The 438,700-nt window shown below is 34.0% G+C and overlaps 28 protein-coding genes, 6 long non-coding RNA genes and 2 other non-coding genes across 67 annotated transcripts; 26 read left to right on the forward strand and 10 right to left on the reverse strand.

Annotated features, from left to right (window-relative positions):
- Positions 1-10,350: 10,350 nt before the first annotated feature.
- LOC136998561 (uncharacterized) lies at positions 10,351-14,755 on the forward strand. The gene is made up of 3 exons (XR_010889141.1): positions 10,351-11,459; positions 12,468-12,739; positions 12,878-14,755. It is a non-coding gene; the product is annotated as an uncharacterized lncRNA (long non-coding RNA).
- An 11,647-nt stretch (positions 14,756-26,402) lies between these two features.
- LOC136998609 (uncharacterized) lies at positions 26,403-34,251 on the forward strand. The gene is made up of 11 exons (XM_067351569.1): positions 26,403-27,610; positions 29,658-29,929; positions 30,087-30,248; positions 30,327-30,576; positions 30,718-32,133; positions 32,438-32,709; positions 32,869-33,030; positions 33,104-33,353; positions 33,496-33,564; positions 33,780-33,869; positions 33,946-34,251. Exons 5-11 carry the CDS (start codon positions 31,873-31,875, stop codon positions 34,024-34,026), a joined length of 1,185 nt encoding a protein of 394 aa, XP_067207670.1. The 5' UTR covers positions 26,403-27,610; positions 29,658-29,929; positions 30,087-30,248; positions 30,327-30,576; positions 30,718-31,872; the 3' UTR covers positions 34,027-34,251.
- Positions 34,252-35,408: 1,157 nt separating this feature from the next.
- Positions 35,409-39,425, forward strand: LOC136998610 (uncharacterized). Its single transcript, XM_067351570.1, has 6 exons — positions 35,409-36,523; positions 36,704-36,865; positions 36,944-37,193; positions 37,332-37,400; positions 37,630-37,719; positions 37,830-39,425. Exons 1-6 carry the CDS (start codon positions 36,507-36,509, stop codon positions 37,908-37,910), a joined length of 669 nt encoding a protein of 222 aa, XP_067207671.1. The 5' UTR covers positions 35,409-36,506; the 3' UTR covers positions 37,911-39,425.
- A 4,125-nt stretch (positions 39,426-43,550) lies between these two features.
- LOC136998677 (uncharacterized) lies at positions 43,551-44,511 on the forward strand. Its single transcript, XR_010889248.1, has 4 exons — positions 43,551-43,693; positions 43,829-43,897; positions 44,129-44,218; positions 44,305-44,511. It is a non-coding gene; the product is annotated as an uncharacterized lncRNA (long non-coding RNA).
- A 1,955-nt stretch (positions 44,512-46,466) lies between these two features.
- On the forward strand, positions 46,467-48,447 carry LOC136998587 (uncharacterized). Its single transcript, XR_010889174.1, has 3 exons — positions 46,467-46,605; positions 46,684-46,933; positions 47,072-48,447. It is a non-coding gene; the product is annotated as an uncharacterized lncRNA (long non-coding RNA).
- Positions 48,448-49,965: 1,518 nt separating this feature from the next.
- On the forward strand, positions 49,966-51,396 carry LOC136998399 (uncharacterized). Its single transcript, XR_010888964.1, has 3 exons — positions 49,966-50,155; positions 50,296-50,364; positions 50,631-51,396. It is a non-coding gene; the product is annotated as an uncharacterized lncRNA (long non-coding RNA).
- A 1,702-nt stretch (positions 51,397-53,098) lies between these two features.
- On the forward strand, positions 53,099-61,350 carry LOC105676288 (putative gustatory receptor 28a). 5 transcript variants are annotated; one of them, XR_010888962.1, is made up of 10 exons: positions 56,765-56,923; positions 57,154-57,243; positions 57,555-58,363; positions 58,753-59,024; positions 59,693-59,854; positions 59,928-60,180; positions 60,384-60,452; positions 60,725-60,814; positions 60,886-61,011; positions 61,082-61,350. XR_010888962.1 is itself a non-coding variant. In XM_067350969.1 (9 exons), exons 3-9 carry the CDS (start codon positions 58,091-58,093, stop codon positions 60,943-60,945), a joined length of 1,179 nt encoding a protein of 392 aa, XP_067207070.1. In that variant the 5' UTR covers positions 56,765-56,923; positions 57,154-57,243; positions 57,555-58,090; the 3' UTR covers positions 60,946-61,350. The 5 variants fall into 5 exon arrangements, 2 of the variants coding, with proteins under 2 accessions (XP_067207070.1, XP_067207069.1); XR_010888960.1 differs by having other exon boundaries at positions 60,384-60,814; XM_067350969.1 differs by having other exon boundaries at positions 60,886-61,350.
- Positions 61,351-62,391: 1,041 nt separating this feature from the next.
- LOC136998398 (uncharacterized) lies at positions 62,392-64,459 on the forward strand. The gene is made up of 7 exons (XM_067350973.1): positions 62,392-62,743; positions 63,075-63,239; positions 63,327-63,576; positions 63,722-63,790; positions 63,871-63,960; positions 64,031-64,190; positions 64,275-64,459. The coding sequence occupies exons 1-6, from the start codon at positions 62,499-62,501 to the stop codon at positions 64,127-64,129; spliced, it is 918 nt and encodes a 305-aa protein (XP_067207074.1). The 5' UTR covers positions 62,392-62,498; the 3' UTR covers positions 64,130-64,190; positions 64,275-64,459.
- A 161-nt stretch (positions 64,460-64,620) lies between these two features.
- On the forward strand, positions 64,621-67,094 carry LOC136998397 (uncharacterized). Its single transcript, XM_067350970.1, has 7 exons — positions 64,621-65,160; positions 65,572-65,837; positions 66,017-66,160; positions 66,256-66,508; positions 66,622-66,690; positions 66,787-66,879; positions 66,951-67,094. The coding sequence occupies exons 1-7, from the start codon at positions 64,894-64,896 to the stop codon at positions 67,026-67,028; spliced, it is 1,170 nt and encodes a 389-aa protein (XP_067207071.1). The 5' UTR covers positions 64,621-64,893; the 3' UTR covers positions 67,029-67,094.
- A 563-nt stretch (positions 67,095-67,657) lies between these two features.
- Positions 67,658-86,116, forward strand: LOC105676290 (E3 SUMO-protein ligase RanBP2-like). Of its 3 annotated transcripts, XR_010888963.1 has the most exons (6): positions 67,658-68,028; positions 68,249-68,442; positions 68,681-68,893; positions 69,188-69,464; positions 72,025-72,238; positions 82,509-86,116. XR_010888963.1 is itself a non-coding variant. In XM_067350972.1 (5 exons), the coding sequence occupies exons 1-5, from the start codon at positions 67,837-67,839 to the stop codon at positions 72,109-72,111; spliced, it is 963 nt and encodes a 320-aa protein (XP_067207073.1). In that variant the 5' UTR covers positions 67,658-67,836; the 3' UTR covers positions 72,112-73,601. The 3 variants fall into 3 exon arrangements, 2 of the variants coding, with proteins under 2 accessions (XP_067207073.1, XP_067207072.1); XM_067350972.1 differs by lacking the exon at positions 82,509-86,116 and having other exon boundaries at positions 72,025-73,601; XM_067350971.1 differs by lacking the exons at positions 72,025-72,238; positions 82,509-86,116 and adding an exon at positions 70,380-71,170.
- A 5,172-nt stretch (positions 86,117-91,288) lies between these two features.
- LOC105676536 (uncharacterized) lies at positions 91,289-172,573 on the reverse strand. Its single transcript, XR_001101401.2, has 3 exons — positions 169,686-172,573; positions 113,298-113,330; positions 91,289-91,490 (listed from the first exon to the last, which is right to left on the reverse strand). It is a non-coding gene; the product is annotated as an uncharacterized lncRNA (long non-coding RNA).
- On the forward strand, positions 144,392-167,301 carry LOC105676534 (G-protein coupled receptor dmsr-1-like). Its single transcript, XM_012374520.2, has 2 exons — positions 144,392-147,727; positions 161,775-167,301. Exons 1-2 carry the CDS (start codon positions 146,665-146,667, stop codon positions 161,981-161,983), a joined length of 1,272 nt encoding a protein of 423 aa, XP_012229943.1. The 5' UTR covers positions 144,392-146,664; the 3' UTR covers positions 161,984-167,301.
- Positions 172,574-173,005: 432 nt separating the features above from the next.
- Xpc (DNA repair protein complementing XP-C cells homolog) lies at positions 173,006-176,872 on the forward strand. Its single transcript, XM_012374519.2, has 6 exons — positions 173,006-173,216; positions 173,287-174,970; positions 175,116-175,321; positions 175,434-175,698; positions 175,807-175,975; positions 176,222-176,872. Exons 2-6 carry the CDS (start codon positions 173,300-173,302, stop codon positions 176,572-176,574), a joined length of 2,664 nt encoding a protein of 887 aa, XP_012229942.1. The 5' UTR covers positions 173,006-173,216; positions 173,287-173,299; the 3' UTR covers positions 176,575-176,872.
- Positions 176,873-178,230: 1,358 nt separating this feature from the next.
- Positions 178,231-188,453, forward strand: LOC105676529 (inactive ubiquitin carboxyl-terminal hydrolase MINDY-4B). Of its 2 annotated transcripts, none has more exons than XM_067351306.1 (17): positions 178,231-178,328; positions 178,439-178,592; positions 178,722-178,778; positions 179,235-179,336; positions 179,807-180,033; positions 180,132-180,231; positions 180,804-180,991; positions 182,053-182,673; positions 184,894-184,979; positions 185,189-185,406; positions 185,602-185,809; positions 186,291-186,356; positions 186,582-186,652; positions 186,776-186,926; positions 187,052-187,251; positions 187,598-187,747; positions 188,051-188,453. In XM_067351306.1, the coding sequence occupies exons 8-17, from the start codon at positions 182,544-182,546 to the stop codon at positions 188,139-188,141; spliced, it is 1,371 nt and encodes a 456-aa protein (XP_067207407.1). In that variant the 5' UTR covers positions 178,231-178,328; positions 178,439-178,592; positions 178,722-178,778; positions 179,235-179,336; positions 179,807-180,033; positions 180,132-180,231; positions 180,804-180,991; positions 182,053-182,543; the 3' UTR covers positions 188,142-188,453. The 2 variants fall into 2 exon arrangements, with proteins under 2 accessions (XP_067207407.1, XP_012229938.1); XM_012374515.2 differs by having other exon boundaries at positions 188,096-188,453.
- Positions 188,454-189,933: 1,480 nt separating this feature from the next.
- Positions 189,934-201,401, forward strand: Cad96Cb (protocadherin Fat 4-like Cad96Ca). Of its 2 annotated transcripts, XM_067351299.1 has the most exons (19): positions 189,934-190,641; positions 190,726-190,881; positions 193,312-193,422; positions 196,189-196,475; positions 196,632-196,724; positions 196,800-196,907; positions 197,125-197,226; positions 197,764-197,889; positions 198,067-198,261; positions 198,338-198,425; positions 198,719-198,828; positions 198,914-199,060; positions 199,147-199,261; positions 199,348-199,417; positions 199,587-199,700; positions 199,770-199,937; positions 200,042-200,289; positions 200,595-200,866; positions 201,210-201,401. In XM_067351299.1, the coding sequence occupies exons 3-19, from the start codon at positions 193,356-193,358 to the stop codon at positions 201,297-201,299; spliced, it is 2,400 nt and encodes a 799-aa protein (XP_067207400.1). In that variant the 5' UTR covers positions 189,934-190,641; positions 190,726-190,881; positions 193,312-193,355; the 3' UTR covers positions 201,300-201,401. The 2 variants fall into 2 exon arrangements, with proteins under 2 accessions (XP_067207400.1, XP_067207399.1); XM_067351298.1 differs by having other exon boundaries at positions 189,934-190,881.
- A 153-nt stretch (positions 201,402-201,554) lies between these two features.
- LOC105676532 (C-type lectin domain family 6 member A) lies at positions 201,555-207,101 on the forward strand. 2 transcript variants are annotated; one of them, XM_067351308.1, is made up of 6 exons: positions 201,555-202,950; positions 204,350-204,429; positions 204,610-204,819; positions 204,935-205,048; positions 205,289-205,580; positions 206,404-207,101. In XM_067351308.1, the coding sequence occupies exons 2-6, from the start codon at positions 204,357-204,359 to the stop codon at positions 206,561-206,563; spliced, it is 849 nt and encodes a 282-aa protein (XP_067207409.1). In that variant the 5' UTR covers positions 201,555-202,950; positions 204,350-204,356; the 3' UTR covers positions 206,564-207,101. The 2 variants fall into 2 exon arrangements, with proteins under 2 accessions (XP_067207409.1, XP_012229940.1); XM_012374517.2 differs by lacking the exon at positions 201,555-202,950 and having other exon boundaries at positions 203,175-204,429.
- LOC105676531 (nicotinamidase) lies at positions 206,712-209,972 on the reverse strand. Its single transcript, XM_012374516.2, has 4 exons — positions 209,590-209,972; positions 207,843-208,104; positions 207,507-207,653; positions 206,712-207,232 (listed from the first exon to the last, which is right to left on the reverse strand). Exons 1-4 carry the CDS (start codon positions 209,793-209,795, stop codon positions 206,873-206,875), a joined length of 975 nt encoding a protein of 324 aa, XP_012229939.2. The 5' UTR covers positions 209,796-209,972; the 3' UTR covers positions 206,712-206,872.
- An 883-nt stretch (positions 209,973-210,855) lies between these two features.
- LOC105676628 (5'-deoxynucleotidase HDDC2) lies at positions 210,856-214,097 on the reverse strand. The gene is made up of 4 exons (XM_012374672.2): positions 213,937-214,097; positions 212,769-212,893; positions 212,496-212,664; positions 210,856-212,417 (listed from the first exon to the last, which is right to left on the reverse strand). Exons 1-4 carry the CDS (start codon positions 213,988-213,990, stop codon positions 212,187-212,189), a joined length of 579 nt encoding a protein of 192 aa, XP_012230095.1. The 5' UTR covers positions 213,991-214,097; the 3' UTR covers positions 210,856-212,186.
- A 92-nt stretch (positions 214,098-214,189) lies between these two features.
- On the forward strand, positions 214,190-219,324 carry LOC105676626 (TNF receptor-associated factor 6). Its single transcript, XM_012374671.2, has 5 exons — positions 214,190-214,629; positions 214,993-215,127; positions 215,596-215,817; positions 217,379-217,623; positions 218,430-219,324. Exons 1-5 carry the CDS (start codon positions 214,536-214,538, stop codon positions 218,679-218,681), a joined length of 948 nt encoding a protein of 315 aa, XP_012230094.2. The 5' UTR covers positions 214,190-214,535; the 3' UTR covers positions 218,682-219,324.
- LOC105676282 (uncharacterized) lies at positions 219,278-223,167 on the reverse strand. 3 transcript variants are annotated; one of them, XM_067351313.1, is made up of 6 exons: positions 222,785-223,167; positions 222,294-222,404; positions 221,902-222,217; positions 220,531-220,608; positions 220,018-220,111; positions 219,278-219,921 (listed from the first exon to the last, which is right to left on the reverse strand). In XM_067351313.1, exons 3-6 carry the CDS (start codon positions 221,905-221,907, stop codon positions 219,662-219,664), a joined length of 438 nt encoding a protein of 145 aa, XP_067207414.1. In that variant the 5' UTR covers positions 221,908-222,217; positions 222,294-222,404; positions 222,785-223,167; the 3' UTR covers positions 219,278-219,661. The 3 variants fall into 3 exon arrangements, with proteins under 3 accessions (XP_067207414.1, XP_067207416.1, XP_067207415.1); XM_067351315.1 differs by having other exon boundaries at positions 222,780-223,167; XM_067351314.1 differs by having other exon boundaries at positions 221,902-222,404; positions 222,780-223,167.
- A 2,230-nt stretch (positions 223,168-225,397) lies between these two features.
- TRNAK-UUU (transfer RNA lysine (anticodon UUU)) lies at positions 225,398-225,470 on the forward strand. Its single transcript has one exon. It is a non-coding gene; the product is annotated as a tRNA-Lys (tRNA).
- Positions 225,471-225,699: 229 nt separating this feature from the next.
- Rpi (Ribose-5-phosphate isomerase) lies at positions 225,700-228,104 on the reverse strand. Its single transcript, XM_012374009.2, has 6 exons — positions 227,800-228,104; positions 227,666-227,726; positions 226,897-227,012; positions 226,683-226,816; positions 226,476-226,617; positions 225,700-226,393 (listed from the first exon to the last, which is right to left on the reverse strand). Exons 1-6 carry the CDS (start codon positions 227,926-227,928, stop codon positions 226,187-226,189), a joined length of 789 nt encoding a protein of 262 aa, XP_012229432.1. The 5' UTR covers positions 227,929-228,104; the 3' UTR covers positions 225,700-226,186.
- Positions 228,105-228,475: 371 nt separating this feature from the next.
- Positions 228,476-240,725, reverse strand: LOC105676566 (E3 ubiquitin-protein ligase KCMF1). Of its 2 annotated transcripts, none has more exons than XM_067351304.1 (8): positions 240,447-240,725; positions 238,574-238,741; positions 238,076-238,215; positions 237,775-237,971; positions 237,245-237,419; positions 235,995-236,209; positions 234,968-235,424; positions 228,476-234,692 (listed from the first exon to the last, which is right to left on the reverse strand). In XM_067351304.1, the coding sequence occupies exons 1-8, from the start codon at positions 240,460-240,462 to the stop codon at positions 234,498-234,500; spliced, it is 1,563 nt and encodes a 520-aa protein (XP_067207405.1). In that variant the 5' UTR covers positions 240,463-240,725; the 3' UTR covers positions 228,476-234,497. The 2 variants fall into 2 exon arrangements, with proteins under 2 accessions (XP_067207405.1, XP_012229999.1); XM_012374576.2 differs by having other exon boundaries at positions 237,245-237,437.
- A 382-nt stretch (positions 240,726-241,107) lies between these two features.
- Dhpr (dihydropteridine reductase) lies at positions 241,108-243,685 on the forward strand. Its single transcript, XM_012374577.2, has 5 exons — positions 241,108-241,312; positions 242,446-242,529; positions 242,599-242,845; positions 242,922-243,114; positions 243,190-243,685. Exons 1-5 carry the CDS (start codon positions 241,223-241,225, stop codon positions 243,293-243,295), a joined length of 720 nt encoding a protein of 239 aa, XP_012230000.1. The 5' UTR covers positions 241,108-241,222; the 3' UTR covers positions 243,296-243,685.
- A 463-nt stretch (positions 243,686-244,148) lies between these two features.
- TRNAK-UUU (transfer RNA lysine (anticodon UUU)) lies at positions 244,149-244,221 on the forward strand. Its single transcript has one exon. It is a non-coding gene; the product is annotated as a tRNA-Lys (tRNA).
- A 176-nt stretch (positions 244,222-244,397) lies between these two features.
- Positions 244,398-245,826, reverse strand: ATPsynE (ATP synthase, subunit E). Its single transcript, XM_012374024.2, has 3 exons — positions 245,666-245,826; positions 244,980-245,136; positions 244,398-244,608 (listed from the first exon to the last, which is right to left on the reverse strand). Exons 1-3 carry the CDS (start codon positions 245,717-245,719, stop codon positions 244,562-244,564), a joined length of 258 nt encoding a protein of 85 aa, XP_012229447.1. The 5' UTR covers positions 245,720-245,826; the 3' UTR covers positions 244,398-244,561.
- Positions 245,827-246,219: 393 nt separating this feature from the next.
- Gpat4 (Glycerol-3-phosphate acyltransferase 4) lies at positions 246,220-261,605 on the forward strand. 3 transcript variants are annotated; one of them, XM_012374656.2, is made up of 9 exons: positions 246,220-246,438; positions 257,522-257,791; positions 257,880-258,017; positions 258,123-258,257; positions 258,566-258,802; positions 260,085-260,200; positions 260,295-260,436; positions 260,527-260,735; positions 260,831-261,605. In XM_012374656.2, the coding sequence occupies exons 1-9, from the start codon at positions 246,286-246,288 to the stop codon at positions 260,916-260,918; spliced, it is 1,488 nt and encodes a 495-aa protein (XP_012230079.1). In that variant the 5' UTR covers positions 246,220-246,285; the 3' UTR covers positions 260,919-261,605. The 3 variants fall into 3 exon arrangements, with proteins under 3 accessions (XP_012230079.1, XP_012230080.1, XP_012230081.1); XM_012374657.2 differs by lacking the exon at positions 258,566-258,802 and adding an exon at positions 259,327-259,560 and having other exon boundaries at positions 246,221-246,438; XM_012374658.2 differs by lacking the exon at positions 258,566-258,802 and having other exon boundaries at positions 246,222-246,438.
- Positions 256,601-256,962, reverse strand: LOC136998537 (uncharacterized). The gene is made up of 2 exons (XR_010889113.1): positions 256,826-256,962; positions 256,601-256,706 (listed from the first exon to the last, which is right to left on the reverse strand). It is a non-coding gene; the product is annotated as an uncharacterized lncRNA (long non-coding RNA).
- Positions 261,606-262,900: 1,295 nt separating the features above from the next.
- On the reverse strand, positions 262,901-276,913 carry mbc (myoblast city). 7 transcript variants are annotated; one of them, XM_012374472.2, is made up of 23 exons: positions 276,704-276,912; positions 275,715-275,956; positions 274,879-275,627; positions 274,575-274,728; positions 274,321-274,491; positions 273,857-274,237; positions 273,566-273,781; positions 273,151-273,473; positions 272,684-273,032; positions 271,556-271,654; positions 271,017-271,207; positions 270,558-270,908; positions 270,086-270,362; positions 269,724-269,971; positions 269,422-269,553; positions 269,072-269,351; positions 268,769-268,992; positions 268,109-268,408; positions 267,642-267,951; positions 267,460-267,569; positions 266,919-267,026; positions 265,450-265,711; positions 262,901-265,359 (listed from the first exon to the last, which is right to left on the reverse strand). In XM_012374472.2, the coding sequence occupies exons 1-23, from the start codon at positions 276,744-276,746 to the stop codon at positions 264,907-264,909; spliced, it is 5,973 nt and encodes a 1,990-aa protein (XP_012229895.1). In that variant the 5' UTR covers positions 276,747-276,912; the 3' UTR covers positions 262,901-264,906. The 7 variants fall into 7 exon arrangements, with proteins under 7 accessions (XP_012229895.1, XP_067207392.1, XP_067207393.1 ...); XM_067351291.1 differs by having other exon boundaries at positions 274,575-274,731; XM_067351294.1 differs by having other exon boundaries at positions 265,085-265,336; positions 274,575-274,731; positions 276,704-276,913.
- A 710-nt stretch (positions 276,914-277,623) lies between these two features.
- On the forward strand, positions 277,624-280,690 carry CSN8 (COP9 signalosome subunit 8). The gene is made up of 4 exons (XM_012374462.2): positions 277,624-277,816; positions 277,886-277,956; positions 278,388-278,566; positions 279,738-280,690. The coding sequence occupies exons 1-4, from the start codon at positions 277,751-277,753 to the stop codon at positions 280,007-280,009; spliced, it is 588 nt and encodes a 195-aa protein (XP_012229885.1). The 5' UTR covers positions 277,624-277,750; the 3' UTR covers positions 280,010-280,690.
- On the forward strand, positions 280,549-387,472 carry Hr38 (Hormone receptor-like in 38). 4 transcript variants are annotated; one of them, XM_067351301.1, is made up of 9 exons: positions 280,549-280,690; positions 321,425-321,477; positions 371,769-372,013; positions 374,655-374,893; positions 375,322-375,825; positions 376,200-376,557; positions 376,942-377,250; positions 377,804-378,038; positions 378,729-387,472. In XM_067351301.1, exons 3-9 carry the CDS (start codon positions 371,993-371,995, stop codon positions 378,983-378,985), a joined length of 1,923 nt encoding a protein of 640 aa, XP_067207402.1. In that variant the 5' UTR covers positions 280,549-280,690; positions 321,425-321,477; positions 371,769-371,992; the 3' UTR covers positions 378,986-387,472. The 4 variants fall into 4 exon arrangements, with proteins under 4 accessions (XP_067207402.1, XP_012229884.1, XP_012229883.1 ...); XM_012374461.2 differs by lacking the exons at positions 280,549-280,690; positions 321,425-321,477 and adding an exon at positions 321,506-326,048; XM_012374460.2 differs by lacking the exons at positions 280,549-280,690; positions 321,425-321,477 and adding an exon at positions 321,508-326,048 and having other exon boundaries at positions 376,230-376,557.
- Fs(2)Ket (Importin subunit beta Fs(2)Ket) lies at positions 387,338-401,425 on the forward strand. Of its 3 annotated transcripts, none has more exons than XM_012374169.2 (7): positions 387,338-387,472; positions 387,985-388,043; positions 388,123-388,305; positions 388,384-388,737; positions 388,805-388,954; positions 389,091-390,949; positions 401,284-401,425. In XM_012374169.2, coding segments are annotated over exons 1-7 (2,667 nt in total). In that variant the 5' UTR covers positions 387,338-387,411; the 3' UTR covers positions 401,285-401,425. The 3 variants fall into 3 exon arrangements, with proteins under 3 accessions (XP_012229592.1, XP_012229591.1, XP_012229589.1); XM_012374168.2 differs by lacking the exon at positions 401,284-401,425 and adding an exon at positions 391,584-400,281; XM_012374166.2 differs by lacking the exon at positions 401,284-401,425 and adding an exon at positions 391,259-391,450.
- An 18-nt stretch (positions 401,426-401,443) lies between these two features.
- On the forward strand, positions 401,444-406,893 carry CarT (Carcinine transporter). Its single transcript, XM_012374176.2, has 11 exons — positions 401,444-401,584; positions 402,122-402,343; positions 402,909-403,091; positions 403,396-403,499; positions 403,718-403,872; positions 404,021-404,189; positions 404,553-404,801; positions 405,182-405,396; positions 405,610-405,791; positions 405,970-406,148; positions 406,422-406,893. The coding sequence occupies exons 1-11, from the start codon at positions 401,531-401,533 to the stop codon at positions 406,630-406,632; spliced, it is 1,923 nt and encodes a 640-aa protein (XP_012229599.1). The 5' UTR covers positions 401,444-401,530; the 3' UTR covers positions 406,633-406,893.
- A 250-nt stretch (positions 406,894-407,143) lies between these two features.
- On the reverse strand, positions 407,144-411,117 carry LOC105676370 (uncharacterized). Of its 5 annotated transcripts, none has more exons than XM_012374178.2 (8): positions 410,956-411,117; positions 410,217-410,324; positions 409,801-410,010; positions 408,943-409,554; positions 408,556-408,625; positions 408,316-408,475; positions 407,421-407,651; positions 407,144-407,339 (listed from the first exon to the last, which is right to left on the reverse strand). In XM_012374178.2, exons 1-8 carry the CDS (start codon positions 411,100-411,102, stop codon positions 407,312-407,314), a joined length of 1,566 nt encoding a protein of 521 aa, XP_012229601.2. In that variant the 5' UTR covers positions 411,103-411,117; the 3' UTR covers positions 407,144-407,311. The 5 variants fall into 5 exon arrangements, with proteins under 5 accessions (XP_012229601.2, XP_012229600.2, XP_012229602.2 ...); XM_012374177.2 differs by having other exon boundaries at positions 407,144-407,357; XM_012374179.2 differs by having other exon boundaries at positions 407,144-407,357; positions 410,890-411,094.
- A 2,966-nt stretch (positions 411,118-414,083) lies between these two features.
- Positions 414,084-423,386, forward strand: LOC105676368 (uncharacterized). 3 transcript variants are annotated; one of them, XM_012374174.2, is made up of 10 exons: positions 414,084-414,428; positions 418,814-419,097; positions 419,397-419,604; positions 419,734-419,903; positions 420,026-420,212; positions 420,430-420,584; positions 420,808-420,991; positions 421,163-421,488; positions 421,822-422,017; positions 422,284-423,386. In XM_012374174.2, the coding sequence occupies exons 2-10, from the start codon at positions 418,861-418,863 to the stop codon at positions 422,364-422,366; spliced, it is 1,746 nt and encodes a 581-aa protein (XP_012229597.1). In that variant the 5' UTR covers positions 414,084-414,428; positions 418,814-418,860; the 3' UTR covers positions 422,367-423,386. The 3 variants fall into 3 exon arrangements, with proteins under 3 accessions (XP_012229597.1, XP_012229596.1, XP_012229593.2); XM_012374173.2 differs by having other exon boundaries at positions 414,084-414,420; XM_012374170.2 differs by lacking the exon at positions 414,084-414,428 and adding an exon at positions 416,793-416,953.
- A 1,020-nt stretch (positions 423,387-424,406) lies between these two features.
- LOC105676209 (uncharacterized) lies at positions 424,407-430,436 on the forward strand. Its single transcript, XM_067351303.1, has 10 exons — positions 424,407-424,577; positions 424,990-425,270; positions 425,552-425,759; positions 425,883-426,052; positions 426,175-426,361; positions 426,579-426,733; positions 426,953-427,136; positions 427,994-428,316; positions 428,650-428,845; positions 429,091-430,436. The coding sequence occupies exons 2-10, from the start codon at positions 425,034-425,036 to the stop codon at positions 429,198-429,200; spliced, it is 1,770 nt and encodes a 589-aa protein (XP_067207404.1). The 5' UTR covers positions 424,407-424,577; positions 424,990-425,033; the 3' UTR covers positions 429,201-430,436.
- Positions 430,437-438,700: the final 8,264 nt, after the last annotated feature.

Raw genomic sequence — 438,700 nt, forward strand, 5'->3', positions numbered from 1 at the left:
CAATTGGCTTTAATAATATTTTTTATTTAATATTCATTCGCAATTATACAAATAACATTGTATTGTGGACTATTATGATCAAATTCTGGAGTTCTTATAATATTTTGAAACTTTTCGCCATCAATTTAGTGTGCGAGAAAGTTAACAGCAAGGTATTAAATTTGTGTTTATGTTTGAAATGTGAATCAAATTTTTATCTTTCTTAGTGATTGTATGACCACTAATTGTGTTGAATTTTACATTACTAAATCTAACAAATTCTATTCATTTTAGCATTTTTCATTTTTAGGCAAATTCAACAAAAAATTTTCTAAAAATTGTATCATTCTATGAATGATATAGAAACAAGTAAAAATGTAAGTGAAAATATAAATTAACAAATGTCAAGAAATAATTGCAAATAGTAATTGATAGTTATCTAACGTTATTTTGTTGTTATAACTGATTATGACAACATAATTAATAATTAGAACGACAAAAGACTTAAGATAATGATTGCTTACTACTTGCAATGTCTTAATGTTAGTCTAGCTTTAAAAATACAGAATTATGAATGTCTCTATATTATATTATATAATAGATCTCACAACTATTATTACATATAAAACAGTCGCCACTCACATTTTGCGGGATTGGACTTTCCCAATTTGGCTACAAATTTATTTATGGAGTATGATTAACATTATCATACAATTATTACTAATACATAAATAAATATAGCAAAATTTTAAATTAATAAACATTACTGTTTTTTAGTGTGACTCGTCAGGTGGAACTGTTCTAGTTATATTAATACAAGCGCATACCCAAACAGAAAATTTGCTTAAAAATATTTAGTTAAAGTAATATACGTAGAAACATCTTAAATGATCGTCGGTATACAATATCCTGTACGTAATATGAATTTTTGTCAAACATATTTTTCACAGCTATATGTATTTTCCTTTTTATCATTACATAAAATAACAGCGTCTCAACATAAATTTTACCTAAAATATAATTTCATGCCAAATATCACGTATAATTCGTATAATATTGTAATACAGTAATAATGTTTGTATAATAACAGCGTCTCAACCTAAATATTATCTAATATATAATTTCACGCCAAATATTACGTATGGAATAATTAATACCAGCATTACAAACTTAGTTAATACCAACTTAAAATAATTTTATCGCATATGTCTTTGTTATTAGTAAATTTCTTTAAGCAAGTATTACAAAAACATTAAATTCTTTATCTCAAAATAATTTATTTCTATTATCAGATCTGTTTTCACAAATGTACAATATGTATAATTTAATAGATCGATAGTTCTAATGTGCATTAAAATAGGAACTATAATTTCGAAGTCGAATAGAAGTTGTATGTAGTGTAGTAGAAAAAGGATAAATCGCAATATTTGCAATGAACAAGAGTGTTTACAAAGTTTTATCGCCACTGCTGATAATGAACTTCGTGTTTGGCTTAAAAATCGTCCACTTACCGATTAGTCATGTAAAATCATGGTTTGGACTCTTCTATATACTGCTAATATGGTTTATTTATTTTTTTTCCCGAGTGCACATTACAATAATATATCTTGACTTAGAACCATATTCTATCTTTTATGGTCTGAACGATTTTACAGTGCTATTATCAATTCTGTTTGGAATGTATCACGATGAGGTAAAGAAATATCCTTATAATCAATTTAATAACTAATAACAGTTAAACCTTCTCAGAACTTGAATAAAATAATGTAACTCAAATTCAACTTTTCGATGCTTATTTTTCTTATTATCATCATCAAAATAACGGCTTCGAAATGTGTAGTTTGCAACAAAATATAATATATAAATAATTTGAACAGTTTTGTCACTATTAAACAATATTAACAATTCTTATTAAAAATCGAATCAAACTTTGACAGTTCCAATATTCATCTATTGTTATTGTGTGTGTTTTCAAATTACTTTATCCCTTTTTTCATGCAACCAGAAATTTAAGAACTGTCTAAAAAGGTTGGCTATTGTGAACACGACGCTAGAAAACTTAGGAATAATTACAAATTATCGGTCGCTACGTAAAAAAATTATATGGATCATTTTAGGATGGTTTGTAATAACCATATTATTAAACACTATGCCAATCATAAATCTGAAAGAAGAACTTGAATGTAACACTATGTCAGCTATCTATTATTCCATTGTAATAAACCATAGCACTCATATTACCTTCCTAAGCGATCTGACAATGACGAGTATTATTGGGTCAGTATTTTTAATAGACAAATATTATTTTATAACAACTAAAAATTAGTAAGTCTTAATAAAAAATTTAAAACTTTTTAAAATTTCGTAAAAACCATGTTATGATAAATTTGTATGTATATTTATTAACATAAATTATTAACCACCAACCTTATTTTATATTCAGATACGTAGGCGTAAAGTTTGATCAAATCAATAAACATCTTAAAAATATGGCAAACAATAATAATTATGAAATGACACAAGCTTGGAGTAATACCGTGTTACATACGCCTCAACGACAATTTGCGAACACTCCAAGCAATAAATGGATGATATGGATTATAATGTAAGACTATTCCTGTAATTGTTAGCAATCAAATTTTGCGCAGCTAATTTTAATCTCATATTTACATAGACAGCTTCATTTGGAATTACGTAAAATATCCCGAGAGTTAGACTCGATATTCGGAGTAGAGATGACTTTCAAAATGGGATGTTACTTTATTCTCATGATAGTGGATTTGAATGATACTTTCCATGTAATATTCATCCCTAATTACACAGATTTCACAGTAATGGACAGAATTTATAACCTATTCTGGTGTTCTATCAATGCTTTGAAACTCGTCATCATTAATTTAGTATGCGAAAAAGTCAGCGGCCAGGTATCAAATCTGCGTTCACATTTAAAACGCGTGTATTCGAATTTTATTAGTGATTGTTCAACTATATATAAAATTGTTTTCAATTTTAGATTACAAAATTGAACGACTTGTATTTATTCTTGCATATTTCAATTTTAGGCAAATTCAACAAAAAATTTCCTTGATAAAATATCGTATAATTCTATGAATAATATGGAAACATATGAAAATGTAAGTGGAAATATAAATTAACAAATGTCATTAAACTATTGGAAAAGCAATCAATCATAATCTAACGTTATATTGTCATAATAACTAATATGACATCATGATTAATAATTAATACGACAAAAGACGTCAGATAATGACTGCTTCCTACTTGGGATGTCTAATTGTTAGCTTAGCTTTAAAATACAGAATTTTAAATGTCTCAATATTATAATATCTAATAGATCTCACAACTATTATTACATATAAAACAGTCGCCACTCACATTTTGTGGGATTGGACTTTTCCAATTTGGCTACACATTTCTTTATGGGGTACGATTATAATTAAAATAAAATTATTCCTAATATAAAAATATATAAAGCAAAATGTAATGTCAAAAAAATTACTGTTTTGCAGTTTGTCTCATCAGTTGCAACTGTTCTAGTTATAATAATACAGGCACATACAGACACAGAATATTTGCTTACATATATATAGTTAAAGCAATATACGCAGAAAAAACTTAAATAATTGTCGGTATCACAATATCCTGTACGTAATAAAAATTTTTGACAGTTATATGTGTTTTTATTTCTATCAATACAATAAATAAAAGCTTCTCAACTTAATATATAATTTTATGCTAAATATTACCTATAGAATAACCCATACTAGCATTTCAATTTTAGTTAATACCAACTTAAAATAATTTTATCGCATATCTCTTTGTTATTAGTAAATTTCTTTAAGCAAGTACTACAAAAACATACAAATTGAATTTTTTATCTCAAAATGATTTATTTCTATTATCAGACCTGTTTTCACAAATGTACAATATGTATAATTCAATAGATCGATAGTTCCAATGTGCATTAAGATAAGAACTATAATTTCGAAGTCGCATAGAAGTTGTATGTAGTGTAGTCCGTAGAAAAGGAATAAATCGCAATATTTGCAATGAACAAGAGTGTTTACAAGGTTTTATCGCCACTGCTGATAATCAATTTCGTGTTCGGCTTAAAAATTGTCTACTTACCGATAAGTCATCTAAAACCATGGTTTGGGGTTTTCTATATACTACTATTATGGTTAATTTACTGTGTTCTCCGAGTGCACATTACAATAGAATTTCTTAACTTGAATGTATATCATATTATTATTGAAGTGGTCGATTTTACACTGCTATTATTAATTCTGTTTGGAATGTATCACAATAAGGTAAAAAAATATCCTTATAATCTCTTTAATAACTGATAACAGTTAAACCTTCTTAAAACTTAAATAAATTAATAAAAATAATAACTCAGATGCAATTTTTCTTATTATCATCATCAAAATGACGGCTTCAAATGTGAAATTTGCAACAAAACATAATACATAAGTAATTTTAACAGTTACGTCACTATTAAACAGTTCTAGACATTCCTATTAAAAATCAAATCAAACTTTGACAGTTCTATTCATCCAGTTCCATTCATCTATTGTTATCGTGTGTGTTTTGAAATTGCTTTTTCCCTTCTTTCATGCAACCAGAAATGTAAAAACTGTCTGAAAAAGTTGGCCATTGTGGACACTACGCTAGAAAACTTAGGAATAATTACAAATTATCGGCCGCTACGTAAAAGAATTATATGGATCATTATAGGATGGTTTCTAATAATCATATTAATAAACACTATGTCATGTATAATGTTAAAAAAATTGTTTCATAGTAGCACTATGACATCTATCTATATTTCTAATGTATGGTACCATATCGCTCATATTACCTTCCTAAGCGATCTGACAATGACGAGTATGATTGGGTCAGTACTTTTAATACAAAAATATTATTTTATTAGAACTAAAAATTAGTAAGCCTTAATAAAAAATTGAAAACTTCTTAAAATTTCGTAAAAACCATGTTATGATACACTTATATGTATATTTATTCACATAAATCATTAACCACCAATCTTTCTTTTATATTCAGATACGTAGGCATAAAGTTTGATCAAATCAATGAACATCTTAAAAATATGGCAAACAATAATAAATATGGAATAACACAAGCTTGGGATAATACCGTGTTACATACGCCTCAACGACAATTTGCGCATAATCCAAGCAATAAACGGATGATATGGATCATAATGTAAGACTATTCATGTAATTTTTGTCAATCAAATTATGCGCAGCTAATTTTCATATCATATTTATGTAGACAGCTACATTTGGAATTACGCAAAATATCTCGCGAGCTAGACTCCATATTCGGAGTAGAGATGACTTTCAAAATGGGATGTTACTTATTCTTGACGGCACTGAATGTGTATAGCCTTTTTCGTGCGATATTCATCGTCAATTATAAAAATCACATAGTATTGTACAAAATTATGTCCATATTATGGTGTTTCTACAATATTTTGAAACTTCTCACCTTTAATTTAGTGTGCGAGAAAGTCACCAACCAGGTATCAAATCTGTATCTTTACATTCAAAATGCATTCTTTCAAAATTTTTTCGTTTTTAGTAGTGTATTAGTACAAATTGTGTATTAAATTTTAAATTACTAAATTAAACGACTTATTTTTACTTTTGCATATTTCAATTTCAGGCAAATTCAACAAAAAATTTCCTACGTAAAATATTGCCGTTTATGAACGATGTTGAAACATGTGAAAATGTAAGTCGTAATATAACTTTAACAAATATCATTAAACTATTCCAGGTAGAAAGTAGTCATTATCTAACGATATTATTTGGATGTCATAATATTGACATAATGTCGTCATGATTAACAATTAGGACGACAAAAAGACGTCAGATAATGCTTACTACTTGAAATATCTGATTGTTAGTCTAGTTTCAAAAATGCAAAATTATATATAAATGTCTCTATTATATTAAACTAACAGATCACACAACTATTGTTACATATAAAACAGTCGCCACTTAGATTTTGCGGAATTGGACTTTTCCAATTTGGCTACAAATTTGTTTATGGGGTATGATTATAATTATCATAAATTATCATTAATATATAAAGCAAAATTTAATGTTTACAAAAATTACTGTGCTCCAGTTTGTCTCATCAGTTGGAACTGTTCTAGTTATATTAATACAAGCGTATATACAATCAGAAAATTGGATTCAAGATATATAGTTAAAGCAATATACGCAGAAAAATTTTAAATGATAGTCGATATACAATATCTTGTACGTAATATGAATTTTTGGTAAATAAATTTGTGACAGTTATATATGTTTTCGTTTCTATCTTTACATTAAATAACAGCGTTTCAACCTAAATATTACCTAATACATGTATAATCTCAGCCTAAACATTATCTATAGGATATTTCATACTAACATTACAATTTTGCTTAATACCAACTGAAAATAATTCTTTCGCCTATCTCTTTATTAGTAAAGTTCCTTAAACAAGTATTACAAAAACATAGAAATTTAATTCTTTATCTCAAAATAATTTATTTCTATTATCAGATCTGTTTTCACAAATGTACAATATGTATAATTCAATAGATCGATAGTTTCAATGTGCATTAAGGTAGGAACTATAATTTCAAAGTCAAATAGCAATTGTACGTAGTGCAGTCCGTAGAAAAGGGATAAATCGCAATATTTGCAATGCACAAAAGTGTTTACAAAGTTTTATCGCCACTGTTGATAATGAATTTCGTGTTTGGCTTAAGAATCGTCCACTTCCCGATAAGTCACCTAAAAGCATGGTTTGCGCTCCTCTATATACTGCTATTATGGTTAATTTATTGTGTTCTCCGAGTGTACATTACAATAGAGTTTTTTAACTTGAAATCAGTATCTGATACTATTGTTAACATGGCCGATTTTACATTTATATTATCAATTCTATTTGGAATGTATCACAATAAGGTAAAAGAGTATCTTTATAATCTTTTTAATAAATAATAACAGTTAAACCCTCTTAAAACTTAAATAAATTAATAAAAATAATAACTCAAATGCAATTTTTTTTTATCATCATCAAAATGATGGCTTCAAATGTGAAGTTTGCAACAAAATATAATACATAAGTAATTTTAACAGTTACGTCACTATTAAACAATTCTAGCAATTTCTATTAAAAATCGCATCAAACTTTGACAATTCCATTCATCCAGTTCCATTCATCTATTGTTATTGTGTGTGTTTTCAAATTGCCTTCTCCCTTTTTTCATGCAACCAGAAATTTAAAAACTGTCTGAAAAGGTTGACTATTGTGGACACGACGCTAGAAAACTTAGGAATAATTACAAATTATCGACCGCTACGTAAAAGAATTATATGGAACATTTTAGGATGGTTTGTAATAACCATATTATTAAACATTGTACCAATCTTAATTCTGAAAGAAATTCTTGAATGTAACACTATGACAGCTATCTATATAGGTAATGCATGGCACCATTGCGATCATATTGACTTCCTAAGCGATCTGACAATGACGAGTATTATTGGGTCAGTATTTTTAATACACAAATTTTATTTTATTAGAACCAAAAATTAGTAAATCTTAATAAAAAATTGAAAACTTCTTAAAATTTCGTAAAAACCATGTTATGATACATTTATATGTAGATTTATTAACATAAATGAATAACCACTAATCTTTCTTTTATATTCAGATACGTAGGCGTAAAGTTTGATCAAATCAATGAACATCTTAAAGATATGGTAAACAATAATAAATATGGAATAACACAAGTTTGGGATAATACCGTATTACATACGTCTCAACGACAATTTGCGCACAATCCAAGCAATAAATGGATGATATGGATCATGATGTAAGACTATTCATGTAATTTTTGTGAATCAAATTATGCGCAGCTAATTTTTATATCATATTTATGTAGACAGCTTCATTTGGAATTACGTAAAATATCTCGCGAGCTAGACTCCATATTCGGAGTAGAGATGACTTTCAAAATGGGACGTTACTTTATCAACATAGCACTGAACTTGTATAGTCTTTTTTATGTGATATTCATCCCCAATTATACAAATCACACAGTATTGTCCAAAATTAGTTGCATATTATGGTGTTTCTATAATATTTTGAAATTTCTCACCATTAATTTAGTGTGCGAGAAAGTCACCAACCAGGTATCAAATTTGTATGTTTACATTTAAAATGCATTCATTCAAATTTTTTTGATTTTAGTAATGTATGAGTACAAATTGTGTTAAATTTTAAATTACTAAATTAAACAACTTATTTTTACTTTTGCATATTTCAATTTCAGGCAAATTCAACAAAAAATTTCCTACCTAAAATATTGCAGTTTATGAACAATGTTGAAACATGTGAAAATGTAAGTCGTAATATAACTTTAACAAATATCATTAAACTATTCCAGGTAGAAAGTGGTCATTATCTAACGTCATTATTTTGATGTCATAATATAGACATAATGTCGTCATGATTAGTAATTAGGACCGCAAAAAAACGTCAGATAATGCTTACTACTTGGAATATCTTATTGTTAGTTTAGTTTTAAAAATGCAAAATTATATATAAATGCCTTTATTATATTAAAATAACAGATCACACAACTATTGTTACATATAAAACAGTCGCCACTCAAATTTTGCGGAATTGGTCTTTTCCAATTTGGCTACAAATTTATTTATGGGGTATGATCATAAGTATCACAAATTATCATCAATATATAAAGCAAAATGTAATGTTTAAAAAAATTACTGTGTTCCAGTTTGTCTCATCAGTTGGAACTGTTCTAGTTATATTAATACAAGCGTATACACAAACAGAAAATTAGATTAAACATATATAGTTAAAGCTATATACGTATGTAGAAATATCTTAAACCATCGTCGGTATACAATATCCTGAATGCAAAATGTTTGTTTTATATTGTATATATTTTAATTATATGTGTATTTCTACACTGAAATAATATTCCGTTTGATTCAACAACCTTCTTTAATTCTTCTATATTCAGATATGTAGGCATAAAGTTTCATCAAATCAATGAACATCTTAAAAATATGGCAAACAATAATAAATATGGAATAACACAAGCTTGGTATAATACCATGTTACATACGCCTCAACGACAATTTGCGCACACTCCAAGCAATAAATGGATGATATGGATCATAATGCAAGACTAGTCATGTAATTCTTGTCAATCAAATTTGACGCAGCTAATTTTAATCTCATATTTACGTAGACAGTTACATTTGGAATTACGTAAAGTATCTCGGGAGCTAGACTCGATATTTGAAGTAGAGATGACTTTCAAAATGGGATGTTTGATATTAATTCTAAATTTACGTTTGGTGTTGGTCGCGTAGTATTAAGCAAACTGTATGTAAAATTATTCTATATTGAGTCTATTGAGTTATCAAATTTAATCTAACTATTTGTTAAGGCTGCCATCAATTGCATCTTTATTAAGGGTGCGTTCGGGGAGCGCGCTATCAGCGCTATTGTGTCATTCTATCCTTGTTTTATGTCTAATGAGCAATAAAGATAGAATGACGCAAATAGCGCTAATAGCGTCTCCCCGAACGCACCTTAAAATGCATTATCGCCGTCTTTTGTTTTTGGTGCTCGAGCAGAGATCAGTCGAGTCTCAGTTTTCCTTACATATAATATTATTATATAGTTCTTGTTCGTATACATAGAACACACGACACGAGTCAATAAGTTCAATAAAAAAAAGGGTAATAAGCAAACCAGTGCCCATTGCATTTTCATTACACATACATAAAATCGAAACATGGGAAGTTACTTTATTCTCATGTCAATTGGCTTTAATAATATTTTTTATTTAATATTCATTCGCAATTATACAAATAACATTGTATTGTGGACTATTATGATCAAATTCTGGAGTTCTTATAATATTTTGAAACTTTTCGCCATCAATTTAGTATGCGAGAAAATTAGTAGCAAAATATTAAATTTGTGTTTACGTTCGAAATATGAATCAAATTTTTATCTTTTTTATTGATTGTATAACCACTAATTGTGTTTTACGTTAATTTTACATTACTAAATCAAACAAATTGTATTCATCTTAGCATATTTCATTTTCAAGCAAATTCCACAAAAAATTTCCCAAATAAAATATAGTATCATTCTATGAATGATATAGAAACAAATGAAAATGTAAGTGGAAATATAAATTAGCAAATGTCATGAAATAATTGCAAATTGTAATCGATCATTATCTAACGTTATTTTGTTGTTATAACTGATTATGACATCATAATTAATAAATAGAACAACAAAAGACATAAGATAATGATTTCTTGCTACTTGCAATGTCATGTTAATCTAGTTTTAAAAATACACAATTATAAATGTCTTTATATTATATTATCTAATAGATCTCACAACTATTATTACATATAAAACAGTCGCCACTCACATTTTGCGGGATTAGACTTTTCCAATTTGGCTACAAATTTCTTCATGGGGTACGATTATAATTATCATACAATTATTACTAATATACGAACAAATAAACAGAATTTAACATTTAAAAAAATTACTGTTTTGCAGTTTGTCTCATCAGTTGGAACTGTTCTAGTTATATTAATACAAGCGCATACACAAACAGAAAATTTGTTTAAAAATATCTAGTTAAATCAATATATGTAGAACGATCTTAAATGATCGTTGGTTTGCAGTATCCTGTACGTAAAATGAATTTTTGTTAAATATATTTTTGACAGTTATATGTGTTTGCCTTTCTATCATTACATTAAATAACAGCGTCACAGCATAAATATTACCTAATATATGTATAATCTCAACCTAAATATTACCTATAGAATATTTCATACTAGCATTACAATTATGCTTAATACCAACTTAAAATAATTCTTTCGCATATCTCTTTATTAATAAATTTCCTTAAACAAGTATTACAAAAACATACAAATTTAATTTTTAATCTAAAAATGTTTTGTATGTATTATCAGATCTGTTTTCGTAAATCGCAATATGTATAATTTAATGGATCGATAATGCTAATGTACATTAGAGTAACGATTATAATTACGAAGTCGAGTCGAAGTTGTAGTGTAGTCGGTAGAAAACGGATAGTTGCCATGACCAAGAGTGTTTCCACGGTTTTATCGCCGCTGCTAATAATCAGTTACGTGTTCGGTTTAAGAATTGTCCAGTTACCGATAAATCATGTAAGACCATGGTTTGGACTCTTCTATATACTGCTAGTTTGGTTATCTTATTGTTTTCTTCAAGTGTACACTAAAATAATATATACTAACTTTGACAAATATTCTATTTTTTATGGGCTTAGTGATTTCGCAGCGCTATTGTCAATTGTGTTTGGAATGTATCACAATAAGGTAAAAAAATGTCCATATAATCTTTTTTAATAATCAATATTCTAATAATTGCACTTGATTCTTTTCCGATAGTTTTAATGGTAAAAGTTAATAAACATTAATTATAAGTAAATATGAATAACTTTCTTAGTAATTATATATATTGTCATTAGATGAATGCGTGTGCATGCGCGCGCGCGCGCGCGTGTGTGTGTATGTATGTGTGTAAAGTAACAGTATATAAAAAACTTTAATATCTTTCATGTTCAGCGTTTACATCTTTTTGACAGAATGTCGAATAAAAATTAATTTCATTAACACAAACATAAAATATATCTAAAAATAATATATTTACGTACACATGTATGTATATAAACATTCTTCTGAAAGCTAAAATTCTGACAACTTTACGCATAAAATCTAATTCTCAAAAAAATTGTATATATTGGGTCTGTTAAAAAATTCCATTCCATTTTCTAATAAAATATAATTATTTTATTCATAAACACATTGCTTCACTTAATAAACAATTTTCATTGTTCTCTATGACGTTTCGAAATTAACGAGGTTCTTTGGAGTAAATTGTGGATTGTACCATCCATCATCAACCTTCATGAGACATCCAGACCATAGCTTGTCATTCAGAAGAAAATAATAGCATAAAGCATCGAAGTTTGGCAAACCGTTTTCTAACTCTTTTCAAAGTTATAGCGGCTTCACCATATACTGAAAAAATGCTTTTGATAGTGGCAAAGTATCAAACAGTTGAATCATCTCAAAACTTGAATAACATATTATGACAAAAATACAATTTTTCGACGCGTATTTTTTTATCATCATCAACAAAATAATAGATGAGATAAAATGTAAAATTTACACCAAAATTTAAGACACAAACATTTTTAACAGTTTTGTCACTGTTAAACATTTCTAGAAACATTCCATTAAAAATTGAACTAAACTCTGACAGACTCTATATTTATCTATTGATCGTGCATTATAAATTGCTTTTTCTCTTTTTTCTTGCAGAAATTCAGAAACTGCCTGAAAAAACTAACTATTGTGGATACCACACTGCAAAAATTAGGAATAATTACAAATTATCAGCAATTACATAGAAAAATAATATGGATCGCTTTAGGATGGTTTGTAATAGCCATATTATTAAACAATGTGCTTATTATATTTATGAAAAAAATGTGCAATTGTAACGCTGTGACAGCTATCTATCTTTCTCATCTAACGAACCATTCCACTCATATTAACTTCCTAGGAGATCTGATAATGACAAGTATTAATGGGTCAGTATTTTGAATATACAAATACTATTTTCAGAAAATTGAAAATAAGAAAGCTTTAATAAAAAATTAAAATCTTAAAATTTGTATTTATATTTATTAATATAAATTATTAACCACCAGTTTTTCTTTTATATTTAGATACGTAGGCGCTAAGTTTAATCAAATCAATAAACATCTTAAAAATATGGCGAACAATAATAAATATGGAATGACACAAGCTTGGGATAATACCGTGTTACATACGCCTCAACGACAAATTACCAAAACTTCAAGCAATAAATGGATGATATGGATTATAATGTAAAGCTATTCGTATAATTATTGTGAATCAAATATTGCGCAGCTAATTTTCATATTTACGTAGACAGCTACATTTGGAATTGCGTAAAATATCTCGGGAACTAGACTCGATATTCGGAGTAGAAATGACTTTCAAAATGGGATGTTACTTTATTTTCATGGCATCAGCTTTAAATCATATTTTTCATGCGATATTCATCCCCAATTATACAAATCATACAGCATTCTTCATTATTGTTGTCATATTCTGGGGTTCTCACAATATTTTGAAACTTCTCGTAATTAATTTAGTGTGCGAGAAAGTTAGCAACCAGGTATTGCATTTATGGTTACGTTTCAAATGCATTTCTCAAAACTTTTTTTTTTTTAGTTATTGTATGACTGCTAATTGTGTTGAATTTTGGATTACTAAATTAAACAACTTTCATTTATTTATATATACTTCAACTGCAGGCAAATTCAACAAAAAATTATTTATATAAGGTATCGCATTCAATGAACGATGTTGAAACATGTGAAAATGTAAGTCGTAATATAACTTTAACTAATGTCATAAAAATATTCAAAGTACCAAGCGGTTATTACAGCGGAATATCATTATCATAATAATCGATTATGGCATCATAATTACTTAGGGCGACAAAGACATTAGATGATGACTGCTTCCTACTTGGGATGTCTTATTGACAGTTTAACTTTAAAAATACAGAATTATAAATGTCTTTATATTATTCTGTATTAATAGATCTCACAACTATTGCTACACATAAACCAGTCGCCACTCAGATTTTGCGGGATTGGGCTTTTCCAATTTGGCTACAAATTTATTTATGGAGTATGATTGACATTATCATACAATTATTACTAATACATAAATAAATAAAGCAAAATTTAATTAATAAACATTACTGTTTTTTAGTGTGTCTCGTCAGTTGGAACTGTTCTAGTTATATTAATACAAGCGCATATAGAAACAGAAAATTTGATTAAAAATATATAGTTAAAGTAATATACGCAGAAACATCTTAAATGATCGTCGGTATACAATATCCTGTACGTAAAATAAATTTTTGTTAAATATATTTTTGACAGTTATATGTGTTTTCATTTTTATCATTACATTAAATAACATCGTGTCAACATAAATATTACTTAATATATGTATAATCTCAGCCTAAATGTTACCTATAGAATATTTCATACTAACATTACAATTTTGCTTAATACCAACTGAAAATAATTCTTTCGCATATCTCTTTATTAGTAAAGTTTTTTAAACAAATATTACAAAAACATAGAAATTTAATTCTTTATCTCAAAATGATTTATTTCTATTATCAGATCTGTTTTCACAAATGTACAATATGTATAATTCAATAGATCGATAGTTTCAATGTGCATTAAGGTAGGAACTATAATTTCGAAGTCGAATAGCAATTGTACATAGTATAGTCCGTAGAAAAGGGATAAATCGTAATATTTGCAATGAACAAGAGTGTTTACAAAGTTTTATCGCCACTGCTGATAATTAATTTCGTGTGTGGCTTAAGAATCGTCCACTTACCGATAAGTCATCTAAAAGCATGGTTTGCGCTCCTCTATATACTGCTATTATGGTTAATTTACTGTGTTCTCCGAGTGCACATTACAATAGAGTTTCTTGACTGGAATGTATATTATATTATTCCTGACATGGCCGATTTTACAGTGCTATTATCAATTCAATTTGGAATTTATCACAATAAGGTAAAGGAGTATCTTTATAATCTCTTTAATAACTAATACCAGTTAAACCCTCTCAAAACTTAAATAAATTAATAAAAATAATAACTCAAATGCAATTTTTTTTATCATCATCAAAATGATGGCTTCAAATGTGAAGTTTGCAACAAAATATAATAAATAAGTAATTTTAACAGTTACGTCACTATTAAACAGTTCTAACCATTCCTATTAAAAATCGAATCAAACTTTGACAGTTCCATTCATTCAGTTCCATTCATCTATTGTTATTTTGTGTTTTCAAATTGCCTTCTCCCTTTTTTCATGCAACCAGAAATTTAAAAACTGTCTGAAAAAGTTGGCTTTTGTGGACACGACGCTAGAAAACTTAGGAATAATTACAAATTATCGGTCGCTACGTAAAAGAATTATATGGATCATTTTAGGATGGTTGGTAATAAACATATTATTAAACACTATGCAAATCATACTTGTGAAAGAAACGTACAAATGTAACACTATGACAGCTATCTATTTTTCTAATGTATTGAGCTATATCGATTATATTACCTTCCTAAGCGATCTGACAATATCAAGTATTATTGGGTCAGTATTTTTAATAAAAAAACATTATTTTATTAGAACTAAAAAATAGTAAGTCTTAATAAAAAATTAAAAACTTCTTAAAATTTCGTAAAAATCATGTTATGATACATTTATATGTATATTTATTAACATAAATCATTAACCACCAATCTTTCTTTTATATTCAGATACGTAGGCATAAAGTTTGATCAAATCAATGAATATCTTAAAAATATGGCAAACAATAATAAATATGGAATAATACAAGCTTGCGATAGTACCGTGTTACATACGCCTCAACGACAATTTGCGCACAATACAAGCAATAAATGGATGATATGGATCATAATGTAAGACTATTCATGTAAATATTGTAATTACTGTCAATCAAATTTTGTTCTGCACACTGTAATATCATATTTTCGTAGACATCTTCATTTAGAATTACGTAATATATCTCGCGAGCTAGACTCCATATTCGGAGTAGAGATGACTTTCAAAATGGGAAGTTACTTTATCTATGTGACACTGAACTTGTATCATTTTTTTTATGAGATATTCGTCCCCCATTATACAAATTACACAGTATTGTACAAAAATTTTACCATATTATGGTGTTTCTACAATATTTTGAAACTTCTCACCATTAACTTAAAGTGCGAGAAAGTCAGCAACCAGGTATCAAATTCGTATGTTTACATTCAAAATGCATTCTTCAAATTTTTTTCGTTTTTAGTAATGTATAAGTACAAATTGTGTTGAGTTTCAAATTACTAAATTAATCGACTTATTTTTACTTTTGCATATTTCAATTTCAGGCAAATTCAACGATAAATTTCCTACGTAAAATATTGCAGTCTATAAAGGATGTTGAAACATGTGAAAATGTAAGTCGTAATATAATTTTAACAAATATCATTAAATTATTCCAGGTAGAAAGTAGTCATTATCTAACGTCATTATTTGAATGTCATAATATTGATATAATGTCGTTATGATTAGCAATTAGGACGACAAAGAGACGTCAGATAATGCTTACTACTTGAAACATCTTATTGTTAGTCTAGTTTAAAAAATGCAAAATTATATAAATTATATAAATGTCTCTATTATCTTAAACTAACAGATCGCACAACTATTGTTACATATAAAACAGTCGCCACTCAGATTTTGCGGAATTGGGCTTTTCCAATTTGGCTACAAATTTGTTTATGGGGTATGATTGTAATTATTATAAATTATCATCAATATATAAGGCAAAAATTAATGTTTAAAGAAATTACTGTGTTCCAGTTTGTCTCATCAGTTGGAACTGTTCTAGTTATATTAATACAATCGTATACAGAATCAGAGAATTAGATTAAACATATATAGTTAAAACAATATACGTATGTAGAAATATCTTAAACCATCGTCGGCGTACAATATCCTAAGTGTAAAATATTTGTTTTATATTGTATATATTTTAATTATATGTGTATTTCTACACTGAAAAAAATATTCCGTTTGATTCAACAAACCGTCTGTTCGATTTTGGACGAAACAGACAAATTTTAGTTGAATCTATCAAAATTTTTATTAATGCAACTAGATTCTGGCAGATTCAACCAAAATCTGGTAGATTCAACCAAAATCTGTCTGTTTAGTCCAAAATTGAGCAGATGATTATTGAATCAAACAAAACATTCTTCTCAGTGTATCATCATATTAAATAAAGTGTATTTTACAAAGCGTATAAATATTTCTTCAGAAAATTTCAAATTATTTTACAATTTTAACACGTTAATACCAACTAAAAACAATTCTATCGTATATTAATATATTATTAATAAATTTCTTTATTGAAAAAAGTTCTGCTTGATACAATAAACTGTCTGTTCAGTTTTGGACAAAACTGACAGATTTTGGTTGAATCTACCAGATTTTGGTTGAATCTGCCAGTTTGGTTGAATCTCGTCGCATCTACTAGAATTCTTATTAATGTAACAAGATTCTGGTAGATTCAATCAAAATGTAGTAAACTTAACCAGAATCTGGATTGGTTAGCTCGTAACTAAACAGATTGTTGAATCTCTCAGAATCTTCTTGCATTAATAGAAATTCTGGTGAATTTAACCAGAGTCTGTTTGGTCCAAAATCGAACAAATGGTTTGTCGAATGAAACAGAACATTTTTCTCAGAGTTTAAACGACTATTACAAAAACATACCAATTTAATTTTTTATCTAAAAATGTTTTGTTTATCTATTATGAGATCTGTTTTCTTAAATTGCAATATGTATAATTCAATAGATGGATAACTCTTAAGTGCATTAGGGTAACAATTATAATAACGAATTTGAGTCGAAGTTGTAGTGCAGTCGGTAGAAAACAGTTTGCAATATTTACCATGAAGAAGAGTGTTTACACGGTTTTATCGCCGCTGCTAATAAGCAATTAGTCGCCACTCACATTTTGCGGGATTGGGCTTTTCCAATTTGGCTACAAATTTATTTATGGAGTATGATTATACATTATCATACAATTATTACTAATATACGAATAAATAAAACAAAATTTAACATTTAATAAAAATTACTGTTTTGCAGTTTGTCTCATCAGTTGGAACTGTTCTAGTTATATTAATACAAGCGCATACAGAAACAGAAAATTTGCTTAAAAATATATAATTAAAGTAATATACGCAGAAACATCTTAAATGATTGTCGGTATACAATATCCTGTACGTAATATGAATTTTTGTTAAATATATTTTTGACAGTTATATGTGTTTTCATTTCTATCATTACATTAACTAACATTGTGTCAACATAAATACATATTACTTAATATATGTATAATCTCAGCCTAAATATTAACTATAGAAATATTTCATACTAACATTACAATTTTGCTTAATACCAACTGAAAATAATTTTTTTGCATATCTTTTTATTAGTAAATTTTCTTAAACAAGTATTACAAAAACATACAAATTTAATTTTTAATCTAAAAATGTTTTGTATCTATTATCAGATCTCTTTTCACAAATGTACAATATATATAATTCAATAGATCAATAGTTCCAATGTGCATTAAGGTAAGAACTATAATTTCGAAGTCGCATAGAAGTTGTACGTAGTGTAGTCTGTAAAAAAGAGATAATTGGCAATATTTGCAATGAACAAGAGTGTTTACAAGATTTTATGGCCACTCCTGATAATCAATTACGTGTTTGGCTTGAGAATTGTCTATTTACCGATAAGTCATCTAAAACCATGGTTTGGGGTCTTCTATATACTGCTATTATGGTTAATTTACTGTGTTCTCCGAGTGCACATTACAATAAAATTTCTTAACTTGGATGTATATCATATTATTACTGGAATGGTCGATTTTACACTGCTATTATTAATTCTGTTTGGAATGTATAACAATAAGGTAAAAAAGTATCCTAATAATCTCTTTAATAACTGATAACAGTTAAATCTTCTCAAAACTTAAATAAATTAATAAAAATAATAACTCAAATGCAATTTTTCTTTTTATCATCATTAAAATGATGGCTTCAAATGTAAAGTTCGCAACAAAATATAATACATAAGTAATTTTGACAGTTTTGTCACTATTAAACAATTCTAGCCATTTCTATTAAAAATCAAATTAAGAATCAAATTTTGACAGTTCCAATATTCATCTATTGTTATTGTGTGTGTTTTCAAATTGTTTTTTCCCTTTTTTCATGCAACCAGAAATTTAAAAACTGTTTGAAAAAATTGGCTATTGTGGACACAACGTTAGAAAACTTAGGAATAATTACAAGTTATCGGCCGCTACGTAAAAAAATTATATGGATCATTTTAGGATGGTTTGTAATAACCATATTATTAAACATTATGCCAATTATAATTCAAAAAGAATGGTTTTATCATAGCACTATAACATTTATCTATTTTTTTAATGTATTGAACTATTTCGCTCATATTACCTTCTTAAGCGATCTGACAATGACGAGTATTATTGGGTCAGTATTTTTAATACACAATTATTATTTTATTGGAACTAAAAATTAGTAAGCCTTAATAAAAAATTGAAAACTTTTTAAAATTTCGTAAAAACCATGTTATGATACATTTATATGCATATTTATTAACATAAATCATTAACCACCAATTTTTCTTTTATATTCAGATACGTAAGCATAAAGTTTGATCAAATCAATGAACATCTTAAAAATATGGCAAACAATAATAAATATGGAATAACACAAACTTGGGATAATTCCGTGTTACATACGCCTCAACGACAATTTGCGCACAATCCAAGCAATAAATGGATGATATGGATCATAATGTAAGACTATTCATGTAATTCTTGTCAATCAAATTATGCACAGCTAATTTTCATATCATATTTATGTAGACAACTTCATTTGGAGTTACGTAAAATATCTCGCGAGCTAGACTCGATATACGGAGTAGAGATGACTTTCAAAATGGGAAGTTACTTTTACTTCATGGCACTGAATTTGTATAGTCTTTTTTATGTGATATTTATCCCTAATTACACAAATCACATAGTATTGTACAAAATTATTTCTATATCATTATGGTGTTTCTACAATATTTTGAAACTTCTCATCATTAATTTAGTGTGTGAGAAAGTCAGCAACCAGGTATCAAATTTGTATGTTTACATTCAAAATGCATTTATTCAAATCTTTTTTGATTTTAGTAATGTATGAGTACAAATTGTGTGTGTTGAATTTTAAATTATTAAATTAAACAATTTATTTTCATTTTTGCATATTTCAATTTTAGGCAAATTCAACAAAAAATTTCCTACATAACATATTGCAGTTTATGAACGATGTTGAAACATGTGAAAATGTAAGTCGTAATATAACTTTAACAAAATATCATTAAACTATTCCAGGTAGAAAGTAGTCATTATCTAACGTCATTATTTAAATGTCATAATATTGACATAATGGCGCCATAATTAGCAATTAGGACGACAAAAAGACGTCAGATTATGCTTACTACTTAAAATTTCTTATTGTTAGTCTAGGTTTAAAAATACAGAATTATAAGTGTCTCTATATTATTTTATCTAATAGATTTCACAACTATTATTACATATAAAACAGTCGCCACTCAAATTTTGCGGAATTGGACTTTTCCAATTTGGCTACAAATTTGTTTATGGGGTATGTATATAATTATCATAAATTATCATCAATATATAAAGTAAAACTTAATGTTTAAAAAAATTACTGTGTTCCAGTTTGTCTTATCAGTTGGAACTGTTCTAGTTATATTAATACAATCGTATACAGAATCAGAAAATTAAATTAAATATATATAGTTAAAACAATATACGTATGTAGAAATATCTTAAACCATCGTCGGCGTACAATATCCTGAATGTAAAATGTTTGTCTTATATTGTATATGTTTTAATTATATGTGTATTTCTACACTCAAATAATATTCCGTTTAATTCAACAATCTTCTTTAATTTTTCTATATTCAGACATAGGCATAAAGTTTGAGCAAATCAATGAACATCTTAAAATATGACAAACAATAATAAATATGTAATGCCACAAGCTTGGGATAATACCATGTTACATATACCTCAACGACAATTTGCGAGAACTCAATGCAATAAATGGATGATATGGATTATAATGTAAGACTATTCGTGTAATTATTGTAATTACTGTCAATCAAATTTTGCGCTGCTAACTAATAATATAATATCTTTGTAGACATCTTCATTTAGATGTACGTAAAATATCTCGCGAGCTAGACTCCATATTCAAAGAGATAACTTTCAAAATGGGATATTACTTTATTCACATGACAATTGAATTGAATGCTATTTTTGATCTGATATTCAATCGCAGTTGTACAAAAGACATAGTATTGTACAGTACTTTTACCATATTATGGTTTTCCGAGAATATTTTGAAACTTTTCGTCTATAATTTAGTGTGCGAGAAAGTCAGCAACCAAGTATCAAATTTGTGTGTCTACATTCAAAATGCATTCATTCAACATTTTTTCGTTTTTAGTAATGTGTGAGTACAAATTGTGTGTGTGTGTGTATTGAATTTTAAATTACTAAATTAAACGACTTATTTTTACTTTTGCGTATTTCAATTTCAAACAAATTCAACAAAAAAATTCCTAAGTAAAATATTGCAGACTATGAACGATGTTGAAACATGTGAAAATGTAAGTAATAATATAACTTTAACAAATGTAATTAAACTATTTCAGATAAAAAGTGGTCATTATCTAACGTCATTATTTTCTGTCATAATATTGACATAATGTCGTCATGATTAGTAATTAAGACCGCAAAAAAGTCACATAATGCTTACTACTTGGTATATCTTATTGTTAATTTAGTTTTAAAAATGCAAAATTATATATAAAAGTCTCTATTATATTAAACTAACAGATCACACAACTATTGTTACATATAAAACAGTCGCCCTTCAGATTTTGCGGAATTGGTTTTTTCCAATTTGGTTACAAATTTGTTTATGGGGTATGATTATAATTATCATAAATTATCATCAATATATAAAACAAAATTTAATGTTTACAAAAATTACTGTGTTCCAGTTTGTCTCATCAGTTAGAACTGTTCTAGTTATATTAATACAAGCGTATATACAATCAGAAAATTAGATTAAACATATATAGTTAAAGCAATATACGGATGTAGAAATATCTTAAACCATCGTCGGCGTACAATATCCTGAATGTAAAACGTTTTTTTAATATATATTTCAATTATATGTGTATTTCTACACTAAAAAAAAATGTTTTGTTTGATTCATCTAACCGTCTGTTCAATTTTGAACAAAACAGATAGATTTTGATCAAATCTATCAGAATTCTTATTAATGCAATAAGATTCTGGCAAATTCAACCAAAATCTGGTAGATTCAACCAGAATCTGTTTGTTTTGTTCAAAATTGAACAGGCAATCTATTGAATCAAACAAAACTTCATCTCAGTGCATCATATTAAACAAGATGTATTATACAAAGCGTATAAATATTACTTTCAAGAGAAAATTTCAAATTAATTTGATAATTTTAGTTGATACCAACTAAAAACAATACTATCGTATATTAATATGTTATTAATAAATTTTTTCATTGAGAAAAAGTTTTGCTTCATTCAATGCAATAAACTGTCTGTTCGATTTTAGACAAAACTGACAGATTCTCGTCGGATCTACTAGAATTCTTATTAATGTAACAAAATTCTGGTAGATGCAATCAAAATATAGTAGATTTAACCAGAATCTGGTTTAATTAACTCGTAACCAAACAGATTGTTGAATCTGTTAGAATCTTGTTGCATTAATAGAAATTCTGGTGGATTTAACCAGAATCTGTTTGGTCCAAAATCGAACAGATAATTTGTTAAATCAAACAGAACATTTTTCTAAGAGTTTGAACGGACATTACAAGAACGTACAAATTTAATTTTTTAACTAAAAATGTTTTGTCTATCTATTATCACATCTGTTTTCATAAATTGCAATATGTATAATTCAATGGATCGATAATTCTTAAGTGCATTAGAATAACAATTATAATAACGAAGTCGAGTCAAAGTTGTAGGGTAGAAAATAGACAGTTTGCAATATTTGCCATGAACAAGAGTGTTCACACGGTTTTATCACCGCTGCTAATAATTAATTATGTGTTTGGTTTAAGAATCGTCCAATTATCGACAGGTCATCTAAGACCATGGTTTGGACTCTTCTATATATTGCTATTATGGTTAATTTATTATTTTCTACGAGTGCACATTATAATAATATATCTAAACTTCGGTGTAATTTTAATTCTTGATTGCCTGTGCAATTTTATGGTGTTATTATCAATTCTGTTTGGAGTTTATCACAATAAGGTAAGAAAATGCCCGTATAATCTCTTGTAATAATCGATTTTCTGATAACCAATCTTAATCTTTTTCGGACAGTTTTAATATTAGAAATATGTTAACATTAATTTTAAATAAATGTAAACAGCTTTATTATATACTTATACATATATATATAGAGAAAATTTTATATTAAAAATTATTATGTACGGCAGTAGTCGCGAACCATGAAAAAAATTGTAAAAATTTTTATTATGTTTTTTACATGTGAAACACAGTAAAAATTTTTGCTTTGCGGCTTCATCGTTCACGGTTACTGCCATACATAGTAATTTTTCATATAAAATTTCCTGCGTGTATATCTAATATGACCATATATAAAAATGTGAAATATCATTTATGTTTAAAAACCAAATCTTTTCCCAAGTGTTAAATAAAATTTAATTTCTTTAAAACAAATATAAAATATATCTAAAAACAATAATATATAAATATTTTACAACATAATCTTTCGTAAACCAAAATTATGGCAATATCACGCATAAAATCGAATTCTTAAAAAAACATCAAATATAAGATCTGTCAAAAAGTTCGATGCAATTTTTTAATACAAATAGAATCATTTTATTAATAAACACATTGCTTCACCAAATAAATCAAATATTTTCCATTGTTCTCGATAACGTTTCGAAAATAGCGGGTATGCTTTGATTAAATTGCAAATTGTGTCATCATCCACCTTTATGGAGCGTCCAAATCACAGATAGTCATTGAACACAAAATTGCAGTATTCAAATTTTGAAAACCATTTCCTAACTGTTTTGCAAGTTACTGCAGCTTTTCCATATACTTTAAAAAATGTCTTCGGTAGTGGTAAAAACCTTTAAATTTCACAAAACTTAAATGACGTAAAGTGACAAAAATGCAACTTTTCGTCGCCCATTTCTTTATCATAATTATCAAAAAAATGAGAATGTGTAAAGTTTATAACAAAATATAATACATAAACATTTTTAACAGCTGTGACATTATTAAAAAATTTCAGCGATATCTATTAAAAACTGAACTAAACTTTGACAGACCTTATACTTATCTATTGTTATCGTACATTACCATAAATTGCTTTTTTTCTTTTTCTTGCACCAGAAATTTAAAAATTGTCTGAAAAAGATAGCTATTGTGGACACCACATTGGAAAACTTAGGAATAATAACAAATTATCAGCGGCTACATAAACAAATAATATGGACCGTTGTAGGATGGTTTGCAATTGCAATATTAATAAACAATGTGCATATAATAATTATTAAAAAAATATTTGATTGTAACACTATGACAGCTATCTCTTTTGCTTATCTATTAAACCATCGTTTTCATATCAACCTGCTAGGAGATTTGACAATGACGAGTATTATTGGGTCAGTATTTTTAATATACAAATATTATTTTTAAAATAAAAAATTGGTCAGTTTTAATATACAATAAAAACAACGCAAAATATATTAAAAACTTTTTACAATTGTATGTATATTTATTAATATTAAACTTTAACCACAAGTTTTTCTTTCATAATTAGATACGTAGGCTTAAAGTTTGATCAAATCAATGAACATCTTAAAAATATAGAAAATAATAATAAATATGTAATGCCACAATCTTGGGATAATATCGGGTTACATACAACACAACGACAATTTGCGAAAACTCAATGCAATAAATGGATGATATGGATTATAATGTAAGACTATTCGTGTGATTATTGTAATTACTGTCAATCAAATTTTGCGCTGCTAACTGTAATATCATATCTTCGTAGACATCTTCATTTAGAACTACGTAAAATATCTCGCGAGCTAGACTCCATATTCGGAGAGATGACTTTGAAAATGGGATATTACTTTATTCACATGACAATTGATTTGAATAGTATTTTTCATTCGATATTCAATCGCAATTATACAAATAACATAGTATTGTACAGTACTTTTACCATATTATGGTCTTCCGAGAATATTTTGAAACTTTTCGTCTATAATTTAGTATGCGAGAAAGTCAGCAACCAGGTATCAAATTTGTGTGTTCACATTCAAAATGCATTTATTTAACATTTTTTCGTTTTTAGTAATGCATGAGTACAAATTGTGTGTGTGTGTGTGTGTGTTGAATTTTAAATTACTAAATTAAACGACTTATTTTTACTTTTGCATATTTCAATTTCAGGCAAATTCAACAACAAATTTCCTAAGTAAAATATTGCAGACTATGAACGATGTTGAAACATGTGAAAATGTAAGTAATAATATAACTTTAACAAATGTCATTAAACTATTTCAGGTAGAAAGTGGTCATTATCTAACGTCATTATTTTCTCTCATAATATTGACATAATGTCGTCATGATTAGTAATTAAGACCGCAAAAAAATGTCAGATAATGCTTACTACTTGGTATATCTTATTGTTAGTTTAGTTTTAAAAATGCAAAATTATATATAAATGTCTCTATTATATTAAACTAACAGATCACACAACTATTGTTACATATAAAACAGTCGCCACTCAGATTTTGCGGAATTGGTCTTTTCCAATTTGGCTACAAATTTGTTTATGGGGTATGATTATAATTATCATAAATTATCATCAATATACAAAACAAAATTTAATGTTTACAAAAATTACTGTGTTCCAGTTTGTCTCATCAGTGGGAACTGTTCTAGTTATATTAATACAAGCGTATACAAAATCAGAAAATTTGATAGAACATATATAGTTAAAGCAATATACGAATGTAGAAATATATTAAACCATCATCGGCGTACAATATCCTGAATGTAAAACGTTTTTTTAATATATATTTCAATTATATGTGTCCCGAGTCGAAATTTTTAGCCTAGATTAAACCTACAAGTTTTGTCGAATTTGGAGAACCAATGTTCAAAAGAGTTTTTTTGTTTATTCGAATAAATTTTTAGTTATTTATAATACTAAATATAATACTGAGTTGCACTTAATTTTTAAAAATATTTTTTACTATTTATTTTAATATTTTTAGTAGGAATTCAAGGAACATTATTAGAGGCACAAATAACCATGTATGAGGTTTATAGTAGGTTTTAAATTTCGACTCGGGGTATTTCTACACTGAAAAAAATGTTTCATTTGATTCATCTAACCGTCTGTTCACAATTTTGGACGAAACAGACAGATTTTGATCAAATCTATCAGAATTCCTATTAATGGAATAAGATTCTGGCAGATTCAACAAAAATCTGGTAGATTCAACAATCTGTTTGATTACGAGTTAACGAACTCATATTCTAGAAGAATCTATTATAATAGAATCTCGTTGACATCAATTAGATTTTGATAAATTTGACCAGAATGTGATAAATTCAACCAGAATTTGTTTGTTTTGTTCAAAATTGAACAGGCAATCTATTGAATCAAACATAACTTCGTCTCAGTGCATCACCATATTAAACAAAGTGTATTATACAAAGTGTATAAATATTACTTTCAAGAGAAAATTTTAAATTAATTTGACAATTTTAGTTGATACCAACTAAAAACAATACTATCGTATATTAATATGTTATTAATAAATTTTTTCACTGAAAAAAAGTTTTGCTTGATTCAATAAACTGTCTGTTCTATTTTGGACAAAACTGACAGGTTCTCGTTGGATCTACTAGAATTCTTATTAATGCAACAAAATTCTGGTAGATGCAATCAAAATATAGTAGATTTAACCAGAATCTGGTTTGGTTAACTCGTAACCAAACAGATTGTTGAATCTGTTAGAATCTTGTAGCATTAATAGAAATTCTGGTAGATTTAACCAGTATCTGTTTGGTCCAAGATTGAACAGATGGTTTGTTGAATCAAACAAAACATTTTTTTCATAGTTTAAACGGCTATTACAAAAACATACCAATTTAATTTTTTATCTAAAAATGTTTTGTCTCTCTATTATGAGATCTGTTTTCATAAATCGCAATATGTATAATTCAATGGATCGATAATTCTTAAGTGCATTAGGGTAATAATTATAATAACGAAGTCGAGTTGAAGTTGTAGTGCAGTCGGTAGAAAACAGTTTGCAATATTTGCCATGAACAAGAGTGTTCACGCGGTTTTATCGCCGTTGCTAATCATCAATTACGTGTTTGGTTTAAGAATCGTCCAATTACCGACAGGTCATCTAAGACCATGGTTTGGATTCTTCTATATGTTGCTATTATGGTTAATTTGTTATTTTCTTCGAGTGCACATTATAATAACATATCTTAACTTTGATGCAACTTTAATTCTTGATTGGTTGTGCAATATCATAGTGTTATTATCAATTCTGTTTGGTATATATCACAATAAGGTAAAAAAATGTCCATGTAATCTCTTGTAATAATCAATTTTCTTATAACTGATCTTAATTTTTTTCGGACTGTTTTAATATTCAAAGTAAGTTAATTGTAAATAAATGTGAACAGTTTTATTAGTATACATATATATATAAATAAAATTTTCTCTGTGTATATATGTATATATACAGGGTGTCAATTAAGTCCCGGGACGGCTGAATATATTCTCATGTAAGGTATTTTTGAAAAAGATCAAGGTCATTTCTGAAGTAATTTTCAACGAGGAATTCAACGGTGACCTTCAATTTTGACATAAAATACTGTAATTTACAAGCCTCATAACTCGAAAAGTACTTAATGAAAAATAACTTTATTATAGTGTTTTGAAAAGCTCTTGACACCAGCTATTAGATTTTGGAATCAAAAATAGGGGTTTCTATTTAAAAAAACCTAACCTAACCTTGAAATGACCTTGAAGGTCAAGCTCAAGGTCAAATTGAAGGTCACCGTTGAATTCCTCGTTGAAAATTACTTCAGAAATGACTTTGACCTTTTTCAAAAATACCTTACATGAGAAAATATTCAGCCGTCCCGGGACTTAATTGACACCCTGTATATATATATATATACAGGGTATCTGTCATAAGGTGTCTTACCGAAAAGATACAAGTAGATCTCGTTATTCTGAACAAAAAGTTCTATATCATTTTGCAAACAACCACGTAAAATTTCGAGTAATTAATTAAAAAAGATTGGCCAATAAGCGCACGATCGGGCAGTGAGCTAACGAAAAGTTATTGTTTACGCGTCGCTTTTTGTGCCGTCTTCCGCCCGATTTGTCGCGAGCAGCAGTCGCGCGTTTCGGGTAGGCGATGGGCCGTACGCCCAGATGTATTAACAACGGCGCGCGTTACCGTCACCGTCGCTACGGTCAGCCCACTGCCCGATCACGCGCTTATTGGCCAATCTTTTTTAATTAATTACTCAAAATTTTACGTGATTGTTTGCAAAATGGTATAGAACTTTTTTGTTCAGAATAACGAGACCTACTTGTATCTTTTTGGTGAGACACCTTATGACAGACACCCTGTATATACACGGAAAAAATTTTATATAAAAAATTACTATGTACGGCAGTAGTCGCGGACCATAAAGGAATTGTAAAAATTTTTACTATGTTTTTCATATGTAAAACATAGTAAAAATTTTTGTTCCGCGGCTTCATCGTCCGCGGTTACTGCCATACATAGTAATTTTTCATATACAATTTTCTCGTATATCTAATATGATCATATATAAAAATATGAAATATCATTTATGTTTAAAAACCAAATCTTTTTTCAAGTGTTGAATAAAATTTAATTTCTTTAAAACAAATATAAAATATATCCAAAAACAATAATATATGAATATGTTATAACATAATCTTTTGCAAACCAAAATTATGATAATATCACTCATAAAATCAAATTCTTAAAAAAACATCAAATATAGAATCTGTCTAAAAGTTCGATGCAATTTCTCAATACAAATACAATCATATTATTAATAAACACATTGCTTCACCTAATAAATCAAATACTTTCCATTGTTTTCGATAACGTTTCGAAATTAGCGGGTATGCTTTGATTAAATTGCAAATTCAATCATCATCCACCTTTATGAGGCATCTAAACCACAGATAGTCATTGAGATCGAAATTGCAGTATTCAAATTTTGAAAACCATTTTCAAACTGTTTTGCAAGTTACTGTAATTTTTCCACATACTTAAAAAAATGCCTTCGGTAGTGGCAAAAGCATTTAAACCTCTACAAAACTTAAATGACGTAAAGTGACAAAAATGCAACTTTTCGTCGCTCATTTTCTTTATCATAATGATCAAAATAAGAATGTGTAAAGTTTATAACAAAATATAATATATAAACATTTTTAACCGCTGACATTATTAAAAAATTTCAGCGATATCTATTAAAAATTGAATCAAACTTTGACAGACCTTATATTTATCTATTGTTATCGTACATTACCATAAATTGCTTTTTTTCTTTTTCTTGCACCAGAAATTTAAAAATTGTCTGAAAAAGTTAGCTATTGTGGACACCACATTGGGAAACTTAGGAATAATAACAAATTATCAGCGGCTACGTAAACAAATAATATGGACTGTTGTAGGATGGTTTGCAATAGCAATATTAATAAACAATATGCATATGATAATTATTAAAAAATTATTTGATTGTGACGCTATGACAGCTATCTATTTTTCTTATGTATTGAACCATCGCTTTCATATCACCCTCCTAGCAGATCTGACAATGACGAGTATTATTAGGTCAGTATTTAAAATATACAAATATTATTTTTAAAATTAACAATGAGTACGTTTTAATAAAAAGTAAAAACATCGCAAAATTTATTAAAAACTTTTTACATTGTATATATATTAATTAATATTAATTTTTAACCAAAAATTTCTCTTTCATAATTAGATATGTAGGCTTAAAGTTTCATCAAATCAATGAACATCTTAAAAATATAGAAAACAATAATAAATATGTAATGACACAAGCTTGGGATAGTATAGTATTACATACAACTCAACGACAATTTGCAAAAACTCCATGCAATAAATGGATGATATGGATTATAATGTAAGATTATTTGTGTAATTATTGTAATTACTGTCAATCAAATTTTGTGCTGCTAACTGTAATATCATATTTTCGTAGGCATCTTCATTTAGAATTACGTAAAATATCTCGCGAGCTAGACTCCATATTCGGAGTAGAGACGACTTTGAAAATGGGATATTATTTTATTTACATAACAATTGATTTGCATAGTATTTTTTATCTGATATTCAATCGCAGTTATACAAATGACATAGTTATTTACAATATTTTTACCATATTATGGTTTTCCCAAAGTATTTTAAAATTTCTCATCTATAATTTAGTGTGCGAGAAAGTCAGCAACCAGGTATCAAATTTGTGTGTTTACATTCAAAATGCATTTATTCAAATTTTTTCGTTTTTAATAATTGTATGAGTACAAATTGTGTTAAAATTTAAATTACTAAATTAAACGACTTATTTTTACTTTTGCATATTTCAATTTCAGGCAAATTCAACAACAAATTTTTTACGTAAAATATTGCAGTCTTCGAACGATGTTGAAACATGTGAAAATGTAAGTCGTAATATAACTTTAACAAATGTCATTAAACTATTTCAGGTAGAAAGTGGTCATTATCTAACGTCATTATTTTGATGTCATAATATAGACATAATGTCGTCATGATTAGTAATTAGAACCGCTAAAAAACGTCAGATAATGCTTACTACTTGGAATATCTTATTGTTAGTCTAGTTTCAAAAATGCAAAATTATATATAAATGTCTCTATTATATTAAACTAACAGATCACACAACTATTGTTACATATAAAACAATCGCCACTCAGATTTTGCGGAATTGGTCTTTTCCAATTTGGCTACAAATTTATTTATAGGGTATGATCATAAGTATCACAAATTATCATCAATATATAAAGCAAAATTTAATGTTTAAAAAAATTACTGTGTTCCAGTTTGTCTCATCAGTTGGAACTGTTCTAGTTATATTAATACAAGCGTATACACAAACAGAAAATTAGATTAAACATATATAGTTAAAGCAATATACGTATGTAGAAATATCTTAAACCATCGTCGGTGTACAATATTCTGAATGTAAAATTTTTTTTATATATATTTCAATTATATGCGTATTTCTACACTGAAAAAAATATTCCGTTTGATTCAACAAACCGTCTATTCGATTTTGGACAAAACTGACAGGTTCTCGTCGGATCTACTAGAATTCTTATTAATGCGACAAGATTCTGGTAGATTCAATCAAAATTTAGTAAATTTAATCAGAATATGGTTTGGTTATCTCGTAACTAAACAGATTGTTGAATTTGTCAGAATCATGTTCCATTAATAGAAATTCTGGTGGAATTAACCAGAATTTTTGGTCCAAATTCGAACAAATGGTTTGTTGAATGAAACAGAACATTTTTCTCAGAGTTTAAACGACTATTACAAAAACATACCAATTTAATTTTTTATCTAAAAATGTTTTGTCTATCTATTATGATATCTGTTTTCATAAATCGCAATATGTATAATTCAATGGATCGATAATTCTTAAGTGGATTAGGATAACGATTATAATAACGAAGTCGAGTCGAAGTTGTAGTGCAGTCGGTAAAGAACAGTTTGCAATATTTGCCATGAACAAGAGTGTTCACACGGTTTTATTGCCGCTGCTAATAAGCAATTACGTGTTTGGTTTGAAAATTGTCCAATTATCGACAGGTCATCTAAGACCATGGTTTGGACTCATATATATACTGCTACTCTGGTTAATTTATTATTGTCTCAGAGCGCACATTATAATAACATATTTTGACTCCAATGTATATGTTATTTTTATTGGACTGCCCGATTTAACAGTGCAATTATCAGTTCTGTTTGGAATGTATCACAATAAGGTAAAAGAACATCCTTATAATCTTTTTTAATAACTAATAACAGATAAACTTTCCCAATACTTGTATAAAATAATGTAACACAAATACAACTTTTCGACGCTCATTTTTCTTATTATTATCATCAAGATGACGGTTTCGAATGTGAAGTCCACAACAAAATATAATATATAAATAATTTCAACAATTTTGTCACTATTAAATGATTCTAGCAATTCCTATAAAAAATTGAATCAAACTTTGTCAATATTCAGCTACTGTTGTTCTGCATTTTTCAATTACTTTTTCCTTTTTTTCATGCAACCAGAAATTTAAAAACTGTCTGAAAAAGTTGGCTATTGTGGACACGACGCTAGAAAACTTAGGAATAATTACAAATTATCGACCGCTACGCAAACAAATAATATGGACCGTTTTAGGATGGTTTGTAATTGCGATATCAGCAAACAATATGCATATAATATTTATTAAAAAAGTAATGGATTTTAACGCTATGACAGCTATCTATGTTTCTTATGTAATGAACCATTGTTTTCATATCAACCTCCTAGAAGATCTGACAATAATGAGTATTATTGGGTCAGTATTTTATATATACAAATATTACTTTTAGAATTAAAAATTCGTAAGTTTTAATAAAAAATAAAAACATCACAAACTATTTTAAAAACTTTATTACAATTGTATGTATGCTTATTATTATTAACCTTTAATCGCCAGTTTTTCTTTCATAATTAGATACGTAGGCTTAAAGTTTGATCAAATCAATGAACAGCTTAGAAATATGGCATACAATAATAAATATGGAATGACACAAACTTGGGATAATACTGTGTTAAATGTACGTCAACGACAATTTGCAAAAAATTCAAGTAATAAATGGACGATATGGACAATAATGTAAGACAATTCACGTAGATAATTTTTGTCAATCAAATTTTGCGCTGCTAACTGTAATATCACATTTACATAGACAGCTTCATTTGGAATTACGTAAAATATCTCGCGAGCTAGACTCGATATTCGGAGTACAGATGACTTTCAAAATGGGATATTACTTTATTTGCTTGACAATAGATTTGAATAATGTTTATAATGTGATATTCAACCGCAGTTATACAAATTGCATAGTACTGTACAGTATTCTTGTCATATTATGGTTTTCCCACAATATTATGAAACTTCTCATCATTAATTTAGTGTGCGAGAAAGTCAGCAACCAGGTATCAAATTTGTATGTTTGCATTCAAAATGCATTCGTTCAAATTTTTTTCGTTTTTAGTAATTGTATGAGTACTAATTGTGATAAATTTTAAATTACTAAATTAAATGACTCATCTTTATTTCTGCGTATTTTAATTTTAGGCAAATTCAACAAAAAATTTTCTATATAAAATATCGCAAGCTATGAACGATGTTGAAACATGTGAAAATGTAAGTTGTAATATAACTTTAACAAATATTATTAAACTCTTTCAAGTAGAAAATGGTCATTATCTAACGTCATTATTTTGTTGTCATAATGTCGTTATGATTAGTTATTAGAACGACAAAAAGACGTCAAATAATGCTTGCTACTTGGAACATCTTACTGTTAAATTAGCTTTCAAAATGCAGAATTAAAAATGACTATTATTTTGTACTGATAGATCTCACAACTACTGTTACATATAAAACAGTCGCCACTCAGATTTTACGGGATTGGGCTTTTCCAATTTGGCTACAAATTTATTTATGTGGTATGATTATAATTATCATAAATTATCATCATGTATAAAGCAAAATTTAATGTTTAAAAAAATTACTGTTTTTTAGTTTGTCTCATCAATTGGAACTGTTGTAGTTATATTAATACAAACCTATACACAATCAAAAATTTTGTTTAAAGATATATAGTTAAAGCAATATACGTATGTAGAAATATCTTAAATCATCGTCGGCGTACAATATCCTGTATGTAAAATGTTTTGCAAATATATATTTTAGTTATATGTATATGTATTTCTATCATCATATTAAACAAAGCATATTATACAAAGCGTATAAATATTACTTCAGAAAATTTCATATTAATATTATAATTTTAGTTAACATCACCAAAAAGCAATTGTATCGTATATTTATACGTTATTAATAAATTTCTTTAAACGAGTATTACAAAAACGTATAAATTTAATATTTAATCTAAAAATGTTTCTCATCTATTATCAGATCTTTTTTCATAAATCGCAATATATATAATTCCAGTTTGTCTCATCCGTTGAAATTGTTCTAGTTATATTAATACAAGTGCATACACAATCAGAAAATATGATTAAAAATATTTAGTCAAAGCAATATACATAAGAATATATTAAACCACATTGTTTGCATACAATATCCTGTACGTAATATAATTTTTTTTTAAATATATTTTTGACAGTTATAGGTAATCATTTCTACCATTATATTAAACAACAGCGTATTATATAAATATTTTTTAAGAATATTTTATATTAATATTACAATTTTATTTAGTACTATCTAAAAACATTTCTATCGTATATCTCTTCGTTATTAGTAAATTTATTGAAACGGGTATTATGAAAACATACAAATTTAATTTTTAATCTAAAAATGTTTTATATCTATTATCAGATCTGTTTTTACAAATTGCAATATGTATAATTCAATGGATCGATAGTTCTAATGTACATTATGGTAACAATTATAATTACAAAGTTGAGTCAAAGTTGTGTAGTATAGTCAGTTGAAAGCAGATAGTTCACAATGTTTGCAATGAACAAGAATGTTCACACGGTTTTATCGCCGCTCCTAATAATCAGTTATGTGTTTGGTTTAATTGTACAATTAGATATAGGTCATCTAAAACCATGGTTCGGACTCTTCCATATATTGCTATTATGGCTAATTTATTATTTTCTCCGAATACACATTGCAATAATACAATATTTTAGCTTCGATATGTGTTTTCTATGTTTTATTCTTTATTGGCTGTGCGATTTCATGGCGTTATTATCAATTCTATTTAGAATGTATCACAATAAGGTAAACAAATGTCTATATAGTCTGTTTTAGTAACCTATTTTAGTAGTCTATTGTAGTAAATAAAAAGTAATTAGATTTTCTAATCGATTTTGATTATTTTCAAACAATTTTAGTATAGAAATAACTTAACATTAATTGTAAATAAATTTGAACAGCTCTTTAGTATTTATATGTGTATATGTATATATGTACATATATATGACACATATCCACAATATATGACATTAACAGTATATAAAAATATATATACACAATATATAAAATTGTGAAATATCTTCTTATATAATGAAATATCTTTATTCTAAATCTTTGAACAAAATGTTAAATAAAAATTAATTTTTTAACAATAAATATAAAATATATCTTAAAACAATATATGTATATATTATAACACAATCTTTTGAAAACCAAATTTATGACAATATTACGCGTAAGATCAATTTCGCAAATAAACACTTTATATTGAACCTGTCAAAAGTTTTTTATTTGATTGTCTAATAAAAAGTGCAATACACTTTATTAATATTAATAAACACATTACTTTATCTAATCAATCAAATAATTTCCATCGTTTTCGATGACGAATCGAAATTAGTGACTTTCCTTTGAATAAATTGCGGAATGCATTATGATTCACCTTCATGAAGCGTCTAGATAGTAGTGTCATTAAAACCAAATCCGCAGCATTAAAAATTTGTACATTATTTCCTAACTGTTTTGGAAATCACAGCAGCTATTTCATATATTTTAAAAATGCTTTCAGTAAAAGCAAAAATATATTAACCTTCTCGAAATTAACTCTTAAATAACACATGAATGCAAATGCAACTTTTCGACGGACATTTTTATGCGTGAACTCAATTAAAGTAAACTAATTTTACATTAAAATGTACAGCTGAAGATGTGAAGTTCACAACAAAATACAATACCTAAACATTTTTAACAGATTTGCCACTATTTAACAATTCTAGCGATACCTATTAAAAATATAACCAAACTTTGACAGATTCAATATTTATCTACTGTTGTTGCACATTATCATGAATTGACTTTTCACTTTTTTCTTGAACCAGAAATTTAGAAAGTGTCTGAAAAAGTTGGCTATTGTGGACACCACATTAGAAAAATTAGGTATAATAACAAATTATCAGCAGCAGCGTAAAAAAATAATATGGACCGTTTTAGGATGGATTACAGTAGCCATATCAGTAAACAACGTGCAAAGTGTTTTTATAAAAAAATTGTATGATTATAACTTCACAACAGCCATCTATATCACTTATGTAATAAACCATTGCTCTCATATCAACCTCCTAGGAGATCTAACAATGACGAGTATTATTGGGTCAGTATTTTAAATATACAAATATTATTTTTAGAATAAAAAATTAATAAGTTTTAATAAAAAATTAAAACTTATTATTTACTAATTATTTTAAAAATTTCTTAAAATTTTCTTACAATACATTTGTATGTATATTTATCAATATAAATCATTAACGATCAGATTTTCTTTTATCTTTAGGTACGTAGGCGCAAAGTTTAACCAAATCAATGAACAACTTAGAAATATGTCAAACAATAATAAATATGAAATAACACAAACTTGGGATAATATCGGGTTACATACAACTCAACGACAATTTGCGAACACTTCAAGCAATAAATGGATGATATGGATTATAATGTAAGACCATTCGTGTAATTATTGTAATTACTGTCAATCAATTTTTGCACAGCTAAGTTTAATATCATATTTACGTAGACAGCTTCATTTGGAATTACGTAAAATATCTCGCGAGCTAGACTCGATATACGGAGTAGAGATGACTTTCAAAATGGGTTGTTACTTTGTTTACATGGCAATTGATTTTAATAATATTTTTCATGCAACATTCTTCAGGAGTTATACAAATCATACAGTATTGCACACTATTATTATCATATTCTGGTGTTCTCACAATATTTTGAAACTTCTCGTCATTAATTTAGTGTGCGAGAAAGTCAGCCATCAGGTAATGAATATGTGTTTACGTTCTAAATACACTAATTCAAATTTTTCTTTTTTAGTAAGTATATGACTACGAATTGTTTTAAATTTTAGATTATTAAATTAAACAACTTATATTCATATTTGCTTATTTCAATTTCAGGCAAATTCCACAAAAAATTTCCTAAATAAAATATCGCAATCTATGAACGATATTGAAACATGTGAAAATGTAAGTCGTAATATAACTTTAACAAATGTCATTAAACTATTCCAAATAACAAGTAATTATTATCTAACGTCATTTATTTTGTTGTCACAATGTTGACATAATGTCGTCATAATTATTAATTAGAACGACAAAAAAACCTCAGATAATGCTTGTTACTTGAGACATCTTATTGATAAATGAACTTTAAAAATGCAGAATTATAAATGTCTCTATTATATTGAACTGACAGATCTCACAACTATTGTTACATATAAAACAGTCGCCACTGAAATTTTACGGAATTGGGCTTTTCCAATTTGGCTACAAACTTATTTATAAGGTACAATTATACTTATGCAATTATTACCAATATACAAATAAATAAAACAAAATTTTATGCAATTTTATACAATTAATGTTTAAAATGTTAAAAAACTTACTGTTTTCCAGTTTGTCTCATCAATTGGAACTGTTCTAGTTATATTAATACAAGCGCATACACAAACTGAAAATATCTTTAAAAATAATTAGCTAAAGCAATATACGCAGAAATATCTAAAACTACATCGTCAGCGTACAATATCCTGTACGTAATATTCTTTTAAAATGTATTTTTGACTGTTATACCGTTTCTATTATAATATTAAACAACAGCGTATTAAATAAGAACACTTATATTATAATAATATTATAATAATAATAAATATATTACTATAAAATATTTTATATTAATATTGTAATTTTAGTTAATACTGATTGTAAGTAAAAACGATTGTATTGTACATTTTTCGGTTAATAATAAATTTCTTTGAACAAATATTACAAAAACATACAAATTTAATTTTTAATCGAAAAATGTTTTTTATCTATTATCAGATCTCTTTTCATAAATCGCAATATGTATAATTCAATGGATCGATAGTTCTAATATGAATTAGGATAACAGTTATAATTACGAAGTCGACTCGAAGTTGTAGTACAGTCGATAGAAAACGGATAGTTCGCAATATCGGCCATAACATGAGTGTTCGAACGGTTTTGTCGCCGCTGCTAATAAGCAATTACGTGTTTGGTTTAAGAATCTTCCAGTTACCAATACGTTATCTAAGACCATGGTTTGGTCTCTTCTATATATTGCTATTATGGTTAATTTATTATTTTCTCCGAATGCACATTATAATAAGATATTTTAACTTTGATGTAAATTTCATTCTTAATTGCTTGTGCGATTTCACAGTGCTATTATCAATTCTGTTACGAACGTATTACAATAAGGTAAAAATGTCTACATAATTCTTTTTAATAAGCGATTTTGTAATAATGTCGATCTTGATTATCTTCGGACAATTTTAGAATTGGAAGTAGATTAACATTAATTGTTAGTAAATGTGAACAGCTCTTTTAGTATATATAAAATATATCTAACAATAGCATATGTAAATTATAACACATTTTTTTGAAAACCAAAATTATGACACTTTACGCAAAAATTTAAATTCTGACAATAACACTGTACATTGAATTTATCAACAATTTTGATTCAATTTTCCAATAAAATACAACCATTTTATTAATATTAATAAATACTTTAATACAACAAATCAATCAAATAATCACCATCGTTTTCAATGACGTTTCAAAATTAATCGGTTTGCTTTGAATAAATTACGGACTGCATCATCACCCACCTTCATAGCATCCAAACTGTAGATTTTCATTAACACTAAAATTGCAGCATCAAAAATTTGCAAACCATTTTGTAACTATTTTGGAAATTACAGCAGCCTTTCCATATTTAAAAATACGTTCAATAGCACAAAAAATGTTAAAGCTTCTCAAAACTCGAATAACAAAATGTTATGTAAATGCAACTTTTCGACGCTCATTTATTTTATGTTTGCAAGTTCAATGGAAACAAACTAATTTGAAACAAACATCAAAATGACAGCTGAGAATGTCAAGTTGCAACAAAATATAATACATAATTATTTTTAACAGTTTTGTCATTATTAAAGAATTTTAGCAAAATCTTAAATTAAAAATCAAATCAAAGTTTGACAGACTTGATATTTATCTATTGTTATCTTGCATTATCATTAACTTGCTTTGTTTTCTTTTATCTTGCATCAGAAATTTACAAATTGTCTGAAAAAGATGGTTATTGTGGACACTACACTAGAAAAATTAGGAATAATGACAAATTATCAGCATTTACGTAGACAAGTAATATGGGTCGTTGTAGGATGGTTTGTTATATCCATTATAGTAACCACTGTGCATATCATACTTATGATACAAATGTATGATTGTAACGCTATGACAACTATCTATCTTCATTGCTTATGGAATTATTGCTATCATATTAACCTCTTAGAAGATCTAACAATGACGAGTATTATTGGGTCAGTACATTAAACGCACAAATATTATTTTCAGAGAATTAAAAAATTGAAAAGTTTTAATTTTTTATCAATTTTAATGAAAAACTAAACCTTCTTTGATTTCTAAAAAATTCTATTATAATACATTTAAATATATATTTATTATGTATACATATACATCATTAACTACCAGTTCTCTTTTTATATTTAGATACGTAGGCGTAAAATTTAATCAAATCAATAAACATCTCAAAAATATGGCAAACAATAATAAACATGGAATGACACAAGCTTGGAATAACACCGTGTTACATATGTCTCAATTTGCGAACATTTCAAGCAATAAATGGATGATATGGATTATAATGTAAGACCATTCGTGTAATTATTGTAATTACTGTCAATCAATTTTTGCACAGCTAATTTGAATATCATATTTATGTAGACAGCTTCATTTGGAATTACGTAAAATATCTCGCGAGCTGGACTCGATATACGGAGTAGAGATGACTTTCAAAATGGGTTGTTACTTTGTTTTCATGGCAATTAGTTTTAATAATATTTTTCATGCGACATTCTTCCGCAGTTATACAAATCATACAGTATTGCACATTACTCTTTACATATTCTGGTGTTCTCACAATATTTTGAAACTTCTTGTCATTAATTTAGCGTGCGAGAAAGTCAGCCATCAGGTAATGATATTTTGTTTACGTTTTAAATATACTGATTTAAATTTTTCCTTTTTTTAGTAACTATATGACTACTAATGTGTTAAATTTTAGATAATTGAATTAAACGACTTATATTTATATTCGCTTATTTCAATTTTAGGCAAATTCCACAAAAAACTTCCTAAATAAAATATCGCAGTCTATGAACGATGTTGAAACATGTGAAAATGTAAGTCGTAATATAACTTTAACAAGTGTCATTAAATTATTCCAAATAGAAAGTAATCATTACCTAACGTCATTTATTTCGTTGTCACAATGTTGACATAATGTCGTAATAATTGTTAATTAGAACGACAAAAAAACCTCAGATAATGCTTGTTTCTTGAGACGTATTATTGATAAATTAACTTTGAAAATGCAAAATTATAAATATCTATTATATTGTAATGATAGATCTCACAACTATTGTTACATATAAAACAGTCGCCACTCAGATTTTGTGGAATTGGACTTTTCCAATTTGGCTACAAATTTATTTATGGGGTACGATTATACTTATGCAATTATTACCAATATATAAATAAATAAAACAAAATTTAATGTTTAAAAAAATTACTGTTTTCCAGTTTCTCTCATCAATTGGAACTGTTCTAGTTATATTAATACAAGCGCATACACAAACTGAAAATTGGTTTAAAAATATTATGTGAAAGCAGTATACGTAGAAATATCTTAAACTATATCGTCTGCGTACAATATCCTGTACATAATATTCTTATAAAATGTATTTTTTACCGTTATATGTGCGTACTGTTTCTATTATCATATTATACAACAGCATATTAAATAATAAAATTTATATTATAATAATATTATAGTAATTATAAATATATTACTTTAGAATATTTCATATTAATATTACAATTTTAGTTAATACTAATTGTAAGTGAAAAGAATTCTATTGTATATTTTTCCATTAATAATAAATTTATTTAAACAAATATTACAAAAACATATAAATTTTATTTTTAATTTAAAAATGTTTTGTCTATCTATTATCACATTATCTATTATCTGTTTTCAAAAATTGCAATATGTATAATTCAATAAATCGATAATTCTTAAGTGCATTAAGGTAATAATTATAATAACGGAGTCAGGTCAAAGTTGTAGTGCACTCGGTAGAAAACAGTTTGCAATATTTGCTATGAACAACAATATTCACACGGTTTTATCGCCGCTGCTAATTAGCAATTACGTGTTTGGTTTAAAAATTGTCCAATTACCGACGGGTCATCTAAGACCATGGTTTGGACTCATATATATATTCTGGTTAATTTATTATTGTTTCAGAGCGCAAATTATAATAATATATTTTGAATTCAATGTATATTTATTTGTTTATTGGTTGTGCGATTTCACAGTGCTATTATCAATTCTGTTAGAAATGTACCACAATAAGGTAAAAATGTCTACATCTTAATCCTTTTTAATAACCAATTTTGTAATAATCTTGATCTTCATTATTTTCCAACGGTTTTAGAATTAGAAGTAGATTAACATTAATCATTAGTAAATGTGAACAACTCTTCTAATATATATAAAATATATCCAACAATAACATATATAAATTTTAATACATTTTTTGGAAACCAAAATTATGATAATTTTTGCAAAAAATCAAATTCTGAAAAAAACACTGTACATTGAAATTATCAACAATTTTTATTCAATTTTCCAATAAAATACAACGATTTCATTAATATTAATAAATACTATGATTCAACAAATCAGTCAAATAATTCCATCGTTTTCAATGACGTTTCAAAATTAATCGGTTTACTTTGAATAAATTGCGGATTGCATCATCACCCAACTTTACAGCATCCAAACTGTAGATTTTCATTAAGACTAAAATTGCAGCATCGAAAATTTGCAAACCATTTTCTAACTATTTTGGAAGTTACAACAGCCTTTCCATATTTCAAAATACTTTCAATAGCACAAAAAATTTTAAAACTTCTTATAACTCAAATAACAAAATGTTATGTAAATGCAACTTTTCGACGCTCATTTATTTTATGTTTGTAAGCTCAATAGAAACAAACTAATTTAAAACAAACATCAAAATGACAGCTGAGAATGTCAAGTTGCAACAAAATATGTATAATACATAAATATTTTTAACAGTTTTGTCATTATTAAACAATTCTAGCGATACCTATTAAAAATCGAATCAAACTTTGACACACCTGATATTTATCTATTGTTATCGTGCGTTATCATAAACTAGCTTTTTTATCTTGCACCAGAATCTTACAAACTGTCTAAAAAAAATGGTTATTGTGGACACTACACTGGAAAAATTAGGAATAATAACAAATTATCAGCATTTACGTAGACAAGTAATATGGGTCGTTGTAGGATGGTTTGTTATAACCATTATAGTAACCACTGTGCAAATCATATTTATGATACAAATGTATGATTGTAACGCTATGACAAGTATCTATCTTACATGCTTATTCACATATTGCTATCATATAAACCTCTTAAAAGATCTAACAATGACGAGTATTATTGGGTCAGTACTTTAAACACATAAATATTATTTTCAGAAAATTAAAAAATTTAATAAGTTTTAATTTTTTATCAATTTTAATAAAAAATTAAAACTTCTTCGCTTTCTTAAAAACTCTATTATAATACATTTGAATGTATATTTATTATGTATATAAATCATTAACCATCAGCTTTTATTTTATTTAGATACGTAGGCGTAAAATTTAATCAAATCAATGAACAACTAAAAAATATGGCAAATAATAATAAACATGGAATGACAAAAGCTTGGGATAACACCATGTTATATATGCCTAAACGACAATTTGCGAACGCTCCAAGCAATAAATTGATGATATGGATTATAATGTAAGTCTATTTGTGTAATTATTGTAATTACTGTCAATCAAATTTTGCACAGCTAATTTTAATATCATATTCACGTAGACAGCTTCATTTGGAATTACGTAAAATATCTCGCGAGCTAGACTCTATATACGGAGTAGAGATGACTTTCAAAATGGGATGTTACTTTGTTTTCATGGCAATTGATTTTAATAATATTTTTCATGCGACATTCTTCTGCAGTTATACAAAACATACAGTATTGTACATTCTTTCAATATTCTGGTGTTCTCACCATATTTTGAAACTTCTCGTCATTAATTTAGCGTGCGAGAAAGTCAGCCATCAGGTAATGAATTTGTATTTTCGTTTTCACATTGATTCAAATTCTTTTCTTTTCTAATGACTATATGATTATTAATTGTGTTCAGTTTTAGATTATTAAGTTAAACGACTTACATTCATATTCTTATTTCAATTTCAGGCAAATTCCACAAAAAATTTCCTAAATAAAATATCGCAATTTATGAACGATGTTGAAACATGTGAAAATGTAAGTCGTAATATAACTTTAGCAAATGTCATTAAACTATTCCAGGTAGAAAATGGTCATTATCTAACGTCATTATTTTTTGTCATAATATTCACATAATGTCGTCATGATTATTAATTAGAACGACAAAAAAACGCCAGATAATGCTCACTACATGGAATATCTTATTGTTAGTTTAGTTTAAAAAATGCAGAATTATATATAAATGTCTCTATTATATTATACAAACAGATCTCACAACTATTGTTACATATAAAACAATCGCCACTCAGATTTTGCGGAATTGGGCTCTTCCAATTTGGTTTTAAACTTATTTATAAGGTACGATTATACTTATCATGCAATTATTACCAATATATGAGTAAATAAAGCAAAATTTAATGTTTAAAAATATTACTATTTTTTAGTTTATCTCATCAATTGGAACTGTTCTAATTATATTAATACAAACGGGTACACCAAATGAAAATTTGTTTAAAAATATTTAGCTAAAGCAAAATACGTAGAAATATCTTAAACTACATCGTTTGCGTACAATATCCTGTACGTAATATTCTTTTAAAATATATTTTTGACGGTTATATGTGCGTACCGTTTCCATTATCATATTAAACAACAGCGTACTAAATAATAATGCTTTTATTATTATAATATTAAAGTGATCATAAAAACATTACTTTAATATATCTCATATTAATATTACAGTTTTAGTTAATATTAAATGTAAGTGAAAAGAATTTTATTGTATATTTCTCCGTTAATAATACATTTCTTTAAATAAGTATTACAAAAAAACATAAAAATTTTATTTTTAATCTAAAAATGTTTCTCATCTATTATCAGATCTCTTTTAATAAATCGCAACATGTATAATTCAATGGATCGATAGTTCTAATGTGCCTTAAGATAACAATTATAATTATGAAGTCGAGTCGAAGTTGTAGTGTACTCGATAGAAAACGAATAGTTTGCAATATGTGCCATAAAATGAATGTTCGAACGGTTTTGTCACCGCTGCTAATAAGCAATTACGTGTTTGGTTTAAGAATCTTCCAGTTACCGATACGTTATCTAAGACCATGGTTTGGACTCTTCTATATATTGCTATTATGGCTAATTTATTATTTTCTACGAATGAAAATGACAATATTATATTTTAACTTTGATGTATATCTTATTCTGAATTGGGTGTGCGATTTCACAGTGCTTTTATCAATTCCATTACAAATGTATCACAATAAGGTAAAAATGTCTACATAATCCTATTTAATAACCGATTTTGTAATAACCTTGATCTTCATTATTTTCCAATAGTTTAGAAATTAAAAGCAGATTAACATTAATCATTAGTAAATGTGAACAGTTCTTTCAATATATATGAAATATATATATATATCTAACACAATAACATATGTAAATTTTCATACATTTTTTGAAAATCAAAATTATGACAATTTACGCAAAAAATCAAATTCTGATAATAACACTGTACATTGAATTTATTAACAATTTTGATTCAATTTTCTAATAAAATACAACCATTTTATTAATATTAATAAATACTTTGATTCAACAAATCAATCAAATAATTTGCATTGTTTAATGACGTTTCAAAATTAATCGGTTTGCTTTGAATGAATTACGGACTGCATCATCACCCACCCTCATAGCATCCAAACTGTAGATTTTCATTAAGACTGAAATAGCAGCATCAAAAATTTGCAAACCATTTTCTAACTATTTTCGAAATTACAGCAGCCTTTCCATATTTAAAAATACTTTCAATAGCACAAAAAATGTTAAAGCTTCTCAAAACTCGAATAACAAGATGTAATGTAAATGCAACTTTTCGACGCTCATTTATTTTATGTTTGCAAGCTAAATGGAAACAAACTAATTTGAAACAAACATCAAAATGACAGCTGAGAATGTTAAGTTGCAACAAAATATAATACATAAATATTTTTTACAGTTTTGTCATTATTAAACAATTCTAGCGATACCTATTAAAAATCGAATCAAACTTTGACACACCTGATATTTATCTATTGTTATCGTGCGTTATCATAAAGTAGTTTTTTTATCTTGCACCAGAATCTTACAAACTGTCTAAAAAAAATGGTTATTGTGGACACTACACTGGAAAAATTAGGAATAATAACAAATTATCAGCATTTACGTAGACAAGTAACATGGGTCGTTGTAGGATGGTTTGTTATATCCATTATAATAACCACTGTGCAAATCATATTTATGATACAAATATATGATTGTAACGCTATGACAAGTATCTATCTTACATGCTTATTCACATATTGCTATCATATTAACCTCTTAGAAGATCTAACAATGACGAGTATTATTGGGTCAGTACTTTAAAGACATAAATATTATTTTTAGAAAATTAAAAAAGTTAATAAATTCTAATTTTTTATCAATTTTAATGACAAACTTCTTCTATTGCTAAAAAATATTATTATACTACATTTGAATATATATTTATGATGTATATATATATCATTAACCATCAGTTTTTTTATATTTAGATACGTAAGCGTAAAATTTAATCAAATCAATGAACATCTCAAAATGATGTCAAACAATAATAAACAAGAAATGACACAAGCTTGGGATAACACCGTGTTACATACAACTCAACGACAATTTGCGAACACTCCAAGCAATAAATGGATGATATGGATTATAATGTAAGACCATTCGTGTAATTATTGTAATTACTGTCAATCAAATTTTGCACAACTAATTTTAATATCATATTTACGTAGACAGCTTCATTTGGAATTACGTAAAATATCTCGCGAGCTAGACTCCATATACGGAGTAGAGATGACTTTCAAGATGGGTTGTTACTTTGTTTACATGGCAATTGATTTTAATAATATTTTTCATGCGACATTCTTCATGAGTTATACAAATCATACAGTATTACACATTATTCTTAACATATTCTGGTGTTCTCAACATATTTTTATACTTCTCGTCGTTAATTTAACGTGTGAGAAAGTCAGCCATCAGGTATTGGATTTGTGTTTACGTTTGAAATGCAATTATTTAAAATTTTTTTTTTTAATGATTCTATGATTACTAAATGTATTGAATATTAGATTACTAAATTAAACAAGTTATATTCATATTTGCATATTTCAATTTCAGGCAAATTCCACAAAAAACTTCTTAAATAAAATTTTGCAATCTATAAATGATGTTGAAACATGTGAAAATGTAAGTCGTAATATAACTTTAGCAAATGTTATTAAACTATTTCAAGTAGCAAGTAATCATTATCTAAAGTGTTTTATTTTGTTATAATGTTGACATAATATCATCATGATTATGAATTAGGATGACAAAAAAACGCTAAATACTGCTCATGGAATATCTTATTGTTAGGTTAGTTTTAAAAATGTAAAATTATATATAAATGGCTCTATTATATTATACGAACAGATCTCACAACTATTGTTACATATAAAACAATCGCCACTCAGATTTTGCGGAATTGGGTTTTTCCAATTTGGCTACAAACTAATTTATGAGGTACGATTATACTTATCATGCAATTATTACCAATATATGAGTACATAAAGCAAAATTAATTGTTTAAAAATATTACTGTTTTCCAGTTTATTCCATCAATTAGCACTGTTTTAGTTATATTAATACAAGCGAATACACCGAATAAAAATTTGTTTTTAAATATTAAACTGAAGCAAAATACGTAGAAATATCTTAAACTACATCGTCTGCGTACAATATCCTGCACGTAATATTCTTAAAATATATTTGTGACGGTTATATGTGCGTACCGTTTTTATTATCATATTACACAACAGCATACTAAATAATAAAGCTTATATTACAGTAATATTATAATAATTATAAATATATTACTTTAGAATATTTCATATTAATATTACAATTTTAGTTACTACTAATTGTAAGTGAAAAGAATTCTATTGTATGTTTCTCCGTTAATAATAAATTTATGTAAACAAATATTACAAAAACATATAAATTTTATTGTTAATTCAAATATGTTTCTCATCTATTATCAGATCTCTTTTCATAAATCACAATATGTATAATTCAATGGATCGATAGTTCTAATGTGCATTAGGATGACAATTATAATTATGAAGTCGAGTCGAAGTTGCAATGCAGTCGATAGAAAACGGATAGTTCGCAATGTCTGCCATGACATGAGTGTTCAAACGGTTTTGTTGCCGCTGCTAATAAGCAATTACGTGTTTGGTTTAAGAATCGTCCAATTACCGACAGGTCATCTAAAACCATGGTTTGGACTCATATATTTACTGCTAATCTGGTTAATTTATTATTGTCTCAGAGCGAACGTTACAATAACATATTTTAACTTTGATATATATTTTATTGTTAATTGCTTGTGCGATTTCACAGTGCTATTATCAATTCTGTTAGGAATGTATCACAATAAGGTAAAAATGTCTACGTAATCCTTTTTAATAACCGATTTTGTAATAATTTTGATCTTCATTATTTTCCAACAGTTTTAGAATTGGAAGTAGATTAACATTAATCATTAGTAAATGTGAACAATTCTTTTAATATATATAAAATATATCGAACATTAACATATATAAATTATAACATATTTTTTTGAAAACCAAAATTATGACAATTTACGCAAAAAATCAAATTCTGTCAAAAAACACTGTACATTAAATTTATCAACAATTTTGATTTGTCAATAAAATACAACCATTTTATTAATATTAATAAATACTTTGATTCAACAAATCAATCAAATAATTACTATCGTTTTCGATCACGTTTCAAAATTAATTGGTTTGCTATGAATAAATTGCGGATTGCATCATCATCCACCTTTATAGTATCCAAACTGTAGATTTTCATTAAAACTAAAATAGCAGCATCGAAAACTTGCAAACCATTTTCTAACTATTTTAGAATTTACAGCAGCCTTTCCATATTTCAAAATACTTTCAATAAAAAATTTAAAAACTTCTCACAATTCAAATAACAAAATGTTATATAAATGCAACTTTTCGACGCTTATTTATTTTATGTTTGTAAGCTCAATGGAAACAAACTAATTTGAAACAAACATCAGAATGACAGCTGAGAATGTCTAGTTGCAACAAAATATAATACATAAACATTTTTAACAATTATTTCATTATTCAACAATTCTTGCAATATCTTAAATTCAAAATTGAATCAAACTTTTACACGATTGATATTTATCTATTGTTATCGTGAATTATGATAAACTAGCCTTTTTCTCTTGCACTAGAAATTTACAAATTGTCTAAAAAAGATGGTTATTGTGGACACTACACTGGAAAAATTAGGAATAATGACAAATTATCAGCATTTACGTAGACAAGTAATATGGGTCGTTGTAGGATGGTTTGTTATATCCATTATAGTAACCACTGTGCAAATCATACTTATGATACAAATATATGATAACGCTATGACAACTATCTATCTTACATGCTTATTCACATATTGCTATCATATTAACCTCTTAAAAGATCTAACAATGACGAGTATTATTGGGTCAGTACTTTAAACACATAAATATTATTTTCATAGAATTAAAAAATTTAATAAGTTTTAATCTTTTATCAATTTTAAGAAAAAATTAAAACTTTTTCGCTTTCTTAAAAACTCTATTATAATACATTTGAATGTATATTTATTATGTATATAAATCATTAACCATTAACTTTTTTTTTATTTAGATACATAGGCGTAAAATTTAAACAAATCAATGAACATCTCAAAAATATGGCAAACAATAATAAACATGGAATGACACAAGCTTGGGATAACACCGTGTTATATATGCCTCAACGACAATTTGCGAACACTCCAAGCAATAAATGGATGATATGGATTATAATGTAAGTCTATTCGTGTAATTATTGTAATTACTGCGAATCAAATTTTGCTTAGCTAATTTTGATATCATATTTACGTAGACAGCTTCATTTGGAATTACGTAAAATATCTCGCGAGCTAGACTCTATATACGGAGTAGAGATGACTTTCAAAATGGGATGTTACTTTGTTTTCATGGCAATTGATTTTAATAATATTTTTCATGCGACATTCTTCCGCAGTTATACAAATTATACAGTATTGCACACTATTAGTAACATATTCTGGTGTTCTCACAATATTTTAAAACTTTTCGTCATTAATTTAGCGTGCGAGAAAGTCAGCCATCAGGTAATGAATTTGTATTTTTGTTTTAAATACACTGATTCAAATTCTTTTCTTTTCTAGTGACTATATGATTACTAATTGTGTTAAATTTTGGATTATTAAATTACACGACTTACATTCATATTCGCTTATTTCAATTTCAGGCAAATTCTACAAAAAATTTCTTAAATAAAATATCGCAATCTATGAACGATGTTGAAACATGTGAAAATGTAAGTCGTAATATAACTTTAGCAAATGTCATTAAACTATTCCAAGTAGCAAGTAATCATTATCTGAAGTCATTTATTTTATTATATTGTTTACTTTAATGTTTATTATAATGTTGACATATTGTCGTCATGATTATTAATTACGACGACAAAAAAAACGCCAAATAATGCTCACTACATGGAATATCTTATTGTTAGTTTAGTTTTAAAAATGCAGAATTATATATAAATTATATATAAATGTCTCTATTATATTATACAAACAGATTTCACAATTATTGTTACATATAAAACAATCGCCACTCAGATTTTGCGGAATTGGGTTTTTTCAATTTGGCTACAAATTTATTTATGGGGTACGATTATAACTATCATTCAATTATTACTAATATATAAATAAATAAAGCAACAATTAATCTTTAATATTTTAATTAAATATTTTTTTAAAATCACTTTTTTCCAGTTTGTCTCATCAGTTGGAACTGTTCTAGTTATATTAATACAAGCGCATACACAATCAGAAAATTTTTTTTAAAATATTTAGCTAAAGCAACACACGTAAAAATATCTAACACTACATCATCTGCATGCAATATCCTATACGTAATATACCTTTAAAATATATTTTTGACCGATGTATGCGTACTGTTTCTATTATCATATTAAACAACAGCGTATTAAATAATAATATAATATAATTATATTATAATAATATTATAATAATTATAAATATATTATTTCAAAATATTTCATATAAATATAACAATTTTAGTAAATACTAATTGTAAGGGAAAAGAATTCTATTGTATATTTATCAGTTAATAATAAATTTCTTTGAATAAGTATTACAAAAACAAAGAAATTTAATTTTTAATCTAAAAATGTTTCTCATGTATTATCAGATCTTTTTTTATAAATCGCAATATGTATAATTCAATGGGTCGATAGTTTTAATTTACATTAAGATAATAATTATAATTACGAAGTCGACTCGAAGAGCAGTCGATAGAAAACGGATAGTTGGCAATATCTGCCATGACATGAGTGTTCGAACGGTTTTGTCGCCGCTGCTAATAAGCAATTACGTGTTTGGTTTAAGAATCTTCCAGTTACCGATACGATATCTAAAACCATGGTTTGGAATCTTCTACATACTGTCATTATGGTCAATTTATTATTTTGTCAGAGTGTACGTTACAATAATATTTCTTCTACCTAACTCCAATATAAATTTTGTTCTTAATTGGTTGTGCGATTTCACAGCGCTATTTTCAATTCTATTTGGAATGTATCACAATAAGGTAAAAATGTACACAAAATCCTCTTTAATAAGCGATTTTGTAATAATGTCGATCTTGATTATCTTCGGACAATTTTAAAATTGGAAGTAGATTAACATTAATTGTTAGTAAATGTGAACAGCTCTTTTAGTATATATAAAAAATATAAAACAATAACATATATAAGTTATGTAATATAATATGTAATATGTATATCTTATAACATATGTATTTATTCTTTTGGAAACCAAAATTATGATAATTTACGTAAAAAATCAAATTCTAAATAAAACACTATATATTAAATTTGTCAAAAATTTTGATTCGATTTTCCAATAAAATACAAACATTTTATTAATATTAATAAACACTGCTTCATCTAATCAATTAAATAATTTTCATTGTTTTCAATGTCGTTTCAAAATTAATGAGTTTGCTATGAATAAATTGCGGATTGCATCATCACCCACTTTCATGGCATCCAAACTGTGAATTTTCATTGAGATTGAAATTGCAGCATCAAAAATTTGCAAACCATTTTTTAATTGTTTTGCAAATTACAGTGGCCTTTCTATATCTAAAATTACTTTCATTAGTAACAAAAAATGTTAAACCTTCTCAAAACTTGAATAACATAATGTTATGTAAATGCAACTTTTCGACGCTCATTTATTGTATGTTTGTAATAAATTAAAACAAACTAATTTGAAACAAACATCAAAATGACAGCTGCAAATGTCAAGTTTCCAACAAAATATAATACATAAATATTTTTAACAGTTTTTTCATTATTAAACAAATCTAGCGATACCTATTAAAAATTGAATCAGACTTTGACAGACCTAATATTTATCTATTGTTATCGTGCATTATCATAAACTTGCTTTTTTTCTTTTTTCTTGCACCAGAAATTTAGCAACTGTCTGAAAAGATTGGTTATTGTGGACACCACCCTGGAAAAATTAGGAATAATGACAAATTATCAGCAGCTACGTAGACAAGTAATATGGGTCGTTGTAGGATGGTTCATAATATCCTTATTATTAAACAATGTGCATATCATATTTATGATACAAATATCTGATTTGAAAACAACGACAGTTTTCTATATTACTTATGTATTGAGCTATTGCTTTAATATTAACTTCTTAGGAGATCTAACAATGACGATTATTATTGGGTCAGTATTTTAAATATACAAATACTATTTTCAGAGAATTAAAAAATTGAAACTTCTTAAAATTTTTAGAAACTATATTATAATACATTTGAATATATATTATGTATATAAATCATTAATCACCAGTTTTTTTTTATATTTAGATACGTAGGCGCAAAGTTTGATCAAATCAATGAACACCTTAAACATATGGCATATAATAATAAATATAACATGACACAAGCTTCGGATAATACTGTGTTACATGTACATCAACGACAATTTGCGAAAACTTCAAGCAATAAATGGATGATATGGATTATAATGTAAGACTATTCGTGTAATTATTGTCAATCAAATTTTGCACAGCTAATTTTAATGTCACATTTATATAGACAACTTCATTTGGAATTACGTAAAATATCTCGCGAGCTAGACTCGATATACGGAGTTGAGATGACTTTCAAAATGAGAAGTTACTTTATTTTCTTGGCAATTGATTTTAATAATATTTTTCATGTGATATTCATCCACAATTATATAAATCACACAGTACTTTACACTATTCTTCATATATTTTGGTGTTGTCACAATATTTTAAAACTTCTCATCATTAATTTAATGTGCGAGAGAGTCAGCAATCAGGTATTGAATTTGTGTTTACGTTTGAAATGCAATTATTTAAATTTTTTTTCTTTTTAAGTGATTGTATATGACTACTATTTGTGTTGAATTTTAGATTACTAAATTAAACGACTTGTATTCATTTTGGCATGTTTTAATTTTAGGCAAATTCAACGAAAAATTTTCTAAATATGATATCACATTCTCATCTGAACGATGTTGAAACATGTGAAAATGTAAGTCGTAATATAACTTTAACAAATGTTGTTAAATTATTTCAAGTAACAAACGATCATTATCTAACATTATTTTATCGTCTTAATAACCGTTTATGACGTCATGATTAGTAATTAGCATGACAAAAAAATCGTCAGATAATGATTGCTTGCTACTTGGAATGTCTTATTGTTAGTTTAGCTTTAAAATGCAGAATTATAAATGTTTCTATATTATATTGTACTAATAGATCTTACAACTACTGCTACACATAAAACAGTCGCCGCTCAGATTTTGCGGGATTGGACTTTTCCAATTTGGCTACAAATTTATTTATGGGGTACGATTATAATTATCATGCAATTATTACTAATATATGATATAAAGCAACATTTAGTCTTTAATTTTAATTTAATATTTAAATCATTTTTAATTTAATATTTAAATTAGTTTAATATTTAAATTAATTTTAATTTAATATTTTTAAAAATTATTGTTTTTCAGTTTGTCTCGTCTGTTGTAACTGTTCTAGTTGTATTAATACAAGCGCATACACAATCAGAAAATTTTTTAAAAAATATTTAGCTAAAGCAACATACGTAGAAATATTTTAAACTACATCGTATGCATGCAATATTCTGTACGTAGTATACCTTTAAAATATATTTTGTGCCGTTTTATGTGCGTACCGTTTCTACTATCATATTAAACAACAGCGCATTAAATAATAATACTTATTTTATAATAATATTATAGTCATTATAAATATACTAATTGTAAGTGAAAAGAATTCTATTGTATATTTCTTCGTTAATAATAAATTTTTTTAAACAAGTATTACAAAAACATATAAATTTAATTTCTAATCTAAAAATGTTTCTTATCTATTATCAGACCTCTTTTCATAAATCGCAATATGTATAATTCAATGGATCGATAGTTCTAATGTGCATTAGGATAACAATTATAATTACGAAGTCGACTTGAAGTTGTAGTGCAGTCGATAGGGAACGGATAGTTCGCAATATCTGCCATGACATGAGTGTTCGAACGGTTTTGTCGCCGTTGCTAATAAGCAATTACGTGTTTGGTTTAAAAATTTTCTTGTTACCGATACGTTATCTAAGATCATGGTTTGGACTCTTCTACATACTGTCATTATGGTCAATTTATTATTTTCTCAGAGTGCACATTACAATAATATATCATTTACATACCTTTAATATATCTTATATTCGTTGTTGGTTATGCGATTTCACAGCGCTATTATCAATTCTGTTTGGAATGTATCACAATAAGGTAAAAATGTCTACATAATCCTTTTTAATAACCGATTTTGTAACAATCTTGATCTTGATCATTTTCCGACAATTTTATAATTGGAAGTAGATTAACATTAATCATTAGTAAATGTGAACAACTTTTGTAATATATATGATATATATCTAACAATAACATATGTAAATTATAATACATTTTTTTGAAAACCAAAATTATGACAAGTTACGCAAAAAATGATATTCTGACAAAAACACTGTACATTGAATTTATCAACAATTTTGATTCGATTTTTCAATAAAATGCAACCATTTTATTAATATTAATAGATACTTTGATTCAACAAATCAATCAAATAATTACCATCGTTTTCAGTGTCGTTTCAAAATTAGTAGGTTTGCTTTGAATAAATTGCGGATTGCATCATCACCCACCCTCATGGCGTCCAAACTGTAGATTTTCATTAAGATTGAAATTGCAGCATCGAAAATTTGGAAACCATTTTCTAACTGTTTTGCAAATTACAGCGGCTTTTCCATATTTAAAAATATTTTTCATAATAACAGAAAATATTAAAAACTTCTTAAAACTCAAATAACATAATGATATGTAAATGAACTTTTCGACGCTCATTTATTTTATGTTTGTAAGCTCAATTAAAAGAAACTAATTTGAAACAGATCAAATCATCAAACACATCAAAATTACAGCTGAGAATGCCAAGTTTGCAACAAAATATAATACATGAACATTTTTAGTAATTTTGTCATTATTAAATAATTCTAGCGATACCTATTAAAAATCGAATCAAACTTTGACAGACCTAATATTTATCTAGTGTTATCGTATATGTATCATAAATTTGCTTTTTTTCTTTTTTCTTGCACCAGAAATTAAGAAACTGTTTGAAAAAGTTGATTATTGTGGACACCACCCTGGAAAAATTAGGAATAATGACAAATTATCAGCAGTTACGTAAACAAGTAATATGGGTCGTTGTAGGATGGTCTATAATATCCTTATTATCAAACAATGTGCATATCATACTTATGATACAAATGTCTGAATTTAACGTTATGACAGATATCTATATTTCTTATTTAATGAGCTATTGCTTTCATATTAACCTCTTAGGAGATCTAACAATGACAAGTTTTATTGGGTCAGTATTTAAATATATAAATATTACTTTTAGAGAGAAAAAATTAAAACTTCTTAAAATTTCTTAAAAACTCAATTATAATATATTTGTATATATTATTATGTATATAAATCATTAATTACCAGTTTTCCTTTATAATATATTTAGATACGTAGGCGCAAAGTTTGATCAAATTAATGAACATCTTAGAAGTATGGCAAACAATAATAAATATGGAATGACACAAGCTTGGGATAATACCGTATTACATACGTCTCGACGACAATTTGCGAAAACTTCAAGCAACAAATGGATGATATGGATTATAATGTAAGACTATTCGTGTAATTATTGTCAATCAAATTTTGCGCAGCTAATTTTAATATCATATTTACGTAGACAGCTTCATTTAGAATTACGCAAAATATCTCGCGAGCTAGACTCGATATACGGAGTTGAAATGACTTTCAAAATGGGAAGTTATTTTATTTTCATGGCAATTGATTTTAATAATATTTTTCATGTGATATTCATCCGCAATTATAAAAATCACACAGTATTTTACACTATTCTTAGTATATTTTGGTGTTGTCACAATATTTTGAAACTTCTCATCATTAATTTAGTGTGCGAGAAAGTCAGCAATCAGGTATTGAATTTGTGTTTATGTTTGAAATGCAATTATTTAAATTTTTGTGTTTTTAATTGATTGTATGACTACTAATTGTGTTGAATTTTAGATTACTAAATTAAACGACTTGTATTTATTTTTGCGTGTTTCAATTTCAGGCAAATTCAACAAAAAATTGTCTAAATAAGATATCACATTCTCATTTGAACAATGTTGAAACATGTGAAAATGTAAGTCGTAATATAACTTTAGCAAATGTTGTTAAACTATTTCAAGTAGCAAACGATCATTATCTAACATTATTTTGTCGTCTTAATAACCGATTATGGCGTCATGATTAGTAATTAGCATGGCAAAAAGATCATCAGATAATGACTGCTTGCTACTTGGTATGTCTTATTGTTAGTTTAGCTTTAAAATGCAGAATTATAAATGTCTCTATATTATATTGTACTAATAGATCTTACAACTACTGCTACACATAAAACAGTCGCCACTCAGATTTTGCGGGATTGGGCTCTTCCAATTTGGCTACAAATTTATTTATGGTGTACGATTATAATTATCATACAATTATTACTAGGGCGCGGATGTTCGTGCACGATTCCGTGTCGCGCGCAGAGAACCGCTGCGTGCGAGTGAGATAGATGTATTGAATTCGGATGAATTGACAATCGGGTCTTCTCGAGAAATGCTACCTTAGCGAATACTCGACTCACTCGCACGCAGCGGTTCTCTGCGCGCGACACGGGATCGTGCACGAACATCCGCGCCCTAATTATTACTAATATATGAACAAATATAGTAACATTTAATCTTTAATATTTTAATTTAATATTTTTAAAAAATTATTGTTTTCAGTTTGTCTCATCTGTTGGAACTGTTCTAGTTGTATTAATACAAGCGCATACACAATCAGAAAATTTTTTAAAAAATTTATAGTTAAAGTTATATGCGTACAATACTTTGAATCAACATATAATATTTTGCATGTAATATATATTGTATACAATGTATGTATGTATATATATACGACAGTATTGTATAAACATGCAATGAGGAAAATTACAAATAGGGAATAGTTGATATTTAAGTCGTATGTATATTTGCTCCGTAAAAATATACGTGACACATTCATTATCATTTTTACTTTGTTAGATTATGACGTGTAAAATTCAGTAGATCGATGTTTTCAATATCCATAAGTGCCGCAATCAAGAGACAGAGTCGTGCCTCATGCGAAGTCACGCGCAGCAAACAGCGAATACACGTGTATCTATACGCAGTTCACTTAGTTGGAAAAAATTTAATTGAAATTATAAAGTTAGACGCTTCATCATTTAGTGCATTACACGGTCAGCAAAAAAGTGAGGGCTCGAACTGCAACAATATACATAATGATCAAAAGCATTCAGACAGTTTTATCGCCACTATTAATAATCAGTTACATATCGGGCTTAAGTATTATTGAATTTCCTATAAACTCCCCTCACCCATGGTTTGGTATTTTATACGTATTAATATTTTGGTCAGTTTATTACTTTCTTTTGAGCACCACAGTACTGTTACATTTTGTTAATAAACCCCATTATATTGAATATTATATTTGCCTCGGATTGGACCTTTTTACAATATTAGTGTCAGTTGTATTTGGAATATATCATGATAAGGTAAGAAAGTGTTAACACAATTATAAATTAATAACAAATAAATTTGCTTTTATTCAAATAGTTTTAATAATTTAAATAGTTATAAAAATTTCAATTGGCAATTGTTCGTATTATTTGTGTATTAAAAAATTGCTACAAAAATATAAAATGCTCTACATATTAATACGATTTAAATTCTTAATTAATTTTTTTTCTCAATATATTTAATAAAAATCATTTTAAAAATTAAAAAAGTGATAATGTATACGTTTAAAAAAAAATATAAAAACATAATGTTTATGTATCGTTATTGTATATGTATTCGTTTATGTTTTCGTTTATGTTATTGTTTATGTACCTATTTAAAATATAAGGTAATTTATTTATTGGGTATTGCTCTTTTGTGTCAGAAATTTAAAAACTGTTTAAAAAAGCTTAATATTGTGGATGACACATTCCTAAAGCTTGGAACAACATCAAATTATCAGAAGCTACGTACGAGAACAATACGGCTCGTCTCAGGATGGTGTATAGTAGTCATATTAGCAAACTGTGGGGCGACAATCGGGATAACAACTGAATATGACATTGATATTGCAACAGCTATCTATATTATCTTTATGCGAAATTATTGCTCTCATATTAATGCTATCAGCGACCTGACTATCGCGAGTATTCTTGGGTTGGTATATCTTCTAATATGTAAAATTTATAAAACTGCAGTGTGTCTGTAAAAATTGATGGGATTAAACCTATATCAAAATTAATTGTGTGTAAAAATCGTTTATTTTATTTAAGGTATGTCTTTTCAGCATCAATACAATATTAAACACAATCAACCCCGCGTGAATAAACTTCTAACAATCTGCTTAAATGGCTGGAATATTATTTGAAATTTATCGTAGCAAATTTTTTTCTTCGAAATTTGGAGTACTTAGAATTTTGGAAATAAAAAATAATCTCAGAGAGTCAAATCAGATAAATACAAAGGATAATCAATTACTACTATATGTTTTTTGGTCAAAAGTCACGTACGACTGCGACACGATGTGCAGATGTCGTGTAAAGGAAATTAATTTCCCAGCTATAAATATTCAAACCATGTTCTAACGATACGTCGCAAACGCTTCAAAACATCGAAATAGTAATCAAAGCACCACTAATTATTAGCATACACTACGCTTACACAAAAAAAATTTAAAAAATAAATCCCGTTATTTTTCAGACGTATTGCTATTACAAATGAAACCTTAGTTAGATTTCCTTGTTTTAATATTTACTAGTATTATATACTATATATCTACACATATTTACTAAGAAAAATTTCATGAATTATTTTTCTGTATTTAGATATATAAAATTGAAGTTTGAGCAAATCAACGAACACGTTTGGAATTTTGCAAATAATAATAAACATGAAATAAAACAGACTTGCAAAAATCCAGTATTACATTCACACCAATGCAGACTTTCGAAAATTTCGAGTGACAAATATATAATGTGGATTATAATGTAAGTGAGATTTTATAAATTCTGTTAATTGCGGCGATATCACGCAGTAAGATTTGATATTACGTTTGCATAGACATCTTCACTTGGAATTATGTAAAATATCTCGTGAGGTAGATTCAATATTCGGAGTACAAATGACATTCAAAATGGGATGCTACTTTGCTTGGTTAGCGTTGGACATACGTGAAATTTTCAGCATAATCCTCATCAACAATTATACCAAAAGGAATAAAATATTATACACTTTCGTCATTCTATCTTGGTTTTCTCATAATGTTTTAAAACTCTTCTTCATTAATTATATATGCGAGATAGTCAGCACCAAGGTATTAATTCTATATTTAAGTTTAAACAATTCATTCAACAATTACACTATAACTACGATTATTCTTAACTGCAATATATTCGATGTACAAATTAATTTTTTTCGACTAGTTTTTCCTTTATTATTTTAATATTAAGTAATGTTAAGTTTTACGTTAATTTGTTCAAAGCAATTTCAATTTTATTTTACACATTTCAAATTTAGGCAAATACAACAGGAAGTTTAATAAATAGAATATCATATTTTATTTATGATGCCGAAGTTCGTGAAAATGTAAGTCTTAATATTAATGTTATTAATATAAATATTAAATTTCATTTTAGCAAAAATTTTAAACAACGTATGTTAAATAAGTTCCCGAGAAAAAATAGTATAATATGGTCAGATGTAAATATATATTATATAATTAGTTATCTAAGATCTGATAACATGTAATATTTTATATAATCATATAAAATTACATATGCTAGATCTTTTTATAACTAATTATATATATTTATATTTGACCAATTATACCATTTTTTCTCGGGTTATTATATTAACAGGTCTCGCAACTTCTCTTGCAAATGACTCACGCGCCACTCAAATTTTGTGGAATGGGCTTCTTCCAATTTGGCTACAAATTTCTCCACGGGGTATGTTTTAATTATTTACAACAAATAAATTAATTCATAATAAACAAAAATTAAGAATTACTATTTTTTAGTTCTGTACCTCTGTTGCGACTGTTTTAGTTTTATTAATACAAGCGCACATAAATAAGTAATCATTTTAAAAAAATAATGATTAATAAAATACATAACAACGAAAATGGATATCAACATAATGTTCAGTATGTAATAAAATTTTTTCCCAATATGTTTTGAAAATCTCTTAATTTAATATTTGTTATCTTTTTACAGAATAACGCTGCAAGATAAATAAATAATATTTTTAACACTATTATTTTTAACACTATTATTTGTACATCAAATTCATTTATATTTCAATTTCTTTCTTAAAATAGTTCAATAAAGTCATTTTATAAAAATATTTTATTTAAAGAATATAAAATATACGTTCTATCGACAAAATTTTTAAATATTTGTAACAGTACTGTATGCACGAAATAGCTCAAGTAAAAAAATAAAAAGCTAAAAGCCAAGAATAACATTGACATTTGCGTCATGAATGTATTTGTTTCATTTGAAAATACAATACATGACGTATATACATTCGACGTATTTCCATAGCTCAAAATGTATAAAATTCAGCAGATCACTTTACCATGCATAGATATAGTGATTGTAATTGTAAGTATCTAAAATAAAGAAATGTGCGACAAAAATAATTTATAATTTTTCATAATATTTAATTGATAAAAAAAAACTGCTATAAAAGTGTAAAATATTCATATGTATCACAGTATTAACACATTTTACTTTTGCTGCACATTTAGAAATTGGTTAAAAAAATTGTTTTACGTGTTTGATTTATATTAATACATTGATATAAAATCGATATTATTACCTTTCTCATCTTTTTAATTTTTGATGAATTTTTAAGCTCATTTAATAATGTATAATAGTATTATATATAAACAAATAGAGTATTACGTAATTGTCCAAGTAAAAAAATAAAGAACAAAAATGCCAAGTGCAACATCAATGTTTGCATTATGAACTTATTTGTTTGATATAAAAGCACGCGACGGGAATGTTCAGTCCTTAATAACTTACAAGTATGAAGTTTAGCAAATCGATCATTCAATTATATATAAATGTAACGATTATAAGATCCGCTATCGTTGCCGTATGATTGCTGACAAGAAAAGTGTGCAGTATAGTTTAGAATTGTGACGGCATACGCTATGGCAAAGAATATTCAATCGGTTTTATCACCGCTACTGATACTTAATTATGTGTTTGGTTTGAAGATCATCAAGTTTTCAAAAGATGCGAGAGCGTGGTTTAGTTTCCTGTATATATTGTTATTATGGTTACTTTATTATTTTATATACATATGTAAAGTACTGCCTTATACAGTTCATTATTCTAACACATACCGTTTTTGCCAAGTTGTCAATAATTTTATAACATTATTGTCAATTGCCTTGGGAATGTATCATGATAAGGTAAGAGTATGTTAACATAAAGAATGTTAATATTTGTATAACTCGTAACTAAATTTGTTTGTAAGACTATTATTTTGCTTTTTTCTCTATATTTTTATTATACTTTTTTCAATATTTTTTTTTCAATGTTTTCAAAGTATACTAATAATGTGTTGCATATGATCTCTGTATGTTAGAAATTCAGAAATTGTCTAAAAAAGCTCATTATGATCGACGGTACATTGGAAAAACTCGGAATAACAACGGATTATCGCAACTTACAATTGAGAATAATATTACTTGTCTTAGGATGGTCCGCAATAATCGTATTGATAACTAGTCAAGAAGCTCGATATTTGAAAGCGCACTATGATGATTATGATACTATAACAAGTATCTGTATTCCATTTTTATCCAATTATTGCTCATATATGAACTTTATCAACGATCTAATTGTTGCGAGCATTCTTGGGTTAGTTTATTCTTTACACAATAATTATTTTGGTACATTTATACGTATACATAAATTTATAAAACTATCAGATAACCAAAAAAGTATGTGCAGTTCTTTAGATTAAATTTAATATAAAAAATTTAACAAACCTTTTGGTTACCTAATACATTATATTACGCATACAGACATAAACCTTTCTAATATACATGGAGAAAATTTTATATAAAAAATAACTATGTACGATAATCTAAAGATTTCAACAAAAAAAATTCGATCATACATTTGCATATATTTGTCAAATGATTGTCAAATGATTATCTACATATCCATTAATTTTTCCTCTATATAGATACATAGGATTGAAGTTTGATCAAATCAATAGATATCTTGACAGTTTAACAAAAGACAACAAACGTGAAAGAAAACGGGCTCTAGAAAATCCCTTGCTTTCACATCAATGGCCAATCTTATTTCCAAAAACTGCGAGAAGCGGGTGTATGACATGGATTGTATTGTAAGAGTTTATGTAAATTTTTTCTATTGATCATATTAAATTCAATTAATACAATAAATCTAGTAATAATATCACGCGTTTACACAGTCACCTACATTCCGAGTTACGCAAAGTGTTTCGTGAAGTAGACTCGATATTCGGTATACGGATGACTTTAGAAATGGGATGTTATTTCGCTTTCATAACGCTGGATTTTCAAGAATTTTTCAACGTAATGTTTATCAACAATTATACAGGAAATAAAATAGTTTATATTGTCCTAGTCTTATTCTGGATTTGTCAAAGCATCTTCAGACTTTTCTTCATTAATTACACGTGTGAGAGAGTTAGCATCAAGGTATCGGTTCTTTGTTCAAGTATAAAAAAACATTTTAGAATGTACTTTTGTTATTTGATTATTAAGTGATACTAATTTTAAATTTAATTAATATTAATTGTATAATAAATTAAAATTGACTTAATTTTGCACATTTCAATTTTAGGCAAACTCAACAGGACGTTTTATAAATAAATTATCACATACTAATTATGATGGTCTAATTCATGAAAACGTAAGTGTTAATAAAAGTTAGCTAAATAAAATTCATTTTGTATTATTTAAATAATAAGCTGAGACCATGTGTTAATATAGATTACACAGTTTGTATTGCAAATTGTTCAAACGCCACTCAAATTTTGCGGCCTTGGACTTTTCCAGTTTGGCTTTAAATTTCTTTACGAGGTACGTTGTAATTGTCATATCAATATTAATTATAAACAGCTGGATTTATGAAAGAAAATTATTCTTTTAGTTCTTTGCTTCTGTTGCAACTGTTTTAGTTATATTAATACAGAGTCACACAAACGTAGACACACCAAAAAATATTAATACAAATATATACAATGAATAATTTAATATAATGTAAACAACTTTTAAAAAGACGTATGATAAACAGTAAACTATAATATTTGGTACGTATTATCCAAATTTTATCTAAATATATTTTTAGTGGTTATATATTCTCACTCAGAATTAATCATTGCCTTTTTTTACAGGAACTGTTACAGAGTAAAGAATTAATAATTTTTATCTTCCTTTAATACGAGTTTTATCTCTTTTCTGCTAATTCTTACAATAATTTTCTTCTTCATAAAAAATCCCATATATTATGTCGAAAAATATAGTTTTTACTAATTCATAAAATTAATTGTAATGCCATTTTCTATAATTCCACCATTCTATATAAGAGTAGTGTTAAAGTATTTTATTATATTAAATAAGAAGTAGAAAAATTATAAATATACATTTTATATTTATATTTTATTTTATTATTACGTTATCATTTAATAATAATAAAATAGTAAAAGCAATTTCTGTAATTTAATAATTTTTCAAATATATGTAAAGTGGAATTAACAAAGTTAAAAAAAAACAAGGATATTAAGAGTATAAATTTTCATCATAAACCTTGCTTCACATCATAAACTTATTTGTTTTATATGGAAATATGCGACGGACTTGTCAGCAGTCTTAATTTTGTTAATTCGCCATATGTAAAATTCAATGGATCGATTATTTTAATATACGTGAGTGCAGCAATTACAATTACGACGATTCACTCTATCATCCGCGGTCGGCAGAGAAGATATATTCATAATCGCGACGGTGTCCGCCATGGCAAAAAGTATTCGACCTATTTTATCGCCGTTGTTGTCAATCAGTTATATGTGCGGTTTAAGAATTATAGAATTTCCCGCAGGGAATCCAAGAATTTGGTTTAGTTTCCTTTACATTCTGTTACTGTGGCCGGCTTATTGCTTTACCATGATAAACAAATTATTGTCCTATATATGTAATGATTCCTTCGAATATAGAATTTACATTTTCCTAAACACTTTGATGACTCTGTTATCAATGCTTCTTGCAATATATCATGATAAGGTAAGAAATTTTAACATGTTACACAAGTTAACAATACGTCATTTTAATTGTAGTAAAAAATGTCTAACTATAGCGGAGTAAATAATCTGAAAAATCTTACTTTACAAAAATATATTCAAGTCTTCTTTTTTAATTTTGATCTAACATTTTACACTTAATATTTTACAATATTAATTTAATAAAAAAATTTGCGATAAAGAACAAGTTGTTAAAAAATTTCTTTTTTGTATACAATAAAATTATTTCTTTCTTAACTTTATTTGGCTTTTGTCATACATTTAATGTGTATAATGCAATTACTATTTGAATAGTAATATTCTATCACTTCTTTGATATAAAATAAATAAGTGCTTCGCGACAAATGTTTGGATAGACATTACTTATCCATATCATCTTATCCTTTTGCGTAAGAAATTTAGAAACTGTCTAAAAAAGCTCGCTATCGTGGATGACACACTGGAAAAAATCGGAATAATGACGAACTATCAAGAACTAAGTAAAAAAATAACACGCATCGTCCTAGGATGGTCCGTGATAGCCTTATTACTAAACTGTAGCGATTACATACGGTGGCGAGATTATTATGACGTTTTAACATCGATCTGTTTAACGTTTATGATGAACTTTTGTTCTCATGTCAATATTATCAACGATCTGATTTTTGCGAGTATTCTTGGGTTGGTAAATCTCTTTTTGACGTCCAAATTGATGATACATGAAAATTTTTCTATCAATCTACGCATAAAGTGAAATTATATTAAAAAAAGCTTAAATGCTTTAGAAGATTTTCTTTTTAATTTATATAATATATATTATCAAATCACTTTCATTAATTGAATAATCTCTTTACATTTAGATATATAGGATTGAAATTCGATCATATCAATGAACATCTTCACAAATTGACGACAGAAACAAAACGAGCTTCGGGAAGTCTCGTGTTGCATCAACGCGGACTTCTGAATGTTCCAACCAGTAAATATATAACATGGATCATTATGTAAGTATCTATGTAAATTTAATTATTATTATATGTATATCATTGTAATAATATTGCGTAATAACATTAATTAAAACATTATCGCGTTTATGCAGACATCTTCATTTAGAATTGCATAGAATTTCTCTTGAAATAAACTCAATATTCGAAGTAGAAATGACTTTCAAGATGGTATGCTATTTTGGTATTATAGCGGAGTTTCTCCGTCAATTTTTTAGTACTCTTTTCATCAGACATTATGTCGCTGAAAAAGCAATCTTAATCACCATCATAGTCATATTTTGGCTTGCTTGGTACATCGTCAGACTTTTCATAATCAATTATATCTGCGAGAAAGTTAGCGCCAAGGTATTGGATTCTACGTTTAAATTTTTAAACGCATTTATTTCTATTTCTTTATTAAAAATTTTTTAATTAATTAATGTTGAAAATTTTAATTTTAATTTTAATTTTAATTTTAGGCAAATGCAACGGGAGATTTTATAAATAGAATATCGCATTTTACTTGCAATGTCGAAATACGTGAAAATGTAAGTTTTAATATAAATTTGATGAATACCTTAATAAAAATTTTAACGTAAACAAAGTAATAACAGTATATTAAATTATTCATTGTTTCAATGCAGATCTTACAATTTTTTTTTCAAATAACACAAGCACCATTAAGATTTCATGGATTTCAACATGGATTTCAGTTTGGATCTAAATTCTTTTATAGGGTACGTTGTATTTGTCACTATATTGTATAAACAATGAAATTAATAATTTAAAAACTAACATTAATTTTTAGTATTTTGAATCTATTCTGGCCCTTATAATTTTATTGATACAAGCGGATAGATTCAAGCACGTATTAAAAAATTATTAATGATGTAATTTGTAAATAATTTTTTGATGGACATAAAGTTAAAAGTCAGTACGTAATATACTATTTTAGCTCATTTTTTAATATCTATATTTAATATTTGCTATATTTTTATAGAAACTACTGCAAAATGTAAAAAACAGCAAATGTAAAATCAAAATTTTTATTCTATTTTTACGTTGATTTTATCTTCTTTTGTTACTATTTCTCACAACAATTATTTCCATTAACTAAAAGTAATATTATATATTTCATTAAATAAAAAAATACAAGTTGTTATTGTCAAATAAAAATGTCATTAATAAAGAGAAATGATTTGGTTCTTCTTATTTGTATTGTATTAATTATTATCTGACATAGTTTAATGCTAATTGGACGTTGAAATTGTCAAAAGAAATTAACGTATGTAATTAATTAATTAATTAATGGATTGCGCATAGTTAGACAAACTCATTAACATCTCTATCTCATTTATACATATAAGTTTATTGGGTAATAAGTATTATTGTAATATATACTCATTTATCAAAGGCACGTAGTTTGCGCACATCATTAGCTCGCTGTTAAATTCAGTCTGAATGTTACGCAACGATAATTATTATTTGAACATTGCATCATTTCACAATGTCACATAAATGTCACATAAATGGAAATGTTGTGTTACATAAATTTGGATTATATAATGCCGTTGCAAAAAAGGCTATTAAAAAAATCAACATAAAAATATGATAATATCAATATAAATCTTGCTAGAAACATCTTTTAAAAATTATATAATAAAAGTCAGACTTTATGGAAATTTTATACAATCATGAATAATAAAAAGCGTAAGAAATCTCGTCGTGCCCGCATTGTATCAAAAATCGATAACAAACCTCCGTATTTCAATGTCGCTATCCATCTGAAACCATTTCATTTGCAACAACATGCCATACGAATTAAAGAAATAGACAAAATGAATATGAAACTGTTGCAGAAAATGAACAGAATTCATCGATTAGGGGTTAGTATCGTCGTATACTTTTTTACTAAAGACCACAATAATTTTATACATATTATATATTGAAATCTGAAAATCAGTGCATCTATAAATTTTATTTATGTTTATTATATGCCACTAATATTTAGAAATACAATTAATTAATTTTGTGCTTATTTTTATATAATGTTAATCTACATATAATAAGTACAAATAAAATGCGACATTAAATTCTCATTTTTAGGGAAACGTAGATTGTTGGGCGCCTGATATCAAATATAAAACAAATTTTAAAAATGAAGCTTGCATAAATAATATCATTATGTGGGAAAATACAAGAATATTGCAGAAAATCCGTCGAGCAAAAAGTCAATATCCTACTCATGCGTTTTTGAAAGATTGGAAAAGTGTACACGAGACGGTGAAATATCCTGCAAGGTTACCTGTTTCATTTTTTGATACAGAATAAACAATTTTATATTAGCTTTAATTTATAATTTTGCTTGCAAGTTTGCAATCAAATTTCTTTAAATAAATCGTATACTTAATACAAGTAAACTAATTTTATTTTTGTAAATTATCATAATTTCCCAGATAAAATGTTAGCAATGTTGGCAAAGTGACAGCAAATTTAATTTTTTACTTACTGAGTTCTAATAAGTTCCATATTATACAGAGATGTTTCAGCGATTGAAAGACTGTCCACTACATTAGAAGTACAAAAGCAATTAGTTGAACAAACTCGAACAATATGTTTCTTTGATATTGGAGTTGAAAGAAATAATCTGAAATTAGGGCGTATAGTATTTGAACTTTACGATGGTATCGTGCCGCAAACCTGCAAGAATTTCGCAGCTTTCTGCCGTGGAGTAAATGGATTGTCATATAAGTACAAAAATTATTACACATTTACATAATACAAATCAATAATAATATATTTGCGACATCGTATTTTATCAGTGACTGAACTTCTAAATTTAGACATAACAAATTATTTATTTAATAAAATAATCCAATTAAAAATTATATCCGTTACAAATGTGTTATGATAGTTTTTCCTAATACATAAATTTTCATCAAATTTAAATTAAAACATGGCCTCTACCCGCTCCCCCAAAAATCTATTGTTAAAATTAAAATCAAAGCTATCAAAAACATTCCCTCTAAAATTTACAATCCACAGATACACTCCGTTTCACCGTATTGTTCCTGGCTACTGGTGCCAAGGAGGAGATGTTACAAAGTTTGATGGTACCGGTGGTACCTCTATATACGGTGACTCATTCGATAAAGAAAACTTTAATTTGCGTCACGCAGGGCCTGGCATCCTGTCTACGTGCGACAATAATGACGGCAAAAACGATTCCAAGTTTAATCTCACGTTTAAACGCTTGCAAACCGTAAACGGAGATAAGGTTGTTTTCGGCCAAGTGATCGACGGAATGGCGAACATTCACAAGGTAACGTTTTTGTTGGTAATCCAAACTTTGTTCGGCTACAACACAGCAGTTATCGTAACATTATCAGTTGACGTTGTTGATTTAAGTAAAACGCAAGATATTCGTCAGTTTAATTTAACTTTTGTAACAAAAATAAATAGTTTCTCATATCGCAAAAACTATACTACAGTTAAATATATATGCATATATTTTTATCCTTATTCTTATTTCGCCAATTTAATCCGTTATTTTATTTTTAATATATTTATTAGGAAAAAATATGTAAACAATTTTTTGAAATCGATAAATAATGTTTTCATTGATTAATTCTTATCAATAGAATGCATGTCGCCATCTAACGAGTAGTTCGTAAATTATAATGTGCAAGACAAGTCGCAGCTTAAACATTTTATTATAAAATCTTATTAAATTAAATTATATTTAACATAAATACAAATCTACAAAAAATAGTTTATTACTTTAAAGTGTTAATTACTAAATTCTTTTAATTAAAGTAGCAAGTGATTATCTAACGTTATTTTGTCGTTATTTTTAGAACTAATTAGAACATTATGATTAGTAATTAAGACGACAAAAAGACGTCAGATGATAATTATTTATAATTTGAGAACTCTCTTATTACTGACATCAAATATATTTCTATTTGTTTATGTTTTAGATATATTAATTTTGTCTTTTTAACTTTTATTCATAAAATACAAATTTTACTATATGTTTTAATATCAAAGTTGACAAGAGTTACTACAGAAATATCTTGAACAGAGAAAATGTTGTTACATCGTTTAGTTACATCGTTTTCCAAACAATATAAAATATTTTATTGTACGATATCGTTTTATATGAGAGTTTTAATCACCGTGCACGCGTTTAAATCGCAAAAGTAGTAAATTATTTATGTCTGCCGTGATTAAATAGATCGAGGAATTTGGTACGAAGACCGGAAAGCCAATAAAATCGGTGATTGTGTTAAACTGTGGAGTTCTGTCGACGAAATGTCCGCGTAAAAAGCTATCCAAGCCTCAAACATGATCGAGCACTATTTCCAGCCAGAGGGAGAATATAATAATAATTTATCGCATAATTTGATTATGTATCAATAATTATAATTTTAATATCATTTTATTAGGAATTTATAATGTTACATTTAAAAAAAGAAAATTAATAATTCTGTAAAAAAACATTAATAAAGTACACTGTATCATTGTAAATTCTATTTTTTTAATCAGAACGATTTATAACTGATATTAGTTGCACTACATTATAATAATATAAAATAATGCAATTGTACATTGACTTCATAATGTTAGAGACAATAAAACATAATTATAATTTTAATATCATTTTATTAGGAATTTATAATGTTACATTTAAAAAAAGAAAATTAATAATTCTGTAAAAAAACATTAATAAAGTACACTGTATCATTGTAAATTCTATTTTTTTAATCAAAACGATTTATAACTGATAATTATATAATACCCTTTTAAAATTTTTTGAAAAATTTAAAATCTACCTCATTTTGTAATCTAGTTAGCATTGTAATCTATTGTAATCTATTAACCACGACAAACTTGTAAACTTGTACATTATTTGATCGTATATTTCATTTATATATGCACGCGCGTATCAAAAAAGATTATATCGACTCGTAGACGCGACTAAATTCTGCATCGCTATTGTGTAAACGTGTCCCAGCGATTATAACATGCTTATCGTACACAGTATGCATATTTGGCTCGACTTGTTGACATTAATCAGGATAAGTGTATGGACAGATAAAAAGTTTGATATTAAAAACTGCATTCGTATGTACAAAAGCTCCTTAACATACGCCAAAGAGATTTTCTCGAACTTTTCAATTCTTTAATCAAATATATTTTATTAAATGTTTCTCACGTAACGTTAAAGTAACAATTTTATAACGTGGACGCAAATTCTATAGAAAATGTGAAAATAAATAAAGTCGCGGAAATAAAAGTGCGTTAGGTCAATATAAAGATACTAGTAAAAACGAATGGACAAATAAAAGTGTACAAATAGAGAGTATATAAATTGAGTTGATAGTACGTGGGCAAGCTGCAATGGTGCTATTTTAAATGCATGTCATGCGATTTAAAAATTGGAACTCGCGTGCGGGTTGATTACAATCTTGATTGATGAATAGACGAAAGATACGCGACAGATATAGAGAAGAAATTTGTATTTACTTTTTTGCAAGATTTATGACAGAATGAAGAGATTTTTTTGGATACGCTAAATTGTCTTCAAAATTTTGAAACTTTTCAAAGTCTTATTATCTCTCTTTTCAATTTATAAATAAATCATTACTAATAAATATTAATTTTCTTGTATACACTGTAAAGTCGAAATAATGCTTAGCAACACGCAAAATAAAGCAGCATTTCCAACTCTATATCGAATAAGATTGAAGAACGTGAATTTTGCTTTATATCCCTCGTTTGTTTCACTAACTACGATGGAGTCAGCATAATCAGCATAAACAACAAACAGAAAGTTTTTCTTGTGGACTCATCTGAGTTTCATGTTCCTTGTTTTACAGCCGCATTATGCGTGCGACGTGCTGGTCTTTTATGATTCTGAAAGATTTGCTGCTTATTGCCAAGTACAAACAACAACCACATATTAAACAGCCACAACTGCAACTGAATATTCCTGACGTCCATCGAGATATTATTCGTCCTCAAATGTCCCAAATTCCGTGAAATGATGCATAGCCTGCGTTCATCACATTGACCTGATTATTATGCTATCAAGTACGTATGTCATGGTAATAAAAGACCTTTCTCTTTCTTTTATTATTATTATTAATTTTAGACCGCGCAATTATGATCTGTGAGAGTCGTAACAAGATGAGATATACAAATAAAATATTTAAAAAATAAGAAAAATAATTCTGAAGATAATAAAAAAGATGTTAATTTACATTCTTTCTAAGAGCAATTTCAAAATACTGTTCAAAAACTATTGGTTTCTTTTTAGTTTTCTTCTTTGATTTGTGATTCATTTTATATATTATTTTTTTATATATTAACATATACGGCAACATTAATTATATATTATTTCTTATTCTTTTTAATTTATAATAAAATTTATCTGCGACATCCATGCATTCTATTGTGTTTCGTAGTTTCTGTATGTTTTTTACCGTTTTCAAAACATAATTTAATACTTTCATATAATTGTAAAAAGAATACATTTAATGCAAATTTAATTGTGGTGCATATGTAGTTACCGCAATTATAAAATTGTTATTATTAACTTTCAAACGGTAAATAATTCTACATCTTGTACTCATTATACTTTAGTCATCACAATAATAATTATTACGATCTCGCGTAATTATTATATTATTTATTACGTCAACCCATTACTTCAAGCAATATATTATATCGTTGTTATTAAATTTGCGATCGGTACTACCGAAAATTGTGACTGCGACCGTTATGATATTACGGCAGCTGTCATGATAATTAATATCGCAACCCTCCGTTCATAATAGCGATTATTATCACATTAAAACAATTACCGATGCAAACATCGTCGTGCCCTGAAAATCCCTTCAACAAATGTTAAAGTAATTACGACCAATTGATCATGTGTTAATTACAATCCCAATTTCGAAAATGTATCATCAAATCGTCGTTTAAGATATATTATAATAAATTTTATTTTATTAGAAAAATGTTTTTAGAAAAGAGATATTATAAGAAAATAAAAAAAAAATATATTTATCTTATAATATATCTTTTTAGAGCCTTTACTTTTAGCTAAACTAAGTTATTGTCTGTGAATTGTGGAAAATAGAACTTTAATAAAGTACATTACATGCTAAATAACATTATATCAACATTAGTTACATTAGTATTGGCTAATTTCTTATCGAAATAGTACTAGCTAAAATATATTTATTCCATATATACAATTTTATCTAACAAATTATTTTTCTTGTTTTTATAATGACGCGTTTTATCTCGTTTAATAAAATTCTTTATTATTTTCTATCACCAACATTAATTCCTGCTACGTGACTAAAGCTTCAATTACAATCTCCTGTCTTTAATTAAAAACAATCGTATATCTTTAATATCAAATTAAGTGACCACATGTTATTACGTATACGTGACCAAAACGGTCAAACGTACTCACATTACCATCGTCGCACGTGTTCCTCTGTGGATTACACTTTTTGTTGAATTTATTCTTCACACCCACGCGTAACGTGTGTCGGCTTCGTCGACTTAATATTTTCCGATGGTACAGTGGGTGTGCGTATTAAAGTTTCAATTCTCGCAGTGTTTGTTCAATGCATACATTGCTTAACAAAAGCACATCCACGTGGATAAATAAGAAAATGTTTTTACGACCTCTCGTTTAGGACTTCTTTATTGTCCCTTGTTGATCTCAATAGCGCGCACTCCGATATATTTAAATATAAAGAACGCCATTATCAAGAAAAAGTATTCTAATACGATATTTCTAAGCAAATTCCAAAGCAATTCTCGTGTCTCTAAAGATCTCGTGAGACTAGCTGATGCAATATTCAAGAACGTCTGAAGGGTGCATCTAGCAGTCTCTGAGCTAATTTTTTTCTAAACAGTGCGAAGGCAATAAAAACCAGAAGCGCAATTTCTGAAATGCACGAATTATCTATAACTATTGTCAATTAATGTACAAAAACAATTCAAGCGCTTTTTCAGTTTAATAAAATAACAAGAAAAAAAGATATAGAACTAATAGATCCTAAAATATAAAAAAAAAACATGTAATAAAACAGAAACGTTCCCCAAGTTTCCTAAACATTTTTATCACTTGTTTTCCATCCAGCCACAATCGTAGAAAGGAAAAAAAAAACAAATTGCAATAAATATTCTGCTGATTGTGAGTATAATTAAAACCGTCTAGTAATAGTATTACAACTTTCCTAATTGATTAATGGACCTTCTATAAAAGACAGACAAAGAGAAAATACATAAGAGAGATTTAGAATCAAAATACTATGGAAATCACTTCAGACTAAGACTTCATTTTCATTTGGCGGGATTTTTATAATCCGCAGATAATATGTAACTGCATTGACATACCGGAAACTCGTTATCTAAATTATCCAGCTGACATCCACAAAGAGAAATGAGAGAAAAAGATAGAAAAAGCAGATCTTTCACATTTAATTCGCCGCTGTAGCTCGAAATTATTCGATCTAAATTAGCCCCGTCGGCCGTGATTCCGGGAGGAAATTAAAATTGATCTACGTATCTACAATCCGGAAAAAAAGAATGAGAAAGTGCTCGGTAAAATTTATCCACAGTATGTTCATTGCACGTGAGTGATATTTCATAATCTATTTGACACGGAAATGTAAATTATAGATATCGTGAAAGCAAATGCTTTTCATAAATACTACAAAAGATACAATTGCGTTACTCTCTGAGATACTCTCATATGCGATTCTATCTTTCGCAATTTAATGAAACATCCGATCGAAGAATAAAGAGACTAATGTGGAATAAAAAGGAATCAATATGTGGCAATATAATATATTTATCATATATAAAGTGGATAATAATAAATTTCTTGTAAAATGGTGAAAAAAGAATTATTAAATTTTATGATTGTAAATTTCTCGTTTGTTAAAGACAATTTGTCTTCAATTATATAAAATAAAATAAATAGCAAATACACAACAAGAATATACGACTTTCTATTCTATAACTATACACATTTCATGATTAAATTGTATCTGTATGGTTCGATAAAATAAACATTAAATTTTTCGTATAAAATAATAAATCACCTATTTTTCAATATTGCCTGTAAACAATAATACCTAATCTTGCATGTCCCTCCTAGAATAATAATCAAATTTTTGCTGAGAAAAGGATAATTTTAAATTGATCAAAAAGTAGTTTGCAGTACTAAATCCACTCGATTATTGGGGAATCCTGTATATATCCCATATATTATTCGGAAAGCGCTGGTGTCCCGCGGTAATGAAGTGCCTATATGATTATTGACTGCTCATGCCGCTAAACGAAATAATCGAAATACCTTTATGAGATTAGCTAATTATCGAATCCGTCGAAATGCGGTAAACTTGGTGGGCGTGCTCGGAAAATTAGCTTGCTAATTGTATAGAATTCGCGCATTCGAATAGCTTCCGTGCGAAACTCAATCGTATGGACGTGGCGCGCTGGATCGTTTTGATCACCGATTAAGCTTTTGGTTGATTAAGCTCTTGGCGCGCTTCAACCTCGTTCAAAGAGCTCTCTTAACTCTTGATTCGACAATATTAACGTAACCGGCCAACTTAATTACCAATCAACCGAGCGCTATTCTCCGCGAATTTCCCTCTGTGTTGCCGGCTTAAACGAGCAGGAAAACGGGAAAAAAGCAAAACGTGCACAGTTTTTCTCGTCGGTTACAATATGATGCGTGGTTGATTAATGTCTTTGTGCATACAATTAATCATCTTATTGTATATATATACTTCAGTCGTGCCTTGTGATGTATTACGCGATGTATGAAGCTAGATGAACCTGTTTGCGTAGATATATACGGCTGATGAAACTGAACAAGCCGAGATACTGAGATTTTTTTGTTAACATACATATGTTGTTTTTTGTCAAAAGCAAACACATAATTTCATCTCTTGTTTAAAATTTAAAATCAAATTGTCGTTGAGAAAAATGTCAACCTAGATTTGCCTCCACTTAATCTCATTTATTTCTATTCAACATTTCTGCCACGAAAAAGTCGAGAGCGCATTCTAGTAAGAAAAATGTTACATGTCCACTTTTTGCCAATTTTGCGACATTTTGCATATCCTCGACAGTCTGGAAAGTCCCTTGAATTGTTTAACTTTAATGTAACAGAAAGCTTTGCTAGCAGAGTCAATTTTCGGTTGCGCTCTTTATGCAAATGCAAATTTGCATTTACGATGGAGTATACGAGGATAATAAAAGAATATATTATGAATATTTCAATATCCAAATAACAAAATCCTTTTCTTTTGTCTCTTTAAAATTCCACCTTCCTCTTCTATTTAAGACAAATAACTTCTTAAAATTTCTTTTGTCAATATAATGAATATAATGAAGATGTTTTCATAGAAAAAACACTACACATTATACTCTCATGTAGATATTAATAATATAAACAATTTTTAATAATATAAACGAGCTCATTAGAAAAGAATAAAGGTAATTTAACAAAGAAACTAACATAAATGTCGCACTTCGATTTTAACGGGCTTTGAACATGCTGTAGAGTAACTAAAAATAAGAGATATTTTTAAATGTACTTTCTCGCATGTTTAAAGGTCGAAACAACCTTTCCAAGCTAACTTTTCCAAGCTAACTAGATGTATTTAATTTTAAGCGATTACGGTGTCAGTTTGTAAGGATTAAACCTTAAACGTGCTAGATGTGCACATACAAAAATATACGTGCTTTTTTATTATTAATTATTCTACACATATTTAACACCGATTAAAATTGAAAGGAGATACTTGCTTTAATTTTCTTAGCACTTTATAAAATAATATATATATATAAAATAAAATACCTTCTAGTATAATAAACTTTCGCAACTAATATAAAAACGTTCGATACAATTTTCCTGTGATTACATTCACTTCTCTCGCGGTCTCGCTCTAATGAAGCTTAACATTATTCTCTCAGCTTAACTAGAATTAAAGGGTTTGAGGGCTCCCTGCTAGGGAGCAACGAATTTTAATACACCAGCAAGCACATTGTCTCCGAACATGACGTCCTATAAATTACGTATAAATTTAGAGAAGATCAACAAAAGCTTTATTAATCTTATTATAGCGCTTTTATTTTGCATAAATAAAAGAGGTTAGCAATTCAATAAATTTATAATATTTTGCTCAACAAATAGATTTAAAAATCTATTAAAACGAATATCAATTTTACATTAATTATCGGATAATTTGTTACCTACATTTATCAGAACAAATTGATGTTATTACATCCATTTCACATATATTTGTTTAATTGCCATATATTGGACTTAATTGCAAAATATTCCATTTAATTATTTTTATTCATCTGCGACTCGCGACACATAACATCCTATTTCTCCACTAATCCCGTGAAAGATCATTTAACACTGAATGCTTTACGAGACGTAACAAATTCGGTCAATTCCGCAACGGAATGTATGCTTTGAACATGGAAAATGCAACATTTGATGGCGCCAGCTGCAAGAATTTAAAGGCGCAGCTTTGTACATAAAACCGCTTTACGAATATATATAGAAACAGGAGCGGGGAAACAAAGGGTTTCATCCGCGCATGCCTTGTTCGCAGAAAAGAATGTCGCGAAAAGTGAATCGACGCGAAAAGCGGTTGCAAAGCAACTATTTGCCATGTCTTTTGAATCGAAGGCAAATAAATGGTATGCTGAAATGCAGTTAAAAGAAATGTTCACATTCTATACCAGTTGTCAGTTTGACAAATTATTCCTTTTTAACTGTAAACTCCCAATATATAGCTTTTCTTTGCTTCAGTATTGCAAATTTTTAGTAAATATCTATACAAGTCTAAAAATAGTAAAAAATTCCTTTGTGCTTATAAGACAAATTTCTAGCAAAATAAATATAAAAATAACATAAAAGTAATTAATTTTTCATATAAATATTATCCAATAAATGAAAAAATATATTTTTATAAAGACAATTAAAGTAAAAAAAGAATTTTTATAAAATTATTGTATTTATTTTTTCTATTATCCATTCCACGTCATCTGCATTAATTAATCAACTTTTGCTCAATTTCTCTTTGCAGGTCTGTTAGATTTTTTTTAGATTTTGTTTTTGTGAAAAATAATAACGTAAAAAAAAATATTTCAATAGAATACTATTACTAAGTCAGAAATGTTATTTGTGTAATATGCAGTAAAAGCCTGTCATAAGATACAATTTGATCAAACAGACAATTAGCTCGTAAAGACATACTGAAGCTGAAAAGTTCAGACCAAGCTTTAAGCGCGCCAGTCTGTCATTAGGGTTCTTACTTGCAAATATTCGAAGTTTGGTTGCTCCAAACCTTTAAACTTCCCGGCATAAGAAACTTTCTGTAACATGCGCGATGACCTCGTCATATCCATCTCTTTGCTGATTATCGAGCGGACCCATAAAATATAAATTTATTCACAGAACAACAGAAATCGATGGTAAACACGCGCGAGCGCTACATATTCATAGAAATAATGTATTGTTTAATCCGCATAACAACACATCAATTTTAATTTACATTCTCCGTGTCGCAGAAAGGGAAGGGAAGGATAATTAATTACAGACTGTAAGCTCTCAATTGATATAACGATTATTAATGAAAAAAAATGTCTGACAAACGTTGTCCTATATTTATTGCAAACAGAGGCGCAGATAAATATAATAGAATTTTATTATTCTTTAACTTTACCGTAATACCGTAATAGAACCTTAATTGAATGCAAGGTACAAGAATATCTAAAGTTCAAATTTAAAAAGCTGCGTAAAAGATGACACATAATCAAAGTTTCCGCAAGAAAAAATAACATTTAACCATAGTTTTTCCATTTCAAGTTGGCAGAAAAGAGAAATAAGTTAAGCGAGATGTGTGACTCAAATAAGATTCCACACTGCATTCTACACTCGTCATCTTAAACATAGCACGTTCTTATCTAAAATCACATAAGTAATCCCAGATTATTGTCACGCTTTTGCCAAATTCCCATCTAAGTGTCATAAAACCCATTCTAAATCACCAACTGAATGTACAATAGACGCTTTGAACATTGTAACTAATACCAAAACTTTGCGCTCTTCGGTATGCTCGCCAAACCGTCAAGTTTACCTGACTTTGCCATACGGATTAGCTCTGCAATAGTGAAAGTTCGCGCGACTTCACCTCCAATTAGGAAGATTCTCAATCTTAGTGATCTATCGGCGCAAAGGACAGGCTATGTCGAGGAATTAATTGTATACATTCTCGAAAGTTCTGATTACGCTAACTTTACTGTTCTCGATTCTCGCGATACCGTAGTATACGGTATTGTTGTTCGCGCTGATGTAGAAACAGCATTATTCGATATTATATGCGAGAAGATGAAACTGGCGCCAGTTTCGCGACGAATAAATTGGCTGGCTTTCCAAAACCGTTATCGAAACATAACTCGGATAATATCATCTTGCACACAATACCCAAGACAGATATACAATATTCGATGTATTATTCGGATTAGTTATCGCGTCTGCATCAATACATGATGTTGGTTTCTTAGCATTAAGAAAATCGAATTGCGCAACAAGCAAACTCTATATTGCGTATCTCATCATCTTAATGGAATGTTCTCCTTTGCTGTGGTATAAAAGCATTTTTCATAAAATTTTCTATGACGTCACGTCGTCAATATTGATATCACTTTCACGAAAACATGAAAAAATATTTTAGGAATTTTAGAAAATAAATTTTGAAAGACACAAAGTGGTTTTAAAGAAAGGAATGCTCTAATAATTGTTTGTTTTCTATTTAAAAAAGAAACTGTCTTTTCTAAGAGCCCAAAATAACGTTATGTTTTTTAAGTTCTACTCAAAAAGAAAATTTTTTGCACTATGAAATTTTGTATTATTTAGATACTACATTATCTTCTCTAATATCGTCTAAAGACACGGTCCATTTACTACGAAATTCCGTATACCACATAATTCGAGGATTAGAGCGACGCAATTGAGGGATGCCGATGCATTTGTAAAGAGATTACATTAACGCGCAACGACGCGCGTGTGGCTTTGTCGCAGATTCCGCGACAGGTGTTGCAATAGGCTCCAATGGCACAAAAGGATTTTCTCGTCGAAGCCTCCACGCATAATCGGGAAGCCGATATGCTCGTTTCAGGAATGTAAAATGAAGCGATGGCCTAAGTTCGCAGCCGATCATAATACTATTGGCTAATGCAATCCGACGCAGCTCAGCATTCAAAACCGCGGAATTTAGATTGGAATGTCAATCGATCGTGAACAATGCCTAGATCATAATGAATGAAACATCGTACATAAATTAGATAACCTGTTTATGATTAAGAGCTATGTGACAAAACGCGAAAACTATGTGTATATAAACTTACTCTCATATTAGCATTTCCACAGTTATGTACGACTTTACTATGCGCAAAGTCAGTTTTTATTTTTATTTATAACTTTCCTATATCACTTTGTTACATTAATTTTTATTTTTATTTATAATTATTTATAATTAATTATATCAATTGTGTAATTTTTGTTTAATTTCGCATTCGCTAAATAGAAAACTTTAAGGACATTGGTTGGATTTGAAAGTTTATTTTGCTCCACTTTCATTGCACAAACAATATAAAAATATGATTATTATTCTAAATTCCAATTTTAGTAATTCACAAATAAATTTTAAACAGAGAAGAAACTTTTGAACTATGTTTCACAGAGAATTAATAAACAATTACAAACATTTTAATATTTTAACATGGATGTAACGTGTAATAATTACATTATAAAAGATGAAAAAGCATCCGTGCTAATAATGAATATTGATAATTTGTGAAATGCATTTTTACTTTTACTGTTTTGAGTTTTATGTTTTTACATGAAAACATAATACGTAACACGCTATGTGCTTTAAGTGCTTTCAACGATGAGAGACGTGGAAAGAGGTTGTAACGTCAAGCGAATTTACATAACCGAGTCGGAAAACAACTGACGCGAACAGATCGGTTCTCACGCGATAAGATTGAAAAGAGAAAATTCTGAAGAAAATAAAATAAAATGTATTATCGTTTATGATTAATTCAGGGATTTTTCTATCTTAAGCTTAAAATAATTAGTTAAAAATAAAAAAAGTTAAGAAAAACAATTAAGTTATTTCTGTTGCATAAATTAATAATCATTAATCTATTTTATAATTAGTAAATAAATATATGCATAACGCATGTATAAAAATTGTGTGTATAAATTGAATATTATATGAATATTGTAAAAATATATCTTAGAGAAACTTTTTAATATGGCTATATTTATCAATAAATAAAAATTGTTGTAAAAATTATTACATTTACGACTGTAGCAATTAATTACTATTTGCATTCTTATTATACAGGATGATTCAAAATAACCTGATGTCCTTGCAATTCCATATTCTTGAGCGAATTCTGAGACGATTTTTCCTTTTACAAAATTTTGTCCAAAGCTTAGTTTTTGAGTTATAATTGAAAATAGTTTGCTACTTACGAGTCCGATACAACGGACAGGCAGGGACGGGCAATGCGTCATGAGACGACAGTAAACACTTGACAGTCTCATTATACATTGCGCGTCCCTGCCTGCCCGTTGTACCGAACTCGTAAGTTGCTACCTATTTTCAATTATAACTCGAAAACTAAGCTTCGGACAAAATTTTGTAAAAAGAAAAATCGTCTCAGAATTCGCTCACGAATATGGCATTGCAAGGACATCAGGTTATTTTGAATCACCCTGTATATCTATACGCCTATTGTACACCTTATCCTATCTGTATGCAATTAACATCAATATCTGATATTGATACCTAGATTAAATTATAGATATATTGAGATAATTATCCATTATTATTTCATTAGTTTCCAAGTAACCATATATCGACATTTTGATGAGCAATTTTGATGAACAATTAAATATTAAGCAGCTGCATCGATAGCCCTCGAAATGTTAAATGATACCTCGTTTAAAATTTATATTGTTAGAAATTATTTCTAAAAACAATGAAAAATACAATTTTTACAAAATTAATTATAAAATATTTAATGTATTGTTGACATTCTTTTCAATACACTTTATATAACAATTGCACAAGCAAAATATTGCCGTTATATTGATGAAAAAATAATCGCAAACTCTATATTTGTAACAGAAATGGAGAAATTTGTTAACAAATTATTCCAGGCACAACTCGAGAATAAAAAATGAAATAAAAAGATTTTACGAAAATACAGCTGACACTTTTCTGACGAACAGAGAGAAAAGCCAGCATCCACAAGGTCTTTGAAGTGTTCGTGCCCTGATGCTCGCCGTGTAACAAACAGTGCAAAAGGCGTAATGTTGCGTTTTATGAGGGTATAAAAGAATCGTGGCGCGTAGCAGAGACGGGAAGATGGAAAACGGAATTTAATGGACTATGCGCGCGCGAACACGAATGTATCCGAACGTACTTTTGTGAGAGCTTTAAGCACGCTGCCCGTCCAGAAAACCGTAAGCATTTCCGTAACAGAATTTCGCAAGAATTACAAGCTTGGCAAAAGCACGAAATGTTTGCTAACTAATTGGCACCGTAATAAGATACTCGATAAAAAGTAAGAAGTTCTCGTTCAAGAATTTTTCGCACTTTAATTCGAAACCGACGTTTCTCGTGTACTAGTGCTAATGCAATAAGTTTTATAAAACTTGAAAAATATATTATTGCTCTTTGAAATCAGTTCTATAGAATCTTTAACTCGTCATTTTACTGTATAATACTTTAAAACTTTAGAAATAATATTTTTACATAGAAAAAAATTACATTTTTTACGAATATCTGTAGAAACAATATTAATATCATATTTTATTAATTTTGGTGTGTTTATTAATTTCAATTTGTTGAGTTAAATCTAATAAATGAATATAAATAACTTCATATTTTCCTTTTCATAAAACTGCAATTTAAAAGCTGCAAAAATAAAATCTTTTCTCCTCAGCAATGAAATACTCAAATATTAAGAGAATTGCTTTTGCAGCTTCAAAGTAAAAGCCATGATCGAAACCTTTATCACAGGAATGCACTTTGCTTTATACATGGTAGCCACATCGCCGTCGATAGATTACGCCGCAATCTATCCTCTCTATACTGTGCAGTGCAATAATCGCATTAAACTGTCTGCTTTAGTTTACACGTTTTGTGCGATAGACAGCCACGTGATTGCAATAATATAGAATTCTACGCATGCCGGTAATATTTTGTAACAACAATCAATATAAAAAACGTGAGAAAAACTCGTGAGCATCGTTTACACGCACCGACGTGGAAAATCCATGTCGGTGCGTGTAAACGATGTAATATAAATGTAACATAATTTTCCCCTAATGTTACAAATTCTTGATCCCTTAAATATTTCATTATATAAATTAATCATACTTAATGTATGTGTGTAATGTATGCATAAAAATAGGTTATTTTAGAAGCACTCATTAATTTCTATATCATAAATTCTCTGCGTATTACATTAAATAAAGCAGTATTAACAAACAGTATCCTCCTGTCACGTAGAAAAAAGTTTTATCCAGCATAATTCTTTATATTATTAATCAATTAAAATGTAAAAAATATACTTATTAAACAGTCCAACTAAATATTAAATCAATTACATGGTTTTTCAAAAACTAAAATAATAAACAAAAATAAAGAATTCTTTTTTACTTTTCATATATAAACATCTAGTTGTTTCACAGCAAAGCTTTTTATTTACACACAAAAATAAGTATTGTATTTATCTTCCACTTGAATATATCTAACTAAAATTGCAACTAAAATATCGCATATGTGTATTACTGTGCAAATAAATGCAAATAAATATTATTTTTATTATTTCTCTCTATTTTGATCTTAAAATTTTATTGAGAAAAGCCACAAATAATGATTTTTTTAAAATAACTTTGATTGCCATAGAAGAATCATCTATAAATGTTATTTAAATAGTTTGCAAACTGACAATATAGATAGTCTTCCGCCTGGCATAAGCATAAGTTCGTTTTAGTTTCTAGTAAGCGCTGAAAGTCATTAAAATACGTGCATATCCATACTTGGTAATTCACTTGCGCCGCAAGTTGCCACTTGTTCAAGAACTAATTAAACGAGCGATGCCCTCATGAAAGTAAATAACCAAATTTGTGAAGGATTATCTTGTCCGCAAACAATCGTCAGCGAATAGCAAAGACTTATTTTGGCGAATATTTACATATTAATTATCTGACTGTAATAATAGATAAAAATTTTAATCAAATGATGGTTTTTGGATGAGACGCTTGCCACAAAAATGTGAAAAAAATTATTAAATTTTAATAAAAATTGCATGTGTTACATAAACATTACAGGCATCTCAAAAATATAAAATATTTAGATTCATTTTTTAAACTCCTCAATAATAAAAAATAAATTTGCTTAGTTATTATATTTTGCTTAGTTATTATATAGTATAATACTTATACATTTAGAAATAAGTTTACATATTTAAAGTAAAATATAAATAGGTTTATCAATAAAAGATATTTAATTGTCATAAGTATGATGGATAAACTATATGTTAATTTATTGGCTAAAATTAACCCACATCAAACACACACCCGCGAGCGTACAATTTCGAATATGATTAATATTTATCGATAGGAGAAATAAAATTTATCTTGAATGAGAACTTGACTCGATCATCACATTATTCTGAGAAATTTATTTTATTTTATTCAGAGCTTCAATTTTACTGAAAATTTTCTCCTTTTCCTATTTTTAATTCTAACGTGTCAAAGGCTCGTTAAATCAGACTTCTCTCGTTTCTCACGAACACTGGTATCAATTCACAGGAAATGAGCACGGCGGGAATTTCAAGCTAAATGAAGAAGCTTGAGAAGTACGAAAATGATGCGATCAGGATCGTATTTACATAAAAGGCTGCAAACGGCTCATAGAAAACATTTTTTTAATTTTATTTTCTATTATTTGTTTAAACATAATTGGATTTCAGTAATTTAAGTCACTAAAATTAGAATAATTTAATATATTATACTAAATAAAATATAGCTTTTAAACTCTGAAAATACCCAGCAGAGCATTCATTTGCAATTGCAACATATAATCCTTTCTCGTAAAATTCCATAAAGCAGTTTTAATAATTTTAGATTTCTTCTAATTCATATAATTATATAATTTTATAGAACCTAAAACTACTGGCTATAATAATAACAGTAACACGAGAATCTTTTTCAACGCCATTGAAAGGTACAAAATTGCTCGTTCGACCGTTCGCATACTTAATATGCTGGGAAACTCGCCGCGCGCACGGTATTTTTGCCACGAAAAGTTCGTTCGAGCAGCCGTTACAGTCTCGAAAAGAAAAAAGAAGAATCGCCTTCAATTCTTTCCTCATTTAAATCGTGAACTAAATGCAAATGAACCGCGGAAGCTCGTGAATGCAATCGCATTATCGCACCCGGAAGTGCGTCGAGTAATTCCTCTTCAATAGCGAATTTCAAGTGCACAAAGGGCGTGATCGAGACTCTATTTCAACAAAGTATGGTTAAAAATATCGTTGCGGAAACATTAATAATTTCATTAAACAAGTTCAATTAGCTCGCAGCTAACACAAAAATTTGAACATTTTTTTACATTATAAAAATGCGTGTAACAATGTATTTTTAAAACACATTTATACAAATTTAATTAATAAGTTTAAAAAATTAGTCAATTCTGTATAAAATATAAATAGCAGGTATCAAATTTAAACGTGCATGAAAATTGTTTGCTAAAATTTTCCATCCTAGAATGTTATTACATTTACTGGAAAATGATCCAATTAAAATGCATTGTAATTAGTGGATACTTTATTCAAATGCAATATAAATTGCAATGTAATCTCCTGGAAAATTTACAATTTTTGTTGTGGGAGCAGTTAATTGAAGATACATTTATGTTTGATATAAAAGTAGTTTAGTCAAAACAATTTTAGATTTAATATAAGAAATTTTCTCTAAAATAATTTCCTGTTTAACACCGGAACGATCAAAAGCAATTTTGGCATTAATACAAGAACGATTTATTTAAAATATAATCTTGCATTTAATACGAAAAAAGCGGAGTAAAATTAACTTTAGCAATAAAAAGAAACATATTTCATTCTTTCTAGAATAATTACGCGAAATTATTTCATATTTTACTATTGATGAAAAAAAGGAAAGGAAATAACGAGCAGCACTGGTTTGATTGGCACTCTTTGATCTCAACAAATTGATGACTCGTAATTGAACCTTGCGGCATGAAGCACTTCGTAATAAACAAGAAACTGCTGCACTGAATCGCGTTACTTTACAGAGAACTAATCAGAAAACGATATAAAGACATCTATCTAAGGATGTGAACGAAAGAAAAGAAAAGCGTTAGCCCTACAATATTTTAAAATATTTCGCGTTGTTAAATATAAGTACAAGTACATATATACAAGTGAAATATTAATAGAATTACAAGATATGTAAAACGTTTGTTTTAATATTGCATAATAGTGAAAAAATAATAGTGCGATAAATTTATTTAAAATAATATGAAAATTTTACTTTTTGTTCTTGCTTGCTGCCTATGTTTAAAAACGAAGAAAAAATGATCAAAAATCTTCCATTGTATTGCGCAACACTTTATTTAACTTGACAGCATATTGCATAAGTCTCCGATTAAAAATAAACTTATTACATTGCGACAAAATATTAAAAAAGAAACACGAAAAATTAAAGATTAAATAATTAATTTACTTCATTTTCTTTTTAAAATTTAATTATATTAATTTCTTTGAAAATATTTAGTTGGATGCTTGTCACTGTCACATGTTATATAACACAAACGTCGCGAAACACGCCAATTGTTAAATCACGTCACGGTCGAGAGAGCAAGTTTAAGACTTCAATTTAACAATTAACCAACTACAACATATCGCTCTTGTTGCGACGCAAAGTCAAACATTTAGGTTGCTTCCAATTTATCGTAGTTGAAATTAAACTATGAAGTTTCAGTAGGTCGCAGTGCGTTATTCACGAATATTATAAAATAACAAATATTATAAAATAATTATAAAATATAGAACATTATAGATTTCTCGTAAGATGCAATTCTTTTTCTCTTTTCGAAGAAACATCTCAGTATATACGCGACAATTTGTAAAATCAATTTTATAAGAACATATAATTTTTTCAAGCAGAACTGTCGCTGCTCTAGGTTTTTCTTTTTTTTTTACACAAAAGTAACGTCTTTTTATTCCTGTAACACAACTCAGCGGTATCAAAACATTTTATCGATATCACATTTTCCGTCGCGAACCGAAGAAATGTGCGATTCGTTGTCACTTTTCGGATCTTGCTGTGATTCATTGTTGATACACAATTTTCTATTGTTATTATATCGCCATCATGTTTCAAATTTATGGATTCTTATGCAACACTTTTTACTATTATTTAAATAAATTAAATAAAATATAGACATATAATATAAATTAAATTTAACTTTTATACAATTAGTTACAATATAGAATTGTTCAAAGTTTTAATGCTCAATGTTCTACAATAGTCTTTTTATGTTTTTGTATTATGCTTAGCGTTTTGTCCAACTATTATCGCGTATGCATTCGTAACAATGCTCAACTACTATCGAATTGTTTCAGGATGTTTAATAATGTTAGAGCTAACAAGTCTAATTAGCCTATACTGCAAATTCCATGTTATATTTGTTGTTGTATAGCTTCATGCATGCATGCAAATAGCCTGTCTGTTTTCCCTTAATAACGCAGAACATGTTAGGTGAAGTTTAATGTGAAATTGCAAAGCAATTTATCGTTTTAATCGAGCGACATAAATTGATGGATTTCTATATTGTTAATTGTAGCGATAAGGTGAGCTTTAATCATAAACAAAATCTCAAAAAATAAGATTTAAAATTAGCAGAGATTTTTTTACAAAATCCCATAATGTACATGATAAACTTTGTTTATCTCCATTTCTTTTAATTCTGAATCGAAATAAATGGACAATTATGCTAAGGATTACGTAAATTATTACATACAATTTAGATTTTTATTAAATCAAAAATTAATTAATATTATTACTGTAATCTGAAGATTTAAACGTTAAATTTCAGATTCATAAAAACAATATTTTCACTTAACCCTAAAACCCGGCAAGTTAATAATGAAAAGTTGTGCGCCTCTTTGAAGGAAACTTTCAGGAAGAAGATTATTACGTACTGATTAAATAATCGGTAGCCAGTAGCTCATCAACTTCGCACCAGTTAAAAGTTAAAAAAGTCCAAAGAAATTTGTTACATCTACAAACTTACTTTAAATAAAGTAAGAAAGAAATCTTAAGTTTTAAAAATGCAAAAATTTATGTAAGCTTAAAAAAAATAGCTATAGGAAAATTAATGACAGATATGTTAAATAATAAAGCAATTTTTTCATCAAATTCTTAAACTTCTAATTTTAATAATTTGCAAAATATAAATATTTTTTATCGTAGGTTACTTAACTTATTAAAATAAGATGTAATACTACAAAAGAAGGCAAATCATTTTTAAATATTGCATGAGTTTTAAGCAAAGTCCGCTTTATATAAGTATATTGAATTTAGAACGTCTTGTACGCGCGACGTTATCCGATGCATAATTTTTTTTTTTAAAGTTAAGAAAATCCAAAGAAATTTTTTTAATTGATGCAAAGTAGATGAATTACTGGCTACCAATTATTTAATCAGTACGTAATAATATTTAAATGCGATTTACGAGTAATAAAGTACTAATTTAACGTCTCAACTCCCAAACTTGGAGGACCAGGGCATCTCTCTCAAGTGTCACATCTGTGTGCAAAAATTTTCAGCGACCATCAAAAACTACAATTTTATTATGTCAGATAATTAATGTACTGTTTTTCATTATTCAAAATGTATTAATAATGTAATTAAAAATTATAATAGAGTAATATAATATATTTCCCGGACATGTTTACCATTTTATTAATTACTTAATTTTTCATTAATATGACATCCCAGAATTGATGTAATATCATTTGCTTTATAAAACCTAAAATAAAAAATGTACATTATCAAATAGAAATAATTAATAATAGAAATCAGCATTGCCAAGTAATTTTTAAATAGATGTATTTTATGCAAAAAAAATCAGCAAGTGATTCTTGCCGGTATTATGTCGTATATCATTTACGCAAAGTTACACATCATAAAAAGTTTCGTCGCAGTGCTGCAGTTAGCAGCCCATGGGCACAATTACCATTCCTATTTTAAATATACATTCGCAGAAATTGGTTTAAAGAGAGAAATGGCTGAATAGGAAGCAAAACAAGCAGAAAGAAATCAATAGAGTGCGGAAAAAAATTGCGAGTGATTTTATTAAACATTAATCTCCCAGCGGGACTATCTTTATTCTTTCTTAGCTTGATAAATAAATTCCGCAAATAAATTCACGTTCATCTCTCTTCTCTATTGTTCTTATATTTTCCAAGATTAATCAGCTTCCATATTTTTTCTCATGCATTTTAAAGTATTTTCTACAAAATGAAAATGGACCTTCCACTGAAATCTATCTGTACCAACAATGAAAAAGAATTTTTGAATAACAAATAATTAAAATTAATTAGTACATTAATTAATCTGACATAATAAGATTGTAATTCTTGATAGTTACTGAAAATTTCTGCGTGTGAAACTTATTCTTTTATCTTGAAATAAATGCGCTATAATTAAAGTTGTCTCTTTTCAATTTCTATCATAATTTTAATCAATGTCTACTTATTTTTAATATCTTGCAATGTCTATCCTAGGTCTGCCTCAGCAGAATGTTTTGCCAGACGCTAGCACAGAGCTCGGCTCAGTTTCCGCTATTTTGCGTCCGAAATTTGTGTTGATAGTCGACTATTATTTCATAGTCGATCAATATCAACACTGTTTCGAAATTCGAGCTCGATTATCATTGATGGAACCTCGAATTTCGAATTTCCGTGCTCGACCATGGGATTAATTAAGCCAGGGGATCATGGATGCATGAGTAGGCTAGGAAAATCAAAATAAAATTGGCAAAAATAAATTACACATACTTAATAATCGTGCATCAGAGTGTATACATATTTCAGAGTTAAACATAAATCATCTGATATAAATCCTAGCTCACCCATTTTAAAATAATGGATTTATGAAATGATATAATTTTTATTTTATTTATAATATTCGTGTTAACAAACAAAAATATAACGTGTGCGGCAAAGAATACATTTGTAAGGATAATGAATAGTTTTATCTTCTAAAAATTAATGCCAGCACAATTTAAAATACTTTTAAAATGCGCAAAAATAAGATTTTTAAACAATTATTATATTGTTTGTATTATGTTACACAAGGATATTATTATATTATTAAATATATTATAATAATATAATAATATATATATTATATTATATATATATATATATATATTATATATTATATTATAATATATTATATTATATTATTATATATTATATTATATTATATATTATATTATATTATATTATTATATTATATTATATATTATATTATATATTATATTATATATATTATATATATATTATATAATAATATATATATTATATTATTTAATTATTATATTGTTTGTATTATGTTACATTTTACATCATTTTTAAATCCAGTATCATAACAATATAAAAATAAAAACAAATTGGACTCACCGATACGATGCGCAGCAGCAGAGTTGTTGTTTAGTTGGTATGTGCAAAATTGATCTGTAAAATACATATAAAAGAGTAAATGTTTAGATTATAGCATAATGAAAGAATTATCAAAAATTTAATTGTTTGAAATAATAATAAAAAAATTTAATAATCATGAATATTCAATATTGTAAATGTGTTACCAAATAATTCAAAAACTCTATGTGCGCGTTACATTAAAAAATTATTTACATGCAACATTTTGCAAATAATAGGTAATATATAAATGATAAATACCTCAAAGTTACTCCGCCGATGCCCGATGCCCATCCTGAGCCTCCACGTCCTCCTCTCAGTACAGGAACATGATTACAACACTCGCGAAAATCCGAATAATTATTATTCGCGCGACATTTCCTACGGCACTCCCGGAGCGTACTTTGTCATATCAGGACAAAAATATTACTCGGATATCATCGCACGGAGATAGAATACGTTCGACACTCTGCAGGAAAGAAAGAAATTACAGAAGAAAAGAAAGAAGATTGAAACGATTGGTATTTAATTTTTGCGTGCTAGTCGTCGCGGCTATGCTACGCTTAAACTACTTCGTTTTATTACTCTCTTCACTCGAGAAATATTACGCAATCGCGCTTTGCGGCATTCAAAGCATTTTAATATCTCATATTGTAATGTTTAAATGTGAATATATGTATGTAAAAGTAAAACGGAGAATAAGTAAACGTACAATAAAATATTCGAATCATTAAACGCGAAAACTAATCAATAGAACAAAGGATAAATCGATAGTTACTTACGAAAAATAATATTATCTTATTACGGTAGTAATTTCGGAGGATAATATTATGATAAGGGAGTAGGAAAGATATATAAGTAATTGAGGTGATAGAAATAGTGGGAGCAACGCGCTGATGTGAAATGATCGGCGGCCGTGCGAATAATAACTAGATAATAAGATATAACGGAAAGACAAGATCGCGTTCAATTACGAATGTGAAAAATGCGAAGAGTGAGAAGCAACACGTCTGCGTACCAACAGCGTGAGAGAAAGAGAGAGAAGAGATAGAAAGCATGCACTTTCTCTACAACGCGATGAAAACAAACCACACCAAACATCGCAGATCGATTTCAAAACTCTTAACATTATCAAACATTTATCGAAATGGAATTTAAATAATTCATAAGATATAATTTATAAGTAACTGATCATTTGTTTTGTTCATTAACTTTCACTTTTAACGATTTGAATATTTTATTCTGCGGTTATTTATTCTGTTTTAACTTTTACATACATATATTCACACATATATTAATTAAATATTATATATTATATATTAAATGTTTTTAATGCTGTACAATACTTCTCATACACTTTCAAACTTTAAGATATATGTATATGCATACGTATTTACGCAGCGTGATATATTATCAGATAATATTTTATAAAATTGTAAAATAACTATGACAGTTATGAAACTGTCAACTATTTCCTAGTCATAGAATAAATAAAACTTTCACACATTACATCCTGATCTCTGTAAGTGCACATCCAATTTTAATGTTTTAACAGCTCTGAACATAGTGTCGTGGCTTTTAGCAAGACTTCGCCATTTATGATTTCACCATAGCGCATTAAGCACTTTTAAGCTCACATAGAAGCTTTCACATCAGTCTCGAAGGAGATAGCTAAGAAGACTGCATCTTTCAGCAAGAATACCTTTTGAAGCACTAAACAATGAGAGATCCATTTCTTTCCAAGCCGATATTTTAATTCGTGAATTACCATCGGATACTTTAATGGTCGTTGGTGAGTTTTTAATATTGCAGCAATTGCTCATAAAACTTGCTAGCTGGATTGTATCTCTCTCTTAAATAGTTATATATATATATATATATAGCTGGCGAATTCTAATAATGAAAGAAACAACAAAAAAAAGAAGAAAGCTCTTTTTACCATCTCGATTATTATCTCAGTTATATACTTTGCAATAAAACTTAATCTTTTTAAATCTGTATTTTTCTTATGCAAGTACTTCTGGTGTGCAAGAATAAGTTAATAATCTTTTTGATATAATAAAACCGCAACGTTTGTATAATAACAAACAGCTAATTATTAATTTTTTTATTATATTTATTTTTAAAAATTATTATTAAGAAATTAGATATAACAGCTATTAAAAAGAGAAAAAGAAAGAATAGGGCGGATTAAATTTCTAGATAAAATTTTTGAAATGAATTTGAAATGCAATCAATAAGTTTTCTCTCGCTTCTCTTTTTCCATTTAAATTGTTTAATTTAAAATTATTTTTAATTTAAACAGAACATTATTCATTTCATTTATTAGATTTTAAGATTTTTTTCTTTTTTCCATTTAGTTCCTAATCCATACATATGTATTTCAATTCAATAGGCTTCCGCAAAAGTGAGAAAATACTTGTAAACCTAATATCTACCAATGAAGAGGATTAATTAAAATTTGCCTATTAAATAAAGAACTGAGCGCTCTCGCCACGCACGACCTTCACTTTCCCCATATTCGTTTTCCTCACTACGCAACGCTGGTAATTGAAAAACTTTTGCCGGATAAAGGACAGGTAGGATATTTTTTTCTCACCAATATCAATCGTAAAACTTTATCGAGTTCAGGGATAGGCGAAAAATGAATTCGTTTCGGCATTGTTTGAACGGCGTGCGCAGCAACAGTATCACATTGCGTTATTTCCCTTTTTTTCGCATGTATGCTTTAGATCTCCATACTTTCCATTCTTCAGTGAAGCGCTTGAATTTTGTTGACATTTGTGCTCACCATTTTTTAGTAGCAAATTCATTGAGTACCAAACAGTCACACGATATATGTGTGTATGTTTGACTCTCAATAAATTTTCAAGTTTCTATAATAATAAACCTGAGGTTATTCGGAGAAATAAAATTTGTTCTATATTAAAAAAAAAACAATTACAGAAAATTACTTAATTTTTTGTGAGAAAATAAAAATTTTTTTTACGCAAATAAAGCTAATAATATAAATTTTCACGAATTTATTTATCTCAATTATTTATATCTTTGATTACATTAATTTATCCGAATTTAATTGGAACTCAGAGTACATGAGTATGATACGTCTTGGAAAACACTTTTCTAAATTTTTAAAGCGAAAAAATGTGCTTGCTTTTGTTGATAAAATCTTTTCAAGAATATATTGACAAAATATTTATCTAAATAAAGAGTTTTGGAAGAAAATATGCTCTAAATACAAATTTATGATGTGATATTATGCCACGCATATCGCGTCATTATCAATATACCTTTAATAAATAATATCAAATCGTAGCCACAAAAATGGTATCCTGTAATAAATAATAAAAAATATCAAATTTTTTATTGTGATTTATATCAGCGGAAAAATTGTTAACTCTGTTCTTTTCATTCGAGTAAAATGTTCAATAGTAACGCAGCGAACAAAACGTAACTTCATTAAAATTATCCTATTCACTAACGTGGAAATACAGACAGTGATATAACCGTAAAATTTATGAAAAAATATGACTGTTTTTATTTGAGAAAATCCATATAAAATTTTAACTTGCACGGATATTATTCCCATGGTATAAATTTCGATAATAAACAAATTGATGAATTAATCCTACAAACAATACATAACGACTGTCAGACAATATACGGCGGGTCTCGGCCTAAATACCAGCATTCCATTATTTATTTATAAAGCTGTTCATTTTCAACTACAGTGCTGATCAATGAAATTTACGGCATGCAGGAAAGTTGTTTTCCCAATGGAAATTCATGCTCCGTGGAAAGCAATAGTGCCGCAGAAAGCAATAGTATTTCTTTTCAAATGTTCATTGCCGTTGAAAGAAGTCGACTTTATTTTGGTGCTTTCTCGGAGCGATTTCAAGATTGACTTTCGACTCACGATGAGTTACGTGGAAAATGACACACTTGACAAGTTAAATGGAAAATTTCCACAATCGTGTCGGATTGGCAGCCACCATAACGCATAAAAATAAAATTCAATAAACGTGCACGTGTATCGCGTAGAACGAATTGTTTCTCCAGACAAACACTCGCACGTTGCTGAAGGTTTTCTTCGCGTTTTTATGTTTTGCACAGGATCCCGCACGGCGCGTAAAAATTACAGCAAAATGCCATTAAGCAATCAATAACAATCTTCATAGAAACGTAGATGTACAAAAATCTATTTTTACGTTGCATCAATCAATATAAAGTATCGATCAATGTTTAATTTTGTGATTTAATTTTGACGTAATTAATACCATTGCTTTCAACGTCAGTAAACTTTTTTTTCTATATTAATTTTTTATACAATATCGTATATCTCGGTAAAATCAGAAAAATAATAATTTTCTTTTTACGAAATGACGAAGAGAAAATACACAATTCTGCCAATGTACACAGAAAAGTTGAATATGTTAAAAGATTCAACCAGCGCGACGTCGCGCGCGCGCGCACGACCGTGCTCCGAATAATTTATATTCACTTACTATGTACATAATCGAGCAACATGTCATCGCTAGAGATCGATAAGTACTCTAACGATAGGGTACTAACTAAATTATTCATTAATCATAGAAGAAAATATCGAGATACTAGCAAAATCACTATACACCACGATACCTACACACCTTCTTAACTGAAGTATTAATGCATAATAATATATTTTATTTACGATACCGCATTTCACGTAGCGCTGAATATCTATACTTTTAGAAGAAAGAAAGAAATAAACATGTGATATAATTCATACAAAAAGTAACTAATTTAATATTTAAAAATAATATTTTCTAAAACAATATAAAAAATGACAAAAATATTGATTTTTACAATTTTGATATTTTTTCTATTGAACAATGACTATAAAGAATCAATTAATCACAAATAGAATTTCCTACAAAATAAATATTAAAACGAAAAATTCGCTACTTGTTAGAGAAATTGAAGGTATCTGATGAAGTCGTTAATCATGATCACACGAATTTTGTATCTTTCTTTGCTATAGTCGGCACGGCAAATATTAATGCTCATGTGAGCCGAAGCGTTAATCATAAAAAATGCAGCAGTTTTGAAAAGTTCGTGAAAAGAAGCAAAAAAGAATAAAATAACGGATTCTAATGAGATGTAAACTAATATTTAATATAAGTAAAAAAAAGAGGTTTTTAATTTATCCAAAATATGTTTGAAATGTTTTAATCACATTCAGTTATATATATTAACAATATCTTATTAATATTTGTAGAAAATTATTTATTAGTTCAATTGTTCTTAATTTTTATTGTTTTATTATTTTAGTAGTTTAGAACATACTTCATAAATGTAGTTTTATTCTAACTACATTATTCATCACACACGTAATATCTTTAAGTGCGTATAGTAAATACGCGTTAGGCTATATTACGTAATAAGTCATAAAATAAATCATAAAACAAATCATAAATTTTCCTATACTATATCTAAATACATGTTTATTGCAGTTGAGTTCTCTCGCTCTCTTTCTCTTATTTTTTTTATAAACTCATTTCCCCCATGTTTTAATAGAATGCACTGTTCCATTAAATGGTTTTTTAGTTTTAGCAGCGACTAACGTATACGCGTGGAAAACGCGCCCAAGCATTCGTTTTCTCATATTTATTCGCTACGTCTACGCGTTTACGATCTCAGGGAAAGCTTTTGCGGCAGGAAAAAGTGAACTGTTCCCACGAGAAAATACAGAAATTTTACGATAGGTACGATCCGTCGAGAGGAGAAATCCATGTCCCATCGATTCCATCGATACTGTGAAATATTGACCACGACTGCGTTCCGTTAAGTGTTTACCAAATACTCGATTAATGATACCTCGCCCTTGCGTACGTAGACAGACGGAATACTAAAATACAGTCAATAAGTCCTCGCCCTAAGCTAGCACGAGATCAGAGAACATGTTCATCGTGGGTTCAGAGAAACGCTCCAATCTTTTACTCGAATTCTAATCGATACTTTATTCTCCGATAAAAAAAATATAAACATGCTTTTTTGTCTAAAATCAGAATTTGACTTTATCTTGTTAATATTAAGTATTCATCTCAGCAACAAATTTTATAAAATATTTTGAAAACCTTGATAATATAGGAAATACCTTTTTAGCTTAGCTCGTCATAATGGAATCAAATTAAAATTCATATTTTGATATGTGCTATTTTTCCTCCTTAAAATGGCGAACAAAAAATAAGATCGACATTATTCTTCATTTTGTTTGTGTAAATCATAAAATAATTTATTTATTAATAGAAAATCGACTAGTGTATATATTTTCTATGTATTATTTTGATGATATTACTTTATAGATAAAACCACAAGTTAAATTTATATAACAAATAATATAAAATCCTTCTTATTAGTTATCTTACATGCTTACACTTGTCAAATATCAAGATTAAATCTTTTGCTACTACTTGAAAAAAAAGCAAATCCAAAATAAAGTCGTTTTTCGTAAAACATGCATAAATGTCACGATAAACTCTACCTTAATGGTTACATAAAAATTCAAAGCTTTTTATTTTTGCTTACATCACTCGTCTTACGAAATAAAACATACAGACGAACTTATAAAATGTATGCTCGCCAAAGACATTCGCTGTATTCGACATGGCAGTAGCCCGGACATACTCCCACAGAGAACTGTAACTTAATGTACCAATTGCAGGATACAGACGTAATGTATATCTTCTCCACCGCATTTTCTTACATTTCCTATTTTTAGTATAAAATCTAAATATCTCATTTCTCATCTACATCGTATACTTTGCCATATATATGAATGTTCCACAAATATATTTTCCTTGATTATAAACTCTTCCAAGAATTTAAAATCAACCTTTACCAAAAAAATTTTAAACAACATTCTACAATTTCATTATATTTTTAATAACAAATTTCTACAGTTTTTAAGTTCAAAATTTTTCTTTGCCACAATGTTTTTGAGCAGTGTATAATACTTATATGCAAAATGCTACAAATTTTTAGAGAAATGCGAATATATTTTTCTTCTAAAATGAATAAAGTGTTAAATAAGTAAAAATATCATTTAACGAAAAATTAAATTAAATTTTTTCATTAAAAAAATTGTATCAATCTTGCGTTATTAAAAATAAAATTTTAATATAATTTATACATTTCAATATAAGCATGAGAGAAAGCACTAAACTAATTTTTTCACTGTGCAGGAGAATGTAAATTAAATTCTTCGTTTATCTTCGTCATGTCGCGAATTTCAACAACGCGAGCTCGATGCAGGAATTCGTTCCAAAATTACGTACGGTTTCGAATTGATATCGGACGGAAACGAGTAATCACCGAGCTATCCACGATTCAAATAGGTCAGCGTTGCAATATATACTTTCCATGGCGGATTTTTCTTCTCTTTGGATTACGTGGGTCGACAACAAAGTCTCTAAGAAACCGCAAATAGCTTTGGAAAATACGTATTATTTACGAAACACTTAGAAGTGTTAAATTGAAGCGAAAGTATGTAAGCTATCACGAAGGGATATAAACAAAATTGGGTCACAGAGCTCCGTAAAACAGATTTTCACTATGGCCATCAAAGAAAACGGGATTTTTATATAGCTGTCAAAGCGTTGCAATAGCCATCGTACAATGCGTTTCGCTCCACAAATTTGCAGTAACGTAGAACAAAGTCTGTAAATTAACTACGAACATCTACTATAGCTTAGCCGTTAATGGTCGCGTCCAATTTATCATCTTAAGATTTTATGCCTTGTTACACTTTCATCACGACAGTTTTTTAAGTTATATAATGTAATTTTATAGATATTGCCACAAACTTCACTCAATCACAAGAAGTTTCCTGATATAAAGTTTATTTGATACAGTAAAAGAAGTTGAAACTTATTATCCAAATTGACGTTTAATTTGGCAAAATTTAAAAAAAGTGCAAAAATTTTTCTGCCACGTTTATTACATAGCGGAAATATTTTTTAAAAAATACTGCATTGTATTAAATACAAACAGAAAAGAGATAATCGCATATTAAGAATGTAATTTTAAATTAATGTTTTCAATTACTTTTCTATTAAATCATAGACGTATTCGATATATTACGACACACATCTGGTAGTGTATTTGAAACTTTAATCTCCAATAAATTTTACTAATTGCAAATTGATATTAATGCTTAAGCTTGCATTTGCTTACTGTATTTGCATTTATCTTCATTTATTTATGCAGTTTAATAGAACAAGATATTACGTACAAACGTAATCTGAAAATTAATCATGTAAAATAAATAAAGAAGGATCTATTCATGCGGCGAAACTTACACAAATAGTCATGAATTGATCATTACATTATGGTAATATAACATGCATGCGCAACCAACAACATAGCCTGATCGGCAACACGCATGTGGATTCATCCCCTGATGATCGGTATCTATTGACCCCGAGTCGCTCATTAACGCCTCGCGAGCATTCGACGCAATAACACGAACGCGTGGTGGAAACCATAATTGACGTCCGACACTAACTTGCACCGAGATAAGGGCAGTACATTCTGATTAAACGACCCGCATAAACACACTCTCCATAGATGTTGCATTTATAGCCACTACCGTAACGGCAACAAACAAGCTGCGTGGGAAATCCAACGAGTAGACTTAAATTTCGCGTGTTGTCCGAAAACTCTCTCAATTTCACAATTGCATCGTGATTAAATTCATTTTGATCGAGTGACAAATGTACAAGTCAACATTAATTTTTGTTTCACGATGCATTTCCATTTAAATTTATATTATTCTATATGCCTATACAATGCTTAATTTGTAATATTTTATTATGTTAACATTTTATATTACTTCGCAGTTCAATTTTTCAAATATTTTGTAAAATGCTTATCTCTCTCGCAAATTTGCGTTATTTAAAAGTATCAATTCACGAATCTCAGTTACAGTATATACACGTACGTGTTTTATGGATCATTTGCTGTTAACAGCTGCAGAAAATTTTACAATCGCTCAGGGACATTTTCTACCGAGATCGTGAAATAAATTTTGCGCTGTCCCCTATAGCGACTGCGTGCGCAGGATATGTATGTAAGTACATATATTTCCTTGAGGAGCACGTTAGGATATAAATTGCGCTTTCGTGACTGCGAAAGCTCACACACTCGCAATATGTAATTGTTTTCGCCGTGCTGCGGCGACTGCCAGGATTTTGTGCAAGCGCTGAAGTGACTACAATGTCCATCATAACAACAGACACATTGCTACCATTTTCGCATGGTAAATCTTCATTAACATACTGATGCAAAACATGCTTCCATCTTTCTTAATTTAGTAAAAAGTTATAATAATATATATTTAACTCGTATACCTTTAACCCAAACCCTTGGGCTATTTTTTTGTTTTTCAGTTAGTTTTTGTATCTTTATTGTTTTAGCATTATTCGAAATAAATATTTCTCACAAAATAAAAATAGTAATTTTCTCCCGTATCTTTAATGTATCGAAAATATTTTTATTGTAAACTTTCGCGGTATCGAATATTTTTTAAATCTTTCTGTACTAATAAAGAATTAATATTATATACATTGTTACGAATGTATTACATATTTTTATGGAACATAATAAAATTATGTTTAGCAGTGGAAATTAAATTCCTCTGAAATTAATAAAATTTATAAATTAGAAGAGAAAATAAAATACATATAAAAAAGCAATATTGACCAATGTGCACATTTCGATACTCGATAAAATACAGACGTAAAAATTTTATTATATATGTTCAATAAAATAAAGACAACCCCAGTTGACGGTATCTATTAATTTTTATTCGTACCTATCATTTTTAACGTATCTTGCGCTGTTCCTATATGACCTTAAAGCTGATAGCACCAGCGCACGTAGATGATCGTTTAATTGTTATATTCAGAAAACCATCCCAAATTGCAAAGATTTAATCAGTAGTGTATGCCCTTAATGCACATAGCGATTTCCGATTTATATTCCAGCGAAATTCAATCGATCGTTTGAAAATCAAGATATGGAAAACCGCTACGTTTCTCATTCGTCGAAGGGAAATAGCAATCAAATGCGTTCGACCCAACATTTGGTTCTTATTAGAATCCTACCGAGAGAAGTAACGATGCGGCTATCGAATTTCTACATCGTACTATAGAAAACGGAATAACAAAACTGGCCATAAAAGAGAAGTAGCCAATATGTCAGTTTACGAGCGACCAAGCAGATTTTTAATAACGCACATTGTAACAAACATGACCATCGAACATGACCGCCAATTACGTCGTTCGTATCTGCGTATAGAGAAAATATATACTAACTTTTCCTACTACGTAGCATTTTATATATTACACCTTCATGATTCAACTTTAGCAAATATAAAATAAAAGGAAGAGAATTCAATTTCCGTAGAATAAAATATTTAAAAAGCAGAACATTTAAAGTACTCTTATTTTTGTTACTTTGAATATTTTAACAAATCTAAAATTAATCTTTATTTTTATTCAATATTCTTTATTTTAAATTTTTAAATTTTCTTGATTAATAATAAATTGGGATAAGCAATTATTGAAGTAGCAATATATTAAGATCTACTTGAATGTAAATGACCATCATTTATCTATATTTTCAATCTATAAAAATCTGTTAATATTGTTTACACAAATTAATAATCTCTTGGCATTTATTGCAAATGTCGTTACACGAGAGATATAGTTACAAGAGAAGCATAGTTAGCCTTGACACACTCTACATATGTTAAATCGTGGATCATTATCAATGCAAAAAGATTGCATTGCATTTCTTCCGTATTAAAATGAGACGCGGCTTAAAATAAACTTTTATTGTAAATCAATCGCGCGCGTTACGGTTTATCAATAAATATTTATCGATGCTGGTGCTTGGGAGGGAACAAAAGAGGAGAGTTGGCAGTTTTTTTATTGATTTTACGAGATTGCAAAAAGTAAAATAGAAAACAGCAATACAGAAAGAATGTCCGTTAGGGCTAAACGGATTAGATTACCCCGAGATAAAGAATATGACCTTTCCCTCAATCCTCAAAGTATCCCCGTGATATGTCGCACTAAGGTCCTCCAAACTGACATATCATGCCTTTATATCAGCTGATTTATGATGTTCGCACATGACAAAAAAAAAGATTATATTACTGTATAAATTCCCGATTATGTAGGTAGTCTTTATTCAATAATCTGTCGCTGTGTCATCATTTTTATGTGTAATATCTCTTTGCAAATTTAGCAAGCTATTCTCAATGTTTGATACTCGATTATCCAACCAATTTAGTTTCCATTAATTCCACTAAATAATAAAAAATTGCTGAGCATCTAATATATTTTGCTGCAATTTCCATCGCTATAGCATGTCCAGATTAAATGAAATTTATCGCCAATGGTTTGATCGAATTTATTCAGTCGCGAGTGATTTTTTGCTCAGTGTTTATTGAGCAGTATTTATTCATTTACGAGCCATCTCAATCTGAAAAGATTTATCAGCTAGTCACATAGATGGCTTTATAGACCATTTAATAAACCAATTTATTGATTTGCTGCACTTCGTTCAGTTAATGGAGAATATCAGATTAAATAAAATTTAGCCGATCAATGAACAACCAATTTATTAAATCATAAATAATCTCGGGCTTGGTATTTATTAAGCGTTCAATTTTTGCGAAAATTCTTCATGCTACATCAAACTTCATTAATCTGTTGTATTTTGATGCGTAATTATTTAAAAATATTTGATTATTCAATTTATTTAAATAAATCTTTGCAATAAAAAATTTCAAATTATTAATCTCTTTTAAATTTTCCATTTTTACAGCACATACGTATATTTAGCGGAGCATATCAAATTCTTTTTCATTCTTATATTACTTCGAGGAATTTGTCGATTTCTGTTGAAACAAATTTCATTTGTTTGTAGTAGTAGGCGTTTGCGCACCATGCGCAGATTGATGTTTGCCAGTATTATCACCCTCTCTCTAGTTCACAATTCAGAACGACGTTAAGATGCAATTCACTGTTGGCGGTGCTTTCGTCGTTATTTCCTGTAGCGTGTCGACGTCGATACGCGAGCAATACAATTAAAGCGACTTTTCTCGATAGCGCCTCCGGTCTACACCTTTCTCTGTAATACGCGCGATCGACAGATATAGTAATTAAAGAGGTGATCGGAATTAGTCGTTGCAAAGCAAGTGCGAATCGAGACGCGTGTACCGTAATTACAGACACCCCTATCAAAGCCTGAAGGTCCGTTGGAACAAAAAAAACGATACATATCGAGAATGGTCTCTAACTAATAGCGTCATGCCAGAAAGTCATTAGCAATCCCGATAAACATCGTTAGTTTCTTTCATGTGTAATTTGAAGATTGATAAGAACCGTGACTACCGAGAACTACCTAGACTCTGAAGAATGCATTATGGAATCGTGCTAAAAACGGATTGCACGCGAAAGGAATGTTACTGAAAATACAACATTGTGGTGGTGGCGTGGCGATGTGATATTTGATAGTGAAAGATATTGATTGTTAGAAGAGACGTCTGACACACGCAAAATTGGAACTCAAACACCTTATGTTAGTCCGAGCCCTCAGAGACTAGGTGACCCTAAGACGTGCACTGAATTCTGAAGCTAGACCTTTCCAATGGACCGGAGGTTCACGGAAACTTCCGGCTAACGCGAGAGTTGAAAACGTTGACATGACAAAAAATGACTTATGAATTTCTTCATAAACGCTCAGGTTTTATCTCAGACAAAAAAAAACTTGCTGAAATAAAAATACTTATTCGAACAAATTGGACATTTGCATTATTTATAAAACTTGTAACGTTACAATTTAATTGTACAATAAAAAAAACATTATGTATTTTTAATAATTTGAAAGGATTCTGAGTTTCAAAGGAATATAAGCAAATATGTGAAACATATGAGCGAAAGTATTAAGAAAGCAATTTTCGGGAGCATGTAAGGGATGCGGAACCAGTTAGCGGGAGATATATCTAAAGTAGTTTCAAGACTTTTTTTCTCTCTCTCTCTCTTTCTAGCCTTAGGTTTGCTAGGATTGTTTGACATTTAGAACGACGGCACGTCTTCTCACTGTTGGTCTTGTACAAAATGCTTTTGGCTGTTTGCCAACACGTTAGCGTAGGTACATAATCGGTTTAGGATATACTGCCGAGCTCGTGGAGCCGGCTTGCCTAACGGTCAGTAAATAAATTCTTAATCCTCTCAAAAGACGCGAACTGGGTCTGCAAGTGCGCGGGTGAACAATAATCACATCAATATATTAGCAGAAACACGAACTTCCCCGAAACAAACAAACTTAACAACAAATCTGCGAGACTGTGATAAATTTGCTAATTATAAAATTTAAGGAAATGTATTAAACAATAGCAATTTTTTTATTCTAAAAAATTAATAAAAACATAATATGTAAATATTATAAGTTGCGCTTATAATATTTACATATTATGTTTTTATTAATTTATCATGATTAACATTTATTTGCCATTCATCACAAAAGCAATAAAATTTTAATTCTATTTATTTAGGAGAAATTCGAAATGAGAGATTTATATTATACATGGAATACGGAAACTCAGAATTCAGTATCTCTTCAGTAACTTTAATACTGTCTTATATATTCACTTAGGACTCTCCGAGATGAAATTGTAATAAGATTGAAAACACAAAGCTAATCAAACGTCCGTAATAATATCAAGAATGCAATTTAAAAAATATTTTTTTTACTAAAAAAAACCATAGAATATCGTATATTGGCGTTTCTCGACATGCAATATCACTTCGCTCAATCCCAATTGGTATCAAATGTACAAAACGTCACTACAGTGAATTTATTCTCTTTTATGTGGAATCATTGAAATACGCAACAATCAGACCCGTATACATTACCGCATGCATCAACCAGTCCTTTAATAATATTCAATTACACACGTCGGTAATCCATATTTCACCAAAAAGAAATTAATATCTCTGAATAATATAATGTCTGATGAAAGTCGAGCATGTCAAATTTTGTAATACAACAATTTATCGACAATACTTCTAATTTTTCACGAAAAATAATGTTTTGATAAATTTGTTACATAAATCTCTTATCGCAAGTATCAGTATCTTCATCGGAGCTACATTTAATTAAATTGATCATTTGCAGCTCGTCAAAATCTATTCACCGAGAAATCTAAAAGAAATCACTCTGGGACTGTGAATATTATAACTGGCAAACATTGAATTTGAACATTTAAAAAATTCTGTCTTCGACAGAAGGTATCGACTAACATTTTTTCCATGATACGCCAAAACAAAGAAAATCAATTCGCCGAGAAATCTAAAAGAAATCACTCTGGGGTTGCGAAGATCGGATTGTGAGTTTAACTCACGCATCGGTCTAAAAGGGCTTGTTCGAAGATAAATATATAAGAGAAACGTCGCTTGCCCGAGGCATTAAACAAATAAAATGGCTCTCCGTTCGCCGACAAGGTCGAATGAAAAAGCTAGTGGAGAAGATATAAGATAATTTCAGCAAAAATTTATAGACGGAAAAGGATAAAACAATCGCGGCACGAAAGAAGAGAGAAAATAGAAGATGCAGTCACAAAGAATATCGTATAATTGAATTCTTTCAACTTCACGTAAGCCGGAAATGGAAAATCCCTCGTGTATATGCAGAAAACAACGCTCGGCTAATTATAATTATAACAATCTTGCTTAGTGCGACTAATGTCGCAGAAAAAGTATCTCTTGCATTTTACTAATTATCTATTACGCTCTGCATATTTCTCGGAAATACGCATCTCTATTATAAAAATAAATTCAGTGCCGGTTCTTCGTAACGGCATCAATAATTTCTTTAATTTATATTTTCTTATTAAACGTTGAGATGACGATTGACGAAACGCTGAAACACTTTGCGTACAGTTCTGAAGTACAAGCTAATTCCATGATATTTCGATGCTCGAGGCATTGATGTACTCGTGCAGCAATTATGAAGCCCGCTTCGAGGATGATATTCGTGCGATATCTGGTATATGTACAGACTATGACGTCATGGAACATCTGATATCGCCCGTCAGGCATATTAGTCAACGAATGTCAACTTCCCCAGAGAATTCGATGGGATGATGAAAACATGCCGGTTACGTCCGGTTGTCAAATGTGAAACGGAATAATCTTGGGCACCGATGTAGCTTCCACGTTAATATCAACAATTATCAGATTTCATTTTATCGAATAACATCAATTCGATAAGTGTATCCGAAACATAATTTAATTGGGATGTCAATTTATTTACAATTAATTATTCCGACACCGAAGCATTAAATAAGTTGGATAATTAGTTGAAATTTCTATTCAATTATTATATTTCTATATATTATATTATTATTTGATGTTAATAATGATTTTCTGTAATTAATATGACTTGTATGCAGATGTCAGTCGTCCAATATATAGCACAACGCTATATAATATTATAACGAAGTAAGAATATTCACAAGTTTTATAATTGGCATTTAATTTGTCAACTATTATTTCGCCACACAATCGCAATGGCTATTATTTTAAACATATTATAATTTAATTAAAGCTTGAAGAGTGCATTTAATAAGTCTCGAAATAGCAATTAATCATGGATATTATAGCTATTTCAGTTCTTTGACAAGTTTTGAAAGATCGCAAACACAATACTTTCCGCTCTCTTCCACGATATCGATTACCTATCGTGCACGTGGAAAATTCTTATTAAGGCGACGATTCCTTAGCCATGAACGTGATTAAAGGAGAATCGGGAATTACGCAAGGACTTTTTATAGCGCGATCTATCGATCGATTGCGTAACAGATTTTTACTGCTCCAAATTCGCTTGTAATAATAGCGATAAGCTTGCAGCAGCTATGATATTCGCGACGCGGAGAAATCATACACTTGCAAAAAAATTCCAATAAAGTTCCCTACTATTTATAGGTGTTCGTATATTGTTTCGAGCAATTTTGCCAACAAAAGCTTTTTCGGAGAGATTGATGCAAGTCCAATGCAATTAAAATCAATCAATATCACATAGTATTTGTAATTCATTTCTGCTAATTACTGTAAAAATTGCTTTGCCAGACAAAGCTAATTGCTTTAAATCAATCACCTTTATCTGGCATTATTTCATTACTCTGAATCATATATGTTCCATCAAATTTTAATGTTTTTATGGAATTTTATTATTTACGAAATTAATTAATAACATTTTAATTGTTTAAAAAATATCGCGATAATGTATTGTAAACTTTATTTATGCATAATGATAATAAGCAATTTTATTTTAAATATCAAGGATTTTTATTTTTAATCAAGAATATGCGTGAAAGAAAAAATATTTTATACTGTTAGTCGCTGCTATATATATATATATATATAGTTAATTGGATTCAATGTCCTTTTTGTGAAAAATTGCCGCAATTTTGTTTTAATTTCAAATCGACCGCGAACGAAAATAAGCAAGGACAACGTCGAAGCATGTCATATATCGCGAACCTGACAACTTCAACGTCGCATCGTTCTTTTCGCGCGGCAGAAATTTTATTAGCTTCCTCGACGCGTTCCCATTGGGACGCAAAAGTGATTTATTCTACAGGCAGACGGTGAGAGGGAGCTATGACGTAGACGACAGGCAATGTACGTCTCACAATCAGATAAAACACCCTATTATCAAGTCACACGAGCTTAGGCGTAAATATACTTTATCGTATTACCTTATAATTTTTAAAAAATTGATAAATAATAAGTTAATAAAGCTTCTATTAATTTGTAATTTGTTTTCAAAGTTGTTTGCAATTTGTAATTTATTTTTTAATAAATATATTAATAAATTATTAATTTTATTTTTTAATGTTTTATATCTTATTTGTTCGTTCTAGTATTTTTTTAACCGCCTATTGTATTAAATATTATCATCTTTATCCAGCTGTTTCTCCAACGAATTTAATTATCTATTTCATTTAAATTGCTCTTCACTCGGAATTAGTTTAAGGAATTTACTTTTCGTGTTTTAAAATTATATTAAAATTAAAAAATTGTTATTATTATTTAATTTTTTATGTGCAAAATTAATTTCTCATAAAAAATATCATTCCGCAAAGACTGGAGTTCATCGAACCCAACAGTGGCATTCTAAGTGTTCATTTATGCAAAATTGTTATGCAAAAACGACGCTTTTGCGAAGAGGTTATCTCGTTTTACGCGCCAACTTAATGAGGAAACATACGCACGAATAATGATCCCCATCTCTCGCCTCGCATGGAGCGGTTCATCTAGCATTACAAACCAGATTAAGACGAAAAACAGTTTATAACGTGCAAGCGAGAGTTTCGGTGGTAGAAAACGTAAATATCAAATTGTTTAGAGAGATAATAAGTACAAATTTCTCGAGAAAATATCTTTTTAAATCTGCAAAATTCTCGAAAAAATCCACATAGTTATTAACATTTTATATCCAACCCAGCGTATAAGAAATCTCTCAAATACCTTTCCATGTAATTTCCTACATACAAGAAGCGCCTTAAAATCCTTTAAATCCTCAGATTAACTCAGAGAAATTTAATTATTAACATTTTATTCATTAAACTCTCAGGTATGTAAATAATGATATGATCATTTTTCGTGTGATTAGTAGATGTGAGAGCCAATATAAATTAGTTGAGAGTCGAATATTCGGAGCTGTCAATTTTTCAACTTAGTTTACCAACATGTATAACTTCACATAAATATATACTCCGTTAGTATTGATTAAAAGCTACCGTGGCAAAATATTAATTATTTACATACTTCAGAATTTACATAATAATTTACATATATAACTATTTTGATAACAAAGAACAAAGATGAACTATTTGGCGTTAAGCTATTGCGTACTGGAACAAAAAATATTTAAAACGGAAAATGTCAATTTGTTTCGCGCAAAAACTGTACGAAAATAAAATATACTTTCTTAATTTTAAACCTAACTAAAATAAATTTTTACAGCTTTAATAGCTTTCAAGAATTTTTCATCATCATTGGGCAATCGCTGGATCGTAAATAATGAAAAGAATCGCAAATGCAATTTTCTTTTCACACATTAGTCAAAACATTCGCTGCATTGTGTCGCATTAGCCGTAATTGTATACAAAATTGCGAGGGGTAAGATGAGTTTGTGTATCTCGTCCTGGTTCCATTGAATCATAACCGACGGTGCATCCAGGACGCGGCTGGAATAAACTCCCGGTGGGTTTTGCGTATATCGCAACCGCGCGGTCCGCTACTATAGACGACAACTCGCGTCGCCATGGTGACCTCAACGTACACAGAGATATACTCCACGTTTGTAATCCACCGAGATTAATCTGGATTTTTTTGCTAGATGATCGTGCTGCGGATTTCGGTACTCGCCCATTTTTCACGGTCCATTCGTTCGGGAAATGCTCTTCGCCGTGATATCGAGATATCGCGATTCATTAGCGAATATTCCGATATAAGCTGAATCAGTAAGCGCGTCCACAATTCGCAATTAAGAGATGTTCAACGACAATTGATATTAATTACGTAATGGATTGCATAAAAAATTAAATTTTTATATGCGTATTCTACATATGTATATGATTGTTATGTATATAATTGAGAATTTGCGCAATATTCCAGAGAAGTTCTGGTTTTAATTGTAATAATATTTTAATTAATGTAAAATCAAATTTTCTCAAATCAAAATATTGCGATAATTTGTAAACGCGGAGATTTTCATAAATTAAAGTGCAATGGAATAAATATGTATATCTTATCGTAAAATTACATTTATCAAAAATTTTTCGGATTACACCTAAAAGGCAGATAATATTCGCGATTTTTACATTCGCACCAAAGCGAATAAAATGCATAAAAGCGTCTAGAATCTAACAAGTTCGAGCGACTTCGGTATATTCTAGATACACGTCGAAATTCCACGTGCACCTGATAAACATCCACAACCGCGATATTGTGACTATTTCCGGCGACACCGACCTTCGCGAAGTCTTGAGCATGCTTTCCGAGGAAGGATGACAATTGCAAGGACGACGGTGAAAGCTATAATGATGCTCCTTTAGCCGTGCGCACGTGATTTCGCGTATATGTGTGTATGTGTATGGATACATATAACAAATCGCGGAGGAACGTTCAAAACAACTTCAAGAGGGAAATTCCGTGACAAAGGCGTCTTCCTTCTCGATTGTAAGCTCCTTATAGGTTTACTGTATAGATACGAAAATGTGTCTGTGTGTGGCGGCCTCCTATGCAATTGCCACGAGAGTGTTCCCGATGAAATGTGCCTGCGCTTGTAATGCGTATTTGCGGAACGTTATCGAGGAAACTGCATAGCATTGCATAACCGACGATTTCATATGCTACCGCCGATGCGAGTGCTGTCATTTACAAAGCTCCGTTAACTGCTTTAAACTGCGATTCAGCACGTCCAGCAACTTGCGAGTCGAGCTTTAAATCTCTCGTCTTGACGGAGAATGGAAAGAAAGAGGGATGATAAATTACGAACAAAGGAATTCTTGCCTTTTTTGTTCGACGAATGTCGTGTGCCATTCCAATGTGCGCTGTTTTACGCTCGAGCAAAAACTTTCTCGATCTAGCGAATTATCCGTATAAGAGAAGTGCATATAAGCGAATTATCGTTTGTCTCTCTCCCATGGGTATTTTCTATTAAGAAATGAGATTTTACGTCACGCGACAGTTACGAGAGAGCGATGATTCAAATACAATTTTGCCGTGGCTATTCAATTTCCTGTTGTCACAATAAGAAGGGAAAAAATCACGTCCAGCTTTTATCGTGAACTTCACGATTGCCAATGCGGGGGATGATGAAATATGTATATCTCAATGATTGAACTGTACTTCATCTTTTGCATACTTCATTTCTTCCGTTCATTCGCTTTTCTCTCTTCATCGGCCATTCATGTCGCATTCATGTTTCATCGACAGCCGCTCCCGACTCCCGCGTTTATTATCTCGATAGTTATAATTAAACATTGCGACGCACTGCATTCGCGCATAGTTTTTACGCGGTTCGCTGCAATTTCCATTTATCTCCGCAATATATATCCCATGCATATGCATGTGCTCAGACGCCTATGCAAATCCATTTGCCTGGATCTTAATATACTGTCTGCCTTATTGTGAAAACAATATATGTGGGATAAGTTGCCGCGTTGCCAGGAAATACACAGACAGTATCGATATTCTCTTCTCTCTCTTTCTCTCTCTTTCTCTCATTTTTCATATTATTGTTTTATATTATATAAAACAATACATACGGCCTACTTTGTGCACAAAGATTACAAACAAGTCCGATGTTTTCCATTTAACGATTGGTTTTTTTTTAAATATTCCTGTTGCAATATTCCTGATACGATGTAGACTTCATGGCAATCAATATATCCAACATGTATAAATATACATAGATTTAGTATTGCTAAAGTGATATGTTATTTTACTCAGATTGTATTCTAAATCTTATTGATATAATATCGCGTTATACTCGCATCCGAGTGAAGCAACAGCCAGAATAGAGACAATGAGATTTAGCGATGTATGCGCGGTGGGAATGCGCATCATCATTTTCATAAGACATACTGTCACGCTGCACATATGCGCGCGAGTCATAACGCTCGTAATAAAACTTTATAATGTCGAAACTCGTATAACAGAGTGAATATACTACACGCGCGTTATGATAGAATATGCATCTTCCGCTATACAACAGACTTGGGTCTCGCAGGTATTGATGTTTTACAAATGTAATATTTCAAAAATATGTTACCGCAATCAAATAAGCACGAGCTTTACAATATTTATGCGAATTAATTTTTATTGCGCGGTATTTTTAAATTTAATTATCGTTTTCCGGTTTAAATTGTATTATTTTCATAGCATTTAATTAAAAATTTTTGTTACGTATAAGTTGCAAAATAGATCAATAGATATGTAGATTTTATTATTTATTATTATATTTGTGGTTATATATACATATATATATATATATTCTGTTGTAATAATATCCGTGCTACTGAATTTCAGAAATATTTTAACGTTGAGTTTTTTATCCCATTTCTTTCCAATTAAACTTTGCAATTTATATGATAAAAATGTGATTATTTTCTCTGCATCTCGAATAAATCCCAGAGATGTACGGGATATATTTACACAACTCAATTTTCATGTATCACATCCCATATAATAGAGGCGACATTTCATTGTTACAATGCGTCGCAACACGCTATACACTTGGGAATGACCGAACTGATGTTGAGATGTTAACGGAAAAAAATTCGATTTCTAGTTTCCAATATTGAAGCAAAATTTCTTGAAACTAATTGAAGTTCGCAATATCGATATTCGTTGAAGTTTATAAGTAAAATGTTCGAGATAACTTTAAAAGTTTGCGATATATATGCTTAAATATTGCGCAAATTATATTAATATAAAAAAATCGTTTGTTGTATTGATTAAAAGAATAATTTTGTAATATAATGCAGTATCCTTTAGCGTAATTTGCATTTTGTAGAGAATGCGTATAAAACACTAATAAGCATGATGTAATACACGTAAGTAGATGCATATAAAGACGGATGATCATATCCTAATTTATAGGTAACATGACACGCAGTACGTTAGAGATAAAGCGAATATTCTCAATTATGATAAACTAGTAGCAACATCCGCTAGACACATGTATATTATCATGTGACAAATTGCTTGTACATGCAATTTTATATATTTACGTAAAAAATATTGCTTTCACTGATTAAAAATACTAAAAAGAACTTCTTTATAATTGACTGAAATGTCATGCTGCAAGCAAAAATATAATTGTATCTTTTTCAAAAAAAAAATTAATACAAAATTTGCAGTAATGGAAAATTTGAGTGAGAATTCTGTTTTAAATATCTCAAAAGTTTCAAGTGACTGGAATCTCTCAAAGCATTTAATATCTAAGGTACCGAAACTTTCGAATGTCAAAGTGCTCTCTTGCCGATAATATTTCAGTGACGGAATCTTAACGATCGTATTTCTAATTTCTCAGTTGAATTATCTAGCTTTCCGGAACTTCTAGACTTACAAGACTTCGCGATGCTTCAAGAGCATCGACAGTTTAATCAAACACAGCTTAATGGAGTAATTAAAACGTCAAGACTTACCAAGATTCTCGAGACGCCGAGATAATTCGAAACCTGCAAAAAAAATAAGAAAAATTTATTAATAATCCAAAATTCATTAATCATCCATAAACACAATATCGCAAATAAATACCGCAAATAAATACCGCAAAATTACAAAAGCAAATCTCATTTATAAAATGTAACTTTAAAATTCATAAATTTTTTTTTCTATTGTTAATATTTTTATTTTCAAGGAATGTGATTATGATTCAAAAATATTTTCAGTTTTGAAAAAAACTGCAAAAAAAGTCATTCACTATTTTATTAAATATTTGCTTCCAATTTTTATGCAAAATAATTTAAAAGTTTGCCATCGAACAAAGGGATAGTAAATATTAATTTTCTCTATGCAACACTAAATAATATCGCACCATACAGGATAAAAGAAGAGTTCGCACCGTGCTGTAGCAGTGAAACGAGATATTAAGCACAGATTAATTTATGTGCAACGACATATAAAATGAAAATAGATATTCTATAATATAATTTTATCCATGATCAATAAATATACAGCTTTCCTTGATGCGCAAATAAACATGTCTATTTAATAACGAAGAGAATAATGTTTGGAAAAGAGAATAATGGAAAGAGAATGATGCTTTACTTTGAAAATCACAATTTAATAACAACACATACATATAAATGGGAAATTTAATATAAATCTTTTTAAACTGCTGTAATGTTAGATGATTTGTTCAAAAAGAGATGCACACAAAGGATGAGAAACGCTCGTCGAGAGATTACTTTTGTTTGAAATAAAACACCGCATCTAATTGCTTTGGATCGGCTTCCAGTGGATCTTTGTAAGTTAATTATCAAAGTTCTTCGGCAATCGACAAATACAGGAGCGAAAACGAAGAGATCCATCCTTACACAGACAGCGACAACCACTCGGCGCTAAAATCGAAGATTAAATTTCTTTCTCCAATTCAATGATTCTCTATTACACGTATTTAGTTATTTATCGATGCTTGTTGCTACAACCCAAGACCTTTTATTTCACACTTCAATCATTGATAATGCTTGCAATTTCCAATTGGAAATGTATACAACACATTCGTCAACAGCATATATCCTGCATTCCCGTATTGTTCTAAGCCCGCAAAACGTGTGTTGAAATTGATTTTGCGGGACAAAGCTTTTAGCTAAAGGTATACTATAATTTAATTAATGGTTCAATCAATTTGCAAAACGTATATCCAATAAAATATTCCAAATGCAGCGGTTTCCAGTACAATCGTCATTGCATGTATTAATTTTATTGCTGTTAATACAAACATTATTACGTGATATCTAGCATTATTCGATTATACATATTACCGATTATTATTTCACCGAGATTTGCATTAGCGGATTATTGTTTTACTGAGATTTACATTAGCGGTAGTGGAAAACTTTTAATAAAGTTCACTAGGTTACGTTGCTGTCACAGAAATGACAGATGACAACATTGCATCGCGTATTTTCATGCCGTTATTTCTTGGCAAAAGAGACCTTTCTTGAGATGCCAAGTCGGAATAAAGGATGACGTGATCGCGAAATGGCACTGCTTCGTGTCGACGTTTGATCGACGGGGCAAATAAATCGCCTATGTTTATTCATACGATGCTCATAGTTGATGGCGAGGAAGCTGTCATGCGGACTCCTCTTTGAGAGAAAATCGATAATGGGCTGCTTGCAATTAATCGCCGAAAACGTGTTAGGCGGTTGTTCACTTAACCGAAGAAAGGGTCATAATATGAGATTTTCATCAGGATGATGAATCGATGCAATGTCTGTCAGAAAGAATGCAGACTTGTACCTTCCGACAGAAATCTCATGTCTGATCCTGAAGCTTATAAACCATGCTTCAATTTTCGATGCGTTCACATTGCATCTGCTGTATTGCGATTCATAACACGGAAAGGGAATTATTACATTTTAAGAATAATAATTTTTTTTTATATTATCTCTATTATTGTCAAAATTATTCTTCTTACAATCCTTATAATTTTATTAAATTTTCTATCTAGGAAAAATAAACTAATCACAATAATGGTCCTAAATTATTCTATCTTCCATTTTTTATTTTTGTTAATGCTTGATAATCATTTGTTTATTTCTATTAATTTAATCACCTTCAGGTTTATTTGCTAATTAGTGAGTATAATCCATCATTTTTGTTTATATGCTATTTTGATTGTCATCAGAATTATTATAATTTAGTAATCAACTGCCACTATCAATTAATGTGATCAATGCCGCTGAAGTGTTTCTACATCTTCAACCTTTCTATTTGACTAGTTAACATTACTTTCCGCATGCTGCGCAAGTTATATCGATCATACTCAACGTGAAAGACGGAGTTATGTTCTAAATGTAATCGGTCGGTCACCGTGGAGCGGCACCGCTTCTCCGCGTAAGAACGTCGACTTGAAGCATCATCTACGACCTTTCTCGAGAAAACTTTCTAATATAAGATGATATAAACGTATTTGTAGGTATGTGTGTGTGTATACAAGAAACGGCGTGTGTTCCTGTATACACGTAAACCCTATAAAGCCTAAATCACAAATGGGCGGAGTGAAGGAGGATACGCCGAGAGTATAGGATTATTTTATAGGATCTTGGATTAAAGTGGATGCTTTCACTACGCGAACGCTTATCACGGCATATCAAAACTTTCCCGCCAGAACGGGCATCTCAAGAATAGTGGAAAAGCTCAGATGTGAAATACGCCGCTAAGGAGAAGATTGCCGCAAGATGTTCCCCTTGCAACAGCCTGTATCGCACGTAATCATTTAGTCGAAATAATATCATGCGACTGTTTCAGCAAAGTTTCGGGTAAGTTTGAAGTGTATTAAATAATACTCGAAGTCACGCACATCTGCATCGCACGTGGTGAATATATAATGTGGATGTAACGCACTGTGTTACGTCAACGTGTATTTTGTTCATATTTATACAATTACGCGTGCAAGATTGTAAAATTGAAAATTGTTAATTTGAATTTTATTTGATACAGCGCAAAGTTACGAGTATCAGCCAAATCAACATAGTTCACGATAGCTAAATACAATATCTAAACACTACGCATATTTCTCACGGATAAATTCCAACGAATAAACTCGTTGCTGCGCAAACAAACTCATGCGATAAGGCTATTCATAAATTTCGCGAGCTACTGTGAAAATAATCAAGTGTTGCATGCATCACTAAGATTCCCTTACACATTGCTATCGTAAACATTAAATTATTTCATCCGCGAGAGTGAAGTATCACTTATCCGTATTATGTTCCGCTATTATGCCATAAAACACATGCGTCTTTCCAACAAACAAAACCAGCGCGGCAATATATCACGCGAGATTAAAAGGCGTAAAAGATTAATTGAAGATCACTCGTGAATAAGCAATACTGCGTCAAATAGTGCCACGTCGTAAAAAAGGATAGTGTCAGTTTTAGAACAGCGAGAGACAGGCTATACCACCTCGGGTAATGACTCTCGTACTTTAACCCTCTTTTACGCTACCTGATATCGATATCGCCGTCGTCATGGCGAGACGGAAAAGAGCTTTCCCCGAAGCAAAATGGAAAGCTGTCGTCGCTGAACGGCGAAATGAATTTTATGCGCCATTGCTTGATATTCGCGGCTTTTTATCGCATTCATGACGTATTTCTGACATATCTATGATGTTCAATCTATGAAATCAATTATTTCTCTGTAAATTGCAAGTAAATCTGAGAAGCGTATTCCCCTCCCCCCTTTTTAATTAATGACTATTGGTTTTTGTTACAATTTCACGTGTACCTATCTTTAGAAATATGCGTCTAAATTCTGCAGTTTTGTGTAATTTGCGTAATTTTTTTGTTCTCTATTTTATAAAAAGTAAAATACTCCGAGAAACTACATTTTAAAAGAAATAAAAGTTTTAATTATTTGTAATGACAAAAAGCATCTTGTTAAAAACTTTGTAATTAATTTAAACATGTTAACATAGCCTTAATTTTATTTGTATATGATGGATCTTTTCCAAGCAAGTTTTGCTTGAACCATAATTCTCTCGCCCGACGTTAAATAAACGATCGCGACAAATTGGAGCTCAACGAGCTTACTTCCTTTTTTTTTCTAGATAACATAATCCCACTTGGTCACACACTGCACTCTATGTAAGGATAGATAGACCCAAGAGAAAATGCTTATCTAATGCAAGGTAGCGATTGAAGCTATCAAATCCGTAATTATATTGCGCGATCTGCAATTGCAAACTGAGAGCCGATGAAAAAAGATTTTCTCCCCAGACGCTGTTTTATAGTACAGTCGTTTAAACTTATCAAAGCTGCGCGCGGCTCAGGACAAAGATACGCCCGTTTGCACGATAGTTCCCGCTATCACAGCACAGCGCTTTGTGAAGCCATTGTTCTTCAGAGCGTTTTCTTTTCACGTCCGCGGGTATAAAGAGTAACTGTTTTCGCATCTACCAAAAGTGCATTGCCGATGCAATTTAAACTTTTAACATTTCGCATTGAAGCTTTACGTAGGGAAACCTGTAAGTCGTAACTTCTTTTTCGCTATCCCGCGGGTGCGACCCGGAACGCACGGGCGGGCGAGCGGGCGAACGTTCGAACGTAACGCGACGTAAGGAGTACGGAAGCTGTCGAACTTCACGACTCTCCGATCCCCGCACTCTTCCGCTGTGCTTGCAAAAGATTTTTCAAAAAATCTTGGCGAAAGACGCGAACGATATTACAGTTTTATGGCGGATATTGCCAGTTGAAAATGTCTTCTTGCACGTGATGGATTTTTAAAAAAGATTAATGATTGTTGCTTCGAAATTTCACAACTTGTAGATAATAAATTTAAAAAAAAACAGTAATTTTTAAAAGAGGTAATCCTCAGTCATTTTTCAGTGGTCTTACATACATTATCTACGATGCAGCGCAAAACATCGCACTCAAAGTAATTTTAATATTTTGAGTAAATTACAACTTTTAAATTTTTAATTTAAAACTGAATTATTTGGCTTTTTTAATGAAATGTTTATAACTTTTTATTACATTTGTAAATATGCAAATAATAAAAATATTTTTCACACCTCTACTCGCGTTATGTATTTTAAGAAATTGTTAATTAGCATTTATTATAAATTTACATAATTTACGTATTTTTACGTATTCTATCACATTTGTATGAATTACAATTAGCTAATATATCAGCTTATTATAATCAGTTAATATATCAGCATATATATAATAAGCTAATATGTTATTGACTGTTTGAAAAATTCGTACATTAATTACGTTTATATGAAAAAATGTGTTGTTTAAATGCAAAGGAATAAATATCTAGAATGAAAGAGAGAATGCTTTGAAAATAATCTGATATAAAGGCATACCAAACATACCAAACTCTACTTTAAACTATAGCTTGAAAAGTGTTAATTAAGGTGAAAAGCTAATACGCGGACAAGAGGTAAACAAATACAAGAGGCGACGTGGGGCAATCAGATTGAAGAGCAGCGGCGTTAAATGAAGTAAGAAACCGGACACGCACATTTCGGCGCCATTTCTTGATTTCCCAGAGGGATCAAAGTTCCGCCAACCAATTAAAGTTCAGTCTCGATCTGCAATTACAGAGACACCTAACTACAAATTACCGGAAATTAGATAACCTTGCGCGTATTTACTTTTGCACCTGTGCAAGCGTTAATTACATGTCGTCGTGAAACTGATAGCCTTCGAAATATTTATAGATTGTATCGCGACACCCCCTGCAATATGTCATTAAAATTAATGTCAAAGATTACGGGTCACTACCCCTACTACTCCATTATTTCCCAGGAACACCGACGACGGCACCCTCGCAATGTCGTTTGGCTGTCATTAATATATGGATTTGATTATTAACTTGGGAACGTCGCTGTAATTAAAAAAATTTCGTTAGCGTCGGCTACGTGCGACGGAAACGGCTTGAATGAAAAACAGCGAAGAGCTTTCAGCGCGGAAAACCCGTTACGGTAACCGCATTAATAATCTGCTCCGCCGGATTACTCTTCTTCTGGCGGTTACTTTAAGACTCCCGATAATTAATAAAACTTGGTGTAAATAAAGATTCCCGAAGTTGAGATAGGTTGTAACTACTTTGGCGTTAATGGCAGCTTCAAAAGCCATTCATTTTAAGTGAACGTGATTACAGAGATAAATAAAGATTTATTTTTATCTTTGAAAAATTAAAGTCCGATCAAATACAACACAATTTTTATATATATTTATATATTTATATCTTTTATATAATTTATATATCCCCTGCTGCATTCGCGATAAAGAACTCCACACTGGTGACGCAATCATTTTTTCACACATATCTACATATGAGAATATAAACAATGTATACGACAATTAACAATTTAAATCTGGCCAACGTCAGTCACACCAAATATAAATTTTGAAATTCCAACTAAGTTAAATATGAATAATATTTGCTGTTTATATTGTATAATATATATTCGTGAAGCATTGTAGAACATCTAAAACGTTTCGTAAAGTGTTTTATTAATGAAAAGCTAAACTCTTGTTAATCAATCTTTATAGACACTCAAGCTCTCCTGCTTTGACGAAGTTAAAAGCAATTTCTGTATAGCTAAGTCATAATACGGTTAAAGTTCGTCACCAAACTTAAGCACACTCACTCCATCGATAAATTTTAGTTTAGCCAGCATTTGGTTTATTTCAAAGTATAACATAAAAATAAGATGAGTTACCGCAGCACGTCCGAGAACGCCGACAACTTTTTTAATATCAGAGCAGAATGAAAAATATGCAGTGTTCCACACACATCGTGTTGTCCATTGCAATTTAACTTTCTATTTATATTATAAAAATGCATCCAAACAGAAGGATAGAGCCATCCTTGAGCAAAATAAATGGACGGTAGTTATCTTTCCTCGTAACACACGAAGGTGTGCGTCCTTAATCTTCAACAAGGTTATTTTATAATAAACATTCTTTTAATTTTTAGTGCAAAGGAATGATGTAATGCGGTTGTATAATATACGCAACAGAGAAATAATAATGGTAGAGTCAAAAGTCGTAGTTAGTAACGGAATATTGATGACACATCGATGGGACGCGGAGCAATTTAAACGCAAGTGCAGCTGTACGTTATCGAGAATTTATGCTGCGCTTCATGTTGTGCGGAGCGCAGAGCGATGTTTCATAAATCTTCAATTCCGGCTAGAGTTTCATGTTAAACGAGGTATTAAACAAACGCCGCATGAATTTCAAGTTATACGAGACCGCGGCGCTGTGTTGTACACGAGTATTCGACGCGATGCCACGTGAAGTTTACATAAGTCCAGCTTCATTATAGGATCTGCCAATACATCAAATGTACACACCGATTTACTTTTTCTTCTTTCACAATCATGTACTATTTGAGTTATTCAATATTAATAGAAAGATAACAAAAATAATCACCTTTGTTTTTTTAATAATAATCTCATATATATTCAGTTTCAGCGTATCGCATTTTCAATTCATTGTAGACTCTGAAACTTTGTCAATTTTTTAGCAATAAAAGTTTTCATTTTTTTCACTATCCCATTGTTTTTAATATATTAATCTTAGAACGTCAACTTATTTTTTCATAATTGTTTAAAATTACATCTTTAAAAAAATTTTTTTAAATTGCGCTAAAGAAGATCAAGAATTAACTCATTATTTCATTTACCTAATTAATAAAATTCGTAATTTTACGACGCTTAAAAGATCTGAAGAAAACTTTTGAAGCAAAATCATCAAAGTTGAAATATGGAAAATTTGTAAACACTCGAGCAAGTAATGTTTCTGTAAATATACTTTTAAACAGTACGAAAACTCTCACTATCGTGGCATTCTGTGATTTCGCGTGTTCCGAATGCGAGAAATAAAACCGGACGAACAAATTGAAAGCTCATCAAGGCTTCGTGTAATCCGCCTAAATCTCAAAGACTTAATGAAACTTTTTCAAAGCAAGTTGTTCGCTTCACCGTTTTCATCGCGCTGTTTCCCTCTGTTTTTCCGCTCACGATTTTTGTTTTCTCCAAAAGTCTTGACTCATTCTCGCCAACTGACGACGTGTATCTTATTCCACTGACGAACGTCGCGCGGTCTACTCGACAATGAAAACTTTTACAAATGAACTTGAAGTGATTAAAAGTTTCACTTTGCGGATTGAGCAAGGACGAACACGAGATGCTCCAAGTTTTTTCTCTCAAGACGAGTTTTCTCGCATAACAGATTCTTCAAGTTGAATCTCGTAAGATCAGGGGAAAGTCCGCTTAAGAATCGGAGCAAGGAAACTATTAAAATGAGCGGCGTAATACTGAATCTTACGCAATACTGGACCAGGTTATTAAAATATTCGTTTCTCTTTCTTTTCTTATTCTATTACAAACATATAAATAATAAGGAACGTATTCTATAAGGACTGACATGACGTAGAAATAAAACCGGACGAACTAATTGAAAATTTGATTTTACGTAATTACTCTAAATTATATCATATATAAATTATATCGTATATAAAATATCACTTGTGCCATTAATATGTGATACATGATAATTTCGCATAGTTAACAGCGTGCAATTTATCACCAGCATAAAATTCTAATTGTTCGCTGCGAAGCGAACCTATTTATGACATCTAATCGAAATTCTTTACTTGTCGTACAATGTGTTCGACTTTGAAAGAGCGAACCTTTATTTCGTATTTTCAATTAATCCTAGCGAAACTTACGAACCCGATTCAACGGGGTATGAGAGAAAACCACAGCTAAATGCCGTTAATTACTTTGTATCTCAAAATAACAACTTTCTAATTATTAACTTGAAAAGCAAAATAATAAATATTCTTACTTTAGCTGCGAAATTCATTAAGAGCTAACTCAAATTATTCAAAACTTGGCCTACACTCTTCGCTATTGAATAAACTAACTTCAGTTTGCCTTAAGCAAGGCATCGTTAACTGCAGTAGCACAATTCAGGATAAGTTCCGCTTGAGTGCGCCTTAAGTACTGGTCGACATGTTAATTACCGCGCTTTCCGAGTCACGCCGGTGATGCCACATTGTGTGCATTGGCGGTTTAACTAACAATTTTACGTCCGCATGAGCGAAGGTGATAATTGCGAGTGTTCGCAATAGGTTCGATGTTGCATGAACAAGTCGCCACCTCTAATTAATCGCTCCGTAGGTTTCATCTAACGGCTAACGAGCGTTCTGCGATCTAACGTGTATCGCCTGCTTCAGCTTTGTGCACCGATTTGTATGGAATTTCATGCGGAGGATCAACGCCATTAATCACCTTACGTGAAAAGCCGCCCTTTCAAAGACAACTACTACTAATAGCGATAAAACATTCGCTCAGCTTATATATACAGAATTAAGAAATAATTGCAATACTTAGCGGCACTTAATGAAGTGTGTCGTAATAAATATTTCAAGCATATATCAGCACATATATATAATTTTAAAATTTTGAACTATTCTAAAATACCATTGTGAAATAGAAGCTACAAATTAGCTGTGTATAAACATTTACATTTAAATTAACTGATTCAAAAATAATATCATTATTATTATTATTGTGATATTAATTTTGTCAAATTTATTTATCAAATACTTTGCTTTACGATTTTTGCGGATGACGTATGTGCTTCGAAATTTTTTGTATTCCACAAATAAAAGCCAGACTGAGAGTTAAATATATATTGCGCTCATAATCGACGCCAACCACGTTCCATCGCTAAAGAAGAATCTTTTTCCCATTATGATTTTCACTCTTTCAAAGTCGAACACATTGTACGACAAGTAAAGAATTTCGATTAGATGTCATAAATAGGTTTCGGAAAAAAAGCGATAACATTTCTAAAGCAATTTTTACATTAAAATAATAAAACTCTTGTAAATTTAAAACGTACATATAGCCTTGTTGTTAATACTTCTCTCGTTAAATAATATCTCTTTATTATTTCTCGTAATAATATTATGTAAATATTTCTCGTAATAACTTACATTAATATTTCTCGTAATAAATATTATTTTATTTTAAAATTATATATGTAATATCATTTTGCTTTATCAATAAATTATTGCACAAAAAAGGTAAAATTGTTCTTAATTTTATGTCTAATCTGTAAATAAACGCAAACGTATTATGTCAAAGAAGGTTTTTAACATCTCCATCTAATTAACTCACGACATAATGCACCCTCACGAAATGGCGAATTAAATAGTATCTTCCACTAAGATAAACCATCTCCTCGACCCATTCTCGGGATGACATTTAATGACGACATAATTGATTTGTGTTACGATGGCTTATCAGACGTGCCTCGATAGCGAGCTAGAACGATCCGGAGATTAGGGTATAAAAGCACTCTCTCGGATCACCTTCTCGAGTATCCTCGCGTAAATGGAACTCGCATCGCTGAATTGCTCTCAGATTGTTTTACGAACAAACAAATGAGTGTTCTACGAACAAACACTCCACATGTCTCGTCAACATGACCACGCATTGTATTTCAATATCGTGAATCATGTTTGCTCTTGTACGTGCCAACCTTACGATAAAGAGCATTACTTTGTAAACAAATGCAAGTAGAATTTATGTAATGCGTAATAGTATGTTGCACCGTCAATTTAAGGACATTTATCGCAATACCGTCTAAATAGTATTTAAAGCAATTAATAATTCTCATAATAATTCTTTACTTTAACTTCGCTTGCCAATATTAATTGTCTACATTGTGTACGATTTATAATTCAGACCTAGCTGCATGCACCGGACGTAATCCTTAATTACATATATTTGCACATGTGAACATAGCCGCGAAGCTAATAATAGAATTCTCATTAAGAATGCATTCCGCATTAATCATCATTTCTATCCTAATGTAACTATTACTACGAAATTATATGTGCATTTATGGACAATTATCTGTAATAAATGGAATTATGTTTCATATATTAACAATAGCATCGGCAACAATTCCCTTTGGCATTACGATATTATCTGCTAGATGAAATTGACCAGTTCCTTTGAAAAAGTAACGTCACACACATATGATACTCGAACGCCACGTTATAACGTGGGCCGTGCTAATGAAGGAATTATGAGCCAATAATTACATGTTTCACGTCGGAATCAATAGCAACTATGTGTACACTTTGGATATTTACCACTATCGGCAATATATCGGTCAGGCACGTGTGAGCCGTCGCCACTGCAAGTCATTTAACCTCGCGAAACCTCAGGGCAGTATTATTTCGTCCGATATTCTCTTTTGAAACGTTTCCTGTTGCTGACAGTAACGAAAATATGTCTATGTAAATCGCGTTGGTTACGCTCTGTGTGAATATTTTTTTTTTAGTCAGCTGTATTATTTTTCGCGCGCGTGTCATCGCGCAACGTACCTACATGGCGAATTTTTCATTTACACAAAACGTTCTCCATCGACGACACGTAAAACGCTAATTTCGCGTTTCCAATAACATTGCATTGGCGCTCTTGAGAGGAAAAATTACACATCCCTTCGTCAATCGTGTTATGTATTATTGCAGTATCATAGATAATAGATAGTTTCTTACTCAGATAGCCAGATGTTAGCAATGCTAGCAGTTTGATCAAATATTTTGACAATTTCATCAAATTTGCCGCCAATCTGCCAATATTGCTAATATTTTCTTACTAGATTAGAAGAACAAACTAAAGATGAAAAGATATAAAGTATTAATACAAATATAACAATGTTCCGTCAAGATATAAAAAGTTAATAAATCGTCATAAAATTATTGTGAAAATGTCTCCTTATAATTAAATGTATCTGTTGAATTACGATTCAATTATTTGTTACTGTGTTGTTAGCTAATCTATAATTTTTGCTCATCCCTATTATCAGTTTTATAGAAGTGTCTCAATTATTGAGATAAAGTACAAAAGAGATTATAAGATCAATATAAATGAGAATGTCAAATAAGATAGATAATACGTCAGAAATTTGCAGAAAGGGAAACTATGGAATTTTGGATAATCCGGCTTATCACGTTCTATGAATCATCACCAATATCCTTTCAAGTTTGACATCCGTAAATTGCAGTTGAACTAAGTTTAATGTAGAGTCATATCGTAGGCGATAAAACAGCCACTCTGTTTCATTAACTAAATGAATACTTCCTTCTTACTCCCGCGGGCTCATTATTACGGGACTAACTTTCGCCGTAATTTCGACATTACATTATAAAAGACAATTCTAAAGACATTAAACGTTGAGATAATTATAACTAAAGAACTCTCTTCATATACTTTTGCATTTCTCAAGGTGTTAGAGCTTTTATCCACAACGGTCATATTTTTGAAAAGATGTTTCAATTTTTTTTTATATTAACCAATTACACAAAGGCTTCTCAATATCTAATCTACGTCAGCCATCTTGCGCGACAATGTCAGCAGGGAGAAGATTGTATATAACGCGAGTAATTTTTTTACTGAAAGCTGATTATTAAGACGCAGAGAGATCCAGATATCATTATGAGTATTATCCGTGTGTACTTCCTGGCAATTTTCTCGCGTCTGACGTCATCATTCCAAATGGCTGACAGGAGTATCGACGGCCTTTAATTGTCAATTAAATTTGGGCGATGTTCCCGAAACGAACATTTATTCGATTCAGTTCACTCGCAATTAGAGAAAACATGATTAAAGATCCTTGATTTCGTCCGACGATTTTTCCACGTGACGGATTTCCCGAGAGTTTTGCGAGAACGGGATTGAATTAAACAGCGTTATTCGTGGAGATGTGATAATGCCTCTTATATCATCAAAAAGTTTCTCCGCTCTATAGAAATATTTTTCCATAAGCTTCTATGGTGATGTGAAAACTATGTTCTCAGATCGATTTAAATAACTTGGCTTTCACAAAGCTTTCCTTTTTCTAGGCGTGTCACGAAAGTCGCAACGTCAGATCCACTTAATGTTCGACGCGAAATCTCCGGGGAGCTATTTCTTTAATGGAATAGTATCAAATGGCGTGGACAAATCTATTTCGAGGCCGGTCGCACCATGAAAACATATTGCTCTGCTGTCAAATTTCGCTAACACGGAGACGCTTTTCATTATCTTTGAAACCGTTAATTACCGTTGAATGAGCCATTAAAGCTTGTAATAAAAGCCGATGATTGCGATCGCAAGATAAACAAATTTACAACCACACTATTAGAATGCAACATATTTACATGTCAAATTAATTGTCCTTACATGCAAATAAACAATTAATTGGTCATAAATTGCACAAATTAAAAATCATAATAAAATTGAAATATAATATATTAAAATGTGTTACAACTTTTAATTTAATTTTTGCAAATTTGCAGAACGTTAATGTTTTGCAACATATATTTCTTTTGTATACAATGTATAAAAGTAAGATTTTAATCAATTAATTGAGTACTCGAATTCAATGGAAACGTTATAAAATGATGACCTTGCAATGCTATCGCCTTATAATACATTGCTCCGCGCAAACACGCTAATGCAATATTTGTGGCCTGCCGACGACCTAATAACGTGAAATAATGATACCGTAACTGTTGTAATACGTCAATATTATTACTACGATTAATTGCCAGCAAATTATCGCCAACCGCACATAATGTAAAGCTAACCGACAGTAAAACTTGCGAAACACAGCGCGTAGCAACACAGTTGCAACGGCATTATATAACGTCTAAATTTCGTAATATGCACTTGAATGCCACGACAACGATAAAATTTAGTTTTTCACAGAGTTAGAAACTTTTTACTGAGAAAATAAATCAAAACATAAATCCAAAAAATCATATGCTTTAATAAAATTATCAAACTTGTACTCTTTCTCTTTTTATTAAAACAAACAAAATATTCACTATCGTTTATTCCGTGTTTACGACTGCATATTGCGGCAAAAAATTTAGAATTTACTTTTTTAGTGTAGAATATAACAAACAGTATTGCACGAGATATTATCTTGCGTTTGCCTTGCTGAAGTTTTTACTCGAGCTCGTGACTAGGACCGTGCAGGCGCCGTACAAAACATGCGCGAAAATTCCATCGTAATTTGCATTCGCGATAAACAAAATATCTCAACGTGCTAGAAATATCTCAACGCGCTAGAAATAGTAGCAATGCCAAAAATGCGAAAAATTTGCGAGATTATCGCCTTGGTGCGTAAGCGCTGCTTTTATTAATCGTTTGTTTCTATGGCGCCTCGCTGTTTGTTTGAGAGGAAGTCAGACTACGTTCACAAAGAACACCTTTCAAGCGGCGAATTTACACAGAGTGTGATTCCTGATTAAAATTTTTTATCGCCGGTTGCAAGATGAAAGCATACTCGGAAACTCTGATAAAAATATACAATAGTGAAGTTTACGTTAAGTAAAGTGTTTACTTCTGAAAAAAAAATTATCAAATATTCTTGGATTGTCAAGAAGTATTAAAAATGTTATTGACATTTGGAGAGGTGGTCAATAGAACATAACGCATGTTTTCATAGTGCTACGTACACACTGCAAACGTCATTATCACATTGCCAGATATATCTTTGATTTCAACGGAACGTAAACTAGATTGTAATTAGAGCGGGAATAATGACAAATGCCCTCCTTTGCGGTTGCTCGTGATTACTATTATCAATATCAAACTATTCGTAACGTGACGATCGTTGACGTGGAAATTGCTAGAATTAGATGGAATGTGTGTGCAATTTCTAATTAATTGAACAGTGTTGCTAAATAGTTCGCAATTTCGTCATCTCTGCTATTGACAAATTTGAAATTTCCTTCCTTCGTGTTGTTTAAATTGCATTACAGAAACTGTGCTCTCTGACATCTCTTATGTGTTAGTTTAACGTTGTATTTGATTACAACTCAATTATTTTCAATTAATTTTTTTTAACAAAGCGAGCAGTAAAAAAAAGAAATTTAATGCAATTCAGTATTAATTATATCAATTTCGACCGCATGAGAGAGAGTCACTGATAATTATGTCAATGAGGGTCAAACGCTCTTCTCTCATTAAGTAAGTTTGTCTCTGTTGGATAGAAGTTTTGGAATGCGACTGTTTCCCGGTAATCACTATAATTACGCTTTATTGCATTCCATCGACAAAGATCAAATTTTGGGAATGCGAGTGATGCGCTATTGCAAACTGTGATTCTCTGAAGCCTTCAAATGCTTTTTAATTGGACGACAGATTTACTACTGAAAAATGAGTTCTTATAATTAATATCCAAAATCGTAAAACATATAACAAATTAACAGTCATATTAATTTTCACTGAAAGCAGGTTTCGCTTTTTTCGCAAGCGTAGTTTGTCATTATACGTGACTGCACTCACAATCACTTCGAAATCACATTTAGTACATTTCCATCTATCTATAGATCTCTTGAATCAATTTTCTGCGCTTGCTTCTCTGCGCTTCCCCGCAGAGGAGCAAGAAGCGGAGCATACAAAAGACGAAAACATATTGATCAACCGCACGTGCGAGGTAAGACGAAAACGCAGAGCATCCTACAATTTAGCGGAGACACTCGCAAAGCTCCATTTCTCAAACGACACGTGCGCGATTTTACGACAATCCGCACCTCCTTTCATCTGTTTAATATGGTGAAGAAGAGAAATGTAAGAGAATATTGGAAAAACATTTTGCGCACTTTGCTAAAGTGAACGTTACCTCGTAATGTCTTGATATTTATCTTTTCGCTACCTTACAGACCAAGAAAAATAATAAATTTCCAGAAATCTTCTAGCTCAAGACAGAAATAAATACTTCGCGAAATGATTCTTCACGGAATTATTTACAACAAATAACGATACATGAGAAATTTATTTTATAATAAGAAACTATGATATGGCTTTGAAAAACTGTTCGCGGAATTGCGATATAAACGTCAATACGTGTGCAAGATTGCTAAGTGCAATTGCAATGGAGAGGAATATGCGCTCCTCACAGCAATATTATTTAAAATTTAATAGAAATATTTCTTTGCCGCACAAAGCATTTCGCAAGAACTCATCGCTTTTCCAGATTCTGCTTAGATTATGTGCCTTGATCGCAAAATCCGGTGTTGACTCGAAACGTTGTCAAAACGTTTCTCTCGCGACGGAATCTACGCGTTATCGCAATTTACTCATCTCCAGAAATATAATAGACGTGTTCGAAGTGCTTCTGAATCTCAGCCAAAATTATTTCGGGGATTATTTGCTGATAAAGCACGTTTCATGACGCACTCGAATGACGTCGTTCAACTTATCGTATATCTCAATGCTCGTGTTTTGCAAATCAGGGAAAATAATGTCTTTATTATTCCTCTATTGTGCAAAATTTATTCCGTTAATTATTTCCATTTCATTAATTCGGTATTTCATTTAATGAGAATTTTTATCTACAAATGACTTGCGTCATTACAAAAGGAAATGACACGAGCAAAGATTTATTATTAAAACGCTCTATACGTGTCATAAGTATTTCAGTGTGTGATAATAATACTTAAATACAAGCAGCCTTTAGGTAATATAATGCTCACTACGAACAAGCTTCGCTATCAATTAGGTTAAGTGCTTATCGTCTCTTCAGGAAGAGAAATACAGTATCATTAATACCAGGGGAAAATTATTCCTTCCATAATTTTTAAAATTAAATTTTAGCATAAATTTTGTACAAACATTAAAAGGAATAATTCTAAAACATAATTTATTTTCGTTTCAACATATAAAATTATTGAAAAAAAATTATTTATCTTCTACTGGTTTAAATTTTAATTTAATTTTAGATTTAATTATATTTAAAATTTGCTTCGCCAAACGAAAACATTTGAGCAAAATTACATGAAATACTTCTGAATGAGACACATACGTTCGAAAAAGTTTCCATATCGAGACTCCACCATCGATCATCCACTATTCAACACCAATGACGAAAACAGATGTGATGTGATTGGCAAAATAATGTTTCTTCTCGAATTTTGAATGTACAATAAAGCATTCGTGCCTCTTTCAATATACAATAGTCAATTGTTTTACATTTAAAATATAAAAAATTGTAAATATAGAAAATTATTATCTGCTAATTTAAATTTTAAATTGCTTTATATTTAATTTATACAATTAACAATAGCAAACTTGGCTTTTATATATTATCTAATAATTTGAAAATTGTAATAAAGTAGTATTAGTACACTGAAGATGGCCACAACCCTAATGATCGAAATGTGTGTATTTGTATTAATCGATTAGCTTATGCAATAAATTTTGAGCATGTTCAATCAGCTCTGGCTCTTGCAGCTTTATTACAATTTCTAATTTAATTTATATATTATTTAAATTATATATTAATTTTATCACCTTTTTTATCACTTATTAACCAAGATTATTTTATTAAAAAAATTCAAAATCTGCGATCTAAAGACGAATATCGCGATCTTTATGTGAGGTACTTTTGATTTTACGTCGTAAATTTAAGAATCTTCATTTTATCATAGAATAAAGATATAATCTTACTAACGAACAAAAGGCGCACAAGCAACTCGATTTTAGGTATCCTTTTTACGATGCATAATATAATACAACAATATTAATAATAAAGCTCGCTTTAAAATATAGAAACGGCGGTTCGAAATCTTCAGACAATGGTATATTGCCGGCAGCTCCGCTGCAAATAGCATTACGTTAAACAGTTTAGCCGCTATTATCTCGGAACGGAGCATTAGCTTTGTGCGACAGCTTTTTCCAGCGACGGTTTCAATTATAAAAGCGTCGTTAATACGATCTATTTTCCTACAGGGAGTGGCGATATCGTCTTCGAAATCCGTCTACGTACCTAACTCATTAGCGGCATTAACACTAGCAATCCTCGCCGACGAGGCAGTTAACAAGGGATCGTAATTATGCGCTTCGATGATTTCGCGCAAAGGTAGATATGCACAAGAGCTTGAATTTGCGCGGATATATAAGCACACGTGTATGCACAGATATGCGCGCATAGGCGCGCAGAGTGTACGAAAGCCCTGAAGTGCTTCATCCCTTATTCGCGCCTCAGTCGCATGATATTTGTATCGTTATAGAGAGAATTGTGCGAGTCTACCGTGAGATTTATGCACGTGCATTCAAATCTGGGCAAATGTTTCGGCATAGCGGTCCCATAATTAATACGCACTTCTCTCTCTCTCTCTCTCCATCTCTCTCCTACTCCCTCCTTTATTGCGGCTTTGATCCATCGGAAGGGAAATCGCAATTCGATAGTCCAATTCGCGCGTCACATTATCGGTAACACAATTCTCATGTAATACCAGACTCATTTTCGGTTTTTGAAATGGTTGCAATTAGCGAGCGCGATAACGCGTTTCTATTATACGTACATTCGCAGCACGGTATGCGATTTTCGGCATCAACGGCACAAAACGGCCATATTGCAACAAAAAAAAATTCAATTCTAAAATCGTGTGAAATCTGGCACCCGTTCTTTTTCGCAGCAGACATCATTTTTTACTTTTTTACGAATAATTGTAAGACAGAATCTTCTTTTTATATACGCTCATAAAATTGAAAAGTTAACATTTTGCGTAAAAATTATTGTGTACATTTGCTTTATAATTAATACAAATAAGATAGAAAGAACAATATAAAGGAGGACTTTAGATTATAAGTATGCCAGGGTTGAACTTGTATTCAGAAATAAATTTGTTAGTTGGAAATGCACCGGAGGAATTCCGAAAAAAAAACCAACAATAATTCGTCCGAAAATCAATTTACCAATACACCGTAAGTGTTCGGCTTTTAAAACAATTCCATTGCACAATTGAAAATATAAACAATAGCGATGACAAAATAAAAAACTTCAAATGAATAAAAATTGAAGGTATCCTTTGTTTAATCACAACGCTATCGCGTTGCTTAGATAACTGTGAAATCTGAGCATAAAAATTATTAATTATTTTTCAATTGTAATAATATTCTTAACAGAAATTGTAAAATTGCTGAAGATTTATAACACACGTTGCACACTTTTGATTCACTCTTCAGGCCGACAAACTATTTCTCTTTTTCGTCTGCTTTTTGAGTTTTGTTTTATTTGGTTTTTCAGCGATGTCAACTACGCGTGCTTTCTCTGCAAAAATGTATTTTTCCAAATACAATTGTCTCTTTAACGCCTCGGATGACAGAGCGTTTCTTTATGCCGTATATTTCATAAAAAAGCATAGAAAAAACGAAACACACTCGGAAGCCATTGAAAGGATCAATTTATTTGATGGTACAATCTTAAATCCGCCGACATTCTCTGCTATTATCAGTAATAAAAATAGCATAAAGCATTACCCTTCAATAAAATGAATGGTTCAATGGCTTCTCGTGCAAATATTGAACAATACAACAACAAAAAAACACCAATTATTCTCAGGTATAGGCGAATCGCGTATAAAGAAATATAACCACGAGTATGCGGATAAAAATTACGCGAATATAAAGCTCTCAAAGGTCCCTTATTTCTCGTAACCTTAACAACCATTTGCCATTTAAAATCCACGGATATTTTCTTCTATTCTAACTCTATTCCAACTCCCATTCCTTCCAAAGCTGTAATAGCAATGGAAATCTCTCTAGGTCCGCTTCCATACTCAACAAAGTGAATGTAAACCGAATTTCCACACGTGTTCGCGAGAAACCTGGAAAAGATGTTAAGGAAAGCTTTGTTTGCTCGTCGTTGACGTTTAATAAACCGTGCAATAATATACGACGGTGAATAAAGAAACGTTGGAACACACGATTATCTCAACAGAGAATCACGCTATTTACATTACTCTTTCAACATGAAAAATGTGGAAATAAAAATTGCAAGTTTTTGTTTGAGACCTATCGACATTTCTCGTTTTTCTATCGACGTCTATCGACAAGAGAGATATTTCCATAAATAGTTATTTCATCTGTGACAGAAAAAAAACATTTATTTTTTTTATCAAGCTATAGATGGAATTTATCTCATTTATTTAAAATGTTTATGCTAAGAAATTTTCTTTTTTATTACGAGTAAAAATATAAATTGAGAGAACTAACAATTTCACAGAGGTTTATTAATTTCATGACAACGCCTGATTATTGCGGAATTATATTTGTTGCCGCACCTATTTCTTTGACATTAAAGTTGAATCATTATCTTAATTATTGTGGACTTAATTTAGATAGTAAGCCAGCCACGAAATATATAAAATTCCTCGTCTTTTGTGAGTCAAGCCGCGGTATATAAAATTTCATGCTTAATGAGCAGTTTTTCTTATGCCCTGAATGATGATAAAATACTGTACAACTTACAACCCGGACACGCAACGCTGAATACATATATTCATCTTTCCTTTCATCGCTACCATCTTTTAAAAGAAGTCGACAAGCTTATTTCACATGTGAAAAGAGAAAGAAAAATATATTTAGAATTTATTCCATATTGCAAACTAATATATAGAGTGCAAAGTAGATTTCATGAAATATTTCCATTCTAACGCATACATTTTTTCTAATTCTATGAAAAGATTCTCTTTTGATAAAAAAAACTTCAATGAATCTTTTATAGACTACAGTTATAAATCAGCCGATAAAAATCACGATTTATCCTTTTCGTCTCTTCGGAGAAATAATGGTCTATCTACATAATTTGAGGACTACTTAATCAGCGAATCACGATCATTTGTCACGATCTATCTTTAAGCACATACATTAATCCACAAAGTGTCGGATCAATTCACTCCCTCTAATTCCAGACTTAAATTGACTTTCTCACTATCTTCTTATGACTGGTGATATATCTTCAGGATAGCTATGTAAAACGCAAATCTGTCACTTTCGAATACGTAATTCATTTTGTCACCGGATTAAAATAATATACGAGTTTCAGTCACTTGTGTAACATCATTTTATAAATGAAGAAAAATGGAAGTAAAATAAATTTGTTTATGCAAAACGAGAGCAAAGGAATTTTTTTCTTTAAATTTTATGTAGCAAAATCTAACAAGACTTTTTGAAAAATATCCCAAATTTGCGAAACGACATTATTTATTTCCATATCATTGCATTATTGTAATCATTTTCGTTGTAAATAATGCTGTCTTGACTATGCGTTAGCGGAGGTTGTATGATACAATGTTAAATTAAAAGAAAATATAAAAATGTTGGAAATAAATCAAAGTATGCATGTCGGGAGAATATATATTTGAAATAAATCGAATAAAGAGATAAGGAAACACAAACACTATATCACTTTTACATTAATTTTGCAGTGTTATCGAGGGATACGCGAATGGCAATGGCAGTGACATTTACAGCACAGCAATTAAAGATATACTAGTGCGGATAAGATGGCGCTTATAAAGAATTCAAAAAAGGACTGACACGAGTTATTGCCATATTATGTAGGTTGTCTCACAAATACAACTCGTAATGCATCATGAATATAAAAAATACAACCTTATATAATTCATTGAATTTAAAACAAGTATAAAAATAACACTTCAACACCAAATTGATGCAAAAATTTTAAATATAAAAAAGTAAATAAATGTAGAAAATAAGTTCAAATAAATTTTGAAAAACAAATTTTATGATTTGTAACACATAAATGTAACGAAAAATTAGTTATATTTATTATATTTATGAAATAAATTGTAATCAAGAATTATATTATATATATGTAAAAACTTTGATATGGCAATATTAATAATATAATAAACCATCGTATACAATATATGTACTTATATGTACATAATATTATATTACCATATCAAAGTTTTCGCATTGAAACAATTGCCACTTCCCTTAGTTTGACTTATCGTGTCTACGGCTTAGACACAGCGCTCGATTTGCAAGGCATGTTATATACGGCGTCATTTTCGACTGCGTAGGAAGCATGAGGCGACCTTGCCGTGGAAGAAGTACGACACCAAGCGCATAGAACGTATTCGTCGTTTATGAGCAACGCGTAGCAGCAATAACGTTGCGCATTAATAACCAGCAGTGGATGTTGAATAAATTATTCTCTCTCTCTCTGACGCCTTTGCAGGGCTTTGAAAGAATGTACATGAGTTTCATATGCCGCGCAAAATATCGTTAGAAGAGATTTTATCCTCGACGCGTGACGGAGAGATATTTTCCATAAGAAGTATGAAAGTTTGACATTCAATGATTGAAAGTTTGACAATTGTGCTGAACTTTCAATTATTACAGCCGAGTGTTACTGCGTTATGAAGTATCTTATAAAATCTCGTGAAAGAATATAAAGTGCCTGTTATTAAACTGCTATTTTTTGTTCATTATGAAAATATATAATAAAATCAATGCTGTTTTTCAAGCTGTTAACATAAATTATGACGCCATTTATCTAGATCAAAAGCACCCGATATATTAATTTTGTTATCAATATTCTACCATAATATTTAACGATGAATGATTAAATAAAATTATTTAAATAAATAAAACTATTTGAATAAGTCAATTTAATGCATCCATGTTGTTCTTTGATATCCGTGTTTTTCATTGATATCAGAAATTCATATATACTTTTTCATCAATTAAATAAGTCATAAATTATAAACTAATATAACAATAAAAATATAGATAATAAATTACATATCGTATAAATAAATCGTATAAAAGAATAAATAAAGAAAAAATATTCATCGCGTCTAAAGTCATAGATGCGTCAGAGATGTGTTAATACAAATATCGAACATATCAAAAATTGTAACTGTTGTGAAGGACAATGCAATTTAACCGATCGATCCAGGAGATGTATGAAGGTTTCGATAACGACTGTCTGGCGAGGGTAATGACTTTACGCGTACGATTCATTCATATCTGTCAAAACCGGTGGTTGCCTGTCAAACTACGCATGACGGCGGATGATTTTAACGAGCTATACAATCCGTCGCGCCGAAACGCATCCATTCCCGATTGCCAGCGTTTATTTGACACGCTTTTTGATCAATCCCGTACATCGCGCTACTATTTTTAACGACCTGTTCGCGAAGGGCTCAGGTAACCCCACCCGTTATTAAATTAACGTAACAAGAGAGCTTCAGTTTTTAGGGGATTAAAACGCTACCTGTTAGAAGGATAATGTCAACCACTCCTGTTCCGACGCAGTGTTTCTCATATTCTACTTAAACAGTGTATTTTTAAAGAAAAAAAAGCACGAGTAGAAAAATCATGCGACAAAACTTTTCTCGTGAACCGCTATTAATAAAAATGTATGAAGAAAAAGATATGTTTATGAAAACAGTTTTAATTTGTTAACTTTTTTAAATTAAAAAAAAATTGTTTAATATTAATGTTTGACATAAATTTAGAACATATTGTAAAATGTGTTTTTATTTTTATGTCCTTTCAAAAATGTTTTCCTTAAAATACATGCGATATCAGAAGAACTAATGTATCAAGCTTTTGCTCGTTACGTCATATTTTTCTCATTATTAGCCTATAAAAATAATTTAAAATAATCTTCAGATATTTCTTTTCGAAGTTGCATATACATCGTTTGCTTACTGCTCTCTAATTTGTCGACGAATACTTTGGAGAAGCTCTTTTTCCTATTCATGATAAAAATAACTTTATTGTAGATATAATGATCGAATCTTCTGTTACGTTCTCAAATCTTATACGAACGTAAATATTAAAGTATACGTGTTTTTAGAAAACAGTTCATGAAACTAATGTATAATTAATTAGTAACTATAAAAATAACATGTTTATTTTATATTTATGTACACGGATCATCTATTAACTTTTAAATTAGGACTATAATAGAAGCGAGATTAAGAAAGTCTAAACGAAATATCTAAAAATATTACTACGTTCAAACTCTTCGCCGAAAGTTTGCTATAACATCAAAAATTTTTATATATTACAATTTTATATAAACTTAATATGTAAATTCTTAAAGCGAAGATAATATACGCTTTAAGAATTTGCATATTTTCACTTTTATAACAAAATTACGTTTAAAATTGTATTTTACGTGCCAGAATAACAATTGACCTGATCTCTGTCTGCTACATCAAGCCGTTGCACGTCATGACTTAGTCCTGCCAGGATGTCGACTGCAAAATGTGTTAAGAACTTTATTTATGAACTCGAGAACACGTGTGGCTCGTTGCAGTTGTTCGTGGCCGCAGGATAAATGTAACGTAATTTAAGTACTGCAGAATGCACATTGTAGATTTGAAGCGATACGGCACATAATACGTGTGCGTGTGTATCTTGTTATGCACATGCTACGGGCAGTGATATGCAGTGCAAACATTACCCAATGCAACGTTGTTGCATATAGAGATTTGATTGTACGCATTGTAATTTTGGGACGAATCTCACAGTTGTGCGTCTTGCGTCCGATATGAGACAGGAGGGAACAATGAGAATGGCTATTAATCTCTCGGGAACGGGATAAATGTCTGATGGTATTTCGATCGCGCTTGGGGGCTGCGCCTGGAATCACGCTTGGAATCAAATCTATTTAGCTCACGTGCCCATCAGATTTATTAAATGACATAAACGTGATATACGCTATTATGCAGTATATTCAATTTTCTACATACGCAATATATTCAATTTTCTACATGTACAGTGATTATAAATTCACAACCCATGCTTTGCATAATAAAATTTCTTGATTTGTTTGCAATCAATTTTGCCAGTTAGACATCACGTTTCGTTACAATTGTTGAATATTTAATAATTTCCAAAGCGTTAAATTAAAGCTTTAAATAAAACAAGCTATTAAATAATTAAAAAATAAAGTAATATTAGTAATAATAAGATTCCTCGAAAGTTTAACTCATAAAAACGTTGGCTTTTATGATTTATAAGTTATTCGCAATTTTATGTTTTATCACTTAATGGCTTACCTAAATATTATAATTACATTATTTTGAAAGCTGTCTCTGTACTTTGAAATTTTGAACTGAATAATTTAAAAGCATTGGTCAACAAGCTTTCGACCAAAAATAATTTTATATTAAGCTTTTAATTATTCCAATTTCTATTTGACTGCTCGAATCTCAGATGTCAAAATATTAATTATTGACTTAAAAAAAATGTGCTCATCGTAATGCACATCATAAAAGAAACAAGAAATATAGCATAAAAATTTCCTGAAATTCTTAGAATGTTTCTAGGAGAATTGTTTTTGATAACTTGCGCAATGCTCAATTAAACCGCAATAAAGTGTGCCGGTAAAAGCAACAGCGCTGTCTTGAATTTCTGGAATTATTAGCTTGCGGACACCACCATACTTCCGTTTTGTCATTTCCATTAACAATGTATATCAAACGCATTTCCACCCCTTTTACGTATACCGGCAATGAAAATGTACTTAGCAAACAATGATGAATGTTGTTGCTCGCAGCGATAAATGCCATAGGATTTGAAATTTACTTTAATTCACCGGTTCTTGCTTTCTCCGTTCTCACAAATGTAAGAAAGAAATAAAATTTAATAAAGAAGCGTTCATAAAATCCGAGATCTTGCGCAAAGCGCGGTAACATATTGGTGGATAAATCAATTAGTGTGGTTATACGCTTTTAGAAAACCAATATTTACGGAAATTTTTTCGTACATTCAATGATAGTAAAAACATTTTCAATCGCAACATGTAACATTTCAAAAGTGTGACATATAAACCGCGTAAATATGGCCATAAATAAAAGGTATATTTAAATCGAAGGCAGTATTTTACATTCATCGTTTTTCAACAATCGGACAATAAATGTCGGACGCGAATGCTGTGTCAATATTTCCTCTTTTTTTTCTTGATTTTGATATGTATGAAACTGGATCCCAGGCACGTACATTTTACGCGCAATTTCGATAAAAAACTGTTTCCAGTCTATTTATTATAAGCTACTTTTGTAGCTTTATTAGCCGGACAGAAATTATGCGAGCTTTCCTCTTCAATTCGATATTGCGCAAGCTTTAATTCGCAGCTCAATGCAGAGCCCGTTTAAACAGAAAATAGCACGAGAGAATTCACCTCGGCGAGTCTGGAAACTCCAGCAGCTGCTGTTTACGCATTTTGTAATTCTGAATCGATGACCTACGAAGATAATGTAATTGTTTGATATAATGAAATAAAAGCTCTGTCTCAGGACACTGACTACACGAGGACCGTCGTTTTTCTTTCGCAAAATAGAACAGTATTTGCGTTAAATAAGTAACACGATCGCAATAATTCGTTTTACTGTGAGCGGCATAAATATTGCATTCCTGCGAGATAATTGAAACGAAAGCATTAAAATAATGATAATGTAACCCTCATTAGATAAAACGGCGATAATTTTATTGCTACTGTTTATTGGAACACATTGAGCTCTATTATTCACTTCATTTTGTGCCATGCAATTGGTAAAAGTTAATTTTATCGATATTTCTGCCAATGGTCGACAAAGAAATAAAAAAGAAAAGAAAAGAAGCTGACACCGAACATCTGTGGAAGAGTAGTAAAGAGATATATAATAGATGGACTGAAACATTGTTGGGAGTTAGAGACGCGATAATAGAATCGACACGGGAATGTTTCATTTTTCGTCTTTCTCGAAATTCCATTGAAATTGTCCGGCGATCAACCAAGATGGTTCTCATTAAGGAACAAAAGAACAAAAAAGTTTGCTATTCGACGTATTGCATGCTTGCAAGAAATAGAAAAAAATTGATATATCTCACTGTTTCACGAAAATACGTAATGATAAAAAACTTGCAAATGTTAATATAATTTCGTAAATGTTCAATTATAATTTATATTGTGAGATTATACGTGTAAATTTCAACTTTGTTTAATATTGTCTAGTTCACTTATAATTATATTACTGCAATATACTTAATAATTAATTTTGTAATTTGCGTAAAATTTACGCTTGTAAACTATAATTAATATTTGTGTACTGAAGCAGAAAGACAAAGACTTTATATTTAAAAAATATATATTCTGAAAAATTATATTTTTATCGTACTATGTCACATATATTCCTATTTTTATCACCAGTTTAGAAGACATATATCAATTGTATAACAGAAAATTTAATATAAGAAAAGTTTTAAATCTTTGTTCTTTTTGCAAAGGCAACCAAAAAGTTAAAAGTGAATATCATTCGTATCACGTCAGGAAAATAGGAAAGGTCTGATCGAACGTATCAGAAACGATGGGTATACGAGCAGCGATTTCCATTCCACGTCGAAGTTGCTCCCTCATGACAAATAACTGTTAACCTTGCGACAAGAAATATATTTCAACGAGATCGAGATGTCGTCAAAATCCGATCCGTCAGCGAATTTTAGATAGCGCGTCGATCAACAGCAAGTCGTCGAATATACATCGCTCGACATGGTCAAACATTTATGTATGAAGTCTGTCTGACGTTTTAGATCAAAGATGCTTTTTATAAACGAAATATTTCGGATGAAAAGTATATCTCCAATATTCCTATGAATTCATATATTTCCTGCAATCTACGAGAGATAGACGGAGTTATGACGAAAACACTGAAGATACAACTACACAAAATGCTTCCGGAAAAATATAAAAACAAAGAGATCGAGATAAGACTTTTTAATCTTTTGCTTCCTAACAGTCAATAGTACGATACTAAATATAATTTTAAATTTTGTGTATGTTATAAATTTATTAAATATTATTTCTTGTGTTATGCAGTAGCTACTTTCCGTATCAGATTATTTAGACATTATATGATATCTAATCCAAAATATATAATATTATTATATATTAGTAATTATCTAAATTATCTAATATCTTTGACTTAAAAAAATACTCAATCATTTTTATCAAAAAAAAATCGCACCTTTGTTTGTATATTTTAAAATACATGTTACACATTTCCAATGTTTTTCATTATTATTATATATATCTCTTAGTAGAATTTCCGACAGATATTATAATTAAATATATACAATTATAAAATTGCATTTATTTATTACAATGTACATGACGTTAATAATATATGTGACATTTAATGACATAAAAATTTGTAACTTATTCATTTGAGATATATGAAAATGATGTACACTGAAACCGACGCATGGCGCTAATATTGACATAAATGAAATGCATGCACTGTAAATAACGGTTTCCCATCAATACTATGATTTAATTTCATTTAAACAATTATTATATTGCGCAACAGTCCGTTAAGTGTTCCATTTGCGGGTGAGCAAATGGTATTTCGGATTTAAGGCTCGCTTTAGTATATTAAATGCCATGACATTTGTGGACAATTTAACATGAAATTATGAGAACATTAAATAATCTGAGTTCGAAAGCTTTAACCTCCAAAGTGTTTATTCCGAACCAGCTGAAAAACCCACGATTAAAGATAAAGTATACTAGTTGCCGTAAACCCGTATGGAGGCTTTTAATGCGATACTATTAGGAACACGCGCGCTCTCTCGCACATCCTAATGTAAAACATGCTTTCCTCGCGCAGCTCGCTGTAATAGCTTTCCGGTGTTACGTATATAATATGCATGAGGCTGCATCAAGGAGAAAGCAAAACGAAGTGACAAGACATGGCAGTGAGGAATGACCAAAAAAACTAAAATAACCGACAAAGAACCCCAAACTTTTAAAAATCAGTATAAATTGTCATTTCGATGCTGAGCACATGCAAAAGTAATCTCAACAAGAAATAAAAATTCGATTCTCTCTTTTAAGCTAAAAAAGCTCTCTTCTTTCTCAGAAAAGACTCTTTCTCTCTTATAAACTATATTTTACTCTAGAATTATTCTGGTATAAAGAGATAATTTTGAGTCTTGAACTTTATCAACGAGAAAGACATATATTACCATAAAACTCCTATAAAACGCCGATAAATTATAATATGCCCCTTCAAAACTGCATATTAAAACGGCGTTAAAAGTTACAAGATTCTCGATATTAAACAATAACAAAATGTTAAGCTACTAAACCATTTAAATTATAATTAAAACGTAAAAAAATTCCGAAAAAAACAAGAACTAGCTATTTGACAGATTTATCATCTCTGTTTCTACTCATAGTTTCATAACTAACTCCCCTTATCCGAGCGATTCGCCCGATCATTGTAATCCCCTATCCACTTTAGCCCCTATCGCCCTTTAGGAATTACTATGGAAACGCGATCTAAGGCACTATTCCGTCTATGTATAACGGAGGAAAATTGAATCCATCGAAATTATACCAGTTTCAGTCCGCACCAACTTTGATGGAAATGACGGGTTTCGAATAAGAATAGAAAATTTCTATCGAGCACGCGTTGCCACTGCTACTACGTACGCTCATTGCGAACGTCAAAGCGAGATTCGCGCATTTCGGAGAAACTGACGTGTGCGGGTGTCTTAGGAAGTTTCTTCGGAAAATGAAAAGCTCAGCACGGCGTATATTAATGATAGGGATTAACATCGCGGTGCTGTTACAAATTGTTATACATCTGCGAAACGATTGTCGCCGTCGCATATGTTGCGAGATATTGCGCAATGCGCGCATTTCGCAGCGGAGAATAATAAGGAAGAAGATCCGTCGCTCAAGTTCTATTAAATACAGCACTGCTAATACGTATTACGCTACCGTAAAACAAGAAATTTGAACGACTAGAAGGATTGATATTTATCCCCTCCTCTCGTATTTTAACCACTGGAAGAATTTTCATGGAAAAATTTGAAAAAAGTTTAAACGAATAATAACAAACAAGCACTGGCATTCTTCAAACGTTATTCCTAAATTATTGAGTTGATAAGAAAGTTTCTTCAGATTTTTTGTTAAAAATAAAAAACAAAAATTCAAAGGAATTTTCTGATTAATTCAATATGTATATTTAAGAAAATTACTTTCAAAACTTTTTCGCTTTTTTTCAATCATACATGTTCGCAATTGCTTTCTTCTTTAGCCCGCAAAATGCCCGCAAAATGCACGCAAAATGCAGATATTTAACTTTCAATTCTATTTGCCTAATGTAACGATTGCATTCGATATCGGCACATCAAAGAACCACATTTAGTATTGTATTTGTAACTAGAATACAAAATTAGTATTCATAAAACATTCTCCTATCAGCAACCACAATGTTTTTACCCGTCGTCCTTGTACGCTAAAGCCCACCACCATTTCTAGGTAAATTACCCGTTTAATTAACTAAATATAACGATCAATCGACTACTTCCGTCGAATCGATTGCTCTAATTTCCTAGCGCAAACCACCGTTAATTGCATCCTTTCAAAGACGATACAACCCGTATGCACTCGCGGAAGTTATTAATCCGAGGATATGTAAACGATGAATACAGAAAAAGCAAACCCTCCATCGAGATTGCATCGTTATGTCAAAAGCAACGCAGGAAATCATCACTGTATCGTTAAAATCGAAAGCTTACACTACGTGGGCGCCACAAATGATAGGAGGCGGACACGGGGGCGTAAAGAGACATACAAACACTTTGGTGACTTGGAACGCGCTTTAACAAGGATCACGAATTGCAAGAACGAAAGAACGAATGAAAGGGAATGGGTAAGAGTAGTAACTAAGAAGAATAAGAATGAGACGTCCCACCTTGACATCAGGGACGGATTTCGTCGCCTCTTCTGCACGATGCGCCAATTGTATGGGACGAGACGACGCTTGCGATAACGTACACCGACGTTTTAATGATCCTCTATTGTTGACTCGTCTCTCGCGCGAGATTCAGATCGCCGTTTTCCTTTTCCCCATTGTACAAGAATGCACGATCGCGATTCGATTGAGTAACGACGATGCGTCAATGTACTGGATAAGATTAGACGAACTTCTCAAAACACGACGATTTCGTAAAAATGTTACAAATGTATAAAGGTTTTTCTTCTTTCACACAAGAAAAATACTATTCACAATGAAGATATGGTGACAAAGACAGTTACGAGAAAAAGAGATAAGAATATCATTATTATTTAGAGGAAACTGCTCGCGATAAATGTAATTTAAGCGCAACGTAACACACGATTTTATATCGTTGCCTGAAAATCTCTTATTTTGAAGCATAAAAATGTGTGTGATTTATGGAATAATAAATGGAATTTTTAATCACAAAAATAAACAAGCTAATTTACATTCTCTTCTTCTAAACGGCTATTTCAGGAAATTGGAATTTCCATTCGTTTATAGCCCCTTTCCAGATCGCACATATAAAATTCCTAGATCATATCTAAGGATAGCCGACCCTGTTCACGCCTTCGCTGCGAAGATGCAAAGAACTGCTTTGATGGACGAGAAAGGATAGTGCCGGCGGTGAAGAAGAGAGACAGGACCGGAATGCGAGAGAGAAAGGCGTACACTAGAATGGAGCACTGGATCAACGCAAGCGCAAGAGCCCCTCCGTTTCAACGTACGAGGCGTCGCGACGCCTTTTCGCTTCATTCGGCGTCCGGACGCGGACTTGACATGTCTATAAGATCGCGCGACACTTTTGACGTTTTTATCCTTACGCGAAACAGCTGTGTTGTTCACGAGAAAATCGCAAACAATGCGAAAAAAATTGCAAAAGGATCGGTGCTATCTGTATAAATATCGCCGAGTATTGAGACATGTTAAAAGAAAGATAAACGCGAAACGTCAATCTTAGATTAACGGCCGATGTAATTTTAGCCGACAACGTTTTCACGATCGAGAACTCGGCCAGTGATCGATTTAGGTGGGAACGGTAATTCGATCCTCCGCGGGCGGAGGCGGGGAGGAGTGGAAAATCGGAAGCGAATGTTTGTGCGTCTCTGCGTTCGGATTGATGATAATGCTCGTTTCGTGCTTGAAGGGTTGTAACGCTGTGCGTGGCGAAGTGTTTCCATGGCACGAGAAGATCCGCCGCGATACATCAGGGTGCGGCAATTATGATTAGCAACTGGAGCGTCTCCCCCTTCCAGCACGTGTCACTGGTCGCACGTGTCACGTAACACCGTGATTCTGCACACCGCAAGAAAATTCGCGATTCCTCGAATCTTCGTGGGAAGTTGCACGCGGCTCCGACGCGATTAGACTGTTCTCCGAAGAATAGGTGAATTCTATCTCACCGTTTCTCGTCTGTATTAATTCACAATGGTGAAGTACTCGACGTTGACGTTAGAAGTTATAATCAAATAATCTGAACTCTTTGAAAAGAAAAATATATATGTATATATATATTAAGAGAGCCTCATTGTTATTAAAAAAAAAAAAAAATAGAAATATAAAGTTGACATTTGCGTCATACAAAAGCTTGACGTTCCGTGTATGACGTCGGTTTCTATCTGTTGAATATTGAAATATATAAGCTGCAAAAGGTAAAAAAAAAATAAAAAATAAATAAAAATTTAGTCAACCGTGCACACACATTAAACGCTTGAAAATTGTTGCGCCAACAAAACATACGTTTAAATATTTCAGTGTTTAATTGCGCTTTGGCAAAAATTTCGTCAAAAACACTCGACTATGAACGTTCGACTTAGATCGAGGGAGAGATACTTTAAACGCATGGTAATTTTATCCTGCTCTCCATATCTCCGCGTGGATGAGAACGAATCGTCTCAAAGTTATCACACGGTTTCCGGTTCAAAAAATCCAGAAGAGTTATCACGTTCCCTCGGTGTCAGACCACTGAACAGCAATTTTTTTCGGCCAAAGCCTCCCAGCCGAAAACGTCAGATCAAAGTCAAGTCAAAGATTATCGGATCAAAGATGTGATATTTTCATAAACAGAGATAAGAGTAATCTGATTATCCTGTTCACGACGCCGAAGAGACATCGAGATGAAAACGTCTTCCTGTTCACAGTGAAGTGTGCCAATGCGTTGACTTTCCTCCTAAAGTAGAAATCGGTGATAATTCGTATTAACAAGCAAAAAATGATCATTGTCACATGATAACCAGATATTTATAATCTGATAATTGTCTTCATTGATCTTGACAATGATAACTTCTAGTCATAGCTACAACTTCTGATTGTCGATAAATCAATCAATTTCGAAACATAAATCATTGTTTATAGCGTCGTAGCATAATTGTCAATCGTTATTGTGATTTTACCAATCAGGTAAAATGAACGAATCGTCATCCTTTGTGAGAAACTTTAATCCGTTCAAGATAATCCATTTGTGCAACGTTCTCTTTCTCCATGAAGAAGCAGCAGGAAGAGTCATCACGTAGATGGTAATAATCCATTCGAAAACAAAGCTCTGAGGCGCGTAAAAGGGGAAGCGCTCGTTAACCTTTCGCACGTCTTTGCAGAAGTGCACTTTGCCCGCTGGCGAGATTACCTTTGCAAATTCATTTCGCAAGGATGGATTTCTTCTTGAATGATACACAGCCGTCGCCAACAGAAGCATCGGAAGCATGGTGTTCAGGCTGGGACTTGTTTTACCTTTCATACTCACAGATACACGGCTGGGCGAGTCTTCTTGTGTGTATATTCGGCTCGATCGCCAACCTCCTCAACATCATTGTGTTGACGCGTCGCGAGATGCGGTCACCCACCAACATGATCCTCACCGGTCTCGCCGTGGCCGATCTCTTTGTGATGATCGAGTACATTCCTTACGCGATCCACATGTATCTCTATCACCGCTCCCGCAAAGACAAATTCACCTACGGCTGGAGCGTGTTCGTGCTGTTCCACTCGAACTTCGCCCAAGTGTGTCACACGATCTCGATTTGCCTGACTGTCACATTAGCGGTCTGGCGATACATCGCGGTCGCGCATCCTCAAAGGAATCGCGAATGGTGCAGCGACAAGCGCACCTTCCTCATGATCATCCTAGCTTACGTGTGTTGTCCGTTGCTCTGCATACCACTCTACATCGCGACCGAGGTGAAGCCAAACATGGAAATGTTGGACGAGTACGGGAATGCTCTGAAGGAAATAACAAATTCAACATCAACTGGCTTAATGTTTAACAGGACCAAAACAACAACATTCGACATACACAGCCAAGGTGCGACCAACACCACGCTATATTTTGTGAAGTTCAAAACATCGATGGGCGACATTCTCAAGGATATCAACTTCTGGATCTATAGTGTGGTAATTAAGCTGATACCGTGCGTGGCGTTGACGGTGCTGAGTATCAAGCTGGTCATGGTGCTGCTGGAAGCGAAGCAAAGACGGAAGAATCTCACCATGAAGAACACCGCGATCAAGATGGGCAATGGCAAAGAGCACACCTACGAGAAGCCTAAGAAGAGGAGGAAGGTCACTGATAAGGAACGACAGACTGACAGAACTACGATGATGCTGCTGGCGGTGTTGTTACTGTTTCTCCTCACGGAACTGCCGCAAGGCATTCTAGGACTACTCTGCGTTATACTGGGCACGAGTTTCTTCAACTCATGTTACCTCATGCTAGGTGAGTTTGGCATGTGTCAACATTAGCTGCGAGTATAATACTTGAGTGCAGTTGTGTAGGAAAATAGCTGAAACTCTTGTTAAATAATCTAAATCTTCTTGAAATATTCATCCTTGTGTATCCGTGTGATGTTGAAACCGTTTTCAATTTCTCTCGTTTCCTTATATTTATGTACAGTCATACCAATAATAATCAAAAATGCAATATGTATTTAACCCAAATTATGTTATATCAAGTGATTAAAATCCCTATTTGCTATTTAAATTTTGAGCAACTGTATTTTTTATTATCGCTCGTTCAGCTCTTCCCGCTACAATTAGATGCATATGTCAATATTAATTGCAGATGGTATTGGGAATATTTCATATTCTTGTTAAATATTTGAATATTTTCAATTATGTTCTTTATGAATATTTGTTTCTTTTTTTATTCATTTCAATTATCAAAATTATCAAAATTTTTATCATTGAACATGCATGTGAAAAAAATATGCCATACAATTTTTCAATCCCACTTCTTTTTTTTCAATTTCGCTCAATTTCTTTGAAGAAAGAGGGGATACAATTATATCGAATAACCTTGTACTTCCTTTATAATTAACAACTGTGTTAAAATTCTAATTGCATCGCCGGGAATACAGTCCCACAAAGATAAACTTCGTGAAGTACTTCACTATTAAAAAGGTTGCCAGGTTAAATCTTCCTATAAAGGAAACGTTACTTTTCCCGTTTCAATATTTCCATAAGCGAGATCTGAAGAAGCTTTTGAACAACGTTATTTTAGCTCTCGTTCTCTCTTTCTAAGATGCTCAGAAAAACTTGCAGATGTCGCCGATTTCGTAAATATATTAGTGAGACAAACATAAACGGATGTTAAACTAGATTGAAAAGCAAGTTGAAAGGAAATCGATTTAAGATTATTCTGTCATATCCTGGCATGGCTGCGGACAATTTTATGTCCCGTAATGTATAAGCAAGGATGTCATATTCATTCTACACATATGCATGTCGTGAGAGATCTGAAGTTTAATTAGTGAATTCCAATATGATTTCGCTGACAAATATTTGATCACTATTGGTGATAATAAACGGATATGCGAGAACTGAATTCTAAATAACGATGATATGCTATTATTCATTTAATATATCGTATGTATTGGATACGTCTTTATTTTCCATGTTCTCCATTTCAATAAGTTTGTATATAGCTTAGCGATAATGGATTTTAATGGTATTGCATAATAAACTATATTTATTATCGAATATTGATACATTACGCAATTCTCTTATATTATTTCCCAATATCGCAATATATTCTAATTAAGAGCTTTAATGATTGCTAATTTAATTCGTGCGCAAGATTATTATTAGCCTCTGTTATGCAACACATTATGCACATTAAAAGTATAAACGCAAGAAACGTTATACGTCGTATTTGAGTAAAAAACTGGCGCAAAAATTGTGCTGAAAATTGCAGAGAAAAAGATCGCGCTGACAAACATTGAGTTCATGTGATTCGAAGCGAACAAAAAAGCGATCTTATCTCGTATCACGAAAACCTGCTCCAACCTCAAGCATTTGCTGTGAACTTCGCGAATTTGTCTACGATTGCAAGACGTCTCGTTTGCAGGCGCACTGTAAATAGGAAAACACGCCGCCGCACTCGGCATTTACGGTGAAACGTATAAAACTTCAACCGTAAAAGTTCTTATTGAGAGAGCAGAAGGACGCGGAAAATGACAGTCCCGAAAATGATAGTTCACACGCAAAGAAGTTTTTATTAAGTACGATCTCTGTCGCGCAGGTAATCATTACGGAGATATTTCACGCGTAAAACGATCGATCATTGATGTGCCTTAATTGATATGATACTTGAAAGTGAACAGCACCTAAGGATGATATTCAAAAGTTCTCGCAATAAAATGAGTTCAAGATTTTACATTCATTCCTAATTAAAACTTAAATTTTACTTTCCACTTAGATTATTGTTGATTGGTTTTTGTGATAAAAAGTTTTTCAGACGATCGATCTTTTTGTTGTAAAAAAAAAAGTAGCGCGTTTGAATTGCATTAGGATTATTCTAACGAAATATTATACGTTTTATAATGCGCTCGATATTGTAATGTCTCGCGAGTAAAACAGGATATCGAGGCGGAAACAATGTTATGCAGATTAAATTATGCATTTCGCGAACATTAAATATGTTTACTTTACGTCATTGATGTTTTCATCGTCATCACGGCTAGCCTGCGTTTCGCATCACCATATATTGCACATCGCAGTGAAATTGTTACGAGATGTGAATGGTTAAAAGCACGGCGAATCCTTTTAAAAGCAGTATATCAATATATTATGTCAATCACGACTTATTATCAAAACTGCACTTTAGCGCGCGTTTTGTAACAGCGTGGTATTTCATTATACATCATACTATATCATTTTTGTATAAATGTAATTTCAAATAATATATTTCGAAATTATTGTTGCTCAATTTCAAGCATGCAAAATTAGATTTTACTATATCCTGTCTTAAAAAAGGCATGTAAAGCCAACACTCGCACTTATTTTTACCTCTTTTCCCGATACTGATTGATTGTCTTCGATACGTACTATGCGTTATTTCGTGCTATCGAGCGGTTGCAAAAGTTTCATACTTTTACAGTTTATATTTTGAGAAGGTTATTGCGAGTACTTTTTTTATTACTTTTGTGTTCTATAGAAAATGTTTAGTGTTTTCTTAGATAAAGTTATATATTTCTTTGTAATCAAAAGAATAAATAACGCGCGTATAGCACGCGCTTGTGTGTGTGTGTGTCTAGTAGTATAAAAAGCACACAAAGAAATATTACGTACAAAAAGGACAAAAGAAACAGAAAGGCACGACAAGTGCGAAAAAATCAATATTCCCGTTTCCATTACTCACATGCAGTATGTCATGATATTATAATATCATCAAAGACAGGAAGAGACCGCAAATATCGCGCAGAATGCGCGATAAATCTTCTCCACATGATAAAGTCTATTTTTACTTCGTTCAAACATTAGATCACAAAAACGAAACGCTAGATGTCAAAACTTTATTTTTGCGCTATAAAAGATTCCGAAAGTTAGCCTCCTAAAAATTCAAACTTTTCACAGATCTACTATCACGCACCGACGATAAACCATAAATTTTATGAAAGAATAATAAAAAAAGCGCATATTTTTTTACATCCACAAGAAAACTAATTGTAAGTCGATAATTTTCCATCTCATTACAGTTAGATAATGATTTTTATTCCTATTTTATGATCCATTTACCGAGAACGTGTTCGCATACTTTTGTGAAATAGTTACATCGATAAGAAGACATAGGCGACATTTTATTATGATTTAAAGCTTCACGCAATTTATTTCTTTTCTTTTGTCTCCTCTGTTGACAAAAAATAAGATGAAGAGAGAGAACACAAATCAATGTCGGACACAGATGCCTAACAAAAACATCGTCAAAAAAAATCGTCATTAATTTTACGACACAGGTGTCTTACATCTAACCAGAAATTTATCGTCATTTTTATATGTACATATGTTACTTGTACGGAAAATGTTATTGCTTTTATATGATACTATCGTTCGAAATTAATGCTCATATAATTGCATTAGTGAAAAAAATCCAGATTTTAAATATTTAAAAAATGTAGAAAAACCAGTTATATATTCTAGAATATCGATAGATAGTTATATATTCTATCGATATTCTAGAATTAGTATAAATAAGAAATTTGCATATTTATAAACGTTTAACTGGAAAATTAACCGATTCCAAAGTTTAGATGTGAATATTTTAAATGAAAAAATTAGAAAATGTATAGTTTTGCATTTCTCAGGAATTTCCAAATATTTGAAAATATCAAAAACAGTTTGAGCTCGTCTCACGTTTGCGAATCCTGCGAACGACAGGCGATTTCACTACATTGCCAGGTAGATTTACCTGTACGCGTGCGTGTGATATGCAACTAGTGTCTAGCGTAGCCTCGTTACATTTGTGTCCCATCTCCAATTGGCGTATTCTGATTAACACGTGTACTTTCAGCAATGTTGTGGTTGTGTGCAAATGTAATCGCTATGTATGATGAAAGCAAAGGCCGACAAGCATCGTGTACACAATATGTCGATACATGCGCCAACGTTATTCACTTCTCAATTTCACCGCGGGAGTTTCCAATAAAATGTACTTTTTTTATCTTTGTGTAAGATAGAAACGCAGAGACAGAAAAATTAGCAAGCCGTAAATGAAAAAATTTCAGATTTTTGCAAAATATTTATCTGCTGTTTATTTTTGTATCTCGGCCAAGCTGATGATCTAAGGATGATAGGAAGTTTGTAATGTAATGTAAAAGTTTGTAGATTCATTTAAAACAGCCACACGAGTACTCCGGCAAATTAAAAAGAAACAGAGAAGTAATTAAAGTGACCAGTCTGTTTTACTTTCATTATTTTTAACATTATTTTTCAATAACAGGATCGAAAGTTATATGTAATCATTTCTGCATAAGACAATTAAACTTTTGCGCCCGGAAGCGCTGCGAGTAACTTTGCTGAAACTAATTCCACGGTAGTTTGTTCAAATGCACTGAGATTACAATCTGGAGAATAGAAATGTATTCCATTTGTCAGTTCATTAGCAAATGAAATATACTTTCATCCGCTGTAATATACAATATCAAATTCCTACGTGATCGAATTTCGATATCGCGGGAGTTAGATTGAGAAAACATTCACGTGAAAGTTTCGCATCACGTACTACTCAACGCCGTGTTGCAAACGGGTAAACATCTTTATGGAAGTGACATATCTATGTTGTAAATATTGGCGCGATTCGAAGAAAGAAGACCCGCGCCATATACAATTATTTGCATACATTACCCCACCGCCGAAACGTTCGCAGGGGATGCTCAACGTCACGGTCTAATACACATTGGAAAGTGTCTGGCAAGGCTCCAATGTATGCAAAAATGGTAGCATGACAACATAAATAAGCTACTTGCCGTAAAAATTAGTCCGTGACGGAGAATAACGTGCAAAAATAAAATTCTACGCACAAAATGTTGGTTTGCAAATGTTCGTTCGAACAACTATATATATATATATATATCACAGCAATAAAAACAAAAAAAGAGTGAAAACCGCGAGTTAATTTTTAATATTCTCACATGACACGTAGCGTTCACAAACTTACCCAATAAATTTTACTCGTGTGACAGTATGACAGGTGCAATAATAACTCATAGCATAATTTCCGTCGTTATCGCATTTATGTCATTTGCTGCTGTTAACTTTCTCGCACTTCTAACGACCGACCACGTGTTATCGTGAACATAAAGCACGTTACTGCAGTTTGTATTGAATAATACTTTCGTCTCTATTAAAGCGACATTAAACGGACGGTCCGTATTTCGTAACCACGGTAGTGATGCGCTATGAATTCTTTAACTCTCCTGACTACTTTGCATCAACAAAGCGGGTAATTTAAGAACAACAAACGCCACTGCGGTAGCAACAACAAATGAGAATGGCTTTGCCGACGATCGTGTGACATGCTAAATGACGACGTATAATATACACCGTCCTTCTTATTCAACTTGCATTGAAATTGCGGAAGCTTGATTAATGTGCATAATTAATAATGCGAGGTTGAGGAGTGAGAAAGATAAATAGGCAGCTCTTATAAAATAGGGAATTTATCATTCAAATTTTTCCGGGCCATCTCCAATATCGTTTAATGAAAACACGAGGATGACAGTTTGCAAATGTGAAGCTTACAAATCAATCTTGTGACTCAATAAAATATTTTAATTTGAAAATGTAGTAATCCTGCAAAATTATATGCAGAATATTTTTCAAATCAATCAGAAAAAAGATTGTAGTAAAAAGATCTATTTTAAAAAGACCTGACAAATATAAAAAAAAAATACTAGTGCAGTAGTATAAATATTGCAAATTGCAATGCAGCAAATAACTAGATGTAATAGTGGAAGGCAGGAATAAGTAACATCCCTTTTAACAAATGCTCTTGATAATGGCGCACGAAAGCTGTGCATAATTTGACGCGGCGCGATAATAGGAGCAGGAAGTTGACGAGGAAGTTACTGATTTCGCAACAATTCCGACTGACATAAACGCGACATCATGTTGCGCATTATCTCACAATCAGTATGCGACTGGGAATAACAAATGCGATGTAACGCATAAAAGATGGACACAAAGGAAAGTGTCTCATGAATAATAACTCCATTTTTCCCCTTCTTCGTCAATAAAAAACAGTTGATGAAATTGCGACCAGAAGTCATTGCTGGCAGTTGGCTACACATGATGCACCTGCTACCGCGCCGCGCGTATGAAAATATACATTAACACGCGCTTCTACACATTGCATAGATCCATCGATATAATTGATCTGATATGTGAGAAAAACACTTTAATCTACTTTGTATGTTGGTGTCTTGGTATCTTGCTATATTGTTTTATCTTTTATCAGAGAGCATTACGTGAAAAAATAAATTATTACAGGATAGATTAAGTACATTTTTAAGTGTATTAATTCTTGAATAATGTTATTGTAATTAACGCAATTGTTGCGATACCTTTACGTAGATAATTGAATTCTTTATGTAAATAGAACTTACGCGCGATTTTACATCATTAATTCTATATTTTATCTTCTTATATATAAAAGTATAAATAAATCTCTCATTTACTTATTTCAAAATACTTTTAAAACCAAATTTATTGTGATGCAATGCAACGTTTTAATTAATTAAACTATTCTGATGCAACAGAAGTTAATTAAGAGAGCTTTACTTAAGAAGAGAACTTGCGAGAGTTTATCTTGCATTTTTGCTGACTGTGTGTGTGCTTAGCTACCGCACGATTAGTTAAAATAATGCTGTATCATCTCACTAAATTTTTCACGAGACCTCGAAACTTTGTATAAGACGAGCAAATAAGATTAATGTTACCATTACTAAAGTATGATGACAAAAAGTTTAAACTTTGTTACACAATATGACGTTCTGCATGGGAATACTAAATCGTGATATTTTGATGTTGCATAATGATAAATCTTAGTATTTTCTTGAAAATGTGAGCAAAAGTTAACTTTTTATCACACCAAATCTTTCCATCACTTTTACTCCTATTTTCAATTTATCTATTTATATTTATTCTATATAAATAATTATATTTATTAATAAATCATTTTCAATTTTCAACAGTTGCCAATTGAAAATTGCCAAAACAAAATTAGACTGCTCTTTTCACGAAAGTACGACTTCAACGGCAAATAATCTCTATATTTATAATGATATAGTACATCAAATTTTGACATAGCATTCACATATTGCTGACAGATTGATTGCTTTCGAGCGTAAAAGTAATATTAAAAATTTTCCATAGGACATATTTATTTTAAACGTTTTTATTCACTTTTTAAATGGATGAACGTAATCGGATCACGTCGAATGGCTCGACAGATAGAGCCTACTAGCTTATATACACGTTATCCATTCCAAAAGTTAAGCCATATTGAAAGAATGCCTTATAATGGAAAATAACGCAAACGTAAATTTAATAACTGCATCTACACAAAACATATCATCATTACCCAAAAAAACAGGAAAAATAAAATGCGTCATAACATGCGACATTTATGATATAATCGCGCATGAATGCATGTGCTGACATTTCGTTAGATATTTAATTCATCTTTCCGAAATTATGTTTAAAATATTTTGCTCCGAAATTTTTAATAACTTTCTATTTTAAACATTACAAAATTAAAAGCATACATTTTTTAAAAAAAATATGTATATGACTACTCGATGTTTTCGCATCACAAATTTAATACGTAAGACCTGTGTGTGTATCGCTAGAAGCATATTGATTTTCAACAAATGTTTAAATCGCCCTTAAATTTCGGGTCGTAAAAAGTTACGCAGTCCTATTACTATCTTTGCGCATGAAACTAAAGGCATAAAAAAATATTTTCCAAGTTTGCTAATAACATACACACGAGTTAGCTCAAATGCGTAAACGCTTCTAAAAGTTTATTTATTTCATACATGTGTCACAGCGCTAATCTTATTTTTTGTACTATCAAAAAACTTGCCTTTTAATTTTCAATGTTAAATATCTCAGTAACATTAAAAATACTAAATTAAAATTTTATGATAACAAAATCAATTAGCATTAATTCTGAGAAATAAGATTTGGTCATTAGTTTCTACATTTGTAAATGCAATCTTTTTAGTTTAAAAACTATCGAGAGATCGATTATATATTATGACATACTTTTTAGGCGGAACGTAAAAAATGGCGATAGTTTTACAACCTCCTATATAGTAGGACATAAATTTTCCGCTTTGTATCCTCATAATATATTTTACATCAGCTATTATCCGAACTATTTCATTAGGCTCATATATCGCGCCAAACTTTAATGAAACATTTCAGATATCACAAGTATTATTCTCTGAATTTAACGATTTAATAATAATTATCTCTCGAAAATTATTTCTACACATTAATTAAATTAAAAAGCACAAGTTAAATTAGACTCAATTTCCAAAAACCTAATTATTGTACATAATTATAAAATTGTAAATAAAATAAAAAATTATAAACAATCCACACTCTTTTAAAAGCCTAACAATATATTCCTACCCGTAGGGATCTGTCACTGAACACTTTATGAAGGTGTAGATTCTGTCATGTAATATTTTCTATAGTATTTTGTGCACGCTATGAAACCGCTATAAAAATTCGCAGTAAAACCATATTTTTTTCAAAGAGACCTTTTTCAAAAGAGATTGTGTATTGATCTTTAAAAAAGACCTGAATAAACTATTGTGATTTTTTTCTATAATATTTAGTATTATATAACGTATTTTAATATTATTATTTATTACGTACTACAAATTCAATAAATAAATATTAATGTTATTTAACATCTTTTGTTTAAGATCTTTTTAGAATAATCTATTATCTTCGTCAAATCATTAGATTTACCTTTCTTGCAAAGACGTTCCTCGTAATACTTATTATTAAGTTATAAATTAAAGGCATAATATCTGCTATTCAGAATGTTTCATTAAAGTTTGCCGATATGCGCATACGAAACTAGTAGGAAATAGTTTGAGAACTTTCGCGCTGGAATTAGCACTCTTCACCCTCCCGTGTATCGTGCAGTCACCTTGCAAGGTTACGCTTGTAAGCAGGTGGAAAATTCATGCAAAACGCGTGAGCACATGTGTGTCCGTCCATGCGGCAACATTTAACAAACAGCTACACGAGTCCGCCATAACGAATCGCGAAAGTGTCTCGGACGCCACGTTCGACATTTCGCGTCCTATCGCACGACTATCGAGATACCGAATTGAATCTGAACGAAAGCAGAGGAACGCGCAAACGGAGACAAAGAGCAATTTATCTTTCCGGGCCGATTGATCGAAATCGAGAGAGAGAACTGGGTTTTTTTTTCTACTCGCGCAGGTAAAGTACTCTTGATAGATTTAACGACGTAGGTCGCGTATATTTTTTTTTAAAACCGTCGCTAAAGCTCAGTTCTTGGTTTTTATTCTTGCGACTCTATCGCACTGATTGAGGATCACTCGAAACACGCTTGCAGAGCATTTCATGAATCCTATTGAAGAGAAAGAAGACTTGCGCCCGTCTTTTCTTCCGCACGGACAAAAACAATCTTTTAAAGCTGCAAAAAACGTCAGAGCTTGACGAAGACGAGCAACAGAGCACCATAATGGTTTTCCGGAAAGTGGCACGCAATCTCATTAAGAAATCATTGAGCTATCTAATTACATAAAACATTCTCGCCGTATTTATTGTTAAACTATCTTTCTTCGCGCAAATATTTTAATCAATACGATAAATTCTGTACGAGAGCCTTCGTTCTCCCGTAGCAAAAAAAAAATATTTATTTATGCCGGTTCTTTATTGCTCGATCGCGGCTGTAGGTTCGCGCTGGAAATGAATGATCCGCCTCGTGGGTTTCACCAGTTCTTTATCAAGAGACACGGTAGTGTCTCGCGCCAAGTTCACGCGTAGCGCAAAATTGACAATTACACCCGGCGATCAATCTAGACAACGAACTCATTCGCGCGTTCGCGTTACAAAGTCTTTCGTCGCGTTACACTCGCGTTGCACGTCCGTGCTCGCTGCTCTCTCGTCTCGGACTCTGGCTGGGCATGCAGCAACCGGCACGTAGTCGACGCTAGCCGCCGAAAAGCTGCCTATCAGCGATCGACACCGCGAGCTTGGTAACACGCTGCCAATCGCATTAGGCGTTAGAAAAATGCAACTACTTGTTTTTCGGCGATTTCTTATACGGTCGCGAACTAACCGCTTGAAGGCCGTTTCTCTTGGAATAAACAAACAGCGGCGAAAGAAAGGCCAACGATTCTCGAAGCTTCGAACGAATTCTCGCTTTCTTACTTGTAATCCTGAACAAATTCTATAAAAAAAAATAGTGCAACAAACATTTTCAACAAGAAAAGTATAAATAGTGCGTAAAAGCAAGTTTTGCATAAATAATGTGTAATTTTTTATTGAAAAGCTATAGCTTTTTAATTATGCAGACCGTCATACGTTCAAAGGTAGTATAATAAAAAGTTTTAGAAATGAATATTTTGAGGTAAATATATGTATTTACATATATGTAAATATTCATTTGTAAAACTTTTTATTATACTACCTTTGACAGTATGACGGTCTGCATAATTTGTGTTTATATCACTGAAATATACATTCGCACAGCTTAAACAGAATAGACGTAATCCATAAACTTAAACATTTAATTTTATGGCTTACAAACGCGTAATGCATATCTATTTCACGTTTCTCTACCGTCTTTCTTATTGTAAAATAAACAAGAACAAATGCCGAACAAAGCATAATAAATTTCCACTTTGCTTCCGCTTTTTAAAAGCTGTGCTATGTTTATGGTTGAAATATCCATTATCAAAATTCAATGAGGGATTGTGAATGGTTGGCTGTTTCGATATAAAGCAAAAGACCACCTTGCAATCCCGCGCCAAAAGATATACGTTATATCTATATATTGGCGTACACTCGACGGATTCTATCCACCCACGTTTTATTTTCTTTTATTTTCGCACTTCTAAAAACAACGACGATGTTACCGACTCCTGCTAGAAGGATCCTTCGGGGTATTTACTTAACGTTCGATACTGGGATGCGCCGTACTTATCACGCGACTCCAAAATGGAACGACCAGGACAATGACAAAGGACACCGATATTGCAAGTGAGGTCTTATTTGACGTACACTTACACACGTTCTATTATTCGTACTCTCTGTGGTTCTCATTATTCTGCAATAACAAGGGCTTTTTGCAATGTAAACACTGATGTTACGTCGAGTCGTGTGTATAATGCGGCACGGTGACCGCAAACGCTATTAGATTGTGGAATCTCTTATAACAGTGATCATAAAACCAAACGTAATGTAAGCAAGTTGTAATTGTTGCAACCGTAACGTCATTGCTTTACAAATTGCCCCACTTATATTGCATTATTTAAAGACCCGACTCCAAATTAATCCAGGAATCTTCGTTATCAAATAATTTTATGAAAATTAAATATTTAGCGCATCAATTTTTAATAAAATTCTGTTAATTTCTAATAAAATTTGAAGAATTTTTGTAATATTAACGATATTATTCTATGACTCTTGGAATGCATAACCGTTAAATATTGTATCAAGCGATGCACAAACCTAGGATGAAAATTAGCATAATCACCGATAATAATCTTATATCGAATACGACCCCTATTTAAAAGACAATATCGCAATCTCTATTATTTTCTCCAACAATCGTGAAGCGTTAAATGTAGCGGAAAACGCAGATCTAGGCAAACGACATACAATTTGTTGGAATTACTCGCAGCTTGCGGCCGTGCGTTGAATTTGCACGTGAGCATGGAAAGGCAATTTACACAAACATCGTCATTTGTAACGCGAACCGAAAAAAATTCACGAGAAAGACGAGAAAGAGCATTCGCAGTTCCGCATTCTCGCCACGCAATGCGGCGGAAGTTGATATGACACGAACGAATCCTGAGATAAACGGTCGATTTGCCGAACGACGTCGTACACAACGATCGTCGTGTACCGCACATGAAGAGTAACCGGCATTACGCACACGAGTGATTTCAGCGTCGTTACAAAAATTGGATCGTATCTGCATCAGTCCCATTGACTCGACGACGACAGACAATGCTGATTCGTTTTCTGAATGCTCCATTAAAAGCGTAATGACATGCGACGAAGAAGAGAAAAAATTTTTCTAATCCTAAACTTGTATAATGCTTTATCTTTTAATAACAAATTTAATCTGCTCCGGCTCCTTTCGACAAATTTTAAAAGCAAACAGAAAATAATTTATTTTTTGTTCTATAATGACAAAATTAGTATGCGCGAAAGTATGTTCAAGAAAACATCAGAAAGCCCCAGAATATTAAACCAGAATATCATTTTAGGCATTAAAAGTAAAAGATTTATTGCTGTTATATCACAAAAATACATTAACACTCCACAAATAAGAGAATTTTTGCAATGTGTAATTACACGTAAATCATAAAAGCTATGAAAAAATAAAGATTTACATTACATAACACTTCGAGAAAACAAATTCAAAAAAAATTAATTATTTTTCTTATATCTGATTAAATTTTACTGAAAAAAACCTACTTTGTTATAAAATACAATATATTAATGTATAACGTTTGTAATACTCTCACATAAATTATCTTTTTTAATTTATGCCGCCACGTAATAGCCACATCAGTTTAAACATCAATCAAGCCACTAAAAATATAAAATGCTGATATTTCAAATGATAGACACTTTGCAATATGTAACATTCGCGAGGAAAATATATATATATGTGTGTATATTGCTATAAATACAAATATTGTGAGCAATTCAAATTCGCGGGAAGCACACGTGTAATTTCACAAATCTGACGGCCGGAAAAACCATCGGGTTAAATTATCGTATAGAGCGAAATATCGCGAAATAACCAGTGGTTTATTACAAGAGTATTATTATTAACGGAAGTCACGCGACGTGTCTGAAATTTATTTCGCCGTTCCGGTGGAAGAATCCGGGGCGGTACGTGAAAACTTCCGTTCAATCTCGGAAACGTGCCGGGAATGTATCCGCCTAGATGCGCGCCTCTTCATATGAAGTGTTATAAAATACGTCGCTTTATTTATGACATTCCGATGTCCGACGGCCGTCTCTCGTTTTGTCACGCGAAACATTCTCGTTCGACTCAGTCGTCCATGCAAAGATCAAGGAGCTCGTCCCGCCGCCGTCGCGACTGCTCTGATCTCTCTTTAAATCACGTCGCGAATCTAAATTATTGCACGCCCGAAAAAACAAAGTGGACCGCGGTCTCTTTAAAATGAAATAAAAATGAGTATAAAAAAACCAGAAAAGAATAAAGAAGTACGGAAATAAAGAAAGATGAAAGAAATATTTCTGGAAGCTTTTGAAAGAGAAGATTGTAGAAAATAACTTTAGTAAAGTCCGGATTAACCTCTGCAAACTCGCACTTTCAAACCGTTTAAAATTTAGTGCGTACCTATAATCGTAGAAAATCCTGACTCTACTCTAACTTAATTATTTAGTAAGCTAGCTTTTATTTGGTACAACAAAAATTAAAAAAAAAAAACTTTTTTTTACAACCCTAATTTACGATAATTTGCTACTTAAACCGCAAAGTAAAATCTAGTCGTATAGTCGGGAAATGGTTAAAGAAGTGTTTTAATCCGCGAAAAAAAGTGATCGCAAAGGATCCCTGTAGAATTTCTCTCCTTTATCAGCAAGAAATTTATGTACGAAATTCCAGAGACGAAGTTCTGAAAAATTCATTCAAAGGTGCTCGAACTGATGGAAAAGTTTCAAAAGATAAATCGTTCTTCGTAATTCTCAACTTTTGCTAATCAAGTTTCTTTCCTTCTTCTCGACAGGCGACGTGATAGACATCTTAACGCTCATAAACTCGGCCATCAACTTCATCCTATACTGCGCTATGAGCCGGCAATTCCGCATGACCTTCAAACAGCTGTTTTGCAACCGGTGGCGATTCACCAGGTGGATGCCGGTGCCGCATCAACCGATGGAGAACAACGGGCACACCGGGACCAATCACACGGTGACCCAGGTCACCCAGGTCTAGCATCGAAGAAACCAACGAATGCGTTGCTATCCGGTGTAAAAGGGTTGAGCTGATTAAGCCACCTTTCAGACACGCGTACCGCAAGTCCGCACATTGAAAGAGGATGTACCCTACGCGAATCTCCGTTCGCCAGCAAACACGGCAACAAGCGAAGAGAGGTGAAATTTATTTGCTCGCTACTGCCACCGACCCTAATTGCGCCGTCGTCGTTGCGAACTTTATAACGCTCGCGGCGTTTTCAAGAGCGCTCGGCTCTTCGTCCCGGACACACTACACACCAGATGTGCAACAAATATTTGCTTAAGTTGGCTGGCGACCCGCTATGTTTTTCCAACATGTTTCTTTTCAATTTTGCGCGTTACTTACTTACATTGCAATTAATCAGCAACGACGCGGCCGGCTAACGTCAGATTGATCATACGCACAAAAACGGTGTGTTATATATTTAAAAAAAAAATAGATATCCGCGATAGAAATACGAGAAAGCACTTAACAGAGTTATTCAATTATAATCGTTAAAAATTTTATAATGCTATTATACAATTCTAGCATACTTTTAGTTAAAAAATTATCGATCCTTTAATGGATCCTTTAATGGAAATATAACCAATGAAATCAGTTATGACGTCGTGAATGACGTCAGTCATAAAAGTCATTCATAAACATTTTAATTTTTAGAGACTTTTGATTATGGCAGAAAAGAGTGCGAGAAAAGAATAAGAGATTATATATCGCGTGTACTCCGCAGCTGGTCTGCTTATACACATCCCCTTAGTATTGCAGTTTGAAAAAAGTTTCAAACTTTGTAAAAATATAACTTATCCCATAAACGGCGCATCATAATGCTCTCATAATAAAAAAACATTTATTAAAAAACATTCGTATTATTCTAATTTCTATTAACTCTTTGCGCTCCAATAGCTATCTATGCTATCGATATAATTGGTTTTTACCTCTTTTTTTTTGTTCAATTCTGACCTACATTGGAAATTTGTGTTATTAATAATTAATTATGTCGGTCTTATATACGCTGTCCAAATCCTAAACATACTTAACTTTATACGATAATGGAAGTGTTAAGACTATTACGCTCTGTCAAGTCAATTAATATTAACAGGTAGCTAATAACACGGTTCAGTTGAAACGTAACAAAGCGCGCCTATTAAACTGAGCTTAAATAGCTCAAAATTTCCCGGCAGAGATCATTACAATGCATTACGTCGGTTGCAGTGCAATTTTCTACAGCATGAAGCTTGTTTCGAAAAACACGGCAGCAACGAAATTCTTGCTTAAATAGCTCAGGCTTCATTTATGTAAATTATGTTCAATACTGCATTTGAAAAATCGTTCATCATATTGTTCACTTGTTAGCGAAAATTTAACAAATTTTTGCTATAAAAAATCTTAGAAAATGAAAACATGCGCTTTCTGTTTGTTTATTCCACTATGTAGAATACATTTATTTATTTATTTGCAAAAACGTTTCATTTTTGCTATGAAATATTGTCGTTTCAGAAATAATATTTTTCGTGAAATTTAAAGGCAATATTTAGTAAAAATAATCTTGATTTATTTTTGAAGAGTTTTTAATTTTATTTTGTTTAATCTCTTTATATATCGAAAATATTTATCGTAAATTAAAAAATATATTTAAAATAATAAGTAACAAATTAGTTTCATATGCAAATGGGATACAGGATTGAAAGCTGAGGAAATAGAACAATTAAATATTCATTTTAATTACGTATGGAATAATGCGAAAGTTGGCATAATGTTTTTACGACTCACAGAACAGATAGGGGACTTTGTCGTGAAATTATTCGAAAGCTCAGCCATGAAAGCGTATGCAGTGATTAACATAATTAACGATGCAGTGCGAGTTATACGATTTGTGTCGGCCAAAGGACAGTCTTCCTTTGCGATTTACATTCATGTAGTTAAATATTAAAAAATCTTGATGCAACTTCTTCCTTTGCTCAAATTAAATGCAAATTATAATCACAATTTGCATTTTACTCTCAAAAAGTAACAAAAAAAAAATCATTACGCAAAGTATTTCTCTTTGAAATGCTATCTTTGTATTCTTTTTTGTGCAGTTTTAATGAGAAACTCTTTAATAACTCTTATAATTGAAATATTAATTATCCAATTATGGATTCTAAAAGAGAATAAGGACAATTACAACATCATATTGTTATAATATAGCTTTTTTCTTAATCAATGACTAGATGACCTATATCTCTATAACATCAGAATCAGTTATATTTAGCAACAAATCTATTGTATTCGTCTCCTTTATAAATATCTTTCCAATAATTTGCTAATATATATATTTTTACAAAGTATAGACAGTTTGATAAATATTTTGTAATACTTTGTGATATATTTTCTAGCTAAACTATCTAAAAAATATTTTTCAAAATGTATATAATTATATTATTATTTTACGACCATTCGTGGCTTTATTCATTGTGTCGTTAAAAATATAAGTCACGAAAAATATTGCATATTTTCACGCCTCTCTTAAAAGGGTTTTTATAAATACGTCTGAAATTATTTAATCTCACTCCAATCGAGAACTCTCCCGGCAACAATAAATCGGGCCACTCAGTCAAATTTTACAAAGCGGAGCTTTCGAGACCCAGCGCGTTATTAAAATTCACTGAAATATCAAACATTCCTCCGAGAACAAGTGAGAAAAAAAGTGGCCAATTCTCGGTTTCAAGAGTGCGCGGCACACGCGAATGCAATAATCGAATTGTCATGTTTGCAATCTCGTGCTTGCATTTATTGCAAAGTGGTATATTCGACACGCTCGATATTCTTATCGATTGCAAACGCACAAAAGAAAGATTACAAAATAAAAATCCGCGGAGAGAGATTGCGTCGCTGCGATAAATTAAAACTCGCTTAAATCAGTGCCATTTGTGCAATGAAGCATTTCTGGGCCAAATCGTCACAATTACTGCGCAACACGCGAGGAATAGTCGCAATTAATCTCCGCTTTCTATTTGCAGCTAATTTTATCATCTTGAATAAAATCACTGAGCAAATCGCGCGAATGCATAAAGTTTCCCGTCGGAGTTAGATTTTTATTTATTTGTGTCCACTCACCGACGCAGAAACTCGATAAATTGTTGCGGTCGCGAATTGTATCTCTACAGGCCTTTTCGTCTCTCGAATGTTAGTACTTTATTCTGCAGTCGTTTTCAACTGGAATTTTTTAAAAATACCGGATTGTTTCCGCGCTTTATATTTGCATTTCTAGTTTCATAATTATAGTGACAATACTTTTGCATATGACTACATTTCCTAATAATTCCTAAGTTTTCTAATTCTTTAATAATTATATATAAATTATTCAGTTCCATTATACAATTTTCATTTACACGATTTTTAACCAATAAAAGTATATTGCTTATGTAAATATAAGTAGTATAATTTATTTTAATTTGTGGTATTTTTGCAGTCTTTATAATTTATTTTATAATAGAAAAAGATTTTTATTTAAATAATAAAATATATAATTAAATATGTATCTCTCTAGATGTTGGAACGCAAAGATTTAATATTTCCTTCTCTTCGAAGAACATAAATTCTCAGATCTCTCTTCATTCACTACAACATAAATCTGGACAAGTCATATTTCTTAAGATTGCGAAAAAATATTTTTATATCAAAATATGAAACAACACGAAATCAAATCTTTCAGCACAATTATGTGCCTTTTTTAATTTTATGCACAAGTTAATTTATTATAGATAAGCTTAGCTAATAAATTAACTAATTCATCACTCAAAATCCAATTTTATGAATTCCTGAGCACAATTATATGCAAATTCTGCATCTTTTTCATGGGATTATTTATTACAAAATACTACATCTAATTTCAGTAAAAAAAAAAGTACCTGGCTTAAGAAATAAACTATTATATCCAGCAAAATGACTGAAGCAAATCTTCTTATGAGATAAGAAATGTCCTCTTTTAGCCGAAATGAGTTATACGATAAGTACGATATCAAGCTAAACCCTCTTCACTTTGCAATGGTACAGAAACATTATCCCTACGCGCAATCTCCTAGTACCAAATAGCGTTAGACAAATAATATTTCCCTTTCACAATAGAAATTTATTGTAGCAAGAAACGGCAAACGCAATTCTTATATAGAAACAAAAAAAAAGCATCAACACTTAATATTCTCCTACGGATTTGTTGCGTGTTGTTTCTAGCGGATAGCAAAGTGTTCGTTGGTCCCTTCACGAAGGGAATTGATAACCAATAAATGTTGTGATTCAAACGACCGACACGGCAAACCACTTTTGCGATGTTACGAACTTTCGGAAGACTTTTAAGTGCATTGCATTCATTTAGAGAAACATGATTCGCGAGTCAGGAAAAATATAATGTTAGATTGGAAGCCAATTACGGGGATGAATTGAAAGATTCGTGTTTCTTAAAGCCTTGTAACGACGGGAGCTAACAAAAGCGCGTTTTCCTTGTTTTCAAAGACCTCGTTGATTTCCTTTGTTTCGCGTTTCTTGAAAGTGAAACCGTACCGCGTAAAAGTGCACATAAACGCGAAAGCGAAAGAAAATGCGAAACAATGGAAAATAAATATGCAACATCTCTATTGATATTTTCAAAAGCATTTAGTCGACAAAAAGCAGCATTTCCGCAAACTCGAGCGAGGAAAAAAAGATAAAAAGTTTCGTCAAGTTGTCTCCAATCTAACATCATAAATATTTATGGAATAAGAAAATATGTATATAAAATCCTTTTGTTAGATGTATAATTATAATACTTTGTTCGATATATAAACTATAATGTGTGTGTTATTTTATATGAAATGTAGTAATATCAAGATCATAATTTTGTGCCATTAATCAAATTACGTTGCATTGTTATCATCGATACTAGCACAATGTTTATCTCTTCCTCTCTCTCTCTCCTCTCTCGCCACAAGATTAATATAAATCGTAAGAACTAATATTTTTTGTGTTAGCCGTCTTTACTTGGGCATGCCAATTTCTATATTATATTCAAAGATGTAATGATGGAAGTGATAAGTGATTAATCATATACAGATGTAAGTTAGACTTTTAAGATTAAAAAACGTATAAGTACTACGAAAACAATGGCATGGCAGTAGCTGGAAAATAAGAATAATCGAGAATGAACACACTCTCGTCAATATTCTTATACTTGTGCAGCAATCCCGCGTAGTAAAAATTGAAAGATTAAATTATTAATCTTTAATATTTCTTGTAAAATTATGACATATCGAATTTTTAATAAAACAACATTGTTTTCAGGCGAATGGCACTACTTCTTTCTCACATTCATCACATTGCAAAGGCTAATAAAAAACGGTGCGATAAGTCAACGTGCAACAATAAAATGTCTCGAAAGAAATTATTTCATAACTTTTCGCTGGACATAATTTATAACGCGCGATGCATTGTGTACGATCACACGTGCACAATGCGCGTTATTATCACGTCAGTGTAGAATTTACGCGTCGTTTTCCGATATGCTCAAGTAATTTTACACATTGGCAAATACCGCCTTTATTGGTTATTCGTTTTCCGATTGAGCTTACAAACGACGTTTAATTTTCGCGTGACCCGACCATTTAAAACATCACATTTGTTTTTGCCGCCATAATATTTAGTTAATGGCATCGAAGGAAATTACATCGGGACACGTGTCGCGGTTGGCGACGTCTCGTTATTTCAAATCCCGCATGTTGCAACGCCTGCTTGGTGTGTGCCACATGCATCGATGCGTCGCAGGTAAAACTACCACTGCTTTTAGCGCGATTAAGTACAAACAGAAGCTCCGTGTGCAGTGCACTCAGCTTTAAAATTTCACAATTTGGACGTCGATTTTTAAACAAATATCCACAGCTGTCCGCAATTTATTTCCTTTTAAGGATTCTTTAGCTGAGTTAAGGTTTCCGATGGACCGATAATCTAATTAAACTGTCTTCCTCCACAAGTTTTTATCCTTAATCTTCAATATCTTTTCAACTAATCCGCAAATTGAAGATCTATTAAAGTAAAGCCTGTTCCATAATTTTATATGAAAGATGAAAAAGTTTTATCCACCTCTATTTACACTCTGATGTTCAATTCGTAAGAAAAGAGATCTGTTCAAATCACTGAGAACATAAAAAAATATTAATTTCTCAAAACCCTCAAATTTCTTAAAATTTATTTTAAGAAAAAATCTCACAATTTATAAAAAAAAACTGTGCAAATTCGCGTACAAAGGACAATCCAACAAATGGTATTTTATACTACTGAATTAAATATATATAAATACGATATCTGATTGATTTATATTATCTGTGAATTAATAATAAAAACCAAACATTTTCATAAATAAATTCCGCACTTTCTATTTCTTTTATTTTCTATCTTTCTTTCCTCTGCTGAAACTTTCAGCAAATTAAAACTCGGAATCGGTATCGTTAGACCAAAAGTCGTAAAGGTCTTGTAATTGCTTTGTCGCAACTTGCTCCTTAAATATGCATTTAGCCCGAAAAGAGTCGAAACTGATTTCACGTAGCTTAACAGAGAGTTTAATTAGAAACTGTATACTTGAAAGTGCCTTGGGAGTAATTAAAAGTCCTAACGAATGCCTGCTGTTGGAAACGCGAGTTGAATTAGATACATCTCGATCCAACCTCCAAAGAAATTATATCCCGAGATAGTTACAGGCTATAATTATCTAATCCTCATATAAGAGAACGATATTGAGATGAAGTTACGGATATAACATATTTTGTTTGCTATGAACAGTTTATATCTTTAGGTAATTTTCAATAAAATAAATAGAAAAGTCTTTTTCTATTAAGTGATCTACTGCATATTGACAAAGAATCAATCATTAAAATAAAACTTGCAATATTCTAATACTTGTCTTAAACGACAAGTATGTTTGTTAAGATATAAATTTATTAATACCTATTAAATTATTATATAGATGGATCACATATACAATTACATATATCTTGTATTTATAGATACAAAATATTTATAGATAAAAAATTACGTAGAAAATATTGGAGATTAATAATTTACATATACGAAGTTGTACTTAATGAATATTATATATTAATATTGATAAAACTTCATATATATAAAAATTATTAATTTTCAACATTTTCTATATAATTTTTTATTTATCTATTATATATATACGAGATATATGTAATATATATAATCTATTTATATAATTTTAATTTCAACATTTCTTTTTATACGCAATAACTTTTCATTTTTTTAAATTTTAAATGTATAATTTCAATAATAAAAACAAGAACGTAGAATTACAAGCACATACTTTATAAAAAAGTATGTAATGAAGCTACTAGAATGTGAAAAGCACTGTAAAAAAAAAACTTTGTAAAAGTTGAAAATTTGCAGTATAAAAAGATTATAATATACGTTTTAAACTCGTAGAAAAATCTCCACGTGGTAAAAAAATATATTTTTCTTCATTTCTATAATCTCTTGTTAATAATTTCATTAAAATTACATTATAATATAATTACGAGTTGTTTCCTCTGAGAAAACAAGATCCGCGAAAGAACCATAATGACGATACGAAATGCAGTCACGAGTATCAAATAATTTTAATATTTGCAGATTTTCACAAATTTATATGTATATATATACGTGATTGATGATAACTTACCCGATAGCTGCGAAAGATTTCGAAAGATTTGATTTCGGTAACTTTATACACATGCCTTTATCGTAAATACCACACGTGCAAGGTATGGGATGTTTTAGGGGTATCCCAGCATTCCTCACCGTCTCTCTCTGTCATGGATAGTTGATCCCAAATCTGAAAAAAATACTTTTCGCTATAACATCAAAGCGCTAATTTTCAAGTTACTAAAACTAAAAAAATTGAAATATCTTTTTCTTTCACTATTACAAATTTATTTGTTGTATAATTTTAAATTAACTTTTTACATTTATAGGACATATAGCTTATTCACCATTAAAGCCGTAAATTATCATATAGCGTGTATAACATTGACAATTAAAAAGTTGTCAAAAAGAATATATTTAATTTCAAATAAACTACAGATTTTGCAGCTCTCCTCCCTTTCCCACCTCTCTCTCTCTCACTCTCTTCTTTAATGATAATGAAGCCTGTATCTAAATCATGCATATTCTATTCAAATAATATTGACAATTTATTGGAAAGCATAGCATGGCATACATCGAACTCGAAACGTAACCAAGCAAAGCAAATGTCGGCACTTGCTTCACACATAAATGCACTTAGATATTGTGCATCGGCCATTGGTCGTAGTAATTATCCACTACGTCGAACCGTATTCAGGAGGTGCAGGTGCGCGAGATGCATCCACTGACAAACTCGACGTGCTCCGATAAATCGCCGCAGGCGATGCATGCATGTAGAGAAACGGTCACTAAAACCGCGAAAGGAGCAAGCGGTCGCATATGTTTTCTCATTATTTATAAGCATTTGCGTGTACCCTTCCATCGGAATAATTTATATATATCCACCATTCATGGTCAGCGACCAAGAAACTGCAAGACACATACCTTCTGTATAAAATCCATCTCACTGCGCTTCACCACTACATATCTATCACTAATGCTAGAGGTCAAACCAGCAAAAAAAAACAATTCTTTCAACCTCGAAACATTGATAACTTTAGACTTACTCACGATGATTAAATTTACAGAGTCCCAGACAAGAACAAAAAGTTCAAAGTTCAAAATTATAAAAAATAAAACTCGTGAGCTATTAATAGACTGACGTGGTCCAAATGTCGTTTATTAATTAATTTCACTTTAATCGTGTTTGCAAATAAAAATTTAAATAAAATTTGTTTGATGTTTTGAAAATTATCAATAAGATATAATGAATAATAACGTATTCTTGAATTTTCGTTAAGTATTGTGCTAAAAAGAATTAATAGCAAAACATCGTCCAAAAATTTATGCTTACAGAAAGATTTGATAATATTATAATACTCTATAGTTTCTTCAATAGTTTGTAATTAAAAAGTTTGCTACAGTAAAATACACAAGGCACTGTGATTTAAGGTGGTTTCAACGATATATTGAAACTTTAAGAAATAAATGTATACAATATCAGAGGCATTATCTCACATTCTTTTAGAATTTTTTATCACTTAGTTATTAAAATATCTTTCATTTAACATGCCATTTATTGAATAATTTTTATAGGTTAATCAAACAAAAATCAGACAATTTTGTTTAATTATAGAAAAACTACTTTCAAAAAATTTATAAAAAATTGAATATAATTAGATAAATATTTATAAAAACCACATTTAAATTTCACGACATTTACTACGTTATTGTTGAATAATTTTATGACAAAAATAACATAATTTAATATAATGCATAAAGAGCAGAAAGACAGCAGTAAGAAGTATATCGTCATTTGCATGTGGAAAATACAGTGAAACGAAAACTGTTTTGTTTGTTATTTTCTACCATATTTCTGTATACATCTAATTCCACTTACTTTCTATATTTTTGGCAACGATTGTACCGTTGGAACTGTTTTAAAAAAGTATTAAAGTAAAATTTTTTTTATAAAGAAAAACATATCTCCCGATGCCATTTCAAATCATTATAATAACAGATCGTTGTTTAAGCATGTTGTTTATCTTAAAAATAATGTCATATATTCAAAAAACACAAATTATTTAAAATTTGACATTTTTGAGAAAGTCAATAATGGAATTATTATTCAATAATTCAATATCAATAAGAGAATTATTTTCTTGCATCAAACCATTTAATTTTTGCATTTTAATTTTAAAGTGATTTATGATCTCAGAAATCATCTGATGTCAGTAAATCTGAATATAGATGCAGCAAAAACCTGTTGTAAAATTCATGTACCGTCGCATGAATTTAATTTCTCCTATTTAGAACACGTTTCTTTCCATCACACTACACGTGCCGCACTATTTCTCCAAGGAGAAATCTTTTTTTACAGTAATATTTCATAAAATCTCCATTGTTTGTTATGCACGGATATTGTAGATATGTATATCTCACTGTCACACGTAGAGCGTAGAATAAATGAACGGCAAGTAAACCGGCTTTCATGTCGCAGTTACGCGCTATCCATCACATCCACGAAAAGTCGGTATATTAGCATTGTTACAAGAGAGAGCCAAAATCAAACAAATGCATAAAATATATTATAAAGAATTGTTGCACGTGATGTTTTTTATAATGACATTTAAAGTGCACATTTATAAAATAAAATGTTGGTTAATGAAGTGTTTATGAAATAAGAGTTTAATCAAACAATATTGTTTTCCTATAGAGTTTTCAAAAATTGATAAAATTTATAGAAATACTTTAATAAAAAATCTGTTGCAAAATATAACAACATATTAAACATAACAATAAATTTAAACAAAGTTTCGATAAAATTACATCAAATTTTATCGTGAAAAAATATTTATTTTAATATCTATACATCTAACTTATCCAGATAGCCAAATGTTAGCAACATTGGCAGATTGACAAATTTGCTGTCAATCTGCCAACATTCCTAACATTCTGTTGAGTTAGAGTATAAATATAAAAATATTGTTACTGTAAAGTCGACAGTATTGCAAATATTTGTATTTTATTTCAATTTATTTTTGCATTATTTTTATATCTGATAAAAAATTTCTCAACAAAATAATACAATATTTTAATAACATTAATTTTTTTTTAATTTTAATTTCTACAATTTAAAATTTCTATTGTGTAAACTTTTAAACACATTTATAAAAAATGTATTTAATTAAAACTAAATAATCATTATTATAGATTTTTTTTTAAAGAAAGAAAATCTCACACCTAGTAATACTGTTTATCAATGAGATTCATTTGAAAACAAGTGCAAAATTTTATCATGTCTACTATATTAACAATTATCGATAAACTAGCATACTATAAGTTAAATATATTATGTACCATTCGAAGATAATAATAGAAATAGCTTACTATTTTGTGGTGGCGCATCTGCGCGCATTTTGGCTAATCCTGCCTAATCCTTGGTAACAATGTGTATTGAGTGCTCGCACGTGTTGTTTAATATAGATTTACCCTCTTAATATACATTGACATTATATAAAAGCAGTCGTTCTGTATCTATTGGCGGTACCAGAAAAATAAATTTCACGGATAAAGGAAATCAAGTGAGGTAATATATAATAATAATAAGGGATAAAATAAAAGATAGTCAGAGAGAACAAAAGGATTCTATTTTGCAGAATAACACGCAGTATGAGTGATTCTGATGATGACAGTTCTGACAGTAGTAATGATTTTACTGGTATTACGCCAAACGATGAGCTGACAGCAAGTTTCTTTACAATTAAACCGGCGACAAAGACTAACCTGAATTTGAAGGAGGACAGTAGCGAAGATGAGAGCAGCGACAATGATAATTTCACAAATGTTCCTGAGAACAACGGTATTGAACTGTTTTCTGAAGTGGTCAAGAATCTGGAAGCTTCGCAGAAGACTTATATCAATGATGAGAAGCAGCATTCCTCCAACGATAATCTACAAAATATAAAAACAGTTAATGTTAAAAAAAATAATATATCAGATGAAATAAATGCAGTTTTGCTTCAAGGAGAAACTGGAATACATGCACTTCCTGAAAATGATGAAGACACGGATAATGAAGAGAAAAAGGAGGAGGATGTTAAACGTCCTGATGATTATACTATACCTAAAGAAGGTATTAAAATAACTCTGCCAGGCACAAGTGTTTTCAAGAAGAAAACATCTTCCAAAAAGGAATCAGATCTAGCTGCGATTTTAAGAAGGAAACTGAAAACCAACCAAATAATTATAGAAAAAGCAGCTCGACTTTGTTGGTTGGCGCATGGATTTTACTTGAATCACCAAGCAAATGATCCTGAGATCATGTCAACAGTGGTATCTCTTGTTTCAAAACATAATTATCCAAAAAACAATTTTGATTTGACATATCTAACAAAGTTTACAAAATGGTTTAGAAATATGTTTACAATAGAACCTGGTGATAACGAAGTTGTCATAAATAAAGAAACACTGTTAAAAAGAATAGCAGAGAAGAAAATTTTCAATTACAGGGAATTAATAATACTATATGTAGCAATACTACGAGCTATTGGTTTACATTGTCGTTTAATATTGTCTCTCAATCCACCACTTGTAAAAACCTATAATGAATTATTGCCTAAAACAAGTACAGCGAAAAAAAATGACAAAATTAAAGAAGAACCAAAAGAATCAAAAACAAAGGCAAAGTTGTCTAAAGGAAAAAAAAGTACAGACTCAAAGAAGGATCTCAAGAATGAGAATATAATTCAAAATAGTGAAAATGCTCGAAGAAATGCTAATGAAGAAGCGAAGAAAAAGGCAGCAGAGATTCTGCGTTCAAAGTACTCTTATAATAAGAAGAACAAAGATAAAGTAAATAATATATCTATCCAAGATAGTGCTTCTACATCAAAAGATATTAAAGCAACTTCCACAAGTTCAAAAAAAGGAAATATTGATGTATCTCCAAGACGTTTAAGGCCTCGTAAAACACATGTTGCATCAGCAGTGAATAAACCACAGGACAATACACAAACTAATTCGAAAAATAATCAACCTGAAACACAAAAGTCCAGAAGACGATCAGAAAGTAGTAGTTTTGATTCTAATTCAGAAGAAGAGGAGGAAGAAGAAAAATTATTTAGCAAGCCAAAAAGAAAACGCAGTAATAACAATAAAGCAGTCACCACATCTAATGAAAAGAACAAAAAGAAGAACCAAGCATCCCAGGATGAAGAAGAAGATAATGACAAATTAAAAAAGAGGCAAGATGTATGGGCTGAGGTATATGTAGAATCTAAAGGATGCTGGATATGTGTAAATGTGATGGATTCAAATGTGGATTGTGTGACTGAAATATATGTAAGTATATATGCATATAAATATATGTAACCAATAATCCAAAAGAAAAACAAAAATTTATTTTTGTAATTATGATACTATAGTTAATTTGTATATAAATGATATTAACGATATTATTTGTAATATTAGTGATATTATGTTTCAGAAAAAGGCGAGCAAACCAGTATTATATGTTATAGCATACAACTCGGAGGGATTAATAAAGGATGTCACACGACGCTATTGTCCACAATGGCTTTCTGTTACACGTAAACAGCGTATTGATGAGAAATGGTGGATTGAAACCTTAACTTATTGGCAAGAAAAGGAAACAGCCATATCTAAACAGGAGGATGAGTTACTTTTACAAAAGTATGTTTTCTTCTTTTTCTTGCTAATTTATACATTTTTAAATTTATCTTAAATATTTAAAAAAACTTATAATACTACTGATTCATAATAAAATGCAACTTTGTTTTTATAGAGAATTAGAACAGCCATTGCCAAAAACTGTTAGCGAATGCAAGGGACATCCATTATACGTATTAATTAGGCACTTGCTCAAATATGAAGCCTTGTATCCACCGGATTGCGTACCACTCGGACATTTGAAAACGGGTGAAGCCATCTATTCGCGATATTGCGTGCACACGCTACGTTCGCGAGAAACTTGGCTAAAACATGCTCGAGTAGTTAAACCGAAGCAAGATGCTTATAAAATAGTTAAAGCACTGCCAAAGTATGACAAGGTAAAATTGTGCTAATATCTTTCCTTAGAATTTTATAAAACCAAATTTTTTTTCGCGTTTTATAAAAACTATTGTTTATAAAAAAAATACTACAAAAATTTTGTGTAGCTTTCAGGCATGAAAATTAAGGATTCAGCACTAGAATTATTCGGAGAATGGCAAACTACAGAGTATGAGCCACCAGAGGCTAAAGATGGTATTGTGCCACGTAACGCATTCGGAAATGTAGATTTGTTTAAAAAATGTATGCTTCCGAAAGGCACAGTACACATAAATCGTAAGTATAGCATATCTTTCTTTGTTAAGTACAATACCTGTTTGCTTATCACAATTTTTAATGATTAATTTGTCTCTGCATTATTTTATATTCTTAATGAAAAAGACATCATATATGTGGTTTGACAACTGTTTTGTATAATATATAAAAATTAGAAAATCTAAAAAATATTAAAAGAATTTCAAACTTATATTTTCTTACAAAGTCGCAGGGTGAAATTACAGTATATTATGTGGGAATCTATAGTTCCAGGATTGAATCGTATTGCCCGGAAACTAAACATAGATTGCGCAACCGCAGTGGTGGGTTTCAATTTTGGTTGTATGGGTGCCGTACCAGCCATTGAGGGCTGTGTTGTGTGTGCTGAATATGAAGACGTATTGCGAGAAGCTTGGGAAACAGAACAAGTCGAGGCAGCTAAACGTGCCACTGAGAAAAGAGAGAAGAGGATTTACGGCAATTGGAAAAAACTCATTAAGGGATTACTTATTAAAGAGAAATTGTCACAAAAATACGAGTTTCAAGAAGAATCAAAAACAGATCAGTCAAACAAACGTCCAAAACAACGAAAAGGCACTGTAAAAAAGTCTAAGACTTAATAAAATGTAAAAAATCATTATTTACACGTTAATAAGAAAACTTATTATCTTATATAAAATATAAAAATCTTATTATCTAGAATGATCATTTATTCGGACTGCATACTGTTATATCCAATATTTATGTTCAATTATTGTTAAAGCAGGTTTTTTAATGACATTTCTATAATAACCGAATAAAGTTTCATTCTTGATAATAAGCCCCGTTTGATATTTATTAATTTTGTTTGGGTATTGTACGATTGATAAACTTGCTGTCAACACTTTTTGTACGAATTAAATTATTTTTACAATATAATGTAATATATAATCTCTCCTTCACTTTTCTCCACTTTCCTTAAAACAAAAGATAACTACCGTTATCAACAAAAGATCAATATCTGTGTTGAATTTGTAATATTTGAACAAAAGAAAATTTTTTAAATTATTGTCTCTATTTTGCTATTATGCTTATTATTAATATCATTACTATTAATGTTATTTTATATATCAAAAAATTATTTAATCATTTTATTGAAATATTTATATTATTTATTAATAAATATTTATATATTTCTATTATCGTGCATTATTGATTATTATCTTTATAAATAATTTCTTATTATATTTCAATATATGCAACTCAAGATTTTTCATCAGCTTGATCGCGATCGAATTTTATTCTCCCATTATTACAAATATTTTATATTTTTTTTTGTTATTCTAATATTATTGGAGTATTCTTTGTATCTCAAATCGTTTTTATATTTTAATCGAAGTTTGCCAGAAAAAATATAAATATGCAACCCTATTCGCTTGTGGTTTGAAGCCAACCATGAATATGAGTTTTTGTTCTATTTTTATGCAACGACTTTTCAACAATATATATATTGCGATATACGCTTCAATATTAATAACAAATAATTTTATAATAAACAAATTACCTGAAGATCGGATTTTTCCCATTATCTAACAAATTTATTGCAATTGGCGCAGCAACAATTCACGAATGCCGATCAACAATTTACGATGTTCATTAAACCACTCGTGTCTGCTTCTTGAAAATGGACTGTTCCGTGTACTTGCAATCTTATACTTTTTTATTTTCTTTCTAAAATTTAATTATCTTTGTTTATTAAAGATATAAGCACAATGTAACTACGAAAAATGAATATGATATTAACAATTAGAACGCTAGATATGAAATATTTTTATATAATAATCTCATCAAAAGTGCATCTCATCAAAAATGGACTCTTCCACTAGCTCCAAAAATATTTCATGCACTTTTATTAATAATGTATCCCAAATTTATCTGGTTTGAATATTCATTAGTGATCAATGCTATATATTATTCTAAATTTATCGATATTCAAAACGTTTGTTAATATTATAATACAATAAATACTTACAAAATTCTTCGAATGACGCAGCTACGATTCACACATGCACACGGAAAAATTACGAATGTCTCATTTAGCGCGCAAAACATTTCAGTTATAATACTTTAATTTGTATCGAATGATTTGATTGGTTATTAGATAAAGAGCATTTGAAGGGCCGACATATTTTTATAAAAATATTAGAAAATTCCTATTTGACAGCCAATGAGCACATCAGATAGAAATTCGTCATACATATTAGCCAACTTCTGATTCGTTCTCAAAAAGACTAACAAGTACACTGATTAGATGACTAGTTTTTAAAATATTAGCCTCTCCTCTTTCCTTTGTCAAGCTTTATTTTTTTGTACACAATGTGGGAGAAGATGCATGGTAAGCTATTAACAAGCTTTTGCTCTTTTGTTGAAATTGAGACATCTAAAATTAACATATCAATTCACTACATTATTCTCTTATTCTTTAATAATGAATTATGTTCACAGAACGCAATTAACCTTTCTTTAAAGAAACAGTTTCTTCGGAATTAGGCGGCTTAATTTATCATCATTGGGCAAGCATACACTTGCCTTAGGTGGAGCTTCTATTAATTCTCCGGATCACGAATAATCACGAAAACCATTCTGGAAACTGGTTCAGGTTAGTTTCAGGTTTCTCCTTTGTAATGACGCTACAGTGTGATATCACCCAAACTTACTATTGTTTTAACCCATAAATCTCAATATTTACTTGTAATCGCAAATATTACAACAGCATTTTATATTACAGTTAGCTTCAGTGGCAGTTAGTAAAAGTTCAGAGCAGAATGAAAGGATCGATTATAAGGTAATTTTGATAAAGTCTTTGACGTAAATTGCACTTGTATTTCAATGTTCATTAAAGATATGTAAATTTGTTATACTTCAAAAAAATAGAAGTAATTTATATAAATTGCATTAGATATTAATTTATTTAACAATACAATTTTAAAAATGACAAAGCTATTATATTTTTTATAGCCATTGTAATACTATTTATATATAGAAATGGTTATTTTTTTATCTTTACAATTTTTAGATATTTTTAGATAATTTATTAAATTTTACAATATTACTTAATTGAGAAAAAATAATATATACACTACATAATAAAAAAAGTAGAAATATACATATAATTGATTTAATAAAAAACATTACTCAATTTTTTATAGTTTAACAACTTTGTGTTTGTAAATAGCTTCTCTTCATCATTAAATATAACGAACTTTAGACGACATAAATTTACAAATAATTTTTTATATAGTACAGAACTGAAAGGACATGTATTGGAAGGCAAAGAAAAAAGGTGGAATGACAAATGTCTCACTGGCAAATTCTACATCTTACTAGACTGAAGCATCAAAAGGTGTGTAACAAACTTCGTTTTAATTCACAAGAATAAATAAATGAATTATTAATTCATTGAAAAATTTTCTAATTAATATTATATCAAAATGCAATTGCATTCTTAAATTCATAATATATTTTGTTTCTAGAAAGTTATTTTTTTACAATTTATATTTTCTTAACAGTCTTTTTTTTCTAAGAAAAAATAAAATTTAATTTTTGAAAGAATTTATTTATTGAATTACAGTTAAAGTTGGAATATTTAAAGTGTAAGCTTAAATTTGGAAGATAATAAATATATGTTATAATAATTATAAATATTCATAAAAAAATAAACACACATTTTTGCATTTTTAATTGATGGACAATTCGTACAATATGCATTTTTACTAGAATTTCTGTATAATTTGAACAATAACACTGCATTATAAGCATGCATTCAACATTGCACGGTATTACAAACAGAGAACAGTACATTCTCTTTCGAAGAATTACAGTTTTCCATTTTCCGAGGCAGACGTCAGCGATCGATCATCCGCGCACGAGATATATGATCTCCGTTTCGCTTGGCGTAATTCGTGCGGAGCTGATCGATCATTAAGCTTGCCTCTCGTTCGTTCCGCTGCACTCGCACGTGTGCATGCATTGCACCGCTCCTGGTACTACGCCACACGGTTTTAGCCGTCCAATTTCATATTTGCACCGACACCAGACCGGTATGAGTGCTGTGCATATCTGCACACACACATATGCACCAATACCTTGATAGTACATCTTCGTAGTAGACCACTAGCGGAATACATATCTATTTCAGAACGCGAACTTGAACTTAGATTCGTTCGAGCGCAGACTTACGAATGATGATCAGGAAATTGGCAATTAGGAACGAACGATAAGTTGGACTTGCGAGAACGGTGAGGAAATCAATTTTAACGATTCTTCGGCTTCCTTGTTATGCCTCACGTATTAAGATTTGGTCAAACAGATCGTCTAATTGAATCTTTTTTTTATTTTTAATCTTCAATGTAATATTATACGGAAAATTCTAAAAATATAATAGCTTAATCTAATAATCCCTAGAGTGATTTTTGAGAAATTAGAAATATTGTGTGGATATTATACGATTGTAGAATTATTTATCTATTAAATGACGCTGAAATGAGCTAACCCAAACAACACGCATGTCTTGAAAACATCTGAAAGACATGTGTAGGTGTAATACATAAATACAATACAATAAATTTATTACAATAATAGTATACATTACTATAATTTTTTGTACAAAACTTTTCTCACATTTCAATGAATACTATTTATCACATTATTCCGCACAACAAGACATAACAATTAAATACTGTATCACTTCACTCTCATGCAATATTATAATTAATAACAGATTTATGAAGTGTTCATATAATCAATCATACTTTTATCATTTTAATCCGGAAAAACGTAAGTGGCTTATTTTCTTCTTTTTATGTTACAGTTTTATTACAGCCGTTTTTGACTGCAACTTCATTTCCGATTGTCTATAAAACTCGAACGAGAACAGCACGAAACGCATGCAAAGATGCGCAGCCCCGATAAATCTATAAGATAAGACGATCCGTATTCTGTACATTTGTGCCGAATTCAGCTCAGGTGTAAAGTTGGTATATACCAGGTGCTACGCAGGTATAAAAGCATGATTCGGGCACATCAAAGTCGTCAGTACACGTGTAACAATTAAGTGAATAATTTCTTTTAACCGGGCATCTATTTTATAATTTGTCAAGTAATTTAATCTTTCACCGACATTCACATTTATTCATCTAAAGATTTCGGATATTTCAATCTCAGAATTGTTTACGGAGAACTTTGTCATTTAAAAAATTTAATTTAAAATCTGATAAAAAGTTAAAGATCTGTATAACTTCTGCAAGAGAGAAGTGAAGAATCATCTTTTTCGGTTTTTTTTTCTGCTGAATCTTATCCAACTGTTGATTAATAATTTTTCTTAACTGGCACATGAGAGAGAGATAATAATTATTATAATAAATTATGCGGTAAAATTGATCGCGCCCTTTCTTGGCCACCCTGTATAGAAAGCTCGCGCGGCGCAATGAGCTGAGTCAGCACGGGGGTGTTAGTTAGGGTTATTATTTCTAGCCGCACGTCTGACGGCAGTCTGTCAGTTATCGCAAGTCAATGAGAGTACAAACAATACTTTCGTCAAAATTTGAAGTGGCTCAATTAGATATTCGGAATTTATGCCGATGTGTTAAATGTATGAACAAGTGTCTAATGTGAATTATACATACAATTTCAGTGTGATTTAAATATAATATAATTATTACTTTAATACAAAATAAATAGAAATTGTTCTGAAAAACCGTGATCATAAAATGCAAACTACATATACATATACGTAGTTTGCATTTTAATGTCAATATAATACGCTTAAAAACACAAAATATAATAAAATATCTTAATTAATACAGTTCAAATTATAGTAAAAAGGCGATTTATTTTATGGAATAATTATATGAATTAATTGTGAGAAAATACACAAAAATTTTAATAGAGTAAATATTACAATATGCACTATACAAAAGTACATAATATACGCAATAAGAAAAAAATAATTAATGACTTTAAACGATGAAATTTCATGATAATAAACTTTCAGAATTTTTTCGCGGTCGTTGCCCGCGGTTGCAGTTAACATGCGCATTTAAATCACTGACATTTTACAGATTGCCGCATACGCAGAGTTTCGTATTCCAATTTTTATGCATGGATGTCAAAGTCTCATTATCAGGGAACCATCGAGAGAAACTGTGAACAATGCAAGGAATATATGGAATTTTTCTTACATTCTGTCAATCCATCTTCGGCAAGCAAAATGAGAATATGTGAAAACACCGCTGTGAGCGAGTCGACGCGTTTTTGCGGAAGTCATGCCGGTTAAGGAGCAATCGTTGAATGGAAACGAGTGGCGTTTTATGGACCGTCGAACTGCATCAGACTGTGGATCATAAATTTTGACAAATAAAGTGGAAGAATGCGTACACTTTCCAATCTGAAGAAATGTTTCAGCGAGTAAACTTGACATGTAATTATTGTTGATACAGAAAAGGAATATGCGATGATTTTGGAGCAATCTGTTTGCGCACGACTATTAGTAATTTGAAAAACTGTGTCACGACGTAATTTAAATTCTGGATACGAGAAACAAGTTCAACAAATGGCGGAATCCGCATCCAACATGCCAGAAGAGAAAGACGCTACCGTGGCTGATGCAACACTTATCTGTGATAAGCGACATTGTAGGGAGATGCGGAAGGAGAAGTTACCCCCTTATCTTCGAGACAGAGGTATGAATCTAGACAAAAATTATGCATTTATATCTTATAAATGAGATAAATATTAAGTATATTAATATTGAATAAATCACTATATTTTGCAATAATAATTTTACAAGAAAATCTATCATTTGTCATTAAAAATTACAATTTTACTAACTGCACATAAAGATTTATTAATTTTTATAAAAAAAAATTTAACGCAGTTGAAAGAAGCTAAAAATTCTCATTAGCATTACTTTTCTATTTCGCTCTAAAAGTTTTTAGTCAAATACAGCACATGCACTATAACTTCTCACTATAACTTTGGCTTTCCCGCATTTCAACTTGAGTTGATTTCCTCGTTAAGAAAACACAGAGTAATCAGGGTAAAGATATAACTAGGTACAACTCTATAGATGTAGAAGCGTATATACTGCAGGAACGCAAACAGTCGAATAGATCGATAGGTATGCCTCTCCTCGAGAGGCACCTAGCAAATGTAAATTAGGGGCGCGATATATCGGGATGTGCAATCGCCGAATGCAGATGGCCGTTCCGGCGCGAATTCGTAATCCGATATCTTGATTGCACGCGAACATGCGATTGCTTTCGAGCTATGAAGAGTAGTTGAAAGGCCGCGAATAATATACGTATCTATAAAAAATTATCTTTCTTAAAAATTATCTTTTTTCTATAGATGTGCCTTTTTTAAGTCCACAGAGAAAGAATTGTGTAACTTCTACTCTTGTATCTTACATCTAATTATTAAATGGATTTACTGATCAATAACATTAACAAAAGTTTAAAAAAAAAAAAAAATTAACATTTTCTCCACTCGTCAATTTGTATCATATCAGTTTTTAATATCGCAACTCACGACAATCAACTTGTCTAAGCAAAAACCTTGTTCCTATATTTATTCTGAATTTCCCTCTGTATGCTTTCCGCAGATATGCCTGACGTACACGCGAGAAGTCTAAAGACCCAAACACATTCATATCCTGCATTCGTGTACAAAGCACCGTGTTAAACTTTATCGCCTCCTAAAACACTCGCCATATAACAAAAACGTGAGAAATACAGAAACTTAGGTAACTTCGGCCATTGCTACGTGCAACGGCGTAATGTATTATTAGCCCTCACCCGCTCTACAAAAATTTTAATGAAACTTTATTCTAATTTTTAATTGATCTCTAAGTTTTATAACACTTTTGATAATAATGCGTTTAAAAAATGCTCTGATCTCTTTTTATTTTTCTCTTCTTTATTCTTTATTTTCTACTCTCTTTTTTTATCTATATTTTTTTCTTTGTTTATTTTTTTCTGTTTTTTTTTTCTTCTATTCTGTTTATTTTTATTTTTTTATTTTTTGATCCTGAAGGAAATCCTCGGGGGTGTTTCAGTTACGCCAATGGTCGCACGGATGAAATCACGTGAACTCAAATTCCAACCCGGAATGCGACATGACAAATAGACATTAGTAGGGCATGTCTATCGCTTCCAACCGGCGTGTCCTTTCGAGCATTCGAATTGACACCTTTCGTGCACGATCAGTTTCGACGTCACAACGTATTTTGCGAGATGCCTGCACGCACAAGCACCGCATATCAGAACCTATATAAAGGGATGTGCGGATTCCGGCATGATCTCAATTGATACTCGATATCCTACCGGCGTGGTACCGTCAGGTGACATCGAGCAAAGTCGCCTAAAAATCGCCCTTGTCTAAAAGCGTTTCTTGCATTTCATGCTCGCGCTGTACTTTTTATACATATCGAGTACCAAAAAATAAACAGCATTAAACGTAATAAATGAAAGATTATTGAGACTAAAATTGTTGCTAGAAATATTTATGTGAAAGATATATAAGAAATATTTATTTGAAAGATAACAATAAAACAGAAAACAATATCCGAAAAGTTCACATTAATTTCAAGGTGTTCATGCATGTAATGAGCTGATGTAATTACTTTATAACATCTTTTTCTAAAAAAACTAAAAAATTTGGAAATTGGTCCGATATTTTTCCAGTAAGCTCAATATAATATTGTGGAATAACAATAAGTAATACTTTGGATACATTTAATATCGCAGCGTTAAGAATATTTCAAGGAAGATGTTACTGTCAACTCGAGCAGCTCGATGCGCTGCTCTCATGGCCGAACCCGACGAGCGGTATCCAGGTGTAAAAGAACATCTAGTTTTAGAATCCGTTTTATTTCTGAAATATATTTTCTTTGTATGTTTCAGAAAGGATACTTTATCCACGTAATACGAGAACTCTGCCAAAAGTACCGGTAATCGGCGGACAACCCATCGACGAAGAAACATGCATGGTAATCTTGAAATGCATGTTATGAACACAATGAAAAATTTTGCAAGATTCATATAATTTGTTTTCGATAAAAATTTAATTTACTTATAAATTTAATTAAATTTATAAAATATTGATTTTATAAATTTCCGGCGCGAATATTTCCGGCGACTGCAATATTTTTTATTATATTCTCAGTTTCTCGTTGTATTACGAGTCACACTATTACAGGCTTTGAGGACATTAGTCTTCGGTTCCTGCGCGACTCCACCTAAGATTGAATGGGCAAGGACCGGACTGACTTTACGACCATATGGACAGAGTTTGGCGTTTGGATTGAGAGCGCCTAGGAACACAACAAGAGGCCTCGTCACTGCAGTGCAGGCTGTCATGTTAAAACATTTTTTATTTAAGTGCAACAGGCAAGATCAACGCGTAAATCCCGAAGAGTAAGTATTTTTAATACATATTATATTATTCTATGTGTATGTAAAGGAAATTTTTGTTAACTAAATTAGAAAATTTTACTGAACATAAATATATTATAGTAAAAAAATAATAATCTATTATTAAGTATCTATATACACTATTAATTTTTGTGTAGAATAACTTAATTCGTAAAGGAAATTTTTTTCTGATTGTAGTTTGCTGAAACCTTCATACGATCGACAAATCGAAGTGCTGACTTCTGCAATATCGGAGATTATTTGGCGCTGCACCGGTGGCTTCTCCGTATCCACGTGCTCAAATGTCGTCAGCAACACCGTGCCAAAGGCCGTGGTGGTTCTGCCACAGGATATACCTTATCTTCAACATAATGTGCGATATTTTCAAGATGGATTAACAGAAACAGTATGTTTTTCATTACTTTCTGCCTCAGTAAATTGAAACAAATGTTCACTAAAACTATACTTTTATAATGGAACAAAAATATGTTTAAGAAGTAAATTATTTATATTAATAATTTTAATGTTTGTATATAATTAATAGATAATCAATTTTTCAATTAAATTATTAAAAGTATTAATTTAAAGGAGAAAGATAAGATGTGACAAAATTAATGTTCTTTAGTGAAACAATTTAATTGTGCATTGGTACATTAATTTTATCTCTATTACATAAAGAAAGAATGGAGTGAAACTTACGCTTTCTCATACAATTAATATGCCACGAAACAGAGTATGTCAAATTACAGCGTTGATATTTTACCAACCATGTTAGGAATAATTTCAAGATTGTGCGGCTGATATAATCCCAAATGCGATATAATAATCTATGTTCTACAACGTTATCAAATTTAACTGATCTTGAACGGTGGCTTTGTATATTCTAGCTGCACCTCTTTGAATTCAATTCCTTGGAAGATCTTGAGATATTTATCAAGAGGTACTTGTACTTGGTGAGTGTTTACTGTGATAAACTGAAGTGCTTTGCGAATTTGATATCAAATATATCACATGGACAATGTCGAGCATTACTTAATCGAAGAGTTACATAACTATTTTTATTTCAAACTCAAATTTTAATTGTTTTTTATTAATTAAAAGTATCAATTTTTTGTAATAAAATTATCTTTAAAATAAATTTATGTTTAAAATTAATGAGAATACTTGTGTATTTCCAGTTTCACGACGAAGGTGGAGCCGGTGCGATTTTACTTTTATACAGTGCCGTTCTCTCGAGAAGCCTTTCAAAGTAAGCTTTTCTGTTTTTTCTTTATTCTTTATTCCGGTTAAAAAAGAATAAAAATTACCTTAATTGGACAGTCAAACACGAATGGTACTTTAAGTAATGTATTTAAATACTAAATTTAATCAGAGTTCAGAGTGATTTGGAAGATCCAAAGGCATCGATTCTCGGTGGATGTCCGGAAGAAGGCCCAATTAGCGTCATCGTCCTCACTTTAACTGGTCGTGTTTCACCGCATCTCCACAACGGAGTGGTTCACGTTGGCGATGAAAATACATACGTAAGTCATTCCTTTAATCTTTAATAATTTTTATCTATTGCAATTAATTTAATTTTAAAAAAACGATTATTAAATTAATTCTATTCTATGTAATTAATATTATTGTTTATAATTAATTTAAAAAGTCTCTACCACAATGGGGCGTCCTTATAAGAAGCGAAGTAGGATTCTTAATACACGAAGGCGACAATAATTTGAGCAAACAGCCAGGTTCTCGCTTGAAGACACCCACTCTACCGATATGGCTGACTCTTTGTCTCGGTCATCACGGCGTGCTCTTCAACACGAATCGAGAATTGCTGAGAAACTATCACGCAGAACGACGGTATATTTCGTTTATTTTACTATTTATTTTATTTATTATCTCAATATATAATATTGCATAAAAATATTCCGCTCACATAATAACAGATTAAAAAAGTCTTATAAGATATAATCACATACACAATTTATGAATAAAAGAGCTACTACAAATTGGGTTTGGTCATATAAAGCCTTCGCAGCGGTAGCAAATATTTATCTAACATAAGAAACGGAAGTTATTGATAACTCGAGCCAATAAATTATTTTGGGGCGGGCGGCATTCATCTCTAGTTTTCGAACACGAACAAATAAATAGTATTTTTTTCTCGAGAGGCGCGAAGAAATATTGTCTATTGTATACATTAAAGGTTTGAGGTCCAATATTTCACCTGCGGTGGCAGTCACGCTACGTTGACGGTGGACACCAGGGCAAACGAGACTTCCGGAAAATCAGATTCTGCAACAATGGAAGCCATGGATATCGCCACAACACCGTTAGAAAAACTCATTCGATCCAAGTAAGTATTTCACATAATAAATATAAATTTTACTTCTCGCATCTTTACGAACATTTTTATATATTCTATACATAAAAAGCATAAACACTGATAGATGATTCCGTTATTGCACGAGATATCTGAATATATATTTCAAACCCAGTGCAATACACAATTGAAATAATTTTTTGCTTTCACCATTAATTTAAACAATTTTTTGCTGCAAGACAGAAATTTCTTTAAGAGATCGCTATTGTTTTCTCAATTACTAAATAATCACGCTACATTCACGAGATCGCTGAAGCGTCACCTCAAACAACACAGAATTCAAGGTATCTCTTCCACTTATTGTTCCACGCTGCACCAAAGGTGGCAGGATGCTCTCATACAATGGAACGGAACACCGGTGATGTGAGCGATACGAGAGGATGACGATCAAACCTCCTTTCTGTATTAAGCTGTGTTAATTCGTGTAATCCGTGATTCCATGTGCTAATCGATCAGCGTTGGTTGAACGCTGCGCATACTTATAATCTTCAGCAAAGGCTTTCAACTGTTGTTAAATACACAAGTAGAAGTTATTTGTGTCGCATAATTTTACATGCGTGATAAAATATTTTTTAGCGCTTTCAAATAGTATTTGCAGGTACCTGTACGATGATCGAGAAAAGCTTTATTATTTTATAAAATGTTTTATGTGTCAATAAATGGCTGTTAACACTATAAATTCTTTAAAAAAAATTTTATTCGACTTCTTTATTTTTTATAAAGAAGTGAGATGTATATTGTAAAAAAATGTATTTGGAATGACCTAAATTCGCCATTAGTTGTTTCTAGAAAGATCGAATATTCCGATCGAATGTACCGTTCAGTCAATGAACAAACACTTGCCGAAGCTGCCACGCGATCGCGTGGGAAACGATACGTCTTCTTTGACTTACGTGTATACTACAGTATCGTGATGCATGCATATGGGCTGGACAGCATAAAAAGTTTTTAATTTTGACTTATTGCGATACGATACTGACATAATTTCATGCAAAATATTTTTTTTTAAAAGAATATCAAGAGTTTTAACTCAGTGAAAATATTGTTTTATCAATTTTCCGATAGAAAAGATTTTTTAACATAAGGAAAAATAATTTTAAAAATTTTTTTGACAGGCAAATATGCGAGCGACAAGAATACAAGTATTTAATAATAAAGTCGCGCATCCAAGAACAGTGGAGATATTTTTACAATCAAATAACGTGACTGGCCGTTTTCATATAGAATCAAACGATGATCGAGTGTTTGAAAACGCTTATAATATGATTGAGCACTTGCGAAAATATTAAATAAATTGCGCGTTCCAATCGTCGACTGGTGAACGCACCGTTAGCGAGTCATTCTGCGTAAATCGCTTACAATAACAGAAACTGGTTCAAAGTGGAGAAGACCTGAGACGGACCGATGTTTATTAACCGCAAGCACCGTGCATAATAAAAGTCATTTTTCCCATGGGGGAGCGAGGAGGCAAGGAGTATACTCGCAATTTCACAGACCGATGATCCGCGAGGGACACGTCGCGATGCCATAGGCAAATCACGACGCCGCATAGCATGGGATTCGTTCCACTTGCCCTCGACCATTTCTCACGGCATTAAATCGCGAACTGTCAAGGAGAATGAAACGTTCGGCTACGCGTTTTGCCGAAAAAGATTGCTGGCTCGCTTACGCAATTGTTTTGTCATTACTTAATTGCGTAGTTCGTTACCGGATTACAGTTCGTTGTACTGGCAATTTTGTACTCGTTATGTTATTAAAAAGTTAAGACATTGGGATGAGTGATGTGATGTCACGTCGGGTCAGGGAATATCAATTTTGAATAATTATCTGTACTGCTAATTTTCAGACGAAGATGTGGTTAGTTCACGTTTTTCATGATAAACGCATCAAATTATTGTCATTATTACGCTGCTAAAATGTGAAATTATCTTTTAGCCTCTCACAATCAACTGTTTAAAAAAATCTTTGCTCCTTCACCTCTTTTTCTTCTTTTTCAGCTTATGTAAGTTAATTTTTATTTTCTTTATTATTATTGTGTCTATTTATTTTCACATATTATTATCTTTAACATTCACACCTTTCTTTTGTTTTTACAGGAGCCTTTCTCGAGGGGAACCCGAAAGCCGGAAATCGTCGCAGTCTCATATTCCGGTAAGGTCAATGTAAATTTCTGAAGGGCTCCGAAGATAGGGGTCAGTTATGTGTGCACCCGTCGTACACACTCATACGCATCGCATCCGTTCCCCCATCGTGCATGAAAGCAGACACCTGTTCGTGGTTCAGTTTCGCGGTAGACGTTTCTGTTGGTCGCCGCGGTCCCCCCTTCTTGACAATGGGGAGCCGACTTCCCCAGTGCCGTTCAGGCCGCTTTACTCGACGGCTCAGTTTTGTAGTAAAGAGTTCCACAGCCCTACAGCACGGTCGTAATCGTAGCCGAGTTCGATGCGAGATAGATCCAGGTCGATCAGGATAGTGCACCGAGTGTGAAATGCAGTGTATTAAAAGTAGAGTGGAATGATAAATCAGTGAAAATAAGTGAAGCCTTATTTCTCAAGATAGATCAAGTTTTAGAACAATTTTTTCAAAGAAAACATTTGGAAAATCCACAGAAGACAAGACAAAAATTTTCCAATTGTAAAAAAGCGTAAATAAACTTTTGGAAATTAATGTTACTCGTCGAAAACAATGAAGAGATTGAAAAACAAATTGTGAATAAGATTTCAAATAAGGTTTTGTGAATTTGTTTTAAAAAGATAACAGAACTGTCGAGTTTTTATTGAAGAAATTCAGTGCAACAGTTATTCAATACACTTGTGATATAAAATCTGGAGGTTCCATGCTTATATTCGTTATGAACGTAAAGAGAAGTGAGTTAGAAGAGTGACTGGCCGCGCGGATCGATAAAGACTATCGAGGGTGCAATTTAAGCCCTTTGTGTTTTTTGTTATAAGGGACGGAGACTAATCGAATGTGTGGCGGATCAACAGAAGATTAATAATATCGCAATTTGCGTTATTGATGAAAAGTTGGAACTGTGAGAGGAATATTTCACGAACGATGAAGTTATAGATACATGGACGACGTGCTTTTTCCGAACGTATTTTGTGGTGAGTATCAGCTATGTTATCATTGTTTGATTTTATTTTGAAAGCTATTTGTTAAGAAAAAAATTGGACAATCACTCACAATAATACTGCCAAATCTTTCACTAATTATCTTTTATTATCACTTAAACGTAAATGCGATTATTCTAAAAATTCAATATTTTAATTAACAAATTTTTAATTAACAAATATAAACACACGAGAAAAATAACAATGCGCATGTGTTTTCGTATAATTTCTGATTGTATATTTATTTCAAACTTTAATTCGACGAAAGATTTGATACAACACGATTGAGCACGATCATATAACAATTCCATATTTAATATAAACATCAATATTACAAAAAGAGTCACGATTGTTGTTCTTACATTGCAAAATTAATTGCAAAAGTAATTAATTGTATACGTTGATTAAGTAAAACAATCCATGTGAAAATTCAAATCATCGAGTGTCGATATACCGGCATATAGATACCAACGATCTTTTATACAGTTATCTGTTGTAGCCGAGGCCGGAGGCCTTTACGCCGGCTGCGCATCGCGTTGCGTTTCAATTTACGGTCCGTGAATTTAAGCAGTACCGCGCCCCACATAGCCCCGAAGTATCCAGCAGATATTTTCTGTTTAAATCCGGTTCCTTCATTTGGTATATATTTTTTGCACCCTTTCAACTACTTCCGTTATGTCTAAAATCGTATGCCATAGAGGGTCAAGAAACGGATAATTTATACAGAGCATTCTAGGCATATGAAAAATGGAACTAGAAGACAGAACTGAGACTCTGAGATACTTTTAGCAAATAGTATTATGAATATCGGTAAATGATGAAAATGAAACGAAGATGAAATGAAGAATTAAAACTGTTCTCAAAAGAAAAATTAATAACATTGAATTTAAAACTGTGCAATATATATTTGTGTTATACAATATATATTTTTTTAGATTTTAGGTGCTTTCTTTAGTATGTAGATTTCTCTCATTATGCACTATTTTTATTTTACAAAATTAAAATGCTGATGCTAATGATTAATATTTGCACTTAAATACTGAAAATGCTTTTCCACTACTTGTTCATTTATCATCGAGTACCATGAATGGCAAGTTGCAGGTGTTGATCAATCACACTTTCTCGCATCATCAAGCCTAAAGAAATCCACTTCCGCTTTTGCTATTTTCTCGTAAGAAAGAATATTACATTGTAATTTTAGATTTTCTGACGCTGAAAATAACAACTTTCGGATATGACATCACGAGAGAGTTGCATTATTCGCACAAAAAGCGAGAATGCAAAGTGTCAAGGAATTGTCTCTGGCAATAAATCGTGCGAGTCATTTTAGCCCTGATGACGCGCAGTCCTACATAGTCATAGCTCCACGTAATAAAGGAGTTTCTCTGCATGCTTTCTAACCACGCGTTATGCTCGTATTGCAGACCACGTTTCGTCGTTGGACAAGACGAGGTTTGCCCAGTGCTTATGTTTTTACACTCATCTGCTAACTTAATGGCAAACTCGATTGCACGTTACCATCAAATTGTTCAATTTAATGACATGTTCTTACTTTATCTTCTATAGCTCAAACACATAAGTGGAAATTATCACACCATTTTTCCATTAGAAAGTATGTTGTTATTTTTAAAAGGCACACACATTTACTTTACTTTTATTTTGATTTTTTCTTAAGAAATCTAAACAAAGCCTTAAAAACGAATAAAAATATTCTCAATTTTAAAACATACTATTAATGTCACAAATTTTGTTTTAAATTAAATTTTATGAATCTCTAATTATTTCATTAATTAAAAATTGAATGACAAATTTAACGGTATAAAATAATTATTCAAACTTTTTAAACTTTTGCGTCTTTTCGTTGCATTATAGTAGAATTAATTATATTTATTGTATTTATTTTAATACTTAAAAAAAAATGAAAACATCTGTATTACATTAAAAAGGGGAAACTAAACCGGAAAATTATATAATGAAAAATGAGGAGTTAGTCATACAAACTGCATTATGAAAGTTTTGTACTATCGCGTCTTTATGTCACATAATTTGTAGCTGTAATACTAATAACCAATTTTATATGAAAATGTACGTTAATTAAATTATTAAAAATAATTTAATTACTTAATTATTTAATGCAAACTATTTAGCAAACAAAATTTTATTTTTATTATAATTAAAAATATCCAACATTTTTAACAATCATGAAAAAAATAATAAAATTAATGAAAAAAATTATGGTCAAAATTTGGGACAGATATTTCGAATGCAAGAATTATATTTCTGCGAATATGATAAATCCAGACATCTGGAAAATTTTATTTTTACGGCTTATGAGAAAATGAAAGAAAACTCGTTGCGAAAATGTAACGCACTCTTATCATTCCTTGTCTCTTGTTTCTCATTATTGATTTTTATTTTTTGCAGATATATCAGTCGACAGAATTGACGGACGATGATCTTGAATTGCCATGGGACGAAACATATTGAGCATCTTGCTGCTCCTCTGCTGCATGCTGCAATCACTCGTCGGACAACGTAAGTGTTTCTGTGCCTTTATTCTTCTCCCCTACGTCGCGCATTTACGGAAATGAGTGAAACATATTTTACAACGTTTTAAGCAAATTTAAGCAAATTGCATTTTTCACAATCTTACCAAATTTTGAAAGTTTTTCTTTAATCTGTAAAATCGAATTGTCTTTTATAGAATATAAGTTTTCTAGAATGTATTTTTTTCTCTTTCTCTTAGAAATATATCATCTTATTTTAAGTACACAGTATGCAATGAAGTTTAAAATAAGCTTCATTAATTATGCTGTTCTTATTTGTTTCAATGAACACTTTAATTCTATTCTTGTCCGAATCGATACGTCACCTTTTTGCGCAAATCAAAAAAAGCGTAGTTTGCATTTTTCATGAACCCCATATAGCAACGTTTGCGGATATTTTCGCGCACGATCGAACGACGCGCTTTTGCTAGCTGGGTCCTCATTTATGCTAGGAAAGAAGTTTGCGAAACGCAGCGCCGTAACGCTGCGCCGCCGATTCGCCATGAGCTGGCTACGACCGGAACTCCGCTCCAGGGAAGCGCACATATCTACCCTCTCGTATACGCGTTAAACAGTCCACGTGTATTCGTCTACGCGTCCTTCTAGCATCCGAATTCCCGTCGATCAACCGGCAAGAACGAATGGACACTGAATGACGTGGTGCCCAACTTTTGTCAAACAAATTAGTCGAAACTTTCGTATAAAATTACGACACATCGTGATTTTATTGTTGCGTAATGATAATGAAGATGTCCAATTAAATCCGTAACATCCGACCGAATATGACAACATGAAACATAAAACCGGAACTTTTATGTATTTTTTTGAATTTAATTTTATTTTTCGACTAATTACAGACTTATTATGAAAGTAACAAAAATAATGGCAATCTAAAGACACGTAAAATGCTAAATTATTCTGATATTGTGCTCCTCGAAAGATCACGCGTAATTATGATAATCGATATAACTATTCATAAACTGGACTTGAAGATTTTTAACGACGAGACAGCCGTGATAGCTAAACGAGGCGCAAAAGCGGCTATCATGATTTATACCAGCATTAGGGCAACTAAAACACTGCTGTTAGACGGACGATCTCGCCGCCCCTTGTATGCACCTCTTATGCATACATGATTTAACCGGCTATTACATACAAGAATAATAATAGCACGCGTACAATATTTACTGTACATAATATTACATAATATTTATTTTTATAACTTTTTCTTAGGGATTACGTTTTTTATTTTTTAAACGTAATAATAATTTTTCATAAAAAGATTGTACAGTTGCTTAAATTGAAATACAAAATCTGAAATTTTACAGAAAATTTATATATAAAAATATTTAGAGATATTTTAAGAATATTTTATATTTTTATACGCAGAATTTTGTTTCTTACACATATTTGCTGAAAACTATTTATTCGTTTACGTTTTTAACAATTTGAAAAGGTATTTTTGCTTTGCATACTTCTACTACGCTCTAGATTACCAAGTTACGTCAAAAGTTTACGGTAAACTTAACTACATTACGACATAGCGTATCTGGAATGCACGTATTTGTGCAGGATCGTTTGCAGTCATTAAAACACCCGTAATTAATAACTGGACAGCGAGTATTATGAGGAACTGGATATTAACAGTGCAAGCATTACCTAGTCCGCGCGTGTAAAGTAGTCGTTATTTACTGTTATAAGCAGTGATAGAAGAGAACTATCTCCTTGCATGTCACTTTTACTTAAAAGCATAAAAGTGCATGCCCTCTTGCCATTAAGGATCGTACATTATAAAATAGGCATTGTGTTGCACGATATAACATCTGATCTCAGAAAAAGTAAAACTAAACAGACTTTCGATGATTAAGTAAAATAAGACATTTCAAGAAATATTGTGAGTTGATGTTTTAATATATATTTAAAAATTGTTAATTTCTAATAAAACGTGTGCTTCTTTTAAATAAAATGTCAATTAAATTTAATGTTAAAAAAGTTTTTACACGCTTTCGTGGAATGTATTCTTTTGGAATTACTATATTTTGTATTGAAATAATTGTCGGAATACAACATTCTGTTGTACAATTTGTTTGGTTCTTCTTATCAATGGCCAATCAATTGAAAAGAGATCATCCGCATCGATCTCGTATACCGTTAGCGACAGTTAAGACAGTTTCTCACAAGATCATTGTCCCACGGTCTTCTCATCACTATTACGACCCAAAAGATTGTGCAGCACCGAAAACCGGTTGTTCGATTTCGACCGGAAACTCCTGAAACCTCAACGGTTTAACTGATACACTTCTATTATAAGTTATGTGAATTTTTGTTCACGTGATTTTTAGTAACATAAATTTACAATATATTTTATAATGTAATTAGAGAAACTTTTATAGTACATATTCTAAAACATTTTGAACAACATTTAATTATAAATATAACAATTAAAATATCATAAATAAAAATAAAATGCTATAAAAAATTCTGACAGACAAGAAAAGAAGTAAAAATGTATTATTATCAGTCCAAAACTAATCAATTTTTTTATTTCATTTATTTTTGTTGCAAGAATAATATTAATGCCTGCTTTCTAAAAGTATATACAGATCTAATTTGCATCTAAATTTGCTATTACGATCCTTTCTCTTCAGTCCGGAAACCAAACTTCTTTTACTCAAACAATATTTAATTCCTGGTTCAACGTACAGATTACGCGTGGCTTACGTTATGCATATTAATGATTGCTCGACTTTTACAGTGACTCGAGACAAACGATGCTTTCTGGAGAACGAAGCAACCGCAGTTGATCTCTTTGTCAGGGAGGATCTGTCTGTCGGCGACACTGTGGGGGTCCTCGGGGTATTAGGTGATCCTAGTTCGCTAGGTGACATCCAACTGAGCTTGCAGGAAAACGATAGTCCTGTTACTCTCTTGTCGTACTCAAAGAACTTGACGCTCGTCAGAAAGCTTGACAAGGAGGGCATCGAGGGACCAGCCAGTGTCTACATCAATGTCATCTGCGAGAGAAAGCATACCTTAGATCCGGTGAGATAATTCAACGGAATTGCGTTAAATGCCAAAAAGTGAAGAACATAATATTTTTATCTTGATCAAACTTTGCTGAAAATCTTAAACATTAAAAATATAAATTAATTTTATTTTAGCTTGTACTTTTCAACCAGTTATTTTTGAAATTCACAGGTATTCATCATACCAGTGAACATTCGAGTGCTCGATACGAATGACAATTCGCCGCAATTCTTGAATGCGCCTTATCTACTGAATATTTCCGAAGTAAGAAAATTCTTTAGTTTTATACGTCGCGCGTTTCAATATTTTTTTAACTTTGACACAATATAAATATCTCAGGTTACCGAAGTCGGTACGAGAGTTTTGCAAGGAGTCCGAGCTGTCGATGCTGATCAATCAGGGCTAAATTCGAATGTGCAGTATTCAGTTCTTCCAGGATCTTATTCGGTAAATTTTTATAAATATTTGTATAGCTAAATTATTTATTTCATTGAATATTTCATATATATTTCTATATTTATCATATAACTGCAATTTACTTTGCACATTTTTATATTTTATTTAATTTACTATTGAATTTGCGCAAATCATTTTATTTGAAAAGAAATATGGATCCGATATAGTTTATTTGAAGCATTGCACTAATTTTTATTTTTATATACAGGACTACTTTTTTTTCTTGAGCCCTTTGGAAGGCACTCTTGTGCTAAGAAAACGGCTGGACTATGAAACTCTTACTAACTTCTCCATTGGTATTCGTGCACAAGTAAGTTTCTTCATATATATATATATATATATATATATATATATATATATATATATATATAAATGGCAAGTTGTACATTAACAGACGCACAATACACAGATTTCATTGTCATTAAATCTTTTATAATCAACACAAAAACAAGTTTTACAAATTGCACAAAAGTAAATAAAAGAAAACTAACAAAAAGTCGTTTCTTTTAAAAAAAGAAATACAAGAAATTAGGATAATCAATCTAAGAGATTTGTAACGAGATTGATAGCGGAATTTGACATTGCTAAATATCCTAAATAGGTCGTAACGGATTCAAGTAAATTGATTGAATGATTCGTGCGCATCGATATGCAACATTGAACAAGTGAAGATTTTGATCGAACAATGCTTCCTCTGACTATTTCTCACGCTTGTGTAATCATACTTCAATAAAAAGAAAGTAGAAACACTTTCTGTGCCATAGTTTAGTTATATCTACATATTTATTTAGAATAATGCTAATTTTTTTAACAACACTTTAATAATGGCAAAAATCTATTTTTACAGGACCAAGGTGAACCACCCCGATCGTCGACAACAACGTTATACATCAATGTTATCGATGCCGACGATCAGAATCCAGTTTTTTTGACTGAACAATACAAAGTCACTGTACCGCGTCACGTGAAAGGAGTAAGTTTACGACTCAGTTTCTTAGTAACAAATTTATCTCAATCTTTAATTGAATCCAATAGAAAATAGAATTAAAAACACATTTCATTATTTATCATTATTTTGTATTAATATCGTTTTTATGAAACATGATTCATAGAAATTTAATAGAAATTAACTTAATTTCTTAATCTTTAGAGAAAAGCGCTGAAAGTATGGCCTGCTGCAATCAAAGCCGTAGATCAGGATGTTGGCATTAACTCGCGAATCAAATATACAATTCAAGGCGCGATTTTAACTTTTCTGGATTTGAATCCTGAGACTGCTGAAATCGTTATGATACGATCGCTGCAGGATCAGGAGCTAATAACGCCCGCAACTATCATCATTAAGGTAAAAACGAAATTACTATAATTAAACTTTTTATGGGTATAAAAATGTAATAATGATAATATTGTTCATTAAATAGGCTACCCAAGTAGATAATCCGGACAAATCTACTCTCGCTTCAATCATTGTTTCGCGAGAAGATAGTTATAGCGTTGGTCCAACAGCAGGTAATTTGTATTTTATAATTACATGAAAAATATATAGCCAATTTATAATTAAACATACGTTTTTTATGGAAAAAGATTATTTTTATATTATTTATGGAATATCTATCGCATCTTTCTTATTTTTGTAGCTCTTATATATTTTTTTATAATAATTTGAGTAAATTTAATTTCCTAGCTATGTTTAATGTTGTCCAAACACGCACACTTGAACATTTATTATGCACCTATAATTAGCATAAATTAAATCTTATGTCAAGTAAAAAATTGAAATAACATTTTTATGTGAATGCTAGGTGGTCGATTACCCGTGAAATTCGTGCTAAAGAATTATCAGAAGAGCGTGCCGGAGGATGAAAAGAAAGGAAGCGTTCTTTTAAGGGCGGAAGTCAACAAAGTTGATCCTGTAAGTAGAAGAAAAATTCGCTTTGGCGATGAGAATGCAAATAAATCGCGACACATAACAGCGTAATATAGCCTTTAATTCCTAGAATTTAAGATACTGGCTGTCGGGCGCAAGGGTGGACCTACAGAATTTCACCATCACTAATTCTGGGGATTTGATCCTGAATGGCAGTCTAGATTACGAGCTACAAGATCAGCATTACTTCCAAGTTCATGTTACCGACGGTTACAATGTGTGTATTATTTTTTAGCATTAAATTTTTTTAATTTTTAATTATATATGCGTAATAATGTTATTTAATGTATGAATTTATTTCAGAATGATACGTCACACGTGAACATTTCGGTAGAAAATGTGAACGAGTGGGGACCGCGATTCCGGTATTCCGAATACATATTACACGCTCATTCAGCGAGAGAAGGCTCTATTATTGGTAAGTGTTCTTTTTCTTATGTTAAATATCGACTTAATTTCCATTTTTCGATATTTGAAAAACGAATTTCTAAAATAACTTTTCAGGAAGGCTGGAAGTAGCTGATGGCGACAAAGGCGACAAAGTCCGTATATCTCTCATAGGACAAGATTCCAGGTATAAGTTTTGAATGAAAGTAAAGTTATACGTAAGATAAAAATTATAAGTTAATTTAATCTAAATTCTAATATATATATATATATAAAATCTTGTTAATAAGAGACATGTCTGTTCGTTACGAAAAATAATTATAATTATTTTTAACAATTATATAAATCACTTCCAGGTACTTTGAAGTTAGAGATAATGGAGATTTAGTGCTAAGATCACTAGGTACATTTAATAGATCTAAGGCTCAATTTATGGCGATAGCTTCCGACTCCGGATATCCAGTACAAAGGTATGCATACATTTCTCTGTGATTACATTGTTGTATAATAATCATTTTATTAATCTGCAATTTCTTCAGCTCGAATGAGATTCCGGTAACCGTCCACATACCGAGTTCATTGCCGATCGCTGCGAGAGCTGCACCCGCTTGGCTAGGCAGCAGTGTGTTATTAGTTGCTATCTTTGGTGCAGTTTTGGGTCTTCTTGGAGTCGTTATACTTATTCTCATTCTTTACATTTATAAACAGTGAGTAAATGTCTTGAGCATAAATTCACATATGTTAAAATATTGAAAATTTAGAAATTTTTGTTTGAACGAGGAATTTAAGACATATTTGGTTTCTGTTTAAGCAAAAGGCCCAAAAGCGGTAGTTCAGTCAGCTCTGTAGGAACAGGATATCGTGAAAAATCACCGGTTCCATCGGCTCTGAGCCCGACGCCGCAGGTGCTAGGTGCCAGTATTATCCACGATACCTTGGAGAGTCCGCGAGATCGACATCACAATAGCGACGAAAATGATAATGCTGGAAACCGTAATGATATCGATAATCCCGTCTTCGGAGAAACTAATGAGAGCTCGTATGGCGCTACGATTAAAAGTATGTTATTATAAATATAAGTGGAACAAATCTCTTTTTTTCTCGATATTTTAAAAAGTATGCTTGGCGTATATTTATTCAACATATTTTAATTTTATAATTTTATGCTTTTTTACAATTTTTGTTTATTAAATCATGAAAATTGTATAATTTAGTTATTAAAGTGTAACGTTTTCTTAGAAGAAATACTATTTCTTGTAAGCGATTTGAAATTACAATGTTTTTGTAAAATTAGATTTCTATTAGCAAAGATTTACAATATCCATGTCGATGTAAAAACAATACATTTATATTCCATCTTGTAGGTATAGCGTCTGCAAGACAATTACCATTATACGCCAGACATAAAGTGGCGCCCGCGCCGAATCCGCCGGCTTTATCAGCCACCTCAAACATCCCCAACATTGGTGGACTAGTGCAGAATATGAACGATTTGAGTGCTAGAACCAATTTGGATGCTGCATCTCACGATTCTTCCAATTATTCGGGAGATCCTCCCGACTCTCTGGTACCAGCGTGGCCTGCTAGTTCAGTCCTGCCAAGAATTAAAAAACTATCTTGGGACGACGACGACAGGGTAATTATCTTACAAATAAATGTGTAGATCTCTTGTTTAAAAAAAAAAGATATATCTTTGGTATTTTTATCAGAAGGAAAATTTTATGTCTCACGAGTCGGTTTTGTCCGAATAGAACTGCTTAGAAATTTTTTTGAAATTATTGAACAAATTAAAGTTAATAATTTAAATAATATAAGCTTTTAAATTAATGTGTGTGAAATCTAATTAGCGGATTACTTTAAATGATATATTTACGTATTACACATACAGAAAAAACACGTTTGCTCAAATACAAACTTTACGATTTTAAAAAGCAGATACATAAATGACAATGCAAATTGAAGCTTTTGTTGTTTTCCAGACTGTGGACAGCGTCGAGGTCGCGGCAGAAACGCGAACCGGAGATAATCAAGTCGGCAACGAAAGGCTTAATCTCACCGTGTACTTCTAACAATCGATTATTTTGTAAAGGGCGCACATTCCAATCTCAATGGCGGATGATAGCCGTAAGTCCTGATCTGTTTAGTTAAATAAAGTCTCGTTGATATCGGAATTCTGTAAAGGAACTTTCCATGCATTGCAATACAATGTGACGAATGTGACCTTATGCGTATTCGGTCCACGGAACATCTGTGTTATCCTGTGTTATCCTGCGTAACATAGCGTTAACTCGCGTGATCTCGAACGGATCACATCCGTTATCTACTCGATGCAACATCGATCTTCGATTGTAGAAAGTAATTATTTGAAATTACTAGAAATATAAATATATACAATCAAATACGAAAAAAATACTGCAGATTTCTGTTTGAGAAAATTTAATTTGTTCGATATTAAAATAAGAAGAGAAAGAGATTATGCTAAATAGGAAAATGGCTTTAAATCTGAGATATGTTGCATAGATCACTAATATTTAGAAAAATATAATAAAACATTTCTTAGAATTATATTATTGACACGCGAGCAATATTGAGAGTCTCGTATAGTTACTGCGAACTTTAACTCCTTTATTCACAAAATCATAAGTTACGTTTTATTTTTACGTATAAAATATTATTCTCGGGTTTATTACATCGCATTACCACAAATTTCTCTACACTAAACTCTCTAGAAAGATCTCATCTTGATCTTTGGAAGAGAGAAAAATTCAATGTGGTATGGTGTAAATGTCATGAAGATTTAGAACGTAAATGAATCTTTAGTAGAAATAAAGCCTTTTACCTGAAACAATAAATTACAGTCTACGGGAATTATGTTATCATAAGAAAATAGAATGGTTGGTTGCATAAATGACCTCTATTAGTAGGTTGAAGTTATCGCGTTTGCACTTTGTTGAAACCACCGGTATTCGAATACAACGAGAAAACTATGTTAGTAGGTCGATCTTCGCAATTATTTGCACAACAAGTACTGAGTAAATAAGTGAATTAAGTCTCATTCACGTGAGACTTGAAATTCATGAAGACGCTTAACTAATTTTTATGCCGTACTAAAAGAAATTAGATATAAAATCGCTGAAAAATGCATCTTGAATCAAATTTTACACACAAATTGGTTTTTGAAGTTATTACTTTCAATATTTATTAGATTTTAATATTTTTTAAGTAAACATGTTTTTTTATATCAATTTCCAATAACGATAATTAATTTTATATAAAAAACATTTAATTGCAACATTGCTAGATGTGGTATTGAGGGAAAATTAACGTTTAGTAATTTTTTTAATTGATTTATCACAAAGATTACTTTAAACTTATCACTATATTTAGCATATTATTACGCCGGATCTCATGTGTAATCATGAAATCATTTTAATACTTTGCCGATGTGTTCTATAATATGTTATTATGCAAAATACATTCACTTCTTTGATATTTGGTGAACGAAACTGTCATCATGACCGCTAATGAAATCCCACCTGAGGTAAGCTTACCGAAGAAAGTGACTTGACTTCTAAGGTGGGGAGAAAGTGACCCAGAGAGGTCTAGGCTGCGACTCCGGCATCGTCCTCGAATCTTTTCTTCTCAGTCGTCCGTGACATACGATTGGGCGTGGAATACTTGTAATTTCCAGTGAAAAGTCAACTGTTCCGTGCAGGATAAGTGAGTGAAAATCTCTACATTTTTTACATTATATGAATTACATAATCTATAAAAAAAATCTATAAAGAGCTTTGTCTTGCGTTTTTTTTTTAATTTTGCAATTTTTAAATATAAATTTTCTAAATATATAAATATGCAATTATAACTATATATTATATATTTCTTTTAGAATTATTTTGTTTTTTGCACAAATGAAGGTTTTTATCAACATGTAGTAGATTACAGTATAATTTAAAAGATTTTTAATGTTTAATTTTATTTCAGTTCTATAATATTCTGATATTTTCTTTGAATTTATTTAATTAAAAAGTGTTATAACACGGCTGCAGTCTACACGAGAAAGCATTGTTTGTGTCACGTGAGAATATATGTCTGTATGCATTGACATTCCAAAGAAACACTAGTCATTTTCACAAAAACAATTGGTAATTGGTTTTAAAAGAGGATCGTAAAACAGTCATTTATTATGATAATTTCTGTAATTTCCATCTTATATCAACATCTGTTATGCATCAAACAAAATGCATTTCAAAACAATCAATTTTTCTCGGAAAAAATACTTTTTCAGAATCGCAAGATGTTATTTACAAAAAGATTTACGATAATGGAATATTACATGATTTATTGAAAACGATTATCATAATTAAATTTAAATTGAGTGATCAAATGCTTCATATTATAAAAGTACACTCAAAAAAATGATCTTGCAATAATAGCTAAAATTTTCTAGGTGTAAAAAATTAACTAAAACAGATAAATGATTAGCAACTGTTGTGATATTGCATATGTAATTACTTAATCAGTTTAGATGACAGAAACAGAATATATATCTGTATTGTTTGTGAACTTTAAAAAGAAAGTTTCTCTAAAGCGCCTATCTATATAAGATCAATCACGTGTTAGATCATGCAATGAATAACATTTAGCAATGGTACCTAAATTTTTCAGAAGCTATTGCTAGAACATTACTGCTATAAATTCTATATGTGACAAACAATGTTTTTACAGATACGAAAAATAGCGATACATTCTTGTTGCGATATCTAGAAATCTAACTACATCAGCGAAATATTTTTTTGAGTGTATATAAATTCTTTTAACATTTACGTTATCGAAATTACATTTTTGTTGTGCAAGTTCGTTACATTATTTAGTCATGCGCATATTATCCAGTCATGAGCGCACATCGGTATTTTTCAATACACTCATCCGGGTTTTTACTATTTTGATATGCTGTAAACTTTCCTGGAGAAAGTCAGATACCGCGAATCGGTTTCAAGTGAAAAACGGCGTGGCTTTATTTCGCTTACTTTACATTTCGCGGAAGGTTAAACATCGGCCTTTCAATTCTTGTCGGTTTAAATATCTCATCTGCATTATATTTCTTCCTCGATGCCAGAATCACGATGACGAACAAAACCGCAGCGCAATTATCTTTGATTACGCTTGTCACGTTAGCAGCAGTCACTAATGTACTTGGTACGTATTCTAACTTATGCATTATGTTTTAACAATAATTCATACGAAAGAATTGTAACGATTAATTTTTTATCTTATGTATTGCTATACTATATTATTAGATTATTAAATTTTTAACGATGAAATAAAATTTTATTACAAACTGAATCTTCTGATATACTCATTATAATTTTGTTATAGTTTTGCCGTCATCGTCATCCCAGGTGGATTCATCGACTGCCACAGTAACTCATGGTCCATGGGCAGAGGCCCTTGAAACTTGGGTCACTACCCTCAACAATTCTCGTGCTGCACGTGCGATGAAAGTTGGTGATAAGACTGTGAGCGTGTCGACGAAAATCTCCACGACAAATAAAAGAGACATCTCTGAAACCGACCTCTATTTACTCAGTACGATTTATAAAAAATACTTTTCCAATATTTCTGATAATTGTTTATACAATTATTAAGTAATTACTAACAATGATTATTATAAGAGAGAATCTTAAATGAAAATTTTTGACAGGTGGTATCGAAAAATTGTCCTACAGAGTGGATAATCTAGAAAAACGAATAAGAAGAGTAGAAGAATTGGTATACTACCTTCTCGCTGCAAATAATAATAACAATAAAATGAAAGGTAATTTAACTTTGGCATGAAAATTCATTGAATATGAGAAATTAATGACCTAATAAATCAACATGATTAAAATACATTTTTTTCTTCTCACACTATTCAATATTAAATTAATAATTATTTCACACTACTTAATATTGAAAAGAAATTAATTAAACTGAAGAAAAACGGAATGTAAATTTTCTTATTTATAAAATTAACACATTTAATTTATGTCATTTTTGTTTGTTATTGCTTTTTCAGAACCCTGCCCCGCCAATTACACGAGAATGGGCAAAAATTGCTACCACTTCAGCAATCGCGATTTCAATTGGAAATCATCGTCCAGTCTTTGCCGTGGAATGGGCGGGCATCTGGTCGAATTTGACACAATCGAAGAGAGCCAGGACGTAATCGCTGGTGTGTTGTCGGACTCAAATTTAAGGGGTAAGAATTTCTGGACGGGAGGCTTAAATCCAGGACTTATATGGATTTGGGTCAACAGTGCTAGACCAATTCACCAAGATACTAAACAGCCCGTCATTGGTGATGGCAGGTTAGTATGATTCATTGAATATTTTTAGATATACAGGGTGTTTCATAATGTCCGTGCCAACGCTTGTGTGCGGGTAAACTGAATAGAAAAGTCCTTTACCGTTTTGTAATTTTCGCAATAATAATTGAGATATTAATTTAAAAGGATTGACGATTAATCGCGTGTTGCACGTGACTAGACCGTGGGCTGTATGCTCTAAGCGTGACAGCAATGAGGCTCGCACGGCAACAAAAAATAACATGTCTTACTTCTGCTCTTGTCATGCCTTGTTATTTTTCGTTACCGTGCGATCCTCGTTGCTGTCACGCCTAGAGTGTACAGTCCATGGTCTAGCCGTGCGCAACGCGCGATTATTCGTGAATCCTTTTTAATTAATATTTCAATTATTATTGTGAAAATTGCAAAACGGTAAAGGACTTTTCTATTCCAGTTTACCGCACTCTACCCGCATACGGGTGTTGGCACGGAAATTATGAAACACCCTGTAGATATAATTAGTATAAACATATATTAAAAGTTTTGATATTGCATGATGATTTATTTTTCATGCTGTATAAAATAAAAAATAATTATAGATTTGCAAGAAATTTAATTTTGCTATTCACGAATTCAAAAATTACAACAGTATAGAGCCTTAAAAATTTGTCAGAATTTTCTACGTTCAAGATTAAACGCGTTGTCTTATTTAAGAATTTTCGTCGTGGACTTTACGATTTGAAAACCGGTTTATATATCTGGCAAGGTCCTAAGGTGAAAAGCAGAAAAACTCGTGTTAAATCAATATAAAATAATTATGCGTTATAAATAATTCTTTTAATTACAGGTGCTTAAAATTAACTTTTAACCCATCGTCGAAGATTTACTTCTACAGAGGCGAAGATTGCGGTTTAAGGCAAAGATATATTTGCGAATTGACGGTTAACGATGAATCGGCGAACATGATTGAAAAGACAGCACGATCGTTGATTGATAAGGACAACTAAGTACATTCAATGGCGGATAAAAGTGGAATAACTGAATAAATATAAAGGATAATTTTTTTATAAATATATATTTATTGATATCATCAATTTTATTGTGTACGATTTTACTTCAACGTAATTTAACAAAGTATGAAATAAAAAAAACTCGTTTTATACAATAAAATAACTTTATTCCCCGTAAAGTGTCTAGGTAAAAATACTTTCTAAAAATATCTAGACAGAAAAACCAACCTTCACCAAATAAATTTGGTTTAAACATTTTGTCTTATATTTGTAGAACTTATACAAAATTTGTAGCTGACATTCTCTTTAAATCTGTCTTGCAGTATGATGCGCCATCACTAAGCTTCGCTTGCCTTCATTCACTATGGACAGAATGTGATCGCTGCTCGTTATCAGGCCGCCCTTCTCGATAATTAGATTTTTAGCAATCTTTATGTCATCGGGTTTGACGCCACGACAACTATCGTCTGCGATTGCTAATGGATAACCCAGCTGTAGACCGTCCAAGCATGTCTCTTTCACACATACGTCGTAAGCGATACCACAAATGAACAAATTCACAGCGTTCATAGTAGACAAAATCTTTTCAAGTTCTGAGGTACCATCTGCATCCTTTTCAGCGAATACCGAATACGAATCTTTATCCGGGTTGCGACCTTTATATAACTAAAAAAATTAAATAACACTTCAATAACAATGAGGTAATTTGTAATTAAAATATTCAATAAGATATAGAAACTTATTTTTTTTTAATGATTTGCAGAAGAATAACAACTATTAAAAACTTGATAAATACCCGTAATTGCTTTTTGTAAGAATTAGCAATACATTATTTATTAAGCAGTTCCAAAGAATTAGAATTCGCATAGAAAGACTAATCAAATGTTCGGCCCAATGATTTTCCAGCATTTATCTCTTCTATGTGAAATAGATCTATTACCCGGTGCGCAGAAGGTAAGACAAGAAGGTCTTTGTGAAATTCAGCACCCCAGCTGTCCATAACGCAATGCTTTGGCCAAAGTATTTGTGTTACATAAGGTTGCGAGAAGACGACGGCGTCAAAGAGTTGTGCCGTTTTCTTGGTAACCTATTTCGAATTATAAAGAGAGATTACTTTAGATTCTGATTTAAAATCAAAATTTTCAACAATTCAGAGATTTACAGTAATCTGTAAATTCTGTAAACACTAAATTCTAAATATTCTTCATTATCAAAAGAAATGTTTTATCAAACTATCTTATCAATCAAGGATATCTATTTAATTTATCTAAAATACCTTAGATTCCGGATGAAGATTACGTGCCGCCAGATTTTCAAAGAAACTGATGTGGTTCTCGGGATGCCAATCTTGTGTGTACATTACCTTATCCCAACGACCGTCCTTCAAAAGCCTGTTTATCGGCTCTATTACTTCCGCTGCGTCCTGCTCATAGCCACATTTTCGAAGAGCTAATGTACCGTCGATGAAATCATTCTGTACGTCAACGACCAGTAAAATATTTACAGGGTTTAAAGTCGCAACTGCCCATTTCCGACATCTGTATAATATATATATATCCAGTAAGCATTATGTTAGCAATATTAACAGATTGAGATCAAATTTTTCATTAAATTTTCGGTCAATTTACATAACAATAACATTGTTAACATTTAACTATTTTAATATATTTAAAATCACGTAAATAAATATCACACACACACGAAAACACAGCATGACCTGGCATAGAAAATATAAATATTAATTTTAGTATATTTAAATCTCGCGTAAATAAATATAAATATCACACACGCGAAAACAAGATGATAAACAGAAAATATAAATATTAATTTATATATATTACAATATTGCTTTGTATTATTTATATGATGTGACGCTAGAAATGTCAAGGATATTAAATTTCTTTATAGATATTTTTTTATGTATTTGATATGACTTTACGATATAAATAATGTTGAAACGAACGTTATATAACAAAAAAAGACAATAAAACTTTTTAACGCACGCTTATATAAGAGATAAAGGAAATATGAAAGAAAGAAAAGAATTTAAAGATACCGACTAAAAAATATTAAGACGTATGGAAATATAAAAAGAAAATATTCTCTTTTGAAACTCTTTTGAATATCCATCACCTTTGTTATTGAATCTGCTTCCGTTGAATGACAATTTGCATTTCGGTGTCAGCATTATGCATAATATGTAATATGTTAAAATAATTATACTTGAAAGCTTTTATACGCATAAATAATATTATGTACTTTGCCAAAGAAATCCTGTTTATTCTTAACCAATTTATTTTTTGCGCGGAGTGTACCGAATGATTATCTGATACCTTTTGATATAAGCGTGAATAATACTTTACACTTTCAGTTTAAAACTTTTACTTTTGGTTCAACTTGACATTTATTAAATAACTTTTTAACGGAATAAAATTTCGATTAACAAAGTTTTTAAACCAACAGTCACTAACATAAATATAATGATACGATAAGTCTATCTCATAAATATTTAATTGCTAAGCCATTAATAGCGCCGTGAGTATTCTAGAATACATTAAGATAATATGGCAAAAACTTCTTACGTCATTTTATATACTTTAATTATATCTTAGAAAAGTCTTTCAATTTCAATTTCAATTTCAATTTTATAAAGTTAACTGTAGCGATATAATGTATAAGAACAATAAATCCAACTAAAAAATTTAAATTTAAATTAATTGTTTACTTTTATCAGAAGAAATGTCAGAATATTAAAATTAAAACAGAAGAAGACAGATTCAGCTATATTTTGAATTAGTGTAATTTTTAAAAGCAATATATCTAAAAATCTTTAGTAAATTTTTATCAGAATAGCACATACATCGCCTTGATTAATAGAAATTTGTATAGAAAATAAGAAATATTTCTTATAAAATTCCAGAAATTTTTAATCTCTTTTTCATGTTTTTTTCGATTTTTATTTTATCTAACTATTTCGAATTTATTTTAGCCCTTACAGAAGGATAATAATGCGCACGCGTTACCTATCCAATTCCTGACCATGCAATCTGCCGTCCGCGTTTGCGTCAAACAACTCGAAGATTTCTCGTACTCTCCATTCGTGCTCCTTGATCTCATTCGTGTCGAACAATTCGACACAAAACGCTCGGAACTTCTTGTAGTCAAACTCAGACGTGTCGAGTCTTGACAAAATCGTCGCGACGGATGTGTCGTTTGCCGGTTGCGCCATGTGCTCCGCACGTTTTGTATATTATGTTATCGTCACGTTCCACAACGATATACTTTTACGAGACGCAGTAAACGACTGACCACCGTAATAAATTTGGCAGATTGTTAGTCGTTTTTCTGGTTTTTCCCCGCCAGGTAACCAGGTAAATACCTCGATCGATACGGCTGCAACGTCGTCGATACACAATTATGCCCAGTGACTTGCGCGGAAGTGAAAACCTTGTATCAAAAAATTTCCAAGTCTCCGAGTTAAAATTCCAATCTTTAATTTACCAAGTTTTAATTAAACAAGTAAATTGAACAAATTATTTAATTTTTTTTCTGTCAAAATATTAATTAAATTTTAATTATATCAGTTACAATAAATATATTAAATTTTATTCGACATTCTGGGCGCTATTTATTAAACAAATGCATATAATTGAGAACTTTGATATTTAATAAAATATTTTTTCTTTGTTAAAAATCTACATACCTGTTTAAATCATTTACACGCGGTAAAAAGTGATTATTCTTTGCAATATAAAAATACACAACTACAGTAATGTCTACATCAAATTGCTTGCAATCTGTTCTTGTGCAACAAAGCTTGGCTTTACAAAGCCAACTTTCTATATCATTCATGAAACCAAATCCTATCCGATTATTAAATGTGTATGTGTACACTCATATATTCCTTCTTTCCACATACAACATACAACTACTATTATTATCCACGCATGTATATAAAAATTAATCAAACTCTGATTTTGCACATATTAAAAATATATATGTTCTACACAATAATTGCTTATACAATGACAATTCTTACATTTGAACGTAGATATTGATTGTGAAACAGATATATTAGGTTAATAGTTTAATATAATTTAACATTCTCCTGCATGGATAAATTGACACATTATTGTATGTATTTATGTAAAGTAGGATTAAGTTCATATATTTGTTTGCAAAAATACTTAAATTAGAAACTTCATTATAAGTATTTTCCAATACAATTCAATTTATGTTAAATGTTATGTTATGAAAAATGGGAGACATAGAAAAATAAATAACATACATTTTTGTGAGAGATATATATTAAAACATATTATTAAATTCATCAAAGTACAAAATTGACATTACATAAGAAAAATAATTACATTAAAGAGTAAAATATGTAAATACACGAACATAAATGATTATTTCTAAATACTAGATTGAACAGATATCAATTATAATCGATTACTAGAATTGTCAACAAGTTATATTTTATTGACAAGGCAGGAATCTTGATCTTGACATGTACCTTTTAATGTAAAGGTAACAATCACAAAAAAAGGCAGTAATCATATTTCTCTATTCATTCCATAAAACCGATATCTATCATGATAAATAAAAATAAATGAAAAGAAGAATCTAGTTCAAGTCACCTGTGCTGGAGTCGCGTGTGTTATAGCAATTCGACTAGACGCATTAGTATGCAAATTAAAAACTATATATATATATTATACATTTTAATCTAAATTTTAAAAATATGAAACATTTTTCTCTGATATATATTCCACTATATACCAATCCCGAAAAAATACAAAAACTATTCTGCATTTTACATCGCAGATTACATCTCATTATATTATGCGTATATTAAATTAATATTAAAATAACTCTGCAATTTATGTATTTTAATTTGCACTAATGTACACTAATGTATCTAATCGAAATCGCTAGTTTTATTTTCACTGTTTTATTGCTGTGATTGGTATCTAATTTATTGGTGGATGAGCCAAAAATATATAAATAAAGTATCTTAAGTTAAGAGCTCATATTTATAAAACATTTTGTCATTTTATAAATATTAGATTATTCTCTCTTTGATCTCTTAAATCCGTTTTAGGCAGATCTTGTTCTTATACTCATACCAACAATATATCAATATTTTTTGATTATTCATATAATAATACAACTTTTTATCTTCATAAATCACATAGGGTTCAAAAAGTAATATTTGGTACTCGCTTTACTTAAATATTAATTGCAATAAATAACATAATCGGAATATGTAAAATATATATGCACACTTTACATTCTATAGTTTAAATAAAAAAGCATAACTATAGTAGTTCATCAGAGTTCAATGTCAAAATACAAAGTACACATATATTAAAATTTTATCTATATAATCTGTATTGCAGAAGCAATAAATGTTCGAATGAATTAAATAAGTAATCTTGTCAACATTTTTCATATCAAAATCATACGTTATTTTTTATATTAATATGAAATTAAACCCATTAAAATTGCTTAATATTTCACACGCGACATGGTAACTGATCTAACGCTTAAAATATCATCACTATCTAGAAATTTTATTTTCCCACATTTTCGTTCTTACTATAACCTATAATTTTTGTTATTTTGCGGCATTTGAATTACGACACAACTTATCCCTCTCCTCGGTTATGTCTATGGCAATTTTATTGATAAAAGGATGTCTGATCTTGCCATTAATCGCGACAAAAAACTCGTTTAGTTCTCCCGGAATATTATCTCTTTTCTCATATTCGTATGCTTGCATCAACAAATCCAGTCTATCCAAGTCTTTTACATATTGTGCCTCGGGAGATTCCTGCTTTTCATATTCCTAAATTTTAGAACAAGAAAAACATCGATAAAATATAATTAAAATGTCATTAAATTAGAAATTTTTTAATATTTTTACCCGAAACATTTGTAGTATTTCAGGTCCCTTATCACCAAGCAATTTACAAATGTCTTCCATAGCTTCATCTTCTCGCCTGTGTTTTTCATCTGGCGAAATACCACAGAAAGGTGTTATATCTCCCACAATGCATTCGGCTAGATCGTGAATTAAAGTCATTTGCATTATTCTGTAAATTAAAATACCATATTAATAAATTACTAATGTATCATTAATGACGGGATTTTTGAAAAGTAGTTATAAAATTCATGCCTTGTTAATACTTTATCTTACTTGGTTTTATCTAAATTTTCTTTCCCATCCACTAGAAATGATAACATTGCCATTCGATACATATGTCCAGCAATTGTCTCAGGTTCAGTTATATTCCGTTTCACCCATCCTTCTCTTTTCATATGCTGAAATATATATAAGCAGCATTTAAATTGAGATATGTTACATATACATATACTTATACTATTTTTTTATGTTTTAAAACTGTAAATTTTTAAATATATAAAAAACAATGTAGAAAATATAAATTTAAAGAGTATCAAGGCTTAAGAGCTAAAACTCATATTATCAGTAAAAGATCATTACATCAGTAAAAAATGCATACAATTTCTGGTTCATATTACCTCAACACATTGTAAACTTTTCACATTGATGAAGATTTAACCAAAGGTCGAAATGTTTGTAATTAATATCAGTATTAAATGCTTAAACAATATCAACCTAATCTAATCTGAGATTAATCAGAATATTTTTATATAGGTATCATTTAATAGCTTTAATTTGTTTTATTGTCATGCAGCTTTATAAATAATAAAAACACATCTTATTGTAAGGATTATTAAACATATGTTTTACAGGATCAATTTGCAGAAAAACAAATTTCTCTGTCTCTTCTATAGTTATTTAGGTGTCTCTATAAATCTGTATTTGGCAAATTATTAGTATCAATCATCTGATATATCAGTTAATACCAATTATTCAGAGTTGTAAAGCTTCAAAAGTGACCATTGATCCATTTAAACAAAGGAGAAACATAAAAGTTCAAACAAAATCAACAAAATAAAAGCAAAAAAACGCGCGTTTCTCAAACTCGCTATTTCAAATCATTATCGTTACGAGACAGTATGTAACCGCAATTTTGTATATACTTTCTATAAGGTTGGCAAATACAAGTGAGAAAGAATTTTTGTTGATAAATATCAACGTGTCACAAGATTTCTTTTTAGGACATTTATCTAACTTCGGAACAGTATTATTTTTTGTCATTATTGCCTCTTATTCTTTCAATATTACATTATAGTTTTCACCGAAAGTTTCAAATAAAAGTGTCATAACTAATACTTTGCATAATCATGTCTTTTGCCCATGTACTAATAGCACGAGGTCATTTGTACTTCTAAATATATAAACATAAAAATGATTTAAAAATAAATGTATTGTCACTCACTTTTAGTCGGCCAACCAATTCCATGAATTCTTGCAGATTCTTTGTGTCTTGCATTGTAACTTGAAATCCGCGTCACTGTCAACTGCACCCTGATTGTAACTGTCCGTAACCAAGATGATCACTACAAAATATTAGGGTTAAGTTAGGTTAGATAAAATCCTAGCTAGTAGGTTTTTTAACTCTGATATATTCCGCCACATGGTGCTACAATCGCCTCTAGTTTTTTAGTTTTGCCATATTTTGTTAGAAGGCGCTATAATCGCCGGTAGATTTCTTTCAGTTCCGCTATACTACGCTTAGGCGGCGCTGCAATCTGAAGTAGGCACTGAATAACGATGCGGACCGAGAGAGAACCACAAGGTGGGGCTAGCTATCTTTCTACGTACAGTCAAGTTCAAAACTTTTGACTGTTGTTTGGCGGAGTAGTTACAATGGCGCTTAGGGTTAATTGTTCATAAAATTTTTCTTTGGCGCGCATTCATCGAGCTGTAAAAAGACGATAAAATCTATTTTTAAGGAACGGTTGAAAGTCATGGTTTGGGTCGACCGAAATTTCGGTCACACAGAAATGATTTCGTGTGCTGCTTACGCGCAACGAAATGTCTGCGATTATGAGTTATTCCGTGTCATTGTTTTATCTCAGTTCGCTCTATTTGGCATGCGACGGTGTAAGCGAATCTTTGCGGAAAATGCGTAAGTGCGAAATGTTGTTTATCTTGCACGTAGATTTTCCAGTTAGAATCGACATGATAATTCACAATTTATTAAAAAAAAGTTCGTAATGCTATGATCTGTGAAACAAGATTTGTGAACTTTGATAGCTAAATATTAATTCAAAACAACAAAATAATAAAAATTAATTAAACTCAATGTTAAGAATAAAATTTTACAAATATTGTAAACATTTTTTAATTAAAATATTTTTCAGTTTTTTTTACATATTTGTCTTTTAAATGAGCTAATAATGTGGAACTTTAAAGTGAGTGAAATTGTACGTGCATAACGATAAGTGAAATATAATATATTCAATATTTTCATACCTAATGCAATTTTTAGCCGTGATTGAGGCCAATGTCACCAGTGACGATGTGACGGAAACACAGCACACAACTTGCAAAATTGCAACGGAAGATGTGGTCGCAAACGCGCGTGCCACTGTTACAACAGTACTCACCGGAGGTTGTAAAGCTAGTGAGTCGAAATTAAGATTAGTATATTAATAAATTAGCAATTTGATGCATTGATTCTAAAGATCACTATACATAAATTTTTCATAGTATACACAATATATATATATTTTTTTGACGTAGCGCCAAACTTTTAAATAAGAAAAAACCAAAAATTATTTTAATTATTTTTAATTTTGCTAGATATTGTGCGTTTAAATTTTTAAGCTTCATGATTTTCCACAGGCCAGCTGAATATCAGATAATTCAACGAGTATATTAGATAATGCAAAAATTAGCTGATAATAAATATACAAAATTTCACATCTTCTTTGACCTAATAAAATTGTAAATTCAAATAAAGACAATTGTTTCTACATATTTAATGCAAAATTAAACTTTAGAAGATCGATTACATTTTTTTATTGGGATAAAGATAAGCCTACTCATGTACAAAAAGTTAATAATTGTTTATAAAAACGTATGCTTTCAGAAACAATGGACGAAAAATTTGCGAATCTAGAAGAAAAGTTGATCAAGGAATTTGCGGATATTAAATGGTTACTTTACAACATTTTGGAACAGCAGTCAGATCATTTGAAGAATGTACAAAATGCTAATCTTTACGATGAAATATCCAATAATCAGTTGTCTCCGAGGCAAGGTGAAATCGACAAATTTAACAACACCGTGCAGAACTTATCAACGTCGAGCGGTTAGTACAATCATTATGAATTGACACAAAAATATATTTAGAAAAATAAAATAATTCCATATAATCCCGTATAATTTCATATTTTCAAAACAATTCTTAATTCGAAACGCGTTTATTGGCGCACAGTTTATAATAGCAATAGTCTGAAGTTAACTTTACGCTTTCAGCTGAAGGTAGAGTAGTTCTTCAGCAACTGGGAGACCTGAAGTTCTCAAAACTTTGCAAGTGCCTTTGCTATGAGTCGCATTCTATCCTATAACTCATATAAGATTGACATTAATTGTACGCAAATGGATTTACTACCGAACCGATAACCAATTTTATAGCCATTAGCATTAAACGTGCAGTTTCAACCATAATTGAAAGAAAATGCATATTCTAGTATTTTTGTATTGATTATTAAAATGTATCGTCAAATCTCTGAAAAGTAGATTCACCATGAAAAGAATATTCATCATGTTGCAAAAAAATCTTGTGTGAAATCTTCCTTGAAATTTAAATTTTAACTAAGACTGTTATTTAATGCAAACTTTTATATTTTAAATTGAACGTTATTATCACCAAAATTTGTATTATAATTTTGAACGAACAAACAGCTTTTGTAATTTGATTGCATTTTAAAAGCTTAAAGTTTGCGGAAATTTTAATAATTTTATTTTCAATTGTTTATAACATACATGTGAAACATATGAAACTGCATAATTCATTTTCTAGGAACTTAAGAATAAGCACATTGCGTAACATGATATTTTAACTTTGTGTGTTATTGCATATGTATGCTGTTCTAGAATTACGACCAAAAATATAAACGCGGATTTTGCACGTGTAGAAGTCTTGCGCTTCTTGCATAATATGCATTGTTACTTCGGAGCCTAAGCTAAGCATTCGTATGTAAGAGATGTGTGGTTTTATGCAAATGGATCTGTTGACGTGTTGTGGAGAGCTCGCCTTGTCCAAGGAATGACAAAGCAGTAGCTTAGTCGGGATAAACATGATTCTACTGTAATGAATAGTTCAACGAAATACCCAGATTTATTTCCAGTACATGATTAACTGTGTTACATTTATGTAGGTAGAAGTATTATGTGATCTAACCACGGTGAAATGCGTAAAACCTATAATATTATTAATGCTAAGCTCGGTTATTGCATTATAAAGTAGCTTTTAAATGAACAAATATTTAATATTGAATTAATTAATTTTTGACATTAAATATCTTTGTTGTTAATTCTCGAATTACATGTTGGAGCAGCGCATTTCAAATTGATTGAAACACGAGATTTCGTCGTTTATGAAGCTTACCTTGTCAACTAGTAATTTTCAATCCTGTAATTAGCTTTGCAATTAGAGCTTTCGTCAAAGCTCCCGATGTCTTTCGAAGAAAAAGATCGATTTTAAATGCATCAAAGAATGCATCATTTTATATTACAGAAATCACAAATTATATTCTACACTTTCTACAAAAAGATAATATATTGATGAAAGTGGAATAAAAGTAACAATCGTGAGAATAAAGGGCAAAAATGAAAAAAAATATACTGATAAATTACTTTTATTTCAGATTCGGCGCGTGCGTTTGTTTATTATTGGCGAGTGAAAAATTTCGACGAGATGCTGGCCAGCTGGCAAACCGGCCGTTCAATGCGCAGCGTGACCTTTCATGCGGGTCGAAGCGGTTATGCCATGTATCTAAGAATTACACCGAAATATTTTCCTGACGGTACAGTCTTCGTGGGGGTCGGATTAAGCCGCGGCCGTTATGACTCCATTCTTGCGTGGCCATTTCCGCATAGGATCCGCCTCGAGGTAAAAGTATGACGATTAAAGTCAAGTTAAGCAATCGCGTAAATAAATTGGTGACCCAACCAAGTAAAATAAAGTTTCGCAGGGATTTCCGGGACACGTGTAATACAATTGCGAAATACAAAAGTGGATCTGTGGGCGAGCGATCTTTCAGTAAAAAGACGAAAAACATTATGCCGAAATGCCGTATCGAATCATAGCTGCGTAACGAACGCTGCCGAAAGAAACTTTTTAATGCAATCGGTGCTTTCAAAATTTAAAAGTTTAGCTATATACGATTTGCCACTTGGATTTTGCAAACAAAATTTTTTATGTCATGGAGTGGTTCTTATTTTTTTTCTTTTTTGTCAAGTATATTATATAAATAATTTTAGCTAATTAGAAATTTTAACTTTTTTGTTGTTTATTACTATGCCAGTTTCCGGAATATTTTACACAAGAAACATTTAATTGTTTATATATATGAAAACAGATTGAATAAAAATACTTTTTTTATAACATATTCCATAACTTTCAACTATTGTTTAAATTTTCAAATATTTTTTTCTAATTTTACAAAAAAAGAAAATTATTTATAAATGAATAAAAAATGAGCAATGTTAAAAATGGTAAAGTTATAAATAAAATATATAATAATTAAAAATATTTTGACAATATAATTTTGTAATTAGATAAAGGATAAATTCTCAATAATGACTATCTGTAGAAAACAAACATTTTCTAATGTATTTGTACTGTTTAGATTTCATCATTTTACGCTGTTATTAATGATTTATTTATTTATATTAATGTATGATACGATTCGACAGTTTCTGGATCAATCTCTGGAAGAGGTGCGCGTGGATCGACGATCTCGAATTTGGGATCCGGCTACACTTTGCACGGATAATTTCTGGAATAAACCCGTAGCAGAGACGGACAATCCGGAATGCGTCGGACTGAGTATTCCCAGACGTGTTGTTTTATCAAAATCACCATCAGCTACATTTCAGAGATATTCAAGGAATACCAGGTATATGTGGAATGGAGGTATATTAATAAAACTTATTATTTATTTATAGATTATTTGTAGATTATATGTATATGAGAGGGTGAAAGCCATAGTGGTGTAAGTTAAATTTTTTTTTAAATTAACTGAGTGAATAGATTTGTACAAAGTATAAATTGCATTTATGCACTCAGAATCAATTTAAAAAAAAAAAACTTGACTTATATTACTATACTTTCACTCCCACATGTATACATATATATTAGATGGCTATCAGAATACGTTATTTATTATGCAATACTTTTACCATTGTTGATAAATAAAATACATATATATTATAATTTGAGGAAAAAAATTGAAAGAATGAAATGATTAATCAGTTAATATTTTGGATATTATTTAACTAGATATAACAGGTTTTATAGAATTTATTGAACAAACCAGGTTTAATTCAATAATCATTTAGAAAATATAGCTTAAAGTTACTAACAAATTAATTATGATTTCATAGAGGATAAGATACAAATAAATACAAAACTATTAATTAAGATGTTCTTATAAATAAATGAGTAAAAATTTTTAAGCTAATTCTAACTAACACTAATATTATAATGATTATATTTTCATATAATTCTTTGTGAATAAGTGAATAATACATACATGACGATAAAATTTTCATCGAAGTTGTATATAAAATAAAATGTAATCATACAATATTATACATCTTTCATTTACATTTATATTCGTTTAATTATACGATAAGTGAAAATAAGTAATCGTATCAAGGCATGGACGCCATAAAGTGAATAAAAGGAAATTCAATCTTTCAATTACATTTCTGAAAGAAGAAAAGTTTTTCCATTAAAATAATATAATTTTATTAACGTAATGTTTTATCATATGTTGGAATTGGAAATAAATTTTATAATGCGTACATTTAGAATTAAAAAAGTACATATAATTTAAAAAAATTTATAAAATATATATAATAAAAATATCTGTTGATAAAAAACTCTTTGGCGGCGTCCATGCGTCAAGTTGTGTCCGTCAAAATTAGCTTTCCAGCGTGTCGCGTAGAGGCATTTGATTTGAAAGATAAACCTGTGGCATTTGATGTAATCGGTTATCGTATTCTTCACGATCGATCGCGTTCCAATTGTTTTGTTTTACGGCATTCAGCAGTGCTCTGTATAACGAAATCGGAAGTCGGACGTTGTCGCTTGTCACATGAAAGTCCTGCAAGTCCCGTAGAGTGGAAATACGTGCTCTTTTTTTCTTGTCTCTTTTTTCTTCCGCAACAAATCTGCCACATCCTACGAGATATAAAAAATGCTTTGTTAATCATATTTTTTTTTATAATATGGAGAATATTGTTAATTATTATAAAAAATATAAATCATTACTCTTACCTGTAAAAGCATTGCAAAATGGTCTTTTCGGCTTGATTGTCTTCTCCGTCGTAAGGGTATTTAGAAGCTGACGTTCGAACTGCAAAAGTGAATTCTGCCCACGCGTTTTTATTAGAATTTTATCTTTTAAAATTGTGAGGTTAAATTATAATATAAATTAAAATTCATGCAGAATATCTTTATTTATTTGTTATTCTATTATGATCAAGATATATATATATTTACATAATTTTTATTTTACAAAAAATCCCACTTATATTTTTAATCGTATTTTATTAAATTTTGAAGATTTTTAAATATTTTTATTTAATAATTAATTTTTATAAAATATGTTTGTAAAACAGATAGTTGTATTTTTAATAAATTTATAAATATTTAGTTTTATCTTCAATTTATAAAACAAAAATCAACATCAAAGCAATATTCAAACTAAAAAATAAATTAAAATATTAAGAAAAATATTAATAATATTAAAAATATAAAGAAAACTATTAAAATATATATTTTTTGTACCTTATCTCCCAAAACCTCGGTATTTGCCACCTTCAGTAGACACATACAAGCCAGCGTACAGCAGAGGTATTCTGTAATCTGCGGGACGAAACAAGGAGTTAACAGGGTTAAAAGAAAAGCTCTTTAGACACATTTCGTAATCGACATCCATGCTGATATAAGCACAGATGATGTAATAAAAATAATGACAGCCAATGTACGATCTGAACGATTTGCAACAAATATCCTCGTTATATAAGCATTGTACAGAGCTCATAAATCCGACGAGGCTGCTTTAAGCTGCTTAAGCGCTTCAGATCAATTTTGTACTATGACTAATTAACAATTAGCGAAATTGTACCGTTATTTGCCACATCGTACAGAATGCATTTAAGTTTGCTTAATTAATATAGCAGAAAAAAATTGAGAAACGATTTTTCACGTATCAACGACGTATCTTTTAATGTAATACGCTTTACAGTGAGCTACTATTAGTTTGTATAGGATAAAAAAAATAAAAATTAGGTCATTGTTTGTAGCACACATATGTACAGTTGTTCCTATAAAAACTGTCGGAAATATTTGCTATTTGTTAGTGGAAACGTCAACATGCATACGTTGCATATTTTTCTAAAAACATTTGGTATATCTGTAAAATATATTTAGTTTTATTATTTACATATCTTTTAATATTAGTTTATCTTACTCATATTTTTGTTAGAGTACATTATATGTCAATTTTAAATGCTGAAATGTTAACAAGTTTTCAGTTAACATTAAAAAGCAAAATTTTACTACTCTATGTTGTGAAAAACTAACGCATTTGGATTTTTTAATTTTTTTATTCTATATATAAAATTGATTGATATTTACTCATAAATTTATGAAAATAATTAATTTACTATTGCATAAGTTAATATTTTTTATATTTATTTGAAAAAAATGACAGTTTTAGCTATCAAAGAACTTGTAGCTGTTACACATGCAAACATTCAAAGTAGAATTAAATTATTCTATAAACATACAAACTCTATTGCACACATTTAACATCCCATAAAACGCAAATAAATTGATGAATTTTTTATCAGATAAGAGACGATCTTTTCATATTACTTTTTAATAAATATAAAAAATTTTATTTCTACATTTATAATAAAATAGTGTGCAGTCTTTATGTAAAATAGTGTGCAGTCTTTATGTAAATCGATATATGTCAAAATATGTGTTAAACATTCTTAGGGAAACGCATATATAAAAAATGATATAATTAAATGATAATTTAAACAATTTTCAACGTTTCAGCATTAAGTAAAATTAATATAATCTTAATAATCATATACAATATCAAATTTATCATTTTTATATACTGAAAAAATCAAATGCACAACTAACCTTCATATTGAGATTTTTTTCAAGTCAAGCAGTTCCAAGGATCTTTAGATTCTTCAAGATGCACCCGTGAAGCAACACTTTTTGAAAGAAGTTACGTCTTTAATAAATTACAGGACGTGCCTGTTCACTCAGAGTTTGCCGCGCGCGGTTGAAGCCGTGGCTTCTCCCTCTCGTTTGAGGGGTGAAATTGCGCGGCCGCTCTTCAAATACGAGCCCCACCAATTCCTCCCCCCATTGCGGTAAGCGTCACAGAGGTAAATGCAAGCGACTGGAGAACGCATGACCGCAAGGGCGCAGGCGACGATCGTATTTCACACTTCAAAACACCCTTCTTCATTAGGACAGGATATTTTCGGATTCGCAATTTCGTGGACGACTTGTGAAATACTCACCCGTTTAATCCTTGCGAAACAATCTTCTTTATCGTTCAATTTTGCTGGACAAAAGTACACGTAGAAACTCTGCACGGCAGGGCGTGGCCAAAGATTTTTACTTTATTATATCTGTAATAAAAATAAGTAAGTGGAAGATGACATGCAAATAACAACATAATAGTTTCCCTATAATTTTATTAAAATATAATTGTTATATTAATTTGTGCCTCCCTAATTTTTTTTATTTCGATTTTTTAGCAATTTAAATACATTATACATTTTTATTTTATATTTATAAATATATATTACATATTTATAAATTGTAATAAAATTTTTAACTCTTTAAATCTTTATTATAATATTAATTCAATTATTTTTACAGTATTAACAAAGTTATACGAAGCTGCAGAATATGTAATTTTAAAAGATATTTTGCATTTCTTCTACAGAAAATTTGTTTGCATAACACTTAAGTTTGTATAATTCTATGGAGATTATTATAACTGTACTCCAATTCCGTGACCGTTCATGAGGTATGCATCTTACGCAGTTGGACAGATTCAGTACATGTTACCCCTTAAGATCCACGGATCATAAGTTGTCATGGGTCACGCGGTTTAATAGCGGCTTCAACAGTATATTGACAGCAACGAAATACCAACTATTTTAGTGCGCGTAACGCTCGCGAGGGAATTCTCGTTCTAGCACTTCGTTATGATACTAATTGGTTGCAAATTGCGGAAGAATTCGATACGCATCATCCAAATCCACTGTAATATAATTGATTGATATTTTTGACGTTACATACAGTTCGTAGAAATTGGACGATATCTCGATAGCATTTGCAAAACAAAAATTGACGCCTACTATATAAATGGTCGAGACCAATATGCGATGTGTTAATTATTTTATGAAACATGTTTTTTTTTATTTAAAAAACGCGCAATTACAAATAAAATACTATACTGCAAAAATATTATTTTTCTCAGATTTTCCATCTTTTGTTTAATCCCAATTCGATTTCTATCTCCAACATGTTTGGCACAGTCAAAATTTTCATTATATACATAATAATAAAATATACAGAATACTGTTTTGATTGTGTTAAAGTTTAATAACAAATTTTTTGAACTATTTTGGGGTCTATCTATCTATTTTTATTAATTTTTTTCAATATCTATTTTTCACAAATATCGAAATATCAATTGCACATAGGCATGAGTTAAGTAATTAAAACTCGAGGACATTTTGCGACTAAATTTTTGCTCTTGTCAGTAGATTACTTTTCGTTAACATTTAATGGATTTGTTGTATTTATGAAATTTTTATTCAAAGTTTAATTATTGATATATTTAATATTAAAAAATTTCACGAATAACGAACTTTTTTAGGCATCAATTAACTGCGAAAAACGAAGCATTGCACGGAAATTCTTCTCACGAAAATTGACTCAAAATTATCAAAGAGACTGTCTTTAAAATTTAAAACGCTTGAAATGAAACATCCTGCATGCATATAAATAACATCATAAATGATGACCCACGTTTCACATACGACAAATTAACGCTAAAACGAAATAGTTAACAGGTAACATTTATTTTCGAATTTTTATGATTAAATCAATTCTCTACACTGTTCGTATTACTGTATTATGTTATAATACTATATTAAATGTTACATCGTAAATAGAAATAATCTTTGTAACACATTGATTGCCATAAACTTTACAAATAGAATTTTTCAAACAATTACAACGAAGTGTTCAATCTTACATATATATTGTATACGTCGTTATATCATTTATATTTAGGATAAATTAAATTAAAAAATGGAGCATTTGCGCAAAGAGCTATAAGTGAGAATTAAAAATAAAAGATGTCTAACATCGAGATGAACACACAAAATAACGATGATTATTTTATTTCAGCTTTATGTGAATGATGGAGCAATGCAAACACATCCTCTTTCTCTAGCATTTCACACGCGCATTGATTTATTGCTTATTTATGCACAACAAACGAGAATCTGAATTATGCAGCCGAGATCGAGTGCAAGGCGATCGAGATCGGGGATTAGTGTCGATTAAATCGGTGCCAGGAAGTATAGCAGGCAGGTCGGCCGATAAGAGTCTCTCATGTAAGAATCGCAGAAAAAAGCAGCTGGAGTTAAGTACTTACACCGTTCTCACATCAGAACCCGCTGAGCTATTAGGTCATTCAACCTGGTCTGCTAGTATCTATTTTTTCTCTCTCTTTTGCCAACGTTCAAATTTCCGACTATTTATCTGGCGCGACGATAAACGTTCGGAAACTTTCAAAAAAATTAACCGGCAGGAAAAGAACGATAAACTGTAACTAAAAGCTGAATTGAAAAACATAAAGATCTATAAATAAAACATTTCGATTTTTAATTCTACGCTAAATACAAATACTGACATTAGATTAACGCGAAACAGTAAATCGTACGCTGCTTGTAGCTACCGTATAATACACTTATGAATAAGAGATGCGTCTTATGCAAAATACCGAACGTGTAACCGTCTCGCATAAAAGAAGATAAATACGTTTATAGTCTGTGTTTATATGCACGAGTACGATGATTCTCATGGCAACAATTCTCAAAGCATTCATACATAATAGCTATTGTTTAAATGAATGCTGAATTTATGAGAATGCAGAATATTAAAAGATTATAAGATTTCAGAAGAATATCAACATATTAATTAAATAATGTTAATATTTAATGTTAATATTTAATGTTAACATTAATTTTTTAAATTTAAAATATTAAATTTTTTTCAAGATTAATTTTTGCCAACATAAATAAATAAATCGAGAAATATAGAAAGAGACTGCAGAATTCTAGAAGCACTTTTTAATTTTAGAGAAAATTTTATAGCATTGTAAAATAAATTATTTTGAACTTTTCTTAAATTTATTTTTAAAAGGAACATAAGAGCAAGAAACGACTTATATATATATTAAAATATAACATTTTTTTGAATTATATATAATTTTTTTTGTATTATTATAAAACTCATATATATTATAATATTAATAATTGTAGATGTTTCTTCAAGACAGGAATGGCAATACAATATTAACATCCCACCTTCCATAATAGCCCGGATAGCTCAGTCGGTAGAGCATCAGACTTTTAATCTGAGGGTCCAGGGTTCGAGTCCCTGTTCGGGCGTATTATTTTTTGTTAAGGAATTATTAATCAGGTATGTTTTTTTTTCATATGAATAATAATTACATATGTAGAGTTCACTTTTTAATTTAATTTATCAACAATCAGTATCCAAAATATTATATAAATACTTAATCAAAGATATGAAAAATATTATGAAGTATATACATATCTTTATTATATTTATTTAAATATAAACAAGAAAATGCTGCGTAAAATTATTTTGCAAAAATTATTGCTGCGTAAAAAATTTTATATTTTATTTATTTCGAGCTTTGTACATTTTATCTTTATTTTTTATCGATATACGATCTTATTTCAAATATTTTGTACTATACATATACTGTTTTACTTATCACTGTTGCAAAACATGTTCTTAGAAGTATTGAGCAGTTTATCTTTAAAACATAACTTTTGGTTGAAAAATCATTATAAAAGCTTATATAGTATAATAGTAATGAAAAGTTTGATATGAACAAAGTTTGATATAAACAAATTGCATACATAAAAAATAATTGATAAAAACATAGAAAATATATGAAAGAAGCAATTATGAAATAATTGGAATGACATATAAGAGGCAAGACAAAAATTGATTACAAAAAAAGATAATTGAGAATCCTCCCTCTGATAGTATTATCTATAACTAGATATAGTTATTGCCCAAAAAAAAAAAAAAAAAAAAAAAAAAAGACAAGTTATACTTTGACATATGTACATCAAATTTTTTCGATGTTTGCACTTTGTTCCTTTACACTGCCATCCGGCATACCAAAGAAAACTTTTTCGACCATATTTATAAATAGACCAGTTTCTATGACTCCAGGTATCAGAGATATTTCCTCATTAATTTTTCTCCAATTACGTAACTCTTGCGGAAAGTGCCAGTCCAAAATAAAATTACCATTATCCGTTATAACTGGACCCTGCAAATAAATAAATTATCTACCTGACATTCACACACACATTAATTGAATTAGTAACAAACTAATGCAAATATGTTCTTACAGCTTTTGACAGGGCCATTCTGAGTTTTGCTACTCCTCCATACATGTCCACAATTTTACATTGAACCGGCACATAAGCCATAGGAAGTACTTCAATGGGAATTCCCTTCTTGTATCGGTCACCAAGATGTTGTGAATTTTTCCTGAAATACACAGACAATTGTAAAAGGGAAGTATTTGATGATTAAGGTAAAAATCATATACTTACGAATAGTCTGCTATGATAATAAACTGCTTGGCACAGGAAGCAACAATTTTTTCTTGTAATAAACATCCACCACCACCTTTGATGAGATTCATTTCCGCATCAACTTCATCTGCTCCATCGATTGTACAGTCCAGCTATATTAATGTCACAAGTTTATAAATATTTAATGTAATAAGGAAATAATATGTATAAGGGGAGTATGTTTAAGAATTACCTTTGGATATGTTTCTAAGTCACCTAAGGTTAAATGATTATCTAATATAAGTTGACGAGCTTGGAACGATGTAGGGATACAGACTACATTAAGTCCTTCGGTCTTAACACGTTCGGCTGAAAATAATATTCTTGTAAGAGTCTATAAAATATTTTTGAGAGTATAAGCTGATATATTTATAAAATGCTTCAATGTAACAAAGATACATTTTACAAATTTTAAAGACCAAGATATTATTTTAAATTATACAAAAACCTCAGTTTAACAAGTGGAATTTTTTATAATAGAATAAGAGTAAAAAAATATGCTAATGTTATTGATGCAAAGGTCAAAGGTTGATTCAGTCACATGTGTCTTTTAGTAAAACAATCCAGAGAGATAAAATGCATAAAACATACTGTAATATCAAAGTTTAAATTTTAAAATTAAATTAGTAGTAGAAAAATAATTCTTTACCAACTATCAGCAGTAACGCGTTGCTACAGTTATACGGTCATTTATTTTGAAAATGGCTTTATTACAAGAAAATGGATTTTCCTTGTATACATGTTCTTTTTATAGACACACATTTGTGTATAGAAAATTTAATATAAAAGCACTAATGCCTTTATACAGATTTATGGAAACTTTATACAATTTTATTAATATAACTCAGTGTTCTCTACGAAGAATGAAGATTTCAAAACAGTACTAAAAGAATTCAATGGAAATTTTCTAAATATTTATATAAAATAATCTCCGAATAACGTGATAAAAAAATAGTTATTACCGAGTCTGTCGACAGCATAAACTATAGTGGATCCGCTACCAATTCCAATGACAGAGTTATTCTGAAAAATGACTTACTGAGATTAATATAACCTCCAATAACTACTCAATATGCTTTTTCTTAAATCAATCTACCTGGACATAATCGTTGACGGCTTTGCAAGCTGCAATTTTCTTAGCACTTTCGAACGGTCCCATTTTTAACAAACTTTCAGGAACACTGTGCAACAATCTCGTCGCTATTCGAACGAACGAGTGGATCATGTACACGCTGACGTTTTTCTAAATTATCTCTACTGTCTCATATACAAGATACAACAGCTAAAGATGTATACATACATTTTAATTATTATTTTAGCATGTACGAATGGGTGTTTGATTCGGAATTAATTTTTCAGAATATCAATCTTTCGTTTAAAAAGATTAATTTTTAAAACTAGATTCGATTTTAATACAAATCGATTTTTAAAGATAGTTAAGATGAAATACACGAGGAGCCGATAGATATTGCGCGTGCGCTTATACGCGCGGGATGCTTGGAAACGTGGAAACGATAATCAATGGTAAGCAAAGAGTTTTTAAGAATCATCACAATAATATTTAAATTAATATTTTACTATGAATGATTCAATATCAATAAATCGACATTAACGCATAGAAACAGGGTAATATGAAATCATACAAATTAATCAATTGTTAATATTAATTATAATGGTAGAATACATTGGCAGAAAGATTTTTTTGTGTGATTTCTAAACACATTTCATACGCTTGTTATATTAATGGAAAAAAGAATCATTGGACGCATAGGTTTTGATTGAATTTCCATTATATTCAGCATCAAAGGCTTATAACACAAAATACAACCAAACACAATTTACATTTCAATAATTATTATGTATAAGACTTCACTTGAATTCTCTCTATTAGTACTTAGCAGTAATGTTCGTCAACACTTTCCGTTTCAACGTGTATGTCACGCACAGCTTTCGATTATCAACACACACACTCTCTCTCTTTCTTACTCATTCATTCGACATTTTCACTTTCGTACATTGCGCGCTCGTGTATTCATATATATTCGTATAGCATTGTCGATCGAAAAGTCAGGTAAAAATCCGTGAAGAATTCCCCCAATGCGATAATTCGCCCGATTACGCACTCAATCATCCAGAGAAAAATCCTTAGCAAAATATCGCTCGGAATTCCAAGGTCTCTTCCTGATCGAAGTTGTGTTCAAAGAGAAAATTTCATAGATTCGATAGCGAGAAAGTTCAACGCTTAACTGGTGACTTGGACGTTGATAATGTTTATCAAGAATTTATCGGTATCGCCTGCTTGATCAAGTAATTAAATCATTTTCCTCAAAAATGACAAATTAAAATTTTCCTCTTATAAAATTATATATAAAGATCCTTATATAATAATCAAGTTACTGAAATAGAAAAGATTCTGTTCAACGTCACCGGTCAAGGGTTGAATTTTATGTGTCGACAAGGCCGCGTTAAGAGATCCCATTCGACTGTGAACGCCGTGCAAACTCTAATTAACACCACTTACTGCATAAGTACTTTACGTGATGCAACTGGAACGCCTAAATAAATGATCTACCAAAATGGAAGGGCTACATGCTCCTTTCATGATCATTTTCAAGCTCTCGCATAAATTTCTAATCGTGATCTCCCGCTACTTTTTATCTAAAAACGGACGAGCGCTCTAACGCAACCTTGCCAATACAAACGGCACTATCGAGTGTGACTTTCTCCTCGGCATTTAATTTAAATCTATCAACATCGAATTATGTGATTCGGAATTGAATCCATCGGTGAATAACATAAAAGTTTCCGCGCTTGCTCTCCTTTCTTCTCCATTTGCGATCTGATCGCGAATATCTATCAAAGTGTGGAAATCCAGTAACAAGCAAATACTTTGAGACTGTTATTGAGAGTAAACGAACGAATAATGAAATTTCGGTTTAAATGTTCATTCATGAAAGACCAGTTTAACTTTCTCAATACAACGTTGTGCAGATTTCTATATTTTGATAGATATTCTGTACAAGGCATCCCACAATCAGCACATTAAAGAAAATAGTAAACATTGCATCTCCCTACTCGTACTATTTTTCGCATGTTTCTTCTGTGCTTTATTAAGAAAAAACATCACATTCTTCGAAGGAGCAACACAGTGGTAAACTTGGGTTTAAAATTTCTTTTGGGGGGGGGGGGGGGAAGTCAGACTATCAATTATTACAATCATTAGCACGCTCTCCTTTCTACCGTTTATACACCTACTACGTACGGCTTCTCTAACTGCTACACACGATTCTTCTTTTATCATGCACAATCGCCCGCCTCTCTCCGCACTTTGACTACAGCTCGTGAGGGCAAAACGCTATTGAAATCAATGGAAAGTTAAACCCTTTTAATCAGAATTCGAATCAGCTTTCGCTGAGTTTAACCTGTTCCGTTCAGTTATTCCTTGTTGCATTTCTTAAAGTAATATAAGATTATTTGAAAAACAAAATCGCAAAGTTCAATTAAAAGAAAAAAATCTACTTTTCTTCTCACGAAATTGTGTTCTCCGTTTCTCAATTAAAAAAGAAAATGATACAGAGATCATTATAATAAACTCGATCGACACATTACAGTCCACGACGATAGATTAAGGCGTTATGCAATGATTCTTCAAGTAATGGTTATAGCATTTTTTTTTTTTTTTACATAATCGTTCGTGCCAAATTAATCGTTTATATTCTATGTACATTATTCCTGCCTTTCGTACAAACATGTCATACTCTTTGCTAATTAATAAAGTCATTAAATAGGCGAGGTGCCGAGTTACCTCATTTAGAGGACAACAGGGTGAAACGTAAGGAGGGTAACTGCGGAGATTTTTTCTCATTCGGTGCTCAAAAATACCACATAACGTTAATATTGTCAAATAAAGCATTTTAACGAAGGGCGACATTTACAGGAACACCGTTCCCACGTTTTACAATGTATAGCTATTCTTAAAAATGAGCGCGATCTCGCTTAATCTCCACTCATACAGCGACAACGCAATGTTACAACGCTGACGACATTCCCTCCGACATTTTAAAATAATGAATAATTGTCTAATATATTACAATCAGGCACCGTGTCGGGCCGCAAAATCTAGATATACAAGCCTTAAGATTATCGGATTAATAATCGATTATAACGTTATAAGAAACGATACACGATAATAAGAGCGTTAAAGTAATCACCGTTAAATAAATCACCGAGATTTAATAAAATTTTCTTTTTCGAGTGTTCGCTCTTTAAGCTCTATCTTCCGTTGCTTCTTTTATAATCCCATCACATATCTTTTTATCACCTACATCGTTTCTTCGAATTTACTTCGGCACGTGCGTAAACACAATTACATGACGCATATTCAGGAAGCGATATGCTACCACGTATATAGACACGTGCACCCTGCCTCTGCGTGTGTAACTCTATCTATATTTATATAGTTTTTTTTTTATATATATATTATTCACTTATGTGGTAGACAACGGTACGTAAAATATAGTAAATACAAATCGAAACATGTGAGAAGAGGGAGACGACTGACTTTATCCGATGAAAAGAGGAACGAGGAAGGGAAATATCGTGTACGCACTTTTCCTTTCGGGGTTGCAACGACGTTATTATGCTTGATTCTGCTCTAATCGTATTCGTTGTGATAATCATCAAACCTTGATTTTCTCTTACATCACTTGACACGAATCAAATCAATTTAATTCACAAATTGAGTCTTGATCGATCGTCGACTGGAAATAGTTTTTGAGATTTCAAATATCGTAGAATGTTACAAAAATTCTTTCGCAATAATAATCATAATATTTTGACTGTTGGTCAAATTTTCGAATGTCATTGTTATCAATAACAATAAAAACGCTTCAAATGGGAAAAAAAAGAAAGTTCTGAACTATGACAGTGACGTGAAACAAGGGAAACATAACTTCTCGCATAAATAAAAAAAGTTTCACAATGTTCCATGCATGAACACAATTCGGGAAAAAAAGTTTATAATCGATTGTGCAAACTGAGATAAAAATTTAAAAAATTAGAAAATTGAACTTGCATCACTTTGGAGTCTTGCTTCGTTCCTGAAGACGAGCTTTCGGTTTAGAGTGAGAATCGTCATGGTATATTAATTTGGACAATTGGTTCAGTCAGAACATACAATGCAATAAATTCGCTCAATGTCCGCAATTTGGTTATTTTTTACGTACGCATATGTTTATTAAGATTAGCTCAGTACAGTATTAACTTCATTGGAGCATCATGTGCAAAGATTTTCGCAATGCAGATACATCCATCTCTCAAAGAGGGTAGTCGATTCCTCCCATTAATTTTTCAGGCATTCCCGCATTAAGGCAATTAAGTGCATCCCGTTTATTTCGTTTTCGGATCTATTTTTTTTGTTTTTCTCATAAACTGCAACTAATTACACAGTACAAAGTACAGGATCGTGAATAGCTATCCAAAAAACATTCTTTAAAGTGTACATACGTCGAGTAGAGGTAAAGAGACAAGCAAAAACATCCAGGAAGATTATAATACATCCGAGAAACGAGTTAAACACATCAAAAGTTGAACGTGTGTTCTTTACACAATTTGTCTTCATATTTTTCTTTTTTTATAATTTAGTCTAAGTTTTCAACTTTGCGCACAGAAAATAAGATGGCCAAGCTATGAAGTTTCTTAACAGATTCATACACTAAATATTTCAACTCTTTTTTTTTTCAGTGATCTACATGGCATGTATATATAATTTTTGCGCATTTTTTATTGTAAAACGGCTGCACGGTTTGCAGAACTACCACATCTTGCAGATACACGCTCACACGAGATATTAGGCAAAAGATCAAGAAAGTTAATAACAGAACAGAAGATTATGTATGTACGCCCACATGTGAACATGCGAAAAAAAGGCTGAAAAAATCAGATAAGATAGAAAAAAAAATACTCAAGGAGAGAAGAAAAGATCGCTTATGAGTATGAGCATTTTTGAAATCTACTTTTCAGTAGAAATTTTACAAATGCATCCATATGCATCGCACGCACACTTCGATACAATGTTACTGATGCGTAGAAGAAATAAATATATTTTCATTCCAGAATATTAGATATATTTGCAAATTGTCTCGCTTTCAAGAAAGTTTAAAGAAAAGTTTGGAGACTTTCCATATTGTTGCGGTCTGTTCACGATAAAAGATTTTATTTTATACTTCTTAAACACGTAGATATATATCCCAAATATGGCTTTAAAACAGAATTTTCATTTTTTTTTTTTTCACTACAATTGCTACAATTACTGAATGCCTTAAAATGGAGCGATCAATTTTAAAAGACACTTTATTTTTCGATTCTGTGGCAAATTATACTGTACAATTACATAATAAATCAGAAAAAAATAATTTAAATATTAATGTAACATTAAATAGTCTAATAAACGCCAGGTTTATAAATTTATAAGGCCGCCGATTTTAAAGTAATACAATTGATAATATAATCTCTCCACTTTATGACATCATCTTTTATGCCACGTATATGTGCCAAGGGATGGTCCGCTAGCGCCGATTTGTTAAATTAAATTTGATTCAATCAATCGTCTGCTTTTTAAGACAGTCTAGAGTACATAAAATCTTTGACACATTTGTCCATTATTCTCTTGAATTTTCCTCTTATTTAATATGTTTGCAAAATGTCGCAACGCGAACAATTGTATTTAAAAGAAATTAAATGGTATTTATTATGTAGAATACAAATAATTTTTTTTTTTACACATACCCAGGATTTATTGATTGTAAAGCATACAGGAATCTATTATAACGAGAATTACAACTGAAACAGTCAATTGAAAAATAACCAGCAGCATTGTTCTGCACTGTTAAATCATTTGCGACACTTCATTTACCTCTACAATTGTTTTCCTCTATTAGTGCGCCGGGAAAGTTAAATACAGGTAAGGAACAATTTAAAAGCGTTAGAGACAGAGACAGAGAGAAAGAGAGAGAATATTACGGACCAACCCAGGCATAATTTCATGTACTTTTATTTGCAAAGAACGCGCGTCGTGTTTCCAAGTGCATTAGCAGTTAATTGTTCGATATAATTTACAGCGCGCATATGTAGATTAGTGAAATCTGGCACTTCACTCGTATTGTGACAGCAAACATGTTGTAATGGGCAGATTTTCACTCTTGTACACATTCGTCTAGCTTTGCTGAATCACAATACAATATATCCTTGCATGTTTGTCCTGTTGCAATAAATCGAACAGTGAACGCTAATGTCCTCGTAAGGATTTCTTTTCTCTCACAGCACGTTTGTTCGCAAACACTTGCTCTCTAGCGGATAAGAGATAACGCCGTATCGTGGTAGCACGTCAGCGTGGAAGAACGTGGCAAGACTCGTTCGAAGAAGAGTAGACGTTCGAAGAAGAGTACACGTGAACGAACTCTATATATTTCGAGCATGACTGCAAGAAGTGAGTTATGTACATTATTATTTCGTAAATATGCCACAGCGGCCAACGAATTAGCCCTTGCCCTTGTTCCATGTCACGTAACAGCAAAGATGGCGGGATTAAAGTTCGGGAAAGTAATAATAGCAGGACACAGGAGGATGAGGAGGGTGGGGGAAGGAGCGAGAGGGGGAGGATGTTTTGAATAATTATTAATATATAATATTATAATAATAACAATAATGATGAGGTGTTCTAAACAGTGCTAGGACTAGTGCTAGAGGGTCCTGTGTGAGGAATCAGGGTGGGTGGGTACACGGGCTAAGGAAGGGTTAGTGCGGAGGTGGCGGTTCCGTAGATTGGTTTCTTCCATCTACAGCCCTAACAGGCTTCCTACGTGAAGAGCCTGTCACTCCGACCGAACCCACCCCACCTCTCAGATAAGCGGGCGCCGGAGTTGCTATCGGTTCCCTAATAGTTCCAGTACCGGTATTCCTAATTGGCGGCGGCAGTGGTTGCTGCAGTACCTACATCACACGAAATTTTTACTCCTTATTGGCATGTCTCGAAGTAACATCGAGGTAAAAGAAATATTTCTGCGGCTATCATCTTGTACAGCGAAACTAAATATGACGAGTAACGAATAAAATAAAGGAGACATATGCTAGAGATGTCGTAGCTATGTCGTGTTTCAAATATATATTATATATTAATTTCGTCCTTGTAACATTTCTAATTATTTTTTATTAAAACAAATATCGAAAATATGTTACATTAGATTTCAGAAAAAATCAATGCTTACCAATGGCTGAGGTAACACACTATGCATCAATGTTTGAACTATAGGTGGATTTTGTGTTGCAATGCTATTAGGATTCGGGGGTAAACCCTGATTTTGCAGACCTGAACCTACACTGCCAGTGGTAGCGGCAGCAGCCTGCAGAATATGTGATTCTTTTTGTTGCATAGATGCCTGTGGTGTCACGTGTTTACTTGTCGCTTGTTCCCTCTTCGCTTCCTGAGCTAAACTTAATTTCTTCGTAGAGACGATGGAAGCATTGGCGTTTGGTGTTTCGGGACTGGTCGTGGCAGTAGTCGCACTCGACGCCGGTGTTTGCACGTTGCATTGCTGTTGCATCAACTCTGACAATGTTTGAGAAAGCGTTCCGACGATAAGTTCACGTGTAAAAAGGCTCCTATTTGCACTTTCGCGTTCAATACTTTGCAGTTGTGAATCAGACGGCGTTGTTGTAATGCATCTGTACAAATGTGGAGAAAGATAATCATGTTTATCAAATATTTTGCAATGCCTCTATTTCTATTGCCTTAAAAGATATATACATTTATCTTTTTACTGTTTGTAAATAGACACTTAATTTCTCAGTAACATATATCATGACATATTGTCATGTGATAAAATCAAATTGCTTTGCCAAGTTGCTAAAAATAGACACTTCATTATTTATGTAATATTAGTTTTTAGCAATTTCCTGACACGCAATTTAAAAAATTTTATATGCTACAAAAAAGAAGCAATTGCATAAAATATTACATTACATAAATTGTTTTATAGCAAATGCTTGAATTAATTATCATCTTTCTCTTGTCTGTACTTTAATTCTTAAATATTGCAATCAAAATTCACAAATTGATATTTGGATTAATATTCCGTAGAAGTAAAATGTACTTATAATTAATTAAACATATCTTTTGCTAATATTAATAAATATCAAATATAAATAGCTATATTCCCTTTCTAACTAACTTCCTTCCTAACTTTAAAATATTATTCGAAGATACAAACGGAAACTGAAGTATGAAAAATATACCTGGGCAACAGGAACATAACGTTCTGTGAATTAGTAGAAGACACACCGGACGGGTTGGCCGCATTGGTCGCATTATTGTTACTACTCGTACTATTCGATGCCGCCAAAGTAGTAGAATGACCGCTACCACCGCTACCACCCCCGCTACCACCACTTACAGAACCGATCACTTGCGTCTGTCTCCTTGGTAATCGCTCGAGTTGTTGTCTAGCAGCCTACAAAAAATGTTTTATTTTAATAACTGTATTGCTTAATGTAAAAAATTATTGATGCTTTCGACACGTAAATTGACTGATGTCAATGCTGATTAAGTAAAAAAAAAAAGTATAATTGTCTAATCTTATTGCATAAAAATCAAATAATGATTAGAGTGTGAATAATAATTACACAGATAATTTACAAATCACATATAGAAAAGTTTATAAAAAAACAAAACTAAACAGAAATGATATTACTAAATGATATTACATGCGGTGCAAGTGCTTCTAACATCCCTCTTCTCTTTTATTAATATTGTATCCTGTATTATTGTATTAACACAGTAACTCGTTAAAAAATAATGAATTATTAGTTCACTTTGATATTCTTGAGTATTTATTTAGTTTTTGTCGTTCTTCAAATATATTTTTCAATCTCGCTTGGATTAAAGTTAGCAATTAATCAAATTCTTTAAATCTTTATAATCCACATAGATTCACATTTTACACACTATCATTTTTCCTGCCTTTATCCTTCTAATGCCCTGCTATGCTTGTTTGTAAATATTTGATCTTATATTTCTGACAGATAAAAGTAATGTTGTATCATGTGAAAGAACATAAAACATGTTTGAAATAAATATGTAAACAACTTCTACGTTCTAAGCATAATTTTGAGAGTAATTTTTTAACAGAATAATGATATAACAAAAAAGTTAAAATATTTGATATGCAAAAATAAATGTACAATCAACGGCATATGTTGACGGTTTCTTGCACATTTTCTTATTAGGCACATATATTTGCATAGTCATGTATCATAACTGTTGGTTAAAATATCTAACATTACTTTTCATCAATTAATTTGCTGTTTTACAATCTATTATTTTCATTTTCAAATATTCTCAATTGTTTAACTATCAGACACAGTTCTAAATAATGATGCTTCAAATGTGCTTAACTTGAAACATGAAGAAATATATATGATGTTATAACTTAATGAAAGTTGTGTTAATTATGCTCTTTTAACGTTAAAAATAAATCTGTTTATACCCGGACTTGTTGTCGTTCTAATTGCAATTGCATTTGTAGTTGCTGTAGCTGTGAAGGTGCCGAGGAACTTTGTCCACTTCCGCCTCCACTTCTACGTACTCCTGACAATTGGGATAGCAATTCCGCAATTGGGTCTATACCTTCTCGATTACTTGGACTCAGTCCTCCTGATGAACTGAAATGCATGTTGGACCTGCAGGTCCAATGATACTCCAATGAACATTATCTAAGATGAAGTGATGATGGCAAAAACTTGTTTATCATAACAGTCTACATCAAATTCTCACAAGAGAAAAAATATTTCGAATGTGATTCGGCTTGTATAGAAATTTATACGAACATTCTCTTTATAAAAGAGTAACTAGAAACAATATTATAATCATTATACAGTGGCAACTATCATACAAACTTAACAAATTCATGTTAATTAGCGCGTCTGCTCGAAATGCTAAAAATATCCTAAATATAATATTAAATGTTGATGAGTGAATCAACAGTGTTTAGCAGAGATTTGCCGTTTTGTTACATACCTACGTGCACGTGGTGCACCAACAGCTCTAGACGGATGTGGTATCCGTCTAACGCCGTGCCTACTCGCAGACGGTTCATCCAAAAAGGATATCAGGTCCCTTGGTCCACTACGATGTTCTAGTGTTAGGTGGCCCGCAAAATCATCAGTTACATGATTAGGATCTCCACCTGGCACTGCTGCGCATACTGGACAAACCTTTGAGAAAGAAATACTCGAGTTGTACACTTATGCAACCATTATATAATGTTATAGTGTAACTTAGACTTGAATATAAATATTTTATTTCTTTATATACGTACAACTTCGAACGAAGTATCAGGATGATCAGCAGCGACGTGTTCTTGCAATGTAGCCTCAGTAAAGCCCATTTTCGTGCAATAGGGACAAGTTAAGGATTGAGGCTGTTCCACACTTACGCCTTCACCACCATAGTATAATTCTATTAAAAAATTTACCATTAAGAATAAATTAGGGAATATTTAATAATTTCATCTTCAGTATTTTATTTATATTTAAAAGTAATTTATTTATAAGCCCCTCAACGTTTTTCAAATAAACTTCCATAAAACAAAATAGTAAAAATAAAAAGTTGTCACTGGTAAAAACTCAATTTGCAAAAATTTTTCACTTTTCAGATATTTATAATTAATTATTGATACTTTGATATTGACGTAAGTATTATCTTGTTTACTTTAAAACATGTAATTAAAGAGTGCACATGTGATAATACTTCTAAAAAATTATACAACTCACTATCAGATAAAGAAATATTATCTTAAATTTGATAAAATTCTTACCAAAATCAGATCTAGTAAGTATGCACTGCATAGGATGATCTGTGAGGTGGCGTGTGGTACTGGCGCCTCCCTCGTAGCAGCTGGCACATAGATCATAATCGTAGCATACGAGGCACTTGTATCTACGACCCCGAAAATTTCCCTTCAAGCAAGAATCACAGCTTACCCCTAAAAAGTAAATATATTAATATAGATGCAATTATATTCTATAAAACAATACATATTATACATAGGTTCCATATTATACATATTATACATAGGTTCCATAATTTTTAGATATTGGTTTGACTATTTCTATATAAATATATATTACAGAGTAGTGGAATCTTTTTAATCTTAAATATCATGACATTTAATATATTAAAATCAATATTTGCAAATTGCTATCTTTTTACCAATATTTTTTTATATATATGACAACAAAAGTTGTCTTTAAAAGGGAGAAAAATGACAGGGAGTACATGTGAGTAGGAGGAAAAAAGGATTAATTAAAAAATATATATTCATATATTTTTGTGATGTTTATAGATCTATTTATAAATCATGCCTTCAAGAAAAAGCTTATATAATTTTTGAATTAGCAAGATTTTATAATATTAAATAATATATAAACGTGTTCTAATTAAAATAAATTATATCATATTTGATACTCTCTCAGCAAAATTCATTTCATTCACACTATGTAAAATAAGAATTTTTAAATACTTCTGACCTGTCAATAACAAGAAATTACCACTACATTAAAAGTCAGATGACCGTAAAACTATAAATAGCAATACATAGCAAAGCGAGTCATAGTCTTGCAATAATGAAAAGAGATTCGACACAATATATGTTTTTTGAATAAAGTAGCTATATTTGAAATATAAATGTTTATAAAAAATATAAAATAACTATTGTATGCACATTTATGTTGTTATTAGCAACTAAAATCTGTACAATATATATATCTAGTATTTCATTTATAAGAAAATACTGTATGAAACTAATAAAATACACTAAATATTAGATTTCCTAAGTTTAACTGCACCAATTTATCATTTTTACGTCAAACATGATAATTATATAACAAATATAACATGTATCTCAAAAAATGTGTTCTATGCTTGAAGCACAAATTTCCTTGTATTATAAGTACATGCAGGACACGACTTCATTTATTATAATTTTGAAGGCCAGAAGTTTAAAAGCAATATGACTCTTGTAAAAGCTTTATTCCTATGACATACATTAAACAGGGATGCTGTGATGGAAATCAAAAAGACAAGGAATCTACGAAAAGGCATGAATTGCTACCCAAAACTCTTATTAACCATCTGTACAAATAGTTTCAGACAAGAAGATTGTGTTAAGACTGAGAAAAGCTTGCAATATGTTCTACAAGAAAAAGATTCATCATCATCATCATCATCCAGAGAAGGGGCTAAGAGTGAGGTGACTGTTCTGAAAGAGGAGTCAGCTGACACGATAAGACGGTCTGACAGCTGATCGGACGTGGTGATCGATAATCAGATAGCGGGCCAGGACAAAGCAGAAGTCAGGCATCGTCGCGAATCCTGGGAGAACGTCCAGGAAAACGTCGTAAATCGCAGAAATTCGCGTGAATTTTCACCGTGGCGTGCTGCCATCTGGCCTGTGACAGACCCCCTCGGCCCTCGGGGAGCTCGCGAGACACGTCCCGTGTCGTCCCCGTAAGCTCGATGGTCTCTCGCGGACACCGTCGCGGGTCCGCGCGGACTCTCGATGATCACTCTCGTATGCCCGACATGACCCGAAATCCGCTCGCCACGGCAGCAGTCACGCGTATTTCTGCGCGGGGTGTCCCGTCCCGCGAGCTGACTTGCTAGTCAGAACGCGCAGCGCACGTACATACCTTCATGTCGACTCATTTTCCGTTTAAAATCTCATACGCCAAAACTACGCGGGCCCTTGCGCGATTATTCGCTCTGCGAGACGCGACTTCCTGGCCGTCAACTTGCGCGTGCACTTCAGCGTCGCTTCAACCACAGTGGACACGACACGGGGAAAACATCAATCGTCAAACAAAAAATTTGTCGTTAGAATTTCCAGCGTAAAACCTAACCCAACTAGGTTGACGAACGTGACGTCACGCTAGACCGACTTACGCTCCTCCTCCCGGTGAACGTTGTGTGCCGCCTGCTGGACCGCGGCACGATCGTCGCGACGTTGTCGCGATTCGATGCCATGTTACTATGCTCGGCGGGAAAATATAAAACATTGATCAATAGCGGTTTATATTTTAGAAAAATCTTATCGCTTATCACGCAATACACAACTACAATAATTATATTGGCTGCACATTTTACGATAAAAATGCATCAGATAAAAGTTTTATTGTATTTTATCAACTTTATAATGGTGTATTTAAATTTTTCATATACCTTGTAATTTTGATGATGTTCTTTAGCGAAAATATTGGTACTGTGATGTTGGCAATATTGGTATATTATAATATCCGATAGTATGCCGGAGGCGATCTATGATTTCAATAGTTCATGGTAAAATCTAGTAATCTGGCACTCCTTTCACGATACTTTCCGAAAGGCGCTCTATCCGCATTCGTATCGTTCCGCCGGCGGTCGCGAAATTCCGAATCAGATCTCGCGAAATCGCATCATTTATCGAACAATGGCCACTCCATATGGACGTATAATTGTATATGGGGGCAAGGGTGCCCTCGGCTCAACTTGCATATCGCAATTTAAATCGCAAAATTGGGTAAGTAAGGGAACACATGAGTATCATTATCTTCCTGATTGACCGCACGACTGTCTTGTCGCGATAGATTTTATCGATACATATAAAACAAAGTATTTTTTTTATTAAATATTATAAATATATAAGAATTGTAAAAATAAAATAATTATCAACTAATTAATATACTAATTTATTACCTTTTTATTTATCTATCATATATAGTTACTGTCAAATTATACGATAAGCTATTTTGTCGATTTTATTTTCTTTGCCGCAGAATTTTTTGTAATAAAATAAAAACTATTTTCCGCTATAACATATGATTTATGAAATATTTATAAGCTTATATCGAACGATTGGGAGTGTCATATGATTCTGTCAGAGATAATTTTTTTTTGCGATTTTCTCGGTTTATATAAGTTATATATACATGTATATATAGTTTGTGATTATAAATATTCATATTTATTATAATTTTTGCATATATTATAATTTTTACATATTAATACGCTATAAATAATAAATGAATGATAATTCTGATATTTTAATATAATTTGGGAACTTTAATCAAACTTTAATCAAAATCAAGTAAAAGGAATGTCAAAATTAATAGATGTTTACATGAAATTTTTTTTTATTATATATGTATGTGTGTGTGCGTGTATGTGTGTTGCATGTGCAGACTTATATTACGCATAAAAACATTGCCATATCAAGGTTATTGCTAGTTAAGCAAGACCTTTCACAAAATCCACTTCTAGAATCTGTTCAATTTATTAGTTAAATATACATCTAAGTTGAATATATTTTATATTAACTAGAAATACATTTGTTATATTAATTTTTATTGATAAAAAATGGAAAAGTGGATTTCAATAATTTTTCTATTAAGCTTGTTCTATAAATTCTTTCTCTTCCATGTTATTTTAATTTCTGTTTATATAGTAATAATTTGATCAGTTATATGGCTAATAGAGAATTATCTCGTATAATTTGACCAAACTGTTTTAAATATTTTTAAATTTTGTTATGATTGTAAGCATATTCTTATAAAACGGATATAAATATTTAATAACATGTTAACATTATACCAATAACATTTTTTATTATTTTAAGAATATAATTCACAATAAATATTATATTATAATTTGTAGTGGGTCGGTAGCATTGATATGAAGCCAAATGAACAGGCTAATGCAAACATAATTGTCAATCCTGATAATAATTGGCAGGAACAGGTAATTTTTTTACTATTTACCATTTTATTATTTGCAACGATAGAGATTGATTAATTTTTTACCATACAGCAAACAGAAATTTTAGCTCAGATTAAAGATGTATTAAAAGATGGGAAAGTTGATGGCATTATTTGTGTGGCTGGAGGATGGGCTGGTGGCAATGCAGCACACAAAGACTTTGTGAAGAACAGTGATTTAATGTGGAAACAGAGTGTTTGGAGCTCTGTTATAGCTGCTAACATTGCAGCTGAATTTCTGAAGGAAGGAGGATTTCTTTCATTGACTGGTGCTAAGGCAGCATTAGAAGGAACACCAGGTTTCTTATTGAATCATAACACAAAGTATCAAACGCTTTTTCATATTTGTTAAAAGAATTGATCTTATTCGCTTAGGCATGATTGGTTATGGAATGGCAAAAGCAGCTGTTCATCAGCTGACAAAATCTTTGGCAAATAAAGATAGTGGTCTTCCTTCCAACAGTTTGATAACTTGTATACTACCTGTTACTTTGGATACACCAATGAACAGAAAGTGGATGCCCAAAGCTGATACAAGCACGTGGACTACACTTGAGTTTGTGTCAAAGTAAGATAAGTTTTCAATTATAATTAAATTAACATTGGTTGAAATCAACCTTTATAAACTTGTTTTTATTTATAGTCTGTTCTGGAAATGGTCTCAAAATCAAGATCGGCCTACTAATGGTTCTCTGTTACAACTCATTACTAAGGACAATAAAACGGAAGTGATCCCAAGTCACATATAATGATATCAAATGAATAAAATCTATGGGAACAACTATCTCTATGACAGCAGCTATCTCTATGAAGCATCTATGACAATACGATAATATATATATATGTGCACTTCATTTTGTTATTTGAAAAGGATATATATGTTCAAAGAAAAGTTATACAAAACAATTTTTATTTTTGTACATCATTATATACATATATTTTGTAGATTGTTATATATATATATATATATATATATATTACACAATTATATATATTATATTATATATATATAGATTGTGTTTTATTATTTGAAGAAAGTAAATAATTTTGTACAATAATATATTATTTTATTATCAATGTAATGTATAATATATACTATATTGAATGCAAAGAAAAATAAGATCAGTTAATGCAGCACATATTGTTTTACATAGAAATTTATTTTCCTATTTATATACACATAATACATAGTTGGGAATCAAGTTATAGAATTATAGAATATAAATTCAGAGATCAAATACATTGGACAATAAGATCTCTTGTGAGTAAATTGATATAATTTAATTTTATACAATATTAACATTTGTTTAGATTAAACAAAGTATATGGTTCTTCAAATTTGTCAGTATTTTTTAAAGATTAGTAAAGTGAAAAAGATAATCATTATAAAATCAGTAGAATAATTTTAACATTCTAAAAATTTAGTTTAATAATCATTTCAGTAGTCTTAAAAAAGTTGTAATTATATATTTTGAAAAAGATTTTATGATTTATAATTTGAACAATTAAATTACATTATTATCAAGGAAATACATTTTTCTTTTATTGTAAAATAAATATGTATCCAAGGTAACTAACACATTTAACAAAACCTATATGTCAGCCCGGATAGCTCAGTCGGTAGAGCATCAGACTTTTAATCTGAGGGTCCAGGGTTCGAGTCCCTGTTCGGGCGTTTTTTTTTTTTTTATCCCTTGAAAATGGATAATACACTACGTGCAATTTAAAATTAAAACGTGTTAATAGTTAATATAAATGCTCATAAATTTTCATATACAGATTCTTTATAAATGGATGAAATATGAAACTGAATGTCAGATGGGTTGTGAATCATTATATAAATACAACTCGTAATTTCCACAGATCTTTATTTAATATTTTTGTACAATGCAGAATTTATTATCTGTAGATGTGATAATGATGTTGGAGCAGTACGTCGACTAGTTTTATAGATACATATAAATCAATAAACATTTCATAAACATATGCACTAATGTCAAACAAATAAGGCTCTCTTATGTTGCTTTAGGATTTAGTAATTCATCGAACATCTTTTGTTCCGCTGAAAAAAAAGAAAAATTCATGTTTATAATATATTTTCAAGCTATATTCATAGAGTATAATATATGTTTATACTGAATATTACAGAATATTCTAAAACTAGATGTTCCTTTAATCACAAATTCTTTAATCAGCAAAAAATTGATATTTTCTTAATAAAATTTTGCACAAAGTATTTTATTTTCAGTTATAGTTAAAAAATTATAGAAAAAAGCATCAAGATTGATGAAAAAACTACGATTAAAAGATGTATTTGGTAGTTGTGCTATGCTCTAATATGTTCTATATACTATATGATATTTTAAACCATTTCATTAAATAAAATGTTGTATAATATCTTTTTACATGTAAATTTATAATTAATTGCCTTACCTAATGTAGCTAGTCTCTTTTCTTCAGCTAACTTGGCATCGCGTATTGGTTTAAGTTTCAGTTCTTCTTCTCTGCGTGCATTCTCCCTGTTACTGAGTCTTCTTTGATGATAAGCACCATATGCAATTCCAGTAAGAAGAAGACTCCAACGACAGAACTATAAAACGCAAATATATCCAATTAAAAAAAGACATTTGTGTCTTACTATATACTTAAAGTATTCATATTATTGTTTTTGTACAAATGTCATTTTTGGAAATAAAAATAAAAAATATTCAAAATATTGACCAATATCATCAAAAGCTATAATTATTATTCGAATTTCAAATATTCTAATAATTTCAAATAGAGTGAAATAGATAATATTTATTCAAGGTTAGAAAATCAGAGATAATATTAAATAAGCTATATTTAGTAAAAACAAAACAAAATTACAAGCAGCTATAAGTTACTGTGCAACAGGAAGAGCTGCAGCTATCACTTACACATATTTATTAATTTCACATAATTTCATAGTAAAAAGGAGAAAAATTATGTAATAAAATCAATTTGGTCGACAAGATATGCTGAAATTTTAATCGTATAGCTGCGTGAGAAAAATGTAATTTGATGTAAAATAAAATATAGTGCAAAAGATATAAAATAATATACGTTCATAAAATACTTCAACAAGTTATTTATTTTACCTTGATGAAAGGAGAAACCCGCAAAGGTCTCGGATTCAACTCGGCAGTCGACATTTTGCTCGAGGATAAGCAGACGTCTCGCAAGGCTCGTATATATGATAAAGCGCGCGCGCACTTCGACTCGTCAGTTCAGAGCGCCGCTTTTCTATTTAATGTTTGTTCAATGTTTATTATATATTTTAAAGTGTTTATTTAATATTTAGCTGCGCTTGCATTCATACAAAACTTCGAGGTTAGCTTGTGTTTTGAGTGAGCAAAAATTATTACAAGTAATAATAGAATATAATTAGTAAGTTGCACGAAAATTGCATAAGCACTTAAAGTTTGAGAAAAAAATTATTGTAATTAAATATTATAATTTTCAATTATTAAAATTATTACACAAATTATTATTTTTTCAAACGATATATCTTGCATAAAGAATACATTTTTATCTGCCTTCGATACATGTTATCAGAATGTTTTATGTTATGTTCATAGATGACGTCACATGCGCTTTTCGCAAAATTTTTGAGTGTCTCATCTAGAACCATTTCTAGAACCTTGTTCAAGGATGTCGCTCCGATAGTATTCACAGGCGAAAAAGATTTCGACTTGCGAAGTTCACGACAGTAAGCAAAATGGCGTTGTTGTGGACGGTGATATCATGCGCGTTTTCCTTGCTGCTGATACCTTTCCTTATGTTGCTGCTGGCGATTGTGTTTCTCGCATCCATCGGCAAATCTCTCGGTGTGCGCAGGCTATACATCAAATTGCTGCTGGCTCTCTTCGAGGTAAGTGCATGGCGTTTTCTTACCGAATTTGCGAAACTAACCGGCACGTTCCCCAGATCGTTAGCCGTGCGCAAAACATGATTCAAATCACATTTTTCGCGAGAGCAAAGAGGACCGTGTGCGTCGTCCCGTTAAATATCGATGTAGGTCCGACCTCTTCTCATTTCTCGCCGGAAGAGCATTTCCTGTATTGTATATCTTAAACACATGTGAGAAAGACGAATCGGATAACCTTCGCGCACGCCAATGCATAATCTCCTATATATTCGATTGAAATGGAATTAACAATTGCGGAATCACGATTGATGAGAGAGAAATGGTTTATGAAAGAACGGAGTTCTGTGAAGGCGTTCCTTTTTGTAGACAATAAAATAAATATTTTCGTGCAAATTGAGGGCACAGATGCATAGGTTTCTGTTGTTTTAATTACCGCGCGAGACGGTTAGCCTTATGCACTTCAGACACTTGTATTATAGTTTTAAAGTGTAGCGCGCTATGTAACATTTCTGAAGAATGAGAAATCTTTTATCAACGTTACGTCAGCGCGAATTATTTTTAGATGGAATAAATCGGAGTAACAGAAATTTCTCTTCATGAAATAATTAATTTTCAACTATTAATGACCGATTGTCGATGAAGCAATCGCGCTTTTATATATCACAGTAAATGCAAATCGGAAGTAAGTTTAAATAAACATGAGTGCAACGAAATGTTTTTTTATCGTATTATTTATGACAACACGCGAGGATCGATGATTGAAACAAGATTTAATTTTGCCAAAATGTGTGATTTCATAGGTCTAGATATTCTATACTAAGGCCTAGATCGCGATGTTTAAGTTTGTCCCTGGTTGCTATTCTAAATCATTCCGCACTACGGTTAATTTGAAAGATTTTCTGGCGTGGAGCGCGTTATAATTGAATAAATAGGACAGCTGTTGACAAAAATTATTTTAAGACTGATTTTTGTTAGAATTATTTTCATTGAAACAGTAAACACTGTTGATCATGCAGGAATGAGCTGACATTACGCATAAACAAAATAAAACTATTTGGAAATTGCACGTTTAACTTCGGAGTTGCATAAACACAGTCATTCTCATTAAACTTTATAATATTGCTAAACTGTATTTAAATTATTTTTTGCATACAAACAGCATATTTGCGGAATGTATGAAAAAGAGGGTAAATGAAGGATTATTTGTGCAAGGTAACATCGGAAGTAAAATCTATGAAACGTGTTTGAAAACATTTAACGTATCTATTTCAACCAAAAATTGACACTTGAAAATTTAAGATATGATTGCCAAATATTTTCTCCAAAAAGTGTGCCAAGTCTTGCGTATTTTCTCTTTACGTACATACAGATTAAATTAGGAGAATCCAGTTTAGCATAAATAATTTATCAATTTAGAATGCCTTGAAATTATTAATGTATCTACATTTGGTTTATTTTTAATATTTCTAAATCTCGACAGAAATCTACTTCTATGTAGAATATTCTAGAGTTCTATGAAATTTTAATATTATTGATATCAGAAATTAAGAATTCTATAAACAGAAAATGAGGCATTGTTTTTTATGAACTCATACTTTTGAATTAGATTTTTAATGGATTTATATTGCCTGAAAATATGTTCGTATTACTAGTAGGTGTTTTGTCGAATGATTCAGCTATATTGTTTATATTGTATTATTTTACATTTTTTATCATTTTTTTCTCATTTCCGCTTGTTTTTATAGCCTTCACATATAACCCTTCATTAACTTAATCGATTCAATCATTGACGATTTGTAAGATAATGTGTAGACTATAAAAAATTTTCTTTATTATTAATTTCAATAACTGATTTATATTCAATTTATGCACAAATATTTATCAGGGGAAAAGTAGAATTAATTGTACGTTTACATTAAAAAAAATACTTTTTTTTAAATTTATTATGCCGTTCAAAGATCGAAATATGGTCGAAATTGTAAAATGACTCCGATCTGGAGCAAAACCATTGAATAACTCTAAATAGCATATTACACAAATGATAGTAAAAATACATCTATTATAATGTAGGCTCTGGATGTGAAGCAAATTGTGATTAACAAGTGGTTTCATCTTACACAATTGCGATGATTAGTATACTTACGTGGTGCGACAGAAATGTCAATCCAATCGTGTACATCTCGACGTAAATTTTCTAAATTTAGTAAACATACGCGCACGGTATTTGCACTTGATTATAGATAAACCGGCGCGTCAAAATATAGTAGTAGGAAAGTACAGCTGCTTTCGATGTGAATGAGTTAAACGAATATTATTATCATATATTAATCTTTATTTGTGAACACAAATCCGTTACGAGAAAATACAGGTGTAGTGTGTGTATATATATTGTGTATGTTCAATCTTGTAACTCCGCGACAATCTTCCGGTATTCGACATACATACGCAGATCTCTTTGCAGTGTGCCCTTAAAATAGCTGCCCGAAATTAGAAATAAATTACTAAACGGTTCACGAAGATAAGCACTAAAATCAGAAATAACTTGTTTACATTAGGTAACTTTCGAATAGATTGCCAAACAAATATGAGAGTATTGCAAATTTTAATGTAATTTTAATCTTGAAAATTGTTGACTTCATCAATTCTTATAGTCGGAGATTTTTGGTATAATTATTTGCGAACATCTATTTATATGTAGTAACGAGTTTTTTTAATTTTTGACATATGTTTTTTAATCATACAAAGTGCATGATTTATGCAAAAGTTTCGACAGTAAAACATAATTCTATTTGTCTGTGATAACAACATGATATATTATGCGGCACAACTAGCGATATGTCTATTTTTAGATATTATCAATAGTTTTATAAAAGAAAATAAGTGAAATTTCTATGAGGAATTTAACATAAAATAAGTGAAATGTTAGAATTTTTTTGTAGCATTCAAATTAAAATTATTAAAGATGCAAGTATTGTTAATTTGCAGTCTGCAAATTTAATTGTGGCTCGTAAAATCTAATTATATAACATGTAACATCACAGCTAATAAATATTGCACATATTTTTTATAAATAATTAACGTCAAAAAGCCACATTAAAATATGTAGTAAATTTACCGAGTTTTGGATTTTTAAATGCTGAATTAAACAACGCAAATTTATTTTACTGAAAATTGAGATTCTTTGAATTTCCAACACAACGAGTCAAAACTATAGAAAGTGTGTCATTTTAATGCTAAATGTAAAGAAGACTTGTCAAAAATAAGCGAACGACGTACAGGCAAATCAATGAAGCAAAAATGTTCACTGTCATGTTATAATCATATCTTCACAGTTTGACAAACTCACTGACTCACCGGTTGTACATTCTACAAGGTCTGATCGAAATGTTTTGAATGCTATAAGAAGTGCTTATATCCCGCAAGCGCAATAATTCCATCTCGGCTGATTAATTTAGTATTTTCTTCCGGAAAATTGTTGCAACTCGATCGGTTGTAGTTACAAAGTCCGGAAGCAACTCTGCAAATTTTTACAAAGTAAGCATGATGCTTGATGAGAGTGGGGAAAACTATTCAATGAGTATGACCTCTTGATATCGTTTTACGCAAAGCATAAAGTCACCTCTTAAGAATCTGCTACCAATACTTGAACCTCGGACCGACTGCTTTATAACCAAAAGAACCGGATAGCTACATATATTATGCGTATGACTTTTCATTGCGCAATACCTTTTTGATTGAACAAGGACAATATCAACATTACAGATAAAGATTTGTAAAATATATGTACCTGTATAGAAGCTCTACTATCAACGCAATATGTCATCTAGACAAGTAGCAAACACGTATCGTCGCCATTGTTAATACAAACCTAGTCTGCTCAATATCTGCAATAACTTGAATACAGCATTCAGAATTATCGTATGCTTCTAAATAATACGTAGAATTGATATGGAAATTTGTATCTAAAGTCTATTTTAAAAATCCATTTCAAAAGTTTGTCTTAAACTAAATATTTTTGTTAAAAACCAATCGTTTGCATAAGCAAAGGCTGTAGAAATTATTTTTATATATAATATCATGCTTTTTTTTTTAATTTTGTTCTACGATTAAAGATATTGAAAAAAAATTTTAAGAAAAGAGAAATCTTATTTTTAACATTACACTTTTTTAAAAAATATATGAAACTATGTATGCGAAAGCACCGGTAATGTCCTGATTGTACATTTTTTTATATTTTATATTAAAGAATCACACGATTAAATTCTCTCTTACGAATCTTCAGTAAAAAATAAATATAATATAAATCTAGAATGGTATTTAAATCGCAATTTAATAAACAATAATCATTTACAAACGTTACAAATAACATTCTGTTTTAGCATAGAATTAATTTCGTAATTTTAGGGTTTTACACTTAAAGAAAAATATTCAAAAATAAAAAATTGAGAGTTAATTTTTGTGTTCAACGATTGTAGAAACTTGCTAATTGCTAGATTTTTTTCAGATGTTTAGTAAAATTTGACAATAAAAAACAACAAAAGTAGAGAATAGCTTCCGATATCGTACATAAATAAAAGGATAATATTATTTTCCATCGAAAATTATATAAATTAAATTACTCTTTATTTTAACAGTAAGAAACTCTTCTTATTTCTCAATTTTTATCAGAGTTGGTCATCTTTTATCAAATGCTTGATAAGAATGATAAAAATGAGGGACGAGGAAAAAATAATTCATGAATCAGCTTCATGCTAATTAAAAATTTTCTCGAATCTCATGTGAACTGATTTGTTGCTGTTTTTTTGCATGTAAAAAAGGAATTATTTGCAGTATGTCATTCAGTACGTCAACACTTGAATAATCAATGCACAATTTTTCTTTACATTACAAAATATTTTTTTTATCGTATACATTCGAAGCTTATTTTCACGATCTTGCTTTACAAAATCTTCATTATCTACGTATTTTTATTTGCGAGGAAGAAAATATGATTTTGATATGATTTCCATCTCAAGTCAGGTAGATGTTTATTCTCGCAAACAATTCTCGCATACATTTTTAATTTGCAAAACCTGCTACGCCTCATGGTCTCTGCGTCATATCATGTTGCCATTTTGATTTCACATCATATGTAAAATTAGCTAAAAAATTCTATCAAAATTTTAAATTAATTGAAATGATAAAAATGAATTAAATACAAAATGAAGTTTCTTCTTCCTAATAAATTTACATTTTTAAAGATTTATAAAGCTCTGCTCAACTACCATAAATCGTTGATATTTTTACTACCATAAATCGTTGATATTTTTACTACCATAAATCTTGATATTTTTAATTGAAACACATTAAAATACTTAATAAAACTAGTTTTTTATTATTCTTTAATTTTTTCTTTGAAATCAAAATTATTCCGAATAAGTCAAAAAGTCAAATCTTATATCTTGTGTATAAAAATATTAATAACATATTTTTATTATCATCTACACTGAAAAAAAAGAATTTTCCGGCATTTTACGCTGTTATTGCAAAACATATTAGTTATTACATGAAGAGTAAAGAGATTTGTTACGGATTTGTTACTAATTTTATTTGCTGCAAATAATTTTGCTAAATCTACAAATTATATTGCTATTATGACAAATTGATTTTTACTTTGCCATCAAAGTTAATAAAGTTTTGTCGTTATCACATCTAATAGCAACGACGATTTCGCTGCGATAACAAAAATCTTTTTTTCGTATATTTATTATAATAATGTAACGCACGAAAACGTATTTATTATATGTATAAATGCAGTGCACGGAAACATATTTGTAATATAAATGCAGTGCACGAAAATCTTATGTGCTGAATTAAAATAGATTTAAATTCCGACGAGTTCTAGCTGGTCTCTCATGAATAATGCAAAAATGCAAATGCTTGTTTTTTGGCGTTATTATTTGCAATCAACATTCGGAATATTATACACAGCGTTATTGAAGATGTGAGAAGGACAGTTTTAGTAGAATCGATGTATGAATCTACACAAGTGTTTAGTTGATCTGTAGAGCGTATATAAAGATTTATGTAGCCCAGATTCGTACAGACTTGTGTATTTTCTATCATTGATCGTTTATTGTCTGCATTGCAAAGCATCTAATCAGATGCCGATCGGAAGATATATATTGAATGCCTCGTTATTTATCTCTGGTGAAATCTATTTCCAATCGCGATAATACACAAATTGTGTTGCACAAGACATATTTGCAATAATACTTGCATAAAATAATTCTATTTTAATGCGCTGCAAACAACTTTTTCTTTTTTAATCGGCGCATCTAATTATGACAAAAAGCATTGCTTGTTAAAGCGTAGCTATAGCAGCAAAATCGATTCGAATTAATAATTTATAGAGAATGTTGAGCCTATTAAAGCATTTATCTGCTATTTAAGATCTTGAGCTTCATAGTTAAATATATAGCTGAATAATCTTTAACGTATTAAAAGCAGATAACGCAAAATATCTGATATCTACTTATAAAAAGCGATAATAATTTGTTCAAAGTTTCCTGCGGACAAAACAGTGCTATCTCAGTTTACAGTGGTTTGATTATCAAGCAATTGACTGCCACATCGACGCTTATAAGTAAACCAATAAGCAAACAATAATTTGCATCGAAAACAATCATTCCATTATTTGAATATTCCATTACTCGAAAAGCATTAGCGTTTCATTTCTCAATAGAATGCTTTGATTTTTACGGTCCCAATTTAACATAAAGATATTTTTCACTATAGTGTTTTACATATGAAATTCGTTTGTAACTGCAAAACCTGTCTCGATGAAGAATGAAACCTCGATGATTTATTACGGCAGTCTTGATAGGTGTCTTTGCTTGTAAAAAGATTATAAACATATTAAAGTTTATCACTTTAAATCGGATATTGTTTAATAATAGAATTGATAAGAATTGTTTCGAGATAAATTTGCCGGAGAGATTGACAACTAGCATTTTGTAAAAGTTTGTAAAAATCTGCAAAGTTAAATATTAGTAAGCGCGAACAGGGAAATTGATTAAAATTATTTATAAAATTTTAATACATTATAATTTATTAAAAACATATGTAACGATTATTACTTAAAAAAGTTTTTATATAATAATTTCTATTGTCATAAAATCAGTGTTTTGTAGATTGTCTTTCTCAAACGTCTGCCTAGCTAAAAGGATTCATTCATAATCAATTCATATTCATAATCAATCAATATTGCGCAACAAGTAGACATGTTTCGATAATTTTTTTGCTAAACTGAAAGAGCGAAACTTTTTAATGGATTTGGTGAGCGCATAATTAGCGCATAATTATGTATAATTTTTTAATTGAATTTGTACAACGTGGGAGGAGGACCTAGCTAGGCAGACGTTATTCTTAAGTCTATCCGTTGCTTCTTTAAATATTTTATCAAACTTTCTCCTCATTTATGTGCAAATGACGTGTCTTGACTCTGTAAAATCGAAACTTTTACAAATATTTAATTTTTAAATTTGTCTTGTGCTATATTTTCATATACAAAAATCTTAAATTTTCTTAATATTTTAGAACTTTTAATCAATTGTTTTTTAAAAATAGAATTATCAATTTGTTTTTTAATTATTATCTAAAATTTGTAGTGTTTTGAATAATTACGGCTATAAGAACAATATTTTCCTTAATATTGCGTATATTTTTTAAATATAAATTTTTAAAAGAAAATCAGGATTGCAAACTGACATAATTTTTATTAATAAAGCTGAGTCTATATGTGTATGAAAAAATTTCCAAAAATATATTTGACACATAGACTTTATGCTATTATGCTCGTTTGTAGCATTGTCTACATAATCACAATTCGTTCGGGTTTCCGTTTTTGATTGCTAGTGAGAGGATTCCTGCAATTTCTCTCGGGAGAAAGCCCATGGATACATATATCGCTGCGTGATCTGAATGCTCTCTCACGTTGGCATCACGTGGCATCAGTTATCAGACGCGATATTAAAGTCATAATTTGTGTATTGAAGCACATAAAATATCAATTAGCATGCAATTATTTTTTTTACGTATTATTGTAGTTGTGCGACGGACGTAATGATCAATATATGCAAAGTATGTTTCATTATGTCGGCGCCATTGGTGTATGAATTAACAGATCGTCACTGACTTGGAAAGAAGCAGCGATTTTTACAGCGCAAAAAATTCTTCGCGATTTGGTTTAAAAAAACAATGTAAAATTTTCTATTCTTCTGTCTCGGCTAGTTGTATATTGTATATTAAAGTGACACATTCTAACATTCATTATCATACGTATCTCATGTATGGCGCAATTTTTATATGTATATGTACATACATATGTAATACGTGATAGCAAAAGTATAAATATGGGAAGCGTGATCTCGCATGATCGACACGTGTGATTGTACATGTTTATGGCCATAATACTGCAAAAAGTTTTCAAAAAAGCCTGTTTATGTTAGATAATAACTTTATCTTAAAACTTTATCTAGCGGTAAGATTATGCTAGAAAAAACAAATGTAATTTTAATGATGAATATAAACACACTCATACACTCTGTCTTATATATCGCAAACTTATCTGTAATGATATTCTTGTGAGCATATCAATCTTTTTTTTCGATAAAAATCAAGATTTTTTGCAATTAGTGTCGAGCGTGGAATATTATTAAGGTCACATGCTTGGAGTTGTATGCGTTTCTGATCTATCAAACATAACTGAAATTTCGATATCAGTCATTTCGGTAACAAAGGTGAAACATCATGCCACTTGAAAGCTATCTTGTTACGTAAAATCGGTAGGATAATCCAATTTAATCGTTTGGAAAATAAGACAATTTTTTGATAAACAGCATCTCTCGGTTTATCTCTGTCTTTTCTTATATTCAATACATATTGGAAATTCTGTTTGTCATTATTAAACGGGTCACGTCCGAGTTTATCAAAAGATAATTATAAAGTATCAATGGACAATGGTATCTTATAAAGGTGGGTGGACAATATCGCAAATGAAATTATGATGTAACATTTTTATATTTAATAATTTTATCTTATATATATAACATAATTTCAGTAAGAAATAAAATTTTAATAGTTTTTTTAATCTCCAAACATGAATAAGATAGAATATGAATTTTAAGAAAAATAAATTTTCAACAATATCTCAGATTTAATTAAAGTTAATTTTTCAGATTTTTTTTGTTTGATTTTTACTGATGTTGATAAAATTTTTTAATAATAATAAAATGATTGAATTAATAGCTTTATCATTTATCGTTCTTCTATCGTTCGCGCATTATCATACTTATCAACGCATTAACAATGACTTGCATTCGCATTTCTAGAAAATGCATGCATGACCGTCAAGTTTGGCGTCATATGAATAAAAGCAATGTCAGAATGATTTCAAATTTTATACTATAAAATATTATAGTTTATATTAATTTGATATTATCAAACACGTTTGACATGTAAAACTGTACTCGTCGATAGGTCAAATTCTAAAAATACAGCTGGAATCGATTGTCCGCGTTTTAATCAATGGACTACATTTTAATAGTAGAATTATGAGGATTGAGGTAACGCGCACGGTATTTCCTACTTTACCAAAATGAAAATATAAAATTCTGAATAGATTTGTGTATAAATTGATAAAAAGAATTGCATCATTAATAATGTATATATTTGCAATTATTAATAATGTATATAATTTTGATTCGTGCAATTAAATAATTATCAATAATCATCAATTTGCAATATAAATACATATACGCAGATATATCAATGTACGCCGTGCATCTGCACTGAACGAACGCTGGTTCAGTGAACGTAGGTAGTGACAATGATTTGCATCTCCACCGGACGAGGTAATACACTTGGGTACACTGGTACTAAAACAGTTACGCGTTTCATGCTAATGCCAAATATTTGCTTTTAATTCCGAAAAAAAATTTCTCATCAAAATATAACAATAAGATTTTTAAGAGAATGTTAATAAAAACATTTTTGTTCCAAACAAACCAGCTTTCTAAATTAAAATATTGTTTATTTTTGCGTACAAAGTACATTTTTCTCTTATTAAAGACACGATATATCGGCGAACTATCGTCCAATGTTGTAAATAAGTAACTAATTTGACAAACGATTTAATTTAATCTCTGAAGCAAAGTTCCTTTCTGTCATGTCCAAGTTTCAAAGTACTCGTGTCACATTAAAGATAACAGAATTATCGATTACACGGCAATCTGAAAATATCGTTATTACAATGATTGTTAGTCTTTTTGACACGTGATGTTCATGTGAATGTTGGATCACTTTTTCGGAATTTGCTCCCGTAAGTGTGATGCATGCGAAATTAACGTACCGAACACTTGTTATTATGATCGATGAACGAAGATCAAAGTCTCGGCGCGAAGAATGATTATCAAGTCCATCTTCCGAAGATCATGTCCTTCTGCGGAACGATTACGTCCTCGAGAGTGCCGATCCTTGATAATGTTGTGCCATTCTTCAACGCAGATAGCATTGCGTGCATCTGTTTTCCCTTATCTTTTGCAATATTTTCATATTACGCAACATATCATAAAGCGATATCTCCTCGTTTTATTCCTCCTTGAATTCCAATCGTAGATTCCATGGCAGCGGAATAAATAATCACAATTGTGAGTCGCGATTATTCGTTTAAAAATGTTAATAGAAATATTTTTCTTTTTCCGATTTCTTAAATTTTTATTTCCATTAATTCACAAAATATTGCAGACTGTTGTAATAGAAAACGCATCAATATATTAATAATAATATATAAGGTAATACATTTTTTACATGATAGAATCAGGTTCCTTGAGCAATTTTTAGTAATAGATGATTACGGTACTTGTTTCATCTAGTGAAAATTCAAAAATGAAAGCTTTGAGGCCTCGAAAACAGCCGAAAGAAAAGTTGTCTGTACTAACGGTCGCACGAAAATTATAGTTTTCTGCGTCGAAGTCACATAACTCACATGAGTCACAAAAACTCAAACGATGGTATTTCATGAACAGCCATATTTACCGTGTTACAGTACGGCAGACAAAACATAGAAAGCGTGAAGAAGAAAAACGGTACACGGGATCTGGACACAGAAGAAGGATGCGAGTCTCCGACGATCATAGAACGCGGTTCAACGATAACGTCGTCTAAAGCACAAAACGGATGTATTGGCAACTCGGTGATAGCCAGGTCGAAGGACTTAATTTTAGTCCCCGAGCCGGACACGCACAATCATAAAAATCATGTTGATGAGGCGAATCTAACGGATGATCATAAAACCTCAACGATTGATGACGAAGAGGTAAATTTATACGGAATTGTATTTCCGTCAAGTTTTTTCACGTTTAGCTAAATTGCCATATTTTTTCAATTATTTTCAATTGTTTTAGAATAGCCTTAATCAGAAAAATTCTCTCGAGTCGCTCCAAACCGGATTTGCGCCAAGCTGTTTGGATTACATCAGATCAGGCGTTGAAGCAATTATAGAGGATGAAGTGACGTCGCGCTTTGAAGCAGAGGAACTTAAGGTAATATTTTTCCTTTTTTAACTGCAATGCAACAAAAGAATTGATATTTTGATACAATACTTATCATAGTCATGCCTTGTGATAACTTATGAATTTTTTAAATAGAATTGGAACCTACTTACTCGAACAAACAGATACTACGAATTTATTTCTTGGAAGCTAACTTTCTTATGGATGTTTGGATTCGTCATGCGCTACGGTTTTCTTCTGCCTCTAAGGGTATTCATCTGCTTCGTAGGGGTAAGTGTAATATTTAACACATTACATTACATTAACACAAATTACATTGATACACAATGAGCAGCTTTAGAAATAAGAAAATTGCGGCAACAGGTTTTTCACGTTGAAATTTTACCACCTTATCTAGCAGTATAAAATAAGTATAAAGTTTATGTACAAGTGTACTTGAGCTGTTGAAATTTAAATTGCGGATATTAATCTTTCGCAAAAAGACGTATGAAACTGTTTTTTTTTTTTTTTTAATATTTTAAAATTTATTAAAATGTATATATCAGATTCAAAATTATACTAATATCGAAGCTTCTTAGGTACAGTATCTCTTATTCGTAACATTGTTAATCGGCTCTCTACCGAACGGCCGCGTAAAACGTTGGGCGAGCAACCAGGGCTCTCTTATTGCGTTCAGGATTATGTCCCGTTCTATCGCGGGTATGATCACAGTTCACAATCCAGAGTATAAACCAAAGAACGGAGGCGTGTGCGTGGCGAATCACACGACTACCCTCGATGTCTGCATCTTATCCACGCAAACGACATTCTCTTTGGTAATGTGTTGTCGGATGGAAGAACACGTTAAGCTGAAAGATTAAAGCAACTCATTGGCATTCCCGCTATGTTCTCATTTTTCATCATCATGAATGCCTTCCATCTGTTGAGATCGACAGCTTTTTATTGCATCTATTATTTTGAATGGAAACGTAAAGCGGGTTATTGCGCATTATTATAACATTTGTAATATAACATTCATATAATTCGTGTCGCTTGAATTGTACACGAATCAAGTACGTGTATGCTATGTTTTTCACAACATGGTGACAATCCTGTTACTCGGTATATAAAATAATCTCTTCATATTTATGTAACAAGGAGTACATCAGTCGTATTTAACTTTCTTGTGCGATGGAGAGTCAGACATTTGTTTCTAGTATTACGGAAGTTGTTGCGCATTACTGGTAAATGTTACAGGTAACGTTGTCCTGTAACTTTGGTTTACAGGTAATACACCTACTCAGCAACGACATAGAGAGGGAATGCCACGTTTCTCAGGTGCAAAGCTTGTGGTTTACAGGTGATGTGGCTGACAGTGTGCACTGCGGTAGTGGGCTACGTTCCCGAGGGTAGCTTCAAGCGGTGGCTGACCTACAAAGTGTCCATAATGTGCTTTGCTGTCTTGTCCAGTGCTCTCTCTTCAGTCATCACCTACCACAATCCAGAGAACCGACCTGTCGGGGGCATATGTGTAGCTAATCACACATCTCCTATTGACGTACTCGTGCTCATGTGTGATAATTGTTATTCCTTGGTACGTTTCTCAATACGCCGCCTATGGTTATGGATCGTTTTACGGCTGCTTCTTGCACACATAATCAGATTTTTTGCTTTGCTTAGGGTTTTTACAAACATCTTTAGAACGATATTCTTTGATAACATGCTTGTATCTCATTTTATATATTGGTTATCCTTACTTTTTTCCAGAAATAAGACATTTCTTGATGATTACAGATTCATTGGAGTATCTCATATCGGTCTCCTGTAACGAAAATTAAATACAAAGTCCAATAATTGTAGTAATTTATAATGTGATATTAAATATACGAAAACTAAGTCTTAGAAGAAACTCGCACTTAACGAAGTCCATCTTGAAAAGCGAAATGTTTTGCTTCTCTATTCTAAGATAATTATACAGTTGATTGTTGAATTATTGAAAGAATTCTCAACTTAGTTTTCAGTGTTCTGTAATTCAAAGGAAATGCACGATTTCTGAAATGCAATATACATAATTTTTGAATGTAGATCAGCTCGTCTTATTTGCATTTCTTATTATAGATAGGTCAAAGGCATGGTGGTTTCTTAGGAATACTACAAAGAGCTCTCGCTCGTGCCTCTCCACATATATGGTTTGAACGCTCTGAGGTCAAAGACAGAGAAGCGGTTGCGAAAAGGTGCGATTGACTAAAGGCTAAATTATATTCTCCATATTTCATATTGCCATGTATAGAATAATTATTAAAACACCCTTCAATATATTTAAAACAGATTAAAGCAGCATGTGTCAGATCCCACAAACCCACCGATACTGATATTTCCGGAGGGCACGTGCATCAATAACACGTCGGTCATGCAATTCAAAAAAGGCAGTTTCGAAGTGGACAGCGTTATCTATCCCGTGGCTATAAAAGTAATTTCTGTTTAGCCCAATAGTTTTAATGCGTGATAATGTAATTTTTTTTTTTTTTTTTTAAATTGTTTACTTTATTTTTCAAAACAGTACGATCCAAGGTTCGGAGACGCATTTTGGAACAGCAGTCGATTTTCGATGATACAATATTTATACATGACGATGTCGAGCTGGGCGATAGTCTGTGATGTGTGGTATCTCCCTCCGATGTACAGGGAGGAAGGGGAGAGTGCCATCGATTTTGCGAATCGAGTAAAGTCTGTGATAGCGCGGCAAGGTGGTCTTGTCGATCTGCAGTGGTACGTCAGACAGTGGTTCAAAGACAACTTTATAGAAAATGAATATGGCATTTATTTGACAAGTCATGCTTATATATTGCTCTCGTGAATGACAGGGACGGTCAACTGAAAAGGATGAAACCGAAGAAGGAATGGAGGGAAAAGCAACAAGAAGAATTCAGTAAACGACTGAAAGCCGAATAGAGTCATCAGTCGCTCTAGTCATAACTTCATAATGCACATATTGCGTGATGTTTGTTTAAGCAAAATTCATCCATTTCATCCACTCCTGTCATCGCATATTTCCGCATTATGTTATCGTAAGGAAAATCTATATTGCATTAGTTATAGTTTGTATCATTAATTTGTAGATATAAATACTTCTGCAAATATGAAGTTTGCACTTTTCTGGCAAATTTCTGAATACAAACAATTGGCGATTATAACTCTGACGTGTGTGCGAGGTAATGTAACGTTGTACATTTAATGTGAATGTAACTTTTTAAATCGTCACTTTTAAATCGGTATTTCGTACATCGCTTATATTTTGGTTGGGATGTTTGAGGTCTCGTTTGAAGAAGTGCAAGCATGGTATTTACTAGTTTTTTAATAGGTTCGATAATCGTGAAGGCATTACGAATTTATTATTTATATGTGAAATGTGTAATATGTTTAAGTGTGTGATACTTTTTTGCATGCATGAGTGTATATAGCGCTGAAAACCTTCCCGATTATTCGTACATATTTTGGAATTGCCAGGCAATTGAACAAACGAACAATTCAGACAGTGCATTAATTTTCTCTTATCAATGAGGACAGTAAGGGAAAATATTATAGTTTTTGCTGTAGTTAAAAAAAAAGAAATAAATATTTATTCATTTTTCCGAAGAAGATCTAACAGAAATGGCAATTCAGCACTCCAGATTACCTATCCTTTAGAATTAGGATATATTGCGTTATGTTATTTTTCTATTAAAATCGGATAGCATGTCGATATATATTTTCTACTTTTATATTTTATCTATGTAGAAAGTGAAATTCAACTCTCTATACAGCAATGAATGTCAATATACCAATAAATATAATACGCAGTTAGAAATTTAAAAATAAAAATATTAATATATTAATATATCCATGAATTTCACTCAACGACTACGTCTTAATAACAAAAGAGAAAGAATAGATGTATAAGTCTCAAGGGACGTATTTTCTGATATTTCTAACCAAAGTTTAAATGGCAAGTTTAAAATATGTGAGTGCTTATTTTACTATCGATGGCATTACTGTAGTAACTATTAGCTAAGATGTTTATTAATTTATTAATGACGAAGTTTATTATGAATTTGTATGTTATATATTTCACGACTTGGCCTAATTACCTGTTAATTGAAAAATTATATATTTGTAGTTACTTCGCTCAAAGTTGATAAATTTTTATCTGTTTTAATCATTTTTCTAAGTATTTCATAGTATTGATCCTAATGATAAAAACAGAAGAATAATTTGATTCTCTGAGCTATAGTTTACAACGATCGAATTGTTAGGTTTATCTTAATTCTATTTTCGGGTATTCTTGAAAAATGAGAGGGACTAACTTTAATTGGCTGCAATAAATGACGTCCGTTAGATAAAACAATTATTGACTAAGAAAAACAAACTGCGCAGAATTGCTGAAATATAAATTCATTGTTGTTATTTTGTAAAGTTAAATTCCTAAATGTGCTAACATCAAATTTATTATGTGCTATTTGTAATGTCGCCATATAAAATTTCTTTTATACAAGATTTAAAAAAAACATATTTTTATAGAAGATAATTAGTTAATAATATATAAGAAATGTAATTATATGTCGTTCATATTAAAATATAAGAATACCTAAAATTGTGTAAAATTTTTTCAGTGAAATCGGTTTCATTATATAGTATATGTATATATTTGTTATCGCCTGCTTATGTAAGAGAAGTATAGCATGTGTGAATTTAATATTTCGAATGGCACTTGTTTATAATTAAGATTTGTTAATATAGATGTAGTTAGATTAAATAAATATTGATTTGTGTATATATATTATATATATATAAGTGATGTAATATATTATACGTAAGAGTATAAAAAAAAAGAAAAATTGTTTCAATTTAGATACATGATGATACATTGGTCCCTAAATAAAGAGTAATCAATTACATAATTAGAAATGGCACTATATTAATTCCTTATAATGTTTAAGCTCGATATATTGTCAATTTTTTTTCGGGTACACAACAAACTAAGTAAAGCTAAGAACTGTATTCGTAAATGCTCTGTTCAAACATATGTATATGTAGTTTGTATTCTTCGGAGATTTATTCCGCAAACAAGCAAACAAGTTCTGTAAACTAACAAAAAAAAAACAATAATTTTATACAGAATACAGATCTTTGCTACATTAATATATAGTCTATCAAGTCCTTTATCTTTTAGCTTATTTTCTTTATCATGCATTAGATGTAAATATCAATATATTACACGATATATTATTGTTTTTTCAGCAATACATATAATATTCTAAAGCTTTTAATAAATAAAGCACTAATCTCTTTGGTGTGAGACTCAAGACAATGACGAAAGAAAATAAATAGCTTGTATAGCACATTATGAACAATTGCTTCTGATGTCGAGTAACTTTTTAGCACTTGCTGTAACTAAAAGATAATGCAAAAATCGATATTCTCATTAATTATAAAGTCTTAATAAAATTAAAGATTATAGCCACTTTCATAATCCACGCAATTCTGATTTTGTGCTCAATTAAGAAAAACAGCTTGTCATGGTATCATTAATCATACTATGATCACACATAATATGTATGTTGTATCAAAAGTATTTCAACCAAATAATTCATTTTTTATGGATTATGAAAACAAACATGCAAAACGATATGCAGTACTACTTGCTGCATACTTATTCTTATTGAATATATTGGTAAACAATCAATATCTCCTTGTACATTTAAAATAAGTTAACATAAAGACTGCAGTCTCGTTGTTAACAAATATGATTGACTTATTCAAACACTAACTCATATAAATTTTTTTACCACTAGATCACAATGGCTTGATAATATTTAAATAGTAACTATGTTGCGGTTAAATTATGACTACAAATAATTATTTTATAAAAAATCGAATTTATAAAATAAGTTAGAATATCGTAACAAACCGATGCAAAAAGTTAACTGTTCTTTACTATATTTAATGCACATCTTTCATATCATATTATTGATAGCAAATTCGATCAAAATAGTTAGTATCAAATGTAAAAGGTTTCCAAACTTTTTCTTACCTTTACAGTTACGTGTATAAGTTTCATATCAAAATTTATAAAAATATGTATTTGTCATAAATATATATGTCCAAAACCATTTGTGCGCAAATGAGGTCTTTGATCGAAAGAACTAATGGACGTTATTATAGCGTTATTATCCTGCGTTGTGATGAATATTACAGCAAGCATGTGAAATGTAAATGGTACAATATTAAAACATTTGAAAAACTTGTACTTATAGAGAGAATGATTGATGAGATATTTTTAGGCCTCGAGATCATCTCGAAATCAGTATAACATCTCGAAATGAGTATCATATTTTGCGGCAAGTTTAGCGATTGAACAAAATCTTCACGATTTCCTCTTTGAAGATTAAAAACAATTTTCATAAGGACAATTCTTTTTCCCTATTTTTGATCGTGTCACAAAACTTGAAAAGTTTCTTTCTGAGAAAACACAAAGTACTATTGTATGTAAGATTAAAAATGTGGCAAATGCATTCTGATGATATGATATGATTATAACTTATACATATCGTTATAACTCTCGTCACATGCATACTGTAAGTTATAAAATGTTGCGCTTTTTTAAATCTATTGCATTCTTTTGTCAGTTGCTTGTTTTAGCTTGTTGTAGAAGTAATACCTTCTGTTCTACAGAATACACTAATATTCGTATATTTATATTTTAGTGGCGTATACTTATTCGGTTATCTTAAACCGCGAAAGAAAGGCACAAAACAATATAATAAAACACTAACTTTAACAGAATGGTAACTCTTCTAAAGATCGACAATACAAAAATCAACGGAGAACGCTTACAAAGGTGATATACTTATTCTGTTCACAACTCTCGGCAAGATAGACAACATGAAGCCAGGATTTTACATTATGCGTTCGACGAGTCCTCGACGTTTTCACTGCTATTAGACGTGAGTATGAGTTTCAAGTTAACCGGTCTTTTCGGTTTCGGTGGCGGTGTCGGCGGTTTAGAGAAACTATCCAGGTTGTCATCAGTGGGCGTCGGCAACTTGCTCTTCCACTGTCCCAAAGACTTGCTCAGATTATTCATGGCATTCGCTATTGTATGATTAGTAGATAACTCCTCCGGAAGATTACAATAATCGGCTTCGCGCATTTTAATCGGTAGAGGCGGCGGTGGATCGTCCTCGGACGCAGTGCTGTCCGTTGTGCCGACGCTGTCTCTATTTCCTTTTCCCAAACCGCTTGATTCTACTCCGTTGTTTGCGCTCCTTAGGTAGTGTTGAGATTGACCGGACCAACGATTGCTCATTCTTCGTTCCTTCTCCACTTCCGATCTTAAAGGACGTTTTGGCGTCAGCTGTATATAAAGAGGCGCATATATTTATTTTGCGAGCAAACTAAATCAAGCGAGCAAGAAGCGATATCGAGTCGTTTATAAAATCTTTACCTCTTGTCGAAGCTCAAATACAGCAGAGTGCGGTGATTGTAAATTAGACAACGACGTAATGGACGACGCTGAGCTGTGGGATATTTCGGCTGTAGTGTACCATTGGCTGGTCGGTTGTTCAGTTTTCGTCACTGTGGTGGAATCACTTTTTCGTGAACTTTTACGCTTTGTATCTTTCTTCTTATACGTTCCTGGACTCGGATTTCCCAAGGCCTTTTGCAAAGAGGCCGTTGACAATATATGCGAGCGCATGGAGTTGTTCCTACAAATTAAAAATATTTGCGATTAATAGTGATGACTGTCGATTATAAAAGTTTGTAGAAGAAAGCCAGACGAATAGATAAAAGTAAACTACTAGCCATCAAACAATGCATAGATAAATAGGCAAGCAGTAATTTCATAATTTCTCAAATTAACTTGTAATTTTGTCATGAGGATAAAATTTGCAGATGGTGCAAATTATGTGCATTTTATTTATTACGTCGTGATATCAACGTAAAAGAGAAATCAAAATGCTATGGACAACAGCCAACAAATGCATATTTGCATATTTTTAATTACCTATAGTAGTATTGCAGATTTAAAGAAGTTTAGCAGATTGCCAGTTGAAGAAGACATATATTCCAGGAACATTTATTAATGATATTGTGAAAAATGCATAACAAAATCACATGCAGATGAAAAGCGGAATAAAGAGAGAGATAGAAAATATAAAAATGCTAATGAATGTAAAGAAACTAATATATTTATAATATAATTTTTATCATATAAAGGAATACAGCTATGTGGCACTTGAAACATTTTTTATTGTCCCATTATGTGCTTCTGATGTAAAATTAAAGTCTGCATTTTGAATCCGTTATTTTTCAAAATAATGCTTGCATAAATTTGAAGGTTATTTATAGTTAGTTTTAATATAAATACATTATCTATCCTCACACAAACAGATAGAACATGTATGAATTTATTTATATCATATAAAATGTTTCAAAGGTGTATAAAGTGATGTTTTATACACTTTAAATACTTTTGAAGCGTATAAAATAAAAAAAAAAAAATGAAAAATATAAGTAAATATGAGAAATATTGTAAAATATATATATTAAGGAGTGCTAAGTGCGAAGAAAGGATAACAAGGTATTATGCGAGAGCTTATCAGGTCCAACAGCAATATTCCTGAAATCATATTGCAGTCTTTTCATGTGACCTAAACGTTGTTTTGTATTATTTAACTTTTATAAACATAGCCGTGATTTTTTTTAGCAAGATGTGATAAAATCATGCAGATATAGTAAAATTTAATTAGATATTAAAAATCGTTTTTTTCTTTTTATATTACATAAGAGCCGCATATAACATATATAATATTTTTGTTATTTTGTACAGATTATTAGCATTAACCCAATTCATACATGAAGAGAAATCAATTCTCAACACCGAAGCTAGGTTAGACATTGATATAACTTTACCTTGACAAATTGATGTTTTGAGCACCACTCGGTGATGTGCTGTTGTTAAAATTGAACGATGCAAGTGATTTAAACGTTGCAACTTGGGGTCTTGTAAGTGAGGATACCCTAAAGTGAGTTGTATAGCTGAACGAGATGATTACAAAAGGAGCTATACAATTATTATTTTATAATTTATATAGGATATCCTCCAGATCAATGTCTGATTTGGATACCATATATGCACGTTCATTCATATTATTTTTACTTATAACAAATATTGCTTAGGAATATGTTTTTTCTTTATTTTAAACAAAAGACATAAATTTTTTTATAGTTTAATGTGAGTTGCCAAATTATTTATAGCACTAATATCGTAGAATGCTATGAGATACTTAGTCGAATGAACGTGGTCCATGTGAATTAGTAACACGCGTTTGACACATTACCTTATTTTAATCATGATTTAGTAATAACATGCGACAATTATTGCTATTAGTCACAGTATAAAAATTTGCTTAGAAAATAATAAACATGCTCAATAAAAGTTAAATAAACTCACTCTGAATTATTCATATTTGACTCAGACAGGCAGTGATTATCTCCTCGTGAAGTTGGTGGTCTTCGCATGGTCACGGTTTGCGTTAGGCTCTCAATTTGCAAATCGCATGTCTGTTATAATGTGATAAATTAAAAAAAACATGTGTGCAAATATTAATTTGATTTGAGCAATTAGAAGCTTACCCTTTTTCCATATTTTGCTTCTACTTGATTACGCATTGACACGAAACATTGTTCTAAACGTTGATGAAACGGTGCCAACTCGTTAGGCGCTCGTGTTTTGTGTAACTGAAGACCTACACAGAGGAGGGGAATTTGCTCCGCAATAAGTCCTTCTAATTTGAGAAGGTCTGAACTCTCATCCGGATGGCTATCTCTGTACTCCGCGTTGAGGAAAGCTTTTTCATAATTATCGATACCACCCATAACTGCTGGATCCAATATGCCGTTCAATTTCATGCTCAAAGGGTTTAACGGAAGACTGGGATCGCTTCTGCATAGGCACAAAAAATACAAACCAATTTAAAATATAGTATTCTTTTATACAAAAATTAAAAAGTAGAGAAACTTGTTCGATTCCCAAATCAATTGACATTGTCTTCACTATCTGATTTATCCTCATAAATTGTACAGAATTATTATGCACAAACCTGTGAGCAACAATGAGATCCCTCAATGCTGTATTCGTAGCTTCCATAGTTTCAATCGCATTTCTTAATGGGCTGACTAAGTATGTCTCGCTAGACGTCACAGGAAACCAACGAAGAATTCCTGGCAACGGGTAACTTGTAACAAGTACTGTTCTTTCCAACCACAAGGAAGCAAACTCATTACTGTTGTTAGTGCCAACATTTACTTCCTTTTCTTTATCACCAGCTATCGAAATAATTTCTTTTCTTGGCGCGGGTCTTGAAAATCTGAAGCGTTGTACGTCATTCACTCGATGGTATCTAGAATATGCATTAGAAATACATGAGATACATGGAAACAACAAAAGCACATAAATATGATAGTAACTTCGTAAAATTCTACATATGAGAGGAAAAGTGGACGAAGTCTTTTTTTAAATCCATGTATAAATTAGAAAAAAACTGGACAGTCTAAATAATTTAAAAGTGAGTACAAATGTTTAAGTTAAAATTAAAAGAAAACTATAGCACCTATAAAAAACAGTGTACATGTTGCACACAATTAGAACAACTTTAATTTCAGAACTAATTTTCTAATAATTAACAAAAATAGACTTGATTCACTTTTCATTTGAATCCCTCATATGTAGAATATATTTTGATATAATTGTATTTACACACCTCAAAACTGCTTCTGCAGTAACTGGTTTACCACTTAGACGATGCCTCTTTTCATCCATCAATGGCTCCACTTTGTTAATTTGCACATACTGATTATTGGATTCCAGCATTTCCATCGCAGGTGGACATAATTTGTTCATTTGCTCCGCGTTCGGTAATTGATTCAACGTTCTTGAGCAAAAATCGCTAAGTCGTTCGTATTCCTTTCCTCGATAAACAAACACCTACCACAAACGCATTGTTGCAGGTAAAAAAAAAACAGAAACGAATAACATAAGAAAGCAAGTTATCTGAGATAAATACCTTGTTCTGGAGAAAAACAGGATGTCCTTTACCATAGTATGCGACTCTGAAGTATTCTGGTTCAGGTCTTAACTGTTTCACTATGCAATCATAGAACTTTGCCATGCGTCTTAATAATACAGATAATTGCAAGTAATCGAATGTCTCTTCTTCGTATTGCGATATTAATTCCTTGCAAACGGCAAGAGCGCATTCCCACATTCTTCCCTTGTCAAAGTAATCGATGATGTCATTGTATAATGCTTCCTTTAGTTCACGATGTGTCTGGCACAATGGATATCTGCGAGAGAATGTAACAACATAATATTTACTTAATCAATAAATTATGCAATTCTGATTGGTAGTGTTACCTGTGCGATATTAACAAAGGCGGTAAAGGTTGATCACTCCATGCTAATAATTGACTATGGAGTTTCAGAGAATAAGCTGCTTCCGTATAATTATCGCATTCTAAATGTAATTCGCATAGTTTATTCACGTATCTGTAAAAAAAAATACATATTTTAATATATATATTAAGCTTTATATATTACATTATTTGTGGTCAGAATATTTAAAAAAAAATTAAATTAATCATTGATATAGAAATAAAATATACAATCAAATAGATTTAAATTTAATTATAAAAATATACTCAACTCTTTGCACTTACCTGATATACATTTCCTTCCTATTAATCTCGGAATAGAATTCTAATAAATTTACGGTGCAAAGCATACGATGTTCTTGGGATTCTGCGTGAATAATGTCGCGATATTGCAACAAGCGTTCCATGAGTTTAGCGATTGTGTCCACGAAGCGTAACCCTTGTTCTCGCATCGTAGAATGTTTCTCGCACAAAGAACCCATAACATGCATCCAAAGCGTACGAAATTGTTCATCGCCTCTGCCTCCTTCCACCTGGAAGAACAATGTTTTTATGATGTAATCTTCAATTAACGTAATTAGTAAAATAAAATTTAATTATAGCCATTTCTCGTTTCGGTGTTTAATATAACGTGAAAAAAACTGTACCAAGATATCCAGTTTTGCTATCATTTCGTTTTCATATTCTGTAAAATTAGCTTTGATGTGAGCAGGATCACGTTTAGTGTCTCCATATCCTTCCACTATGCGTGAACTATAGTATTCGCATTGCATCATATCGAAAAAGATGGGTATAGTAGCTTTTCTCAATTCTGTTTCAGGTATTAATGCCATTTCAAGAATTGCGCCAACTAGAGCGGGTACAAAGAGTATTTTGTGTTGTCCCAAGTTGAACCACATTGATCGGATTTCAAACGCGGTTTCTCTAAATACACATATAAAAAGAATGTTACAATTTATATTATTTCCCTTACTCATTGATATATATAGAACGTTAGCTATGGATTCTCTGTTTCAACGTTGAACAAAGCCCTTTTTTTAATTTTTTAGTTTTTCTCCAGAACTTGCAATTTTCTGTTACAATTTTAGAATGCCCTGTGTGATTACATAAAATATGTACCTGCGCATGTCGTTATAACGCGTGATAATGCGATTTCGTTTCGCAGGTGTGAATATCTCCAATTGTAGAGCAGGTTGAGTTAAAAACGCGATAGCGCAGTGGAAGAAATTTGACCATGCTTGCTGCTCAAACTCGGTGAAAAAGTAATCTCTAATTGTGCCCGAGAAGTACCGCAAGGACTTTAAGATAACGCTATTCTGTAGCATAATCATTTCGCACCAATCTCCTGGAAATACGCTTCTAGAAACTAGATCTTTAAAGACCAGCAGTATCTCCATGAGAAAGTCAAGTAAATCAATCTTCGTTCCGAAGTGATTAATGTATACTTCGTAATGGTGTTGTGTCATTTGTCTGGAATGAGAAAAATGATGGAATGAGGAAAAAAAGATGTTTAAAAAAAGCATAAAGAATACTTCATATTTCACAACGTTATTTATATTTTCGGGATCTTGAAAATACCTGAATATCGCCAGCATGACTGAGACCAAGTTTCCTACTAAGGGATTTTCTCTGTCCATTGATATAACAGTCTGTATAATAGTGCGTAGGGCTGTTAACATTATCTCCTTGACATCCGAAATTGTACTGCCTATGTCTTTTCTAAAAGTTAATTCTAGAATGTCAGACAATATCTTGACACATAGTTCCACCTATGGAAACACAAAGGATTTAAAAAGTAGATTACTCGAATCATACAACAAGAATTATATATTTCTAAAAGTGTATAAGGATTATTAGAAAAAATATATAAATCCATACGTCTAAATTAGTGCGTAATACACAGTAAACACTCTGCAATCTATACACTCACACAAAAAATAGCTCACATTACGCAAATCACTGATCCTAAAATTTACGTTTATAGTGCAACACAACAGGTACGGGTGCAAGTATGTCGAAGTTCTGTGTTTCAAGATGTATCGTGAGGTCGCGAAAAATGTATTATGTATACATCTGTGGAAAGTTTTGGAATTCCCTACATTTGTTAGAAAAATTACCTCTTCGGAGTAGCCGCGGTGCTGGTTGAGTCGATGTCGATTTTCGCCTAGCAGCCTGGCTACCTTCGCCACGCTCTTTCCAGGCGTACTTGATAGCCCCTTTAAACGCCATTAACCAAAACCATATCGCACACAAAGAAAAAAAATAAAATAACCCTTGTTAGTTAGGAAAAAAAAAACAATTTTCTAGGACGTATACATTTTCGTAAATTTTCCAACACCAGTGTGAATATGAAACTGCATGCGATAAAGATGCAATGCCTCACTAAGTATATAAATATAGAAAAATATTAGTAGATAGAAAAAATAAATAAAAATAATTTGATATGTTCGCGTATTAATTATAATTTTTCTGTTAGAAATTTGATATATATTTTTATATTAAAAACTAACTATACAAGTTATACTATCTGTTCGAAAGTTTTTACTATAAGAAGATAATAGAAAAGATTAGACGATTGTATATTTAAGAACTATTGAAAAATGCAGGACGAATGCAGAAACAAAACATATCATTGAACAAACACATGCCACATTTCCAGTTCTATTTTCAGTAGACATACCTCTTTTCTTACATGCTCACTGAGATTAAGTTAAGGATGTCTTGCGATACACTGCATATTTTCAAAGAGTGAAACAACTGACTAAATTTTTATTATTAAAGTTTCTAGATTTGTACCATAACAATATTATTTCCCTTTTAACATAAAACAAAAAATTTGACCTACAGAATTCAATAAAAAGTTGCATTATAATAGACATAAAAAATATTAAATAAATTATATAATTAAAAAATGAAAATAAAAAGACATCCTCGGTAGAAAGAGAAATTTGATAAGATTCATAGAAAGATGCGTGGCGGGAGGATCGCAGGCTGCACGAAAAGCACGAATAATGACATTTATCGTACATTGCGCAAAACGACATTAAATGCAGGTAAACATACGTTTGACGAAGTTTAGTTGTATGGAAATATGTGTATAGTTAGGGTTCAGTGAAAAGTGTCGCGAGAATAAGTATGAACATTATTTCTGGTGAGATATAGATGAGTAACGTGAACATTCCACATTTCGCTTAAATTGCAAGTTAGGGAATTGCAGCGTTAAAACACATTTTACGACATCTTACCTCTTCTTTAGCTTCCAATAAATCTCTTACAAGTATGATAATCCTAGGCAGTAAGATCGCTCTGCACTCCACATTTAGAAAAAGCGGACTGTGAACGATGTCGTTCACCGTCATCATCTTTTGCTTGGTCAATCTACCCGCTGGTAGAGTCACAAGTAAATCTGTCAGAATCGTGCTCAATTGCTTGCCACTGTAAACCCTTAATAAATGAGGTATCGTCGTTGGTAGGTATTTGAGACACGCTCCTTGAACCAACAGAGTCCCATCTGTCTCATAACTCATGAAATTAACGATAGATCGCAACAAATCGGTCAATGTTTGTGAGAATTCTTCTTCGTCCTGATTTAATCTTTAAAAATAAAATATAAAGGTTTATTCAAAGTCACACATATTTCTTTTACAATATCAAATTAAATATTTGTGAAATGTATGTTTTATAATGATACGTAATAAACAATAAAACTTACTCAGTAAATAAAAGACGAGATTCGACAATGAATCTCATGCAGTATTGCAGACTTTTCATTGTCTTCAGTAATAAATCACGCTCCTGACCATCGCTGTTGCCGACCTTGTTTATACGCTTATGTAATACCGTGATTAATTTCTTATAGGCGAGAGTTGCAGAAAAACTTTCAGAAATGTATAAATCTAATACTGGCTGGAAGTGCTGATACTTTCTATCGGACACGAGTCCGATAATATATAAAAGGCACTCAAAAACCATGTCGTCGTAGACATCACTGTCCGAATTACTCATTAAAATGTTAAATAAAGCATCCAAAACATCCTGAAAGACACAATGTTACTCAATAATTGACTATTTCATATAAATCTTGTTTTATTATATAATCAAATGTGTAAATTTGCAAAATGATTTACCTGAAGAAACTTTACTATTTCTTCCCCATCAACCTTCATTAAAGCAGCTAAAGATTCCTTTAAGTCAGTATTATGTGATGCCCAATTAAGTAAACCTAACAAATCTACATTCTGAGTTAATTTAGTTGAGCAAATATTTGTCGCTATCAAAAAGCTATCTTTACTGCTCAATGTTAGTGTTCCAAAACTTGGTTTTTTCTCCAGATTTAATTCAGCCTGAAATAAGTGAAATGTGAAATGGACGACATTTAAAAATATGAAATTTCTTTTATAGCGAATAAATAAACATACCAATTCTCCACGTGTTGATGGCAATTTAAAGTAAGATATATCGCTCTCATCATATTTCTTTTGCTCTAATTTATAAACCAATAATTCATGTTGTATATCTTGCAGAGTTGTTCCATTGCGTTGCATTAATCGAACGTAACTTAAAGCAAATGGTTTTTCGGATCTGTCCTTCGCTTCGTTAGAACTGCGATGCTTGAATGTAAACTTTAAGTGAGCCTGCTTGAATTCTTCTATAGGTATGGCAATCTTGAACGTTTCGCACCATCTAGGCTTGTCTTCGTGGTAATAAATAACACTACGATATTCGTCAATTGGAGATGCACCGCCACCTAATGTCATGACTCCAGGAATTGCTATGCCATGTTCGTTGCATACTTTAACCTGTTAAAAAGCATATTACAAGTATTTAAATATTGTTTATATAAACAAAAAAATAATTCCTTTTTAATTAAATCTTTACTAACCGTCACTTCCACATTTTTGTCTGTAGATTTTGAGCCTTTGCTGAATTCACCACTAATTAAAGTCAAATACAAATCATTGCGTACATCACCTGGCAAAATAACTTCTGGAAATCCCATTTTACGCGCAATAGCGACGTTACCGAGTACAAGATGTGGATTTTCATCTCGCACCTATATAAAAATGTCATAAAGTTAAGAAATAAATAATACTTTTTTTATAGTACAATACCGAATAACTTTATCATAAGACTCACCTGCTTAGGATCACCTCTTAACAATTTTAAGCTTGTCCATAATCCTTGTCCACCAGTGATATTAGTAATATTGCCATTCATATGTTTTTGGATATTTGCTTCTTTTTGTGCGATTATCCTGCGTAATATACCATCAAGACTATCCTTCTCACAACATCTGAAACAAAGATAGAAAACCAACAAAACAATTCTACCTTAATTTTATAGGCACCATTATAATGCCTATCTTTGATATTTCAACTACAAATGTCACACTATTAAATTTTAAAACACTGACTAAATAATCTTTTAAATATGTGCTTACTGTATAAAAGGTATAAAATGATGCTGTTCAACATCTCCCTCGAGTTTGCCGGTAATAAACAAAGTAATATCCATCGCAGCTACACCAAACGGTCTCCTCATATTCTCCACGCCTTTGGATTTATTCTGATTAATTTGTGCCACGCTCGAACGACGATGATCCGGTTCTTTGGCTTCCATTCCACCAACTCTGATCACGTAACAGGCTAAATAAACTTTATCCCTCGTCAAATCTCTGGAACCGAGATCCGTAAAGAGTACTCTAAGGTTGTGCAATTGATCGATGTCCCTTGCGAGTCCCTCTTTACTCCACGATACTACGTAATTTTCTGTGATAGCTTTCATCTCTCTACCGTCGTACAAAGTTAATAGCAGCTCTACATCCTCCGTCATTTTACATACAAAATTTCTCACACTGACAAAAAAGATATGTGAATATACAGGTACTTGTGGCTTATGGGGTTTTTTCTTGGTGTCATTAGATGCCTTTCTTATTCTTTCTGCAGCAGTTTCATGATGATAATATAATTGGATAGTGCTTGTTTCTTCTGGATGTAAAACATTTCCATGCTCGTCTCGCACTACCATGTCCAAGCCCAACAGTTGATTCCCAGTGTCTATTCTTGCTGTTGCTAATCTTTTCATATCTTTTAATTCGTCTACTGTTAGAGTGCCACTTAAAATCTTGCTTCTGTATCCTATTGCATCCAAAATTTGCTGCTGCATTGTCCTGAAGTGCTCGGAGTGTGTCTACATATAAACAGAATGATAAAATTATTTCTATTATGTAGAGACACACAAACATATAAAGCTTTAACAATTATTATATATACGTACCATATATAGATGCTTCCAATGATGACCCCATTCTCTCAAAACGTTAGTGATTTCATGTACTAAATTATCCGTATTTGCCGATTTCTGTAGGATATGTATATAGGCTTTTGGAAAAATTCCACATGTACCCTTCGACTTGCTGCGGCCATAATACCAATCTCCGTACTCCTCTAATATCTGTACAACCTCTCCGACTGTCAAGCATATTGCGTACGAGGTTGGATGTGCAAAATTATAGATGGCTAAATAAAATAACAAGATATAGAAAAAGATTATATACATTTAATTTTGACAATTTAATGGTTTTTTAGAATTCTACATAATTTAAAATATTTCAATAAAATTGTATTTTGGGACAATATTTATTTTATATTAATTTCAAAATAATTTTTAGGATTTTGTATACACTTTCTAATATTTCAGCAAAATTTATTGTAGGATATCATTCCTCTATATTAATTATTAAGAATTTTGAATTTTTCAAGACTGGATATAACAGGATCTATTAATAAAATACTTTTACAAATTATCTCATATTCAGCACGGATTATTTATATAAAATTTATTAATTAATCATATCTGTCTAAAATATTCATTGATTAAATTCAATATTAAATCCAATAAAAAAAATAATTGATGTTATTTTCCAATATTTTGATAACAAGCTTTCTTCAACTTTAAATCAATATTAAAAATATACGAGTAATTATAATTCTAGTGAAATAATTAATTAGAGTATTGAAACAATTAATCATTTATATCACTTGTATAGCTAATGTAATTGTCAAAAATATTTAACATACAAAATATAAGAAATGTAATGCGTCACAATAAAGTATACAGTTTGACAAAGCGTGGAAGATATGGCATGAGATGCGCTCAAAAATGTCAGACTAAGTAATGGAAATTTTATCTGAACTCGGGGCACCTCCCAGGATGTTGGAATTTCGCAGTAGCAGGTTATTCATCTTATACAAACTACTCCTCACCTACTCCTATTTGCTCCTTAACTCGCTTCCATGTCATTGTCATTTTATTCGTACACTTAGCACTTTTAGGATATTTACATTCATTACATTTCGATTCTCGCACCTCGCTAGTGCGAACAAAATTATTACTGTTTTATCTTGTCATCTAACTATAATGTATCGAAACAGGATGCTATTCTCAGCTATATATTGTCCCAATGATGATTCGAGCGACATCGATAACCTTCGGTAAATCTCGTGAGATCTCTATAGATAATTGGAGGAAAATTTAGGGTATATCCAGATAAATTTGAATAGCGCATAAGCATAGCATAAGAAAATGGAGATTGGCCCATAAAAAGATACATAAAGAAATGAACCAATCCAATTTCTTATGCATATGCTTATGCATATGCACAATAGTTTGGTTGGATATACCTTTAAATGTTAATGCGCACACCATCAGCACGTCTGCTATTATTTTTGTCTCCTTATCGAATTAATAATTCTTATTTTCGATTTATTTCTGTTAAGTAAATTTTGATTTTTATTATGATGCAAAAATTCTTAACAAACATTTAATATATATATAATGGATAATACTTAATCTATTTTCATTCGGATTTGTAAACATCACTATTAAATAAATAATATGTATATAAAAAACGTAAGAGTGTATTATATAAATTATAACAAAATTCAAAATTAAAGTACAAATCTGCATTCTGAAATTCTATTCTGATTATATATATGTTTTTTTAATTATATTACATTTTTACGAGTTAGATAACAATCTAAATTACTCTATCAAGATGATTATGTTTAATAATCAGCAAAATCAAATATTTTTAAACATTTATATCAATAATCGGCAAATTTAACAGTGTCTAATATGCTGTATGTACGTGTCAAACGATGGCGCTAGTATTAACTAATTCCGTTCTGAATATGAATTGTAGGAATTGTATTTGCGCTTGACTGTTGTGTTGTTATGTTCACGTTTTTCCATGTTGCGTGTTCTCGTGACTAATATTGCCGCTTAATCAAAATAATAACAAAACTGTTATCATGGTGCCGAGTTGCACAATGGAACTTGATAAGATGATGAGTGAATTAGAAATGAGCGAACTGGAGGTGAGTTTCAAGCGGCGTGAATAGAAATTTTTTATAGGTTACGTCGACTGTCGTATTATGTTGTTCCAGGCTCCGAATGGAATTGTATCTGCAGAAGTTTACGCGCGATTGTTGGCTGTCTATCTTCATCAAAATGATCTGTAAGTAGAAAATTCTTCATTATATTCCTACTTTTTATCAACTTGAAAATCTCAAGTTATCTGACAGCAACTTTAATTTTCAACGCATACCTAGCCTGATAAGATTGATTTAAGATACCTATGTTCAAGCCGGTTCTTTCCTTTTTCGTTTAAATTATCCGTTTGTAGTTCTGCCATTGCTATTTTTTTCGACATTTTAATCGTTTTTTGCATCGTCTTTCGTCGTATATTATTGTTGTTGGCACTAAATCGTATTTTAAAATTTCTATTTCAAGAACATGACAACAACGCACAAACTCTGCGAAATATTTTGCAAAATCGAAGCAACTTGTTAATGAATTTTATTCTACACTGTATATCATTCAAAATGTCTGTGAGCGCGTCAGTTCTTCTCACCCACTGGTTTGTTTTAATCATCGATTCGATCACAGATGCCAGGCAAAATATCTCTGGAAACGAATTCCGGCAGATTTGAAAGCTGAGAATGAGGAGCTCAAACGAATATGGACAGTAGGACAACACATGTGGCAACGTAATTGGCCCGAGATGCATGCAGCCCTCAATATAGAATGGACCATAGATGTTAGAGATATTATGGCAGCTCTTAAAGGCAAGTTAATAAAATAATATAAAATTTTGTATTGTTTGTACAAAATTACAATTAAGCGAATCATTTCAACAATAACAGCAGTGACATCGGTGAAATTGGTCATTAAATTATTTTCTATAGTCTTTATTGTATAGTTCGCAGCAAGGAAATTGCAATTTTTATAATAAAATTTTTGAATGCAGTACAGAATATATTAAAATTACGAAGATGATTTTATGATTTGGGGATATTTAAAAAATCATGAAGGAGAAAAAATATAACTTTTCTAGTAATTATGTAAGCAAGATTATTATTATTAAATATAATTTTTTAACTATTGAAATTTTTAATTTGCTACTAAGAAAATTTTGTAAAACAAAAAACATAGACAAACGAGAAATATAATGGAATGGCATTAAGAGCCGTCGCAGGATGTTAGTGCTAAATTTTTTAATTTTTCTTAAAGAAATTAGTAAATTAGTCTACATGAGACAATTAGATTGTACACCGATCTCAGATCGAGATACCTAAAGTGCACGAAATTTTAAGTACATTGTTCTCATATATCGAGAAACTTAATGTACGTATAGGAATTATTGGAAAGAAAGGAAGAGAGAAAAAATATCAGGGCGCGAGTGGCTAAGCCGGGAATTGAACCCGGGTCTTTCGCTTGCCGGGCGAATGTTCTAAAATATAGAAATGTAGTAAATGAAAAAATATAGAAATGTATAATGTTTGCAATTGCTTATTTCTCTTTCTCTCCAGGGATTATCAGTTGTAGGAATGTTAAAAAATTGTTAAATCATTAAATAGAGATCAATTACTATTTTATAATTAATTCAATTTCTTTTTTATCATGTTTGTATGTAACTTTTAATTATTTACTTTTACAATTGTTATTTATTAAATTTATATATTAAGAGGATAGATATATTAATACACCATGTCATCGTTTTTCTATTAACCACAAAAGGTTATTTTATGATGTCCGTAGAAGCAAGGACTAAACATGAATTTTATTATAATTTATAATACTTATATAATAATAATCAATTGTTATTAAACTCACCATCTATAATTGTCACTTATTAACTTATGATTATTCAAGCGGAATCTACACTGTCATTGGAGTTTATTTTTGCTTTTTATGAATTAAGGAGACTGCGCTAACAAAAATCTCTGATTTTTGCAGATAAAATACGAGAACGAATTATGAGGTTAATATCGAAGGCGTATTCCTCGCTGAATTTGTCAGCTATGGCGACAATGACTGGAATGTCATTAGCTGATGCGCGACAGGCTGCCATTGATAAGGGTTGGAACGTTGAGGATACCTTGGACGCTGCTATAGTGCTACCATGGAAAAAACTTGAGGAACTTGAGTACAATCAGACGGACAAGATATGTCTGACGGAGGAACAGCTGCAGAAACTAACGCAATTCGTGTCTTTCCTGGAAAACTGAGAGAGCTTCGTCATTTTTTCGTCCCTAATATGTAAATTTGAAATCACCGCGCGATCTCGATGATGGACTTAAAAGCTTTCACAATCTCACCTCGTAATCCTATTATATAAAAGAGGAAGTGCGCGCCAAAGGTAGCATCATCGGTGTTCGTGTTCGTAAAATAAGCATACCTCATGAGAAAAAGAGAGAGAATGAACGAGAGTGACAGAGATAGAGACAGAGAGCTACCTACGCGATTTGTCCGTCCGATCGGAAGGATAATTCAATGAAGCTTCTCGCAAGCATGGAGTCAACAACTATATTAATCGATAATCAGCTGTGCGTGCGAGAGGGCGGACTGGCATTTGCAGAACGGGATCTTCCGAGAGGATCTCCTCTCCTCTCCGCCCCGTCCATCCTCTTGCTCTCCTACCCGATGTGGATCCCCTGAAAATACACACCGTTCGCAACCGTTCGCATCGCTGTAATTATCAAAGTGGATCGCCGCAGTAAGAATCGCGCAAGTAGCCATTAACGTTCCTCGCGACGACGACGACGACGTGCCTTTCTGGACACGTGCGTAACGCGCAGAGAATCTCACGCCTGATTTTTCGTGATATCGAGAAAGGAAAGAGGAAAAGGACCGGAACTGTTTCAAGCGTGCTCTTCGCTGGATTTTGATAAAGTGTGTTATAACAGCAAGTGAGTGTTTACATTTTTTTTTCCTATTTACCGATTACCATTATCCTCATACTATTACCATTCCTTCTGATATCAATACGTGCTCCTAACGATCACTTATAATGAAAATGCATTCTGCATTATTATGAACTCGGGATCGATCTGAGATAACTATCGATTATCTTGTTAAGAAGGAACAAATTAGTAACTCGTTTACTTTTTATGGTTATTTAAAAATAAAAATGATTTAATAATTGCCACTAAAAGAATTATTAACGTTGATGATAAAAAGCGTTGTAATTATAATTGTGTACGCAATGTACATATATAAATAATAAACAAAGTACAGTTGTTTATTATTTAAACATGTACATAATTTTGATAACGCACGCAGGTACAATTACCATTATGCTGATTTGATATGGATTTTCTGTGTGTAGAAACTAAACGAAGACAACAAATTAGTCGAAGTAGAATTAATTAACGTAGTTGAAATCAGTCGACTTGAGTCAGTGTGATTAGTCAAATTTTATTGCGCACATAATCTCGGGAGTCGCAACAATTTCGCAAATTAGAATACATTCAATTTCTCAGCGCAGTTCGCGCGTGAAAGCGCGCGACCGATCGAAAAATAGCGTTCACGCGGCAACTTGCTCGCTACTCGCAAATCGAATTGCTGCTCAGAAAAAATTGCCGCGCGAACAGGTATGCAGGCGGGAGGTATGCTTCGATGCTGAGCGGTAATTCTCTATGAAATCGATTTCGGGTTGGGCCCGTCCGACTGGCATTGTTGCGCACGGGTGCCGCTGATCGCATGCGATGTTACACAATCCCGCGGGTATTCTCGAAGAGACTCGCGGCGGGCAGGTAGCTCGCGGTCTTTCGTCGGTATCGGCGCTCGGGGCTTTTACTCTTTATTTTTTTCGGACGCTACTACTACTCTAGAAAGTTGTTGCACCAGTATCGCTAGTCGCGTGTTTCGCGCGCACGTCGCTAATCCGCGTCTCACCTGTACTTCCCTCAAGGTGCTGAAAAGTTACGTATATTGACAGGATAGTTGAGATATCTTTTATAATCCATTTAGATGACGGTTTTATTCCCAAGTCAATTCGCAAGCCAAAGATGATAATAATTATGAAAATGTAACATCGTTGATGGGGAATACATTGGTATATTTTTGGTATACTTAAAGCTTTTTTATTTTTCGTAGCCTCGATAACTTTTATTATTTTTATAGACAAAGAGATCTGCAGAGAGTTTCCTTTTAAAGGTTTAAAATCAAATTTAGATAAAATTTTGAACAAGATTTAACATTTATAACATCTAATTAGAAAGATTTGACATTGAAAAAAAAGATATAAAAAGGTATGACATAATTTGTCAGATAGAGTTTATGAATAAAATAGTTCGTAAATAAAATATGTAGCTTTTTAGCAGCCTTTATATAGCGGCTTCTTTGCCAGATTCTCACACCTGTGATCTCGGCTTCGAGAAGCGTCGAGAAACGTGAGAATTGCCAGGGAGATCTCTCTACCGCGTTCATTTCTGCTCGCGAACGATTGTTTCGATCTACGCGGATGCATTATTCGATCCGACCGGCGCGCGGAGATCGCGGATATTTCGCGAGGAATATGCATGCTAACGAGAGAAGTCGAAACACTCTCGTCTCGGTGCTCGTTGGATTGCTTCTATTATGCGAGATAGAATGCATATCATGCTGTCTGCTCTTTGGAGTCACGGAGGTGAAAGCCTTTGTAGTGTTGCCTTTTTTTTTTATAGATTAAAATATATTTTTATCGGGAAATATTTTTCATCAAATTTCTTGAAAATAGCAACGAAATAAAGAAATCTCTCTTTAGAAAATATTCTTTATGTATATTTATAAATATTTAATAAATAATACGCTGTGCGTTTATACATACAAGAGAGAAAGAGAAAAGAGAGAAATGGGGGGGGAGGGATTTCTGTAATGAACTATTTAATACATTGAATATAAAAAAATATACATGTGCAGATATTATGCAACATATAATAACACGTGGAATAATTATATTATTATAAAATTGATGCTTGATTGTGTAAACACAGTAAGAATAATAATTATCGCGATATACATATAATAATGAAAATTATTATAGGTACAAGAATCTTTTTTATTCTTTTTTCTTTGATATATGCAGAAAATGTCATATTTACTAGATTAGTTGACGATTATTGATTTTACCTCGACGTTGTACTTTATTTATTATAATTCCTTCGAGAAAGCTATCGAATCAAAATATCACGTTAAACTATATTGCCACCTTAAAGTATTTATAGTTAATCATGAATTTTTTATTGATGAACCTTTTATTGATTTTATTATAAAATTATAAAGCAATTCAAATCCAATGAGGCAATTTCTATGTCTTTTATCGGTTTTTTGGAATTTTTATTATAATCAATAATTAAAGTACAACTTTTATCGAAACATCAAGCTTTGAATATATGAGCAATTCTCTATAATTGCTACTGCTTCGATATTGCACGTAAGATTCTTTTGAAGCTACCCGTCTTTTTCGCATTCGAACGTTCTTCAGGAAGTCGTTAGAACACGATCGGCCGGTGTGTGTGCCGATCGAATCATCCAAGCTAATTTTCGCGCGTTAATTCCGACGTGTGGGAATGCTCGCGTAGAAAAGCGTGTCCAACCTGTCGAACGCTGCGGAGAAGGAAGGCGTGTTCCCACGCGAACGGGGCTCGTACGTACAAGGCGTACGCGAAGCCTATCCTAGACGCGCCGTGCCGTATCGGGGACGCGCAATCGGCGCCAATAATCAGTATCGAAAAAGGCGCTCTCGGGATCAGCGGGGGGTTGCAAAGTGCGCGCGGCCCCAGGATGTAACCCCGGACAACAAGGCGCGAGGTCCGCGATGACGGAGCCCGACCCCGGGTCCCGCTTGTATCTGTACACGCGTTCGCGTTTCTACGAGCTCCGCTCGCGTGCGCGCCTTCTCAACGCCCGTTCGCTTAAATAATGCAGATTCATCCGACGAGATGATTGCATCGCGATATCGCACCGCTGGCCCGATACTCTTTTTTTTCGCCGATCCCGGAGCGGCGCGGAGCGGGTGAGCGCGATCACGAACAACGCTTCGGGATGTTGCCTACAGGAGGATGCTTGGTTCGCGGATTGTCGAACGTTTCGTGGCTCTATCGGTCTTCGTTAACCTTTCGGTGAGACCTCGCTCGCTGGGGCCCGAGGAAATTTGTCTTGGTTGCATCTCATCAATCGAGTTACATCCTTCATTTAGCGAAGCAACTTAATAAGAAAGATTGATATCCCTTGACACATTACGGCTTGTTAATTGGCATGTATATCCATAAATTCAGGTGTTTTTAGGTTATTTCTTAAAAATGCAATTTTTTTTATGTCAGTGGGTATAATTTAGGTGGAGACACACATAATTAATACAAGAGAGGGTTATATATTTTTTCATTAATAATTTCTTATTGGAAACGGAACACAGAAACTTACATAAAGAAATCTTTAAACTCGTGAAACGTTAGGATGTCTTGATTATTAAAAATAAATATTAAAAAATATATTTTTAATGTTTTGTGTCATTTTTACACGTATCTTATTTATCGTACTCTCGTATAATCAACATAGAACTGTGCCAGTTGTACTTACAACCACACAGTGAAGGTGAATTAAATCTGTTGTATGCACTTTGAGAAAACACACAGTTAGATCAAAATATCTTTCTACATTAAAAGAGACCACACATAGAAATATAGAAAGAGCTATAAGAACTGTGATTACTTTGATATTTTGTGGAAGATATATATGGAATTAACGTAACATGCAGCTTTTACTGAATCCCCTTCGACGTGGAGAATGAAATTACAACCTCGCGTCGGTTTACGAGAATGTAATTTATTTGCCTTACGGCGATGTAATCGAAGTAACTATCAAGCAGCGAGAGAACACTAATCCAAACTCTTTGCGATGAGTTGCCGCGAATACAGACATTAGTAAGCGGATCTCCTTGCATCCGTTCGATTATCGATAATTCCGCAGCCTGGAAACAACCCTGTTCTAATAATTGCATATCCTCGTCAATTCGGATATTTAAATTCAACCTCTTGGTTTGTGCTGAAAATTCGAAATATCTCAGTCAATAAAAAATGTTTGAATTATAAAAAAAGGACAAATGGACTATAAATTTTCAAAGAATTATATTAAAGGCTAAATAGTTAAATAATATATTAAACATATTATAAAATTAACATGCAAAAAGGTAGAAAGATAAATTCAAAATTTTTTCGAGAACGAATTTGAGTAACATTTTGTAGTAATAATACCCTTATTTGGTACACCATTCATCCTTATCAGAGTAGCATTGGTCCTGATTTCCAGACTTTCATTAGGCTCTCTAGACGCCGTTATTATCTTAGTGCTGCGCGATGCCAAGTATTAGCGAAGACAAGTGAGCATCGGTTTGCAACATTAAACGAAGCGAAGGTGAGAGGCGAGAGGGAAGAATCTGCCGGGTTACCGGTTACCTCAGCTGACCTCCCCTCGTAAGAGAGTACGCGCCGGTGACTCGCGTCTTCTTTCCCGAGCGAGCTCGCGCTCGCCTGCGGTGACCTTTGCGCGTCGCGGAAAACGCCGATGCTCTCCGCGCGAGCGAGCGAGCGAGCGAGCGGCACGAATCGAACGAACGCGCGCGACTAGTCGATTTCGTAAGTCCCCATCGCGCACGGCGGCGGAAGAGTCGTCGGGGTGAGACGTCGAGGACGAGGAGTGGATGATGATGATAATAATGAAGAGAAGAGAAGAAGTGGAAGGCCGGCGATGAGCGAGCCTTCGACAAGGATTCCCCTTCGCCAACTTTCCACCTTCTCATTCCTTTCCTCTTCCTTGGTCCTCCTGTGATCCGTCGGATCTGTCAAATCGGCGAATTCAAGGGTGCGAATGGGCTTTCGCGAGGCGTGTTTTCGAGAGTTAAAGGTGATCGAGTTCACAATGGCAGACGGTTCGCCGTTTATGCCGTGCAGAGAAAAGGGCGTCCAGGTTCCAGAGTGACCTTTTCTTCTTGATACCACTACTGGGTATTTTTATCGCGCGGGACGCCACACTCGCACTTGCCTCTAAATGATGAGATCAATAAGAATCTGCGTCGCACTATCCGCGCGTGGCGCGGATTTTTCACCTAATCGGAGAACGCGAGCGTGGTTCGCGGCGCCGCGGCGCAACGGCGTCCAATCACGGCGTGTGTGCTTGTCGTCGCGTTTTTAGATTTGCAGCTTCGGCGAAGAGCATAGCGGCTGCAAGCCACAAGAAACGTACATCCACGAGAGGATCGTACGAGTTATATAATTTCAGGCAATCTTTGTTTTTTTTTTATCTCGCCACTTATTCCAACACAAACTTTTATTGAAGAAAATGATAAACTGTCATATCAATTTTGCAAATTGTACATTTTTTTCTCAGTTACTGACTTTTAAATATTTCGGAATATTGCACGATAAAGAGATTTGTGCTAGTTTAGGTGTTGTTCCGTCTAAAAGATTTATACGATAGTTGCATCATTGCTTTGTCAGTTCTAAGGGAAACACGAATATAGAAAGCGGCACAAGATAATTCAATTTTTTTCGTATAGAATGAAGCATTGATACCGATCAGATCTAAACCACACTTGTAAGTAAATCGAGGTAATACAATAGCCCTCTATCGAGTCCTGCTTTCTAATTTTGATATCTATTGTGGGAATAATTTAACGAATAATTTAATGCGTGACGTGAGACCAGAAATACTGCACAACATATCGCATTCTAATGAGAAAAGTAGTGAGAAGATTATTTATTGGATTCACACGTTTTAAAATTTTTTTATTCGCCGCTAAAGTTTTGCCTTTGCTCTTGTGCCATTCGAAGCGTTTCGAACGTTTTACGAGAAATAACAAATACAAATTAAAAGTCGTATTTGAAATATCAATTACAAGATAGAAATTGTGCAATATAAAAAAATACAAAATTTCTGTGACCGTCGGGAAGGTTGGAATGATAGAGAAATGCAATCGCAATCCACACGATCACTTTCTTTGTCATCACGATTCAAAGCGGAACGGGATTCACGCTACGTCTTCTCGCGCTCGATCCGGCACGACCTCCTCGTTGCGTAATCGGACAATCCACCTCGCAAGAGCTTGCATTCTGATGATAATTCCGAGGATCCTCCTTTGATCGACGACGTCACCGCTTTCGTTAGGTTCCGAGTAGACGAAGTAGTTCATCTTTTCCCGTCGATCCGGCGAATCTTATGTCATCGCAATGATTACCGAACCAACAGTACGCGGGAAGTATGTCGATATACATATCGCTGACGCGCGGTTTGAATAATGCGTGACGTGAGACCAGAAATACTGACAACGTTCAGTGAACGTACTCGTCGTAGGGGTAGCTGTAAACGCTTTTAACGTTCTTCGACAGTTAGGAACTCAAATCTATTAGTCATCATGCAGTTTTAGAAATCTGAGTCATCTCAGGATTATTCCCACGAAATAATTTCTCATTATTACAGCAGAAGTAATTAACATGCACAAGCAATTAACACAAGTAATTGAGTAATTAATATTGGAGCTATATATATTATTAAAAATTCTAAATTATGATGTGATTTATAAAAATTATGCAAAGACAATACAAGCAAAAAATGTATTATTATTTTTCTAGTTGATACAGTCGTTATCGTGAAATCAAATTTGATAACTGATCTGTACTCGACTTATACTTGATTAGCGTTTTTGTTCGTTATATGCAGTCATCGAAAAACTAATACGCGACTAATTTTAATATAATATGAGTTTTACTGAATTAATCTTTCGCTCATTTTGCTGAAACTTATATGTTAATATCGCACATAAATTTATAAGATATATGATATATTATAGAATATAATACAATTTGCTCGAATAGGGGTGGAAAGAGAGAGAGAGAGAGAGAGAGAGAGAGAGAGAGAGTGGAGCTAATTAATAAATAATTAAGGTGGCAGGTTCGATGGCGCCTTTTGACTTTTATCCGGGCAACCTATTTTCCATAGTTAAACGAGCAACGCTATTTGTGTCTAAATTTACACCTTTATATATATATATATATTTGTTTTTATATAATATTATATTCTGTTACAAAGTTATATGCTTTAAACGAATACAGCCTTACAAAAATTTGGAAACTTATTTTAAATTTAGCAAAAAATTACATGTATGTGTATAATATAAACTCTCACACAACATTTAAAAATTTACTTGAATTTTATGAAAAGCGTGAAATGACGATCTTCAAAATCAAGAATCAGAAAGTTAGAGTTTTTCGATTTCTCTATTGCTTATGAACAAGCGCAAATGTGGATTGCGGCGAGCGGCCAGGATAATAAGGACTTCTCGTCTACACGACAATGGAAAGCGCGCGCGGAACAGTTCGAGTCCGAGACAAATCGATGATCCTCTCGTTCGGCCGCGCATACGTTCCGCGTGCACGGGATGCAATTGTGCAAAGGTAACGATCGGTTTTCTTTTCTCCGGTGGTATGCCGCGGAGAAGGCGCATTCTGAGCGCACCCACCGGAGTACCATTGACTCGCGTCGGCCAGCTCGAACGGGGACAAAGACATGACCTATACAGGGTGTCTCACTACTGTGCAGATATATGCTTTCAACCGCAAATAGTGGAAAACAATTATTTTTGGATAAGGAAATCTTGTCTTCTATTCATCTCTCTGGGGAGCTTAATTGCAACAGTGAATCGATAATTATCCGATGTTATATTAAATGCTAAAGAGTCGCGATTATTTAAGTCTCGGGGTGACATTTTATTATAAATTAATTACGTTCGGATCTGTTATAGAATTTATTTTGATTCGAAGGATTTTAGAAATGGGGAAGTCATAAATAAAGAAGTGTGATAATATGATATCGCAGCGTTGTCGAGAGATGTGTGGTTGAAATGACATCCTGTATAAATCTACGGGAACAGTGTGCCGGGTGAGATCGTCATTGCCGCCGCGAGAGAGGGAGAACGAGGATGATCGCGATAAAGAAACAATCGAACTGCGTCCCGCCCACGGATCCGCCAACATTCAATTGTGTCTTCCCTCCTTCGACCTGCCGTCGTCTCCCGACGTTTCCCTCTCCTCTAATCGAACAACAAAATGTATCGCAGCATTTCGAGCCGCGTAACACCTGCGTAACAGTCGTCAACAAAGAGATGAATCAATCCTACTCGAAAAAGCTCTTTAAATAAAAAAAAACATTTGATCTTCAAGGTAGTTTCCTTAATTCGATTAGAGATTCGAAGGGAGTAGCATGAAGAAACTTTGAAATTAGCCACTTGAAATTTGCCCCGGAATGCAAAGAAAATCGAAAGTTTTCGAGTTTAGTGATTTATTATATTTATTTCAGTGAAACAGAATTTTATTCTAAAGAACGAGAAATAAAGTAAATGTTTATGAGAAGAGCATTCGATGCTGCTAAAGATACTTTAGTAAATTAAGCCGTGAATTTTTATGAATAATATAGTTAATAATTTTGGTATTTTTTAATGTTATCAGTTATTATAATTAATTATTTACTCGCTATACGTAATAACATTAGTATGAGATTTGAATTAACTTTGTTTATCTCGCCTGTCGATCGACAGTTTGATGCGATTTGTGTTGCCCAGCTTAGATATCACGATAAATAGCTTAACGCGCTCGCAGCAAGTAGATCATATCTTAGAAATTTCGCGGCCGTTTTAACCGCTCTCGTGCCGAGAGAAGTACGAGCAAATACGCATCGCGTTGCATAACACGACAGCAGAAAATATCTCACATTGTTGCAAAACCGACACACCGCGTTTCCGATCCTGAGAACGCGACGGCGAGAGATTCTCGACCCGCCCCAAAACTCGATACGAAGTGATATTACTTTTCCCGCGCTCTTGATCTGCTCTCGGCCTCGATAACCCCTTTGCGATAACAATGACAATCGATTATCGAGAGATATGGCTATTCAGTCGCGGAGACGTTTTGACCCTCTGCGGACAAATCGTTTGTTCGTCGAGAGAAAATGCTGATTGCTCTTATCAAAGATTGATTATTAAACAAAGGATCCTGCTTGTTCATTTTTGTTCATTATATCTATTTCTAAAAATATATATATGTACATTTTATTTTTATATTATTTTTTTTATGGATGGAGAAAATCCACTTTAGAAAAAAGTAGATAAAGTATCAGTTTGAAGTTGTATTTCTCGCTGGGGGGACTAACGGTACACAGTGTTCGAAAAAAAGCGACAGATCCGCTACGTCGCATCCTTTGTTCCTAATCACGAAGTAAGGAAGTTCGATGGGACGTGCAACCACTCTTCTTCGTCGCAACTCTTCCGTTTCCTGCACGGCATTAGCCGCGCGAAATTAGTGCCCGTCGTAGCCCGAAAAACAAACACGACTAAGCTCTTCTCTCGGACCACGATTACCGATTCGATAAAAACACGTTCGTGTGGTTCGCAACAATGTTCGTTCGTGACTGCCCGACAGAAACGAAGAAGCGGGAAATCTTACCTCTTCGGAAGCGCGGGGCCTCCGCTTCTTCCGCGCCGCCAAACAAAATTATCTTGAGTTCCGAAGTTTTGCAATCGCTCGGTAAAAGGAGCAGTCAGATTACACACACGAACTTGTGATTCCATTATCCGCCTTTCTTTTCGTTGCAATAGAAACCTGACGCAGAATTTTCAACTTTGCCATTTCGAGCACGTTACTTTGTAGATACATAGGTTTTGTATCCGGAAACATAATTTTGATTACAAAATTTTGTGATATATTTCGTTGCAAAAACGCAGGTAATGGAAGAATAAATGTATTTTGTTCTGAGAGTATTCTTGTGAAATCATTATATAAAGTCTCATGTGTAACAAAGAATAATTTAATAAAATCAAACACACACATGGAACAAATTCTTACAGCAAATAGAAATAATATGTTTTTTCGTGGTTGTTTTCTATTCTCTTAGAACAGCAAGAAATCTTCTAATTTCTTAAAAATTAATTAATTATTTTTAACTAAATTTTAATTGACACTTTCTCAGTTGCATTAATAAAATTTCGAACAATTACATATAATATGACTTTAATGGTACCATAAGATTTTTACTCATGTCGTAAAATCTTTGATGGTATTGCAAAAGTAATTAAGAATTTATAGTTGGTTCTGCATGTGAGTTGAATATTTCTTCATATAATTAATATAAATATTAAATATATACATATTTTTTATAAAAATATTAAAAGTCACATGTAAAATACTTGTGCGCATTTGTTTCCATTTTCTGGCAAAGTCCAGAAGCCTGGTTTTCTTTCGAAGAAACATAATACATCCGCGAGCTTTTCTGAACTTCCGCGATTGCTGCTCCCAGATAGCCCCCCTAGCGCGCTTCAGTAGTAGAAGGTGGGTTATGCACTACTGCAAAACGTGCACGGGACTTCTGCGATTTCGTAAGTGCTCGGCGGCACTCTCGGGAGACCGAGAGGATAAAGAAAAATATCTGAGAAGGTGCTGCAGGTGAGGCGGCGAGAAACAGAGAGTGCTGCCGGAGAGGGTCGGGACAGAGCTCGAGTATGTTGGCGAGGCTTCGCAACGATCTTGAGGATGGTGGCTTAGCGATAGCGTAGAGACATGAAGGAGAGCGTTCGCCGGTTTAACGCGAGAAGAAAAAGAGAGAAAAAGAGAGAGAGAGAGCAGAGAATATGGGATCATCTGGGGTTAGAGTTCGCGATGCTGCGCCCACGTATCCATTGTCTCCGCTTTCGTGCGCCGCGGGAAAAAGGACGCGAGTTGCCTACAGTGCGCGCAAAGCCCCGCCGACCCTTTCTCGCCCGCGGGATGCACCGATATTCCGTTTCCTTGAGCGAGAGAGAAAGGTGCACTAGCGGCGATGGCCAATCAGAATACATACGGGTTATGGTGATGTCTCAACCGCGCGGGTTGACAAAGTGAGTCGGAGTCTGCGGAGACTCGTTTAATCTCTGTGCGAGCTGCAACCCCTATTTTTTTATTCTATACGTTGCATAAAAACTTGATAATTTTTTTATGCATCTTTTTATGATACCGAGAACAACATTTTTTTCTAGAGATTTAGAAATACTCAGCGGTTGATATTTGATTGCTGCTTCTTTTTCTTTTTTTATTTCTATAATATGAAATTAATATATACACCTTATTTACCGATATTTTATATTATTTTAAAATCTCTTATAGATGAAAATAAAACAAATTATATATAGATTGACTTACCAGCACAATGCGCAGGAGTGGAGTTGTTGCTCTATTGATCCGCAAAGTTGATCTGTAAAATACAAAAGAATATCCAGATTATGGCAGCGTATAAAAAAATTAGTATGTAAGAAATATTTGCGCACATTAAACTTTGTATTTGTCTTTTAAGCAAATAGCTAATAAAATAAGCTAATTATCGAAAATTTAATTGTTCAAGATGGTGATAAATATTGAATATTGAATAATCATGAATATTAATTATGGCAAATGTTTTATTGAATATTTTAAATATTTTATGTGCGTTACACTACATAATTTACTTGCAACATTTTATAAATAACAAATAACAAATTAATTACTTCAGAGTTGCTCCGCAGGCGCCCGATACTCCTTCTGACCCTCTTCCTTCTCTCAGTCCTTCAAGATATTCACACGTGTTTGTGACGTAAATACGAAAATCGCCCGATATTTTAAAGTTGTTATCCCGCTGTATATAGAAAGAAATAAAATATATAAAGGAATCATTGAAAATAAATATACAAAATGTTCAATATGTCACATGTAATTTCTGTAAATTTTAATCAGATTTTGTCGCTATAATCCGAGAAAATAACAATTGAAATTTGGAAAATATACGCTCTTATACGAAGCTAATTAACGTAAAAAACGTTAAACATATTTTGAAACTTTTAAAAAAAAGAAATACATAAAAATTAATACTCTTTCCGATAAGAGACTTCCAGAAGTCTCAAAATATGAAAATTATATATATATGACTTATATGTATATGTATATTTTTTAATTGTTATTTTCTCGGATCACAGTGACAAAATCTTATTGAAATTTATAGAAATTATGTATAGCGCACTGAACATTTTGTACATTTATTTTCAATAATTTTTTTATATATATAGTGTGATAACAACTTCGCATCGACACTCCCGACGCGTACTTGTCATTTTAAGACAAAGATGTAACTCGAATATCCTCATGGAATGCACATTCAACTCGTGCCCGTAAAAGTAAAAGATGGAAGAGTAAGATAAAAAACTACGGGAAATAATAGAGATAATACTATTGGACAGGATGAGGCGCCGATACGGAACGATCTGCCCCATACAAGATATCGCCGTGCGAATAATAAAGTTGTAATAAATACAGTTTGTATATCAAAAACAAAATCGTCCCGATTTGGAAGAATGCAAAGAGTAGAGTGCGACAATATGCGTACCGATATATAGCGCAAGAGAGGGAGAGAGAGAGAGGCGGGGGGGGGGGATATAGATCATGTAGACTAAGGGCGACGAAGATAACTCCAAACGTCCCGAGTCGGCCGCAAAACTCTTAACACTGGAGCATTTATCGAATACTTATAGAAATCGAGTTTAAACTTGACTTCCAACTCGATTTCAACTTGATTTCAATCGATAAATGTTCGATAAATACTTCAGTCTTAAAAGTTTGTAGACTGACTCGCGGCGTGTGGTGGGGTTGTTTACGTCGCCGCGCTCAGTCTGCGTGTTCTATATCCTCTCTCTCGCATGCGTTATATATTTGCACGCACATTGTTGTTCTCTACTTCTCGTATTCTTTCGAGTCGGAATCGGCGTGACTTTGTCCTTGATGTGTTCATTGTACCCTTATTATTCGCACGGCGGCACTTGTACGGGGTAGATTGTTTCATATCTCTCGGCGCGTTATGCTCTCCAATAATATGATCCTCACTAATTCCCATTTTCGATCCTTTCTTCATCCTTTTCCGTCGTTACCTATTGTCGGAAAGTGTATTCCGTGTGAATATTCGAGTTACATCTTTGTCCTAAAATGATGAAGTACGCGTCGGGAGTGCCGTTTAAAACATCGGGCATTTTCGTATTCATGTTACAAGCGCGTGTGAGTGCTTTATATTACAATATAAGGTCGATGTCGAAAGGAAAAATATTCTTATATCTTATTACGAAAGAAAACTTTATTATTACAATGAAAAAGTTATTACACCGCGAAAGCAAGCGAGAGAAGAAGTAAAAACAAAAGAGGATGCATGCGCAGTCTCGCTTGGCATAGATCGATTTGCCGATTATACATCACAGAAAAGTAAAAGCGCGAGATTCAAACAAGACTTAACACTTTAAAGGACTGCGAGGACTCAGAAGAAAAGGAGAGTCAGGAAGAGTATCAAGTGCCGTAGTAGCCTTTGAGGTAATTTCTTCTTGATATTTTTTCTTGCTAAAATGAAGTTAAAGCGATCGTGCAATCTTATGATCCTACCTACGATATTTCTTGGTTATTTTTAGACATTTTGTACCCATGTCATTAATATTCATCATTACGAATTATTTGGTATTTATTTATAAGCAAATGATAAAGCTTGAAGCAAATTATTTTTAGGCGCAGCATTATAGTGGCCGCCGTTTTTTTTTCACGCGCGATGCATCGGGGTGGTCACGTTTCTTTTCCTTTTTTTCTTTAATGGATATACGCTATAGAAGTCTATGGTACCAAACGCGTTCTAATCTCGTTAGGCTGAATGACGTCAGGCCTCATCCTCTCGCGTCTTTCCAATTTGCGACCGCCATGGACGATTAGACTTTATCTATCGATGATTTTTTTGCCGCGCGCGAAACGAGGTGAAAACATCGATCGTTTTTTCTGACAACGCGGTCTGTGCCGTAAATGCGCGCGATGCATCTTGTCAAATCTTGAAAACTGCGAAATACCACGTTCACATTACATTCGAGCTTGCTTCTTATTGTCACAATACACAGAAAGTATCAAGAAAACTAATGTCACGCGACATTTAGCGGTGCATTCACTTGATTTATTACAGAATGAATATACCACAGAAAGGCAAGAAAAATTACTACTAGAAAAGACTTAAACTTATAATTACTTTCATTTTTTCAAAAAGGTGCTATTTAAAAATATGTTACATAAACCAGCAAAAAGTACGGATTCATTGACTTATCGTACAGCATATATATATATCAATAACTCGACATTAGATCGGAGCAACCAACGCCATCCGGTAGGAGCCAAAGAAATGTCATACATTCCATTGCAGGACACGCACACGTACATACATACACAACTTGTTCTTATTCAGCATAAATTTATTCATCACGCTGATATAATGAATTGTCGCGTTTATAAGAAAGTGATCGTTCTGACGCACGCGCGTCGCGGACGTGTCGGCAGGATTTGTCCTGCATTATTAGCGATGACGATGACAATGGATCTAAGATGAATGGAGCGCAAGGGAATTCTGATGGCTCCATAGCCAGCGTCGTCGTCGTCGTCGTCGTCGTCTGTTCCGGGTGGCCACCAACGTCGCGCACGACTTCTCTCCCGATAGTTCCCACCTACCGTAGCCGTAGCGCGAGGTCGAGCCGTCTCTAAACCTCCTCTATCGCCGCCCGTCGTTTCTTTAACAAAACCGTACTACCGCGCTTGTAATTAGACACGATGTTCGTGTTAGCCGAATCGTGGCAACGGCGACCGTGTGTCGAGCGCGTGTCTCTTGCGATGAAATTTTTGTCCGGGCGTAATTAGAGGCCCATTATCGAATATATTCATTGAAATTCCTCGACACTGCAAATGTGCGAAATGTGTTTGGCGATATTTATTTATGTCGTTAGAAGGCAATCGTATCTCTCAGAATTTTGTACACTTATCCTTTTATACTTTCCTTTCTCTGTCGAACGTACGAAGATAACTGTTTCGCGAACGAAATTTTACCGTGCGCTACGCTCATTAGGGAACTTTCTATTTCGCGCAAGTGCAATATTTTTGAAGAGTCATTCGCTTATGTACGAGCGACGAAACGGAAACTGCTCAATGTCAATAACGATTTTCGCGCGTGGGTGTATTACCTCTCTTGATATCCCCAAGTGCCGGCGACTGTCAGCACTTGGTTTCGCCATCATTGATCTGCGATATGCCTATCATCGGCGCACTTACGTAAATTCTAAAGAGTTATACACATAAAGTACCTTTGACGGCTTTAATCCGAAGGAGAGAGAAGGAGGAGGGAAAGAGGGAAAACTGTCAGACTACTTACGGACGATCATGCTTGCTCTCCGCTCGGCGATATTGCGTTCCGCCCTCTCTCGTTGCACTTAATCCCTGAACGGTTTATTGTCTCCTTTCGTGCGCGCGACTTTTGCACCAAAGCACCGAGGCGCTAAAGCAATAATCACGACTAATACAGGTTTAATCGTTCAATCGATTTTATCCGCCCGATGTTTGTTTCGTTATTCCAAAGAAAATGCGGAAATTTGGAATACTATTGGAATGCTAACTATCCGATGTTTCAATATTTTCATTTAACAATTAAAACTATGGTATATTTTAATTGATTATAATTATATATCATTAATTACTTTTATTATATAGCTTCAATTATATATCTATATAGCACAAGCAAATGTAATATCAATATATATCCATAATTGGATAATTATGAAAGCTTTGCGAGTTTTGCCGTGTTTCAGATAACTTCGGAGTTACGTAAACTATCACTTGCTCAGTCGTGAGAATTGCAATATGCCAAACTTAGCGAATGTATAAATTTATAAACGCCGCTCAATTACGCAACATCTTATCCCGCAATGTATCCTATAGCTCTTTTCGCGCGTATTTTGTTTCCAACTGTGTGTTTCTCTTATCTCATTTGTGATCATCTAATTAATCTGTGACGCGTCTAGGCATCGTGTGATTAAAAACAAGGACGTCCACTTATAACTTGAAAACTTTCCGAATTACACCGAAATTTAACCTTCCACGAATTAGTGCGTTTGTTTACTAGGAACAATATTCACTTCATCGTAATCATGCAAATAATTCATTACGCAGAAACATCATAATCGATGACGGAAAGCTACTACATCAGTCTAGTCATTAATTATCTCCAATATATAGTGAAACAATCTGGCTTTGATTCGGCTTTAATATTTCTGAAAAAAAAGTAATTTATGTTTATTTCAGCAATTATGTTTATAATTCTGAGAGATAGTCTTGTTATTTTAAAATATAATATCAATAATTATTTATAAAATATAATTTGAATAAACAATTTTAATTAAATAATACTAAAACATTTAATTATTTATTTACATACTTATGAAGTAAGGTAAATCATTGGAAAGAATTAGCTTCAAAATCGTTTTTATGTTTTTTAAAAAATGCGAAATTGTGCATATTTTGTGGATATTCCGAGACATATTTTATCTTATTTAATTAATTAGAAAGTAAAAATTTTTAATAATTTGTTTCAATTACAACATTATCATTAAGATTAAATTCTACTCAAAGCGGTCAATTACATTCGCATTAAATTTCTACGAAATAATTCATTTCGTACCATCGAATCTTCTTTTGCGTAATTGGTACAATCGAGTAGAGATATTATTGCGTAATCATGCGTGGTGAAATGATAAGTAGCGGCGGCTACGTTAACGCGGACAGGTTTATTTCCTTCTCCGACAGATGAAACACAAATCAATCATTGACCGATCTTATCCTTCCTTTCCCACTGACGTTCCTCTCTCCGCTCTAATCACTTACGCAGCGATCAGCTGCGCTGCGTCTAATTTAATCACGTCTCTTTAAACTCGGCGAGAAGTTCGATATCGCGAGCAAAGCTTCATAGTACTCTACCATTTGCCGCCCACGCTCACACGTAACAATTGACGCAAACGCTTATGCACCTGAATTGTCGTAATTCAATTGAGCTTGTAATTATTTTGGTGCAAATTTCCAGGAGCGTTAATGCGTTAATGTGTTTGAAAAAGCTATGTTGTTTTTTTATTTAGTAATTCTATACCTTCCTACAGAAGCCATCAATGGCAAGACGAAAATAATTCTTTGGCACAAAAAACTTTCGCATGATGATGTCATCATTTTTACTACATAATTTTTTTATCATAGATATAACATTTTCCATGAATTGAAAGGCTGAAAGTTTTTAAAATATCGAACTTGTTTTTCAATCGCGACAGGAGTTTAATATTTTATCTTATCGGCTCGCGTCTGCATATTTAAGCCGTATCAAAGCGGTTGACTTCAGATTCTATTAAGCATTCGTAAATAAGATGGAAATTAATTAGAAGTCGACCTGTTATATCAGCTCTCATTCATCAGTTAGCAAAACGTTTCGCCTCTATTCATCCAATTTACCGGGCGCTTGTGCCCATAATCTCTCGCCCAGTGCAGACTCCGATAGACTTTAATTATTCCTTTATAAAGCACGGTATAAATTATCATCGTGAAATGCTGCAGCAGGCCGATCGTTAACGACTATATGAAATTTGAGCAACCCAACTGTTGCTGTAAATTAATTTTCACTCGCAATCATCAAACGTTACATCTTGACGGACAATGATGGACAATTTAGTTGAATTCGACTGGCGCTAATTAATATTAGCGAGACCGGGGTGGGGGGGGGGGGGAGAACTTTAACGCGCCGTTAACCGTATCGACGAATTCACATCCTTCTGCGATCGGCGCGATCCGCAGAGGGAACCCGGAGCCAGCCTCTTCCAGAGCTGGACCGCGCGGCCCCTTCCCCGCGCTCCTGCCGCCCCCCTCTCTTCTAATCGCTCACGCAGTAATCGGTTGTGTCCCACTTAACTTGGATAGCGTGGGATAGGCCCTTGGGAGATGATAATTACACGTCGCGCGCGCTGCGGGTCGACCTACGGGCATGCCGGCACGACCGTATCGTACCGTACGTTACGGCCGTGCACTCTCACCGGTACTCTTCGGCCTCGCCTCTCTCTCTTTCTCTCTCTCTTTCTCTTTCTTCCTCTCTCGTGGTTGTTCTCTCTCTCTCTCTCTCTCTGTCTTTCATCCTGATCACCCGCTTCTTCTTCTCGCGCCTTCTCTTTCCGCGCTTACGTTAGAGCTCGAACGGTGCGCGACGGTGTCCTCGTCACCACGAGGAGTACCGGTATAAGCAAGTACCGGGGTCGAACGCGCCGGCACGACCTCCCGGTATCGCGCCATCGGCGAGATTAGTGCGCGCGCGGAGACGCGAGCCGCAATGAAAGTGATTTCGTTGTTTTGTCATGGCCGAAGCGGGAGACACGTCACGTCGGTTTCCCCGGTTATTCTCGGGCCGAACTGCATTGATGGGTTTAGATCTTGTTATGCATGATGGTGGCCATGCGAAAACTTTGTATATTGTATACAGAGTGGGATGAGCGAATATATGACAGAACAGAAATATTATTAAATATTTTTTAATATTATTAAATTAAAAAGGACCGATTTTCTCTAGATTAAAATTTAAGTGAATGAGTGTGTTTTTTTCGCGAATATCGCGCATCACGATTTAAATATTTTGTATAAGTTAAATGTATATGAAATAAGTTTAAAAATTCATCTTTTTTTGGTCATTTACGCACGCCTTTAATCCTGAAATTAGAGAAAGTAACGCGATTGTAAAAATTTCGTTCTCGATCTGCACTTGTAGGCTCCGAAAGTTCCGTTGATTTTCTTGTAAAAGTATTAGTTAATGTCTCTCTCTCGTGGCGGATTATCGTATCTCTTTATCCGTTAATCACATTTATTTGTAAGCACACGAACATCAGTTACTTGCGACAGGTTACCAAGATAAAAATCTGAAGACACTTCCCTTTTTTGCTAGCGGAGAAAACACCAATCGCTAATCGCGCGTCGGCAATTTGTGCAGTAAGTTAGCGCGGAAAGAAATAAAATACGCAAGCTAATAAAGACGATAACGAATGTCTCGTGTACCACGCGTCGAAATCACTCGCGTCTTGCTTCGCGATTATCCCGTCAATCTTGCGCTCACTCGCTCGCGAACAACTCGACTCTGATTTTTCTGTCAACGTCGGGATATGTTCGAGACTAGATTCGTCTGCGTGTCAATATATAAAATAAGTTAATTGTTATGTTGACGATACCGCATAGTAATAGAAGAGGGAAATGTATCTAGATAACTAGACTAGGTTCAGTAAGAAATTGAAGAAACGATTTCTCTTTATCAAAAACCCGAAATAATTTATTAAATTATGTTATATTTTTCTTCTATTTAATCTTATTGTCTGAGTTTTTATTCTCTAATGACAATTTTTCTTTATAATTATTTATTTCTTTAGGGGAATGTTTAGTGTATCCACACGGAGAAAATTTTATATAAAAAATTACTGTGTACGGCGATAGCCGCAGAGACCATCAGAAAATTATAAAAATGTTTACTATGTTTTTCACATAATGGCCATAGTATTTGAGCTTATAATTTCTTTTATGGTCCGCGGCTACTGCCATATTATATATAGTAATTTTTGATATAAAATTTTCTCTGTACAGGAAAAGCGATAATTCTATTTCTGCTACTATCACCACTATTATTATTATCACTTTGATTATTTAATAAATTGCAATTATGCCGTCATGCAGCTCGTAGAATTAATCGTATAAGAGTTACAAGAGCGAATAGCGCGCAGGAAAAAGGATCAAGGCGCGATAAAAAGGATAATAAACGTCCCGTTCACGCGCAACGATATCACTTTCGTCTCGCCTCGCAAGATCATACGCGTCAATCGCGTTCTCGCAGCGGGCGGCGATAGCGGCGGCAGTGATCCGACTTTTATTTTTCCTCGCCGCGGTGCAAAAATTGAACGGCTAAATACCGCCTAGGGTGTACGCCTCGACGCTATTCCTTGCGTAATCCGAGTGTGAAATATTTTGTCCCGCGATCACGTAGCGCGATAATTTTATCGTAAAGCACGTTGACAGCGAGTGACTCGCGGGGAAAGAAATTAAAGACTCATTCGAACTGTCGCTGTAGTTGTCTCATGGTGGAATTCATGCGATAGAATGTTTGTGAATTATTCCGTAAACTCTTCTCTATGAGACAAGCACGTTCTTTTTGTATTTGTGCGGCTAATTAAATTATTCAGAATGTTAAGAAATACGTGTGTATTGCTTAATCTCATGTACACAAATGAAAAATGAAAGTCTCAAAGCTTGAGTAATGAAACAAGATGTCAGTGTTAATATAAATGTAATTGCTTTGATTCTAATTTAAGTAAAAAATGAATGTTTTACAAACTTTGAGCATACATTAGTTGATTTCGCGCACACTTGCTATTGAATAATTACAGCGGTGATAAAAACGGTAGTAGAATGGCAGTAATAGAATGGTTGTTACTTTTCTTGGATGTAGTTACACGTAGCAAACGCTATATCCCTCTAAAGAAACAATACACCATTATAAGCACGTTACTTTACTTGAAATAATCTCAAGAATACCGTTGTTTCTTTTTTCAACCCCCTTGTTTTAACGCACTCTCGTCTTGCATATTTTATTTTTCCCATTGTTGTGATTAGACAAATTTTAATTACAAACTGACCGATTTCGATTCTAAGCCGTACAGCTTTGCGAGCGAGGCACCCGACGTTGCATCCGACGCCGGAGCGTCGCTCGGCGTCGGCGACGGATCGGCTGTAATATGATAATAACGTGCGCGCGGCGGGGCACTCCCCGGGCCGCCTCTATCTATGTACGTTTCTTACCTTCGTCTCCTCGCGAAGTGAAAGGCGGGCGAGTCGCCGGTTTATCCGCGCGCGTTATGCGCCTATGCTCGAGCTATGCCTGAGCTATGCGCCACGGTGCCGCGGTCCCCGGTCGCCCCTCGCCGCGTCGGGTCAGAGGTCGGCTCACCCACTCCCCTCCCGGCCCCGTCGCCGGCCGCGCTTTTCTAGCTCTTACTCTCCCGGCTCGACCGATCTCCTCTCGCTCGTTGTCTCCGTCGCGCCATCCTTGTCCGACGCGGCGCGCTGACGTCGCCGCGTCTCCGTCGCGCGGCGTCGGCGGGATGCAAGTTTACGTTACGTCGGCCGTACCTACGAGACAGCAGGCCAACAGGATCTAACGACGCGCGAGCGCGAGCGCGCGACCGTTTTTCTGCTCGGTCGCTCGCATCTGGAGACTTACGCTCGTCCTTAAAGACCAGTCGCGGCGAATGACGCTTTTCTTGGCGCTCTCTCAAGTGTGATTATGTGTGCGAAATTCGAAGTTTTGCATGAGGCACTTTTTCTTTTATAGTTTCTACGATTAATAACGCATCGCGTTTATTGGCGCGTTCGCATTGCGAAATGTGTGCGAAAAGATGCGGGGCGATTTTTAATCAATTCGAGTAATTTCCGCATCAATTTCCATATTTGAAATTTTTTATCGGCCAAAATTGAACGTTGAATTGTGTGAACATAGTTTTGCGAAAATACTACACTTAAAAGGACTTAAAAGATCACACTTTAGACATCTAATTATGAAGGGGCTAATTATGAGAATGAGAATAATAAAAAATATAAATTAATGATGCATGCTTATTGAATATTTCGCAATTCGTAAAAATTATACATCTCGTCCGGCGCAAAAGACAACATCTCTCAATCTGGAGATAAAAGAACATTATTCTCATTATACGCGTATTATTCACGAAAAAAATCGTTAACATTTTCATTTTGCGAACACTCCGAAATAACCGTGATAGGTCGAAATATCGAAATTCCTTGAGTTTTTATTTCGTTTTCTTGCCATTTCTTTCGGTTTATTGTACCCGATTAAACGATCGCTAAAATACTGAGGAAACTAGTTTGCGCTGTGCGCGCGTCGCAGTGTTGAGAGGCCGATATAGATCAGCGGTGCGAGAGATAAGCGATATCCGCATAGCGCGGGGTCCTACTTTACAGTTATGGTCGAGGCAAAGAAGGCCTTTCCTCCGGTATTTCGATGTCGCGTACGGTGTGTGTACCCGACGCTGCGGCTGCGTGGGACTAGGTGGAAGATCGCGGTGATTAATGGCGATTAAAGGGAGAAAAGAGAGAAGGGGACACCACGCGCGCACGTACACGCCGAAGCGGGATACGGCTCTAGGAGCGACAACAGGCGAGCGTCGCACCCTTGCGTGGCCCGCGGAACGGCTCTACGCGGTATGCGTATTGTATGGTAATACCGCCCGTGTACCTACTCTAATATTTATTCACCGTCGTTATAACACGCTTTTACTCCGCCCGGCACCATCCATCTCTTGCGCGGACACCGGAGCGCCGAGAGAGTTCCTCTCCTGCGAACGAGACGATGCGCGTCTCTCCGGCTCGTGGCCGGCTTCTGTCGTCCGATTCAGATATATGAAGAAAGTCGCAATCTCGCATCTGGATCTCACTTCCGGGATATATTAACCGCTGTTGTAAATCGCAATTTTGTCGCTAAAAAGGATCTGTCGTTCGAGGAATTTGATTAGGGAGAAAACCAAAGTTTGATAAGTAGAAATGTTACGAGATATGAAACAAATATCCTAAACAACGAAAAGAGTTCCCTGTTGATTTTATTATACTTTATTCCGCAGATTTAACATCTGAAAAGTGCACTCGTTCTCAATGTTTTTCAAACCGTCGTTTTAACAGTATCGCGCAGTAATGCAATTGGCGTCGTTAAACGAATTTGCATTTCCTTTGAGTACATTCATTTTTTATAGGCAGGATTGTTTTTAGTGCCTTTCTCAATCGTGTGTTTAATTATTTATTCAGTTATCACTAAAATATATAGCGCATTTCCTTTTTTAATTCCTTTAACTCCTTTTCCTTATAGCCAGATTTGTTAAATTTGTCGTTGAGCGTGCAGACGCTTTGCATTCATTTGAATATCGCAGCCTTCCACTCGCATCCCGCTATTTCCAGTGGCGATTTAATGACTGCGATCTTCCACGCCCACGTGAGACGGGCTTGTGTACATACTAAGCAACATCGAAATGCAGGGTACCACTCTTCCTCGAACTCGCAGGGATTATATGCAGAATGCTATTTCGCCATCTACACGTCCGCCTTGGCGTCAGCGTTTCTTTTTCACCTCCATCATTCGAGTAAAGCTCAGGCACGTTATTTGATTTTCGGATTTTGCCATCTTGTTTATTTTTTGACGATAAAAATATCTACGTTTTTCACAATTAACAATGAACGAAATATGTGAGGGTTGAAATGGCAAGAGAGTAGATAATTCTGTCAGACGCTTGTTTCTGTATAAAGAAAACTATCTAGTACGAAAGAATTTCTAGAGAATTTTCGCGTACACGTACTTGGTTCCTCGACATTGGTCTGCGACCTCGTTTTTAGTCGGCCACGATTAAGATCGACCATGAAGGAACCGATGGATCTCGTAACCGAGCGTTCGCCGGGCAATTCTGGTCAGTCGGGATGTCTCGCTCGCTCGCTCGCTTGCTCGTCCTTTCCTTTTTCGCCCGCAGCGATCGTCCTCTCTCTTTCATTTCTACGCAGGTGACAGGTGAAACGACCTATACGCGCAGGACAGCGAGGTCGCGCGCACCATTCGCCGAGGATACCCAATTCCGCAGAAAAGGAGATATACTCAATCGAGAGGCTCTTTTCTGAGCGATGGAAAATGCCTGGCCTGGCCGAGCAGAGAAAAAAACCTGATCGCGATCGGAATATCGGGCGCGTTCGCGATCGATGCGAGCGCGAAGTTGGACCTGAGATCTGATTTATACGCATGAAAAGGGTGAGATCGCAGCCTTCTTCCGTGAAACTTTTGTATCTGCAGACGAAACAGTCGAAAATTAGACACTTTTATCCATTGACTTTTTCAGACTGTTTCGTGATTCTCAGTAATAAAGATATACGTTGCACGAAATAATTGCATTACGGTGAATGATAAATGTAATATTCTTGAAGACGCTGAAGCTTTCGATTTTTCGCATTTGACCCCTGGAACTCAATAATGATACGTTTCATACGCTTGCTTGAGGAAACACGCGCATTAACATTTCTGCCGGTGGAATAAAAATTCTTTTCTTTTTTTTTTAGCGGTGGCATGCCAAAAGGCAACGACATTAGTCGATAGACTAATGCGCTAATACTCGCGTCACTCGCGCCATTACGCGTGTATAAACAAGGATTTCGCAATGTTCTATGCGCGACGCGCGGATATGCATCGCTCGCGCATCTCGGATTAACAATCGACGAGTGTGTACGAGAGTTTCCTGTTCGTTCTATTAAATTCAAATGCAAACATTCACGGCGACGCGGTTCTACCTTCCGTCGTCGATTAGAGAGGCGAAAGTGGTAGTAAGTGCGCCGCGTGCGCGTCCTCGTAAACGCATAATTACCGCTTGTCTCCGCGTCGGCAGGATCAGAAGTCGGTAAATAGGAATCTTTTACGATTACTTAACGTAAGTAATTGACGTGAGGATCGAGTAATGTTACTTAATGTAACTGCACAGGCCGCGCCGTCCGTCCCTCGGTTCGACGTGAACGTGTTCCAATCGTATGCACCGACTGCCGAGGCTGAGGAATCGGACGTTTCGTGTGATCCGTATCTACTTTATGGTCAATTGCAGAAAAATGTGGAAGGTCGCGCTATTCGCCACTTCGTTCTTGCGGCCTGTGAGTAATAGAAGATAGTCGAGTTGAGATTAATTTGAATAATATACTGTGAATTCAAGTATTTTTCAATTTGATATTGATATCAGACCTGAATTATTATAATAAATTTTGCCCCAACTAAATTTGATCGTCATATAAATTGAATTTAATCGTTATTTTACGTATCCCTAAAAACCTTTCACTTCCCGCAGTACAATCTGTGCAAAATACAAATTTGTCAGCAAAATTCGTCGAAGCGTGGCATTAATTATACGATTTTTTTTCGAGATTACATCAAAGTAAAGATGTAGTCGATACCAATCTGCTGACATTACTTGTGTCGCGCGCGCGATAAATCGATAAGATAATTGACAGGCTTGTGCGTTGCGAAAAACGCGTGTCCCGCAGGCTGCCGGAATATCTTACTTGATAACGCGTTGCATACGCGAGGGAACGTGCACACCAGTACAGCTCTTCATCTATTTGTTTTTCCATCGGTGTTTACGAGTGGAATTAATAAACGCGCATTGACATCTTATCTGCTTTACGCCGCATTCTGCACTCAAGAAAGTACGATTAAGAACCTGTCTTGTGCGATATAAACAGTTGGAAGCGTTGTCTATTTTTAATATTGTATGTAATATTTCCGCACAAATGGCGTTTCTCCCGAAGAGCGTAATTTTCAAACGGCGCGATAAAACTTTTTTTTTACTCATCGACAATCGCACGTACATGCTTTCCAAATATCGCGACTATAATACTTTGAAATGGCGAATATCGCGAACGTCGTTTAGCAAATTATCTTTCTTGCCATCTGGCAATTTATTATTACCGGTTCACTACATTATTTCAGAGTTTTGTCATATTTTACGAGTAACGTAGTAGCGATAGATACGTTTGCGATATCGAATGTTACGAATAGTAGTGTTATTGAGAAGTTTAAAGTGGGTTAATGCTTGCTAAACCGGTTGTCTTTGCACTACGTGGAAAATAGATTTGTTATCGGTGTTACGTAAATCCGGAAAGCAATGTCTTTGTATTAACGTATTTTTGGAAAGGTATATTTTCTGGCAGTACGATAGAAGACGCGTCGGAAGAAGCATTTTGCATTCGAAAGATGAATTCTCGTGAGATTCGCGCGAAAATATATCACGCGATCGATAAAGGATCGCGCTTGCACGCGAGAAAATTCGCAGAGACCCCGAGACATGCTAAACGGCGAGAGAAGGAGACGCGGGGGATTATTAATATACGCCTGACACGTGAGATAAAACGCTACGAGGACAATGATAAAGCGCGTACAGGAGCCACAAAGTAGATAGCAGGAAGCAGATACGGCATCTGGAAAAAAATCCCTCGATCCGTTAACCAACGACTTCTGACCAAGGCCAAGCAGTCGTTGTTAACGCCTTTGTAAGGCTCGGCTTCCAGCCGGTGCCCCGTGCGTCCGTCGCGGTGGTTCAACATTAGTCATCTGTCAAACACGATGAAACCCGTATTACGTGCAGACGTTCTCACAATCGTCACAGTAGTCGAAGTCGATGCACTGCATTCCGTCGAAGTAGAATCAACTTTATTGGTGTTATCGTATAAATTTTTAGATGTTCTACTGCAAACATTTTTCTTATATTTTTTAAATTTATTATTTTATTGAAACAAAATTAATATATTAGTTTGTAAGATGCAAAATAAGATATAGTGACAAAGTGTGTTTTCTTAAAGATATATGTATATATTTTTATTTCGATTAGGATATGTATTAGAAATTTAGATCTGCTTGTATCACGATAAATCCGTATAATTTCACGCAAATAATAACAGAGATCTGACTTCTGCTCTCCGGCGTTTTTCTCCGGCTAGTATAGTAAGCCGCGTGGTAGATCCTTTTGTTCTCCGTCAGATGATCGGTCGTACGAGCGATAGAGAGAAGGGATCGTAAATCAGCGAAATTGCACGATGGCGCAACGAAATCTTAAAACGCCCTACCTTTTGAAAAAATTCGCCGGCGGAGGTGCTTTGCGCAACGTGTAAAGTTTTGATTCTCGTGTTGCTTCTGCTCGATAATTTGCTCGTGCTATCGTTGTTCTTTACAACTGTAGAGATACACGAGGAGATCAATAGGTTTTCATATGCTGTGATTTCATCACTCGTATATTTCAGTTATATTTCACTATATGTATAAAAACAATCGTTACGTAAATGTGAATTTTGAAAATGATGCCTCGCGCGATTTCGCGAAAAATGTAGTGCTACTGCTATATTGTTTCATTCTAATGTAATTTCGCGATGAGAATATAACTTGTCACGTCACGTGTCAAATGAAAATGCAACTGCATTATTTCGTATAAATAAACTCCGTTATTGAGAGCCGAAGTTTTGCTCGTGTCGATAGTTGCCAAAAATAAGAGTAACCCGCGGGTCTAAAAATAAGATGCTCATGTCAAAACTACATTTGCGTGTAACTTCCATTATCGAAATTGGCCTAAGGTTATAAACAAGCTACGAGTGCATAATTCACGCGCCACCAGCCTGCAAAACTCGCAGCAGGATCAGTTGTGGTTTTTTATGAACGGGACGCCTTTTATCCCAAAACACGCAATATCCATGTAGATTATGATGCATTCACCTTGAATCCGAGCGACAAATCGAACATAAATTGCGCCTTTACATAAATTACATAAATCACGACTATGCTTGCATCGGTATTCTTATCGCGTATCGATCAGTATAACGGCTTCTATGATGAAAAAAGATCGAGGATTTGAAAAATATTCAGTCATTGCGATTTTTACGAGTGACATTGGTTAACTTGCCAGTTTACTCTGATGAGCAGCTTAATTTTTAACATTTAGTTTTCGTTCATCTGCAATTTTAATCGTAGAGCAGGTTGCATAAATGCGAATTTTTATATATAAACATTCTGTTCCTATTTCTCATAATTAAAAATAGAACTCCAAGTTCTAATTAAAAGTAAATTTCATACATTTGAAAGTCAAATTTCGAGTACAAGATTTTAATAAATCGAGCAAAATTCTTTTCACGGAGTTAAGTGGTTTTATTAGTGTCTCTTTGTGCCGTTGTTTGTTCAATGTAAGTTCTGTTTTTGCGCCAATCCAAAGCCGGACTCGGAAAACGTGTCGACGAAAAGTCAAGAGTTTTCCTGAATTTCTCTCTCGTACTCGAGTTACGACATAAATTATGACTCCTCAATCGCCGTGAATCACATCACGGGTGACGAAGAGGATTCCAAGCAGCATAAACAATTCGTAAGTGACAACTAGCACGTGTAGTTTGTAGATGCTACGACGTCGCCGTCGACGTCAGTCTGTCGAAGAGACGGCATCGAAAAACTGTAGGAGAAAGTACCTGTATGTCTTCGCGGAATCGGCGGGGTGAAAGGGGGAGAATAGAGAGGGAAGGAAAGGGGGAGGGAACGACCTTCCCGCGGTTCTCCAGCTTCGTGTCCAGGCACATCTCTCTCTCTCTCTCTCTCTCTTTCTCTTTATCCCCGCTTTGCCCTCTCGGATTCCCCGTTTCTCCCACTTTTTGCCATTCTCTTATAACCGACCGCCTAGGTGAACAACGCATGTGTACGTGTGTGTGTGTTTATACGTACGTGTATAAAACTAAGCGCTAAAGATAACGAGGAGACTCGTTAACGACTTTGTGCAGATCGGAGACGACGACGACGTTGCTTGCAGGTCGTATATCGACTCTCCCACGAGGCGATGGAGGGTGGGGGCGCGGGTCAAAGGAGGAGAAGGAGGAGGCGGAGGTTGAGGGGGGAGCGTATTCTTCTTCCTTCTTCTCGCGGGTCGCACCCGAGACGGGGGTTTACAACCCGACGGCGACCCCGCGTGTGACCCCACGACTCGGCGTCGATTCTCTGTATGGCATTATAATCGTGACTGCGCTGCCTACCGGGAAGCGAGACCGTTTCTGGGGAGAAAACCGATACTAAAACGCTCGCGCGAACGATAGCCTCCTAACTCGCGCGGGCGGCATCGAGATTCGATGCCCGATCGTGCCAAAATCCGGAAGTTGCACCTCGGCGAGCAGGACAAGATTTACTCTTTGTATATTCGTCCTCCTACACATAGGCACATCCACGCTCAGCGCTAAGTACGATCGTGCCTAATGTTATCATGGATTAAGAATCGAATAGTCACGTTTATCCATGAAAGTGAGACATAAGTACTTTCAGTTTTATGTTAATAAATGGCAAGAGGATATTTTAGAATATCTGGATTTGCGTCTTGTAAAATGTACACGGGAAGAACACTTTTGCTGAATGATCTAAAAATTGTGCCAGAGAGATACAGATCTGAAAATAAATTTTGTTGGGCGTTCAAAATTTATCAATAAAGCACTCGATCTTGGTTGATGGATCGTCAAAACTTTTTCCTGCGATATAACAAAAGATCGAGTGCTCTATTGTTAAATTTTGATTGTCCAACAAAATTTACTTTTAGATCTGTATCTGGCACAATTTTTAAATTTTTCGGCAAAAGTGTTCTTTCCGCGTAAGAATGGGAGTATCAAATTTGCGAAAATAAAATCGAATTTGCTTTTACACGAATAATCTGTCGATATATTACATTTTTGCAATTTTTTTTTGTATCTATGTTATTTTATTTAACCATCTTCTACGTCAATGTAGTTTTTAGGTCAATGCAAAATTGACCGAGTAAAATTTATCCAGATTATATACATATTTGGCAATGCTAAAAATGTTTTGGAAATTGATTGTAATAATGTCTTTTGAAATCTAGGGAAATTAAACCATATAAGTAGACGACGTTGAATTAGATGCAATTAGACGTACTACAAGTTACTTTATACTGACGTTGCTCGGCCAAGTTTTCTGTAACCGCAATTATGTTATTGCAGTCACGAGGGATTTCGATCATACAACGAGATACCTATCCGCCTCTAATGTCATCTTAATGTCGTCGAGTGGAATACTTGAGATCCACTTGTCTTATATTATACGTCTCTTAATCTCGAATTATCCTCAAGCAATCTAATGAGTCGTTAGATCTAGTTACCGTTTATGATTTAAAATTTGCATTCATTCTGACAAAGCATAATACTTATGCTATTATGATGCACAATCTATTAGGTTTTATGAATTTAAAAAGAAATTTACTTTTATGTTTTTATATTTGAGTATAAATTTTTATTCAAGTTGTATTATTTAATATTATACTGATTTTTCTTAAACATAGTTTTAACTTTCCTGTTTATACTATTCGTCTGAATAAAATATCGATTAGGTAATCGAGTCTCAAAGTGGTTTATTATATAAAAAATTTTAAAATTTACAGCAACTGTAATTGATGTATCAGTTACATTTTATTCGTCTTTGTTCACATCATCAGTTTTAATCTTTTTTTTTTATGTATTGTGTCATATATATTTTGCGTTTATTATGTCAAGTTTAGCGCTCACTTATATTTCTTTTTCGATAGACGATTTACATTAGCAGAAAAGTATTCTTTTTTGTCAACAAAATTTAAACTTTAATGGAAATGAAATTCATATTACTGTTCCACTGTGAATCTCGTTCAAGGATATTTCTGATCTCTAGGATGCTTTCCATTAGCATAATTACTTTATAAAAAGAGCACTAAATTTCTATGAAGCAAGGCCGGCAAAATCGTCTCGACGATACCACGGCTGGTTCATTCCGGTTTTACGGCACTGTCGCTTGAAATTAAGAGTGGTCAACTTTATTTAGGTTAACGGTATAGCAAAACTTTTATTTTTCAATATCCAAATTATTCACACTATTTTAGCATGAATATTTTGCAATATTTATTTTGCATTATTTTTTTATGAATATATTAATAACATATTAATAAAAAGAGTGAAATTGAGGCTCGAATCTTGATGTTTCAAGCTAGAGATCCGTTCAAGGATAGTCGTCGATCTTCGACGATCCGGATACTCTCTCTCTCTCTCCCTCATTCTTACACACACAATCATACATACATACATATATACATACACACATATTACCTTAACAACGCGGAAACGTAGCGATGCATGTATTGCGCGCAAAACTCGAGCTCTCATCCTTGCGGTTCTTCTTGCGTACGCGCGCAACAACCCGCATCTTGTACATCCGTGTATGAGCAATCGCAATCCCCGATGCGTGTACGTGTCACGGGATCGATTGATCGTTGACAGAGATAGCGCATCGCGAAGCAAATTACGGAAAACGTCGGGACAATGTAAATAATAGCGCCTCCATGCTGAGTTCCTACATGCCTTTTCCGCATAAATGTGGAATGAGCATTCCTATGAGTTGAAAAGATCGGGTAAATCAGATGTATTTAAAATGAAAAATAACATGATATTATATATTAGAAAGAAGAATGATTGGTGTTTCTCTCACCGATATAGGCAAAAGTATTTTCTGAAATTTTTGATAGATTTGTCACAAATTTTTATGCGATTAACGTGCGCCGAATTAATGAAATCGGAAAAAAAATATCGGTGGGAAATTTTTTATGTATCACAATTTACATAAAAAGTTCATAATATACATCGATAAACTTATCTGAAGAGATAAATTTAACAACAATGTTACGACAGCATGTATTATGAAAATGTAAACCGACTGATTATGAGCTGTAGTGAATCCGACAATTCTTCACCTCGTAATACTCCCCCATTAATCATAGCGAAGCCAATTATAATGAATAGCTCCTCTCAGTATTTGCATGGTTCTACATAGTGCAAGTATGGTAATCTCGTCCATAAAATCCCAACGCTGTAATTATGGCGAGTTCATTCAAAATTTTTCTCGCGGCTCACGTTCTAGCAGTCTCACGGCGAATCACACGGCTGATACGGATGTATCAAACTATGCAAAATAATTTACATAGCTATTTTGAAAAACAGTCCGTGAAAAATAATTTACAATCACAAATAATTCAATTAATATATCAAAGTAATTTACATTTAATCATAAATATATGTATGGTTAAAAAATTTTGCAAGAAGCTTTCATCTTTTTGTAAATTATTTATTAACAAAGTTGTAAATTTGTTTGCTACATTTCACATTTTATTATTTTTTACTTAATACTGTTTGATGGTTATGAATAATGATTAATATTCGCGATAAATATACTTAATGCAACTGCAAGGAGTAATGATGTAAAATTTACAAATAATTTACAATTAAAATATAATATTAGGCAATAGTGGTCATAATTTATTGTAAGAGTAATCAAAAAGTTTACGGATTGCAACAATTATCCATAAAACTTGAATTTCAAGATTGTAATGTCTAACAAATTTTTATATTTTTGTCAAAGATTGCAATTAGTATAATTTGGATGAATAGAAATTTTATAGAATATTTCTACACAAAATACGAAATTAATATCTGCAAGTAAATGTGGTGATGAAAACATCTCTATTTATATAATATCACATTTATTGATGCAACATTCAACGCTTGATTTAAATATTGAAATTTACCTTTTATCTCTTCAAATATCTGGATTTTTTTTGTGTTTTGGTTTTCGCAATAATCCATTTGCTCATTTTAACGTCGCAAATTTCAAATCAATACTATTAACCGCAAGTCTACAATAGCAACTTGAAAAATTTTGCGCTACACACAAAATGTTCGAAACCACTTGGCAAATTATTTATTCATCGATTTTTGAATCGATGAATACACCACAAAAAAAACAGCAACAGATATGTGCGGGAGGAGAGGGCGGGCAGCGAGAGAGAAAGGGAGAGGGACAGATGGAAGCGGGTGCGGGAGAGACGGCAAACGCGCGTTACGTACGGAGGAGAGAGTCGTTTCGAGTCATGTACCGCGCCATGCCGGGTCGATCGTCCTCCTCCGTGAAGTCGACCGCTCGCTTTCCCTTTCACACGCGGTGCTAATCGCCCATCGTTCTCTGATCTATCGAGCCGAAGAGAGAAGGAGCGAGAACGATAAGAAAGAGAGAGAGAGAATCAAGAAAGAGAATAGAATAGAATTATAGGAAGATTTATTTTATACATCTCGGTCTATTATATATATAATAATTGTTCAGACGCATAATGTCGTATATAAATTTTCTCAAAATAGGTGTAAGCGAATGCAAGCGTACAGCGGCATTGTCGTTAAACACAAAGAAAATAAAATGATCTTTTAATTATCTTTTATTCTAGAAATATATACGATAATAAACGCCGGCTATCAGTTGCATAGCGCGTTATCCATTTTTTAATTACTGATAATCAATATATGAAAAATTTATGAAAATCTTTAAAAAATATATCCAATGAAAAGATTTATGAAACCTAATATTTAATATACACGCATGGGAAGTTGCCGGATGTGGCAGTTTGCAATGAAAAAGCACAAGTCAGCAAACGCGTCGACTTTTTTCGAAACGCTGAATTACGTGGGCGAGATTTTGCACGTGCGAAATACGACAACAATCATCACGACCGTTGTTAAATCATGTCGCATCTTCGGCTACATGTTTCCTTTCGTTTCGAACGCGGAGAAACTACGGAGAGTAATATTTAACTTTGCATGTTACTCGTGGGAAGGCGGAAACAGAATTTTCGATCGCTCTTTTATTTAACATGATCGGAATTATTACATGAAATTATTGAAATGTTGTATTAATCTGAAAACACATGTAAGATTCATTGAACCGCCAATTTTAGAAATTTAATTTTGAAATTGCCCGAAATTTTCACTAAATATACTATTCTTTTAGCCCGATGAATCAATGATTTAGCCCAATGTTTGTAAGATTTAATTCTACTGACTGTCAGTTTAACCGACGGTTCAAACTTGTTGACAAATTTGCCAATATGAAATGTCGTCATCAAACAAGAAAAGAGTTTAAACATTGTTTTCTCATTTGATAACGATATTTTATTTTTCATGTTGTCAATTTTGTTAACAAATTGAAATAAATGTAGAAGCAATAATAGAATTGGATAATAATACAATAGAATGCTTTTATAGTTATGGAACTAAATAAGATAGTAAAATGTTTTTATACAACTATAATATTATAATATTATAATGTTATAAAACTTTTTATATTTTCTAAAAAAACAAGAATTCGAGAATGATATTTTCCCAAATTAGCCAATTTTCATAGAGGACAGCGCAAAATATATTATATATTAATTGTCAAATGATTGAAAATACACAATTCATCAGAATAATTAGCACATTTCAGTAACTGACGTTATTTTTTTAAGAAGTGTCATTACTTTTGTTAATCGAAAAGAATTACAATTTATATTTTGGATTGTTCTTTGCAAACAGTCGTGAATAGTTAACAATACGTCAAATGGTCCATTTAATCGATTCAAACGACACCATTTCTCATATACGTCATATGAATTGGCGGTGTAATGGATTCATGAGCACGTTTGTCCACGCGTGTTGGCATTTCACGACACGTGCGCCAATCCAATCCGTTACGTATCGATTTGACACAATTTTGCCGAATTAATTCGCAAATCGCCGTCGCCGCTGGGCATGAATGAAAAGTCGGCGGGTCGCGATGGTTAACCGGCCTTAACGGCGTCTGCGATTTTAAGCACCGGTCGTACGGTACGATAGGTTTTCCGGTGCGCGTAATCGTCGCATTCGGATTTCATGAATACGGCAGTTATCCGATTTCCATTTCACGAAACGATTCAGCGCGCCACCCGCACGGCGTTTCCCTCGACGGCGCGCCGTCGGCACACATGTGCATATGTACAAGCGACGCCCACGTGTGACGCCAACGCCCACGAATGTGTTTTATGCACTTAATCGATTTACGCGCGCGACGCATCGACAGCAGGATCGCAGCTAATGCGAGAACCTGCTTCTCCGCCGTTTCGTGATCTCGTTCGGTCGATTGCGCTCTTCGCACTCGATACTCTGTGTGATTTATCAGTCAGCTGTTAAGCCTTCAGCGGCACGTGATAATGGTTCTTCAAGATTACAAAAATAGAAATGCACTGCAATCACAACATATTGCTTGCGTTCATTATTTTTATATTAATTAGCGTGAAATGATGCGTTGTTGATTAACGACAAAAAACCTTAAAATTTATTATTGCATTACACGTAAAATTTCATTTGCTTTTGCTGCAAACTTCTTAAATATAACTGTATCTAAATATGTATATTTATAGGCCGTAGAGACATTTATAAATTAATACAATTTTAATCTTCTTACATTTTTATTATTTTTGCAGCGTAGTAGAGGTATGAATTAAAAATTGGTAGCTATTATTAGTAGCTATTAATGGAATTCACATGATTGTAACTTTCACGATAGTTTTAAAGGTGAAATATCGATTGAGTTACATTGTCTAATCAGAACAATAGATATTTCGATCTCAGTGCAAAGTGCTCTTTAAATATCAAGGGTACACGCACATACCCACCGTGTTTTTCTCGTGAAATTTTTTTTAGATTTTACAGGAATAAATTCAATTTCTTTAGCTAAAACGTATAATTCTAATAATCTAAAGTCTATGTCTCCACTGCCATATTTATCATTTTCTTACCGTCGCTTCTAATTAAACTTCTTTTCTAATTCCTAAGTAATTATGATTTCTGATTAAGACAAATGTTATCGTACAATTTGCAGTTAGGTCAAACCGCTTGCAGCAATCTTTCTTATTAAAGGCTTTTTTTTTTTATTAAACTCGATATTCAGAATAGATACTACGATGGTCGATTAATATAGATCTCGCAAGTCCGATATTCTTTATTGCTCACGCAGGCACATCATAGTCCGATCAGATACGTTCTCGAACACCCGTATAAGATAGATGCATCACGATAATCGACGATAATGTGTGGTCGCTTTTTATTGCCGCAATGTTGAAAAAAAAAAAGCGTTACCCTCTTAGACCGATTCATCGACACGCGCCGCGGCACCATTATAGAGAAGCGGCCCACGCATTCAGCACCACGCTTTAATCTCATTCACGCTGAAAGGGAAATTACGCTCTTACGCTGCATCGCGGAATTACTTTGCCGGAGGAACGCTCATGCCTCATTCTTGCAAGTAATACGCATGCAACGCGTGGCTCTAATTTCAGAACGGGCATAATTGAGGGTTTTCATAGCACAGGTCGGACACGGTAATGCGCCTGACACGTTCAGACTTGCAATAAAAATCTGGCAAGATATGGGGAGGAATAAGTAATCTTCTGCGACTTTAATAAATTAATCAGGGAGCCTGGTCATTGCATAACCTTGCAATAAATCACGATACTATAATTATCTTGCATTATCTAACAGAATACAATGATTTATCCGATTTCTGCCTTTGCCATCTGTTGTGAATTTGCTAAAATATACGGAACTGAATTCAATTCCATTCTGTCGTCCGTATAATTGATTTTTATCGTTCACTATTCAATAGTCGTGCATGAGTATCGATATCGATAAATTACTAGTATTGCGTGGCACTTGAACGTTACACAATGTAGCTATTTGCGGTTGAGCACTCTGATAAATACACGTATCGTGTAATTAAAAGTCCATATTTAAGATTACAAGAACATGTAACGGCTAACGTTATTAGCGTAGCAATAAAAAGATTTCAGATTGCAATTAAAGTTATTACGTTGTGCAATAGCGACGTAATTATATTTGAACGCGTGTTATTAGGATAATCTGTGAGAGGATGGAGTCGTAATAATCCTTTGCGCGTTTAGGTTTTTCACAAACTAATTGTACGTGCGCGCCGCTGCGCGGAAGATATCCAGGCGTTATAAGTAATTAAACATCAAATGAGCGTTTAATTTATCTTCGTATTGATGATATTCTTATGACATGCGGTGAAAAGTTTATTGAAAGAAAAAAGCTTATAGAATGTCGATATTGACTACTGAAATATTATTACAATTTTTATGATTTTTTTATCATATGGCATTATTTTATTTTAAAATTGTTAGAATATATGTTTGAAAGAATAAAATATTTAATTAGTTGAAATTTACAACACAATTGGAGTTATCTCAAGCATATTGAAGCTAATTAAAACCGTTTTTAACACATATCGATATATTGACATGTTGGGTTTCTGTAATCAATATTAACACATATTTTGTGTTATAGAAATCAAAAACTTGAGTTTTTGATTTTTATTCTAAGTTACTGTAATATTGATATTATACTGCAATATTAAAATCATTATATATGCGCGCATCTATTAATATTATCTGCATAAACGTGCGTGTTTCTATATGCGCGACAGTCGCCTTTCGTCGTGCAATTTGCAGCTCATGGCTCGCATGCCATTGCGTAATATCGGCCTCTCACCCTCACCTGGTTCTTCCTGGCTGCACGAGAACCTACAACCGGTTCCTCTCCTCCTCTTCGTCCTTTTCCCTCGTCAGATCCTGCCATGCATGATCGTTGTGGCTTCCTTCTTTCGCGAGAGCCCGCGGAGAACAGGTTCCTGATTTTCAGTTACAATTTCCGAATATTATAACTTCGCTCACGAGTTTCATTAATATCTCTTAAAATTATTGATATGTAACTTGTACGTGATTTTATTTACATATTTATTTACATGTTTATTTATTAATAAAATCGTAATATTGATCGGATTATATTATTATAAGTGCTTACAGTACTGTATTTTTTAATAATTTTCTTGAAGAGCTAATTAACTCTCGATATTATGTGTATTAAGTGTCATCGGCCCAAATGTCAACAGGATCAATAGAACTATAAATGACCTCCGTCAGTAATATTTAAGAAACAAGCGGTGGCTGGTGGCTTTTAATAATAAATACTATTTGTTCGATAATCGCGGCAATAACTGATATATCCGATAACCTAATAAAATACGACTCGGCATTGTATATTCGTTATGACGGTATTATTTTGATTGATCGCTATTAAATGTCAAACATCTTGTGACGATTTGTTTATAGAAATCGTAAACGTTCCTGAGATGAATTAATTCTTCAGAATAATTACTATTTTTGCTTCGGACCGACTGTTCATCGTCTTGTTGGCACATTTATTTATCGCAATGCCACTTTCTAAAAGTCTTCTGTCGGAGGACTTTCGAGATCACCTTGGACAGATCGCGTAGTCTACGCCCGACAGAGGATTTCTTAAGAATAGAGTTGGCCGTGGTGTCGCACACTAAGAATCGGCAGTATCTAAAATTTTTAATCGGGTTGTAACAGAAACGAGGCAATATGCCCGTTGCAACATTAATTCTGCATATTTTTTATCATTTCCAGTGAATTTATTGATGTTACTATTGAAGACGAAATACCGCCTGATGTGTGACGCGACAGATGTGTGGGAGTATTTTAATTCTTCGTTAAATCTGCGTTAAATCTGCGCTGTGTATCGAAAATTGACATCACGACTTTATTTTATTCTATTTATTATTTGAAAAGAAATCTTTCACGCAAAACAAAATTTCGACAATAAGTTTTGAAAAGCGGAGGCTGATTGATCGAATAGTTGAAAAAAACCTTGCATGTTTTTCGCGAAAAGCTGCCGTAACCAGTTGCCTATCAGATGGACGCCTCCTAAGAACTCGTCGTTTGATTTATATATATATTAATCACACGCCTTCTCACTCTATATGCGAGCCGATGTGAGTTACACGCGTTCTATAAATGCCGTAAAAAATAATTGCCCGGCGAGAAAGAGAGAGAAAGAGCGAATACGAGGGTAGTACGCGGGCAGAGGAGGTTCACTGGCATCGTCGTGCTCGTCCTTTTATATACACTGATAGAGCGGATTCTAGCTCACGTAGGAAAGGTCATCACACAGTGTAATAAAAGATTATGCGCCGCGTTGGCTCCCGTGCGTACACGGTACAACGATCTTCAGGACGCGACACAAAGTGCCCGGAAGTTTATTAAAAAATCATTAAGCAGTTCACATCGGAGTCGAGTAATAAGAACAGTCCGTACAGTTTGCCGCACGAGCTGAGCTATGACAAGTTTTCAGCGCCGGCCGAGGATGCGCGGCGCGCACAATCTTGCTCCCCGTTGCGAAAAAAAAAAAAAGAAGTACGTCATACGGAAAGTTGGATCTTCGATGTATGATATTTTTTAGATCTTTGAGTACTTTTTTACTTGAAAGTCACCGGAACATTTTACATCGCGTTCTCGCTTTAACCTTATATGCAGCACGTTGATTCAGTTTTGAGTGACATTACTTGTATAAATATAAACGTGGTGCTCCGTATATTATCCTTTCACCACAGACACTTAGAGGTCAATGTAAAAGAAATGGCGCTTGTTTTAAAAAATGTCGAGATATCTATAGACACAAAGTTATTTAACACTAAAGATAGGGTAGAACACTGCGTATAATCTAGAAGGATGTTAATAGTCACCACCTTATTTTTTAATTAATTATAACTGAACTCTATCTTATAAAATTATTACATGAAATAATATATATATATATATATACAGGGTGTCCCGTAAAGACCGTAACAACGCTTAGGGGTATATTTCTGAGATAATTCTGAGCAAAAAATCTTAATACCAAAATACTCAGGGTGTAATGGTTTTTGAATTAGAAGCATTTAAAGTTAGCGAATAAGATAGCCTGAAATTTGCGCGCTCAGGTGTGTACAACGTACAGTGATAAAAGCGAAATTGACTATCGCTCCCCTGTTGTCAGTATTAATATTTGGAAAATAAATTTGCTAATACATATTAACATAAATATTGTTTACGCAATTAAGATTTTGTTGAAAATATTATAAAGAAAAAAAATATTATGATACACAAAACGCAAGCTGTCAAAAATTACATTTCTTTGACATTTCTTTGAAATTTATAATTTTGGTTGTAAAAGAATCACGTAATACGTGAAAGACTCAGTCTGTATCTAGCACATGATCACAGGCACAAAATATATTACGGCATTCGTCTACACAACTGCATTCTTGTAATATTACCTTGTCAAGGCAAACTGCTTTTTTGGCAGACGGAAGCACGTTTACTAAAATACATGTATCACTCGCGATTGCCATCACTGTGACAAGTGTTGTTGAAAAGCTTTATTTCGCGTATCGATTGCAAAGAATCTTATTTCTTTTTCTTGTTGCATTCTTAGTTTTTTGATTGGTTCCTATTTTATCTCACGGTTGTTGCAATAAACTCGTAAAACTGCATTTTTGCTAAATTTATGTTAATTTAAGTTTTGTTTTATTTTCTGCGAAATTATAAATTTGTAAAGAGCGTGCACAAGGTTATATTTTTTTTAGATTTTTGCTATTTGGATAGCATGTGTACAATGAATTTTATTTTTAAATAGAATATACACAAAATGATTTTTGTAGTTGCGGAACATTTTATATACTTTCAGGTTTAGGTTTTCTTAACGCGGCCGCGATATAATTGTTTAATAGAAAAATAAAGAATTAAATACATAAAATCTATTTTAATTGCTTTGGCGCGTGTGAAGTTTAACATGGTATAAATTTTGTATCGTTCGATACTGATGAATAATTAGTAATACTTGTATACCGTGCAATATACATGCAAGACAAATATACACGTTATAATAAATACCAACATCTGCAGCACATGAAACATGCAGCAGATTTATTTTTCATGCATGTTGCTAGGTCAATTTGTCGCCGACTTTTAACATTTAAAAAATCCGGCGCGCGTGCACCATTTATGAATGAATGCGACGGGTGTGTGTGTGTGTGTATCATACATGCTGCGCGCGTAATATTACGTAATTATTGCATTACTACGATCAACCGATCAGCTGACCAGAGCGTAGTAGCGAGGTAAGCCACGGTCACTGATCTAAATGGCATCATTTGGTTTCGACGTAAATCGGGATCACTTGCGGTGTAATCGCAGGTCAATATAATTGTTGATAATTCGATGCAAATAAGCCGCGGAGAAAGACAAAAGTTTTTCAAATGCTGAGATGATTTCCGACAAGCTCAGAATTATTCACTTGAGTATTTTGCGAGATATATATATTATATCGCGCTTCTAAAACTCAGGTGCGCGGTGTGAATAAATTGTATTAATTAATTAATGTTTGTTACAGGCGTGCTTGAAGCAACGGCAGAGCCACGTATTGCAGCGACAGGACATCGGCTGGTGAGTAAATTTCACTATTACATTACATAATGCACGAATCGCTTTTATACAAAGTATAAGAGTGCAAAATAAGTACTACTCGAACTTACTTTGTACGTCTCTTATTGTCGAAAGAGTGCAGCCACCAAATTAGAATACGTTTTTTATACGCTCTAGGATCGAAGCGAATGTTTCTTGGAAAGACGTATAGATCATTCGCGCACATCCAAAATGTACCATATATATTGTGCATTATTTTTCTCTGCTTAATTTTGTCTTTCAAAGAAGCGGGCAACACCTTTAATCTTTTTAACCGCTCGAAATAATCTTAGCACGATCTATTTCTTTCATCTCACGAATGACACGAATTGTTGACGATGTGTGACGCTGCAGTGCAAAAACACACATTTATCTTACCAACGTTTGTTTCAACGAACAAACAAAAATTGAGATCGCCTCGGGCGAGAGCGTGATAACTTATTTTGAAACTATTATGTGCCGTGGATGTTAAATGTGCCGCGGCTGTTAATTAATCAGGCTTGTTAATTAATCAAGGCTGTACCGGAAACGTTGCACGTTCCGCACGTCTTGTCATTAATATCAGATTAATACTCGCGTAATGAACGTAACGCGAGTTGTGACGAGTGATGCGCGGCTCACGAGGCTGAATATCGTCAGCAACGCGCGAATAATTTCAATTATAAAATCTATCATTGAATTAACGGGATTATCGATGACAGCTGATTGCCGGAGCCCCGAGTTGCTCAGGCTTGTCACGTACGTTTGTTTGTGTGTTCGCTGATAGCGAGGCGATTGGAATTGCATATTACCATCGTACCGTTAGCCCCGGGGATACGCGCCCGATCATCATCGACCGCTGTCTTGTCGACGAAATCAACGAAATTTCGCCGAGAGGCAAATGACTTTATTCGCCTTTATCTTATTACCGACATTTATGTGTATCTCGCCGCGCGATCGTCGCGATAATCGCGCTCGTTGAATTATCGTGAATGTCAGTCAATTCTTGTTACTGTCCGCTGTTTCTGCTTCGCATTGTCGGTTTACGCTTTCACAATCGGTTACGAGATTTAATCTCTCCCGGATAAATTTATTTACGCCTCCGATCGATCTATGAATTCGCGTGCTTTTATTCGATAAACCCACTATATCGAGCTTTAAGTCTTGGAATATCGGATCGTATTGAGAAATACATTAAAATTTTTATATAATTGGAAGATGCATCTATGCACGCCAATCAATTTCGAGACGTATAAGATAGCAGTGAAACGCGATTTAGTCGCAAGCTGTTTTCCGAGCGAGAATGGCGTGTGACCGGCACGCCGATTCCACTCTGCTGCGACCGGATCGAAGTCGACCTTACCCCTCGGCCAGCGTTCTTCCGGATCAGCGGTCGTTTCACACAGGTGACGGCACGCCGGCGACATCACAGAGCCCTCAGCGTTTCGTCACGTGTCGAAGTAGCTCGTCTCACGGCTGATTAAATCGGGGCAGCGCCAGGTTGTGCTGACGCCTCCGCTCTGCCACGCGTGCACCGCGTGCGGAAGGTGAAGGAGGGACGTGGAGATGCCAGGGGGACGCGAAGGTGGGCTAGTTGAGCGCGCGGGGGTACGTCGGGTGATGCATGAATGGAGGCCGCGCGGCGGTGGTGGCAATCGACGACGGAAGAACGGCGTGTGTGCTTATGCGTCGCATCCCTCTCTGTCTTCCTTCCTCGTCCCGCTATTCACCCTGTCCCTTTCTCCCTCTCGGCAACTGTCCTCTCCTCGCCTCCCGCCTCAGCTGTAAGCTGACCCGCGCGCAGAAGCGTCCGATAAGAGTGGCGCAAACGTCGTCATATAAAGGGGCGCGCGGCGAGAGAAAACTATGACGTCATCGTTTCACCCTCAAGTGACGACGCGGCTAAATTGATGACGTACTAAGCCGCTTGTTTCGAGTGATCGAGTCTGCGCGGGGATATTTTCTCTCTCTCTCTCTCTCTCTCTCTCTCTCTCTCTCTCTCTCTCTCTCTCTCTGTCGGGAACGGTGAGATGTGCGGCCAGACGCCGCGACACGTTTTAGAAACTTTTAATTGTGTTGTATCGATATTGATGGCGAATTTATGAAAATAGGGCACAGCTATTAATGATTCAACGGTAACTCGAGACACAATTTCTGCTATACAGCGGCAGAGTGTAGGTGTATATTGGATATTTTATTGGAATTCTAATTTGGCGTTACTCCGCGCGGCGGATTGTTTTCCGAAACTTCGCGGTGATCGAAAAATTATAAGGAAAAGCAAGATAATCTAGGTAAATTTACTTGTTCCGCCATTCAATTTCTTTCCGACGCAAGTTTGGAAAACTTCTCGAGGAAGAGGAGAATTAAAGGAGCCTTACGGAATCACCTTACAAAATTAAAGTCCGCGCTTTTCATTGTCAAAGTAGAACATAATAATCCCGCGGTGATCCGTTGCGTCACGAGGATAAACGTCACAGGGGGAATTAATTATCCTTAGAATTTGTCCTCCTGTTTGTTCGGATTATGAATACAGTCTGAGATCATCGCGGACAGAGTAGCGAAAAAAAAATAGCGTCATATTTTTACGCGATAATTATCAGTCATCGGCTGATTACATTACGGGGTTGGCTGGATTGCGCGTTCCTAGGTCATAGGTTAATAACGACAGCACGTTTGCGCGCCTTGGATGCATTCCGGTGCATCGCTGCACGCACGAGCAGCGAGTATCGGCTCTCACAGTTTCTGCACATCGATATTACAAAACCGGCCGTAAGCAGCGGCATAAGCCCCGGCCGTCAGATCGATCTCGGTATATTTATGATAATGTGTAAGAAAGATGATGATGCGCTAACGCGCTTGGCACACATTACAAAATCGTCATCGTCGACGAATTGAATCATTTGTCACGGTCGTTTTACAGCTTTCAAGGAGGATATTAATTTGAGACTTAATTGTGGATTTAATGTTCAGCTTATCTATTTTATTGACGAGCGAATCTGAATATGGGAAATCTTTTACTGCGACTGGCAGTTAAATAGAGTCGTAATAAAAGTATTAAATTCAGAAATAAAGTTTCAATTGAAAAGATTCTCGTGGGGTCTGCGGGAGAATATTTTATTTTGCTATAAAATTAGAAAACTAGAATAAAATTAGGCTCTATTATATAGAATAATATCGCTGGCTTGATGTTGCGTTAATAGAAATTTATGCATTTATCTGAAAACATTTTTCGTGGAAAAACTTCAATAAAGCGCATAACAGCATCATCGTAAACTAATCGTACTTGCACTCATAAAAATCCGTTCGACTGCAGTATATAAAAGGCATTCGGCCACAGTACATAAAACGGATAACATCATAATCGTAATATAATTATGCCACGTTCGTGAAAATTGCTGCTACTTGCAAAACAGTTAAAGAAAATGAGAGACAGTTAAAGTAAACGAGGAACCAGGAAAATCCAGGACGAATAGAACGGATTTAAAGCCCGTGTCTTCTCTCTCTCTCTCTCCCTCTCTCTTTCTCTCTATCTCTCCTCTGCGCGCTTGTCTTTTTTCTCCCTTTATCTTAAACGATGCGGCGGTCCGCGTGCCGTTCCTGCCTCGAGGTTTGCGTGGGGGTTGAAACGGGTGCCGGAGGGGTGTGGGGGCGTAGAAGGGCGGGAGGGAAGAGGGTAGCAGCTGGGCGGCCGGTGGGTGGCGTGTGGACGTCATCGTAACGGCATCATCAGCCGCGTGGGCCAATAGGTGCGCTCATACTCGGGCCGGGACCATCGATCCACCGCCGCCGGCTGCTGCCGTGTGCGTGTCCCGGGTTGTGACGTCCGAGATGACGTCATTGTTAGCGCCGTTCGCCTCCCCGCGTCGCCGCTCCGCCCGTTCTCTGCTTCGCTCCGCGCCGTCGCCGCTGCCGCTACACACAGTACGGTTTTAATATAGCGGAGGAACGCGCGCGATCCGGACTCAGTTACGCGGCGGCCGGCCACCCGTACGAGTGTACCGCTTCTCAGGATAACCGAAGATTCCGCTCTCTCACAGGCTCTCTTTCACCTGTCTCTCTCTCGTTCGCTCTTCGTCTCTCTCGACGTCTCTCGGCTACGTTTCACAGGATTCGACGCCGAGGTCGTTACATTTTACGCGCGTATCAGAATCGTGCGGGACTGAGCGTTTGCGCGAGGGTGGCTTGTACCGTCGTCGCGAAACAGCGGGACACCTGTGCGATCCCGCTTCGGGTTTCCGCGTGTTGATCGTCGCGAAACGGTGCTCCGGAGTGACGATCCGCTCAATCGGCTGTCAGTGTTGAATGGTAATCGGCCTTCTCAGCGGGGATCAAGCGGGCTCAGACGGCAGCAGGTGCATCCGAGGGATCGGGTCCTAATTGAAGAAAAAAAAAAAAAAAAAAAAACGACGATGTCGTCCGTCACGACGACGCGACAGCGACGATAAGCGGCGAGGCGGTATCAGGATTCTGCATGCGAGTGCCCAGGGCGGAAGTATTCGGGCTCCTCGGTGGGGCGCTGACCTCACGCGACATCATCAGGAAGGACTCGTCTTGCCCTACGACGACGCACGCAGGTCGGTGATACATCACGTGCTGTCTCACGTTCATTTGTTGTTGCGCGGGAGGAGGCTGTCGGCTCTGCTCCTGTGTTTTGTGTGTGTTGCGCGCGGGAATTCGTAGAGCACTCTCCGCCGGCTGACGGCGGGAAAATCTCATCTCATTCTCTCCACCCCGATTTTCCTTTCTCTCTTTCTCTCTTCTCATTTCTCTCCCTTCAAGCTTCTTTCACACACAACTTTTCCATGGAATTTCATGGATAATCGGACAGTTGATAAAGCATGCGTGCGGTCAACTGATAACGTGAAGATTTTCGACCGCGCTCAGTCGAAGATCTGATCGTTTTTCATCACCATTTCTACTTGTACGCCGTTCCTTCTTCCCTCGCTTTTACCATCCACCCGCCAGCCAGCGCGCATGCTTCATTTAAAGAGATGTACCGAACGTCACTTTTTTACATCTCCTCAAACGCGACGTGATTTTTGAAAACCAGTTGGCGTGGACCGTGAAACACACTGATCTCACTCTTTTACGATCTCATTGATTGCATGTAAGAAACGGACTTGTCGCAATTCGCTGATACTTGCTGATCGGAGGTCAGATTCTCTGTTCAGGATTGAGGCTGAGATCTAGATCTCCGATGCTCAGTGTATTGAAACTCACTCGAGACGCTTCACGCTAATTTCTCTCGAGAGGCCCGCGCGGATTTATAGAACCCGTGTTGATATCTCGGATATTCTCCGCTGTGTTGGACGCGCGTGCACAATTCTCAATCGCGATCCACGAGCGTGAGTCGCGAATTGTCGCGGGATGACACGCGCGATCGGCGGTCGATCGATGAACGGCAGCTGCTGCGATTGAACGAGGGGCGAGGTCGTCGTTGATCGTACGCGCGATGCGTACCACCGTCGAGGACAGTACCGGCAGCACGGAAGCGACCGCCGCTACCGTCGGCGTCGTGGCGCACCACCATCATCAACATCAGCAGCATCGCGGCGTCACCGATGCCGGCGGCAGACACCTGGGCGTCGAGCAGCAGGAGCGATCGGCGACGGTGCCGATCCACCTGGCCACCGCCACGCCGTATCATCAGGTTACCATCGCCGCGGACACCAACAACAATCACGATCATCATCGGAACCTCGAGCACCACGCGGTGCAACGCCACGATCATTGGAGCAAGTGTAAGTCAGATAAACGGGACACAAGATTGCGGATCACCCTATAAAAAGCTGCTCGCTGCTGGTGACGGTTATGGTGGTGGTGATATACGATGATGATGATGATGATGATGATGATGATGATGATGATGACGATGGTGGTGGTGGTAGCGATGGTGGTTGCCGCGCCGAGGGTGCTAGATCGCGATTCTCGACAATCGTCGTCGACAAGATGGCAATTTTTTATTTTGATAACATATGTAGATGGCTTTCTCTCGCGTTGATATTTCGCGTGCGTTGTATATTATGAATCTCGTTTGAGTATTGGGATGATTTGAAGCCCACTTTGATGATAATAATGGACGATGTAGAGGAAATTTGAGGGATTTTAAATCTCTCAATAAAAATGCAAACAGCATTTTTTTATTGGGAATTTAATAACAGCGGAAAAATTGCATGTTGAAACTTTCATGAAATTTTATTTTATAATTCACGAAACATTAAATGTAATGGAAAAAAATTAGTTCTAATTGATTCTTGTAAAAGTTTAAATTTTTAAATTTTTAAAGCTAAGAAACTGTTCGATAAATAACTACATTAAAGGATTTAACATTCCTTCAATACACGCAATTAAATATTAAAATATTGAAATTTTATTAGAACTACTTTTGATGTAGAATTGAAATTTATTATCGAATTATTGAATATATGAAAATGTCAATGTTCACGATTAATATTTAATATATTAACAGCCTATCACAATGAATTGAATTATGATTAAATTAGTTAATTGATTTTTTTCGATTTTGAATTATCAGTTGCATGCAGTTAAATTTATGTGATATGTTTAAAACTTTATGAAATATGATACTAAATTGAAATATTTATTTATAATCTATATGTATTTCTCGATATATAGGTCGCACGGTGTTACACTCTAATATTTTGGTTGTTGAACATATACCAAAATTAATACAATTTATCACGATACAACGATTTGTTGCACGTGTTTTTAGTGCAATTACACGAAAAAGTAATCCTCATGCGCCTATTAGACAGCTTTTTACGATAAATTTTTTATGAATATTGGTCGTTTTAACTTTATTTCAATAACAATCCGGAGCAATGACACATAATAAGCTTGTTCATCTATTTTGGTCAAGATTGAAGCACATATTCAAACGTTGTCAGTTTTCATTAAGAATATTAGTTGATGAAAATCGCAATAAATTTTTATACTCGCGCAATATTTTATCATCGATAATTGCAACTGGTTCTGTCTGTGCCATTTGCGGTGAATCGAGCAGCGGTAGATAAATAATTGAATGCTATTACGGGACGATTTGGGTTATCGTCGCCTCGCGGCCGACCGATATTTCCAAACGTTCGTCACCGTTGTGCCCGATAGCTGCTTACGTCACGGCCGTGACGTAGACCGCGGACGAGAATATCGTTGTTATTATTTCGCCTAGACAGTCGCGGTGGTCCACTTTACCGCGATTATTCTTCATCTGCCAATTAAATCACAATTCATCGGTCGCATCGATCGACGACCGCGCAAAAATTATGACGTCAAGCTGAATCTTTAAGTCCGAATCTTTCGGTATCAATATTATAGCAAATGAGAAAAATATATTTGACATAAAAAATGTTTTTTTTTTCTAGAATTTTTAAAACTTGTAGAGCACATTAATTTGAATTAATCGATCAATTCACATTAATTTCATCTAATGTATTATTTTAGTAAATTTAGGATTATTCTAGTAGGAAAAATTTCAAATACATTTTTAATAAAGAATTATCAGTTTAAATTTTTTAGATGATATTAGCGTTATTATGGTATTAGACTTATTGCCATCGTCATTATCATCTTTGAGCTTCGCTGACAAACCAAGCACGTTTATTCAAAAATTAATAAGAAGACTATATTACTTTTTCGCTTCTATTCCACAGCTATAATTATTATTTTTTAATCGATAAATATATAAATAAATTGATATCGCGTGTTATAACCGATAACTCTTGTATACAAAAAGCCAAAGCCTCGTTGTAATTTTCATACAGCATTTAGAAAATTCGCTTTATTGGGGAGATACATTCGATATGTTTCGGGTGGGGTCTCATGGATCTTGGGATGATTAATCAACATCGCGAAATTCGTGCCGTCCGTTCCCACAGGACTTTTTACAGGTGTAATCGGCATGTCGCGGTAAATATAGTCTGGCAGTCGGCCGAGTGCAAGTCGTTTCTTTTCCGCGTACATACTTGGCTTGCACGAGACCGTAGGGAAAGAAGAGAGTATACGAGGATTACAAATATAACCACTTGCGCCGCGCGCGAGCGGGCGCAGGTGCAGCGCGACGAGGCGAGGCGAGGCGAGGCGGTGAGACAGCCGGCCGGTCACCGGTTTCGCTGCATTGCCGTGCTCGAATTGCGACAGCCGCCGATTGTAACGCTCTCGCGAGAGTAACGGCCGTGACAATGGTAAATCGGCAACTGATTTCTTCCGCGCGCTCAAAACGCGCGTCACGCCGTAAAGCCAAGTGGGCGCTGTTTGGCCGATCGATGGATCGGATGCGAGATCGCGCGACGAGAGAAGCATCGGAGACAAAAGCGAGCTGGAATCGATTATTCATAGTTGATAAAATTTGACCGATTTTCAGATTTGCTGTTACTCGGAAACTATTGTTCGAAAAAAATCGATTTTTCCGCTTTATTCAGTTGCAAAATACAAGATGTAAAATTGGAAAAATTTCTCATTGAAACGCGAACTACCGATAATTTGTTATAACATGTCAGAAATAGCGTATTTGCGCAATTAACACACGATGCATATCTCCTCTCTTTTGCATACAGCGCTTGTGCTTGTTCGTGATGAGATATTCAATATTTGGGGCTTGCATGTTAGATGGTAAAATTAATATTTTGTTATCATAACGGATTCTATTTCTGTATCATTTTGCTTCTGAAATTTGTACGTTGTTGATGCGATGCAAGATAATTCAATAAATACAATCGCGGGTATCGTTTAATCAGTAGTTAAATATGTACTTACTCAGGCATCGGACAAGTATTTTTATAGCGATGTCTGATCGCGATCGGTCATAACTACTTAACACGCCGTGCTGATTTAATTAATCTTGCAAAAACGCAAGTAAACGTTATATATCTACTCTGACGCGGTAAATAGATAAAGTTTTATAATAGTTATATAATATAATAATAGCATAATTATATAATATTATAATAACATAAATCCCTCGTCATTGTTCGTGTTCTGTGCGCACGTAGACCAGACTTTCTCGAGTCCGCGGACAGATTTAATCGGGTTTCTTGGGGGGAGAGATTTATCCAGCGGAGATCGAAGGCTCTGATCGCGCGCGATCAAAGGGTGCGCCGGGAATGAGATGTTCTCTCGGGTTGTTAGAGACGCCGACATGTTGAGAGAGAGAGAGAGAGAGAGAGAGAGAGAGAGCAAGGGGGGCAGGGCACACGGGAGGGTTTGTACGCGACAAATCCCGCGTCCCTTGACTCGCCAAGGCCAGAGCTCCATAAACAGCCGTAGTGTCGTATGTATACATATATTACACGTGTTTATTATGCACGCGTGTGCCGTAACCAAGATAACGACGTCGCGCGCGCGTGCTTTCTTGCGGCCGTAACGCGCGCACCCGTTATAACGTAGAGCTCGTTCACGCAGCCACTGAGCAGCACAAGGGGTAGCTTAAAGTGATATCGGAAAATATCCTCTCTCCCGTATAAAAATTCTTACATTATATTCTCTACCGTATCGCATAGCCAATCGGCGCGCCCGCGCGCGCACCGTCCTATTTCTTTTCCATGCTCACGTCTCTATTTTCGCGCTGAGCGGCGCGAACTATTATGCGCAAATCACGCATTGAACGATTCTCCGAGCCGATTTACCGATACGCTAACTAGTATGCACGTATCCTGCGTGTCAAAAAAGCCGCCTATAACCGCATTTATTCGACTACTAAATCTTCTACAGCAACTTTTTCAATCTATTCTTTTTTTGCTATTAATCGATCCTTCCACTTTTATAATTTTTCGATGCTTCCGAAGCGATGATAAAAAAATTATTATTAAACGAACCAAAAGTATTAGTTGATTCGTGACAATTTACACTTGTAGAGAAAGAGAAATTATCTCTAATTCGTATGAAATTAGTTGTAGAAAAATTTTTATCGTCGGAGGTTATTGGTTATTTTTAGCATTTAGGGGAGTGCGATTATACATAACGCAATTAATCGGTAGCTCCGCCGACAAAAACCTATATTGATGCATAAAAACGATATTCGTGTGAAAAGCCGTTCTTCACTATTTAAAACAACAAAGTTATGACATCCCTAGAATAATTTATAGTTTATCCATTCGCCCCATATTTTTTCCGATATATTAATTTTTTTATTATTAGAATACATTATTATTAAAAAGATTCTCAATTTTTACAAATAAGTTTTACTTTTTCTTCGATTTTTCAATAATTGAATCGTCCATATTCAAGTGCGTCAACCACGAGAGAAGCACACTTGCTCGCGCAGTGAGTCAAAGAGTGTAAAAGCTTAAAAAAAGGTCCTGTTGGCCCAACGGAGAATCAAATGGCGCTTCCTAGAGGCCAATTGCATTGTTTTGCTGGGCAAACTAAATATACGTGCGAGGCGGGCGATCCGCGGCTGCTTGGCCAGGCTACAAAAGTGACCAAAGCAGCCGGCAAAGACGGCTGACGCATCACGTGCCGCTTACACTTTTCACGTTTCCGACGTGCTCTAATGCCGAACCACGCGTGAGATATAAACCTCTATTCATATATCTCGATTCAGTCGCGTTTAAGAAACGTCGTTAATCCGCTCGCACGTGTCAATGATGGTATACGGTGGCGAAGCGTCGCGACGCCGTTCGCTTACTGTGCATCATACGTTACGCGACGTTGGCATTGATAAGGCATTCCGCGATTCGTTCGATTTGTTCACCGATCGATTTGTTTATCGCGTCCGCGATAGCCGACAGATTGTAAATCACGCTCGCTCCGGAATTGACGTCGCGCTTTTTCGAGATAAAACGTATCTTTGCGCAACTGAGGGATGAGATAATAACGGATAACACACGGCACGCTGCCAATTTTTTTTCGGAAAAATTTGACAAGCGTTGCGTTCGAAAATTCTGCTTTACGTGATTTTCACGTGTCGTGAGATAAAGTTATTATGTAGTAATGCATGTTTGAAAAGTTGAAAGAAAATTAAATATTACATTTTGAAAGTTGAAAAACTTCCATGAACACGAATGACCCATAAGTGATATTTAAGAGTTAATTCGCGTTAAAACCATTGATTATACTTTCTGCGTGTTATTTTTAATGCTGATCTTTCTGTAGAAACTTTTATATTATATAATTTTCCTTATGCACGTAGGAAGATTGAAAGTTTATAGGAAGTTGTATTTTTTGACCTATACATTATATCACATTTTTATAGAAAACATTAGATAATTTTTTATTTAATTTCTTTGGAAATATTTATAAAGTAAATATGTCTTTTATTCTATACTTATTAAAAGCTGCCTTAAATGAAAATACCAACTATAATAATGCTCTGATGATAGTTTTAATAGGTATTTACATATATATTGTATATATACGTATCAATATCTGTAATATATCAAAATGTGATTTAATTCAATTTATTTAATATGTAATCATATCAATTTACACACGCTGGTAAATATTCTATTTTGCTACTTCATAAAGTATAAATCAATATAATTATAAATTCTTTCTATAATGATAAACAAATATCAAATTTTATAATCAAATATCAATATCCAAACGCTTCGATTTTGCTAAGCAAAATATTTGTGATATTACTTGATTAAACACGCATGGCAAATGCAATTTGCGAGTGTGGAAATTGTGGTTAGCATAAACAGCGCACACATATATGCGAAAGAAATCATTCGATATATGATGGCCGCAAGCACAATACGATTATGGTGTGCGCGATGAATACGGAAGGTGAAACCTTTTCTTTGGGGTAGACACGCGACTGAGAAACGAACTTCATCGGGGTGGACAGGACAGAAGCGTGCAAAAATCGGACGTATGCGAGTCGGTGTGATTTATATTGCATAAATGCTACACCGCGAAACTTCGTCAAATATTTAACGCACGGCGTTATTACCACGATGTGATGAGCCTTTTGTCGAGTATGACGCGCACATGTTGCACGAAGAGGCGAAATTTCGGTATCGTGACTTTCGCGAACAGATCGCCAGGAAATACAAAGCAGACAATTACCGGCCTTATCGACGTCGTGTTAACGTCGCGCGATGTAATCGACATCACAACGTACACGTAATATGTAGTTTAATATGTAGTACATTATATATAGGTATATAATTTAATCATCTATTTCTGATAGATTTCTCTTCCCTTTAATTTACACTTTATTTGAGAATCGTACACAATAAATTTGCAGTAATACAATTAACATTTTTTCATGATTTTTCAGTATCGAGTATTTAAATATACTCTTGACTTTTTTCATGGATAACTTTACGGTTTCACGAGATTATTGGGCTATTCTTAGTTAGATTTTACGTTTATTTTAATTGCTTCCATTTCTCTGCCAACGCGGACAAAACGAACGAGTCGTAAGGGAAACAGAAATTTTACGGCGTGGAACAGATTTGGTACTGCGCACGGAAAATGGTGTCGTTTTACTTGAAACTTAAGCAGAACGCGAATTCCGCGGTGAAGTCTATTTCAGGTGAAGCAGACGTGCGTCATACAGCGGCGTTACACATTTTTGCCACGCGGTATATCCGAATTACCGTAAGCCTCATATAGGGTCGGTTGTTCCAACTTCTTGGCAAATTTACCCGTCAATCACTGTTAAGTAAATATTCAGTGACTGTTGTTTTATCTGTTGATAAAGTTTACTTACGAGTTAAATTGTTATTACCAAGAGGTAATTTTACTCGGTATTCTAACCACCGAGTAAGGATTACTGATATTTACCTAATAGTGATTGATGGATGAATCTACGAAGAAATTGGAACAACTGGCCCTTAAACGTGCGGTTGTTTTAAACAGCGACGTTGCATGTATTAACATGCTTTCTAAACGAATTTTACAGCAATCGCATTTGATTGTCGTCAACCATTTTAGCACTTTTCGGTACTATGCATTATGAACTTATATATGAAATTTGAATTTAGTAACAGATTATTTTATAATGCTATATGCATGTGTCTGTCCGAATGTTGAATTTGAAATTTTTGTCATACTATTTTATAAATGAATGGTACGCACGCAATATTTTTTTACCGATTTGGAAGTAAATTTTCTATCGAAAGATAATTTTATGGTTTGATCGTTTTTTTTTTCAAAAATGTACGATAATAGCGATTAATCAAGCATGCTAAAATACCGTAGATGTTTTATTTTTGTATTGACATAGTATCCAACGTCATCGCTATCAGTTTTAAACTCTCGTATCAATTTGCAGTATATCTCCTTCACGAGAATTTCATTGGATCCGATCTATTTTTTACATGGTTCTTTATTTCTTAACGTTAGATATCTCTGAGTTTAAGATTACGATTGAAGATAAATTTGTCGGAGATTGAAGCTGGCGAATGAGAACTGGAGTCGATAAGGACAGTTTATTTCATTGCGTTTCTAAAGCTTATTGTTATTTCGCTCAGAGTCTGTCTCCAATTTTTTTTTACATAAGCAATAATTGATGTTATCAACTTCTATAAAATATACGTATATCATGTAGCGTCTTTGATTTCGCGCGTCGTCAATTTACAACAAAGTCAGTACGTGATGAACAAATGAAAATCGCGCGGATCGATTCAACGCGGATCTCCATCGATCGTTTCCATAGCAGAACTCGCGTCTCGTGTCCACCTCGCGAACATCTGCGTCGCGCAAACTCGGCGTCGGTGGCGTCGGTAGCAGCGACGACGGTGGTAGCACCAATGCTGACGTCACAACGCCGCCCCCGTCCGTCATCGACCGTGCGGCGGGATGACGACGTCACGCGCTCCGCCAAGGACGACGCTATTTCGGGCGTCATGCATCGCCGTTGTCGACGCCGTCGACGTCGTTGCTGCCGCGCTGGAGGTGGTGGTGGCGGCGGGCGTCGCGGCTTCAGTGACGGTCGAACCTTCCTCCTCCACGTGGCCTCCGTCAGTTAGCTCTCAGCCGTCACTTGCTTTCGCACACAGTTCCGCGTTTCCGGTGTTCTGCCAGTTCGCCAGCTGATATTGATACCCGTTCTCGTGCGATCGCGACGCGTGATGCTTCGATCGACCGTGGCGAGGTAAGCCGAGCAGCGTCCCGACGACCAATCGTTCAAAGCGACTTCTTTCGGTAAGGAAACTTTTGGTATTGTTGTTGTTTGCGATTGATCCTTTCAACGCCTAAAATCAATTCGCTGTTCAGTTCTCTCTTTTTTTCTCGCGGCGAAAGATCTTATCCAAGTCACGAGTGTGATTTATATGACGGTCATTAAATGAGAAACAGTTGTTATAAATTGCCGCTGTGAAAATATTTATCGCTTGTAATATTTATTAATTAGTGCGAGCTATTGAATATTGCGCAAATCGCGCGTGCAACTGCTATTATTCTTTCTTATAGATCTTTAGACTTTTTATTAATCTTTGTTTATATGAAGTTAGTTGTCATTTTTGAATTTTTCGATAAACAAGTGTAACAAGCATGTTAGAAAACCATTGAATGAGACAATACGATACATTACAGTACAATAACAAACCAGTATAACAGAATGCAATTGTCTCTTAACGTTTATTGAGATGTATAAGTGGACTTTGCTGAAAAGAAACATTGGCGGGGATCAGAAGGTTATTGATGATCGGATATTTTCTTGAGCGAGTAAAGTAATCGTCGCGATCCGACACACCTTGCTGTTTTTTGTGACTCGGCGGTACGATACATGCAGTGTGTCGTATCGATCGCGTAGGAGTCGATTTGACAGACGGCGAAAGCCGGTGGGGTGGTTTAGAAATTTCTTGAGAACCGCTCAACGCGATTTCCTGCGTCAAACCGTAGCCGGAGGATTCGGCGATATTTGTCGCAATCGATTGACGGGCGTTAAAGTGGGTTAGTCAAGCGTTACGCAACTAATGAAATATAGGTATGCACGCAAATGCATATATAGCATGTATACGCGTTGCTTTCTATGGAAACGTAATTTTGCAAAGTGTAATGCGCTTTCATTATTGAATAATTACGATTTTAATCGACTGCAGTGTGAAATAACGCGATAATAAATAATTATATGACTGATAATTATATAGCCAAATTACGTTGAAAAATTAAAAGCGGAAAAATTGAAAATTTATAGCGATGGAATAGGTCTATAATTTGCTCGATCCATTTTCGAGAAAGGGTATCTGAATAGACGAATTGAAGACATTTACTATTTAACTCTTGCCCTGAATTTTTTTACTTTATTTTTAATTCCCTCGCATATTCTAATTATTATAGCATTATTTATTCACATGTGATATTTCAGTCTATAATATATAACTATTTATTTTAGATAACGTGTATTTGATATTTAAAGTGGATCTTGCAAATAGCGAATCTGTTCTATAATTAATTGGGTATATGAACATATAACAATCAAGTAATTCAATAATTAGGCAAACAATATAATAATGGCTTATTTATTGAATTTAGTCAGGTAAATTGTCACGGATCGCATTGCTCGCGCCGACACGTGAACTGCATTCTGACGCTCGTAATTTCGTGGTAGCTTTCTCGCGTAACTGCTTCCGGGAAACGATATTACGCCGTCGTCGCGACGAAGGACACCGTCGTCGCGGCGAACAACGTCGTCGAGGTTGCGTCGAGACACGAGCCTGCCTGCTCGCGTAATAGCCGGTGTCTAAATTTAAAGCGGCGATGAAGCGAGCGCGGGATCGTGACGCCGCGACGCTGCAGCGAAGACGCTGACGGGTGGCGCGTGCCAAAACGCCGATGACGGCGCATGCTTTGCCTTCGACGCCGCCGTTCTCGAGCGTTGCGATCGTGAATACCGGAACGACGATCGACTTGGTGAATGACCGCATCAGAAAAAAATCTCGGTCTTATTTCATTTGAAAAAAAATGTGAAGAGACGTAGAGAAATGACGAGGATAATGATCGCGATTTTTCTAGAAGTTGGAATCGATTTTAAAGATCGGCATGCTGCATTAATAATGTGCTATTCTTTTTTTCTTTTTTTTTTACCTTTTTTTCACTCTTTCTCGTTTTCTACGTGCATGATATAAATTTTTTCTGTAATGTTTGTGCGCGAAATAAAAATATAATTATAATTTTACTATCCATTCTTCGTAGATGTAGCATATTAAAAAAATAATAACAATAGCAGAGTCGAGAGTTTGTTAGGTTTGATAATATAATTCAGCCGAGGGGGGCGTAGAAACGAATGTATAATAGCTTGTGGGAAGAGAGACAGAGAGAGAGAGAGAGAGAGAGAGAGAGAGAGAGAGAGACAGAGAGAGAGAGACAGACTTAAATGTAAAAAGTAAAATTGTAAAATTTCTTAACATGCTAACTAATACCTGCCTTGCATATTTCTGGCGGAATTTAGTCTCTCACGCTCGTGCGCTACTGTCATAACGTGTCGCATATAGTGGGCGGTGCGCTGCGTCAGATTTCTCATAGCGGCGAACGGGTTAAGAGCGTACGCAATGAAATTATACAATGCAGTCGTGGAGAGATAGAAGAGTGCTAGCGAAAAATTTGCAGAAAGTGGAGTCGGGAAAAACTGGGCCAACCATTGCCAAGGGAAGAGAAATAAAAAGACGGGAAAACTCTTTCTATGTCGGGGACGGGAAGATAGCTTGTGAAATTTGTTGCAGTGGAAATTGTACGCGCGAAAAAATTTGCGTTACACAAAGATTTATTATTATTTAATATAAAAAAAAATATAAGATTAAAGAAAAAAAAATTAGAATGCAAATGTACGTTCTACATGTAAACTCATTTTGAACATGCTTTGCAGAGTTAATGTATTAATGATGATTTTACGTCTTTGGACTTCCAATTTTTCGGAGCAAAATGCATTCACTGATGTCAATTATTTATTACAGTGATTACATTTATTGGTATCAATTCGGCATCGATGTGTAAACCGTTTAAAATTTGTAATTCCGGATACGTAGTCGGCGATTGTTAAGTGGAACAAATTTACCGAGTTAAACAATCGATCAAGCTAATCGCGCCGAATTTGTGCACACACGACAGATGCGCGGCATGAGAACCGCTACCAAAATATTGATCTCCCAACGTTTGCAATTCACTGCTAATACTAACTGCAGAGAGAGATAGAGAGAGAGAGAGAGAGAGCTCGCAAGCAATTGTTTCGCCAACGTCGAGTTAAATGTCTCGATGCACCAATGTCAACAAATTCACCCACGTGCTCGAATGTACTTTTCGTGTGCCGATAGCAATCTCGCGAAAAAAAATATTTAATATTTATTGCGTCATTCATATTCAGCACGCTTGCATTTATTTTATCACGCCGCAGGAATTAATACATATGTGCATTCTATTTTTATTATTTTATTTCTATTATTTTTTTTTATTGCATTTTGTTTCCGTGTTATTTTTAGGTTGACACGTATACTTACTCGTCTAACGCGTTGAGACAAGAACTACTTGTAACAATAGATGAGTGACGCGTGAATATTCTCACGCTGCCTTTCGAAGAGCGTTTAATGTCGGAATTTGCGTGCGTTTAAGCGTTGAACAAGCGCAACGTGCAATTTCTCTAGAAATTCAACAGCTGCGCAACCTCGACACTCTGTCGCGCGCTATAAACGTAATACCTTTCGCAATACGGAGCGCAATTTCGCGTGATGTCACTATGCAGTAATGCGCGATAGAGAGCCGCGAGGGACGTTTATGCACCGCGCGCTGCATCTGTTGGCGGCCGGCGCATCGTACACGTGCTTCCTTACGAGCTTTTTGCGCGCCGGCCGGTGACGACACAGAAATAGTGCCACGGTGAATAACCAGCGATGAAAAAAAGCCAGCTCAATCGCGAATTTATTCGAACGAAGTTTCAAAGATAATGTCTCGGATAAGAAAAAGTTTGCGCGATTAATCTCGCGTATACATCGATTTGTTTGACGATGCGCTCCCGGTGTGCAGAATATTAGAAGAAAGCAAACGTCTGCGCGCTAATGCTTCTTTCGCGTAAAATTCTACCTTTTAAAATTTTTTATTTACGCACGACGATCTCGAGATCCTCTGTGGAGTTTACAACACGTTTTATTGAACTTTCACTGATTTACGACGATGTTTCTTTTATCGTCGAGGACAGTTTCGAAGCTGTTAGCGCGCACCTCGGTTTGCGTGCCATCGCGGCGAGGGAATGAAGAGCCCGCTTTAAGCGCGACGCTAGAGTCGAAAGCTATTTCCAAGCTTGCGTGGAAATGGGAAGGAATATCGGGATATACGCGAGAGAGAGAGAGAGAGAGAGAGAGAGAGAGTGTGCCGACGGTGGCACTGACGAAGCACGCCGTATTGATTCAACGCGGTAATCTGGTTGGACTTTAACGAACGGGCAAATCAAATATTTCCGTGCGGTGTATAGGAGGCTGCGATTTCGACGACGAAACAATCATCACCGTGTTGCGATGCGCCGTGACGCCTCTCGCGCTATCGATCGAGCAACGTCGCCGATAATCCCGCGATGACGTACCACCTTCATCACCGGCGACCTACTTCGCGGGCTTTCACTTTTGCTTCCAAATATTTATGCCCTTGCTCTACCCGCGATTTTGCAGTCCGTTAATTCAGATCTGGATCATCTCTTGCGAGAAAATAGTTTGTTGTTTCACGAACAAATGTCTTATTTTTGCTTGTTTGTCTCGTTTCTATTATAAATTTAAATTAGTGACATGCTATCGAGTCTCTCTGTGATTTTTACACGCTTTGCTCATTTTATGTAAAATATATTTCGCGATTTAATTTTATTTTTATTTTAAAATAAATATATTCCGCAAATTATAATAAATTACAGTCTTCGAGAATAAACACTTTTAATGACAATGTATTTGCGATTACTGTTCTTCAGATTGACGTGTTGAAAAAAGTACCAATGAATTATAACGATTAATAACAACTATTTGTTAATAATAATGATTTCGTGATTATGCGATGCGCCGCGAAAGAATGTAACCGAACTAGTTTCCGGTTAAAGTCGAGAGACGCAAAAATGCATTCGAAATCGTGCGACCGAGGAGGTCGCTCTTGCTATCGATCTCTCGCCGCCGGTGGTTGTCGTGTCGATCGACACTCCCGGCGACGATGTCTAGCACGGCGAAGTGGCGGACAAGATTCATCGCGAGGATTAAGAGACAATTCTTACGCGCGATTTGCAGCATTTACGTAACGCGCCGCCGTGAATGTAACTCCGCTGTAATAGTGACGAAGAGCGAGTTAAAAGTTGACTTTCGTGCTAATTTATCCTTAGCTCTCTCGGAGTCCTCTTTCTTCCTCGGTTTTTCAATATCGTCCTCGTCGATGATTAAGGCGATAAATCAATGGTGTCGACGCATCGTGGTGGCGCATCGGAATTTATTAGTTGGTGCCGGCCGGCGACTCTCTCTTTCTCCGATCGACAGCGTTCGAGAGATAACTGTCCCGGCATTCCTCGGCGAGGTCACGACGGCGAGGGAGGACGACGGCTTTTTTTTTTTTGCATTGATATTAAACGGCGTGTCGCCTATGCTTCGCGGGCTCGTAGATCAGCTTAATGCGCTCCGCGAGCGCGACGAAAGGAGGGATTTCAATTAAAAACCGATGCGGATAAACGCGGAGCGATGCGTGACGCAAACATTGCGACACGCGTGCCGCATTATACGTCGAATCGAAATACGTCCAATCGCTAATTGCCGGCAACAACTGATTCGACGGACAAACAAGTGATTTCTGAATGCGTTGCGCAATATGCTTTTCCGAACTGAAGAATCCAGTGCAGAAATCATTTCCAAGATTTCTGTCTAAATTCAAATTTAAAAATGGATTTTGCATATTTCAGATTTGCGTGTCACTTTTACATTGAAATCTCGAATTATTATAGAAATAACTCGCAGTTATCAGTTTTTCTTTTTTTAATATCTTTCATTTTTTTACGATTTTTTAAAATTAAATTTTTCCGTGACTAAAAATGGAATTGATGAAAGACAATGTTTGAATCGTTACTAGAAATTAAAAAAATCACGCGACACTGATAATTGATAACGCCGCGTTGAATTCTACGTGGACTCCAAGGCCGGTAAAACAACAAATCCTGCAAGCGGCGTGGCAGGGTTGAAATAACTCGGTTCCGCGCAAAGTAACTTTAGTCACGACTATTGTATCCTTGACAGTGATACACAACGCGACGGTATTTATTTTCAACAGAAATAAAATCAGGAAGTGACGCTTGATGGTTTCAAGGTGGCTTTTTATTCGCGAGGTTCTTTTCTCCTTATCTAACGGAATTTTTTGCATCAATTTATAAGAGTGAGAGAAATTGAATACCGTACATCAAGATTATAAAGAAAAATAGCGCCACATAAACGTATGTATACACGTATAAGCATATGCGAAATGAGTAGATTGTAAAATCGATAACAGAGATACGGATGGCTCGATTGTATCGTAACGGTAAAAGGCGAGCTGTTCCTGTCACCCGATAAAAATTATACACTCGCGTGAAGTAAAAACAAATACGAAGCACGGTGTGATCGGGGAAATTGCGTAAATTCGCCTCCGCAGTTGACGCGCCCAACGCTCCCTTTTTATATGACTTCATTGATGTTGCACAGATCTAAATACGTCAAAAAGGAAAAGCTCGGCTAGCGTGGGCCGAGGGATGAAACAACCGTGAACGCTTTCGTGCCGTGAACGGCAAAAACAGCCCGGCCTTTCTGAGCCTTCGTGATACGGTCGTTTATAATAATTCCCTTAATATTACGTCAACACGCACGAAAGCCGGTATCAGGAAGCCGCGCGAAGGGTGGTTTCTTCCATCTCCACCCACGTCCAACAATTCCATTCACATTACTCTTGCGCAAAATGCAACACGGAAGAAATGTTTTAATTAAATCTATTACCCGCTCGGCCTCGTTATCTCGCGTTTCATATAATTCGCTTTGTATGAATTGCAGATAGCGGCGAGTAGGAATTTCGAAATGCTATTTACACGAAATAAAATTTCGTTCCGCGAATAATCTTGAGACAAAATATGACTCGCGGGCCGATAAGCGCGATGTGCTTTACGTAAATTTCGATTATGTCGTCGAATGGGACGCAAACGAAATACGTACAACAGTTGGGCGAAAGTATTTTATTATACGCTTGCGAAACATATTCAAGAGACAGAGATGCTAATTAGATGACCTCTGGCTAACGGAATCAGGCTCGTATAGGGCGCGACAAGTTGACCGTGAACCCATCGCGTGAGGGCCGAGACACGGAGAAATGTAAGAATAAGATATAGGGGACGAGGGAAACTCCGCACACTGCAAATGCAGTGTATTAATACACAAACCGCGCACTCTAGCTATAAATATTAGTTTACGCAGATTATACTTCACTCCCCTTCACATCCAGTCGAAAATAGTGTAGAGACAAGGTTATTTATCAATTTTACATATATTTGTTTTTCTCTTATTTCACTTGTATCTTTCTATCGCACGGTTGATTTTATTTTCCGCGCTGTTCCGCGTTTTTTTTTATAACTTTTTTATCTTACAAGGTCCTTCCGATTGTCAAGCTTTAGGATCGGCCGGTCCTTTTGTCGCGTCGGCGGGCATCACGCCGACACATTACGTCAACTCTCGCACGTAATAAAAATAAAGGAGGAGAGACGTGGGCCGCGACGAGCCTGCCACCGTCGGAAACGTAAGCACACAAAGTCGTCACACAACAAAGAGCGAGAGCCAATCGTTTCTGGAGAGAGCGCACCACCGACGCGTCTCTTCCGCCGCCCCTGCAGCGACCCCGCGGTTCGTCGGATCGATGAACGGAACTGCGGCACAACAATGACGTCATAGACGACGTCGCAGTATGACGTCATTAGTGGCCCGCGGGGTCGGTCGTGGTGGAAGGAGGCCGCGAAAGGGGGGGGGGGGTGGCGGGCGCGGATGAGGATGAAAGGGGCGGCGGGCGGGGGAGGTAAAGCAGCTGTACAAAGCGTCGGATCAACCGGGGAGGGGTTGATATCGGCGGTCGCTTTCTCTGTGTGTTGACGACCTACACTGGGATCGCGCGTGTGTTGGTGCGCGCGCGCTATAACGGGGGCGAGTAAGGCCGCCGCTTAAAGCGGATAGAACGCCGCGGATATCGAACAGCTTTTAACAGGTGGACGCGCAGCTGATTGTTTTCGCGAGCGACTCCCGTCGATGCTGCTGACGTTGGAATTAAAATTGGAATTTTGCCATCCTATCTTCGCTTATTTGTCTGCGGAAAAGGCAATGCACCCGTGATATATTTGACAACTGCATTCATCTCTTAAATTTGTTCCGAGTCGCTCGCATTGAGTTGCTAATATCCACTCGTTAGGCTCTATTTCCAGATGGAATTACACGAGGTGATAATAAAATTTTGCACGAAAGCAAAATCCAAATGTGAAGAATTTTTGGACTTCGATTCTCTTTCCAATTAAAGAGCTGAAAAGTTAGTTTGCGAAAATGTGTTACCACTTTTAGATCGATGCTCCGTTTAACGTTACAATCTGCGGAATAATTACATTCTAAATACTCGCACACGCATTACACATTTGTTCGTTGCGAACGGTCGTTCTCGCCTGCGCTTTTGTCGCGTGATACGCGATCTGCTGGACAGATAAGGAAAACGTTTCCTAAAAGCTCCCCTATTTCATTACAGTTCTCTAATTAGTCTAATTAACATTCATCAGAATCATTCCGAACTCTTTGGACGGCAATTTCACGAGCGACATTGAACACTAACATTATTAAATATTTACGTTAATCGCTCTCAAGGGTGAAACCACGCCAGCGGCCGAGTGAAATCTTTCGTGTGATTTTTTTAATATTACTCCAGACACCTTAATCGAGCGTCGTTCAACTTTGTGTCGAGCCAGCGTGATCGCGCGTCGTGTTTTCAGACCGGTCGGTGAAAATAATCGGGTTCTTTCACGACAACTAGAACTTATCAGATCCGTCGTCGTTCTGTTTTTTTCCTCTACGAGCGAGCGGACTTAAACTCGTTACGCCTCTTGTGTGACGTGTAGTGTTTTGTGCCTGTTTCAACTTATATGCAAATCCGAGTGTGTGTGTACGTCTGGCCGTTTGATTTGCGCCGGTGACTGCGCGATCGAATCGATTTCGCGGAATACCTGGCTCGCGCTCCACTTTAAGGCGCAACATTTTCCGATTCATTAATGGACCTCCACTTATCGAGGCGGGGGTAGATTTAACCTTCCATTCCCCTGATCCAAATCCGTCAGACCGAAATAACGCGATGCCGTCGGCGCGAGGATTATTCTTGACTTTTAATCTTATTTGCAACATGTCCGTGTCTTTTTCTCGGAATGAGAACGGCCGATATCGCTGTATGACCTGAAAGCCGGAGGAAAGGAATGCGCAAGGAGTTGTATAGATATGAGGGGGGGGGGGAGGCTTAAATTAATTCCAAATTTTTTTTTTTCTACAACACGTGGCATTATTTATTCATAGTTGTCTCAGCCGTAAATCACTCAACAATTTGCATATTTTCGAAAAAATTGCCTTTGCGTGTTTCTATGTACAGCTCGCGCGAATTTGACTTGTTTACATCTCTCACGTGTCAATTGTAAAGATATTTATGTAACTGCACGCTAAACGAAATAACAAAAAAACGTGGTCGCATGACGGGGAAAGAATGAAGAGTTGACGGGCCACGTCGGAGAATTCGACACGGATGACGATAAAGTTGGCCGCTCGCCAGAGCGATCGCTACTATTTGAGTGTTCGGCGACACGACCAGAGCACTGACGTTCCCTCTGACTTGGCTGAAAATGTTCACGATAAATCGAAGTGAGGTGTCCATCCGATCCGGATCTTTAATTTTACGGGAACAATCATTCTGCATAACAATACCGTAAAGCAGTTGTCAATATATCTTGTTTCATGCAGCAGCCATTGAATGATTTCTATTTTCACAACATTGTGTCATGCGCCTTCGGTATTTTTTTATCAACCGAAAATTGCCTACGTGTTTCATATATCATTAATTCCCGTATTGTCGTATAAAAAGTATCTGGATATCTCAACGTCAAATATTATGTATACGTCGTGTAATATCGTAGACGTTCATTGGGCAACCAAGTGGCGTGATGCTTCTTGAACGCGCTTGATTGATATTTCGACGCTTTATTATATTCTTAGAAAACTATGAATGATTTTTAGTAATGTTTCACTCGTCTTCATCATCCTGACAAAGATGAGTGGCTCCTGTAATGATTTGCCATCTTCATTTATTTGACTGATAATCAACAACTTTTGAGCCGTTAGTTTCCAACTCACGATTTTTCAACCATTTAATATCCGCGTTTTTTTTTCCGGACAAAAACATCGAGAATTTACGTTTCGAATTAATCCGGAAGCAAAGTTCTTATCACACGCGAGTGTCGGCAGGGCTCGCAAATCTCTTCGCTGTGTTTTAGAAGGTGGTTAATAAATTCCGGGGTCACGTGGCGGTAAGGGCACGTGCGACAGGTCGCGGCGACGTTCATCATTCGCTTTCGTCTTCGTGTCCCGCGCTGGAAATCCGCCTCGCGGCGACGCGGCGACGCGAGGGAGAGGCACGAATTGGCTTTACGAGCCCGACGGCCTTGAAGGCCTCGAGGTTCCAACAACGGGGTCTCGATACGTCGTCCCGCGCGCGACTCGGTCGCACAGAGCCCGTTCGGTATGCGGACCTCGATCTAAGGCGACTAAATCACTCGCCGCACGCTATGTCGCATTCGATGTGTTGCAAACAGACGAACGAACGGTCGGGTCCCTTCAGAGGTTCCTCCGATCGCGGAGATCGGTCACCTCATGCCCTTACGGGCGTATCCATGTTTCACTGAAATCCGCTCCGCGCGCGAGTTTCCGCCGCAACTTCCGCTATGAACTAAAGGATAAAGTTGATGCGATGCCTCCGCGTAGATGATATAGGTATACGGGATTATATCTTTTGTGGACACACAAACACACACACGTACATATATAATTAATATACTTGGTAATACGCTTCGTTTCTTCCGAGAAATTGTTTACGAATTTTATTGTAGAAGAAAATAACAGAATTTAATTCTTACTTTTGCTTCTCGGCGTTTACTTTTTTATCGAATCTTTCGCTTGCCAATATAATTGTCAGCATTCGTTAAATAATGAAATGAATAATTTGATATTATTCAAAATTTACAAGTGTCACTAGCTGAATAATGTATTATTGTGCTTTAATAAATTTACAAATATTAATATTTAATATTGGATATTACAAATTTACTATGTAAATTCTCAGTCAGCTTGATAATTTTAATTTCCTTCGTAAAACGTTCTTATCACAAGCCTGTACGAATCAGACGCGTCGCATTTGCGTTGAAAATAACGTACAAATATACACATATTTTAATGCAAAATAAAGTACACCTGCTTCGTCATTTGCAACAAACAAGCCGCGGTGTTTTGCGAGCTACTTTTCAAGGATGAACCGGGCGGAATATCCGCTTAGCGCGTGAAGAAGCATTTCGACACGGTTGGAAAAATCGGACACTCGGTCGATCGAAAACATTTCGCTTTCCCATTACCCAGTGTGTCTCCTCCTATCCGGCGGATCCCCGATTTCGGGGTCACGAAACCCACAGGCCCGTTTCTGATATGGGCGTCGCGTGTTGGTCGCCCGAGCGCATACCAAACAAACGAGATTCTATCTGTCACGTCTCGCTCTGTCTCTTCCTTTTCACCATTCTTCTCCCTTTCCCGTCCGTCTCTGTCTCTTTCTTGCTCCCAAGTCGACTGTAGCGTCGGCCTAGTTCCTTCCTTTTTATTCTCGACCTGTCCGCATCTTACTTTCTCCGTCGCGCTTTTTTCTTCTTCTACACGTCTGTGCCGCTGCTCATCCCGTTTCCCGCTCCTTCTCATTTTCAATATCCCTTCCTCGCGATTTTTCGTTCCCTTCGAATTCGTTAAATAGAATTTCTGTTTTCTTTAATTTTTTAAATATAAGTGACGAGAATAGCTGAAGTGAGCAGCTGTTTCTACAAGAAACTTGATTTTTCTCTTGACCTTTATTCGTTTATCTTTAAATTTAACTTTCATATAAATTTTTTATGTATGTAGTTGGTCTTTTCTTAGTCCGAATTTTTTTTTGTCTAACGGAAAAATCTTTCAATTTTTATTTCGTTTTTACTCTATTTTCTTCTCCTTCTTCCATATTTGTATTTTTCTCTTTGGAGTCTATTTTTTTTTTCTTTTCCATTTTCTCTTTTTCTGGTTACCGTGTCGAGCATGTTTGCCGGCCGGGATGCAGCGCGGCGTAGAGAAATTTCAAGGAGAAATCGAAATCGATAGCAGATCGACCCCGAAAGCGATTCTCCGGCAGCTTGACGTCTCCAGCCTGTGGCGTTCTCTTCCTTCCTCGTCGCCTAATCGTGATCTACGAGCCGCTGTGACCCGTAGCTTCTCTCGACAGCCTTCATTGCGAGTCTCCCAGCATCCGGATTGCTAGCCTGTTGTTCAGATCTCTCTCGCACCGCCTCACAGCCGGCAACGGTTATTAATCATATCTGTTATCTCGCCGTTCGTGGAAATGGACAGCGCGTCCGTCTTAGGTACTTATTCGAAGTGTATACAGTCGGATTTCGCTTCTAAAACGCATGAGAATAGCAATCGCGGCGACAGTGACACATTTATCGAGATAATTGATTATCTCCAACTTATATTAATAGACATAATATCGCGTACAATGTAATGTGGGCATGTAATGCTGCGCGCGGTGCGCGCAGCCAATTCCACGTTCTATAGTCCAATTTTTTCACTTTCACCACTCGATGCGTCACGGGACGACGACCGTAGGAAAGGAGTGAAAAAACCAGCCGTCAAAGCGCGATATGAAGAGCACTTCTTAAACAGTTGCGCAGGGCCGCGATTCGCGTAATCTCGCACATGGCGGATGCTGGCCGCATTCGTTGCTCGGCCGCTCACCTCCGAGCTGCCGCCGAGTCGATTCTCTGACAGGCATCGACAGGCCCCGTTGTACGTCTCAATTTACGTTGATCGCGCCGCTAATTAATGGCGCGCTCATCGAGTGCTGTGGGTTTGCGCAAGTGTGCGCTGCTGCTTCTTCTTCTTCTTCTCCTCCTCCTCCTCCTCCTCTTCTTCTTCGACAGATGCTCCTCGCAAGGCAAAACCTGCGTCTCTTTGACAGCTGCGCTCCGTAATTCGTGCTGATTCGCGACGAGCGCCCGACACCGTGGCCGGATAAATGGCGGTCCATAAATCGCGCGCATTAACGCTGCTCTCATAATCGACTCTGTCTCGCGTGTATTTGGAGAAATCTAAATCAGCCCCGACGTCTTCCTCATCTCGCGGATCATCGCGCGTCTCGCGGCAAATGAGCTCGTTGAGAGCCGAACCTGCCAGCTGTTCTCCACGACTCATGAGCGCACTCGCGCGCGCCTGATTCCTCCTCGCGCTTGATTAATGCCACCAATAACTCACGCGGACTCACGCGTGAGTATTCTAACGCGAGTACCTGCAGCGGTCGCGGCACCGTAACTCGATATCGCTTTCTCTGCTTTGTGCCGTTTAATTAGCTAAAGGAATTGTACTGCGACGGACCGTTGACGAACGGTGGTTTCTCTCGAAAAGCAATATTTGTCAATCATAACTTTTCCTTAATAACCAGTTGTTGGAAGAGGTGTCGCTTGATTGCTTAAAATTGTTTCCTCCGCCACGTGGTGGTGAAACATAGCTTTTTAGCGCGTTAAATGTTGCAGAGCAACAGAAAAGTTTCTCCCGAGTTAATTATAATTGTCTGTTGGAAAATTTATGTCTGACCACAGCGTCGTTTTTTCTACTTCGCGTCGATTGATTAGCCGGATTTTCATCACGAGGATAATCCTTGAGGATTTAATATAGTATGCTTTGTTGCATTGAACATGATGCTTGGTCGATTGCGTTAAATTTTGAAGCGAGAGTGACATTAAAGTTGTCTCGCATTTCTCAAGTCCGGGTGAGTTAAATCATGGTGAAGAAGGAATAGATGGATGGAGAATTATGGATAGTGAGAAAAATCGATGAGGAAGCGTAAGGGGAGAAACTTATTGCGAAGGTGAGTCTCGGGTCGGCCGTATGGTTCAAAGTTCACAGTGTTTACTTTAAAAACATTAAAATATCACTGCAGTAAACAATTATATTTAAAATGATTATTCTTCCGGTATTCTGACGGTATCTCGTCTGCAATCTGAACAAATTGCCAAGCTCGTTAGATTCATTCGATCGAACACGTGCATCTTCGCGAGCAACACTCGTGTTGCGCCGGCGTTCTTGATTGTCCCCGTGATTCCGGGAACTTTAAGATCGTTATCGCCCGAGCGCTCGCATCGTTAATGCTTCATCTTGCCGGGCTTCGCCACTCCGGCCACTGCGCCGAATCGATTTTCACCGGCGACCGGTGCAAGGACGATTGCCGCGGACGATTGCCGAACATTTGTATCACTCGCACCGCCACGCCGTGTCCTTCACCTTCACCCATTTCACTACGTTTTACCAATCCTGCGACCCGCTGCCAACTATACCATCGATTTTCGTCGTCGTTACCACGTAACCCGGCGCAAGGACGCCGGTGTTGGCGATTCTATGACTTCACCGTTTTGGTAAGCGCCGGCTTAAAGAGGGACGATTATTCGCTCACTACACTAATTGATGCAAATTCTTTACAATGCGCAAATGATATTGACAATTGAACAATGTAAGATATTTCGCGAGAGGGATAAACGTAGCGAGAGATAAAAGTGGCTGTGATTGAAGTGCAATCAATAAAAAATTGAACAAAAACTGAAAGTACAATTTTTATGCATAAATTTTATGACAGAGAAATATTCGAATATTCACACTTGCATGTAAAATTATACGTGGAATAATATCAGAACAAAGAGAAGTATACAAGACTGGCAAAAACACGTGTGAGGCGAGTATATAATTCATACGGAACATGGAAGTATTAATAAATACGTGCAGTCAATATAATTAATGTCCGACGTACGTGAGCTGTCTAGACATTTTTTCCGCAATAAATTTTATTCCGAATAGTGATTACGAATTTTACAAAAACGTTAGGAGCAGTCCAGCGTAAAACTTTCATTCGTGTATATCGGTCACTGATTTGTTTATGCTAGTTGAGATCTCGTTTCCAAGTTAGAAAAATCGTTAATAAACAAGTGAGCTTTACGCACTGATAATGTTTCTGCTGGATAAGTGCGATAAAACGCACTTCCGTGACTGTCTAATCTGTTTTGACTAAACAGACTGTGCGTGCCGATCTCACTCTCACTCACTCTCTCTCTCTCTCTCTCTCTCTCTCTCTCTCTCTCTCTCTCTCTCTCTCTCTCTCTCTCTCTTAAAGAGATTAAAATCATGTATTATTTACGGCAACAACTTTCGCGGAACAACGGTGATAACATCCAAAGGACGATCGGGAATACGGAAACATCTGCACTCGCGCTTTTCATACTTTTCATACGTACGTGTTTTCGAAAGATCCGGGCGTGACGAATCCGTGCATTGTGCCATATTTATAGACCTTGCACATTTATAAATATTAATCGAGTGAGCGTCGTCGCGAATAATAGTTGCGCGTATATGCGTGCGTTTCGAAACGGCGATAATTAGCATTTTCAGAATCCTCAAATTGATTCGTTCATCGACGGTGCGACGGTTTAATTTATGGGACAAAAATCCGCGAGTGTTCGTGTGCTGGGATGTTTACGCAATCTCCAAAAAGAAAGCTGCTTTTTTGGAGAAGACACGTTTCTTAGAATGCATAATACATGAGAAGTAATGCACATACACGCACACACACACGCACACAACGGTGTATATTCTGCTTTTGTGTTGTACAAAATGCATAACGACTTGATTCGAACAAATAACATCTTTCCGATAATGTTCTCTCGCGTGCGATTATCTCCACGCGTAGCGGGTGTGCGCTCGTCTATCCGCTCGCCTGCAGCTACGGCATTCTGAAAAGCAAGCCAGCAGCAGCTGCCTGCAGCCCTTTCTCGTCTCTCCTCGTTTAAATAATACACGCGCTAGCAATTATAGCTAGCGCCGTAACCGGTTCTGACTTCGCCTACTGCGCTCCATTGACTTCGCCGAGCTCGGTTTCCGTTTCGGCTTTCCCATGTGCGCGCCATCGACCGCCGCCACCGCCGCCGCCGCCGCAGGATCGACGTCCTTTCCGCGGAAACGACGATCCCACCAGTGTTAATTGCTAGCTATTGTTTGCATAACGGCGAAGAAGCGCGGAAGCCGCGATAATTGCCGCGTGCGTTCGCGGAGAACGGCGGCGTGTGTTGTTCTTCGGCCGATCGATCGATCGATTCGAGCGAACGTGTGTTGCACGGTGATTAGCAATTATTTATGATTGTTGCATCTCGCGTCTTGCCTACTCGTTTATTTTAATTTACATTTGTGTTATTACATGTTCTTTTAGATTCATGTTTATTTGTTCAGTATAATACATGTTCAGCTATAAATATTTACCATCATTTCACTATTATTTCACTATCGTCGTGTGAATTAGCTTGGCTTCGTATTATTTAACAGAAGAAATGATTTGACGTTTTTTTTTCTCGTAAATTTTCATCGATGCAAAAACTTCTCACGAGCTTCATATCATAGATAAGAATGGTGCGAACTAATGTAAGTTGCACTATAATTTATTCGCTGTAATGCTGCGCATTGAGTAACCGCAATGCCGTTTGCACAGATACATTATCTTATGTGACAAGAATAGTCCAGATCTATGTATTATATTTCGCGTTTTACATATGAAAGCAATTCTCGAAAGCAATTCCATTTATAACGCAAGGATCACTTCTGGGATCAAAAAATATCATTGTACGGGGCTATGCTAATCACTTTAACATTATCAGAGATGCATATCGTGTAAACGCTCAATTCGGTTCACAAAACGGTTCACCGAGTAACATGTTAATCGGCCCGTACGTGCAGATTTAATGCGGGAAGGGCGTTGCGCTATTCCAAAAATCCGATAATGGCGCCGGCGGGGAAAAGTGCAGCAGATGAAAAGTCCCGATCTCTCACGCCCGCCGGCGTGCACGCGTGCTCCGCGGATTTCGCAATAATTGCAGGCCGCGCCGAGCCGCGCGAGTGCAATCTGCGTGGCGATGCACAGAGCGAGTCTTTATCGCGTTGCACCTATCGTTTGCCTATTGCGCTCGCATTGCGCTCGTGTCGGAGGAGCCCCTCGTGATCGGACGCCCTACCTGCATTCTGACGGCCGATTGTCTTCGCGCGCATGCATTACGACAGGCAGAGAGGTTGTAGGAGCGACGCTTTTGTCTGATTTCTCACGTATGTGCGAGCGCGCGACCGGCCGTTGCTGCTATGCTTTAGAAAGTTCAATCGTCGATCTACGATCGAGAGGATTCATCCCGCGATAGCTGCAAGTTCGGAGAAATCGATTTGGCCTTTGTATCGACGCGCGATAGGTCATAGAAAATAATGGGCCGCGCGACGTTTAATGCAAATCATCATTTAATGCAAATCTCGATTGAGCCCATATTTAAATCGTCTCTGAATATATCTTATAATATTTAGTTTGCGATTGAATGATTTTTATCGAGAATTTTTATCGTAGATACAGTAATTTGTTTTCCTTTCTTCGTGTCTTTTATTTAAAGGTCTAGAGACATTTTTAAACGAGAGTAAAAGATTATCTCTTTTGCAGTGAGACATTATGTAATACAAATTCAATAATCTCTCGCAAATTATTACTTACGGATATCTGCACACGATCAAAGTATACTTCTTACGCGTGGAAGCGCGATAAGATATCTAGCGTTAATAACAAGCGACAATAAAGCATTTCTGTGCTATAATGAAGCGCGACGGAAAAAAGGAGACGACTAGCCCGAGTAGTACGGTAGCGCTATACTATTACCGATATAAATTACCATTGGCGCGCATTTATTCTCTCCCGTGCGTCTAATTGCGTGCAGTGTATAATACACAGGACAGTCTCTGTATCAGTCTCGCGCGTTGCACGCACGTGCGCCGATTGCGCAACGTTGACGCCCGCGACTGCAACTTGTACCTCTCTCAAGAACAGTCGATTACATTACTCGATAAAGTGCGACTTTATTCTCTTTTTGGAGATAAGACAATCAAAAATTCCAAGTGGTTTAAAAATATCTAATGCGTTAAAAATTTGAAAAAAAATTTATATATATAATTTTTCTCTAATTTATCCAAAATTGTATAAAAAAAAAAACTTAGAAACGAAATTTAAGGTGAAAAATAATACTGCCACCAAATGCGTGCAAAACATTGTCCGACATCTATAGCATCGCAACCGTAATTGCATTGCGACCGTGTCAGCGGGGAATGCGTGCCGTGATCAGACGCCCCGCCTGCGCGTGCTAACAGGTAATTGTCTTTCGAGAGTCACGCTGGGACATCGTTGCATCGGCGACGACAATGTGCCCCGGGCTACCGCGATGTCCACATTCCCCAACACACCCTGGTATCGATTCATTATCGATCCTTTCTCCATTTTATTTTACCGCGCTTTGGATACGCTTTAGTCCAATAAATATCAAAGATTCCTGAGAATATCATTGAAACGTATTTTATCTTTTTTTTTTTTTTTTTTTTTTTTCGATCCTTGAAAAATCAGACGTCTTGTTCCATTTGTAGATTGATGAATCCTTGGATCATTCAAGTGCTACGAATTCTTCGAAAAAAATTTGAATTTTACAGTCTTGAATATTCAAGACCGCCAGGATGCGCTGAAACATGAATAATTCCCGACGAAATTTTAACTCTCGCGAAACTATTTTCGTGAATGCATTTTTGCATGTCTAAAAATATCGGAACAACGCTTCTAGCTCTCTATCGCAATTCGCAGATATCCCGATGCATTAATCGATTTCTCGCACGCGAACGGCGCAGCACGCGCTCGTGCTGTCTGCATTTCGCAATAATTACCCGCACGCTATAATCTGGCCGCGATGCGGCCCTTATCGCCGCATGTTATCCTGTCACACTCTTGACGGGGAAAGCGGGGGATCGGTGTTCAGAAGGGTTAACTGCATTCTAACGCGCGATTGTCTTCGGAGGCATGCCGGGATCTTGCCACGTGCGTCGACATGCCGTACAAGACCGTATCTACTGGTATGCTTCTCACTGCTTATGTGCATTGCGAACGTGTACATATGCATCGCGCGCACTGTGATCGACGCCCCTTGCAATTACTCTCTTGTAGCGATTTAACGTATCATTAGGACGTGAGTTATGTGAGCAAACATGCTCGAGAGGCCGCAAACGTTTAATATCTCGTTGCATCTTGTGGTTAAGCCGGGTCGATCGTGCATTTTTCTACTTACAGCGAAATCGACGGACACGAAAATTTCTGCTTTATGATTGAATAATCGCGCTAGTAAATTATGTATGCAGAAATCAATTGGATTAATGACAGTTATGTCAATTAATTACATGATTCAACAGATAATATTATGGTTTTGATGAAAAACAGCTGATAACAGGTAATGTCAATTAATTCTCGCATTTGATAAAATAAAATGGAACAATATAGCTTGCTATTAACATTCACGATTATGCGTTATTACATTGCGAATAAATCAAAATATTTTCACGCGCTTGACTTCTTTCGATCAGTGATTATTTTGATTTGATGACTGCGGAAAAGTGAGAGCTTAGTTTTTGTTATACCGATTGCCTTCTTCTTGCGCGCGGTTTTCACACACGTTAATCACATATCGCGCGTTCGCCTACGCATCCAGGAGAGAGGAGAGGAGGGAGGGAATAATGGACAATGGATATATATGTCACAGTTGTGCATATATATCTGAGGAACACAAGAGATCCGACTTGAAAATTAATCACTCTTATAAATGTGAAACTTAGGCGCTGCTTCCTCGGAGGCGATATTCTGATTTTGAAAGTCGCGTGGTCGCAGATTCTACGATATTACTCATTGTCGAACCGTTCGGTAATATTAACAAGGAAGGAAAGTGTATATACACAGAAACTTTCGAACTAGTGGTTGCGTTGCCGCCGGCTCCCTTGTGAATCCATCGAAAGTGCGCGAGCGAGAAACAAGCGGCGATTATCGAGTCATGCGAGAGGAACGAGACGCCCGCGCAAAAAATGATCGGAGGAAAGTTACGGGTTTTGTGCGCGCGGGCTATTAAGCGGAGGTGTACATTAAAAAGAAAATGACGGGGAGCGGGATTAAGAGAGAATCGATCGCCGCGATTTGTTAAGACTACGCTAATTGTCGAGACAAAAAGCAGTTTTGCGGCTGAATGTCGAGCTAGATTGGGAACCGGTAACTACACACTGCGAAAGATGAAAGTTTGACACACGTAGTGCGGCGTTAGGCAACAGAAATCGTAAAAAAGTGAAAATTTAAAAATATGATAGCCCAAAGATATATTGTCTTGTCATTATCTCAAGATTGGAGAAAGTCGAAATTCGAAACTCGATTCGACAATTTTACAGTTTTAAGTGTTTTCGCTGCGTGCAAATTTTAGTCCTTTTTTTTTTCTAAATGCCGTTCTTTATAATATTATAAACGCTGTTATTAATTTCTATATTTTTTTTCAAGCTATTTATTAATATAAGAGACTAATTATTAACTATCGCAATCAATTTTATCGCAAGTAGTGTACTTCTTTCATCGAAGATGACGATGGTGCGCAGTAAAAAGTTAAAGTCGCCATTAAGCTCACCTAGTAGTCCAACAAAATCAATAATTCTCGCGGTTATTCTTTACACTTTACGCACGTGCGTGTCTATTTGCGTATGGCGGAAAGAGCGCTCGTGGAAAAGAGTGAGAGGGTGAAATGACCCATGAGAAATGCCCTATCATGTGATTGACTCGTGGAAAACACAGGAAAACTATATGCCTGTGTATCAAAGTATCGTTTACCAATAAGCTATCGATGTTACATCTAATATTAATAAATAAATAAAATTTCGCAGTATTAAAAGAAAAATATTAATATTTATTGATACATCGAGATATCGATTAACATTAATTATCCGAACTTTTCTTATTTCTACTCTTTTCAATTTTTTGCCGAAAAGTTATACAATTTTCTAAATTAGCTAATGTGAGTTTATTAATCAATTAAAGTATATTGCGAGCTGCTTTGCTAAGCGATTGAAGCATATTGAGAGTTATTTCGAGTTGCGATACGGCCAGCGACTCCTCGCCACGGGCGGTATAGAAAGCTGGATGGGATTAGGGTACCTGTTACGATATCCGCGCGCGATTACATCTACCTGCCGTCCGTTGACTTCCGCCACGGATTCGCCTACGTTGCGATTCGTGTTGTGCGGTGGAGAGCCAGTCCGATCGTGGGACGAGCTGGCAGATCGGCCAGCGTGGACTCTTCCGAGTGAGGTGAACGATAGTAAATGCAACAATTGCCTAATCGGACTAGTTGACATGGCGCGAGATATAACGAGGAAAAAACATGACCGCAGGAAAGAACGCTGTTACACACGTGTGCCTTTCTCGAATCGATCGTAGGATATCTGTTCGTAGCTGCCCGACATCGTAAGCCGGTAGCATCGATCAGTTGCCCGATTAAGCGATCAGTAATCGATTAGGCGATCGAATCCGGTTTTCTTTATCGGCACGTTGAAATCGCTGCTGAATTTTTACGGAATTATTTAACGGTACTTTATCTCGTTATCTTTATATCTTTATAGTTCTTTTAAATATCCGAGTATCTACATTATTAATATTTTAAAGTTTAGCGACGTAACAGTGTAATTTTACTTAAACTTCGCATCTAATGCAAGAATGTGAAATTTTGTGAAAATATTTTTTTTACGCATCACCGAAAATATACTGCAGCATTCGCATGCGGAGAAGTAATAATCAGTAACTAGCTTTATGCAAACTTGCGTTATTTCTAATTCACATATGCTTAACGTGCAATCACGCAGCAGAGTGAAGTGTTAATCAGCTTTGCAAGAAACTTTCGCATAAAAGGATTGATACGCTTTATGTATAACGTAAATACTGTTTCGAATATTACATTTGTGGTCAGCAAACTTTAGATGAATATTTACATGATTATACGAGCGTTATTGCAGCAGTAAGCGGACGAGCGCTAAACGTCGATTTTGACTTTCATCCGTGAGAGTTAATCGGTCGTATCATCGAACGTCAATCTATCGATCCTGCCCGCTTGATCGTTGACACCGACGATGTGGGAAATCCCCGGGCGCGATTTTTTTCCCCGGCACGTGTAAACTTTGGCCCGGAGTGACCCTATTAGTCGGTAGTTATCTTTTCCCATGGTGTCCCGCGCGCGGAGACGACGGAGTGACCCCGGTCGAAGTCCTTTCTCCTCGAGCAACGTCGCCGTCGTGTCGAGGTGCATTTCGCCGAGATGCAGCGACGCCGCGCTCCGTTCTCCGGCTGTGTTACGAGGTGCCGGGCACGTATCTTCGCACGTGTACTCCCAAGTACGTGTACTCTCGGAACTTCTTATGCGCGAGCCCGACCTGACGGGGCCGGTGGGACGCGAGTGCTCGCTCGCTTCGCGGTAGCGCGCGGAGGCCCCTTTGTTGGTAAACTACTCGCCGCTCGTTAACTATGCAACGCGGAAAGCGCGTTCACCCGACGTACTTCGTTAGCTTCCAAATGCAATGCGATGTTCTCTTTCTCTCCTTCCCGGTAGCGGTACTTGCCGAGGATGCTGCAATTTCTCCATTTAGGGTACGGCATTTTTGTATTATTGTCGGATCGGCGGCAGCTGTTCTCTTCTGAGTTAAGAAGGCCATCAAGATATCTTTAACATTGCAAAATTATGCTTATTTGGAGATTCAATTTAATTCGCTAATGTTAAAAGAAATATCTCTTTTGATAAGATACGTATTTGGGAAATATTTATTTACAATAATTGGTTAAAAAGATATGACGTTTCTTTTCGACTCAGTAATAACGACGATAAGAAGCTTTGCAATAATACCTTTAATAAATATAATTATTTAATTATATGACGATGAAATTGAGCGAAACTGGAATTTCAATTAATCGTGTGAATTGATATAATCAAGAAAATGAATAAATGACTGAATTGCAATCAACAAAAGTTATGCAGATTATTTTAATATTACTTGGACGTTTCAATCGTGTCACAATAACGCGAGTATTTTATCCAGTGATGTTTAACGAGGCGCAGAATCGTTTTTACGAGCACTCCATTCACGAATTCCTCTCACGGATAGCTAGACTTGAGTAATCATAAATAATAACAGCGTGCCTCGAATAGTCGAACCCGAACGAATGCTCCACTCGCTCGAAATTCCGCGAATGCTCGACCTTTCCTACAGCTACGAAGTGCGCACGAAATATCGGGAATACCTTCGTTTTTACGAGGGACAATGTAACGATGATATCCGTGAATAATTACCTCCGAGACGCGGTTTGACTGAGCCATTGGTTATATCACGACTTCTGATGCACCGCTGTTACGCCAGCGTAACGTTGATAGGCAAAACGATAGGCATCTTCGCTCGGTACTTTTTCACGACGGCGTTACATAGACGCTTGCTCGAATCCATCAAGTGCGACGATCTACCTCGGCGCGCGCGGGTGTGATGCGCTGATGATGCACCGAGTCGTGTAACAGTCCGCTCGGTAATTGATGGTGCGATCCGGAACTCCGCCCCGCCGTCGTGATAAACGCTCGCACGCGTGTACCGGAAAACGCGAGGGCTTCTGTATTCGCGGACTTCTGAGTTGTTCCCCGAGTGATCGATAAGCGTGAACATTATTACGCGAGGTAAGAAAGATGAGATGTGAATGATTTTACCGCGCGGGACGGCAGCGGTGAAGAATAAATGCCGGCGTTTTTCAGCCAGAATCGAATTTCGAAGAATCGCAATTCTTCACAACGTCATACGAGATTTACGATCTTTAATCCTTCACTCGCTGTTTCAATTATTGAATTTTATGGGATGTCGCGAACCTTCATAATAGCTGTACTTTCGAAACACGTACGTCGAAGGCAATAGAAACAATCATTAACCGCGGAAGATGTTCACAAATCCGCCGTGGAACATCCGACGGAGTCGAATTCAAATTCCCCCGTCAATTTCGATGAAAGTACGTGTCGTCTGTCCGGCGTCTCACGACGCCTCTCATCTTCCCACTGAGAGTGAGAGGATGAGCAGCCGGTACCACGTGTTGCACGACGGGGAAAGGAGGCCCGACGAAAAATACACGTATATGCATGCGCAGCCTTTTCTGATGTATTCTGATGTAACGCCACAGCTTTTCGATTTTGGCTCGATCGTCTTCGTCACAACCTGTCGTCTTTTACAACTTTTAGCTACTACTGGTTGTCCTTGAATACCACGATTCTCTCTTTCAGAAATAAATTGTTAACGTGGCGCTTTTAGAAACCAATCACGCATAATCGCTGCTTATAAATAACACATCATTATGCATTGTACATAAATTATAAGTACAGATTTGGGAAGGTTTACTTACCATAAATTAAGTCGGGGAATTCTATCTTAATGTTGAGATGTTTCGTGGCAGTTTTGGAAACATCGTAAAATTATCTGACGTTTGGAATTGTGAAGGATTTATGGATTTATTTATATTTATTTATCTAATTTCTACTTTCCGCGTGTTGTAGAACGTATTTAAATTCTAGTCTTGACAAGCTTAGGATTAATTCGCTGGCCATATGGCCGCGCGAGAAACGAGGAGATTAAACGAGAGTGGCGAAAAAGTGCAGTCGCCGCGAACTGGCCGGATCACTTTCCGTCTGGCGCAACGAGGGGGATCGTTCGCCCGCCGCGAGAGACGATCCGATCGCGGAAAGGAGCGCGCATCCTGCGAAACGCACACGAACGGTTATGCAAGCGGCCTCGCGTTCGGCGTTCGGCGAGGCAGGTTCGACCGGTCTTAATTACGATCGAGGCTTGCGGCTTCGAAACTAGTCGGTTTGGCTGTCTGGTTCTGTGGTCCACGAGGACAAGAATGGCGTAAGGGGTACGTGGTGAGCGGGGGATTTCAATTAATTATCTAATCTATCTGACGCGCGCGCAAGCCACTGGTCCTTGCGAACGAAAAAGTCTCCCACGTTATAAATTCCAATACGCGAGTCCACGGTCCAAAGAAACTTATACTTGACGTAAAAAAAGAAAATCCGGATATTATGTTAAGATATTTTAATACGCAAATTGCAGAACGAGCTTTAACATGCAGAATAATTCGAAACTCGCACACCGTTTCTACAATATATACTTTCACGCGTACGTTTTATTTCGATTTTCGTAAACATTACTCTGTACATAATATTTATTTACTTTTTAGTACGTAGCGTAATTGAATAGCGCGAGTTGATTGAAAGAAAATTTTACTTATTTCATCGGTCATTCGTCGACAATTAATAACGATCGATTCGTCGACTCGATCAATTTCCTCGTCACGCAAATTGCGTCATTGAAACGCGGAAAGTTATCCGCCGGCAAGAAACCGATAACAAAATTCTAATTACCTTTTTATTGCATGACAAACCAACAAATATTATTGTGATTATCACTTACCGTGGAATTAATGTAAATAACTTAATTACGAACCACGCGAATATTTATCGCTCATCTTTTTCGTTGGTTTATAAACTCGCTTCTTGCTCAACTGCGGACTTTCGTTGCACAAAACGCACAGCTGCGTTGCACGCAATTACTTGTCGTTCGATAGCTTGTACATTGGCGAAAAAATCTTGTTTATAACGATATATAGCAAATCGTCCTTGGGTTTTCGAAATAGAAGACGCAATAATAGCATTTATTGGCTACTATTAATACCAACACAATTATCATCAATGTGTAATGTACGCAGTTATTGATCGTTAATGTCTGTCGTAATTTTCGTCTGTTTAATCCTAGTATTTATGCAATCGTAAAAATCTTTTAATGTCAATTAATTGCAATTTACAAAATTTAATAAATCTCTAATTATTAGTCTTACGATTCTTTTTGGAAAACATAACCTCATGATGAAGAAAAAAAGTGACCATTTTTGGCACAGAAATTTGATCGAAAATTAATCTAAATATTGTAAAAAAAATTATCTTACGAGACGACACTTTCTCGGATGTCTGGTTGGTTAAACAGGAAAGGCAATACACGTGTGTTACGTGATTTTCGGGAAATTGTGGTAATCCTCGGGCAACGGAGAGCTCGATGCCTGTTAAGAAACTCGCCACCATCACTCTCAGTGTCGAAAGGGCTCGGTGTTGAAAGGGATCGATATGTGAGATTGTCAAGCACGCATGCGAGCATCGAGACGTGGGTGGAGTCGTTTCTTACAGCCATCTTGCATTACGCGCCATTCTTTCCGGTGCATCCTTGTTTATTCCTCCTCAATCTCTGATACAATTATTATCGAATACTCCGCAGTATTTTACATAAGGCGTACAATACAAAATAATATTTTTTATTTTCTAATACAATTTTCTGAAAATAGGTTTGAAAGATTCAAAAGAAAGTAAAAATTTTTATAAATAGGTAATTATTTAAGAGAGAATAAAAAATTATACACATTACATAAAATTGAGAAGTTTATCGTCTATTTTTCTTAAAGAAATATCGCACTGGAAAATATATACGCAACCAATTTTATTCTCGTGAGTTTTCCAATGTTTGAATTTTAATAAAAACTTTATTCCCGATCAATTTTAAATGTATTTTCTTTTAAATAGAAATTTTGACCATAACTTCTCTTTCGATATTTTCTATTTCTCTCTTGCTCGCCTACAAATTGAATTTCGCGACAATCTCGCAATTGTATACTAGGAATTTATAGCTGTAGTGGCGAGGTAGATTTCTATTTGCCTACTCTTTCATTTACGGAATGTGCGCAATTACTTACTTTGCAATATGCATAGAAATTGCATGGTCCATATGATTGTCATTTTTTAACTGCATGTGAGAAAAACATACAGTTGCAAATGATTACAGTTCTTATGAATATGTTCAAATCCCGATCGTGTAATTATTGTGACACGAAACGGTGCGAATTTAATTACACGAGATCCGCGTGAAATTTTAAAGATACGAGAAGTAAATAGCGAAAATGTTAAACGACAGTTACGCGCCGATCGATTATGTGGAATAAAAGTGGAAAATGTATCTTTATGTAAAATTAAACAAATATCCGTGTTGAAGTAAGAGTAGTTGTGCGATAAGATGCGAAACAGCAAAACAAAATTATATAAACGCGTTCGCGCACGTCGAGTTTAATGGCTTTCGGATAATTGAACTGGCAAATTGTGGGACAGAGAGAAAGTCAATCTATAACGTTGCATTATATATATATATATATATATATATATATATATATATATATATATATATACACATATACATACTCTGATATAACGAAGAGTTCGATACGTCGCTCGTCTCGCGGGCGGAAAGCGGATCGCAAAGCGCCCGAGAATAACGTCCGGGAAAAGCGCTTTCGTGAACTATCGGATTACTTCGCGCACGAGTCCGGGCGAAAGTCCGCCGGTAAATCTCTCACGGTGGAAAATCTTCCGGCGCGCATGACGCCGATATTCGGCCGGCGATAAATCGCCGATGAACCGTGAACGCGAAAGAGTGGGTTCGACGAGTTCGGGGCGTAAATCACGCGCGGACCGGAGGAGAAAAAACGATTGCCGTAATCGTACGCTTAGGATTTTACGGCCACGGCTGGAATTAGGAGTAGACGAGTCGACGGCGGCCGTAAATTGACGCGGATGATCCTCGCTTCAGCGAAGATTCACGAGCCGTCGACGAAAAACTCTTCTGCACACTGGTCCAACGAGTCAACCTCATTTAGCAGAGTTCACAGTGTCGTCCGTTAGAAGTGTTGGTTTGATTGCTTCGTAAAGTGTTCCGGGTTGACACGTGATTAGCTGTTACGGTGCTTAACAGATAAAGATATACTGAGGACTATTTATCACCAAGATAATTTAATTCTTTCTTTTTTTTTCGATTTGGCCTCCGTCTCTTTTTTTTTTTTAGTGAATTTGTAATGTAGTCTGAGATGAATTCGTGATAAACGTACATATTGCATGAATTTTTTACCTCCGCACGAAATACATATTTATTTATGTTAGAGCTGTGATGTATTATTTTAATCAAATTTAAATACTCGTAAAAAAAGGAAATATTACATTGCATAAACTTGCCACTACACTTGCACAATTAACCATCAGAAATTAATAGTCACGAAACAGTTACGGAAGACTAGAGATTCGAGAAAGATCGAAAAACCGGATTGTTTACGATCCATTTCGACCTGTTCGCGCGCGACGAAAATTTCTGCGCGATAACGACTCCCCCCCCCCCCTCCCCCTCCGTAAACAGCAAATTCCCGTGGTGGATGATCAAAGACAACGGACGAGGATGGTCGTAACCCTTCCACGGCGTGTCCATAAATTCTTGGTTCCGCGGCAACATTTATAACGCGCTTGCGACACCGCTCGCAGCGTAATCCAAACGGTCCATTGAGCATCTCGCTCCCTCCCTCTCTCTCTCTCTCTCACTCTCTCACACTCTCCTCCCTCATCGCGCCGAAGCACCCCGTGCAAGCGAGCCGCACGGACGTGGCTGCACCTACGGAGAACTCCCATCCATCGTCGTTCCCTTCTCCTTCGGCCCTCGTGTCACGCGTGCCCTCTCTTCCTACATTTTGCGGCGCCTCGCGAGAGAACACACACAAACACACACACGTGCGATGCACGCCGCGCAAAACGGAGAGCAAAGGAGAGTGCTCCGCGCCGACCGGAGCTAAGCCGGTCTCACGGTAGTTCTTCGGGGTCAGGGGGCGATATACCTACCTACCTACCTATCGGGCCGGTTGTGCTCGAGCCTGCGTGTCGCAAGCGCCTCTCCGTATCCTTCTCCCATTCTCCCCCCATCCCTTTCTCTCTCTCTTTTTCTTTCTCTCTCTCTCTCTCTCTCTCTCTCGTTACCTTCTTCTCCTTCTCCTCCCGCTCGCGGGACCCTCTTCTTTCACCTCCGCCGACACACCGCACTCTAACCCGGGCCGCGCGCACAGCCGACGGGAAACCGCGGCAACAGGCGTGCGCACGACTCGTGCGGATAGGATACGCCGTCGAGATAATGATAAGTGCCGAGAAGTAAATGCGAGAGGCACGCTGCAAAAACCGATTTCATTTGTGCCATTAATGTTTTTATAGTCCTGCCGTAAAATGAAATTCTATTGGCCGCGCGGAAAGAGAGTGCGCGTTTGATTTGCCGGCTGAAATTTGCATGGGAGCTTCGCGATTTTTTTTTTTTTTTTTTTTTTTTTATTCTGAAAGAAAATGCCACGCGTATTATAAACGTGTACAAATATTAATGCTCCCGTTGAAGCTTTAGATTCTCGTATTTCTCGTCAAAGAGGCTGATTAAGGGAATACCATGTAATCAGCCGACCTATTAATTTAATTACATCCTCGGACAGACGCACAAGCTGTAAACATGTAATCGATGAAGTTAAACGTAGGTGACGACTAAGAGGATCGACTGCCACCCATTATATTTAGAATTAAATGCCATATAAACGGCGATAATAAAGTTTACGTTGGCATCACGTGAACTACTCTGCGGATTCCTTGAATACGCTGAATAATAATCGCAAGTTAAACGCGACGAACGTATGCCGTCATCCTTAACTCCTTCGAGAAATCATCGGACATGCGTGGTGTTCAAAAATTTTGCGGCTCATTTTTCATATATCTCTTCTATCACAAATTCCAGCTTCTAATTCTTCTTTGGAGAAAACATTTCGAGTATTCGTCAACTCTGAATTTTACATATTAAATATTTAACCCTCAAATTAATTGTGAACTCATTAAAATAAAGTCGACTTGAAATAAAATGAATGTATTATCTGTTCGCGTCTTTGAGGATTTTTTAGTTTTCGAAAAGCTCTTATTTTTTTTATCGTGCGCTATTTAATAATTCTCGATTTTTTGGACAAATTCTTTGTGAAAAATGGACGCTGGAAATTGATTAAGGAATCCGCAAATGAAAGATAGCTCGGCGGATCGTTAACGTCTTATATCTCAAGCATCGGTACGCGGCGGTGAGGTGCATTAACATTAATCTCTTGCTAAATTTAATTAAAGTGAAAGCAGCCAGACATCAGAAATTCACACGACGAACTGATCGACGCGTAGCATCTGGATACTTTCAAAATAATGTAATGTAGTAATATAGTTAAAGAGAGGGGCAGGGAAGACGAAAGACGCTCATTTAACTCTCTGCGATGGAGACTCGAGCGATGGAGCGCGTGTACGTGTAATTCGGATATAACGCGGGACATATGCAAATGCAGCGGGACTCGAGAGTGTAGCATTGATGTCTCGTGAAATTGAATTATTATCGTTACCATGATTGATTCATCATCCGACGATTATTACTCCCGACGTAGATAAGCCCCGGTGACTTGTCGGCAATTATCATTCTATCAATCTGCGTTTGATTGAGCAAAGACTTTATCGATAGTCTAGCGTTTGCCCTTTCTCATTCATCAGTCGCTCGCGTTCGTTACAAATTGTTTTGGCAAAAGAGTTCTCAGCGTCGACGGCTGCGTACCAAATTTCAAATCAAAATCGGAGCAATTTTTCTCATATTACCGCAACGAAGAATTGTGTCAAATAGCAATTGAGATTCTGTTGCAAGTTGTATTCTGATTGGTGAATATTTTTGACGTAACGATTTTACAATTTAAACACTTATTCCTGGCCGAATCAAAATTCTATACTTCACGAATTGTGAAAATCTCCCTAATTATTCCATAACTCTGGAGTTTGCGAGTTGTACACCCACCCAGCTGTGAATCGTCGCATTTTGGAGAGAGATAAATAATAGCGCGAGGCGTCACCGACGCTTCTTCTCCGCGCGTCGCGTATTTGAGCGAGAGGTGACTGTACATAAAGGGGCGTAGAGAAGGTATTTTATCGGCGAACTTTCCTCCGTGTCGCCGCGATCAATGGACTCATCTCGTATGCGGGCACTCCTAACGTTCCGCGGCGGTGCGTGCGCGAGCGTGCGTGAGAGAAAGCGGCACCAGATATCGTGTAGCCGTTACACAGGTCGCAGCCGTGAAGATATTTTCGATTTAAGGCCCCCTTCGCGATCGCCCACGCGACAGAGGTGGCTCGCGAGGCGTTACGCGGACCTATCAGCCGTGTCTCAAAACTAACAGTCGTGACTAATCCTTGCGCTATTAAATAAGAGGTATTTCTGCTACTTTACATTCCGACGCGAGTTCCATTTCTTACGAAATTGTAATAGACAAGTGCCTCAATGTCAGACGCGGTTGACGTAATTTCCACCGTCCAGCGGGGCCTGAGATTTGTAAATGGCGGCGAACGATGGTATAATCTTATATTTTTCCAACGCTCTACGAGCACCGCGGATTAGCGTAATACTACGTTGCGGAGTGCGTGAAAATAAAAGCACGATATCGAACAATCATTGACTCTCGATATCCCGCGGGGGGGTCAATGCGATTTCGCTGCAATCGAGTATTTATGAATCACGGCAATTACCGCTTCTATCGATCGAGAGAAGGACGCGCATTCCACGCGCGGACATTTTCCTCCCGGCCGATAGCGCGGCGGACACGGCGAGGACTATCGTTAACTAATCGTTAATGACGGAAAAACCGATTATAATCTCCGAAGCGTGTAAGCTCGTGTAGAATTGTCCGAATGATTTGCATAATGGGTGAATCTCGCGGGAGTTACTCGGTAATCAGCAACAATATGGCCTTTCTCTTCGCCGCGCAACACGCGGCGCTCAAGACGCGCTCGTTCGTTCGCTCGCTCGCTCGCTGGCGCAGCTCTCAGAAATATAATCCGCTCCACGGTAATTTACTAGTTATGGCAACTAGAATCATTCTAAGGATGAGAATTATCCTCATAGCTACATGAGCGAAAAACGGAATTACAGCTGCGATCCTTGTAGTAACGACCGATCCCCTCATTTAGCAATCTTCAACAATATGGTTTCTCTATCTTTCTCGTCTTCCTATCCTCTTCACTTCTCTGCCTTTCTACAATGTTACAACATGCGGATATAATTTCGTGTTCTGCACCTAAGATTCATCTGAACCTACGCACACGTAAAACACACACGTGTGTTCGCATATTCTTTTTTCCATTCGCGGCCAATTGGAGAAAGTTTAATGCTTAACTCGACGCAGCACGGTTTAAATTCATCATTAAATTCGTTATTAACAAATTTTTGAATTCCAATTTGTTTCTTATCGAGTTGTCGGGACGAAAAACACGCGTATCTACGTCGTCTCTTATGCGCGCGTTAAAGTCATCGGCGTGCCTTTAAAATAAGAAACCGTCGCGTGACTGCATCTTATTCCACCTGCAATATCGCAGCGGTTTTCTTTTTGTAATTAGCATACATTTAAAAATACGAGCTAATGTAAACGTTGCTTTCTTCTTCAATTGACAATTCATAAACAATATTTTCTCGTCATATAGTGCAAAATTGATAAAAGTCATTATCGAATAACAAATGGATCAGGCCATAAAATTTCTGTGTACACATACTTCGCCACTTTCACCGGCTTTTTCTTTTTATTCGCGATTAGTGTATAGATATGTCAAAATTGATAAATTATTTTCATGATAATACATTCGAATTGTATTCGATTTACGCCGGATCATATATCATACGCAAGACAACACGGAAGTCGCTTTCCTCCGCGTAAACGCATCTTCGCGTTTCCACCGGCGACAAGAAAATCGAAGGAGAGGTCGGCGGCCGAGAAACGGGAGAATGAAGAAGAGAAAGAGTCGGCCGGAGACGAAGAGACGTGGCGATGCACAGAAGGAAACCGGCAGAGCGAAGCGAAGAGAGCGAGTATACACGTGGTGGCACGTGGAGAGGCGTGGTTCGTGGGAGGGTCGTGCAACACCAGTCCGCTGCAATCCACTTGGCACACTCTGTTCGGCTAAGCCCTACTCTTTTCTTTCTCTGTCTCTCTCTCTCTTCCTCAACCGTTTGCCACCCTACCCTGCCTCTCTGCAGCCACGCGTTTACTCTGCCTACGGCGATGCCGCACTCGCTGGCCGATCCGCCGTCCCTCTGTTCTTCCGCATACATCTCAGGTGCTGGATTCGATTCATTACGCATTCTGTGGGCGCAATCGCGCTCTCTATTCGCCGATCGTGATCGAGAAAGTCGGCAGGTCGTTCGATAAGAAAGTGTGTGTGTGTGTGTGTGTGTTGCCTCATAATGATACAATAATAATCTTTAACTACTTAACATTTGAAACAAATGATTTTCGAGTTTATCTTTTTGGTCTTATTCTTTAGATAAAATGGAAAACCGTAGAGTTTGCAGAAGTACAGCATATATTTCGTAAAATTAAGTTATACACTTGATAATTCAATTTATTTTTTAATTTGGCGTCTTCACACAGAATTATTGTAACGTCAGTGATATTATTGGTACACAATTTTTTAGCCCATTTGGTAATTATTTATATATTCATATTTCACAATGATTTATAATCATGCATGTATATTTGGTATATTTTTTGCAGCGCATTTATTTATTTTCTTCTCATTTTCGCAGACGAGATTGCGTGTAACTGCATATTTTGCCCTTTTATGTAATCTTAAATTGTGAATTTTATAGTATTTCCTTAGGCGAGCTGTTAAGTGTCACTTTTGCATATAAAAATAACCACGGTCGAGGTTCACAACGGTGTTCAGCCGTAATTAACCGTAACTGTAACATATTGCGTTACTAGTTGACGTTCTTTTAGTATCGACTTATTTATTGCGTGGCGATAACGATATTGTGCTTTATAACTGCGAAAGCGTACAAGCGTGTTTTTATTTCTCCGGAGCACGCGACCACCGAGAGCGGGTCAGAGCCTCGCTAATTGCACCGTTGTTTATGATGCAATTAGTAATTGGACATTTTTGACATCCCTTTCAATCCGGTCGACTTTGCTTTATTCTCTTTTATTGACAGCTGGAACGCAATTAAAATTTACGGCGTTGTATTTTTACGTGCTTAGACGCGTGTAATTTTTATCATTCTGAAGATTTATGTTTTCAATAACGCGTTTCTCACATATTTTCATCTCACGCAAGCTCTTACGACGGATAAGTTAATGGAAATTCCCGAGCCGGAATGTAATTGCTAGTTTATCGGTTGCGCGGAAGACGTCGCTGATTTCTCCGTTTCGCTTTACGACGGCTTCGCGAATAACAATGAGCGCGTTCCCTCCTCTTGCGCGCGTTCAATTCGCCAGAACAGCCGGTCCATTGTGTCTAATCATCGTTTTTTTTTTCACGCGCATAACACACCCTCCGCCGATCAGCGTCACGGTGAAATCGTTTACGATTGACGCCTCGCGATCGCGGTGGGTGGTCGTCGGCGCGGCGCGATCGTAAAATTAAATCGAACGCGACTGCGGCGCCCGTGACTATCGATGAGTCGATCTTGATGGGCCGGGATACGCCGGGACGCTGTGCATCCGGCTGTCGTATCAGATTACTCCAATCCCTTCCCGGTTAGTTTGATAAATCATCGATGCTCTCACGTGCTGATTCTCTTCCTGCTGCTTCTAACAATTAGATAAGTGGCTCGAGAGAAATAAGAGAACTATAATTCAATTAAAGACTGTAATTAAACACGAAACATGCTTACATTTTCGATCAGATCAAATATATTAGTATTCGTTCATTATTCAATGCAAAACTAGCGTAAGAATATTGATATTTACGACTTTGTTGAACTTATTTTTTAACTAAAATTGGGCAGAATGATAAAAATTATGTTATTTCACATTTGGACAAATTATTTTTCTCGCGATTAGGCTTCGATATTTTCCGCAGTAATATAAATTGAAATATATCGAAAAAATTTCTTGAGAAAATCTGCAAAATTTAAAATTTTCTAATTAAATTTAAAATTTAATTAGATTAATTTTAAATTTAAAATTTTTTATTTAAATTTTCTAATTACTGGCGATTAATTATATGCGGAGAAAATTGTGGTGTTCAGTTGATGTCGATGGGCCGTCTCAAAAGCGTCGTGGTTGGCATGAGAGCGTCTATCCCTCGGCCGTCAGGGGATAATATTGTACAATAATAATCGGGATGGGGGTGGAGGGCGCGGGCGGTTGTATGTATAGAATGGGGTGGTAGTATTTTAAATGCCAATGATTTCATGTCTCCCCGGGGTGTTTGCGACCACCCTATATAGGACGTCCTGGCGGCGACCAAGCGCTCAGTCGACGACGGTGATCCGCCGATTAATAAGATCCCGAGGATCTCTCGATCCTCGAGAAATCAAAGCCGAGAGCCCAGTGAAAGTGACTTCGGAAATTTCTCTCGTTAACGATTAGCCTTCCTTCGCTCGCCTGTTAAAATTGAGAAAAATTTGTATACTTGAAGTCAGCGGTCCTCGTATTCGTATAATTTTTCGACCGACGGTGGTCCGCAGACATGATCGCCATGGACGACGGACAGTATCGCAGATACTGTACGTATTTTTTTGAACATTGGACGTTCGGTTTTGAGCAGTTGAATGTGCAGCTTCGTCGTCGATATATGCAATTATATTTAGAAGATAATGAAACGCGCAAGAAAGATATAATCAAGAAAAGATTTTTTGGAATATATTTTGTTCCACATTTTGCAAACGGTGTTTTCTTACTACAACAATATAGAATCTGATTCCAAAGCGGATATTTAAATGTCGGAGAGTGCTCGGGTTATGCTTAACAGGGCCGGAAGTACAGTATGCAACGATAGAATGCTGAAAATCAATAATAATTGTGTTCTTGTGATGGGAAAAGTATTCTCACAACCTCCTGGCATATCGTTTGAAAATGACACGTCAGAAAGTTTTTTTTCTGCTCCGTGAAACAAGGTTGCAGTCCACTTTTGCCTCTTCGCGCATAATGAATGATGTTATTCTTGTTAACACGCCCGCTAACATTTGATGATACGCAACGCGTATATTGTTCATCAGTATTTAAAATCAATTCAAAATGTTATTGGCGCGTACGCGTTGTACATTAAATTGCACACTAATTCACTTTGCACACTTGAATGGTTTCAAAAGTGCATTGATTAGTTAATTAGTATTTATAATAACGACAATTGATTTTTTTACTCGATGAAACAGTCTTCAATAATAATATTAAAGTATATTAATTGAGGGTATTCATTCCCGTTGTTGCAGGGCAACTGCATTCGCCGAACGGCGACAGCGACAACAGCAACGGTAGCCAGCGTGCGGTCGCTGTTACTCGCAACGAGGTAGAGCAACAGCAACAACCGCATCGCCAACGGCAGCAGCAGCAGCAGCAGCAGCAACGTCAGGCGACCGCTACCGTTCCGGTTCTCGCCTGTACTAATCAATCGTCTATCACCACGACCACGACCGCCTTTACGGTGGCATCAAGCATGCTTCTTTTGCAGACGCAGGTGAGTTCTATTTTTTATTCTAATTTATCATAATGCACTTGTCTGCAAGAAAATTCAAAACTAATTCGCAATTCTGAAAATATTCACCGAAGGAGGTAAAATTAAGATGGAGTGATTATCTTAACAAATAATTGATAGCGAAATAAAACTTGATGATACATTTAATTCTGAAATGCGGTCTGCACTGTGAATCTTGCGAATATAAAATTGCATCGGCTGAATGGGTCGGCTTAAACGATTCGCGCTTGCATGTCGCCGTGATGCAACATAAGTTGTAATTTTGCGTAATAATATTCGTCCGTATAAACGCTCATATCTCATCTCATCTCGTCTCTCATAAATAATTCCAAGAAGGTCTTATGGGAAATGTGGATGTGTAATATTTCAAATTATAGAGGTGAATCTAGGAATAGCGTTTCGTTTTTTTAAGTAATTTACAGTTGATGTGTGTGTGTGTGTGTAAAAAAAGATTTTTATTAGTAACGCATATTTTTTCTCGGCAAATTTTTAGGATCGTGTAATTTTCAATATTAAATTCTAATTCAAATCTAATGTTATTTATATGGAATCAAGTATTTTTTGAAGAACGACTGAAGAAGAAATTGTTTAAAAAATAATATCAAGTTTCATAATTTATTGCTCTTCGCTTTCTTGCGATCGATCTTTGTTGCTTCTTTGCAACATCGTAACGGTGGATTTCCCTTTCTCTCATCATTCTTTCTTTTTTTTTCATCGCAACAACGATCAAAAGCCGGCGCTCCTTACTACCGAGTGGCACATTATCATTGAAATATTGCCATCCATTCTTTCTCACACCGATAAACTCGTCTTTGCGCGACCAGTTCGAAATTATCGCATCGCTATCCAGCGATTAATCCAATTCTTATCGGCTCTCTTGGGTTCTCGGCGATTGCACTTGGCCCGGCCACAAGATCTACCTTCCCACATTTCTACGATCGTCATCTGCGCTTATCACGCTTATCGCGCTTATCTGCATTCCATACACTTGAATGCCGTTCTGCCAGTTTCCCTCTTCCTTTCTCCGGCGTGTCTCCGCGCCTCGATTTTCGTCGTACTTCCATGGCGGATGAAACAGCGTTGCGGCCAATTAACCGCTAAAACGAGAACGTGCCGCGAAATGAACGGGGAACGCTGTCTCGACGGCTTAGCGGAAAGAAATAGAGAGGATAGTGGAGGAAGGGGCGCTTTTAGAACGCCGTTTAGCAGGCCATTTATTCACGGTCTGTAAGGACGAGGCTTCGATCGCTGGTCCTCGAGGGAGCGATGAGCGAAATGTCAGCTCGAAGCGGAACCGGCACTCGCAAATTGAATATCCACCCTTCTCGGCCGTCCCCGTCTTTCTTCTCGCGGCGCTATCCTTCGACTCGCCTCACCCGCCGTAGAATATCCTGCAGCATTTTTTTTTTTTTTTTTTTAATCAAGATCGAAGAATATAACTATTATTTTAAACGACGCGAAGATAACGTTGCATCGAATTAGTGAAATTGCGGGTATCGCAAGAATGATACTTTTTATGTGACATCTAATATGAGTTTTATGTCGAACTATCGGAATTTAATTTACATGCTTGTCAGGAATGTGTCATTGATATAATCGTTTAAAGACTTTAATTTTACAAAATTTGACGAACGTGTTTCACAAGCGGAAAGGAAAGTATTATTGCGCGATCGCGAGGATTGCCTTCGAGCATTGCAGGGTAATAAATCTCCATCGTTAATTTCGAAAGTTGAATGAGCGGCTGCCGTTTGAATATTTCATGGCCAGTTAAGTAATTCATTACGATCTTGTAACGTGCATGATATCCCGCTGAGTCTATTTGCAAAGTGTATCAACACCGATCGCTGTTTATTATTATCCCATTACCGTGCGAATATTTAACTGCTTATGTAGTGTTTTACTGCCCATCGACTATCGACTATCAATGATTGAAGGAGAGGGGGAAAGTGCATGGAAAGAGAGAGAGAGAGAGAAAGGTTTCTAAGCCTCTATCGAGCGCTAGCTTATAGATAGCACGCGATCGAGCCTGGCCCGTCCAATCCTCTTTCGAACATCCTCACTGCGCACCTCGATTGTACGTCGATGTCTCAACGCCGCGGCTCGCAATTGTGGTCGAACAATGTTTCCGCCTTGCAGTTGGTGCTTCGGTTTGCCGCTCGCACGGCTCTCCGGAGACCGTGAGGTCTCCGCCGACGGAAAACGGCGGCGTTTAAAGTTAATAGTCAATTCTCGTTCATACGATATGTAATTAGAAAGCGAAAGACTCGCAAGATTCATGTCGATATGGTGTTCAAATTGGCTCACGTCACTCGTGCGACGCAGGTATTCTTTATTCGCCGTCTTTTAGCTTTTCCTACTGAGATTTCCCGTTTAACACTAAAATTTGTATAATAAATAAATCACTGCATTGTTTGAATTTCTATGACTCTTACTTTTATGTTTCTATTGAAATTCTATTGTTTCCGTCTAACTTTTTCTTTTTTTTTGTACGCTAAATATTATGAATTATCACTCCGAATATTTATTTTTGATTTGATTGGTTTTTTTTTATATCGTTTTATCTTACAATCACGTTTTATTGCACGACATTGCTCTATAAATCGCTGGTAATGTTTTATTACAGAGCCCATTCGGATGTGGTAGTTTCGCGGATCTGCTGAGTGCTCCGTACACGGATCCTACGGATGCCGGAAGTTTGCCGGAGGAGCTGGATCCCTTTCCAGAACTGCAGCTTGGAAATCCGCAAGGCGTGCCTTCGGTCGACGAGTCTGCTCAGTCTCAAAGTGTACACCATCAGCAGCCATCGCAACCGCCACCACCACCCCCACCCCTTCCCGAGGACATCCAAGCCGATTCCCTCAGGTATGCAAATTACCCAAATTTCTAATATTATGGAAGAATAATATTTCGCACATCGACGTCGATCCGAGTCGTATTAAAGGCGAATCGACGGTTTATGTTAATCCGACCAGCGTATATTTCTTAACGAGGACAGCGATGTTTTTGAGCGGTTTTTGACCGGCGATGACGAACTCTCGTTTTCGAGAGAAAACGTCCGCGACCGTTGACGAGAAAACAGCTATAATCATCCGTATTTTTTAACTTAACCTACTTGTTTTAAAGAAAATAAATTAGTCAATAAACCAAAAACAATTCCCACAATATTGATACAATATCCTCAATTCACAATAAAATTACAATTAAGTCGATATCTCTGAAAATTACTGGCATAATATAATATCTACAAGATACACGAGTCTTATGAAGTGTAATAATTTGTTTCCTCGCAGTCCTACACCCTTGCCGAGCTTCCAGGAGACCTACACGGTGCAGCGATACACCAGACAGGAGCTCCAGGGCCTCGGCATCAAGATGGACGATGATTGTTACGACAGCCCGGTATATTCCTGCACCCCCAGTCACTATCCGACCGAATTCTCAGTGTCCTACCACGAGCACCAGCAGCAGCAGCAGCCACAGCAGCAGCACCCCCACCACCACCCGCAGCACCATCCGCAGCAGCAAGCCCCGCCGCATCATCATCAAGGTTATTTCTCCACGGAATCGGCGCCCACTCCGGCAACGGCGGTCGCGCCGAACCATCGACAGGATCCATCCTACGGTGTGGCGGTCACCGTGCCACACATGGTCTACGGGGCACCGTCGGCCATCGCCAGCGTCGCCGCTCCCGTAGTTCCTACCGATCTCTGTCCCAATGTTGATACCAGCATCGTCATCGGCTCCACTCGGTCGCGAAGGGCGTCGTTGCCTACCCAGAGATCAGAGTCGGCAAGGTAAGATCTTTCACGGAGTGAAAATAGTTTTATAGTCTCATTGCTCCTCGTTTGGGTTTATAACATTTCAATATGAAAGAAACGGAAGATCGTCCTTGTTAAATTTGTTGTTTGTTTAGTTTGTTTTTCACTTTTAATCGTCGAATTAATTTTTTGTCAATACAGCGTTCAAATTTATTGCTTTCAATTTTATAACAAAAAATTATTTATTGTTGCTGATTCAAGTTCGTATGCATAATAGATTTTTTATCGTTTTAAATTTTGAAAAATGAATGAATTCCACTTTTATATTTCCATTTTTTATATCACATGCCGAGGACATGAGACCCGATAGTTTTTGGAGAATTCCTGTTCTGACTAGCGACGGGTTATAGATCAATGCGCGTCCTGTGTCGTGTTAACAGTAGTGGGAGCACGGAGTCTCCGAAGCCGCGTGGCGGTGGCACCGCGAGTTCCACTGTCAGTTCGCCGTCGCCCGGAAGCGGCACCAGTGGCGAACGCGCACCGCCGAGTCCGAGCCAGCTTTGCGCCGTGTGCGGCGACACCGCGGCCTGCCAGCACTACGGTGTGCGCACCTGCGAGGGCTGCAAAGGCTTCTTCAAGAGGACCGTGCAGAAGGGCTCCAAGTACGTATGCTTGGCCGAGAAGGCTTGCCCGGTGGACAAGCGCCGGCGAAACCGCTGTCAGTTCTGCCGGTTCCAGAAGTGCCTCATGGTCGGCATGGTCAAGGAGGTGAGCAACATGAACGCCGTATTCGAAGTTATTATACTGTAAAATATTTCAAAGAGTTTACATAAATCAAGAAATATTCGGTAAAGTGATTCGGATAAAGTATTGAACTTTTCAATAATCAAAAATTATAGATGTATCTTCAATGATGTATTTTCAATAATCAGCTCTGATTAATTTACTATAATTTTGCTCAATTATCTGTGAGATTCAAAGTTAAATAATGAAATTATTTATTGATCGAATTAAATCTTCGCTAAGCCGTGCAGTTGTAAATTATTCTGTTAAAAATCTATTTTAAAAACTATTTTAATGAGTGAAAAAAATGTATCACTTTGAATGGGACATGAAATGATTATTGAAACGATGTTGTGCGTTGCTTAACAGGTTGTTAGGACAGATTCTCTGAAAGGCCGGCGAGGCAGATTGCCTTCAAAGCCCAAGTCACCGCAAGAATCCCCACCAAGCCCACCGGTCTCACTGATCACCGCTTTGGTTCGCGCCCATTTGGACACGACACCTGATAAGGCGAGCCTGGATTACTCGCAGTATCGACAACCGAGACCAGGCGATCCTCCTATGACGGAGGCCGAGAAGATTCAACAGTTCTACAATCTGTTGACGACCTCGATCGACGTTATTCGAAACTTCGCCGACAAAATCCCCGGTTTTACGGATCTAGTGAAGGAAGATCAGGTGAGCTTATCAACAGATTGCGAGGCGAATAAAACGAAATCCAGGACGTTATTTATTTTAAAGCGTCAAAAATCAAATCCCAATTTTTAAATGAAATTCTGGAAATTTTCAAACAAGCTTATTAGCGATTAGTCCTTCTTTTTTTTTCTTATCAAAATATAGACTGCCCTTATAATTGTTATATCGCCGGTCAGATATCGACTTTTGGCCGATATCCATTGGGAACAGCGGTTGTAGAGATCGATAGCTCATACATTTTCTAAAAGGTCAGTCTTGACGAGCTTTCGACGCGGCTGGCTAGCCAGTTGGCTGATCGGTAGACTGCTCGGAAGGACAGTAAACGTTAATTTGTTAATATCTCCTAACCAGCGGAGATTTCGCTATGTTTGATTCCTGTTTCGTCGAAGTGAAATATTAGTACAGCATTTCTTTACACAGCGTGTTTATCATAAAACGGTTCATCTGCAAAGTAGCCTTCGATTAGTACGGTCGTTTGTGTTTGATCAATAATTCACTCGAGTGTTAATAATTTTGCGATGTAATCTGATTCTAGGAACTGCTCTTCCAATCGGCCAGCCTGGAACTGTTCGTGCTCAGGCTAGCATACCGCACGACACCGGACGACACGAAGCTGGTGTTCTGCAACGGCGTTGTCCTCGCGCTGGAGCAGTGTCAGCGCAGTTTCGGCGACTGGCTGCACAGCATACTCGATTTCTGCAAAGCCCTTCACTACTTGGAGGTCGACATTAGTGCGTTCGCCTGTCTATGCGCCCTCACCCTCGTCACTGGTCAGTACTTAATTATAACCTATTTGACATAAATCACTTTTCTCCATAATAATCGCACACTTAAGTGCGCAATCGTTGCAATTGTAATGAATATTAAAAATAGCAATTGTAGAATGATCATTGTAGCTTTCATTTCGCAATTTTCTTAGTAATTTTCAATCTTTCTTCACTCTGTTCATCCTACCGGCATCGGGGTTATGTCAGAAACTGGCTTGTCCACGGGATAAATAATTAATCCGGCAAATCAATTAGTTATTGATGTTCCGACGAAAGGAACGACGATGCACCCCACGTTTTGCACGCGATCCGTTAGCGGAGCGGACATGCAGGTGTGCGGTTTACAGGCGCGTTCAATTGCAGTTTCCAGATTTGGATAGCTATCGAAGGTCGCGTGACTGATATTATTGGGAGTTTAATTGATTTATCAATATTTCTTAATTTCGAATTTTTGTTAATGTAATAATTGAATCTCGGAAATTGCATTACACCTATAAATAGTCTCAGCAAATTAAATGAAAGATAATGCAACTTTAATCGTTTTTTCCAATCGTTTGCTTGCAAAAAATAGCGAATTAGTGGCATTTAATTCATAATAATTCAATTTCGAAATTTAAACTTATCGTGGCGATTCACAATTATTCGGAGAAAGTAGCGCGACTCGACACTGAAGCCGCGTTTTTGAACTTGCAGAGAGGTACGGCTTGAAGGAGCCGCAGCGCATGGAAGCGTTGCAGATGAAGATAGTCTCGTCTCTGCGCGATCATGTGACCTATAACGCCGAGGCGCAGAGGAAGTCGCAGTACCTGTCCTATCTACTGGGGAAGATACCGGAGCTGAGGAGTCTCTCGGTCCAAGGCCTCCAGCGAATCTTCTACTTGAAGCTGGAGGACCTGGTGCCGGCGCCACCCCTGATCGAAACGATGTTCGTCGGTAGCCTGCCCTTCTAAGCCGAGCCGAGCAGCCTAGGGCTCGCCCAGCACATAGAACAATTACTTTCTCAGAACCCGTGCGGTTGCGTTATCTTCTTTCTGATTGCATCCTTCTTAGTTCGTATTACACGTACGGTAGCTTTACTCTCTTCTCGAGTGTAAAACTCGCGCGGATTACTGGCGTCCTCAACGACGCCCCGATGGGGGCTTGTCGAGCGGGAAGAGATCGGGAAAGCAGCGCGGAGATTGTCCGCGCGGATGAGACACGAAACGCTAACCATAAGGGAGAGTTTGTTGTACGCCTGTTACGAGCGTGTGAACGAATGCGCGTGTGACTGAGCGAGCGGATGTATGCGTATTACGTGCGAATGCGAAAATGTACAGAACGCCTGGACGCAGGTCTCTGCATGCACACGGGGTGTCTCGAGTGGCGGGTATCAGACATCGCCCGCCGGTTTACTATTACTAGCAGATGCACTGCTACTGTCGCTGCCGCGTATTTGGCGAGCACAAGCAGAGGGCGAGCGCGAGTGGGAAGCATCGTACGCGAGGCGGACTGCGGCGATTTTGTTATTCTCCCTTTTTAGCTGCAGCAGATTTCGTGCGGACTCGGTTGAACAAGAGGGGTTCCTCCCTCTCGCGGGAGGACGCGAATTTTTCTCACTTTTCTACCTAGTTTGTACGAGGCTCTTCGTGTTCGCCTACAGTCCGCCTCGTCTACCCCGCCACTCCTCGGACAAATGTGTAATATCTTCGGCAATACCTTTGCCCGTCGCGGGGAAACGCATCGGCGATTCGCAACATATCAGAGCAACGGCGGGGAGAGGTGGACTACCCTCTCCCGTCTTGACAGTAGACGTAGGATGTGACTGTCGGTCGCGCTCTCTCGACGGCCGAACGATGCCGAGTGCAGATGCGATCAATTGGTCAGTGCGTGATCAGTGCAATTCTGTGTTATATCGAGATAAACATATTATTTTCATTCGCGTCTTTGTCTTACATCACAATTGCATCTCTTTATCCTGATGATGTGCGTTTTGGAATTTCGAATTAAAATCGACGATTGAGTGCAGTCAGCATTATCGAGAGAAATTCACCGGTGAAGAATGAGCAGCAAGCGAAAGTTGCCGTGAGTTTACATGCATTTAAAAAACAGCTGGCTGCAACACGAGTCCCCAGAGTATTTATGCTAATGGAAGTGAGTTTGGGAGTGGCGAGATTATTTTATGAGTTTAAAGTAAACCATAGGACAGTTGAGAAACTACTCTACTAGATATATTTTAATCGTAGTATTTTTATAGACACTTTTTACACGTTTTACACACGTCAATCTTTAAGGAGGTATTAAGAATTCAGCAAGTACTTGATTAATTATCTTAAATATTTACTAGACATTTTTACAAGTATTTTACAACTAGGCACACATTCAGAAGTAATTTAAAACTATACAGCTTTGCCGTAAATTATCAACTAATAGAAAAAGCTTGGTAAAAAGCATTTTTTAAACTTAATTCCGTATTTCGATATCGAGAACAGAATGGCGCCTATAAATGGATTTCGGTTTCACAGCTGCACAACTTATAGTTTAGACATTTCCATCATTGGACTTTCACAGATTCCCGATTCCGCGGTTCGTTAGAGCTGTCTCTCTCTCTCTCTCTCTCTCTCTCCCCCTCACGCAAGCATGCACTCGCGAAACAGACTCGCACTCGGCATCGTTAGCGTCATCGGAGCGCCGTCCAAGGCGCGTGGTCGATATCAATCGACCCTTTACCACTACTCTTGCGTTTATGTGATTTTAGAAAGCTAAGGCGAACAACCACGGGCTCGCCTCGTTCGGAAGAGCGCGAGGAGAGGGTTGATCCGGCGCCACGGCGAGACGAGCCCGGCTTAAAGTTACCTATTACGTTATGACATTTACTTTTAATCAAACTAACGTAGAATGTCCTATTTATATACATATAACGCGCCGCTACTACTACTTAACTACTACAAACTACTATACTTTACTATACCATTATTATACTTACTATTACTCATTGATAGCGTTACTGCTCTATGGCGTTACTACCACTACTACCACTGTTACCGGCGTTACCTTTATACTACCACTGTTACCGGCGTTACCTTTATACTACCACTTTGTGTTACCATTGTCTCGCTAAGCTTCGCCGTCGTCGTCGTTGAAACGTCCTTCATCGCACCAGTGCCCTTCGATTGACGCGACAGACGACCGAGGATGCTGATCGAGTCCCTTCAAGTAGGCGTCCTCGCCGCCAGGATTACCGTATCTCTGTTTTTGATGTATATCTTAATACTTTATCCACATTTAAGTACCGTAAGATGAAGTAAGATTGCAGATTGGGAGTGACTTTGCAATGCAGCGGGACAAAAATTTATAATGTGTTTCCTCAGATAATATAGATATTTAAATGTAAAAATCTTTGAAGACTTTTTCAATTGTATCTTCAATTTTGTTCTTTTATTTTATTTTTTTTATATTTATAACTAGTTTTATTTTACTTATACGAATATGAAGATATTATTCAAGAATCACTGCAATTGATTATCTCTTTAGAATTTATCTTGAGATCTGTTTTTTCTTCTTTTTTGTTTTGTTCGAGCGCAGTTATCTCAATCGATTGCAATCTTATGATAACCACCGTCGCTATCGCAACGCGATCCGAGCTCCGTAACACGACAGATCAGGCATTATCCTCACACCGTGATCGACACAGACAAACACAAGCAGACATATACATACATACATACACACACAGAACTGCATTAAATATCTGCACAATTACGTGCACAATAGATAATGATAATTACATGTGTATGTGTTAATCTAAAGCCGTGTGTATCCGCAAATGTTCGACGCATCGCGGACGGGGCGGAATCCGAATCGATCTCGTCTTTCATTAGCTCTCTGCAATTGTGATTCTCCGAATTAACGTCTTTTATATTTTACGTTTGACGATCGTTCGCGCGGTGTTTTTGAAGCGCGATCTCGCATATGGCAAAGTGCACGGAAGAATTTCAGATGTTTATTTTTATCGCTGGAAATGAAAATTGTCCCTATTTTATCTTTGCGAACTGATCCGAAAGCTTTTGCGATATTTCGGAACATTTTTTCTCAATTCTAACTTGCTAACTGAAAATTAATGCTTTGCGGCCGGAAAGGTATAGCTCTCATTTTGTTTGACAAGGTGAGACGTAATTAATGTGAAAATTAAAAAAGGGTAACATTTTTAAATAAAATCGTGTCTTGTGTCAAAATGTGATTAACTATAATGATATTTAATTGCATCTGTAAAACGATTTTGGCCGTGAAGGATTAACTATAATGATTGTAATAGTGTTACATGTTAATAATTATTATGAAGGAACGGTTTCCAGAAAAAAAAAAAACTTAGGCTCGCTATGATTATGATCATTTCCTGCGACAGAAAATTACAGGTTTGATTTTTTTATTACCGTAGACATTACTCCAAAATTTTTATTAGCGAAATATTTGCCGTGGCGTATTTGAAAGAATATTCAAGATATCCTCAAAGTTAAACTAAATATAAAATAACACACACATCTGATGTAATAATATATTTATCATATATATAGCGAGCGCAGTGTGGACACCGTTGCTATTCTGGCCGATATCCGGCGCAATAGCTTTTATATCGCATGCACAGCTTATATGGCATAGCAACATGTGTATGTTAATCACCGATAAGTGATAACGGCTTAATTAGTCAATTCACTTAATGTTCTCACGACTCTTTCTGTAAAGGGACCCGTCGATTTCGTTTCCAGCGTGCAAAATTTGGTATCGTCACAAAAATGCGAAACACGATGCATGATACACGAATTAAGTTACTTTAGAAGAAAAGTTTGTCACGTTTTCGAGAACGTTTCTCCGTGTAACAGGTGATTTGTTAATAGCACGTCTACGTTTGCGGATGAATACGCGCGCAAGTGTTCAAAAGACAAAATGCCCGGTGAGAATGCAAGGTAAATAGAGGATCCGAGGGTGCAAAAAGGCTTGGACAACCCTTGCGATCGAAATTAGGATAACACGGGCAAGAGCGTCGATTCTCCGTTCCTCACGCGGGGATCGCACGAAGGATACAAAATTTCAGAAGCGTTCGTTCTCATTGAGGAAAACCGATCCGTGACGTGAAATCGATAGCAATAAGAAAATTCTCGTTTTAGATTAGTGCCAGACTAGTGCCAATGTTCGGTCAGGATATTTTGTAACGCGAGAAATAAGGTTTTTACGAATTGAACAATTTTAGAGATATAAAATCTTACCTTTAGAATTTCTAAAAACAAGCACTTTTTATGAACGTATGATATAACTATGAGAAATCATAACTAATATTTCTATTATAGAAGATAGAAGAATATGATATCGTTGCTTGAAGTACAGAAGCCAATATCTCGATAAATATAAAATGTTTTCGTCCGTCCGTTGCGAAGATGAGTATTTAATAATGGACTAATTGGGTGGGCGAATTGCATGCGCGGGGAAGAAATTCTGGCGGGTAAAAATGACTGAAATAAGAAAAAAAAAAAATTTTATATCGATGACTTGATGATAAAATCAGACAGAACAATTGGCACCAATCTATCACAGTGTAACAAAAAAACGGAAATCATTTTTCATATTTGTAAGAAACGTTTCAACACGATCGGGATCCTCGAGGACGAACGCTTCGTCGGAGATTCGCCTTATCTTTTTCTCATATCAGTCCTCGTCCTTTCGGCGGAATCCTCGAATATAGGAATCGACTTTCATACCCGTGCGAATAAAGTGTTGAGTCCAGAGGAGATTTCGGGAGAGGAGTTATCGGTCGGAAAGGAAAATCCGAGATCGAGATTTCGCAGAAACCCCGAAGAGAATTCCGGCCTCGTCAAGCGGGAGATGGCCGTTCGGAGCGACGTATTTTTGTTCCTATATATATTTTTTCTTAACAAGAGTCCGCGCGAAGGGTGGGAAAAAAAAAAGCGCGAGACTGATGTCTTCCGCTCCTGATCGCGGAAAATCGTCCCTGGACCCAGCGCTACGGCGAATTATTTTTTACGAGAAAATGTCATAAGAAGAACAGGCGGGAGTGAGAGATGGAAACGCGAGAGAAGGAGGGAAGAGGAGAAATGGAAGGACAACATCGGATCGTTCGGGCGTGACAAGTACGGTCGTCGTCTTCGCGACGAAACGAACGAGATCGTCCCGACGTTGTTGTTTAAAAAAAAAAAAATCGATTATCTGTCATTGCTGTAAGGAAATAACAGTCAATTCCGTTAGTTGTAAATCTATCCCCTTTTCCCCGTTTCATCGATGTATGCAATAAATGTTCGATCAACAGATTATTTAAATCTCTCCGAAATTTTGTTAATAAATTATTTCTCGATATCGACGTCGCAACTGAGTTTATTCGAGAGCACACACACACACATATTGCTGGCTCGTTAAGCGGCGGATGTTCGTGTGCAGGGCGTTCCGCCGTGAAAACTATGTGGAAATTGTCGCACGATTCTTCGTTAAAATGAACGGAAAGGTAATTACGATGTTGGAAAACACATGTCACACGCTGCACTGTACAAATCTCTAAGATTTAAAAAATTTTTCAAGTAAGTTCGAGATTTAGTTTCTGACAGCACTCTTTCTTCATGCGAGTTACTAAGCTTTCTCTCTATCATTTTGAAGAAGAATTAATTGTTTCGGTGTCAATTTTTTAGTCCACGTATATTTTTCACTATCATTGATAAAAATGCCCTCTATTAAAATAAAAATCACACAAACTAACTTTATCCTTCGACTAACTGAAAATGAGGACATAATTAATTTCTTCGCAATCATTTTGCAAATCTTAGCTTGAAAGTATAATTTTCGGATTACAGTTTACTGTGCATAAATTTCTAATTTGGCAATCGAATAAACTGTTATAATCTGCATATCAATAATCACGTTTCGACAAATAAGATGATAAATTTATTTGAGCGTGACATTAAATTTTCTTTATTTCTTGATTAATTCTCACTGCTTCACTCTGTCCTACGAACGTCCGCACGCTCGGCCAAAGATCGTGTTTATAAATGTACGACAAATGTACTATCACGCGCTAGACACATACATATGCACTGCGAAGGATGAATGTTGCACCGAAAATAAATCTACTAAATTAGTACAAACAAACACGTCTACACAGACAGAAAGGTAATGTGAATAGCAGCCAAACGTCCACGTAAGTGTCGTTAGACAATTCACGATGAAAGCACTAAATCTTTCGATCCTGGCATCGATCTTACTTTCTCTCTCCATCTCCCTCTTTCTCATAAGTGCTCCACTTTATCCGATGCAAATGATCGAATGCATTAATCGCGCGGCGAAACGGGGAAAGCCAAAGGAAACAACGGAATGTCGACGTATCGGCGGTCGTTGAGTTGAAAAGACAAAATTGACAATTAATTGCATCACGAGATCGTGTAATCTCGCTGTGCAATTACGCGATCGATGAGTGAAAAATATAAAAAAAAATAGGAGAGAAAATAGGTGTGTAGCAGGTGTAACTTCAGCGGCTGGACAATTAAGAAATCGTGAGAGAAAAATATTTTTCGGTCCTGATTGCCGATTTTTCATTCATACGACCGTCGATGCAATGCGTAATATTACGTGAATATGTCACTGTGTAATATCATACTCGAATATTGACATACACATATATACACGCGCGCATGCACATTCATAAAACCTTCTTTCTGGCCTGATTCATTGTTAATTCTGTGCCGAGCCACAATACAGTTCCCTCTCGCTTGGAATAATATAACATATATATAAAATATAAATATATATATAGATATATAAATACAGATATATATATATATAAATAAATGAATATATTATATATAAATAAAAATAAATATATATATATATATACATATAAATATATACTTTCGATATATATGACGAAGAGACAGTTCAAAGGCAAGATGTGAGAACAAAAAAAATTGTAACGATTATATTTTATAAATAAAAAAAAATTGACATGTGATATAGATGGTAAGGCACGCGAGAATGCGTTGCGATGCATTACGAAAGCAAATGTATTCTGTATATCGTTTCATTAAATCTACTAAAGCGATCAATGTCGACTAGTTTTTCACGCTCTTCAGTCAAACCCTGCTCTTCCCCTACTTTACTATAACAGCTCGCCCATTCGATGGCTTTTCAGTTCAAGGTCGGCTTTTCATCACCTTCCTGCCTTTGAAAGATCCTGTACATCTGGTCATAGGTTCAACACGTTGCACCGGTTTTAGAATTTAAATACGCCAATGAACAATCAAGATTCAAACACTGATGCTTTTCTACGTAGCGAATTTTGTTAACGAGTATTTTCTTCGGCAACAAATAAATGTGTACAATCGCGAGGGATAATGCTGATCTATCAATAAGCGAGCTACACGAAAATAAATGAACTTTCGATGGATAGTACGATATTGTTTATAACATAATCCTAAAATTATATTTTCATAAATAAATGGAGCATATATTAATAAAGTATCAATAAATAATGTAATATGTACATAATTGTAAAGCGAATCTTATATTTGAGCGGAAGCTCCAGAAATATTGATTTCAGATCTTCGAAAAAGTAAATTTATTATCGATAGAAATCGAAATACGTACGAAAACATTGTAGATTTGTAGGTTTATCAAAGTTCAGAAACTCGACTCTTGAAATTGAATTGGCAGCTTACTTCCAGTTGACCTTTTCACGTGAAAAACTTATACTTGGAATGCGTACTCTAAAATCAAAAAACCCCCACCAACATGATAAGAAATTCTGCGCACAGGTGCGCATCTAATGTAGTTGCTTCGCAACAGTACCAGATGGCGTGAGTAATGGTTGGAGCATGCGTATTGCGTAGTTTCCAACGCGCCAAGAAAATAGTTCACACTTGTGGAAACATTACACGATCGGGATGGAAAAACAATAGAGAAATACGATGATAATTTCGCGCCTGAGATATTTATCGTGTCGATTCTGTAGTGCTTGTTAGCAGCAAACCGCGTTCTTCCTCGATGAATTCGGAATTCGTGTGCAGCGTGCGCGAGAATATCAAAAGGTGCGAATATCACTACGCTGCACGTTGTGGAAGCGAGCGCCCGACGGTGGAGAGAGTGAAAGCGAGCGATCAATCGCGTCGTGAGTTTCGGAGGAGAGAGAGAGAGGGCGAGAACCGTCCGCCAACAGGAAGTGGACGGTAGAGTGGTGGGGGAGGGAATATCGAAGCAGTTGAGTCGGTGGTGGCTACATGTGGATGTCCGCCGGTCGCGACAAGAACTTTCGTACTAAAGAATAGGCGTAAATATCCTCGCGTCGAATCACCGACGACGGGACTCGCAACTAGATCACGCCGTAGACGAGAGCAAACCACTGTTAATCATGCAGATGGATCCAACGACATTGCAACTGATTCAGGTTCTCGAAAGGACCGTCTCATCGGGTGAGTGTTGAGCCATCGTCACGCCAGCGTGCCGTGGTCGACGTCACGGATGCCGGCCCGCGCGTTCCATTTTTTTCGTCGAGCGTCTTCGAAACATCTCGATCTGAAGCGCAATCTGCTCGCGCGCGATAATGATTCCGGAGCTCGCGAGAATACATCGCCAAGACTCGCTCGCGCGTCGCTATTCGTGCTGCAGCGGAATTGTTGTAATACAGTTGCCGTCTTCGAATTCCCAGCCCCCCCGTGCTTTTCCAAAGGCGCGTTCGTTGTCGTTGCCTCGCGGACGACATTGAGAGTCGTTTCGCGTACGGTTACGCGCGATATCGCGCCCCGTCGTGCTGTTGCTAGGCGCTTTGTTCGTCGCCGGAAAAGTATTGTCCTGCGTGACGGTTGCTTGCATCTGCACCTCGTTATTCGCGACACGCATTGCGAAGCGCTTCGCGCTTGTCTAACCTATAATTCCCGCGATTATCTCGGCGGGCGCGACTAATATGTGTTTGTCGCATTTTCAGATAAAAATGAGTTGGTGGCGGCGCAGAATTTTCTACAGCAGGCGGCTGATGCCAATCTCGTGAGTAAAACGACGCTTAAAGTTGCATCAGCAAAAATCAGTGATTATTCTAAATATTGCAATTGTATGTGTTTTATAGCATGAATTCGTGCAACGACTCAGCGCTGTGCTGGTCACAGTCGGCGCGAGCCCCGTCGCCCGTATGGCTGCGGGTCTACAGCTCAAAAACCAACTTACCTCCAAGGATCCTGAAATGAAGTTCCAGTATCAGCAACGCTGGCTTACCATCCCTACTGAAACAAGGGAATACATTAAGAAAAATGTAAGAAGACTTACCTCTTTTTGTGTTTTGTTACATCATGAAAATTCTTATTTATTGTATAATTTGTGTATCTTGCAGATTTTAGGAGCATTGGGAACGGAGAACAATAGGCCGAGTTCCGCGGCACAATGTGTCGCATATGTTGCTGTTGCCGAATTACCTGTTGGGTCATGGAGCGAATTAATTCCATTGTTAGTCAGTAATGTTGCTAACACAACTAGTACCGAAATGATGAAGGAGGCTACTTTAGAAACCATTGGATATATCTGTCAAGAAATTGAAAGTGAAGTACTGGTATCGCAATCAAACGAGATTCTCACTGCTATTATTCATGGCATGAAGGGTTCCAGCACATCGAATCACGTTCGATTAGCAGCTACAAAAGCTCTTTACAATTCCTTGGAGTTCACGAAAGGAAATTTCGAAAAGGAGGTTGGTGTTTGCGATACAGTCCGTGCAATAAGCAACTATCGTTTTGACATTTTAATTCTGTTTACAGACAGAGCGAAACTTCATAATGGAAGTAGTGTGTGAGGCTACTCAATCCAGTAATACCCAAATCAGAGTAGCTGCATTACAGTGTCTTGTGAAAATTATGTCACTGTATTATCAATACATGGAACCATATATGGCTCCAGCACTGTTTCCTGTAAGTGATGCATATTCGACAGATGTGAAAAAATATTAAAAAACTCATTATTATTTAGAAAATTAGATTGTTTTTTTTCGAAATATTTCAAAAAGATGATAGCGGATATATAAATTTATAAATAAATTTGTTACAGATTACTTTGGAGGCTATGAAATCCGAAACCGACGAAGTAGCACTTCAAGGAATTGAATTTTGGTCGAACGTGTCTGACGAGGAAGTTGATTTATCAATGGAAGAAGGAGAAGCATTGGAGGGAGGCCGTCCGCCGTCAAAAGTCTCACGCCATTATGCGAAAGGAGCTCTACAATACTTAGTACCGGTGCTAATGAAAAAATTAACCAAACAGGAAGAATTTGATGACGAGGATGATTGGAACCCTTCGAAAGCGGCGGGAGTTTGCTTGATGCTGCTGTCAAGTTGCTGCGAGGAATCTATTGTTCCTTTCGTTCTTCCTTTTGTCAAAGACAATATCAAGAGTCCCGATTGGAGGTACAGAGATGCGGCATTGATGGCATTTGGTTCGATTCTCGGTGGTTTGGAGCCCGCCACGTTGAAACCGCTGGTGGAACAAGCTATGCCCACTCTCATCGAATTGATGTACGACACTAGCGTGGTCGTGCGCGATACCGCCGCATGGACCTTCGGCCGTATATGCGAGATGATTCCAGATGCCGCAATCAATGAAACTTACCTGAAACCGTTATTGGAGTCTTTGGTGAACGGATTGAAAGCAGAACCGCGAGTTGCTGCAAATGTATGCTGGGCATTCACAGGATTAGCAGAGGCAAGTTACGAGTCTGCCGAGGCGGAAGACGGCAATCAGCCAGAAACATATTGCATGTCACAATACTTTGATTTTATCATTCAACGACTTTTGGAGACGACGGATAGACCAGACGGGGCGCAGGCAAATCTGAGATCCGCCGCTTACGAGGCTCTAATGGAAATGGTGAAGAATTCTCCACGAGATTGTTACGTGACCGTGCAGAAGACCACCATGGTGATACTCGAACGACTGCAACAGGTGCTGCAGATGGAATCGCACATACAAAGCCATTCTGATCGCGCTCAATATAACGATCTGCAATCGTTGCTCTGCGCAACTTTGCAGTCCGTACTGCGCAAAGTTACTTCAGAGGACGCACCGCAGATATCCGATGTAATAATGACTGCCTTGTTGGCCATGTTCAGCTCGAATTCTTGCAAATCGGGCGGAGTTCAAGAGGACGCGCTTATGGCTGTATCGACCTTGGTAGAAGTGCTAGGCGACGGCTTCTTGAAGTACATGGAGGCCTTCAAGCCCTATCTCTGCCTCGGCTTAAAGAATCACGCCGAATACCAGGTGTGCTGTGCGGCGGTTGGTCTTACTGGTGACATCTGTCGCGCGCTTAAGGGCAAGATGTTGCCCCACTGCGACGAAATCATGACTCTGCTGCTCGAGAATCTCAGCAATAACGCTGTACATCGTTCGGTGAAGCCGCAGATCTTCTCCGCCTTTGGTGACATCGCTATGAGCATCGGTCCGCAGTTCAAGAAATACCTGGACGTTGTACTGCAGACGTTGATGCAGGCGTCGCAGGCCAACGTAGACAGGAGCGATTACGACATGATCGATTATTTGAACGAATTGCGCGAGGGCGTACTCGAGGCTTACACCGGCATAGTCCAAGGTCTCCGCGGTGACGCGAACAACTGTTCGGACGGCGAGATCTCCCTCATCGAGCCGCACGTACCGTTCATCATACAGTTTATCACCTCGATAGCGCAGGACCGCGAGCATTCCGAGGGCAACGTGTCGGCCGCGGTCGGCCTCCTGGGCGATCTCGTCATAGTGTTCGGGGTGAAACTGCTGCCCATGGTGGACACCGAACCGCTCAACGACCTGCTGCTCAAAGGCAGGAAGTCACGCACTCACAAAACTAAACAACTGGCGAGCTGGGCTGCAAAGGAGATTCGAAAACTCAAAACTGTCGCCAATGTTACGTCCAGTTGGTAAGTAATGCTTCATTATATTTCTCTTGACACGTAAGTGCCGCGCCCAGTCACTCGCAACGCGTTTTCCGTGATTTAATTTCATTCTAAGAAGGCGCGTTAACACCTCATTTTATTTTGAGTTCGTATTCCGATTCGGATCTGAGTTCGTATCCTTATTAGAGCGACGAGTAACTTCACCTTCGTTACTTTTGCCGTTCTTCTCCTTTCGGCTTCCGGAAGACTCCGTCTTTGTCATGCATATTTAACCGTTTAGGTCATCGTACAGTCTCCCGTCGCAGTTTAATGACAAGTTTTTTTTTTCTATAGTGAGGGTAGGACCGTAGTTAGGACTGTTAGAGGAGGAAAGAAAGGGGAGGGCGGAAGAAAAAAAAGAGCAGAGAGAGAGAGAGAGAAAGAACACGCGTGTACGTGAGCATGTGAGTGCATTGTAAAAATTGTTTCAGCGCCGTCAGGAATGCGCTGCCTTCTCGTAGCGTTGTTTTCTATACCATGGATTTTTTTCGTACGTGATTTAATACGCCTACCCGAAACCTCCCTCCCCAAACAAAAAAAAAAAAAAAACAAAAAAAAAAAAGACAGAGCACCGATGAGCGACGGTGACTGATATTTGGCTCGCTTTTGTTGTTTACAGATCACCCCACGGTTGTACTGTCGTGCAATTTGATTTGACTAGAAAGCTATCAAACACAATACAAAGACAACAAGATTGGATGGTGCGGATGATGCGAGTTGATGGATGTGCGTGAGTTCCGAAGCGATGATGACGAGATAGGGTGATGAGTCTGCACGTGTCCCTATCTGGCGACGGTATTTTATCGATATAATATCGGCGTCGAGCGCAGCCCATATGAACCGAGAGAAAGGGACTTTTAGCGAGAAAGCGAGAGAGAAAGAAAGTGAGAATGAGAGAAAGAGAGAGAGAGAGAGAGAAAACGCGCGCGCGAGACAAAGAGAGAATAAAAAGAATAAGTACCTGTCTGCCGGATGCTGAGACAACGGATGATGAGGAGTGCAAGTGGATGTTGCCGATGAATGAATTAAGGCCAAATGTGAGAAGCCTGCCGATTCCGATTGCAAGTATGCCTGGTGGTAAAAACGAGCCTGCGGCTTCTGTCCGCATGATTGAGAGATTAAACCCCGAGGACGACTTCGATGGACGATGATCGTAAGAGAAAATGAATGGAAGAGGATGCGAGAGAGTGAGACACCAGGAGCACGACAGGAACACCAAGAGAGGTTGGATGAAGAGTATTTGTACAAGTGAGGGAGAGCGAGAGCGAGAGACTCAGGGAGAATATTTCCGAAATAAAGTGATAGCATGATAGATATTAGAGAAAGAGAGAGAGAGAGTGAAAGAAAAAAAAAGAGCGCGTGTACGTGAATGAAAGATTTAGTAAAATAAGTATGTGTATGTATGTATGTGTGAGAGAATAACGAGAATCTTTTACTTATGGTGACTCGTTGTAAAGCTTCGTCGAGCTTCTCAACGATGTGCAGTAGATTTTGAATCGATAGCCACCGATGCTTAGAATCGTCGAGTTTACGCGCATACAAAAGAGTATCACTTTCCTATACGAAATGAGGCATGAGTGGCCAGTGAGGAAGAGAAAACGAGAGAAAGAGGGAGAGAAAGAGAGAGAGAGCGCAAGAGAGGAAGAAAAAGGAAGACTGAGTGCGAAAGATCGGCAAGATTGCTGAATTCAATTCATTGAGTGACCCTTGTTTCCGATCGTGCTGCGCGAGAATCCGCGTGATCTGTTGTAGTAGTATGAGATGATGTTGTGTATGTTACTTTTTTCCTCGTATGTGAATGTCTGTTGCTGTTGGTTGCTTCATTAAAGTTAATATTTTGATGGCACAAGTGATTTAGTTGTACCGAAGTCCTCGTCCGGCCTGAACGTCCGTAGGAGCAAATGATACCGAGTGCTCAAGAAACATACCCCCTCCCCCCTTTTTCCTCTTGTATCTCACTTCCCCCCCTCCCCCCCAGCGCTCCTTCCTTATACTTTGTCGATATATATATGTGTACATCCCCCTTTTCGGAATAATCGGTCGCGGAATGCGTCGCGCGATCACGGTACCCACGAGTGCCACCCACAGACAAGAAGCCTTTCGCACTGCCACTTGGAACAACGCTGCACGGCTTGTCCAGACATTTTTTAGAGAGAGAGAGAAAAAAAAAATTTTTTGTTTCTTCCTTCCGCGTACGTGAGACGTCTGGGTCACTTGAGATCTCGTTCTGAACGAGATCGTCTTCCCCTGGGACGCGCAGCGACGACGCCCGTCGTTGAACGCCTTTGCGCGACGGGAGAGAGCCTCTTCGCGGATCACCGGGACTTTCAGAAGGTACCGTGATCGCGTGCGAAACGGACCGTGACCTGTTCGAACGGGTAGTTGACATAGCCTAGTGTCGTAGAGTCTGATTATTTTCTCTTTTTTTTCTCCGCGAACGGTGTCTGCACACGCGGCAAAATCGTCCGCGAGGACGTTCCCTTCGCGTTCGACCAGGACATCTCAAGTACCCGGTATCTCTACCTCCGCTTAAATCGCGTCCTTGATGACGAGTATAGTCAGTGCCGTGCCGATCGCGAAGCACGTCATCGCGAGCCGTTTTCTGTAGAATTGCGAAGAATCTCCTCACGGATCGTTTTTTTTCTGAATCTTCTGCGGCTCGCGATGATTTTTTTTTTTTTTAATTTTTTAAGCGACACTTCGCCGAGATAACGCCATAAGTTTACGTCACGTCGTCGTCGAGAAGTGTGTCTGTGGTAGTGCCATGCATTCCAAATACTTTTGCCAGCGAACGCGCCGGTATTTTTTTTCGTAATTCGAGTCTTTTGTAGTGATTTCACTCGTACGTGTCTAATTATTCTTATTTACACCCGTCGCGAATCGCGAATTTTGAGTTGCAAGAAGGAGGTAGTGACGTAGTGAGCGTAGAAGTCTTAAGTTTTTTTTTTTAACATAATAAAGTGGGGCAAGCGTGTTTTGACAAGCAAAGATACACAATTCGCGGAAATATCACTGGCGCTCGATCGATGAACGAGGTAATGAGATTAATATATAGAACGATTACTCGGCTGACTTATGCCGTTGCATCTACGAAATTTCAGAACTCTCGTGCGACTTTAATCGCGTGTCCGCGGGACGCACGCTCAAAGCACGTGGCTCGAAGGATTTTTATATTTGTGAATTATTTTGCACACAATGTGACATTTATTATTATATTGTCCCGCATAAGTGTTGCCACGATATTTTCGTAGCCTGGGTTTTTACGAGAAATATTTTAAACACCTAACACACAAAGTTGCGAAGGCAACGAGATTCTTTTTGTTTCTGTTACTTATTTAAGAGGTGTATATGTCACTGATTTTTTACTTCCATATCTGTTGGATTGAGTAACGTTTAACAATCCATAGTGATAACGATGTACTATCTTTGATAGATTGTAACACGAATATTGCCAAATTGTAAATAAGCAAGAAAGCAAGGAAGAGCAAAAGAATCACTGATTTGCAATTCATCTATCGATTATGTCTATCGAAATAATATTACATTTGATAACATATATATATACACATAAGAAAAATAAATATACTGAAATCACTTGTTTAAGAGAAAAATGAACTATTTTTCTAAGACGATATTTTCAAGAATTACGGAGTATATAACTTGCGAAAACACGGGAGGATGTTTTGAGCTTGTGGCAATATTTATTCGAGGAATTCTGTCTGTATTTTTTAAAGCGATCGTGCTATTTATAGAATAGCCAATGGTTTTTCCAAAATGTGTTAAAACGTATCTGTAATATTTTTTTTTTCCTGAAATACTTAAAATAAACGACTAAATAATATTAAATTGATTAACAGCAAACTTATTAAGCAACTTAAACTTAATGAACAAATATTTCGCGTGGTAAATTAACTAATCGATTGTTTCTCTCGTCTCTTCTTTCATGTTTGTCAAAGAAGACGATTATTCTGTTGTCGAAACGCGATGCCCCCCCTCCCCCGTACGTTAAAATTATATATTTCGATAACTTACCGTTTCAGCATGGTCATCACCGACGACGGTTAGTTAGCGATCGCGATCAAGAGCGAGTCTCTCGATCGCGATGAATTCGATATAGAGGCGCGCGAATATCCTTTTTTTATACATTCCACATAGCAGAAATTAGATGTAGAGAGAAAGAAAGAGAGAAAAGAACGAGAGTGAGAGTGAAAGAGTGCTACGAGGACAGCGGTGCGCGTCTTTCCGCATCTTGCAAAGAACTCGATCGCTCGCCTGTTCTTCTGATTCGCAATCGAGAGTTTGCGTGTGACGGTCGTCGGAATTCGCAGCACGTTCCGACTTTGGTGCTGAGATTGATCGTATATTTCTCAATGTCAATCTGGTGCTAAGCTGTGAACAATCTGAGATCGATTGCGGCATCGAAATATTGCATCGATGTTACATATCCACAGTTTTATCGTCACTAATAAAAAGGATCGTAACTTGAACAAAAGTCATATATATGATTTCGAGAGATATAAATGATAATTTAATTCGTATATATTTTGCTATAATTTTTTTTTGTTTTTTATTAGTATTGACTTATATACACATATATATTTGTAATAAAAGGATTGATAGTCTGAACTGATTTTAGCGTATTTATCCATAGTAATAATAATCATACCTGGATCTCGAAAAAGCTCGTTTCTAAAAAAAAGATCGTCTCGGTACCGGCGTGAAATCGCCGCGAATTGCGTCGTCGGATCTGCCAGTGGAAAGAAGGAAAAAGTCAGGCGTGAGAGTTGAAGCTGATGAATGGTTAAATCAAAAGTTTGCGAGAGCGAAAGGGAGAGCGAGAGAGAGAGAGAGAGAGAGAGAGAGAGAGAGAGAGAGAGAGAGAAAGAGAGAGAGTGAGGAGAGACAGAACTGATAAAAGGTACGAAAATACAAAAAAGAAAGAAGAAATAAAATAGTTATATATACGACTGTGATTTTCGGAGAGAGACTCTCGTGTGCGAGGGGTCGACGTTCTGCCCTTGAAGAGAGCACGGCTCTCGCGACCACGCGATCATTTCGTCGATCGCAGGAACGATCAAAACTCTGGCGGACGATCCTGATCCAGCATATCCTACGATCGAAGCCCTCCTCTTTTCTCTCTACCTCGACTATCCTGATCGAGCCTGAAACGCACACGTCGGGATCGTCGCCGGAGGAAAAGCCGCTCGCGGGTGCCGTGCTCCGTCAGACTGGCCTCGCGACAAGTGTCGAGCGACGAGCGTTCACGCCGGGCGGATAATTTTTATACATCCCGCAATCAACTCGCGATTAACTCTCGAATACCTTAAATTGCACCTCGACTATTGTGGACGGCCTTCGATTCCATTTAGCCAAGCATCAGGAGATCCGCGGAACAAGATAGGTTTATATTCCAAAAATTCGCATGCCAAAGATTTCTTAAAGGAAAGTGATAGAAGATTAACACGGTGAGTGTTAAATCGACGTGGGGGGAAAAAAAAAAAAAAAAAAAATTACCGGACTCCGACGCTGCTGTGTGGGCTCGTCAGTGAGGTCGCAAGTCACCGGAAAGCTTTTTTTTTTTTTCGCGCGCAAAATCTACAACGCTCCTCACACGAGAGAGAATTGTTCGCCGTAACGATCGCGAGGAAGTGACGCGAGACGTCCTTGCGGCGGACGGTCCTCGGTGCGTGACGACGGGAAACTCCTCGCCGGCAGCACGCGAAGCCAGTCTGGGGGAAACTCATAATAGCGCGACAAAGCGACTAATTAGTTGTTTAGCCTTTTCATCGTCGAGACTCCTAGAGTGCGTGCGATGCTTACTAGAGCGAACGTACGTGATGAGCGTATTTTAGTATATTTAAAAGTCGTGTGCATTACGCTGTATCAGTGATGATGTGCGCTGTGTAAGTAAGTAAGGAGCGAATACTTTACTAAGGATGCGTCGATGATGATTGAAGGAATGGATCGGGGAGAGAAGATGATGATGATGTTGATGATGTTGATGTTGATGTTGATGCTGATGCTGAGGGTGATTATAATGATGAGGATGTTGATGATAATGTGGTTGGCTCGTGATTCGTCGTGAATCGCGGCATCACGTTCGAAGAAGGGAGAACGGATCGTCGATATATGGTGAGAGGAGGCGAAGCAAACGTGTAAAAGTAAATATAAATTTTGTATCGCGGGGCGGGCCGGATCGCGCCGTCTATCGGCTCGCGGGATCGATGGAAAGTTTCCTGGAAGTGATCTCTATATTACTATAACGAATAATAGCACACTACTGATGCAAATGTATTTTTGGATCCAAAAGTTGTTAGTCGAGTGTCCAAAAGATGCCGGGGGGAGGAGACGGATCGATAATACGTTTCGTCTCGCTCTCTCGGCGATCGCCTTTGTATTCTGACGTAATCATTGAAGCAAGCAGGTATTTTTTCATTTTAGAGTATATTTTTGATGGGATTTTTTAGATGTTAGATCATCGAAGCACCTTGAACTAATATATAGCGCTAAATGGCCGCAGCATTGCCGTTCTTTGGCGTTTCCAGGTGATCCCGCGGGCTCGCAGGCGTCCCTCGCGACTCGCCGCCCGCCTGCGGTGTCCTTGTACGTACGAGACAATATTTTCGATAATATTTTTTAACGATCGAGTTGCGAAACACGAGCCCAACGCGTAGATCTATTGTTCGATGCGCTTGACCGCGCGACGGTGGTGACGAAATGCATCGCAGGAGTGCAGAAGCGAGTTATTTTCCTCTTCTTCTTCGCCGATCTCGGCGATGTTGTCGAAGGAGAGAAATTCTACGTCAGAGAGACCGAACCGCATATTAAATTGCAGAACTATGATGAATCGAAGCGGTGCGCTTTTTTTTTTTTAACGCGCATCACGCGCGATGCCAATGTCGATGCTGCGATCCGTCAATTAAAAATCGCGTGTTCCATAGTGATTAATTGCAACGTATACCGTACCAAACAATTCCATTAATATAATAAGCAGTAAAGGAACCGTCTGTCGCGGACTGGACAGATTCGATAGATCTCTCGCTTTCGCAAGATCGCCGCGATACGGGAATCGGTCTCATGTCTCCTCGCTGCGATATCCTCCCTGCGATCCAAAAAAAAAAAAAAAAACGTCACCGTCGCGACGAAGTGGGCGAACTAATTAAAAAATTAAAAAATACAAAAATACAAAAAAAAAAGCTGCGTGCATGGATGACGTTTGGTGCGCTGCGCGAGAGTGTGCCGAGTGTTGCTGCCGATCGAGAGGGGCGATCGGATGATTATAATTGATGCGTGGTGGGAAGAAAATGTGTTTCTGGGCGACCTATATATGCGTGGGCGAAGCGAATGAAAAAAAAAAAAAAAAAAAAATAAAGAGCTGAACGGACGTCCGTCTGCCGCCGTTGCTCCACCCTCTCCTACATGTAATCTCCTGGCACTCGATCCGCCGATCTTCGTAGGGTAAGGCGTCTTTTGTGCCGCGATAAGAATCGCGATAGCGCGACTTATCGGTGTTCCGTGACGAGCAGAAATCACGGCCTATTCTCGCGACGTGACGGGCAATCGTATTACGCAGCGTAAGTCCTCACAGATCGGACGTAATTATCGACATTTGCTCAACTCGATGTCCATTTTGCGCCTGCGATCGGTATCGAGCTAAGGGAAAAATATCAAATTCGCCGCGTTTTGCGGCCATCCGTCACACTTTCCGACGGATTTCAAAAGAGAATTATGAAATTTCGAAAAATGTGATGTCGCAGAAGACATTTTATTTTGTATATTTAGTATTTACAAGGGGACATGCAAAGATATTGGAATTAATACTGTGCGTTTATGATCGAGTGGGGGGGAGGGAGCTATCATGTTAGATAAACATTACTCTTATTGTAATATGAAAACTTGTCGCGAGAACTTTTGCGATAGCACAGTACGACGATGTGTGAAGGATTTTTTAGCTATATTGGGATCCGCGACTTGGATAAAGCGGATGTAGAGCCAAAATTCTAATCAAGATCCATCAAGATCTTAAACTGTACGAAACATTTATTCGAGTATTCCATTTGCGACGTTAAATATTCGGAAATTCCAACTGGAGAGCCAAGTGACGATTGAAGACGATATTGTAGCGTTTATAGTGTTTCAATTTTTCGATAAAATTACGATTGCCTCGTGTATGATCTATAATTTCAAAATTCATAGAATATATTTGATTATTTATATTCATTTATTATATACAGGTACATTTGATCGATGCAAAAAGACATTTTAAAATTACCGTCCACCTCGTCCAATTTTTGGATTTGTACAAGAAATTTTCTCTACGTCTTCAAAATATATCTTTCTCACTCAAAAAAACAAAATCAAAATCGATTATGCCTTAAGTATAATTATCGAAATACACTGCAATGTGTGCATATTCAAAGATTACGAGGGTGGAACGACAATCACTCCATTTACAACTCTAATCACGCGATTCGAGATTTCTCTTTAAGAAATACAACATATTTCTTCCTCCTTCACTTGTTTCTCTAATCGCGAGTTCCGCTTTCGATGGACGCGAGCAGCTAATCAGACTTGAAAAAAAAAAAGGGAGAGGGTGCGGCATGCCCACGCGGTGCGATAATGCATCGCATTATTGTTTTATTCTTATTTGGTTCGAGTCAGTCGTGTGGTGCTTGCGAGGACTGTGTTTCCTGTGGAGGTTTACAATTGACAACGACAATGTGACTTCGGCTACATCGCTTATGTGAATGCCAGAGCGATCGTGGAATGACTGGAGGACGATTCTTCGGGAAGTATGTCTAACGTATAATCGGTCACATTAATGATCGCTCGTGTAAGCGGGGGGCCTCGAGACTCCTGAGACACAGAAAATCGCGGCGCGATCGGTCGGAACTTTTTCGCGAAGATTCGTTTTTCCCCGCCGGCGTCCGCGCGTCCTCGATGCACGGCAAAAATTGCGCGCACACTGCATCGTACAGGATCAATTCGATATTGCATATCACTTAAGACATTAATGTGGCTGACTGTACCGATGAGTGCGAGAGACAAGACATTATACGAATCGCCAAGCGACAGTGCCATACAATATCGAGTCATTTCGACTGCTGTTTCTTCACCGTTTGATTTGACTTTCTTCGGAGACGCGAACATTGAAATGCGAGAGAAGTGCGTTCGTTCGCGTCTCGCACGGGAATGCGTAATCGAGAGGTGATATCCAATCGGCGGAAATTGCGAATTGCTTCCTGTTTTTATTTCATGATTTCCTTTTCTCTCACAAAACATGATAGCCGGAAAATAAATTCCAGTTGAAATCTGTATGCACGCAGTGATGCCATTTCTACCAGTCGTCGCTCAAACACGTCACACAGCCGAATATGTCGACAATTTTTTTTTTTTTTTTTTTCGAACTTTTACGTATTTGTCGAATATTTTTGAGGCAATTAAAATTTTATTTTTTAACCGTGATACTTTTTGTAATAATTTCCGTAAAGGTTGCCGCTTGTAAATTGCACTTTTGCACGTGTTTTCGGAAAATTCGATATCATCAGGTCGAATAATCTGAAGACTTAATTTTCTAATGAGCTTAAAAAATTTGTATCGCGAAAGTTTGATCCATCCGGAGGGGGAGGGAACGAGGAGGGTATCAGATCGTCGCATCGTGCATCCGTAACACGGCGTGTGTCAGCATTACTTTTAATCTCTTCTAAATACCCTTAACCCAATTGAATTAGAAAGACACACTCCGCGACACACGCGTCACACAGACTAACCACCCGCCGCATTTCCGATACATTCTTTCGATCAGTGCGAACGTGCGCGTACAACTGATCGAATCGTCCAAAGTGTCGCTGTTCACGTGTAAATACTGCAGTTTTGTGAAATTGAAAGAGATTAACGCGATTAAATTAAAGCACGCTCCGCATTTGGTGCATCGCTGCCGAATTATAAGGCTAATTACGATTGAGATTTATGCAGCAGTGTTCCATAATTTTCGCAAATTACTTATTTCTTGTGGCACGTCAAAATCGAACCTTGATAAGCTCTGCTTATCGCGGGCTGCTAAAATAATTGCAAAAAATTTGTCAAGAATTATTTAACATTGTGTCTCTTTTGTCGCAAAGCTCTCTTTATTACGCCGCGTATTTTTGGAGCACTAAAAGCGAGCACTGGAAGGAAAAAAAGTACAAATTTAACTTTGACATTCTGATAAATAATCCTAAGAGAGATTTTTTGCAAAAATCTCGAATATCGAATTGGGCAAAAAAAACCACTTGAATTCACTGGTATCCTTGTATTTTGGGCCCGTGTCCTGTTGATAGAAGTCGCAGCGCGGCGAATTGCCGTCGACGCCGAAATCGTTGAAGTGCATGGTGCGCCTTTTTGCGAGTCTACGCGAGAGACGTCATTCTCGCAATTTTATTACGGAGGAAGACGGGCAAGACGATGCAACGCGCGTTGCATCGGTCGAATCGGCCACGGATAGAAGCTAATACACGTCACGTGAAGTCTTTGTAAGGTATCATCGGAGGCTTTCGGTAACGTTGGACGAGGCCGAAATTCACTGAAATGCAGCAACAAGATAATGACTCGACACCAGCCGATAATGTCAGAGATGATGATGTAAGTATTATTTTATCAGCTGTTTTCTCAAATGTTTTTTCATTTCTTTTGAATTAGTGATTACTCATTAAGAACGTGAAAGCGTAACTTAATATCAGAGATTGTGTTAACTGTTCGCTTTAATCATTGGAGTAATGATTAAAAATTATTGCTTCTTTTTTTTTATCTCACAATCAGTACACATTTGAATCACGTTTCGCAAACAAAAAGTGATTTATGATAATTTATAAATCCAGATGAAAGATTTAAAAACAAACAGTGGAATCTAAAATCAATTTTTCTTAAAAATATTGAGAGGATAATTAAAAATAGACGACTATTTAAACATGAACTCAACAATGCCAAAAAAAATGTTATTTTCTCAATTGACAAAAATCAAAATGTTGAAATTTTAAAATATGGTAAAAATTAAAAAATTAGTTTCACCAACTTTAAATTACTCATAGAATCTATAACTGAAGATAGTGATAAAATATTCTTTGCAATCGGAAATGTTATTTGATAATCGCGAACGGCTCTGATCGAAATGTCTCGCAGGAGGGCTTCGATCTCGACGATCTTCTACCGATAGTCGGACAGTTCGGTCGTTATCAGAAGCAATTGCTGTGGCTGGTCTGCCTGCCGGCGTGCCTGCCCTGCGGCTTTTGCGCTTTTAATCAACTGTTTATGGCGGACACTCCGTCGCATTGGTGCAAAGTGCCGGGTCTGGAGCATCTAGATGCTGCCCGTAGAAAGCGGCTCGCCATCCCCGCGAGTCAGGTGCGGTCGATAGTGCGAGAGAATACGCGATGCTTCGTAGATGTAGACTCTTCCTATAATTGACACGCAGAAATGCGCGTGCTGATTACACGTCGATGCACGACGTTGTACTCCCTTTGCACATTTGACGCTAAATGCAGTAATTATTGTCTCGTATTTCTTTTCCCAGTTCAACGCTGCACGCAATTTGTTGTGCCATTTTCTGTGCAAATGTGATTTCTTCCATTAATCACGTCGCACGCAATTTAGTTGCAAATTGAATTGCCCGATTAGCGCTCAGAAAACGTGCTGGACAGCGCGAACTATTCCAGATCGTTAGTTCACTATCTCTTAACAGCGCTAGGAGCTATTAAAGAATCAATCCCGCTAAATGCTGCGCTGTACACGTGGAATTTCGCAGCCAAGTAGAACGCGCTAAATTGAGTTAAGTAGAAGCTGCCGTTTGCTTTATGCGATCGGACGTATCCCAGTAGAATCGATTCCGTCTTGCAGTTCCGAGCATAACGGATGCATTATTTGTACGGCGTGGTGCGGCGTGGCGCTAAAAGATGTAATATGAATGCAGGACGGCAACGAGACGTACAGCCAGTGCATGCGGTACGACGTCGATTGGACGACGATGACGCCGGAAAACTATTCTTTCGCGACGACGTATTCGCCTGCGCTCAACTCCTCGTGGTCTATAATGCCCTGCGATCACGGCTGGGAGTACGAGACTTCGGAGATGACGTCTTCTATCGTCATCGACGTACGTTTAGTTATATAAAAAAGACCTCTGTCGCATTCTTATCGCGTTTGTATTTTTTATTAACTCGCGATTAAATTGTCGCAAATAAATTTATCGTAAGAGACTCTTGGGAAATCAAATTTTGGACTTTTATAACTGTTCCATCGATTTTTATAGAAAATATAAACGTGCAGTATTTCTCGCGGAAATATTTACAATTGAAAACGTCTCACTTTGAGAATTTTTAGAATGCAAGAATAAATTTACATAGATTTTGCTCAACAGCTATCGCACTGAATATTGGAAAACTGTAATTATGTTGCAGTTTGATCTCGTGTGCGATCGCGCGATTTATCCAACGATTGGGTTAGTAGCCCTTAATGCAGGAGGCCCTATAGGAGTGTATCTTTTTGGTACATTAAACGACAGGTAAATTGGAGCTCGGTTGATAGTCTACTTTTCATCAAAATGTTGTTTTTGTATCCTTAATTTAACCTTCTTTCTTATATTCAACCATCTCGTCTTACATCAGCGTGTAAATACTTCTTTTGTTTTTTTAGACAAACGTAAAGCCATTCAGAAATTATTTATTTATTTTAGTGTCCTTACGTTTTCTATGGATTTATCTCGAGTCTTAATTTTCTTAGAATCGGCCGAAAATTATCTTTCTTCACATGCTTGGCGACATTGATTACTGGCGGTTTTCTGACCTTTATATCAAATGATTTTTGGACCTGGGCCTCTACACGCTTTATCGTTGGCTTGACGATACCAGCGATTTATCAAATACCCTTTATTATCTGTAAGCATTTAAACATCGCAAATAGTTTCAATCATGTTGCTGGTTAAGATTATTATATAAGCCTAATAAGAATATTCTATTAATCCTTATTTTAATCTACGTTTGTGCATAAATTTAGCGAAATTGATTAGTGATTCTGTCTTCGTAGCTCTGGAATTGGTTGGACCTAATTACCGCTCATTCGTCACGGTTATGACTTGTACTTTCTATACTTTGGGGCTCTGCATGCTGGCAGGTGTCACCTATTTGATACGCGATTGGCGAACTCTCGCCATAACCACGAGTGCGCCTTTCTTAATCTATTTCTTTTATTGGTGGTGAGTGACCAGTTAATGCTATCATTAAAAATTTCAATGACATTGAATAACACAATACTCACAAGTTATAAGAATTATCATTAAACACTAGAATGTATGACAAAATACGAGTTTTTAAAATTTTGTTTTGCAAAATTAAATGGCTGAAAAAATTTTATAGCATATTTAGAATATCCATTTTACATATTTTCGATAATTAATCGCCAAAGTTTGTATGCATTCATGAGCTCTAGACTTGTTAATAATTTGGTTCTAAAATTAGTATTGTAAATTAAAATGGCATTTTAAAGTAACATTTTCATATCTCACTTCGCTTTACATACACGCTTGTGAAGGTATGTGAAATATCGAAGATTATTATAGGTTTCTGCCGGAATCACCGCGATGGTTGTTAGCAAAAGGTCGTCTAAGCGAGGCCAAGGATATTCTCGAGACCTTAGCACGTGTGAATGGCAAGGAGCTTCCGGCGTCGTTCACGCAGAGGCTCCGCCAGCGTATGACGATGTCAAGGTCTAAGAGCGAGGAGGAAAGATTGAGAACCGGTCCCGGTGTACTTTCACTCTTCAAAACGCCAAATATGCGCCTTAAGACGTGTCTCATCACGTTGAACTGGTAAATCGGCGCACAGAAATACAACACCTTTCAATTTCGTGACTCACTAAAAGCACAGTTACCCGTGTTTCTTCTCATGTTTATATATTACATGGTTGTTTTTTTATGATAATTGTTGGCTAAAGAAAAATAATTTAACGTAACACGTCGCTAGCACGTCGTAAGTTTGCACTTCTAATTTTCTGTTTGTCACCGAGTCCACGTTATGTACTTTGATCTTTATGTACTTCCACTCGAAAGTATGTCTCGAGCACAATAATCTGTTTTTAATCGGACTGACGTCTAGATAAACACTTTGATAACGAGATAAAATAACGCGATATAACATCTTATATTTGCGTCTCATGTGAGGATAAAAGACTCTATTTTATCACGATTAGGTTCGCCAACAACATGGTATACGTCGGTCTTTCTTACTATGGGCCGGCACTGGGAAATGAGGAACATCTGAGTTTTTTGTTTTCCTCGCTCGCCGAGATTCCCAGTTACATGGCTTGTTGGGTTGTAATGGATCGATGGGGTCGCCGATGGCCGCTTTGCCTGTGCATGGTCGTAGCTGGAGTATCGTGCATTGCTACGGTGCTGTTGTCGTCCGGTACGCACTGCTGGTCAATTAGTTAATGACTTGATTAATTAGCGAGAGTGGCAACATAACCAGCTGTTGAATGTGCCAATACTGCTGAGAGCAATAAGTTATTTAATTAACATCGCGTGAACGGAGTTGCGATATTGGAAGACATTTTTTATACCGCCGTTTTCAGTTGTTGCCATTAATGTAACGCTCTGTTTTTTTTTTTTTTAATTCAAGATGCTGTCGTGGAAACCTTGATACTATTTCTCATATCGAAGTCCGCGATATCCGCGTCTTTTCTAATTATCTACCCTTTTGCCGGGGAACTTTATCCCACGCAATTGCGCGGGGTTGCTATCGGCTTCTCCGCGTATATCAGCGGCCTCGGACTCATCATTATACCCTTCGTGACATACCTCGTGAGTTGAAATCTATTTTAACAATGAGAGAATAAGAAATATCTTTAAGACATTAATTAAGAAAAATTCAAACCTGCTTGTGTATTACTTTTGTGATTATTTTAAATACACATGTCTTTCATTGCGAATTTTAGTGACGAACGAAACACACGTATGTATTTGCAAACACGATTTTCAGGGAAGAGAGAGTCTAGTCCTGCCTTTGGTCATCTTAGGCGCGATCTCGGTAATTGGTGGCCTGTCGGGGCTGCGGTTACCGGAAACATTGCATCACCGTCTGCCGCAGACGGTTGAGGAAGGAGAATTGTTTGGCAAAGATTGGACTTGCGCGGATTGCGTCCGTTGTATTCCAACAAAGTACGCACTGGCAACAAATTGGTAGCAATAAATTAGTGCGAAACTCTCTCCGAGCTCGTAGAACAGCGAAAAGTTATTTTGATTCATTGTTCGCGAAATTTTTTTATTTATTAAGATTTAAAATATTAATAAAATCAAAATATAGCATTTTTTTTTGGAGAGAGTGGAATTAATTGTTTAAAAATCGTATCTGGATGTTTCTTAACTTTCGTAACATTTTGTATATTTTCTTTCCGACTAGATTTTTATTTGATTAAGATTTATATTCTCCAGACTGTCATCGATCGCGACTTCTTACGAGGACTTGTCGACGCGAGAAACAGTTGAGATGCGTGAAGTACCTGAGATACCGCTTGCTCCGTCTATTTTGGAGGAGCAACAACGGCCGAGCTTGGCGAACGCTCGCCGTTTAGTTCGCCAATCCAGCGTGATGGACACCCAACGCGATTCTGACGGGACCATGAAAATGACCTATTGGTTTTAATCTTGATCTCTTCGAATCATTTTACATTCTAGTCAAAAATCAGTCAGAGACTTTTTCTCCTATTTCTTACATTTTATGTTATCTGGATTAAATATGTTTTAATATCGATTAAAACACTACTCCATCTTTGCACGTATTGTTGATTTGTCAAACTACTTAAGTTATATTTACATGTATATCTCTTCAAAGTTATATATTTATATACAATATAATAAAAAAAAGCTTCCATCGAATAAATACTATTTTAGTACAAAAATGAAACACTTATAGTGAGTTCTATCCTTATCGTTTCGAACTAATAAGCGTCTTTCTTGAAATGAAAAATATGATAGCAAGAAGAAATCTTTGAATTACGGTGAATAAAAGTCCGATTCAACTATTAGATTCTCAGAGATGAAAGTCCAACCGCGAGGCGATTGTAATCGCCCGTTAAGTACGTGTCTCTATCTTGTCTCTCGAATTCCGCATGATTGTGCAGCACGGAGTCCGTACAAAAATAATGGTACGTGACTTTGTGTCCACGATGCAATTTATTCACATTCGGTATACAAAACACGAGGATAACGAGAAAAAAATGAAAGTGAGGAGTTCAGCCTCGAGTGCCTTCTTTTGTGCAGGGCCCGGGATAAGATCTTGTTATCACGTGTATCACTCTCTCCGCCCAACTCAACTCGTCGGTTCACAGACGAGTGGTCCTGTTGTAGCAGCTGTAAGGAGGAGAATCACTATATGCGATTGCAACGTCGAATGCTTCGCGAGTACACTTTACGTGCACGAGTCCGATTTACCTCTCCAGAAGTCGCCGCTTCAGCTCGGGCGGATACGAGACGTAGATGTAGTGATCGGGCATGTCCTCGCTCGACAGGGGTAAGTTTTCATCCCCGTGGTCGCCCTTCCGTCTTTCCAATCTGCCCTCGTTATGAATATTCGGATCGTGCAAAGGGGAAGTACTCGAACGATCCATGCTCCCGTTGTAATCCACGCTTCCTGTGCCGTCCAATGTATCTTCGTCCGCGGTGCTACAAGGAAAATATAAACCAGTTTTTCGATTATGGTAATGAGAACAACGAAGGTGTAAAACGTGTTTTCACTTCAAGTTATCGGAATGTTTCACCACAACAGATGAGTAGATGTTTTTTTAAGAGTTAATACACGCTTAAAACATTTTTTACGTCGGTTTAATTGTTTATTATTTAATTGTTCGTTTAACCTTCAGAAAACATTTACAGCTTTGAACGTAAACTTTGAAATTTTTGTTGGAATTATATTTTACATTGTTACATTATATTGTACATTATATTTTTATTTTGTTGAAATAATATTTTACAAAAACAGAAAAAATATTGAAATTATTTAGAGCCAAAAAGTATTTAAAAATCGATTTTTCGATCATTTATTAAGCAAAAATATGGCGAGAACTATTATATGTAGGATGACATAACATTATATAGAAGATTGCAAAAAAGTCTTTGCGGTCAATACGTTATATAAATCTCACGATATTGCCTATTTATAGTCTAATTATTCGATAAACTACTTTTTTTTATTGTTTATCGCACGCGTTTTCACAAGCGTGCATTAATTAAAAGTTTACATCATTCCTCTGAAAGTGCTGAATAATTTTCCTACTACGAGTGAACTTTGGATGAAAAGAATTGGAAGAGGAATTTTAATTCGGCATACTTGAAGCAGACCCAAATGACGTAGTAACATGCGATCGATGAGAAGAGGAGCAGCATAAAGATGGTCAGCAGATACCAAGGAGTGTGACGTTGCGGCCTCTTCGTATCCTCCCAGTATTTGTCGCAGCTGAGATACCAGCAGATCGCGCGATTCAGCTCCCCTGCCGATGTGAATTACGGTCGATTAGAGAATGTCAACGCATTGACACATTGATCGCGGTGTGCGTCATTGAACGCGTACCTTCGATCTCTTGGAAATCCCGAACGGAAAGATTGGCGAGCAGCCCGGCGATGCAATCGCGCACGAGTATCTGTTGACAAGCGCGTCATAAATACGATCATTGCCTGTTATATTGGTATTCGCAAGCAAACATGTTTATAAGTACTGCACGTGTTTATCTTGTAATATGAAAACGTGACGCTTCGAAGATCGCATGCTATCTCCGAACGACTTTTGTTATCGGGACTGTTATTCCGACTGAACTATTTGCCTCTCAAGAGATCATCCAAAAATGAATTGATCGTCGAAAGAAAGCGCACAACTTTCATTAACGCTACTACATTTATGATAAGATAGTCCTGCGCATTTTGAAAGTATTACGAACGGACATTGACTTCGGCAACTCACTTCACACTGGGTCTTCAGCTTCTGCAACTCTTCCGGCTTACAGTTGGACTTGAGCTTTCTCAGGCGCAACCCTCGTCGCCTCTGCTTCTTGCCCACGGCGGGCAACGCTGCCTCCACCAGGTTTTCCTCGTTCTCGTCCTCCTCGTCGTCCTCCTCCTCCTCGCTGTCGCAAGCGCTGCTTTTATTATCCGGTCCAGCGATCTCGTTGTGATACGACGATCTCACCAGTCTGTGATTGTGCATGTCGCCGCCGCCGCCGCCGCCGTCGTCGTGGAGGCAGTAACGCTGCGGATTCGTCACCGCGCCGCCGTCGGCGATCGCGTAGGATTTGCCCCCAGGATACATCCTAGCGAGGCCGCACGATTCGCACGGCATGACGGAAGTGCTGCGTTGTTGCTGCTGCTGCTGTTGCTGCTGCTGCTGCTGCTGCTGCTGCTGCTGCTGCTGCTGCTGCTGCTGCTTCCGTTGCTGCTGCTCGGTATTTTCGCGCCACACCTGGATATCGGTGTTGAGTTGGCCATCGTCGTCCACCGAGTTCTCGAAGACGCGATTGCCCAGAACATCGCAACGCATAATGTCGCAGTAATCCGCCAGGCATACCGCGTCTTCTGCCTGATATAAAGAAATCTGTCTGATCTTGCGTCTATCGAATCCTCATATATTTCTGATAAAGAATTTTTCGCTCACTTAGCCAATAATCAGAGATTCAATTCGCCAAAATAAAAATTGAGAAAGCTGCGCGGTTGAAAAAAGTAGAATTTTTACAAAATTATATACGATTATGTATATTATGTTTTTTTTTTGGAATAATTTTTGTGTTACAAATAACGCTTTGTTGCATTTTTTTTTGACATTTACCATATTAACGTTGCTTTTGTGTCTGTTATCGAAGTGGGCGTCTAAGTGTTTCTCGGCGTAGAAAGACTTGCCGCAGAGACCACATGTCCATTGCGACGGCCTGTGTTGATGCTTCGCTTTTTGCTGCGGTCGAAATATATCTCGACTTTCGTGGAACGGACATTCCAATGGTAATTCTACCTGATATTTCTTCAGTATTGGCATCCATCTCTGCAATTTTGGCGAGATTCAAAACACTGCGTCATTTTCTAACGTTAATTTCTAAATTTTAAATGTTGCGCTTTAGCAAATTGTTAATCAAAATTATCGTTACCCAATTCTTCAAAAATAAGAATTTTATATATTCACTTCTCAAATAATTAATTCACTAGATGGTTTAATAATTAACAGAAAAAAGTTAATACATTTTTTCTCACCTTGTGAACTATCCTCCTCACTACTGATGCTCGATCGCGGGGACATGATATTTTAAAAACGCTGGGTCCTGGCCATGGAATCACAGATAGAAGCAGCACTGCTAAAACCTAACAATAATACAGTATCGTAAAATTCTTTTTTAAAAATCCCTAGAAAAAATTAAGCCGTCTTACCAAAGGGTTGAAAATCATCGATCGTCGGGGAAGAAAGTGGAGAAAGAGCGCACTTCACATTCTATATTTACATGGGAAAATCCCTAAACGAATGTACGTTGTAAAGAGCTCCTTCACTCGCAAGCATGACATTTTAATTAACAGGGTCTGCATTACGATCGACCACAAATGGCAAACGTCAAAGTGACGTACGGGGGGATGCACCAGTCTTATAAACCACGTCGCAATATGTACGAAGAGCACTCTTTCTCGAGCACACATGCATAAGTAATGAAATCGATAAGAACTCGTCACTACTCGCTCACGCATAACAGTTTTTTTAACTAACCCTCCGATCACGGCGTCACAAATGTGCGAAACGAGTTATTCCGTTATCTTCGAAACTCATGACTATTTTTCGTGATTGGAGCAACTTGCGAGTACGCTCGATAAATACTCCGGGAAACACGTCGGACGAAGCGACACGAGCACTGCTAGGGAAACAAGGGATGTTAATTACCTCGAGGTGAAAGGGTTGGGTCTTCATTCATAGCCCAAATGCTCCGATTGCGCTACGATTACGTACTTCGAGATCGGTCTCGTCCGTTTTCGGAGGGCGGTCGTTTCTTCGTGCGCGTAGCCGCCAGCCGAGGGTGTACGTGGGTTGCAACGGGAGAATACTGCAGGGTCCACGTCGACATGGCCGTCGCCCTTGGGCGCAGGTTTCAAGCATATACAGGGCTGTCACAGAGCACCCGGGTTTGTCTTCGTCTTAAATAAATAGGTAATTCAATAGGTAAAGCTTAATCTTGCACCTCTGAATATTCATGCTCTCGCATATTCAAGAACATTGTTTTGCAAATTTTTTATTTATATGTGTTACGTATTTTGCATTTTCCTGTCATATATAATAATTTATTCTTATGGGAATGTGTTCACAAGAATAATCGCAATATATTTATTCAAATTTCTTAATTTCGATTTTGCAATATATATTTTGCTATTTTTTAAGTATTTTTGTTGATATTTTAATCTTGGCTTGGAAGGATTTAAATTTAAAAGTAATATTTCTTTTCATCTAAATAAATAGGAAACTATTTAAACGTAAGACAGAAAAATAGTATCATTAACATAACAAAACACAAACATCTATTCTTTTAAAATCACTATTATTGTATTACATATAATTTATGATAATTTAAAATAAAGCAATTTAATATAAATATGCTTTTGTGGTTACTAAAAGTATACTTAAACTGTTATAAATAATTTTTCATATTACATTGTAATTTTTTGCTATGTATTGTTGGATGACCACTCGTGAGACGATCCTGCCTCTGCAAGCGTCATCGGCGTCGGCGTCGGCGGCGTCGATGAAGACGCGCCGACGCATTTGCGTTTTGTCAAGCTTAAATTAACTAAAGCGCAGGAATCGCGGAATTGGCGGCTTTACAAAGAATGCTATGCGCAATGACATTTGCATTAATTGCTTTGAAAACACATGGATCATGTTCGAATGTTATCTTGTCATAAATTATTGTAATGCACGGGTATTAATAGTTTCATAATATTCTTATATAAGAAATCAGTCGCGTTATATTGTCGATCAATTATATTATGCATAAATACACTTCTCGTTGCTCCACGTGCAACGCTAGATGGCAAGAGAATGGAATATTTCACGTTTTTGCAGATTTAATATACAAGATAAAAAAAGGACAACTTTTTTGATTATTTTTCAGATCTGAATCTGTTAAATGGATTTCTGATAATGGAACACTTTATATATCTTATCAATTATTTTTCATGATTTTAATAATTTTTATATTTTATATTACTTATTATACTTATATTATATAATTTAATCAAATTATTTAATTACAGTTCAGTTTAGAAAATCATAAAGTAATATAAAAAAATCACTATTTCAATTCTTATTGTTTAACACTCTATAAAGAGTGTGTGCATAAATATGTGCACGTAGAGAGAAAAAAAAGAGGAAGGAAAATTTGCAATTCAATATAATTTAATAATTAAAGTTCCAAAGTGCATTGATTTCGTAATTATGCTAATATATCTTTAACACACATACTTTTCAAACTACAGAGTCATCGTTGGATGATAGAAAATCGGTCTCGAACACATTGTTCACACTCGAACGTCGGACGTTGTTGTAATACAAAGAATTACAGAAGTACGTATCAGATAATATCTTATCGTTTCTTTCGACGAACAAACAGACGAAGTAACAGTTGATTAATATCCACTATATCATACTATTTTTAGATCAAAACTGCAACATACTTTTAATTACAAAATACGTAAAATCTCAGGTAAATATTTGAAAACTCTATTATGCGTAGTAAATATGTAATTTACACAATTAACACTTTCGCGGCCGCCCATGTATTTTTATGTTTATATTTTGATACAAGTCAGGAGCCGGTCACATAATTTTATGTTTACTGTTTTCTGCATCATTGTATTAGGTTGTGTAATATGAGAAATGTCAGATTTTACATCAATTCAAAATAATAGAGTGGCTCCAAGCGTTGTGTGTGTGTGAGCAGAGCCAAATATATAACGGTCGCGAAAATGTTAAGATTAAATGTCATGTAGCGTTATTTATTTTAATAACTTGTTACACATTACGCATTTTTTTATCTATCTTAATTTAATTTAATTTATCTTATTGTTGGATTAGTTTATATAGAGAAAAAAAAAGAATTTACTTAAAAAAATGTAGTCTGGATAGTCAGAACATTTAAAAGTAACATTATGTAAACGTTTACATTAAAATTTATCGCTAAATTAATAACAGTTAAGTAAAAAGCAACATAAAATTTTTTGTGATCCATATTGAATAATTTTTATAATTGACGTACAACTACAAAATTTCGATATAAATTAATGGAACTCTTAACATAAGAATAAACAACCAAATTATTCAGTCTAAACAATAAATTCAAGATACAACACACAATTAAAAGACAGTAAAAACGATTACGATAAATCAATAAAATATGCCGTCATGATTATTTTATTTAAAATAAAATTGTTAAGCATTAATATTTAAAATATGTACAACAAGAAAAATGTTAAATTCAGATAGAGTAAGATTACACTAAAGAGAGTCGCATTAATAAGCGAAACTTTTGTTGTGACATATTCACATATATCATCTAGCATTGACTTCTAACATAAGCAATTTTTTTTATATATAATCAGTTTTTTGTATTTCACGTGTATGGATAAAAAGAAATTTTTCTCACAATTAAAATTCTAAATGGAATTTTTTATTAGTTGCATTTAGTTATCCGATTTTCACGTAAATTAAATAACTTGAAATTAAATCACGTAATATTTTTCCACGCGATCAGATATAATTCTCTCATCCTATATCACGCTATATTGATTGTATTGGAAGTTGTATTGAAACTAATATCATAAAGCATATTTCAATAAAATAATGTATCTTGCAAAAAAACAAACAAATTAAAAAATCGAATAAAAATCCATAATATATGACTGAAGATTGTTGATGTTATTCAAATTTTAATGTATGAAACATATAAATTAATAATATTACATTTACATAGTAGCACATCAGGTTGCTCTTAACTTCTTATAGCTGTTTTTCATTCGTTTACTTTCTTCACATATGCCTTGCTGGCGTGACTGGTGGGGAGTCAACCGGTATCTCCATCGTCGCTTGAAGTTCAGCGGTTGCTGAAGAATTCTGTAGTCTGCCAGTGAAAATGGTCACATACACTTCGAAGTCAAGCGATTAATCAGCATTTTAATTGAGGACCGTGCATTTCGCTCGCATAAATTCTCTTATTCCACAATACTGGGATTGTATACTTCGGAATCTTTCGCGTGTAAAAAGTGCAAATTTCGACGCATATTACATTTTCTTTCCACCAATATTTTTTCAGTATTTATTTACGCATTGCCGTAAATAAAATAGCGTTTTAATATCAGTAGAAATAAATTTCGGATGTGTCATCTACAACGAGATTACGAACAACGAAAGGAGACAAAAAAAGAGGTAAACAGGTAAAACTAGTTATAAGTTTACGTCCGTAACGATTTATTTATGATTTATTCAAAATGCTTGTCCGCACGGCTTATGCATCTCCTTTATCTTTAATACTAATGAGAAACGTAAAATGACTCGTGTGCATCGTTTGTGAATGAGTTAAAACAGATTGAAATAACAGATTTATTACAAAATTTAAAACCTTGGGTCGAGAGAATACGAGGAAATAAATTTATTTTTGTCCATATAAATAAGAGTGACGTAGATCATAAAAATCATATCAGTTGGCGCTAGTGTTAAATAAGTAGATATACGGTTGACGAGTCGGAGTTAGAAGTGTGATATATTTAGATCAAGTGCATAGCGAGTACATAAGCAGAACGCGAGCGCGGATGTGCGTCCAAAGGCGTGTGGAACCTTGACAAATCATATTGGCTTCAGTAATAACATTTTGATTACGATATTCCGTGGTCGGAATTTCCGCGATCTCGATTTATTCTGATATGTTTTTATATTTGAATATTTTACCTACAGACTTGAATCGAGTATATAAAAACTCGAAAATAATATAAGTCTATAGTTTTAATAAATTGTGAAGACAAGTGACAGAGTGTATGTTTTATCAGAACAATATTTTATCTTTGTGTAAAGAACAATTCAACTTCATGCAACGTATAATCAACAACATAAAACTACTATCTATAATGTTTTGTTTACAAAAATAGTTTTTTAATATTTTTTAATTAATAATAATATTTTATATATTAATAATAATTCGTTATATTCATAAAATTTGTGTTGTTTGTTAAATTTCGCTTTTTTATATTATCTAATAATTAACAAAATGAGTGCCGACGTTCAGTAAATACGGCTCGGCCGCCTGTAGAGATATCGCGCGGTCTGCCGTCCGTATAGCTGTCTCACTCGCACTTCTCCATTCGACTGTCGAATGAGTGAGACAGTTATTCGACACCGTTAACATAGTATTACTTCTTGTAATGCTTTCTTTCTTGATCGTTCAATTTACGCATAAAGATGTAAAATCGAAACGTTCCTCATAACATTTCCCCTCGCTGCTTATTCTGCCCCGCCGCTTCAAGAGATACGTCAAAGATAAGCTTCGTATGTATGACGCTTTCGGGTTTTTCATATATATCCCTACTAGGGATTCCCTAACCGGCGACACCTTTAGTGCCAGTGCATGTATATTTGTATGTATGTATATGTACATTTGTTATAAAATAATAATTTCTCGTTTATTTCACAGTATTTGCCCGTAATCTAATCATGCTGTTCCACTTTCAATGTTTGTTTTTTAAACTTATTTTATTAATAATCTCAGTTCTCAATTTTTTTTCAAAAACAGACATGATACTGAAGTCCTTATTTATGATGTTTTCTCTTCTTTGTGACAAAATAAAAACGATTCCAAATATTTCTGATTGCAAAACTTTTTTTAAATGTAATAAGTTGGGAAAATTTTACATTATGGCTTATAAACATTTATTTTTATTTATACAAACAAATTCATCTAATAAACAGCGACTTAGATATGACTAGATAATATAAAACATATATTGCTTGAAACGTCTAAAATGTATAATAAAATTGACAATAAAAAAATTAACAGAAAACAAACACAATATAATGATCTAAAAATATATTTTATGTTTTTGCTAATAAATAATTTTTCTAAACACGCTAAAGCATTTCTTTTTTTAAACTAATATTTGTTATGATTTGAATTTTAAGGATCTGAACTGTTTGCATCAATGATAACACTTCAGTTAACCTTCAGGAAATGAAATAGATGGAAACGAATACTTATCTTTAGTTCAACATTTATATAATTGTTGTAGAGTATGCTTCACGTTTCGATAAGAGAATATCTTTGGTCTTAGAACAGTTAAATTATTTTTTAACGACTAACAAATTATCTAATTGCGCATCGTTGACAACAATCGATTCTCGATATGAGTCAACATGCAGCTATCTACGCAGCAATGCTTGATACGTCGATAGCTGACATCGATAGCTACTATATGTATTGCATGGCATAAGTATTAATTTGATTTTAAAACAACGAAAATTAAGTTTATTATGAATAAAAAAAAATAACCATAAATTCGCAAAACGCGTTCGTTATTGCAAAATACGACTATTAATAATTACTATAACACAAATAGCGGCAAAATGATCTTGTTACGCGTATTACGCCTTAATTTCGATATTGTGCTTCCAAATTCCATATAAAGCAATTTCTTCATAAAATTTTATTCTTGTATGGAGCGTATTTTTATTATTTGCAATATTATATGGTAACAATATAATCGTGTAAAAGATTAATATTTTAATTATTGCAACATAATCCACCTTGTATTTATTTTTCCTTTTATTTATTACATGACAAAATTTTTATTGCTAGCTTCGCTTTTATATAACAGGAAATCATTCGTTATGATAAATTTTAATATACAAATGCATACATTTGATGCGGAGACAAAGGTCAATAGTAAACCGACAGAGATAGCAGCAAACCGATGTAAGAAATATTATATATCACGATAAAATATTTGAACGTACAAAGAATATTTATATCAGGAGCGCAATAATCAGATGCGTTAATATGCAAGATTTTTTGTGTAAGTTATTAGTAGCATGCACGGCACAAGTGATACTTGAGTGTAAACATTATATCATTTTTACTTATAAATGAAATAGTAAAAAAATATTCTCGCTTTTTATGATATTTTACCTCAATACTTTTTACAAAATAAATTATTCAGGCTCAATTAAATGCTTTCTCTCCCTCTGTGTGCGTGCATGCGTGTGTGTGTGCACATATATATTTATAGCACTTTAACAAATTATAATTCTGATTGCAACGAAAGCTATTCTGATTACACTGCTTTGGTAATTCCAATGATTTTTCAAATTACACCTTATTACAAATTACAATAGATTATCTGTTTAGATATACCTATCGTTTCTGATTAACGCGTCATCCCGAGTAGAAATATACCCGACGTATCATGAGACCTTGATAAGATTTCCTTCGGATTTATCCTAGGCGTGAACGGGACTGAATAAACTTTTTCCTTATTACTAGTTAACGAGGCGTCAGAGTCAAATATGCGAGCTAATCAAACATCAGTGTCTTTATATAATCTAGTAATTTTTTTTGTTCTGTTCTCATTGATGGATCTTAGTTCGCCGTAGTGTTGCGTTTTCCTTTTTTATAAAAGTTGGTTAGTTTTAGTTTCGTTTTGTGCTCCTTGTTATTGTAAGCTCTTACATAATAAAGGTCAAGATTTATAATCGATCGTGCCGAATTATGGCCAATATCTTATCACGAGATCCTTTTGGTCAGGATTTGATAAGGATCCTCTCAGGAATGTCTTAATACTCCCGAGTGGAAAAATAATGCGGTCCCGATTAGGAACTGATAAAGTAAGCCTCACTTAGTGATCGGGTCCTAATTAGTACACCCGATAGGGGCCTTAGATGTTTGCAAACGCAATGCCTCTACCTGGAACCGATATTATATCGCATTCTTTTAAAAAAGATAACGTGTTACCATCAAAAAAAGAAATTCAGGACTCGGTAATATTCAATAATGTGAAGGATTGGAACGGTGCGCACCAAAAACGTCGCAACACGACGATAGAATAAAATCCGTACTTTGTTTAGCCTTGTTGCGTTTTTTTTTATATTTATGAAATATTAATATAAATGTATTATATGTTATGTATCAATAATAAAGAAAATATATAAAGAATTAAATAGTATAAATAATATTATATCAAAATATATAAACTTTATTTTCTGGCGTAATAATTAATAAATCTATACCTTATAATCACCCGATAAGAATCCCGATTAAATAAAAGCAGGGTTGTAATAGTGCAGCTCGATCGGTTCCCGATAGAGGCATTGCGTTACCAAACATCTCGGGTCCCGATCGGGTGTACTAATCAGGATCCGATCATTAAGTGAGATTTACCTGATCAGTTTCTAATCGGGGCCGTATTAATATTTCCACTCGATATCGAGTAGATTCATAGATGAGTCATTTAGTTAATGCAATTTGAGGCAATTGGAAAACTCAAGAAAAAATGTCTGCAAGAGCAAAAATTCGAGATATAAAATCTGATGTAAAATGTTATTAAATTATTTAAATTCCTGTATGAACATATCAAAATATTCAATTTAAAGCCTTGTAAAACTTAAAGAATTATGTTCTGTTTATTTTTTTTTAAATAAAGACATTTTCTTAAAATTGAATATCATAATCCTCATTGCTATGTGATTATCATTGATTAAAGCGTAATTTGTCTTCATTTTACAGCTGCCAAAGCGCTCATTTCTATCTGTGTGTGTTAATTATCTCCTATGTTTGCAGATAACGAACCATTCCAATTACCGATAAATCAGTACCATTGTTCAAGTATGGCAATACACGCGTTTTATAATATCCAGAGGATAAACCGAATATTGGGTGTTGGAATAAGAGCACTAAATGCAACATTAAGGCCCGCATCTACTTTGACGCAATCCAGAATCATCAAGGGATCAAATGGCGAGAATATTATTATGTCTCCAATCAACGATATATCTTATCCGGAAACATTATTACACGAATTTGTTTGGCACGACAGTGAAAGCTATTCTAATCATATTGCTTTGGTAATTTCAATGATTCAGTAAATTACAATTACACTTATAATAGATTATCTATTTAGGTATATCGTTTTTGATTAATGCGTTATTGAATTGAATTAATAGATGAGTTATTTAGGAAATGCAATTTGTGTGTGAGGCAATTGGAAAACTAAAAAAAAAAAAAAAAAAAATATCTGCAAAAATATGACAAGATATAAAATATGATATAAAATGTAATTCACTCAGCTATAGAACTATTGGCAAGCGTCCTGCGTGGAAAATTATAAATACACGGTATCAATTTTGTGACATTTTTTGTGCAGGAATGCGGTATCAATGGCAAAAAGTACACTTACGCTCAAGCTAAGGATGCGACAAGTTATATTGGCAGAAGTTTGCGGAATATTGGTCTCAAAAAGGGCGACGTGGTAGCATTGGTGGCACCAAATTATCCGGACACTGTTTTAGGCTGCCTCGGCATCTTGTCGGGCGAACTCGTCGTTACTACCATGAATCCGCTTTATACGGCTGGTAAGTCGCTTTATGATGTTATTACTGATATTTCATTCTAGACACCGATTTGTCTGAGGTGATTACAAGATGAGATAGAGTTGGACTGAATTATATTATACTATACATAAATGTGATAAAAATTTTTAGACGAAATGTCGAGACAATTGTTAAAAGCTAAAGCAAAAGCAGTTATCACCGCGGCCGAAATTGTATCGACAGTTCTTAATGCGACAAGATCTTGTCTTCCGCCTGAAACGCCTGTTATTGTGATTGACGATAAGACTGGTCCTATTCCAGAGGGTTCGATACCTTTTGATGTTAGTTTCTAAAAGAATACGAGTAAATTAATCATTTTAAAAGTTGCAAAAGAGAACAATATCATTAAATAAAGATAACTACAATGTATCATTTTTTAGATACATAATGTGAAATTTTTCAGGATCTCATAACGCGAGGCAAGTCGCTGCCACTTATAAATCCTAGCATAACTTGCGACGATGTGGCGGTTTTACCGTTCTCAAGTGGCACGACGGGATTACCAAAGGCTGTTATGCTGACACATCGCAATCTGGTGTCTAATATCATGATGGCTCAAGCTTCAAGCAAAATATTCCGGCCTACCACAAGTATTTTTGATAGTTATTTAATAAGCTATTATTTACCCCTCTTCTTATCTATTCTTAGTAAATTTTGCGAGATCTGAATTAAAAATATATATTAGTAAGTTATATTTTTAAAAGATTTTATGCAAAATAATTTTTTTCGCCGTTAATAATAATTTAACATTTATTGCATATTATTTTTCCATTTTTTAAATTTTATTTTGTTACTTGTGTCTTCTAGGTGAGTATCAAGATGTAGTACCTGCCATATTACCATATTTCCACATTTACGGAATGAATGGTGTGGTAAATTCGCGCTTAGCTTTTGGCGTGAAACTAATCACTATTCCAAAATTCGTACCACAAACATACCTCGATATATTGGAGAATCACAAGGTGAATTTTCTCTTGCTATGCATGAATAAATTTACTCTTTAAATTTGTAGACAAGAAGGAAAAAAAATTAAGAATTTTTATTTATAGTACTAGAATGCAGGGTTGGAACGCGTTAATTTAATTATTAACTATACAAAACATAAATTCTTTATTTTTATGCGTATAATATAGGAAATATATTCTGTAATGTAAAGTTATGCTAACACGTTGATATTTTTTTCAGGCGACTTCACTATTCCTCGTGCCACCAATTATGTTGTTTTTGTCAAATTCCCCTCTCGTAAAGAAGCAACATTTGGAACATGTCTACACGATAATGAGCGGTGCTGCGCCTCTTTCTGAATCAGATATCGAACCAATATATAAAAAATTCAATATTGACCCTAACGTCTTAAAATGTCGTCAAGGTATGTAGGTTCGCATAATCCAGCCGTTAACGCAACATTCTCGATTCGCAAATGAGTAGGACATTTATCGAGTCTTACGGATCAAAGGGTCGGTTTAGCATATAAAACATATTAAAATATAAAATTAAAAAAAAACCTATTTTGCGACAATTTTGGGATAATTTTTTCAAGGTTACGGACTGACAGAATCTTCACCTGTGGCATTCATTGAAGAAGGAAAGAAATTGTCAAGCATTGGACATAATATCGCGAATTGCCAAGCTCGTTTGGTGGATGTAACGACTCAGCAGGACGTTAGCACTTCTGGTCAAACCGGCGAATTATGGATAAGAGGACCACACATCATGAAAGGGTATTTGGACGACGAAGCTGCCACGAAGGCAACAGTAACGAAAGAAGGATGGTTGAAAACAGGCGACATTGCTTACTTCGATGAAGATTTTGACTTTTATATTACAGACAGACTGAAGGAATTGATTAAAGTCAAGGGATATCAAGTAAGAATTTGTTCCGACAAAAAGAATCTGTCACATTTAAACATTAGTCTTCTAATAATTGCATCAACAAACAGAGGATTTTTGGAGACATTAGAATTCTTTTATTTTTTTCTTTAAATTATCGACATTCATAACAAGATGTATTTTTGACCTCGTTATATTATTGAATTTTATTATTATTTATGTTTAGAAAGATTAATAATAGTTGACAGTTGTAATGTTTATGTTTCAAGTTGAAAGTTTTACGGTTTAAGGTTATCCTACTTCTCAATAGCGAAATAAAGTACTTGCCTTCTTTATCCAATTTAAAACATTATTTTCGCCTGGTCGAAGGTACCACCAGCGGAACTGGAAGCGTTGTTGCGGTCACATCCGGACGTAGAAGAGGCGGCGGTAATTGGTATTCCGCACGCGAGATATGGCGAGGTACCGAAAGCATTTGTGGTAGCAAGTAAGAATAAGAAACCCACCGAAGATGATATTAAGAACTTTGTGAAAGAAAAGGTCTCCGATTACAAGGAACTTACAGGTATAACTTGATTTCCGGTAATTATTATATTATCATGGAATTTCAAATTGTCTCATGCTACTTAATTATCGAACTAATAAGGTGTTGTGGTCTTTAAATCTGTTATTATCCGTAAAGCCATCGCGAACGGCGATTAAAGAATTTTTCACATTCAATTAAAGATTAATTCACATTTGGTTCGATTGGATCTAAGAATTTAGAGAGATAAAGATGAACCAAGTAATTAAATGTTACGAGAATTGTATATAAGTTTTTTTTGCTTTCAGGTGGAGTCACATTTGTTAACGAAATACCAAAAAATGCGTCTGGAAAAATTCTAAGATCAAAATTAAAGACGTCCAAACCTTGATATTGAAGTAACTTCTTTAGCATTTACGGTTTTTGATAAAAAATAATTTTTTTAAATAAATAATCTTAATAATTTGATAAAACTTATGTATATACATATAAATACATATAAATAAATCAAAATGTAAATTTGCTCAAGTGTATATTATTTTATATGTTTATGTAATATGCTACTCAGTTGTAAATTGCAATTAGAAATTATAAATTATAAAATTGTTAATTTTTTATATGTATATCCATATATGTACACATATTTATACATGTACACAGTCTATCAAAAACAAATACTTAATGTAAACTCTAAGGCTATTTAAGATATAATAGAAATATTAAGAAAGATACTACAAAAATATCAACGTTCCAAAATTTAATATATTATTTTAAAAGATGGATATATCGAGCGATAAAAATCTTTTCTTAAGAAGAGAAAATTGTGCATAAAGTTTTAAGATATGTTATTTATTGATAAATACATGTAATAATTTATAAATGTCTAGTACTATCTAAAATTCTATTATTATATTAACCAATGTTTTATTTTTCATAACTTCAAATCGCAATAGAAAGATTATGTTTTTTTGATGGACTGTCTTGTGCCTATTGAGCGTAATAAATTATTTTTATTACGTAAAATGTAAAAAAATTTATATTTGACCATTAATTTAATAATTATTATTACCATTTCAGTTATATATAAATATTTGTTATATAATAATTTTAGGATGTTATATCTCACATAGCACAAAACGTCCTAGGGATATTTTAGGGATACTTCAATGTCCTGAAAATTGCTTCAGGACATCCTGAGGATATCCAGGATGTTCTTAGAATGTTTTGTGCTGTCTGGGATGTTGATACAATGTAATATATAATATATTTCTAATCTTTATAATGTATTTTTTATTCTTGTTATTATTGAAATGAAATTACACACAATGGATTATTTTTTAGAGACTATTGTACTTTAATTTTATACTTAAAATTTATGTACTGTTAAATAAAATAAGATTTTATAAGTTCACACGAATGTAGTATTTTGTTATTTAAAAACATTGCACGGCGATAAAGATGACAAACAAATTATTCACAATAGATAAATTTAGTTAAAGCAAATAGATCAATCCACATGCATGCAAATTTTTCTTTTGTCGTAAATTATTGTAATGCATGGGCATTAATTGTCTTGTAATATTCTTATACAAGCAGTCGGTTGCGTTATATTTGTCGATCAATTATATATTAAACATAAATGCACTTTCCGTTGCTCCAAGTGCAATGCTAGATAGCAAGAATATGGAACATTTCACGTTTTTGCAGATTTAATATGTTCGGAAGAAGATGAAAAATTTATGACAATCCAGCAAACACTAACCAACAGTAACATAACAACAATGTTATAATTTCTCATTCAACAATATAATAATTACGTACAAGACATGTTACATTGCATTGTTGAGTGAGAAATTATAATATTGATGTCATGTTATTGCTGGTTAGTTTGCTGAAAACTTTTTTGAATACTTTTCAGATCCGAATCTGTAAAATGGATTTTTGATAATTAAACACTTTGTACAATCATTTTTAATAATAACAATTTTTAAAATTACATTTAGAATGTAAATATTACGTAATTGTTAATTTAATTAAATTATTTGATTATAGTCCGGTTTAGAAAATCGTAAAGTAATATAAAAACGTTAATCACTATTTTAACCCTAATTCTACAACACTACAAAGAGTGTGTGCACATGTATGTGCGCGTAGAGAAAGAAAAAAGGAGGAAGAAAATTTGCAATTCAAAATATAGTTAAATAATTAAAGTTTTAAAGTGCATTAAGTTCGAAATTATGCTGGTACCATCTTTAAAACATATACTTCTCGAACTACGTATCGTTGTTAGATAATGGCAATAAACCGATCTCGAACGAATAAACAGCTGTTTTTCGTTCATTAAACTTTTTCACATACGTCTTCCCGATACAATAAAAAAAGTTGTTGGTGGGAAATCAGCCAATGTCTCCATTGTCACTTGAAGTTAAGCGATTTGTTGAAGAATTCTGCAGTCGGCCAGTGAAAACCGTCATGTACGCCTCGCGGTCTGTGTCGAACGATTAATCAACAGCATTTTAATTGGCGATCGCGTATTTCACTTGCACGAATTTTCTTGCACCAAAATACTGAGATTCTGCACTTGGAATCTTTCGCACAAAAAGTACAAGTTTTGACGCATACTACATTTTCTTTCCACCGATACTTTTTCAGTATTTCTTGCAAAATAAATTATTCGCAGGCTCATTTATATTCTCTCTCTCTCTCTCTCTTTTTCGTGTACATATATATTTAAAGCACTTTAACAAATTATAATTCTGATCAAAATGTAACTAAATTATTTAAATTCTTGTATTATTAAATTCTTATATCAAAATAATCAATTTAAAACCTTGTGAAACTTAAAGAATTATGTCTCTCCTTAATTTTTTTTAAATTAGAGATATTTTCTCAAGATTGAATAACATCATAATCTTTATTACTACATGATTGTCATTAATTAACGTAATTTGTCTTCATTTTACAGCTGCCAAAACTCATTTCTATCGTGTGTTGATTATCTACTATGTTTGCAGATTACGAAATATTCTAATTACTGATAAATCAGTATTCTTCGAATATGGCATTACACGTGATTTATAATATCCAGAGACTAAACCGAATACTAAGTGTTGGAATAAAGACACTAAATGCAACATTGAGGCCTGCATCTACTTTGACGCAATCTAGAATCATCAAGGGATCGAATGGCGAGAATATTATTTTGCCTCTAATGGACAATATATCTTATCCGGAAACCTTATTAAACGAATTTATTTGGCACAACAGCGAAAGCTATTCTGATCACATTGCTTTGGTAATTTCAATGATTTAGTAAATTACAATTACAATTATAATAGATTATCTATTTATATACATATATCGTTTTTTATTAACGCTTCATGAAGTGAATTCATAGATTTATACATGAGTTGTTTAGGAAACGCAATTTGCAATTGAAAAAATATCTGCAAATGCAAAAATATGACGAAATATAAAATATGATATAAAACGTAACTCACTATAGAATTATTGGCAAGCGTATTGCGTAAAAAATAAAAAACACGAGGTATCAATTTTATGACATTTTTTGCGCAGGAATGCGGTGTCAATGGCAAAAAATACACTTACGCTCAAGCCAAGGATGCGACAAGTTATATTGGCAGAAGTTTGCGGAATATGGGTCTTAAAAAGGGCGACATGGTAGCATTGGTGGCACCAAATTATCCGGACACTGTTTTAGGCTGCCTCGGCATCTTGTCGGGTGAACTCATCGTTACTACCATGAATCCGCATCTTACGGCTGGTGAGTGACTTTGTGATGTTATTACTGATATTTCTAGATTTTTATGCCTGATGTATTTAGCAGATGAGATAAAGTTGGGCTGAATTGTATTATACTATATATAAATGTGATAAAAATTTTTAGACGAAATGTCGAGACAATTGTTAATGACTAAAGCGAAAGCAGTTATCACCGCGGCCGAAATTGTATCGACAGTTCTTAATGCGACAAGATCTTGTCTTCCGCCTGAAACGCCTGTTATTGTGATTGACGATAAGACTGGTCCTATTCCAGAGGGTTCGATACCTTTTGATGTTAGTTTCTAAAAGAATACGAGTAAATTAATTATTTTAAAAGTTACAAAAGAGAACAATATCATTAAATAAAGATAATTACAATGTATCATTTTTTAGATACATAATGTGAAATTTTTCAGGATCTCATAACGCGAGGCAAGTCGCTACCACTTATAAATCCGAGCATAACTTGCGACGATGTGGCGGTTTTACCGTTCTCAAGTGGCACGACGGGATTACCAAAGGCTGTTATGCTAACACATCGTAATCTGGTGGCTAATATCATGATGGCTCAAACTTCAACCAACGCATTCGTGCCTACCACAAGTATTTTTGATAGTTATTTAATAAGCTATTATTTACCCCTCTTCTTATCTATTCTTAGTAAATTTTGCGAGATTTGAATTAAAAATATATATTAGTAAACTATATTTTTAAAAGATTTTATTCAAAATGATTTTTTTTGCTGTTAATAATGATTTAACATTTATTGCAAATTATTTTTCCATTTTTTAAATTTTATTTTGTTACTTGTGCCTTCTAGGTGAGCATCAAGATGTAATACCTGCAATACTGCCATATTTCCACATTTACGGAATGAATACTGTGGTAAATCCAGGCTTAACTTTCGGCTCAAAAGTAGTCACCATTCCAAAATTCGTGCCGCAGACATACCTCGACGTATTGGAGAAGCACAAGGTGAATTATTTCTCGCTATGCAGGAACAAGTCTGCTCTTGCAATTTTTGGATAAGAGGGAAGAGATGAATTAAGAATTTCGATTTAGTGTGGAAGGTCGGAATGTGTTAATTTAATTATCAGTTACACGAAATCAGAAATTCTTAAATTTGATGTGTATAAAGAAAATTTATTCCGTGATGCTAAGCTTAATATGCTAACACGCTGATATTTTTTTCAGGCGAATGTACTATATCTTATTCCACCAATTATATTGTTTTTATCAAATTTTCCCCTCGTGAAGAAGCAACATTTCGAACATGTTCGTTTAATACTGAGCGGCGCTGCGTCTCTCGCTAAATCAGACGTCGATCGATTATACAATAAATTCAATATTGACTCTAGCGTCTCGAGATTCAATCAAGGTAGGTAGATTCGCATAATCCAGCCACTGACGCAACATTCTCGAAATGAATTTCTAAATGAACATTTCGCAAATGAATGACACAATTTATTTGCGAATTTATCGAGTCTCGCGGATTGAAGGGTCGAGTTTCGGCAGGTGCGAGCTTTGAAGGTTTGGATGTATTTTTCTTTTTAACAAAAGCGGAAATGAAAAGGAAAAGGGGACGGGCTTTGTATTTATGGGCGTTGGAAGTGAGCGAGGTAATGGCGTTGGTAATGTGCTTAATTTGTTCATTTTTTAACGAGATCTGACGATTCGGTTGCGTTTCTGGAATAAAGTTCGTCAACAGAGAGCGTCGTATTAAGTTTTACTTCTGTTTGAATTGATATTGCATTTCGCATAAAATTCGTAAAATTCAACGAATTTATTGTGTTAGTACGGAAAAAATGTCAGTATTAAAATATAGTTTTGTTATATAGTTTATGTCGAATAGCTTTTATATAGATATAAACGTGTAACATTTTTTATTCTACAAAATTATTACTGTCATGATTCATTTGATATTTCGAATTGTGAATCTGTGATGCATCATAAAATTTACATACGCACGAGCGCGCGCTTATATAAAATTTTGCATTACATTGCAACTTGAGGCATTTATGAATGCTTATGAATTTGGATAGAGTATTTTATTGCCTTAAACTTCGCACTTGTGCATACAATCACATGAAAAACTTTAATTTAATATCTATAGATTATACATCCCTATAATATTATAAGGCGTTTTATTTAGTAAATATTTTAGCATATCTCTTATATTAAAATATCAGATAGGAAAAATGCAATTTTTTAAACTTTTGCGATAATTGTTTCAAGGTTACGGACTGACAGAATGTGGCGTGGCATTCGCTGAAAATGGAAAGAAATTTTCAAGCATTGGACATAACATAGTGAATTGCGAAGCTCGTTTGGTGGATGTAACGACTCAGCAGGACGTTAGCACTTCTGGTCAAACCGGCGAATTATGGATAAGAGGACCACACATCATGAAAGGGTATTTGGACGACGAAGCTGCCACGAAGGCAACAGTAACGAAAGAAGGATGGTTGAAAACAGGCGACATTGCTTACTTTGATGAAGATTTAGACTTTTATATTACAGACAGACTGAAGGAACTGATTAAAGTCAAGGGATATCAAGTAAGAATTTGTTTCGACAAAAAGAATCTGTCACATTTAAACATTAGTCTTCTAATAATTGCATCAACGAACAGAGGATTTTTGGAGATATTAGAATTCTTTCATTTTTTTCTTTGAATTATCGACAATCATAACAAGAAGTATTTTTGGCCTCATTATATTATTGAATTTTATTATTATTTGTGCTCAGAAAGATTAATAATAGTTGACAGTTGTAATGTTTAAGTTTGAAGTTGAAAGTTTTACGGTTTAAGGGTATCTTACTTCTCAGTAGCGAAATAAAGTGCTTGCCTCCTTTATCCAATTTAAAACATTATTTTTGCCTGGTCGAAGGTACCACCAGCGGAATTGGAAGCAATTCTGCGGTCACATCCGGACGTAGAAGAGGCGGCGGTAATCGGTATTCCGCACGCGAGATATGGCGAGGTGCCGAAAGCATTTGTGGTAGCAAGTAAGAATAAGAAACCTACCGAAGATGATATTAAGAACTTTGTGAAAGAAAAGGTCTCCGACTACAAGGAACTTACAGGTATAACTCGATTCCCAACAATTATTATACTATCACGGAATTCCTAATTATCTCACGCCATTCAATTATCGAACTAATAAAGTGTTGCGATTTTTAGAACTGTTATTTTATCCGAAGAATCATCGCGAATGTCAAAGATTTAATTGTCACGTTCGTTTGAATTAGATCTGAGAATTTGGAGTGATAAAGATAAACCAAGTAATTAAAAGGCACAAGAATTATATAAAAGTTTCTCTTATTTTTAGGTGGAGTTACATTCGTTAACGAAATACCAAAAAGTGTATCTGGAAAAATTCTAAAATTAAAATTAAAGAACGAGTACAAGCGAGCAATAGAGAACGAAAGTAAAAAATAGAATTTTAAAATGAGTCTTATTAATTTGATAAAATATATGTGAATAAATCACAAAGTCTAAATTTGTTCTAGTGTTTATTACTTTATACATTTTATGTTTATCTATATCTGTACATAGTCTGGACAAAAAACAAAATACCTAATGTAAATTCTAAGTTTATTTAAGATACAACGAAAATATTAACGTTCCAAAATTTAATATATTATTTTAAAAGATGAATATATCGAGCGATAAAAATCTTTTCTTTCAAGAAGAGAAAATTGTGCATCTAGAGTTTTAAGATATGTTATTTATTGATAAATATATGTAATAATTTATAAATGTCTAGAACTATCTAAAACTCTATTATTATATTGACTAATGTTTATTAACCAATTTTAACAAACGTTAACAAACATTGAAAATACGAGTGTCAAAAAACACTGCTTTTCAGTCTCACCTTTGTAATCATTTCGAGATTACGGGAAAGAGTAAAAGTTTTGTCAAAGGAAAAGGTGTCAGATTGTCGGGATTATATGTTTCTTTTGAGATAAATGAAAGCGAGTAATGTGCATTGTCACGATTTAGATGATGGAACTGAAAAAAATAGAACGCAGACGAAACGCTTCTGTCTGGCGGGTGCGAGACGGAACTTCCGCGGTTGAACCGGATTCTTGCGCTTTCGGAATTTATGCACAGTGGTTGGTTGCCGGGAAAGTGATTTTCTCGCGATGCGCAGAGCCCGCAAATGCAGAAAGCGGCGAGACTTTTGCATTGTTCCGTCCGTGTGTGTCTGGGAATAGATTTACCGCGTGATGTTGTTGTATCTTGTAAAAACTAGAACAAAACTTTGTAGCAACAATTTGAAAAACAAAGTACAAATCAAGATAAACAACTTTTTTGAATGAATGTTATATGTATAATGCATATTTCTCTAATAAATCAATTAATAGAAATTGAGTGAACTGAAATACGATTCGCTTGCATTCACTTAAGTAAGATTGAACTTAAATATATACAATATTCTTTGGAAGATAAATCTATAAATTACGAAAATAGAGCATTGTTGCTAAACTTTCAATAGTTTTTTTATACCTAATTAATTTATATATGTATATATATATTTACATTGCAATGTTTAATATGTTATTCATAATTTCATTTTCTTTCTGAAATTTATCTTTTATTTAAAATTGTTGTCACTTAAAAACACATATATCACAGCTCAGTACATACATATTGTGAAATGCAAGTCAAATAAGCTTGTTTTCCAATAAAAAAAGCATACATGCAAAATATTAATACTAGCAAGTTGTGAAACGTGTCTTAGTTCACGTCGTATCATTATGACACGGATAACGCGTAAAAATAGAAAGATGCAAATGCAATTGTGCTTTTACCGGTATAAAAAGACGGGCCAACTTTTTTATCTCTCTCCCAGTCGTTGCTTTAATATTGAAATACTTTGAAGAAAAAAAGAAATGCGTTTTTGCCTTGTATTTCATTCGTGTCTTTGTTGGCGGACAGCTTTTCATAAATTAACTTCCACAGTACATATCTTAATTTCTAAAAGCACGTATTACGTTTTAATCTCGCTAGATTCGTAATCCTTTGAAAACTTTAATCGCACCTTTGTTCGCTTTGTCCATATTTCTATAATAATTTACAAAATATCCTAATCTCTTCGACAAATTTTTGATTAATTTCTTTCTTAAATTGTCTATTAATTCAATTTCGTAATTTTTGGGAGTATGTGTTCTGTACAAATAAGTTACAAATTTTATTTAAAAAAACATGAAAAATTAAAAAAATTTTTTTGCAATAATTTTTACTAGATTTTATGCAACTGTTATCACTGCTCCACAATCAAATTTGGTAAAAATGTCGTAAATGCAAATAAGAAAGTAGATATTTAGTAAAGTTTCTACAGATACTTGGACTTTAATGTGAAATCGATGCTCTCGTTTCCTGTATTACCTATTTTGTGATTTTATCTTTTTTCTTATTTATATCGCGTTATTCTGTCATAAGATAAGCGCGCGATTATCCTAGATAGCTGTTTTTCGCAACTCAAATAGCAAAGAGAATCACGAACGTGTAACAAGTGTTAGGATTATTCTTGTTCTTGAAATAACATAGCAGTGTTACTTATTGTTAGCAAGAGAGTAGCAAAGAAAAATCTAGGGAAACGCTTCGTAGGCGTTCCAGCATTTTCACAAATGCACCGGATGCAGTTTAATGCAAACGGCAACCCCCGAGCGACGCGAATAAGGTCGCGTCTTTGTTCTTTTTGCGCATTTTGTACGGAATATTGCGCGAGGAGCACGTGTGACGGTTTTGTGCCACCTGGGAATCATCGAGTTTGCTTTCTAGTTATATCGATGTTCCCATCGTGTATTTGTTTCTACAGTCTTTGACCACTGCAATTAATGCTGTGAAATATCGTTGGACATATCGGTAATCGATACATAAGTTAAAGTCGAGATAAATGCGGAAATTTTAACAGGCGAGAAAGAAATGGTGTTAAAACAAGATTGCAGCAAGAGTTGAAAGAAACGTACGCAACGAAAATAAATTGGTTACGCAAAGTTCGATAGAGTTAATTATACTTTTTTACAGCGTCTAAGAATTGGAAATTACGTTAAAAGCTTTCAATCGGCGCGAATGTATTCACTCTTCTGCGTCTCATTACACATTCTGAACGACCTAATTTCGCCTCTACTCGCCGCAATCGAGCTGCATGGCTACTCTCTTGAGAGTATTGCGTCGCCTCCCTCCGTTTTTCTTTTCGAAGTAAAGTTTTTTCTTGCTTCTGAATTTTCACGGCTTTTGAATTCGGATATTTTCTGTACCGCTCCCCCCAAAAACTTTCCGCTGTGGAAAACTCGAAATGCGGCTTGGAATTTGGCGATATTTATTCCTACGTGGACAATGTATGGCGAGTGAGGGATCCTTTCGCCGAAGGATTCGAATCAATTCGATTTTCCACATTTGAAAGTCGAATCTTCGCGAGAAACCGCGCAAGTGTTCGCTACGTTTCTATCGCGCGGACAATACACTCCGCCGGGATCGTCGACTCGCTCCCGTGGATTTGAGAGTTGACACGCGGCGGGAAGGGGATAAAACTCCTTGGTAAATGAGCTTTTCGTTCTATTCCACCCTCGGGCATGGTGGACACGTGTGAAGGCGTCTAAACGCATTGCAAGAAGGAGATAAACCGTAGACGTGCTTAATTCAGCCGTCGGTATATTAATGCGCGAAAGTAAACGTGAGGAACTGACGACAGGAAATAGAGAGAGAGAGAGAGAGAGAGAGAGAGAGAAAGAGAGAGAGAGAGAGAGAGAGAAAGAGAGAGAGAGCGAGAGAGAAAGAGAGAGAAGGGGAGAGAAGGGGAGAATATAGGCCGATGAGGTCCGGAGAGAGAAGGAGCGAAGTTTGAAAGCTTTCAGTTCTTGCCTCCTGTTTCTCTCGCGTAAATGAAAAAATAGTTGGCAGAGCATCGTCGAGGTCGGACGATGAAAAATAGAAGGAAGGGAGAGCATGGGTGATGGAACAACGTGGAAACCATTTTTTGTCCTTCATTTCTCACTCCTTCCTTCCCTTGCGCCGCTGTGTATACCGCCGTGTCAACCTTCACTGACGATGAACAATCTTATTTGGCGCGCGATGCCATTGCCGGCATAAAGCTGGTATGAAATTCGGCCGACGGGGCCAACAAGCATTTTCAAAAATATTCCTCGTTCACTTAGATTTTAGAATATTTTACATTGTGTTTGAAATTTATTTGCTCTTGCGAAAGCCAAAAAAAAAAGTTTTCTCCCAAATTTTTTCTATTGAACCGCGCGCTCGCACTTTCCATTGGGTCTCAGAAAACATGTGAAACTTTTTAGAGAAACCTTCCTCGAAATGTTACGTTCCTTTCTACCGTCTGCAACATTTCAAATAACTTATTTCTTATTTTCTAAGAAACCCAAAGAAAGTTTTTCCCTTATTGGACCCGTCCAAGAGGATTACGCTAACAATAATTTCTCCATTGTAGTGCGATATATAATTTCTCCCTAAAATGGTGCAGTAAATTAATAGCATTTCTTCACAAAAATTGAAAAGTGATATTCTTCTTCACATCTCATAACATTTACATTGCCTAGAGAATGACGTTTTCATTCAGGCAGTAAAATCCAATGTTATTATCATGCGCTCATTTAACAAAGCTTCCACCTTTATGTGCAATGTGTGAGATGCGAGAAGACGCGCTAGGTTCATCGTACCGACAAGATCCAAAGATGCGCGATAAGCACGCGTCTCCCTCCGGCAGCTTATAGTGTTTATGCTAATAGCAATGTCCTTATCACATGCTTTTATCTTGCGATAAGAGAGAAATTTATCCCGCTGGCGAGCAAAATTTGCATAAGCATGTTTATCAACATTAATACATGCATTAATCCGCATTAATAATTATTTTTTATTGACTAATTATATTAGTCTTTTGACACTTGCAATACCAACCAAAGTGCGGGTTTCGCTGGTATTTTTTATAATGTTGGACATACAGATTTTGAATCTGCATTCGGTTCCGCGCAGCCCAATCAGGTAATGTACAATATAAGAATAGCATATAAAAAGCAAATAAAAAATAAAATTATTTTTTGGCTTTATTTATAGAGCATTGGATTGTGCAATCAGAACAAATCTGTTAATGTACCGTGAATATTGACTAGTACTGGTTTTGGTTAACCGGCGCTACAAATAATACCACTACACCATTATTCGGAAACAAAACAACCACTACTGGCTTCGGAACACATCTACGTTTGGTGCAGTCATGCCTTCCATGTTCGGAACTAACACTGGTTTTAGTTCGACTCCGATACTGGATTCTCATTGTTTAACTCGTTATTTAAACTGGGCAACTATCAGGATTTTCTTTTGAAACTATACCTGCATCTTTCACTGCACTTGGTAATTATTCTTGAATTAATACCTAGCTTCTTTAGTATCATTAGTACACATATGCATTAAGTGGAAAAAAAAATTTTTTAAAGCATGGATAACAGCTCTGGTTTACAAACTCACATTTCTTAGCCGACCTCACATAGCGGACACAAATTTTAAAAATTTATTTAAAATTTTAAAAAGGTCATTATATCTAAAACTGGTATCAGAATATTGAAATTGAAGAAAATATATTATTTTATAAACATTACGAAATAAAATTATCGTATTTTGAATTTTTTATTTAGTACATTGAAATTGTCAATAATGATTTCTTAATTAATTTTTTAATCATATTTTATTTGAGGTTTTCTATTTTTTATTTTATAAATTTTTTAATTTTTAGGTTAAAAATTTCTAAAATTTCTTGGAAAATTTTATATAAAATTTATTGGCGCAATTTGTTCACATGTGCAGTTTTCAATATATATAAACGACCGATTATTATTTAACATCGCGCGATATTAAATCGCCTGTTTGCAGTAAATTCTTTTTCGCAGTATCGACAAAATAATAATAATAAAAATAATCAGAAAAATATGTAATATTTAATAATCACAATATTATCATTATTATCTAATATGTAGTAAAATTTCTATAATTTTTTAAATAACTTTTCTAAATTTCTTTTTTATATAAGTTTATATAATAATCAATATTTCATTATATTAATTTTTTTTCTTTCGAACAATAATAAGTCAGGACAATGTAAAAGAAATGTATACATAAAATTGAAAGGCTTCTGAATTCTTTCAAGTAGGCACGCCTAAAAATGTTGAATTGAATTCGTTGCCAAGGTAGCATGGTGCCATTATTAATTTACCAGGATCAAAGGCGGTGTCACACGACGGCTAATTAGCCCCACGCGACGTGGTGGCAGGGATATGTAGAAGCGCAGGTCGAATGTATCTCTATGAAAGGCCTGCGCGAAAATTCAATTACGGACTGGTCTGTCGCCGACGGGCTGACAGTCGAAAGCAGAACGCGATAATAATTGGCGAAACTTGTAACTGAGAATTTGGCATAAATCGTAAATGTTCCAAATTCGCGATGCAAAGAGATAGAAATAATTTGTGGAATTTGTTATTTAACTTAAAGCGACTGAAGAGTTCTGAAATTTTTATTTTAACTTTTGTACCATTTGGACTCGACACGGTAGCGTTTCATAACGGTAAAACTGTGTTTACAATTGTGAAGGAAGAAAAAGTATATTCGTCGTATTGAATATTGAGTGCAAAAAAGGATAAAATCGTTCATGCCTTTATAATGCATTTTTCTCAAACTGATGCCAACATCGCTCTCATCTCGACTATCGTTGTTATATCGCTATATTAATAAAACGTAGAGTATATAGCGGAAAAAAAGAGTATTTCTATCTCTCGATACCGAGTACCGTTTTTATCTGGAACGACGTCACCATCGTGCTAGCAAAAGCAGAAAGACCTATCGTCACAACGTGCCAACGGCGAAACAATCACGAATTTGTTCTCTGCGTCTCTATCTTTCTTTTTATCGATTCGGTCGTCTCATTCCACCGGAAATTACAAGGTGGCAGTCCGCCGATTCCTTCTATTTCCGGTCGAGATGTGGCGCGTCGCGTTGGTGAAAATTCGCTTCGAGGTATTCGCGGATAAACCATCGTGCAGAAGTAAAGAAAGCGATAATGAGGTGATCGTTTTTGTTGCAACGAGGAAATTCGACCCTTATGTCCTTTCCAAAAAGAACAAATATAAGTCTTAAAATGCTTTTTAATGTTTCAATTTCGAGTTATAAACTAGATATTTCATTGATTATTTAATAAAATTTATATTTATCTATTAAAATATCAATTAACTTGCATCTTTTAGATAGAAGATTTTACAAATTTTTTTACAATTTTCTTACAAAATAAATATGATTTTTATTACGATAAGCATTAAGTAAATATAAAATTTGTGAAAAATAATAAGCAGCTGTAATCATAATGATTAAGATTCTGATTTTTGTTATCTCTTCTACAAAATAAAATATTACAATTGTATACTTACAATAAAATGTAAAATTTATTTATAAATTTTAATATGATCAAGGACACAGCAAAATATTTTATTAATCTTCAATAGATGTTTCATTACATTGTAATCCATTGTTCCATTGTTCGACCTTCCGCTTTTATCGATGAATGTGGGCTAAAACTGACGCAGTCGTTGCCGACATTTCGCTCTAATTGCAGACGAATTAATGTCACCGGATGAGCGAGTTCTGCCGAGCGTTGATTGGTATGCTCAGCACATATCCTGCTTAATATCGTAACGACGATTGTCAGCATACAGTAAAGCCACGCGGGTGGAGAGGGAAATTGATTCGGTAAATATAATTAGAGCATAAATTGGCGGCTCTTCTATATCAAAAAGTCGATTAAAACAAATTTGAACGCGAATGAGATTTCGCCCAATTTTTAAACGCGTACACGACCCGGTTATGAAACGCATCATACGTATATTCCTCTTTGCTCTTTTATTTTTCGTTTATTTGGTTAGCTGTTATTTTTTACGTCATTGATCGAACATGTTGTCAATACGCTTTGATGAAATTATGGATATTTGTTCAAGTTGAACAATATGTTTGCCATGATTAATTGACATGATTGACAATCTTGACATAAATGTAATAGAAAATTACCAGTAAGATGACAGCATTGTTAGTAATCATAAGGAAATATGTATCTTTAACTGCAAAATAAATTGCGTTTTATTTTTCACACTTTTAAATTTACGAAAGTAGACAAATATTATTACTATTATAAATCGACGTGATAAATGTCGAAGAATAAATATTTGGAGTTTTATCGTAATTTAATTCGCGTAAATGTGCATACTTGCATATTTATCCGCGAATGCTGTTTGTCATAGGATTTTCGAAAGAATATTGAGCTCGCGAAGACAATGCATTATTTTGCGAATGCAAACACGTCCGATTCCTTTTACGAATTTAAAGTACTCGCGAAGTGAACGGAGATCCGCCGTCGGCTCATATTAAATTCTCTTCCGTGTCGTTTGTTTACCAGGAAAAAGTTGGACCGCGTCGCCTGGCTGCTGCAACGCAGTCGCAAACGCCGGATGGGCTTTAAGGGTCACCGTGACGTCATAGGACAGATCACAGAAAGAGGGCGAAGGGATGAATAAATTACGAGGGCGCTGACACGTTGCCGAGATAGGTGGGTGAGTAGCAGCTTGAACCATTTTCGAGTGCATGCAGTCGGCCAGTTAAATGGCGAGTTTTCGTTCCGTTTTTTTCCGTTCACTCTATGCGATTGCTCGATACAGCCATTTAATCGCTATCATTCCGCGTTATTGCGCGTCTTCTCAAAAGAGAAGAAAAATAAAACTGTGCTCGCGAACTTTTAAATCCAGCATACTATCAGATCAGAATAAATCAAAATAGAAATTATCTTTCATTATTTAATTCATTAAAATGCATGGAGCTTGAAGAGAGATAAAATTCCGTATTCAGAACGCGTTGAAGAAATGAACGTGTGTGATTAATGAATAAGCGCTGGGATACGCTAAAATTGTCCGATGGCGTAAAACAAAACACTTGTTCCACAACACGTTCGATAATTGCGAACGAAATGCATACGAAAATATACTTCTTTTGATATTTCTTTCAACTCGATAATATTTACAATTCAATTATTTTACGTTGGTGTTTATTTTTGCAAATTATTCAATGCATTTTTAATTGGGCTTTATTACTTCACTTGTGGTGCAACTGTAAATATTCTTTGCGCATTCCACGGTTAATTTACGGACAGAAGTAATGAAAGTCATTGATGTTCGTCTCCGCCGTACACGAGAAACACGCGGCGCCAGAAACATGCGACGTCGTGGCGCCATCCTTGTTTTCCCGTAATGTTTATCCGGAAACCGAGCAGTTTCGTCTTCGTTTTATCATTGCGAGCGGATATTTTATTGGGTCATCGCGATTGCAGTTGCTATTGCCTGAAAACTGCAGTATTACGATAAAATAGATATCTCTATTATGAAAATATTTCAGTTACGTGCGGAATGGAATTAATATTTCTCTACATTAACATTGGCAAAAATTCTCTCACAGAGGCGGAGAGGGCAAATAATCTTTTATAGAGGCGGAATAATTTGTATACTTATGCAACTATTTCACTGACAATGAGTAACATAGGATCGCGTAATGAACTTTACTTCGTTGACGTCGGATTATTTATATATAGTTCAAGTTGATTTGCGGTTCGCGTCGCGCTGCTACTGAATAAATAGCCTAAAGTTTACTTTAATGCGTGCACATTGCAGCACGTATTGCACACAGGCATTTCCTGACCATTGCGCTAAATCACGAGTAATGCGGTCGTCGTGACTCGCCCAGGAAGCATTACAGAAGCACTCTACGTACTGACACACAGTTTGCTCCACTGTTATACGCGGTAGCGATCGCGATTTTCAAGTGCAGGCTAACAATAACTTGCAAATCTAATTTTTATTATCGACTGTACGATGCAATTTTTCCATTTGTCC

Source organism: Linepithema humile, chromosome 3 (genome assembly GCF_040581485.1).
Source record: "Linepithema humile isolate Giens D197 chromosome 3, Lhum_UNIL_v1.0, whole genome shotgun sequence".
In the NCBI taxonomy this organism is placed as follows: domain Eukaryota; kingdom Metazoa; phylum Arthropoda; class Insecta; order Hymenoptera; family Formicidae; genus Linepithema; species Linepithema humile.

Coding starts and splice junctions, on each gene's coding strand:
- LOC136998609 (XM_067351569.1), top strand. CDS start 31,873: ATGAACAAGAGTGTTCACACGGTTTTATTGCCGCTGCTAATAAGCAAT. Junction 32,134..32,437: donor TTGGAATGTATCACAATAAG/GTAAAAGAACAT, acceptor TCATGCAACCAG/AAATTTAAAAACTGTCTGAA. Junction 33,354..33,495: donor GCGAGAAAGTCAGCAACCAG/GTATCAAATTTG, acceptor TTTTAATTTTAG/GCAAATTCAACAAAAAATTT.
- LOC136998610 (XM_067351570.1), top strand. Junction 37,194..37,331: donor GCGAGAAAGTCAGCCATCAG/GTAATGAATATG, acceptor TTTCAATTTCAG/GCAAATTCCACAAAAAATTT. Junction 37,720..37,829: donor GCTACAAACTTATTTATAAG/GTACAATTATAC, acceptor ACTGTTTTCCAG/TTTGTCTCATCAATTGGAAC.
- LOC105676288 (XM_067350968.1), top strand. CDS start 58,091: ATGATCAAAAGCATTCAGACAGTTTTATCGCCACTATTAATAATCAGT. Junction 59,025..59,692: donor ACTATCGCGAGTATTCTTGG/GTTGGTATATCT, acceptor TTCTGTATTTAG/ATATATAAAATTGAAGTTTG. Junction 59,855..59,927: donor TATATAATGTGGATTATAAT/GTAAGTGAGATT, acceptor ACGTTTGCATAG/ACATCTTCACTTGGAATTAT.
- LOC136998398 (XM_067350973.1), top strand. CDS start 62,499: ATGATCGACGGTACATTGGAAAAACTCGGAATAACAACGGATTATCGC. Junction 63,577..63,721: donor GTGAGAGAGTTAGCATCAAG/GTATCGGTTCTT, acceptor TTTCAATTTTAG/GCAAACTCAACAGGACGTTT. Junction 63,791..63,870: donor ATGGTCTAATTCATGAAAAC/GTAAGTGTTAAT, acceptor GTGTTAATATAG/ATTACACAGTTTGTATTGCA.
- LOC136998397 (XM_067350970.1), top strand. CDS start 64,894: ATGGCAAAAAGTATTCGACCTATTTTATCGCCGTTGTTGTCAATCAGT. Junction 66,509..66,621: donor GCGAGAAAGTTAGCGCCAAG/GTATTGGATTCT, acceptor TTTTAATTTTAG/GCAAATGCAACGGGAGATTT. Junction 66,880..66,950: donor GATCTAAATTCTTTTATAGG/GTACGTTGTATT, acceptor ATTAATTTTTAG/TATTTTGAATCTATTCTGGC.
- LOC105676290 (XM_067350971.1), top strand. CDS start 67,837: ATGAATAATAAAAAGCGTAAGAAATCTCGTCGTGCCCGCATTGTATCA. Junction 68,894..69,187: donor GTAAATGGATTGTCATATAA/GTACAAAAATTA, acceptor TACAATCCACAG/ATACACTCCGTTTCACCGTA. Junction 69,465..70,379: donor GAATGGCGAACATTCACAAG/GTAACGTTTTTG, acceptor GTGATTAAATAG/ATCGAGGAATTTGGTACGAA.
- LOC105676534 (XM_012374520.2), top strand. CDS start 146,665: ATGGATTTCTTCTTGAATGATACACAGCCGTCGCCAACAGAAGCATCG. Junction 147,728..161,774: donor CTCATGTTACCTCATGCTAG/GTGAGTTTGGCA, acceptor TCTTCTCGACAG/GCGACGTGATAGACATCTTA.
- Xpc (XM_012374519.2), top strand. CDS start 173,300: ATGAGTGATTCTGATGATGACAGTTCTGACAGTAGTAATGATTTTACT. Junction 175,699..175,806: donor CACTGCCAAAGTATGACAAG/GTAAAATTGTGC, acceptor AATTTTGTGTAG/CTTTCAGGCATGAAAATTAA. Junction 175,976..176,221: donor AGGCACAGTACACATAAATC/GTAAGTATAGCA, acceptor GGGAATCTATAG/TTCCAGGATTGAATCGTATT.
- LOC105676529 (XM_067351306.1), top strand. CDS start 182,544: ATGGCGGAATCCGCATCCAACATGCCAGAAGAGAAAGACGCTACCGTG. Junction 185,407..185,601: donor CAACGCGTAAATCCCGAAGA/GTAAGTATTTTT, acceptor TTCTGATTGTAG/TTTGCTGAAACCTTCATACG. Junction 186,927..187,051: donor TTGGCGATGAAAATACATAC/GTAAGTCATTCC, acceptor TAATTTAAAAAG/TCTCTACCACAATGGGGCGT.
- Cad96Cb (XM_067351298.1), top strand. CDS start 193,356: ATGGGACGAAACATATTGAGCATCTTGCTGCTCCTCTGCTGCATGCTG. Junction 198,426..198,718: donor TAGCGTTGGTCCAACAGCAG/GTAATTTGTATT, acceptor TGTGAATGCTAG/GTGGTCGATTACCCGTGAAA. Junction 198,829..198,913: donor AAGTCAACAAAGTTGATCCT/GTAAGTAGAAGA, acceptor TTTAATTCCTAG/AATTTAAGATACTGGCTGTC.
- LOC105676532 (XM_067351308.1), top strand. CDS start 204,357: ATGACGAACAAAACCGCAGCGCAATTATCTTTGATTACGCTTGTCACG. Junction 204,430..204,609: donor AGCAGTCACTAATGTACTTG/GTACGTATTCTA, acceptor ATTTTGTTATAG/TTTTGCCGTCATCGTCATCC. Junction 205,049..205,288: donor TAATAACAATAAAATGAAAG/GTAATTTAACTT, acceptor TTGCTTTTTCAG/AACCCTGCCCCGCCAATTAC.
- LOC105676531 (XM_012374516.2), bottom strand. CDS start 209,795: ATGGCGCAACCGGCAAACGACACATCCGTCGCGACGATTTTGTCAAGA. Junction 208,105..209,589: donor CATGGTCAGGAATTGGATAG/GTAACGCGTGCG, acceptor TATATTATACAG/ATGTCGGAAATGGGCAGTTG. Junction 207,233..207,506: donor TCTTACCTTCTGCGCACCGG/GTAATAGATCTA, acceptor TAATTTTTTTAG/TTATATAAAGGTCGCAACCC.
- LOC105676628 (XM_012374672.2), bottom strand. CDS start 213,990: ATGCAAGACACAAAGAATCTGCAAGAATTCATGGAATTGGTTGGCCGA. Junction 212,894..213,936: donor AATTGGTTGGCCGACTAAAA/GTGAGTGACAAT, acceptor TATATATTTCAG/CATATGAAAAGAGAAGGATG. Junction 212,665..212,768: donor GAAAATTTAGATAAAACCAA/GTAAGATAAAGT, acceptor TTTAATTTACAG/AATAATGCAAATGACTTTAA.
- LOC105676626 (XM_012374671.2), top strand. CDS start 214,536: ATGTCTGCGATTATGAGTTATTCCGTGTCATTGTTTTATCTCAGTTCG. Junction 214,630..214,992: donor CGAATCTTTGCGGAAAATGC/GTAAGTGCGAAA, acceptor TGCAATTTTTAG/CCGTGATTGAGGCCAATGTC. Junction 217,624..218,429: donor CGCATAGGATCCGCCTCGAG/GTAAAAGTATGA, acceptor ACGATTCGACAG/TTTCTGGATCAATCTCTGGA.
- LOC105676282 (XM_067351313.1), bottom strand. Junction 220,112..220,530: donor CCGAGGTTTTGGGAGATAAG/GTACAAAAAATA, acceptor ACGCGTGGGCAG/AATTCACTTTTGCAGTTCGA. Junction 219,922..220,017: donor ATTTTGCAATGCTTTTACAG/GTAAGAGTAATG, acceptor TATATCTCGTAG/GATGTGGCAGATTTGTTGCG.
- Rpi (XM_012374009.2), bottom strand. CDS start 227,928: ATGATCCACTCGTTCGTTCGAATAGCGACGAGATTGTTGCACAGTGTT. Junction 226,817..226,896: donor ACTTAGAAACATATCCAAAG/GTAATTCTTAAA, acceptor ACATTAATATAG/CTGGACTGTACAATCGATGG. Junction 226,618..226,682: donor ATTATCATAGCAGACTATTC/GTAAGTATATGA, acceptor TGTGTATTTCAG/GAAAAATTCACAACATCTTG.
- LOC105676566 (XM_012374576.2), bottom strand. Junction 237,438..237,774: donor GGTGCACCACGTGCACGTAG/GTATGTAACAAA, acceptor TTGGACCTGCAG/GTCCAACATGCATTTCAGTT. Junction 236,210..237,244: donor TAGAACGACAACAAGTCCGG/GTATAAACAGAT, acceptor CATTTTTTGTAG/GCTGCTAGACAACAACTCGA.
- Dhpr (XM_012374577.2), top strand. CDS start 241,223: ATGGCCACTCCATATGGACGTATAATTGTATATGGGGGCAAGGGTGCC. Junction 241,313..242,445: donor AATTTAAATCGCAAAATTGG/GTAAGTAAGGGA, acceptor TATAATTTGTAG/TGGGTCGGTAGCATTGATAT. Junction 243,115..243,189: donor ACACTTGAGTTTGTGTCAAA/GTAAGATAAGTT, acceptor TTTTATTTATAG/TCTGTTCTGGAAATGGTCTC.
- ATPsynE (XM_012374024.2), bottom strand. CDS start 245,719: ATGTCGACTGCCGAGTTGAATCCGAGACCTTTGCGGGTTTCTCCTTTC. Junction 245,137..245,665: donor GGGTTTCTCCTTTCATCAAG/GTAAAATAAATA, acceptor TGCGTTTTATAG/TTCTGTCGTTGGAGTCTTCT. Junction 244,609..244,979: donor AAAGAGACTAGCTACATTAG/GTAAGGCAATTA, acceptor CTTTTTTTTCAG/CGGAACAAAAGATGTTCGAT.
- Gpat4 (XM_012374656.2), top strand. CDS start 246,286: ATGGCGTTGTTGTGGACGGTGATATCATGCGCGTTTTCCTTGCTGCTG. Junction 258,258..258,565: donor TATTCATCTGCTTCGTAGGG/GTAAGTGTAATA, acceptor GAAGCTTCTTAG/GTACAGTATCTCTTATTCGT. Junction 258,803..260,084: donor CGCAAACGACATTCTCTTTG/GTAATGTGTTGT, acceptor TTCTTATTATAG/ATAGGTCAAAGGCATGGTGG.
- mbc (XM_067351291.1), bottom strand. CDS start 276,746: ATGACAATGACATGGAAGCGAGTTAAGGAGCAAATAGGAGTAG. Junction 267,570..267,641: donor AAGCAAAATATGGAAAAAGG/GTAAGCTTCTAA, acceptor ACATTATAACAG/ACATGCGATTTGCAAATTGA. Junction 265,712..266,918: donor CAAAACATCAATTTGTCAAG/GTAAAGTTATAT, acceptor TTTAATTTGTAG/GAACAACTCCATGCGCTCGC.
- CSN8 (XM_012374462.2), top strand. CDS start 277,751: ATGGTGCCGAGTTGCACAATGGAACTTGATAAGATGATGAGTGAATTA. Junction 277,817..277,885: donor TAGAAATGAGCGAACTGGAG/GTGAGTTTCAAG, acceptor ATGTTGTTCCAG/GCTCCGAATGGAATTGTATC. Junction 278,567..279,737: donor TATTATGGCAGCTCTTAAAG/GCAAGTTAATAA, acceptor TGATTTTTGCAG/ATAAAATACGAGAACGAATT.
- Hr38 (XM_012374461.2), top strand. CDS start 325,946: ATGCGAGTGCCCAGGGCGGAAGTATTCGGGCTCCTCGGTGGGGCGCTG. Junction 375,826..376,199: donor CAGAGATCAGAGTCGGCAAG/GTAAGATCTTTC, acceptor GACGGGTTATAG/ATCAATGCGCGTCCTGTGTC. Junction 378,039..378,728: donor CGCCCTCACCCTCGTCACTG/GTCAGTACTTAA, acceptor TTGAACTTGCAG/AGAGGTACGGCTTGAAGGAG.
- CarT (XM_012374176.2), top strand. CDS start 401,531: ATGCAGCAACAAGATAATGACTCGACACCAGCCGATAATGTCAGAGAT. Junction 403,500..403,717: donor TTTGGTACATTAAACGACAG/GTAAATTGGAGC, acceptor TAATTTTCTTAG/AATCGGCCGAAAATTATCTT. Junction 405,397..405,609: donor TACGGTGCTGTTGTCGTCCG/GTACGCACTGCT, acceptor TTTTAATTCAAG/ATGCTGTCGTGGAAACCTTG.
- LOC105676370 (XM_012374177.2), bottom strand. CDS start 411,102: ATGCTTGAAACCTGCGCCCAAGGGCGACGGCCATGTCGACGTGGACCC. Junction 410,011..410,216: donor TGAGGAGGATAGTTCACAAG/GTGAGAAAAAAT, acceptor CCAAAATTGCAG/AGATGGATGCCAATACTGAA. Junction 409,555..409,800: donor ACAAAAGCAACGTTAATATG/GTAAATGTCAAA, acceptor TCTTTATATCAG/GCAGAAGACGCGGTATGCCT.
- LOC105676368 (XM_012374170.2), top strand. CDS start 416,815: ATGACAAAATTTTTATTGCTAGCTTCGCTTTTATATAACAGGAAATCA. Junction 419,605..419,733: donor GAATCCGCTTTATACGGCTG/GTAAGTCGCTTT, acceptor AAAAATTTTTAG/ACGAAATGTCGAGACAATTG. Junction 420,213..420,429: donor AATATTCCGGCCTACCACAA/GTATTTTTGATA, acceptor TGTGTCTTCTAG/GTGAGTATCAAGATGTAGTA.
- LOC105676209 (XM_067351303.1), top strand. CDS start 425,034: ATGGCATTACACGTGATTTATAATATCCAGAGACTAAACCGAATACTA. Junction 425,271..425,551: donor ATTCTGATCACATTGCTTTG/GTAATTTCAATG, acceptor TTTTTTGCGCAG/GAATGCGGTGTCAATGGCAA. Junction 428,317..428,649: donor TTAAAGTCAAGGGATATCAA/GTAAGAATTTGT, acceptor GCCTGGTCGAAG/GTACCACCAGCGGAATTGGA.